Source organism: Zalophus californianus, chromosome 10 (assembly GCF_009762305.2).
Source record: "Zalophus californianus isolate mZalCal1 chromosome 10, mZalCal1.pri.v2, whole genome shotgun sequence".
NCBI classification, from domain to species: Eukaryota; Metazoa; Chordata; class Mammalia; order Carnivora; family Otariidae; genus Zalophus; species Zalophus californianus.
In genome coordinates, this window is record NC_045604.1 from 82,895,118 (window position 1) to 83,471,833 (window position 576,716).

The 576,716-nt window shown below is 47.1% G+C and overlaps 1 protein-coding gene, 1 long non-coding RNA gene and 1 other non-coding gene across 4 annotated transcripts; 2 read left to right on the plus strand and 1 right to left on the minus strand.

Annotated features, from left to right (window-relative positions):
* Nucleotides 1-868: 868 nt before the first annotated feature.
* Nucleotides 869-291,769, plus strand: XYLT1 (xylosyltransferase 1). Its single transcript, XM_027611201.2, has 12 exons — nucleotides 869-1,210; nucleotides 89,619-89,657; nucleotides 166,356-166,866; nucleotides 219,098-219,270; nucleotides 220,279-220,481; nucleotides 251,852-251,932; nucleotides 266,153-266,369; nucleotides 269,346-269,522; nucleotides 273,953-274,215; nucleotides 278,251-278,446; nucleotides 283,627-283,960; nucleotides 289,675-291,769. The coding sequence occupies exons 1-12, from the start codon at nucleotides 869-871 to the stop codon at nucleotides 289,995-289,997; spliced, it is 2,859 nt and encodes a 952-aa protein (XP_027467002.2). The 3' UTR covers nucleotides 289,998-291,769.
* On the minus strand, nucleotides 283,979-395,463 carry LOC113932291. Of its 2 annotated transcripts, XR_003523025.1 has the most exons (5): nucleotides 395,404-395,463; nucleotides 388,873-388,963; nucleotides 318,370-318,528; nucleotides 296,420-296,492; nucleotides 283,979-285,363 (listed from the first exon to the last, which is right to left on the minus strand). It is a non-coding gene; the product is annotated as an uncharacterized LOC113932291 (long non-coding RNA). The 2 variants fall into 2 exon arrangements; XR_004819360.1 differs by lacking the exon at nucleotides 318,370-318,528.
* Nucleotides 374,947-375,019, plus strand: TRNAK-UUU. Its single transcript has one exon. It is a non-coding gene; the product is annotated as a tRNA-Lys (tRNA).
* Nucleotides 395,464-576,716: the final 181,253 nt, after the last annotated feature.

The following is a 576,716-nucleotide window of genomic DNA, read 5'->3' on the forward strand; positions in this document are numbered from 1 at the left end:
AGCCTCCTCCCTGCCCCTTCAAGCCAGGGATCCAGGGACCCGCTGCATGAGACCCTGTCCCGGTTCCGACACTCCTGATACGTTTCTCACGTCTCCACCTGCCCGGCAGTCTTTGTGCGGGTGGAATATACCTGCCTGCAAACTCCAGGGCGGGGAGCCGGCCCCACTCAGCTGCCTCATGCTGGCGTCCCACAGGGAAGACAGGATCTCAGGACCCCCAGATCCTCCTGACCTCCCCTTGATTCGGAGCGTGGCCATCCTCACCCAAAGCTCCCCGGCTTTTCTGCCCTCACCCCTTTTCCCCGCCGTGGAAACTGTCCCCCTCTCCCCCACCCCACTCCTACTCTTGTCGTGGGGGGCGTGCGTCCTCTCCGCTCGCCCCCACCCCCTTCCTTTCCCTCCTCCTTTTTCCTCCCTCGCTCCGCCCCCAGGCCCCGCCCCTCGCCGCCTCGGCCCGCGTCCCCCCCCACCCCCCCGCAAGCCCCCGGCCGGCCACCACCCCCTCCCCCCGCGGAGGGCTGTGGGGAGGGGAGCCCCGCGGGCCAGGCCCCCGCCCGCCCTGCGCGCCCCCTCCCCGAGCGCGCGCGCCCGGCGGCCCCCTCTGCGGCCTCCCGCTCCCCGCCTCCCCGCCTTCCCCTCCTCCTGGTGACGTCCGGGTCCCTGCCCGTCTGAAAACTCCGCGCCGCGGCGGTGGAGGCGGCGGCGGCGGCGGCGAAGGAGGAGGAGCAGCGGCGAGCCGAGGCGGCGGCGGCGGCGGCCCGAGCGCGAGCCCGAGCGGCAGCCGGCGGCCGCGGGAGCCGCGGGGAGCGCGGGGGCGGCCCGGAGCGCCCGGGGTCCCCGCGCCCCGCTCGCCCGCCGCGCTCCGAAGATGGTGGCGGCGCCGTGCGCCCGGAGGCTGGCCCGGCGCTCGCACTCGGCGCTGCTCGCGGCGCTCACCGTGCTGCTGCTGCAGACGCTGGTCGTGTGGAATTTCAGCAGCCTCGACTCCGGGGCCGGGGAGCGCCGCGGGGGCGCAGCGGCCGGCGGCGCGGAGCAACCGCCCCCGGCCCCGGCCCCGCGCCGGGAGCGCCGGGACCTGCCAGCCGGGCCGGCTGCAGCCCGAGGCGGCGGAGGAGGACGGGGGACCCCGGCGCGGGCGCGGGGAGGCGGCCCCGGAGAACCCCGAGCGCAGCAACCGGCCAGCCGGGGGGCACTGCCCGCGCGGGCGCTGGTAAGATGCCCTTTCGGCTCGCGTCCCGGAGGGAGGGAGGGAGGGAGAGAAGGAGGGTGAGGAGGAGGCAGCCCTGACCCCACGCCCCCCCCCCAGCCCTTGAACCCCGGGCATCAGACTGGGACTTCCCAAGCCTGCCGGTTCCCTATCTCTTTCCCTGGAAGCCGGGGCGGGGTCCGTGCCGAGGCTCGGAGGGGGCCAGTTGGCTGCCCCATCCCGAGTCTGTGGACTGCCCCCTTGGGGTGTGGGGAAGTTATCTCCGGAGGAGGCGCTTTGGGGGTTACCGGAGCCTAGCCGGGTTCCTGTTCCCCGTCACTCTTCCCCGACTTGCACTATGCATGTGGGTGTTGGTGCCTTACCCACTGTCTGAGTGCGTGGATCGTCCCCGGGATCCTCAGCCGCTGCTCATGGGTGGTGCTCACAGCATCTCTTTGGTTTTTGCTGAGCTGAGTGCAGACAACTCAGTTCCCTGCTTGCCGTCTCCTTGTCTTTTCCGGGCCTGAGATGGGGTCTGGGATCGGTGTCCCAAATCCCCAGCCGACTCCCTGAATCAAGATTCAGGCTTGGGCGCCTGGTCTTACTTTAGGTCTCCTGTCTGCCATCTCTGGCTGTCTGCGCTGCTCATGTCTCTACCTTCTCCGTCTCTAACCTCGTTCTCTCCCGGTGCCCTCTCTGACTTTCCTCACCCAGCTGTCCAGGGTCAGGGCATGGCCCCTTCTCCTAGATGGCTGTCCCTGGCTCTCCGTCTTGCGTGTACCCAGTCAATGTCACCAGCTGTGTGACCACATCATCACGACTTCGGCTCTTCTGGGTTTTCTTTGCCTTCCTTGGGTGTGAACAGTCTGAGCTCTGACACTGGTTTCTCCGTCCATCTTCTGGGGCCATCTAGGTGTCTTCCTGTCCTGTCCCCAACTTCTCCAGGGATGGCTTTCACACCTTCTCTGGGCTGCCTTGCTGAGCCCACTGAGCTAGGACATGCAGGACAGGGGGTCAGAGTCCCCAACTCTGGGCCAGGCTCTCTGTGCCCCGTGGGCATGAGTGTCTGTCCTAAGGAATAACGGCGTGCAGTGTGTCTGTCTCTATCTTCCTCATGCCATTTGCCTACAGGGGTTCTCCTAGCTCTTGGGGGGGACATCAGATGCCAGGGGTTAGTTTCAGGATCCTTAGGCACTGAATGCATGTCTGTGTCATTGTCGCTCTGGGAGCCCTCACTGAAGAGTGCCTTCAGACACAGCGTGATGCTTTCTGATCTGTTAAACTTCCTTGGAATCAGCGGTGACCCTCTTTGCTGGAGTGCGGCTCTTTGTGCCCCAGGAGGTGACATGATGGCATTTCACGTTGCTGGCTTGTCTGTGTGGGTAGCAGGTGGATGTCTTTCCCTTGTTTGTGGGAAGGGGTGTGGAGGGACATTCCTGATGGAGAGCCAGAACATTCCCAATGTCCTGTGGCCTTTTAGTTCCAGAGAAGGGTACTCCCAAGCACTGCCTTTAAACTCCTGGGGTGAATTGTGATGTGTTTGGGCAGAAATGCGATTCGAGGTTCGTTCTGGTTTTGGAGCCCTACTGGGAGGTGCAGTGCGAGGGGGTTCAGGATGTGCCCTGCTGGCCCAGAGTGGGAACATGTAGGCTGAACACAGTGGCATGAGGCTTCCTGTACCCTTTGTGTCTGGGGTTGACAGGCACCAGGAGGTGTATCTTTGGGTGCAAAGACCACCTGTTGAAATAAGCGGAGAGAAGGAAGGAGGCCTGGATTTCTTCCTGCGCCCTGGACGTTTTCGGTACTTCATCCGCACCCTGCCTGTGTGTGCTCAGTTCAGTATCCCTATTCTCTCTCCTCTCAGCTCAGCCGCAGAATGGTTTGCAGTTGGGAAGGTAGGTGGGAGCTTGCCATTTCCTTTTTTTATTCCTTTTGGCATGTCAGTTCCAGCAGCAGAGTTGCACTGCTTTTTGAAACTCTGCTTTCATCTGCAGGCTTAATTACCATCCCCCTATCCGCATCTCCCCGGGTGTCAATTTCTTCACCTTCTGTTATAGACATAGATTTTTTGTTTGTTTGGTTGGTTGGGTTTTTTTTGTTTTTTGTTTTTTGTTTTTTGGTCCTCCTTTCTCTGAGGGTGTGTACTGCACTGTTGTGAATTGTTATGTCTCCTGGATTTGTATTTGATTTTATCTGCTCTGTCTCCTCTCTTTTCCCTGCCCCACATCTACCCCCATGCCCTGCTACATCCTGAAATCACAGCACAGACATGCTGGAGGGGTCCTGGGGTCGGTCCTCCTCTAGCCGTGCCCACCCAGACCCTGCCCTTCCATGGAGCTCAAGGAGACCAGAAGGGGGCAGGCTGTTCCCAAAGTCCAACGACACGCCTGAGCTTGGGCTGCAGGCTGGGAGAGGACCAGACCTTTTCGCAAGCCACTCAGACCCTTGCAACATGTGGTTTGTCGGCAGACCCTGTTGGGGCTGCTAGCGTGATGCCTTGGAGATAGATTCAGGAGTGGGATGTTTAAAAAAAAAAAAATCCCTGTGATTTTCCAGATGGCTCTCTTAAAGAGCTGGTGAGACACATGCTTGGGACATGATGCTTCATCTCTGTGCTCTCTGGAGGGTGGGGGCGGGGTGGGGTGGGGCAGGTGCAATTCTTGCAGGCAGAGAGAGTCTGTGGCCCCGTTGGTGGCGGTGGTGGTGCTGGTGGCTGTGTCCCAAAGAGTGTCCGGCAGGCACTGTGTCCAGAGCATTTTCTAAGCAAGACCTTGCTGCTTCCTTGTGCCCACCGTCCCAGAGCCTCTGCACTTCCCACCTTTTATGTCTGGGGAGCAGCGCCCGAGTGGAGGGACCTGATTGTATTTTGGTGCATTTTAAGGAGCCAAGAAGAAACACACAGTTTCTCAAGCAGAGTCAGAGACAGCATGAGGACGGTGACAAGATGGGCATATCTATAAAAGATTTGTAAGCTCCTTTTCTCTCTCCGCCTCTTCCAGAGCTCTTAAATATTAGAATTATCGGGTGGATTGGAGCAGAGTTGTGGCTGAGGCACCGAGACCTTCTCTGGGTCTCCTGTAAGCTGTGGATTTGACTGTCATCTCAGAATTTAAGAAACAGATGGGCTCACTTATAAAGGGAGGAAACACACTGGGGAGAGTGTCAAAAAGATCACACTCCAGGTTCTGGATGGATTGGGGACAAATGAAAGAGAGCTGTGTGTGTTCACGTATTTTCTTTCCCTTCGCTTCCAGCGATCCTCTTGAAGTCACGTTTATTCCTTGTGCCCTTAGATAAAGTGCCACCCAGTAAGTTTCATTCAAGGAGCCGAATTTTTAATCGCCCTTCCATACACATGCATCTTTAATGCGGAGTGGGGTTTTTGTATCGTCTGACCCCTTGGAACTGTTGATTTTTTGGCAGAAATTCCTCATACTTCACATTACTCAGATAACTCAGGACCTTTTCAGACGTCAGCAGTGACTCTGAAAAATTGGTTCACTGTATCCAGATCACCTCTGGTTCTAACAGCCTGGGAGGTGTGGCTTCTCTTTCTATCCAAATGTTTTGAGACCAGAGAGAACAGAGGGTATTTTATTGATGGTTGGGTTTTCTTTTTTTCACACTCTCAATAGGGTTTTATTTTGTTTGAGCAACGTATTACACTTTGTATACAGAAATACGCATCATTGAACAATATTTATCTTATTGCAAATGTTGCCATCTGCTTAATCATATACTGGAAAATGTTAAATTAGAACAGGTAAATAAAAGTAGAAATTATTAGACACATAGGTGTATATATATAAATGTATATGTGCATTTGCCTTCCTTCCAGTCTCATCACACTCTAGATATTCTCTCTCATTTATCAATTTTTTTCTTTTTAATCTTCTCAAAGTTTACGTGACAAAATACTTGCTGTTTTGCAAATAAGAAGCCAAGGCATTAGTCCCTGTTTGCTGGGTATTGTCCAACTTTGATCCATGGTCTTAATAGGAAAGGAAATTTGCTGTTTTGAGCTGGAGCAGATATCTGACATTGTGCACGCGTGCGTGCCCGTGTGTGTGTGTGTGTGTGTTTCCCCAGAAAACAAAATATCCTTAAGAATATCTCTGTAGTCAGAAGCTGCCCTCTCACCCGGAGCTATTTATAGTCAGTGGGGCCATAAATCTGCATGCACAAAGACAAAAATGAACGGTGCCCACATCATTGGACTGCACAGTGTGGGTGGTGTAAGGGCTGACCTCCTCTCTGTCTCTTGGTGAACACTGCCCTGTCTTGTCACTTAGGAGAATGCTCCCTGTTTTCTTTGCATTTCCCCCATTTCTGTGGACCCTGGTCCTCATCTATCAGAACCAAGAAGAAGATACCTTGGGGAAAACTAAAAGTAAAACATAAACTTAACCCCAGCAAAACCCAAGTTCAAAGGAAAAGGCGTGGGAGCAGGAGGAAAAAGTCGTAGGAAATGTGTGCCAGGCCCCAGCGCCCAGGAAAGGGACCGTTAAGTGTTCTTGCGTCTGACACAGCTGGGTTCAGGTCAGGCTCTGCTCTTTTCCATCTCCTTGACCTTGGGCAAGTCCTTCTGCTCTGCTCCTCTGAAAATCCAGGCTCCCGCAGAGGGTCATGTGAGGATGAAATGTACTAATACATGTGAACTGCTTTTGGGGCCTGGCACATGAAAATGCTCCACTGTGAGCTGTTGTTCTTGAAAAGAAAGTCTTAGTGTGTTTGGAAATAAGCAATTTTTTGCAATTATTCATTTTCCCATTGAAAGTCGGGTTTGAGTGAAATCCAAGGCAGGAGAGTAGATCCAGCACTTGTGAGTGTGCCAGCCTTGGAGCAGGATGGACTGTGGTCGAGGGAGGAACACTAATATTTATTGAGTGCCAGCTGTATACCAAGCCTCCTTTAGATGTTTTGCATACATTATGTTATTAAGATGCTCCAGCACGCGCGCACGCGTGTACACACACACACACAGGCAAAACAAAACAAAACGAAAAACCCAGGATGGAAGGAGCTGCTCTCCAACTTACACAAAAGTTAAACTGAGGACGCCTGGCTAGAAATTGCGGGTCTTTTGAATGCTGATTGCACGGCAGGAGTAACAAGGACTTTGCGGATATTACCTGACTGTCTCAGTGAATCTCCCTGGCTGTGTGGGTTAGGACTGTTGCTGGCCCCATCTCAGAGATGAGGAAACAGGCTCAGAGAGGCAAAGCAGCTTGCTCACGGAGAGTGCAGAGCTGGGGGAGCAGCAGAGCTGGGATCCAAACCCAGGTCTGCCTTATTCCAGTCGACCTACGGGTTTCTGAGTGCCGTGTCTGCGCAGTTCTTTGAAAAACTCCAAACGCAGCCAAATGATTCCTGAAAGTCTTCATACCGCTTTTCTCCCTTCTTACTGCAGATTTCCAAAAATGTGCCAACCCTAGAAAAAGGAGCAGATAGACAGTTTTCGTGGAATCAGACCCCTAAATGATGACACAAACAGGGAGTAATAATAACAGTAATGAGTCTCTATATGGCAGTTATAATGTGCCAGGCACCATTTGAAGCCCTTCTTATGCATTAACTCCTTTATTCCTTCAGCAAATGTGTATTCTAGCTGCCACAGCCAACAGTCCTGGAGCTTACTATAACCAGGCCCTGTCCTGGGTGTTTTACAAGCATTAACTCATTGAAACCTCACGCTACAGAGGAAACTGAGGCAGAGGGAGAAGCTTAAGCAGCTTTCCCAGGGTTCACGGTTATAAATGGCAGAGCCAGGATTTAAAACCAGGCAATCCGGGCTCTTAACCACCCTGCTCTACACCCTCCCTCTTATAAGCGTCTTTCCAAGGTCCCTAACCTTAGAACCGCAGAACTCATTTAAGGAGGCACGTAGGTAGTTGATTCAGTCAGGAAGCCCAACCCCCAGCACAGGATGTTATGGTCCTGGAATGGAAGGTATCACCTGATACTGAAATATGCAGCGCACATATGAGGGTTGAACTGGAACTGCTGAGTTGGCTGGAGGAAGGAGTTTTGAATTCAGCTCTCTATAGCCAGGAAGGAAGGAGAGTGCTTTTCAGGGCTCCTGGGCCAGTGGAAACAGCCTTTCATTCATCCTCAGTGGGCTTCCTGCTTCTCCACCCGCCCAGTTCAACTGCTCTGTGGTTCTCTCTGGAGGAGCCCATGAGGAGCCGCCCAAGAGCTTGGGGGAAGCAGGGAGGTATCTCTAAGAACTCACAGGCCGATTGTCTTGTGGGCACTTCCTTCCGCCTGCAACAGAAACTACCCGTTTGCCCGCAGATACTCATCAGGTTGTGCCCCTCTGATCCCCGTGGTTAGGGTTGCCTCCTCCCCCACTGAAGCCAGAGGTATTGGAAAGGGGGCGGGGGGGTGGGTGGATGGGTGTCACCTTAACTGGCTCAACACTGTTGTGAGCAGGGAGACTGGCATTGTTAGAATCAGGGCCTGGGAGCCCAGACCCCCAGCCGGGTGGGGCAGAGGGGGCATGGAAGGGCATTTCTTGAGTCTCTTTTGGAGGAGGATCTACCCCTCCAGGGCCCTCTGTGGACAGGGAAATGGGTTTGTTCTGTCTCTGGCCTGGTTTGTCCCAGCCCAGATGACTGCTGGCTTATCTGGAAATCTAATCCAGGCTAATGTGTCCGTGGATGCTAATGACGAGCATTTCTCCTCCCAGCTAATCCTCTCCTGTGCTCCTTGGCCACGAGCAACACTGATTAAGCCCAAAGGAGTCAAGTTCATGGGGAGAGATGGATGCAGCAGTCCCTTACTCATGGGGTACAGACATTGTAACTGTAATGCTAACAATGGGGAGGGTGAGGAGGATTTCTCTCCGTTGAAAGTTTACCTTCTACCAGATGCTGTAGGAAGATACGTGATCTTAGGAATTCTTACAACATGCTTCACGTTAAAGGTGATTCGTCTCATCTCTGTTTTACTGATTACAAATCATAAAAACTAAGGCAAGAAGTTGGATAAAGGTTGAACAGCTGAGAAGTGGTTAGTTATAGGGATTGAAGGCTGGTGGTGACTCCACAGACTGCTTCCTAGTCTCTGTCCAATTCAGTAAGTCCCTTGTCCCGCCCTCCCTCCCTTCTGTTCATTAATAAGTGCAGATGCGCTTACGTCCATCCATCTATCCATGGACCCATCCATCTATACGTGCATGCATCCATCCATATGTACGTCCGTCCATCCATCTACCCATCCTCCATTCCAGCAGTGAGAGCCTGCCAGGCCTGTGCCAGCACCAGCACAGCCTTCATGAACAGGACAGATGTGCCCCCTGCCCTCAGGAGGACCAGCCCAGCAGGTGAAGTGTTGGGCCGTTGCTGCTAATCAGAGAGGTTCCTTTCATATCCTAGCCAGATTCACTGCCAGTCTCGCTTCCCCAGAGTGGCCTCTTGGACACAAGAGGAAGGTGTCCTCTGCACAGATTCGGGGCCAGGAATAGTGTGATTCAGGGGCCTGGAAGCCCTCAAGGCTCCCACTGCCCCCCAAACTGCCAGACATGAGGTCTAGACTGCTCCACTCATGGGGCTCAAGCTCTTCTTACAGCTTAATAAGGAGCCTGGGGATGAGCAGTGAGCTGCCTGAGGTTTGCAAGGGGAGCAGGGACGAGGAGGCCTGTCGTGTGATGGTTAGGGTGGTGCCGGGGCAGGGCTCTGACATCTGGAGTTCACAGCCCATCTCTGCCCTTCATACCTGATGCGTTACTTCACCTCTGAGGGGCTCAATTTCCTCGTCTGCGTTGTAGGAGCGAGAAAGGCACCTAGCTGGCAGGGCCTGGTGACGGGCCCCAGCTCTGGCCCGCAATCAGGGCTCCTGTGCTCCTTCCTGCTGCAGCCTCATCATGACAGATGTTTGCAAGAGAGGCCCTCAGATTCATGGCCTGTGGATAGGTTTGGTTTGGCCCACACTCTAGGTTCAAATAAAAAGGCACTGAAACTTAAGGATTAAGATATGCTGTAAGACCATGGGGATTATGGGCATGTCTTTTAGAAAGTCACAAGATCTGACAGCATTGGGCTCCCCATTCTTGCTTGTTTTTCAAATGGCCCAGCGGGGGAGGGGCTGTCCCCAAGACCCTCCAAATTCCTGAGACCCCCACATCCCCCCCCCCCCCCACACACACACCTGGATCTTTTCTTTCCCCTGTGATGCCTAACTGGCCCCTTTGGACTGCTGAATTTGCAACCTCTGTTTAGAAGATCTCTGTGTTCACTGTGATGAGCTAAAAATAAGTGTTTGTGGTCACCTTTCAATTATCCCCATGTGGTTTATTCACAGCACTTACTTACCTCGACTGCTTTTGCTTCCCCTGGGCACGATGGAGGTTTCCTTCCCTCCCTCACTGCTGCTCTGTACCCAGAAGATGCAAATTCTCACAAGGATCAGGCCATTGTGAAGGCAGTGTCCTCAACAAAAATAGACCCATGCATTCTACAGTTTGGTTAACGGTTTCCCCTTTGTTGGGCACGCGGCGAACATGCTGTTTTGAATTGTCTGCCTTCCACTTCATGCGCTCCCCCCAACCCTGCCCCACAATAACACAATTCGGGATGTGGAGAATGGTCAGAGAGCTGGTCACAGCAGGTGGAAGACTGGAACATTCTGAAACACCGTGGCTTGGCTTCCAGCACTGTCAGGGACACAAACCGTCACTTTCAGTCACTTTCATCTTTTTGTGCCTTGTTGGGTGAATATTTTTAAAAATTGTAATACTATGTAGTTCTTTAAATGTGCATTAGGGAAAATTGAAATGACAACTTGGGGCTCATATCGCTTAGCCTGCGAGTTAAAGTGGCATTTAAGTGAGAGAAGTTGGTTAAACATAATGAGCATGCATGAGTAATAGTACCAAGCCCTAATTCTAATCCTAATCCTGGCCTCGGTTTGGATGGCGAATGACTGAGGAGGGGGTGCCAGAATGACCAAAGTTTGGGAAACGTTGGGTTCCCCAGTTTGAAGATACTCTGCTCCTTTGGTCAGCAGTGGTGCCATTTTGTTCCGATGTTCAAGTAGAGAGGATTTCAGTGAGACGTTAGGAAGAACCGTGCCCTGGGTCCGAGCGGCAGTCACAGTTACGGGGCCCTCTCTGATGGCCTCGGCTGCTCTCTGAGTCACTCCTAGAGTGATGGGGCTCCTCCGGCCCATCTTCTGGACTTGGGTCTGGACCCTTCGTGTGCATCTCTTGGATTCATGAGCGTTCGCTTCATGTTGACTGTGTCCGTGAGTCCCGCATGTGTTGCACCTGGATTTAACCATGATGAATGAGTTCCCAGATGGGCCCGTAATGACTCTGTTAACTTAACCCCGAATCAAGACTCGCCGGCTCAGAACCCGGGGAACAGAACCACATTGCAACCCGAACAGCAATTCAAAAGGGCAGTGGAGACAGCTAATCATTTTATAATGAGCAAGGAGACAAGCAATAAAAATAGAGCCCATGGACAGCATGATAATTTCGCAGAGTCTTAGCACTCAACCGGGCTCACGTTAATAAAATAAACAAATGTTTTTGGTAGTGCAGAGCTAATGTATACATTATTTAAGGATAGTATTAAAACCAGATTAGATGGATCAAGTAATCCAGGGGTTACCTCATTAAGCATCCTCTCCTTGGGGATGTGGGAAAGTTGTTCTCTTTCTGTTTTTCTTCTTTCCTTGTGAAATGGGGCTTTATTAATTAGAGATGTAATGGGAAATCTTTTTTTCTTTTTCCCAGACTAGCGGCTGTTTTCTGTTTATTTTTTAATGTAGGACCATGCTTTGCAGATGTTCTCTTTGAAATAAAAGCCTATTCATTGTCTCTCTTTCTCTCTCTCTTTTATCCCCAGCTCAGACCAGGCAGTTTATAAAAGACACAAACAGAGAACCCCATTTGCTTGTCATCAGGCGGTTACAGAAGATTCCATTTCTGATGTAAAATACTCTTATTACCTGCTTTTTCCCTTTGTCCTATTCAGGAAGAGGTTCTGAATTGTTACATCGGAGTCCCTCTTGTTTAGGAGGTGAGGTGATGACAGTGACCAGGGTAGAGGAGGTGACGCGGAGGGGAGGTGCATTCACAGAAAACGGCCGGGTTCGCAAGTGGGCACGCGGCCTGGATTGACTTCTTAGGTCCAGGGGTTGACTGCTATTTTGGCTTTCTTTTAGAGTGAAAAAAATCCCGTGGAGCCAACCAACTCTCCGTCAGAGAGAGAGCAAGCGGTATGAACCCCCAACAAAAGTGGACATGAGAAAGTACTGAGGAGGCAAACCTCACCCCCCGTGGGCCGGGTCTGGGCTGCAGCTGGAGGAATGGCAGCCCCGGGTTCGCGTCCTCCTCCTCCTTTTGTTAAAACAATTTAAATTACTGGCCAACATACAAACATCAGTGGTTTCAAGTAAATACTGAATTTGGAGTTCCTATTTAAAAATGGGAAATTCTGGGGGCGCCTGGGTGGCTCCGTCCATTTTAGCATCCGACTCTTGATTTCGGTTTAGGTTGTGATCTCAGGGTCATGAGCTCGAGCCCCCGCGTCGGGCTCTGTGCTGGGCGTGGAGCCTGCTTAAGAGTCTCTCTCTCTTTCCTCTCCCTCTGCCCCTTCCTCTCGCTCGTCTAAAAAAAGAAAAAAGAAAAAAATGTGTACTTCTGGCCTTCATTACCAAAGAAGCACACATTTGGGGGAGAGCAGATAGGACTGCCCCTCTACCTAGGGTCCCACTTCCCGGTTTGCCCGGGAGCCCACCCCTCAGCATTGCTTATTTGTGTGACCTGAAAGACTGCTGTTAGAATACCAGTCTTCAACTCTCAAAATAATGAGGAGGAGGAAGATGGTGAGAGTCATTGCTGTTACGTATTAAATGCTCACTGGGCACCAGGCACTGTGCTAAGCAGCACCTCCTGGGTTATCTCGCTGAATTGTTGACGTCCACTTCATGACATTGTCCCCATTCACAGACTGGGGACCCTGAGGCACAGACTGAAGAATTGCCCAAAGTCACTGAGCAGCAGACTTGCAGTTTGAACTCAGGCGGGGTGACCAGGGAGCCCATACTGCACATGTGTGCGTGCGTGCATCCATGTGTGCATCACACACAATGTTTTCCCAGAGCAGTTGTGGTTGGGAATTCTTGCGAATGGCCCTGCAAGAGGGTTGGCACTGGTTGTCCGCCCATTGCATGGATGGGAGCATCAGGACCCGGCAGTGGGTGGTTGGTCACCCCGTGTCACCACTGCCAGGGAAAGTGCGAAACGTGCCTCTTTACAGAGGACGAACCCTGGTGAGCTGGGCGTCTGGTAGAGGTCCCGTCACCAAAGTTCCCGCTGTCCTGGCCCACGGAGCAATGCTTGGTGGTAGCCTCCACCCTGCACCACTAGTTTTGGAGCGTTGAGGGAGCGTCTATAGGGTAATATTTTGATAAGTTGCTCATTTGTATTAAAATAATAATTACAGCGATAATTACAAGCACAGGTTTTAGTGACACTCGGCTGCTGACTCTAAGAAGAAATAATTAACTGCCTATTCCCTCAGAATCACGTGGAAGCCAGGCCTGGCCTTCCTCCTTTGTGTGCATCCAGCACGGGCTTCACTGCAGGTTGGAGGCCCCGTGTGTTGCCAGATGCCGTTTCTGTTAACGGGATTGATGGCAGATTTCCATTCGAGGAGGAGCAGGGAGTTAGGTGAACAGCGTCTTTCCCCACAAACACCCAGGGAAACAACCTGACCGGAGTCTGAGGTTGGCGCCCTCCCTTGAACCGTGGAACGCACCTCCCTCTAGAAGCAAATGTGGTAACACCTAGAGGGATGTTCTGCCCCTGATTAGCTACTCTAGGCTCGGCCGATGCCTAGCCATAGGGAGGGACTCCTGGCTAATTTAACAGGACGGCTGTGATTCTCTTTACACTTCTGTTTCTGAAGTGCATTGAGTGGGCCTGCCTTGACTTTAACAACTCGGGAAGTTTCTCTTGAAATAGAACATACGTACCTAAAAATGCACAGGTCCACCAGTGACCATGCTCCTGCAACCAGGACCCAGATCCAGAGCACAGAGCCTGACAGCTTGCTGCCTGTCCACACCCTGCCAAGGTCCTTCTCCTTCCTACTGCTAGTTCCCACATCTCCAGGGGCAACCCTGACTTCTGACCCCACAGGTTACTTTTGCTTCTTTTTAGAAACAGAATCACCCTGGTTTGTTTTGCTTAGCATTATGTGAGATGAGATTATGTGAGATTATATCAGACATTGGCCAACGCCAGCCCTCAGGCCAGATTCAGGTTGCCAGTTTCCACGTGGCCTGTGGGCTGAGAATGGATTTCACATTTTTAACTGGTTGGGGGAGAAAAAATACCAAGAGAAGAATAACATTTCGTGGCATGTGAAAAGTATATGAAATTGAAATTTCAGGGTGCATAAATAAAACTTTATTGGAACATAGCCATGTCCAATTCATTTGCATACTGGATGTGGCTGCTTTTTTGCCCTGTAAAGGCAGAGTTGAGTAGTGTGGACAAAGGCCATGTGGCCCCCAAAGCCCAAGACCTTTACTGTCTGGTAAAATGTTGGGGGGTGACTCCGTGTCTACATCGTGTCACGTGTTTGTAAGTGTTCATCACGTGGTTGTGTTGTATTGCATTGTGGGATATAGCACAATTTACATAGCCATTTTGTTTATGGGCCTTTGGGAAATTCCCAGTTTGGGGCAGAGCGCTGCCGTGAGCATTTTTATGCAGGTCTTTTGCTAAACAAATAGGTTTGGTAAACATTTCTCTTCAGTACGGACCTAGGAGGAATTGGTTTAAGCACTTTTTCTTTTTTTTTTGGTTTTGTTTTGAACGGGTTGATTTTGACAAATGTACGTTCATTTGGAAGTCTTACTTTTCCTGCTTGGTGATACTTGCGTGTGCTGAAACTCTGGACCCAGGCTTACTTTCCAAAGAAGTAAGTAGTCTTCCAAAATGGAGGGTCAGTAGAACCACAGTTCATTAAGGGTGTGCTGTTCTTCCAGCTCAGAACCTTCAAGGATGTCGGGAACATGCCTGACATTCACTGCTTTCGCTTGCTTTTGGGAATGGTGCCATCATTTCATTTCTTATGCTGAAGCCATATTGTCCAAATGACTCTTCTCTTTATGCGGCAAAACCGGTCTGGCAGAATTAGGCATTTTTTTCGATGTCACTCTCTCTGCTTTGACTGACTTCTGTTTATCTCTTCACTCTTCTGGTTTCCTTGCTGGGAAGCAGATGGATGCAACTCTACATCCTCAGTCAGATCTCAAGCCCCCAGTAGCATGTGTCATTTCTCATTGAAACACCGTGCTGAGATGGCCCTTCGGGGACGGCCGATGTGGCACGTGGGCCACTGCCTTGGAGCTGAGACTCCCCCTGAGGAGCGGCCTCCATGTGCCCCCCTGGTCAGCATTGTTGAGCGGCGCGGGTCCTTCCTGCATCAGCTTCTGCAGGCTCGGCCCTCCACCCGCCGCTGTCCCACCTCTGCAGGCAGAGGTTCTCCCAGGGTTGGGAGGAAAGCGCCAGGATGCCCCGGGATCCACCCATCCCGCAGGTTTGCTTGGCACTGCCTGAAAAATGACTGAATATTCTTTCTGGGCCTTGTCGGAAGGGCCCAGTCAGCTTCCTTCTCTAGCTTCTCTTTACTCCCCAGGAGTAAAGTCCTGCTTGTCTTAGGAGCCCGCTTGCTGCCTGTGCCCTGTCCGATGAGCACACTTCAGGTCACCAGAGGACACCATCCGCTGCTCTTTTAATACTCCTTTGAGAAGAAAGCTGGACTCTGTGGGAAAGGGGGTTGCGGCCTCGAAGCCCGGTCTCAGCTGTAATTTAATGTGATATCTGGCTCCGTCTCTGGCAGGCTCAGATTTAGTCTTTAAAATGAGGCAACAGAGCCTCGGTGCCATCATGGTTATGATTCCTGGCTGTGGAATTCCTAGATTGGAGCAACTTAATCCTTAAATTTTGGCAGTTCTGGGTCTCCCACCAAGTTAATGGTTTACTTACCTTCTTCTTTACGAAGGTAGATGTGTGTGTGTGTGTGTGTGTGTGTGTGTGTGTGTGTGTGTGTGAGTCGATGTTTATTCTAGGGGATGGCCATTTCTTTTCAAACACTGTTGCCTAGATGTGCTAAGATGCCCTAATTGAAATCCACAGTTAATTCGTCTCAAAAGAAACGTAATAGATTTCAAAAGTGGAAATCTTTCAGGCCTCATTCACAATATAATAAGATATGTTTAAAACTAGCCTCTCAAAGGCAATCACTTAGAGATTTAAACAAACAAACCCCTTCTAAATATCTCATAAATCAGGGAAGAAACCAAATCTGGGATTTCTGATCGTAGGGTTATTAATGAAAATGAGAATACTTCATATCAAAACCTATGGGGTGAGGTTAATGCTGGGCCCAGAGGAAAATTTATAGCTTCTTTTCTTTTTTGAGAGAGAGAGAGAGTAAGCCAGGGCGGGAGGGCAGAGGAGAGGCAGAGTGAGAGAGAGAGAGAAATGTTTAACTGGCTCACGCCCAGTGCAGAGCGCCACGTGGGGCTCATCTCATGACCCTGAGATCATGACTTAGAGCCAAAGTCAAGACTTGGGCACTGAACTGATTGAGCCACCCAGGTGCCCCTAGAGCCTATTTTCAAAGCTCTTTAGCTTTTGACATTAAACGTGAAAGGTTAAAATGATTAACACGAGAGTCTACTTTTTATTTTTATTTTTTAACTCATTGAGAACAAAACCGAAAGAAAGTAGGAAAGGGCCGTAAATGAAAATAAAAACAGAAATTCATGAAACATGATGTAAGCGCGGAGGCGTTGCACCATGAGATCCTCTAATGACTCGCCAGCACAAAACGTTAGTCTGGTTCCTCCTGGGGTTGGAGTCGGTGAATGTGCAGCAGGTTCCTCATTCCCACTGGTTGCTCAATGCTTCTCCCGAGGCTGGTTGAGCGGAGGAAGCAATGGGGAAGAGTCCCTGCAGTTTCCTGGTATCCTGGCGGGTGGGTGAGATACTATCCCTGGAGGTAAAGCAAACCTTGCGTCCTTTTTTCTTACTGACCTCCTTCCTCGTGAATAATAAGGCTGCCAGGTCTTGTTCTGTAGAATCTGAGGACCCTCCTGCCGGTTCCCTGTGAGCTCTGCCCCCAGATGTGACGCCTGCCTGGGGTCTCATAAAGCCAGCCTTCTCCTTGTCCCGGAGTTACCTGCTTGGGGGCGGGAGGGCTGGAGAGTGCTCTCTGGGCAGACGGGCAAGAGGCCTTGATCTCACTAAGCACGGAGCTGGCTGCTCTCCAGCAGAAAGGGGATGTCAACCTGCTTAGCTGGGGGTTGACTTTGGTGGCCTCCCAGCAACGTCCATTGGCCATCCCCCAGGCATCGTGTGCTAGAACTCTGACACGAGAACACAGCTGTACAGATTTGCCCAGGGCATTCAGCCATACTTACTTATTCATTCAACACAGGTGCCTGACACCTGTTGTGTGCCAGGCACTGTGCTAGGAGCAGCGAGTAAAACCGGGTCCCTGCCCATCTGTAGCTCATGTCCCGGTGGGGGGACCATGAGTAATGGAGGAGAAGGGTCATCAGGGCAGGCTTTGCCGAGGAGGTGACATTTAAGATGAGACAACTAGGAGATGGTCAGGCATGGATGGGGGGAAGGGAGAGGGAGACAGAGGGTGAGCCTTCGTGAGCCCAGAGCAGGGCCTGCAGTAGCCTCCTGCCACTGTCAAGTGCTCTTTCACCAAGGTTCCCTGCAGCTCTGTCTGTGGATGCATCGTCCCCGTTTCCCTTGGCTTCGACCTGCTGTGATTTGGAGGCGGAACTCCGCAGATGAACAAAGTTGACCGTCGATGGTACGAAACTGTTCTGTTTCCAGTAGTCTTTCCAGAGCTCCTCTGCTGTGGCGGGCCCCCCACCTCCCAGAGAAAACACGCCTACCATTGCAGGGGGGGGCTTTTCCGAGCGCCCCCTGCCCCTCCAGCGTGAGGAGCCCTTTCCCTCCCTTCGCCTCCAGATCAGAACGCACCTGTCCTGAGTCCCGTTGCTCGATAGTGGCGCCCTGCCTGCCCCCCCGGCCTCCCAGCCAGGTTGCGTCGCCCCACAGAGACGGTGGAGGGAAGGGCCTGCTGGCCCCGGGCCCGGTGGCAGTGTCTACACTGGCTGTGCCATGCTGGGATCGCCTACATGCTTTCCAAGGCAGATCTGGACTTCCAGGAGCTGGGACTGCAGGGCACTAGCCCCTGTTTTGCATCTTGCTTTGTGTGGCTTTGGGTAGCCTGTCAGGGCCTCTCTGTTCCCATCTTTAAAATGGACTAAGCAATTTCTAGGGGGTCTCTTATGATCCTCGGTTTTAGGTCCTTTGTGGTCTTGGGTGCCCAAGTTACACACACCTTTCCTCCTCCCACCTGTGACCTGCACCTCACGGAGGGAGCTCCTGGGAGCCTTACAACCTTCTCCGTGTGTGCAGGTGGCTGTTCTGGTATGGTTGTGTGCAGAAAAGGGCCTTATTCCCCCCGGAATCCACCCTCTTCTGCCTCATGATAAATTTCGGTCTCTTAGGACCTTATTGATGTTCCCCGTTACCGTCATGGTGGTTCTCTGATCTGCTAACTCCATCAAAGGACCCCCGGTGCTAGAACAGTCAATGGCACATAGTAGTTGCTCAGTTAATGTTTTCATTTCCTTGGGAAGACACATGAGAGATGAGATGAAGAGATGCTCTAAAAGCCAGAGCTACGGAGCCCTGCTTTAAAATGAGATTTTAAGATCCAGAGGCCAAAGATTTCTCTAGAACTTGTTACAAGGTTTCTTCTCAGGTCCCTCACATTAGGGTTCACTGTGTGTTGTTGATACCTGATACAGAGGTCTGTGCATGAGGACGCTGATGATCATGTGTGGTAACTATAATAATAACAGCAGGGACCATTTAGTAATCACTCACCATGGGCCAAGCATTTTCCTCTTAATGCTTCCCTGTGCTGTGAGCGTTGTTGAAGTCACTGTTTTGTGGAGGGAGGAAGTGGGGCACAGAGAGGGGAAGTAACTCCCCCAGGGTTGCACAGCTGGGAAGGGGCAAATCTGCGGTGTCACCCAAGCAGGCTGTCCCAGAGCGCATGCTCCTAACCGCCCCATGTTACCTAACGTGCAGCCCGATTGGCTGGAACCAGGTGGACTTGGGGGAGGGTCCTCTCTCCCAGCTTCTGGCCCTGCCCCTACCCTCCTGCCTGTAAGGGAGGCCTCCGCGGTCCCAGGCCTGGCAGGCCTCCAGTCCCCTACTGCCCTCTTAGGCTCTCCCATCCTCCAAGCCCACAGACAGGGCAGGCGAGAGGCTGACTGCCACTGTCGCAGGAGACTTTACCAGGCTGGGGCTGCAGACCGTGCCCTCCCCCTCTCCCTCCCCCTGGGCACAAGAGCCAGCCCACACAGATGCAGCTGGGGAGCAGAGCGGGAGGGGAAAGGAAGGGGGAAAAAATCTCAAGCAGACTTGGCGCTGAGCACAGAGCCTGACTCGGGGCTCCATCCCACAACCCTGAGGTCATGAGCTGAGCCGAAATCAAGAGTTAGGTGTTCAGCCAGCTGAGCCACCCAGGCGCTCCAGCAGGTGGATTCTGAGGCTGGGCTGCCTGCGTTCAGATCCCAGCTCTGTCACTTACCAGCTGTGTAAGTGTAGGCAAGTTAGATGAAGTCGCTGTGCCTCAGTTTCTTCATCTGTAAAACGAGGGGGTAAGGGTGTCTACCTCAGAGGGTCGTTGGGAAAAATAAGTGAGTGGATATGGTAGTTCATTTAGCACAGGGCCTGGACACATATTAAGCACCATAAAGTGCTTGCTAGTGGTATTACTTTTAATCTCTGTAGGAAGAGGAGGAGGAGGAAGGGAAGGAGGAGCCAGAAGGTGGGGCTGTCTGGTTCTCCTTCCTCCCTCCCTCCGGGGTGCTAAGGGGCAAGATCCTGTTCCCAGTGAGTAGCCAGCCACATGACCTCTTCATACCCGCTTCCTCACCTAAAATTAAGGTAGAGATTGTAATAATGATCATAATTGACCTCATTTTTAGCTGCATATTTTTCCTATGTAGTAAATAGTATTTCCAAGACCCAGGATGAATTTTACCAACTGGTGGGTACACTTCCTTAATGCTTTCTCACACACCCCATTGCCCCAGACTTAGGAAATCGGTGATGCCTCTGGCAAGCCACGGGGTCTTAGAAGTAAGTAAAGAGGCTGTGGTGTCTGTGATGGAGCCAGCTAGGCACTGAGTGTTTTTACAGGTGCCGTTTTATGTAGTCCTTACCACAGCCCTGGGGGAGGGGCAAGTCCTGTTACTCTCCCATTTTTCAGACATGGAAGCTGAGGCTGAGAGAGAGCAAAGGTGGATTGTAGGAAATCCCACCTGTTTAACCAGCAGAGCTCGTGCTTGACCCCTTGTGGGTCCGACATCAGAACCTGAAAGTCTTTCCCGGGGGTGTCAGGTAGCATCCTTCTTCTCCCCGAGATGTGAGAACATATTCCTAAAGACTGCCTCAAGTGTTTTGAAGGAAAAGAAAATACTAATGGTGGTCTTGATGGCTCATAAACCCCTGCCAAGTAGCAAACGTTCTTGACCATGAACTTGGCAGGGTGACAGCATGTCTGGGAGATCCTCGCAAGTCATGCTTTCTAGAGAACACAACGTTTTTGGAGCCTGAAGCGTCTTATAAAATAACGTGGGATTCATCCCAGAGCCTGACACGGGGTCTGGAATTCTTGAACCCTGTTTTCCAGTTGGATTAAACCATGGTCAGACATTCTGCCCCAAAAGCCCAAAATGAGTCACGCAGCCCCTGGCTGTCGGGACCCTCCCGGGCTCTGGGCACCTAGGGGCCTTCCCCATCCCATCTCTCCACCCAGGGTCGGGGTGGCTGGTGGTTGGCGGGCCCTGGGGGTCTTTGGGGAAGGGAGGAAATGAACAGTGGGCTGCTTGACAGCTTAGAGCAGGGCCGTTGGGCAGAGTCCAGAAATTATCTTGCTAACAGTGACAGTCTATGAGTTTGTGGGAAGCGAGGTCATGAATAATTGATTGCTGCTAACTGAGTTATGGAAACCATTTTCAGAAGATTCCAATCTGTAGGCTCCCCGAGAGAGGGAGTAGGCAAGCATGAGGACTCCCTTGTCCTTTGAGGCCAAGGGACATTCCGAGGCTCCTTGTTTGCCCAGTGACGTTGGCCATGGCTCCTGGGCTTGGAGGAGGCACAGGCTGTCCTGAGCCCTGTGGAGAGGCCGCCTGAGGGGTGGCTGGGGAGGGCTAGCCTCGGTTCTCATTGGGCTCTTCCCCACTGAGGGTTGGTTGAGCTTCCCTTCAGATCGTCTCAAATTCAGAGCAACTCCCTGGGTCTTTAGAAGGGTTACATGGGAATGCAGACTTCAGGGCCCTTTTCCCACCTCCCTCCCGCCTGTAGAACCAGGAGCAAGTGTGGAAGGGGCACTGTGCTTTCTGAACTTGACATTCTGGGGTCTGTGTAGCTCACCTCGCTTCTAGAAGAGGCAGCATTGCCTAGTCATTAGAAACTGTGGCCTAGAATCCTGGAATCCCTTACTGTTTGTATAAGCTCAGACCAGTCATATTATCTCTTTCTGCCTCAATGTTCTATCTGTAAAGTGGGGATGACAGTGGTCCCGACTTCGAATGGTTATTGCAACGATTAAGTAAATTTGTTTTTAGGGGCACCTGGGTGGCTCAGTTGGTTGAGGGTCTGACTCTTGATTTTGGCTTGGGTCTGGCTCTCAGGGTTGTGGGATCGAGCCCTGCATCAGGCTCTATGCTGGGCATGGAGCCTACTTGAGATTCTCTCTCTTCTACTGCCCACACCCCAATTAGTGTGCACTCTCTCTCTCTAAAAAACAGAACAAAACAAAACAACCACACATTTTTAAATATAAAAATAAATACATGCCAGATTTAAAAAAAAAAAAAAAAAGCTGCTGCTCTGATCTCCGGTCCCCTTAGGAGCCCTGAGAGGGGGAGGCAGGATGAGAATGGATGCACAGATGGGGGTGAGGCAGGCAGAAGAGATTCCGTGTGGTCTAGAAGCCACACCGCTGGTTTAAAGAGGGGTCTACCCTCTTTAGTGGAAAGGCCTGGGTCCATCTCCTGATGCCATCACAGAGCAGCCGTGAAACTGCTGAGCACCGCCAGCCCCTTTGGAGCCCCGGTTCCTCATGTGCCAGATGGGATGATAAATCACCACCCACACTGAGCAGTGCAAACAGTAACGATCATTCATTCATCCATTCAGGCCATACTTACCGAGTGCCTCGCACCTGCCAGGTACTAAGAGCTGGAAAACTATCTGGACAAAACAGTGTCCCCTGCCTTGTGGAGTTAACATTCTAGAGGGGGAAGGCGGATAATCAATAAAAAATGTTTTAATAAATACATGAACAAACGTTCTAGAGCAGGGATCAGCAAACATTTTCTGGAAAGGGCCAGACAGTGAATTGGGCTCCACGGGCCATATTGTCCCCATCACAGTGACTCAGCTCTGTCCCTCAAGTGTGAAAGCAGCGGGCACAGTCTATAAACAGATGGCCATACCTGTGTTCCAATAAAACTTTATTTACAAGAGCGGGCAGGGGGCCAGGTGCAGTTCATGGGTCCTAGTGTGCCGACCCCTGAACTCGACAAGAGGAGTAGAAAGTGGTCAGGGCTCTAAGAAAGCAAACCCAGCCTGCCAGCAGGTGACCTGGAGGTGCAGCTCTGAGGGATGCCGCGTGCGGAGAGCCGTGTGTGTGTGTGTGTGTGTGTGTGTGTGTGTGTGTGTGTGTGTGCGCATGCGCGCGTGCGTGCGTGTGTGCATGTGCGTGTGTGTGGACACATGGCTGTGCTCTAACCACCTGAGCCATCTTGGGAGCAGGGCGTTCAGGGGTGGGCATGAGGCGCCCTCGGAGAACAGGGAATGGCGAGGAGCTTGGTGCTGTGTCTCAGGGCCCGTCCTTCCCTGCTCACCATCTAGGAAGCATGGTCGCTATGAATGTGCTGGCCCCAGGAACCGTACTAGCCACTGGGGCCTCTGCCTGGAGCAGGGGGAGGTTTTTCTTGGGCCTTCAGGGACCAGAAGTGAGGGCTACTTTCTGGGATGTGTTTGAACTTGATGGGTGCAGTGCTGACCTTGACCAGAGCTTTTTCTGCCTTTGGTTCTCCTTTCTCCCTGTCCCTTACCCCAGCCTACCCATGGGCCCCCTCTGTCCCTGACCCCATGTTTCTAGACAAAACGTGGACTCCTCCCCCATATTTCATCCCTGAGGCAATCAGGAGCCCCTAGCTCATAGTCATTTGCCCACAGACCCAGCAGAAGGTTTCTGGCATCTTCTCTTTCTGCTCAGTCCTGTTAGAGGGCCTTGCTTACCTCTACCGTATAGGTAAACCTTATGGGAAGACTTGAGTAGATGGAGAATTCGTTCTTTTCAGCCTTTTTGGCAGGAAGGTGATGGATGAATCTGATGAAAGAAGAAGAAAAGATAGTGGGAACCAGAAGTCCAGGGCGGGAAAGGAAGGAAGGCCTTGATCCTTTTTTTTTTTTTTTTTTTAAGATTTTATTTATTTATTTGACAGAGAGAGACACAGTGAGAGAAAGAACACAAGCAGGGGGAGTGGGAGAGGGAGAAGCAGGCTTCCCGCAGAGCAGGGAGCCTTAGGCCTTGATCCTTCTTGTGAGTTTTCAGCCTGGTCTGGTGGACACTCTGCTCTTAGGCTGCTGCATGGTGCCTTTATGTGTTAGAGAAAAGTGCCCACCACTCCAGGCAGAGACATGGCTTGGCCAGAAAACAGTGTTTATGCATAAGAAAGGTGTTCCTTCCTCTGAAGAGAACAGTCCTGGACTGTGGAGCATGACTAGATTTCTCCCTCACTGGGAACTATGTGCAGTACCCAACCTGCACAACTGTACATGGTGGCCTTGTATAGGATGTCACCTGTATTTAATAACAGGTGGTCACTTTCCTCTTTCACTTCCAAGCTTAAGGAGCTATTCCAGGTTTCTCATGTCTGTGGGTGCTCGCCTACCTAAATTTTCAGTTGGGAGTTGAATCAGACTCTCAGGCATCCCTCGAGAGGCTGACATTGTACAAGACCACCATGAGATCTGGCGCCTCCCAGAGAACCATCTTCCCACTAGTGTCCAAACTTCCTAAGAGTCCCCCCTCTTTATCCTGTTAAGAATAAACACCGTTTTCTTCGCTCCCTTTAGCTGCCGAATTGTGCCCTGGAGAACAAGCGTTTGTGTTTCCTCCGAAAAGGCTCCAAAGGGAGATGAATAAACAGACTGTAAACAGCTGTTTCTCCTCTGGTGACAGGGTTCAGACAATAGACCCTCAAGAGGCTATTAATCAGTGGCCTTTTCGGCAGCAACTTTGCATCCCGGGGCCACTGAGGAGCCTCTCCGCAGAGTCCGGGCCTGGCCTGGTGGCAGCCACCACCTCAGCATGGCCCGTGGGCTGGGTGCACTCTCCAAACAGATGTCGGCGCAGCTGTTGGGAAGGCTCCCAGCTTTCCTTGCTGGCAATCTCTTGAGAGAGATCCCTGGGTGGGAACGTGACCTCCCCTGACTCCCCTTTTGTGGTCACCTCTTTCTTTGAAAGTGGACAGCGTGCATTCAAGTACAATTCATCCGACAGCTATTTATCGGGCACCTGCTATGGGCCAGGCGCTATGCTAGGTTCTTGGGCCAAGTCAGGGACCAGCATTTCGTTCAAGAGGTATTTCTTGAGCACCTACTATATGCTGGCACAGTTCTAGATTCTTGGGATACATCTGTGAATGTTTGAAAACAGAGTCACTCCTTCTACTCTTAGTTTTGGAGATATTTACTGAGCATCTACTCTGTGTCAGGTAGTGTCCTAGGGATCTGAAGTGAAATGATGAACAAGACGGGCAAGGAGTCTGCTTTGTGTCACAGAGAGGGCGAGGCTATCAGTCATAAATGTATAAATAGTGGTTCGGGAAACAGTGCGCACGCTCGTGAAAGCGGAAGGGACGTGGGTGCTGGGCTGACTGCCGTGGGGTGGGGCTGGCTCGGCTGGGATGATGAGGTGGCTTCTCAGAGGAGGTGGCACGCACCCACACCTGAACTTGAGGAACCAATTGGGAGACCCCTCGAGGAAACCGCTTTCCAGGCAGAGAGCACAGCAGGTGCAGAGACTGGACCAAGTTTGGGATTTCAAGAAGGGACCAAAGGCCCGTGTGCCGGGGCACACAGAGGGAGGGGAGTGTGGCTGAGATGTGAGGGAAGGGAAGGGACGGAGGGGCTCGATTGGCGTGGAGCTTGGAAACTCGCACCCGGAGTTCAGATTTCATCCAAAACGTATGGGAAATCCTTGGGGAGCTTAAGGTAGGGAAATGATCGGCGTTGAACTTTTAAAACAATCCCCCCGGGTCTAGACATGATGACAAATGCAGCGTGGTTTTCTGGGTTGGATCCTGGGACAGCAGAGGTCATTAGTGGAAAAACTGGTGAAATTCAAAGAGAGTCTGGAGTTCAGCGTCTCAGCAAAGGGCGCGCGGCAACCGTCTGGACTGTCTGCAACTTTCCTGCAAGTCTGAACTTATTTCAGAACAAAAAGTGTTATATTCAAGATCCGTCTGGGGACTAGGTGCTAGGGGGAGCCCTGAAAGAAGGTGAGAATCCAGTCGGGGAGACCGGTTAGGGTCTTTCTTCTGAGGTCATCCTGCTGAGGGATGGTGGCAGGGAAAACACAGTGGTGACACCGGCTGGGGAGAGGGGGCTCCTCCTTAGGTGAGGGATGGGTCTGCAGCCCCAGCTCTTGGAGATCTTTCTGCCACTGATTGAAGCCAGCCCAATCAGCTCCAATTCAGCTGCTATTTTGTGAGCATCTTCTGGGTGCGAAGTACCATGCAGAGGATCAAAGTTAGTCCTAACATCCGTTCCCAGCCAAGATGGCCTCTTATTTACACCTGCTTTTGTGGAAATTACCACCATCACCTTTGGTAATGACTTGGAGGGAGTGAGTGAGTGTGTGTGTGTGTGTGTGTGTGTGTGTGTGTGTGTATGTGTGTGTGTATAATGCCTTCCCCTCCATTTAGGGTAAGACCCATGGGATCAGGGGGTTAATTTTGCTTATTACTCTATTTCAAATGCTTGTCATACAGCAGATACTCAATAAATACAATAAAATATGTATTTATATGATATAAATATAATACCATATATAAATATAAGAAATATATAAATACCATAAAGCCACAACAATAATAGTGCTAGTAAGCACTTAAGGAGCATTTGCCAAGAGCATTTTAAGCCCTTGGCTTGACTTTTAATCCTTGCAACCCTATGAGGTAACTACTATTTTCACCCCCATTTTATGAAGGGGCTTAAGATCTTTGTTCAAGGTCACGGAGCAGAGTCAGGATTTGCACCCAGGCAGTCTGGCTTCCGTGGCCCCAGTCTCTAAATACTGAGCTACACTGTCCGCTGTGGAACGGATGCATAATGAATGGAAAACTTCTATTATCTTTGCTGATTAAAGCAACACATGTTCATTGAGGAAAACTTTAGGGAACAGGGACGAACAGGTAAGGAAGAAAATGCAAATCTCCCATAACGCCACTCTCAGTTTACTGCTGGAAGAGGGTTAACCCATGAAATCGCTGTTTTAGTGGGAATAAGGTGGTCTCGTTTTCTCCTCTCCTTGGAGAGAATAAGGATGCAGACAGTTGGACTTGGGGTACAATGGGGGACTTGGGAAGCTGCAAGGGCTTATGGGGGGATGCTTCCACTTCTTCCCAGCATTCCCTGGGGAAGCGGGAAGAGAGCTGCAAAGGCTTATGGGAGGATGCTTCCACTTCTTCCCAGCATCCCCTGAGGTGGCTTCTACTCCTTCCATCAAGGCAGGAGAACCCACCGAGCTCACTGAAAATCCAGAGCTGTGGGACCTTCAGGATCTAAAAAAGGACACTTCAGGCAGCCTGTCGCAGCCGATGGACCTCCATGTGGTTGAGCCTCCTCAGCTTACACGGGCGTTTGCAGGAAGAGATGGGGCTCTGTGTGGTTCTTTGATGCTGATCTGCCATCGGTTGTAAGTTCTGTGCCATCAATTCGAGGATGGCCTTTTGTGGGGGAGGAGAACGCATATTAGGTTTCTCCAGAGAAACGGAACCAAGAGGATGCATACATAGAGAGAGATTTACTGTAAGGCATTTGCTCATGCTGTTATGGAGGCTGCGAAGTCCCCGGATGTGCAGTCAGCAAGCCGGAGACCCAGGAGAGCTGACAGTGTAGTTCTAGTCCAAGTTGGAAACACTGAGAACCAGGAGGTTGGATGGTTTAAGTTCTAATTCAAAGGCCAGTAGTTTCAACAACCAGGAAGCGCCAGTGTTTCAGCTTGAATGTGAAGGCAGGAAAAGGCCAGTGTCTCAGTGTGAAGATTGTCAAGCAGGAGGAGTTCCCCCTTACTTGCTGGAGGGTCAGCCTGTTTGGTTTAGTCAGACTTCAACTGATTGGACGAGGCCCACCACATTAGGGAGGGCAATTTGCTTTACTTTGTCTACCAATTCAAATGTGAATCTCATACAGAAACACTCTCAAAGACGCACCCAGAAAAATATTTGCCCAAATGTCTGGGCACCCCGTGGCCCAGTCAAATGGATGTACTAAATTAACCATCACAGGAGCAAAGGGAGGGCAACAATTTGGATATTTAAGCTTTGGCAGCTCATTTTTGAGTCCTGTGTGGAGGGTTATTTCAGAGAGCTGGATCTTTATCCTTTTTTTGATCTGACTCTATCTTTATCCGCAGCCATTATCTGCCACTTCCTCTTGCTGTGGATTTCCTTAGGGAAGACTTAATCTCATTCATTATCTATTCTTACTGTTGCTACTTAAGAGTACTTTATATTTAAAAAAAAAAAAGGCCTTAGGATTCAAATGGAGGCAAGTGTTTCAGAAATTAAAGCGAGTGTCAAAAACCCAAATGCCCTTAAGGCCAGGCAGGTGGGTAAGTATGTTCTACAGGACAGGAGTAGGGTGGTAGGGAGCAGTGAGCACTGTGGTGAAGAAAACGAAGACTCTGCCTTAACTGGACGGTGGCTCCTTGGCTTCACCTGCCTCTTGGCTATGAGAGAACCAGGCCGAGGATTATCTGCTCTTTTAGGTTTCACAAGAATCCAGAAACTTGAATTTTTCAGGGTCATCTGGGATATAGCTTGGCAACTAATTCAAATTTATCATTTTTTAAAATAAGACCCTGTGTGAACAAAACCAACCATTTCTGTGAGCTGGGTTTGTTCCAGAGACCTTTATGTAACTAATGGTGAGTTAAATAATGACACACTAACCTAATAAATAATAATTCTAACAAAATATCTAACCTTTATTTAATGCTTAGTGTGTGCCTGGCCCTATTTTGGGTCTCTAACTCCATTAGCTCATTCAGTCATCAGAACAGAGGCACGCATGGTGTTACCCCCGTTTTCCAGATGAGGGCAAAGTGCTCACAGCCACACCATTAGTAAGTGTGGGAACTTGGCTTTTCTCCATCAGTAGCCTCTGCTTTAAATTCCTACATGATGCTGATTCCTTTGACCCTAAAGTGTGGGGCCCACACCCATTGGAGATGTCCAGCCTGGGTCATCACAGATCATAGCAGAGAGCCAAGGAGGAGGTTACACAAGGAAGCATGTATTTTCTTGGCCAACCGTGGGCTCTAGACCGTGCCAAGCACTTTCAAATATAAATGCCTAGAACCCTTACATTGACATGATGAGGCGAGTCTTAACATCCAGAATCTGCAGATGAGGAAATAAGATTCTTTCTCTGTTTCCCCATGGTCGCACAGCTAGCAAGGGGCCAAGGGGGGGGGGGGGCTGGAACGCAGGTTGTGGCCTGTCATGTGGCTACGCATCCACATAACTAAAATCAAAGAATGGACACACATAACTGACAGAACACAGTTGTGCCAACTACAACTAGATAGGGATGTGGATCCTCACTGAGATGCCATTCTGATACTTAAAATTTATTGCTTCTTGTGTGAGTGAGTACATGTCCACAAGGTGACAAAACAGACATTTGGTGGCCGGTTGTGTTTTAATGTTGAAAACTGTTCTCAGGAAAGTTTTCTTCTTTGTCCCTTTGTATTAACTGGGCCAGTAGTGGTGTCTGTTCATTCCTGTCTTCACAGAGTAAACACAGTTTCATCTAATGCCTTCAGATTGTTGACCTAGCTTTGGCTGTAGAACCTCCAAATGTCTTCTCACCTACCTTGGCGGGGTTTTGTTTTTGTGTGTGTGTGTTTTGTTTTAAGATTTTATTTATTTATTGGGGGAGAGGGGGAGGGAGAAGCAGGCTCCCCACTGAGCAGGGAGCCTGACACTGGGCTCGATCCCAGGACCCTGGGATCATGACCTGAGCCGAAGGCAGATGCTTAACCAGCTGAGCCACCCAGGCGCCCCTCACCTACCTTGGTCTTCATGAAGTACAAAGAAATTTACTATCTATACTTTCAGAGCCGTGTTTCCTACAACATGGGATGTGTATTTTTAATGGTATTCAGCTCGATTGTGTGTGGGACTATATTAATTAACCTATTGCTGCGTAACAAAAGGTGCCAAAACTTGGTGGCTTAAAATAGCAGACATTTATCTCAGTTTCCATGGTTTAATTCTCTAGGAAGAGCGTAGCTGAACGGTTCTGGCTCAAGGTCCCTCTTGAACTTGATTTTCTAAATTTTTCTCCATGAACATGTGTTACTTTAATCAGAAAAGATGAAAGTTATCAGTCCATTCTGCATTCGATTGATGGCCGGAGCTGTAGTCTCATCTGAAGGCTCCACGGAGGCAAGATCCTCTTCTAAGCCCGCTCACATGGTTTTTAGCAGGCCTGTTTCTCACAGGGCATCGGACTGAGGGCCTCAGTTCCTTGCTGGCAGTTAGCTGGGGGCCTCTTTTAGTTCCCCATTATAGGGCATCTCACAACAGGGCAGGCAGATTCCCCCAGAGCCAACGGTCAGAGGAAGCGAGCGCTTGGGGGAAGGGAGGACCTAAGACAGGAATGGAATGTGAAATACCACCACTCCTGCCACATTCTGTTCGTTAGACCTGACTCACTAGATCCAGCTCACCCTGAAGGGGGAAGGATTAGCACAGGCGTATGAATGGTCCCGTCCAAGATGGCTGGCCACACCAAGAGCTACCAGTACTCAGCCTCCTTGCTGCAAGCGCTGTGAAGTGGGAAATGATGCTGGAGTCCAGGAACGTGAATTTCACTGTATTTTAGAAACTGGCCAGATTTATGTTCCTGCACTCTCTGAAAGGTCCCCCCACCCCCAAGGACAATTTTCTATAAGTGGTGCTTGGAGAGCGATACTTTGGGGGGAGGTGGGAATCTTGATTCCTCTTTCCCTCTCCTTTCTTTATCTAAATAACTGATCCACGAAAAGCCGATTGTCAGTCTCGTTGGACCTGGCGATTTTGACCCACATGATGCTCTGAGAAAATATGTAATGCCGGGGCACCTGGGTGGCTCAGTCAGTTAAGCCTCTGCCTTCGGCTCAGGTCCTGATCTCCGGGCCCTGGGATCGAGCCCCACGTCGGGCTCTCTACTGGGCAGGGGAGCCTGCTTCTCCCTTTCCCTCTGCTCCTCCCCCCTGCTTGTGCTCTCTCTCTGTCTCTTTCTCAAGTAAATAAATGTCTTTAAAAAAAAGAAGAAAGACATAATTCCTAGCGATTGCATGTGGACACGAGTGCATGCCAAGCAGTTGTGGGTGACATTGTGTCTGTTGGCTCCATGTGGGACCATCTCCTGGAGTGGCCCCAACAAACATTTGGTACAGATAAAGATCGCTTGTCCCCAAATGCCTTTTTGACTCCAGCAGAGGCAAATATGATTGAAGGCAGAGGATGCTGAGTTTGAAGAATGTGTTCATGTGGCCACATGTGGGAGTTTCACCCCGGGGAATGCCATTAAAGTGGGAAGGAGGCAGCCTGTACCCGACATGGGCCCTGATGGTCCCAGACTTCTTGCCTTCCTGTCTGAGATGTCAGGATTTTGGCAAGCTTTTTTTTTTCCCCTGCCCATGATTTTCAGTGTTCTTTACAGCAACATGTTGCAAATATGATCAAAGGACTAAGGGTACTCAGTCTCACACCCGCGTTCAGAGCCTGGCTTCACTTGGTTTTCCTCTCTGTAAAATGGGACCCGGAGATTTGGCCTGCCCCCAGAGGGTCTTGTGAGGATTCAGTGAGAGAAGTCAGGTAGGTCATTTAGCACGGGCCTGCCACCTAGGAAGTACACAGGAGGTCAATCATTATGCCTGCCATATTATCAGCTGTCTCATTTGGACGGTCTTCCCAACTGTTCTCTGTGGGGAGCGCACATGTTAGAAAGTGCATGGAATATATCTTCATTTCCCTGCGTGACCCAAGCAGTTATATAAAAACCTACTCTTCTGCATCATGAACTTAGAAATTTTACAAAGAGCAACGTGCCGGCCGAGGCTGAAACCGGGTGTCTGAGCTGTTACATAATTCTTCAGCACATCTCATTTAAGTCATCAGGTAGCAAGGCCACGTCTTCACGCTGTGGCCATTTGAATAGATTCCTTTCTGGTTCCCTACCCCTAACTCCCGAGAAATTCCTCAGGGTAAATTTCTGCTTTCCATTTTTACAGAATGACCTTGTTCCCAGCCCAGAGCTTAAAAAGCCGGGTGTGATTGTGGTAGCTTTAAATAAGATGATCAGATTCAATTTAGCAGACACTGACTGACTGATCCCCTACTGTGTGGGGTTTAGAAGCTGGTGGTGTCAACGTTTAGAAGCTGGTGGTGTCAACGTCAGAACCACAGCAAACGTCCTGAAAGGCAGCATGGCGTCTGGTGGCTAGTGCGGACTCTGGAACCAAACAGCCTTGGTTCGGTCCCTCTACCTCTTCCTGTCTGTGTGACCCTGGGCAAGTCGCTTCCCCTCTCTGAGCCTCTATTTCTTCATCTCTGCCGTGGGGACATTAATCCCCGCCCGCCTTTAGTTGGAGGTGAATGAAGTCATGCATATTTCGTGCTTCCTGTGGTACTTGAAGATCATGGAGTCATCATGCATGACTTCTGCCCCCAGCCGCTCACAGGCAAGTGGGACAGGAAGAAAATAAAATCGATGAGAGAATCTTTAGAAGATTAAGACCTGGAGAGAGAGGGCACTGGGTTTTTAGTACTCCGGTTTCCCTTTGGACCCCCATGGGTCCTGTCCACGGGGGCCATGCTTTCTCGATTGTGTCACTGGACATTGGACACCCCTGCTCTCCTCCAGCCACACCTTAGCTCTTGGTGCCCATCTCCAGACTATAACCTGCTGTGGGCAAGGCCTGCTCTGTTTAGCTCCCCGTGGGATACCAGCCCGTAGCATGGGGGCTGGCACAAAGCAGAAACTCCGTGAATCCGGGCTGAACGAATCAATGAAGTCGCCCAAGACTTTTTTTCTCCTCACAAAGAAGGGTTTACCTCCACAAGCTCTGAGGCCAAACTTAGATGGAACCAAACCCACAGCCGCCTTCAGACAGAGCGGGAGCCTGAAATAGCCCCTGCAGCCTCTCGTGGTGAGTAGGACTTCTTCATTTACGGCGGCAGCTACTACCTCTCTAAAAACTTGCTCGCAGGTCCCTTGGTGGCCCACAGTGACTTGACCCGGCATTGCCAAGTTCCAGGGGGACCGTGGCCCAGAAGGCCAGCTTCACGTGGGTTTCTGAGGTGGACTCCCTGCCGGCCAGCCTCCTTGCGTTTCTGCTCCTCAGCCAGGTTATGTGACAAGTCGGTGACCGAGGAGCTCCGTATGCGCTTCCAGGACAAGTCCCTAGGGGACAGATAATGTCCCTAACCCCCACCCCCCCACCCCCCCGCCGCTTCAGTCCTCTGCAACCGGCCCCCAGGGCCCCCAGGGCTGCTGACGCAGAAGGCCTCCGAGAGGCGTGCACCTTGCTGCCTCTAATGTCAGTGGCCCAGCCCGCCCCACCAAGACGTGCGCCGTGAATGCAAGGGCCAGGCAGCCCTGAGCCGCTCCGCGCGAGGCGCCGTCACCCCCGTCCCACCTGTCATGCTCCTGACCACACGCGTGGAGGGGTTGCTCTCTCTGCTGTGCTCAGTGATCAAGCTGATGGTAAAGGGAGCATCTGGTTTACCTAGGATTCCCAAAGCAGATCTTTTGCTTCCTCATTTTGTCCACCAGCTGACTATTCTAGATAATTTTACCCCCCTCCAGAAAGTACAAGTAATACACTTTCCTCGTTGGAAGCTTAAGAAATAGAGAAAAGCCGGGCGCCTGGGTGGCGCAGTTGGTTGAGCGACCGGCTCTTGGGTTTGACTCATTCCAGGATTGAGCCCAGGCCCCGCTAAGCTCAGAGTCTGCTCGGGACTCTGTTTCCCTCTCTGTCGCCCCCCCCCCCCCACCAATGTGCGCGCACACACACACACACACACACACACACACACTCTGTCTTTCTCTCTAAATAAATAAATCTTTAAAAAGAAATACAGAAAAGCATTTTATCGTTAACAAAGCTTCCCTGGCTATTGGTAGAAAAAAGAGGAACGTAGGGTAAGGTGGTCCCTGGAAGGGAACCCCCTGATCCACTGGGGAGGGTGATGATACCCTGTCACTGATTTCTCTGAAGCTAGGACATGTCACGTTCTGGGCTGTGCCCTAAGGTCTTTTCCTAAAACATCACTCGACATTGATAATGATGGAGGCAATCTGCAAATGCTGGTTCCACAGGGACAGGAGAGAGTTTCTAAGCCAGAGCAGGTCATTCTGGGGCTGTCCACTTAAATAAAGCCCTGACTTAGAAAACCCCAAACACGCTAAAGTGGATACTATAATGGGATTTATGCAATACTCTGTTAAGGGCAAACCCAGCCCCATAAATACATGTCCGAAATTCAATCTGCCAAATGAAATGTTAAAGGCACCAAATGGATTTCTCGAAAGGATCAAAGCTAAGATGTAGTTGGCCTGCACTTGATAAGCTTATCCAGCCTTACCACTAGGAAAGGAGAAGGGGGAAATGAAAGAAAGAAAAAAAAAAAATGGAGTTGAGGATTTTACTGTATTCTCCAGTATCTTAGATATTTTCTTTTTCAGTGAAAAGGGAGAAAGAGATTATCAGTCCTCTGGCTGTGTGAAGCTGGTGTTCCTGATCCAGATACCTTCTGGGCTACAAGAGGAATGGTACTAAGTCACTAGCTCGAGCCCAAATTCCATCCTTCTAGCACTGAAGCTGCCTCGGCATGGCTTCTTCCGTACCTAGTCAGCTCAGCTACCTGAATCTGGCACCCAGACGACCGGGGTCATGGCCGGCCTCACGGGTGGGCCAGCTCGAGGCCCACTTCCCAGCCCCACATTCTGGCTTTGATTTTGAGCCAGCTGCCACCGTCAGGTGTGTTTGTGGGTGATGCCGTGATTTAGGGAAGCAAGCTGCAGCGGGGACCGGATCATTCTAGACAACTTCTCCTGACCGTGCCTTCTTATTCTTTATGATTTTCCTATCTGTCATCTCCTGCAGGTGACTTGGATGGTCCTGTTTATCTAAAGGAGGAGATGTTGTGATAGTTCAGAATTGCACGAATTTTTTAAAGATTTTTTATTTATTTCAGGTGGGGAGAGGGGCAGAGAGAATTCTAAGCCTGTTCCATGCTGAGCGTGGAGCCTGACTCGAGCCTCAGTCCCATGACCCCAAGATCATGACCGGGCCGAAATCAAGAGTCGGCCGCTCAACCGACTGAGCCACCGAGGCGCCCCTTGTGAGATTTTTTTTTTTTTTTTTTGGTATGATTTGGAGGAAAGCCAAATCTATATTGCCAGTTAGAATTTCCGCTTTCTTCCAAGCACCTGAGAGTTGCTTCTGACATTGGAATGTGACCCCGAAGAGTCACTTCCAGGATGACAACATGTTTCAGAAAACATATCGTCTCAGAGGAAGGTGTGAGTTGGTGGGCCTGGGAGTATTTGGGGGGTGGGGGGTGGTAGTGGATTTGCTCTCAGTATGGCAGATTTTCCTTGTCTTTTCTCCAGGATAGCTAACTGATGGATTAGGCTGTTGTCATAATTGTCCTCAGTCCCGATACCCCCTGGGGCCGAGGCCTTTGCAGGTCTGGTTGGCTGGGTTGGGTTGGAGATCACGGCTGTGGGTCTTGGAGACATCTTCCCAGGCATTGCCCTGCCATGCCCAGATCATGCTCTGACCAGAGATGAAATCAGCTGTGGCTGTAAGAAATCGAGAACCTGGTTCCTGCATGTTTATTTTCATCATCTGAGGAGTCAGCTGATGTGCTGTCTTCAGGGTATTTGTCTGGGCTGGAGGCCTTGCTGTAGCCTCATCTGGAATAAACAACAGGTCTTTGGCTCTGGGATGCCTAAGTGTTTTGAGATCTAGGGAGGTGAAACGTGAAACAGGAGAGGACATAGTGGAAACCTTTAGTTTTTTAAAAACTTTATCGAGGTGGGATTTATATGCCATAAAACACACAGGTTTTAAGGGTACCATCCAATGATTGTTAGTAAATTCACCAAGCTGTGCAACCACCACCATAACCTAGTTTTAAAACATTTTTATCACCCTAGTAAGAGTCTTTATGCACATCTAGAGTCACTAGATGTGCCAACTAACTGCTAATCTTCCTTTTGTCCCTGTAGTTTTACCCATTCTGGAGATTTCTAGAATGTCATATCTGGCTTCTTTCACTTAGCATCTGTCTTGGAGGTCTGTCCATGTTGGGGCACACCGCCGAATAGTATTCCACTATATGGATATACCGCAGTTGATTCGTTCACTAGTTGCTAGACCATGGAGTTCTTTCCCCCTTTCGACTGTTGTGAATTATGCTGCCATAAGCATTCACGTACAACTATGCGTGTAGACATGGATTTCCATTTTTCTTGGGTATATTCCCAGGAGTGTAATTTCTGGGTCATATGGTAGATTTATATTTAACTTTTTAAGGAGTTGCCAAATTGTTATCCAAAACGGCTGCATTGTTCCGCACTCCCACCAGCAGTGAATGAGTGGGTCCATTCATTTTTGGTCTTGCTCGGAACTGGGTGGCCACAATGTTTATCAGAAACCGCTATGTGTGAAATCCAAAAATGACTACCTGCCCATGAGAAACAGACCCTCACTGGGACCTTGACATCGTTCCAGAAGAGCCTCTACCCCCATCTCCACATAAGCTTCCCCTGCACAGGTCAGAGCTCCCAGCCCAGAAGCCCTGGCACTTCCCTCCCCTTGTCCTTCCCCCACCCCAGCCTTGCTGGCCATGCTCCCCTGCAGTCTGTCTCATTCCAAAGAGGATTCGCTTTTATTAAAAAAAAAAAAAAAATGTTCTGTGTCACACTGTTGCTAATTTAGCAACTTTATTGGACAATGTGATTTACCATCCGTGGCCTGCCTTCAAATGGATTCATTTACCTGCATTGATTGGTCTATGTCGCTGTTAAGTGGTGCCAGAAAATGCACAGCAGTGCTTAAAAACTGTGTAGCATTTTGCTTTCTGATAATGATGGTTAACTCCATCCTCGATCGCCAATGACATGGTATTCTCCTTTGGAAGATGAACTTAAATCACATAACTCTGCTCCTTGGTGATGAGAAAATAAATTACTTTTCTGTACCGTGTTCTACTAAGCACTTCTTAAAAGTCTGGCTGCTTTGGCAGGTGTCCCTTCTTTTCTGTTTTGAGTATTCTCTCCTTGCTAGTCCAGTGTGGTCAGCAGCCTCAGTATCACCTGGGAGCATGTTAGAAGTACAGTTTCGGGGCGCCTGGGCGGCTCAGTCAGTTAAGCATCTGCCTTTGGCTCAAGTCATGGTCCCAGCGTCCTGGGATCAAGCCCCGCATCGGGCTCCCTCCACAGCGGGGAGCCTGCTTCTCCCTCTGCCTGCCACTCCCCCTGCTTGTGCTCTCTGTCTCCCAGAAAAGTAAATAAAATCTTAAAAAAAAAAAAAGAAGTGCAGAGTCTCAGGCCTCCGCCCAGACTTCTAGAACCAGGATCTCATTTTAACAAGACTCCCAGGTGATACATATGCACACCCAAGTGTGAGAAGCACTGCCCTAAGTCTGGAGTCAGCCAAAATAAGGCCGTTGGACCAGATCTGGCCAGCTGCCTGTTTGTATTTTTTTTTTAAGTTCTGTTAGAACAGAGACACATCCATCCCTGTACCTATTGTCTGTGGCTTCTTGGCACTCACACTGCGGAGTTCAGGAGACCTACAGTGACCTTCTGGCCTGCAGAGCTGAAAATGTTTACTTCCTGAGGCCTTGGCAGAAAAAGTTCACCAACTCCTGCTCTGGCAAAGGTTTTATTTTTCCTTTATTTTTATTGTATTTGCTTATTATATTTGTTAATGACTAACATTATTATTTCCTTATTATTATTTTTATTTATTAAAAAAACTTGCTAGCTTTTTCTTATTTCCCTTTTTCCATTTTCCACTTTTACTCTTTGGGCCGTCCTACATTTTTTTTCACTAAGACGTAATTGACATGTTAATATGATACTTGTTTCAGGCATAAGTGTAATGATTCAGTATTTGTAGACTGCTAAATGATCACAATAAATCTAATTTACATCTGTTACTTCCCATTGTTACAAAAAAATTTTTTTTCTTGTTCTGAGGACCTTTAAGATCTACTCTTTTAGCAACTTTTAAATATACAATACAGTATTATGTAATTTTTTTTTTTAAAAGTAAGCTACGAGTGCCATTCAGCCCCAGAATTTCTTTGCATCCTGCCCTCTTAGGATGATGTGACAGAAACGAAATGAAGCATGGGCTTTGGGTTTCTCGTCCACAAACTGGAAAGCTCTGAGTCCCCCTGATTTCTCAGCTACCATCCAGCCGGCCCGAAGAGTGTTTTGGGTGAGCTCTGTTTTATGTCAGTTTCTTCTTTGCTACCAAGGGGATTCATTGTTTGTGAAACTGGAAGGCTGTATTTGTGATTCCTTTGTAAAGACTTTGTGTAGACACTCACAGACTTAAAAAAACGAAACAAACAAACAAAATCCCTGTGTCAAATCACAGGGTCTGGTCTGGTGGGGAAAACGTAGGTAAAGTAGTGATGGGAGACAGCCCAGAAAGGGAAACAGGCAGGATTGGCTTCGTGAGCAGGTGCCCTGGGCACTGGGTCCCACGCTCAGGAGGGCGCCAGGCTTTTGTTAATGCTCTGCTGTTACCATCCTGAAATTCTTAATGGTTTTTAAACAAGGCACCACCCCCCCCTTCTTGGTTTTGCACTGGGCCAGCCAACTTGTGTAGCCGCCCCTGGAAGCCAGCGACAGGATCAGAAGACCTGAGCAGTGAGCCTTCCGTGCAAGGTAAGAGCAGTGTGCGCCGGCATCTGAGGTAGCCTGACCCAGTGATTACGTTGCCGACATGCCTGCTTCCTCTTACCTTGCTTTGTGCCCAGGGAAGAAAGACCACTTCTAATGATTTCCTGAATTAAGCATTAGAGACGGAAGTCTGCTCGTGCAGAGGGGGTTCAAAGTGAAGTTCAGATTAGCTCCAGTTAAGGATGGTGTTTGATCCCTCACCACTTGAATGTAATTGCCTTCAGAGGATGTATGTTGCACTTTTCCCTGCAGAGTCGGCGAAAAGATGCCGCTTTTCTAAGAGGGTGTTCCTTAAAGAAATTGGGCTCCTGTCCTGCGTTAGGTTGAGGTCCCTGGGGACTTCTGAGCAGTTGGGGTTTTCAGGCCACAGGTCACCGGTGGAAGCCTCCCAATGGGGCCACTTCCTCCTGATCCCTGTGGGAAGGAGTTTCATCCAGTGACCCTGCAGGCAGCTGATTGAGTCTGAAATAGCAGCCTCCCAACCCAGCAGGGACCAGAGCAAGGAACATGGCTGTAATTTCTTTCGTCCTCCCCTCCGGACGATTGTTAATCAGGAGTCTTTTGGAAACAAAAAAATAAAAGGAAAGCAAGAGAAAAGAGACCTACTTTGGCAAAGCCAATGGAAAACTACTGCTCCGCCTACAGGTCCCCAAAGCCGCAGGTTTGTAAGTGGGCAGGGGGCTGCGGATGGCTCAGACACGTGAGCAACCATGCCCCCCACCCACCAAGAGAGGCTTTGAGTGCTTTTCCAGAAACCGAAGGCCATTTGATGATCCTAGTTCTAACCATAAATAATTCTGCCTTTGTCATCATGGCTGAGGGCATTTATTGAGCATCTACTAGGTATCGGGTTTGAGGCCACGTCCTGCATCTCTCCTAATATTTACCACAACCACGTGGCCCAGCCTCGCTTTACAGATGAGAAGTCTGAGGCCCTCAAGGCTTGACTTGGCCAAGAGCACACAGCTGGTAAGGGATGGGGTCATGTTTCAGCTCCGTGGGGCTCCAGAGTTTGGTCCGCGCCCCCTAAGCTGCCCTGTGACTTTGCTGTCCCCTCTGATGGTACTACAGTTCCCTCCCCAATATCATGAGGTGGGGGAGCCGGGGCATTTGAACCTCAGCAGTTGTTTCCCAAGGTGTAACTGAGATTTAGGTGGTAGACAGGTGAACGTTTTTTAAGAGTGTATTTACTGTATTTAAAGGAAATATATATAACTGGTGTATTAAACCTGTGATTTTTAGAGGGAACTAGCAGTTCCTTTCAAAACATGAACATAGGAAAAGAAACCCGGGAGTCTTTTAAATAAAAATAGTCCTGTGGGTGAGAGGCTCGTATGGCCTGCTGGTACGGCGGTTCTGGAAACATCCTGCCTGAGTGGTGGGAACCAGGCTGAAAATGCAGTGCTGGGGTGGGGAGTGGTGCCAAGCTGGGCACCCTGGACAAGGAGACTTTGTTCTTGGTGGGAAAGAAGTCCTGAGCAAAGTTGTCAGCATTCTTGACTTTGTCATCCACGTTCGTGGTGGACCACCTGTGGCCAAAACCCCAGACAGCTTCACCCACTTTCAGGATGATTCCCGTGTATTATTAGCAAGAAGCCCTAGTTACTACAACCCGTGGGGTTCCACATCTCCTCTGCCTACCATGGTCTGTAGCTGATTATGCCACACCAGCCTTCCCTCTGTCTCTAGACTGGACCAAGCCCAGCCTTGTCTCAGGGGCTTTGCACTTGCTGTTGTTGTTGTTCTTCTTTTTTTCCAAGATTTATTTATTTATTTTAGAGAGTGTGTGTGTGTCTGGTTGGGGAGGGGCAGAGAGAGAATCCCAAGCAGACTCCGTGCTGAGCATGGAGCCCCACGTGGGGCTCAGTCCCATGACCCTAAGATCATGACTGGAGCCAAAATCAAGAGTCAGAAGCTCAACCGACTGAGTCAGCCGGGCGCCCCTGCACTTTCTGTTCTTTCTGCCTGAACCACCTCCCTCCAGATATTTGTGTGGCCGATGTCGTCGTCTTGTTCTGGTCTTCACTCCAATGTCTGCCTTGTTAGAGAGGCCTTTCCTATTTACCTACTAAAGCCCCCTCAACCCCATATCACTTCTTAGGCCAGGGATCTACAAATCTTTTTCTGTCGAAGACCAGATAGTAAATATCTTAGACTTGAGGACCATACGGTCTCCGAGGCAACACTCAACTCTGCCATTGTTGTGCAAATCCTTCATAGACAACACAGAAATAAATGGGTATGGTTTCAATAACACTTTATTTACAAACACAGATGGCTAACTGGATGTGACCCACTGGCAGTCCTGCTCTCTTCAAATTGTCGTCACAACATTTCTCACGATCGGAAATGATCTCATTTATCTGTACATAACTTTGTATCTAGAACGCAAACACAGTGAAGGCAGGAACGTTGCCTTTCCTTCCTGTTTAGTTCGTATCCTTAGCGCCTCGCATACAGCATGCGCTCAGTAAACGTTTGTGAAATGAATGGATCCTGTCACCATGGGATTCCTGTATTCATTTATTCTCACTTCCTTGGCTCCTTGCCTCATATGGTACATTGGAAACGGAGCTCGTGGACGAAGACGTTATTACAGTCATGCAAGCAGGTTGTGGTTGGCCATGAGCAGCCAAACGTGGTAGAGAAGTAGTGTAGCCCGGCAGGGCATGAATTCTTAATGAAGTCAGAGGAGGCTTCTCGGAGGGCGTGGTGTCTGAGTTGAGATGGAAGGATGCATTTAAGCTCTCTGGGTAGAGAGGCAGAGCCGGGAAGAGCATTTACACACAGGGAAGGGCCTGTGGCAGCAGGCACCAGTCTGGCTGTGTGTCTCGGGAAGGAAGAGCCGTCGGGGCTGGAGAATAAAACCAGTCCCAGGTGTCACTGCAGGTCAGACAAACAGCGGCAGGTATAAGTCGGGAGTCCGGTTGGGTGAGTTCCTGGGAACAATTGACAAAGGGCTTTTTCTGGAATACGGACTTGGGCCCTGCGCATTTAAATGTGGGCTCTGGTTTCCGCGAACTCAAAGGTTGCAGCACCCCAGAAGTTTAAAAGTTCGTGGTCCACGGGTCCGACTTCTCAGCTGAGCTAGCCTCCGTCCTCTCCTGTGGGCCAACATTTGGAGGCAAGCTCTCCGACGTCCTATGTAATTGGTAGGTCTTGGCTCTTGAAATCTATAGGTGACACTAATGAGCAGCCTTTCCTGGCTCGCACCCTGCCCTTACACAGACATCTAAACCTCATCAGTTGTCAGCAGGGAGTAAAACACACAGAGAAAGGACAGCAGATGCCATGGAAGAGTGGGGAATTGCAAGCCCTGAATAAAACTTTATTGAGGTGGGCCAGCCCTGCTGTTTACGAGGTGCTTAAAGGGAACTCGTGATCTGCAAAACCGAAGACTGTTCCTTGTCACCCTGGTGAGGGGAGAAATCCCTGACACTTCGAGGACTCTGCCTCCAGTTTCTAAGCCTTGGCTAAGCCCTAATGAGGCCGGAACCAAGTTCAAGGGTAGAGGTGGGTGCTGTTACAAGCCTCAGGGCCACTGCAACAGGAGGGCCACAGGGGAGGGAAACAGACATTCATCCAGTGCCTACCAGGCGCCGGGGTGCTGATGGGGTGCACACCTACTATGTGCACACCTAGTGGAGTCTACAGCATCTGCAAAACATTCTTTCCAGCAGTAGTTAATATTTTTCTTTAAATGCGCTCACTGTTTCCTTGGGCTCGGCCTTAAGCTCTGCTGTCCATAAAATCCTGGTATTAACGAAGCCTATTTTCTTCTTAAATACATCAGGGCAAATCTGTAACTATTAAAGTTTTTTCCAAAGGTTTGTTCACGAACCGCCCAGAATAACTCGCAGTTTCTAGCGCTCTTGGCCTCCTCCTCTTCAGTTCTTGCGGGTTTGCTAGAAGGTGCTACTATTGGCCTTCATTTTGTAGGCAAGGAAACAGAGACCCAGAGACATTTAGCAACTCACTCAAAGTCACACAGCTAAGAACCAGCGGAGGCCACATTTGAACACAGATCTTTCTGGCTCTAAAGTGCATGTGTTATGTGCCAGCTTCTCAGGGGAAAGAATGGGAGAAGGATGTCCAAGCATCCCCTGGTTGGATGGACAGATCAAAAGGCACACATCGTAAAACTGAGGCCAGTTAGACTTCCTGCCCGGTCTCAGGAGGCAAAGACAGCTTCGCCGCCGATAGCTAGGGTTCCGTGGATTTGGGCGTCAGACTTGTGCAGACCGTGAGGATTGTTCCCAAGGCCCCCCTGCCTGGCACGGAGAGCCCTTAGTCATCCCATAAAATAACAGTAATCAATACTGACTCCCACATGAAAGCCCAGGCGAGTGAGGTGGCAGGGAGGCCAGCCCACACACTGTCCCCACCGCCCAGCACCGAGGGCAGCAGGAAGCCCCTCCTTTGTAGGGGAGGTTCATTAGTATTCAGTCCTCATGGAAGGGCCTTGGAGGAGAAAAAAATCATCTTAATGGGTTCTGAATGAGCCCAACTGCTGGCTATGGAGGGACAGACTTCTGTGCCCTTGAGGTATTGCCCTGACGGCCCCGGGCTGAGCTCCGTCGCGAGCTGGGCCGTTTCATGGGGCGTCAGTCAACAGGCCCCTCCCTGGAGTGGGCAGCCCTGCTGGGCAGGAGGACACGGGCCCGCAGTTGGGGGTTGCAGCTTGGGAACAGAAGGAGGAGGGACCAGGTAGACTTGGCAAAGCCAGCGAGATCCCCAGGAGGGAAGAGAACTGTAGTTGGCTGTGGTGATCACATTTTCCCTTAAAGCCTGTAGCTCTCCAGGGACTAAGGTCTCAAATCGGGATAACCAAGCTTGGGGTCACTGCTGGTCTCTCTGGGGCCTAGCAGGGATGCTAAAGCCCCCCTCTTAGAGGAAGACTAGAGAGAGTGTCCTGCTGGGGTCAGCATGCCATCCTACCCTGGGCAGGACTGGGGAGGGCCACTGGCCAGAACTCCCACTTTGCAGTCCACAGATGATATGGCCATTACCAGGGCCTCGAATGAGAGCTACCTTATGTTATAATTAAAAAAATATATACGTGTACCAGTTTTCTATTACTGTAAAGCACACTATCTGAAATCCTGGTGGCTTGAAACAACCATTTGGTTTTGCGCCTGATTTTTGTCGGGGTCCGGCGTTTAGGAAAAGCTCTGCTGGGTGGTTTGCTTCTGTTCTGTGTGGCAGCAGCTGGGGCTGGGCGACCCACTTCTAGAATGATGGCTTCATCCATATGTTTGCCATCTTGCTCCTTCTTGAGCTCCTTCTCTCCCCACGTGGCATCTTGTCTTCCAGAGCCTTCTGCCGTGACACGATTTTCTCCTGGCAGGATGGTCTTAGGGAAGCGGCACTTCTTACGTGGCCACTGGCCTCTGGGAGGCAGGACGTAGAGGCCGCTAGGAAGTTGAGGGTTCCAGCTGGAATGGGCACAGCATCACTCCAGCCATGTTGTGTCACTCAGAACAGTCACAGCGCCCACCTAGATTCTAGGGGCTGGAAAAAGAGATCCTAGCCCTTGTTGGGATGGGGAGACAGGGCATGAGTGGAAAGAATATATGGGGTAGGCAACATAGTTGCATTTCTCTTTGGAAAATACAGCCTGCTGCTCCTTAATTAGCAAAGATTTTTCCGGAGCTTCACGATGAATTTTCTGTCTTGAGCTCCCCTTTGCCTCCCATGTAAAGAACAGTGAGAGCCAAGGCACAGGTGTATTTTTTTTTAAGATCAAAATATATGTCCAATTCTTAATTTTCTTTTTTTAAAAAAGATTTTATTTATTTATCTGACAGAGAGCGCATGCTCGCACAAGCCCGGGGAGTGGGAGAGGGAGAAGCAGGCTCCCCACTGAGCAGGGAGCCCGATGCGGGGCTCGATCCCAGGACCGTGGGATCATGACCTGAGCCGAAGGCAGCCGCTTAACCAACTGAGCCACCCAGGCGCCCCTCCAATTCTAAATTTTCTGCTGGCTCTTCATGGGATCGTAATATTTGATCTGAAAGGTTACTCTAATAAGGTAAACCAGCTTGCAAAGTGAAAGTAGACCCAGGGTGAGCACACTGTTGGGGGAGGGACAGTGTATGTGCGTCCCTGGTGGGATCACGTGCACTGTTGAAGAGCAGCAGCAGAAGCAGCTGGCTTCTGTTTGGTGAGGTCCCAAAGACAAGGCCATCTGGCTTGGACCAGCCCACCTCCCACCCTGGTGTTTAAATCTGAAGTGGGTTTTACTGAGTCAATCAAGAAAGATTCAGTTATTGAAATGGAGGCAAATTCAGGCAGTAAATTGATGTTTGTGATTGAAATTTGCTTCCAAGCCAAGCCTTTGGGTCATTATTGGGCATTCGCCTCTCTTTAAAAATATGGTGTCACCAATAACATGCACACCCATTCAATTGAACATTTGGACCCCTAGCTAAAAAAAATCTGAATAATTAGCCAAGCTAACATTTTTTTTTTTTTGGATGATGCTAAACTTTGCAAAGAATAACAGAAATACATGTGTTGCATATTAATTCTAACTGGAGAGGAGTTACCCCATTCTTCTGAGGTGTCCCCATGCAGGGGCATGGAGCTAGAAGGTCTGGTCTGCAGCCTTGTCTCTGCCCGTTGCTATGACTGTGGGCAAGTCACTGGTACTTATGATGAACCTCACATTTTTCACCTATAAAATGAAGACGGTATACCTGTTTAATCCTGGGACTGGTCTAAGAACAAAATGACACAGTACTATTTTTAAAAATCGCTTTGTGAGTTCAGAAATTCTTTACCTCTTGAGCTATGAATGCTAGTAATAACTAACACGACAAATTTCTGTTCTCTGAGAATTAACATTAGCCATTTAAAAATTAAATGTATAGAGTCTGTAATTATTTTATTTTTTTGATTTTATTTATTTATTTGAGAGAGAGAGAATGAGAGATAGAGAGCATGAGAGGGAAGAGGGTCAGAGGGAGAAGCAGACTCCCTGCTGAGCAGGGAGCCCGATGCGGGACCCGATCCCGGGACTCCAGGATCATGACCTGAGCCGAAGGCAGTCACTTAACCAACTGAGCCACCCAGGCGCCCTAGAGTCTGTAATCATTTTAAAACCCAAAGTTTAAAAAAAAAAATAACTGTATATAACTCTGAAATCCAGAGTTTGGGTATAAGCCATAATTTGTGCATTGTGCCTTATGTATACCTAAGCTCAATTTTGGCTAACCTACGTAGTACTTTCTGAAATCAAAGGCTTGATCCTACAAAGACAAACAAGTAAGGAGACCATTAGACAATGTTTTGCTGCTTTGAACAAACTTCATCCAGTAACTGAGCTCTAATGCTGAATGGGCTAATAATAACAACAAGTGGATTACTCTAATTCTAATAGACATAGATCCAACTATTTATCAACAAATAGTTCATTGAGGGCTTAAGAGGGGAAGTTTTCTTTGCCATGAGCTGCCTCAATGGTCTCCAAACACCATTCTCATGGAATGTTGCTCCCATGAGCTGGTGATAGGCATCCCATACTCAAATCAAAGGGAGCTGACTTCCCCTCCCCCAATTTACAGAAGACACAAGGGAGGTCGATGGATCAGATTTTTTCCTATATTAATTTTTTTTTTTTTTTTACTGTCTCTTCTTCTTACGTCTTTGGCACCTGAACCTATTTGACCTTGCTGAAATACAGTGAAAGATGCTGTCTGCAATGCAACGTTAAGTACTGAAAGTTATTTCCATTGGAAGCATTGCCTGTTTCATTGGGTCTGCAAACAACATGATCACTCCCACATTTAAGGATGACTGTATTATGCTCTATTACCAGGGATGGGCAGATCTGGCCCACTGTTTGTGTTTATAAATAAAGTTTTATTGGAACACAGCCATACCCATGCATCTACGTATTGTCTATGGCAGCTTTCACTCTATGGCAGAATTGAATAGTTCTAACAGAGACCTTATGGCATGCAAAGCTGAAAATATTTATTATGTGACCCTTTATAGAAAAAGTTGTTGGCCCTTGTGCCATGCCGTGGTGAGGGCGTGACGACACAAGAGCAAGCTGGCTTTTTAACTCTGAACTTCCTCTGGGATAGCAAGCTGCTGAGCTACCATCTTGGGACGAGACTCAGTTTGAGCGTTCCACTTCCCCTCCCGAACCTGTTGCAAATATGATAGGCAGGAAGAAAATATTTTCCTTTTTTTCTTTTTTTTTAACTCCTTTCCTTTTTAAGGGAACATTAGGTTATGGTTAAAAAGAAAAGGGAAGGGGGGTTTGAGTTTATATGATCTGGTCCAAATCCCACCCCTACCATTAGTTAATTCACACATTCAAGTCTTCATTTAATCAAGAAGTAGTATATTTACTACGTAGCTACCTATGGTTGCTGCCTCACGTATGTACACCTAACCTGGATCCTGGGGGGTCCTATCTATATCACTTTGGAGCAAATTGATCACAAACCTCGAGGCTTAAACAGTTCTTACCTCACTCTATGGCAGAATTGAATAGTTCTGTGGGTTGACTGGACTCAGCTGGACGGTTGTTCCTTGGATTTTTGCATGTGTTACGGTCAGATACGGGCCGGGGCTGTAGGCATCTAAAAGTTTGGCTGGGATGGCTGCTCAGCATGTCTTATTCCCATGGCTGGAAGCTGGTGCTGGCTGCTGGCTGGGAGCTCATCTGGAGCTGTCGACGAGAGCACATGTGGCTTGGGCTTCTCCCGGAATGATGGCTAGGTTCCAAGAGGAGGCTTCCCAAAAGTGAATGTTCCAGAGTCCCAGCGGGAGCCTCTTATCACCTGGACTCTGAGCTCCCAGAACATCACTTCTGCCGCATTCTCTTGGTCAAAACGAGTCACCGCGGCGAGCCCCGTTTCAAGGGGAATAAGATCCCATCTCTCCATGAGGGGAGAAGACTCTGTGGGCCTCTTGCATCTGAGGTATTCATACAGTGGGGAGCCAACAACAGTGGCTTTTCTGTTAAATTACAACTTTTACAAGTCCTGATACAGAAAAAGAAGGTGTGATGACCAGAGAGCTTTTAATATGGTGGTTTGGTCTGGAGAAGGGCCAGAATAGGCTTCTTGGCAGATGAACAGGGTGAGATACGAAGGTTGAGTGGAGTGAGCCAGGGGAAGAAGGGAGGAGAGAGTCATCTGGGCACAAGAAACAACCTGTGCAAATGTCCTGGGGCAGGAGCACAAGAAGGCCGGTGTAGCTAGCACAGAGAGAGTGAGGGGAACGTGGCAGGAGTTAAGGCTTACTAGCTGGATGCTGAATTCCACAATTTCTAATCTCTCCAAGCTCCAGTTTCCTCACTGGCAAAATAGGATAATATTTACCGTAAGAGGCTGTTGTGAGGATATATTAAGAATAAGTCAGTGATATTTTCTTCTCTCTTGGAAATGGCTGCGCACCATTCAGTTGAACATTTGGACCACCTGGCCCCTTTTTGCTCTCTCCTTTCGCTCATGATCTCCATCCTCCAGGGTCAAAACCAAGCCTGGAGCTTATGCCTTTAGAGTTGCAAGCTCTCCATGACATCTTACATAAACTGTTAAGTGTAAGTCCTGTAGCTTGTGAAGGGTCCCCGTGAACAGAAGTCATTGCCTGGTCATTATTTGATGTTTAAAGTGACCCCACCCGCACCTGAGTAACACACATGGATACGGCACAAAGGGTAAATTTCTCTCCTGGCCATAGTGTTGATTTGCGTGGTTTCTTCCCCAACCCCTAGCCCACCAGCCTTACATCACGCACATTTCCATCCATACATCCTTATCTTAAGAGGTCTTCTGTGATCGTGCGGCTGTGTGTCATTCAGGGCCATGGCATCCTCTCTATTAACTGGGTCAAGGAAAGGCCAGTTCTATATCCCACAGGCACAGGCCTCTGTTTTGCCCTGAAATAGCATGGTGGTTAAGAATCCCCTTCTCAGGGCACCTGGGTAGCTCAGTTGGTTAAGCATCTGAATCTGTATTTCAGCTCAGGTTATGCTCTCAGGGTCGTGAGATCAAGTCCCGTGTCCTGGTCTGCGCTGAATGTGGAGTCTGCTTGGGATTCTCTCTCTACCCCTCCATCTGCTCCTCCCCCTGCTCACGCTTTCTCTCCAAAAAATAAAAAATAAAAAGAAAGAATCCCCTTCTCTATGCTGGTGGCCCCCAGTAGGGGTGGGAGTAGACATTGGGCAATGTCTGGGGACGTTTTTGGCTGTCGTGACTAGAGGGGGGTGCTGCTGGCAGCTAGTGGGTAGAGCCCAGGGATGCTGCTAACCATTCTCCAGTCCACAGGACAGCCCCACAAAAAGAAAGACTAAAGACTCAGCCCATCACCGTGTTGCTATGTGCACGGCTTCCAGCCCAGGCCCTGGCACATAGCTCAATCCATATTTGTTGAAGTCGGGGGATAAAAGGTGGGGGAGATTGACAGCGTGCTCATCCTCTTAGCTGAGCCTCAGGTTTGTCGTCTGTAAAATGGGCATGACGATCAGCCCTACCTGGTTGGCTTGCTGTGTGAGGTTGGTTTCTGGTGCTTATACCAGGGTGCTGTGTGTGCTGCCAGGCACGTATCGTAAGTGCAGGATAAAAGGCACAAGCACTGGGATGATTTTTCATCCGCAGGGGGCTGGTCCGGATTCCCTCGAATGCCTAGCTTGACGGGGGAGTGAAGAACTGTAGCACCGACCATGTGCTGGGCACGCATGCTATTACTGTGCTTACACCCTCGCCCCGACCCTCAGTTTCCGGAGCTCCATTCTGCAGGTGAGGGAAGGGCAGTTGAGGGTGAGAACAGCTGAGCAGGGCCCACGCGAGCAGGTGGCAGGCGTGGCACTCAGGCATGCACAGGTGGTCTGGCCCCAGTCTTCACCAGGACACTGAGCTCCCCTTCTGTGACTTGTTTTCCACCTTGCTCTGCAGAAATGTTCGTTTTCTCCTTTCAGATTGCCTGTGTCAAGGCTTCCTGTGGTTGCTGCTGAGTCCCATGGCGTGGGGGAGTGGGGCCTGCTGTGGGAGCGTGGCGGAGCAAGGCAGGACACTCCTAAGGAGACCCACCCACGCGTCTGCCCTTGTCCCGTGCCCGGGGCTCACCTTGTAAAGGTGACCGAGGGATGACACGGAGAGGCCAGTGCCCTTTAAAGGAAAGTTTCATCTTCCTCATGGTTCCCCTAGAAACGAGAAGCAGGGCTTCCCACGGGAGGAACGGCATGGTCGGGTCAGGAAGCAGGAGGCTGGAGGGCGGGGAGAGCCTCGGCCAGAGCCTTACCGGGGTTTCCATAGGAAAGGCAAGGCAGGGCAGAGAGAACGGCTTGGGACTGGCTGGTCTGAATAACGCCGGGGGGCTTTGGCTCTAGCGGTGGTCCTTGGCCACCTGGTGCCTTGCTTGACATGACTTAGAGCAGGGGAGATGCTGGCTTGTGTGTGAGCTAGATAAGGTGGGAGTTGGGGGGGGGGTATAGTCTAGGCATCCATCGGTTGGTTTGTCTATGAAAGGCGTGCCCATGGCCGACTCTCTGCTGTATGTAAGAATTGGCTAGGCCTGGGAGCCCTCCACCCCCACCCTAGTGCCGGAGCCTCAAGAATACAGAAAATAAGAAAAGATGTATGTTAATATCATTGACCCCGTGATGCCTGGGTGCCATCCGGACAAAGACAGAATCTAAGAAAACACCGCGAGAACAGCCCCCTTCTTTGCTCGTGTGTGGGCATGACCGTCGGGGAGTCCCAGAAGGGTGCCGAACCAGCCCGGGACCCCCAAAGTACGGAGGTATGCAGTGGTGATACATGTATGTATCTTGTCATCAGAAATGCCCCCTTTTTTCTGACTAGAGAGTCAGGAGCACAGATAGGCCAGCTGTGGCCGTGTGTGTCTGTGGGCTGTGCGCAGTGAGTGTCTACTGTATGTCAGACTCTGGGCTAGACACTGGAGCAGAATGGTGAGCATGTGGGTCCATCCTCTGACCTCCTGAAGTTTGTAGTTTAGTGGAGGAGACAGGTTAATTAGAGTGTGCAGGGGGTGGCCTGGACCGGTCTGAGGCACCACGGAAGCCTCCTTGGAGAAGTGGCACTGAAGCTGAGTTTGGAAGGGTATTTTGAGGACGTTTGGGGTGAGCTAGAAGAAGGGGAAAATTTAGCAACCACAAAAGGAGTTTTTCTCCCGGCGTTGAAGGACCTGTGAACATCTCTGTGCCAAGAACCAGGACCAACATCTCCTTTGGGGGTTCACATCTGGCCTCCTGTAAGGTTGGATTGCTCGGTGGGGTGTCCTTTGCCTCATGGTGTATCTAAGCTTGAGCAATAACTGAGTTTCGGGGGGAAAAGTGGGGAGTGTCACCCTCTGGGTACACTCAGCCCATATTAGTTACTGGAGTGAGCTCCTGAACAGATACAAATAGAGTGAACATGGGCTGGATTGCACATCAGGTGTAGGATTTGACAAATTATGTATCCCTTCCTCCTTTTTCCCAATAGTAGGACCATCAGGAAAACAACAGTGCAGCTGGAGATATATACCCCTGTGGAGGTGTCTCTTGGCTGGGAAAGTAAATGTCATTGGATCCCCTTGGAGCTCCGTCAGTTGGGCCACCTTCCAAGATGGTGGATGGTGGTTGACTGGGAGAACCCAAATATGAGAGGAATTCCCATCAGAGTTGGAAAGAATGTTGATCATTTAAATTATCCAGAGCCTCTCTGCCTTCTCCCTTCTCTGCTCTGCTCAAGAAATGCTCATCTTAAAGAGAGTCTCCTTCCCCCACTCCAATCCTTGGTATTTGTAAGATTGGAATTTGGTTGTCATGGCATTTAATCTGTTTACATGGGTTTTATTCTGGTCTCGACACCATGGGCAACGTGGTTGAATCTAGGGAAGGTTAGGCCTGGGGTTCTGGAATCCTTGGCGGGGGGGTGTGTGTATGTGAGCACGTGCATGCATGTGCAGACCGTTTCACATGGATATGAGTATTATGTCATGCACACCTCCACACTTCCATACCTCTAGGGGTGCTATTCATGTATTTTTCATGTGAGTGATTCCCTTAGATTTGGGCTGAACTGTAGCCTGGAGAACATAAACTCCACCTCATCAGGATATAGCCCTTCAGCTGCAGGATCTGTGGATAACTTGGGGGCGCACATTTGGGGGGCCAGAGAAGCCGTCTTGCATGTACTCTTTACACACGCCCTTTAAGCCAAGTTGGTGAGATTAAGAGGCCTTGGGCACCTGCCCATTGAAAACGTGATGTCTTGCAGTGGGGGAAGGTCTGCTTTTCCCTGCTTTGTCTCCCAAGAAGTCTGAACTGAATGGGCTTTCTAAACATAATGGGCCAGTAGAAAGGAAACATCCTTTTCACCTTCGCCCGCGTTGCCCCCTACTGTTGAGAGCAGGGACTGAGTGTTAGCGGTGGATTTCATGATTTAACAGCTGGTCTACCTGTGCCCATCACAGGAAGATGGGCCTCCCGCTTATCAGACAGAGGCCTTCAGCAGTAGGCTTTTCTTCTTTGATGGTTTCTGGAGCCCCTGACTACATTTGGAAGCCAGGTAGGCATTGGGTCTTTCTCACAGGACAGAGCTGAAGCGGGATGTGTCACAGTTGCACTCTTTGACCCAGAGCTATCAGAGATCGAAGGTCTCGAAAAAGTTACCCTCTTGAGCAGTGACCCCCCCAAACTCAGAGCCAGCCCAAGGAGTGTTTATGGCCGCTCTTAGAAGTGATTTTCCTCAATTCAGTGTCACAGGGCCTCATGGCCAAAAGACTTCTTCAAAAACTAATAAACTTCCTTTCACTGAGCGAAATGACAGGGATGCCTTATAAGCAATTTTTGGTGGCAGGACATTTTTAGCACCCAAGGTGAAGCTGCCAGTTCCTTGGAGAGTGAGACAATATAATTCAATTTGGATATAATATAATTAATTAATTGGGGAGCAAATTGCATTAAAGAGATAGCTCTTGGCTGTCACGGCGCTCTGTCAGAAAACTAGCCCCACGAAGGGGGCTCTAATGTTGTTATTCCAGTTTTTATTATCAACATTAACAATAGCAGCTACAACTGATATTTTTACACGCATTTATGTTTCAGGCACTGTATTGAATGCTTGGCTTACGGGAGCTTGTGTAAGCCTCACAACCAGGCTGTGCCTTACACACCGTTGTGATTCATTTCTATGGTGCGGGTTGGCTAAATCGCTCCAAGTCCATAAGGGTTGGGTTGCAGGTTTCAGACCCTCAAAGACCCTGCAGGTCACCTGGTCACATTCAGAGTTCCTTTTGAGTCTGCTGTCTGCAGCTAACACCCTCCCTTACACATGCCCTTCAAATATCAATGCTTCAGAAACCGTTGAGTACGTCCAGTGGGTGTTTTTTCTCGACGTGGGACCATCCCATTTTGGCACCTTGCACGAAGAACCAGGAAGGTTAACTGTGGTCAAAGTCAAGAGCACACACATCGTTGCTAATTTGCCTGTGTAAGAGAGGGCTTGAGGGACTGTCAAGATAGGGGGCGGGGGAGGGGTGTGGGGGAGAACCCAAGCTGCCCGGCCTTTGAATTCTTTGGTCTAACGTGTGTGTTTCAGCGTTGCCTTTGTCTTCAAACTGCGGGCCTCTCTCGGATCCCTTTCTTACTTTCTGCTTTCCAGTAAACTTCAAAATAGAATTAAATTGCAGGCTGGAAATGGACCTGTTACTCTTTCTAGCTCTGCAGGGGGAGGCTGGGGCACACTTGGGTAGCTTTATGCTCTTTCTATTCACTTTTAGAAGGTGGTTTTGGAAGAACGTCTTTGTAATTTTCATCTTTCTTCCCCCCCTTGACTAAGGCTTTCTCTGGTTTTGATATGTGTCATTATGGGCAGATCCTTTGGCCCAGTTTCTAGGACTCAATTTGGGTCCTCGGTGCTGTCTAAATCTGGTCTCTGAACTCAGAACAAGCCTCAATCTCCGAATGTCCCTTCCCCCCAAAATCTAACATTGCTTGTCCTTCTAGAAGCTAAAAACATGACAACCGAGGATATTGTGGTCCCCTCCAGCGGGTTTTGAATAAAATGGAGGAATGTTTCCAGTGTGAGGCTGGAAATCGGCTACATGGTAGGGAAATGCTTGGCTGAGCAATCGTGAGCATCCAGGTATGAAACTCAGGACTGAGTGTGAACCCCAAGGAAGTTGAACTTGCTTCTACAAGAGCAGTGCTGTGCGTCCCACAGGCTCTGGCTCCAAAGGCTTCATAGGGCTGTGTAATAAGTTCCTATGTACCACTGAGCACTCACCAAGGGCACGTCGCTGGGCCCAGTGGGGCCTTTAAAAAAGCACGCTCCCATTCATTCCCTGCCAGGAAATCTGCATGATTTCCATTGTACGGGGCAGGTAACGGAGGCTCTGAGAGGCTGAGTGGCTTGCTCCGGCTGGCACGGCCTATAAGAGCCGAGTCTGGATTCGAACGCAGACCTGCCTGATTCCCAAGGCTGTGCGCCACACCGGACTCCGTATGGGTCCTGTTTCAGCCGGAGCCCTGCAGACGGGTGGTGAGCAGGCAAAGGAATGAATGCGTAAGGCCAAGGGGCTCCAGTCAAAAGAGGGACTTTTGAAAGACTCTAGGATCCTCGCAGGAAGAGACACTCTCTGCTCTATTGTTGATTTTCCTGTTGCATCCCCACACCCAGCCCAGGGCCTAGCATGTCCTAAGCACACCAAATAATGTTTTAATGAACACTGAAAGCCTCCAGAAAGAATAGGCCACTCCTTTTGTTTTCTTTTGAATTAACCATTTAGCTGTTCGGCATCTTCCTCTTTGTCTTAAAGGGCCTTGCGGTCCCTCTTGACCCCCAGCTTCCAAGGGCTGTCAGAGAAGGTTGGAGTGAATGCAGCTTCTCTTCCCCAAGGCCTCCTTCACCCCACGTGTCTCCCCTTCTGCTTTCCAGATGGGCAAATGACTCACCGGCTCCCCACAGCATTCTCAAACCTGCTTTTTGTCTTCTCCGCTCTCTTTCCTAATCTCCTGGGCAGAACTCTTGGCTGCAAGTGATGGAAAGCAACTCCGTCTAGCTCAGGCTCCCAGGGGGAGTCTGGTGGCTCCCAGGGGCCTAGGAGAGACCTCACTGGTGCACCAAGAGGGGACGTGGTGTGCTCCAGGTCACGCAGCTATTATTTGGGGGAGGGCTGGGGAGAGTGTGACAATTTCAAGAACAGGCAGCATGAGGGTGGAGCCTGTGGTATTCACCACTGAGTGTGCGTGAAACAGCCACACCAGCACGTAGTAGGTGCTCAGTAAATATTTGTCGAGTGAATGAATACGTGAATCGGTGAGGCCTTCGTCTTCCCCTCTGCTAGCTCACCCTCACTGTACCCCAGGGGCCATCACAGGTGATGGAGAGCCTGCCTGCCTTGGTCTCAGCCTGGGCAGCTCCGCGCACACCAAGGCCCCACCATGCACAGACGTCCCCCAGCTCTTGCATCGGGCCGTCTTGGCTGACCACAGCAAGCCGTGGCCCCCGAGGAAGATGCCAGAAGCGGGGTTCCCTGCCAAGGCTTCTGCACTGCCATCCCCGTGAATTCCGACTCCCTGGGGCTCCCAGCGGGTGAGAACAAGGGCCAGCTGTCGCGGAGGCCCCCCGCCCCGTCTTTGGGTGGGGCGTGTGGTGAATGGAAAGTCAGCCGTTCGGGCCTCGTGGCTTGGCCTCTGCAAGCAGGGATGTTTCATAAAAGTCACTTTTCAAGGCCCTCTCCCTCCACCGGGCCTTGGCAGCCACACCAGCTCTCTAGAACTGAGCGGTCCTTGTGTCTGTTGGGAAGAAAGACATGAAAATGAATTCTGGAATGGACTTGGGGCTGCGGTCCCAGGAGAAACAGGGCACCGTGTTGTGCCGCTGCCTGGGGCAGAGCCGACAAGCGGTGCATTCATTCCCAGGCCGGAGTCACCTCCCTCGGTGGCATCAGCCCCCCGCTCCGCACGGCCACGGCGAGGCTCAGCGGCAGTGTCCCCTGCGGAGAGAGGTGGCTCGGGGAAGTGGGGCCGTTTGGTTAGCCAAGGGAACTCTAAATATGGATTTTTCTCATCTGTGTTACCCCTCCAGAATGCTCCGTGCTTGTACTTTGTATTCTGTGCGCCTGGTGCCCCCTGGAAGTGTGTGGAGCGCTGGGGCCCTTGTATGGAGATGGGGCTGCGTGTAGTCACTATGGCAGCCCCCCACGTACATATTTGTGCCACATTTGTCCACGTGTGTGTAGGCCCATGTCTTGTATGTGTGGACACAGCTCTGCATATGGTTTGTGTGTACACTGCTGTGTGCGTGCATGCGTGTGTTCCTGAGTGAGACAGGCTGCCTGGATTAAAATCAGGACCATGTGACCTTGACAGAGCAAGCAAGCCTCGGTTTTCTCGCCTGTATAATGGGGCTGATAACTGTCCCCACTTCACAGGCTAATTGGGAAGGGTACATGAGGCAACTCCTGGCCCCAAGTAAGTGGTAGATAGATGTGCACATGTGCGTGCATGTGTGTGTGTGTGCGTGCACGAGCTTCCATGGGCCTTACTTCATGCTCTCAGCTTTGACTAGAATTGTGTCAGCTTTTTTTTTTGCATTCTGAGCAAAAGACCCAGCGCTTTGAAATCTGAGGTGGAAAGTGACAGCACCAGAGAGACTCTTTGGGTCTCACTGGGGCTGCTCAGCCTGTTCTGTCCCACCTCGGCAGGGGAGGGGCATCCGTCCCTCTCCATGTCGTGTATCCCCCTATGCTCACACATGCTTGCCACCCTCCACTTGAGCTCGCCTACACACACACACACACACACACGCCGCCGAGGTGGAAAGTGACAGCACCAGAGAGACTCTTTGGGTCTCACTGGGGCTGCTCAGCCTGTTCTGTCCCACACACACACACACACACGCCGCCGAGGTGGAAAGTGACAGCACCAGAGAGACTCTTTGGGTCTCACTGGGGCTGCTCAGCCTGTTCTGTCCCACCTCGGCAGGGGAGGGGCATCCGTCCCTCTCCATGTCGTGTATCCCCCTATGCTCACACATGCTTGCCACCCTCCACTTGAGCTCGCCTACACACACACACACACACACACACACACACACACACACACACACACACACACACACACACACACACACACGCCGTCTCCCTGACGCCACTGCAGTGTCCCGAGAGGGCCTTCAAAAATTCTAGCCTGAACTGCAGACTCTCTTTGTCCTTAATCTACACAGTGGACGCTCTTTACCCAGCCCCTGGCTCCTAATGGCAAGCCCAACGTCTTGGGCTGGGCTTGAGCTCTAGGAGGCCAGGTCTTAATAGACCCAGAGACAAGGGTGAGAAATTCCTGGGTGGGCATCTGGGAATGTGGTGATGGCAGAGTGGCGAGAGAAGGCGCCCTGGGGACGAGGCTGAGGTCCAGATCCTCGCTCCGCCACTGACCACGTGACCTTGGGCATGTCCTCTGCTCTTGCTGAGTGTCAGGTTTCTAATCTCACAGATGGCTGAAGTCACATCTGAGGTTGGATATGAGGATTAAAGGGGATTATTCCCATAAAACCCTCCTGACAACCCCCGGCACTCAGTGTTAGCTGTTGTTGGCCTGTGGTCAGTTACTGGTCCATCTTTGCTTATCGTGTTTGTAAGCGAGGCTGTGCCAGTGGCCATTCTGCACCAATCTTGCATACAGTAGGCCCTCACTAAATGTGTTGTGATGTTTTCCGTGACTCATTCATTAAAATATAAGATAGAGTGGAAAAGATGCCCAAGTACATAGAATAAGACAAGCCCAATGCCGGAAGAGCTTAGCCATGGAGAATCTCCCCTTCCATGGAGGGCTTTGCCATCCCAGGGAAGACAGTTGCTTTACAAGGAACTGCATTCACAAGTTTGACTGTCACTTTTTTGTGCAAACAGTTTCTTTCATATTTCCTTGTGTTCACCATCTTTTGAAAACTTCACCCATGACCCAGCTTTCCAACCCAAGACTATTTTCGCGCCTTCATTGTCTCTTCCAGCTTACTACTTCCATTGTTTCTCACTGTCTTTTTCATATCCACTTAATACCATTTTGTTCGCTGAACAGGTAAGCCAGGCATTCTCCCGAGTGCTTAGCGTGGATTCTTATATTTTATCCCCTCTGCTCCTTGAGATGGAGATGTTATTATTCCCGTTTTACAGATGCAGAAACTGAGGCAAAAGAGAAGTTAAATGACCCGCCCAGGAATGTAGATAGGGATATTAAAGGAAGTCACCCATTCCCTCAGTCATAGAACGTTACACGTAATTACATCACCAAGCTCAAAGTTGTCCTGGCCAGTTCTTGGGGAAAATCATCACTGTTCCCACCACGTAGGCTTAGAAATGCTAAGTATGGACCCATAAGTATTATCTCCGTATATAAATTTAGGCAGTCATTGAACTTGCAGGAAGTGCCTTCTGACTTTTCATGAAAGCTGCCCCCGCCCTGCGCTGTACCACTCCCGGCAACCACCAGGCCAAGTTGGGGGGTGGTTTGAGCAGCCGGTCCGAAGCCCTCTCCCCTTGCTTCCTTGTGCCTCTTCCTCTGCGACATTCCCCCACTCCCAAGGGCCAGGTGTCCCCATGCACGGTCTCCCTTCCAGTGTTCCCAGCCATTCTCCAAAAGAGCTCATCCACGCTGAGGTTGAGTCGAATCTGGAATTCATTCCAGAGAGAGTTGCACCTGGTCAAGGACTGATGTCCTAGAATTGGCTCTGAAGAATATATTGGTCTCCCCCAAGAGGGAGAGAGAGACTGACTGACTAGGAGGGAGGACTGGATTATGGCACCCCCCTGCTCGAAAACTTGCAGTGGCTTCTTGCTGCATTTAGAAAAAAAATCCCATCTCCTGACCTTGCACCTTCTGACTCTCGCCACTGTTCGACATCACAGCCATCTACTCGTTCCCCGCCATCTCCCCAGTCAAGTCACACCGGCTCGCTCTCTGTTCTGCATTCCCAGCCTCCGTCCCTCTTGGCACCGGATGGCTGGTGGCTATGCACGAGCCCTCTCCCCTCTGCCAGGGTCGGGTTGGCCTCCTCCTTCATGTCACAGATCCAGTACCACTGGCTGTCCCTCGTCTCTTAACTCCACACCTTGTTTCTTTCACATGTACCTCTTACTACAAGCTGGCTGTATAGATAGGGTGCTTGCTTGCTTGCTTGATGGCGTGTCGCCCCTACTAGACTGTAACTCAAGGAGGGCAGAAGACAACGTATCTGTGTCATTCGCTGAGGCACGTTGCACCTAACACGGCGCCGGCACGGCCCATGCTTGATGTCACCCCAGCTCCTGTCCTTCCCACCGACGTGGCCGCAGACTGGGAAGGCCGTGGGAACCAGGGGAGCTGGGGGCATCTGAGGCTGTGGTCTCCTTGTTGCAGAAGGATGCTGGATCCCAGCGAGGACCAGTTAACTCTATGGCAGCCATTGGGAAAACTTACTGGGTGGGTCCTTGGTGCTTGTATTTAAAGCACAGTGGTTCTGTTTTTTCCTTCTCAGAGGAATATTTGCTTTATCCCTGACAGTGTGTATTTTATTGGAGCTGAGCAGGAGGATGTTGTTGACCTGAGATGTGAGCACATAGTTTCCAAAGAGACTCTGTCAATGGCTTAAAATTAAAAAAGGCTCAACTGGGGTGCGGGGTGGGGGGGTGCGCGGTGGGAAGGGAGGGGGGTGGCCACGGAAAGTGCTGCTCTTTTGCTGTGGGGACTACACTGTGTTTCTTTTGGAGGTAGGTTAAGGGGATGAACATCTGAATTGACATATCTATAAGCAAGTTATTACTTCAGCTGGGAGATAATTTGTTGAGAAAATGCCATTATTTTCCCAATCTCTAGGTCCCTCGGAGTGTGTGGCCAGGGCGTGATGCTGGCTGATGCTCTTGCATGTAGGTGCTGAGAAGTCACCAAGCAGGAGAATGAACTTCAGATTAAAGCCTGTTTGTTCTCAAATACATTGAGTTTTCTGTTTTGCATGGTGTCATGAAAAGGGAGATGGGCTTCCCCTCCTGCTTTCAGGGCTGGGTGCCTACAGCTGCTCACGCCCCTCCCTCAAATCCCGGGAGCAGCATCAGAACCTCCCGCGGGACTCTCGTTAGAAAGTCAGGGGTGGGGAACCCAGGTCTTTAGTCCTCATGGGGAGGAGACTCAAAAAGGGTTTGGAGACTCTCTCGGCTCCTGGCTCCACGCTTTCTCGAAGAGATTGTCTGTTATGGGCTGAATTGTGTCCCCAAGAATACGTGTGTCGAAGTCCTAATCCTCGTACCTTGGAATGTGACCTTCTTGAGAAAGAGGGTGATTGCCGATGTCATTAGCACAGGTGAGGTCATGTTGGAGGTCAGGCAGCCTCCTAATCCAGGATGACCGGTGTCCTTATAAAAAGGGGAAATTTGGACACAGGCACCCACCCATATTGGGTGGGTGCCACGTGAAGATGAAGGCAGATATTGGGGTGATGCTTTTTACAAACCAAGGAGTGCCAAAGACGGCCAGGAAACCACCAGACGCTAGGAGAGTGGCGTGGGACAGACTTTCCCCGCCAGCTTCAGAAGGGACCAACCCCTGCCGACACCTGATCTCAGACTTGTAGCTTCCAGAGACAGTAAATGTCCAGGGTGCAAGCCACACTGTCTGTGGAACTTTGTTATATGAGAAATGAATACATCAGCCAAGAGCCTCCCTTGACCTACCATGCACCGCCTACCCTGAATAAAGACCCACTCCTATTCCCTCAAATCTGTGTGTCCACCCCCTTGCCCTGAGTGGGCCCTTAGGTCAACCTGTGGCTGGTCTTTGCTCTTGGCGGAAACGCAATCCGCCTTGTGGTGTCCTAGTACAGGGAGCAATCTCCTCATGAGATTGCCAACCTCAGAAAGGGAGCTGGGTCTCTCTCTGTGACCTGTCTCCAGCAGATGCTCAATCACTTTTTGTTTGGTTCATTAGATTGGTCGATTCTGATCTCTGAGACCTGTCCACTTCTTGTCCTTATTTTTCTAGAGTTTTTACCTCTTGCCTCATGAGTCCTTCGGTGAACGTCTGCTCTTTAATCTTTACGCATCCTGTGCGGATCCAAGATCTCTTATATTCTGTAATAAAGCCTTGTGTATGTGAAAGAGCTCAGCCATCTGGAAAGTGCTCTAGAAAAATCGTAGTGATGGCTGATTCTTTTGTTTGAGTGCCTGAAGACGGCAGGGATCTAGAGACAGAGGCCCTGGTTCCTGTCCAACATTATCATTTCCCAGCTGGTCATCCTTAAGGAAGTCACTTAACCTCTCTGAACTTCAGTTTTCCCATCTGTAAGGTGGCAATGATTGGCTCATCTGGGTACCAGAGGATCTGTGAGAGAGGCCTTCGCCAGCCGTAGAGCAGAGGCCACAGACGCGGGATCCATATAAAACAGGAGAAGGATGTGGGTATGGTGGCATCACGGTGAGCTAGAGAATAGGCACCCCATCCAAAGAGGGTTTGGCGGGAGGGTGGGTCCACGGGGTTCTAGATATTCAGAATTTTTAATGGAAGCCGCAAAGGCAGATTATCATGATAGGTCTTCCAGTGTTGTCTCTGGTGTTTTTAAGCACCACGAGGGCCATACAGAACAGGTTTATGGGCTGTTTCTGGCCCCATGAGCCACCATTTGGTGGCTTCTGCTATAGAATTTAATATAAGGTAGGGGTTGGTGGCCTCCTTTCTGTTACCCAAACCTGCTGGTCTAAGGATGCTCTTCCAGAACACTGTGAAAAGCAAGAATTAATACTGGCCAAGGAAGAGTTAGGTTGTCTCCAGGAAGCCTTCCCTGATCTCATCCCCACCCATTTGGATTAGATCAGAGGTTGGCAAACCTCTTCTTAAAGGATCAGATAGTAAATGTTTTAGACGTTGAGGGCCATTCAGTCTCCTTGGCAACTACTCACCCATGTTTCTGCTAGAGCAGCTAGAGATAATATGTGAGTGATGGGTGTGGCTGAGTTCCAATAAAATTTTATTTACAAAAAACAAGCCACCAGTCTGGATTTGACTATTGTAGTTTACTGACCCCCTGAGTTAGTCACCTCTTTTGTATGCCATCCTAACATCCAGAATTTAGTCTCTTACAAGTAGTCTACTAGTACAACTAAGAATGAAAACATTAATTGAGCACTTACTGTGTGCCAGGATCTATCCTAAGCCCTTCATTTGTAGTTACTCTCACAGCGAGTTTATATGGAAGGCCCTCCTGCTGTCCCCATTTCACAGGTAAAGGGATTGAGTCTCCGGGAGGTTGAGCAACTTGCCTAAGGTCACGCCGCTGATAAAGGTAGTCTGAGCTTTCAGACTGCCAGGAAAGTAAACTCCGCTTCTCCAACTCACCCAGCGGACTTGGTGTGTCTTTGGTGCCCCCAGCACAGGAACCGGCTCAAAGGAGGTGCTCAGGAATCACTGAGTGAGTGACAAGGCACTTTCAGGCTTTGCAGACCTGTCCAGGAGGGGGATAAAAATACCGGTTTGCAGCCATTTCCGAATAGACTGGGACAGTCCATCTGCTTCGGGGGCCTACCACCAGACTGTTCCTGTTTCTCTTGCACCAAGAATCTGGCAGCCGACCCCTGGGGGCATGGACGCTCTAGTTTGGGCTTGCCTGGGGCCACTTTGAACATCTGGTCCTCTTAGTGGCCCTAAAATCTGACAGACCCCTGCCAATATCGGTCTCTCCGCCCCAGCGTCATGTGAACCATCACAGCCTCCCACTGCCGAGGGACTGGAGCTGAGTCTCCCATCCAACCAGCAAACAGAGAGTGACATTGAGGACACACTGGGTCTGGGGCCCTCCCAGGAGGGCCTCTGAAGGATTCCACGTCAATATGGGAAATTGATTCCTATGGGAAAAGCCCTTCCGAGATTTCACTATATTTAAAGGAGTCTCCGATGGGAGTCCTTTGTCCTATGAATGATCTGGTTAGTTCCCTGCTTTAGAAGTTTGGTGTCTGTTTACCTGGGGTGCCTGTGTCCTTCTGTACTTCTTGACATGTCATAATGAGTAATAATGATGACGGGGATTATACGGGGACCTCTGTACACGGTCTCATTTGACCCTTCTGACTCCTCTGTGGGTTAGGTGCTGACCTTTTGCCTATATGTAAACTGAGGCACAGAGAAGTTTAAGGGTGTGCCGAAAGACACACAACCAGTGCATGGCACTGTTAGGACTTGAACTGAGACAGCCCAGCTCTGGGTCTGGGGCTCTTCACTGTCCCACATGCTGCTCCCTCTGTGCCTGGCCTCACATGCTTCCAGAAATGGTGTCTTCCTCCATGCTGACACGGAGGCTCTGGAGCATTGCACACTCTGGCCAGGTCACGCCAGAGGTCGCTGAGGATGGAGTTACTGACTCTTTCCTCCAGAGCAGTTCTCCCAGACACTCTGCCTCCCCACTGGAATGATTTTTACCCCTGGCGTGCTGGGTGACGTGGGCCACACCGGTGGCCCCCAGCATTGTGGCCGCCAGCCACCGTGGCTATTGGAGCCCTTGAGATACGGCCGAGGATGAGAAATAGAATTCTTAATTTTATTTAATTTTAATTTATCTTAGTTTAAAACCGGATACAGTTATTGGAAAGCTTTTAACTTTTGGAACAAGTCAGGCCTGAGAATTTATTTTTTCATTTGGTATTTTTATGAACTCTAAATACAGAACGCATATTTCTGGTGAAGACTCAGAGTCTAAATTGAGATGTGCTGTACTGTAAAGGACACACCACACGCTCCACATTCACCTGTTCCCTTAATGTGCCTCTGCCATGCCTTCTTCCTACGGTCATTCATTCATTCCACACGTATTTCTTGAGCACCAGCTATGGGAAGATACGGTTGTGCATGCTGAGTACAAGATAACAGTGATCACAGAGACAAAAAGAAAAAAGGAAAATATTGTACATGAAATTAAAGCAGGATGATGTGACAGAGAGGAGGGTGGTCGCCAGAGGGGCTTCTGAGGAGGGGACATTTGACCTGAGACGGGAATGACCAGAGAAGCCACGTGAAAACCCGGAGAAAAAGCATTCCAGGCAGAGGGAAAAGGCTTTGAGGTATCAAAGAGAATGGAATGTTCTAGAAACAGAAGGCTTTTAAGTCCTAGAGGAAGAGGCAAAGGGGCGAGTAAGATGAGCTCGAGAAACAGGCAGGAGTAAGACCCAGGAGGGTGTTTCCCAACCAGAGTGAGAAGTTTAGATTTTGTTCCTAGTGACATGGGAGTGTTTACGATTTGCTATTTTGTGTGTTATGTGGGTGATGATTTATTTATTTATTACTTTCTCAAATAGGCTCCACGTTGGGTGCGGAGCCCAGCGTGGGGCTTGAACTCATGACCCGGGGCTTGAGACCTGAGCTGAGATCAAGAGCCAGACGCTTAACCAACTGAGCCACCCAGGAGCCGCTGGGTTATGACTTTTTAAAGGTCCCCCGGGCTGTTGGGTGGGCACGGGAGGGAGCACAAGGCGTGCAGGGGCTTGGACTAGCATGGCGGGGGTCCGGATCAGAAGTGGTCGGCGCTGGACACATTTGTGGTGGCAGGTTCTGTTGGACTTGGCAGTGAATTGGAGGTGGGTCGGCCGCGGGCCACGAAGAGAGGCCACCTCCAATTCGTGAGTACTGACTCTTGAATTTTTGGCTTCAGCTGTAGGGTGGGTGGTTCTCCCATTGACTTAGGTACCTCCACATTGCTCCCAGGCCGGCAGTATTGTTTTAATTTCCTTCCTCCTGTGTCTGCGAGCGCCTTTTGGCAGCTGACAAATGTATATATAGCCACGGCCTCACTGGAGACGTCTGTTTTGAGTGGGGAAAGCGGAACTTGTTCTTTCATTCTGGTTCAGGGCCCTGTTTTCCTTGTAAATCGCTCCTCCCCCACCCCCTCCCCTCGCCCCAGTCTGTTCCTGCTGATGGAAGTGACGTTTGGATTAAGAATAGATCTCTTAAACCTAGCGCCCAACTTCCCTGGCATTTTTCCCTCTGCGGGAAGATGCTAAAGATGCTGGAGAAGTGGGGGGTGAAGTGATTATTTAATTGTGTGCAAATGAGATGTGGGGAAGACAGCAGACAAAGGGCGCGGCCGGAATTCTGTAAGAGCAACACCTGACATGATTCCATTTCCTGACTTTAGGCTCCAAATGAATTTCTACTTGACTAAAAATACCTCAAGAGCTAGGTGGCAGCTTAAAAAGCTGCCGGTAAATTTAAAACAGGCTTGCACGCCACTGATTATAGCGAGGATAAAACGTTAGTAGAGGATTTTCTGCCACACATTTTCTTTAACTCCTGGTTCTCCATCCTGTCCCTGTCCGATTTGATTCTTGGGGGTAATTGGGATGGTGGGGCGTATATTTAGCTTCCTTTTTTTCTTTTAACTTGTCAGTCAATGGCCAGGGGCCAGGTTGAATGTACTTGAGGTTTGAGATCTAAGGCTTGAGAGAAGATGACGTGACAATGTCCTGGGGCTGCATAGAAAGCAAGCTTATTGGGCATCAATAGCATCATGGGTCTAACTGGCCAAATAAAAATGCACTCCCAGGCTACATGTTTACCTGCAGCACAGTTCCAGAATGTTCTTCACCTTCCAGCTCTAACAGACAGTCTTCTAGATTACCCTGGAAGTAAAAGTCATTAATGAAAACTAAAAACAGCTAGTGTTGAGTTTGCTTTAAACACTCTCTGTGCATTATCACACTGAGTCCACACAACAACCTTCTTGAATATGGACAGTCTTGAATTTTACCTGAGCCCTGTGCTCCTAGAAAAGAGCCAAGAAAACCCCCACCCTTTTGTGTTCTGGAAAAACGCTTCCTACAAAGGACCACCCTTCTCCATGTGACTCAGTTATGATGCACGGCTGCCCCCTTGTTTACTTATGATGAGGCCAGACACACACCCTCCCAATTCCCCTTCTTTGCCTCAGAGATGACTCACTTCGATGCTTGTTCGTGCTGATCAATTAGAACAAAAGGCTGGTTAACCAAACTTTGGTGATGCTTCTCTTCTGTGCTTCCGCCCACCCTCCACCTGAGCCAGCCGACAGCCTTTCCCGAGGACAGACTGGCTTCAGGGTGAAACATCCTCTCATCTGTTGGGTCCCCTGACCTTTCCATCCCATGTCCCCACAGTTCTTTCTGTCTTGTTTACTCCTCCCTAGAAAAGAAAACTAACGTTGGAGATGCTTGCAGATCCCGTGGTGAGAGCGTGCGCCCGCGTGCATGAGCCCTGTCCCTTTGATGCAAGAGTCTTGTTCTTCCTTTTGCAGGGATCCTTTCGGATCGTCTCCTTACTGAGTCCAGATTTGTGTTCTTTTTGACCCCGCCTGTTACGATGATGATCTCTGTTTTGCAGAGGAGGAAGTTGGGGCCCAGGGATGTGGCCAGAGGCAGAACAGGGAGCTCTGTTCTCTCTCGACCCAGATTCTTTGCCGATGCAGTTAGCTGCCTACCATGGCTCCATTGATGAATTTGGAACTTTCTCTGACCTCCCTCTGGTCCTCAATGTGCTTATTCTCTAGTTAGAGATATAAGAGACCGAGTCCTGGTTGGCGTAGTATCCACGTTTTAAAGCTCTGGGAAGAAACTCCTGCAAGATCCCAATTTCACGTGCACCCGTGTACCTGTGCTAACAGAACCCTCCAGAGAAGGGAAATCATGGGCTCGCTCCCCAAAAACGAGCAGGTGGGGTGTTGCGCCCCCAGCTTGGATGTCCGGGGAGGTCCTCGGCAGGGCGAACGGGTACCATGGGAGGATGTCCAGGTGGTCGGGCTCTCCCTGGGGGCTATGGGGTGTGCTGCATGGGGATGAGCAAGAGGGATGAGGGCAAGAACAGCAAGGTGCCAGTGGTCTGGCCCACCAGTCTCCTAACTGCACCTTCTTGGGGCAATGGGGAGCCAGTGCAGGTCCCCCGGCAGGAGAATGTCATGATGAAAATGATAATAATAATAATGATGCTGATAATAGCCTGCTCCTCCGTGTTTTTATAGCTCCGCTCCCAAGGTGCCCTTCTCCAGAAAGCTGGGAGTGCTTCACAGATGTTACCTAATTAATCACCAGCACTTCCCTGCCGAGGGAGGTGGGGGGTAGCTAATATCCCCATTTTTCAAGGGAGAAAAATGAGGCAGCCAGAAGCTCTCGGGTAGCCTGGTCAGGCAGCGCCAGCCTCGGGAGAGGGCCTGCGACAGAATTCCTCTCTCTCTTCACCTGCCAGGCCCACGGCCCACCTTTGGGGAGCAGAGTCCCCAGGACAGACTGGTTTGTGCTCGGAGACATTCTGATGAGAGTTGCCCCAGCATTAAGGATGGAGGAGAGGGATCTGGGCACTGGGGTGTGGGCTAACGACCGGAGGTTGGTTGAGGTCACACCTGGCTGTGGGCACACCCCGAACCCTTGGTATCTTCTTTCTCTGCCCTCACAGAAGTCTCAGGGCATTTGGCATCCTTCTCTGCATCCGTTGAACTCTCTAGCTGATCTTTTGTGTCCTCCTTGAGGCAAGGATTCTACCTTTTATAATCTAATCTCCGTGTCTGGTTCCTCTACTTGGGCTTGAATTCTCTGCCATCCACTCGCTCTGGGTGAGCCCTGTCCCCTCTCCCAGCCTCTGACAATTAGATGAGATGATACATGTCCCATGCTCAAGCTGGAACGTGACAAGCAGTTATGGCATCTAATAAGTTGCCAAAGTTGTTATAGTAGGGGCAGGCTGGACAACTGCTCTAAACTGGCTCATGGATGGAGGTGCACCTGCTTTATGCATGCCCAAAATATTGGGCAGGAATAGGTTTCTTTGAAATGGGGTCGTTTCTCTTGTTGATTCCCATTGTAATTTTAAGGAGAACATACTCAACTTTTTAATTTCTGGCTGGGCCTAATCACGTTTTGGCCACAAGTTCCTGGCCCCTCCACCATCAAGCATTTAGTAATCCATAAACAAGGCTTAAGCTGCTATTTAAAGCAACTCTGCTGTTAATCCTTTTGTCAGAGCAAATCCCTTTGGAATGTGAATAACCTCCCCCTGTCCCCCCAGCTCTTCCCTTTTGCTCCCATTGTGTAGAGTCCAGTTTTCCAGTTTGATTTCTTGTAAGGTAGGCTCTTCAGAGGATTGGGGGTCTGGAGCTGGAGAAAGGATGGACTCTTAAGAGTCACTGGTCTGACGTCCTCATTTATAAAGGATGGGAGGATGGGGATCTGGGGAGAGGGGAGCTTTACACATTTAGGTAGTAGCAAAGCAGAGGCGAAGCCTGTGTCTCCAAAAGTGTTTTTTAGCTGTTACATCAATGACCTTTTAAAAAACGGTCATATATGTATTTTAATATGGCAAGTGATACAGTGTTTTCCCATAAATATACTAATATGAGAATAGTAATCATCTTGAGCTTGCTTGGCCCAACCACAATTCTAAGAAGCACTTGCTATGAATTCACTTGCCATGTTTCAGCTCACTTGCCCCTAACACATGGAGGTTGCACTCATGACTGTTTTACAGGTGGGGAAACCGAGGCACCAAGAGGCGAACTCAGTTTTCCAAGATCACACAGCTAATAAGTGATGGTCAGCTTCAAAGCTCATCGATTACAAATGCCCCTCGACTGCCTAAATATCCTGCCATAAAGTCTGATACATTTTTTAAAGATTTTATTTATTTTAGAGAGAGAGAGCACAAGCAGGGTGGGGCGGCAGAGGGAGAGGGAGAAGCAGGCTCCCTGCTGAGCAGGGAGCCCCATGCGGAGCTTGATCCCAGGACCCTGGGATCATGACCCAAGCTAAAGTCAGACGCTAAACCCGCTGAGCCACCCAGGCGCCCCTAAAATCTGATATTTTTAAATAGACATATTTGAGTAAACAGTGAGATTTGGCTGGAGACAATACTAAGTTGTATGGGCGCCGGAGACACAGGGCAAGAATCATGAAACTGTTGTGTACTCATGGGTGGTCTGGAAATGGTACAGGGTACCAAGTATTATGTCAGGGATGCATTTAGCAGATTTTTCAGTAGGGGCCTGGTTGGTGCCCAGCACCGCCTGAGGTGCCATTAACAGACAACTGTTTGGAAACAGACCAGATCAGGGAAGGGCCCTGCCGTTCCGTTCACCGTGCCATCCAGTGGAAGGGAGTTCGTGAGAACAAATAAATAATGCACCACAGCTGTGGAAAGTGCTGGGGGAAAGCAGTGCGGTGTGGGCATATGGGTGTGAGTGTGTGTGTTAAAGAGTGGGGGCCTACCTTTACCAGGGTAATCGCTCTCCCCTCGCACAAGAGGTGACACGTCGGAGGAAATACAAAAGTGACGTGAGCAGCTTCATCTCTGCGTCTGGCTGTCTTTCTTTCCCCATCATTCCCTCTTTGCTCCGGGAGCAGATGCAGAGAACTTTCGGGACCAGTCCTATCCGCAGCGCCTGCATCCCTCAAGGCCCCTGCTTGAACCTGAAACCAGGGACTCCTCCAGGCCTGGTGCGAGGTACAGGATGGCACCACCCGACTCCCCCTCTGTCAGGTGTGGATGGATACGCTGTGCCACGAGTGATTTATTTTTAGTTTTCTACATGAGAGAGGCGGCAAAGACATGGGTAGCTTATTATTAAACAGATCCGTGGCTCCATCTGTGTCCTTACCTACTGGTGATGTCAGAGGGGAATCAGGTGGGTTTGGAGTACAGATTTTAACTCAAACTCAGAGCTGCTCCCTGACCCTAGCTGACTGCTTCTGCTAAGTGAAACAGCCGGTGGATACCTATTTCTGGAAATCCCTTCTCCTAGGCAAAGACGTGGAAAGTTAGATGCCTTCTGAGCGGGGCAGGTAGCAAACACAGGGGTGGTGGCCACATGGGGACAGAGAGCACTTATACACCCTCAGAAGTGGACAGTTGCTTCTCAGCTCCAGCCGATGGAAGTGGGGACCCCATGTGGCCAGATTTGCTTTTTCAAGGAAGGCCGGACATCCCGAATTTGAACAACACACAGTCTTCCTGAACTTTAGATATTTGGCAACTAGTTGAAAATGTTGAAAATGCATTGCAGGCTAAACCCAAAACATACCTGAGAGCCATATTCAGCTCCTGGGTGACTGGTCATTGGCCTTCTGTCTGAGGACCCCTGACAGCCAGGCCTGGCCAGCTGAGAGACCAAATGGGCGTGGAGTCTTCCAGAACTTGGTGGGAAGTAAAGGGGAGGACATGGGCCAATCACCTGTCTACCGGAGGTTGGTCATACTATGCCACCTCCTTCACTCTGATCTGCTTTTGTTCTAAGAGCCGGCCAGTCCTTGAAGTCCTTGAGCTCTGATGCCTAGGTCATTTGTTTCGTGGCTTGCCAGTGATTGCAGGCATTTACTAAGGGCTCTGTCTGAGCCAGGGCCCCATGGCAAGTGCTTTCACGCATTCTTAGCTCAGTTGACCCTCATGATTAAGCCTTCAGGTAGATCCTAATGCTGTCCCACCTTAGAGATGAGAACCGCCGAGCTCTGAGAGGTTAACCGCTTTGCTTAGGGTCACACAGCTAGAATCTAGCTGAGTTGGTAAGTCTTCCTGGCCTGTCTCCAGGGCCTGAGAGTTGAAAAATACTCATGACTCTCTTTTTGACCTAAGGTAGTTCTTAATTCACCTCTTAAAATTTAAATGTTCCTTTTGTTTAAGCTGTTCATCTTATCCTTGCCATTCAAAGTCAACATTGGCCATGTGGGGACCATCTGGGAGGCACCCTCGTTGGCTCTGGGAAAACAGGGGTGGCTGAGACTCGGGTCCTGCCCATCACCAATCTTGAGGAAGATCAGTGCCAAGAAGGAGGTAGTCACGAGGTACTTGTAGTTGGTGATGGTGGTGGTAGCAGGGAGCTAGTCAGCTTGTCTTTGAGAGATCAGGAAAGGTCTCGAAGAAAAAAAATCTGAGTTGAGTCGGGAAGGGTAAATAAGAATTCTCCAGGTGGGCCAGGAAGAGAAGCCATTCCTGCTCAAGGGAATGGCCTGAGCAAAAGCAAGGAGCAGCATCTCCTCTGTGTTTACCTGGAGGGACGTGGTGTAGAAGGATTGTCCCTCCCCCTGGGATCTGCCTGGGTCTTTCTCTGAACCCCCAGCCCTTCTCCTTCCGCCAGAACAAAAGTCTCTGCCTCCCCCCTCCCCCCCACCATGGTTGGAAGGATGCAGACGCATCTCAGCAGGCAGCGAGGCATGCTTTTGTTTTGGGACCCAGGACTGTGTAGTGTTTTGGAACTTGTCCTCTGGGATCAGACCCCCCCCCTGCCGGGTTCAGATCCTGGCTCTGCTCATGGCTGTGACCTTGAGGAGGTTGCTTTACACTCTCTGAGCCTCAGTTTCCTGAACTGGGACATAGGCACGAGAGTAACTCCCTTGGGGGGGTCCCCAGGAGGTAATGCACTAAAGCACCTTGCATAGGCCTTACTGCTCGATCAGTGCGCAGAGTGGGGACTCTTCTCCCCAGGACCCGTGGGTGGGTGTCCACACGGCTCTCAGCACCCTGGCCGGTTCCCAGTGCCTTCAGAGGCCATCGGACTGGTCGGGCACGGAGCATGGGCCTGCTGAGCGCATCTCTCACTGGCCAACTGAGCCACCCAGGCACCCCAAGAACATGATTCTGAAATGACCTGGTCCAGATTCTGGACAGATGGCCCCACTGTGCCTTCGCTTCCTCATCTGTTCAATGGGAAAAATACCCGTGACTACCTTATGGGCTGGCTGTGGGGATTTATGACAGAAGGTTTACAGAGAACCAAGCATAGTGCCTGGTACGTTGCAAGAGCTCAGTCAATGGTAGCTCTCCTCATTATTAGTTGAGAAATAGGTTAATTCCTAGAAGTCGTTGGTCTTCCTTCTGTAGTGGTTGCCTGGACTTAGAACCGTAATTTCATAGACGGTCAGAGCTGAAAGGTTAGAAATTTTCTAATCTAACCCCTTAAAATAAAATTTTATTTTATTTTATTTTATTTTAGTATTGCCTTTTATTCTCTTTCTTACCGCTGAATGGCATTAAATAGTTTTTCTCAACTTGTTTGGTCCAGCTTTACTGGGGAATAGTTGACTTGTGATAAATTGCAGGTACGTAAAGTGTACAATTGGATGACGTCATCAGCACGCCATTGATGGCCCCTGCCCACTGCGCCCTCCCTGGGACGAGCTCGCATTTTCTTGCGGTGAGACATTGCTCAGAAGGCCCGGGGCATTGCTGCCCTGACAGACTGTGCTAACCCCGCAGGGGTTTCCCATCTCTCAGCTGCCTGTCTGATTTTTAAAGCTGCCTGTCAGGTATTGGAGATTGTTAGAAGTGAGCCGTTTGGGCTGAGTTTGGGAGAAGCTGCTGCCAGACGGGGCCTCTTGAGTATTTCCTTCTATATATAGGCTTTATGGGGAGCCATCTGAAGTTAGTGTTTATTTTAGGAGGTAACGCAGTGGAGCGGGCCATGGTGGGTTGGGCCGTTCACCCAGGGGAGCATTCGACAGTTGGCTTAGACGGACGTCTGGCACGAAAACCCGCTCGCCTCTGACCATTCTGGGATCGGAAGGTACGCTTTCTGCTGCCCTCGGCTTTGTTTCTGGCAACAGTCCTGAGAGGGGGTTTGGAGTTGTACCCATTGAACAGATGAAGCGGTTGAGACTCAGTAACTTTGCGGTGCGCCTGTGCTTGCAAACTGGTTGTGATAAAGCTGAGAGAGGACAGAGATTTTAGATTTCTTGTTGTGTAGCCCTTGTAAAAATCAAGCTCCTTGGAGTGTTTGGCGCATGGGAAAAGTACTGACCAGAAAGTAGAGGGTGGAGGTGGGCTTGAATCTGAGATTCGTAGGACATGGGATTAAAGAGCTCGGACTTGGAAGGTCAGTTCGGAGCCCGGCTCTGCCTCCCATGAGCTCTGCGACCCTGGAGCAGTGACTGACCTGTCGCTTGGCCTCTCTTGTCTCTGCTGTGAATGGGGGATCTCTGCCTCGCAGTGTCCTCGTGAAGCTGGAAAGAAGAATTGCAAAGAGAGAGGACCAAAGAAGTACCTGGCGCATAATAGATGCTTGATAAATGGCAGCCATGACTGCTTTACTTGAACGGAAGGGAGCCTTCCTAGAAACGACCTCTGTGAGGAGGCATCTTCCTGGAATACCGACTAGGGTTTCAGGTTTGGTTCTGCAGGTGGGTATTAAAAGGGCCACATTTTGGAAAAAGGCTGCTTTCTGGTGACCCGGCAGAAGAAAACCTCAGGCACCTTTCCTTGTAAGGGCCTGGTCTGTTGGAGAAAATCCAGTAGATATAATCAAAATTATAAAGGTGGTTATATTAAAATGATTATTTTTTTGTTAAGAAAAAAAGTGTCTTGGAACAAGCGAGCTCCCATTTGGTATGGGAACTACGGTGTCTCTGTGTGTGTGTGTGTGTCTCTTACACACACACACACACACACACACACACACACACACACACACACACACTCCCTCCAACCCTGTGCCTAGTAAATGCTTGTTGATGGCATTCACTCACTGAGCATCTGTTGAGTATCAGCTGCATACCATGCCCACAGGGTTAAAAACCCCGAACGTTTGCATATACATGTCGGACCCACTCTAATTCAACTATGGGGAAAGAAGCCCAGGAGAGAAAGGACAATGCAAAAACTCTGGGTATCTCAGTTCTTCTGACCCTTGGTTTTTCTGTCTCTGTAATGAGCGCAGCTGGATGTGATAGTCTCCAGGTTCTTTGTAGCTCTGTGATTCTAGGTCTCACCCGAGGTCAAGAATTTCTTTGGCTTGTGTGACCCCCAGTAGGCTGATTCCGAGCTGCTTGCCCAGCCTCCGCTTCAAGGGGAGATGGTCCCAGGCTGAGCTGCTTGTGCTCAAATGTTCAAATCTCGTATGCATGCCATGGTTAAGCCAGAAATAGAAAATAAGTTCTGTCTGGGTCTTGGGGGCTCCCTGAGCATTCTGGTTATCTTTGCAACAGAGCGTTGAATTGTGGAAAGGATAGACTCATTGCTTGGGATCCCAGCTTCGTTCCCTTCCCCGTGGGGATGTGTGTCAGGGAGAAGTCTTGAGAGGCTTGGAGGAGGGGGACAATGAGCCAAACAAGTGGTTTTCATCTCCAGGGGGTAGAGCAGGCTGGCTGCACACAGGATTAAACCTTGGTTGGGGGGGGGGTACACGCCTCAGTGGTTCAGTCAGTTAAGCGTCTGCCTTCGGCTCAGGTCATGATCTCAGGGTCCTGGGATGGAGCCCGTCCCTCACTGGGCTCCCTGGTTCGTGGGCAGTCTGCTTCTCTCTGTCTCCCTCTGCCCTTCCCCGCAGCTCGCGTGCTCTCTCTCAAATAAATAAAATCTTTAAAAAAAGGATTGAACCTTGGTCCCCACTCCTTACAAGTGTTTTTTACCTTTCTGAGCCTGTGTTTTCCTTAAAATAATACCTGTGGTGGTTGTGGGTAGAGTGACCTACTTGTCCTAGTTTGGGACATCCTCATTTTAGTAATGAACGCCCATGTCTTCAAGTTTCAGGGAAACTGAATGGCAGTCACGATAGTTATGAGGTTGAAATAAACCAGAGCACAGAGCACATGGTAGGGGTCAGTAAATGGGAGCTGACAGGAAGTGGTATATATAGTTCAAGTGTGTGTGTGTGTGTGTGTGTGTGTGTGTGTGTGTGTGTGTGTTTTTATGTGTTGTAGGGTGATGTTTTTGCTATTTCTCTTTCAACCTACAAATGCCGGTGGCATTTACATAAGCCATAGAACTCAGAGCTGTAAATTGATGTTTGTCTAACTGAGATTGATTTTTTTTTTGGTCTTTTTTTAGACAGAAGATATTTTATCAGACTTTAATATGCTGCAACATATCACTTGATTTTTTTTCATTGTCTATAACGATAATGAGGGTTGAATCATTTGTAAAGCTTGGTACGTAGTAGCAACCTATGGTTTAGATGGTGTGGAATATGTTATCATCCCTAAAAATGGAAAGTAGAAACTACTTGAAACTCATCTTGAAAATTTTCAGCGCGTTGGTCCACTGAGTTGGTTTTCAGAGGTTCCTTTGGATCTGTTGGTGTAAAGTCATGTAAATATGATCTAGGTTGTAGGACCGAAAGCTGGCTTCTGGGAAAGATGCATGTCACTCCGCACATGAACCTCATCCGCGATTCTCTGCTGCTCCTTGGATAAAATGCAAACTTCTTAGGACCCCCAGGGACTCCGTGGCTCGGCCCTTGCACCAAATCCTCCCTTTTCTCCTGTGCCCCTCACGCCTCAGCATTCTAGGCTCAGGCTTCTTTTCTTTGTTCCTTAAAAGTGATGTGTCCCTTCCTGCCTCAGAGCCTTCGTAAATGCTGTTTCTTTTCCTAAAATGCTTGTCCACTTTCCTGTCTTGGGTGGGTTGATCCTTGCTCTTTCTTTGAAGCCCACTTTAATTCTCCCTTCCTGAAAGAACCTTCCTGATTCCCCCATCATGGGTGAAGTTCCTCTGTTTTGTGTCCTCCCTACATCCTCCTCTTGGGCAGCATGTATCACAAACGTAACTAAATCACTGATTTTGTCATCAGTTGTTCGATATATGATGATTGAATCAATCCCTCCCTGTTCCGTCCAGGTTGGCATACTTTATGTGTTTATTGAAAAGGCAACAGTTGTGGACTTTTATAGGCTTTATGAGAGGCTCCATTTCAGAGTATTCAAGAGCAGGGGATCTGGAGCCAGATCTCCTGAATTTGGTCAAATTCTGGCTCCAACACTTTGCCGCTGTGTGACTTTCGGCATCTTGGATAACCTCTCTGAGCGCAGTTTCCTCATCCGTAAAACAGAGGGTAATCATAGTCCGTGCCTTATGAGGTAGTCACACAGACTGAGGTAATCCAGGTCCCTGGCTTACAATAGTGCGTGTCAGGTAGCGTAGTTGGTGCGGGTGGTGATTGTTAGCATTCATTGCATTAGTGCAGTAATCCCCTTGACAGACGGACCCAGCTAGCTCAAAGAAACCTGGAAGGAGAGAATATTATTTATTGGTGCCACATTGCAACTTTGTTTTGTTAGCAAGTTGAGTGGCATCAAGGAGTTGTTTAAAGCCTCAGTCTCCTCATCTGTGAAATGGAGGCAGCATTACCTCCTCCACATTCCCTATTCCTCGGTGCCCACTCACGGGGTTAGGGTGAGAGTTCAAACAGATGGGGCTGTAGATGGCCAGGTCCGGGTTGAAACCCGCAGCAGGTGCTCCAGGACCTTTAGTGGCCCAAGCATGGCGAGGAACTGATGAGTGTCTCCTCATGCTGCAACCAGGGATGCCCGGGCCGTGCCTGGGTCTCAGGGCTTCAGCTGTAAATCCAGGGAGCCACAACAGCCCTTCTGGGACAGGTCTGCTTCTCTGTGATTTAAAACAAAACAAAAAATAATCCTGAATGGTCCAAGGTGTTGGTTTTATATGGCAGCTAATGAGATAGCAGGACAAGTAATTGGAGGATACATTGCTAACAGACACAGTAAATACAGTTTTGATGATATATCAGCAGTTCTCAAATGGCTCCTGATACAATGAGATTGTATGAGGTCAAGAACGCGTTGGAAAACAGACATTGTTTGGTAGGTATGTTACTGCCTCCAGTGATTAGTCCTTAGAGCCCACACTTTTTAAAAGAAATACTTACTGGATGATGATTGTGAACCAGACATTATTCTAAGTGCTTTACAAATATGAACTCAGGCAGTCCTGATAGCAGGCTTGAGGGGTAGGTGTTATTATTCCTCCTATTTCTCATGGGGAAACTGAGGCACCACAATGTTAAGTAACTTGCTCAAGGTCGAACAGAGTAATCCACCAAGCCTGCGTTTGAGTGCAGGTAAACTGACACAAGAGTCCGTGTTCTCCACCTGCTCCAGAGCAGAAGTCACATGGAAGCACGCCAGAACTGGAAATTAGTCCCTGGCCCGTTCCAGGGAAATTAGTCCCTGTCCCCTGGAATGGGCCAAACCAGCTGTCCTTGGTCCTGATAGCTGCAGGTCCTTCCGGGAATGCAGCTTGTCTCCTGGCTTCTATAATCCAGTCGGGTGGGTTTTAGCCCTCCAGTTAATGGAAGCCACGCAGCCTCTCCTCTCTACCTTTGACATTGTGCCCACCACCCCTTCAAACCCTTTCCCCATACCAATTTTCTTTCGCTGGGTTAAAATGTGTAAGTAGTTTACCATACCTGCTGGAAAACAGGGTCTTAATTAGCCTTAATTTTTGAAGTCTGCAGCTGTAAACTGTGTTGAAAAGATTGAAAAGATTAGTGCACTAGTAATAAGATAATTGTCCCTGAGAAATGCTGTTAGCATGTAAATACAGTTAGCGTGTGAATTCAGAGCAACTGTAATATTTCCCCCCTTTTGGTGTTTAAAGATGTTCCTGCATGAATAATTATAACTAAATGCAAAGTGCAGAAATAAAAGACTCCCTGCTTTCCCTTTTCTTCTTTCTTGTTTATGTCCCAGCTCAGAAATAAACGTCTGCTCAGTGGGATCTCTCCTGGAGCGGGCTTCCCCTTCCCACCATGGTGGCCATTTGAAATTAGTACCAGGGGTGGGGTGACTCAGAGGGAATTCCCCAAAACGGGGGATGCCAGGCAAACACGACCCACAGATCCCACTGCAGCTCTTTGGAGGACCTTGGGCGGAAGACACCACACCTGTACTCACGGGAATGCTCACAGACGTTTGCATGTGTGTGCTTATGGGCACACACACACACAATCCTGTGTGAGCCAGAGAATGATGGTCCAGGCTCCATACAGCAGAAGCAAATGGAAGAAAGCTCTGTCTACCTTCTTGGGCCTAGAAAAGCTGCAATAAATAATCCTGCACCTGCCACCACAGAGGGGGCCTACCTTATTTCTGTTGAGCTTTTGTAGCTTTGGAGAAATGGGGAACTTGATTTTATTTTATGATGTCAGTATGTGGAACATCGTCCCAGGAGCCCGTGGCTCAGCAGATATGCAGTATGTCCTCTACAGAGGAACCTCTCTGCTGCTCCATCTCCTGTGAGCTGATCCGTCCGTGGAGCTCCTCTCCTTCTGCTCGGCCTTTCATTCCCAAGGCCCATCTTTGCCGTTGGAGCTTGACTTACAGGCAGGAAAACCTACAACTGCTGAGTTGGCCGGGTTCTGAGCATTCATCTTCTAAATCCCAGCCCGACGTGACTTGGGGTTCAGTTGATTTGGGTTAAGAACACACTGAGTGCTGTCTGTGTGTAGCCGCAGGACTTGGTTAAACATGAAAACAAAAGAAGATCGTCCCTGGCCTTGAGAAAGCAGGGCCAGTTGTCAAAATAGTATATAGCGAGGAGTGATGAGGGTAGAGGACCCCCACCCCTACTCGTGGGCGTGGACTCTGCTCCCAACCCAGTGTTCTTGGATGTGCGCTCATCTGTGCTTTTTAAGTCAAACTGTCCTTGGATTTTGTAGCCAAGTGTGCTTTACAACCAGCCTGCGATCCAGATCGTGTATTTCTCTCTAATCCCAGGGCCTGCGCTGAGAGCGTTGGGGCTTCATAAATCCGAGACTGCAGAGTCCAGGGCCCATGGCGGCCACTAGGCCGCCTTAGGAAGGGAAGCCTGCCTGGGGGCTGGGCAGGCAGCAGGACACATGCCCCTTCCACAGGAGACACCTGCTCCCCAGATCCAGACCACTGGATGGGTTCATGTTGCCAGGTCTCCCGATTTTCCAAGAAATGCCAGGACTTTGCAGTTTTACGTGAAACCTCCCGAATATTAGGTGTTGGCATCGTATTGAACATTTTCCTATTGAAAACATTGTGTGGGCTAAACAAACATGTCTAAATGGAATACTTTCCACAGGCCCCCAGTAGGCTTTTCGCTACCTGCGCAATAAATCCTTGAAGGGGAGGCTCTCAACGTGCTTGCAAAACAGGCCACTGTGGGGTCATCCGCTGGGAGTCCCACTACATCTTGAATTTGGTCACCTCGAGACCGCAAACTTTAACTTGCCTCTTGCCTCTCCAGTCCTTTCTCGTCCTGCCATGCCCCCTGTGCACAGATGTCTCAATGAAGTTCGTGGGAAGGGAGCCCTTACTGCCATGAATAGATCCTACAGTTACACCAAACATGTCACGTGTGTGAGCGAGCCCCCACCCCACCCCAGTGCAGAAAAGCATAAAAATAAAAGGGGATCTTTGTAGACTTTGGGTCAGCCAAGCAGTGCTGAGCGCCATGCTCGTCTCCTGGGTGCTGATTAGCAGCTTGCTTGGGGGTCTCAGGCTCTTGCCTGACCTTGGCACAGGGTCTGGCAAGCTTGGCTTTCTGGGTGTAGAATGGGTTGTTTCAGAAACAAAGCCATTGAGAATGAGTTGGGGAGAGTCCTGTATTCACTGATGAAAGGAGCTCATTGTATGAAATCCATGTGCCCTGCCGGACCCCCTTCCTCTGGCCGCCTCCTCCTCCCTGTCCCCCAGCTGGGGCTTTGTCAGCGGCCCGCACGATGCTCTATCCCAGGCTGTGCTTTCTTCCCATTTTCCTGTCTCCGCAGCTCTGGGGTTGCCCTGTGCAGAAGGAGAGCCGGGCTCAGAGCCCCCGTGCACGTTCTCGGCTCCTTGGGCCAACTCTGTTGTCGTAGGTGATGAGAGCGCTTCCTTCCGGGACAGCTAGGAACAAACAGCCAGTTCACAGGCAGCTGTATGAGTTGGCCACGCAGGAAGCCAGAAAACAGCAGTGCTAATAACCTCTTCCTGTTCTGTGCTCTGCACCAAAGCCCACTGCCACCTACCTCCCCTGTCTGGTCCCACCACCCCAGGAAAAGTCCAGACTGTTGAGCTCCAGGTAGAGGCTCCTAAAAGAATAAACCACAGTGTTGAACTTACTTGCAAATTATTAGAGCTCTTCTCTTTCGTCTCTCAAGTTCCAGCATCCAGAACTTTTCTTACCTGGGACTGGAGATGAGGTTGGGGTCATGTTGACTAAGCCATCCATGGGGTAAAATGGTGCCTTCCTTTGGGGGGAATCAGTAAACTGTGGTGGTTAAGAGATGGGGTGGGGGGGTCACAAACTCAGGCCAGCCCAGGTGGGTAGGGTGAGGGTCATGGCCAAGGGGAGGGTGTGTACCCACCTTAAGGAAGGAGCAGCTACTTGGCTTTGGCTGCAGCCATGACAACCAGCATGCCCACCTGGCCGTATCTTCTGACATTTTAAGAAAAGCCAGAAATCTGGGTATTGTGAAATCACCCAATTTTTGAAGGTTGGCCACTAGTGAAAAAAAATATTCAAGTACTGTGTACCGTGTAAGTCAATCCATACCACATCTGAGCATTTTGGTTACTTTTTTTTTTTTTTCTTTTAATTTCTATGAAGATAGGAAGGTTCAGCGGGCCTGTCTCTGTGGCTTCTGGGCAAGTCTTGTTACCTTCCTGAGCCTCCGTTTTCTCCCTTGTAAATTAGCAACAGTACTACTGGAGGGTCCATAGTCTGGAAACTAGAGGCAAATACACATTGTCATCAAGGGCATCTCCCAAACATAAGAGCATAATCTAAAATCATCTGTGTTTCCAGACTCCATGGCCATCCTGTAGTAGCCACCCCATGAGGATGGGATGAGGATTTATTGAAATAATGAATTGCTAAATGTGCTTCGTAAGGATTTTCATCATAGGTATCTTAATGGCCATCGTCATTGATGCCGTCATTGTCATCCCCACCGTCGTGATCACTGAGAAGCCTAGGAGAAGCCCAAGGGGCAGGAAGGAGGCACTGAGTCTCTCTCGCCTGAAACCTCCTGACTTTGACCTTGACTCTCGCTGTAGGAACCCTCTGCCCAACTGTCCCCGGCAGGTTCTCCTGCCAACCATCTCTTCCAGTCTAGGAAGAAGTCTCCCAAGTTCCAAGGCACAGCCTGGAGCTGAGGCCCTCCCCTTCTGCAACCACGACCAAGCTCTCCCCTCCACCACCCCGTGCCCAGCATCCTGGGATTGGTTTCCCCCCATGGCTTGAATCAGCAGGTCTGTGTGTGGCCTCTTGGAAATGCTCCAGCCCCGAAGCACTGCTGAATCAGTTTTCCCAGAGCTGGGATATGCTATCCTTTGAACAAAAGATGTCCTGGTTAGAGGCTCTTGTGTGGAGGCAGGGGAAGAAGAGAAAATGAAGAAAAGGCAGGACAGACATGCATAGAAATTTATTTTGGCAAAAAGGGCTGAGCCTAGGATGTGGTACCAAGAACCTTAGGCCCTTAGGACATTCATTTCACATCTTCTATCTCTTCCTCCTCACCAGAAAATGAAGGGCTTGATTGAGGTCAGGGAACAGAAAATTTCATCTCCTAGGAATGGGGGTCTGTTGGTAATGTCTGCTCAAAGGGCTGTGTTGAGACTTTGAGGCCAAGTACTTTCTTGGTGATCTTGAGCACCATGTAGGAAGGTGCTGCTCACCTAAGTCTCCTAAGTCTCTTTCTGGCACTCACAGTCTTGGATTCTGGGTCTCACATCTAAACAGTTTCCCCGTGGGACAGAAAACCTACCCAGTAGCCCCAGAAACTATAGAACAAAAACCTGGTGTCTTTGGAACCCTGGACAGTGTCTGTAGGACACTTGACAGCATTGGTTCCGGTGGGCCGCCTGCCATCTTGGTGACCACAACAAGTGGGTGCAAAATTGGTAGGTGCCGTGGCCTGTGCCTGGGGTAAAGCTAATTATTGGGCTGAGCTGGGGATGCGGCTTGTGTCCACGCAGAGCCCAGGTGGCCAGCTTCAGAAGGATGTGGAGCCCCAGAGGGATCTACCAGCACCTCTTGCCCGGCTGTGTTGGGTGGAGGCTGCATTTCTCAGATTTCTCTTGGCACGTGGCATGTCTTGTTTCTGGTCTGAAATGCCTTTGAGCTCTGAAAAGCAGAACACTATAGTGTGATAGTCCTTGCCCTCCAAGAGGAAAGTGACTTGTGGTTCGCCCGCTGTACACCAAGACTGAGCAGGCTCTGCTCTACTGTCCGAGTCGGGCTTCACATTGTCCATCTGAGTTGGTTATCCTTATGATTAATGTGACAAGTTAAAGAATTAGCCTGAAGACCCCCAGCAAGGAGATGGGAGGATCTGGTATGAGGAGCATGTGATCCAGTTCTCTGCCCCATAAGGCTTCTTAGGGTGAGCTACTCCTAGAACCGTGAGCTACTCCTAGAACCGTGAGCTACTCCTAGAACCGTGAGGTAGTCCTAGAACCATGAACTCTTGGTTTAGTGATTCCAATTCACGATGTGGTTGTACTACTGGAAAGCAGTATAACTCCATGGTCCAAAAGTGTAGCCCTTGGGAGCTGGGCTGCCCTGGTCTAAATCCTGGCTCTGCTACTTACTAACAAGTGACTTGAGCAAATTACTTTCTCCTCTGAGCCTGTCGTACCATCTGTAAAATGGAGCTATTCATTGTTGTTATGAGGTTTAAATGAGATCGTTCTTACAATCCACTAACGATAATGTCTTACATTCACTATGAGCCGATGTTAGCTACTCCTCTGATTATTGTTGATACTGATCAGCCATGAGACCCTGGGCGAATGGCATTATTCAGTGGAGGTGACAGACGCAGTTGCTTACAGTGCCAGGAACCTTGCTGTCTTGGAGGAATGTATGTCCCGTGTTGCTGAATCTCTCATTTTTAAAAAGAGAAGTGAGAAATCTGGGGTTGCATGTGAAGTATCCTGGTTCTAGGACCTTGGCAACAATTTCAAATCTTTCATCAATGCTACAGGCCCCAAAGTACCCCCCAGCATGAATCATCCAGAGGCCACCGATTGGCCACCCCATCTTAACACTTAGACCTCAACTCTCTCATCTTTCAGGTAGGTGTATTGAAAACCTTGTAGTTCGAAGAATTGTGATTCTGTGTGCTTTGCAAAGAATCACAGAACCTCTTGAGGCACACACAGAACAGAGTGTTTCATACATAATGGTTTAGATTTTTGATAATTGTTTGTTCTCAAAGATGCACACGCCAACCTGGAGAAGCATTAAAATCGTTCCCAGGTTTCCATGCCCCTGTGGCTTCTTCTGTCTTCCAAGGCTGTGGGTGGTGAACCAACGCTGAGGGCCTGAACTTTATCTTGAGGTTCCATTGCTCAGTTCTGGGGTATAGGCTAAAAAATGTGGAGGGAATGCAGAGTAGCAAAGAGACCTGTAAATATTTAAAACTTTGAAAAACAGAGACAGATGACAGACCGAGGAAACTTCCCCCTCCACCCCCCAGCCCAGTTTTAAGGGCCTGACTCGATCTGTCACCATACTGCTAAAGCAGTGTGAGCACCCTTGACCTGTCAGTGAGGTTTCTGTTTTCTTCCCCGTCTTACTTAAAAATGAGTTGGCATTTTCCAACAAGGTGAGTGCTGTGTGATTCTGGCTGGTGTTCGCATTCCAAATGCAGCCTTTCTCAGAGAACAAGGGGACTTCTGTGCCATTGGCATCCCTCCCTTGTCGACCAGTGCCGCCCGCCATGCACATGCTCAGCCTTCATCCCAGGAGCTGCTGACACAGGAGATAAGCTCGTTGTGAAATCCCAGAGGGACATCTCAAGAAAAAGCCCCATTGTTGCGAGCACCTTGATGGCTGTATCTAGACCCTGAGGAGGAGTCGAAAGGAGCCACACATCCCTGGGGAGGGGACGCTGGAAAGAAGAAGGAGGTTGACAGGGTTTCTGGGGCAGGAGGGAGACCATCACCATATACATGGAAAGAAGGGAAGGAGCAGAAAATACCCTGTACCCCACTGTGGACTGAATGGTGTGGCCCCCTTAAGCTCACATGTTGAAATCCTAACCCCCAAGGTGATGGTATTAGGAGATGGGTGATGAGCTCTTGAGGGCAGAGTTCTCAAGAATGTGACAAGCACCGTTTTGGAAAGGACACCAGGGAGCTCCCTCACCCATTCTTCCAGGTGAAGGCATAGCAAGGAGAAAGTGGTCTATGAACCAGAATGTGCCGGTGCCTTGATCTTGGACCTCCCGGCCTTCAGAACTACAAGAGATAAATTTCTGTTGTGTTTAAGCCACCCAGCCTGTGGTATTCTGTTCTAGCAGCCCAGACAGATGATGACACCCCCTGATGGACATTTCTTGGGGGACACAGAGTGAGAGCTCCAGAGCACCATGCATACCTCAGACCCTTGGTGGCTGGCCGGGGACTAGAGGTGAGAGGTCCTCGTCCTGGCTTCTCACAGGCTGTCTGTCACCTTGGATGCTTTCTGTCTTACATTACCCATGCCCCAGTGTAAGGTATACCGAAGACTCCGCCAAGGCTGTTTAATAAAATGCAGATTCTTTGGCTCCTTACCCAGAGATCCCGATTCACTAAGTTCATTTTGGAGACACCAGGATATTGGTTCAGGTGCCCGTTTCTGGCAACTACCAAACCTAAGCACCAGTCCTGGCTCTGCCCTTTATCAGACTTGTGTTTTTGAGCAGATTCTACCCCCTGACCTTCAGTTCATCTGATCTGTAAAATGGGGAGCATGATACCTTCCTTGGCAGAGTTGCAAGGATTTCATGTGCTTGGCCCCAAGTAAGCCCAGACAATGAAATAGCTACATCTACCCATTTCACTGCTGTCACATGGGATTGTTTCAGCTGGCATAGACAATAACTAACCACGTTTAGAAGAACCGTGGTTTAGTCGGTTGGGGGTGGAGGGCTATGTGTTAGCCTTCAAAAGTCGGGAAGAAGAAAACAAAGGGGAGATGATTTTTGAGCTTTTAATCATACATCAGACAAAAATATCTGGCTTTATTTACCATCGAGGGCAACCCATGATGTCAGTGGTATCCCATTTTCTTTTTATTTTTTTTTAAGATTTTATTTATTCATTTGACAGAGAAGGTGACAGGGAGAGAGCACAAGCGGGGGGAGCGGCAGAGGGACAGGGAGAAGCAGGCTCCCTGCTGAGCAGGGAGCCCGATGTCGGGCTCGATCCCAGGACCCTGGGATCATGACCCGAGCCGAAGGCAGATGCCCAACCGACTGAGCCACCCAAGTGCCCCAGTGGTATCCCATTTTTAGGATGAGGAGGTGACTCTGTATTTGCGTCTGCGTGACACAGTCCAGATTTCTACCTCTTAAGCTAGTGTCATTATTTCCTAGTGCCCCTTTTAACTTGGAAAAAAAAAATCCTAGTCAATTCTATACTCTCCTGCAGTAGCGCTGTTGGAGAATATGGTCCCACCTGTTTACATTGTGTAAATGAGAAAGGTAGAGCTCACGGAAGCTAAGAAGTTTGCCCGAGGTCACAGGTCTACCAAGGGGTTGTTATTCTGCTGACTTGCCAAACCCCAGCACCTCTGAAGAGGACTGTGTTTGGGGAAAGGGCCTTTACAGAAGGGATGAAGTTCACATGAGGCCTATAGGGTGGGTCCTGATCCAGTCTGACTGGTGTCCTCATAAGAAAGATTTGGACACCAAGGAGACACCAGAGATGCTCAGGCACAGAGGAAAGACCATGTGAAGACACAGTGAGAAAGAATGTGGTCATTTGCAAGCCACGGGGAAAGGCCTCAGCAGACAGCAGCTCCGCTCACACCTTGATCTTGGACTTGCGGCCTCCAGAACTAGTGAAAAATACATTTCTGTCCTGTCGGCAACCCAGTCTGGGGTGTTTTGTTATGGCAGTCCAAGCCGACTAATAAAGGGGTTACACGTGATTTCAGCCCAGGGTCTGACCCCAAACCTGCACTGTTTTCCTCTGTGTGATCTTTCTTGGCCTCCTGCTGGTCCCTTAATTTAAGTGACAGCATCTCTTTGGGTCTCTGGCTTGGCATCCAAACTCAGCTACTACTTGGTGGTCTTCCTTGGTGGCCCCTCGCAGGCAGGAATGCTGTTGGTGAGATCTTGTTTCTTTCCATCTCAGATCCCATGAAGAGCTCCTTGCATTTCCCGAGGCACCTGGTGTTTGATGGTGACAGAGAGTAAGGCACAATCTCCTGATGGTGGAAGCTTCTACTTCTGTAGACCCCATCAGAGGTTTTTCCAGGACAGGGGGCCACGCCAGCCTTCTGAAGTGTCCTCCTGCACGCGTCCATGCAGGGGTTGGACCGTAGGACCTGTTTTCTGTCTGCTGACTTGATGGGCCGGATGGGGAAGTCTGGCTCTGAAGACTTGAGTCAACAGGACTGTCCCATCCCCATCAAAGCCATTGCTTACCACCCAAGAGCAAACACTATCATATGAGATCTTCAAAGCTCAGGAAGAGAACACCCCTTTCAATGGCTGAGGCTGGGCTCAGGGCTTAGCACCAACCAGGGGAGCCAGAAATGTTTGATTCATGCATGGAACGATAATGAAATTCCTCATCCTCTCTCTCTTTTCTTTACGAAAGCTTCATTGCTTGTTAAAAATCAGGCTTTTGGCCTCGATGGGCTCAAAAGTATTTGAGCCTGGCTTCCTGGTCTTATGAGCAAGACTCATGAGGTGCCAACACGTTTCATTTCTCTGGAATCTATAATCAGAGTCCCGCCTTTTATTTAAACAGTTAGCTTTGGGAATAGGAGTGTGCACAGAGTCACTTTAAAGTCCTTTCTGGCCCCCTCCTGGTGCCCATCAGGCATAGTGCTAGCGACTGAGTGGGAACTCATTAATAGGTGTGGATGGATTTGGTTCCCTGCTGCGGTGAGGTGGCTGTGTTTTGTTTTTAGTCAGGGCCCGTGTGGTAATTTCTATCAACCATGTCCACTACCTTTTTATAAAAGGATTCTCGTGGTTAAGGTGCTCCTGCTGATTTGCTGTGAGTGTTCTTCCTTGTAGTAGACACTGTCCGGGGTGCAGGATTACTTTGTTTGGGGTGGACTTGTGTTCTCCAGTAGGGCTACTCTAAAACAGCCGGCGTCTCAAGTGCGGGGCACTGGGGTCCAACCCAGGCTTCAGCACTATCTGTGCAACCTTGGACAGGTTACTCAATCTCTCTGGTCCTCAGTTTCCCCGTTTCTATAAAGAGAATAATGGCAGTATCTACCTCACAGGGTTGTTACAAGGGGTCAAAGGAATGCTACATGTATAGAGGTGAAGCCTGTGCGTGGAACATGGTAAGAACTTATGTCATTAGCCATCACTTAATTAGTAACATAGTAAGTTACTCGGTATTACTAGTATTCATGACTGTTCCAAACCTTGGTCAAGTAATATGCCCATGGGATAAAGTTGAGAATGAAACAGAGGAATGAGGGCACCTGGGTGGCTCAGTTGGTTAAGCGGCTGCCTTTGGTTCAGGTCATGATCCCGGAGTCCCGAGATCGAGTCCCTCATTGGGCTCCCTGCTCAGCAAGGAGCCTGCTTCTCCCTCTAACCCTCCCCCCTCTCATGTACTCTCTCTCTCTCTCATTCTCACTCTCTCAAAATAAATAAATAAATCTTAAAAAAAAAAAAAAAAGAAACAGAGGAATGAACACTGTCTTTATCTCCGGGCGAGAGGACTCTGAGCAATCATTTCTGTTAACGTTGCTGTGATGGCATATAAATAAATTCAGAAGGACCGGTACATTGGGCGAAGAGGGGTGAAAGCTAACTCATATATAGTATAAGGTCTTAGTGGTTGAGTTTTTTCCTTGCTTGGCAGAATGTACAGCTCACGTGGAGTGTGGCACATAGTAGGTCCTAGATCAGAGTTACGAGCTGTAGTTATTTCAGGTTCAGGGGGTTTATTGGCAGACCAAGGAAGAGTATGAATCCTTATGTTTCCAAGGCTGGAGGGTTTGTACATCATGTTGGGGTTCTATCAAGGTCCGTCTTTAGAAAGTGTATCAGTTAGTTATCACCACAGTGATGGCTGTATAATAAATCACCCTGAAACTCAATGGCTTGAAACAACAAGCATATATCGTGTATGTGTCTGAAGGCTGGCTGATCAAGGCTGGGCTGGGCTTCAAGCTGCAGGTTGGGTACAGTTCTGTTCCATGTGTGTCTCCTCTTCCTTGGACCAACAGGGTACCCAGAGCATGTTCTTCTTGCGGTGATGGCCAAAGCACAAGAGTCGCACTCAATCCCACAAGCATATTTTAAGCTTCTGCGTATGTCCTATTTGCTAAGCTCCCCTTGGACAAAGCAAATCAAATGGGCAAGCCCAAGGTCAAGGGATGGGGAAGAACACTCTGCAAAGAAATGCAAAGTCATGTGACCAGAGGGCGTGACTATAGGGAGTGGTGAAGAATGCAGGCCATTAAATCAGTCTACCTAGTTCCCTGTTTGACTTCCCCAATTGAGTCATTGCAATAGGTGATATGAAAGAGCTTTCCTTGCTTAAGGCAGTTCGTAGCTTCCGGTACCTGCATTAAGATTCCAAAAGCACTCCACTGTAGCATCGGAGCATGTTGCAAATTCCCCTTTGGTCTCCAGGCGCCTTTCCCCTGATAGACAGGAATTTACTCTACTGTAAACCAAAGAGCCCCAGTTTAGACAGACACGATGGATTAGGCAGACAGCATCATTGACCCGGTTCCACTTCGTTAGCCTTTCCAATTAAGGAGGATGTTGCTGAAAGTGAGACCTCACAGATATATAGTCATACCTGGAATCTTCTGGATGGAGCCTCTGTAGGGAGAGTCTTATATTTTGAATGCGCACAGAGGGAGGGGAGCAACATTTTGTTGGCAAGTGAGCCCCGGAGTGGTAACGACATGACCACTTGGAGTGCTCTGTCTTCTTCCTGGCTAGGTCATTAATGTGCTAGATAGATAAGATTGGACCCCTGACTCTGTGCCAGTAGGGTTTCTGATCTTGGAACACCAGATAAAGGGTTGGTGCTTTATCGTATCTAGGGATCAGGCTCTGGGTTTTGTCAACACAGTTGAGAGTTTTCTGTGGTTTCCCAAACATGGTCTTTACCTTGAAGTTGTTCTTCGGGGTTCAGGATGGCAGTCTCCCCTCTCTACCCTTTTAGGATTCTGAGCAGTGAAGCATAAACCCTAAGCCATAGCCAAACGGGCTGTGAAGTACAGCTTAATTAATCTGGGCACGCACCCAACACCCCCGTGCAGTGCTCCACTAGGACCTGGCCTTGAGAATGAGGCTAATGTTTGAGTGTGATGGGAAACTTCTTATCTTCTGGCCGCATCTAGATGAATCTGGCCAGAAAGACACACAGACTGCCTCGGAGCTGAAGACCTCCCAGACCAGGAGGACAGCCTTGCCTCCCAAAGACAAAAGTGGGCCCCGTCCAGTATGCTTGCTTGTCACGGGGAAGCTGGAAGAACAGAATTGATTGACTCTCCCTCCCTGCACGTGAGGAGGAAGAGGCTGACTAGAGTGGACCCCATGAAGAGTGGCTAAAACAACGAGCCAGCTCACTCGAACGGCGCAGTGAAGGTTCTCGCCTATATGGCTCTCACTTCTTCCCCCTTGGGAAGAAGCTAGTGAGGGTTTGAAGAGAGAAGCCTAAAATATTTTCAAGACTTCTCCAAGTTCCTTTAGGGGCCGAGGCTGCAATGTCCAGAGAGGGGGAGGAGGGTTCCCCTCCCTGTCTTCCTGGGTGTGAGGAATATTCCGTGTCTGAGTGTGAAAATTGGAATTAGATATTCTCCTGGGAGTAAGTTTTGAGCTGTACCATTGGAGAACTGCTAGGAACTAGATTCAGAACTGGAATCGGGGGAGAGGAACCCCTCATCTTGAGCTCAGAATGACTTCAGCATCATTATGAAGGTACCACAGAGGAGTCATCAAGAAAGTGAGTTGCCTATTCACCTAGGGTAGGGGTTTAAAATGTTCCAATTTTGCTAACTTCCTTTTTTTTTTTTTTTTTTTTAATGTGGTAAGAACACTTAACATGAGATCTACCCTCTTAACAAAATTGTGTGTGTACCATACAGGGTTGTTAACTATAGCTACGGTGTCAGACACCTGAACGTTAGAGTTGATTCATCCTGGGTGACTGAAACTTTGCACCTGTTGACTAGCAAAGCCCCATTCCCTCTCCCCCAGCCCCTGGCAGTCACCCTTCCACCCGCTGCTTCCATGAATTTGATGATTTTAGATTCTTCATGTAAGTGGACTCATGACATTTGCCCTCCCATGTTCACTGAAGCCATACAAAGCCAAGATACAGAAACAACCTACATGTCCGTTGATGAATGGATCAAGAAGATGTGGTCTGTGCATACAATGGAATGTTATTCAGCCTTAAAAAAGAAGGGAATCCTGCCATCTGTGACAACGTGGATGAACCTTGAGGACATTATGCTGAGTGAAATAAGTCAGATCATAGAAGGACAAATACAGCGTGATTCCTACACTTCCTTCTTATTTTACCCTGTAGGCCACGGGGTGCTCACTTGCATGGCTTCCTAGAAGCCCATGTTGGGAAATCGGCTTGCACAAAGCAAAGCTTCCAAACTGAGCTTGCACCTCAGGGCCCTAAAATCATGCCCATTCTCTGGAAGAGGCAGCTTGAGGTTGCTTTCCCAGAATCATGAATCTAAGGTGGTTAAGTTCAGAGCTGACAGAGTGCCGACAAAAATAGCCTTTATGTGCTGAGTTTCCTGTTTTCCTTGGAAACCACTTGCTGAAAACCACTACCTCCTCCCCACCCGTCCCTCCCTCCTCTCTACCCACCCTGCCCCCCCCCCCACCTAAAGAGTTCATGTTTAATGACCCACGACATTACCACCAAGCATTTCCAGTCAATTGGCTTTTGTAGAGAGTGAACGAATAGGAATTTTCTCTGGCCTTCTCTATCCTAAAAAGGCTCTTCCCCAGCCCATTGGAATGTGCTAGAAAACTAGGAATTAAGCTCTTCTTTTTCTGTCTCTATTTTCCTTCCCTCGTTTTTTCCAAGACCAGACACAAATTGGTGGCCTCGCCCCTAATCGGGACTCTATATTCTTTCAGGTTTATTTCTCATCCTCTTACAGATCCATCCTGTCCTTTGTATAGAGGGTTTTAACACACTTGGAGATAATCGATGAGTGTACTTTCTTTCCTATTTCCTTACACTTGATCATTTTGCATGAAAAACTTGAGCCTCCTTAATCATCGGGGTGTGGAAGGAAGTTGAGAAGAGACTGGGGATGGGCCAAGCTCTTCTCATGAGTCGTGGAATGGGGGAGACTGTAAAACATGGAAGAGATCTCGCTGTGTTAGAAAAGGATGCTGGGTTGGTAGGTTCCATTTTCCCCATTGCTTATGTGTGTTTTCTCCTCTCTTCCCACAGGACCCTCATCCAAGTCCCCCGATCACCCTGGAGACCCAGGTCAGTACCTTCCCATGGCCTTTGTCACTTATCTCTGCACCAGCTCTCCAGGAGGCTTGGTACACCCTCTGGGCTCCTTGACTCAGAGAGACTGGATGGGCACATTCAGCCATCCCCCTGCCCACTGGAATGTATGCCCACGTACACAGGTGGGTACACACACGAGCTGATTGTGTGTGTGCGCGCACGCACGTGTGTACCTGGGCATCTGCACACCCATCTTCTGGCCCTGAAAGGTGACCTAGCGTCTCAGCCTCCTTTTTCCCATCTGGAATATTACCGTGAGGGTAGTGCCCGCCTCGGAGGGTTGTGGTGAGAACAGCAGAAACCGGTATCTGTAAAGTCGTAAGTGCTGGTGGGGTATAGCGTTTGAACCCAACAGACAGTTGCCTGTTCACCTGGGCTTGAAGGGGAGGTATCTTTGGATCAATCATTTCCTGGGGTCCCAACGTTGGTCACACAGTAAAGAGAGGAGACAGGATGGAGCCCATCCAGAACCCCACAGCTAACAGCATTTGAGTGTCTGGGACAGGCAAGCCTGTGTGAACACTTCAAGGCGGAAGGGCAGCTCTGTGGCTGTTTCTGGAGTTCTCTAGCAAGGACCACCTGCTACCTTACTCTCCAGCCTCCTCCATGGGTCCTTGTCTTCTTACCAGTGTCTCTGCCTCAGTCTACCCAAGGGGAATGAGCAACCCCACTGTGCTTCTCTGTCCTTGCTCAGGAAGGCCACACATGGTGGGGAAAGGGGAGTCTTCCACCTTCTCATTTTGCCCTGCACGCACATTTCGTTAGGTCGGCTACAGGGATGACCAGACAGGAGAGCGGGCAGGAAAGAGCAGTGGGCGTGGCTTTGAAGGGGGATGAGGACCCAGGTCCCTCCCCCTGTTTGGCCATCCTCTGGTCTGCTTCTGTCCAAAGTCCTGCCGCTCACCTACCCCCTTAGCCATGTTAGCCTTAAGGGAATCACACTTGTTCCAAGTCACCTAAAAATAGATTTTCTTTAAATCAATTTACTTAACTGTCATAAGTGGGCTCATCCTAAGCTCATGGTTCCCAGTCAAGGCCCTCTTGGATCTCTGGAGGACATTTGGCTGTATCTGAAGACATTTTTGATTCTCTCACCTTGGGGTGGGGAGCTTACTCCTGGCATCTGGTGGGTGGACCCCAGGGATGGGGCTAACTGTTGTACATTGCACAGGCCAGCCCCCCCCCCCCACAGTGGAGAATGGTCTGGCCTAAAATGTCACCAGTGTTGAGGATGAGAAACACTATCACAAGGAATGATACCGGTGAAAGCACAAGCGTGAAATCACATGCTAGTTCGATTTTTTTTTTTGGTACAACATTAAAATAAATATGAAACTAGTAACATGTAAAAGTTCCTTTTGAGTACCCCCCAGAATCATCTGCATGCACTCTCAGGGGTGTGTCTGCCACCCTTTGGAAAACACTGCCCCGCCCCAGGCTCCTCAGTGGATTGCCAGAGAACTTTCCAGGTGTGCTTTTAAAGGATGGCCCTTCTCCTCTTCATCATCCCTCCTTCCCCAGAGGAAAACTTAGTAGATGCAGGAGAGCCCCTGGGCACATGGTCTGTGTCCAGAATTCTGGAAGCCAAACCTTCTCTCCCAGGATGGGGCGGCTGCACCCCAGATAGTTCAGTTTTTGGCCCTCTGGTATCCTTCACTATGAAAAACATTCAGTCAGCCCTTCAAAACCTCCCCAGGAAAGAACAGTCACATGCCGATGGCTTTGGCTAGCATGCTGTGAGGGGGACAGCTCACCCCCACGCAGGGACCTCTCTTGGAGTCACACCCGTTGGCCCGAGGGAGTTGACCCTCCATGCACGGCCAGCCATGGCACGAGGCGGGCCTTCTGCGTTGGTGCCGCGCCAACGGGGAGATGACTCACTTTGTGTCCACACCATTCCGTCAGCCTCATCTGGTCCTTGGTCTTTGGGGAGCTGTAGGCTGTTGTTGTCTTTCCCGAGTTCTCACTTCCTGTGTGAAAGAGACTTTGGAACCCATCCAAAGTACTGATGTTTTTCTGTAACTATTGGCACAAGCCCGTGGCCAGACCTTACTCTGTGCTGGGCCTCCATCCATCCTGGGACTCACGATGGGACCCTATTCAGCTGCCCACAGGCGGGTCAGACAAGAGGGGCATGGATGAGTTTTCTGGCAGAAAGTGGTGCCCCAGATATTACCCATATGGCAGGAGCAAGACAGCAGATGTGGCTGAGCTTGGCAAACCCAACCGTGCAGAGGTAGGCAGCAGATGTGTGAGGCCTGGGTCAGCTCCCACTTCTCTCCCCTGTCACCCCCGCTTCTCTCCCCCGTCACCCCCGCAGCCCCCTTTGCTCCTAAGAAAGGCATTAGCTGCTGCATCCTGGAGCACAGGTGCCACGGGGAGGCCTGTCTTTCAGAGTTCACTGTGAGCTGTGGTTGTACATCACGTGTCTGTGGCTCAGCCCTCGCAGGGCCCCTTCCCTCCGCGCATGCGTGGGGTCCTCACCCAGTCCTTGGCAAATCTGTTCTCGTGCAGCCGTTCGGAGGTCAGGGAGATAGACGGCTGGGCTGCTTAGGACTCCTCTGCTGCTTGTTGGCTGGAGCATCGCAGACCTCTGCGTGTGTTGGCGTCAGCAGAACCCGCTCTACTTAATGGCCAGATTATTAGAAGGAGGAAGCCTAGGAAGGTTTAAATCCCTGGTGTCAGCCTTCCCTCAGCCGGCTGCCCCTGGGGTGTACCAAGGAAGCCCTGATGGTGGTTACCCAGGAACCAGGGGACCGAGAGATGAAAAAGCACATGTGAAAGGAGTTGGAATGTGTTTGGCAGCATTCCCATGATCCCCTCCCTGGCACTGATGTTTCCCGTTTGCCAAGAACTGGCTCCTCCCGTTGAGTCCCAGATGCCGTCATTCCGTAGGTGTTCTCATGATATCCATTTTCCAGATGAGGAACCTAAGGGTCAGAGAGGTTAAGTAACTTGCCCAGGGTCACCCTGGAAGCTCAGAGCATTGGTGAGTGTCAAACTCAGGGTCAGAAGATCCCAGAATCTATCTTTTCAGCCTCTTATTTTTCCAGAAAAAAAGGTTGCCTTGACTAGTAGATTTGAAATAGCTCAGGCAAAGCTGGAAGGGAGGGACTTGATGTATACAACCGGGTCTAGATAGATGGATGCTTTGCACAAATATCCCCAGAAGTACTTAGATAAATAGGTGGAGAGGCAGATGGATGATAGGTGAGCAGATATGTAGATAAATACATATAATGTTTTGCACAGCGAGTAATTCTTTGACAGATAGATTGCCACGAGGCTTGTAGATAAAATGGTTTAGGCAGCAGAGCCTGTAGAAAATTTATTTTAAAACAAAGATGAAACCTCTCCTTGTGCATCAATAGCGTTTTGACAAATTTAAATGCTCATTATTTGATTCACTCTTTCTCATTGATCCCCAAGATGGTTTATCATTTCTGAATCTACTCCAATTTGGCAGGGCCTCTTGTCATTTAATTTTAGCCTCTCTGCCTGCCTTATCCTTCCATTCTGCACCCCCCCTGCCCCCCACACTGAACAGCTTCACTGTCAATTAGTTAATAGCCTCTATTCAAATAGATGCCCTGGGAGTTGTAATGAAGGAACTCTTCGTTAGAGCAAAGATTTGTCAATCTGGGCATTTGTGAAGTTGGCTGTGCTTAGAAGGGAGCAAGCCTTCGTTTACATGGAGATTTCTCTCAGGACCTGAAGATCAAGGGCATCAGGAGGAAAACTCCTGATTACTCGGTGTTCACCAACCCACCAGGTACTTGAATGTCTTCGATCAGCTAACGGGGAGTATAAGAGGAGGGAGTTAACTATATTCACTTTCTTTAAAGATGATGCTGGGACCATGAGGATGGTGAGCGAAGCTCAGGAAGAAAATGAGAAGTGGGTAGAATGAAATTAATACTTTAGAAATTATGCCTTTGCAAATTCATTCATCCGTTTGCTTATTCCAGTAGTTCTGGGGCCAGGCCTTGTGCGAGATGCTAAAGATACAGCCGTGGACCGAACAGAAGGTTCCTTGCCCATGGAGCGCCCGTTCTGGTTGCGGGAGTCCGTGAATTTCTGAACAAATAATTTCAGGTAGTAATAAGTGAACAGCAATAGGACAAACAGTTTTGTAACCAGGGGCAGCTGGGCACCACAGAGGACCTTGTTCAGGGAGGGCTCTCTCTGGAGGTGAGGTTCAAGCTCAGGAGCCGAGAGCTCACAGTTGAGAAAGTGTTAACAAGCTCAGAGACTGCAGTGATAGCGTTCGGAACATTTTGCGTATTATATCTGGATTCCTATAAAAATAATGCCAGTTTTCCTTAGAACCAATTAAACCACTAGCTCCTTCGAGCTCCTTCAGAAGTGCCTTCGTGTCATTAGAATGTCAAGATGAATAAGGAATTACCTTATCAGGCCAGGGTGAAAGGAAAGGACTGGCAGGAAGTGGGTGGGGGGGAGCGGGATTGGGGGGAGAAAGTGCTCTAATTTGGAGCCGGCCCGTCAAACAGATGTCCAGTGCGTCTCGCCAGGGTCAAAGGAACTTTGGATCTTATAATGCGGCGCTGATAATGGGGACTTATGTGAGAAATCTGGCTAACAGTTACCATTAGCTAATTGGCTGGCTCATGTTCTGCTGAGCTAAAGCCTCAGACAAAACCAGCAGCTCGCAACTGGGGGTGAATTCACCAGCCCTGCCCAGGGGACATTTGACAGTGTCCTGAGAGATTTTTGTTACGACTTGGGGGCGGGGCAGTGCCATGGGCATCTGGTGAGTAGAGGTCAGTTCTGCCGCTAACCCCCCTCCAAATACCCAAGAAAGAATTATCTGCCCCCAAAATGTCCGTAGCGCCAAGGGCGAGATACCCTAGTGCACCCCTAGGTGCTCTGCAGACAGCTCATTTTACGAAGATAACTCCAGTCATGGAATTGTGACCATGTAGAAAAGGGTAGTGTCTTGTTTATGTTCCAGCGCCCCCCTCTCTGGTTAGTATCAGACTTCGCCCACATCCAGGCTCCAGCCACGACCCATCCATCCCCCAAAGTCCCTGGGTCTGTGTTGACAGTGACCGAGTAGGCACGCAGAGTAATGACTCACGACGCATGTGAGCGTGTGCACAACGTAGGTAAAAGGGAAAAACACCTCTCGGAGATGGTTTCCTGAGACATTTATGGCTCAACAGTGCAGGGAATATGCAGTGGTGAGAAAAAGATAAAAACGTAGCTACTTGGCTCTGGTTCAGAGAGGGACTGGCCAAGGCCCCTGGACCCATGAAGCGGGCTTTGCAAATAACTCGATTTTGAGACCTGGTTCCTTTCTCCCAGGCAGACCACAGCCTCCTCTGTGCACACTTGTCTCTCCCGAAGCTCCTTCCCCCACTCCCCCGGGATAAAGCAATTGCCGTCGACTTGCTTCTCTTCCAGCTCCGGGCTTCGATTAACCTTTTCCTCCATGGAGAGCGGTTTTTGGAGTAATCAGGGAGCTTTTGAATGGCTCTTACCTGAGTCTCCAGCCCATTAATTCTTATGGTGCCCAGCATCTGTTGAGAGGACAATGAGACCAAATTGCTTCTCAGCCCATCTGCTTTCCTCCCACTAAGCCTCCTTGGTGGGGCAGAACCTCTCCGGAGCAGACAAGGCTGGTTTTGAGACAGGCTAAGTCCCTCTACTGCGATCTTTCCCTCTGGCTCTGGCTTGCTGGGTCTCTCATCAGCCCCGGTGGGGGTTGGAGCAGGGAGGTGACCAGCTAGACCGCTGCCTAGGCAAAGGCAGGGAGGCTGGATCCGGGCAATGGAAACGTTCTCAGGGAGGATTTGCGGTCCTCCGGCCCTGGGCGTCTTTCTAGTCTGTGACTCAGGGTAAACGGTGTGATGCAATATTCCACAAATAGCAAGTTCCCCAAAGCCCAGCCACATGTGCCGTTTCAAAAAATAGATCGTGTTGAGATCACTGTCCCTCTCTTCTTGGTGGGAGTTGACTTTGCCAAAGATGTTGAAGGTGTGAGTTTGGCCCTTGACTTGAGAACACTTACAATCATGACTCTTGCCAACAATGACTAATACACATTGAATATATGTTTATTCTGAGCGGGGAACTGTACATGGTACATGTATTCGTAAATTTAGCATTTTCAGGGCGCCTGGGTGGCTCAGTTGGTTAAGCGACTGCCTTCGGCTCGGGTCATGATCCCGGAGTCCCGGGATCGAGTCCCGCATCGGGCTCCCTGCTCAGCGGGGAGTCTGCTTCTCCCTCTGACCCTCCCCCTTCTCGTGCTCGCTCTCTCCTCCTCTCTCTCAAATAAATAAATAAAATCTTTAAAAAAAATTTAGCATTTTTAGCTAACATTCATTAAGCACGCATAGTATGTGCTGGGCACTCTTCTAAGTAAGCTCTTGGCATAGATTCGCTCACACCGATTTCACAAGTGTCCCCTATGGGGGTGGTGATAATGAGGTGTTATCGTGGAAGGTGGAAGGTGTTGACGTCCTCCCCATTTTCCAGACACACTGAGGCACAAAGAGGTTAAGGTAACTTGTCCGGTAGCTAACGAGTGGGACAGCCAGGATTTGAACCTGGCCATCTAGCCTTTATCAGGTCATGCAACCCCATGAGGCAGGTACTAATCTTAGCCCATTTTTCAGATGAGCCAACTGTAAGGCCCAGAGAGACCCAAGTCTCCTTTTAAAAGTAACACAGTAAGTGGTAGAGCCTGAATTAGAAATACCATCTCCTTTATTGCTTTGTTGTTGAGATCTAGATTAAATATAGAGATTACATCTAAAGATAAGAGCTAGGTGTGCAGATACAAATATGGTTGTAGACCTCTAATTACCTAATATATATGTAATGTACAATTTATACATTATAATGGATATATTCTCTATCAGATGTAATATATATTAGAAAAGTGTAATTCTATAATCTATATAACTCTAATCTCTATCCGATTTATGTCCTGTCTTTTTTTTTAAAGACTTTATTTGTTTGTCAGAGAGAGAAAGTGTACAAACGGGGAGTGTCAGGCAGAGGAAGAAGCAGACTCCCCACTGAGCAGGGAGCCGATGTGGGGCTCGATCCCAGGACCCTGAGCTCATGACCTGAGCCGAAGGCAGACGTTTAACCGACTGAGCCACCCAGGCGCCGTAATTTACGTCATTTTTAATGTATATGTACATTATCTTGTATAATGCATATATGTATAATGTAACACAGTAGGAGGTATACGTGATATAGATTAGATATGGATGTAAATGTAGATTAGGTAGAGATTCGATGCAGTTGACAGTAGGTACACGTGGAGATTGAGAGGGAGCTCACTCACCTGGCAACCCCAGGCTGATGGGTCTGGAAATACGCATCCCTGTGGAGTCAAGTGCAGGTGACAAAGAGGAGCTCCAGGCTGTGGGCAGCTTCTCCCTGCAGAGGGGAAGCAAAGTGGCCACACGTTGGGAAGCAGACACTCCATTTCCCTTCCCGCAGACGCGGCTTCCTACAGAGACTCCCCAAACCCCGACTTCAAGCGCGCACCGAGGCAGAAGCCCGCCCGCCGCTGTTCAGCCCGCTGAGCAACAAGGCAGTGTCACCAGATTTGCATGGCATTACAAGCCGAAGCCTCAGGGAGGAGGCAGCGCGGACATTTGGTATAAATCTGAAATGGACCAGCATCTTTGAGGCTTAGTCTGTCTTCTCCACAGGGTTTTTGGGCAGCGCTGTGCAAACCAGAGAGCTTAAAAAGAGAAGATTCTGGTGCTAGAGTGTTCAGGCTGGGTTTTGAGGTTCTAGTTATCAAGATAATTCAGTCAAGAAAATCGCTTTTCACATGAAAGGGCAGCATGACAGAGTCCAGGTGTAGGAGGGACATTAAAATCAACATGCAGGCCCCAGACTTGCAGAATTTAACGGAAGAGGGCCTCGATGCTGTTTGCCTTTGGCGTGTTTCCTCCGTACGTCGGACGGGGCTAAGCTCTTCGTACACGTGATCTCATCTAATCCTGAACAGCAGTGCTTTGGAGAGGGGACCCTTGTCCGCCTTCCTTGCAGGTGAAGACCCAGAGGCATTGAGAGGGTAAATACTTGACCTAAGACCATCACGCTCTTGAGGGGTCGAAGTGAAGGGTGTTGGGGGTCTTCTGTCCCCTGCCCCCAGCAGATCCACGCTCTACTCTTCTCCTCCTGTCTTTGGGCCCCCAGAGGCTTGACCTCGATGGGGTTCATCCATATGGACTTGTCCTTGCTTCGGCTAAGGGGAGGCACTGGTGGGAGCTGGGAGGAGGGGAGGACGGTGGGGTGGGGGTCCTTTTCCGTGTCTGCCGGTGTGGACCACAGCCCCCGGAAGGGCCGTCCTATACAGCTTCATTCTTCAGGATCTGAGAACACCATTCCGCAGGGTGTTGCCACCTCCCCACCATGGCTAGCCCTGCTTTGTTGCCCTTAGGAAGCATCTCTTTGTAAAGTCTCCCCCGTTATTCCCTAGGGGAGTAGCCTCTTTTTCCTTCGGGAACCCCACCCCGGCCAAGAAGCTTGCCTCCAGCCCCTTGCTAACACAGCACTGCCAAGGGGTGGTGGGGGGGGGGACTGTTCTTTTCACGTCCTGTTTTGCTACGGTAGGTATGGCAGGGGGGTGGGGGGGGGGTCTGTCTTCAAACCAAAGGAAGGCGCCAGAATGGATGCACAGGAATGGTGAAGCTAGTGAAACAGAATGCCCAGTTGTGGGTGTAGGAGTATTTTTCTGGGCAGTGGATCATAGCTGTCTTTCTGTTGGTGACAACTCCCTCCAAACTGAGACACAAACATTCTCAACACCACTGTGCTAAATAAAGCACCAGAGGACCCACATATGTGAAAAGAGAGGCTCCAGACGGGACATTTTGCTCTGAGTCTCAGCGCTCACTCACACCCCTTCTGTCTGTCTTGGCTCCAAGGCCAAGAAGGGCTGCTTCACCTGGGGAGGGGCTCAGGTCTAGGGTGACAACATGGGGGGGAGGGCAAGCCACTCGCTCCTTCCAGCAGCCCCAGAACAGACAGACAGAAGACAGATTCTTCTTGCCAGCAAGCAAGGCCTTGGCATACTTGCCTTGGCATACTCGCCTTTGTTCTCTGTCATACCTCCAGGAAATCGAATCATTTTAGCATTTGAATCTGTTTTCTCAGAAGTGCCACCACCCCTCCTTGGGCCTCTGAGAGCCACCGGGAGGGCCAGCCCCCCTTCCCGTTGCCATTTCTCCAGCCTAGCAGGTCCTGGGGGGGGTGGGCAGGTGTGTCCTCTCACAGCGGACGGAACAGTGAGCTGCCCCCCCCAACTCCCTGCAACCCTCCTGCTGCCCTCAATTGCCTTCCTGAGCAGGAACATCTTCTTAATAATGATAAGCGCTTCTCATTTTCTTCTGGGAACTGTAGCTCTGATTTTTTTCCACTGCAAGGAAGAGGAAAGGAGGAAGCATGGAAAACTGGAGTTTACTCAGAGCAGGTGCCAGATGGGTGGGGCCAAGGACAGTTGGGCAGTTTCACTGTCCCCAGAAAGAACACCCCAGCCAACTCAGTGCTAGCAGAGAGAAACTCCAGCTGTAAAAGGGGCCTAAAGCAGCTCCTTTTCCAGATGCTGACTGCCCCAATTTATAATTTGGCTCCGGTTAATGGGAAGCAGGAGCTGACTTTCTCATTATGTGGCCCTAGACCCAAAGCTGTACATGAGCCTCCTGCTGACTCTCTCCCACTGGCCCATGGTTTTTGTTTTGGGATTTTTTTGGGAGGGGGGGGCGGGGGGAGAAGAGAAAGGGAAAGGGGGTTGGAAGAGTTTTGAAAAATTGGAAGGTCAGTGGGCCTCTAGAAGTCAGCTAGTAGCAAGGAGCAACTTCCCCCTTTGGAGGGTTGAGAGTCCCCAAGCAGCTTCCTGCCAGGACCGTGTTAGTAGCCCCAAAGTTGGAGGGTGGACAGGGTCTCATCACTCCTGCTCTTCTGTCCCCAGCCCGTAGGTCATGTGTGGATCTCCTCCCCCCAGAGCCACCTCCTTCCTTCCTGATCCACCAGTGTCGCTCTGCCGAAGCGTCCCTGACGTTTTGGACTGGAGCATTCTTCCTGGGGGCGGGGGCTGGCCTGTGCCCTGTAGGATATTTAGGAGCATCCCCGGCCTCTAGCCACTACCCCTCTCCAGTCGTAAGAACCAAAAATGTCCCTAGACGTGGCCACAGATGTCTCCTGGGGGCAAAATGCACCCCAGCTGAGAACCACCGGCGTCACCAAGTGTGGTTTGCAGGGATTGTGTGCAAGTCAGCTCACTGTCAGAAAGGGCGCTTGTCAGGGTGAGGTCAGGTCCACTGGTTGGGCACCTTGCTGTCAGTCATTGGATTTTAAGTTTCTGCCCTCACATGACCTCCTTTGGGTTGGGTTATAAGCAAATTAGCACCTGCCTGGCCTCTCAGTGGGGATGAGGTAAGATACAGAGGAAAGCTCAAACGTTTCTTCTTCCACTGAAAAACCAGCAAACCCTGAAGCACAGGAGGGTTGGGGGGGGGGGGCCCTCGATGCGCTCCTGGGGGATGAGACCCCAAGCCCCAGCTCTGATCCGCGGTGGCGGGTGGGCTGAATCCCGGGCACGGCCCCAGAAGCCCGTCCCCTCGAAGACCGCAGGCGTGGGGCTGGCAGATGGGCCGCGGCTTGGCTGTCTCGGGAGGGTGTGGGCTCGCCTGACAGCCGGAAATAGTCTGCGGCTTTGGGGCCATCATGTGCTCTAACCCGGCTGGTAGTCACTCCTGGTTACTGGACCCTCACTGTGCTGCCTTCAGACAAGCAGCTCTTTACTCTCTCCAGTCCGTGAAAGAGTCCTGTGTGCGGAGCGTCAGCCTCAAACAACCGGGCCGCTGTGTGTTGTGCTGGCTGTTAGGTGTTGACGTGTTACTTTGTCCTTGGGTGATCTCCACCCTGTGTTCTGAAGGCAGCTGTGGCTGGGAACGTACTTGGTTTTAATTTCTACTTACTGATCGGTTTTGGGGGGGGTGAGGTCTTTTTGGGGGATTTATTTTTCATACTTGTAATTATCAATAGTACATTGTATTATTTTATTATGTTACTGATTAATTCATTCACTGAATATTTATTGAATGCTTTCTATGTGCTAGACACTGTTTTAGGGGCCTGAGATACAGCAGTGAACAAGCAGAAGTCCCTGACCTCATGAGCTCACATTCTAGATAGACTGTAAATGAGAGATGTGTGTTCATATGTTTGTATCAGATGGTGACGAGTACTAAGAACAGTTAGGCAGGAGAGGGGTGGGCCAGACCAGGTCAGTCAAGGAGGGGTGGCCCTTCGACTTTGGTGGGGCCAAGGAGAGCGTAGAGATAAGGGAATGTTCAAGCAGAGACCTAAAGAGTGTGAGTAGGTGAGCCCTGCAGATAGGTAGAGGAACCGAGAGCAACCAGTGCAAAGGCCCTGAGGTAGGGTGTGCTCGGCATGGTCATTCATTAGGAGCCAGTATGGGTAAAGCAGGAGTGAGCAAGGGGAAAAGGCGTGAGGGTGAAGCCAGATCATTAGGATCTTGTTGAACTTAGAAAGGCAAGCCTTCAGAAGATTTTGAGCAGGGAATGACATGGCCTGACTTTGGACAATGGAATCGGTGCCTGCCGTGCTGAAAGGGCACTGTAGTTGGTTAAGGGGAAGAGCAGGGAGATGGGGGAGGGAGGGGGCTGTCACAATCTCCAGAGCAGGGCCGTGGTGGTTTGGACTGGGGTGTTAACCACGGAGGCTCAGAGAAGTAGTTTGATTCTGGATCCTTCTGAGGGCAGAGCCACGGAACTTACTGTGGTTTAGAAGGATGTAGAACAATACAAGCACGCGATCAGAAACTTTTTTAAAAAAATCACATAACACAGAGAGTATCAAGTGAGAAGTCACATTTCCCATACCCCTGTCCCCAGTCTTCAGAGGTAGCAACCAGTAACCTTTTTCTCCTTCCTCTTTCCATTTTTGCTTTGCATATTAGCACATGTGGGATGTGTGCATAGACAAGGATTTTATTTGTTTGCATGAGCTGGAATCTAATGAAACATATTTTATAACAACTCACAGTTTCTTTCTCTATATCTTATGCTCATTTCATATCCACACGTACTGCTCGTCCTTACTATTTTGAACTGCCTTCTGATTTGTCCGGCTTGTTACCCAGCGCTCAGCGTGGTGTCTTGTGTGTAGAAACTATTCGTTAAACACTAATTGAATGAATTCTTTCATCGTTTATGTCACTGACTTTCTGTTGGTGGACATTTAGATTTTTTCCCCCTTTTTTTTTTTTTTTTCTGTTAATACTGCCACTCTCATACACACAACTTCTCGGCACTGAGTATGTACATGTGTAGGGTGAAGGACTGAATTTGGGATCATGACTCAAAGGGTGTGTGCATTTTACATTTGGACAGGCGTAGCTGAATTGACCTATGCAGAGGTTTCCTCTGATCACCTCTCAACGCGACTTCCTGTTTTCACTCTCAAAAGCAGTGGGTAATTATCAATGTATCAGTCTTCATCTCTGTCAAGGTGATGGGGTAAAAACACTATATTGCCGCTTTGATTTGCATATCAGATAGTAGTGGGTTGGAGTATTTTTTTTTTTTTTAAGCGGGATCTGTTGCTTTTTCCTGGGTGCTGGAGGATGCCTCCTTGGAGACATGATAAATAAGACTGGCTTAGCCAGCCACTGTGCTAAGTACTCTCTGAGTGTTGACTCACTTAACGTCCCTGTGAGCCCTGCAGAAGGAGGTCCAGTTCATATCCTCACTCTCAGACAATGAAACTGGGGCTCGGAGAGGAGCAGATTCAGCGTCGCCCAAGGTCGTGTATCATGTGGACAGGAAGTGGGGAGCTGGTATTTGGACCTAGGCAGAACTCTTAACCACCATGCCTTGCAGATCGGTGGATTTGGTAATAGCCATGACCCTCTTTGAGGACTCAGCCACGCTGATACTTTGGAAACAAAAGCAAAGCACTCCTGGGCTTTGGAAAGCAGATGGATTGGACACTGTTAGGCTGTGGTGCCTGGGCTTGAGGCCCCAGCCTGTGGTGTGAGCGCTAGAGACAGAGCCCTGTGCGAGGTGCCTGCAAGACAGCTGAGCTCCAGGCACATTCAGCGACATACCCAAGGCCACGCAAGAAGATGGCGTCACCTTTGTCAGACTGAATCACACTGCCTCCTGACCAAGTCCCCAGCTGCGCTGCAGAACTGGGTCTGGGGCCTTCGGAGGAACTGTCAGGAGTTAGAACTGTGCATTGGATTAGACAGATGGACAGAGGAATAAAAGATGACAGATGAAGGAAGGAAGGTAGATGAATAGATGGATAAACACCTCGTGTCAGTTCATATAAAAAAAATCCCTACTTTACGCTGACCACTTCTTCAGATACTAGGGATTGGGTGATGAAGGACCCAGGGCCCCGTGCTCAGGGAGCTCACATCTAGAGCACGGCATTTGAATCTTTTCTGTGTCATGGACCCCTTTGGCATCTGGAGAAACCTGTGGTCCCCTTCTCTGAATAATACCTTATTTTTTAAATTTTTTTCCATATCCCATGCACTTTTTTAAAAGAACATTTCAGGGGTGCCTGGGTGTCCCAGTCGTTAAGTGTCTACCTTCGGCTCAGGTCATGGTCCCAGGGTCCTGGGATCGAGCCCCGCATTGGGCTCCCTGCTCAGCGGGAAGCCTGCTTCTCGCTCTCCTGCTCCCCTTGCTTGTGTTCCCTCTCTTGCTCTCTCTCTCTGTCAAATAAATAAATAAAATCTTAAAAAAATAAAATAACACTTTAAATGCAAAAAAAAATGGATGCATGGGATTACAAAGGCAAGCAGTTACATTAAAGTGTAGCTATCAAAATATATATAAACATAACAAATGTGTGGAGTAATAATGCGTTTGCATCTTTATTAACACATTAAGTAACTAGATTTGGCTGCAGGTCTAATAACTACCGTAATTTTGAAGTAGTGACAAGTATAAATAATATTTTGAGCATCTGCTACCAGAGCAGTGTGATAGGAAAATATCTGTAATTTCCATGGGTGTCAGTCTCAGGTCTCGCAAATCCCCCTACAGTCTGGTGCCTACATCGGTAACTGGAGGACATGCCAAATTTCAGTTAGAGTTAGTGCAAATAATGATGAAAATCAATATGTATGTGTTTAGGACCCTCAGAATTCTCTCCACAGACCGCCCCGCCCGCAAGCCCAGGGACACCTCTGTGCCTGATGGAGAGACAGATCATTGCAAGATGGTGTGTACTCACTGAGCGAAATGGTGAACAGGGTCTCCCACGTTATCCCAAGGCTATGTCTCCCTGTCTTTCTCTTGTCCTTCCCCACCGCCCCCTGATCATTTGGAGATGAATTATTGTAAGATCAATGGACTTTTGCTATTTCTCCCTTTTGGGGCATTATCAGGTCTGTGATAATGTAGGAGTAAACAGTAGAACCCGGAATAATCCCGGAGGGCTTCCTGGAGGAGCTGTTGCCCACACCGTATCCTAAAGGGTGAATGAGAGTTGGCCAGGGGAGGTAGGGACAAAGGGACGTGCGGAACATTCCCAGAGAAAACAGAGATAGAATGGGTCCCATCAAGAAATCACAGAAATGTGGTGTTAATGAAGCACAGTTGGAGGAGACAAGAACAGCAAGAGACTGTGGAGCTGGGCGCAGGCCCAGGTAGTAGAAGCCCATCAGAGAGCTCGAGATTCACCTAACAGGCAACGGGGCCCGCCCTGAAGGTTTTTGTGTAGCAGAGTAGCATGGTCCGAGGTCCGTTTGGGAGCGTCACTCTGGCTGCCACGTGTGGAACGGATTGCAGAGGTGAGTCCGGTGGCAGTGGGACAGGGGGGATGTTCTGCCCAGAACTCAGACAAAGGTCTGAACTGGAGCAGTGACAGTGAGAAGGGAGAAGAGAGGACATATTCGAGGGGTTTTTAACACACAGAATGGACAGGGTAGGATCTGAGCAAGTGGGGGCAGGGTACAGAGAAAGTCGGGCTAGGAATGCATGAATGAAGGACGCGTTTGGTGGAAAGACGAAATACTCCCCGGGCACGGGAGGTGGGGCAACATCTTGTGAGGTTGTCACAGGAGCAGGTGGAGTGGATGAGGCCCTCCGGAGCCCCTCACCCCATTTTCCCTGCTGGGGGCGGGGGGCCTTCCTCGGACTGAGCACCGGAATCTTGCACCCAGGAGTTTGGGTGGAATTTCAAGTTCAGTCTCCCAGGAAGGGATGGAAGCAACAGGTAGGAAGAATTAAACCCCTTTTTAAAAGGAAAAACCTGCACTTTGTGGGGATTTATATGCCTTTCTGGGTCTGAATAGTAAATTTTTTTTACAGCTACAGCTGGTGTTATATACGACCTTATAAAATGCCATGATAGCGTCTAATGAATATTGTATTGCGGAATATATGACTCTCTTTTCCAAGGGCTGTTGAAGGCACGATCTCTGGTTATGTAGGCAAGGAAGTCACAATGCAGTCCATAGAGAGAGAGAGAGAGAGCAGGCGAGTGTCCTCTCTGGGACTGCTCTTCACTGTCAAGGTTTTCGGGGCCCCAAGGAGGCAGCCACTCGCTGGGAGAAGGGGCTGATCTCACACACCTGCAAAAGCCTCTGTGTTTGGGGGATGTCAGCTCAGCTAGATCAGAAATCACGCTGGCCCTTCCCCCCTCCCTATGGAATTCAGCCTGGCTAGACTTGCCTGACCAATTTAGAAGTTGACCTTTTACAAGGTATGTGTGTGTCTCTGGTGGCTTGGGTTGCCCTGGGAGAATTCACACACTCTCCAGAGGGTGATGGGCTTCCTGTGGTGTCAACATCCTCTCTCATTGGCCTTTGACTGCCCACCTTTTCTCCGTTCCCCTCCCCCTGACCTTGGACATCTGCATTTAGAATTCTTCATCCAGGAAATAGGATCCCCCCCCCCCCCACCGGAAAAATGCAGTCAGAGGACTGTGTTGGGAAACAAGAGGGAGAGGCACTGGGGGCTTCGGTTAATTGTTTTCGGCTTAACTGGGAGTTAGGAGAACACTATTGTTTGAATCCTTGCTTTTAAAATACTTCCCACGGGGTCATTCTGAATTCCCCACGTGCTCAATCCACTGCACGTACCTGAAAGTGCTTGTGGTGATTTAATTATGCGGGTGTCCGTTTCCTGCCTGCATTGCCGCTTTGCGCCTTTCTCCGCGGGGCGCACTCCACCTGGGGTGTCTTCCCGGCCCCCCTCCTACACAAGTCTTGCCAGCCCTCCAGGCAAAGCTCAGGTGTGTCACAGATGAGACAGTGGCGCACAAGATCATCTCAAGCACTGCATGAACAGACTTTAAAGATATTAATAGCTATCTGTTTCTTTTCCTGGTTACATTCTATGGCAAATTATATTGGGTTTGTTTTTTTTTTTCAATTTACGGGTAATGTTTCCTTTTTAAATTAGTTCATTAAAGAAAAATACAGATGAGCTGATTTTAGGAGCATTGGTAAATAAAGAAAACTACAGATGCTCCCTGGATAGGGCAAAATTGGAAACGTTAGCAGATGAATGATTAATATTTGGGAAGGGTGACTCTGTTCCTGGCTCGTCTGCAGCAGGTGGGTAACTCCTTCATTTTTCTGCCCTCCGTTCTGTCATCCTGGTACCTGCCTCATAGGATGGTCAGTCCTCCTTCCGGGCAGCAACAACCGAGTTCTACCAGATCCATTGGTAGTTGATTTTTTTTTTTTTTTCCATGCAGGATTTATCACTGCTCCTGCTTGACCACAAGTGTCTTTGGGGAAGGCTTTTGTGGGCACCATCAAACTTCACCCATTCCTTGGTGGTTAGCAGGAAAAAGGCTTTTTTGAAGAAGTATTAACTTTATTTTTTCTAAAGTGTGAGTTCTTGCAAGTGAAAGGTGGAGCGAATACTCGGGGTATCTCAAGGGATAGGTATCGCTGAGAAAGAGGCAGGGAGTGGGGTGGGGGCTTCCTTTCCGTGAGGAAGGGCCCTGGGGGTGGAGAAGGGCCCTGGCAGCCCCCCCGCCCCCCTGCAGGTCCTCATAGGCCCAGTTGAGCCTGAGATCAGCCTGTTAATTGCATTGAGCCAGTTGGGAGAAGACACTTCGCAAGCAAGGAGTTGTTGACCGGTGACTGGTTTGTTGGAAATGCCCAGAATCAGCATTCTAAATAGCCACGTCAGACTTTGTTCCAAGTCTTTGCTGTCCAGCGTGGAGGCCACCATCTGTGCGCCCTCCCCCGCAAGCTCTGGAAATGCTCTCTAGGTGTGGGAAAGACCCAAGTACAACCCAGACAACATAAAACAGTGCACTGATACTTCTTCATATTGATTATGTGATGAAATAATATTCTGAATATATTGGGTTAACTAAAATAGATTATTCAAACCCATCTCTCCCATTTCTTTGCTTTTTTTTTTTTTTTTAAACATTGCCTCTAGAAAATTTCCAGTCACACGTGCAGTTCTCATGATAAAGTGGGCTGGATCAAAGCTGAACCTGAGACAAGCTAAGAAAACAGTTTTTCTTTTTAAATTACGAGTTCCTCCATCCCTGAGCTCGGAGTCTCCTGGGAGGAAGCAAAAGGAGATCTCCGTGAATCGATGGTTCTGGTTAGTTGGGTTCAGTTAATCAGGGTTTCACCTCTCCCCAGGTGCGTGAGCGCTGTCTGCCCCTCGGGTGGCTTGCTGGGGATTCCTCTGTGGCTCCTGCCTGGGCTCCACGTGGAAGAAAAGTGGAGGCTGCAGAATTCAGAGCTCCTCCCACCAGGTGGGAGGGTGACAATGGGATGGGGAAGGAGGAAGGACCACTTGGTGGCCCTCAGAGCCAGTCCGGGGACGATCTGAGGTTCTGTTAGTGAATTGCAGGGTCCACAGTTCCCACCTCTTGGGGCGCTGAGCAGCTGTTTCCCCTGCGGGGAAGCACTTGGCAAGGCAAAATCTCAAGGGGGCTTTGCAACAGTCCATTCTCTGGATGTCCTCATCGGCCTGCCTTTCTTGGGGAGCACTGTGGTGTGTGAGGGAGCGATTCCTGGCCTTCATGGGGATGGCCAGACATCCAGCAGGGGACAGATGAGATGGACAGCAGTGTATTAATGTCACATGTAGTCAGTCTGAGGGAGGACGAGGCCACATGCCAGCTGGAGTCCCAGGCTGGCGGGGGGCACGAGGAAGAGTTGCACTTGGAAAGGCCGTGAACATCCAGGGTCTGTGGGAGGCCGACTTGGTAGTATCAAGAGGGTGAGGTGACCACTACCCCCCACGGGAGGATGTGACTGTCTTGTTTGAGTAATCCCGAGGGCTGGCAGAGGATGGAAGGCCGCTCCTCAGGGATAGGCAGGAACTGTGCCTGGTCTCTGTGACACAGAGGGTTGTTGGGCCACGGGACCTTATCCGAGGGATCACAGTGGGCACGGGAACTTATATGTAGGCTGAGGCCCTCCTGGTTTTCCCCAGATGGTGAGGCAGCACGTAGGACTAATTCTAGCCCTAACACCACAGTATGGTGGGAAGAAGAGTGGATGGTGGGATCTTCCTGTCTGCCTTTGAATCTTTGCTGCTCTGCTTATGAGCAGCTCACCTCTTGGATCCTCAGTATGCCCATCAGTAAAATGGGGATGTGAACCTCTTCCGTGTATGCGTGTGTGTCTGTCTCTCTACAGATCTGATACACTGCTATTTCTCTTTTCCAGAAGGACGATTTAATCCCTGCCCTCCCCCTCCCCACCCCGCACACAACAACACATCCACGGTCAAACCCAAGGCAGCATTGAATGAAAAACATGTGTCAGTTGAACCAACTGAGTTCTTCAAGCCAAAGCTACATTTGGCCCTCCATGTACTCTTCCCACTGAATGAGGACTTGGTTTTGCCTCGCCCGAGGCAGACAGAGGCTCATTCTGTTTCAGGGCCAGGGAGCCAGGCTGTTAGTTTATGTAAGGCTAAGGGGACACAGCCTCCACCCTGGTTCACACACGGGCGTCCCTGTTCCAAGGGCTTTACCTTGGCGTAGCGAAGGCAGCTGCCTGGGGTCGAGGCATGCCACCGAACACGGCAGCCCTCGGGCGCCGTATCGTGGGTGCCCCTGCCCCCTCCAGAGGCGACCCGTTGCCTTCTTGGCTCAGAGACGGCCTCCCCTGCACGTGGAGCCAAGGGGCCCCCAGGACTCCAGGGGAAACTCAGGAACGGGGACTGGCCGGGACCTGGTTGAGCATAACCCCTCCTTCCTGCAGCACAGTGGGGCATCTGTTCACTCTTTGCTTCCAGATAGACAGTGTCTTTGTTCAAAGACAGAACCTCATCCCGGCAGCTCAGGGGACAGTTCCCCAGCCTCCTCGGTGCTCACTCGGGCCATCTGATACATGCGTTCCTTGCTCCTCCCACACCTCGGTGGGGATGTTCTCCATGGAAACCCCAGCCTTGGTCTCCTCATGGGATCCTAGAGTCGCTGTGCTGAACGTTTTGGGGGACTGAAGTGCAGTGGTGCTTTGAGCAATGTGGGTGGTGATATTCTGGAACCCAGCAAATTGCCAGCAAAATTTCATAATCCCAAGTTCGGATCACCCCGTTCCTCAGCTCCTTCCAGGGGATGAATGGTTGGGGATGGAGAATCTCAAGAACCTTGGGTAGCCCAGCCTATCTGTTAGCTTGTTTGCAGTGGTCTGTTTATATGTGGGAGTGTTTTTTTGGCATGTTCGTAGATGGACAAATCGTTCTTTAATGCTTTGTGTCAGATGTAGTTCCTGCCTCAAGCAGCTCACAAGCCGTGTGTATGTGTGTGCACATGAGTATCTGCATAGATAGTTTTGTGCAGAGCTGTCTTTAACAGAGCAGTGAGCATTATTGACCACCATGTCAGGCACTGGGGCTAATACTGCTCTCATTTAATCCCCACAACCACGTTGGCTCATTCAACAGATATTGCTGGAACACCGACTGTGTACTAGGCACAATGCTAAGTGTTCAGAAAAAAATTTTTTTAAAGATTTCATTTATTCATTCATGAGAGACAGAAGCAGAGGGAGAATCAGGCTCCCCGCTGAGCAGGGAGCCCGATGTGGGACTCGATCCCAGGACCCTGGGATCATGACTTGAGCTGAAGGCAGACGCTCAACCATCTGAGCCACCGAGGTGCCCTAGTGTTCAAAATTTTAAGGTAGAACCTTCTAGAGCTTATTAACTCCATTTTGCAAATGAAGTAACCTAAGCTGAGTGGTCAGCTGCCTTCCCTGGGGTTATACATCCGGTAAGTGGCCAAGCTGGGGTAGATTTCTCAGTGGGCAGATTCACGTGTGTCTGTGTTTGTACAGGTCACAGACTCAAAGCCGGGGTGGCTGGTTTTGATAGTATACTTCACCCCTCTGGCTCCAGTATCTACTTGTTTCACAAGTTTCTGTTTCCTTATCAGTAAAGCAGTTGATGATGTCTGTCTCCCCACCTTGTGGAATAGGAGCAAGGGGTGGGTGCGGGGCAATGAGAGGATTGTCGAGAAAGGCCATTGTTGACTGAAAAGAACCGTATGGTGCAGAACCGAGAAAAGGACCACATGGATGAGAAGAACCATTACTGGGAGGAGGACATTCTCCTCTGTTTTCTATTTGATGCTCATAATAACCCTGCAAAGTGGGTAGTATTATTCCCCATATTCTAGAAGAGGGAAACTGAGTCTCAGAGTAGCAGGACAGTAGAGTGATGGTTTGAATCCAGGTCTGGGCCCATCAGAGTCCATGTTCGTTGTTCTGGACCAGGGATCGGTAAACTATGTCTCATGGGCCAAATTCAGCCAGCTGTCTGTCTTTGTAGGTGGGGTTTTTATTAGGAACACAGCCACACCCATTCATCACATACTGTCCATGGCCGCTTTGAGCTGTAAGGACAGAGCTGAGCCATTTGAACAGAGACTAAATGGCCTGTAAAATAAAGTCTTTATTATCTGACCTTTCACCGAAAAAGTTTGCACTTCCCTGTTCTAGACTACAAGGTCTATGATAAGAACGATTTTTTTAAATGGGTGCAAAGAAATGTGACTATAAACATGCACACACATATATATGCATGTGTACAGCAAAACTTGAGCCATCTGGATGGAGCCTTTGGGAGATAAGACAGTCCTAATTTTCTCAAGAGTTAAGTCTTACCAGTGAGGATCTTTAGTCTAAATTATATCCCTTGTTTCGCTACCTTCAGAAATAGAGTATGCCGGGCATGTATTAAACTTTCCTTGAAGAAATCTCTCCCACATTGAAGCACTAGGTTTTGGATTCTGCTAAAAGTGCTAATGACCCCTGAGGGCATCAAGAATGCTCTAGCTTTTCACTCAATGGGCCCAGAGTCCTTTTTATCTTTCTGTCTGCCTTTTGATCATTTTTTCGGCTCTTGTATTTCTGGTGCGCTGTTAGTTCTCGCAGCTTTCAACGTGGCTGATGGTGACCATCAGCTGGCTTTGCTTCTCACCTCTAGAAATCATCAAACTTATTATAGTTGTACGCAGGGCAAACAGGTTGTGATCAAGAGCTGGGAACACCTGCGTGTCTCTCCCATCCGCAGCTGTTTTGGGGAGCTGAGTTTTGTGCAAGCAAGGTTTCTCTGTGTGGCTTCCCCCTGCCATCCAAAGGCAGAAAGGTGGACTGAGTTGCCTTCTCCATGATGGTCCTGTTGTCCCAGGGCTCAGATTGATAGTAACTGAGGAAAGGGTGAGTGAGCTCTGGAAGCAGATGGTGATCGTGGCTGGCTCCTCGCACTTTGCAAAATACCAGATCTTATCCTCCCCATTTGAGCTTCAATAGCCAGAGCTGACTGTGAGTTACTTTAATCTTGATCACAGATGTTAGCAGAGGAAAGGTTCACCGAGTTTGGCTTGCCTGTGAAATCCAGGCACAACTTTATATTCAGAGACATGTTTTTAAATAGAAACTGATTGTAATCAAGTATGAAAAGGCAATTGTTGGTTTTTAATCACTCAGGCCGAGTATTTTTGTTGACAGGTGTGTTATCTACCTTGTGAGAATTCTTACTGAAATCTACATGTTCGGTCTGCCAAACACTTTTAAACCGCCTTCTGTTTTGGGTGGCGGTGGTTTGTTGTTTTACCTTCCACTGTCTGCTGGGCCAGCTCCATGAGCATGTGCCCAGGCAGTCACACACAAGGCTCCTTGCTCAATAGGGCCCTGCCCTTGGTTGAATGCTCTGTTGTCATTCTTTTGAAATTCTTAATAATTTCTTCATAAGATGCCCTGTGTTTTCATTTGCACTGGGCCCCACAACTTACATAGAAGATCTTGGCCATCATGGAATGGGATCAGGCAATATCAAAGTGGGAAGGAGCTTACAGGTCAGCCTTTCAAAATTCTTCATTTTAAATATAGAGAGACTGGGGTCACAACAAAGATGGAAGTGAGTTGTCCAAGGTCACAGGAGAGTGAATGGCAGATTCAGATAAGTGGGCGACTCCGATCTTCAGGTCCCTCATGATCACAGGCTCTTTCTCTTACACAGAGACAATGCTTCCTGCTTGGTTCATTCTTGCAAATGATGAGTGAATTTAATAATAATCTAAGCAGTTAATACTTAGAATTTAAATTTGCCACTCATCCCCATTCCTCCCAACGTGCATGCACACAGAGTAAGGAACCAGTTTTGTCTGCAATACTAAAAAAAAAAAAAAAAAAAAATGGCTATTTACTATAATGGAATTCTTGGTAGTGGTATAAAAATTGGGATAAAAAGCTCAAAAACGCTAGTAATTTTCTTGAGTTAAAAATTGGAAAGGCACTTTTTTCCCCTGCTTGCAAAAGTAATACATTCTCATGGTTGGAAATTTGGAAAATGACCAAGAAGAAAAAAAAAAAAATCACCATGTTACAGTTTTTTGTGTATTTTCCCAGTCTTTTCCATACATGAGCATTTTGTATATAATCGATCTCAATCTATTCATGTGAACCTTTTTATTCCATTTACCATTAGGTTAAACCACATGAAATAGCTGTTCTATATGGATAAAAAAGCTTTGAATATTGGTAACTTGATATTGTACAACCAAATTGCAAAAGTATCTCCTTAAATCATAGGTACTCTTTGTAAACGTATTTATTGGCTGTGTAAAATTCCAGCATGTGGTTATATACAGTTACGTAACTTATTGGACCGTTTGATAATTATATTTTATATAATTAATATACTTATATGATAAGTATAAGTTGTGTTATGATAAAGCATTCTATTTCTTTGCCATCATAGATGGAATGTTCTTTTAAAAATTTTACTGTTCTTTATATTAAAAAGATGGATTTTTTTTTTTTAAAGCTTGAAAAGAGAAGAAAAAAGTAAAATCATCACCCTGAAATACCATCTTCGGTGCATTTCTTCCTGATCTTTACTTCCTACGATTCCATGCATTTGAACACCTACTTTTTTTGGCCCCCAAACAACTTGTGGTGGACAGTAAATGGAATATTGTAAATCTGATGAAGTGCATTCCCAGTGACCACCCCCCTCCAGTGGGGGATCTTCTAGAAAGGAGTCCCTCAAAGTGCAGTCCGTGGATCGAGGCCAGTCACAAAGCGGTGGTCACTGTCTGCTCTGAGGCCCATTTGGAAATTGAGGGCATGGTTTGAGAAACTCGGATAATAATTGGACATCAACCCAAGCGTGTCAACCTTTTTTCCCTTTCTTTGATGCTTCCTTTTTTGTTCTATTTGATTAAACTCCCACTCTGGTGGGGAGCAGTAGGGGGATCCCCACGGCTGGATCGAGAAGTGTTGCCATAGAGGCCACCGGCATTCAGGGCTAAGGCACAGGGCGGGACAGATGCTCATGCTCAGATCCTAGGCACGCGTGCAGCACGGGGCTTTTAGAATGCCTATGACCACTCTCGTGCAGCGTCTCAGTTTTTCTGTCCCTGTTTGTTGCTTTCACTGAGCGTGCCTCTCGTTTTCACTTTTCCTCTTCTGTGCTCTTTCTCTCCCTCCCTTGACCTGTCTTCTGTCTCCTTTCTCCCTACTCCCATCTCTTGGCAGTGGCAGCAAATCACATCACCCTGCTTGCTAGAATGACTCAGGAAGCACGTCAGCGGGGTCTGTGTCTCTGTCTGAAGCAAATACGCTTTTGAATCCAGCTGTCATGACAAGTCTTCCCGTAGCTTGAGAACGAGGCTATTTCTTACTTAGTAGATGTTGGTTGCATTTTAAGCCAGAAGATGGCTGGCTCTGAGTGGCTCTCCGATGTTGTAACGCGAAGCATTTCTGGATGTTAGCTCTACTTGGCACCCGTCTGCTCATGCCACCTAGCCTTGATGTAGAGTCAGAAGGTCCTTCCAGGTCAACCTGGGCATTTTGGGGACACGTGCAGCACCCGATCTTTTTCTCGCAGCAGGATTAAATGCCCAGTGGCAACGGCTGCACGTTGGTGGTGTTCTCCTGCCCGTGAGCAGGAGTGAGTGAGCTCTGGGAGCCATTCCTCCGGCTCCATCAGCCCCGCGTCCCCTGGGCTACACGCACGAATCCAGCGTTGGGAATGAAGGGGAAGGCGATGACGAAAGAACTGGCTTTAGTTAAATAATTTGCTGTTTACGGCTTCTCTGTTTATGAATCAGTTAAAAGCCCTTTTAAGTGAAATTGGATAGACTACACAGTGTTGGTTTCATGTGTTTTATTTGCAGTTTAATCAGCGTGATCCAGCTGCTGGAGTGGGGAGAGTGGAGCGGGATTTTAATTATCCCTGCTTTGCCCGAGTTAGGAATTCCCAATGGTGCCATTTATGTGAAGATGCCAAAAACCGCATTGTTCTTTAATTAGCTGTTGTAATTGTTTTAGTCTAATCTCCGTGATTAGCAGCACCATTAAATACAGCAGGAAGAAAAGGCCTGTCCTCTACGCCCTGCCCCAGTAAACAGAGCCTTTCTCCCTTCTGGAGAGGGATAGCCTAGAAAATCAATTAGAACTCAACCAGTGTTGATTGGAAAATGATAAAGACCAGCCACCATGAAGAAGAGATGGCTCAGGGAGCTGGTTTATGACCTCCGCTACCAGCTCGCCTGAAGAGTTCTGCAGCCCTGACCCATCATGGAGGCATTTGGACAGCCCCCCGCCCCCCCCAGGCCGGCTCCATCCATCCCTCTCCGGGGATGGGGACATGGACTGGGCTGGCACCCGCTGTTGTTTTTGCTTCAGAGCCTCTGTTTCGTGCATTCAGCCACAAGCTTTAATGGAGCGCCCCTTTTGTGCTGGACATCATGCCAGGTGCCTGGGGATGCAGTGCTGTCAAATCAGGCACAGTCCCTGTCCTCACCAGGCCTGCAGTCTAGAGGAGGAAACTGTTGTCGAGCAAACACTTACACAAGTGAAGAGTTCACTGTAAGTTGTGAAATGCTATGAAGGTGAGGGGTGGAGCTGAGAGAGAGAGAGAGAGTTTAAAACGATAACCCATCTGGTCAGAGGGGCAAGGAGGGTGTCCCAGGAAAGTGACTTATAACCTGAGATCCAATGGATGAGAAAGAGTGAGCTGGACAAAGAGGCCAAAGGCAGGGTGTTTAAGGGAACAGCTTGTGCAAAGGTCCTGAGGCAGAGAGGAGTTGGATCCTTCCTTCCATCATTCTCTTAGAAGCAGTGGAGTGTCGGGGCACCTGGGTGGCTCAGTTGGTTAAAGTCTGCCTTTGGCTCAGATCATGATCTCAGGGTCCTGCTTTTCCCTCTCCCTCCCCCCCACTTGTGCGTGTTCTCTCTCTCTCTCTCTCTCTAATAACTAAATAAAATCTTAAAAAAAAAAAAAAAGGCAGTAGAGTGTGGTAGGAATGAACCAGAATCTGGATACACCTCCCCAGGTTCAAATCCCACCTCTGCTATTTACCACCTGTGTGGAAGTCTTCACATGGCTTCCACACCACTCTGCCTCAGTGTTCGCACGCTGTAACATGAGGACAATAGTAGTGTCTCGTTCACAGAATTGTTATGGAGATGAATTAAGCTAAATGTGAAGCATTCAGACAGTGATGCATTGTCTGGCATGTGATGAGGCTCAGCAAGTGTGGTCTGGGGCAGCCTTGACTTTGGAGTCAAACAAAATGGGCTCACATCTGAGATCTGTGTGCACGCTTGGTGACCTTGGCCTAATTACCTAACCTTGCTGTCCCTGCTTTCTTACGCGTGAGGTGGGGACAGTGTCCTCTAACTTGGAATTGCCTCGTGGTTAAGTAAGGCGTGTCAGCACTGTTGTAGCCTGTGGTAGGTGCTCAGAATAGTAGTGATTGTTGTAACGCATGAAACATCTGCCTGGCACAGGGCTGGAGGTTGATTTTCACTAATGACAAGTTCCCTTTGCTTTCTCTTCTTTCTTCCCATTGTCAGCTGGTCTCTGTTGTCCTTCACACGCCCACAGAAAGGATAACACTAGAGCAAAATTTCCTAGCCTTGGCACTGTTGACATTTTGGGCTAGTTCATTCCTTGCCATGCGGGCTGCCCTGTGCATGGCAGAATGGTCAGCAGCTTCCCTGGTCTCTACTCACTGGACACCAGTAGCACCTTTCCCCCCAAGTCTTGATATCCAGAATGTCTCTAGATATTGCCAGATATTCCCTGGTGGGGGAGGAGTAGACAAAATTGCCCCCAGTTGATAACCACTGGTCATTGGTCTAAGTGGGTAGTTTGGGAATGATCCAGCATAGGGTATTAGAATAAAAATGATAAAATCTGTTGAAGAGCAGGGTATATAGCAGATAGTTTTGAGGTTTGTTTGAGCATAAGTTTACGGAGGTTCTCCGTTTCTGCTCCACGTTGGAATCACGTACGGAGATTGAAAATGGGTGCTTGAGCCCCCACCAGAGAGGCTGTTGGGATTGGTCTGGGTGTCGCCCAGGTGGCAGGGTAATGGGACGCTGCCCCGGTGATGCTCATGGGCCACTAAGGTAGAGAACCACTGTCTGGATGAGGAGCCGACACACCTGTGAAAGGTAAGGGAGTGAGGTAGACCTCAGGTCGGCGCCAGGAAATGGCTATTACCATGACTGGGTGTCCCTTACTCACGTACAAGGCACAAGTCTGCGTGCTCTCCATATGTTGACTCATTTAATGTGGAAAGCAGTTCTTTGACATAGGTCCTGGTGTCATTAAAACCGTTCTAATGGTCAGGAAACAGGCGCAGAGAGATTAAGAAGCTTTACCCAGATCATACAGCTAATGAGGAACCAGGAATGGCACCCAGGTCGCCCACGCCCCATTGCCTTAAGGGACGGAGTGGGGAGAGGACTGGGCGTGAGCACTGGGAACAGTGTGGTTCAGGTTCTGTAGAGTGGATCGGATGAAGGCCTCGATGTGTGCAGACTGGCGGGAAGGCCACGCCTTCATCCACTCACTTACCAGACCTTTATTGAGCACCTGCTGTGGTCCAGGCATTCTGCTAGGTTCTGGAAATACACGGCTGACCGAGGCAGAAGTGGTCCCTTAGGAGGCTTACAGTCTCATACTCTGTGGAATAAATAGGCAGGGAATAGTAAACATCACTTAATGCAGAACTACACCTGTTGATGGGTGGTGATAAAGAAAATAACTGAAGAGCTGCTTTCAAATATAACAGCATGGGCTGCTTTATACAGGGCAGCTGGGGAAGGTTGAGAGGTGCAGAAGGAGCCCGACAGTGAAGGAAGGAAGTGTTGTCAGTGGCCGGAGGTTCAGGCAGCACCCTCTGTTCCAGGCAGAGGGAGTAGTGCATGCCAACTCCCCGAGGCACAGATGGCTTAGAGCAATTGAGGACCTGAAGAAGTCCAGTGCGGGAGGGATTAGAACATGGAGTTAGGGGGTTGGAAGGGGCCAGATGACACAAGCCACTGTGCCGTCTAACGGTTGAGGAAACAGGCCGAGAAATGGGGTGGAGGTCCTTCATTTTCCCCAAGGTCGCACAGCTGGAATACAGATCCAGGTGGTGTGGGCTTGAGGTGAGCTGTTCCAGAATGGCCCCCGTTGTATTTATAGTTTGCCCTTTGGGGAGCCGGCATCTTTTGATATGGGGTTTGGAAAATGGAAGTAATACGGGACCCATCCTGTCGTGTTTCTCAGATCTCAGAGGAAGAGAAAACTCAGGCAAGTACCCCGTTGCACCTTGAACATAGTAGGCGTTTAAGTAAGTCTTTCACAACCGCTTGTTAGCCGCGCATAAGTGCCAGTTGCTGTATAGATATTTTTCATGTATTTCTTGCGGCATTGAAAGTAGGCCCTTTGCCATAGAAGGACAGTCATTATCCCACTTTTACCGATGTGAAAACCAAGGCCTAGAACATGGGGACAGCTCTTTGAGGCTCAGCCAGCAAGGGAGTAAGCAGAGCCCCAGGAGGGACCTCCGGCTGCTGACAACACAGCTAACGCTTTGTCCCCCACTGTGCTTTATTGCTTCATCTCTACATTGTCCAAAGTGCCTAGAAGCTCATTCTCTGCATTTGTAAAATCAGTTGGTGAATTCACGGAGCTGGGTTCTGAATTGTAATAGTGCTCTGGATCCGTGTAACTGCCGCCCGCATTGCATGACGTTGCATTTTGCTGAGGCAGCGACTCGATCCTAGCTTTTAGGAAACAAGTTCGAGAACCAGGCCAGGACACCTTACCCTGTGCATAATGAAGGAGCCAAGGTGATTCTCAGGAAGTGGTTTATAAAACAAGGTAAAATCTCAGGCTTGTGGTGAAGTGTACCCCTGCCCCCAAAAGCCACATGCTGGCGTTATCTTTGGAAGTCCAGCTGACTCAGAGTGTCCTGTGCTGGGGCCGTGTCACCCAGTGGTTAGGAACCTAGGCTTTGCAGTGACATCACCTGAAGCCAGGCTCCAGTTTCCTGCCCCCACTTGCTTCCTTCCTGAGTCTTGATTCAGCCTCTACTATGTGTGGGCGTGTCTCCAGGCTTTGGGTATATTGAGAATCCAAGGTCTCTGACATCATGGAGCTTAGCGAGAAGAAACAGACTATAAACACCTAGGCAGGCACATAAATAAGAAGACTTGAAGGAATTGGAAAGGTGCTAGGGAGAGGATGAAACAGGGTGATAAGCTGGATAGCAGCTCGGAGGGCATAGGTGATATTTGAGCCCAGCTTTGAGTGATGGGAATAAACCAGACAGATGGTCAAGGATGTGGGGAAGAGCGCTCCAGGCAGAGGAGTAACCAATGCAAGTGTCCTGGGGCAGGAATGAGTTTGATCTGATGGCTGAAACATAGCAGTGAGTGGGGGTAAGAAGGAGCTTACAGAGGTGAGCAGTCTCCAGATCCCATAGGGCCTCGTAAGGCCGTGAGAAGGAATTTGGATTTTATTCTTACTACAAAAGAACACGTGAAGTTAATGCAGTATTGCCTGCGAATATCTGTACCATGCCCAGCATATGTGCTGGGTCCCTAATTATTAGCTGTTGATGTCATCATTGATTTATGGTTACTTTTTATTCAGGCATTCATTCCCCCGGCCCCTGCTGTATCCATCATGAATCTCAAAGGTTGCCTTTCCCCTCCAGTCGTAAATGACCCAAGGAGAAGTTACAGCTCCAAGAACCATGAAGAGATGGCATGAAGCACACACCTAGCAATCGAATCATATCACAATTCATTGCTGCCAACGACGAGAGCCCCATTAAGTCAGCCTGAAGTTTAAAAGTCATTTCTTTCAGATACCAGTTTCTGCAGAAGATTAGCTTTACCTCAAATCCTTTCACTGCCCAAGCCAGCCACATGGGGGTAAAATGGGGGCTTGGTAGAAGGGACCCGGACTCAGAAATCTGCATGCAGTGGAGAGATGGGGTATCTGTCCCCCCACCCCCACCCCACACCCCCATCTCTGCTCCAGCTGTCATTCAAATCTCAGTGAATACCTACTGCCAATAATCAGCAGTCCCCCAGGCCCAGATGACATGTGTAAATATCTTCTCCATGTGGTACCCAACGACTGAGTCAATAAGCTTAATTTCCTGTGGATTCCACTGTTTGGTTGGCAGAGCCTAGAAAATTGATCAGATAAAGGCTGTGTACTTCAGGGAGGATAGTTTGTGTTGCCGGCAGTGGAACATGGTGGTGGTCAGGCCAGCCAGCCAGCCAGCCAGCCAGGTGGGCTCTTGCCTCCTACCCCTTTGCTCTGGCCACTGGGGCCTGACTCCAACGGCCACTTCCTGACCCTCCTCTTATCCTCATCACAGGCTCTGTGGCAAGGCACAAAGATCTTGATTTAATGTAATGGGAGGAGTCTTGCAGAATAAGGTCGGACCAAGATCTTCTGATGTGACTCTGGAGTAATTGGGTCAGGGGCCCTGGCTTTGGAGTCGGACCTGGGATCCACCAAGAGCCTGCGGGACCTCTCTGAGCTTCCATTTGATAACCTAGCCTTTCCGTGTCTACCTCAGAGGGTTCGCTTACTCACCAGAATTTCTTAAGCACCTGGTATGTATCAGGCCCTGGGTTCTAATGGAGGAGGAGAGGAGAGGGAAGACCCATCTTGGTCTCCGTGAAATACTGGACGTCCTGGTGGAGGGATGGGCCCACACAGGTCAACCAAGAAGTAAACCAGACCATGGTAATGGTCGGCTAGGAAAGAAGCAGGAGAGTCTGGAATTGAGGGAGGTCCTACGTGTGACAGGAGTTGGGGAAAGGGCTCTCCAGGGGCTGACATTTAAGGGGACATGCAAAGGACAAGGGCGAGGGAAGAACAGGATACGCAGGTACCTCATGTGACAAGAAATGGACAGAGGTCATGGTGGCTGGAAGGAGCAGAAGAAGAGGCATGAGTTTGAGCTGAGCAGGGAGGAGGGGCCAGAGCATGCCCAGCTTTGTAGATGCTGGGAAGTAGGCTGGGTTTTATTCTCAGGGCTCGTACCCTATTTCTTGGGTGGCATTTTGTGGCAGCCTCCAGATCTGCCTCCCTGCCTCCCTTTGCCCCCTGGCAGACTCTTTCCAGCATAGCTGTCAGAACTATTCTTTTAAATCACGAGTCAGGTGAGGTCATGCCTCTGCTCACAGCCAGCCACTGGCTCTTCATGCCACTTGGAGTATAAACCAAAGGCCCAATCTTGGCCTGGCTGCCACTCACCTCTAGACCTCATTGCCTCCTGCCTGCCCATCACTCACACCTGCCAGGCACATTGTACCAGGACCTAGCTTTTCTTTTCTCTGTGGCTACGCTTCTAGGTGTCAGATTATGAGCTATATAATATAGTGCATCCCTTTTCGCTTTGGCCACCAGGAGGCTCAGAGCCTTATCAGATGTCAATCAGAATCAATCTCTTGGCTGTGGTTTGCAGAGTTCCCCTCCTTCGCCGTGGTTATTGATTTTCTGTCTCTAATTATAGTGGCTTTCTGGCTTCTGTGTCTTTAATTGCAGGCTTTCCTTTTATGGAATGGGACAGTATAAATTGTAATTTGGTTTCACATGTTGCCCTCGGTTATTTGTGGGTCCATTTCCCATCCTGGTATGGGTTCTTCTGGAGAGCAAAGGTATGGATGTCATTCAAGGAGCAGCAACTGGTGGGAATGAGTTGCAGGGGGGACCTTCTGGCAGTCTGAGGGGACCTGGCAACACATATTCTGGCATCTTGGATCTAGTGCTTTCTAGGGGGCTCTAAAATGACCTTGACTTAGCCACATGCAGCTGGGGCAGGCTGACCATGCGTTTTTCCTCCTCCTCTGTGGCACCCAAGGGAGCTAGGTGAGGAATTGGCCTGGGAGGCCTCTAGCCAGAGAGTGGGGAGCTGTGTGGACACCCCAGGGTCACAGTTCATTACCTGCGGGCCTGTCAGTTGATCATTCTCCCCCGAGAATCTCCTGATCCAAAGCTCAAAGAAGTCCCAGGGCTCCTGAATTGATCTTGGACAAGGGTTGACTTCAGAAGTCAAACTAGCAACTAGGGAGTCGACCAATTTGGTTTGACCTGCAGAATGTTTTAAAACAGTTGGGTTTCAGTATTCTCCCAACCATCCCAGAGTGGATTGACTTATAATTAATGACTGTGACCCATTGGTGCGGCTTGCCCAAGGCTACATTTATTAAATCTCTGAGCAAAATACAAGTAAAAGACCTCCCTTAGCTCTGCCCCCTCAATCCCACTCCCTCCCATACAGAGCTCTGTAGGTTAATAGTTTGGGGTGGATCCTTCTCGCCAAACCCACACTTTCACAGTCAAGGGAACTGAGGTTTGGAGAGGGCCAGATGAGACCACTGATCTGGTGACATTGAAGCAAAATCATTCCCAGGGCCATAGTGTGGTTTGTTGTTTTTTGTTTTTTTTTTTTAACTTTTTTCCCCCTATGGCTTGATCTTTTTTTTTCCCCCCCTAATGAAAGGAAGCCTTTTTGCCTAACTACATAAATAGCATTAAAGCAACACAAACACAGTGAACATGTTGAAGAAGGAAAGATTTCACCCATAGCCCCACCAATCTGGCCACAAATCCAGCGTGTTTGCTTGGGTCTGAGCAGTTCCTGTCCACGTGCATAGATCATCTTTACGTGTTGGTAAGCACGGAGAACATTCCCTTCCAAGAAGCCCAACAAGCCATAAAAGTCCACAGCAAGAGGCAGCTTTGTCTGGTAGTCACTGGCCACGGAGGCGGCGTCCGGGGGCCCTGTCCGTGAGGGAGGCCTCGTTTAGTGGTGTAAGGCCTTGCTGTGTGTCCTCTGTCCCCACTCCCCTCCACGCAGCCCAGCCCAGCTGCTAGGGCTGAGAGCTTGGCGGAGGGGAAGGCTGAGCAACCCAGCCTCCTTCCTGCCTTCACAAACAGGCCTCTGTGGGGTTGCCAGGCACCAGGGCAGGGGCCAGGATGTGGCACAGCAGATTTCTGTCTGGTCCTGAGGTTGGCAGACAGCCCAGGCCAGCCCTGTGAACATCACCCGACCAGGTACCTGGGGGGCAGACCCAGTGGACAGGGGTGCCTTTGAGCTGGGAACAAGGCTGCCCGGGGGCTGAAAGCGCGGGGCATCCATGGCCACCCTCCCATCCCCCAGCTTCTCTGCTCAGCCCCTGACAAAGGGGCTTTTTCCCAGGGTCCTTCGGGTGGGCCTCCTTTTGGAGGTGTGGGTCCCCCTGGGAATATCCCTGATCCATGAGTTTGCACAAATACCAGGATTTGCCAGAGAAGCAATAATGAGGAATGGCTTTGAGCTAGACTTCCAGAATTCAGTCTCCTCCCTCTAACTTGTATGAGTTACTCTCCATGTGCTTTAGTTTCTTCGTCTGCAAAATGGGATGACAAGAGGGTAGTTGTGAGACAGACCAGTAACACCACACACGCACGCACGCACGCACGCATGCATGGAAAACGTGAAAACCACATAGTCTGTGGTTCTAGTTAATAGTGTTCTCCCGATGTTAATTGTGTGGCTTTAACATTACACCACAGTTACGTAAGATTCCACCATCGGGGGGAAGCCAGGAACACAGAACTCTCTGTAACTATCTTGGCAACTTCCTGTGAGTCTAGCATTATTTCTTTTAAACGGTTGGAAAAGAAAGAGAAGTACATGGAAATATGTAAGGCCCAGGAGGAGACTTGATGCAGGGTAAGCACCGTGGGAGTGTGAACCCTGATGGGGAGCGTTTCTGTGACCCCCAGGCTCCCTTCCCTCCCTCCCCTTCCCGTCTTCATGCTGCCTGGTTTGCTAACATGGTGCCCCCTGCCTAGAACACCCCTCTAACCTGCTGTCTGGCAAGATCTTACTCATCTTTCCAGCTCACACCTCGCTTTTTACATTTTTTTAAAGATCTATTTATTTATTTGAGAGGAAGAGAGAAGGAGAGAGGAAGGAGAGGGAGAAGCAGACTCCCTGCTAAGCACGGAGCCCGATGCGGGGCTCGATCCTGGGACCCTGAGATCATGCATGACCTGAGCCGAAGGCAGATGCTTAACTGACTGAGCCACCCAGGCGCCCCCCTTACTTCTTTTAGAATGCCTTTCTGGGACTCTCTGAGCCCTGCCTGAACCCCCATAAAGCTGGAAAGCAGTGGTTCTCAACGCTAGATCCGAGACCGATGGTATCACCTTGCACCTGAGAGAAATGCAGGCTCTCCTGCACACCTCGAACCCTGAATCAGAAACTGGGGGCGGGGTAGATGGTGTCTAGAGGTGTGCAGGGGGGCAAACCCTCCAGATGGTTCTGTCGAGTGCTCTCTAGCCCAGCACGCCTCACACTTACATACCTCACCTGGGATCCCGCTCACATGCCGATTCTGACTCAGCCCATCTAGAATGGGGGCCTGGGATTCTGCATTTCCCAGCTAGCCCCCAGATGGTGCTGATGCTGCTGGGCTCCTTGAGACCGGGGTCCATGTCTCCTGTCCACTGCCCCCAGGCAGTGGGAGCTTGGCACTTTGTTATCAAAACAGTGGGTGGATTTGCTGGGGCTGATTATCCTGGAAGGGAGGGCAGGGAGGCCCCGTCTTCCTCTAGCTGGGGCTGGAATAGGGAAGCTTCCAAGGGAGAAGAAAGAGACAATCCACCTCTTCCTCCTGGGCAGAGTGGACACCATGCTCTGCCCGGCCCCCTTTTTTTCTCCCATGGCGTCTGGAAGTATAGCTGTGGGCCATGACCCCTGAAAGGGACACTGTCTAAACTTGGAGCAAGCTTCTCTCTTCCTTCCCCCATCCCCATTCGTGCGTTCATTTATTTCACAAATGTTTACTGAACTGGGTAGGGGCAAAGACACATCAGTGCATGAAACAGACGCTCTGCCCTCAGGCAGCAGCATCATCTGGTGGGGACAGATGCCAGTCACTGAGTCAGACTAAGTGCAATGGAATAAATGTCCCAGGGTTCTGAGACTGTTGAGTGGTGGACTTGGCCAGGGAAGGCCAGCAGAATTTCCCTGGCAAGTGCCATTTAAGCTGAAATGAAGAAATCTGGGTAAGGATGATTTGAGGAAGAGGGAGCAGCATGTGCAAAGGTCCTGGTCTGAATGGGAACCTGGTAATGACTGGAGAGAAGGCTAAGAAGCAAGACAGAGAGTGGTGAGGGGGCAGGTGGAGGGTGGGCAGCTGGGCCTTGCAGGCTACAGTAAGAATTCCATCCTTGTACTAAGAAAAATTAAAAGGCAAGGCTTTTTAAGCAAAGGAGTATCATCTGATTGGCCTTTTCAACGGATCCCTCTGGCCCCTCGGTGTCAAAGGGTTGCATGAGTGGGCAAGGTAAGCCCAGGGGGATCAGTCCGGAGTCTGCTGCTCGAGTCTAGCTGCAGATGATGGTGGGGATGCAGAGAAGTGGATGGGCGCAGGAGGACCAAGGACTTGTTCAAGCCTGGAGCCGGGGTGTGAGGAAAAGGGACGGCCGGCGTTAAAAGTATCCAGTGAGTCCGCTCCATTGTAGCGCATTCTGTGAGGCGGGTCCTAGAAGTTTCAATCTGATTGTGTTCCTGCCCCCAGCCTTTGAGCCCAGCTGCCTTTGAACTCACGTGACCTCTCGCCCCTGCCCGCCCCCCCCCCGTGTCCCAGCAGCCCCTCCAGCTGTGCACCTGTGACTTGCACTTTTTCCTTTCTCCCAACATAGCTCCCTCACCGTCTGCCAAAAGGTTAGGTTCAGATGCTAGAGATGCATGGGTTTTTCCACCCCTGAGCCTCAAACCACAAACACAGAGTCACTCCATGCCTCTTCTTGACTACAAAGGCTCATCCACCCAGTAGGGACATTAAGCCAGTTGGGACTGGAAGTACTTCCAAAGAATCCCTTGGAAGGGAGAGTAATGAGAGGCGGGTTGAGTGGTGTGGAGATTGACAGCACTGTACACATAAAATCCTTAGGACTGGACAAATGGCTTCTCGGACAAGTTGCCCTCTTGAGGTAGAGCAGAAACCATGCACTCGAGTAAGGGTGTCTGTTTCAGAGAAACCCAGCTGGTGTCTGCTCTGTCTCCCCTTGTGCATTGCGAGTGGAAGACGGTGGAGGCAGCCAAGGGCAGGCGTCCGGCAGGTCAGCCTTGGTGCCTCGCTCCTCTTTCCCTGCCTCCTTCCAGCATATTTGCTGAGTGAGAGCCCACTGTGTGTCAGACATTTTTAGATCCGTGATTCTCAACCAGAAACAATTGTGCCCCCCAGGGAATACTTGGCAATGGCCAGAGACGGTTTTGGGTGTCACGACCGGGATAGGGAGGGAGGGATGCTTCAGGCTCAGTGGGTAGGGGTGAGGGGTGCTGCTACCATTCTACAGGGCATGGAACAGCTCCCCTAGTGGAGAATCGTCAGGCCCCCCGTGTCTGTGATGCTCAGATTGAGAAACCCTGTTGTAGATTCTTCTACTTCTCTGAGCAGTCCCCCTTCTCCATCGAGCAGATACCTTTTGAGCATCTGCACGCTAAGCTCCATGCTGGACATGTGCTTTTCCATGAACCTCCATTGGTTCTTGTCACTCACGTTTGTGTTCATGGATTGGTCCTCTGCCTTCACCAACCAAGGCTTGCCCCATATCCTCTATGACGCCAGGCACCATGCTAGCCACTCTTCATGTTTTACTTATCCTCACAACAGTTAGAAGAGATAGACGTTATTTTTGCGGCAGAAGATAATGCATCCCATTTCTTGAGCATCTGCTGTGTGCCAGGTACTAGGAAGGATACTGATTTCTAATCCTCGTGGCAGCTCTGGCTTAAATCAGGTTCTGTAATCCCACTCATCTCCACATTGAAGCTGTCTCGTTCAAGTTCACATGCCCCGGAAGTGGGAAAGAAGGGAAGGATTGGGATGCGATCTTGGGTGGGTGAGCGGGAGTGCGGGCCGCCGTCTCAGGACTGGACCCGACTGTGAGGTCCTTCTCTGCACTTTGTCGACTTTGACAGACTTTACTGACATTTTGATCTGGAACATTTTTTGTTGTGTGTGTGTGTGAGGGGGCTGCATGGTAGCATGTCCAGCAGCGTCCCTGGCTTCTGCGTACTAGATGCCAAGAGCACCCCTTCGCCCTCCCCCAGTGTGACAGCCAAAAATGTCTCTAGAAATTTCCAAATGCCTCCCTGGTTGGGGGGGGCAAGATGTCCCCCCTCCAAAAAAATTGAGAAATGCTGTTCTAAGATAAGAACTCACCCCAGTTTTGTTTTTTTTTTTTTAAGATTTATTTATTTATTTGACAGAGAGAGACACAGCGAGAAAGGGAACACAAGCAGGGGGAGTGGCAGAGGGAGAAGCAGGCTTCCCGTGGAGAAGGGATTCCGATGCGGGGCTCCATCCCAGGACCCTGGGATTATGACCTGAGCCGAAGGCAGACGCTTAAAGACTGAGCCACCCAGGTACCCCCTCACCCCAGTTTTAAGGAAGAGTAAAGCACAGCCTGGAGGGAGAAGTCGGTTGCCCAAGTATCAGCATCTAAAACTGGGCTCAGGGTCCTGGTCTCCCAGCCAGCAAAGCACTCCACCATATGGGGAGATTGGGGTCGTGGGATGTGTGCAGAGCCATGGGCCACCCTTTTCAAGCCTCCATGCCCCTCTGTCCTGTTACAGAGCCTCCAAGCAATCCCGCTCTGCCAGCCCATTGAGGATGCTTAGGAAATGCCAACCCATTGGCTGATGGACAACACACTGAGGCTACATCACACCACCTGTTCATTGGGGGTCACCCGGACGGGAAACTGAGGTGTGGCTTTTGAGCACCCAGTGGCAAACCTTCCCTCTGATTCCTCTTAAGCCCCTTTCTATTAGAGACGTCCAGGCATCACTCCCTCTTGCAGACCCCAGCAGAGCAAGGCTGGGCACAGTTAACCCTTCACTGCTTGCTCTGCAGAGGCTGTGCTGACCCCTACTGGGCTCCCTTTCCAGGAGCAGTTGGCCAATTGAATTCCATTTGTAGACTGCCTCCTGGGGCGCAGGAAGGCTCCTGGGCATGGAAGCCGTCCAAGCCCCGATCAATCCCTTCTTTTATTCAGGGCAGAGTTACAAATAAGGGCCAGAGTCATTGGAAAGATTTTCCACCTCACTGTGCAGAGAGGCCCTTATAAAAGATGTATTGATGGATCCCCTTGTACCAGAATGTTACTGGCCTTGGAGAGGCAGGAAATAAGTATCTGCTGGCTCTCCTTCTGCCACAAAGACCGTCTTTCAGGTCAGATTTCCTCTGTGCCTGAGCACATTTGAGTTAAATCATTTTGCTGCAAAATAAAAATAAAATAAAGATGACTCCACAATGAGAAAGAGGAACACCCCGATGATGTCGTTTTGACTTGGAGAAAATAGGGCATTAGAACTACAGGCTCCCATAACTAACGGATTCTCAGGCCCCAGGCACTGGCCCGCTTATTTCAGGCAGTATAAGTGAATAACCGCCAAGAAGAACAAACTCTCAAGTTCAAGGCTCAGCTCTGACTCACTCCAGCTGTGTGACCGTGGCTCAGTAGTGTTGCTTCTTTGGACCTCAGACCCTTCCTCTGCATAATGAGGGGGGCCGGAATGCATGCCTCTAATACTGTTTTAACTTCATGAATGTAAGAACATTCAGAAGACTTGGAAACTCAAACTTGCCAAGAGGATACATTTTAGAGGTTAGGAACCAATGTTCTCTCTTACCAAAGGACCCTTATCTTCACGAATGGGTTTGGAGATGGTGTAACGGACTAAATGTTTGTATCTCCCCAAGTTCCTGTGTTGAAGCCCATACCTTCAGTGTGATGGTACTAGGAGGTGGGTCTTTGGTGGGAAATTAGGGTTAATGAGGGTGGGGCCCCATGATGGGATTAGGACCCTTATGAGTGAAGAAAGAAAGACCAGAGCCCCGCTTCTCTCTCCACCATGTGAGCACGCAGCAGGAAGGCAGCAAGCTGCAAGCCAGGCAGAGCGTTCTCACCAGAACCAGACCGAGCTGTCACCCTGATCTGGTACTCCCAGCCTCCAGGGCTGTGAGCTAACCGATGTCTGCTCTCTAAGCCCCCTGGTCTCAGGTGTGTTTGCTATAGTGACCCGAACTAAGACAGTTGTGAGCTTTCAACGGTGTATACAAAAAGGATTTTGTAGAATTCCTGTTCGTATCCGGTTTTTCAGAAGTCTGTCTGCCGTATAAAGTGAAACAGACATGTACAGAGAAATTGCCTCTTTCCAGGAGTTTAGGTTTGAAAGTTAGTTGTGTAAGCTGCAGGCATCCTGGGCAGTCTGAATTTTTGTTCTCTCTTGCGTATTCTTTTTCCTCTCTCTGTAGTCCTCTCACGTTTTCCCTCCTTAAAACACCTGCCTTTGAATTCTCTTTATTTGAATACACAAATGACGTATGTCCACCTGTCTCAGTCAGCTCTGGCTCCCTGACAAATTGCTGTAGACCTGGTGGCCTGTAGACGGCAGACACTGATTGCTCAGAGTTCTGAAGTCTGGCGCCAGCATCGTCGTCCTTCCTCCCCGTTGCTGATGGCCGACCTCTTGTGGCTTCCTCACATGGCAGAAAGAGAAGGGACAGGCACTGGCTGATTGCATTCATGACAGATCCACCCTCATGACCCAGTCAGCCTCCCCAAGCCCCACCTCCTAACATCATCACATGGCCGGGGGTGGGGGTTTGGATTTTAACGTGAATTCTGGGGAGGCACAAACATTTGGTCCCTAGCACCCCTGCATCTAATCGTGTAATAGAAGAACGCACTTGGTAAGTTACCCTGAAAATGATCCCACTTGCAAAGGGAGAGTAAAGAGCTTCCAGCTGTCCCTTAGTTACTCCTGGGCTCTCCGGGTTGACTTTATGGTTGTTTCCCCATGTCCCGAGTGTTCGCCTCAGAGTGTGTCAGGAGAGGGACGTAACCGCAGTTCCCAGCTGGAGAGGGCACCCCATCCCCCATGGCTAGCCTCAGCCGGAAGCCAGAGGAGTGATGGGTAAGTCACAGCCCAGTTAGAAATGAGGGAGCACCCCCATCAGGCTCCCTGTGGCTGCCCGCTTGCCCCGGGGGAAGGGGGTCAGCACACAAGTTTGACTGTTTCTCACATATGTGGGCTTGAGACCTGGCTCTTGGCATCTGGAAATAAAAGTTCTCCGGAAGACAGAGTGTGGGGTCTGTGGGGTCTTACAGTTATGAATGCTTGATAGAGTGAAAGTTTCTGTGTTGAACACTGTTAAGAAAGAAGGTATTCTGTACTACAAGTGAAAGTTCTAGATAACTAAAGCTAATCCTAAAAGTGCCTCCCCTTACAATTCAGTTAACTTGTCTTCATGAAGATGTATCTTCTGTGCCTTGTGAAACAGGATCCGAAGAACAAAATTGCTCTCAACAGCATCATCCCCAGTATCCGTGATTGCTATGTTGTGCTGTGATTTTGTGGTATTTGAAGGAGATGGGAAGGTGTACCCTTCCTGTCCTGTCTCTCACTCCTACACACACACATTATAATCTGCTGTTCGCTAGAGTCGAGAAGGGCATGGCTTTGGAAATGAGAGAGGGTAGTTAGATCATACTCAGGTTTCACGCATGAACTTGAACCCAAGTCTGGGAATGACTCACCTCCTCTCCCAGATAATTAAGCCTCGGGGCATCCTGCCACGGGAACTGGAATGAGCTTCTGAATCAGCACCTCCCTGACCTACCCCCTCCTCGTACAAGAGGGAAAACGTGCGGGGTCACAGTAGGTTGCTAGTAGCTGCATTAGGCACTCGGAAGCGATAGTGAGCTTAGCTGGAAACATACATGTGGGCTTATGGTCGGGTCCTCTTTGTCACCCAGGGGCTGGTGTCCTTTCTTTTTTTGGAATATGGCTTTGTTCTTGGAGAGTTTGCGAGAGCCCTGGCAGAGAAATGCACAGGCAAGACGTCATTATCCCATTCTCTTTTCTTGTCTGTGCAAAGTTGCGGGATGTATACACAAATAGATTTATTTATCTTGAATGCTATGCAAACATTCTGCAAAAATAGATACCTTCTCATTCAGCTTTACAAGTGCAAAGCAGGAACCAGGACCGCCTAAACTGGTCCTACAACTTTGATTATTACAACCCATTCGGTTCCCACGATTTTTCCGAGAAAAAAAAATCTTGTGGATTTACTAGGTTGTTGACAGGTGACACTTTTGTACATAGGCTCACAGCAGGTTTATGGCCAAGAAAACATGTCAGCTCTTTCAGAGGAACTGAGCTTGAGGAGTAAGCTGAAATAAAATGTTAGAGTCCCCATTCTCCCCTCCCCAGTCCGGATCCCTGTGCAAATCCAGCGTTTCTGTAATCCGAGGATCGCACCGCATTAGGAACAGCCCTGACGTTGGGAAGGGAAGGGGGGGTGGGGGGAAAGACGCGCTGCCAAAGACAGGCATCTTTGCCCCTGACCTTGCACTTTTCCTCCGCCCTACCTAGAGCCCCGCATTTTCAAATTCTAGCACGTTACGCCCTCACCTCTCTCGGGCCCTCGCTCAAAGCTCATCCTCTGGGGAGCCTTCCTGACCACCACTCTTGAGATTGCAGACTCCTGCTGTTCTCCCCCCTCTGCTGATCCCTGTGTCCCCACAGCTGTTATTTCCCACTGACAGCTTACGTGTAATTACCGTGTGCCTCCCCTGTTCCAGCGTGAGCCCTAAGTGAGCATGACTTTATGTCTTATAACTCTACACGCGCGCACACACGCACACACACACACCGTACTGTTCACCTATTTTCGTAGACCCTGAGTGCCTGTCACATAGTTGGTTCTCAACAAATAGGAATTGACAAATTGAGTGTTCACAGGGACAGGAAGATAAGTGTCAATTTCAGAAAGGTGGAAAGAGCGGACAAATACCTTCATCCAAGCATCAAGAGAATGTAGTAAAATGGCCCGTAAAATGCCTGGATCACTCCAATAAACTAATTATTCCTCCTCCTCCTTGAATCAGAATGGGAAGACTGAATGTGTTTTAAAGATATGCTGGGGTGATTCTTCTCCCTACTCCCTCTCCCTCCTCATTATATCGGTCATCATTAGCACGAGAAAGTATGACAGTGTCTACGTCCAGGCTTTTTTCTAGGAGCTTCTCATGTGTTCCGTTGTTGGATCCTTACATTGGCATGCTTAGCATGTCCGTGTAATAGATGAGAAAACTGGGGTCTCAAGAGGGTGTCAGAAGTCTTCCTGTTGATGTGAACATTTTTGTATACTAACACATCAAATGTGGGGTTGACAGACTTCGTGTAAAAGGTCTGATTGTAATATTGGAGGCACTGTGCACCCTACAGCCACTGTCACAACCACTGAGGTCTGCCCGAGTTGTTCCGCCCCTGTGCTCAGAGCACCGTGCTCTGCACATGGCAGGTCCCTACTGAATGAACGAAGGAACCGGGGAATCTGCTGCTCTGCCTGCTGAGACCACCACGACTAAAGCCTCTGCCCTCCCTTGTTCCTCTCCATATATGTACCTCCTTACCTAACGAGACCTCTCTCTCCTTCCTCTCTGCCTCACCCATTCCAAAGGGCCAGCCCCTGCCTTCCCAGCTTCCCTCAAAAGCCCTTGGGGGAGTGGGTGGTCCAGCTCAGTGAGTTCCACCAGTGGGGGCTTTTTCTGGAACCGCCTAGAGTTCCATGTGTGTTTACTGGTGCATCTCTTGACACCCCTCCCTAGTCTAGGAAGGTTGTATGGCAGTCTATAAAACAAGATGGCTTAAGTTAAAATGAGGCCACAGGAGGGAACCACAATGGTGGGGCCCTCACTTGGAGTCAGGACTGATCATAAAACAGACCACGAAGACCTTGTTAGGGGGGAACCGGACGTTGGGCTCAGTTGCTGACCTTTGGCCTAGTGCTGTCACCTCTGGCCTCAGGCTCCTCGTCTGAGAAATGGGAATTGTTATTTGCATGGCGGTGGGACCCAGATAAAGAGACAACATCGTGGTCTCTGTGGCTCTGACAATTCTTGTTTAAGCCTGACAGCAATGTCACAGGTAAATGTCATCCCCATTTGCCTCCTGCAGCTTGAGTACTTTTGACCAGCGTGTTCGTCAACCTTTTTTTTCATTATCACCCTCCTAAGAAGAAAAATTTAAATTCTCCTTCATGAGAGAAATTAAATATTAAGGGGTATGATGGATCAGGTGGGGTTGAGCTTTGGAGGACCCCAGACCATTGTAGTACCTAAGATTCTTTTCACCCCCTCTTCCTCGGAACTGATTTTTACCCTCTTGGGAGGACGCATCAGCCCCGTTGAGAATGCGTGCTTAAATATATTAACTCTTCCTAAGGGTCCACTGGATGGATGAAGAAACTGAGGTCCATAGAGGCAAAGTGACTTGCCCAAAGTCACATAGCTAGTGAGAGGGAATTGGAATCCCATCTTAAAGAGGGAGGGCTGGCTCTGGACTCAGCTTTGAGCTGCTCCTCAGGCTTGCTTTTTTCACTTAGCCCCATCTCCTGTCGCTTGTTCTGCGTGGTGCGTCCAGAATTGCCTTATTCTTTTTAATTGCTGCATCATTTTCCATTTGCATCAGCAGAGCTCAGGTACTTCACCGGCCAGGCCACGAGGGGCAGAAGGCTGGGGTGGATTCCTGTCTTTTGCATCTAAAAACCCTGCAGTAACCATCCTCCCTGCCCATGCCCGCGGGTCAGGTTGGTTTACTTAAGTGCAAGCAACCTTGAAGGTTAAATTCCTAGAAATGGAATCACTGTGCACTTGCTAAAAGGTAACATTTTGATGGGAGCTGGAAACCTCTCCACAGAGCTGAAACTTCCCCAGATGTCCAAGGTCAATTGCACCACTTTCTTAGCAGCTAAGCTACTAGATTCCAGATTCCACCTGACCTGGTGATTGAGACGTGGGCGCCCCACCCCGTCACCTTTTATGCACTTGATCACCTAGTGCTTCTGTCGTCTGGTATTTCTCTACGTGGCTTTGCACGGTTTCTTTTTGAACCTCAGTTTTCATCACAAGAAAGCCTAGGCAAGCCAGCTTTTGTTTCAGTGTGCTGCCTGAAATGGGGCTGGGATAAAGCAAAGGCGTGGCTTCTCCCGTGGCTTGGCACCCACCAGGTTGGGAGGGTGGGGAGAACAGTCCTTCCCATGGGGCTAGTCTTTTCAAACCTGCCTCTAAGAGCAGGATCTCGTTCTGCAAACTTGCGGTGGCCTTCACGTATGAAGGGTGTGCTGTCCTTGAGCAGTCAAGGAAATCTAGATGAGTGGTCCTGGTTTGGTATCTGCAGGGGGTGGGGGGGGGCGGAGCAAATTAAAACCGCTTGTCCTGGTAAAATCTGGGCAAAATCCGGTAAAACCCCTGCGGTTGAGTCAAAGCTAAATCAGGCCCCACATACTGTCACCTCTGCTAGAAAACCAGGAAGTGCAAAGGGGGCTGGACGCTCATGGGGGGGGGGGGTACCTGTATTCCCACTATAGTAGCATTACCTGTAATTAAAGCCTGCTGCACTAGTGAACTCATCTGAGTAATTAAAACCAGTGGTATTTGGTGGTGGTTTGTTTTGTAAGCTCCTTGCGGAAGAGCGGGTTAACAGGACGGAGAGGGCTCAAAGGTACCCTTTAGCAAATAGATTCCGCCAGCCTACTTAGTCTGGTAATGAAGTTTGGCCGTGGCTTACCCACTGCCCCTACTCCCATCCTGCAAGCTGTTTCTTCCAGCTCAAGTTCGCATGGCAGCCACGTTGATACTTGCTGGATTCCGTCATGGTGGTGGGGTTACCCCTGCTTTCTGCCTGGAGAGTAGAGGGTACCCAGAAATGGGTTTGATGCATCAAGGCATCTGTTTAACAAATATTTACCCAATTTCTGTCACATAGTAGCTGGGGCTTATGGGTACATAAGGGATGTAACAATGTAGCTTACATTCTAGTTGGAGGATACAGACAATAAGTAAATACAGGGTATGCTAGAAGAAGAGGAATAGGGAATGCCTGTTGTGGGGGTGGGGGGTGGTTCTTGAAGTGTCTTCTGAACAGCTGCTTGTGGAGGGAACCATGACGGTATCTGGGGAGTGATTTTTTTCCAGGCATAGAGAACAGTAAGTGCAAAGTCCTGAGGTAGGTTATAGCATTTCCCTTGGGAAGCACTGGTTTAAGATCAACATAGAGCAGCCGCCCATGAGGTCATAACTGAGGGATATCCCCTTGAGCCCATTCCTTGTCAGAAAAAGATGAAGGCCAGAGATGGGGAAACTAACTGTCCCAGGGTCCCATGGCTGCTGGTAGAGCAGTTTTTCGGATTCCTGGCTCCCATCGTCCTATTTAACAGACTTTGAGGGGCCTCGCAGTGACTGGGAACATGTCCACCAACCTGGTTCAAGTGCCAGCACCACCATTCGCCAGTCGTATGCCTTAAATTATCTCCCTGAACCTTCCCCTCATCTGTAAAATGGGAACAGTAAGAGCAGTTGCCCTCAGGCTCTCTGTGAGGATGGAAGTACGAACACATGGGCTCTGTGCGTGGTGTGTCATAACTGTTCAGCGAAGGTTGGTTACGGGCCCCGGGCTTTTCAGTGCTGACCATGAATCCCCTACTGACTTACTCATCCCGCAGATGTGACACCTCTCCTTCCCTGCATGGCTGTCACCTGACCCACATTTTGCATTGGTTTGGACTTTTCTTTGGGGGCTGTGTTTTCCCAGTGGAGACCTTTGGCAAGTAGGACATCAAGGGACATGCTTGGGTTTCTTCTTCCGTAAAATGGACTGGTGTTGGCCTTCAGGGCCGGCTTTCCTGTGTGTTAGGAGAACCCAGTGTAGCAGTCGGTACATATGAGAAGTTCAAGGTGCTCTGTGTTTGGTGATGTACCTAAGAGAACATGGAGAAAGGAGGGTCCCACTCCCTGGCCCAAGCAAGTGGCTTAGTGCCTCTAAATCACAGCATTCTCACATTAAAATGGGGTACCCAGTGCCACCTTGGGTTCTGAGAATCCAGTAAACAAGTCTAAACATTGAGCAGAGTGTTTAGTGCACAAGAATCCATATATATGACCTCTGCTGTCTTCATGCCTTCCCTCCCCCGCCAAAATGATTTCCCAGGGCACTTTCTGATTATTTGCATTTGATTCCATTTTAGGGATGAAGAAATTGGGACTCAAAGGGCTTAGACCATTTAATACAGCCAGAAAGGGAAGGAGCCAGGGTTTGAACCTGCTGGTTTGACTCCAGCCGGGAGAAACTTCCTCTGTCCTTCCCAATCTCGAATCTCACTCTGGATTCTTAATGCTTTGATAGGATCAATCCATGAGCTGGCAGAGCAAGGCCAGATCCTCAGTGACTCGTCCTTGTGTGTCTTTGATGGGAGCCAGAGGGTCAGCCTGGCCCCGGAGAAATCGACCCCGATTTGGCCCCAGCTGACCTCAGCCCCAGTGATCCCTGCTGGCGCTCAAGTCAGATCCACCTCTCAGTTTATTTTTGGAGCCTCATAGATGTCTTGCATGGCTAAGTCCTCGTCCCATGGGGCGCTGGCTAATTAGCCTTTGATTATTCACAAACTCAGAGGCAGGAATGGGGAATGAAGTCCTCCTTGCTTTAATCACCCACATGAAATGCAGGCAAGGCTGTAGGTTTCTAGGAGTAGCTCAACCAAGAGCTGGTGACTAGAAGCGAAAGCACGCAAGCAGCGACCAGCCCAGCCACCACCCTGTCCCCTGTCTTCACTTGGGGAGAAATGAATGTTGAACTCCTCTCTGCTGAGGCCCCAGGGGTTGCTCCCCAGTTCCCAATAAACCTGGTTTTTACTACTGATTTGGGGGGATGCCCTCAGGCAGATTCTGGCCACCTCCTACCATAGCTAGCTTTCCAAGAAGCTCCTTCTGTTGTCACCAAGCCAGAAGATAGTTGGCGTCCTTGTAGATTGCACATAAAGTAGGACATTTCAAAACCAGGAGTTCCACTGTGTGCTTTTGGCAGGAAGAAAGGCCTCTTTTCTCCTGTTTGCTCTATTCTTTCTCTCCCCTAACTCTATTAATAGGAGAAAGGGTTCTGAAGAAGATGAAACACTCCTGACTTACCATTTGTGTTCTTCATTCATTCAGCAAATAATCTCAACTCAGTTGGGGCAAAAGCCAGAAAGTCTGTACAATAGACTGGTCTAGACTGGTACTAGGTGACATCATGAGCCAGGTGATTTTTGTGGGGTTGTCCCGTGCCTCAGAGGATGTTTAGCAGCATCCCTGGCCTATCCCCATAAATGGTGACATGGTGGCATGGTGACACCCCCCCATGGTGACAACCAAAAATGTCTCCAGACATGCAAGATGTCCCATGAGGGATAAAATTGTCCCCATTGAGAACCATGGTTCTAGAAGACTTTATATGATCTAACCGCCATTGCTTCTCTGAGCTAATCTCCTGCTTTTCCTCCTTTTTCCATTCCCGCCTCCTTGCTCATCCCCACTGGTGAGGTGAGCCACTCTGGGCACGCTCTCACCTCAGGGCCTTTGCATTGCAGTTCCTGATCCCGGAAATGTTCTTCCCCCAGATAGCCATACCTCCTGCTCACTCCCCCCTAGCAGGTGTCTGCTCACATCCCACCCTCTCAATTCAAAGCTGACCTTGACTGTCCTTCTAAATATCGTACCATCCCCTCCCAGCATCCTAACCCCCCTTTCTCCTGCTCTCTTCTACCCTGTGCATATTATTTATTGTCTCCCTGTATGACGACAAGAGCATTGTTCACAGATGCGCCCCCCCAAACCCTTGGATAACACTTCTTTGGGGACAAAATTACCCAGTGCCTGCTATATGCATGTGCCAGGCATTGTCTGGTTACTGAGAATATAATGGTGAACATGGCGGATCAGGTTTCTGCCCTGAAGGAGCTCAGAACTGTCATCGTTCAGATCCGACCTGCCCAGACCTGGAAGATAAGTTTTGTCCCTGGTGCCAAGGGGAAGGGAGCTTGGAAGTGAGACAGGGCGCTGCCCTAGGGCAACAGGACGCAGGGCTGGGTTTGGGGAGAAGGGCATTTCTCTCCGTCAAGTCAGCCCTGCTCTGTGTCCCCACATGGCCGCGCCTGTACCCCTCTGGCCCCTGCTGGCCCCTGGAAGCCCCAGCCGCCCAGCCTCCCGCTGGCCCCATTGGTATTCAGGCCACCCCTTGCTCCGAATAAACATTTCCCTGCCGTCCTCCCTCCAGCGGCAGCTTTTGCATGTGGTATGAGAGTGTCAGACGGCGATAAAAATAGTGTTTAGTTACCCACACTCTGCGTATTTTGTACTTCCGAGCAGTAACCCGTCTCTGACGCGCCAGGCGGGCCAGCAAGCCCGCCATTTGTCCCTTGCACGGAGCAGCCTTGAGACGGTCTCCGAGGTGCCCCGTCCTCAGACGGGCGTCTTCAGCTGCCGGTGACACCCGCCAAGTGGAGCCCAGCCCCAGCAGCCGGGTTTTCCAGAAACCTTTCCTTCCTCCCCAGCCCCCTCCCCCATCTTTGTTAGAAGCCCCTAAAGAATGGGACAGAAGCAGATTCTCAGGCTGAGCTGAGCAGAAGAGCGAGCCCCTGTGGGGAGAACCGCCACTGACCTGGGTGGTTGTCCTGCCTTCAACCTCGGGGTTGATTCGGGAATTCCCAATTATTGAGGCTTGAATGCTTGATCGCCTTTCATCTCCTCCACCAGGTGGGAGCTACCTTGGCCCCATTTTGCAGATGAGGATAATGAGGTGCAGAGAGGTCGAGTAACTAGCTCCAAATCCCGCAGTGCATGAATGAGATCGAAACCCGTTCCTCTCCAAGCCCGTGCTGGGAGCATGGCCCCGTGCTGCCCTCTGCCCCTCGCGGCCACCGGGATTGCGCTTCCCCTCGTCCCCAGGGCTGCGTGCGTGCAGCCCTTTGGGATGGCCTTTCGAAACAGCAAACAGTGGTCGCTCACGTTGACTCTTAAGAAGGAAATCCGCCTCCCCCCCCCCCCACCCCGGCTTAAAATCTTTAAGTAAAAGCCCTCAAGCCTCTGGTTTGGGAGTAAATACATAGCTTTACACCTCTAAAATGTCACGTTATTTAATCAGTACAACTATCCTAAGGGAACTACAGTGGCTTTGCTGAGTGGTGGTTGCATTAGGGAGATGGTTGCCGGTCAGTGAAATGAAAGACTCAGTACCACTTGTTGGGCATTAAACAGAGGGTTCTGGTGTTGCCCAATGGTTATTAAACTCAGGGATGGCAGGGCACCCTGTGCTGCTGATCACCCACCCCTCTGCCCTCCTACCTTCCTAGGATTTCTGCGCATCAGCTAGAGTAGCAGGTGGGCAATCAGCTTCCCGATGGCCCAGCACACAGCTCTGGTAAGCCCAGGACTCTTGAGGAAGGCAGGGGCCGAGGGGCTGAAGGCCATTTCTGCTCTCTTTGCTGCAGATCTGAATTTTGGCCCCGCAATGCTCCCGTGTCTTGGGGAGCCTGACTCCGTTTACAGCTCAGTCGCACAGAGCCCACGGTGCGGTGGGTGCAGGGGTCTGGTTCCTGCCCCGCCTCTTAGTCACGTAGCCCACTCGGTCCTTGGGGCTGAGATCAGCTGGATGAGCTTCCCAGCCTTCCCCAGCAGGACTAGGTAGGGCAGAGAGAGAAGCAGGGAAGCATCTCCTTATTCCCATGTGCCTCACTTTGTACAGGAAAGGGTTTCAGAAAAGCTGTGGCCCCGTGGAAATGCCGTCAACCCAAAGGTGCGTATTGTCATTCACTTTGAAGTCCGAGTTTTCTCTGCTTCCTTCCCCATTGCTATTCTGGCTGCACAGTCTCCTACCAAAGTGGTTCTAAACTTCTTCATCGGCGGTCTGTTCAGGTGATGCTCGGTAAATAAACACTTGACAGGAGCAGGGAGGCAGACCAGCCGGCTCCTCTGATCCCAGAAGCTTTTCTGCAGAACTTTGCTGCTGGTCATTTCAGATCTGCTCAACAGATAATGGAGACAGAACGAATACCTGGGACATGGAACACAGCTAATGGTACCGAAATAGGAGGGGTGACAAAGAGTCTTTTTGGCAAAGTGAGGAATCCCATGTGTGATACAGAGTAGAATAATTCATTGTGTTTCCCTCTTTGCATTGCCCGCCAGGAAGCTCAGAGATCGAGTTCTTCTCATAAGTGCCCAGGAGCTATGGTAATTTTCTGGATGTTTACCATGCTCCTGGTAGCAAATTAAATTTTGTACTGGATCTTTTGTCTTGATGCCCTTCCTTCCTGCCCTCTACCTCCTGTGTTTTGTCTCTAATTTTCGGTGAGTGGAACTGTGGGTTTTGCTTAAGCTTTTTTGTAATGTGGAAGACAGAGGTAGACAACTATTGAGATAAAAAAACACAATTTCCACCTACACCTGTGCTTGTATATGTTTTTTACTTAAGCATCTTTCACCCCTGCACCCCTTTCCAACGTACTCCAAAAATGTGAGGCATATTTTCACTTTCAAAGCTTTAGGAAAACACAGCTTGATGGGCTCACAGGATTCCTGGCCTTGGAGTGTGTAAAGACTGCAAAATCAAGTTAGGCACATTCGAACCCAGCCAAACCCACATTCCTTTGTTGGCTATGGCCTGGAAGGCCAGTGCCCATGTTCCATTCTTGGTTGTGCCAAACAGTCTGGTGCACAGACTGTTTCCTTTCTGTGGGCCTCAGTTTCCACATCTGTGTCATGGGAAATAATAATCCCTTGCCTGCCAACCTCAGAGGCCCCGTGTCTTATTTGATGCTGCTCATCAAATGCAAGTCCTATTTTTAAACGAAGTCATTTTTCAGATGACCTGCAGGTGATCGGGGCTTGGTGGCAGAGCTGGGGGTGTTGACCACTACCAGGACCTTGTCAGCACCTGTACCTGGTCACCCCACAAATAGGATCATATGCTGAGTCAGTGATTTTTGTCTTGATTAAGGGAAGCCTCTGAAGTCAGATGAGCTGGCTATGAATTTCAGCTCTGCCATTCACTAGTTGTGGACCTTTGCCCTTGGTCTTAGTTTCTTTGTATAATGGAGATAATTATGTTAGAAGTGAGTGATGCTGCCTCTGGCATGGAGAAGGTGCAGATCATTCAGGGACATTGACAAATGCATGCTCTGTGGCAAGCTTTGGGGGCTCTTCATTTGGTGGATAGGACTGTTTGGGGCGCCCCAAGTACAGTAGGCGATTTTGGACGTGAATGCACTGGTACCTCCATGAAGTCAAGGGACCCTGTTCTGTGAGGCATCTCTTTCCACTTTGCTCTTGGCCTTGGTGGTAATGGCTGTCTCTAGAAGCAGCTCGCTCAATGCCAGATGCTGGGATTGAGGCCCGGACCTTCTTGGAAATGGAATGTAACCATAACGAGAAACGAGATGGGCCTTCCTCTGCCTTCCTAGCGTTGGAACGTTAAAACTTAAAGTCAGTCCAGATAGACATTTTTATTTTCACTCAGGAGGTTGTTAATGATTATGGAAAGTTTGACACTAGCCCTGACTTACCTTGGACGAAATTTTCAAGACGTGGCTCACAGCCCCTAAATTGGATGAGTTCCTTTTGCTAAACTCCCAAGTCTTTTTTTTTTCTCCTTCAGTTGGGGGAAAAATAACAAAGCTCAGAGTCCACTTTAGTTGCCAACAAGGCTCTATATTCTAAGTAGGGCAACGGAGAAGTGGAAAGGGCCAGAAAGAGGTGGAGAAATCGAAATCTACTGTAACACTATTTGCGGGATGAGGTAGATGAGTTTCCTTAACACTGAAAACCTCTGGGATTTCATTTGCCCTAAGCCCAGTTTTTATTCTCTGCAAGAAGTCATCATCACATGCCTTTCCTGCTTCTTAGAGAGAGGTTGCCCCAGAGACGGGGGGTGTATGGGGGGGGGTGATGAAACAGCTCTCCGAGTTACTTCTGCATCGCTCTGGATCTTTTTTTTTGGGGGGGTGGTGGATTTTATACAGCGAGTCAAATATCTGTAGCTACAGAACTGAAACTTTTTAAAAAAATGTTCTGAACAGGAGTCATTTGCATTTCCAACTGTCACAGTGATGATGTTGGGTCTTGGATTTAGAATACAATCATAACTTTTTAAAGTTCCCATACCTAGGAAACCCAGAGAGCGATCAGCCTAACATTGGGAAAACATATCAGTCAAATTGATTTTTGGAAATGACAGAGATTTGCAAAATTAGGGAGTCGAGTCACACACACACTGGGGAAACAAAGCTGCTGGGTTTAGAGTTAGTTGTCACATGTCGTGGAGTAGAGTATGAAAATGGCAGAAAATAATTGAGGGGTTTTACATGGAAATCTAGAGAAAGGGAAGAGTGAGACAATGGGGAAAGGAAGAAGGGCTAGCACAAAGGGTGATGGTGTAGGGGAGTGGTCTTGAGCAGGATGTAGCAGTTTGTAGCACACAGGCGAAATCTAGCTCTCTCCTTATTTTTGTAAATAAAGTTTTATTGGAACACAGCCGCCCCCACTTGTTTACATGCAGTTGATGACTGCTTTTACTCTGCACTGGCAGAATTGACTAGTTACAACAAAGACCACATGAACTACAAAGCCTAAAATATTTATTAGAACTGGCCTTTTCTAGAAGTAGGGTTGTTGTTGGGTGTGTGTGTGTGTGTGTGTGTGTGTGTGTGTGTTTTGGTCCCCTGTTATGGTTTATCATCTACAGTCCCTAATAGTGGTGCCTACTAAGAATCCCTATTCCATCACTTACCTGCTAAGTGACCTTAGATTGTCACTTCATGTCTCTGAGGCTATTTCTTTGTATAATGCTCATTGTATCACCGGGATGATGAAACAGAGTACCCCAAAACTGAGCCATATAAAACAGGAAGTGGTTATGCTATTTATTATTGCTTGCAGGTCTTTGGGTCAGCTAGAGGCTCTGTGGTCTCAGCAGTGACTCCTCTGATCTTGGCTGGCTCTCACGTCTGGGGCTCCATTTGGCTCTAGGCTGCTGTAGGATTGTCTCAGCTGGGACATGTAGACTTCCCTCGAATGTTCTCTTATCCCCCAGTAGATGAGCCTGGGCTTGTCCACATGGCAATAACAGGGTTCTGAGAGAGAACGCACACGCGCAAGTCTTCCTGAAGCCAAACAGACTGAAGCAGGGTGATTTCCATTACGTTCTCTTGACCAAAGCAAGTTCTCCAGGCAGGCCATGTTCCAGATGTGGGGAAATAGACTCCACCTCTTGATGGGAGGAGATGCGAAGTCACACCGCCAAGGTCATGGATACCACAGACCATTCATTGCTTGGTATTTTCAGTGTATTCAGTCTACTGTACTCAGAATAAGCCAGACTCTAACAGGAACAAAGACTCACACATAACACTTGACACGCAGGCACATAAGAAATCCCCACTGATAACACGAGTGAGGCTACATTCCTAGGGTTGCTCTCCCAGGCTTCTGCTGGTGATTGGTTTATCTTGTGGCCTCTCTGCTCGGGCAGGTCACCGTTCTTATATTGGGGAAGGACAGGTAACTGTTACATGTCCCTTGTCGAGTAAGCGTGCTTAATATAGTACGTGGCACATATTAAACTCACTGTTGGCCTTTGTAACTAAGTGACTGATAAAAGTAAGCTCTTTTTTATTATTTCCACTCCCAGGCAGAAGGACCAGTCTCTGCATTCCAGACAGACTTGGGGTTTGTGTCCCAATTTTTTTTTTTTTAATGAGAGAGAGAGAGAGAGAGAGAGTACATGAGAGGGGGGAGGGTCAGAGGGAGAAGCAGGCTCCTCGCCGAGCAGGGAGCCCGATGCGGGACTCGATCCCGGGACTCCAGGATCATGACCTGAGCCAAAGGCAGCCGCCCAACCAACTGAGCCACCCAGGCGCCCCCCTATTTTTTTTCTTCAGATAGTGTCTCTCTCTGTCTCTCTCTCTTTCTCTCCCCTCCCTCTTTCCTTCCCTCCATCCATCTTTCTCCCTCCCCTTTACCCTTCATCTCTTCCTCATTTGACTTCTCTCTTGGGAACATTTAGCAGAGATCCCAGAGTCCAGCACAGTGGGCCCTTAATACAAAGTGACATCTGCCCGGAGTCTAGGGCCCTGGGAGCGTCCCCAGAAGCAAGCTCTTGGCTGCAGAAGCGTCAAGCAGAATCCTCAGAATGGCTAAATTGCAGCCTGACAGTGTAGATCAGGAAGGGTCACTGTGCAAGGTGCCTGCCGGATTGGGGCGGGGAGACAGAGCCCCCGCAGTAGCTGCTGCCAGGACTGGACAATTGTTGCACCGTGGAGAGTTGCCTTCCATGAGCCCAGAATCTTTCTGAGCCTGTGATGAGGTGGTCACAGCCCCTGGGGATGGAAAGGGTCTGTTCTGGAAGCATCTGTTCCCGGCCAGCACACCTTTACTGAGCTTTTGCCCACCCAGGGATACGGACGGAGCATTTTCTGAGCAGCCTTGGATGGGGTTGAATCTAGCATTGGCTTAAAAAAGAGGGAAATGATGCCTGAGGTGGGTGATGGAACATCTGTAGTAATTTAAAACCAGATCCAAGTCAGACCTGGGTTGGGATTTCAGTTCTGCCATTTATTAGCTGGGTACAGTGCTTTTATGTACAGTTGTTCAGGATGTGCACAGCACAAAGGAGTAGGTGGGAGCTAAAATTCACCTGGCACTCTAGTCATCAAGACGTGCACCTAAACTCTGCAATTGCCCAGAGTAAGGGGCAATTCTTTTTTGTAATTCTCACAAAGTGAGCGGAGGCCTGGTCTGGGTGGCACTAGGAAGGTTCAGCCTCTCTGAACGTCAGTTTTCTCACCTATAAAACAGAGATAAGGATAGTACCAGAATCGTAAGTTTGTTTATAACACAAAGTATTTGTAGAATGCTTAGAATAATATAAAGTTCCAATAAACAATGGTTACACAATGATCTGGGTTCAAATCCCACTGTGCCAATTCCTAGCTGTAAAACCTTGGGCAGCTTAAACCCTCTCTGCCTCAGTTTATTCATCTTTAAAAATTGGGACAGCGGTGATGATGACACCTTCCCATGGGGTCATTGTGAGGATCAAATGAGTTAATGTATGTAAGGCGCTGATTGAGGTAGCACATAAATATTAGCCTTTATCTAAGTCAGCTTTTTTAAGGGTGGGAAGAGAGAATGTTAAGCAGGCTCCATGCCCAGCACAGAACTGGACGTGGTGCTCGATCTCACGACCCTGAGATCCTGACCTGAACCGAAACCAAGAGTCCGACGCTTAACCGACTGAGCCACCCAGGCGCCCCTATCTAAGCCAGTTATAGTGTTGGGACGACCAAGGATCCGTGTGGGTGACGAGTCCACCTAGGCAAGAGAATCTGCCATGAGGATGCTCAGGGTGGATGGTTTGGGATGGCAAGGAAGAGCAGCTTATACCAGGCTGATGGGCATCTGCCCTGCTTGACCAAGACCCTGAAGAGATTCTCTGACTTGATTCATTTTATCTAACTCCTTCCTGATGATCTAGCCAGTACCTGCCTACTCTCCCACCCACTACTGCCGACTGGTAATCCACTCTCTGTCCACCCGTTCAAGGAAGTGTGGTGGGGAGGGGGTTTGCTTTATGGGCTGAAACGATTCTGGCTCAAATCCCCAGTGCCCCTGATTGCTGGCTCTTGTCACCTTGGGCAAGTTTTTTAGTCATTTTAAACCTCAGTTTCTTCATCTGTAGAATGGAAATAATAAGAGATCCTAGGTCATAGGTTTATTGTGAGGGTTAAGGGAGATGATGGTAATTAAGTACTTAGCACACCTGGAGGGCACATGCGCTCAGCTCCAGACATTAGCTGCTGCTGATGGTGGTGTTGGAATAACCCGTATGTGTGTGCACACACGTATGTACACTCACACACGCCGGGTTTGGAGCTAGACCCTTGGGGGTTATAAACCTGAATAAGTCGTCCTCCAAAGGACGTGGAGGTGATACACACGCTACCAAGTAAGCCAAGTGCAGTGTGCAAAGTTCTGTCGTGAACATAGGAACAGAGCCCTGTAGGGAGAGAGGAGGAGGAACACAGCATAAAACAGAAGGAAGCAGAAAGCAAGAGCCCTGTGAGTGCTGGCTTGCAGGCAAATGGCAGCACGGCCGAGGCGGCGGTGGCAATGAGAACTTGCAGGCGTTCCCGCGGACTTTGCAGCCAGGCCTCTGTGCTCCTCCCCGGGTCTGGGCAGGACCTCGCAGCTGCCCATTCTAGCAGGTGGGCCCCTCCTACCCTGAGCCTATCAGATGACAGGGTCAGAAAGTATCAGAGCCCCCCTCCCCCCCCCCGATCTGGTGGGAAATGCCAAAGTCATTAATCCTGCCACCGAGTCACCAGAAGGATGCCGCCAGGGACCTCCTGACAGCAGATGAGTGCCCCCCCCCCCCTCCAGCGCAGCTACCTAAGGCTTCTGGGGCGCTTCCAATTAATAAGCTCTAGCCCGGTACTTGAGACTCATTAGAATTGTGATTTAGGCCCATTTACTGGTGTGAGATCACAATGGGGTGCTGGGTGATTATGGTCACCCAAGCTTGCAGCCAAAGACCATTAAATACATGCCTGTCACTTCCTGTCTTGTGCCTGTCCCCAGCCTGTCCCCGGCAACACTTCAGAGAGGGGGGGAGAGGCCGGAGCCGTGCCGGGGTGATGGGTTCTGACCATCGTGGGCTTGGTGAGGGCTGCCTCCACCTCTGTCCCCCACCCCTCCTTTATCTGCCATGGCAGCAGGCGGTGAGCACCAGGTCCCAGCCCCAGGGACCTTTCTGCCACATCAGGCTGCTCATCATGGCTCTTTGCTCAAAAAGCCTGCAGTGGCTTCCCAGAGCACTTAGAATGAGTGTCCTTTCCTCACCAAGGACAACAAGGCCCGTCCCCATCAGACCCCCACCTTCCTGTGCTGTCACACCTCAGACCCTATCGCACCACCCACATAGCCCAAGCTCACTTGGGCCCCGGGAACTTTGCTATATACCATTCCTCCTACCTGGTGCTGCTCACCCCAGATCTTGTGTCGGCGCCTTCTTGTCATCGGGCCACAGCCTGAATGTCCCCTCCTAGAGCCGTCTTCCCTGACCCCCATCTGAAATGCCACTCACCACCTCTCTCCAGCTTTGTTCTTCTTTAAAGGACTCAGCCCCAAATCATGGCATATTTTACAACTTTTGGTGGCTCTGTTTTCTCTTTGCCTGAGGATGTAAGTTCCGTGAACCTCCTTAGTTCTCTGGTTTGCACCTAGAACAATGGATGTTGCCTAGAAGGTGCTTGAGTATTGGTGAGATGAATGAATGAATAAGAAGGTATAGTAAGGGACAGAACCATAGTAATGACAAGCCGTAATAGTCACTGCTCTCCGAGTGCATGCTGTGAGCCTGTCACTATGCCAGGCACTTTACCTACACTTTCTCATTCGATCTTCACAAAAAGCCTGTTGAGGCAGGTGCTGGTTCGTCCCATTTTATAGAGGCAGAAACTGAGGCGTACAGATGCTAGATGTCACTTGCCCAAGGTCACCGAGCTGGTGAGGGGCGATGCTGTGCTTCAGTTCGGGTCCTACGCCTCCTCTGGTGGAATAGTGAAGACAAGGGGTCATTCCCTCTGTGCTCCCTGTCTGACTTTAGGGCTGGGGGTGGCTGATGGAGGAGGGGTACGGGGGGGGGTATCTTTTTGCTGTCAGCAGAATTGCAGCGATGTCCTGAAGGAAAATGGGAAGTTGGTGAGACCCTGTCTGAGACTCATAGTTCGTTGTTGTCAAATGGAAATATTGATGGAAAAAATAGCGTCCACAGATAGCACTGGGAAACCACATATCCATGTGGTGGTGCTGATGCGGCTGTGTGTCCAACTCGAGACACACGAAGGATCCGGGAACAGGCCACATGACAGGACTCCAGAGTGTTCTTGCTGCGTTTTGTCAAGAAGATGGGCTGTGATTGCTTCGCACGTCCCAAGTAGCAAAGCAGTTTTGAGCCATTTGTATATTTTCAAATTGGAGCTTTTTTTTTTCCCCCAAAGGCAAAATTTGAAATTCCACTGAATACTGCTGAGTAGCAAGGACACCGATACGGGCTTTCGGAGGCTCTAGAATGTCAACTGAGACTCTGGCTGTCACGGCAAACCAGAAGAGTGAGCGTGTGTGTGCATGTGTGCGTGCGTGCATATGGCCTGGACCACAAGGTACTTGGCATCTTTCTTGATACTCTGCACACTTCTTCTGTGATGTGATGGGACAGCCCAGCCGGTTTCCTTTTGTGTCTTTCTGAGTCACTGTGACCGCCACCGGCCTTCGGAGTTTAAGCTCCTGACAGATATTAAAGAACAATTCACTTATTACAGCTAAACAGAAAAGCATATGGAAAAAGCAAACTGCATTAGCATCTGCTGCATGGGTTCCATCTGCTCCCGTTGGCTTGGCTTTGCCTCCAGACGTGCCAGCCTGTCCGTTTTCCAGGGCCAGTCCCTCTCCTTCCTTCCAAGCGAGGACAGGATGTGCCCATTCATTCTGATTCACTCAGGCAGGACCGGGCACTTCTGAGGTGTTTGAGAAACGTAGAGAAATGCACGAAACGTGGGAAGTTTGGAGGTGGTGGGCTCTGGAGTTCACACTCGGGCTCTGCTGCCTGCTGGCTGTGTGGCCGTGGGCAGGTGGCTTAGCCTTTCTGTGCCTCGGTTTCCTTGTCTTGTGCAATGTTGGGGAAGCGATGGCAGTTAGCTCCATCTCAGGACCCGTGTGAGAGTAAAATGTGAAAATGCAGGTAAAATGTTAAAATCCCTGGCAACGGTGGCCTACAGTGAGTGTGCAGTAGATACTAATTCTTGCTTTCCTGAAGAATATTCCCGGCCGCCCCCACCTGGCCTGTTACTCATCCTGTATCCTCCAGCCTTGCAGCTTGAATTTAAAATGACTCCTTGGACACCACGTACAGCGAGGTCTCCCAGCCTTCTGGAAGTCCCCATGTTTACACCCTTGAAGACCCAGCACCCCCCCCCGCCCCCCCGTCCCTCTGTACCAAGAAGGAAACTCCCGGTGTATCATTTCATGGTGGGACAGAGGTGCCCGGGCCCCTCCCGGAACTGGGCCAGCTCGGGGCCAGCCGGCCTCGTCCGCCTTCTAACTGCAGCCGCCGCCTCTTCCCACCTGAGCTGATTTTTGCCTCCAGCTAGCAAGACAAACCAAATGTTGTTATTTTAGTATCTGGTAGCCTGTCGGAAATAATTTCTAAAAATGTTTTCCCTCTCTCTCTCCCCGCCTGGCTCCCTGAAGCAGCCACATCTGTGCAGCAATTAGGACACGACAGCTGGTAGCCCCCCCCCCCCCCCCCCCCGCCACCAGGGGAATGGGCTGCGGTGCCCTGGGGTCAAGTGCTGCTTACTGGCTGGAGCGCAGGGGCTTAGGCAAGTCGGTATGCCTCCGGTGCCTCAGTTTCCCCATCTGTGAAACGGGAATGCTCACGGTGTTCGCCTCCAGGGGCTGTCGTGAGGTTTTTGTGAGTGCATCCCTGCAAGGTGCTTAGAACTGTTCCTGGCGTACGGTCCGGGGAAATGGAAGGTGAAGTCACACGAAGAGCTCGGGCCATGAAGGTAGCCCACCTGGGGAGGAGGAGTAGATGTAGCCCGTCCTGGTTTCATTCAGACCCCAGGGGTCAGCCTGTCTCCAGCCCCTGGGTCTCTGTCCTCTTGCTGCCCTTCTGTCCGTCTATCTCCTGCCTCCCTCTCATCCCACTGTCCTGCATCGTTCTGTGATCAAAAGGCTGCCTGTGGCCTGGGACATTTATAAAGTTCTGAAGATCTGAGGCGGTAAAATTTAGTGGGGTTTTTTTTTATTGTTTTCTAAAACGGATCTAAATATCTTCCTAATATCGATGATATTAGGGGTGACGTACCTCCACCCCTCTCCTGGGAGACTGGGAGGAGGGGTAGGGGTTTCACTCCCCTTTCTTGCTCTGTAATCCCAGGCTTGGCCTGAGACTTCTGGGAACCCAGAGCATCCGGTGATAAGGAACCAGAGGGACGGACTAGCCCTGTGTTTTTCCAAGAGGGCTGTGTGGCCCACTGTGGCACCCACGATGATTTAGGGGCACTCTGCGGACATTAAATAACCTTGGACTCTCCAGGGAGAATGTTAGTGCCCTGTCATGCTCCTCAGTCTCTCCGATTACACTAGGGAGAATGTCTCAGCTTGGTGCTACTGCGTCGTTAACACCTTACACACCCCTTCCTTTGTACCACAGGCCATGTGCCCTGGGCTCATAGCCTTAGGCAGGCAGTTTGATCTGGCTGGGCTGGAATAACATCATGTTTTTTTTCTTGGGTCCAGATTTTAGAATGCATGGCAGTCAACTTTTTTTTTTCCCCACATTATAAGTGTAGACATTTAAATGGTAGCCAATTAAAATTACTAAGTAAATGGCAAAATGGCAAAAGCATGAGGAAGTATTGCCCTACTGCAACACGCCCAGTTTGAGGACGGTGAACGGGGTCCAGAGAGTGCCTAGTGGGGTAGGGCTGGAAGCTGCAGCTCCCATACCTGCCTCCTGTTACATTCCTTCGACCAAGGCTCCACGGGGTGCTGCAGGCTGGTGTCTGGGCCTGGCTGACCCTGGTTCGGGTCACATCTCTGGCTACACATTGGAATCACTTGGGGAGCTTCGAAAAAACCCAGTTCCCAGGCCCCAGCCTATAGTATCTCCGTGGTTGCAACCCGGGCATCAGCTTTTTTAAAACTTCCAAGTGATTCGAACAGGCAAGCGAAGTTGAGAGCCCGTAGGTCCAAAGCTGCTCGCCCATTCTCACTGCATCCTGTCATCTGAGGGAAGAAGAATCGAGAAAAGCAGAAATGAAGGGGAGAGTAGGAGGGGCAGAAATGTTAATAAAATATTGCGTGAAACCAGCAAATTGCAATGGGGATATGTACAGTGTGGTGCCATTTTGTCAGCCTTATAAACACACAAAGCAACACTCTATATTATAGTCTGTGGACACATCCATATTTACTAGAGATGTAAACGCATACCTGTGAAGGATAGACGTGACCTCTGGGTTGTTGAGAAATGGGAGTTGAGCGGTGGGAAGTACGTCAACCATATCTATAAAGTTTTATCTCTTTGAAGAATTGAATAAGCATGGCAGCATTGGTACCTGGGGGTGTTCTATTATTGTTCTGTATTTTCGGCATGTTTTGAAATAATGTCGTAAGTCAAGGGGATATTAGTTTTTATATTTGTTTGATAAGCATCGATATTAGGAAGATATTTAGATCCGTTTTAGAAAACAATAAAAAAAAAAACCCCACTAAATTTTACCGCCTCAGATCTTCAGAACTTTATAAATGTCCCAGGCCACAGGCAGCCTTTTGATCACAGAACGATGCAGGACAGTGGGATGAGAGGGAGGCAGGAGATAGACGGACAGAAGGGCAGCAAGAGGACAGAGACCCAGGGGCTGGAGACAGGCTGACCCCTGGGGTCTGAATGAAACCAAGGTCCCCAATAATATGCAAGGCCCTGCCCGGCAAAGGTGGGTTGCCATCTACTTGATTTCTTCCAAGACCTCCAGGACCCAGTTGTTTAGTAACTGTGTCTAGTAGCCACAGACACGTAGAATCTTGGCCTCAAGTGATGATTAACAAAGGAAGGGGGAGGTGGAGGAGGCCCAGCCTGAACCTCATGATCTTCTTCGGCTGTCCTACCAGAACCTTCAGTAGCTTGAAGATGGATGGAACCAGACACTGTCATGAAATTGACCCCCTCAGCCTATTCTCCGCACACAGAGCCAGCCCAGGGTGGGTCTGAAATTTCAGGCTTCGATGCCCGCAGAGAAACTGCTAGCCCCCTTTTCTTAGGTGTTGTACCCCTAACCAGAGGCAGCTCAGTGCCAGTCTATGGCTTGAGGGGGCTGTTTTGGTTCAGGAGTAGGTATGAGCTTGAGCTCCCGAGTCGGGCACTGTGGTTTAAATCCCCAGTCTCTGTGGTCTTGAGCAAGTGTCTTGACCTCTCTGAGCTTCAGTTTACTCATCTGTCAGAAAAGATACCCTAGTGCCAGTAGGAATACCGTCAACAGCTCTGATTTGTGTTCTAGGCGCTGTCCCCAGCATAACTGATCTGCTCCTCATACCAATCCTATGACTGGTTTATAGGTTATAGCCAGGAGGCCTGCCTGAGGTTGCAGAGCATTTAAAAGGCACTGGGACCCAGGTGGTCCACCTCAGTGCTCACGCCCCTGCCCACTGACACACACTGCTTCTTCATAGGGCTGTTAGGAGCGTCAAGTATAGGCAAATGCATAGAAAATGCTGGCCCAGCAACAACGATGGCAGGTGCATTGGGGAGCGGAGGACTGTATCATAAAATCCTGAACACCCAGTGTCAGCTGGGATTTTCCTGGTCTTGACTTTAGGCGTGTGGATGCCACGGATGCATTCCTGTCCTCTTCCTGAGGCCCCGCCCCGAGGGGAACGCTCACGGTCCATCCTCCCTGCTCTTCCGAGTTCGAACACTGCCGACATGAGGCTGGCAAGTTCCAAGCACAAGCTTTGGAATCAGAGAGACCTGGGCTCAGTCCGAGCCCTGTCCCTTCCCACCCATGTGATGCTGGGTGAGTCACATAACCTCATCTGCCAATCTCAGTTTACTCTTGCATCAAGGGAGGGTGAGAATACCCCCCATGTCAAAGATAAAGGTGAAGGTTCACCGAGGGAGTAAACAATAGGTGCTCTCCCATGTAGCAGACGTTCAGAATTACAGGCGGTGGAAGGGATCGTAAAGCTCGAAGAGGAAGCGGTGCTGCTTTGTTGGGGGAGCCTGCAGGGACTTGGACGTCTGCATTGCGTAGTCAGCCTGGGAGTCCCTGTCTTGCTGACTTCTCTCTTAAGTGAGAAATCCTAACGGGAACACCGCCTCAAGGGAAAAGAAGGTGACCTGCCCTGGGGTGGTAAGGCAGCCAGGAGACCCGATGAGCCCCGGGAAGGCCCCCAGGAGCTGAGGACTCTCAGAGACGTGTCCTGTCCAGAGAGAAAGCAGCCTGCCTTGACAGCCTCGTTACGGCGAGCCACATGCATGCTGAAGGTTCCCAGAAAGAGCCATCTAGTGGCCTGAACAACTGTGGTCCTGCGGGTCTCCGCGAACTACTTTGGCTGCGTTTGTTTCTTGAGCTGTTTGAGGATGAAGAGGAGCGAGGTCAAGCCAGGGCTGGTCGTGCCGGGAGATGTGGCCCCGCTCAGCCCCTCGGATGAGGAACTTGTCCAATATCAAATCTTCTGCCCGGCCTGGGTGGCACGTGTCACTTCCCAGAACGGGAGGGGCAAGAAGGAGCAGAAACAACCCTTTCGCCTGTCACCCATGCCCCCTGGCCCCTCTCGCTTTCTCAGCTCTGGGGCCGCACAGGCCTGGCTCCTCAACTGGCTAAGATGACCTCTCCGAGCCTCAGGCCTCTCATCTTTAAAATGGGTGGATAAAAACAGGTAAGCGATGCTCAGCATTGCATCCATGGCGCATCCTCTACTTAGTCTGTTTTTATCTTTTTATTGAGTTGGTAAACTGGTCGTCTGTCTCCTTTTACTAAAATGTGAGCTCTCTGAGAGCAGGCATCTGGCTTAGTCCTAGACCCAGTCCCGCTGCTGCTTAGGACAGTGACCAGCACATGCACAGTACTCAGCGCACTTGAATTCGTGCGTGAAAGGTCACCGCAGGCAGAGGTCTGGATGAACTAACAGCCACCTTACGTTGACTCCTCGCCTCTGTGCCCTGAATTGTGCTGTTGGCCTGGTGAAGTCAACACGTCTTCTCATCAGCCCTGCGAGGTTTGGGTACGATTGTACCCATGTCACCTGCGAATGAACCGAGGCTCAGAGAGGTTAACTAACTTTCCCGAGGTCACACAGGTAGCCGGCAGCAGAGCCAGGTTTCCAGTCCAGAGGAGCATCTCGGAGCGTGCCTTTGAGACGCACTCCGTTGCCGAGTGCCCGGCTTGTCTGAGTGGCCGTGACTGCCCGTTGCCGCCTCGCTCGGCACAGGTTGAGGAATGCACGTCAGACCCGCTGCACATGAAGAAAGTGGCCAGAACTTTCCTTTTGGGTAATGGCAGTACACGCTAAAGTTGGTTGTGATGAGGTTTTGCATCCCCCCTCCGAAGCTTGGTAGAGACCGAGTGGCCGAGAAGGGCGCATCCCATCCCACGGACAACAGCGACCCTGAGTCTGGAAGGCAGCAATCATTTCTCAACAGGATGGACGTTGCTGTCACTTCTTCCTCCTGGCCCTGCAGTAGAGACGCCATTGGCCATGCCATGCCAAGCTCACGTGTAAACAGGACGCGCCGATGGGGCGCCCGCCGTTGGCAGGGAGGAGGACCGCGGAGAGAGCGGCAGCCTTCTTCGGGAACTTGGCCAGTGAAAACTTGCTCGGGAGCCCCTGTCCCTGGCAGCGTGGGCCAAGGCAAACACATGCTCATAAAGGAGATTTAGGGGGTGGTAGCCGCATATTCATTTGTACCTCTGCATAGTAAAAGTAATTTATTGGCAGCTGCCTGGGAAGCTCAGTTCTGAAGTCACATGGTTGGTAATATTAGGCACCTTTCCCTTTCTCTCTCTCTCTCTCCCCACCCCAAGGGGCTCGGGCTTTCGGACAATATAAATTAATTGGGTTTGTCTACGTCTGGATGCATACATATTTATTTATTTACAGGCGTTTCTCTCTCTTTATATCGCTGGCTCCGTGAGCATTTACGCTTCTCCAGAGAGTCTGCAGTAATGAGCTTACAAGTGTGTCATTCATTACGCACTCGTGGTGGGGTGTGGGGTTGGGGAGGGGAGGCCCGGCAGATGGAAAGGATGGGCTTGAAAGCTGGATGTCTTTGATCAACAGGAGGCCCATTTGTCTCCTTAAGGGCCCCTTTCCTAGAGGACCTGGGTTGGAGAACGTTAAGAGGGTGACGGCCGGAACCCGGAGGCAGGAGAAGTAAAGAAGGGGTGTGGGAGAATAAAACCACGGTGAAGAGCGGGGCAGGGCTTTGGGGGTGGGTACAGAGCTGGGGTTAGTCTCAAGTGACTGAGACCGAGACCGTGAGGTGGGAGGACTCTCATCCACAGACCTAAGTTGTTCAAGCAACCCTCTTCCCGCTGACACACCCCTCCTCAAGGAGTTCAGCCCGCTTAGGGATGGAGTGCTTTCTTCCAGGGTCTTTGGTGGAGGTGGTGTCGCCCCCTAGGAGTCGTTTTGGAGATTGTGGGGTGCTCTGAAGGGCTGGTCTTTAATGCCCCTGGCAAGCAGTGGGGTGGGCTTCATAGCCATGCCGTGTGATGAGGGGCCTGTTACTTAATGGCATTTACCAACTAGTTCTCGGGGATATTTTTCCCCAGCTTCACTGAAGTGTAATTGAGAGACAAAATTATACTTAACGTAAAGTATTTATCGTGATGGTTTGCTAGAAGTCTACTTTGTAAAAGGTTCCCCCACCCCTTCCCCGTCGGATTGGTTAGCACGTCACTCTGAGATTTTTCAGGATAATCTGTGTCGAGTGTTTAGCACCGTCTTCAGGATAAATGTTAGCAACGATGGTTTGTTATTACTAAGTTTGTGGTTTGCTGGTCTGTCCTGCCCTTGGTTTCTTCGCCTGCCTCATGGACGTGCTCTTTCTTCTCTAGATTGGTCTGGAAAATTGCTTTCTCTGGGGAAGTCTTCTCTCCTCTCCTTGGAGCCCAGTCCTCGATGAAACCCAAACCATTCCACACATCACTTCTCGTCGCGCACTGAAATAATGGATGTTTGTGCCCACTTCCCTATCCCGTGCCTGAACTCGCACCGACAGCGGGAAGCATGTTTTAATTCGCCACCTTGTCCTTTGCCTCCGCCATGCTTGGCAGGGAGTAGGCACCCAATTAAAGTTTGTGGAATGACTAAACCAGCGATTCTCAACCATACCAGACCCAGACCCCCTTCATGCCATGCATCTTTTAAAATATTCCTTTTATCTATCCTGAAATAAAATCCCTTACCTGTAACCTGCTTACACGCACAGCTCTAAATCAGATCACTATACTGCCCTCGTAAAAACAGAAAGAATATATAAAAGTAATTTATAGTAAAGATCATCTATATTTCGTTCTGTAAATGATCAGGTGTACAACAGCACTGGACTGGGACTTCTCAAACTTTCACGTGCCGGTGAATCACCCCGAGGAACTTGTTAAAATGCATATTCTCATCCCATTGGCGCAGGCAGGAGCCTGAGATCCTGCATTTCTAACAAGCTCTCAGGGTCTGCTGATGTTACCGGCTGATGGGTCCCCCTTTGAGTGACAAGGGGCTAGAAGTCACATGAAGAAGTCAGGGACCCTGTGTCAAATCACTGAGAATTCACTAATTACAGATGTAGGGGGATAGTAGGTATGTGGGTTGGTGACTCATCGCCACAGCTTATGTGGATGCTGATGATGGGAGTCCCTGAAATTGTGATCAGACTCTGAGTGACGTAAAAATTTCCCCTTGAATTAAACGGTATTTACTTTCCTAGAAAATTCGGTTCCATTAAAATCACTCCAGCTGACTCTGTGTCTTATGTCAATGTGACTTAGGTTCCTGGCACCAGCAATTAAAAATGAGTTATTCACCCACCTGACACCTTAGAGACGTGACCTGTGGGATACAGGACATTTTTTATCACTCAGCAAAGCTGCTACTTCTCCTGACCACCTCCCACCCTTCCCCCTCCCGAGCACCTTTGCTTAGTTAATCAGGCCCTTCTCTGGCTGTCCCTTTTCTTCCTGGCTGAGTTCTCCTGTTCTGACTGCTTTGTCTGGTCACGCGGTGCTGTTCCCGGATGGGGACAGGGTTCGAGGAGGCGGGGGGGGAGGCCTGCTAGCGTCGGCCTCTGGAGCCCATGCCCCCAGAGCCGGACTGTTCCACAAGGGGTGCTTTTGCCCCCGAGGGCACATTGGCAATGTTTAGAGACGTGATTTGGTTTTCACGAGGAGTCTTAGTGGCCCCTCGTGGGTAGAAGTCATAGATGCAGCTAAATATCCCGCCGTGCAAAGGACAGCCAGCGCAACAGAGAGTCAGCCCACCCAAGCATTAGCACTTTCATTGCTGGGGGAGCTGTTGTAGAGGAGTCCAGAAGGCTTTGTGACTGAAGCGAGGTTGCATTGCTCATTCCCTCTCTCTCTTTCTCATCTTCTTATTTGTCTCTCCATCTTTGGGTACTGGGGCCTTCAGTGTGAAGGGATGGCATGTTGCAATGGCAGGCAGGCTATATGCAAACAGTATTTCAGAAGGGGCCGACCTCAGAGATAAGGCCTCCCCATAAAGACCCCTTCTGTGTGCTGGGCATTTTGTTCCAAAACAGTGGTGGTAGTTATCCTTTCTCGAAAGCTCTTTCCCCCTCTCCCTCTGCCTTTGCATCTGACCTGCCAACTTCATTGTCTCTGGAATCTAACTCCACCTCCCACACTCCAGATGACCTTGGGCAAGCCTGGCCTGGCCTCAGTTTGCTCATTTGAAGCAGTGCCCACTTTTTTGCAAAGGCCGGATTTCAGCTTCGCGGGCCAATTCCACCTCCGTGTCAGAGACTCCTCTCCTCAACGGTGTGGCCGTGTTCCAATAGAGCTTCATTGGGTGGCCGTTGGCCAACCCCTGCCCTACGTGTTGAGGCTGTTTGGAGGGATGGATAAGCCATCCCCAGGGAAGTGCATGGTGGGGGGCCCGGCGCCTGACCCCACGTCACCAGGGTCAGCTTACCTTTGTTCTGTTCTCGAGCTCCCACTTTCTCTTGCACTTGCTTGCCTCCTTTTGCTCTGGTCCTGCTCTGCCGCCTCCATTACTGCTTCCTCCTTCGGCTCTCTGCACACGTCTGTCTCTCACACTGTCCGACGTGGAAACAGCCAGAAGACGCAGGTGTAGATGTGCCCCTGCCACCACCCACCTGCCCGCAGTCCTGGGGCACTGAGCATTTGTTACCACCTGACTGTCCCCGTCACATCACCTGGTGAGACTAGAAGGAGCTCGTGGGCCAAGCCTGTGTCAGGCTCTGAGCGTGCTTCCACTGGCCTCCCGTGCTTAGGCCCTGAGGACGAGGTACTGCGTGTGGAGTGGAGGGCCAGGCCATGTTGTTTAGGCCAGTTCCAAGCTAGACAAAGCCAAGAGGACCGACTTTAATGGTCGTACACATTTGCAGTAGGGGAAGGAGGCAAGTGCAAACCAGATTCCCCTTCCAGTGACAGATGACCGGGCGTTTTCAGGAGAAAATGAGGGAGTAGGGAGGGGATCACAGGGGCTCCGTGGAGTCAGGGGAGGGGAAAATGGCAGAGAGCAAGAAGCATCTGGGGTTGCTAACTGGCATGTGTCCATAACCTCCCATGGAGGCCAGGACACAGGGGCCTGTCTTCAGGGGTTGGCTGGAACAAACTGAATTCCTCAGGCAACCCTGAGTTTCCTCGGGTAGGCACTATGGCGGGGCGGGGCGGGGCCTAGTATCAGCCTCAGAATGTAGCCTCGAGCTGTCAGAGACTGCCCAAGTGTTTGTTCCAGGCTTTACAGGCCAAGGTTGAGGCCTAGTTGAGAAAGGGCTCCCAGGAGCCCGGCTAGAATTTGGTCAAGGGGAATCAGCAGGTCACTCTCCCTCCCAGAGGCGTCCCCGGGGGCTCAGGGATCTGGGCTCCTGCTGTTCCTTCTCTCCCTATAAAAGTAGTTATCAGCACCCTGTTTCCTCTTGACCTAGATTTCTATCTTGTGTGTATTTACCGTGTGTGTAAATAAAGTATAAATCCAAAGCCTTGGCCTATAGTGAAACACCGCAACTGAAAAAAATCCTGAACCTATTTCAGGAATGAGAAAATATTGAAGATTACAAGTATGTACTATGCCAGCATTCTTAAACTCGTTGGTCTCAGGACCCCCGAATATTTTCAAACATTGTAGACTCCCAAAAAGCTGTTGTTTTTTTCGCTTTCATGTGTGTATATATGTATCTATACATACATCTATGTATCATATCAATTATCATATCAACACATATCGATCATAACATCTATGTATCATATCAACACATATCAATCATATATCAATATATCCTATTATTTACTACATATTGACATTTAAGGTACTCTTAAGATGTTTATTAATTGAAAATAACAATGCTCACCCATTACATTTCTGCACAAGTCCACAGTCGTATGAAAAATACGTATGTTTCCCACAACAAAAACAAACTTTGTGAAAAGAGTCATTGTTCTACAGATTTGCAAATCGTTGTGCTATCCAGCTTAATGGAGACAGCTGGATTCTCACATTCGCTCCTGCTTTCAATCTGCTGTGATTTCACACCTCGTGTGGTCTCTGGAAAATTCCACCCTGTGCTTGTGAGGGAAGGAGAGAAAAAAGGAACAGGACCTCTTTGTCTTTTGATAGCAATCATGACCCGAAGATCCCGCTGCCCCCCGCCACAGCGTCTCAGGGACCTACAGGAATCCCCAGACCATGCTCCGAGAACCGCCACACTAGACCAATTGCAAGACGTAACTCCGTTTTAATAAATTATAGCTAACGTTGACCAAGTTCTCAGCATTTTGCTAAATGCTTGGCATGGATTAATTCTTTTAACTCTCAGAGAAGCCCCCACGAGGGAAGTGCTAGGTATTATGCCCATTTTACAGAGAGGGAAACTGAGGGTCACAGAGTTAGGTGTTGTGCCCAGGGCCGCCCACTGAGCAAGTGTTGGGAGGCCAGAGGCGAACGCATTACGCCTCGCCTCCCCTCCCCTCCCCTCCCTGCTTTTACAAAACACTTAGGGCCTGCTCATCAAATGACATCGAGGAGCCAGCTAAAAATGTCACCATGCTCCAAGTTACTGAGTGCTGAATATCTATCAAGCACCATGCTAAATGTTCTTTCGTTAAATAGAATTAAATATAAGTGTGCCCTCTTATTTAATCTCTACCTCGCCTTTGCAAAGTAGGTCCTCTTACCCCCTTTTTTGTAAATGAGAAAGTTGAGGCTCTGAGAGTTCATCTTTCCCTCTGGGGTCACGGGTTCAGAGGCTGGATTCCAAGCCAGGGCCTTCCTTCCTTACCCCCTGCTGTTTCCTGTTACCATAACTAAGTCTGCTAAATTGCACCAAGCTTATTATTCAGAGTTCTATTTAAGAAGGGCCCGCCCAAGCCCAGCATGGCCCACGGGCTTTAAGTGCTGGCCAGCCCAGCCACGTTTTGTGCATGCCAATGAGCTGGGCCAGGGGCCTGGGTTAGGTCTATTTGCATTGGCAGCCTGGGGAATTGCATATTCTTATAGGGCGCAGTCATGCACACTGCCCCTCCATTGCTCCTCTGTCCTGGCATTGAGGTCCTTTTGGAAACAGGTGCAGGCTTCCACCCCAGTGTCCCTCCCAGGGCTCTTGGTCACCCTGGTGACTGGAATGAAGCCTCAGACACTGAGTTCAACAGCAAACCACCACTCGTCTGGCTGAGCAGCTCCGTGGCACAAAAGGAAGCCGTAAACTGGTTGTGATGAGCAAGCGGGTGGGACAGCTCGCCTGGCCAGGGTTTCCCTTTGGCATCATCCTTCTTCCTCATGGCTGCCGAGAGGCTGTGTGGTGTGGGTGGGCATGGCCACTGGACCCAGACTCCCTGGGTTCAAGTCCTGGCTCCTCCCCTTCTTAGATCTGGATTCAAACACCTCACATCCCTGATCCTTAGTGCTCCCCTCCAAAACATGGGGAGAAAAAAATGGAGCATCTTCTTCATAGGGTCATCACGAGGATTCCACAGATTAGTAGGTCCGGGGTGGGGGGCTTAGGATGGAGTGTGGGACGGTTAAGCACTGTACTTGTGTTTTCTAATAGATGCATGTTTCTTCAGCCACCACCACACACACACCCCCGCCCCTGCCGTGTGTCCAGCACTGTGTTCTGTGCTTCGTCAGTTCGGTTCCTGGGAGGTAGGTGCCAGCCTCAGAGCCCCCAGTTGGTTGAGGAAGCTAAGGCACAGAGAGATGAAATGATGTGTCCTGGGTCCAAGAGCTGCTGGAGATAATGATGAAAGGATGGGTCATGGAGGAGACGTGATGCCCCCAGGAGTGTCGTGTCCATCTATTCCTCCCTCCCCGGTCTCTTAGGGTCCATCAGATTATTTCCCAATGAGCTGGAATGGCAGAACTTTGTTAGTCAATCATGTTGATTAATGCCTAATTCAGAGAATGTTTAGTAACATGCTTACAGGACCTGTCATTTTACAGAAGAGAAAATTGGACAATCTCCAAAGCAAGACAAGTACCCAGGTCTTCTCCCTCCTTGTCTAGTCTTTTTACACACACACACACACACACACACACACACACACACACACACACACACGAAGAGATGTTTATCAATGAGTCCATAATTTAAAAAAACACAGCCACCCACTTCCACCTCTCCAAACCAGGACCAGGGGACCCGGATTCAGTCGATGGGGTGAGGAGAGACTCCCCCTGAAATCTGAATGTTGGAGAACCAGGGAGGGGCAGAGGCAGACCCAGGTTTGTCTCCAAAAAGCAGCCGGGGTCACGTACCCTGCTTCTCAGAGCCATATTGTGTTTCGCATATTTCTACCTGATTGAAATTGGCTCTAAACGTGCCCAAGGTTGAATGGGAATGGAGGACATTAGTGCATTTAATTATTTCTCTAGAATAAAGATGGATCCTAGCAGCAGCTTAGAGGTAAGGCAGCAGCAGAGCAATTAGAGTTTTGGAGCTCTCAAGCAAACATTTGAATGTACAATCATTGTAATAAGTACATTAAAATAAAATAAGTCAAAGGGTTGCATTTACATAAATAACTCAAGGTGAGGGTGTTGGATTGGTTAAGAATCAAGGGGACACAGATAGTCGATCATAATGAGGAAATAATAACCAGCCTGTCCTCCAGGCAGAGGCCATCAGGGGCGGGATGGTTGAGACCCAGGGTTAATTGGTAGCAAACCTAATCTGGATCCAGTGGTTATTCTTCTTCCTGCTTTGGGTGGCAGACACATTCTGGGGAAGTCTGACATGTATTCATCCTCACTAAAATACCCATGAGGTAAGTATTACCATTGTTCCCATTTTCCAGATAAGGTGACTGAGGCACAGGGGTTGGGGGGGGGTTGGAGGCACTTCATTTCTAGCAGCATGACCTTGGTCAGGTCATTTAACTTCCCTGTGCCTTTGTTTCCTCCCCTTAAATAGGACTACTGCTGCCTGCTTCCTTGGGTGTCTGAGAGGATTAAGGACACAAGGCGTATGAAGGGCCAGAGTGGGGGGGAGGGGTACGTGGGTGCTGAGGACATGATGCTTATCTTGCATGTATTTGCCTGGAAACCTCCCAAGGTTGGTTTTCATAGGGAAGGCAACCTGGATTTGGATTTCTGGGTCTTGATTCTCCAGAACAAGAAGAGCAGAGACCTAGTTACCTTTGGTGTGCAGGTGAAGAGTTACCAGGAAGGTGAAGGGATATCTCATGTCCATCAAGGGATGGATGGATAAAGAAAATGTGGTACATGCAAACAGTGGAATATTATTCAGCCTTGAAAAAAAAAGAAGGAAATTGTGCCATATGCAACAGCATGAATAGACCTGGAAGACCGTGTGCAAGATGAAATAAGCGAGTCATAGAAAAGCAAATACCGCATGAGCCCACTTCTGTGAGACAGCTAAATTGGTCCCACTCAGAGACTCTGTAAAACGGTGGTTGTCAGGGGCTGAGGGAGGAGGAAGTAGAGAATTGCTAATCAAGCAGCATAAAGTCTCAATGATACAAGATGAATACATTCTGGAGATGTTCTGTACAACGTCACACCTGCAGGTAGCAATACAGCATCGTGCACCCAAAAATTTGTTAGGAGGGTAGGTCTCATGTTAAGCGTTCTTACCGCAATAAAATAAAATTTACCAAAGAAAGAACAGGGGCGCCTGGGTGGCTCCGTCGTTTGAACGTCTGCCTTCAGCCCAGGTCATGATCTCAGGGTCCTGGGATCGAGCCCTGCATCAGCCTCCCTGCTCAGCGGGGAGTCAGCTTCTTCCTCTCCCTCTGCTCCTCTCCCCTGCTTGTGCGCACTTTCTCAAAGAAATAAAGAAAACAGAGTGGGGACACGCTGAGGGAGAATTCATCAACTACTCTAGGAAACAGAGTTGACTCAGTGAGCCAGGGGGTTCTGGGCCTCTGAAAGATGTGTGGTTCTTGCTGACTGTGCCCCTCACTGACTTTTCTGGAAGCTGTCTAATATCTGTGAACTCTTCATTCCAGAAGACAAATCTTTCCCTTCCCTCTCACACTGGAATCTTTTGATTTCTCTTGGCAGCTGTGGAGCGTCTGGGGCCGGGCGGAAGGCCACGGGGCCACACTGAGCTAATCATCCCCATTGTGGGGGCCTCTCTGAGTAGACGATGCATATTCATCAAGAGTTATATTAGAATTGATGGTGCCGCCTGGTCCTGATATCACAGATTAACCAGAGGAATCGGCCGCTCTCTGATGGTCAGATTAGCGTCATTGATTGCCGTGTTTCCTGTGTCTGGCTTTGCTTGGAGATGTTCTGCCAGAAAGTGGTAGAGAACGTGAGCTTTTGAAATTGGCGGTTTAGGGAGGTTTTCTGCTCAGGTCCAGATTTGCGATCCTCCGTTAATGAGGAGAGAGAGCAACCCAAGAATAATACTTGGGCTGTGTCTGATGAGAGAGGATGCAGATGACTGCAAGGACAGAGACTCCTCCTCTTACTCTGTGCCTTCATGTTAACTCCTAGCTTAGGGATGGAATTTAAATTCATATTTTTGGACATTGGTACTCATCCAGCTGATTCTGTGTCAGAAGCCAAAAAACAAAGCAAAACCAAAAAACACCATCCAAAAATTGGCTCCTGTGTCTGAGGACAGCCAGGAGGAAGAAAGGCGATCAGGTGGGCTCCTGTATCAGTCAGGATGAGCTAGACTGTGCTGCAGTAACAGAGATCCCCGCATGTCAGTGATGGAAAGCATAAGAGGTTTATTTCTGCCCCTCGGGAGTTGGTCTCCGCTCTGCGCTAGCCTCACTCAGGGATGCAGGACCTTGAGCGTCGGGAGTGTGGTTGGATGCTATGGAGGAAAGGGCAATGCGGCAAATTGTGCCTTGGTTCTGATCACTGGTCTTGGCTGCAGCAAGTTGCTTGGCTGTGCCTAATTTGTGGGGTATGGGAAATACAGCCCTGTCATGTGCCTAGATGAAAAAGAACTAGAATATTTGTCAAGAGCCTTATGGAAAACCAGCCCCCCCCCCCATATCCACTTCCATCTCAACCTAGGCTAATATGAGCAAAGAGGGAGATACCCCTCGCACCCCCTCCCCCAGTAGAGAAGGGATCACTAAATGCTCCTCAGTTTACCTCTCAGCCAAATAGAAGAGGCAGTTTTAGAATCGGGTACAAGTTCACCATGTCCCCCCAGATGACTTGGGGCAAGTTCCCAAACATCCTCGAGCTTTCCCCGCCTCTTTTGTGGGTGGGAGAATAGTAGGAGCTGCCTTGCAAGTTATTTTTGAAGCATGAAGGAGATAGCACATGCCAGGGCTTAGTTTGGTCCCTGGCATCTGATGTGTGCTCAGGAATGTTAGAGCGACAAGCCTGGGCTTCTCTTTCTGTTAAAGGGCAAGGAGAATACCTCCTTATGGGGTGATTGTATCCAGCGAGTGATACCTGGGGGTCACTTCGTATACGGTGCCTGGCTGGTGGCCAGTGCCCAGAAAAATGCAGCTGAGAAGCTGCTTAGGATTCTTTAAGTGCCTCTGGACAGAAAGAAGGGGAAAGGTGAACATCGTGGGGGGGGGGTCAGTTAGGTGACAGGAGCAGGAACAGCAGGGGTGATTTTTTGCAAGATGTGTGGGGAGGTAAGAAAGCCTGGAGCCAGGTGTCAGAACTGACAGGTTCCCCCTCACAGACCAGGTTATATAATATCTGCCCTGTGTGTCACCAGCCGCTGTGCTGTGTGTGACCCAGTACCGACTCCCCTCTCCCTTAGTAGCTTTCCTCCTCTCTACGCCACTACCTCCTAGCTCCGACCACCTAGAGCCCTTGGTGCCTTGTGGCCCTACTTACTGTCCCGCTTTCTGTGACTCCTTGCCACCTGATGGGCCACTGGCCAGACTTGAGACATGGAGGTGACGTGGCTCTTCCAGATCCACGTAGCTGGGCTGGAGTGGTTGGGAAGGGAGCCAGATCTTGTGGTACAAAGCCAGGCGGTGGTGCTTACAGGGACAGAGGGATGGGGGTCAGAGGGGCTCTGTAGCTTCTTGGAAGTGGGTAGCGGCCCTGGTCACCCAGGCTGTGGGTGTGCAGCCCCATCCCAGCTTCACCGCCAACCAGCTGAGTTACCTCGGGCAAGTCGTGAAGAGTCCGTTCCCTCGCGTGCAAAATGAGCACGAGAGCAATGTCCAACTTACAGAGTGGCCGTGAGGAATGTTAAGAGTCAGTTTTCCCTTCTTAAGGCCTCTCTGTGTAGGAGAAGAGGGTGCTCAGTGCTCGGGAGATGGAGCAAGGGCGAGAAGGAGGCAGCCCATCGATATGGTTTCTTCTCCAGGCCATCATGGGGCCAAATGGGGACCCTGGGAACACGGGCAACTAAACCAAGCCCAGGGGGTGGGAACCGAGAAACTCCTACTCCTCAAGAGCTGGTGTCGGCACACTTTTTCTTAAAGGGGTAAACAGAACTCTTTAGGCAGGCCAGGTGGAGAATATTGCCATGCTCATTCCTGCTATCATAGTGGGAAGGTAGCCACAGACAGCATGTAAACAAACAGGTGCAGCTGTTTTTCAATAAAACTTTATTTACAAAAGCAGATGATGCACAGGATTTGGGCCACGGGGGCCACCGCTGGCCAAGCTGCTAGAGTCCGAGCCCTGGGGCGTGCCGGCTGCCCTGTCTGCCCCTGTCTCTGCTGTTCCGTCCTCTCCCCTGGGCACTGTTTCAGGCACATTTAAGACAACCAAAGGGGTGATCTTCCCTCAAATTGCTACTCATGGCCCTTGTGTTTCTGTAGCAACGAGGGTAGATTTATGGAGCCAGTTAGCGTTCTCTGTGGCTTTAGAGGTCCCCTCTGGGGCTAGCTTTGGAACAGTGGATAGTCTTTCAGGTCAAGGCGTTGGTAATGGGCTGTAAGCAGCAACAACATGCTTTGGAAACAATGCAGGGTATTAGTTGAACGGTACATTTGCTCTGAGCTCAAAACGGCCAGGGCCTACCTATGCATGGAAAAGCTGAGTTGGGGCCACCTGCCTTCCTGGAAAGATCCATACCAGGCATTGTCTCCAGAATGACTCTTGGCCTTTCCCTTGACCCCACCCCCCACCCCCGGGTGACTTAATCCGTTCTGCTCCAGGTACAAACATCGGGAGTCAAAGGACAAACACAGGAGTGTCACAAGCTTGCATCCCCCCCGGGAGTCATTGTAAAGATCATAATATAAAGGATGCATTCCCCTCCAAAATAGCCCGGATGTCTCTCCCTCCATCCGATTTCTCTTACGGGCATAGATCTGTGAGCATGTCCTAAAGGCAGTGGAATGTATGTCATATCCCACTGAATATTTTCTTCCCTTATAATTTTCTTATGGCGTTTCCAGCCCTCAAATAAACCACCACAGCACTCTCTGCTAGAATTTAAACAGGAAACTGCAACAAAATGTCCATAATCCAGTGGCAGGGACAAGGAAACTTACTGAAAAGGAGGGTGTTGTTAGTAACAAAGCATCGAGAGTCACAGAGCCCTTGAGAGTTTTCAAAGCCTTAATCTCTGGTTGGAACATCTCATATTTCCAGATGAGGAAATTGAGGTCCAGAGAGAAAACGCTACTTTGAAGTTAAACTGGTAGCAAAGGTATGGCGTGAAACCGGGACACACACCTCCAGACCTCTGTGCCCACTCTGCAAGGGCCAACCTACTTAGCATGACCACTCAGTGATGTTTCTCTTCTGTGTTCCTTCCCATTTTCTCCAGGATGGCTACTTTTCTCACCCGCCGAAAGAGAAAGTGCGAACGGACAGCAACAATGAGAACTCAGTCCCCAAAGACTTTGAGAATGTGGACAACAGCAACTTCGCACCCAGGACTCAAAAGCAAAAGCACCAGCCTGAGTTGGCAAAGAAGGCCCCGAGTAGACAGAAAGAGCTTTTGAAAAGGAAGCTGGAGCAGGAGGAGAAGGGGAAGGGACATTCATTCGCAGGCAAAGGCACCACCGAGGCGCTGCCTCCCGGGGAGAAAGCTGCGGTGAACAGTAGCCGTGGGAGGGATGCCCCAAGACAGCCCCATACCAGGAAAAGCGGGGGCGGCTCCCCCGAGCTCAAGTACGACCAGCCCCCCAAGTGCGACATCTCAGGCAAAGAGGCCATCTCCGCCCTGTCCCGCTCCAAGTCCAAACACTGCCGCCAGGAGATCGGGGAGACCTACTGTCGCCACAAGCTCGGACTGCTGATGCCCAAGAAGGTGACTCGATTCTGCCCCCTGGAAGGTGAGTCCCAGCCCAGGTCCAGTTCTTCCTCCTGCCCAGTCCCATTCTGCTTCCATTGTCAACCTTCCGAGAATGACCGCCCTATTTTTCCAACTCCCTCTCCCCCGATCAATGCACAAGATTTTTTTTCCTCTGGTACTGTCTGAATTCTGAAGTTGTGTGTAAGAAACCTTTGCAAAATCAAATGGCCTTTTGTTCCAGCTTTAACCAGTTGCCTCGATGGCAACGGAAAAAATACATGAAATCGGGGCTGGTGTGGAATCCAAGGTGATTGTATCAGGAGGGTTCGTTTTTGCACAGGTGAGGTATTCCTCGTGTATCTCTGCGTCTGACGTCATGCTGTTGACCGGATTGTGTGCCTTTCTTGGTGGTGTGTTTTATCAGACAGTTGTCAGGCGCTCGCTCCTCGTCAGGCACTGCACGTTCAATCAGCTCATCTCATCCACCGCCCTGTGATGTTGGCCCTGTCGTCGTGAGCCTAAACTTTTTTTTTTTCCTTCAGATTTTGAGGATTTGGGTCAGGTAGGGAGTGGCCGTGTGCGTGTAAGTGCTGTGGAAGGATGCACAGCAAGCCCGTCACATGTTCCCCGTTGCGCGGGGTGCAGGCAACTTCAGCTTTTTACTCGCTGTTCATCTGTAGTTTTTGAGTTTGTGGGGGTGAACATGTCTCTCTTTTAAATGGAAAGATGTAAAAAGGAAGGGTTCGTTTCTCCCTTGCATTTCAACCCTAGGCCAAGCTCTCCGTGGGGTTCGCATTTATATTCTTGATGGGACTTGGCTGTTGGAGTAGAGGAGTAAGTGAGTGGAGGAAGAAGTTCCCAGAATCTTTTGTTAACCAGCACCTGGCTTGGCAGAGGAGTGTCGGAGGCCTGAGTTGAATGCCCTTCCATGAAAGTAATATTGGGCACTCATACTATACCAGGAGTCAACACGCTTTTTCTTCAAAGGACCAGAGAACAAATATTTGAGGCTTTGTGGGCCATCAAAAGGAGCCATGCACAATACATACACCGTGCACTTAGTTACGTTCCAATAAAACTCGCTTGACTAAAGCAGGCGGTGGGCAGGATTTGGCCTGTGGGCCCTAGGTTGCTCGCCCCTGCCAGATACCAATCCTGTGTAGCAATAAATACAACACAGTGTGCACCTTATAGCACATCGAATTCTCACACCAGTCCTAGGAGGTAGGTCTTTTATCAACCCATTACATCAACGAGGACGTTGAGGCTGAGAGGTTTAGTACTTGGTTAGAGGTTCATGGCTAGCAGACAGAAGAGCTGATCTACCCAAGGGCCTGCATCCCTCCTCATGGCCTTCCCCTGCTCAGGAGGCAGAAGGTTTCCCTTGAGCGCCACCGGTCAGACCTCAAGGAGATGCTGCAGCCTGTAGGCTGTATTTCTCCATCCTCAGTATCATTGCAAGGAGAGGGGAGGGGGCGTGATGGGGAAACAAAAGGGCTGGTGTCACCCATGGAGGTCAGGGGCTCCCACGTTCCTCCTGGTCATGCTGAGACACCGCTCCCCCCCCCCCAGCGTGGTCGTGCAACATGAGTGTGCCTGGCCTTTCCCCGTAGACTCGCCTGTGTCAGCCAAGATGGCACACCCTCCCGGGACCTCTGAGCTGGTTAATCAGATTGGCATTTAAGAGCCATTACACACCCAGCCCAGCGCTGCCTTAATTTGCTGCACGACAGCCTCCCCTTTTGCAATAAATTTACTGTGAATAGACTAATTGCAAAATAACCCTAATTGGGTAGTTATCAATGAACAACTTCCCGTGGAACAAAACGGCTTACAATTAATAGCATTTAAGCCATAAACTATTCTTCTGCAGAAAGCTAAGATGTAATTACACCCCATACGGAGATTGTATTCCCTTTCTGGAAACCATGACACCCGGATTTCCCTCTGCTTAGGAGGGATTTGAGCTTCAGCCCCGTGGTCCTTTCCTTTCCCGCTAAATGAGGCGATGGAGGTGGGAGGGGAGGGAGATGTAACGTGTGTGTAAATATACACATGTGCACGCACCCAGATGCACGCGCTGGCTTTGTCATCGTGCCGAACTCCACGTCACCCGAACTTCAGCCAGCATGATGCCGGAAGCTGGATCTAATTAGGGGAACCGTTCCCCACGGCGGGCGGGCTGAACCATCCAGAGGGAAGGAAATAGAATTTGAGTGTTGACTTTCGTAAGGGCTCCTGCTCTTCGAGCTCACACCCATCCTTCCCCCCACCCCTCAGCTGAGCACCACTCAAGGAAAAGGAAGAGTCTAGAACCACAGGAACTAGGTTGCTCCCCATAGAGATGTTCCCTGCTTTTGCAACTTGCCTACTTCACTCCACCTCCTGGAGAAAGCAGCTGGAAGGGTGACACATTTTCCCAAGGAAAGGAGTGTACCCCCCACTGACAGCCACCAAGAGTGAGGCACATGGAGGGCATGGGGTGCTCTACCCCATCAGCTCCCAAGCCTGGCCTCCGAGAGGCTTATTCCTAATCCCCCTGTGGCCTGTTACTCCTCATAGGGCCCCTGTGCTCCCTGCAGCCAGACCACCCCCCGAGCTCTCCCCTTCCTCACCCAGGCAGCCCCGCCCCCACCCCACCCCCCACAATTGCCTGGGCCTCCTGTCCCTTCCTTGGGCTCCACGGTCAGACCTTCCATCACTTCAGCTGGACCTCCTAGTGTTTCACGGAGATAAAACCTTGTCAGATGGAAGACCAAGGCTGGAAAATCTGGGCTGGAAAAGAGGTTTTCTCCAAACACTGGGTTTTGAATCCTGGTTGTGACTTTACTAGGTGCGTGACCCTAACTTCCTAGTGCCTCAAGTTCCTCATCTGTGAAATGGACACAGATTCTCCTACCTTTTCTCCTTGGATTGCTGGCCATGGTGTGGGCAGGAGTATCAAGTGCTTGGTGCGGCAGGGAGGTAGAATGCAGCAGATGTTTGGCTATTGGCAGTGGTAGTGGTATAAAGCAAGGGGGCATTGAGAAGAGGAGCGAATGGAAGTCCTCCTCGATGGTGACTTCCCGCTGCCCGGCTGCATCTCTCTCACTCCGTGCTTCAGACGTGACCCCCACCTGGCTCAGGCATTCTCTCACGCTCTTTCTAGCACCTCCGCTGTTGCCTGCACCCCCCCCCCCCCGCCACTGCACTCCACCTTGTCTGGCCACCACCTCTCCCCGCTCCAGATCTCAGCCTAAATGCCACCTCCTTGAGGAAGCCTTCCTGGACCACGTCTCCCCCAAGAAGCCCTGGCCGCAGGGATCACGCTGACCCCAGTGAAGGGCAGAGGTAGCTTTCCTGATGAATGCCTTCCTTGCTTGATAAAGACCGTTCGGCCTGTAACAGGCATTCTGGTGCCAGGTGCTAGTAATGCAACTTTTAATGCCTCGTTGCAATGGGAACAATTAAATGTCAGGAAGCTCCGTCTAGCCTCCCTAAATCTTGAGTGAAAATGCCCCGAGAAAGGCCCCCCTGGTGCCCCCCATCCCTCCTGCAGTTCACCCTCTGCTGTGTTAGGTGGGGCCCGTGGACTCATGCTTCCAGTGGCCCGCGCGTCTGCAGCCTGCCTTTTTAGGTGGAGGACGAGCAGGGGGCAAATGTGCGAAGTTCTGGGGAAAGCGGTCGGCTGGGAGGTGGGACGGGCTGCCACCTGGCCAGGAACTCGGGCCTGAGCAACTGGGGGACATGGCGGGTCTCTGATGGGTGACAGGCACGGGGCTAGTTCCACTGAGTCCTCCAACCAGCTGCAGGGCTGCAAGCCTTTGCACGTGACTGGGGAAGCCGGCTCAAGTATAGGGCTGAAGATGGACAGATTGGGGGTTTCTGATAGAAAGGCAACCGTTCCTGGATGTGACAATGGTCTTTACCCATCAGCCGTTGCAGGAGGCCAGAGGTTCTGGACACGTGGGCTTCTGGACGGAGGTAGCTGGCTGCCCGCTCCAGAGAAAGTGACAGATGGCACTGCCGGCTGCAGAAGGGCTGTCTCCCGTCCATCTCTGCGCCCTGGGGGCGGTGTGGTGACTCCGCAGCACGAGTAGCTGGCTTCTAGAAAGCATGGCTGGCAGCCTGGCATGGAGGGACCGTGCAGGCGTGGATGGTAGCTCGGCCAGTCCGAGTGCCCTGGGGTGCATGCCTCAGTTTCCCCACCTGTCAGCCAGAGACCCTGACTCCTCCCAGGCTTTCTGCTGATGAGGAAACGAGGGAGCAGCCGTGGAAAGCTAAAAAGCATCACAGTAATGGGGGCGGTGTGGCAAAGCCAAATTGATCCAGGCGCAGCTTGGCTAAGTGGCCGGGGCTGACTCACTTTCCAAAAGGCCAGGTTTGCAGAGGACCCAGTCAGACCCTTCCTGCTGATCAAGGCACAGAGGCCAGTAGTGGGGAGGGATTTCAGCACTGGCTCGCTGGGATTGGGCAAACCTGGTCCCAAATGTGTTTCTTGGACTTCTCAGGGAGGGGAAAGGGACTGACCCCACTCACTGGTCACCCCCTAGGCAGTGTCCAAATCCAGGGCTCCGCACATGTTTTCTGTAAACAGCCAGAGAGTAAATAGGAGGCTTTGCAGACCATATGGTCTCTGTCAAAACTCCTTGATGCTGCCTGAAAGCGTCAATATATAAATAAATGACCAGCAAGGCAGTGTTCCAATACAGCCTTGTTTAGGGTCACCAAAATGTGAGTTTCACATAATTCTCACATGTCTTAAAGTGTTACTCTTTTGATTTTCTTCCAGCTGTTTAAAAATGTAAAAACTCTTCTTAGCTTGAAGGCCACACCAAAATAGGCAGCCAGGGGCTGGAGTTGGCTGACCGTTGTTCTAGGACGATATAGCAGTGTGCGAACGCGGAGAACGTCTTGTTCAGGTGCGCAGCTCGGGGCACCAAGTCCCTTGACATAAGATGGTCGGTGATTCTGGGAGGTGTGCAGCGGGATGGCTCTAGCTTCATGGAGCTTCTGCCCCAGTACGAGAGGCCAGAGATGACAAGTGAGCCAGTAGATCTAGAGCCCCCTGTCTTGTGTGATAAGAGCTGTGAAGACAAGGCAGAGCAGGAGGACCGAGGAGGGGACAGTTTAGTTAGGTGACCACAGAGGCTTTCTGAGAAGCGAGGGAGGTCAGCACCACGGGGAAGAGAAGCAGTCCCAGCAAAAGGCCTGGCATGTTCCAGAAGCAGCCAGGTCGGTGTGGCTAGAGCAGGAGGGGCAGTGAGAGCAGAGGGAGACGGGGTCAGACCCAGCATATGTTCACATGCTGTTTTCAGTGACATGGGAGCCACTGGAGGGACTGAACAGTTTTTTTTTTTTTAATTTTTATTTTTTGAAGATTTTATTTATCTGAGAGAGGGGAGAGCACAAGCAGGGGAAGGAGCAGAGGGAGAGGGAGAAGCAGACTCCCCACTGAGCAGGGAGCCTGATGTGGGGGCTCGATCCCAGGACCCCAGGATCCCAGGATCATGACCTGAGCCGAAGGCAGACACTTAACCAACTTAACTCTTTGAGATCCTGATTCAGTCAGCTCTTGGGATAAATGCTCAGTGAGATCTCCCCTCACACACCCACAGAGGGCCATTATCCAAAACCAAACAAAAGACAACAGGTGTCGGCGAGGATGTGGAGAAACTGGGACATTTGTGCCCCATCGGTGGGAATGCAAAATGGTGTAGGTACTCTGGAAAACCATACGGAGGTTTTTTGAAAACTTAAAAATAGAACTCCCGTGTGATTCAGTAATCTCACTTCTGATCTGATTCAGATTTAAGGAAGGAGTTGAAACTGGGCAGTTGTGGAGGGGTTCTTTTTACAGGGGTCCCAGAGGCAAGATTGGACAGCAGGGAGAAGCTTTGGGATTGGCCAGTGGACCAGATGGTGGTGACCATCAGTTGGTGTTCAGGCCCACTAACCACTCAAGCCTGACCTCTCAGCAAACATTGATTGAGCTCCCAGTGTGTGCCAAGCAGCGGTGGCCAACAGCCCCTCAAGCACCGCCACCGCCCCCCCCGCCAGCCACAGAGCGGTGGGTCCCAACAGGCCGGTTCCACATTGCCTTGTCCTCTCAAGCACTGTGGCGTTCCTTTCCCCTCCCAGTCTTGGAATCCTAAAGAAAGCGAGCTGCCACCCACAAGGCTTTGTAGAAAGCTAAATATGTAGTTACGGGAAATATCATAAATGCCCCCTTCACCTCCATCCCACCTCCTTCGCCACCCCCTCTGCTTCCCCCAGGAACATTCGGCCGGCTGTACGTACAGTCCTGCCGTTCACTTTAAAACTTGTCATTAGGGTGTGTTTGTTCCCTAACTGCCATGCCTAGAAGCAAAGCTGAAAGGTTTAGGTGTGGAAAGAGGCTGCCAAGAGCAGCCCCTGAAAAAGCCTGTTTGAGACAAGAGGACCATGGTTAGATGAATATTTTTTTCCCTCTTCTCATGCGCTCACAATGACATGTACAGACTAGGGGGTGGGGAGCGCGTTTATATCCTGCATTTGTGGACCACTGCTTAGAGCAGCTCGGCGGAGAGCCTGGGCTAATTGGCTTCCTTTTCGTTGGAGGCTGCGGGGGGCGGCCTGGGGAAAGCAGTGACGTCCTGAGATTGTGGGCGGCAGGGCAGAGCCTGGACGTTCCGAGATGCCCACCCACGCCTTAGCACAGCCCCTCCCTCCCACGCTCGGTGCGTGGAGATGGGCGGGCCAGCCTTTGCCCCGAGGACTGTTGCGGACAGTGTGGGATTGCTAATCACTCAGGTTCCCCTTTGGATAAGTTGGAGCAGAGTCATAGAGTCTCCTAGCACCAGAGACCACGCTAGACACGCAGGAAGTATCTGTTACTCAGTGTGAGCCAATGAACCCCCGGATACTACATCTTCTTGCTTTCTTGCACCTCGGGGAGAATTTAGGAGAACCCCAGGATGCCCTTGGAAACGCATCCTGAATGGGAACATCATTCTTCCCCTTAGCATCCGTACATATATTTCATTTGCTTCGCTTATTCAACAAATCTGTGTTGAAAGCTGCCCCGCACCGAGCATGAGCCCTGGGATACAGTAAACGAGAGCCATGATCCTACCGTAGCTCATAGTCCTGGGGGGCGAGGGCAGGGACAGGCCACGAACAGAAAGACACAGGGTAGTGGTCATATGCATGGAGAGAGGAGAAAGCAAGGGAGCTGGAGGGGCTGTCTCTGAATGACCTATAGAAAGCAATGGGCAAAAGGTAGTCGGAAATGGATGTGGTCTCATTGTGGAAGAACATGCTAAGAACATGAGCTACCCCGAAATAGGATGGTTTCTAGTTTTTGGATATACTGAGTTCATTCAGTCAGTCAGTCAGTCAGTGGTTATTCATCAAACCTCCAATGTCTGTGCTGGGCATTAGATTTGGGGGATGCATTTGGAAGGAGAAAGAGACAGAATCCCTGTCCTCCTAGAGCCTATAGTCTGTTAAAGTTGGGAGGGTAGATCCATGAATCCAATGATCACAAAAATAAACACAGAATTGCACCAGGGACCACTTCCGCAGAGACACCTGTTGGCATGTTAGTTGCGCGGAGAGGTGAAGGGTGGGAGGAATTAACTAGGGGAAAGGCAGGAGGGAGAACATTCCAGGCCTAGGGTGCATTGTGTGCAAAGGCCCTGAGGCAGGAGAAGGTGTAGGGAGGTTAAGAACTGACATTATGGCCAAGGGAGCTCTGAGGATGAGCAGCCAGATTTTAATTCCCAAAATGTCTGGGTGAGATGATTCGTGCCTTTTTACCTTGAGTGAGAAGAACGGCACCAGAGGCACATTTCTCAGGAGCAAATTGAAGTCGCCCGAGAGCCAGGGGGCGATCAGCCCCAAAGACAGTCAAGGTTCTGGAAAAACTAGGAGTGAGGTCAGGTCCCACATCCTCTCTCCAGAGAATTATGTTCCTTCTGCCTCTGGGGACTGACGCAAGTTCTCGGCCCTGGACTGCGGTGGCACACTCTTGGGGGACCTCACCTCCTGTGGCACCCTTGTTTCTTCTGAATCCTCCGCGTCCCTGGAAGTGCTAGAGATCCCTGCAGGCCCTGTGCGTGAGGCTGTTTCCTGGTCACGAGCTCATGCAGCGTTAGGGAAAGGATCTGAACCAGACTGGCCTTGGGAGGTTTGAAAGGTGACCCCCTCTACCAGTGCCTCAGCTGTAAAACCCTCTGACAAGGCACCAGCCCTCGTCAGCCTCACTCCTTACCTGTACAGTGGGTTGTTAGATGCCCCTCCCCCCGCCCGATTTCTGAGTGAAATACTGACTTTCAGATGAACTATTCCCTGTCTTCAGTCAGCAGATACTTACCAAGCACTTATTACAAATCAGCGGCATATTATTAGGGTTCTGGAAGCCTCCAGGGTGGGTGGGCAGGGGGGACCAGCTTCCACAGCAGGTCAGTTGATGATGCTTTTCTCTGCTTCTGTGAGTATCTTGCCTAGAAACCGCCCTGGGGTGAGGCAGAGAGTAGCATTTCAGAGGATGGCCTTCTGGCCTTGGGGAGCCTGTTCCTTCCTTTGGGTGTAGCTGGCTACGTGTCAGCCACCTGGGGTCCAGGAAGCATAGACCTGGTGCAGAAAGAGAGAGCCCATGGCTTTTTGAGCGGCCCGTGGATGAAAGTTATATCCAGACTAGTCCCTCCTTTTTACGCAGACCAACAAAAACCAGCTGGCTTTTTCTCCTGTTTCAGAGTATGTGGCAGTTAAGGGTAAGGGGGTTCCTTTAAATGCCACTTTCTTCTGGAAATCCTCTGTAATTCCCTCCCCAGACGCCACCTCCCCAAGTCTCCATGAGATGCCCCGACGGTGTACCCCCAAGTCACCTCAGCCGCTCCCCGCGGGAGCGTGGGCATGGTAGGCTGGAATCCTCTGTCGCCCCTACTTAGTCACGAGGCCGAGTCTCGTCTGTGTGTGTCCCCCCAGCTCTCCAGCCCTTGCACAGAGCCTGGGGCGTGTGAGCTCCCGTGTCTTAGGCGCGTCCTGAGCACCAGGCGCACAGCCAAGCCCTTTCCATGCATGATCTCCTCAAACCTTCCCCGCAGCCCTGGAGAAAAGGGGGCTCCCTGTCCCCACTTTACACAAGGGAAGACTGAGGCTTGGAGAGGCCCAGTGGTTTGCCCAGTGTCGTACTTGCAAGCGGCAAACCCTGAACTCAAATTCCATTCTGCCTGACTTCACACCCCGTGTTTTCACCTCTCTGCTGTGCGGCGCGTTTAGTACCTGTACCATCGGAATGTGTGGAACGACTGATCCGGTTTCTCCTGAGATAAAGGGAAAGGCAGCGGAAATGTTAACACCTTTTTCTCCCTGTTCGTTACTCTCCTTCCCTGCAACCAAAAAGAACAGGGCACTGAGGTCTCTGTACAAGAATCTGTTCTTAAATAATAATGCTTAACCTTTACCTAGGGATTGCTAAATGCCAGGGACTATCCTAGGCATTTTAGCCACATTAAATCATTTATTCTCCTTACAGCTCTGTAGTCCAGGACACTGATGCACAGAGAGGGAGAAAACCTGCCTCGAATCACACATTCCCTCAGTGGCAGGGCCAGCCTCTGAGCTCAGAGACTTTTAATCAGTTCCAGAGGCAAAGGCTTACTTCAGCTGCCCTTTGGCTGAAGGAGGCTTGAGCAGTTTAACTTGCTCCCCGAGCTACATCTGTCCATTGCAAAGAGGTCCTCGCAGTCAGGTAATGCACCTGCTTCTGGCAGGGGCTGCCCCCATCCAAGACCCTCGGGACTTGCCTGCGCAGCCTTCCTGGGTGAAAAATAGCCAGCACCGGTCACTTGCTCTTTCTCTGCCGGTTTCTGGTTGCCTGTGGTCTATTTGTGTTAGTGTAAAAATGACAAAGCAATAATTTTTCATTGTATCCTTCAGTCACCCATGAGAGATTGGATTTAGGTCACAATTTATTACCCTGTGGAATTGAATCCAATTTTTAACACCATGTCAGCCATTCTGGTATTAGAGCCTTTTAATGGCTGTGAAATTTATACAATGATAAAGTAATTTAAAACATATGTAGGAAGAGCATCAGGCAAATTGATGTGTATAGAACCCTGTGGTAAAAAGTGAACAGGAGATAAACCCGGAAATATGGTGATTGATTAGGGAGCGGCGCTGGCTTTGATAAACTCTTAACGGCGAAATTAGTAAACTAATTTATTCTTGGAAATTTTGAGGGTTTATGTTGCCCTAAATCAGAATCAAGGATAAGCCACAAAGGGCAAATTAGTAGCTCCCCTCCGAGTGTGGCGCGGTTAGAGCAAGAAACCTGTCTTGAGTAACTGGGAGGCTGCCAGGAGCCTGTCCCTTGTGGTGGTTCCCGCGGCCAGAGGAGTGAAGGATGGTCAGAAGACATGGCAGCGGGAGGGAAAGCAGAATTTGGGGGTTTTTTGTTTAATTTTTAAAGCTTGCTCAAATAATGCAGAAAGCGTGCTCGTTATAATTTCTTTAATTATTCAGGTGGGACGGTATACATTCTCATTATTTCAAAAAGCAGAAAACGTTGCAGATAAGGGGGAAATTGAACTTGACCAGGCCCTCTCTGAGGGGTAACTGCAGACGCATTTTTGTTTTCATTGAGATCTTTAAAGATTTATTTATTAGAGAGAGAGAGAGAGAGAGCACAAACGGGGAGCGGCAGAGGAAGAGGGAGAAGCAGGTTCCCCGCTGAGCAGGGAGCCCGATGTGAGACTCAGTCCCAGGACCCTGAGATCATGACCTGAGCCGAAGGCAGATGCTTAACCAACTCAGCCACCCAGGCGCTGCTCGTTGAGATTTGTAAATTCAACAGATGCTGAAGTAGAGTTGGTTTCGTGCTGGGGTGGGAGGGCATAAATAATAAGCGAATGTGTCAATCTGGAACTTGCAAAAATAAAGCATCTGGTTTGGATTGGGAAGACTCAAAAAAGTATATGAAACTGATGTGTAGTTCTAGAACTTTTTTTTTAAGATTTATTAATTTGGAAGGGAGAGGGCCAGTGAAGGGGGGAGGTGGGGAGAGGGAGAGAGAAACTGAAGCAGGGATCCTGACCTGGGGCTCAATCTCACAACCCTGAGATCAGAGCTGAGCCGACACCAAGAGTCAGATGCTTTAACCGACTGTGCCACCCACGCGCCCGTGGAACTTGTGTTTTAATTCGGACAGGTATCTACGTCTGAGACCTGTATTCCTGTCCAGAGACCTACGTAATTCCCTTTTTTTCCCCCACAATGTGTTTATTTTCCCATTCCCTTTTATTGCCTGTGTGATTCTTTGTAATGGCTGGCTGTTACTCTGGAGGGTAGCCGTGCCATAGTTTAGCTGTTCCCCTATGCACATTTACATTGACATCAGATTTTTACTATATTGAAGGGCTGTTTTCTCCAGTCTCCCCCTGAATGGTGCATAATTAGTACCATTCTAGATGCACTGGAGAAAAGTGAATTTGCTGCTTAAGATGGATGCCTCAAGGACATTAGAGCTTAATTTTATTTTTTTATTATTATTATTTTTTAAAAAGATTTTATTTATTTATTTGACAGAGAGAGAGACAGCGAGAGAGGGAACACAAGCAGGGGGAGTGGGAGAGGGAGAAACAGGCTTCCCGCCCAGCAGGGAGCCCGATGTGGGGCTCAGTCCCAGGACCCTGGGATCACGACCTGAGCCGAAGGCAGATGCTTAACGGCTGAGCCACCCACAAGCCCTAGAGCTGAATTTGAATTCTCTTGGGGCCCCAAGTTGAGACTGGCCCTCGGAGCACCCTGAGAAATGCAGCTGGTATGTTGAAAGGCTGGTCTGCTTTAAATTTTGATAGATACCATCAAACTATCCTGCAAAAATACTGTACCGGTTACAGCGGGGTGTTCTATCCTGTATTTGTCACTAACAGAATGTTAGAAGCTTCCAGAACATCTGCCTTCTCCTATAAGGATCTGCTTCCTTCCCAGGCACCCTTGTCAGGTTTCAGAGTAGTAACAAGTCTAGTTTCTAAGCTTCTAAGACCCAGCAAGTCTTTTCCATCACCAAGGATAGTGGTCCACACACTTGAGGTCCTTAAAATACAGACTCCCAGGCCTGCCCCCAGAAATGCTGATGTAGTCGAGGCTGACCCCCAGAAGTTGCCTTTCTAACAGCTGCTGCCGTTCTAGAACCAGACCTTGAGAAGCACTGACCTGGAGAACACCCCGTGCCCTCCAGTTCTGCCCTTTCTTCCAGGGCGTTGGTTCCAAAGGGGGATGAGCATGCTCCTTCCCAGGGGACATTTGGCCATGTCTGCGGACATGGGTTGTTATAAATGACACAGGGATTCTGCTGGCATCTAGCAGGTAAAGACCAGTGTGCTGCCAAACATTCCACAATGCACAGAACAGGCCGCATCATAATTTTCCGGTCCCAAATGTCGATAGTGTCTTGGTTGAGAAAAGCCAGGGCGGTGTGTCTGAGATGGGGTCATCTGCCTCCCTCTGTGTGCCTTTATCTCCTCCGTCTGGCCTGTTCCTATTTAGCATGGGTGTGCCACGTCCCCAGGCTCATTCTTGGGCATGGAACATGGCCACCCCACCCCTGTGTCTTTCTCAGCCCTGCTGATCCCTCTCCCCCTAAAGGTCCCTCTTCCCAGCCTGAAGAGCCAGTAACCGTTAGACACCACCTACCCATCTCCGACTGCTGCCGGGCCAGGTGTGATGTACGTGGAACTGTGCTCTGTAGCGAGAGCTTTCGTATGTCCACTTGGGTTTGAATTCTGGCTGGCCACTCGCCACCTGGGTGACCTTGAACAAGTCACTTCCCCTGTCTTGTGTAATGTTTTTTATCTGTAAAGTGGGGACGATGATTGACATTCCAGTTTGCCCAGGACTGTCCCCATTTCTGACTGTTGTCCCCCATATAATTACTAATAGCACTCTTTCTCGTCTCAAGAGTTTCCCAGCGTGGGTGACAAACTACATGGTCACCTTCATGATGATAATAGTTCTGACCTCATACAGTTCTTATGAGGACGGAATGAGATTATGTGAGGTGTTAGCACAGAGCCTGGTTCTGGAAAGTTCTCAGTACGAGTTAGCTCTTCCAGTCTGGATAAATACCCCCCTAAAAAAAAAAAAAAAAATTGAAAGCAGACCTCCAGGAGATATTTGTACATCCATGTTCTTAGCAGTATTATTCACAAGAGCCAAAAAGTGGAAGCAACTCAATGGGAGTTGGGAGAATAGATAAGCAAATGTGGTCTGTCCATGCAATGGAATATTCTTCAGCCTTAAAAAAGCAGGGTGTTCTGGCACATGCTGTAACATGGGTGAACCTGGAGGACATTATGCTCAGTGACACAGGCCAATGACAGAAAGACAAATACTGTACGATTCCACTTACAGGAGGTACCTAGAGTAGTCAGATGCATCGAGACTAGAATGTGGTTGCCAGGTGAGGGAGAATGGGAGGTTTTTGTGTGATGGGTAGAGTTTGAGGTTTACAAGATTAAAAGAGTACAAGACATCAGCTGCACAACAGTGTGAATGTGCTTAACACTGCTGAACTGCACACTTAAAAATGGTTAAGATGGTAAATTTTGTTAATGTATTTTACCACAATTTAAAAAAAAAAAAAAGCTTAGCTCTTCGGCAAATAGGGATTGCCTCATGTGAGCGTCGCGCTAACCCCACCGAGGTGGGTTTTATTGCCCCATTTTATAGACGAGGATCCTAAGTCTAAGTGAGGCTGGGTGATTCATTCAAGGTCTACACGCAGCCAAATTGCAGAGAGAGTGCAGGAGATGAGATTGTCTACCTAAGTCAGGGTCCCACTGAAAGGGGTCTTGAGGCCTAGATAAGGTAGTTCACCTTTATCATAGGGTAGTTGGGAGCCATCGATAGTCATTGAGCGGGAACAGTGGCATGATCTGATTTATACTTTGTAATACGGATTAGCAGACTTTCCATAAAAGGCCAGATCGTAAATATCTTGGGCTTTGTAGGGCATATTAGGGTCTCTGTCTTACCTACTCAGCTCAGGATGTAAACAATATGTAGATAAATATGAACAGCTGTGCTCTCATATGTTATTTACCGACGGGCTGGATTTGACCCGAGGGCCAAAGTTTGCTGACCCCTGCTTCAGAGTGAGCTTTCTGGCTGCTCTGGTGGGCTGGCAAAAGAACCGCAGAAGGCAAGATGGGAACCTGCCTCGTTGCCCACCACACCCCCATGTCCTAACCTGGAAGTTGGTTAATAGCCCCTCAAAGAAGCAGCAAGCCCCCTTGGGTGGCCCCTTAGGTCCCAAGGCACATACAGCCTCCGCTCTCCCTACTCAGAGTGAAACTCCCAGGCAGGGGGACCCCCGACAAGGTGACCCGGAGGCCCAGAGAAGCCACAGCAACCAGGCCAGGCTTGAAGGAGCCGTGGTCCGGGCTCTTGATCCCGGCCTGACAGTGATGATGTTTCCAGACTTCAGTAGCTTCGGAGCCGGGGACCCAGAGAAAATGGAGGTGCTGTTGCCACTGCATTCTCAACCTAGACCTCAAAGGGCAATTAACCTGGTTATCCAGGCCTCCCTCCCCCCCCCGCCTTGTTTATTGCTGTGAACACAGGAAATGCACTGTTAAGGTGCACAGAATGCTATCAAGGATTTTGACTATAATTTAAAAGGCTCTATGGAGAGGACCCCAGTGGCTGATTAATAATGCATTTGTAGAGCAGTAAAGACTCCAACAGATCAGTGGAGCTCAGCCTCCAGACTTTATTTACACAGCTGGAATCCTATGAGGTTCCTTCCGACGGGGGGGCGGGGGGGGGCGTCTACATTGGGGGTTTTTGACTCAGACGATCCTTGTGAAATTGAGCATTGCAGAAATCCTACTGCCTAGACAGTGGTCAAGGACACAGGGTTTTAATCCTTGGGGTTCTGGAGTCGAATCCTGGTGCTGCCAAGTGCTAGCTATGGAACCTTGGGTGCGCTGTTTAAACCTCCTTGTGCCTCATTCTTCCCGTCTGTAAAATGGGACTAGTGATAGTCTCTATCTCCTAAGTCTTGAGATGCTGCCTAGAAAGCACATGATGTTAAGTACCTGGTACATTCAGAGTACATGGCTATTCACTGTTCAGTGTCATTCAGATTAGTATTTCCTTCAGAGGAGCTCAGGTGACGGGCTGGCTCATGCTTGTTTTTTTTTTGTTTTGTTTGTTTTTTTCCATTTTCACATCTCCCCCAGCAGTGAGAATATCACTCACAGGTCCCTTTCTCTCTGTCTCCTCCACGACTTCCCTGGCCAGGTTGCTCATATCTCTCGTGGGGATGCAGAGTATGTTCTTGGCTCATTTCTCATGTCATCTCTGCCACACCCTGCCCCGTCTGCCGGGTAACTCTCTGCATCCAGAGCATTCCTCATCAGATATGCTTTGAACCGTGTTCCCCATCTGCTGAAAACCCACCCGAGTCTACCCATTGTACCTAGAGTGATTCGACTCCCTTACAGTGGCCTTTGGGGCCCCGTGGGAACCACCCCACCTCTCTCAATAGCCTTGTCTGTCATTCTCCCCCGTCTTCCCCCCACGGCTCATTGCACCAGGGGCCCCCAACCTCCTGCACGCCTAGAGAAAGCAGGCTTCAGCCTAAGGCTTTCCCACATCTGGTCTCCCTGTCCACACCCTTGTTCTCATGACTCTCCTGGCAAGCTCACATCCTCCTCTGGAGCTTAAATCCAGTTATGATTTCTTAAGGGAAACTTCTCTTTTATAGCCTTTATTCCAGTTTGTAACATTGTGTGGTTGGTTGTTCAGCATCTCTTTTCCTAAATAGACCAAAATATCCAGGAAGTTCTGTTTTTATTTTTTCAGTGCTTACCCCACCTATCACAAAATAGGTGCCCAGGATGGATGGATGCATGCATGCATGAGTAGGTGGATGGAAGAACAGATGGGCAGATGTATGAATGACTGGATGAAAAGATGAATGAATTAGATGGACAGTTGGACGGACAGACATAGGGATGGATTAGAGAAGTTGAAGTCTGCAGGCAGAATTCAATAAACATGCTTTTGTGTTAACCCAGGTAAGAATTTAAGAAAGAGAACAATTCAGAGATTTGAGAATAACTCAAGAGGCAAATCTGACAGAACTTGGCAGTCGACTGACTGTAGAGGTGAAGACTAGTGAGGAACCAGAGGAAATGCCTGGATTGTTCGTTAGGCTGAGTGGTATTGGAAAAAGCAGTGGGAGTGGAGAATTTACTGAATCTGGAAAATGGAGCCAATGACCCCTCCGATCTCAGTATTGTGAAGGCAAGTAAGATAATGCAGACTCCTCGGCTAATTTGCAAAAGCTGATGGAAGTGAGACTGTCTAGTTTTTGAACTGAATTAGAATCCAGTTCTGGTAGAGCTTTGAAAACAGAAAAAAAAATGGGGCGCCTGGGTGGTCTTTGCCTTCGGCTCAGGTCGTGATCTCCGGGTCCTGGAACCGAATCCCGCTTCTCCCTCTCCCTCTGCCTGCCACTCCCCCTGCTTGTGAGCTCGCTGTCTCTCTGTCAAATAAATAAATAAGATCTTTAACAAATAAATACATACATACAAACAGAGAAACTGGTTGTGCTGACGCCCTGAACTGGCGAGGCACTCACAGACTAAGAAGAGAGGGGCGGAAGGGGTGGCCCAAGCTTACTCAGTAATGGGGCACAGTAGGTGGTGAAGGCAAGGGAGGGAAGCAGGAGTCTGCTCATGCAGGGCGTTGTAGGCCCTGAAAAGGAATTGTGAATTTTTTTTCATGGACTCCAATGGCCTCACAGAACACATGCCCAATTTCTGCAGGACAGGTTGCCTGGTTTCTCTGAGACAAGAGTTGTTTCAGAGGGGCTGGCAGCCTACTCATGAACATCCATGGCCATGCCATTCACATATGTATCGTCTGGGCCGCTTTCCAAGTTCAAACGCAGAGCGTGGTAGTTGCACCAGAGTGGGCTACGTGGCCCCCAAAGCCGAAACTATACAGTCTGTCCCTTCACAGAAAAAAATTTACCAAGCCCCGTTCTAGGACAAAAACTCCTGCTCGCTCTGTCCAGTGTATAGTCCAAGAGTTCAGAAATTTTCCATTGCCTTCAGAACTGATTAAATGGGAATAAATTACAGATGTAATAAGGAATGACTAAAACTTGTTTCTTTGGGGTTTTGGTCGACTTTCAGGGATGGGCTGGCTGGCTGGAAAGGTCAGAGGAAAAAGGCTCTGATTTCATCTCATTAGAAAAACCCTCCAGCCTCGTTCCTAGATGCACCTCCACTCGTTGGAAAGATGCTGCACGAAGGTAGGATGCCTGACATATAACAGATGCTCAACAAATGTTTATTGATGAATCAACAGTGACCTTCAGAGGGGTTTAGAGCTGGCCTCCCACCTGGAGTGTGTTAATACTGACCTGGAAATAAGGACAGAGGCTCTCTACCTTATCGGTGCCTTTCACTTGCGCTCTCAGCTATAACTTGTTTGGAACGGGCTAAACACATAGTGTCACCCGAGAGACCCCAGAGGAGTCCCTGAATTTTGCCAACACACGGCACACAGCATCTGACACCGCTGTGGTCTCACAGGAAGTAGAACTGGGCCCAAATGAATATTGGATCATCATTTTTAAATGCTGGTAAGAAATGCTGATGATTACGGTCTCTGGCTTCTAATTACACCCCTGCGTCTCTCAGGAAGGAAGAGACCTTTTGCCATAGGCACACTTCACAACTAATCTGAAACCCAGCGCAGGCTCTGTTTAATTACATGCGCACTTCCTAAAGCCGTTAGAAAGGTCCTGGAAAACTAATTCGCCTCCTGTCAGGACAAAGGGCATTGATCTTGAACCTCAAACTCCACCGGTATCTGCAGCCAAGACGCATCTCTGTGCGCGAGCAGGGGGAGGGGAGGCAGGAACCGCTCGCTACAAGGCATGCCGACCGGTGGTGAGAACATTCTGTTTGAGGGTGAGGGGGGATGAACATTTTCTCTAACGCGTCCTAGCCTCTTTCCGGACTGAGAATAGGGGGAAACGACTAAAAAACACAGATCTGAGTCTGGAGCCCCTCCAAGTAATAATAATAGTAGATGATTGTTGACTGAGTACCATTATTCCTACCACTGGACAATTAAGTGTGAAAAGCAGCAAGGTTTCTCCCCAAACAACAGTATTACACATGCTTGGATCTTTAATGTTTTAAATCCTGGAGTGGCATTCACCAGAAGGTGGTTCTTCGTCTCCCTTTTGTCCGTTGAACGGTAAGTTAAATACGGCTGCGTCCCAAATGGGGTCTCTTCCCAGAGTTTCAGAATCCTAAACTCAATTGCCAGGTAGGTATCATGGGTTGCATTGTTTCCCCAAAAAGATGTTGCAGTCTGAACCCCCAGTATCTGTGAATGTGACCTTATTTGGAAGTAGGGTCTTCGCAGATGATGGAGTTGAGATGAGACGATTAGGGTGGGCTCCCAATCTAATATGACTGGTGTTCTTATTTAAAAAAAAAAAAAAAAGGCAAATTTGGACACAGAGATGGACACACACAGGGAGCGTGCCGTGGGAACATGAAGGTGGAGTTTGAGGTGATGCATCTATAAACCAAGGAACAGCCCAAACAGCCCTCAGAGGGACTCAACCTCAGTGACCCTTTGATCTTAACTTTCAGCCTCCAGAACTGTGAGGCAATACACTTCTATTGTATAAGCCGCTCAGTTGTTAGCGTGGACACCAGGGAGCTAATATAACAGACGTTACCACTCGGATGTCCCACTAACATTAACATCTCAGTCCCACGGGGACTTTTCAACCCTCCACCCTCAGCCAAATCCAGCCTTCTCTTTGTCTCCTCTGTTTCAGCTGGTAACACCAATGTGTCCCTCTAATGAACAACCCTGGTGTCGTCTTGGCCTCTGGGTAACCGTTGAGGCTAGCAAGTGAGAGAGAGCCGTGTAAGCCTTACACACCCTTTCATGCTTACCCTCAGGACTAGCTGGCAAACTGGCAGGCTTGTGCTAAGATGCTTAAATTTTGTGAACAAGTTGCTAAGAATTAAAGATTGGAGATCCTTATTTCACTTTCCACATTTCCAGCTTCCCTTGAAATTCAGGGAAAATCTGCCACCCCCAAGCCTGCAGTGCCTCACGTAGCAACGTTTGTCCGTTGCTGAGAGAAGTGACCTCCTTTTGATGAGATGTGGGTTCTTGCCTTCCTTCGTGGCCCCTATCACTGAGTCAGGTCTCACCCAAGGCCCTCCTCGTTCATCAGGTTACCCCCGCCCCAGCCCCTGTGGGCTTTGTGTTTCCAACCCCTGATTATGGCAGTTGAGAGCTGACAGGGAACCAATTCCAGCTCAGTGGTAAATGGGGACAAGCTTCCAGAATTCCCCAGATGAGGAGAAATGAAATCATCCCATCAACCAATGTGCCCCCCCAAGTCTTCTCTCAGAATGTCACCCACCTCTTAATGACTTTCTTCCCCCATTCCTCCCCATCGGTACAGCCTCTGATAAAATAATTGAGAATGATGTATGCAGTAAAAAATATAGGTCATTCTCAATTATAAGGCTGTCCCTCGTCGGGCTCCCAGCTCAGCGGGAAGGCTGCTTGTCCCTTCTCCCTTTGCCCTTCCCCCCCCCACCCCCACTCATGCTTTCTCTGTGTCTCTCTCAAATCAATAAAATCTTTCTTTTAAAAATATACAGATGGTAGCACTTAACTAGGTTTGGACAGAAATTTACTTGGAGGACAACTCAAGGTACAGGGTGCAAATTTACCAACACACAGGATGTTCTAGAAACACATGGAGGCACTAGGCAAACATTTTTTCAGCCCAAAAGCCCTATGATCAAGAGAGACGCCAGGAACTGTTGAGAAAATAATTGTCATCGTTCCCCGCTCGTTATCCCGAATGCGGAATTTCTACCATGACTCAGCCTATCTTTGGGGGCTGAAAAGCACTCGAGGCACTGGGATGGGGTCCTCAGAGTTTAGAGCCCATTGTTGCCGCTTTTAGTTGTGCGCCCTTAGGTCAGTGACCTCTCTGAGCCCCATTTATAGATGAGACCACTTTATAGGATCAGTGGGAGGACTGGAAAAAAAAATCATCTACAGTGCATTCAGAACTGTGCTTAGCACATAGTAGGTCCTCAAAAAAAAACACAAACAAACAAAAACCCAAGCACCATGATGATAGGGATTTGCCTCTGCAAACTCCAGGCCCCTTTCAACACACTCAGACTTACGTATGATTTGAACAGCTTTGTCTGATTTGTCAGGGATCAGGGAGTTTTTCTTGCTGAAATCCAGAACTACATTTGATTAGGCGTCAGGAATCTCCATTCCCAAATTGAATTTGGAATGAGCTATTTTCCATACTAAAACAAGGCGAGGAAGAAAACCAAGCAAGATGACTCCACGTTTTTTTTTTCAAGGAGTTTCCCCATTTTCCATAATGAAAGATCATTAAAAGAACCAGAAGACAAATGGCACCAAATTAATAAAAATGTAGAGCAAATGATCCTCTGTTACCTATTTTTGCTCAGTTGCAGTTGAGGAATACATTGATTAAACTGCCAGCAAACCATTATGGTCGTCTCCATTTACTATAGCATAATCTATTTTATTATGATAGGATAATAACTAACACAGTCTTGCGGACAGACGTTTTTCTGTGGGCTAAGTAATCATTTACTGTGAATCTACACCAAAAAACACTGGGTTCGTTTTGCTCGCGGTAGAATTGAGCCTTGGAGTGGGGTGGGGGGGGTAGAGTAGTTTATTTTCTTTGCATTTATCTCATAACTTCGCTTGCTCAATTCTCAAGTGGGGGGCCCTTTGAGTAATGCTGTGAAATCCATAATGATCCAAGAGAGATTTTTAGAAATGTCAAAAAAGGTCGTCAGTGAGCTGAATTTATTAATTTTTCTTTGTTTTTATCTACTCCGTACCCAATAGCTGATTTGATTGATTTCGCATGTGCTTATTTATTCATTAAGCTTATTTATTATGCATTAGGCAAGCAGGTGATAGGGCCTGGCCGTGTGCCAAGCTCTGGCCGTGCAGAGATGAGTCAAGACCTCGCAGTTGTTCACAGCCTAGCGGGAGAGGCCAGGGCATAACCAAACAGTTAAAATATGCGTGGACAGAGAGGTGTGTGCACAGATAGATAAAAGCCAACCTGGAGGGATGATTTTGCTGGTGGATGCAGCCAGCCTCAGGAGTGCAGCATCTGGCATGTTCCAGGTAGTGGTGATGAACCTGGGTGCAGGAAAGGGGCTGCTTGCTTTTGAATCCAGACTCTGTCGCTCATGAGCTCAGAGATCTTGGGCAGGTCACTTTGTTCCTTCAATCCCAAGGTCCTCCTCTGCGAGACGGGGGTGATAACAGGACTCACCTCCACGGTGGAGACAGGTTCCGTGATGGAGATCGCTGCGGTGCATTTCCTGCGTGTAAGTCCCACAGTAGAGAGAAGTCACTGTCATCAATGTCCTTGCTTTTCCCCACGGTAAAACTGTGATTTAAGAGAGCAGGTACCTTGCCTGAGGTCACGCAGCCAGCCAGAGGCCAAACCAGGATTGGAAGCCAAGTCTGCCGTACCCCCAAGTACATGCTCTTAACCAGCCCGCAGATGGCATTTTCATACCTCGGTGCTCGATGCAAGGGCCGCAGAAGTACCTTGAGGGGCCAGCAGGACGCAGATGCCTGGAGCAGGCGGTTGGGGACCGTGGCTGACCGAATAAACAATGCAGACCCGTCTAAAGCCCCAGACTAAAGCGCCTCATGGATTACACACACAGGTTTGATCTTGTGTTTGAAACAAAGTAAGAAATCTGAATTTTTGCATGAAATCTCTTGATTGAACTGGCAGCTACCTTTGTTTAAAACAAACAAGCAAAACAGAAGGGCAGCCCCTCGAAACCTGTCCGTAGGCTAGGCTGGCCCAGGAGCTGCCAGCCTGCAGGCTCTTCTTTGAAACCGGCATCTCTGCGGGCCACTTGGTATGTGGAACGCCTCATGCACCACGCCTGCCTGCATAGATGTCTGCTTGAAGGACCCTCGCTGGTGTCTGCCGTGAGAAGTCTCTGGCACAGCCTGGCCGCAGGGAACCGGGCTGCTTTTCCAGGCCCCGTCTTTGCTGCACTCAGTTCCTGCACCCATGGCTCACCGTTTTCAAGCAGGATGGTCAGGGCCTGTCCTGCAAGGAAGCTCGTCTTCCGGCGCCTCCCTGGCTCTCAGAGTGATTTGAAGCTGGGGATGAGCTTGCCTTGAGGTTTCCTTGAAGCGAGTAGGGATGCAGATTTCCCATGCATTGCTTCTGTTCTCATTGTTTATATGCAGGTTGGAAAGTTTTGGTGTCTTGGTAATGCACCCCATTGGATGTCAGCATGTGTATATAAAATGGCCAGTGGAGGGGCAGACCGGGGAGGGGGAGGAAGGGTCTCTGCAGGGGAGACCAGGACGGGTACAGGCCGTGAGACAGGTCCAGGGGTCCTGATTGCGGAAGGCAGAGGGTAGTACGGTGGAGGCATTAACGAAATGCGAACGCAAATGAGGAAGACTTGCGCAAAGGAGGCAATCAGTGAAAGTGTTCTAGTCCTTGAACTGAATTGCTAGGTGTGGATATAATTTCACCAGGTTACAAGGAGGGAGGAAGGGCATTCCAGATAGAGAGCACACCACCACCACCACCACCACCACCACCACCACCACCACCACCACCACCACCACCCCCCCCAGTACCCCCACCATCACTGGATGACTCTCCTCACCTCTGTCACTACCATCGCCATCCCCATCACTGCTCCATCACCTCCGTCTTTACCATCACTCCCTCTACCACCGTCTCTATCACTGTCATGGCCGCCATCGGCTCTCCCATCACCGTCTTCGTCAGCGACGAATCAGTAGCCAACATTGCCCTAAAGTCCTTCGTTTTATCTAACTTGAGCCTCACGACCCTTTGACATGGATACTAAATGGCCACTCATTTAAAGGTCAGGAAATCGAGGCTTAGAGAAATCAAGGGGTTTACCAAGGTCGCACCGATCATTAGCCCGGCCCCAGATGCCTGAGTCCAGAGCCCACACTCAGTCACCACCCCTCGCTGCCTCCGTACACCAGTGCCTGAAGGGGACAGAGGTCCCAGGACCTGTGCCATGCTTAGGGCACTGCTGGCATGTAGGAAAGGTTCAGTAAATGTGAGACAGTATGGATTGTTCCAGAAGAGTGTTAGTGGCTATTGCCTGCTCAAAGGGTTTCTGTGCTGAAATGCTGGCTTTTATTTGGCTACAGAACTTGTCAGTGCCTTACAAGGATAAGCACACATAGGGAATCTCTTAAGAAGCAGTGCAGGAACCTTTTCCTTTTGAGCATATTCAAGACTCCAGTCCCTTGAGAAACACAGGTCATGAGATAAATGATCAAGAGCATCAGATTGGGGTTAAGTTACATCAGGGTTTCTTAGCAGTGGCACTATTGACATTTTGGACCGAATCATTTTTTATTGCCAGGTGCCACCCTGTGTACTTCAAATGTACCTTGGCCCCAGCCCAATGGATGCCACTAACACCCCCGCCCCAGTTGTGACAGTCAAAAATGTCTCCAGACATTGATAAATGTTCCCTAGGAGACAAAACCATTACACTTGAGGACCACTGGGTTTGCTCGTTTAGAGCTAACATAGAAAAGAGAACAGGCTAGAAATGCTTACATTTGAGAGTCTGAGGAATGAAGAAAAGGCCACTGTGGAGCTGAGGGAAGTGGTAACAAGAGCTTGGGTGACCTAGGAAAAGGGGTGCCAGGGCTGCCAAAGGAGCATGGGGTCTCCGGAAGAGGACATGCCCCCAGAGGTGCCAAAGCTTTAGAGAAGAAAGACACATGGAGAAAACTAGCCCCTGGTTGTTCCATTGGCTTCCCTTGGAGTAACAGATCGCAGCCAGACTCCGGGGGCCAAGACGCAGAACTCCCACTGTTCGTGGAAGGACTAGCAGGAACTGGGAAGGTGGAAAAATCTGACCTGGTCCAGAGAAGGAAGTTGCAGGACATGGTGGAGAGGGAATGATTCAAGGGGGAAGTGAGTTGCTCAAGTCCCCGAAGAGAAGGGGCAGAGGAGCGATTGAGAACAGGATCCCAGGACCAGCTGAAGGACAGCGGGCGCTGTCCTCTCGCAGATGTGTTTGGTTTGGCTCGGGGTGTGAGTGTCCTGGGGCTGCCATAACAAATGGCCACAAACTGGGTGACTTTAAACTACACAAGTTTATTCTCTCATTCCGGAGAATGAGCATTCTGGAGTTCAGAATCTGAAATCAGGTTGTTGGCAGGGCTGGTTCCTTCTGGGTGGGTGGCTCTCTCGCAGCTTCTGGTGGTTCCCAGCAATCCTTGGCACTCCTTGGCTGATAGATACACCGCTCCAATCTCAGCTTCCCTGGTCACATGACCTTCTCCCCTGTGTGTTCTTCAGGTGGCGTCCTAGGACACCCGGCATTGGATTTAGAACCCACCCTCATCTGGTAGGAGCTCATCTTAATTTAACTAATTACATCTGCAAAGACCCTATTTCCACATAATAACATTTTGAGATTCCAGGGAGACAGGAATTTTGGGGAGACCCTATTTGACCCAGTATAGTCACATACAGATTTTTGTAATATAAACTAGTAACCGTTTTAAATAACATTTGGAATTTTGAACATAAGAATCAGTATTTCTGGAACCTTCTGGAAAACCAGAAGATTTCGCAACACTGAGCTGCATCCCCACTGGCTGGTCTGCTGGGGTTTCCCTGGCCTGGCTAGAGTTCAGACCCTCTGCCCCATTATTTTTGTGGCAGTTCTGGAATCCCACCTCACATGGGCATGGTGCCGGAGGTGAAGGTCACCACCTTGAGAAACCAACCGGATCTGGCTTTGAATCTTAGCTCCAGCCCTAACTGGTTGCATGGCCTTAGAATGAGGGCACGGCCCACTCAGCCTAAGGATTTTGGGAGAGTGACAAATAACGTATGTGAAGTGCCCCAGAGTGTGCCAGGCATGAATCGGGCACCGGGTAAATGCAACCATGTAAAAACGATTGCCACGCCTATTGTCCAGTGAGTTCCCAGGAGCACACACAGGGCGCCCAGCTTTCACGGCGCAGGGAGGAGCAGAGTGGTTGGAGAGGTGGGAGGACCAAGTCTCTGTCAATCAGAAGCCTCCACGGGGAGGACGGGCCAGGTTCTAAGTCACCCGCTGGCTGCTTGAAACAGGAACTCTTCTAAGCAGCCGTGCCCTGTCTCCTCATTTCCCACTTCCTCCCGCGTTCTGTGCTCATTTTGTATGCACCATCCAATGTTTAGGTGACACCTTATTTAACAAGGTTTGCCTACAACCCTGGCAAGTCACAGTGAAGTCAGGAATGAAGATAGAGCCTCTGCGTCGCGTAATTGGCTTACAAGGATCATATGAATGCCGCGTTGCCTGCGAAATGTGCAGGGGATTATTCAGTAATGACTTTCTTCTGTCATCCTTCACTAATCCTGCCGATTGGGAATAGTTTTAGATTAGGAGAGAACCCCACTGGTGGGAGAGGTCTTTCTCGTTCACAGCTGGGCCTCCCTGGGGGTTGAGGGGACTGGGTAGCTGCAGATGACTGGCCAGTGATGATCGCTGCTATGTGTAAACCAGTGACTCTGGTCCTTATCACTCGTCTGAATTCCTGACCCACATACCCAGCAGTCAAGGGACGTTTCGGCCCTGGGGTCCCACAGGCATCTGAGGGTCCCAGTAAGAACCCACCATCCTTCTGTCCCCAAATTCTCAACTTTCTTCCATAGTGAATATCACCCCCAACCTCCAGGTTGCCCAAGCTAGCAATCCAGGGATCTCTCTGTTATTTCTGCTCCCTTCAAATCCATAAGGTGATGCAGTTTTGACTTCTGAACACCTCTTGTGTCCATCACCTCCTCCCCAACCATCCTGTTCTCCCCTTTGGGCCTTTATCATCTCTCTTATGGTATTAAGTCATTTCTCCACTCCTCTTGGCCTCTACTTCTGCCTCTCTTAGTCTCTTCTAAATATATATATATTATATATATGTGTATATATATATATATATATATATAATATATATGTAGCTTCTGGAGTGAGTTTTTTTAAAGCATCCTTCAGCTCATATCACTCCCCTGATGATAATCCTTCCATCACAAAACCACTAAGTACATTGCACACTTGGGTCTCTTCTTCCTTCCTGGGCTCAAGCAGACATTGCTAATTAATCACTGCACCATTTCCTGCTGAGCAGGATTTGGGCTGAGCTTTGCTGAGTTCATTGGCATTGATACCTCAGAGCCCTTCATCATCTGCCTTCTGCCTACCTGTCTTGTCTCTTGCTGCTCCCGTCTTCCCCCGGCTTTCCCATGGAATTCACACCCCAGCAATCCTGAGCTCTGGGTAGTCATGAGTGACTCATACCACCATCCTGTTGTACATACAGTGCCCTCTGCCTGGGATGCCCTTCCTCACCCCTTCCTGCCTGGAAAACTTAGTTCCTTCAAGTGTCATTCCTCCGATTCTCCAAGATTGAGATACTGTTCTCTAGCTCCCCATTGCCCTGTGCCTCCATTTTAGCAAGCATCCCAATGCGCTGGAGTTGTTGGTTTGCATGTCTGACTGCCCACGGGTTTTTCTAGCTCCCTCCGTGGGGACAGGAATGGTGGCTTATGTATCTTAGCATCCCCACCATATCATCGCTTTCCTGGGATCGGTAGCTGCATATCAAGTAAATGATTGAGTAAATAGCATCTGGCTTTGGACACTTAGTGCCAGACACGGGGCTGAGCACTCTGCATGCATCTTCATGTTCCTTTATACTGTCTCTACAGGGTAGGAATGGGTTTTTCCATTTTCCATTTGAGGAAGCTGAGGCTCAGAGGGATCAAGTCATTTATTTGCTGAAGGCCTCCCCGTGGAGGACCCAGGTCTGTCTGAACTCATGTTCTTCCGGGGCAATATCTGGAGACATTTTGGGTTGTCACAGCTGAGTAGAGCACGTTCCTAACCTAGGAGCGGAGGTGGTGTGGAATCCACATATCCTGCTGGACATCCTGCAATGCACAGGGCAGCCCCCCGCTCCCAGTAGAGATTATCCAGCCCACATGTCAATAGTGGCCAAGTTCAGAAACGCTGTCCCCAAGCTTTTGCTCATAATCATGGCTTTGAATGCCTCGCTATGGATGTGTAACTTAAAATTGGCAATATTTTTGTTGATTTTGATTGCTGAGGCTCACAAGCTGCAAAAAGACAGTCAGAAGGTGCTGTCCTTTCTTGGGTTCCATCAAGGCTGGATGTGAGGGCGGAGACACACAGCCAGGTGTACCTTCTCCTAAATCTCGGGAGTTCATCGGTTAAGACGTCAGACCATGACAGCCCCCAAGGATGAGAGGTCTTGGTACAAGCCATCTCCACTGTCTGTCCATCCCTGAGCGGTCACCTGCAAACCATCGCCTTATGCAGATTTCCAGCAGCAAAAAATAAATACATGCAGGTTTTGTGGGGGGTGGGGTGAAGATGATCACAGGAGCAAGGTAAATATGTAATTTAGATAAATCCAAAGAACCCATGACCCGAATCTGCTTAAGCCACATAAAATCGGCAGAGGGTTAACAGTACCCTATCCGTTTTCATCAAGAAATTTGAACTTTGGTCCTAGTATGCAACTTAGCTGCGTGTCTACATTATTTATTATTCACGGGGCATTGTAACTTACCACAGTCTCTGAGTAATCTTTTTAAGCCTGCCAAAAGAACCGGTGTTAATTGCTTACACTGGAACATATTTGCTGTTGGAAATGTCACACCATAATTATATCCCATTTCACTGTCTGACAAGTAATATACTAAAAGAAAATTGGGTTTCTTTTTTTTTCTCTCTCTCTCTCTCTCTCTCCTTCTCCTTCTTCTTGTGATGTGTAAAACCATTCCCACAACCCTTCAGGCAGCAAGCAGGTGGCAAGTTTCTGGACTTGTCAAAAAGTTAGAAAACTTTCTGGGCTGGCTGATGATCGTACAAATGAGTAGGGCCAGCCTTGTGGACAGACGCGCAGCCTGGGCGGGCACACAGAGCCCGTGCCCAGAAAGGCCTGCACTGGATTTAATGGGCTGCTTTCACTCTCTTGAAACTCGTCATAATTTTTGAACCAGGGGCCCCACATTTTCATTTGTAGTGGGCCATGCAAATTATGGAGACGGTCCTGCAAAAGAGGAAGGAACAGGGAAATGACATAGCCCATGGGGGTATGGTTAAAGGACAGGCAAGCATTGATAGAAGAGGAATTGGTGAGAATTTCAGGGACACAGACCAGGTAGAAATTAGAAAAATACCTATACGTGTGTGTTTGTGTTATAAGAATTGGTGCAAGGGTGCCTGAGAGTGGCTCAGTCGGTTAAGCACCTGCCTCCGGCTCAGGTCATGATCTCAGGGTCCTGGGATTGAGCCCCGCCTCGGGCTCCCTGCTCAGCGGGGAGTCTGCTTCTCCCTCTCCTTCTGCAACCCGTTGCTCGCTCACTCGCTCTCTCTCTTTCTCTCAAATAAATAAATACAATCTTAAAAAAAAAAATCCGTGGCTTGTGAGGTCATGTGGCGCAGGTTGTCTAATCAGATGGCTTTTTCTGGAAGGCTAGTGACTATATTTGGTAGGCTGAGCTTGGCCTAATGCAGGGGTTGGTCACCGATGACACACAGGCTAAGTCCAGCCCACTCTTGTTTTGCAAGCCAGGTCTTACTGGAACACAGCCAGATGCCCTGGGTCAGGTGTTATCTGTGGCTCCTCTCTCCCAGACAAGGGCAGGGACTGGGACGAATGGCACCAGAGAACAGGGTGGCCACAGAGCCCACGCTATGTCCCCCACCCCTTACAGAAGAGGTTTGCAACCCTGTGGGGAGCCTCTGCAAGAGGGGCTAGGAAGTGCTCTCCCAGCCTGGGGGCCACTTCCCCATCTGCACCCATCCGTAAGAGGGGAGAATGGCTGTACCACACCCCCTGTAGAGATGTGAAGCCTGAGGAGACTGAGAGATTCCGCCGTCTGCTCACGGCCACAGAGCAAGGAAGCGACATGGCCAGCCCCACAGAGAGAGGCCTGCCTGGCTTGAAGGTACAGTGTGCTTGTTGGTTTTGGGTTTTGTTTTGTTTCTTTTGAACTGATACAGGCACCTGTCACTTCCCTGTTTCCCCAACATCCCTTTCCTCTCTTCAGAAAATAAATATGTACATGCTCCCTTTTGTCAGTCTTATTCCAGGAACTGACACCGTGGTGTTTTGAGTGAAGCAGAATTTTAAATGAAGTCAGCTTGTGTTCCAAAAAAAAAAGATACTATCCATTTATGCTCTAAATACCGAGTCAGTTTACACGATGTGCCACGCTCTGGGCTACTTGGATGTGATACTGAATAAATTGTCCAGGTATGATAACTAAATAAATTACTTAGTAAGATCAAGTGCTTATTTTCTAAATGGTAGCAGCTTACCTGCATCAGGTAACAAGCAGTCATTTACAGAGTAATCCTGTGCCCAGGGCGCTCTGCTGAGGCTGAGGAGGAACACGGCTGAGTCACAAATGGGTCTCGCCCTCAAGGGGAGAGGAGGCTTGTCCATGCACGGTCCACACAGAAGGCAGAACTGGTAAAGGAGCCTGTTAGGTGACGCATTTGCTCATCCAAGCAGTATATACAAAGTTGAGGCCAGTATAACTAAGCGATTGCACTTCTGCTACCCCGGTGCATTGCTTCCCCTCACGCCGCCTGGCGGCTACCAGGATGTGATCAGTGCTGAGTTACTATAAGCCACACCCTCTAATTAGAACATACAGGCTCATCATGCCAAGTATTTTATTTCCATTTGTCAGTGGAGGAAAGGAGGCTCAGAGAGGTTCTTGGAACTTCTCCAGATCACCCAGCTAGCAGGTCCTGGCTCCAGACAGGAAGGAGGCTTATTTCTCTGCCCTACCCCAAATGGATGGTCCTCACTGGCTCCTCCTCCAAGTAGTGATTCGGGCACCCAGGCCCCTTCCGTCTTGTGACTCTACCCTCTCCAGCACACGGCACCCAAGGTGTCCCTGCTCTTCTGCACCCAGACAGTGGAGGAAGAAAAAGCATGGAGGAGCATGAGCAGGAGATATCCACGGGTCCACCCTAGAGCTTGTGCTCATGATGTATGCTTCTGTTTTATTGGCTAAAGCACGGCCATTTGGCAAGATGTCACTGCAGGGGATGCTGGGAAGCAGGTGCCAGGGGAAGAACCGGGAGTGGGTTTGATGACGAGCCTCTACCTCCTCTTGCTCTACTGCTCTGGTCTTGATTCCCTCACCTTCCAGTTATTTCTAGGCAAGCCCGAGTCCCTTGACCCCTCTGAAGTGCACGTGACTACATGGCTCTTTTCCCATAAAAGGGTCACCTTCCCTGATGCTGGGAATACATCTCCGAGAAGCCTTCCTCTGTTAATGTGGCTGCATATCTGACAGGGATATGGGGCACGGGGGAAGGCAAGGTTAGTAATTTAGTTGTCATTGGCTGACAGGTTAGTCTTAGAATATGTTCCCTGCAATTCGAGGCTTGCAAGAGAGTCAGAGAGAGGCACTTAACACATGTCAGCTTTCCCCCCCCGCCCCGGCACAGCTCCCTCACGCTGACCCTGACACATTTGGGGAGCGTGTCAGCACGATTCCATCAGCTTCCCACTCACTCCTGGTGGTCTTGTCTCTCCGTCCTGGCCCCAAGTAGTGGCCATCAGAATCACCGGAGGAGCCCAGGAATCTGCATTTTTAATTGGACTGGTTTCAAGCAGTTCCTCAACCTTGGCGCTTGACGTCTTGAATCAGATAAACCCCCCTTTTGTGGGGGGGGGGTGGAATCTGTCCTGCACACACACTAGGATGTTCCTCGATGAGCAACCCCCTCTCCCCAGTGGTGATAACCAAGAACGCCTATAGGCATGGCTAAATGTTCCTTGCCCCTGGGTGGGAAGCTCTGGCTTAGAGTCTTACTCACTATGTGTCTGTGTCATAAACTGAATGCTCCCCAGAGACCCCATGTTCCCTTCTCTGTTACCCACTCCCTACGCTTCGGGGCGAGGTCCTGTGGCTGGGTCTCCCTCTTGGTGGAAGTGATGGTTCCCTTCCTGGGGGAGACAGTGAAGAGTTCTTCACACTGACCCCTTTCTCCTCTGTGTGCTGTAAGAGGGGACTCTGGGTGAGATGGTGGCATTGACATGGAAACCGCTTGGGTCCTCAAGTCACCTCTTGGAGGACAGCCATCCAGGAGAGCTGCCAGAGCAGAGAAAGGAGCCCTTGTTGCGTCCGGCCGGCAACCTGAGGCGTGTATGTTACTGCTGCAGAGGCTTGCGCGGCCCTGGCTCACAGAGGTTCCAGTGCTGAGGCTTCCACGTGAGACGCAGTCACCTCGCCTCCCCTTCCTTATCTGCCATCTGATACAGGTTCGTGATACATTTAGGGCAAAATGGGGTAGTAGCTCTGAAATCCGATTAGCCTTGGTTCAGATCCCACCTCTGCCACCAGCTGTGTGATCTTGATCGTATTACTTGGCCTCGGTCCGTCTGTCTTTTCCTCATCTGTGAAATGAGGAGAGCAATGGTACCTGGCTCACAGTGTTTCTTGAGGGTGGAATGAAACACAATACAGCAGAACGAACAACAACAAAAACAGAGACACCCTTGACACAGTGCTTGGCATGTTGTAAGCGCTCAACAAAACGTTAGCCTTTATCAATGTTGTATTTCTGGCGGGCTCAATGGACACATTGTTTCTTGGGTCAGCATCTTGAGCAGAGTCCTATTTCTTTCCAGTCAATCGGTTTCCCGTAGCTTTATTGACCAAAGGACGAGTTTCTGTGAATACTGAAAGGGAATGACAGCAAGCGGACAGGGCCCGGGACCTCCAAACCAATATGTCAGGGGAGTAGTGTGGATTGGAGGTGACTGTTGCTGACATCATCACAGAGTCATGACTGAGTCTCACATGAGACTATATGGGAAGACAGGACAGAGGAATGTCCATATTATTTATGTACTCACTTAATGCCTGACTGTCTGCTATGTGCCAGGACATGGGGATAAAAGGGAAAGCTGTCTTTGCCCATTTTCACATGCCTTAAATCCTGAGTCATCCGTTGCTTTTAAGAAATGGAAGGAAATAAACAAGCACCCGTACATTTCCCGGCCAGGGGGAGATTTCCGTCCTAGTTGGAAAGACAAGCAGATGATGGTGTCTGCCCAGGCAAACAGGAGGGCATCAAAAATCAGCAGGGACCCTGGCCCAAGTCCCCTAAATTCATCCATGCTGCCTCCATCCCCTGCTGCCCCTGCCCCTCCCAAGCGCAGTGCATTGGCAACGCTTCGGTGACCTGGCCCGGGTGACAGCTTGCTCAACGTCGAGTTGTGCTTGTACTTTTTTTTTTTTTAAATGGCAGTTTCAACAAATTCTACCCACTGATGCATTGTTTAACCAAATGTCATTTCTCTGCCTTTCTCATTTAAGTTTCATCTGTTAGGTTTACACATTGGTACACCCATGAAATTAACGTTACACGTGTTTCCTTTTGGAGCTGACTGAATTTAATTTCATTTAAATTGTTGTCACTGTCAGTGGCCTTCCGAATCCGGGGTAGTGCCGGTCCTGTCTCGTCCCAAGGCTCATCTTAACCCCATCCTGTCACAAAAGTGACGACTGCCTTTTCCCCTGGCATCCTCTGGTCCAATGTCTGGTGCATGTTTAAGATGAGCTTTGTCTGCCAGTTCATTTGAAAGGGTTCTTATTGAGGAAAGGGTATTCTCAGACGCCCCCTAACTTGGATGAAGCTTCCAAGCCATGGTCAAGAAATCGGGGTCTCATTGGTCTTCCAGGCTAATCAAGGAGCAGTGGAAGGTTCACGGGCATGAGAACTCTAAACGAGCAGGTTAGGGGACTTGATTCATACAGATTCTGTGGCAGATGGTGGTTATCCCCACCACGAAGCTGGATGGTGAAAGGCAAGACACAGCCTTCATTCATTCCATGTTCATTTAGAGACTCCGTGGGAGAGGTACTGTGTCCATCTGGTCTAGCCCCGGACACCCCGGTGCGTTGCCCAGCAGCAGATATTTGATAATTATTTCTCGAATAAGTGGTGTGTCTATCCAGTTAAGTGCTGTTGGCCCCAGGGGGTAGTGCTATCACAGACATTCACAGTTATTTATTGAATGAATGAATGAATTCATGCTGTCCCATGCCCAGGAGGCTTAATTTTTTTTTCTCCTCCAGTCGTTGTAGGGTGTGTTAGTGCAGAGTCCTAATCAAGAGTACTGTTAGCTGTAGGCTCATGGCTCCTAGTCACTCTCAGGAAGGACCATGACAAACGGAGCAGGCGTCCTCCGTGTACTAGGAGCTAGGGGTGCGCCCTTGGCCTGGGCTTGGACAACGGTGTGGGGTGGAGTAATTGTATGATAACAGTTTTCATATGTTGAAGTTTGGTCCATAGCAGAAGCAGTGGTCCGGCCTTCAAAGGCAGCGTGAGGAGCTATAGATAAAACCCCCTGGTGGGCATATTTTGGAAAAAAGCAGCTCGTGACCGTGCAGCCCACGAGTGTGGCTGGCTGCTTTGTAAAACACTGAGGTTCCCGTCTTTAGAGGTATTCAAGAAAGAACTGAATGGCCCTTAATTATGTATTCCATTTCAAAAATACGGAAAAGGAAAGTTAAAAACAAAAACAGAGCTCCTCCTCCCTCTTTTTCATTCTTCAAAGTCAGGTGTTTACCTCCGGAGACCTTGACCCACGGCCTTCCTTTTGCCTGGAATGACACCCTCTTTACCTGGCTCCCCTTCCTCACGTTTCAGATGTTGGCTTTGCTGTTGCCTCTTCAGAAAAGTATAAACACCTAGTCTGCCTTAGGTCCCCTGGCCCCATCTTCTGCCTCCTAAGCATTAAACCTATTAAACACCTTTTGTAAAAGATATTTGTCTCTCCTTTCCACTCCTCCCCTGGCTAGACAGTAAGCTCCTTGAAGGCAAATGCAATATTTGTTTTGTTCTTCCGTGCATCCCTAGCGCCTGGCAGCGTGACTGATCATAGTAGATGCTCAGAGAATATTTGTGAAGGAAGAGAAGGAAAGAAGGAGTATCTGTTCTTTGACATGGAAGAGATGTCAGGGGTATATTGTTAAAAATAGAATGCAGGGGCGCCTGGGTGGCTCAGTCGTTATGCGTCTGCCTTCGGCTCAGGTCATGAGCCCAGGGTCCTGGGATCGGGTCCCGCATCGGGCTCCCTGCTCAGTGGGGAGTCTGCTTCTCCCTCTGCCCACCCCTCCCCATGCTTGTGTGTGTGTGCACCCTCTCTCTCTCTCTCTCTCTCTCTCTCTCTCTCTCTCTCAAATAAATAAGATCTTTTAAAAAAAAAGTAAAAACTAAAAATACAATGCATATGACAAAACAGAATGTATATGATTATATATAATGTGTGTGCGTAACAATAGTTGAAAAATCTTCACCAGAATGTTAACAGTGGTGATATGTGGATGCTCTAAAGTATGAGGGTTTTCCCCCCCTTTCTTCATATTGCTCTACATGCTGGAATTTTCTACAATGAGTACGTATTATCTACATAGAGAAATCCAAGAAACACCCGGAGCAGGCAAAGGAGTGAAGCCAGGCAGGGTTGAAAACGAACTCCTCCCTTGAACCCCAGGAGCTGGGACTCCCGAGTGCCTGATCCCCGGTGTGGACATGGCAGCCCCACACCCAGGTCTCACTCACCCGTGCAGGGAAATGGGTCTGTCAAGATCCCAAATGCACTTGAGAGGCTCCCTCTTCCCCACTGCCGTGAGCCCTCTGGTATGTGTTTCGATAGCTAGGTCTTCCTTCAGCAGGAATAGACTCGGTGTGTCTCGGATGCTCCTGGCATTGCCACCAGGCATTTGGCTAGCCCTAGACACAATTCCTGCCCTAGGAGCAAAGCCTCATGTTGCACTGGATTGACCGTTGCTGCTGTTACTATTGAAATGAACCGCAGAGCCCATCAGTGGTGGGGTTGGTTGGGCAAGAGAACTGCCGTGCTTCTAGATGCATCCTCTTCCTCAGGAGGCAGGGTGGCGAGAGTATTCTGCAAACAGGTTGCCTGGATTCAACTCCCAGTCTGTTCCCTCCGAGCTCTTTGGCCCCCGGGCCGTCTACCCACTCCCTCTGTGCCTCGGTCTCCCCATCTGTAAAATGGGGGTGGGAGAGGCACTTACAGAGTCAGTTCGCTGGGAGCAGTGCGCGGACAAGCTTGGCCGAGTGGCCGGTGCAGAGGGAACCCTGCACGAACGCGAGCCTGTGTAATTACTCCTGTCTGTGCCCTGTGACATGACAGCATTAACGTGACAAATGGGCAACAGTTTGGGGGAAATGTCCCTTTTTAAAGAGAAGGCACCTGCAGAACATATTTATGGTTTATGATCAGGAGGCAGCATTAATGGTCCATAATGTGATTACTGTGAGGATTTTTATTAGGAAAATTCCAACCAGTTCATCATTAATTAATGTACTGTTACTTCAGAGTGTTACTCTTCTAGTCCTTGGTGAGTTGGAAAAAATAAACCTGTTGTCTCAAAACCCTTACCCAGAGAAGTAAATAAGACTTGTTCCCTCTTCCGGTGGCTCTGTTTGTAATAAAAATAGATGAGTCGCTGCATTTTTCCGCGGCAATGTTTATTGAACCTGCGAGTACCTTCAGGAGAGGAGAAAGGACAGAGATGAAAATGTCAAGCGACAGGCAGGCTCTTAGGAGAACTTGCGGACGGCGACCCCAGGGTCCAAAAGGTGGGGCGCGTGGGTGAAGCAGAGTTCTCGACACCCCGAACTGCAGAGAGCGGCGGTGCGGGGTGCTCCTTGCCCCCCCACCTGCCCCCCACTCTGCACCTTGCAGCCATGCCCCTCGCACCATCCCGCCTGCCATCCACCCCCTAACCATCCCTAACAAGCCTGTTCTGATGGCTCATCACTCTCTCCCATTGTGGTCCTTCCACTGGTGCCCAGGACCCTGTGCGATGCCCCTGCGGTCTCTCCTTCCTGATCTCAGCTTGGCACCTGTGGGGCAGTCAGCCTGGCCCTCCATCCTCTCGTGTCATTGACGACACTGTCTTTCCTCACGGGCCTTTCCATATTGCTGTCCCTTCTGCGCAGGGACACCCGCCCATCCGTGCCTGCCCAGTCAACTCCTTACTCCAACCTGGAGCTCTTCGATCTTAGCCCGAGAAATGGATCCCTTGATCTCTTTGAGTAGTGTGTTAATCAGCTCTGGAGGCCTTCACCACCGGAAAAGTGTTTTCTTGTGGTTCTGGAGACTAGAAGTCCAAGATGAGGTGCCGGTGGCTGGGTGCTGGTGACAGCCCTCTTCCCGGCGACACTTCCTCACGTGGCAGAGGGAAACCAGGCTCTCTGCTGTCTCTTCTTACAAGGGCACCCATCCCATCTGACTGGGGCTCTGCCCCTATCACCCCGCGTAACTTTCCTCACCCCCTTAAGGGCCCCTCTCCAAGATGGTCACATGAGGGTTAGGGCTTCACTCTATGAATTCAGGTGGGGGACACTGTTCGGTCCATAGCAAGCTGGTGTCTTAGGAAAAGGGGAGGACACCCCAGCAGAGTTAGGAACAGAAGCAGGGGTTTGATGGCATTAAACTCGGTTGCAGCTTCGTGGAAAGAGTGGCTGGGTGAGGGCGGTGGGAAAAGGAGAGGAGAACTAAAATTTAGTCACTCACGTGTCATTATTTAAGGTGATAGTAATATGGCCGCCACGGAGTTTTCTTCATATCACGGAAGTGGTCTGGGGAATGTGTATGTTAGTTGTCTGCCTTCAGGGGAGTCTGCCCCTCATAAGTCAAGGCTGTCTGTGGCACACACGTTCCTCTGTTACCCACTCCCAGGACGGTGCCTGCCTGGCGTGTCACAGGTGCTGAGTATCAAACCACCACATGGAGAATGCTGTATTTTTTTTATGCTCATAAAGTCTGTGGATCAGGAATTTAAGAAGAGCACGTAGAAGACAGGGGGCAGGGGCCCCTGGGGGGGCACAGTCGGTTAAGCATCAGACTCTTGGTTTCGGCTCAGGTCATGGTCTCAGGGTTGTGGGATCGAGCCCTGTGTCGGTCTCTGTGCTGGACACAGAGTCTGCTCGGGATTCTCTCTCCCTCTTCCTCTCCCTCTGCCCTCCCCGCCCCCCACTTTCTAAAATAAATAAATAAAATCTTTAAAAAAAAAAGAAGAAGACAGGTGTCAGGAGGGACAAAATCGCCCCAGCTTCAGAATCCCTGCTCTGCGGTGGACATTTTTCTGAGTGATTCCATAGATTCCTCCCTTCAAGGTAGAAGTCGGTATTTGCCCTCATTTTACTGACGAGCAGCTAGCATGTTCGAGAGGTGATAAAACTTGCCCGACCTCACAGAGTCACAGTGAGTGAAGAGCTATGGCTTGAACCCAGATCTCGAATTTCAGAGCCAAACTTCTTTCCAGTTGCCATGCTGCCTTTCCAGAGTGACTGCCCATGTGGCCAAGAAGGAAGGAGGTCATCTTGGCCGAGAATCTCCTGCCTCCCAGTGTGACAAGTGGTTCTCAAGCCACAATCATACTGATCCTCTAGGGTGCGCTGGGAAAGGCCAAGGGGAAGGGGCAGTTGGTGGGACGATGTTAAATGTCCTGTAATCCGTGGGACGGTCCTACCCAACAGAGAATTGTCTCTCCTCAAATACCAGTAGTCCTTGTTGAGAAACACTATGCGTAAGAAGGGGGAAAAAATAGATGAAATATTCATCTGTACTGAAACCATCTGAAAGGTTGCTCAAGTACAATAAGAAGCCATAGTGTCTTTGCAGGGGGGCTGTCTTAGTCCTTTGTGCTCTAACAAAGGCCCACAGACGAGGTGGCTTATAAAGAAAAATTTATTTTTTATACTCCTGGAGGCTGAGAAGTCTAAGATCAAGGTGCCCGCAGATCCGGCATCTTCCTAGTTCATATACAGCCGTTTTCCCCTTCTTGGCAGAAGGGCGAGGGAGCTCCCTGAGGCTTCTGTTATTGGGGCCCTGATCGCATTCGTGAAGACTCTGCCCTAATGACTTCATCATCTCCCGAAGCCCCCCCTCCCAGTACCATCACCTTGGGCATTAATTTTTCAACATACGAATTTGGGGGTGGGGAACACAAACAGTCCTACCGTAGTAGAGGTTAAAAGCCCTCCTCCTAGAGGCTGGTGAAGGGAGATTTGAATCTCGGCTTCCCAGTGTGTTGGCTAGCCAGGTCAAGTCACCTCTCAGAGCCTTCACTTCCTTATCTGTGGAATAGGCATCATCAGGGTATCTCTCCCAAAGATCTGCTGTAAGAAATAAATGAGATACTGTCTGTTTAGAAATACTCCGTAGTAGCTGTTAACCATCATGGCTCTTTCCTCCTGACTCACGGGAAAGGTAACATTGGCCGGATGGACAAGAGCTTGCGGGACAAAGCGTCGCATTTTCACAGCCGATGGGTAACAGGCAAAGTGGCTGGGACCCAGTGAATTGCGGCGAAATGTACCATACGCCATCAGTATCTGTCCTACCAGCTTCCATTTATTGAGCAGTACATCATTAGAATATCCCAGGGCTCTCGACAATAAAATCAATAAGACGGTTCAGCCATGGGCTGTGGTTTAATAACTCCAGACTTGAATAGAGGGAAAAAAATCAGCAGGAACATTTCCTGAGTGCTTGGTCGGGGATGGAGGGAGACATTTTCTCAGAGTGGGAGAAAAATAACAGTGAGCTGGCCTTCGGTCTCTAGCAGGAGGCCCTGGGGATTTAAGGTGGCATCCGGAGATGGGGCTGGGTAGAACTACACCTGGGAAGACATGGTTTTTAAGATGCTCAGGTGATTCTAATGTGTGGCCCAGGGTTAAGAATCGCCAGCCTAGGCTAGTGATCTTCAAACATTAGCTTGCCTCCGGAGGGCTTGTTAGATGATAGGCAGATTGCTGGTCCCCACCCCCAGAGGCGCAGAGGCGGAAGGGGTGGGGGGACTGACATTTTCATTCCCAGCAAGCTCTCAGGTATTGCTGATGCTGCTGATCAAAGACCAGATTTTGAGAACTTCTGTTCCAGAGCAGTATTGCTCAGTGGAGAGTGATTTTGTCCCCTTCTCCCAGGGGACATCTGTCAGTGAAGAGAGATATTTGGGGAGGGTGCTGCTGGTATCTAGTGGGTAGACACCAGGCATGTGAGTAAACATCCTCCAGTGCACAGGATGGCCCTCACCTCCCACAATAAATGATCTGGCCCCAAATATCAATTATGCCGAGGTTGAGAAACCCCTTTGGGTCCATTGGGAGCCCCAGTGGCCTTAGGGAAGCGGGGGTCCTTGCCAGGCAAAATCTGGACATGGAGCACAGTATTTGAAATCAGATCCACTTGAACCCCAATCTCCTGCCCACCTCCTGGCTCTGTGACCTTGAGCAACTTCTTTATCCTCTCTGATCCCAGGACAGTTATCCGTGAATGGGGATAATTTCCATGTGCAGCATTTCTGTGAGAGGTCAAAGCCTCTGAAAGAACCTCATGAATGTTAAGTGCTCCACAAATTGGAGTGAAAATCAGAAGGATAGTGTTTCTTAGCGGACCCGTGGCTCACTGTCCCTAGCAGGAAGATGGTCCCTCAGAGAGCCCTAGAAACCTCCTGACGTAACCTCCTGGTTCCCTGAAGCCGGGAACGCCAACCTTGTAGGAAGGACCTGTGAGTCCTTCCATGACGTATGGGGCTGCTTGGGCATCAGTCTGTACCTGGCCTTCACCTTCCCTCATTTGTTCAACAAACTCGGCACGTCCCAGGTGGGGAGCAAGCTTGTGCAGTCTAATTAACATTCCTCAAGCTTCCTTCACACCTCTCCCGTCTCCATGATTCTGCTATATCCACATTCCACCTGCCCTATTATTCTCGTAACGTTTTCGTTGCAAGAGACTCACTTTCATTTTTACTTAAGTCAATTTTATTTTCAGAGCCGTCTTGCCTCACTGCCATAAGTGGAAATCTCACTGTCATTTGCCATAAAGAGGCAGCAACCACACAGATGAGCCCAGCAGTAGGCAGCGCTAGCTGGTTACTCCCAAGATGCCAGCCCTGTGGGCCTGTCCCTCCTTGTTGGCAAAGGAAGTTTCGGAAGTGAGTGCTGCCCAGGACATGGTTGCGCCGACCTGAGGCTTCCTTGGTGGGCTCATCAGAGGGCTGGGTGAGAACTGGAAAGGGAATCACTGTCCCACCCTGACACTCAGGGCCATTCGATGTCCTGTCCCTTGGGGAGCTCTGACATCCTGTGTAGGGACCCCAACTGCAGAGTCTTCCGGGTTCAGTCCCGGACACCACTGTAATAATTTCAGGTTTCAGTGCAAGGTGGGGAGGGCTCCAGAGTCACCCTCCATGGGCTCGACAGCTGGTTCTTGCTCTGACGGGCTCCATGACCTTACTTTGCCTGGGTTATAGCTTTTAGTCCTTACGGCATCCCTCAGAGGGGATCCCTCTTTGGCAGATGGAGAAACTAAGGCACAGAGTGGCCAATTGCCCTGTGAGGAAATGGTGCATTCAGGCTGAGTCCCTACATGGGATGGCTGAGTTAGGTGAGGGACGGGTTCCTCCTCCCAAAATAGAGGGAAGGAGAGAGTGTTACCATATGATCCAGTAATTCCACCTCTGGGGATATACCCAAAAGAATGGAAGCAGGTCTCAAAGAGATACGTAAACACCCGTGTCCATAGCAGCATTATTCACAGGAACTGAATGGTGGACACACACCCACCTTTCCACCAGCGGACGAGTGGAAAAAGGAAAACGTGGTCTGTCCTTACAGTGGAGTAACATGCTCACCCTCAGAATGAAACAGAACACACACTTCTCCACATACGAACCCTAAAAACATGATGCTAAATGGAAGAAACCAGTCACAAAAGAACAACGCTTTGCCGATTCCACGTATATGAAATCTCTAGAGTGGTCACATTCATAGAGGCTGAAGGAACGGTGGTTGCCCAGGGGTTTGGGGGCCGGGGGAGAGGGAATGGGAGTCGGGGTTTAATGAGAAGGATTCCAGTTGTGCAAGATGGAAAGTTCTGGGGATGGGTCATGGTGACACACAAAAGTGCGGACATGCTTACCACCACTGAACTGTGCCCTTAAGGACAGTGAAGGTGGTGCATGTTACGTGCGTTTGGGCACAGTTGTACACACACAGCAGTGCGGGATGCTTGGAGGGCCTGCGGGAGACTCGAAGAAGGGAGAGGGAAGGGTCAAGGATGGCTTTGCTGAGAAAGGGTCCTGAGCCCCCGAAGGCTGCTGGCCTTGGCCGGCTTTCTCCTTGCAACTGTGTCCTCTCCCGACCCGTGGTCCCCACCGCATGCCCTCTCCCCTCACTCCTCCTTCGGTCAGGCTGGTGGTAACTGGACGGCACTGAATCAGCAGCCCCCGGGCTGGAGGGCGACTGGGCATTCTCCCGGCCCCTCGGCAAGGGTCGCCACGCTGCCCTAAAGCCTTGAGGAAGGGTAGGGACCCAGCCTTCTGCCGGTTCACTGGATGAGTGGAGACAGGCATGCACAGCAGCTCAGACCTGCGTCGTCCACATGGGCCTGCCCGGCAGGAAACCTGGACAAAGCTGTCAAGCTTGATCCATCAGTCAGAAACCATTCGTTCACTGAGGCCCCCCCCCCCCCCCGCCGAGCTCCGCTCTGGGCGGAGGGGTGGTGTTGATGTCCCAGAAAAGCACGAAATCTGCCCTTGGCCCGTGGGGAATTGACAGCTATGATGCCCAGCTGACGTGGTGTCTATATGCAGCGGGGAGGGAGGAGGGGAGAGAATCCCGCATGTGACAGCGTGGATGGACCCCGAGGGCGTTATGCTAAGTGGGATAAGCCGGACCGAGAAAGACAAATACTGCCTGCGGTCTCACTTGGCTGCGGAATCTAAAGAAAGGGAGGGAGCGAGGGAGGGAGGGAAGAAGGAAGGAGCCAAACTCCTAGAAACAAAGTAGAAAAGTGGCTGCCCGGGGTCTGGGGGATGGGAGAGCTAGGGAGCAGAAGGTAAAAGGGTGCAGACTACCAGTTATGAGATGAATAAGTTCTGAGGGGCTAATGTACAACACGCTGACTGTAGCTGATAACACCGTATCGTATAACTGAAATTTGCTGAGAGTAGACCTTAAATATTCACACACACAGAAGATAAGTATGTGCCGTGATGGATGTGTTAATTAACTAGATGGATGGGGGGGCGGGGATCCCTGTGCGGTGTATTTCAAATCTCCACAATGTACACTTAAAAGTATCTCAAAATTTTATATGTCAGTTGTACCTTAAGCTGAAGAGGAACAAGGGGAGGAGAGGAAAGGAAAGAAGGGAAAGGAGAGAGAGGGTGGGAAGTCGGGGAAGCCAACCTGACTCGCAGGACAGCTTTCCGCGCAGCGGTGCTAACTCTCTAAGGTTAGAATCCCAGACTGAGGAAGCATCATCTCCCTCATCTGGTAGAGTAACACACGGGTTTTGGAGCCCGGCAGACCTGAGTGTTTGTCTTTGGGCTGTTCACTCTCCGGAGAAGGTGACTTCTCATCACTCCCTCAGTATCCCCTTGGCCTCAGCTGGGGATTACAATCTTGGCACCTGCTTCCTTAGGCCTTGGGAAAATTAAATAACGAAACCATGAATGGATAGCGCTTAGGACATAGTAAGCGTTCAGTTTACATAGACATCATTATCATGCTCTAAGGGTCAGCGGGATCAAGGAAGGGAAATGACTCGCCCGGGGTGCCCTGGCTGGATCACAGCGCAAGCAGGATTTGAACCCAGACTGGTCGCTTTTTGAGCACTTGCCACGACACTGAGCCACCTTTTTTTTTTTTTTTTTTTAAAGATTTTATTTATTTATTCATTCGACAGATAGAGAGACAGCACAAGCAGGCAGAGTGGCAGGCAGAGGGAGAGGGAGAAGCAGGCTCTCCGCTGAGCAGGGAGCCAGACGTGGGGCTCGATCACAGGACCCTGGGATCATGACCTGAGCCGAAGGCAGCCGCTTAACCAACTGAGCCACCCAGGCGCCCCACTGAGCCACCTTTTTAAGCCCACTGAGAGCAGGATTTCTTTCTGGGCACTGAGCATCTCCCAAGTTCTTTTTTTTTTTTTTTTTTTTTTAAGATTTTATTTGTGTATGTGTGTGTGTGAGAGAGAGAGAGAGAGAGAAAATGAGCAGGAGGGAGAAGCAGGCTCAAGACGCGGGGCTCAAGCCCAGGACCCTGAGATCATGACCTGAGCCAAAGGCAGACACTTACCCACTGAGCCGCCCAGGCATCCCCGCTCCCAAGTTCTCATCACCAAACTTCTGCATAGAAATTTCCCAGGGGGAAAAAGGTACCTCCACCTAAATCTGACAAGGAACCTAGAACATGTCAAGGTTTCTCCTCCCAGTGACATGAATCCCACTTCCATGCAATGTGCCTGCCTCCAGTGTGAAGCCGCGTCCCGTCCACAATCCACAGCCATGAATCACTGCACAACCCAGCAGGGTCAGGGATGGATTGCTCATCCCTCTTTAGGGGTTTTTTTGTGGGTTTTTTTGGTACATTTTTTATCCTATTTTGGTAAGAACACTTAACATGAGATCTACCCTCTCCACACATCTTCAAGCGCACAATACTGTTGACTAAAGGTATGGTGTTATACGGCGGGTCTCTAGAGCTTACTCGTCTTGCTTGCCTGAATCTTCACGGCCGTTGTTAGTAGTCCACCCCCACCCGCATCCTCTGGCGGCCCCCATCTCACTCACTGATACCTCACAGGTGACTACTTTGGATACCTCCTACGAGGGGACTTGTGCCGTAGTTCTCTTCCCATGAGGGGCTTATTTCACCTAGCATCATGTCCTCAGCATTCATCCTGATGGGAACGCAAGATGGTGTGGTCACTCTGGAAAACAGAATGGAAGCGCCTCAAAAAATTAGAATTAGAACAACCGTATGATCATCCCCACTTGATAGAGGAGGAACCAACGGTCAGAGAGGAACCGTGTCCTCCCAAAGTCCCCACCCGGAAGAGGCAGAACTGGATGGCAGAGCCTCCCGACCTACACCCCGCGTGCACACAACCCTATCTCCACTTCTCTCCCTTCCCAGCGCAACCAGCCCTCTTAGTTGGAAGCAAGTCAGAAAGCCGATTCCCTCGCTGCAGGCAGAAGAGGCCCTTTTGGAGTATAAATAGAATTGAGGGCTCCGTTGGCGGAATAATTATTCCGGCCAACTGACTTCTTTGAATTCGGTTTTTGTTGATTGGTTGGTTTGGGTTTGGGGCTATTTTTTGAGCAGTGTCATAGGTTTTTTTCTGTGTTTATGTTTACTATTTTTTAATCGAGAGATAATTGACATAAAACATACTAATTTCAGGTGTACGGTGTAACGATTTGATAGTTGTATACACAGCAGAGGGATCATTGGCATAAATAGTTACCACCCACCACATTTGTTACTAATTGTGGTCGGAGGCCCACGCTATGGAGGAGAACTCCGTTTGTGGATGTTTACTTGCAAACAGTGTGCACAGCCTTGGGAGCCTGAGCGGTCTTGGGGTTGAACCTGGAGCTGGGCCCATTAGCTGAACCAAGCTTGGTGCTGATCACTGGAGGAACAGCCTCATCAAAATAATGACACAAACAGGAATGACAACAAGCACACTATTGTTCATCGAGCGTTTACTGCATGCCAGGCATTGTGCTCAGTACTAGACACGAAAGTGTATGTGACGCAGAGGCTGTGATGATAACATACCCATTTTACAGACGGGAAAACTGAGGCTTGGAGTGCTTGCATAACTTGTCCAAGGTCTGCCCGACCAGAGGCAATGCTCTTAAGGCCCTCCACCTTGTTTTCTCCTCCCAGATGGTCTTCCTGCAAGGCCATTACCAAAGGCACAACATCTGTACAACACAGTGATCCTTGCAAGGGAGCTTCATCTTTACCCTCTTTTTGGAGCCCGAGGGTTACATGGTCCTTATCTGACCTACGACCATAATGAGAAATACAGAGTTTGCGCAGCAAGCTGGACATGGCACAAGTAGTAACTGGTGGAGCTGTCTGGGATTCACTCTGCTTGGCCTTGGCACCTGCATCGCAGAAATATACTTGATATTCTCCCCCACAAACCTGGCTTTTTAACATTGGTCTGAAGTCCGCTTCTCCCGCTATCCCTAATCACTCTGATTCTTCCGCTTATTTTCTGTTTTGTGCCCTTGGCATCTGATTACATGGTGAAATTCACAGTTTTTTTTTTTTTTGTTTTTTTAGGAGCTGGACAGTATTTGGGCTTCCGCCTTTGAAGGCCCACATAGCTCTGACCGCATGTCACTGTTAGCCATGCTACAGCTGAAAGTCGACTGACATGCTTCTTCTAGGAGCAGGTTTTCCTCTTTTTTGTCATGGCGACAATTTATCGAGCATCACGGCAGTGACGGGGCTCTGGCGTCACAGACGTGCTTCGTTCCCAGGACAGCCACATCCTGTGGGACTTCTGAGCTTCAGCTTCTTTAGTCATATAATAGGAGGGCAGTAGCTCTTCTCTTAGGGGTTTGTCTAGAAGTGAAAAAGATGATCATATACAGACATTGTTTAATGCGTAGCAACACTTGAGAAACAGTTGGTATTAGAATTATCAATAAGCATCACCTTTGTTCTGTTTCATTATAACAGTAATCCGTTTTACCAAATGCAGATCATGCAGAAAAGTATAAGAAAGGAAAACTGTCCTGTTGCCATATGAACCTCTGTTAATATTTGGAAGCATGTCTTATAAATTGTTAGGGATTACATATTAAGAGTTCTCTTTTGCTGAATATATTATAGGCAGTGTTCTGTATCAATATGTATTAATAAAACCTTTTAGGGCGATTCCTATTTTGGACCATTATAAACACTGTTGAGGTCAAGGCCTCAGGATCTTTGCACTTGCTATACCAGCTGCCCAGAATCCTCCTCATTCCTGATAATGACATGGCTCATTCCCTCATTTTATTCAGAGCTTGTTCACATATCCCCACATCAGTGTTCCCTGGCCGCCATAGTCAAATAAACCCCTTCCCTTAATATGACTTTGTTCCCTTTTTCATAGCCTTTATCACTATCTGCCACTATATTTTCTATTTGCTTACTTATTTTATTGGCTCTCTACCCACTAGACTAAGCAGTATTCAGGGAAAGATTCTGTTGCGTCCACTAACATGACAAGAACTGTGCCCAGCTCTCAGGACACCAGATGAACGAATAAATGAGCCAGAGAGCATGCTGTATGTAGAGACTTGAGGTGCTTTCTTCTCCTCCCCTTAGGACAGATTCTTGGGGGTGGAGCTCCTGGATCAAGGGTCATGCGTGTTTAAAATTGTAATTCTTGCCGCCACATCTCTGCTGGCAAAGTTGTGGCCCTTCCACCCCCGCCAGCAGCATTGGAGAGAGTGTTCGCCCCGTTCCTGCTCGTGCTGGTGATCTCGCCGCGGTCTGCTGAAGACCCACTCCTGGTAGAGGAGCCTTTTCCAGATCACAGCCTCAGCAGTGGCGGCCGGGGTGTGGAGCCCCCCCCCCCCCCCCCCCCCCGCCCCGCAAGGAGCGTCCTAGCCCTGTCTGTGGTGTGGCTTCTTGTCAATCGCCAGCTCCCCAACCCCCGTGTCGGAGCAGCTTGCCAGAAAGGTCGTTACAGGAGCCAGGGGGTGTGCAACACAAATAGGAAGGTGGTTGTTGGCAGCAGGCAAAGGGCATCGTGTGAACCTCAGCCCTTTTGAATGGCACCCCTCCCCTGCCACCATGCAGGAACAAAACTCTCTCATTCCCTCTCTTGTTGTTCAGTGAAACGCATCGGGGTCCTACTGTGCCAGAATGGGGAGTGGTTACGGCTGTGTTTCTGGAGCCAGCCTCAGTACGTCCTGCCACTTTGGGGGGCAGGGGCTCTGGGCCAGCTCAATCACTGGGTGCACGAGAGGGCAGAGTCGCTAGGTGAGGGGGCAGCAGATGTGTGAAGGACCGAGGATGGCAGGAAAGACCTGGAGGCATTTTTGCCTTCTGAGCTTCCGGGGGTTTTGTTTGCCTTTGCTTTTAAGGATGGCTGCCGTGGTTTGAGGTTGAGTGGATCTGGCTTTTCCATGGTGGCTCCCCTCTTCCCTCTGTCTCTTGCTGCCTCTGTATATGTATCTGATCACGTGCATTTGTCTCTATTTATACCTGTGTGTGTCTCTGTCTTTCTCAGGGTTTCTGTGTAGGTCTCTGTCTGTGGTTCTCTCTCGTTGGTGGGAGTAAGGGGGAGGTCCTGCTGCCTGCAGGTCTCGCTCTGTTTTTCTCTCAGTGTGAGCAAGGCCTGTCTGTCTGCACCCCCATTCCCTCTCTGTGTCTGTCTCTGTCTCTATTTCTCTGTCCCTCTCTTTCCCTCTGTGTGAGTCTCCTTTCTTCAGGTATTTTGGTTCTTTCCCACCCACCCCTCTCCTCAAAATAGCTATACTCCAGGAGAACACTGGGTTTTTGTTCTCTCTTCTCCTTGCTACTCCCCAGACCAGCTGTCTGACCCAGGGACGGCTTGCAGTCTGCAGGCTCAGTTGCCGGAATGACAGTGCCTGATTTCCTGGTGCTCAGCTCCTTTTCTTCAGAAGGAAAGCGTCCACGTCTGTGTCTGTCTGTGAATCTGTTCTTCATTCTAAAACCCTAAAGAAAGTTACAAAAGGGGGCGCCTGGGTGGCTCGGTCAGTTAAGCGTCTGCCTTCAGCTCAGGTCCTGGGATCAAGCCCCACGTGGGGCTCGCTGCTCAGCGGGGAGTCTGCTTCTCCCTCTCCCTCTGCCTCTCCCCACCCCGCTGCTCATGCTCTCTCTCTCAAATAAGTTAAATCTTTTTTTTTTAAGATTTTATTTATTTATTTGACAGAGAGAGAGAGAGCACAAGTAGGCAGAGTGGCAGGCAGAGGGAGAGGGAGAAGCAGGCTCCCCGCCGAGCAGGGAGCCGGATGTGGGCCTTGATCCCAGGACCCCAGGATCATGACCTGAGCCGAAGGCAGCCGCTCAACCGACTGAGCCACCCAGGCGCCCCCAGTTTTTTTTTAAACAAAGTTACAGAAGGCTTTCTTGCACCTCAGGGCACAAGTCCCTCTAAAGTCCAGCCTACAGTCTTCACACCAACCTTCCCCATCTCCCTGCTCTCTGATTCCTTGGAGGGCAGGTGGAAGTAGCTGGAATGGATTTGGGCTTCCACTCCTTGCTTCTGTCCTCACTCACTGTGTGACCCTGGGGAAACATGTGGACCTCTCTGAGCCTCGGAGCCTGACAGCGCATCCCTACCAAAACCAAATAGCATCTCCACACCCGCCATCCGGCACAGTGCTGGTGCAAGCAGGCCTTCAAGTGACATCAGCTTCTCTGATGTCAGCCAGAGCAGCCAGAATGCATTCCTTCCTTCCTTCCTACATTCATTCATTCAACAGCCTGGCAAGAGACGCCCATAGCTAGAAAGCACGGGCTGATCCCAAAGGCGCCATAAGCCTCAGTCACTAAGAACTCCAGATCATTGTTACCCAGAGACCTTGGGCAGGGATGAGCAGTATGATCTGAGGGCCAGCAGGAGCCCCTACAGAGTGAACTTCCTATAAGATACAGTGTTGTGGGCCATGTTTAGGCCTTTGAAAAAAATCACCCAGTGAAGTCCAGGGGCAAAAAAAGTGGCACTAAGTACCTGTTGTTTTTAAACGTTCCTCCCTTTGTTTGATAGTCTCCAAGGGAGGCGAAGAGAGGCCGAAGCCAGCATTGTGAAGATCAGTACGCTGCCTTTGGGCTGCAGACATGGGAAGGAGAATATAAGCTTTTCTTATACCTATTATCTTTTTACTTTAGATTTTCGCATTCTGTAGTCCATTCGTAATCCACTTGTGAAAACAGACTCACATCCTGTGTGTCTTTGTACTCCAGGCTTTGTCCAGGATTGGCATGTGGGAGGTTTTAAGGATGCTAGATGGGTGAGTGGGTCGGTAGGTGGGTGGATGGATGGATGGATGAACGGGTGAGTGGGTGGATGGAAGAATGGATGGATAGATAGAGAGTTGCATGAGTGTTTAAAGGGACATGATTCCCCTAGGCGTGCCCTTCTCATATAATCACCAAGAAAGCCCGGTGTATTTGTGATTGGTTTGAAGAGAAGAGGAGAGGGTGGTTAGGATAACCCTCTCTGGTGGCTGCCCAGTCTGTCTTCAATCAGAGCCAAGATGATAATTATCGCCAGATTGCAGCTACTGATTGAACAGCCAAGGAGCCTAAGATGCTGGGATCCAGCACGAGCACTTGAAGAGATGGGTTCAGGAGCTTTGGGCTGAACTTTCTGAGATCTCCTCTGTCCCTGCAGGCAGATTGCTCACTCCTTCCCCACCCTCCCAGGGCAACTGAACACACTTCTGTCCTAAAACAATTGACCCTTGTCTTCTGTTTTCTCCATTTGGCTGAGAGCTCCTCAAAGGCAAGGATTTTTTTCCCCCAAATTTTATTTTTCTAGTACCTAGCACAGTACTTGGCATGTAGTATAGGCTAAGTTAATATTGCATGGATCGATGAGTTGATAGATGGTTGGAAGAGTGGGGGCATGGATGATTTGCTTTGAGGATGATGGGTAAGCGGATGGGTGGATGGTTTTAAAGGTGATGAGTGGATGGATGGATGGATGCATGGCTGGTTGGTTTTCTGGATGATAAGCTATTGAATGCTGTGCTGGACGGGTAGCTGAATGGTTTGCTGGATGGGTGGTTGGATTTGGATGGATGGGTGGTTGGATTTGGATGGATGGGTGGTTGGATTTGGATGGATGGGTGGTTGGATTTGGATGGATGGGTGGTTGGATTCCAACGGATAGGTGGTTGGATTTGGATGGACGGGTGGATGAGAAGATGTGATTTTATTGGCCACCTAGAGTCAGCCTCCCACATGATACAGGGATCCTCCCTGTGATGCCTATGATAGCCCTCGAATGCATGCCTACCTACCTAGCAGCTAATTTACAGGGTATTTTGTTACACAGAATTATTATCAAGTTTTCCAAAGTCTAGGTATGGTAACGTAGCATATATTAGTGTTTAAGGGCATCGGCTCTGGAAACAGACCTGGGTTTGAATCACAGCTGAACCAATTAAAGCAGTGTGACCTTGAACAAACAAATCCCTTGGCCTCTCTAAGCTATGTTTTCCTAATTAGCAAAATGGGGATAATAGCACTATCCTGCAGGGCTGGCGAGAGGATTGAGTGCAACGATGGATGGCAAGGGCTGGTCAGTGCTCAATAGAATGTATTGTTACTGTTATGGTACCAAACCAATATGTCCCCCTCCTATAATTTTTTTTTTTCACCAAGAACCAGATGTGTGCCAGATACTGGTACAGTCTTGTATGTTCGATGACAAACAAGACTGAAATAGCCCCTCATCTGTTGGAGTTGATGTGTTTGTGGGGTGTTCAAACAATTAACAAGCAAACAGATGCGCAATTTCAGATGGTTTTAAATGCTATGCAGAAAACCAAGCTAAGGTGAGGCAGAAGAGAGCGGTGTGGCTGTGGGGGGCAGGTGGCCTTTTGTTGAGCTGTGAACCGATGACAGGATACAGCCATGCAGAGATCTAGGTAGCAGGAATAGTCAGTGAGAAGGTCCTGAAGCAGAAACGAACTCACTCAAGCCAAAGAAAGAAGGCCAGGTGGCAGGGTAGATAGGAGGGCAGTCGGGGTGCAGAGGTCTTCAGGAGGCAGGTCATGCAGGCCGCAGAGGCTGTGCCATGTGATTTGGACATCAGCCATGTTAGTTTCATCCTGTCCTCTGGAACGGCCTAGAAGGAGCCTTGTTCATTTGGCAGCTGTTTAGCTTTCCGGTGACAGCGATAGGCTTCTGATCGCCTGACTTCCAGACTAAGCACTCCCAGGTCTCTGTTTTCCAAGTTGACATCCTGGGACACCTGCAGCTACAACCCTGACAACTTTCTTGGTCTCGTAAACCTAGAACCCAGAAGAAATCGGGTTTGACCCAAGGGAAATCAGGCTGAAGAGAGGCAGGAGATCTCTAGTCAAAACTGTAATGAACTAAGCCAGTAATAAGCTCTGTACCCCCCACCCCTTGAAACCCTGCCCTGCGAGTGTTTGCAAGTGGAAGGAGGAGAAAAGGAGTCTTTAAGGCTACTTCTAGGATAAAAGACATCTGGAACCAGGGGGATGCAGGTGGGTCTGATATAGGAACTTGGTTTTCAAAGAAAACTGTAAGATGATGGTGGCTGATCTCCAGCTGGGCCGATGGAGTAACTCACACGGTGCCATTAGGACCCCATCCCTTGGCACCATTAGGATCCGGTCCCTTGGCATTGCTGCTTCTCTGTTTGCTTTCCTCTCAGGTGATCTTAACACTCTATGTGGGGATAAAAGGGCTCTTAGAATCTTCCAGTTTCATGTATACCAGAAAGGGAACCTCTCTAATCGAGTTGTTCCAACAAAAGTCTAGAATTCTGTCTTCTGGGCCAATTAACTTGGTTGGGTCACACATCCGCGTCTGAACCATACAGACTGTTGCCAGGGAGATGCAACATTCTGATTGACCAGGCCTTGAGCTCTGTGACCTTCCCTGTCACTGATGATGGAGGGAGACCCTCCCCATCCATAGAGACTGAGAATGGAGGAGGGGGATGATGCCCCCCAAAATACTGGATGATAACGTTTTCATTATGCCAGAGAAGTGAGATCTTCTGTACAACATCGTGCTTCTCATCAACAATACTGTGAACTTAAGATGACACCTACCCTCTTAAATTTTTATCTGTTCTTTCCACAATGTTTACAAAAAAGGATGCTATTTGGAGGAGAAGGGAGAGGGCAGGCAAAACCGGCTTGTATGTATCTTCTGTTTCCCGGCTCAGAGTTAACTGCTCCTTCCCCTACGGTTCAGAGATACCTCGCATTTCCTCCTGCCTTGTTCAGTGGCTTAATACGTGTACTTAGGTCTCCGTCAGCTTTTTAAAGCTCCTCGGGGGTGGGAACTCCTGCCTATAAGCACCTCAGAGTCCCCCCCACGCAGGTACCAGGACAGGGTAAGGGTCCAGGACAAGCTTGCTTAAGCTGGATTAGGTTTCAGGGCCCCATAGGACAACTCTGCCCTTCAAATAGTCCCCAAGATGAAGCATCAGAGAAACTCTCCGTCCTCCCCCGACAGAGAGCCTGGGATCCTCACCGCACCCCTGTGGTCTCTTGGGTTCTCCCCCAGGCAAAGCCAACAAGAACGTGCAGTGGGATGAGGATTCGGTGGAATATATGCTGGCCAACCCAGTCCGAATCGCCTTCGTCCTGGTGGTCCACGGCCGTGCCTCTCGGCAGCTGCAGCGCATGTTCAAGGCCATTTATCACAAAGACCACTTCTACTACATCCACGTGGACAAGGTGAGGACCCCTCCCTGCCCCCCGCCGGTTGCCCCTTGCTGGCTTTCTCTGCCGGTCTGTCTGCTCTTCCCCAAGCTGGCCTCCCTTTCAGGCAGGGCTTGTAGGCTGATCAGTGGCCGCTCCTCAGAGCATTCCGTCTAAGGGTGTGTGCGTGCGCGTGCGTGTGCGCGTGCGTGTGTGTGTGTGCGCGCGCGCAGGCGTGCAAGTGCATATGTGTTAGTTTCAAAGTTCCCAACCGTGACTTTAGACTTTCTCCATAAATGTTGTTTTGCTTACCTCTTTTCTTCACCGGCCCGTGCACTTCCGGCCCCCACTATCCCAGGGGTGGGCCCACGTTTCTCGTAAAGGGCCAAATGGCAAATATTTTAGGCTCTGCAGGTATATGCTCCTGCCACAGCGACTCAGCTCTGCCACTGGAGGGTGGAAGCAGCCCTGAGAAATACAGAAATGAGTCTGTGTGTCTGTGTACCAATAAAACTTTATTTACAAGACCCTGCAGCAGGCTTCCTGACCCCTGAGCTGTCTTGGCCCAGAGGTTTCTGTTGGTCTGCTGACCTGACGTGAATGGTGGCTTTCGTCAAGAAGTCAAAAGGGGATGCCTGATCACAGCAGGCCTGTGAGGGAGAGGGCAGTGGAGAAATCCCACCTCTCAAAATACTCACCAGGTTTAGACACAGTCATACTTCCTAGCTTGTCATCCTCAGACCACATGCCTCAGTCTTGTATAAAAACGCAGAGTCCCAGGCACCAGCCCGCGCCAGGTGAGCCGTGAGCCCAGAGGTGGGGCCTGGGGGTCTGCATTTCAAATAGCTAAAGTAAATTTTCAAAAATAGTAAGATTTTGAAGAGCGATGTAGAAAGACACCCCAGGCCTGAGCCAGTTGCTTGGCGAAGTCCGCTCTGTTCAGAAGCCATGTCACCTAGACGGGAGGGGATAGAGAGGGGGCAAGGGGCACGTCCGCCTGTGTTCTGCTGCTGAAATGTCACTCCTTCTCTCCCCGGGGATAAGCGCTCCAATTACCTGCATCGGCAAGTGCTACAGTTCGCCAGACAGTATGGCAATGTTCGCGTCACCCCCTGGAGGATGGCCACCATCTGGGGGGGAGCCAGCCTCCTGTCCACGTACCTGCAGAGCATGCGGGACCTCCTAGAGATGACTGACTGGCCCTGGGACTTCTTCATCAACCTCAGCGCTGCTGACTACCCCATCAGGTAAGGCAGCCTTCCTCCTGCTTTCCTTAGTCCTCGCTGTGAAGCGGTCTGAAGAGGCATCGTGCCTCCGTGAGGTGCCACGGAGCCTGGGACCCACATGGGACCCGAGCACACGGTTTTCCCAGCCGCGTTCACGGGTACACGAAGAACCGGCAAGACCCCTACCCGCCTGGAGCTGCTGTTCACGTGGGGTGCGGGGGGACAAAAATGAAGCAGAGCAAAGCAGCAGGCAGGATCGTAATTTTAGCAAGAACGGCTGGGGAAGTCCTTCCCAAGAAGAACAGGAGGAGGAGCAAGTCCCTGGAACCGAGAAAGTGGTCTAGGCCAAGGGAACAGCCCCTGCAGGGTCCTGAGGTGGGCATGTACCTGCTGTGCTGGGGGGACGAGGGGGCTCAGGGTGGCTAGAACAGAGGAGGTGAGGGGTAGAGTAGGAGGAGGTCAGGGAGAACCCCGGGGTGAGATCATATTGCTTCTAGAATGTAGGAGGCCCTGGCAAATTTGATTCGAGGCAGGACTAGGTCTGACTCCAGTGTCGGAAAGGGGAGCAGAGGGGAGGCAGGGAGAGCCGTTATGGCCACAGCAGAGTCACAGACACGCATGTTCGGGCTGTTTGAGGCCCGTGGGTGGGTGGGTGGGTGGGTGGGTGTGTGTGTGTGTGTGTTTGGTGGCTATCAACTTGTCACAAATGAACGGCTTGCACACATTTTAAAATTGGGAGGTTTCACGTGAAACTATAATGTTGGGAGCTACTTTCCAACCCCTGCCCGGGGCGGGGCACACCCGCGGGCCCTCGGCCACAACTGTGTGGAGCTGGTCCAGTGGCCGTCAGCCCCGAGGCACCGAGAAACTCAGATGCCACCAGGAAGGTCCGTCCCTTGGCACAAACACTGATCGAGAGCGCTTGCGCTCGCTAATGCTTATGGCCTTGAAAATAGGCCAAAGGCAAGGGAAACCCCTCTAAAGATCTTGTGAGGTTAAAAAAAAAAAAGGCAAGAAAATGAACTTTATTTGCTGCCAGAAGGCCACTCTTTGCTTGACTGTGTCTTCCATCCTGATTTATTGGTGGGGCTAAAAAGAAGAGTATGGGGAGCCAAGGGCGGGGCCTGCCTTCCTCTGGTGGCCCGGGGGCATGGGGTGGGGACAGCACTCCCCCGAGAGCCAGATGAAGGTGTCTTTAAAAATATACGTGTGTTTTTCAATCAGGGCGGTCTTCAACCAGGCACCTGAGTGCTGACCACAGTACAGTGAAGCCCCACGTGCACATCACCTAGTTTTCAGCTCGAATCAGGTCGTGGCCAGTGCTGATGTATCTACACCCTCCCCTTCTTTCCTACTGAAGCGCTTCCCAGATATCATGTAGTTGTGTCTGTAAGAATTGCAGTATGCATCCCTTTTAAGCTAACAGCTGCATGACTGTCACACCTAAAATACTGTCATTCTTCGTGTCATCAAATATTGAGGCCACACGTCCCCAGGAGTTTGGGTGTTGAATCAGGAACCAAATAAGATCCAGGCAGAGAGAGAGACATTCTCTGTTTAAAGATAGAAATGGTCTCTGTCTCCTTCACAGTGCGATTCCTGGCGCCCTCCTTCCGTCCTTGGCTTGGTGGCATCTCATTGAATGCTGGGAAGCCCCTGGGCCCTGGAGGGGACCTGGGGAAGGCACAGTCTTTGGTCAGCTTAGGCAGGGTCCACCTGGTACCCTTGAACCTGAGAAAGGTGATGGTTGTTAGAAAGATACCTGTTTTTCTTTTGTTCATACGAGAGCAAGGGTAAGCAGATTATGAAACATGGCTGGCAGATTTTTACTTATTTACTTACTCACTTGTTCAGGTACCCATTCCACAAACATGTGGTAAGCAACTCTTATGCTAGGCCCTATCTGGGCATTTAGTGAGCACATGTGCCCCAAGCCTTACCTGATGGAGCATTTCCCCTAGTTGGGAAAATGGAATTAATGGCACCATGCAAGGTGGGAAAGAGCTAGAAAGTAAGGGGGTGGGGGGGGGGGGCTGGGGGATGGGGTCAGGCGGTCAGAAAGGCCTCCGAATGTGCCAAGTTTGGACCTGAGAACTGAAGGCTAGGAACAGATTGTTGGGCAAATGAGAAAGAGCTCGTTCGCGACTAGGATTTCTCCACCTGGACACTCCGGACATACTGTGCTGGATGAGTCTTTGCTGTGGGGACCGTCCTGTGCATGGCAGGACGTTTACCTGCAGCCCCTGGCCTCAGTCCACTGGATTGGGTCATGCTGGCCCCCCACTCGGGACAACCACAGGTATCCCCAGACGTTGCCCAGTGTCCGCAAGGGGCAAAATCGCTCCCAGTTGAGAACACTTCCTGAGAGAGAGAGAAAACAGTCAGGACAAGACATGGGTCAGAGATGACCTTGCTGCATTTGAGCAATTTTAAAAATGGAGGGAGGCAAGGAGGAGAGGCGAGTAGAGAGAAGCACAGGCAGGGATGAGTTAAGACGTTCTCCCTCTTTCTTCCAAGAAAGGCCTGAGTTCAAAAACATCCCCAGATGCTGAGCATAACAGCTCATGAGGGAGACACTTCCTTCAACCCTCAAAGCAAACCTGTTCTCCAGAGGGGCAACCCGGGACCCAAGGTCATGTAAGCAGTACCTGGCAGAGTGAACATGAGGATCAGTTCTGTGCTATTCCAAGGCTGGTGTTCTGCTTTCTGCTCCTTCCTTCCTTGGGGAAGTCAGCCAGGCCTAGAGTGGCGAGATGGCTGTAAGTGAGACCACGTGGCGACAGGGAATGTCATGAGGGAAGGTCCTTGGAGGTAGGAAGGTCACCTGTGGCCCCGCGTCTGCTCAGTCCTCCTCTAGACCTCCAGTGGAGACCCCAGAGGTCACCTCAGCCCAGGTCAAGGGGTGGCACTTGGCCAGAGACCTCTTGAGGTCCGGTGGGCATTCCTGTGCCCATGGCCCTCCCCAGGAGACCCCCACCAAGCCTCGAGGCTGCCCCCTAGGGGCCCTGTGTTGATTTGCCGCCACCATGGACCCCACCAGCTCAGCTGGGCCAGGATATAGGGATATTTAGCACTTGGGCATCCGGGAAGGGAGGGTGAGGAGAGGCCCAGCAGATGGCTTAGGGTTCGAGTCTGAGTTCTGCCACTTCACTAGCCATATGACCATCTGCAAGGAAATTCAGTCTTTGTGAAACTGGGCTATGATCATAGAACCTAGCAGAGTGTTGGGCACCTACGAAGTGCTTACTTACCCAAATAAATGTCAACGGTTCGTTCCTGAGCTGCATTCAAGGCTGAAGCTCCTCTCTGTCCGAGGGGGCTCAGGAACCCTTTCCTGGACCACGTGCCAAACCTATTTTGGGTTTCAGAGAAGAGAGTCCTGGAATTTTTGGCTTTTTTAGCTTTAATGCTCCAGGTCTCTGTGTGCCTCATTCTGTCTTTCCCTCCCTCTGCCCCCACTGCTTTCATTTCCATGGCCCTCCCCCACCCCCCGGTTCTTCTGCCCATTTCACTTTGCCAGCCTCATGGCCAGAGGCACTTTATGCATCAAGCACTGCTGGTTCCTCTTGCTTTTGTTTCTGGGAAGTCGCCCCACGCAAAAACATATGAATTTTGCAGATGAATGGTTTTATCCTGGGCAACTCTGATAGGCTTTCACTTCCCATCTGCCACTCCATCTGTAGCTCCAGAACCACTACTTCTCCCGTCCCAGGAAGGATGAGCAAACTCAGGAGCCTCCTCAAAGGGGCAGGAGTGCCCAAGTCAGAAGTTTCTAAGAGAGGTGCATGGCTTTCTGCATCTCGGTTTGTTTGTCCGCCTGAGAAAGTGACACAATGTTTAGTACCCATTTACTAGGAAGCGTCAATGAAATATTGTATATCAAGGGCTTTAGCATAGTGCCTGACACACAGAAAGTGCTGGGTAAATACAGGCTGTTAGTCTTCTATTGGTGGAATCATGTGGGCTTCAATCGAGTTGCTTTCTTTTCTCCCTTCACTCATGAAAAGACTAGCAAAAATATTACCTGAACTCACATCTGTCTTAAAAGTGGGAAAAACAAAGTAAGGCAATGAAGACTGAGTGTCCCCAAGAAAAACAGGGTAGAACCAACTTGTTTGTGAACGAGAAGCATGGTCCTGTATTTGGAATATGCAAGCTCCATGTGTTTAAAGAATCCTTCCTTCTCTGCTGTGGCATGACACCCTGACCCATGTAGGCTCCGGCTGGATGAGAATAGATGTTTTCAAACACTGAGACCCTGCTCGGTCTTGAGTCAGCAAAGGACATGATGGTTCTGTTGAGTGTGTTCTACTTACTAAGTCAGGAAGCTGCGCTAGCCGACTTTAGTTAGACGGGACGCGAAGTGACCAAACCAAAGCATTTCACACTGTTGTTTGGTTTGGGCTCATAGTAACAGACCCCTCACTGGCCATCCTTCACTAGGCCCGGTGTCCTGGGGCAAGTCAGATGCACACGGAAGGAGAGCTGACCATGTCCCCAGCCCCTCGGGGCTCACCTCCTGTCTGGTGTGTAGGTTCGTGTGTGTGTGCGTGCACGCACGTGCGTGTATGTAGCAGGGGAAACGTGTTTCCAGCTAAATCTGGGATCTACTAATCCTGCCTCTTGGGGACCCACTGCTGTAAGGTCTAACCCAGCGGGGCCCACTCTGTGGACATTTCAATAATCCCTGTTTCGTGGACCCGAAACTGCAGTCTTAAGATACTAGGAGAGCCCCAGGCCAGGAGCCTAAGAGCTGCTCTGAGGTGCCTCAGCAGGAAACCCCAGCTCATAGAGACAGGAAGCAGGTGTCCGGGCTTCTCTCCTGTCCTCCAGACCAGTGTTTCCGTAGCACTGATGGAGTGAAACTTAGATCCACATCCAGCAGACATTTCCTGTGCACCTACTATGTGTCCTGTCCTCTGCTGGGGCCTTTCGCACATATTTTGTCTTAATCCTCGTCCCTCAAAACATAACTTCCACCATGTAAGAAAACGTAAGGAGGTTGGTATTAAAACAGAACCTCTGGTCAGTGTTGCAGGAGGTCAGACCCATGGTGATGCTTAGTACACATCCTAGTCAGCCTAGGATTTGAAGTTAAATTAACCAGTACGGATGCCCAGGGATCTGTATACAGTTGCTGCATTTTCAGTCCTTAAGTCTGCCCAGTGATTTTTAATTTTTTTTTGGTTAGATTTTATTTATTTGAGAGAGAGAGAGGGAGAGAGCATGAGCGGGGGTTGGGGGGTGGGCAGAGGCAGGGGGAGAAGCAGACTCCTCACCGAGCAGGAAGCCCGATGCAGGGCTCGATCCCAGGACCCTGGGATCATGACCTGAGCCAAAGGCAGACAGACGCCCAACAGAATGAAGGCAGCTGAAAACAGTCCTCTACTCCCACAGATGAGTTCGGGAGATGGGGCTCCTTATGACTTCATCTGTCCCTCAATGAGTATGTTTTGAGCACCTACTGTGCCCCAGACACTGTGCTAGGCAGCAGGAGAAGCATAGGTAGATCCTGCCCTCATCAGAGTGGTCAAGGGCGCAGACTGGAGCTAGACCGCCTGGGCTCAGATCTCAGCTCTTCTGTTTACTAGCTGTGTGAATTTGGACTTGAGAAAATCACTTAATGTCTCTGTGCCTCAGTCACCTCATATGTAAAGTGGGCATAATAACAGCACCACCCCATACAGTTGCTAAGAGGGTTAAATGAGTTACTCTACGTAAAGTGCTCAGCACAAAGCACTGTCTATGTGACAGCCATTGTTACTAATAGAGGGGAGACGGACGTTAAGCAGAATGATGACACGGTTGAACACATCTTACAAAGAATGGCAGGCGTTCTGAAGGGAAGGAAGGGGGGATCTAGAAGCACCCAGCAAGTGAAGCTCACTGGGCTGGGGGCCTGGGAGCCTGGGACAGTCTCCTGAAGAGGCAGCATGTGAACTGAGATGTGTGTGATGGGTGATAGTTCCCCGGCAGAATCATGAGGGGTCCCAGGAGAGCATTCTGGGAGACGGAGTGGCCTGAGCAAAGGCCCGGTGGTGGGAGGGACCGTGGCATGTTCAAAGCAATGTGGCTGAAACACGAAGAGCAAGGGATGGCCTTTCTACTGTGAGGTAGGTCAAGGCCGGTCCCTGCAGGGACTTTGGATCACTTGATGGGTGGTTGAATCCTTAGCCGTGAGCCATGCGGTTTTAATGAGGAGAAATCATATTTACAATACAGAGAGATCACTTAAGCCAGCGTGGAGGACAGTTGGGATGGGGGCACAGGTGGGGGCGAGGAGGCAGGCAGGGAAGGAGGTGGTTGCTTCTGCTGACCCCAGAACCACGCCTAGAAAGCCCGGGTGGTCTCCAGTCCTCCCCGGAGGCAGGAGTCCCAGAAGTCATCCTGAGCTTCCTGAATGCAAGCAGCCATGTAGCCTTTTGTCATACAGAGCCCGGCGGCCACCTTCTGTTGGGGGACCAGGGCCCCACCCTGCGTGAAACCCCCCCCTACCGGGGGGACTCCCAGAGCAGGGGCTGGTGCAGAGAAGCTGGAATGGCCTTTAGGGGGAGGACCTGTGGCTATGACCCCGCTTTGTTCTTTTAGTTTTACTTACGGTAAAGTACACATCACATAAAATTTACCATCTTAGCCTTTTTTTAAGTGTCCAGTTCGGGGGTGTTGAGTACATTCATTGGCACTGCTGTGCAGCCAATCTGCAGGATGCTTTTCATCTTGCCGAACTGAAACTCTGTACCCATTAAACGACAAGTTCACATTCTCCCCTCCCTGGCCCCCCCCCCGGCAGCTGGCACTCTGTTTTCTGTTTCTGAGAATTGGACTATCTAGAAATGGGATCATACAGTACTTGACTTTCTGTGAGTGGCTTATTTCACATAGCATGGTGTCCTCAAGGTTCACCCATCCTGTAGCAGGTGTCTGAATTCCCTTCCTTTTTACGGCCAAGTAATACTCCACTGTGTGCGTATTTGCACTGCATTTTGCTTGTCCACTCGTCCGTCACCGGTGGACACTTGGGTTTTCACCTCTGTTCTGCCATCAGTAATGCTGCCATGAACGTGGGTGTAAAAAATCTCTCTCCACCTCCCTGCTTTCAGTTTTTGGGGGAAACGCCCAGAAGTAGGATTACTAGGTCCTGTGGTAGTTCTGTTTTTATTTTTATTTTTTTGAAGACTTTCCATACCATTTTCCACAGCAGCTGCACAAAGGTTCCCACCAGCAACGCCCAAGGGTTCCAGTTTCTCTACATCTTCGCCAACATGTCGTTTTTCTGGGTTTTTGATAGTAGCCATACTAGTAGGTGTGAGGTGTTTCTTGTTCTTTTTAAGGAGCATCAACTCCTGAAGCAGAGGGCCCTGTGACCCTTGGAAGCTTTGAAGAGCTGGCATAGCTCTCAGCAGAACCAGGAGGTTGGCCACAGGGAATTGTCCCCCCACAGGATCGCGGCTCTCCAGTGATTCTTCTAGAACTTCCACCTGACCCATATCAGTCCCCCGTCTCATTTCCCACTCTGCTCAGTAGCACCACCTGCTCACCTACCTGTTCACCAGAGGCTGGAAACCCATATGCTCTGCCTCGCCTCTCCATCCGGGTCTGCGTAATTCTACCCCCGCCATCTTTCTCATGGACTTTCCCACCTGTGATACCCCTCCGTCTCAGCCCAAGTCACACCCTCATTGCTCCTGGGTCGTCAGGGTCCCCCCAGGAGGACGGAGGCTGAGCCAGGCCCCGAAAATGGGCTTGGAGCTTCAAGGCCATCTGGCAAAGCAGTGGCCCCCACCCCCTTCTGGAAGCACTCAAGCAAGCATGCAGCTCACATATCCCGACCTTGCTGAGCCCAGGCTGAGCACAAGGGCCTCACTCGTCCCCCGAGTTTACAATCTATGGGAGAAATGGAGATCCTATAAATTCAATAATGACCGGGCGTCGTGATGGAGAGTAAGAAGGGTCCTACTTGAGTGGTCAGGGTAGATCAACTGCCTCTAAAGAGTGTGTTTAAGCCACGTCCTGAAAGGGGGGCCACTATGAAAAAAACAGGAGTGGAGGTTATCAGGCAAAGGGAACAGCATATGCAAGGTCCCTGGGGCAGGGAAGAGCCAAGTGCGGTCCAGGAATGAGAGAGAAGGGCAGTAAGGGAGAGCAGAGCCATGGAGGCCAGGAGGGAAGGAAGCAGAGTTTGGAGAGGCCCACGGGGAGACTTGCCAGGCCTGGGCCCATCTTCCTTCCCCTGCCCACCTGCCTCTTCTGTCCATAGAGTTAGCTCTGTCCTAGTTACCTGCGGGCTTCGAGAGAAATTCCCACCGACGGGGTGGCTTGCAACCACCTCCATGACCTTACAGTTCTGGAGGCGGGAAGTCTGAAAGGGTGTCGGCAGGGCCATGCTCCCTCTGCAGCCTCCAGGGGAGAGTCCTCCCTTGCGGCCTCTCACTTCCGGCGGATGCAGCCGCCCGTAGTGCTCCTTGCCTTGCAGACGCTCACACCATTCTCTGCATCCGTCCTCGTTGAGTCTTCCGTCCTATCTGTCTCTCTCCCTCCACATGCCCCTGTTATGGGCACACCGGTCACTGGGTTTAGGGCCCACCTGAATCCAGTATGACCTCCTCTTAACTAATTGCCTCTACAAACCCCCGTTTCCAAATAAGGTCACTTTCTGATGACCTTATTTTGGATGGGAATTTGGGGGAGGTGGATGCCCTTTCAGCCCAGGACAGCCTCCCATGGCCCCTTGCCGGGCCGAGCGCAGGATGCATCTGCCCTGCGGGAGGGGGTGGGGCCATCCTCGGGCTCCGGCAGCATCTAGAACCCACTCCGAAGGCAGCTCTTGCACAGACTGTCCTCTCGCCCTCCGTGCTGGGATGGAACTGGTATTCTCCAGTCCTTCGTTCAGCAATTATTTCATGGGCACCTACCACACACCGGGCCCGTGGGTATGGCAGGCAGCAAGACGGACAGGGTCCCTGCCACAGCCAGGACAGTTCTCGATGGGTAGTCAGGGGTCCACGTTGGTTCTTGGACGTTTTCTCAAAATACCTTTAAAAAGTCGGGTTCTTTAGGGGGACCTGGGTGGTTCAGTCGGTTAAGCGTCTGGCTCTTGATCTCAGGGTCATGAGTTCAAGCCCGGCGTTGGGCTCCCTGCTGGGCGTGGAGCCTACTTTAAAAAAATATATGTAATATGTATGTATATATCAGGTTCTTTAAAATATCACGACCCCACCCAGACAAGTTGAATGTGAACTCCATGTGGGAAGCAAGAATCTGTGTATTTTTTCAAGCTCACCAGGTGGTTGGCGTACACAGCAAGAGTTGCAAACCCCTGATCTAGGAGAGACACAGACGTAGTCGCTTAATCACCGTAATAAATAGGAAGGTAAATGCTTTGCTGGAAAATACATTAGCCTAAGTACTTGGCAGGAAGTCCTATCGGGGGCGGGGGAGGGGGGGCGGCAAACACCTAGGGCTTTGGGTGTGTCCGTCTTTCTTGGTGGCCACTTTCTCAACATCCAGCCACTTCTCTTCTTTGGATGTTCAGAGATGCACGTCCTCTAAGACCCTCAAACCCTGGTGGGACACCATCCAAGGAAAGCTCTGCCCAGATACCGTGTGAGTCAGAAAGGGTGTACCTTCTCAGGCTGTTGTTCACAAGGAAACTGGAAAACACACCAGTAATTATGCTGGTAACAGTTTTGTTTGCATCTAGTAGCAAAATAATCATTTCCTCAGCCCTGTTACTTTTCAGCCTGACAGAGCACATGCCTGTCTTTGCAGAAACGCTGTCAGCTTCTCTCTTGTGAGCGGTTCTGGGTCTCCTGAGCTATATCTGAGGTCGGACAGCCCTTCGGGCTCTCTGGGGGGCCAGGACTGACCTAGAGCATCCGCCAGACGAACGGAGTGAGGCCCGAGTGCTTGCAGTTCTCCTGGGACTTGGGGGAAAAGCACCGAGGCTCTTTAGGAAGCCAAGAGTGGTCATATCGGTTTAGAACACCGTCTTTGCTGCCGCAGATAAGGAAGGACGTTCTTGGAAGGATAGGAAAGTGGCAGGGAAAAGGCAAGAATGATGTGGCTGTTTCACCCAAGGGAGGCCGCCGTTTGGCTCAAATACATTCCAGCCATATTGCTGTTTTGTTCGTTTTCCCATTCTTTCATTACTGAAAAAAAAAAAAAAAAAAATTCAGAGTCCTGGGGAAGAGAGTCGGTTTTATCTTGAGTCCTACATTCTTTGGCCCACAGACAGTAGAGGACTTTGGTTGTTCACTCATCGATTCAACATGTGCTGAGATCCTTCTAGATGCCAGGCAGTGACAGGCTGCACAGTGCCGTGGAGCTTTGTCCGGTGATGGGAATGTTCTTTGGCTGTGCCCTCCCGTGCAGTAGCCACTAGCCACATGTGGCTAGTAGGGGCTTGAAATGAAACTTAAAAAAAAAAAAAGACAGAGAGCTTGAGATGCGCCCTGTGGGGCGGAGGAACCAAATTTTAAACGTGGTTTGGTTTTAATTTAAATATAAACAAATAGCATATCAAGCAGCCTAGTCCTAGATGCTCAAGGTGCAGTAGTGAGCCAGAGCAACCAAAACCCCTGCCTCCACGGGCCTTACATTTGTGTCACAGGCAGAAATACTTCCACTAGAGAGAGCCGCAGTGTCCTTAACAAAATGGGAGAGAGTGGTGCTACCAGTTCCGAAACAAACACGGCCTCCATCCTCTGCCAGTCCCATGGTTTCGCCAGATCCCAGTCTGTGCATTTTTGAATTTTGTCATGTATTTTCTTGCTAATGCTTGCCTCCCAAGAGCTCAGAGTTCTCCTTCCTTTTGGCAGCAGCTTTTTGTGTGTCTCCGGGGATGGGAAATTTTCCACCCTGGGCATCCTCCTGCCCAGTGCACTGAGCATGTTTGCTTGTCGGGAAAGCAAAGCCTTCATGTATGTGGCTTGCGCACCAGTGGCCAACAGCAGGGCGGTGTGCATTCTCGGGTGCTCCAGGTGCATCCAAGTGCACCTGGGGGATTTGGCTGTGAGCCCGGGGTGGTCCACCGCCCACCCCATCTAACTGCAGGGGAAGATGAGTCTCAAGGGCAACCTGGAGGGACAGCATGTCTTCAGAGGTCAAGTGGAATAAGGGAGGGGTGTTTCCACTCGCTTTTTATTGATGACCGCAGAGGTTTTGGATGAGACAGGCCCAAGGGATGGGGTTAAGATCCAGTCACTGGGGAGGCAGATGGAAACTTGTGGATTTTACTGCTGTATCTCCTCCCTCCCTCTTGCTGCCACTTGGAGTCATTGCCCAGCATTGAAAGCAGTCAGGAGTGGACGCTCCAAGTAGATGTCTGGGAAAACCCTTCAGGATCTGCCAGACTCCGGTAGCTAATCGTGCCAGCTAGCGTTTCGTGGCACGTGCCATCCAGGGGGTCCCTGGCCAATGTGTTATCTGAACGCCAACCCCAGAAGGCAGACGCTGTGGCTGCATCCCATCCTACAGGTGAAGAAACTGAGGCCGAGGGTAGTTGAGGAATTTGTCCCATGTCTCACAGCCGGTGGGGATCAGAGCCAGGGTTTGAGCCCATGCTTCTTTGATCAGCGGAGGGGAAGAAGAGACCTGAGTTCTCCACCGGCAGGTCCTAGTGCACCCACTGGGCAGCGCGGGAATGAAGCTCTCCTCCTCGTCCCTCTGTCTAAATCCATGTTCTCTCCATCTGGAAGAGAGTCCAGGAGGCAGCAGTGTCCAGGACCCAAGAGAGCAGCGTGCACACCAGAGCCCAAATCCAGGGTCATCTGCAAGCGGCAGCTGCTGAGAACCCAATCACTGTCTGCTTTAGTCCCCGCCGTATGGGATGGGGCACGGGGCGTGCAGAGAAGGGCACGACGCTCAGCAGGTTCGAGTGACTGGCCCAAGGTCACACAGCTTGGCAGTGGCCAAGCCAGGATTTGAACGCAGGTTCAGTGACTCCCAAGTGCAGCATGCTTTCTGCTGCACGAGGTTGGCCAGCGTGGTCCACGGGCAGTTGCCCCCAGGGGAAAAGGCCAGTCTGTCAAGAGCATGGACCCCACCACGTGACCACCATGGCTAGAGTAGTCCCAGGTGCAGAGGGGCCCTCTCCCTCTCTGGCCAGTAGAAGCCCGGGGCTCCACCAGTCCTGTTGGCTCCAGACGTGGACCGAGGAACCAGCTGTCCTGCATTAGCTGGGACAGCCCCGGCTTTCCAATTCCTTTATAATCCTCTGCCCTCCCGATCTCAGTCTTTAGACTCTTCCCCAAACTGCTGGACTGCGGTGCCTGATGGCATTCTCACTCATTTAAATGTTAGCCTCAAGCAAGCATAATTCAGAAAGAATGGCTGCTGTCCCTCCAAATGCTCACACTTGTTCCACGGCAAGACCCAACCAACGCGGGCATTTTCTGCACCATTGCCCACTCCGCCAAGGGCACATGCGTGGCCCTGTGGTATCAGCCCGACCTGGACTTGAGTCTTGTCTCTGTCCCCTACTAGCTGTATCATCTTGAGGCAGGTGACTGCAACCTTGCCGAGTCTCGGTTTTCTCTCCTGTAAGAGGGAGACGTTAATGTTACATGTCAGGGAGCCACGTGAGGGACGGTGGCCACGTAGGAATCCAAGCCCTGCCTTGTGTCCAGCTCTGCAAGCTCTCTGACAAGCAGCCGGGTTAGAGCCCAGCCTGGCGCCTCTGCAGAGCCTCGTGTTCATCCCTACCACCATCTGCAGGTCAGGACCAGGATGCTCAGCCCTGCTGAGGGGCACAGAGGAGAGAGAGAGAGAGAGAGAGAGAGAGAGAGAGAGAGAGAGAGATGGCCCAGTCTGCCAGGGAGACCTTAGCGTACTGCATCCTCCCAGTTGCTTGAATGGAAGAGGCAGGAGAGCAAAATGTGACTCATTGTGACCCTAAGGCGTCAGGTGCAGCGGAGGTTTGAGGCAAGAAACAGGAGACACGGTAGTGAAATGCAAGGGTCGGGGGGGCTTCCACTGGATGGTCACCCAGCCCCTGGAAACCATGCCCAGGCAATCTCTCCGGCGCTGATGAATCATACCATCAGTTGGTCCCCCCTTTGGGTGAACCTAGGAAGGAGATGGGCAGACGGGGGCCCGTTCTGGGGAGCCAACCAGAACCCCCTTGCCCACAGTGATTTCCTCAAAGGGTCATCGTAAAGATGAGAGCTACTGAAACACAGGACCTAATCCAGAGCTGGGCATTCATTACAGGTGCTCAGGAAGTTGTTCTCTTAGTGTTAGGAAAGCTAGACATCCTGGGCAGTTCTTAATTCTAGACCAAAAAAACATGGTCTGGCCTTTTTTGTGGTCACTTTCTTCTCTCCTCGATTTTCCATCTCTGTGCCCTGGTCCTGCTATAGAGATGCAGACCCAGAGAGAGCGCGCACACATGCCTTTGAGAAATGCGCTTGTGAACAGGAGTTACGAAGGCCGTCGCCTTGAGCTGAGCCACGTTTGGGTGCATCGCCCCCATCTCCCTTCCCTCCTACAAGGCTGGTTGAAAAGCCCCTTAGTGTTTATCAGGCCCTTGACCTCAGTGGGCTGAAACAGCCCGTCCTTCTCCAGTCTGCTTACTCTCGAGTCAGTACAGCTGCAAAATCTCCCTCAAGTTTCAGGTTGGAATGTTCCTTCATAGTTCTACCCCTAAACCTCTTCACCATCCTCACTCCCCGCCACAGACCCTCTCCGCAGGCTCAATTAGTCTGCCTCTGGCCAACCTCATGGCCGCTGCGAGGCCCCCAGGCGGGGGTCAGAGTGACTCGGACATCCGGCTCGGTCCACAGCCTGGGGGATCGTGTCCCGGAAAGAAGCCGAGGCCGACTTGCCCCCTGCATCCTTTGCCCCCGTCCATCTGAAGTGAAAAAGCCCCATGCATTCCAGAAGGAGCATCGGGAACCCCGATTCTGACCCTGGTCCATTGCCCATAACAGCAGCTCATCAGCAAGTGGAGGATGGGAAAAGAGGGGGTCAGCTGGTGGTGCCAGCCAGTTTTCCCAGGCTGAGGCTCCCAGTGGACTCCGACATCAGTGTTGTGTTCCCTTGTGGATGTAGGAACGGAAATCATGCCCCCAAGAGCCGCCGCACATCTCCCGTGTCCTTTGTTCCTCCAGAGAAGGATTCTCCCCGGTGCAATTTAATTGTGTTCATCAGTCAACATTACTTGGCAAAGCCAGCCAGGGGCACAAACATTGCCACCCCTTTCTCAGTGTTATTGTGCTCTTTGGGATGCTGGAATGTGGTTTAAGGCCAAGCAGTTTTTGATTACAGAGTCAATCTTTGTTTAAAAGTTGGCCACCCTGGGGAAGTTTCTAACAAGTTACTTTAAACAATGCATTCTCTGGACACCTACAGCTAAATAGTCCATTAATCCAAATTGTTTTGCCGGGATGTGGTGGGGCGGTGTCCAAGCCAGGCTCCGTTCACTGGGAGCGGCAGCTGCAGGTGGGAGAGAGACCTACGGGGACACGCCCCTCTGCCAAGTGTCCCTGCCCCTGTGCGTCCCATGCTGAGTGGGGGCAGGGTACTGGGCCGAGCGCTTCCCCGATCTCAGTGAACATCTTGGCCGCCAGATGAGGTGGGACCTTCCACATCCCCATTAGAGAGAGAAGGGACCGGGGCTTGCCCACTATTACGATGGAGCTCAGGCCTAAACCCGCTCATGTCCTCAGCCACAAGCCCGGGCTTCCCAAGTCTGATCCACAGACCACTGGCGGTGTGCAAGATGATTTAAACTGGTATGCAGACATTTCTGATGGTGTTAGTATTTAGGAAGACCTAATACATCCCAGATTTCTGAAGCTGCAATTTTCTTTAAAAATATAGTTGATCTAGGGGCACCTGGATGGTGCAGTCGGTTGAGCAACCGGCTTGATCTTGGCTCAGGTCTTGATTTCACAGTTGTGAGTTCAAGCCCCATGTTGGGCTTTGCGCTGGGCATGGAGCCTGCTTAATTAAAAAAAGAAAAGAAATATATATATATATATATATATATATATATATATATATATATATATATATATATATATATATATAGTTGATCTAAATAAGAAAATGTTAAAGCAAATATACACAGGGTAGGTGGCTCTTCAGTCATTCCACAAATATTTATTGAGTGCCTGCTGTATGCCGGGCAGTTTTCTGGGTGCTGGGATACAGCAGGAAATAAAGCACATTACTGTTGAGGCACCCCAATGCCAGTGAGGGGGAGAGACAGTAGATAAGCAAGTGGATAGTAGGTCAGGTAGCAATGTGTCCCAGCGAAAAGACAGTGTGGAAAGAGGAGGGTGGGCCGGGAAGACACGTTATAAGGAGGGCGTGGCAAACAGTGGTGAGGAAGGTGTATGAATGACCACACAGAGAGAGAAACATAATGGCAAGGGTCAATCAACATTTTTATAAAGAGCCAGATAGTGAACATTACAGTGTTGCGGGCTGAACGCTCTCTGTCACGATGACACAGTTCTGCCCAAGCGACAGGTCAGCCATAGACCACACGTAAACCAATAGGCATGACTCCGTTCCCATGAAACCACATGGACAAAAGCAGGTGGCAGACCACAGTTCACAGACCCGTGTTCTACGCCGTTCTGCCGCATCTCCCACAATTCAGATAATGGCCCTGCCCGGAACACTCGTTTCAACAGTTGCAAACTCCTTCCGCATCTACCCACTCACCCACCACCCGTCTTCCCACGCGTGGCCTTTCTCTATCACCTCCAGTGACCCTGCCAACCCAGGTACCAGCTTGTGACCCACTCTGCGCTTCAGACTTCATGACCCTGGATGGAGGGAGAGTGGTAGAGATTGTGAAGGGCTTCTGGGAACTTCCTCCAGACCCTGGCCTGGACTCGCACCCAGCGCTGGGTAGCTGAACTTGACCTAAAACAGCAACCCCCCTTTTACCTTACTTTTCCACCTGCATGGCTTACCAGTCTTCAACTTGAGGTGGAAGGCAAGGTATGAAAGGGAGCTCAGTCCTCAGCGTCACCTGACCAGGCCAGCTGGGAGGGGATGGGCAGTTTGTTCACACAGGGGTCCTCCATGACTATAGGCCTCTCCAGCAGGGCCCCCCCCGCCCCCCCCCCGTAGTATTTGTCAGCCAGAGAAGACCGTACCTTCTTACCATCCAGCCTCCTCAGTATAAACCCGTCAGAAATACCTTGTGCCCGTTAGCACTGTAATTCATGCTGCGCCACCTTCCTCGATCTGAATCAAAAAGGTTAATGACATTGAATCCCAAGACTCATTGATTTCAGTGTTTACCCTGCTTCTTACTCCCCCAGAAAGCACAAGACTCATTTATCTTTACTTGGGTGACCTGGCAAGTTGCTGAAGAGTGCCCCAGTGCCAGTTAATTCTCCGAGATTGCCCGGAGCAACTAGGCACGTGTACTTGTGATGCCTTCTGGAAATCTGGTTGATCTTGTGGGTCCAGTTCCCCACCTAGAGGTGTCTGGGCTCCCTTTCTGTAATGTGTCTCGTGAGTCTGCCGTGGGTTGCGGTTTCGATTGAGAAAGACATTTTTAACCAAGATGATGACCACGAAATGCCTTCTCATGAAATAACAGCTTTAGGACCTCACGATTGATTGACTCATTCATTCCTACAGTCAGTCAGTCAGTACACACTTGTGGAAACCTACAGTGTACTAGACGTTTGAAAGGATCTGGGGTTACAGCTACCAATAGGGTAGTTAACATCTCTGCCACCAGAGATTTGACCATTAAATCATCAGGTCTTCATGACACTGTTAGGAAGGAAGTTTACATCCATATATACAGGAAATCACCATGCATACAACCATTTCCCTTCTAGGGAGTCAGAGAAAGCTCCCCTGGAGAAGTGTCTCTGAGCCTAGAGTGGAAAGCAGAGAAGGAATTAACTGGATGAAAACTGTGGCCGCGGGGGGTGGGGGGGGGGGTGGGGAGGGGCGAGTGTTCCAGGTGGAGAGGGCTGCTTGTGCGAAGGCCCTGAGGCATGAGGGAACATGGACTGTACATCAAGTGAAGAGAGGCTTATGTGGACAGGGTGTGAGAAGGGACTTACAGCTGTAAACTGGAGTTGGACCTAGAAACCCCCTCTCCATTCTGTTTGGTAGGAGTTTTGGGGCTCAGGCCATCGGGCAGTGTAGCAGACAGATCACAAGTGTGGGCCTGGGGACTCAGCAGAGTCCCAATCCAGCCGCTCCACGTACCGGCCCTGAAACCTTGGGCAAGTGGTTCATCCTTTGCACACCTTGGCCTTCTCACCTGGAACATGGAAAGCATCACGCTCACCTGCCTCAGCCTTCACGGTGAGGATTAAGCTGTAGAATTTGAAGGGCCTCGCCAGACTCAGAGCAGGTGCTCAATAAATCAGGACAATAGTTTGACCTACCCTGGCCAGTTGACCAGGTTGCCAGCTGCACAAGTGCAGAAGTGACAGCTCTTTTGCTGAGGCTGTGTCTCTAGTGCCTGGCGCAGCACCTGGCACAAAGCGGGAGCTCAGCAAGCCTTCCCCACCGGGAGCACTGAAGGAGCAAACGACTGGTCAGCGGCCATCCCCTGCAGCGACCCCGGGCCACCGAGCCCGCGGTCATTTATCTCTGGGTGGCGGAAGGCTCGCCGATCGCGTGTCCCTTGTCCTCCACTTGCACAAGTATTCAAAGCGTCTCTGAGCTTGTTCCTCGACTGAAGACCAGTGGCAAGGTTTTGTCTTGACTTATTTCTCTCAGCCGGAGGCGTTTTCAGATTTCCCCACCATGAAAATGGAAAACATTCCAAAGCACCAGAGAGTCAATCTCAGAAGAACAATGAGCCGTGGTGGGTTCTCATAAATCCTCAAATTGACTCCGCCGCTTCTCCCCTTACCTGGAGGTGCCAGCACGGGCCCCGGGGGGCGGTGGGCCATGGGGAGGCCCAGCAGGCCAAGGGATGGTCCACACTTGTCTGGCTGCCTGCTGGCTTCCCAACAGCCTAGAGAGGGTCCGAATCCCAAGCAAGCTCTTTTTATTTTTTTTTAAGTTTTATTTATATATTTGAGAGAGAGAGTGTGCGCACAAGCAGGGGGAGCAGCAGGCAGAGGGAGAAGCAGGCTCCCCCGCTGAGCAAGGAGCCTGATGTGGGGCTCGATCCCAGGACCCTGGGATCATGACCTGAGCTAAAGGCAGACGCTTAACCGACTGAGCCGCCCAGGCGCCCCCCAAGTGATCTCTTGATGTCGTGTGGCAGGTAAGTAAGCTGTCCCCGTGTTCCATGAACAGGGCCGGAGGTAGACGCTGTGCTGTCCACCTTCCCTCAGTTTCCATGGCTAAGCCTCTAGGTTGCAGCCCTGGGGCTCTGAGGTCAGGCGGCCCGGTGCACAGCCCTGCCTCTGTCTCAGCTGGCGCAGGTCATGTAACTTCTCGGTCCTTCCTCATGTGCAAAGTGGACGATAACAGTAGTACCTACCATATGAGGTTGTCGGGAAGGCAGATGCGAGGGGATACGTCTCAGGTTCCTGGAGCACATGAGGTCTGTCCTCAGTAGCTAGCAGCAACACTGTTCCTGGGTAAGCTAGCCAAGCTTGGGGAAGCTCGGTTTGTCCGTTGTAAAATGGAGCTAATGCTCACCTTCCAGAGAAGTTGGGAGGATAAATGCACGGTGTGTATGGAATGTTTACGAGACACCAAGCACGGTGGTATTCTACCTATGTTATGATGACCCCTTTTTCCTTTTGAGATACTGGGGTTCAACTGATAGAAATCACCATGAGTGACAGACATTTCGTGCATTCACAGTGTTGTGCAACCAGCCAATACTCCAGCACCGGACATTTTAATCATCCCCAAAGGAAACTCCGCGGCCAGTAAGCAGTTGCTCTTTATTTCCACCCTGTCCCTAGGCCCTGGCAATCACCATTGTCCATGCATCTCCCCGTCCTGGATATTTCATATGAATGGAATCATGTAATATGTAGTCTTTTGTGCCTGCCTTGTGTCATTTAGCATAATGTTTGCAAGGTCTGTCCACATGGTGGCAGGTGTCCATATCTCATTCTGTTTTATGGCTGAATAATATTCCATTGTATGGATATACCACATTTGGTTTATCCATTCATCCCTCAGTGGGCATTTGGATTGTTTCCTCCTTTTGACTACTGTGAATAGTGCTGCTCTGAATATTTACATAGAAGTTTTTGTTTGAACACCTGTTTTCAGTTCTTCTGGGTGTTATGGTGACTTTTTAATGTATGCGGTTCAACTGTCTGACAGAGAAAAGGAAGAAAGAATAGAAAGATAAAGTAGGAAAAGAGGGTTTCTGGCTTCTGAGGGTTTCCTTTTTTGGCCGACCTCAGCCCTTTGGGGGCCAGCAAGGGAACCAAACAGAGAGAGAGGTTGGTCTTGGCTTTGTTCTCAAGCTCTTGGGCCGTGTCAGCGTCCCAAGGGCTTGGCTTCCCCCCACCCCCCAGGGAAACACCTGCTGAGTCTATGCTGCAGTGTAGGGGTCCTAGGGAAGCCGGCCCTCCTTGTCCATCCCTTGGAGGGAATCAGTAACAAGTGCTCTGGGATAGTCAAGCACTCTGTATGTGCCAGGTCCGGGGCTCAGCCTTCATACACATGATCTCATCGATTCTCTGCCCAACTCAGACAAGAACACTGAGGCTCGGGATGAAGTGACTTGCAAGATCACATGGCAGGCTTCAAAACCAGGTCACCTGATACGGAACCGTGGCACATCTGGCTGTCACTCACTTGGCTCTGATACTCAAGTACCTGCCCGTGTATCTGCCTTAGTGTGAAAGGGATTCATATATGCATTTGTAAATTCCACTTCGGGAACCTGGCACAGACTTTGGGATTCCATTCAACGTCTGTCCCTGTAGGTATTAAGCAACTGTTAGGTGCCAGATATTGTGCTGGCCAAGCCTTTCTGAATGGGGGTTCCTCATCAGAACCTCAGAACACAGAAAATGATCAGAATGGCTCTTTCCTAATTCCTGCAAGGATGCTTCATAACTAGTATCATTCGTGATGCATAGGCGAGAAGCTAATCCAAGATATACGGTGGATGCCTTGAGACACCAGCAACCAATTCTCATAGGGACTTGGTTCTCAATCATCACTGTTCCTCCAGCATCTAGAACAGTACCTGACATGTAGTAGCTAACATTAATATTTGCTGACTGAATGAATGAGGATATAGTGATGTGAACAAAACAGACCTGCTCCCACCTGGCGTGCATCCTGTTTTATAAATTACAACATAATCCTCTTTTACAATCCAAATAAATATTGTAAATATTGAAGGACCAGCACTGGCACATATTTTATCAGTGATCAATGAACTCGTAGCAGCACCTATGTGAGCGGGTGTTCAGAATAGTCACAGATGACATTAAATTTTTTTCTTTCTTAAGAAACCCTCTATCAGTGACTATAGGAAGACCAGGGGAGAAGGAGCAAGGTATTACCTCTGAGCAAATACTTCAGGAATACCTGTTAACGAATGACCTTAACCCAAGGAGCTGGAAGCCTGTGCTCATGTATAGTCAGATAAAACCAGGGCTTAAGTTACCCCCGTTGAAACAGGTGCATGCAACTCGAAGTGATTCCAGGGGTTTAAAAAGCTGAATTCGTGTCTAACGTCTGAACTCAACACAATTTTGGGCACTTAGGAGATGCTCAAAAATGTACAGAAGGAAAATGGAGGAAGGGAGGGAGGGAGAGAAGGAGAAAGGAAATGTAATTCACAGCCCCAACAGTAACAACGGCTCATACCTACCCTAACCCTGAGCACACGCCTGTGCTAAGTGCCCAGCCGACATGCTGAGCATCATTCTCTTATCTTCAAGACCGCTCTACAGAATGTGTCCCGTCGGGATGCCCATTGCTCAGAAGGCAAGAGGGCTGTTCCACGAGGGTGTTCCTGCCCAAGGTCAGGCCGTCTAGTGAGCGCAGAGCTCAGCCAGTCCTGCTACAGAGTGGTGGTCATATGCTATCCTCTGCCCTCCCCACCCCCGCAAAATTGGAATCTGAATTGGTCATCTTCCTTCATCATGTTCGAACTTTTATTGTTAAGCTACTAAACCTTTTACTCCCAGTTGAAACTTGACCCCATGTGGAAAGTAGGTGACGGTGCCTCCACTCTGGCAAAATCTCAAGTGAGCCATCCTGAGGTCCCACCAGCTCAGTGGCGTCTAGGGCTGCCGCCAGGCACAGTATCAGAACCGCTGATCTGTAGGCTAAATTCTCTTTTAGAACATGTCGCAAGTTTTCTGTCTCTAAGAACTGCCACGTAACTACCTCAGAGCCTGTGTCCTTTGTTTAAACAGCCTGATGTCTTGTATAATTTCTCATCAACCCTGTGAAATAGACACACAGGCTTAGAATCTACAGAGGAAAAAATATACTACATGCAGTATGTCCTCAGTCTCTCGAGCCAAGACTCTGTGTCCCCTTGAGGTTTGCAGAGGTGGCTATGGCTTTGTTTTTCTGTAGCAGAGTGTGTGGCTTCTCTTTTGCGTTGCAGTGCATTTTGACCTTGTTCCAGCCCAGACAGGCTAGTGAACCTGGCAGGCTGCCCAAGGTGATCGGCGACAGTCTGCTGTCCTTTGAGCTCAGGCCCGCCCTGGGGCCAAAATTGGAACCCACCTGACCCTGAAGTTCTAGGGGCGGAGATCTTTGTAACATCCTACTCCCTGCAGAATATAGAACCTAGTTGGGGAGAAGTAAAAATAATTAGGACAGCAGTAGGAACAATAGCTACATTGTAGCATTCTGTGGGCTAGGTTACCCATTCTCTGTGTCTGTTGCTTTCCTCTGCCCACCATTCATCATCCCGCTCCTAGTACCAGCATCCAGCATCCGTATCAGCCTGGACTTTTCAGTTGCAGGCAACACTGAATATCCTCTCACTTCATTTAATCCTTGCAGCAACCCGATGAAGTGTAGGCATTGTCATCCTCAGTTTTAAAGATGAGGAGAAAGAGCTTCAAATGGCAGAAATCACCTGTCCGAGGCCACCCAGCTAGTAAGTGGTAGAACCAGGACTTGAACCTACAATTCTCTGGTCTCAGGTCTCATTATTTTAACCACTCCACATACTGACATGTTCATCGTTGGTGCGTTAGGGACACCCATCTGGTGAAACTGGAATAGGTACATTATTACTGTAGGTCAAAGCCGTCCTTTGCACAAACCCAGGGGAGTGTGGAATAGTGGAAAAAAAATCTCAGCCTTACACACAGAGGGGAAAGATGAGCTTATCAATATGGTTCAGTTCAGTCTAGTGCCCATTTGTACTCCCGCCTGTTCAGTTGAACTGACGCTGGGCCAGTTCTTACGAAGACAAGCCGGAGCTGAATAGGCAAAGGTAAAGGAAGGGTAGTCCCCATCATAGGGAACAAAGGCCCTCCTGGAATGCAGCACACGTGGGCTCAGCAGTTTCTCTGAGCCACTCAGAAATGAGCAAGGGGACTGGGAAAGAGAACGAGGCACCAAGCTGCTAGAACTATGTTTCAGGCCTGTGTCGGACGCTGGGGGAAATAGAGATGAATCAGACAAGTTTCCTGTCCCGGGGTAGCTTCCAGACAAGGGACTTGAACATACATAACTTAGAGGCGTGCTAGGCTCACAGGCTTGGAGGATGAAAGGATGTAGGTGTGACAGGTGGTGGGCATGCCCTTCCTCTGGCATTTCTAAGCAACGGGTATGGGAACTTCCTGCTGAGCGCTTCCATACACTGAGCACCGGCCACAGGCCGGGCACTGTGGGTGCCGTTCCCGCAGCACACAGTCAGCTCAGATACCATTTTTATCCCCATTTTGCAGATTAGAAAACAGAGGCTCAGCCAGCTCCAGGAACTTGCTCAACATCAAACAGAAACAAAGTGGCAAAGATCAGGGAGAAATCTCTGAACTCAGCTCTCATTGTGACAAAGATGTGGATTTCTCGCTTACATCACCTCTGCTTTTAAGATTCAATCTTTGTCATTCACAGCGGGCCTCCTCTTGCCCCACCCCCCCAAAAAAGCAAATCAAATAAGTGGCTGTAATCAGTCATTGTAAGGGGATGCGGAAATTGGTTAGCCAAATGTTCTGCTCATTTGAGATGTCTGGTGGCATCTGAGGACAACCAGATTTCAGAAAATTAAAATACAATCAGATAGACCCCATGCGCGCGCGTGCGCGCGCGCGCGCTCACACACAAGGCTGAATGGCAATGCAGCTCCCCATTCATGACTGCAGCAGTGTCCCAGGATCGGGAATGGCCTCGGGTGCTGATGCTTGTCAGTTACCTTTCCATTACAGCCGTCTGCAGGAAGGGCTGACATGTTAAGAGTTCCTGCTGATGGCTGATGGAGCCTCAGATAACCTGCCTCTTAGAATGGCTTATGTATGTTTCAAATGAAAAATGTGTGTCTTCCAAGTGCTCTGTGAGAGCGTTGAGGGTTTGAAAAATGGTTTGCCAGTTCCTGCAAACGCCATAAGCGTGTTTTAATTCTGCATCATTTTCACCAGTAACAAAAAGATAAATCCAATCAAAAGTGATTGAGTTTTATTAGCCAGGTGGTTCTCTAGTTTAGCCTGCCTGCCTGCCTGTGTGGAGAAGAGCTGCTCCCCGGTGTCTCCAGGAGGCTCTGTGCTCTATCTCACCTGGCATGTCACCCCATATCCCAAGAATCTACCTATTTGTCTGCCTTCCCCACGATCTCGTGTGCTTCTAGGGGACAGGGACCATAACTGCCTTATCCGCTGCTGTTTCAGGTAGCTGGCACCTGACCTATCCGAGAGGTAAGAAACCATGTTTCCAGGAGAGCAAAGTTTTGGAGTTTTCCAGGTCACAGTTATGAGGAGGCACAGAACACCTAGAAACCTTCAAATAACCCCAAAGACTGGGCAGGCAAGCCAGCTCTCAAACCACTTTGTACACCTTGCTAAGGAGTTAGGACATTGTCCTGCATGTGATGAAGAGCCACTGAAGGATATTAAATAGAGAGGAGATACGATCAGACTTATGTTCTAGAAAGATCCTGTGACTGCTTTCCAGAGGATGGCTTAGAGTGGAATCCGAAAGCTGGGGCAGCATTTTATCCAGATCACTCCTCCTTGGGTGCCCAACTGTGGCTGTAATTTTGTCCATGGGGACCAGGAAGATCTACAGTGTCTAGCTTTTTCCATACATTTTCTCCTGTATCTCAAGAAAACTGGTCTCACTGTAAGCTTTGGCTGTATGCAAATCAGGGACTCCCCTTTTTTTGTCTCCAAAGTTTTTTTTGCTCTTGACTCTTCTTTAGAGAACTGTGAACTTGACCTTCCTTTCTTGTTCTGGAATTCTGGCCTTCCAGAGAGATGTGCTAGCAGACAAGAGGACTTCCATAAGGTCCAAGCATAACCTGCTTGGAGGGTGGCCAACGGAGCAATGGCAGGGTCTCCCCCCACTCCCCCACAACACACACACCCAAAAAGAAATAAGCCACATGGAAAAATGGGTGTGAATCCGTTTGTGAGCTGGAATGGGGCAAGAGGAAATCAGTGGCCAGGGCTCAGATTTTAGACGAGCAGAGCAGAAAGGCCCCAGACCCAGGACAGGAGGCTTTGTCTGGGTCACCTCCTGACGTGCAGCCCGTGTTCAAGGACTGTCCCTTCGAAAGGAAGTAGGAGGCCTCAGAAAGTGGCTGTCATTTCTCGCGCTTATTTCGTGGCTCTTGTTCTAAAGAAACAGAGCAGACTCCTAAAGCTGATGGGCCATGAGGAGAGCAGGATTGCAGAGCCCGGGCTGTGGACCTGGAGTGCCCAGGTCTGAGTCGGCACTCCACCTGCCCCAGAAGACGTTGGCCAAGCCCTTAAATCTCTTTGTGTTCCACTTTATTCATGCATCAACTTGATGGGGTAGTTGTTGGATGAAAGGGGGAGGAGCACTTAACCCTTTGTAGGCAACTCGGGCAAGGTTCCTGTGATTGTTACTAAGTGTTTTCTCCTGCCCTGGGTGGGCTTCATGGCCCCACATCCCCCCCAGTTCAAAGATACAGGGAGGAGCATTTTTGGTAGAGAGGAAAAGAGGTGGGCAAAGGCATGGATAGACAAGGGAATGATGGAGCCCCTCCCGCAGGGCAGGCACTGTGCTGGGCCCTGCACCCACATGCCCTGCACACCAGTGGTCCGCTTGGATATTTGTTAAGCATGCCAGTGAGTATTTGCTGAACATCCACCACGTATCAGGTCCTGGAGGAACAGAACAGAATGAGACCCAATGCCTGCTCATCTCACAACTATAACCAGGCCCTGAAGAGTGTTGTCCAAGGTGCCCGTGTTGAAAATCCCTGTGCTATTAACAGACAGATGGCACCAGCTGCAGCAGCTGCCCTGGGCACTGGATAGTTCTGGGCAACCCCCCCCCCCCCAACACACACACACACTCCTTGCTGCTTGACAGAGGCTCATTTGCGTCCCACTGGTTGTTGCTATCGTAGGGAAGCCAGAAAGGCCCTGCCAGGCCTGGCCAGCCTGCCCAAGAAGCCCACCGGCCTCCCCAGGACAGCCCCCCCACCATCACTTTGCAATTTCCTTCTCCCTCCCCACACCCCTGGGAGCCAGCCGGGGCAGGGCTGCGAGCCCCACCCTTGACTCTAGGAGTAGCCTGTCTGTGCAGTATGTCTTTCTATAAAAGCAAAGAGAGACTGACAAGTGCCTTTTGCATAAACACTTCCACATCTGGGAGTTTAATCCTACCGAAATCTATCCTACTCAAGTATGGAAAGATAAATATGCAAGGATGCGAGGCTCATAGGCATAGTATCTGTAAGTGAGGGGTGGGGGTTCAAACACCCTAAAGGTCCATCACTAAGGGATTGTCTGTGTCCATTCCGTAGGATTCCGTGTAGCTGTTAGAAGGATGAAGTCTACTTGTACGTGCTGATTAGACAGATGCGCGGCCTAGATCAGTGCATGAAAAAGCCATGGACATACACGTTCCCATTTATGTAATAAAAATGAATGTGAGTAGTAGAGCATCTGCTTCATAGGGTCGTCACGAGGACTGAGTGGGTTAACATGCAGAGTGCTGAGGAGAGGAGCCCCCATCGTAGGCCCTTGAGTGTTAGATGCTCTGGTTACTCTCGTTCTTGCTCTTCTCTGTCTTGCTGCGGACAAAGCTGGGGAACGCGAATTTTAGAAGCATAGGAAAGGGTTACATTTGGCCTTCCCCACCCCTCCTGGTTTTTTCTACTCTTGGGCTCCTCATAAAAGGACGGAGTATGGGACGTCTGGGTGGCTCAGTCAGTTAAGCGTCTGCCTTCAGCTCAGGTCATGATCCTGGTGCCTGGGATCGAGCCCCACATCAGGCTCCCTCCTCAGCAGCGGGTCTGCTCTGTTTCTCCCTCTCCCACTGCTTGTGCTACGCTCTCGCTACCTTTCTGTCAAATAATTTTTTTAAATCTTTTAAAAAAATTTTTAAAAAAAGGATAGAGTATGACATCCCACAGACCCAGATGCCACCAGCTCAGGTTGGTTTTCCCAGGACCAGCTGATTATAAAACTAAAACATCTGTGTCCTGGACACCCAACCAGGACAGTTGACCGCCCTCCATATGCCCCTGGTGGCCCAGGTGCTTTAGGAGGTACACAGACATGTAGTCATTATTGGTTCTCATGTGAAACCGGAAAAAAACATAAACAGTATATCAGAACGACTCAGCCTCAAAAGGAAATTTCTGACACTTGCTATGACATGGATTGTACCCTGAGAACATCACAAAAAGACAAATACCGGATGGGTCCCACTTACATGGGGTTCTTGGAGTTTGACTCCTCTATGAACTTGTTCACAGAGACGGGATGTAGAATGCTGGTTCCCAGGGGCTGGGAGCAGTGAGGACATGGGGAGCTCTTGTTTCCAGGTTTCAGAGATGGAGTTTCGCGAGATGAAAAGCGTTCCGGAGATAGATGCTGGTGATGCTTTGCAGAACTGTACGAATGTACTTCATACGCCTGAACTGTATACATTTAAAATGGTTAAGATGGCAAATTTTATGTTCTGTGTATTTTACCGCAATTTAAGACTGGGAAAAAAGTACATCAGATACTACAAATACCGTTGCACAGGGTACAGCTAAAGAACTGTTTAAATGGAGCATATCTATAAGACAACTGTGTGGATGAGATGCTAGGGGGAAGAAGCTGGGGAAATTCAGTAATCCTGTGCTCAGATGGCAGGTGCCTCCAAACACACCACCCCTGGCTTGCCCAGTGCCACAGTCCTCCGTTCCCTGCCACGCGTACACGTGTCTGCTCACGTGGCCCACCCACTGCATCCACGAGAGCTCGATCTGGGGCCCTCTGGGGTTTGCACGTACCCGGCGGCATCGGGGGTCAGAAGTCCTGAATCCTCACATTCACGAAAACTCTTAGGCTTCACTTTTGCCTTAGCAGTACTCTCGAGCCTCTGCCAGGCTCTTCCCAGCACCCTATATCAGACAGGGGGTTCTGGCCCACAGCATGGGGGGCGGGAAGGATGTAGAGCAGTTCAGTTGGTTCTGTGTGTGCTTTCTCCAAGTGGAGGCTGGGCCGGCCCCGTCCCCTCCACACCCTGCCCCCTGGAAGGACCTGAGCTGAACCATGCCCCCTCGTCCTATGCATCCTCATGCCCAGAGCCATGAAGCATCTTAGACATACAGAATGTTGAGGTGGCCCTCTGGGAGCCATCCTAACGCTGACACCAGCTGGAAGAATGGGGACAAGTCCCTTCTATGGGGCATTTCCCCAGCCACGCTCTGCAGGGACATCCCCTGGGTCTTACGCACAGAAAGCTTTCCAAGTTCAAATCTGGTTGGGTCATTATCCTCCTGTCTCCAGCTTGAAATGTCTTCAGCTTCTGATATTCAGGATGGTAATAATACCATGAAATAACAGCTAACATTTATCAAGGGCTTACTGTATGCCCAGTGATACCTGCCCAGGTCTTACGTGCATTACTTTATTGAATAATCCCAACACCTGAGGCTTACCGAGATGAAAGTAACTGGCTGCAAGTCCGGGCTTTCAGGAACAGGCCTTGGGGAGAAGATGAAGAAGGAAAGAGGAAGAGAATTAACTACCATATCCATGCCTCACTAAAAGCAGCACCTCTTAAACTTTAAAGGGCACGCATCCCCTGGGAATCTCGTTAGAGAGCCAGTTTTGACTCAGTAGGTCTTGGGCGGAGCCTGAGATGCTGCATTTCTAATAGCGGCAGGCTGGTGCTGTTCATCCAAAGATCAGGCTTTGAGTGGGGAGGCATCGGAGCACTTCCACCGGGGATGGAGCTCCTTCATTCATTCGTTCCCTCCCTCGTTCATTCGTTCCCTCATTCAGTTGTGGAAGTGGTCTTGTAGCGAGGGGCATGATGGGCTTTGACATTTGGAACCAGGTTCTGATCACTAAGCAGTGGCTTCTCTGAGCCTCAGTTGCCCATCTGCAAAATGGGAATGAAACTCACATCTCAGAACTCAGAGAGTCTCACAAACTCACAACTCAGAGAGTCTTTGTGAATATTCAAATGCAATAAAATGTGGCAAAAGTCTGCCCCAGGGTCTCAGGCACGGTGGGCATTTCATAAATGGTCATGGTTTGAGAGCTCTTTTTATCGGTTCTTTTGTTGATTGATTCCAACAGAGATTTTCACACGGTTCCAATAAGTGTATTTATATGACAGCAAATTTATTTATTGAAATAAATCCCTTCCTTATTAAAATAAATCATTTATTTTAACTTTTACTTGTTTGCATATTTCTGCAAAGACATCCCAGTGGCTCTGAAGGCTGCCAGTGATGGGCCCAGAGTCACTATCCTGAATCCGAGGAATGGGCATGGACAAAGAAACATGGCTTCTAATGATTTCCACGAAAGGTGGAAGGAAATTGTAGAGGCAGGCACAGGTGACGAGCTGCGGGAGCCACTTGGCAAATGACTCCACCAGAAGGGAGGAGTGAGAAGTGGATGTGGTGGGGAGAGGGAGAGAGAGAGGCTGGGACTGCGTAAAATGTCAGCAGATCGCAAACTCTTCATTATCCAAGGGGAACTAAAGATTATGTAGGCAATTATAGACAGGCCACCGAAAGCAACAACAGGAAAATGTGGGCCCCAGCCAAATTGCATGTCCCCTTGAAGAAGGGCTGGGGAGATGGGCTCTGGCATGCCGATCAGGCTTTCTACTCTGAAGGAGAGGGAGAGGGAGGGGGCTGGGGGCTCCCATGGAGGGGGACGCGGGGGTCCCCTCGCCCTGCCAGTCCGGCCAAGCCAGGCACACAGCGCTTTGCTTTGAAAGGCAGCCTTACCCCCAGCTCCAGGCCTGGAATCCACAGCCCCCTCCCTGGGCACTACCCCCCCCCCAAGATGTCATCTTTTGAGACGATTTCATGTGGAAGCATCGCTAAGTAAATTCGCTAAATGCCTATTCATCCCCGTCAGATGGGGACTCGGTGAAGCAGTAAATGTGAAAATGGCCCCAGCTCAGGGCCCTGAAAGGCGCTTTCTGGGGTTGCCAAATGGAGCTGCGGCCGCTGACCCTGGGAGCCCCCGGAGCCCCGGCCCAGCCCCTCCAATCCTCCCCCTGAGGCCGCTGAGAGGCCCTATTTATTATTCCCGCTGCCAGGGACCCATTCAGAGGTTAACTTGTCTCCGTATTCATCAGGACGACAATAATGAACTGTCGCAGAGTGGCGAGGGGGTTGGTAAATAGGAACTGCTAAGACGTGGAGAGGGAATGGGCCTCCTTACGGTTTGGAAAGAGACAGCGCTTTCTTTTTTTTGGTATGGTCTCATTTCTCCCGGCAACTTCGAGAGGGCCTGTGCCCACAGCTGCCCCATAACTTGGTAGGAGGCACACGGGCTTTCCCTTGCAGCATGCGGGCACGGTTGTCCACACAGGAAACGCACCATTTTGCAGACACGTGGGGTTCGCCTTTTGTCTGCATCCCTGGGATTCACCCTTGTGCGCCCCCGCGGGGCTTGGCTTGCTGCGTGCGTAGCAGATGGACCTCCGTGCAGACAAGGGGCTTCTCGGCCGCCGCTAGAATGGGCTGGCTATGAGTCGGGGTTTAGTTCAGGGGTAGGATGTTTTCACTGCAGCGCCTCTTAACCGCTTGGTGCCCCCTCCACCGGAATTATGAGTTGGTCACCGTGAGTCATCCAATCACGGAACAGGGGCTGGCGGTGGCTGTAGGGAGTTGCAGGGACATGAAGGAGGGGTGCCGGGTGGGGGCCGCTCAGACCAGACGGTGGGGAGGTGGAAGGAGAGAGCACCTTGCATTTATTGCACACCTACTATATGCTCTTTTAGTGCACCCAGTTATCCGTTCGCTCTGTAGGCACAGAGAGCCTGCTATCTGCTGGGCAGCCAGGGGAGTTCAGAGAAGCCCTCCTCCCGACGCCCCGAGGTTCAGTTACTCACCCTTGGACACACAGCTGGGTCAGGAGTGGAGCTGGGATCTGTCTCCAGACCCTTCTGCTTCGAGAGCCCAGGTATTGCTTTCTGAGGCACCCACCTGCCTCCCAAAGGTCCGGTGGCCTCCATTCTCTGCCCAAGGACGGCCTTCCTTTCTACTGCTTCCGTCCTGTCCCCCGCTTTGAAACAGTGGTTAACCCTTTCCTTCTGAAGTAAAAATCCAGCACCGTTTACCTGTTTGGGTCTATTCAGCAGAAGAGACGACTGCATTTCGGGCAGATGGAGACCCGTGTGACTGCCTTTTAAAATACGGTCACAGCTGTGTGCACAAGCCGATTAGCTGTGACTACACTGCGGGTTCCGAGACTGATGGCGATAAATTTGGGATAACAATGCTGGGAACGACGTCATCTGTTTGGCTCACGCTTCATATTTTTCGAAGCTCACTCAGTCAGTAGCCCAGTGGGTTTTGAGGACTTGGTATTCCTTCATCCAACAACAAGCTAATGTAGCTCCTACTGGGTGCCAGGGAGGAGCAAGTCCCACTAGGCTCTGCCTTCATGGAGCTTACATCATAATATCAGCAAATTTAACACTCAGTAATGGACACAGAGCGATGTGATGAAGGTGAAGGTGGGGGAGGCAGATGCTACTTTAGGTTGGGTGGCCAGAAAGGGCCTCTCTGAAGAGGTGACATTTGGAAGGAGACCCGGATGACATAACAACAAGCCAGACCTGGAAAGAGACAAGGCAGAATTTCCCAGGCACAGCAGGTGCAAAGGCCCTGAGGTTGCTAAGTATCTGGCATCGCACTGCAACCGATGACTTCATGTTTGCCAAGCCCAGTGCTGGGCACTGGAGATTCTAAAACAGCTGGGGCACCATGCTTACCCTCAAAGAGTTCACAGACTATGGAACATGTAGGATACACACACACTAATAGTCCTTTTTAACATAGTATGGTAAGTCCATGGTCTCTGGAGGACTCTGACCTTCCTCTTGGTTTGTTTCCACAGGACAAATGACCAGCTGGTGGCATTTCTCTCCCGATACCGAGATATGAATTTCCTGAAGTCACACGGCCGGGACAATGCAAGGTAGTACATCCTATCACCCCCCACCCTTGTGCAAGATGGAAATGAAAATCCAAGTGCTCATTTGGGGCTTCCTTCCAGACTGGTTTGATGCAGCCAGAGAAAGTAGATGGAGAAAGGCATGGCTCACATGGCCTCTTTCACCTAAGATCTGAATTGGTCTCTCATGTTAGCCAAGGACCCGAATAATAGTAAATGCGTCTCCTCGCGTGTTAGCCCTTTACACCTTTTTTTCCGAGCACTTTTCCTGAGTTTGTTTATCTCATTACGGCAACCCTTTGAGGTAAGTAGGGCAGCTGTGGCTAATCCCCACTTTATTGGTGGGAAGACCGAGGCCCCTAGTTGAAGCCATGGCCTCAGTTCATCGGGTGAGTGACGTGGGGCCATCACTGGTCAGCCAGTCATTCAGCAAATATTTGCCCCATGCCAAACACGTGCCAGGCACCCTTCTAGAGGTGAACAAGACAAAAATCCCCGTTCTCATGGAATTTACTTCAGAGGGAGAAAGAGTCTCTCGCCGGCATGGAGTTGAGCTCAAATATCCTGACTTCTACCCCGTGCCCAAGCCAGTGCCTCACTCTTGCCACCCAAGACACGGGGCAGGGGCTCGAGGCACCAGAAGCACGATCTGAATCCATTGCACCTCACTCACCTAGAATGAGTGAGGCCAAACAGCTCTGAGCCACATCTACATCTCTGGCCAGAGATCAGCTAGAAGGGATTCAGTCTCGAGCGCCCCCTGTAGGGGAGATCACAGGACCGGCCTCACCCCTAACAAAAACCCAGCCCCGGATCACTCTGACGTGCTGGAGGTTTTTTCCTAGCGCTGAACGCAGACCATAACCTGCCCGCACATGGGATAATTTGAGCGCCTTCCTGTGTTTTGTTTGGGCCTCGCGGTGGTTTGGTTTTGTTTTGCTTTAATTCAAGTGCTTCATTTGAAAATGAATAGCCGCGTGTAAAAATAGCAATGTTTCCCAGGCACATTCACATTTCAGCTCCTCTTAAAAGACCCCGCCCGGTGTCCACTCACTCTGGGCCTGAGTTTTTTCATTGGAGGCTCTCCCCCGGGTCCTACATGAAGCCTGCGTCCTCCAGGTCACTGCGGGCCTCACCTGTCCCCCTTCCCTACTTAGCTCCCCCAGTGGCCTTTCGGTTTGCAATCTGTGCTTCAGGTGTTCTCTGCCAGGGCTGACGGAGGCGTCGTTTTGGCTGGCTCTGGAGCTCCGCTCACCCAGTTACCCATGGCACGGGAGGGGCAGAATGTAAGCAGTGAGCTCCATCTCCCAAGCTCTCCATATGTAAACCCAGACTCCTTCGTTGTGTCATTTCTAAAATTCTAACTCTGATTTCATCCAGCTCTTGAAAGATTGCTCCTATCCTACTGGCAGCCTGCATTTTTTTTTTTTTTTTAATGTTTAGAAGGAGCTCCGCCACCCCCCAGCCCTGACTTGAGGATGCTTTGTAAATCAGCCCAGATGAGCATGTTCCAGCCGCAAAGGGTAGAGAGGCCTGGGGTAGACATGGAAGAATTATAGCCCCTGGGCGTTGTGTTCCTAGTAAGTGCCCCGCTCCACTGACCCTTTTCCTGCAGGATCTTCTTAGAGCCATTCAGTGCAAAATAAGAATTACTATCCCCATCTGTCAGGAGAAGCAAGGGGGTCTTTCGGAGTCCAAATGATTTTGCCAAGGTTACACAACTGGTAAGTGCTAGAATTTGAACCCAGTTCTCTGGCCCCAAAGCCCAGGTGGAGCAAGGCTGAGCTGAACAAGATTCCATGCAGGTGTTCGTTATCAAAACTGGCCCAGATGGTGGTGTCTAGGCCCTTAGGTAGAGAATGAAGACCCTTCTTCCCCTCCCCTCCAGGTAACCTTGTAATAACACGTTTGGTGCGTAGTCGCATCCTGAGAAAGGAGCCCATCATACCTTGATAGACCTGGGTCTGAATTACGTCCGCCCTAGTAGTATGCCAGCCTAGTCAGTATTTATTCTCTCTCCACTATTTCTAGGCCCTGGGCTTGGGACCGGGGATAGCACAGAGGTTAAAATCACGGGCTTTGAGGTTGTACCCCCTGGATTGGGGTCCTGCTCTGTCACATCCTAGCTGTGTTGAATTAGATGGGTGACTTAACCTCTCTGAGCCTGTTCGCTTACCTGTATGATGGAGATATGAATAGACCTGCACCCACAGGGTTGAGAGGATTCAATGGATGCTGCATATAAAGCATCCAGCGTATAGTAAAGGCCCTGTGTGATGATGGTGAGGAGGAGGATGGTGATGCCATGGCCGTGATAAGCAGAGGGCAAAAATATTGCTGGTGGAAGAAATAGTTGGTGTTTGGGCCAGAGTTGAGCCTCTGGATGTGTGGGTACATCCTGTCTAGCTGATATGCACTGGTAGTCAACAGGTAGTACCCAAAGGGCACAGGATAAGATGAAGATTCAGGCTAAGATGTGGCTCACACCTCCTCCCAAAACCCTAAAACCCAAGGCTTTCTGAACAGAAAAGCTCACAAGTTCCACCACCCATGAATGAGCCCTTGGCTGGTTTTCTCTCACTAAGATGAATGAAGGGCAGCAATTGAATATTCATTTCGTAGTAAAATGAGCCATCATCTGCGCCCCCCCCCCCCCCCGTCGCCCTCTGTCAGCTGGGGCCTCACCTGCTGCATGAGCCAGCCTAGCCACGGCGCATGCTCTGTCATCCCCTCTGCAGGGCACAGAGCGGCCATGGCTTAGCTCCAGGCCCGGCACGGGTGGCGTGTTACAAAGGACGCTTGGTGGCAGATGACAGAAACCCAGCTGAAACTAGGCTAAGCGAGTAAAGGAAGTTAATGGAAGGAGAACATTGGTGTCCCACTTCGGATAGGGCTGAATCAGGCAGTTCAGATGGTATCATCAAGCCCAGACTCCGTTAGTTCTTGTCTTTTCCTTTTGTGTGTGGGTTTTGGGGTTTGTTTTTTTGTTTTTTGTTTTTTGTGGGTTTTTTTTTTTTGGCTGTTGAATTATTTACTATTATTCCTGGAGCGGGTTAAAGAAAAATAAACACCTCAAATAGCCAAGGAGTTCAATAACAAGAATCTTTTTCTTTGTCTTTTTTAATTGGGATGTAATTGACATAACATTAGATTAGCTCCAGGTGAAAGACATAACCGTTTGTTATTTGCATATATTGCAAAATAATCACCATAAGTCTCGTTACCATCCGCCAGTGCACAGAGTTACATTTTTTCCTTGTGATGAGAACGTCTCAGATCTACTCTCTTAGCCGCTTTCCGATACACGATACAGTATTACTGACTGCACGTCACGTCACGTTCTCACGTCTCCGGGACGGATTTATTTTACAACTGGACATTTGTACTTTCTGACTACCTCCTTACCTTCTGTTAGTTCTCGTTTCCTTTGTGTTGGTTTGATTTTTCTGGCTTCAGATGGCAACGTTTGCAACTTATTAGCCTCGTTTTACAGATGAGGAAACGGAAACGGAGACGTTAAGTAACTCACTTAAGCCCACACAGGGCAGGGCTAGGACTCAAACCTGGGGGGTGGGTGTCCCCAGAGCCCAAGCTCGTGACCCCTGCATGATGCAGCCTGTCTGTGCTCTGGGCCTGCCTTCCTCCCATATGCTGGGCGGCCTCAAGGCAGCCACTCTGCTTCTCTGGGCTTCATGTCCTCCCTTGGAAAAACGAAGGGGATGAACAAGAAGGTCTCCGAGGCCCTTCCCGTTCTGACGCTCTCTGCTCCTGGACTCACCCTTGTAAAAGAGAAAAACGAAGAGTTTGAAAGACCAAATGATGTGGGGAGGCCGGAGCACGCAGTGAGACACAAAATAGGCCACGGGGTGCCTCGGTTTTTAATTCCACATGGTTCCTAATAGCGGTGTTGACCTTCTGTCCCCATCTCCAGCCCTTGGCAGCCCATTTGGATTCCCAGCTCCAGCTGCGAAGAGACAGTATAAAGGCAAACTAATATTTTAAAAGCGGCCAAATTGGTCCTGACTGTTCCTGTAATTAAATGAAGGGGAGTGTTGTGTTCACCGTTTCTCCTTGCTTTCCTCCAAAAATTAAAGTAACCAGATACAGCAAAAGCCAGGCAGCACAGTTAACCATTTTCCCAGCGAGCCTCTGCAGGCCGAGCAGAAGCAGGGGCCCTCAAGTCCACTGTGAGTCTCAGTGGGCAGGTCCTAGCAGACGTCCCCCAGAACTCCTGGCTGCTTCTGCCCAGGGGCCCTGCGAGACATTTCTCAAATGTCTGCAGCCTGGGTGTTGGGGAGCCCCTGACAGGGGACAAAAGGGAATGTCCTTTCCATCAGCCTGAATAGGATTTCCTCTGGGACTTTTCCTGCCTCGATCCATCTGAGCTCGTTGCCACCTGATCCAAGGTCCCCAGGGTCCCCATGCTGAGCCCGGGGACGCAGTGGGGCGCGGGGCTAAGCACCTGCCCACTGGAGGCTCGGCTCCTGTGTTGAAATGCTGCCTCTGTTTCCTTATCTTTATAACATCGGAAGAGGGAGGTCGGGATTGTGGAGGACCAAGTGTCCTCACTGACCCCAGGAAGGCCCCGAGCCAGGCACTGTCCACTGTGTTGTCTCACTCCAACCTCACTTGGCAGGTGCAGCCCCCTCTTAGAGATGAGTACGACTGAATCATGGAGAGTTGTTTTCATGGGCTCACGGTTCCACGGCCGCTGGGCGGCAGGGCTGGGATTGAAACCTGGTTCACTCTGACTTTAAAGACCTGGGCGGGTTTTTTTTGGGGGGGCGGTTATTTTTTTGTTTGTTTGTTTGTTTGTTTTTGGTCACACCATGATTCGTGACTGCGTCTGAGAGGACCTGCAGTTTTAGGTTCTTGGGAGGGATATAGATGAAAAAGCAAAATTCTAACTTTAAGCAGAAGCGTTTTTTCAATGATTTGGGGGGGGGGCGATTAGGTCCTTTCCCTGCTTTGTAGGGTCAGCATATCCCAACGAGTGTTCACGATCCAGCAGTGTGGTATGCGAGATGGTTTCTGGTAGTTCATTCACAATTATACAGGGAAATTTAGGTATTGAGCCTAAGTGTATCAACAAACATTTATATAACTGATTTCATGATTTCATGGCTATTATGCTTAGCGTAAGACTAAGTTTAAAAAAAAATAGTTGAAGCTATTTAAAGCTGACTTAGAGAAAAATCACAGGGGAGCTTTCCTGTAGGTGTTACATAAAGCACCTGGCACAGCAGGTAAGAATTCAGGCTTGGACTCTAGGCATGTGACCTTGACTGAGTTACATCAATCACCTGTATGTCTGTTTCCTCATCTGGAAAATGAGAATGATGCTAATAAGACCAGCCTCGCGAGAGTCGTTAAAAGAATTAAATGGGTTGACTACAGGGATAAACTCTTGGAACAGTTAGTTGTGCATATTAACTTGGTAAGGACAGTGGTCGTGATGATGATGGAGAAGTTATGAAAATGGAATACAAATGATTGACATTTGGAACTTTCTACAATTCTTACAGAAACAATTAGCCATTTGAAATGTAAGAAGGCTAGACCCCTAGGAAACTAGGAGGGGTCCTAGCCCCCAGGTCAGAAGTGATGTCAGTCAGTTTCTTCCTGTTCTCAGGTCCGTACCCCACCTGTTTTAAGCAGCACCCCCCCATTGGGCACCAGAATGGTAGCTAAGCAGCTTCAGCAGCTCCTTCTCTCTGACATTGAACTAATCTTCAGACCCAAATGTCCCTTGATATATAAACAGGCAACTGTTTAGCCAAAAGTTGGCAAATCCATTGAGAGCCTGGCCAGGAACCTCCTCCAAGCAAATCTGCTCTCAGGAGGCCCTTTCGTGCCAGCGTGCTTATCAAGAGATGGGCTCTCTCCCCAGCTGTCTTGTAGCTCTATGATTGATGCGAGGAGATAATTAATACCTCATTTCCAATGAGGAGAGCAGATTGCATTTCCCTTTCACTTTTCTTCAACCCAACCAGTGAGTTTATCACTGTTTGCGTGTTCACTTTATTTAATCCAATTACAGCAGCCATGTCAAAATAAAGTTTAGCATCGCACCAGCACCCACGCAAAGCTGTGGACGCATGTCCTTTTTTGGCCTCCACGTGGGTTTTGAGGTCAGCTTGGGAACTTTTCTTTTTTCCAAAACAATACACATCCAAGATGGACCAAAGTTGATGGTGTCATCTCTGAGAGGTAGAGTTTGATTTTTACTTTTTTCTATTCCAAGTCTTCTATGATGGAAACGTGCATTATGTTTATAAACAGAACCAAAGGCAGTACACATTGTTTTTTAAAAATGTGTGAACAATTGTGGCATACCAGTTAGCCCTCAGTGGACCTTTAGATTCTTGGAAGTACAAGCTGATTTGCGGCCCCAGGCACCACGAAGACCATGGGCCACCAAGTCAAGTCTAGGTCCCAGGATTTGGGCCTCTGACTCTACATCTCTTCTCAGGCTTCTTTCCCCCACCCCCCCCCCCACCCTTGGAGGTCAAACCCAAGTCCGCTTTCTTCACACAAGGCAGTAGTGAGAGTCACGTGGGAAGGGTTTCCTGGGGGCCAGGGACTGTCTTAAATGCTTTACAGAGATGACTTCCTTCAAGTCTCAAAACCACCCCATGATGTAAATGTGGTCCTTTTAGGGCCCATTTTCCAGATGGGGACACTGAGGCAAGGTAGGTTAAACAACACCCAGCTCATCAGTGGGGAAGCAGACCAGAACCCAGGAAGTCTAGCCCTCGCGTCTGCACTCCTAGTCACTGTACTACACTCATTCCTTCAGCATGTTCATTGCGGAGCTTTCCACCATGTCCCAGTAGATGATGCGTTCCCTCCAGCAATGAAGTCAGAGTCAGCCTCGCCTGTGGTTGGCCTACTGGAGTGTGTCGGCAGAGCTGACCATATCTCTGTAGTCTCACTCCAGCCACCTTGGCGTCTTTCCATTCGTTGGGCTCTTGCACACGCTCTACCTGTCCCTTAGAAAACTCTTTCCCACAGCTCCTTGGATGACCGATTTTCTTCCCACCCTTCACAGGAAGCTTAAATGCCACCTCCTCAGTGAAGCCTTCCCCAACAATCTTCACTAATGACGTCCCTGTCTCTTTCTCTTCTGTCCTTGCCCTCTGAGTTCTTCTGTAGAACACTTACCGCACACAATTATATGTTAATGTGTTTTGTGGCTCTTTGTGTCTACTTACTTAGTTATTAGAGCAGGATTATAGCTGGGTGGCTGAGAGTGTGGAATCCAGAGCTTGACGGCTAGGGTTAGAATCACACCCTTGCCCCTAACCAGCTGTACGGCCTTGGGGAAATTACTTAGTGTCTCTGTTCCTTCATTTGTAAAATGAACCCTCATAGGGTTGTGGTGAAGACTAAATGAGAGAGTATGTCTTAAGCGTGAGGAACAGAGTCTAGAAAGTGGCAAGTACTCAGTAAATGGTGGGTGTTATTATTTCTGTATTTTATCTCCCTGGAAGAGAGAAGAAGGGCAGGGATGATGTCCATCTTAGTCACCGCCATATTCTCAGCACGCAGACGGAGAGTATCCAAGATGCTACCTAGAGTTGCCGAGTGAGTGAATGCCCCAAGCCCCCTTGTTCTTCCAGATACTGCAGAGTAGAGGCAAGACAGTTGACTCCAACCGAGGTCAGGAAGGGGCAACAACCCACCCTGGGCCTGAGAGAAAATGGCCAACAGCGCCCCTGTGGAGCTGCCAACTAGGTGCCAGTGAGCTGGATCCTTGCTGACTCGTAGCATGGGAAGATGATATATTAATGCTGCTTGGACGGAATTGGAAAGATGGGCCTGACACTTGTCACTTCTGCCACCACAACCACGGGCATTGTTTACTAAAATAATCTCAGGATGGGGTGCTTGCGTGGCTCAGTCATTTGGGCATCCAATTCTTGGTTCCGGCTCAGATCACGATCTCAGGGTCATGGGATCAAGCCCCGCATCACGCTCCATGCTCAGTGGGGTGTCTGCTTGAGATCCTCTCCCTCTGCCCCGCCCCAAATAAAAATAAATAAATCTTCAAAATCTCGGGAGGTGAAATTCATCAGGAGGCTTTGGGCTTCTGTCCTTGGTGCTGAAGCATCGTGTCTTGTCAGGATCTAGGGGTGTCTTCTTAGCTCTGGAGATGTCCTGCTCATGCCTGTCTACCAAACTGCGGGAGAGAGAACGGGAGAGATGGAAATCTTAAGTTTGTAGCTTGATGAAGGAAAAATATTAAGCATCTTGGTGAACATTTATGGAGCGCTGTGGGTTTTCATGCTTTGTTCCATGACTTTATTTTTTAACTAAAATGCTTAGGTCGGACTTATGCTAAAGGAGTAACCTGGATTCCGTGACAGATCAGTGGACAGGAAGGAGAAGAAGGGGAGATTTTATTCCTAGGCTATGTGACTTTGGATGACTTTGAATCATACATCCTCTCGGTGCGTTGTTTTGGGTTTTTTTCCCCAATCTATAGAGTTAATTGTATTAGCTGATTGCTAAGATTCCTTCTTACTCAAACACGCTGTAAAATCTGAGGGGCAGAGTTCTTCCTTTTTGAACTCATTACAGGACAAGACAGTTCTGGAATAATTCCACACTCAGTGAATATGCCAAGACGGTAGCCAGGGAATTAACTGAATTGAGAGACTTCATTGTCTGCCTTTTCTGAGACCAGTTTCAAAGGCTACAGCAGCTTTCTTAACTGACCTTTCCACACACGGATGAGAATCAGGACCCCTGTCCCCTTCCCTCCAATTTTCTTTGATGCTCAACTGAGTAGAGCTTGGTCCCTGTGACATTTCAGTAGAATCATATTTAGTTATGACTTTGTTCCATGTTGTGCCAATAGAGAAAGTCTCTGGAAGGCAAACCGCCCATCCCTGAAAGCCTAGGAGGTAAACCCGAAGGCAGGTGATTCCATGTTTGCCCTTAAGTAGTCTGTCCTGAAGACAGAGGTTCTTGTGAGGTCAGCCTCTTCCAAGACCAACAATGAGTCCTTTTCTCTCGGATTTCAGATTTCTGCACAGTGTCTTTTTGAGGTAGAAGTTCTCAGATCCTCTGTTTGGATCCTTTTGCAAGGAGCCTGACAAATTGGGACAGAAGAAGAACACAGAGTAGTTAAGAGCTTGCACTGGATTCATCCAGACCTGGTTTCGAGTCCAGGACCACTAGCTGTGTGACTAGAGAATGCACTTGACCTTCTTGTGATTCAGTTCCTTCGTCTGTCAAGTGTATATTAGAAGAATCAGATACCTGGTTAACTAAGGGCTGCTACTTCCTGATTGAACAACCAGCATGGCTGTTAGCTGTTACTCTTCCCTTTATTCGTTGGCTCGGGAAATATTTATTGAGACCAGCTGTATGCGAGGTACTATTATAGGTACTAAGGATACAGCCATGAACAAAAATAAGCCAAAAAAAACAAAAACCCTCTGCCCTCTTGGACTTACATCCGGTAAGGAGACAGTAAACTAAATAAATACCTTGTATATGGTAATGCAAAGTTTTAAATGCTATGAAAAAAAGCAGAGCACAAAAGGGTGGTCAGGAACATGAGGGATTGTGGAGGGTACTGCCGCTTTGTAAGAAGGGACTGACACCTGGGTCGGTCCGTGGCTAGGATGAACGGTGCTTCCTGAACACTTAGCAGGAACCTTCATAAACCTCACCTGTCACGCCTTCACAGCTGATTCAGGGGGTTGTCAGCACAGCTGTGATGGAGCTGAACCTACAGATGAGCAAACTGGCATTCAGAGAGCCCGGGCAACCCCACAGCTCACCGTCTGTGAAAGCAGAGACAGCCTTGGTACCCAGATGCTCTCCGCATCTCTTCTCTCATTCCACCTGTTGCCCCTATTGCCCCCACATAGGCAAGTCATCTGGAGATGAAACTAGAGAGAGGGGAGTGTCATTGGTCACCCTCTGTATATCGGGCCCAGTCTGCACGCCACCCCTCAGGTGACAGCACCACGCATCCTTGGCTGCTGACCAACATTTGTGAACAGCCACACCCAGCTGTTGGCCAATTTACCTTGATTTCCAGCCATTCCCTTTGCAAGCGGTGGCAAATGCCCAGGGCAGGAAACAAAATGCAGATCCCTGCCCAAGCAGCTGACTCCTTTCCCTCGCTAGAAACCCAGACTCTGGGCCTCGGGCCACCTCCTCCCTAGTCCAGACCCCCTCTCAACCCTGGAACTGAGAGCTGGGGGATTGTTTGTCTCTATTGACTCATAATTAACCAAAGCATGAATTTGCAGCTTATCACTTTTCAAATGCAGTAAATATAGCAACCAATCTCCCACCCCATGAATATTTCATTTTGGAGATTACTGCATAAATGTTGTATTCGGATATTATGGTCTGGGACGTCACATTAAAATTGCAAGAGGATGCTATTCTCCCATAATGGAACACGAAATGTGGAAAGAAAACTTTTGCATGTCCTCACACCTGTATTTCTTTTCTTTCTCTGGGTTAGTCTTGGTTACCATGTAAGTTCTGCTGTAAGTTAGCTAAAATTTAAAGTCTTAAGCAGGGTTAAGTGTCTGTGATTGGATATTATTATATAATTAGCACCAGCCAGAGCTGAGGTAGGATTTTCTTTTCCTAAACTCAGGGGCTTCCTTTAGTGGACGGGTTTTAGAGCTCAGTTTTGTGTCCGTGGAATGGTACAGGAAGTATACTGAAAAACCTTCAACAAGTCACTCCCAGAGAGAACATGGCTTCGTGAACAGCTTGGATTTTACCCTTGGAAACCTTGTGTTAGGGAAAGAACAAGACCTAGGGTCTTTGAATATCTGGGCCTTCTGGTTGGCTTGTGTCCTCTGTGTATCCTCGGAAGAGTCATCAGCCTTCTCTGGGATCCCATGTATGCAGCTGGAATTCCTGCCCCACACTCTCTTCCTGGGTAGAACAGAGTGACTTAGAGAGTGTCACAACTGGAAAACGCCAGACAGTTACCTTAACCCATGGTTATCATGGCTGGTGGCCCATGAGCTGGGGTCAGGCAGGGATCTGTTTTATGTAGCCAGAAATACCTTTTTTTTTTTTTTTAAGGAGTTTGAGTGTTTTTCAAAAAATGCTTTCTCTCCTTCTTTGCTAACTCCACCTACCCTATTGTCTTATACCCGGCCTGCTTCCCACACTTCCATTATCGGTCTGACCCCTGTAGGCATCTGAGGTTGCGATCCAGACCTAGCCCAACTTTATCATTTTACCAAGGGGGAAGCCAGTACTCAAGGACATCACTTCCCAAAGTCAACTCAGCTGGTTACTGGTGGAGCCAAACCACAGTGTAGATGAAAAGCACTTTTCAGCAGAACTCAGCCTATTCACCGTCGTCATTGTTTTGATGACACTCATCATTTCTGTTAAGAACTCAGTGTATTACATCATCATGCTCAAAGGGTGACCAGTGTATAGGGGCAGGTCCCCCACTTAAATGCAGAAAAAAGTACTGGGGTTATGGATTTATTAGCGAGGTTTCACACGCGTCCCTCCAGTGGATGTTAGTGGATTGGGGGAGGCCCAGCAAGAGGGAGTCTCTGTACAATTCAGCATGTCCAGCACAGTGAAACTGACTCCAGCTTTTGTACCCTGCAGTGTGGCCATCACAATAGGCCTTTCCTGAGGGGCGCCTGGGTGGCTCAGTTGGTTAAGTGTCCAACTGTTAATTTCTCCTCAGGCCATGATCTCAAGGTCATGAGATCAGGCCCCACGTCGGTCTCCACGCTCAGCATGGAGTCTGCTTGGGATTCTCTCTCTCCCTCTCTCTCCCTTTGCTCCTTCCCCCGCTTGCTCTCTCTCTCAAATAAATAAGGTCTTTAAAAAAGAAAAAAAAAATAGACCTTTCCTGAATCACTGCCTTGCGCTGTCCTAGGAACTGGGAGGAAAGCGGAAAGGAGGAATCCGAGGTTAGTTCTAACGAGAGCCACGTCTACCTGGGGGGAGACTGGTAACTCGAATCTGAAGCCAGTGATGACATCTGTAATGGAGGTACAAAGACCTGTAGACGCAGGACGAGGGAGGTGGGCTGGCTTAGTGGAAGAGGGGTATTTACATGCCACAGCCGTGGTTACCTGCTCTGTCCGGGGCCTGAGAACATTCACCTCCATCCTGGTAGGGATAAAAGTTTAAATTGTTGAGGAATGTATTAGGATTTTCTCAACTGCAAGTGATAGAATCTCATCTCCAAATGCCCTAAGCACATTACTGATGAGCCTGGTGGTGAGTCACACGGGGTGGGCTCCAGGATCTCAAGCTAAGTCACTGAGACCTAACCCCCCCCCTTCCTTCTGCTCCTTTCCCTCCCTGTCTCCCTCACTCTTTTGCTCTCTCTCCATTTCCCCCTCTCCGTCCCTCTCCCTTCTGTGTTACCTCCGCTATCAAACAGCTTCTATACTCAGGGGAACAGGATGGCCGCTAGCAGCTCTAGGCTGACATTCTCCCCGCAGAAACGCCATAGAAGAGCCTCCTTCCTGGTAGATGCAGCAAAAATCCAGGGCCCGATCTCAGACTTACCTTGAGTTACTCACCCATCCCTGAACCAGTTATCCAGCCGGGCAGATGGAACACTCTCATGACCAGCCTGGTCATGTTACCTCCCCTGGTGCTGGGTGTAGGGCACGAATCCAAGTCAACTGAGACTGAAGATAGGTGACTGTCCAAGGAACACTCAAGGTGTGGTCCCAGAAAATTGAGTGGATGCTGGGTAGTCAAGAACACGGGATGAAGCCTTGAAAACATGCTGGGTGGAGGAAGCCAAATACAAACAGCCCACATATTGTCTGATTGAATCTATGAAATGTCCAGAATAAGTAAAAATCCACAGATGCAGAAAGCACATTGGCGGTTGCCAGAGGCCAGGGGCAGAGGGACGGAGCGAGTGACTGCTCCCGGGTACAGGGTCTCCTTTGGGGGAGGGTGCGTAAATATTCTGAAACTACATAGGCGGCAACTGCGCAGCATCATGAACGTACAAATACCATTGAATGGTGCACTTTAAAATGGTTGATCTTGTGTTGTATGAGCTGGAGAAGCAGCAAGATCCCTGGATCAGGAGATGGCTAGACTGCAGGCTCCCAGAGAGAGAACTAGCTCCTGAGGGGCAGGAGCATCCTTCCTTCTGCTCCTTCCTGCCCCACACCAGGCCAGCACACTGCCTGGCACACAGTGTGTGTGAAGTTCATCCTGCAAAGGAACTGACGGTTCGGGCCAGAAGGCTTGGTTCTAGTTCTACCCACCCTCCCAGCACATCTGTTTTAGCAGCCCTTTGATCTTTGATTTCTGCATCTACAAATTAGGAGCTGCCAATTCTGCTCAGCCTGCCTTGCAAATCCCAAACACACACACACACACACACACACACACACACACACACACACACACACACGCACACACACTAACGTAGGAGTTACTAATCTGGGGTTCATGGAGACAATTCAAGGGTTCCATAATTTGGGCTGGGCAGAAAATTATCTTTGTTTCCACTAAACTCTCATTAAAATCCAGCTAAATAGAGGTAACACACCACAACAGTTTTAGCAGTAACTGTTAGGAATCACAGATTTTCATATCACATTCTGGTTGTGCATATACCTCTAAGTATCATTTACGTTCACCTCTTCTGCACAATTACAGTAGTTATTAGACCTGCCACAAGATCATGTTATCTCGTGGTTAAAAAAAAACAAAACACATGATTATCATGAATTCGGTGTTTTTAAAAAATCTTTTGTGATCCTGTATTTAATGCGTGAATCCAAAAGCACACAGATTATCAGATTGTAAATTTGGGGTTATTAAAAAATACTTTGTAATCCTACATATTTTGAGGTGTGCCTTTAAGAGCATGATTCTGAGACGAGCATCCAGAGGCTGTATTCACCCAACTGCCAAGGCATTCACGGCATGAAAAGGTGATTTCCAAAAGTTCTGCAAAGGAAGAAGATGATCATTGCATTGTTCTAGTGCCGGGCAAATCCCCCTAAACACTCTAAGCTTCAGGGTCCTCAGCTGTAAAATGGGCATAATGGCAATGCCTGTTTCATAGGGATATAGTTGACCTGCCTCACTTCTGAAGATCAAGTGACAAACTACACACACAGCCCCTCCCCGGCTCGATCCCTGGCATACAGTAAGTGCCCAGTACATGCTTTTATTGCCATGATTGTGCTATTTCATTTGGATTCCGTCCCCCTTTGGGCTGAAGCGCGACTTTGTCTTTCCCAGGTTCATCCGAAAGCAGGGTCTGGACCGGCTCTTCCTGGAGTGTGACGCCCACATGTGGCGCCTGGGGGACCGGCGAATCCCGGAGGGCATTGCGGTGGATGGAGGCTCGGATTGGTTCCTGCTGAACCGGAAGTTTGTGGAGTATGTGACGTTCTCCACAGATGATCTAGTGACCAAGATGAAGCAGTTTTACTCCTACACCCTGCTTCCTGCTGAGGTGAGTGTGTAGGAAAAAAGTCCCTGAGCAGGTTAGGAGCTGGCTCTAGCCTTTGGAGCAACACAGAAGCTGAATTTTTGCTGAAGGTTTGGCAAAGCGATGCTGGATCCAATACGTAGTCCTGCAAACATCCAGATGAGGGTGGAGAACTGCATCGGCCACCGGGTCCTTGCTGTCATAGCAGGCCCCCGGCCCTGCTCTGGTCTGCATGGAGGGTGTATGGCAGACAGACACACGACTGCCAGCAGCAGTCCACACGGCATCTTTGTGCAAAGTAGAAAAAGCCCTTCCTCAAGACACTTGGCTCCCATTGGTCATAAAAATCATCCTGATATACTGATCTTGTTAGAACAAGACACTTCACTGCCACTTTCCAGAAAATGTTTGTTAAAAACAAAAAAATAGAAATCTCTCATACCTACCATGTTGATGTTGCCCCATTAGGGTTGTGCAGTGTGTAGCCTGTGCAACTGTATATGTTGGCTTTTTCAGGACACACCCACATCAACTTTTGACAGATCCTCCATGGTCACCAATCCTGTAATACCCACTTTTTCAACATGAAGAATACCTTTTCTAATTTTTTAATATTTGTCTATCATTCCCTGACAGAGAGTAGTGTTGGCCTCATCATTCACAAATGGAAATTCCAATGATTCCAAAGACAGAGAGCCAGGGCTTCTGCTGGACCTGTGCTATCCCCCGTACTGACAGCCACTGGGACTCAGCATTTCCTGATGACTTTTAGAAGCATTTGAAAAGCTCCAGGGAGCCTGTCACCAGTTTTCAGACTTCAGTGCAGGAAAGGTATCTTAGTTCACACTGCTGCAATGAGGTACAACAGAGTAGGCGGCTTATACACAACAAAAATTTACTTCCCACCATTCTGAAGGTTGCAAGTCTCAGGTCCGGGTGCCAGGATGGTCGAGTTCCAGAGAGGGCCCAGTTCCGGGCTGCAGACTGCGTACTGACCGTTCATATGCCACAAGGGATGAGGGAGCTCTCTGGGGCCCCTTTTGTCAGGGCATGAACCCCATTCATGAGGTTGCCACCCTCCTAGTCTAATCACCTCCCAAAGGCCCTCACTTCCTAACACCGTCACATTGTGGGGCTGGGATTTCAACCTCTGAATTTGGAAGGAGACAGAAACGTGCACTCCATTGCAGAAGCCTGGTTGCGTAAGGTTGCAGAGCGTTCTGGAACTGTCCCCCGCTCCATCTGGAGGTGGGTGGGGACCCAGTTCTGCGATGTTGCCACTGACAGGCCAGCAGCCTTCTCAGACCTGCACCGACCTCCAGTTGACTTCCATCCCAGTTTCTGACTTCAGAAAACTCCAGAGCTGGTTCCACTTCTCTTGAGCCCATGACACCTCCCGTGAGTGGTCTCCTACCATTTCTTCCTGGCGGTGCCCCAGGCTCAGGCTGTGTTTCTAGGCCAGACGAGACAACATACCTCATTTGATGGTTCCCGCATCCCTCACCAACATCTGGGGCAGCGCCAGGCTGGTAGGGCCGACCCCTCACGTCACTCCAGAGGGATGATGGGCTTGTTATCACTGGGCCCGGTTTTACTATTCTGCACACACATTCAGTAATCTGTTTTTAATCCTATTTCACTGAAAATCACCTTTTCTCTCAGTGCCGATAACCTCCTCATCCATTATCTTGCGGGGAATTTCTGTATCGTTATGAAAGGACACAGGGCAATTGGTAATTGGGAACTTTTCCCCACCGCTTGATGGAGAATATGTGCCTCTGTGGGCTTGTAGACAATTCAAGCTTAAAATCCAGGTTCACGGGTATATGTCATTGAGCAGCACAGGAAGGAAAGCTGGGGGTGGTGGGTGGTACCTTGTTTTGCCCATCCACCCATTGAGAAGAGACTGTGTGCAGCTCTGGTGGTTTTAATCAAGATGCCCATCCTGATGCTGGCTTTGTCTGTCACAACCCTGTCCCAGCACACACAAGCACTTTACACTCCAGCGTCCCTGCCTTGCCCTTTCTTCTCCCATACCACCACCAGAAAACCACTTTAGAATAAATCTAAAGGCTGAGCCATAAATTTATTACAGGCAGACTCCTATCCCCCAACAGCTTCCCCTAGGGAGCAGAGGGCAGGGGAGAAGTTACTGCCTCGTATCTGGGGTTGTTATAAAACAGCGTCCAAATAGAAGTCTGTCTCTCTCTCTCTCTCTCTCCCTCCCTCTTTCTCTCTCTCGGTCTTTCAGAGGCTATAACCATTTCTCTCCTCTCTGGTCTCTCTCTCTCTCCACTCTCAGCATTGCTTCTTTCTCAGATTCTTAGGAGAGAGAGGCCAAGAGTCTTAGGATTAGCAGAGACCAACAGAGCCTGGTTCAGCACCACGGACAGCAAGCAGCCGTGGCCCGCCCTTCCCTGTGCTGCACTCCAGCTCCTGTCGGTGGCTAAAGCAGGAGGGGTACCTGGGACGCCTTCCAGCCCTGGGACTGATACACCCCCGAACCTGGCTTCCCTTACCCAGGGGGGAAATTCCAGAGCATCAGTCTTTGTTCTCGAGATATCTCAGACTAGAATCCCTTTGGTTGCAGACCTGGCCGTTTGCAAAGCATGAGCCTTTTTGGCTCAAGGTTTCCTGGATAACTGTCACCATGTTTCCTTTGGTTCCCATGTGTGGCCATGACTGGAGGGACTTTTCCTCTCTGCCAGGCAGACAGAAGGTGTCCTGAATGATAGGCAACACCTCGAAATCAGATTGTAGATCGTCGGGAAAGACAATTTAGAGGAACACCCAGAGCGTTAGCCTTCCAAGCGGAATTCAGCCCCTCTGGACAAAACATCCCGTGTGCCCTGAGTCACACCAGACTGGCGGCTGACCCCCCCGCCCCCTTGGCAGAGACGACCGAGGAGCCTCCCTAGGGAGTCCCTGCACAGTTACGTGGTGCTGGGGAGGGAAGCTGGAGGAGGATTCAGGCCAGTCCCTTCCCTCTCTCCCCTGCAGTCCTTCTTCCACACGGTCCTGGAGAACAGCCCCCACTGTGACACCATGGTGGACAACAACCTGCGCATCACCAACTGGAACCGGAAGCTGGGCTGCAAGTGCCAGTACAAGCACATCGTGGACTGGTGCGGCTGCTCGCCCAATGACTTCAAGCCACAGGATTTCCACCGCTTCCAGGTGAGCTCGCCAGCCGGGCCCATGTGGCGTCTTGTCCTGCGGCGACCAGCCCCGGCTGGGGGTAGCAACGGTGACAGCATGAGCAGAGGCCACCATTCATCGGCCACTTCCCCCGTGCCAGAGCAGTTCTAACCATTTTGCCTGTATTGACTCATGAACCTTAGATGGGTATCTAGAGAGAGTGTTATTGTTATTCTATTTTAGAGACGGAGAAACTGAGGCACAGAAAGGTCAAAAAACTTGAGGTCACACAGGCCAATGTATGTTTCCACGTCCATTTCTCTTTCAGTCAGTCCCCCGAAATGTGGCTTAAGAATGTATTTCTGGGTACAAAGTTGAGTGTGCCCAGGGCAGAGTTTCTCCACCTCAGTCCTCTTAACATGGCGTCTGGGTCGGTCTCTGCTGCGGGGGGCACTGTCCCACACCTTACTGCATGTTCGGCAGCATCCCTGGGTTTTGGCCACTCCATCTAGGAGCAAGCTCCGGTTGTGATGACCAGAAATGGCTTTAGACATCGCCAGATGTCCTCTGGGGGCAAACTCACCCCCAGTTAAGAACTGCTGGTGTCTGGTGAGGTCCGCGACTTTTTATTTTAACCTGTTAGACTCTGGAAAATTCTGATGGGCAGCCAGGTTTGGAAAACACCGTGCTCTGAGGACCTAAAGGAGGAAGAGGGGGTAGACGCGTTGGTGCTGTCACAGTATCTCTGCACGGCCTGGCCATTTACGGTTCTGGGGAGAGCAGCGGGCAAGGGGTGGTCAGTGCTCCACCTGCTTCTGTGAGCCCCGAGAATGCCTTGGCTCCCAGACCTGTTCAGGATGGCAGCCTCTTTCCATCCCGTGTGAGTGCCCCTCCTGCTCCCTCTAGGCCAGCACCCTGAGGCTCTTTCTCCTCTCCCCCTCCACCGTGCCCTCGCCCCTGCTCCCGAGAGCACAGACAGAATGCCCCAGAATGGCTAAGCACATGGCTCTGAGGTCACGAGAGCCACCACCTGGAGACAGTATGCTTCTTCCCCAAGCACGAGCCCAGAGGGCGGGCGGGAGCCACAGTGCAGGTCGGTAACCCAGGCTAAGGTGCCCCCGCCGACTCACTGGGGCACGTAACAAAACCGCCCAGGGGAGGGCGCAAGTGGAGCTTCCGGTCTCTGAGCCTGGCTCCTCTCCTTGCCATATGGTCCCCAGACCATCCCCATCAGCCTTGCCAGGGAGCTTGTAAGAAGTACAGAATCTCTGCCGCTGCCCCACACGTGCCAGGTCAGAATCCGCATATAAATAAGATTCTCCGGGTGACTGGGAGGCTCCTTATGTTTGAGAAGCTCAGGGGTAGGGATCCGTTCTGTCCCTAGCTCTGTGCCAGGCCCTCTGTGGATGTTGGCTTCCCTGGGGTAGGCATCATCCCCGTTGTGCAGGTGGGGAAACTGAGGCACAGAGGGGCAAACTTTCTTGTCCGTGGACACACACACACAGTGGAGTGGTAGGCCTGGGGGTCCCTCCCAGGTGCTTCCAGTTACAGACCTGGGCTTTTTCCACTAGACCCCGCGGCCACCCTGGTTTTGTGCCTACGTGGGTGCAGAGCACACAGCAGGTGTCATCTCGTTATTCGGGTTCCTTCCAGGTGCCCACCTGACATCCCGCACCCAGGTCAGCTGTTGCTGCAATAAGTATTTCTTTAGCCCTGTTTTTGGTGGCAGATTAAGAGCTACCTAGGGACCTCCTCAAACCCATGTTAATTTAGGTATGAACTTGGGTGACATTTAACGCCTTTGTCCACGCAGAAAGGATCCACTGAGCAGAAAGAGGATGGCGGGGGGGGGGGGGGGGGGGGTTAGTATTTGACCTATTCAAAAGGGAAAAAAAAAAAGATTCCCACTTTTGTAGAGGATCAATTGTTGCCCTCGAGGCAAAGGACCGTCATCGTTGAGAGCAAGCAGCCCTGCTGCTCTTGGGTGGAGCAGGCTTCAGCGTTCCAGCCCCCAGCCTCCCGGGACATCGTGGTCTCTGGTAAAGACAGGCCAACACGGAGACCTCGCACTTGCTCACAGCTGTTTCTTTCACAGTAAACAAAGATCCAGAATATCCCCCAACATCTAGACTCAAGAAACTGCTGCCTGTAAGGAACTCAGAGTTCTTGTTCGAAGAAGAGTGGTAAATCTAGAAACGTGCCCTTTTAGAAGATCCAGCTGGGAATGGAGAATCACAAGCAGAGACCGGAGGCTGCCCGGCCCCTGAGTCCACTTCTCTTGTCCCCAGAACATGAAGATCTAGAAGCTTCTTGTCACAGGCTTTAGGGGGTAGTGACAATAGATCATAATAGCAGATGACCCTATGTGCCAGACTCTATGCCAAGTACCGCTAGGATTATACCCATTTCAAGGATGAAGAAGCTGAGGCCCTGGGTGATTTCCCCCAAAGACCTATATAGCTGGAAAGTAGCAGAGTAAGGATTTGAACCCAAGTGGTCTCTTTTCAGTGCTACTGTAAGGGAACTGAACTGACCCTCCACCACACAGAGGGCCAGAATATTATTAAACATTATCCACAGACCACCACAGAGTTCCTAAAGCAGGGAAGCAAGGGGATGTTCAGAATAATACCAAGGGTGTTTGTTTGCTCAGTTAGCAGCTCAATCCTAGGATGATGCAGTAGAAAGAGATGGGGCTTGAGTCCTCAGATCTGGGTTCGAATCCAGCGGATGTGTGAGTCTGTATACATCACTTCCCCTTTCTGAGCTCAGCTTCCTTATACGTAAAATGGGGGTCATCATGGCTGCTTTGCAGAGTTGATGGAAGAATTCGAGGTGGTGACATGAACGCAGTGCTCTGCAGAGAGTGTGTGCTCAGTGGTTTTTATTGTCATTAGTACTGTTATTAATCCACTGCACTGAAAACAGTACCAGACCCAGTTTAAGGTCCGTAATAGCACTAGACCCTAAGCTTCTCAAGGGAGGGGCTGTGCTTTCATTGTTCCCATAGCCCTAGACCGGGGTCAGCAAACTACAGCCCCTGGGCCAAATCCTGCTTTTGTAAGTAAAGGTTTTTGGAAAACAGCCACACCCATTCATTGGCCACGGCTGCGTTTACTATGTGGCTGCTTCACTGGACACCAGCAGAGCTGAGTAGCTGCAAAGCTGGAAATAATTATTACGTGGCCCTTTGTGAGTCCCCACCCAGGCATGAGGGTAAGAGCAGGTAGATAACAGGGCGGCCTGTGTTTTATTTCTTTATCCTCAACCCGGGATCTTAATCCTGGCTTTGCCATTATCTTGCTGTGTAACTTTAGATAAGTCCCTTTCCCTCAGTGGGCCTCTGTTTCCTTGAAAACTTGGTTTACGTAAGTGGTCTTCATGATCACCTGGGAAACTTTTTTGGTTACAGATTCCTAAACCTCATCCCCAGAGATGTTGACACTGTAGGTCTGGGGAAGGACTCCAGAAACTGAGTTTTTTTTTTTTTTTTTTTTTTTAAGAGAGGCAAGTGGGGGAGGGCCAGAGGGAGAAGGAGAGAGAGAGACTCTTAAGCAGGCTCCATGTGCAGTGCAGAGCCCAACAGAGGGCTCGATCTCACAACCCTGAGATCATGACCTGAGCGGAAATCAAGAGTCGGACACTTAACGGACTGAGCCACCCAGGCGCCCCCAGAATCTGGACTTTTTTAAAGCTATTCAGTTGGCAGTGGTGTGCAGCCCCGGTTCCGGTGTCACATTCTCTTCAAACCTCACCAAACGAATCCCCTCAAAAACTTGTTAAGAATGTAGATTCCTAAGGTCCCCTCACAGAGACTCTGACCAGTACCTCTGGGCTGTTCCTTGTGAGTCTGTAAATCACCGGCAAGGCCCAGGAGGCAACAGGGAGTGGTGGGGACTGAGGTGAGCGGAAGCGTCCGTGCACATCTACAGGGAGAGCTGCCCTTCAGCGTTAGCTGGTCGTTCCCTTCTGGGAACATGGGCCTGGGGTTGCCAGGTCTATTTCTGCTTAAAGGGAAGCCAAAAGTTGTTTCTGTGAACTCTGGTACCTTTTAACTGTTTGCCAGCTAATTCAATTTTAAAACACTCTGCTGGACAACTAAAATATATCTGCAGGCTGTTTTTGCCCCAGACCTCCAGCTTAAATGATTTCTGAGATCCATCTCCGCTGTAAACATCCAGGATGTCATTTATGTAACGGACGTTTAAATGATGCTGACTGTGTGCCCATCATTGCTTTAAATGTTCTGCAAACATTAACTCATTCATTCCTGACACACTTCTCCTTATCTCCATGTTACAGATGAGGAAACTGAGGATAGAGACTAGTAAGTGTCAGAGCTGGGATCGGGATCCAGACAGGCTGGCTGCAGAGCCCTGCTCCTAAAACCCCCACCCCGCTTGCTGACGTTGCTCTTTTTATTCTCTCCAACCCAACCGCCCCCCCCCCCCCCCCGCCCCGGAGCACAGCAGACTGCCAGGCCCACCTTCTTTGCCCGAAAATTCGAAGCCGTGGTGAATCAGGAAATCATCGGGCAGCTGGACTACTACCTGTACGGGAACTACCCTGCGGGCACCCCGGGCCTCCGCTCCTACTGGGAGAACGTGTATGACGAGCCGGACGGCACCCAAAGCCTGAGCGACGTGGCGCTCACCTTGTATCACTCCTTCGCCCGCCAGGGCCTCCGTCGGGCGGAGTCGTCGCTGCACGTGGAGGGGGAGAACAGCTGCCGGTGAGCCCGGGGGCGGGCGGGCGGGCGGGCAGGGGGAGGGCGGGGAGGGATGCACAGCACTGGAAGGAGGGTACCACGTGGTGACCGCGTGCTTCTCCCCGTCTCCCCTGACCTAAAAAGCAGCCGAACCATCCCCATGGCCCGAGCTCGTCTGCTCTAAGCCACGGTCCCACAACTATTTTTACAGAGCACCACGTTTTCTCTTTACCTAATTATGTCCTGGCAGGGCACCCGCTCTTCATGCGAAGTCTGTGTATCTCAGAAGGAAGCTTTATGTCTCCACATTAAATAGGCGTGTTTGCCTTAGACGGAAGGGAACCATGAAAATACGTACTTTTGTTTGTTTAATTCTTCTTACAGAAGATGTCAAGTATATACGAAATAGTAGAGTACAACGCCATACCCCCCATCACCCAGTTCTAGCGATTTCTAGCTCCGGGCCAAGGCAATTTCCTCTTGGCTTTTGCCCACTTACCCCTCCTCCCAGATCAGTTTGAAGCAAAGCCCAGACTCTCATCTGAGCCATGAGTATTTTAATAGGTATCTCTGAAAAATAAAGGCTCTTTTTTAAAACACAACCATACTATGGTTGGCACACCTAAAAATATCACCGAAAACATCGTTAAAATGCAGACCTATTATTTAAGACGTTCAGGGATCCCTTAGAATCATCTCAGCCCCCCAGTAGCAGGTACCAGTTGACACTTCCAAGAAAGAGTGTTCTAGAATATATGGAAAGAAGAGGGGAAAGTAGGAGAGCAATTCACCACAAACCTCCCCCCGCACCCGCCTTCCCTAAGCCAACCGGCGTTGTCATTTTGTGTGCCTTTTCTTCCTTACCAGCAATATGCATTGCAGATATTTACATAACTGCAATAAGAATTTGGAATCCTATTTTTTCATTTGGCATTATAATATTAGCCCCTTTTCCCCATGCTGTTCTGCAGCTTCCCTGATGATAATGATCTTCTTTAATGCCCTCAAGGATTCCACTGAGTAGAAATTCCCGAGTTTGCCTAATCCAGTCCTTTCCTGTTGCATTGTCAGTAATGGACCACTGTAAATAACGTTCTGATGACTGTCTTTGTGCAAAAGCCTTTTTTTTTTTTCCCCGTCCCTTTTCTGATGATTGTCTTGGGATGGATTCCCAGGAAGTGCCTCTAATCACTCTCCTTCTCTTTCTGGTTTTCCGTTCTCCTCTTCATCCCACCTCCCTTTTCTTTGAACCACAAACTGTCTACACTGAGGCCTCCCCTGGTGTCCCTCCTTGCCCCGCTCTTCCCTCCTCTGGAGAGCGGAAGAAGGAGAAGGGAAGAGGAACCATTTTGTTCCCTAAGAGCCTGAAAACGTGGCAAAGTGTCCTCCTGGTGTCTAACACATAGCCAGCTAGGCTACAGGGCTGCAGCAAGCCGGCCTCCATTCATTCGCTTCTCCTGGCCTCAGACTTCTCTCTCCTCTCTCGGCAAGTTCTAGTCTGGTTTGAAAGGAGACCAGCGTGGGTTAGGAACCCAGGACTGTACTTACTACCTGTTGACCTTGGACAAGCCATTAACTTCTCTGTGCCTCAGTTCCCTCATCTGTAAGATGGGTGCACTAATGATAAGCCTCGTAGCATAAGCTGGTGGGAGTTTTAACAGAGACCATCTTCAAACACTGCCTTATGAGTTATGTATTACTGTTATTATTAGCCCTGTTTTAACAGTGTTTTACATGCTAAGTGCTCACGTCACTGTGGATGTCTCAGTTGCTTGCTGTTACCATGAAGCTGCCACAAGCAGTCAACAGTGAGCTGGGTGTGGGAGCTGCACGCTCCCTAACTGGTGGTATGAACTGCTCCTTGACTGTCCGTGGTTCCCTTTGCTCGGCACGTTCCCTTCCCCAGTCTTTGAAGGTCAGCTCCAGTACCACATCCTCTGCGAAGCTTCTCAGGGGCTCCCCCTCGCAAGCTGGAAGTAGCTCAGACTTCCCTCCAGCACTCTCATGGTGGGTAGCTGCGGTGCCAGGGGTCAAGGTCATCCACGAGTGTCTTTCCCTTCCTGCTAGTCTGGGACAGAATCTTTGCCCACAGAGCCACTGTGCACGTTGCTGTAGGTAACGCAGTGCCCGACACTTTGGAGGTGAATGTTGTTCAAGAATAGTTGTAGTACCAGACTTCACGGAATTTATAAGGCAAATGACCATATAGAGGAAATTGCAAAAGACACCCCCAATTCATTTAGGATTGTTAAGATTTTCTCCTGGTATTTGTTTTGGGATTAAACAAGCCATCAACTTGCCTGGGGCCTAGAATCCTTTGGCTTCCACCTCATTTTTTATTATAATAGAACCATTGTGCCTTGCTGTGGGCAAGGTTGGATACATTTATGGATATGCTTCTGCGAATAAATCAGGATAAAGGACCCTTATCCCAAAAGGCAAAAGAGAGTGAATTCCTGCCCCTGGGGTGTCTGGGGAAATAGCAAGTGAAAACTTTATTTCAGGAGCCTCATTTCCTCTGGGCATTTCATGCAAATTGTCTTTCCAGTCTATAGTATAACCTTTCGTAGAAATAATGTCTATTGATTTTTTTCTCATTATAAAATAACACATGTTCAGTGCAGAAATTTTTGAAATGGCAGACTGAGAGAACCAAAAAAAAAAAAACAAACCAAGTTGGCTTTTGAGCCACCACCCAGAGATAAGGCTGTCAGTATTTTAATACAGGTACTCAAACTCAAATGCTGTCCGGGAACAGGCGGGTGGCAGGTGGTGTTGCTCACCCCTGTAGGGTGGGCTGACCTCACCAATCTGGAGCCCCCATGGGCCCTCGTTCTGAGCCCCAGCACATTCTTGCCCTGAGGGAATTAATAGACTTGAGGTTGCCAACACGTCTCCTGATTTTTCAAGAGAAATTAGAAATCCAGATTTTTCTGTGAATCTGATTTTTTCAGTGCCCACATTATTTAAGTAAGAAAGACACCTTTGGGCCAAGTGGATGCATCTGTGGCATTTACTTGACCCCTTAGCATCACCCAATACAGCTGACCGCTCCCTTCCGGAACTGCTTTCTTGTTTTGACTCCCATGACAAGCTCTCCTGCTTTTCGTCCACCTGCACTGACACCACCCACCTTACAGAACAAACAGCGACAAGGGTATCTTACCGCAACGATGCTGTGTAACGAGCCGTGAATCAGAGTTTTCGATAAGCGTCGACACGGCGCCCAAGTTGGTGGGTCAGCTGAGCAGCATGTGGTCTCCACTGCATCTGCAGCCAGCTGCAGGTCGGGGGCGGGGGTCCTCTGCATTCTTGGCTGAGAATCGTCACCGCATCTAGGACGGCTTCAGCTGGGACAACTGGGGTGGCTTGTCCTCCAGCGGGCTAACTCACACATGCTCTCTCGGTGGCCACAAAAGAGCCAGAAAGGCGATTAGAAACGGGCAAGGCTTCTGGAGGCCATGGCTCGGAACCCGCATGACTCGCCTTGCTCTGTGAAATATGGCACTGCACACTGTGGAGTAGTGTGTGTGCCCACACACAAAAATCATGTTTTCAGAGACATTTCAAAGGCATGTGATAATGCTCAGGAAATACTATGAAGCAAAAAGCAGGATATAACTAGGATGTATGTTATCCCAGGCATGTAAGATTTATGCAAATATATGCATAGAAAATCAGGCTGAGAGGAAATCCATCACTATGGCATCGTTGGCCCACCGTTGGCCCTTCCTAGTACCTGGCACAGGAGGATCAATAAATATCTGTGATTTGACATCCTCTATGGGAAGCAGCATCAGAAGTAATAATTTTTATTTTCCTTATTGTGCTTTTGTACAGTCAGCAGGTTTTACATTGATAATCAGCCAGGAAGTCATTGGGGGGGTGACTGGGATCTGAGATGCACAGGGAGCAGCTTTCGGGGATGGTGCAAAGGGCCTGTGGTCAGCGCTGGATAAAACGGGGCCTGTTGTGGGGACGGGGCGGCGCGCTGTGTTGTGCCCTGAGCGCCTCGGGCCCCGCCCCCTGAACTCACATGAGACTGTGTGTGTGTTCCAGGTACTACCCGATGGGCCACCCGGCATCTGTCCACCTCTACTTCCTTGCGGACCGCTTCCAGGGCTTTCTGATCAAGCATCACGCCACCAATCTGGCCGTGAGCAAACTGGAGACCCTGGAGACGTGGGTGATGCCAAAGAAGGTCTTCAAGATCGCAAGCCCACCCAGTGACTTCGGGAGGCTCCAGTTTTCCGAGGTGGGAGGCCATGCTTTCATGGTCTTTTCCAGCTGCTTTGCTGGGTTCTGTTGGCCAGTCTGATGTTTGGCGACGGAGATGGGGGGAAGGGGACTTGGGGAGCCCCAAAGATAGCACACCTGTGCCTAGAGAGGCTCCTCCAGCCCCGAACATGGGAACTGGCTTCTTAAACAGGGCTCGGGGGAGAGAGACGGAGGGTGGCCAGGAGCAGCGGGCCGAACCGACCTGGAGCCGTGGTCTGTTTTTTACAGTAGACTCTGTATTCCTCTTCAATTTTCATCCCAGCCAGTGATTCCTGACCTCTACTGGTCATAGACTGTGACGGACCAGTTTCCTAGTGAAGTAATGGCCTTAGTCCCCTTTTACAGATTGGAGAGCTGAGGCCTGTGGAGGGCCAGGGATTTTTCTGGATCACAGCTAGGAAGTGGAAGAGCTCAAATTAAGCCCGGGTCTCTGTGGCCACAAATCTCATGCTTCGTGGTGTTTCTGTCTCCCCAGTTCCTAGTGACGGGGTTTATTCAGATCAGTCATTGGATGAATGAGTGGATGGATGGATGGATGGTCGGGCAGGTGGGCCAGTGGATAGACAGACGGATGGGTGCATGGATCCGTGGGATGCAATTTTAGTTATTTTTTTGCCCAGCACCACCCTTGTCACATTAGCCCTACCTGCATACCTGGTCTGGCCTTTTGGCAGGTGCCGACCCTGCTGCCTAAAATACTTTCCCTCACATTTCCACAGGGCGACCTTTTTTTTTTTTTTTTTGGCCATTCTGATCTAAATCTAAATGGTGTACCCTCTGAGAAGCCCTCCCTGCCCACCCATGTGCACAAGAGCTCCATTCTCCACTTGACACGTACCTATTTTATTGTTTTTATAGCATTTACCATTCAAAATCATCTTGTTGATTTCTCTAATCACTTGTCGACTGTCCCCAAGAAAGCTGGGACCATGTCCCTCTTGCTCATTGCTGCATTCCCTGCACGTGGCATCTGGAGATGCCGAATATGATTTCTGAATGGAGTGCACACACTTGGGGGCAGGGGGCACACTGCAGGAAGGGAAACACGATCCAGCTTAGTGAGGGCTGGTCCACACCAACCTCCAGCACCCGATTTCTGCCTTCCCCATCTCTGCAAGTAGATAAAGGAGGTGATTAATCCCCGGAGTTCAGCATTCCCCATGAGTGTGGCCGCTGGGTTAGGGATGAAGAGTCAGGTTTTAGAATATGGAGTATTCTTGAAGTATTCTTAAAGGGCTGCGAGTTGGGGGGTGTGGGGGGGGAGTATCCCACCTGCTTATACGGTCCATGCCAGTCCCTTCCCAGCTGCCCATGGCCCCACCTGGCCCAGCTATGCCCTACGACTGGGGTTTCTTGCGAGGCCACCATTTTCAATTAAGGATCCAAATGGATTGGCTGGATCCAAGCTGCCATGGGAGCCGCCTCCATAAATTACTAGCGTCAGGGGGCAGTTAAAACACTGCCCCAGTTGGATTCTGCACTGGGGGCCCAGGTGGCCAATTGAAGACATTAATGTCCCATTAACGAGATGGATGCCTGGCGGCTGGGCTGTCCCTGTGGATGAGCCAGCCGTTGGGTCACGGGGCACTTCTGGCAGTGACAGATGAGGGTGGCCACTCTGTGCCTAGTGATTTGTGAGGGTTCCTACTGTAGGGCTGGTAATTTTGATGTGAGAACCACCCAGATCTCTGGCAGAGTAACAGCGTGTGATGCAGGGAGCCATGAAGTTTGTAGTCTGTATTTTTTTCTGAAGTCCTAATAGTTTTTAAGGCAAACGCCGGACAGGAGGGAAAGGAAGAACCGCAGGGGATGCCCCTCGTGGTGGCACAGCCCCAGGGCTCCCCGCTCAGGGCCTGGCTCTCAGCAGACAGCCAGTGTTGCTGAGCAGTCAGATGGACTTCTCCCTCCCATGGGAGCTCCATGCTAGTGGCCTGCAGAAAAGATGCTCGTTCCTTCAGCAGATAGTCACCAAGTGGCTACGATGCCCTAGTGCAGGAGAGGCCATGGTGAACTAGACAGTCCAGGTTCTTGTTGCCATGGAATTTAGTCAGGTGGGGCAGTCAGCCTATGAGTGAGCAAATGAACGAAAACATTTCAGCTAATGGCAAGTATTATAAAGAACATAAAACTTCATTCATGTCATTGCCAAGGGCTGAAGAGGCCGATGGGGACTACTTTCAATGGGATGATTCATTTGGGAAGCTCTTCTAAGGAGGTAACTGTAGTAGAGCTGAAAGCTGCAAAAGAGCCAGTGACGGGGAGGTCTGGAGCAGTTCAAGCAGAAGAGCATGTGCAAAGGCCCTGAGGCTCCAGGAAGGAGCTGGGCACACTCAAGGAGCAGCAAGGCCAGTGTGGCCAGAGCACAGTGAGTGAGAGGGAGGGCAGCAGAAGGGAGGTCTCAGAGTGGATGGGGCAGATCGTGAGGGGGCTTGAAGGCCCAGGAAAAAAACTCAGATTGTATTTTAAATGCAAGTGAGAGACTTTTAGTGGGTTTGAAGTTGGGGAGTGACATGGTGAACTTGAACAAGGACTTCACTTTGAGTAGTGAGCACTGTGTAGTAAGTGGCCGTGGACTTGCACAGTGAGTCCGTGAGAAGATCTCGAAGCCCCGGAGGGTCCCCATCTCGGGCAGCCCCAGCCCCACTCGCACCAGGGGGTGGCAGTTAGCCTTCCGCTCACTCTCCTAGGACTGGAAATGAGAGCCAGCTTCTCTGTTGATAGCTGCTCCACAGATCTTCCACCTGGGCTGTCCTGGTTTTGGAGCTCAGACTTCAGAGGATTGCTCACCCCCATTTCTTTGGGGAATCCAAGGCTACTGTTTTGGAGTGGCCTCCCCTAACTGGTCACAAAGCCCTTCTTTAAGAACGACCCCATTCCTTCTGTGACCATTCATCCACTTGTTAGTATCTGTGGGAAAGCCAGTGTGTGGAGGGCCTGGCACATAGGGATGTCCGTGTGCTCAGCCCCTAATCGTTCATGACGTGGCTAGAGGTTGGATGCATGGATGGAAGGAAGGAAGGAAAGAGAGAGACTGAGCACCTACCACGTGGTCAGCACTGCTTTAGGCTCTAGAGATACACTGGTGAGCAAGCCAGATATAGTCCCTCTCCTCGTGGAGCTGACCCTCCTGAGCTAAGGAAAGAGACGCATAAATTAGAAGTTGTAATACCGTGCCAAAAAACCCCGAGATGGGTGGTGCCTTTAACGGGGAAGGCTTCCAAGTAGAGGAGACACCTCGGCTGAGGTCCACCTGAGGAGTAGAAGCTGGTCAAGAGGGAGGGGAAACGAAGGCAGACTATTCAAGCCAGAAGGCCAGGAACGAACGGAAGGTCAGAGACGAGAGCGCGCCCTCCCCGTGGACACGCCGAGAGTAATCCAGGTGGCCCAGAGCAGGGGTGAGTGGAGGGGAGGGCGAGGGGTTGAGATGAAGCAGGACAGAAAGGGACCAGACCTCACAGGATGGGGTGAGAGCCCGGGCTTGAGAATCCTGAGGTGCTGAAGAGGGTTGCACGTAGGGAAGGGACAGGATTGGGTTTCTTCAGAGACATCTCAAGACTCGGAGGCTAGCTGGAATCTTGCTCACTCCCTCGTGCATTTCTTCACTAACTGCTACAGGTTTCCTTCCTGCCCTGATGCAGCCACTGTGCTGGCACCAGGGGCCTCGGGAGGAGCTGGGCCAGGGGTGGTAGAAATGCCCAGACACCGCCCATCTGGGAGGGCCAAGCCACCCCTGCAGGAACGTTACCGCAGTCGGTGCCTCGGCTCCGCTGGGACAGCTCCTTGGTCCCAGTCTGGAGGCTGTTGTCTAAAGACGGAGCCTGGGAGCACGCAGCAAGGGGGGGCGGGGGTGCATCCCCGGTGGGCATCAGGCATCCGGCACGTCGGTGTTGGATGAACGTGTGAGGGAGTGAACGCGAGGCTGACACAGAAGACTCGGTAAGAACACAGCCGGCTCTGCCTCTCACCGGCCCCAGCAAGGGACCTAAGTGCTCTGAGCCTCGGCGTTTTCGTCTGTGACGGGAGGATAATGACGGGGTCTCTCCTCTGTGGAGCTGAGAGAGTCACGCAGGCCAGTGCATCGAAGCGCTCAGCGCTGGGTAAATACGAGCCACGGAGCTCTGTGTCTCGGAGCAAGAACGGACACAGGGCCTCGTGGCAAGAACGAGAAAGTCATCCGGCTCCCACTGGCACCGCACAGCCAGCATCCCTCACCCCGACCTGTGCACGCTCATCGGAGAAGCTGGTCGTAAAGACCACGGGAACGGGCGAGCCTTCGCGTGTGCTTGTCATCCACTACCAGCGTGCCCACGTGCTGGGTCTTCAGAAACTCTGGACGAAGCCTCCTGGGCGAGCCGGAGTGTCATTCACCCGCTGATTCCACAGATACTGAGCACCTGCTGTGTGCCAGGCCCAGTGCTAGGCACCTGGAAAGCACAGTGACAGTAGCCACGGGAGCATTTGAGCAGCGAGAGGACGATTCACAAGGTCTTCCTGGCTCCTGGCTGGACCGTACGCTGCAGGCAACAGGAGCAGGAGGGAAGCCGAGAACAGACTCCCAGCCAGAGACACACACCCCCCAGCTGGCTGGCAGGAAGGATGGATCATACAGTCACCCCCCCACCCCCGAGGTACCAGCTCTGAGCGCTATAGGGAGGCCACAGCTGGGGCTTCCTAGAAAAGCCATGTGGACTCCTGCCCTGATAGGAGGGGCTGAGGGACCCTCCTTGTTCAGAACGTCACATGAAATGGAGGTGCTTGATCTAGAAGGCTGAGCACCGAAGTGGAAACCAGCTGTACCTGCTGTGGGGGGTGGGAGGGGGAGATGTAAGTTTCCTGGGGATGGCCTGCCAGCGGACATTCATTCATTCAGTGCACGTGGTGTGTTTTCTTTCCAAAGCATGAACCCTGTGTCAGGCACAGGAGGCCCGAGGATTTAATGAACGGACCACAGGCCTTGTAATCCCCCAGACCGGGTCCAAATCCCAAATCTTCTGCTTACTACTACTTGTGCAGTCTTGTGCAGGTGACCTACTGGGATCCTCAGTTTCCTCAACTGTAAAATGGGTATATGCGTTCCTATGAGCAGGATCTCAGGCCTCTCTGGGACCCTGTGCCCTAGTTCAGGCTCAGTGATTTGAGGACTCGCTCTCGTTTCAGGTCGGCACTGAGTGGGATGCCAAGGAGCGGCTCTTCCGTAACTTTGGGGGTCTCCTGGGGCCCATGGACGAGCCAGTAGGCATGCAGAAATGGGGGAAAGGCCCCAACGTCACCGTGACTGTCATCTGGGTGGATCCCGTCAACATCATCGCAGCCACCTACGACATCCTGATTGAATCCACTGCCGAGTTCACCCACTACAAGCCCCCTTTGAACTTGCCCCTGAGGCCCGGGATCTGGACAGTGAAAATTCTTCACCACTGGGTGCCAGTTGCAGAGACCAAATTCCTTGTTGCACCTCTGACCTTCTCAAACAGGCAGCCCATCAAACCAGGTGAGTACTCTCATCGTCTCTGCGGGGAAATATTCCATCCTGGGGGTCTCTGGGGTCCTCCTCCTCAGTGGGCAGTGCCACTCACATGGGGGGCATGTAGGCTGCCTCGGAGAACAGTGCTGTCTGCTCTGTATTTTCTCCTTGTTTGCATAGAGAACCTTCTAATTTTCTACTTGTACCCTGAGGTGATGTCATCTGTCTGCGTATTACGTATCTAATTCTTACCTGCTTTCCCACTGGACTTCCAGAAAGCCCTGATCGTATTTAAGACAAGATGGGAAATAAACCCAGGCAGATACTGAGTTTCAGCAAATCTTACTCACTTTTTTAAAAACAATAATTAAAATAGGAAATTCTGTTCATCAAAAACATGCTACACTAGGAGAAAAGACACTACATCTGGTAAAAAATATTTGCTACACGTAAAATCCCTTCAAAATATATAAAGAAATCCCACAAATCAGAGCCAACTGCAAGCCACAGGCCAAATCTGGCCCACTCCCTATTTTTGTAAATAAAGCTTTATTGGGACACAGCCACACCCATTCATTGACATATTGTTTATGGTTTCCTCGGGACTTCAGTGGCAGCCCTGAGTAATTGTGACGCAGATTGCATGGCCCATAGATCCAAAAATACTATCTGGCCCTTTATAAAAAAAAAAAAAAAAAGGACTGCCAACTCCTGTTACAAAGGAGAAAGAAAAAAGCGCATAAATGGCCCACACACATACAAAAGGATGCTCGGCCTCATGAATAATGAGAGAAATGCAAATGAAAAGCAAAAAGAGATCCCACTTCACACCACCATGCACACACCGCACACACCCGTGCTGCACAGAATCCCAGGCCTCTGTGGCTGCCCTACAGACCTGTGCAGACCTAGAGCAGAACTGTTCCTAATGGCACCAAACCAGGAGCAGCCCAGACACCCACACTCAGGTGGATAGACACCGTGGGGTCTGCCCAGACAGCGGAGTTCTGCGTGGCCGGGAACAGCAGCACCACTCCGCTCCGTGCACTGGTTTGGATGAGACTCTACACCGTAACATTGAGGGGGACTTATCGCAGAAGTCATAACGAGGGTGCATACATTTAAAGTGCAGAAGCAGGCCCAGCCACCAGGACGTGATTCCAGGACTCTCGTGTCTAGAAAGCTGTGAGGAAATGAGTCGTCGACACAGAATCAGGACGGTGGTTCCCGCTGGGCATGCAGAGGCATGTTGGATTCCTAAGGTGCCCGCCTTCTTTGTCTTTTCTCATCCGAAGAATCGACTTACATTTTTCTGTGTTCTTGTCCTCCCCTGATCACTGGGAAGGTCTTCCTCCCTGCTCAGCCCCACCTCCCGCGGGGACCGCTGCCAGCACTTGGCTGTTCATCCTTCTAGAGGTTTCTGGAGGTTTCTAAAGCATAAACAACATACAAAACAAGTCACACATTGCTGGCTTTTGAAAATGGAGTGATAATTTTGTCATGAAACTTGCTCTTTGGACTTTCTGAGTCTGTGTATCTAAAGCTACCTGCTGCCTCATATTCCACTGGATTAAGGACCCAGAATCCTTCTGTCTCCCCCGTGAGTAGACACACAGCTTCTGGTGGTGGTGGTGGTGGTGGTGGTGGTGGTGGTACAGAGAACACTGCAAAGATTCTTGAATCTAAAATTGTGCCCATACAGATACATCCATGAAATAGATTCCTAGAGACAGGATTTCTGGGTCTCTTGATATTTGAAATTGTTTGTCTACATCCAACAGATCAGAAACCCAGAAGCCAAAAACGCATTACCGCCTCTATTAGGTAAAAAGAGCTCTGGGCTGGGTGCCATTTAGCCAGTGACCTAAGGAGACGGGGACAAAGACATGGGGAAGGGGCGCCTGGAATCCGAACGGGGGCGTGACGTAAACTCTGTTGACTTCTGCTAAGTTTCTGTGCTGAGCAAGCGGAAAGATACAGACCTCATGTTTTCTCGAGATGGAAGTCTGCTCCCCCCTCTCCCCGCGAAACAGGCAAAAGACAGCCCTTCCAAAACTAGCTGGGCACTAGCAAGTGCCCTCCTGATGAGGTTCCCATCCTTAGCATCCCTGAGAGTTCCCAAAGCCAGACGCAGAGGACGACGATAAAAATAGCATTCTCCTCTTTGCTCCAGATACACCTGTCAGAACAAAGGAGCGGTCCTCCACTCCAGGGGGAAAAAAACCCTGGGACCATTCACTGGGTCCTGGTTTTTCCAGCTTTTTTTTTCTTCTTGGAGTTTCTGAAGATGGCAAGGCTCTTCCTTCTCCTGCCCAGGATAAGCCAGGGGTCAGCGCCGCCGCCCCCCTCCCCCCGCCACCCGTCAGTAAGCGTGTCTGTTAACAATGTTCCAGTGACAGGGAACGCAAAGGTGGGGGCAATGCAATTTGTAAAATGATTCATCAAGAGTAATTTGCTATTGATGCGTCCCTGGTAATCTCAAGAAATCTGATGAGGTGGAATTGAGGAAAATTTAATTATAGAGGCGCGCATCACGGGCTGATGCTGTAATAGCATTTCCCACATTAACCTCATTTTTCATAAGGGTTTTCTGCATCAGCCACAATATTTGGTTCCCCGCGTTCAGATGCTTGTTAGCTGCTCTTTTCACTTTGTATGTCTGGCCTTTTGTGGGTTCGGGTAGCTCCCCACTGCCAGCTCTGCAGATGTGGAGGGACTGAGAGGCTCCGGTGGACAAGGCAGGACCTGCTCGAGAAAGAACGGGCTCCGTTCTCGGACAGATGGTCCAGGAGCTGCCCACCCTGCCTGCCAGCACCAGGAAGAGGTGGGCTAGGGCCATTTTTTTTAAGACATGTTGTTAATTCCACTGGTTACTTTAAGAAGGGCAGGTGTATGGTCTTTCTGCCTCCTTGAACCGCACTCAGGACTGAACATATTCGAAAAGAGCATGCAGATTATCCAAGCCTCCCTGGTTGCCACTGAGGGGGACAGCCACCATCATGTGAACGGGAACTGTTTTCTGAATGCCACACTGTCCCATAAGGACGTGTCTCGGAGACCTGGCTATCTCAGCCCGACCCAGAGCTGACTGGCTAAAACACAACTCACCAAAATCAGTGGCCGGTAGGTTTTTTAAATCTATTCCTGTGTTTGGCAATGAAACAGGCAGTAAGAGGGAACTTCTCCAAAATAGAAACGTCTAGCTTCTCTCCGTCAGCCCAAATGTGTGCACTTTCTGCTTCCCCATCTGTAAGCCCCAGGAAGTAGTCACAGCCCCCTCTTGATGTGTCCCTTTACTGTTCATAGAGCACATGAACTTCCTGAGCCCCTTGCCAGCCCTGGGGGTCTCATTGGGGCAAGGGCAGGTATCCAGTTTACAGATGGGGAAACCACGTCTTGGAAAGACTGGCTTCCAGATGAAAATAAAATTAAGGGGGAAAAAAGCTTTTTTAGCTTCCAGTTGGTGGATGAGCCCGCAAGTAGAAAATCGTGAGGACAAGAACGGGCATTGGACTCAGCCAGTCCAGGACCTAAGCGCAGCTCTGTCTTGCACGATGGCCACCCATTTCCCCATCTGCAAAATGGGCATAACACCAGCCCTGTGGCTGTGTGTGTGTACAAGGGTTGTGTACTAATAACACCAACCCTAATAATCCTGGCTAAACTTCTCCAAGCACTTAAAGTCTTCGCCAAATGCCATCCATGTGTGCACACAGTATAATTCACGTGCAGTATGACGTAGTTTCCAGTGTACAATATAGTGATTCGACAGTTCTTTACATCCCCCCGTGCGCATCACGACCAGTGCACTCTGAGCCCCCATCACCTCTTGCACCCGTCCTGCCGCCCACCTCCCCTCTGGCAACCAGCAGTTCACTGCATCTAAGAGTCTGGTTTTTCCTGTGTCTGTTTTCCTTTGTTTTTGTTTCTTAAATTTCACATGAGTGAAATCCTATGGTCTTGTCACTTAGCATTAGACTCTCTAGCTCTGTTCATGTTGATGTAAATGGCAACATCTCCTCCTCGTTGGTACTGAGTACTGTTCCGCTGTATATATTCCACTGTGTACACCGCATCTTTTACCCATTCATCTATGGACGGACACTTGGGCTATTCCCGTAGCTTGACTACGTAGATAATGTCACAATAAACATAGGGGCCCACATATGTTTAGCAGTTAGCGCTTTCATATTCTTTGGGTAAATACCCAGTAGTGCGATTGCTGGATCCTAGAGTAGCTCTATTTTGAACTGTCTGAGGAACCTCCATACTGTTTTCCAGAGTGGCTGCACCAGCTTGCATTCCCACCAACAGAGCACGAGGGTTCCTTTTTTTCCACGTCTTCGCCAACACTTGTCTCCTTTTTGATTTTAGCTGTTCTGACAGGTGCGAGGTGATACCTCCTTGTGGCTTTGGTTTGCACTTCCCTGCTGATGAGTGAGGTCGAGTGTCTTTCCATGTGTCTGTTGGCCATCTGGATGTCTTCTGCCCACTTCTAACTGGATTATTTGGGTTTGAGTTGTGGAAGTTATGTGGAAGTTGGGTACTAATGCCAGGTGCCGTTGTAAGCACTTAATATCAGTCAGCACATTTAATCCTCATGGAGCTCTAAGGTACTAGGTACTCTACTCCTCTGATGGTCAAGGAAAGAGCAGGCGCGTCGGAAGCTGCACGCCAGGGCTGTGAGCCCTGTGGGTTCAGACCCAGGCGCCCTGATTATCGTCTGCAGGCTCACGCATGAGGTGCTGCTCAGCAAAGCCGGGCTGTGGAGAGAGCCGGCTGAGGTCAACAGACCCGGACTCAAACTTTGGCTGCGACTCTCATTAGCTCTGTGATTTGCAGAAAGGCCTTTAATGAGGTTTTGCCTCTGCCCGGAATTCTCTTTGCCACCATCTGCATATGGCTTCCTCGTTCTCATTAACCAGCACTCAGCTCGGGTGGCACCTCAGAGAGGTCTCCCTTGCCCCCCTCATCCAGATAAACATCCTCGTCACTCTCTAACTCCTGGGCCAGCAAGCTTTTACTGTAAAGGGCTGGACGGTAGACCTTTCCCGCTTTGTGGGCCACACACTGTTTGTCCCAGTGACTCCGCGGTGCTCTGGTGGCAGAAGCAGCCACAGACGGCAGGTCCGCAGAGAGACACAGCTGTGTCCTAGTCAGACTTGACTTAGCACACTTGGTGGGCCAGACTTGGCCCAAGGACCACAGCGCGCCAAGCCCTTGCTCTGACTCCGCACGCAGTGTAGTCCGTTCGCGTTACTGATCACCGGCTGAAAGGACTGTATCTATGGATTGTCCTCAGTCTCCCTCCGCAGGGCTGTAATCTTATCTGGCTCCCTCCGCGCCAGGTGGAGTGGGGCCTGGCCCTTAATCTTTATCAAATAAATGAATGAGTGCCTTGCAGATAGAGGTATGTGTTGAACGAATGCCTTGCACAAAGTAGGTGCTGAAAACAACGAATGAATGAGTGAACGAATGGTCTGGACTGCTGAGCTGCTCTGTAAGCCTGTGCTCAGTGGACAGACGTGTGGACCGTGCCCTGCACAAAGTGGGCTCATGGCTGTGGAGGGAGTGTCCCCGGAGGCTGTGTCCTCGTCTGTGCCACGGGGCTGCCGACAAACCCCAGGAGACTGTCCCGTGCCGGACATGGTGCCGGGCGGTGCCCAGTGCCACGCAAGGCACCCGGGTGGTACGCACTCTGTGACTCTCCTGACCATCTCCTTGTTCCCTGTGGCTTTCAGAGGAGGCACTGAAGCTGCACAACGGGCCCCCCCGCAGCGCCTACATGGAGCAGAGCTTCCAGAGCCTGAACCCCGTCCTCAGCCTGCCCATCAGCCCGGCCCAGGTGGAGCAGGCGCGGAGGAACGCGGCCTCCACGGGCGCAGTGCTGGAGCGCTGGCTGGACTCTCTGGTAGGTGGCATGTGGACTGCCATGGACGTCTGCACCACAGGCCTCAGTGCCTGCCCCGTCATGCAGCCCTGCAGCCAGACGGCCTGGAGCTCCTTCAGCCCCGACCCCAAGTCCGAGCTGGGGGCTGTCAAACCCGATGGCCGGCTCAGGTAGCACCGGGCCCGCGTGGGCCTCAGCAGATCTCAGAGGGAAAGCAGCTCGAGGGCTGGTGGCGCCCGGACCCTGGCCCCCCCCAGTCCCGGGGGTGCCTTTTGGACGAGGGGGCTCTCCTGGCTACAGAAAGGTGGAGAAGGAAGGTGCGGAGGTCAAGGCAGTTCCTGCCAACGACCCGCGTGGGGCACGCTGGCCCCTGGGGGTGAGGATTGCTGGGTCCCAGCGCCATCGTGGTCTTACCTCTTCTGGTGGATCCTCGAAGCCTCCAGGTTCCTTGTCCTCCCCCTCGGTGACCCAATCCCCCCAGTCAAGTGATTCTCCAACTTTTATTTTGAGCAGAATTTTGTTTACTAAGTGTAGTTGGAGGTAGAAGTTCAAGGTGTGGTTGAAATCCAGGCTGCTCTGGTTGAAGCTGGCAAGTCTGAGGTTCTTCCTCAACACTCAGCCCACTGGGCAGTCCCTTTGCCTGGGGTCCTCCTGAGGTACCTCCCCAGAACCCAAGGGTTCTGCAAAACCCCGTATGAAAAGCACTGCCCAGACCGGGGGCTTGATCTCCAGCCCCACCCTTGGGCTCATCTTCCTGCTCCTGAGCAGGGAAAGGGGACTGGCTGAGCCTTCCACCCACCCTTGTCCGGTGAGTTACCCTCCTTACTAACGAGATAAGCAGGAGAGCTTTTTGATGGGACATGGCCGGGGTTCCCCAAAGTCTGCAGTCCAGGCCAGCCTCCCTCCAGACTGCCCCCTGAGGTGGCATCAATGGGATGAGGTTCAGGGGTATGAGCATCAAATCTCCCAGCCATTCAGGGGCCGGGAGAACTCTGGGGACAATGGCCAGGAAACGCAGAGATGGTTTGGAGCCAACTCCTGAGCTGAACACAGCAATACCCACCCCCTGCCTGAGCCCTTGCGCTCTGAGGTCGGGCACTCCAGACCTTTGGGAATTGCCCCACCCCGGTGCTGTAGGGAAGTGACCAGGGATTTTCACATCCAGGAACAAGCATTTCAGATTTGGGTTCTAAATTCATGCCCGCCCTTCTCTGAGGTGCCTTGGAGGCCCCTGTGCTGTGCCGGTGGAAGCTGGAAGCTTGAGCATCAATCAGAGTGGTTCAAGCCTAAACAAACAATAGTGTTCTTCCAGCCTAAACAAACAATAGTGTTCTTCCAACTGCTTGAGTTGCCATAAACCTGAAATGTGTCCTTGCTGTGTGCCTCGGAGGGCCGGACCTGCTCTGCTGGAGAGCCCATCCCAAGGCCCCTTCCTTCTCCAATTGCAGCCTCCCCCCCCCCCCCCCGACCCCCCTCCCAGGACAGGCTTTCCTTGGCCAAGGCCCACCCCTCGTTGCTAACTGCCCTGGAGGGCCCATCCTTGTGTTTCTGGGCAGCGTGGGTATGAAGGTACTGCAGTTCCCCCTGACTGCTCCACACTCACCCCGCAGCCCCTGCCCCGCCAGGCCGCATGTCCTGGGGGCCAGGGAGGGTCTGGAGGAGGGACACTTTCGGTATTTATTATTTCTATGTTTTAGTCAATGACTAATGAGTAGGTGCTGCTTTTGCAGCTTGTCAGTTATGTCTCTTACTAACTGAAGCTGCCTTTATTCACGAAAGGCCCCCCCCCTTTCCCCGCCCCCAGTGTCTGTCTCCTGTCTGCCCCGCATTCTCCATGTCCTCAGAGGAAAGCGGGGGTGTTGGACACCACGAGGAGAACGCTTGCACCAGCATCATCCGCTGGCTGAAAACGGGGTACCCCTGGGGACACTGGAGCCTTGCTTTTTCCTCAGGCAGGAGGGAGCCTCAGCGGGTCCTCCGGTCCCGGTGGGGCTGGAATTCCTGAGCCATCCCTGCTGCCCGCGACAGGCACAGGGCCAAGACAGGCTCATGACTCGGGTGGAGGCAGAGGACCCATGGCAGGGCCTGCTTCCGAGCCTGAGATGGAGAGAAAGCCAGTTTGGGAAGACGGGGAGTGGCCGGACTGAGCCCAGAGCTAGCCACGGTCACCAGGGGCTCCAGGGACCTCGGAGGCGCTTGCTGAGAAAACCCGGATCATCCCTCCATGAAGAGCCCAGCGGCCGGTGCCACCACCTCTTTCTGCCCCAGCCCACCCAGGGAGCCTTCCTCTTTACCCTCCCGGCCAGACTGCTGGGAGTCCCACGGTATCCCCCATGTCCTGTGCAGGGCTCAGGCCTGGGTCTGGTGTGTGCGCCTGCACACCCTTTCCTGCAGCCATGACACTGCTGGTATCCCCCACCCCCACCGAAGCAGCAGAAGAGGTCTACTCTGGGCGTCATACCCCTCCCCCCGCCCCCCACAGCAAGGAATTCAGAAGCCAGACGGTCACACCCCGTGTTTCTGTAAAGATCTCTGGTTTGGGACCAGGGAATAACATTGCTATTAAAAACAAAAATTTCCAAACAAAGCCCAGGAGGATTTGAAAAAAGGTGATGTTTTCCCAGAGGACACAGTAACAGCTGAACTTCATCAGCCTGTGAGTGAGTGAGTGAGTGGGGAAAGGCCACTAGGGCAGGCAGCCGTGAGTTCTGGCTATGGGACCCAACCCCAGGAGATGAACCCCAGTTACAGCCTGAAGCCTGGCCCCCGGCTCCCTGACCAGGAGCCTGGGGGCAGTCTGGGGAGAAGGAAGCATTCAAGAGGCTGTGGCACCCTGTGTCATTTCCCAACCAACCCGTCCAGTGATGCTCAGGCGGCCGCCCGTCTTCCCGAGTCCCACGGCCCAGGCCAGGTGCAAAGCAGTCTCCCTCGAGCACGCGAGCAATGCATAGACCCCCCCCCCCATATTTAACAAGGGGGCCTTTACCTCCCTTTGGAAAAAGACCTTTCTGGTCAGATCAGGAGTCATTCGGGCTTCATTCCCCCCTTGCTAGTTTAAGATGCCAGTGCCCTCAGGATGAGCAAGACCACCCTAGCCCCCAAAAGGGGCACACTGCACCTCCTCTGGGCACATACCTGGGGTGGGTGGACATGCTGCCTTCAGGCTCCCTGGTTGACAAGTACAAGGAGGACATGGGCTGGACCCTCCAGCTCTTTCCAGGAAAGTGCAGAGTAGAGAGAAGCAGCTGTGGAAGGTGGGGCTTGAGCCAAGACCCCTTACACAGCAAAGTCCACCGGAGACTCAGGACACAAGCCCCCAACAGCACCCAAGGCGGGGTATACTAGGAACGGCTGTTGGCCAAACCCTGCCAGGTCAAAGCCACACACTGTGGTAGGGGTCGCAAACACTTAACATGGTTGGCATAAGAATTGGGAGTGGTGGGGACTGGGGTCTGTGCGCACGGCCCATCCGAAGACAGCAGCCTGTCTTTGCAGGGGAGCCTGCAGACTCTTCCAATTTGGTAAAGGAAGCCAGAGATCCAGATTTTCATAGGAAATTTGATTTTTAAGTGTCAACCATGTGTTTTTGTTTCATGGGTTTTTTTCGGTTTTGAGTGTGGGCAAAGAGAAATTCCACAGTTCCTCCCGTGCACAGCCAACCACCTCTGCTCTCTGGAGAGATGGTTTGCGAGGAGGTCAGGCAGTGCCCTGGTGGAGGAGGAAATGAGCCACCAGTAGGCAGGGGCAAAGATTATGGCTCGTTTCGCCGATCGCTCTGAAGCGAGAACACGAACCTCTTACTGGTCATTCCACCCTGAAGACATGGCCCCGCGGAGGAGAAGGTCCCAGAAGAACTGGCGTGTGGGGCTGGCCTGGTCCCAAGATGGTGCTTTAAAAAAAAAAAAAAAAAAAAAAAAAAGAATTTGGAGACCTGACCTAAGAGGCCCACACCTTCCAGAATTCCAGCCTGCCCAGGTGGAGGTGACAAGGACAGGGTCCAGGGAGGGAGGGGTGTGTCAAACAGTCCCGGGTTTGAGCAGCCATCTTGGCACATGTCTTGGACACTGTGCTGGAGTTGTGCTGGCTCACGGGACACCCTCTTCAACTCAGTTACCTTACTTTTTGCCCATGGGTCTACCACAGGCGCTACCTCATTTGTCTGCTGAGAAGTTTACCTGGGGAGGGGGGGAGATAATTAGGTGTCCCAAATGTGCTGGAGCTGAATGTACAATCTATGCAAATTTCTCTCCCTCTCTCTGTTTCCCTCTCTGTGTCTCTTTCTCTCGGAAGTTTGGGTTTTTTTTGTTTTACCTTACAAACAAGATACTGTGTAGACCCCTCTTAAGACCGAGGAGGGCTTTCACGCGCCACCTGTGTGTACCCCTCACGTTGTCTTTGGTTCTGTCCTCACCAAGCCCCACGCAGGGAGAAGGCGGCCCGGCCCTCCCCTCCCCTCCCTCTGGCTGGGAACGCTCCAACTGCCTCTGCCCCCGGAGTCCCCAGGAAAGCAGGTTCTGCCCCTGGCACCCACCCCCCTTCCTGGACACCATCTCTGCTCCATCCTCATTTCCTTCCCACTTGCTTCTCCTCCCCTGCTTCCCCCACCAACCCCCAAAAGCCTTAGGTTTCTCCTTTTTGAAATGTGGCCTTAACATTATTTTTGGAAAGCTGACTGCCCTCTCCCTCCAACTTCTACCAACATCCGAGAAGAAAGAGCATCCCGACGCTTTCAGGGCAACCTCCTCAGCCAGGGGCTGCCCATCTCTAGGTTGCAGACACAACAGAAATGGCTTCTATGTGTCGTCTTTAAGAAAAAGTATTCTCCTGTTGTTCCTCTGGGTAAAATGAAGGCTCCGGTGCTCCCGCCAACGGCAGCTCACTGGTGCAGCTGTCCGCGCACACCGCCGAGGCACCAGCTCGGCTTCCGCCCCAGCCGGCTGTGAGCACCTGCTCTGCCGTCCCCCCTCTCCCACCCCCTACCCCCCAGGCTTGATGACTTCCTGTACTTCGTTCAAGGGTAAATCAGGAGAGTGTCTCGATTTCTCTTTCGTCCTTCCTGCCTGGAAAGGGGGAGCGTTCCGTATTCCCAGCAGATGGGTTGTGTTCTCAAAGGGATCACGCTCCTGACTTCTGTCGCCCCAGGTCCCATTGGAGGCCAAAGACAACCCCCGAGGGTTCTCATAGGAAATTCACTGGAATTGAGTGCAACCGTCCTTAGAGTCCTTTCTCCGTCTTCTTTTTTGTTTTTAATATTATGTTGTCAGTAGCATTTGTTTTATTTTGTAGAGGCCTCATGATAAGTTATTACTGTCCCCCTCATTTTTTTTCAAAGACATGTGGTGATATAGTTTTTAAAAATAACTATTTTGTTATCGATCATGATATGCATAAAACTGTACAGAAATATTTTGTAATGTATTGATTTAAAAAAATCTGTAAATAAAGTTTAAAAAAAGAATTCCAATGGCACACACTGAAAGATGTAGATATTTTGCTATTTATTTAAAGGAGTATTTTAAAAGAGATTGAACTATCTGAAATTGACCAGTCATCACAGTTCCGATCCTACGAACACTTTTCTTCGAGGTAGACAGTGTTTCTCGGAAGCGATTGCACTACCCACCCATTTTTGCACCTTTTCTGTATCTTCATTTAGCAGAAAAACAACAAAATTGTGCCTTAGCTGTATTTTTTTGTCTAGGGGAGTTTGTTTCTGTCTGACAAAGCAAATTTTTTTGCAGAAAACAGTGGATGTATTAAATACTGTATCATACCAAAAACACTGCAGGTGTATATAGATGCTTTCTGTCATTACTGTGTTTTCAGATGCAGAATTTTAAAAATTAAAAAAAAAAAATACTGTCTTTATGGAACAGTGGCTCTATGGCTTCTCTTCAGCAATATCCTGCATCTTCACCAAATCCAGTACTCTCTTCCTTCCTCTATTGGGTGATTATATAATCTGTCATCTGAACTGGGACTGGAATGCCCAGACCCCAGGCCTGAGGTCCAAAACCTGGAGGTGTGGACGCACCCCCTAATCCAGCCTGCTGTCCTCTTGCAGTGACATTACTGTAACACCCTCCTGTACGCGATTCCCCTGGTTGAGGTCGAAGTGTATGGTTTTAGACCCTTTGGTAAGTCGAGGACAGCCAGGAAGGCCTGCCATTTCAACTGGCAAACGGTTCTCTCTCCCCAGCTGGCTGGTTGTGTAGCCGACACGTTTTCTCCTCTCCACACAGCCAGACCACGTTTCCCAGATTTCCTCATGCCTAAGTGTGGCCTTGTGGCCAACTTCTGACCCATGAAATGTGAGTGGGAGGGGTGCAGGGCACTTCCAGACCTGGCCAAAAAAATTTCCAGTGCAAGTGTTTTGAATCATCTTGATTTGGACCATTCATGCGTCGCTCTGCTCTGCTCTTCTTGGAAATCTCACAAAGCTCCCAGTTTAAAGGTGCACAGAGCCACAGAAGGACCCAGGCCCTTGGATAGTCACATAGGAAGGCCCCCTGGCCAGCTATTCCCGACTGGTAACCATGATATAAAACATGTTGTGTGATCCCATTGAGAATTTGTGTTCTAGCAGGCAATCTTACCTTAACTCCTCATTCATCCAGAAATGGCAGCTCAGATGTTCCTCCGCAAAACCCGAATCTCAGCCCCTTCATCCTACAAGTAAAAGATACAGTGACTCCAGTGGGTGAAGTGATTGGCTTGAAGCTACCAAGATACAAGATACTAGCATCATGGTCAGAACCAGAGCCAAGGTTCCCCATGCCCCAGTGAGACCTTCTCAAGTCTTTAAGAGGAATGATCCTCCATCCTTGGGTTGGCCTCACTGCCATGTTTATACATGGCTCCTGAAGGCCATGGACAGGGACTGAGAGTGCCCAGGTGGCTGGATTGCAGAGATCCTGTTAATTCACCCTTCAACATCCTTAAAGGCCGAGAGTGCCCCTGAGACCCAGATAGGACTGCACAACTAGAACAAAATAGGCTAGAGATGGTGACTTTAGGATGGGGATGGGGGGGGGGGGGTTTGGGGGTGGTGTGATGGCTTGCCCTGAATTCCACACTGAATAATGCCCCGGTCAGGACTTCCTACGAAGATGGCAGAGTAGGAGAACCGTAGGCTCACCTTGTCCTACAGATAAACCCACATGTAACATCCAGGTCAGTGCAAATAACCCAGAACACGACCCAAACACTGACAGAGCAGACTCTCCACAGCTAAATGTAGAGAAGAGGTCACATCAAAGGGGGCAGGAGGGCAAGAGATGTGGTCAGGAGCCAGACTGATCCAGGGGACTGTCTGCAGGACAGAGGGATGCCACAGGCTCAGAGAGGAACAGACACCACACCAGGCATCTAAGACCTAGGGGACCTCCACTGGGAAGACCAGTCCCCGTCACTTTTGGCTTTGGATACCAGAGAGGCCTAACTTCACCAGTTCTTACAATCAGTGGGACTTAACATCTGCAACTTTCAGAATCACCAGGGTCAGCTCCGGGAGAGCCAGAAGGGCAGCAGAAAACAGTGTCCTGCCCTTAAATAGGCAGCTCAACAAACAGCCCAGGGAGATACAGCATAGAAGCAGCAGTTCAAAAAATGCCTGGGGTATACAAAAGGGAGAGTTCTTTACTAATCTTAGCACGTGTCCCAGAGGAACAGATCTCTGGGAGACTCCTCCAGGAACAAAGGCGCCATTTCCTTCTCCCGCCACCCCCCCTCCCCCAGCATAAGCACATGGTCACCTGTGGGAACCAACGCAGTGCTGATATTCACTACCCAGCTCGCTTGCACCCTGCCCCACCCCCCAGCACTGCACTTCAGCTGATCTGCCCCCTGCACCTAGGCCAGCCTAAGGCCCTCCTGCCGAGGACTGGCTGCTCATAAACACCCCCACCCAGCTGCCCCCTACCCCCCAGCACATTGCAAATCCACCCCCCTGATACACCCCTGGCCAGAGCCCATCCACACTGGGGCCCCAAGCCCAGCAGTGTGCTAGCAGCCCCATCAGGGGCCACCACCACTGCAAAGGGACTCCTCCCCGAGGGCGAGGGAAAGCTAACCACATAGACCCGTCCCACTGACCGGAGTGGTGGGCAGGGGGAAGAAACTTGTCTGATTGCGGGCCCACCCACCAATGAAAGCTTTTCAGGGGACAACACAAGGAAAGGGGCCTACAGTTGGGTGCTACTGCATCTCTAGCAAATGCCTGGTCTGACCCACCTCAGGCCCAAGGTGGCCCCAGACTGGTGCACCACCACCACCACCCCAGGGACCAAACCCTCCTCACAACAGGCAAACAGCCATTGCAGACGACTGGACTGAAGGCAGATGTGGCTCAGCCACCACACCAGGGCACTTGCAACACACAGAGGAGACACCCCTGAAGCACCAGGTTCTGGTCAATAGGGAACACAGCCCTGCAGGGCACTATAGGACCTCTTTTCTTCCTAAGGCCACTACTTACTTTCTAAGATTTTTCTTTCTTTTTTTTTTTTTTTGAGAGAGAGAGAGTGCACGAGTGGGGGGAGGGGCAGAAGCAGAGGGAGAAGCAGACGCCCCGTGGAGCAGGGAACCCGATGCAGGGCTCCATCCCAGGACCCCAGGATCATGACCTGAGCCGAAGGCAGATGCTTACTGACTGAGTCACCACCAGGCGCCCCAAGGCCCCTACTTTCAAGAGCAAGAAACAACTCACTTTGCTAACACAGAGAAACACAGCAAGTTAAGCAAAATGTGAAAGAGGAGTAGGTCCCAAATGAAAGAACAGGACAAAATCATAGCAAGAGAGCTAAACAAAATGTAGAGAATGTGCCTGATAAAGAATTTAAAGTAATGATCATAAAGGTACTCACTGGACTGGGGAAAAGAGTGGAGGACAGCCATGAGATCCTTAACAAAGAGATAAAAAAGAACCCAACAAAGAGGAAAAACACAGCGAAATTAAAAATACACTTGATAGGAGACTTCCTGGGAAGATGACAGAGTAAGAGGACTCTGAACACATCTCGTCCCATGGATACAACTAGGTAACACTTGTATGAGAGCCAACACCCAGGAAAGGATCCCAGAGACTTGCCAAACAAACTCCATTGCTAACTGTAGAGAAAGGATCACATCAAAGAGGGTAGGAAGGGTGAGGGCTCAGTGGGAACCACCAGAGGGAGGGAGCCATGGGCACAGAGAGAGGAGAGAAAACAATCTATCACACAAAGGAGCCTGCAAGGGGCAGAGAAATCCCCAAAGTGTTTGGCTTTGAAAATCAGAGGAGCCAAATTTTCTGAGTGCTTACAACCAGGGGGACATAAAACCTCGAACCTTAAAAATCAGTGGCTCTGCTCTGAGAGGGTCCAGAGGGCAATCAGGAGCCAAGTCCCCACCCATACAGAGCCAGCACAACCAACAGCCTGCCTTCTCTGCCTAGAAGCAGCAGTTTGCAAGGCACCTGGGGCTTACGTGAGGCAGTGGTGGTTAGTCATCTCTGAGTTCCCTGAGGGACTCCTCCAGGAACAAAGGAGCTGGCAGGTGCCATTTCCCTTCCCTGCCCCTTATCATAAACACACAGCCACCTTGCGGAACCCAGAACCCACGTGACACCAGTCTCGGGGGGGGGGGGGCTGCACTTCACCTGCAGAGAAGGACAAGCCCTACCTCATTAAAAGTGCACTTCCGCCCACTGGCTTCAAGAGCATGAGACGAAACTGACATTCCGAACCCACAGAAACAGACAGAGTTAGGCAAAATGAGGAGAAAGAGGAATCTATCACAAATGAAAGAACAGGACCAAACCGCAGCAAGAGACCTAAGTGAAATGGATATAAGTAACATGCCTGATAGGGAATTTAAAGTAATGATCATGAAGATACTCAGTGGCCTTGAGAAAAGAGTGGAGGACATGAGTGAGACCCTTAACAAAGAGGAAGAAAACATAAAAAAGGAATCAGAGATGAAGAACTCAATAAATGAAAATTAAGATATACTTGAGGAATAAATAGCAGGCTGGAAGAAGCAAAGGAATAAATTAATGAACTAGAAGAGAGAATAATAGAAAGTAATCAAGCTGAACAAATGAGAGGGAAAAAAGAATTATGCAAAGTAAGAACAGACTTAGGAAATTCAGTGACCCCATCAAGCATAAAACATTCACATTATAGGGATCCCAGAAGGAGAAGAGAGAGGAAAGGGGGCAGAACATTTATTTGAAGAAATAATAGCTGAAAACTTCCCAGATCTGGGGAAGGAAACAGATCCAGATCCAGGAGGCACAAAGAACCCCCTGCCCCCCCCCAAGAAAATAATCAACCAAAGGAGGTCCACATAGTTATTGAAATGGCAAAAAATAAATAATAGTGATAAAGGAACATTTTAAAAGGTACAAGAGGAAAAAAAGTTATATACAAGGGAAACTCCATAAGGCTATCAGTGGATTTTTCAGCATAAATATTTCAGGCCAGAAGAGGGTGACATGATATATAGAAGTACTAAGAGGGAAAAATCTACAGCCAAGAATACTCTATCCAGCAAGGCTATCATTCAAAATGGAAGGAAAGATAAAAAGTTTCTCAGACAAGCAAAAACTGAAGGAGTTCATGACCACTAAACCAGCCCTGAAAAAAATGTGTGGTTTTTTTAAAGATTTATTTATTTATTTGAGGGGTAGGGGCAGAGGGGAGAGGGAGATAGAGAATCTCAAGCAGACTCCTCTGCTGAGCACAGAGCCTGATGTGGGGCTCGATCTCACGACCCTGAGATCATGACCTGAGCCGAAGTCAAGAGTTGGACACTTCACCAACTGAGCCACCCAGGTACCCCAGCCCTGCAAAAAATACTAAAGGAGACCCTTTGAGTGGAAAGAACAGATCATAAGTCAAAGTATGAAAAGTAGATCACACAAAAGCAGTAAGAATATTTCTATAAAAAAAAATCAATCCAGGGATTCACAAAATAAAAGGATGTAAAATATGACACCATATACTTTAAACATGGCAGGGAGAGGAATAAAGAATGGATTTGCACTTAAGTGACCATCAACTTAATCATAGACTGCTATTTGCAGAAAATGTTATATACAAACCTAACGGTAACCACAAATCAAAAACCAATAATGTATATACAAGTAATAAAAAGAAAGGAATCCAAGTATATCACTAAAGAAAACCAGCAAACCATGAAAGAGCACACAAGAAAGGATCAGAGAAAAACTACAATCACCACCATAAAACAAGTAACAAAATGGCAGTAAATACCTATCAATAATTACTTTGAATGTAAATGGACTGAACCCCCCAATCAAAAGACACAGAGTGACAGATGAAAAAATTAGACCCATCTGTACGCTGCCTACAAGAGATTCATTTCAGACCTAAAGACACCTGCAGATCAACAGGGGCTATAGAAACACTTACCATGCAAATGGACATCAAAAGAAAGCTAGCGTAGGAACATCTATATGGGACAAAATAGACTTTAAACAAAGATGGTAAGAAAGACAAAGGATCGGGCGCCTGGGTGGCTCAGTCAGTTAAACATCTGCCTTTGACTCAGGTCATGATCCCAGGGTCCTGGGATCGAGTCCCACATCGAGCTCCTTGCTCAGCGGGAAGCCTGCTTCTCCCTCTGCCTGCCACTTCCCCTGCTTCTCCTGTTTGTGCTCTCTCTGACAAATACATTTTAAAAAAAGAAGAAGAAGAAGGTAAGGGGAAGAAGAAGAGGAAGAAGGGGTAGGAGGAGGAGTCAAAGGAAACCATAAAATCCTGAAGGGGATAATCCAACAAAAAGATATAACAATTGTAAATATTTATGCCCACAACATAGGAGCACCCAAATACATAAAACAGTTAATAACAAACATAAAGGAACCAGGTGATAATAATACTTTAATAGTAGGGGACTTTAACACTCCACTTACATTGGTGGACAGACCATCCAAACAAACAAAAAAATCAACAATGAAACATTGCTTTGAATGACAAAATCGACCAGATGGATTTAACAGATATATTCAAAACATTCTCTTCTAAAACAGCAGAATACAAATTCTTTTCAAGTGCACACAGAACATTATCCAGGATAGGTCACAAATTAGGTCACAAAACAAAGCTCACCAAATTAAAAAAGATCAAAGTCACACCATGCCTATTTTCTGACCAATAATGCTATCAATCTAGAAATCAAGCCCCCCCCCAAAACACACACACAATCTGGAAAGACCACAAATACATGGAGGTTAAACAACATGCTACTAAACAATGAATGGGTGAAAATAAAAGAAAAACTCCAAAAGTAAGTACATCGAAACCAATGAAAATGGACACACAATGGTTCAGAACCTTTGGGATGCAGCAAAAGCAGTTCTAAGAGGGAAGTTTATAGCAATCCAAGCCGACCTCAAGAAGAAAAATCTCGAATAAACAACCTCACCTTACACCTAAAGGAGCTATAAAGAGAACAACAAACAAAACCCTAACCAGCAGAAGAAAGGAAATAATAAAGATGAGAGCAGAAATAATACAGAAATTTTAAAAAATAGAACAGATCAATGAAACCAGGAGATGCTTCTTTGAAAAGATCAATGTAACTGATAAAGCTCTAGCCAGACTCATCATAAAACAAAAGAGAGAGAAAGTAGTCAAATCACAAATGAAAAAGGAGAAATAACAACACAACAAAAATACAAACAATTTTAAGAGAATATTATGAAAAACTATATGGCAACAAAGTGGACAACCTAGAGGAAAGAAATAAATTCCTAGAAACAAGTAAACTACCAAAACTGAAACAGGAAGAAATAGAAAATTTGAACAGACCAATTACCAGCAAGGAGACTGAAGCAGTGATCAAAAAACTCCCAACAAGCAAAAAGTCCAGGACCAGATGGCTTTACAGGTGAATTCTACCCAACATTTAAAGAAGAATTAATACCTATTGTTTTCAAACTATTCCAAAAAACAGAACATGAAGGAAAATGAAGCCAAATTCATTCTATGAGGGCATCATTAACCTGATACCTAAAGCAGACAAAGACACCACTAAAAATGAGAACTACGGACAATTTCTCTGATGAACACAGATGCAAAAAATCCTCAACAAAATGCCAGCAAACTGGATCCAACAATACATTTAAAAAAATCATTCACCACAATCAAGTGGGATTTATTCCTGGCTGCAAGGGTGGTTCCATATTCGTGAATCAATCACAGTGATACATCACATCAGTAAGAGAAAGGATAAGAACCATAGGAGCATCTCAATAGATGCAGAAAAAGCATGTGAAAAAGTACAACATCCATTCATGATTTAAAAAACAAACAAAAAACCCTGAACAAAGTAGGTTTAGGCCATGTATGAAAAACCCACAGCTAACATCATCCTTAATAGGGAACGACTGAGAACTTTACCCCTAAAGTCAGGAACAAGACAAATATGTCCAATCTCACCACGTTTACTCAACATAGCACTGGAAGTCCTAGCCACAGCAATCAGACAACAAAAAGAAATAAAAGGTACCCAAATTGGAAAGGAAGACGTAAGTTTTTCACTATATACAGATGACAGGATACTACTATATATAGAAAACCCTAAAGACCACCAAAAAACCACTCCAGCTGATAGATGAATTCAGGAAGGTCATGGGATACAAATTAAATGTGCAGAAATCTGCTGCATTTCTATACACTAATAATGAAGCAGCAGAAAGAGAAATTAAGAAAACAATCCCATTTACAATTGCATAAAAATAGTACAATACCTAGGAATAAACCTAACGAAAGAAGTGTAAGACCTCTACTCTGAAAACTATAAAACACTGAATGAAAGAAATTAAAGATGACACAAAGAAATAGAAAGACATTCCATACCTGTGGGTTGGAAGAACAAATGTTAAAATGTCTACACTACCCAAAGCAATCTACTCATTTAATGCAATCCCTACTAAAATACCAACAGCTTTTTTTTTTTTTTTTTTTTTTTTTACAGATCTAGCACAAAAATCCTAAAATGTGTATGGAACCACAAAAGACCCCAAATAGCCAAAGCAATCCTGAAGAACAACACTGGAGGTATCACAATCCCTCATTTCAAGATATATTACAAAGTTGTAGTAATAAAAACAGTATGGCACTGGCACGAAAACAGATACATAGGTCAATGGAACAGAGTAAAAGCCCAGAAATAAACCCATGATGTTATTATGGTCAATTAGTCTTGGCAACAGAGGCAAGAATATGCAGTGGGAAAAAATCTCTTCAACAAATGCTGTTGGGCAAACTGGATAGCCACATGCAAAAAATGAAACTAGACCCCTTTCTTATGCCAGACACAAACTCAAAATAGATTAAGAACCTAAATGTGAGCCCTGAAACCATAAAAATCCTAGAAAAGGGCAGAGGCAAGTAATTTCTCTGACATCAGCAGTAACAACATTTTTCTAGGTATCTCCTGAGGCAAGAGCAACAAAAATAACTATTGGGACTACATCAAAATTAAAAGCTTCTTCACAGCAAAGGGAACAGTCAACAAAACTAAGAGACAACCTATGGGAGAAGATATTTGCAAATGACATATATGATAAAAGGTTAGTATCTAAAATATATGAAGAACTTCTACAACTCAACACCAAAAAAAACCCAAATAATACAAATAAAAATGGCAGAAGACATGAACAGATATTTCTGAGGAAGACATCCAGATGGCCAACAGACACATGAAAAGATGCTCCTCATCACTCATCATCAGGGAAATGCAAATCAAAGCCACAATGAGAGATCACCTCACACCCATCAAAATGGCTAAAATCAAAAACACAAGGAACAACGGGTGTTGGCCCAGGATGTGAAGAAAAGGGAATCCTGGTGCCCTGTTGGTGGGAATGCAAGCTGGTGCAGGCACTGTGGAAAACAGTATGGAGGTTCCTCAAAAAATTATAACTATCCTATGATCCAGTAATCACACTACTGGTTATTTACTCAAAGAATACAAAAACACTAATTCCAAAGGATTTGCAGCCCTCTATTACAGCATTATTTACAAGAGCCAAGATCTGGAAGGAGCCCATGTGTCCATCAATAGATGAATGGATAAAGAAGACATGGTATATATACACAATGGAATATTAGTCATAAAAAGTAATGAAATCTTAGTGGGAGGAGCAAGATGGCAGAGGAGTAGGAGACCTAAATTTCGTCTGGTCTCAGGAATTCAGCTGGATAGGGATCAAACCATTCTGAACACCTACGAACTCAACAGGAGATCAAAGAAAAGAATAGCAACAACTCTCTGAACAGAAAAGCGACCACTTTCTGGAAGGTAGGACGTGCGGAGAAGTGAATCCGAGGCGATATTTGGGAGGATAGACGGCAGGGCAGGGGGCCTCCGTCGGCCACTTCTGGCAAGTGATAGAGCCGCGGAGCACAAAATCGGACCTTTTAGAAGTCGGCTCTGCTGAGGGACGTCGCTCCAGTGGCTAAGCGGGGGGTGGAACCCTCGCGGGACAGTGTGGTCTCAGGTCCCTCGGGGTCACAGAAAGACCGGGGGTGCCTGACAGGCAGAGCAAGATGGCGGAGGAGTAGGAGACCTAGATTTCGTCTGGTCTCAGGAATTCAGCTGAATAGGGATCAAACCATTCTGAACACCTACGAACTCAACAGGAGATCGAACAGGAGAGTAGTAACAACTCTCTGAACAGAGAAGCGACCACTTACTGGAAGGTAGGACGTGCGGAGAAGTGAATCCGAGGCGATATTCGGGAGGATAGACGGCAGGGCAGGGGGCCTCCGTCGGCCACTTCTGGCAAGTGATAGAGCCGCGGAGCACAAAATCGGACCCTTTAGAAGTTGGCTCGGCGGAGGGACGTCACTGCAGTGGCTAAGCGGGGGGTGGAATCCTCCCGGGACAGTGTGGTCTCAGGACCCTTGGGGTCACAGAGAGACCGGGGGTGCCTGAGTGCACCAGAGCTCCCAGGTATCAGAGCGGGGAAGCCAGCTGCAGAGACGGAGCAGAGTCGCGGGCTCTCAGCTCGGGGTTGCCATAACCTGTGATCTGCGGCCCAGTCGGGGCACGGCCCCCCCAGCAGGGACCCAACAAGCAGCAGATCCGGGGAGACTCCCCTTCCTTCCCGGGGAGGAGCGGTGCGGGAACGCACTGCAGGGATCTGCTGGGTTTGGAGACTCCACACGGGGTCGGGTGCCAGAGATAGCAACGCTCAATCACAGGCCGGGTGAGCACGGAGTGCGGCCGGAGAACGGGGACACGGAAGTGACTGCTTTTCTCTGGGGGCACACTGAGGAGCAGGGCCCCGAGTTCTCAGCTCCTCCGGGTGGAGATTGGGAGGCCACCATTTCTGCCCTGGTCCTCCAAAGCTGTACTGAGAGCTTGCAGGGAACAAAAGCTCCTGAGAGCAAACCAGAGCAGCTTCCTTAGCCCGGACCGACAAGGGCGGGGCAATTCCGCCTCCGGCAAAGACATTTGGAAACCACAGCAACAGGCCCCTCCCCCAGAAGATCAGCACAAACAGCCAGCAAGCCAAGACCAAGTTGATCGATCAAGGAGAATGGGAGAACTCCAGCGCTAGGGGAATACTGCACATAGATTCATGGCTTTTTTTTTTTTTTTACCATGATTCATTATTTCATCAAAGTTAATTTTTGTTGACTGTTTTTTTTATTTTTATTTTTTCCTTTTTCAACCAACATCTTATCAATCCCTTTTTTAAAAAAAAATTTTTTTTTATTTTTCATTTTTAGAGTCATATTTTATCCCTTCACAGTAGTTACCCTTATTTTTGGCATATATATATAAGTTGTTCTCTCTTTAAAATTTTAAGGTACAGTTTCTTCTAACAGATCAAAATATACCCTAAATCACTAGTGTATGGCTTTGTTCTAGTCTCCTGCCTGATCACATTCTCTCCCTTTTTCCTTTTTTTTTTTCTTAAATCTTCTTTCTTTTTTCAAACAACTTATCTTACCAAGTCCTTTTATAAAATCTTTTATAATTTTCATCTTTACACTCATCTTCCATCCCTTCATTGTATCAACCCTTATTTTGTACATATATGTCTTTCTTCCTTTAAAATTTTAGGAGGCACTTTTTTCTAACAGACCAAAATACGCCCAAAATCTAGTGTGTGGCACTGATCTATGCACTAGCCTGATCATATTTGATCATATTCTGCTTTTTTTTGTATTGTTTTGTTTTTGTTTTTATCTTTTTTTCTTTTTTTTTTCTTTTTCTCTTTCTTTTTTCTTTCTTTCCCTTTCTTTTCCCCTGGTTCCAGGTCTTTTCTGATTTGTATACAGTATATTTGCTGGGGATATTGTAAACCTGTTCGCATTTTGTTCTCTCATTCATCTATTCTCCTCTGGACAAAATGAGAAGACGAAAGAAATCACCTCAGCAAAAAGAACAAGAGGTAGTACCGTCAGCCAGGGACCTGCTCAATACGGACATTAGTACGATGTCGGACCTAGAGTTCAGAATCATGACTTTAAAGATACTAGCTGGGCTTGAAAAAAGCGTGGAAGTTATTAGAGAAACCCTTTCTCGAGAAATAAAAGAACTAAAATCTAACCAAATCGAAATCAAAAAGGCTATTGATGAGGTGCAATCAAAAATGGGGGCACTAAATGCTAGGATAAATGAGGCAGAAGAGAGAATCAGCGATATAGAAGACCAAATGATGGAAAATAAAGAGGCTGAGAAAAAGAGAGAGAAACAACTACAGGATCACGAGGGCAGAATTCGAGAGATAAGTGATACGATAAGACGAAACAACATTAGAATAATTGGGATCCCAGAAGAAGAAGAGAGAGAGAGAGGGGCAGAAGGTATATTGGAGCAAATTATAGCAGAGAACTTCCCTAAGGTGAGGAAGGAAACAGGCATTAAAATCCAGGAGGCACAGAGAACCCCTCTCAAAATCAATAATAATAGGTCAACACCCCGACATCTAATAGTAAAACTTACGAGTCTCAGAGACAAAGAGAAAATCCTGAAAGCAGCTCGGGAGAAGAGATATGGAACCTACAATGGTAGAACCATTAGATTGGCAACAGACCTATCCACAGAGACCTGGCAGGCCAGAAAGGACTGGCAAGATATCTTCAGAGCGCTAAACGAGAAAAATATGCAGCCAAGAATACTATATCCAGCTAGGCTATCATTGAAAATAGAAGGAGAGATAAAAAGCTTCCAGAACAAACAAAAACTAAAGGAATTTGCAAACACGAAACCAGCCCTCCAAGAAATATTGAGAGGGGTCCTCTAAGCAAAGAGAGAACCTAAAAGCAGCAAAGAGCAGAAACAAACACAGACAACAGACAGTTAACAGTCACCTTACAGGTAATACAATGGCACTAAATTCATACCTTTCAATAGTTACCCTGAATGTAATGGGCTAAATGCCCCAATCAAAAGACCCAGGCTATCAGATTGGATTAAAAAACAAGACCCATCAATATGCTGTCTGCAAGAGACTCATTTTAGACCCAAAGACACCCCCAGATTGAAAGTGAGGGGGTGGAAAACCATTTACCATGCTAATGGACACCAAAAGAAAGCTGGGGTGCCAATCCTTATATCAGACAAACTAGATTTTAAAACAAAGACTGTAATAAGAGATGAGGAAGGACACTATATCCTACTTAAAGGGTCTATCCAACAAGAAGATCTAACAATTGTAAATATCTATGCCCCGAACATGGGAGCAGCCAATTATATAAGGCAATTAATAACAAAAGCAAAGAAACACATTGACAACAATACAATAATAGTCGGGGACTTTAACACCCCCCTGACTGAAATGGACAGATCATCTAAGCAAAAGATCAACAAGGAAATAAAGACTTTAAATGACACACTGGACCAAATGGACTTCACAGACATATTCAGAACATTCCATCCCAAAGCAACGGAATACACATTCTTCTCTAGTGCCCATGGAACATTCTCCAGAATTGATCACATCCTAGGTCACAAATCAGGTCTCAATCGGTACCAAAAGATTGGGATCATTCCCTGCATATTTTCAGACCACAATGCTTTGAAACTAGAACTCAACCACAAGAGGAAAGTCGGAAAGAACTCAAATACATGGAGGCTAAAGAGCATCCTACTAAAGAATGAATGGGTCAACCACGAAATTAAAGAAGAATTTAAAAAATTCATGGAAACCAATGAAAATGAAATCACAACTGTTCAAAATCTTTGGGATACAGCAAAGGCAGTCCTGAGAGGAAAGTATATAGCAATACAAGCCTTTCTCAAGAAACAAGAAAGGTCTCAAATACACAACCTAACCCTACACCTAAAGGAGCTGGAGAAAGAACAGCAAATAAAGCCTAAACCCAGCAGGAGAAGAGAAATCATAAAGATCAGAGCAGAAATCAATGAACTACAAACCAAAAGAACAGTAGAACAGATCAACGAAACTAGGAGCTGGTTCTTTGAAAGAATTAACAAGATTGATAAACCCCTGGCCAGACTGATCAAAAAGAAAAGAGAAATGACCCAAATCAACAAAATCATGAATGAAAGAGGAGAGATCACAACCAACACCAAAGAAATACAAACAATTATAAGAACATATTATGAGCAACTCTATGCCAGCAAATTAGATAACCTGGAAGAAATGGGTGCATTCCTAGAGATGTATCAACTACCAAAATTGAACCAGGAAGAAATAGAAAACCTGAACAGACCTATAACCACTAAGGAAATTGAAACAGTCATCAAAAATCTCCCAAGAAACAAAAGCCCAGGGCCAGATTGGCTTCCCAGGGGAATTCTATCAGACATTTCAAGAAGAATTAATACCTATTCTCCTGAAACTGTTCCAAAAAATAGAAATGGAAGGGAAACTTCCAAACTCATTTTATGAGGCCAGGATTACCTTGATCCCAAAACCAGACAAAGACCCCATCAAAAAAGAGAATTACAGACCAATATCCTTGATGAATATGGATGCAAAAATTCTCACCAAAATACTAGCCAATAGGATCCAAAAGTACATTAAAAGGATTATTCACCATGACCAAGTGGGATTTATTCCTGGGCTGCAAGGCTGGTTCAACATCCGCAAATCAATCAACGTGATACAATACATTAACAAAAGAAAGAGCAAGAATCATATGATCCTCTCAATAGATGCAGAAAAAGCATTTGACAAAGTACAACATCCTTTCTTGATCAAAACTCTTCAGAGTATAGGGATAGAGGGTACCTACCTCAATATCATGAAAGCCATCTATGAAAAACCTACAGCGAATATCATTCTCAATGGGGAAAGGCTGAGAGCTTTTCCCCTAAGGTCAGGAACGCGGCAGGGATGTCCACTCTCACCACTGCTATTCAACATAGTATTAGAAGTCCTAGCCACAGCAATCAGACAACAAAAAGAAATCAAAGGCATCCAAATCGGCAAAGAGGAAGTCAAACTCTCACTCTTTGCAGATGATATGATACTGTATGTGGAAAACCCAAAAGACTCCACCCCAAAACTGCTAGAACTCATACAGGAATTCAGTAAAGTAGCAGGATATAAAATCAATGCACAGAAATCAGTGGCATTCCTATACACCAACAACAAGACAGAAGAAAGAGAAATTAAGGAGTCGATCCCATTTACAACTGCACCCAAAACCATAAGATACCTAGGAATAAATCTAACCAAAGAGGCAAAGAATCTATACTCAGAAAACTATAAAATACTCATGAAAGAAATTGAAGAAGACACAAAAAAAATGGAAAAATGTTCCATGCTCATGGATTGGAATAACAAATATGTGAAGATGTCAATGCTACCTAGAGCAATCTACACATTTAATGTAATCCCTATCAAAATACCATCCACTTTTTTCAAAGAAATGGAGCAAATAATCCTAAAATATGGAATCAGAAAAGACCCTGAATAGCCAAAGGAATGTTGAAAAAGAAAAGCAAAGCTGGCGGCATCACAATTCTGAACTTCAAGCTCTATTACAAAGCTGTCATCATCAAGACAGTATGGTACCGGCACAAAAACAGACACGTCGATCAATGGAACAGAATAGAGAGCCCAGAAATGGACCCTCAACTCTATGGTCAACTCATCTTTGACAAAGCAGGAAAGAATGTCCAATGGAAAAAAGACAGTCTCTTCAACAAATGGTTGGGAAAATTGGAGAGCCACATGCAGAAGAATGAAACTGGACCATTTCCTTACACCACACAGAAAAATAGACTCAAAATGGTTGAAAGACCTCAATGTGAGACAGGAGTCCTTCAAAATCCTAAAGGAGAACACAGGCAGCAACCTCTTCAACCTCAGCCACAGAAACTTCTTCCTAGAAACATCGCCAAAGTCAAGGGAATCAAGGGCAAAAATGAACTATTGGGACTTCATCAAGATAAAAAGCTTTTGCACAGCAAAAGAAACAGTCCGCAAAAGCAACTGACAGAATGGGAGAAGATATTTGCAAATGACACATCAGATAAAGGGCTAGTATCCAAAATCTATAAAGAACTTATTAAACTCAACACCCAAAGAACAAATGATCCAATCAAGAAATGGGCAGAAGACATGAACAGACATTTTTCCAAGGAAGACATCCAAATGGCCAACAGACACATGAAAAAGCACTCAACATCGCTTGGCATCAGGGAAATCCAAGTCAAAACCTCAATGAGATACCACCTCACACCCGTCAGAATGGCTAAAATAAAAAGTCGGGAAACGACAGACGTTGGCGGGGATGTGGAGAAAGGGGAGCCCTCCTACACTGTTGGTGGGAATGCAAGCTGGTGCAACCACTCTGGAAAAACAGTATGGAGGTTCCTCAAAAAGTTGAAAATAGAGCTACCATATGATCCAGCAATTGCCCTACTGGGTATTTACCCCAAAGATACAAATGTAGGGATCCGAAGGGGTACGTGCACTCCAATCTTTATAGCAGCAGTGTCCACATAGCCAAACTGTGGAAAGAGCCAAGATGTCCATCAACAGATGAATGGATAAAGAAGAGGTGGTATATATATACAATGGAATATTATGCAGCCATCAAAAGGAATGAGATCTTGCCATTTGCAACGACGTGGATGGAACTGGAGGGTGTTATGCTGAGTGAAATAAGTCAATCAGAGAAAGACATGTATCACATGACCTCACTGATATGAGGAATTCTTAATCTCAGGAAAGAAACTGAGTGTTACTGGAGTGGTTGGGGGTGGGAGGGATGGGGTGGCTGGGTGATAGACATTGGGGAGGGTATGTGCTACGGTGAGCGCTGTGAATTGTGCAAGACTGTTGAATCACAGTTCTGTACTTCTGAAACAAATAACGCAACATATTTTAAGAAAAAAGAAAAAGAAGAAGATAACAGGAGAGGAAGAAAAGGGGAGTATGTCAGAGGGGGAGACGAACCATGAGAGATGATGGACTCTGAAAAACAAACTGAGGGTTCTAGAGGGGAGGGGGTAGGGGGATGGGTTAGCCTGGTGATGGGTATTGAGGAGGGCACGTTCTGCATGGAGCACTGGGTGTTATGAACAAACAATGAATCATGGAACACTGCACCAAAAACTAATGATGTAATATATGGTGATTAACATAACAATAAAAAAATAAAAAAAAATAAAAAAGAAACTTCTTCCTAGAAACATCGCCAAAGTCAAGGGAATCAAGGGCAAAAATGAACTATTGGGACTTCATCAAGATAAAAAGCTTTTGCACAGCAAAAGAAACAGTCCGCAAAAGCAACTGACAGAATGGGAGAAGATATTTGCAAATGACACATCAGATAAAGGGCTAGTATCCAAAATCTATAAAGAACTTATTAAACTCAACACCCAAAGAACAAATGATCCAATCAAGAAATGGGCAGAAGACATGAACAGACATTTTTCCAAGGAAGACATCCAAATGGCCAACAGACACATGAAAAAGCACTCAACATCGCTTGGCATCAGGGAAATCCAAGTCAAAACCTCAATGAGATACCACCTCACACCCGTCAGAATGGCTAAAATAAAAAGTCGGGAAACGACAGACGCTGGCGGGGATGTGGAGAAAGGGGAGCCCTCCTACACTGTTGGTGGGAATGCAAGCTGGTGCAACCACTCTGGAAAAACAGTATGGAGGTTCCTCAAAAAGTTGAAAATAGAGCTACCATATGATCCAGCAATTGCACTACTGGGTATTTACCCCAAAGATACAAATGTAGGGATCCGAAGGGGTACATGCACTCCAATCTTTATAGCAGCAGTGTCCACATAGCCAAACTGTGGAAAGAGCCAAGATGTCCATCAACAGATGAATGGATAAAGAAGAGGTGGTCTATATATACAATGGAATATTATGTAGCCATCCAAAGGAATGAAATCTTGCCATTTGCAACGACGTGGATGGAACTGGAGGGTGTTATGCTGAGTGAAATAAGTCAATCAGAGAAAGACATGTATCATATGACCTCACTGATATGAGGAATTCTTATTCTCATGAAACAAACTGAGGGTTGCTGGAGTGGTGGGGGGTGGGAGGGATGGGGTGGCTGGGTGATAGACATTGGAGAGGGTATGTGCTATGGTGAGTGCTGTGAATTGTGCAAGACTGTTGAATCACAGACCTGTACCTCTGAAACAAATAATACATTATATGTTAAAAAAAAAGAAGAAGAAGAAGAAGAAGATAGCAGGAGAGGAAGAATGAAGGGGAGTAAGTCGGAGGGGGAGACGAACCATGAGAGACAATGGACTCTGAAAAACAAACTGAGGGTTCTAGAGGGGAGGGGGCTTGGGGGATGGGTTAGCCTGGTGATGGGTATTAAAGAGGGCACATTCTGCATGGAGCACCGGGTGTTATGCACAAACAGTGAATCATGGAACACTACATCAAAAACTAATGATGTAATGTATGGTGATTAACATAACAAAAAAAAGTAATGAAATCTTGACATTTGCAACATGGATGGATCGAGAGTATAATGCTAAGTGAAGTAAGTCAGAGAAAGACAAATACCACATGATTTCACCCATTTGTGGAATTTCAGAAACAAAACAAAGGAAAAAAGACAAATGAAAAAACAGATTCTTAACTATAGAGAACAGACTGATGGCCAGTTACCAGAGGGGAGGGGGGCTGAAATGGGTGATGGGGATGAAGAGCACACTTATCTTGATGAGCACGGAGTCATATATAGAATTGTTGAATCACTGTATTATACACCTGAAAATTATGTAACAGTATATGTCAACTATACTGGAATTAAATAAAAATAGAAATCATCTAGAGAAGTTAAGTGATTTTGGAAACATGGATGGATTCCAGATTCATTGGCTATAAACCTTTTTCCATCTCAGTTTGTCCAAAGAAAAGTTCTCCAAAAAGAGGGTTTGATTGCATGAGAAGGATAAACTTCTCAAATCTCCACAGAAGGAAGGATCCTACCTGTTTTGTTCACTGTGGTGTTCTAAGCACCTAGCATGGTAAGCCCAGAGCATGGATACTCTCAGTATCTAGTGAATGAACAAAAGAATGAGGCCATATTTCTTAATTAACATATGGGCATGATGCAGTCATCTATCCAAAATGCTGTCTTCACATCCAATATTTAATAAAATTTTGCAAAACATGGGTTACTGTAAACAGTGATTTCCCCCCCCCTTCAATAATGACATTTCTGGGCCTTTTTCATGAAAAGATTGGTTGGAATTTTTTTCTTGCTGATTTATTTGTCCTGCCACATGTCACCTTTTGTTCAGAGAATAGCAGTGGTCGGTTCCAGTTCATCCGATTAATGGTTTTCAGGGTTTTTTTTTTTCCTTTCATTTAAAGCGAACCCATTTAAAAAAAACCTGCGTATTAAGCCCCAATATATAAAAGAAAACTAAAACCTGGGGGGTTGGGAAGGCTGCTGTAGCTGCAATGGGAATGAAGTTCTGTTTTAGCAGTGTCCCTGACCCTACCCGCCCCCCCCCCGCCAAGCCAACCCATGAAGTTGCTCCAGGGGAGGTCTCCCCTCCAAGGCCAAGCCTCTGATGGAAGCAGCCAGGACTTTGGTAGGGTTGGCTTGAGGCCTTGCTAACCAGGGTGCCCAATATTGAGTTCTAGACCAGCACTCTGAGAGTGAGATCCCAACCAAGAATGATTCACACTTCACCTGGTCTTGAAAGTCCCAACAGAGACTACAAGGAGGTATGGCTGGCTGGAGGTCAAGGGTTGGAGACTCCTGACCCTGTGCATTCATATTTAGTGGGTGTTCTCCACTGTTCTGCCTGGGAGCTGCATACTGCTCGACCTCTCATGCCCAGTGCTGGCCTGAGAGCCAAGAGACCCAGGTGATCTCTAGTCTCGGATCTGCTACCAATTCGCAGTGTTATTGCTGGAGCTCTTTCCTGCATGGGAGCTCCATCTCCTCACCTGTGGGATGGGGAAGGGGCCTTATTGACCACGGAGAGAGGTCCCTTCAAGTTCAGACACGTAGGGGCAGAGTCCAAAATTCCAACTCTGCACCCAGCACAGAACATGTAAGGTGTCAGCTGCTTCCCAGAAGCTATTCTCAAAATAGATTTTTAATGTTCCTGTCTGCATTAGTCAGGGTTCTATCACTGGCAAGTCATACTAAGCCAACTCAAAGATGTTTACTCAGAAGAACAATCTATTGGTTCATGAAACTGCAGAAGACACAAAATACAAAGTAAGCTCCAAGTACAAGAACGGGGGTGCTCTAGAGGGTTCTGGAACTGGAGTCTAGATATCCATGGTCCCCTTTTTCTCTGATTCTGCGGGCCCCAGCTTGAGTCTATTCTCCCCTACAGACGGTGGGTGCCTCATGAGAGAGAAAGAAGGCCCCCAGGAGTCCCTGCTGCTTGTCCTTCAAACTGCGTAACACAGAAGAAACATCGATGTCCTTGGTCCTCACTGCCCAACGAGATGGTTCTCACAGGCAAGCTGGAGTCCCATACCCAGCCCTGGACCTATCACTGGGGCCGGCGCACATGGCGCTGTCATTGGCTGAGTCTGGATCATAGGCCCACCTCTGTGGCCAGGGGATTGGATAAGAAACTGTGAACTGCGGAAAAGGAGCATTTCCCCAAAGGGAATGGGCCGTGCTGAACACACAAACACAAGAGATGTCCATCCACTTGCCACCGCCAACCCCAGACTCAGGTGGCATCTCCGCCTGCCAGTCCGATTCGCTTCTGCTCCTCAAGTGCCCCAACTGCCTCTGCCCAGCTCCTCGATAATTCCTTAAGGAGAAGGGTTCTGGGCCTGTCTTGAGCAAATCACTTTAAATAAGTATCCTATGGATGGTGCAGAAGATTTCAGCCTCGCTTAGTCGTGGAGTATTTGTGCTTACGGGACCACAGGATAGATTCTTCCTTCTCTCCTTGTCATGGGGCACACAGCTCATGAAAAAGGCCCCTGTGACTGTCCTCCGCTAATTATGGTGGATGAGGCTAACCTGCCAAAGCATTGTCCACCTTTCTAGGATAGCATCCTCCTGGGGTCCTCCCAGTGTCCCCTCTGAGCCCCCTGCCACCATGCTTATCTGTAAGGAGGTGGCCGTGCCTTGCTGAGTTGGTGTGTTTGCTTCTAAGAAGGGAGCTGATGAGGAAAGAACTGGTTAGCCCCCTGGTAGAAAGCATGGAGAACAGACAGGCTGGTGGGCATCACTGTAGATTGGCAGGACTCTGGAGAAATAGGGGGAATGCTTTTTCAAATCACAAATCAAGACTGAACCCTTTACTAGGAATCTTCCAGGGCCTCTGACCAAATGAAGGACCCCTCCTCCAATTTCAGAGTCAGATCATCCTGTGTCCAAACACTGGTTGCATGATAGATCAGCTGAGTCACATATGGGTCAAATTCCCTAACCTCTCAGGGCCTCAGCCTACCCATCTGTCTGTTGGGGATGACGGTTCCTTACAAAGCTGCTGGGAGAATATTAGAAGGACAGTGCACATATGAAATACACAGCCCCCCGTCTGCACACAGGAGGAGCTCGGTAAATGTCAGCTCCCCTGCCTTCACACCTCAGAAGTAAAAGCTCCTCAAAGGCCGGGCAAGGTCTCTATTTTCAGCACACACTAAAGGGCCTGACACAGAACACGGTGTTGCCAGTGTTCAGTGAATGATTCTCTAATCCCATAATTTCTCCAGGGGCGCTGCACTGCCTCTGATCTCCACAATCATTCTATTTGAGACTCGATGACTTCCTTAAGTCTCTATTCATGACAGGGGGCAACTTATCACCATGACTTCTGATATCCAAGGGAGATTTTCTCCAACACCCTGAACTGCGGGACACCCAGCACTGCCCCCGATCTCTCTGGAGATTCTTGGGGAGACTCAATCGGCTACAACCCTGGGCTCCATATACGCTGAACTGGTTCATCTTACAGATCACCCTTCTATTCTACAGGGGTTTACTTCCCCCTTCTTTCTGTGCCATACCACACCCCCACCCCACAATAAGCACCTGAACACACCACTCCCCCAAATTCTACTGCCAAGATATGCAAACAGAAGAGGTTACCAGCGCCGGTCAGGGAAGGGAAGGGATCGCAGGATGGCATTTCAAACCATCTGGAATGTAGTATTAGATACCCCCATTCTCAAAAGCCCCAGAAATCTCCCCTCCACCACTGGACTGGCCATGCGGTCTCCATTCCCAGTCTTCTCTCTCCTTCTGCCTGCTCTCCTCCACCCCAAAGCACAGCGATCCCGCTGCCTCTCTGCCGACCAGTCCCTCAGCGCCCTACATTCCACACCTAATGAAAACTATAAAGAGGGGGGTTCTCTCGTAAGAGGCACCCTAGAGCCAGCTGTGCGAGCAACATCCACGAACTACTTCCCCACCCTGATTAGTCTGACTGAACGTACTCCCTGGCTGCCAAGTGGTGGCTGAGCACCTTGGCTCCATTCCTTAGATAATACTTGTTATTTTATTTTATTTTTTGTAAAACCTTTGGGGTCTCCCCTCACCACCACAGGAATGATTCCAGCATCTCCAACTCCCTCCATGGTCACCTGCTGGTTTCACTGGGGGTGAATGGTGGGCAGGTAGGTTTCAAGCATCCAAAGACAAACTTGGATCAACCTCAGTATTGAAAATCGTTCCAAACAAAGAACACACACACTCTAGGGTTCGGTTCAATGAAGTACAGTTCTTCCTGCCAACTTTTGTTTTCCAACCTGGTCTATCCATGGTCTGCCTCAGCAGATACTGACATTGTCTTTGTCATCACAGAGTCTAGGATTTGTTCATCTGATATGGGAATTGGTTCAAACTTAGCTTCCAAGATGGGAAACAGCAGAAGAAGGAACATCCCGGGACATAAAGGACATAGAACCCTCCCTAACTGTACCCTACCTTCAAGTCTGACCTTTATCTAGAAACCTAATTGTTAACTTCTCTCAGTGCATTAGTCAGGGTTCACCAGAGAAAGAGGACCAGGAGACATATATACACATATATATATGATTATAAATTAACTTATAATATTAATAGAAATAGGATTTGTTACTATTATAAATTAGATTTATTATTATAAAGAACTGGCTTACCTGATTATGGAGCCTAAGTCCCAAAATTCACAGTCACACCAGCTGGAGACCCAGGAGGCTACATGATATAAGTTTTAGTCCAAGTGCAAAGGCCTGAGAACCAGGAGAACCAGTGGTGTGGTCCCAGTCCAAAAAAAGAACTGATGTTTTGGTTGGCATCTGAAGAAAGGAAAAGACCGATATCCCAGCTCAAGACAGGCAGTAAGTATTCCTCCTTGCTAGCCAGAGGGTCAGTCTCTATTCAGACTTCCAGCTGATTGGATGAGGCCCACCCACAACAGGGAAGTTAATCTGCTTTACTCAGTCTATGGATTCAAACACTCATCTTACTCCCAAACACCCTCACAGACCTACCTGGAGTACTGTTTACCCAAATATCAGGGTCCAGTCAAGTTGGCAAGTAAAATTAACCAAAACTCTCCATTTCTCTTCCTTTATAAGGAGAATACCAGCCACATAGAGGCAATCCTGGTGCAAACTGAAAAAGACTACTATGGGCTTACATTCTGACCCTCTGACTTATTGGTATTGTGACTTTTAACCAGCCACTCAACCTTGTAATACCGTGTTTCCATTTGTTAAAACAAAACACAAGAATAAGAAGGGGAGAATCTTACCTGCCTCACCATTAGTGAGGGGTTCACCTAAGATGAAACCATGGCTCTCCACAACGGCCACACAATGGAGTTACCAGGGCAGGTTTTTTAGATGCTCATATCCATGCCACACTCCAGACCCATGAAATCAGAAATCTGGAGACAGAACCCAGGCACTGTTTTTTTAAAGATCCCAGGTCATTCCATTGTGCAGTCAAGGTTGAGAACCACTGGATTCAGCAGATGTAAAACCTTTCCCCCAATGTTAGGGATTTTCATGATTGCCCCATGCTTCCATCAGCCCCTCACAAGGGAAGTAGCAAGCTGGCTTGAGAGCCCAGATGTCACCCATATACATCAGTGCCCCACACTGCTAAAATCAGAGCCACGAGGATAAAAGTGAGACCCAAGATATTAACAGAAAGCATTTCAATGTTCCAAATCAACTCAATTTTCCTTAAAAGGTGATCCTTAGAATTGTGCATCCTCCTAAGACCTGGGAAGAAGAGTATAAACATGTCATCTGGTCCATTAGGCTGCTTCCAGCCAAAGCTGGACTTCATGAGGTCTCTGGGGTGGGGATGGGGACTCCATCACCCACCACCACCCAGCCCCACCTTTCTTCTGGATCCTCCCAGGCAGCTTGGCTGGCTTCCCTCTGGCCCTTGCTCATGATACACAACCCCTCTGCCAAAACCTGAGGAATCCCACAATCTATTCCAGAGCCAAAGCTGACAGAGAACTTACATAAGCTTGGAATGCTTTCTGTATCCCACAGACGCCTTCTTGACTGTCTTTTACTGGCATCTCCTCTATCACACTGGGCCAATGAAGAGAGAGTGAGGGCCAGCACACAGTAGGGAAGCCCACGACCAGGCCAACACTGCCCTGCGACCAGCTTCAGGCTGCAAGGCTGGCCCTCAATGTCTTCCCAGCTCGGCTATTAAGCTTGTCAGGGAATAGGATCACGTGTTCTAGACCTGCTCTCCACGAAGCACAGCATCGGCATCACCCAGGAGCTTGTTAGGAAAACAGCACCTCGGCCTCCACCCCAGACCTACTCAATCAGAATCTTCATTTTAACAAAAACCCCAGGTGATTTGCAGGCCTGCAATGTGAGAGAAGTACCAGTCTATACCTTTTATGTCTAGAACAGATCACCGATTCATTCAAACAAAGAAATGGTTACCAAGCACTATGCAAGGTACAACGGTAACATCTAGGAATATAGCTGTGAATGGAAAGCAGTCCCGATCCTCAAGGAACTCACAGGGAGCGGTGGGGAGGGACAGATGGTGACAAGAGTCTGCCAGGTTCTCTGTCAGGGGTAAGTGCAGGAGGCTGGGAGTGTGGACAAGGGGCACCATGGTGGTTTTAAAATGTGTCCACAAATGCTTGGATATTCCTTCTTTCATGAGGTAGAGCTTAATTGTCTTTCCCTTAAGTGTGAGCTGGTTCTTAACGAATCACTGCTAGCCAACAGAATATGATAGAAGCCAGTCTCTGATGTCAGAGCCTGGGCCATCATCTTAGCCTGGTCAGGCTGGTGTAACAGAATACCCCGGGTGCCTTATAAACAACACACACTTCTTTCTCACCCAGTTCTAGAGACTGACAGTCTGAGTGCCAGTACACTTGGGGGCTGGTGAGGACCATCTTCTGGGTTGCAGACTATCATCATCCTCTTGTATCCCCACCGAAAGAGGGCAGAAAGAGGGAGAGAGAGCTTTGGAGGCCCCTCTTTTAAAGGCACTGCTCCCATTCAAGAGGGCTCCACCCTCATGACCTCATCACCTCCCAAATGCTCCACCTAATACTGTCACCTTGGGGATTAGGATTTCAACGTATAAATTTTGGAGAGGGGGTGGGGGGGACACAAACATTCAGTCCATTGTAGACATAAAAAGCATTGTAGCTTCCTGCTCTCTCTCTCTCTCGGCCCCATCACTCTGGGAGAACTGGCTGCCATGTTGTAAGGACATTGCAAGTCCTATGAAGCAGTCCCCTGATGGACTGAGGCCTCCTGCCAAAGGCCATGGAGCTGAGCTATTTTGAAAGGGAGCACCTCGCCCCGGTCAAGCTCTCAGATGACTGAAGCCCCAGGCGACATCGTGACTACTCAGCAGACACCCTGATCCAGAACCACCCAGCTAAGCCACCCCTGAATTCCTGACCCATAGAAACCATGAGACAATAAATACTCTGCTAGAGAATGCTAAGTTTGGGGGGTAATTTGTTAAGCAGCAATGGAGAAATAATACAGACACCCAATGGCATCCTGAAGAGCCAGGGAAGGCCCCTAAAATAATCTCTAAGTAATCTCGAAGCTAAAGCCTGAACCATGAGTGGGAGTTAGGTGCTATGGGCAGAAGAATGTTCCAGAGAGTGCCGTAGCGCAAGCAAAGGCCTGCTAGGGAGGGTGTGGCAACTCTGCAAGGACTGCAGGTGATCCCGATGGCCAAGGGGGACAGTGACAGATGACGCTGGAGGGGCTGGCAGGAGCCAGGTGATGCAGGGCCTTGTGCACCATGGAGAGGAGCCTCGGCTACTTGAGGACCATGTGGGAGAGTCATCAGCACAAGAGTGACCTGGTCAGTTTCAGGCTTTATAACATTTCTCCTGACATCTTGGGAAGAACGGGTTGGAAGGGAAGCAAGGTGGGAGGTGGGGAAAGCAGAGGGCAGGCCACTTCAGCAGTCCAGGCGAGGAATTACGGCAATGGGGACTAAGGTGAAGCCTCCATGGACAGGCCGTGCTAATCACTGCCTGGAGACACACCTGCACATGTGACCAGAGCCTTTTCTGTGTGCATGCATATGTGCATATACACTCAGCATGGGCTGGCTGGGAGCACGCCACCTCAGGTAGGGTTTAGAGGTGGAAGGTAAGGTCATGTTAAGAGTGATTAATGTATTGGGACACTGGCCAGCACCCCCTCCCACCCCCAGAAACCAAGCTTACAAAGCAATGGAAATTTGGATCCTAGAGGCGGCTCTGAGGGAAACTGAGTCCAAGAGTCCCTCATTTGGGAGGTGAGGATAGTAAAGGCTCCTCCCTTGCCCCTCACTCTCAAAAGAGGACTCTTTCTCTGTCCAGAACAGTCCAATCTGTAGAGACAGAGAGTAGGTCACTGGCGCCTAGGGCTGGAGGTGGGGTGTAGGGTATAGGATGGTGATAGTTAAAGCTTACAGTTTCTTTTTGGGATGATGAAATGTTCTAAAATTGTCTGTGGTGGCGACTGCACATATGTGTGAATATACTAAAAACCAATGGGGGGGACGCCTGAGTGGCTCAAATGGTTAAGCATCTGCCTTCGGCTCAAGTCATGATCCCAGGGTCCTGGGATCGAGCCCCGCATCAGGCTCCCTGCTCAGTGGGGAGCCTACTTCTCCCTCTGCCTCTGCCTCTCTCTCTCTGACTCTCATGAATAAATAAATAAAAAACATTAAAAAAATACTAAAAACCAATGAACTGTACACTTTCAATGGCTGATTTCTGTAGTGTGTGAATTATATCTCAATAAGGCTGTTTTTCAAAAAGATGACCTTTTCCATGGATCGAGCCCTGCATCAGGCTCCACACTCAGCAGAGTCTGCTCGTCCCTTTCCCTCTGCTCTCCCTGCTCACTTGCACGCTCTCTCGCACACTCTCTCTCAAATAAATAAATAGAATCTTTTTTTTTAAAGATTTTTTTTTATTTGACAGAGAGAGACATAGTGAGAGAGGGAACACAAGCAGGGGGAGTGGGAGAGGGAGAAGCAGGTTTCCCGCCGAGCAGGGAGCCCGATGTGGGGCTCGATCCCAGGACCCTATGATCATGACCTGAGCTGAAGGCAGATACTTAACGACTGGAGCCACCAGGCTCCCCAATAAACAGAATCTTTAAAAGATGACCTTTTCTCATACTTCATAGAGAATATGGAAGCACTAAATAGAATTGCTGCTTGACGTTCTATCATGTATTTATTTGGTGATTGTTTCCCTATCTCAGATAGAAGGTAAACTTCATGAGGACAGAAATTTTGTTTCTTCATCACTGGTTCTCCAGAGCCCAAAACAGCCCTGACACATAGCAGGTGCTAATTAAAAAGATTCAGTGAATAAGTGAATGAACATCTTGACCAAATCCTCAAGCTCACCAGCACTGAAGAAAATCCTCTTCTTGTTCTAATGCAAGAAGTGTCCCTCCACTTTTCAAAGGTCTGTTTGTGTGTGTGGGTGGGGGGAGATACTGTCTTCCCTAAGAGCAGCTTGGAAGAAGCTACCACAAGTAGCATATGATATGAGCATCCCTGCAGAATCCTGATTCCCAACAGCCATGGATCCGACCATCACACCAGTGGGCTCCTCATCCATTTGACAGCATCCCTTGTAGACTAGTTGAGTCAGCACCAATGAACACTCACTAATCCAATTTTCATGAAATTGGACAAGCAAACACAGAAGTTCACAGAGCAGAGCAAATTACCAGAAACCAGAGTGAAATGCCTCTTCTGGCTTCTGAGTCTGCTAAGATGGAAGGGGCCCCTCCAGTGGGAATTGGAAAGCAGGTACCGTTCAGGGTCACCTTGCATGCAGACTGCTGCCAGACCATTGTCAGAGGCTTGAGAAATGGGAGGTCATGTAATACGAACAAGCCCTTTCACGCTTACGTGGCGCCGGAGTTCAGTGAATGAATCATGACACCCCTTCAGGCCAGAGAATCCCTGATGACTGCCTGCCTCCACACATCCTCCCATTCAACCTTGGGATCTGGGCAGGAATGGAATCTTCCATCCGTTGGGTGAGAACATGAAGGCAAAGGTATTGGGCACCTCTCTCTTGGGCCCCGAGTTAGTGAAGGAGTCCTTGTAGTAAACTGCTTCTGTGAATTTGGGGAGTCAGACCCAAATCTGAGTACTAACTCGACCAATTACTCTCTGACCTTAGACTGATTAGCCGTCTCCAAGCCTCTGTTTACCCATATAGAAAGTAAGCAGCATCGATAACAGATGGAGAAGGCAGTTTAGAAAGGTCTAGAAGACCATCTGCAATGACACGGGGGGGGGGGGGCAGAGCAAGATGGCGGAGGAGTAGGAGACCTGGATTTCGTCTGGTCTAAGGAATTCAGCTGAACAGGGATCAAACCATTCTGAACACCTACAAACTCAACAGGAGACCGAAGAAGAGAGTAGCAACAACTCTCTGAACAGAGAAGCGACCATTTACTGGAAGGTAGGACATGCGGAGAAGTGAATTCGAGGCGATATTCGGGAGGATAGACGGCGGGGGAGGGGCCTCAATCGGCCACTTCTGGCAAATGAGAGACCCGCAGAGCACAAAATCAGAACTTTTTAGAAGTTGGCTCTGCTGAGGGATGTCGCTCCAGTGGCTAACCTGGGAGTGGAACCCTCGCGGGACAGTGTGGTCTCAGGACCCTCGGGGTCACAGAAAGACCGGGGGTGCCTGAGTGCAGCAGAGCTCCCAGGGATCGGAGCGGGGAAGCCAGCTGCAGAGACGGAGCTGAGGGGCGGGCTCTCAGCTCGGAGTTGCCATAAATTGTGATCCGTGGCCCAGTCGGGCCACTGCTCCTCCAGCAGGGACCCAACAAGCAGCAGATCCGGGGAGACTCCCCTTCCTCCCCCGGGAGGAGTGGCGCGGGAGCGCACCGCAGGGATCTGCTGGGTTTGGAGACTCCACACGGGGTCGGGTGCCCAGAGATAGAAACGCTCGGTCACACGCGGGTGAGCACGGAGCGCGGCCGGAGACTGGGGAGACGGGAGTGACTGCTTTTCTCTGGGGGCGCACTGAGGAGCGGGGCCCGGAGTTCTCAGCTCCTCCAGGCGGAGATTGGGAGGCCGCCATTTTCACCCTGGTCCTCCAAAGCTGTCCCAGAGCTTGCGGGGAACAAAAGCTCCCGAGAGCAAACCTGAGCAGCTTGCTTAGCCCGGACCGACAAGGGCGGGGCAATTCCGCTTCGGCAAAGACATTTGGGAACCACGGCAACAGGCCCCTCCCCCAGAAGATCAGCACGAACAGCCAGCAAGCCCAGACCAAGTTTACCCATCAGGAAGAACGGGAGAACTCCAGCGCTAGGGGAATACTGCAAATAGAATTCATGGCTTTTTTACCATGATTCATTAGATTTTCAAAGTTGATTTTTTTAACTTTTTTTTTGAATTTTTCTTTTTCCCTTTTTCAACCAACATCTTATCAATCCCTTTAAAAAAAAAACAATCATTTTTTATTTTTCATTTTTAGAGTCATATTTTATCCCTTCATAGTAGTTACCCTTATTTTTGGCATATATATATATAAGTTGTTCTCTCTTTAAAATTTTGAGATACAATTTCTTCTAAGAGATCAAAATATACCCTAAATCACTAGTGTATGGCTCTGTTCTAGTCTCCTGCCTGATCACATTCTCTCCCTTTTTTTTTAAATCTTCTTTTTTTTTCAAACAACTCTTATCTTATCAATTCCTTTTATAAAATCTTTTATAATTTTCATCTTTACAGTCATCTTACATCCCTTCGTTGTATCAACCCTTATTTTGTACATATATATGTCTTTCTTCCTTTAAAATTTTAGGAGGCACTTTCTTCTAAAAGACCAAAATACACCCAAAATCTAGTGTGTGGCACTGATCTATGCACTAGCCTGATCATATTTGATCATATTCTTTTTTTTTGTTTTGTTTTGTTTTTGTTTGTTTTTATCTTTTTCTTTTTCTTTTTTTTCTCTTTCTTTTTTCTTCCTTTCCCTTTCTTTTCCCCTGGTTTCAGGTCTTTTCTGATTTGTATAGAGTATATTTGCTGGGGATGTTGTTAACCTGTTAGCATTTTCTTCTCTCATTCATCTATTCTCCTCTGGACAAAATGACAAGATGAAAAAAATCACCTCAGCAAAAAGAACAAGAGGTAGTACCGTCTGCCAAGGACCTACTCAATACGGATATTAGTACGATGTCGGACCTAGAGTTCAGAATCATGACTTTAAAGATACTAGCTGGGCTTGAAAAAAGCGTGGAAGTTATTACAGAAACCCTTTCTGGAGAAATAAAAGAACTAAAATCTAACCAAATCGAAATCAAAAAGGCTATTCATGAGGTGCAATCAAAAATGGGGGCACTAACCGCTAGGATAAATGAGGCAGAAGAGAGACTCAGCGATATAGAAGACCAATGATGGAAAATAAAGAGGCTGAGAAAAAGAGAGAAAAACAACTACAGGATCACGAGGTCAGAATTCGAGAGATAAGCGACACGATAAGACAAAACAACATTAGAATAATTGGGATCCCAGAAGAAGAAGAAAGAGAGAGAGGGGCAGAAGGTATACTGGAGCAAATTATAGCAGAGAACTTCCCTAATGTGGGGAAGGAAACAGGCATCAAAACCCAGGAGGCACAGAGAACCCCTCTCAAAATCAATTAAAATAGGTCAACACACCGACATCTAATAGTAAAACTTACAAGTCTCAGAGACAAAGAGAAAATCCTGAAAGCAGCTCGGGAGAAGAGATATGGAACCTACAATGGTAGAAACATTAGATTGGCAACAGACCTATCCACAGAGACCTGGCAGGCCAGAAAGGACTGGCATGATTATCTTTAGAGCACTAAACGAGAAAAATATGCAGCCAAGAATACTATATCCACCAAGGCTGTCATTGAAAATAGGAGAAGTAAAAAGCTTCCAGGACAAACAAAAACTAAAGGAATTTGCAAACACGAAACCAGCCCTCCAAGAAATATTGAAAGGGGTCCTCTAAGCAAAGAGAGAGCCTAAAAGCAGCACAGATCAGAAAGGAACACAGACAATATACAGTCACAGTCACCTTACAGGCAATACAATGGCACGAAATTCCTATCTTTCAATAGTTACCCTGAATATAAATGGGCTAAATGCCCCAATCAAAAGACCCAGGCTATCAGATTGGATTAAAAAACAAGGACCCATCGATATGCTGTCTGCAAGAGACTCATTTTAGACCCAAAGACACCCCCAGATTGAAAGTGAGGGGTGGAAAACATTTACCATGCTAATGGACACCAAAAGAAAGCTGGAGTGGCAATCCTCATATCAGACAAATTAGATTTTAAAGCAAAGACTGTAATAAGAGATGAAGAAGGACACTATATTCTACTTAAAGGGTCTATCCAACAAGATCTAACAATTGTAAATATCTATGCCCCGAACATGGGAGCAGCCAATTATATAAGGCAATTAATAACAAAAGCAAAGAAACACATTGATAACAATACAATAATAGTGGGAGACTTTAACACCCCCTCACTGAAATGGGCAGATCATCAAAGCAAAAGATCAACAAGGAAATAAAGACTTTAAATGAAACACTGGACCAAATGGACTTCACAGACATATTCAGAACATTCCATCCCAAAGCAACGGAATACACATTCTTCTCTAGTGCCCATGGAACATTCTCCAGAATTGATCACATCCTAGGTCACAAATCAGGTCTCAACCGGTACCAAAAGATTGGGATCATTCCCTGCATATTTTCAGACGACAATGCTTTGAAACAAGAACTCAATCACAAGAGGAAAGTCAGAAAGAACTCAAATACATGGAGGTTAAAGAGCATCCTACTAAAGAATGAATGGGTCAATGAGGAAATTAAAGAAGAATTAAAAACATTCATGGAAACCAATGAAAATGAAAAACACAACTGTTCAAAATATTTGGGATACAGCAAAGGCAGTCCTGAGAGGAAAGTATACAGCAATACAAGCCTTTCTCAAGAAACAAGAAAGGTCTCAAATACACAATCTAACCTACAGCTAAAGGAGCTGAAAAAAAAAACAGCAAATAAAGCCTAAACCCAGCAGGAGAAGAGAAATAATAAAGATCAGAGCAGAAATCAATGAAATAGAAACCAAAAGAACAGTAGAACAGATCACCAAAACTAGGAGCTGGCTGGTTCGTTGAAAGAATTAACAAGATTGATAAACCCCTGGCCAGACTTATCAAAAAGAAAAGAGAAATGACCCAAATCAACAAAATCATGAATGAAAGAGGAGAGATCACAACCAACACCAAAGAAATACAAACAATTATAAGAACATATTATGAGCAACTCTATGCCAGCAAATTAGATAACCTGGAAGAAATGGATGCATTCCTAGAGATGAATCAACTACCAAAACTGAACCAGGAAGAAATAGAAAACCTGAACAGAACTATAACCACTAAGGAAATTGAAGCAGTCATCAAAAATCTCCCAACAAACAAAAGCCCGGGGCCAGATGGCTTCCCAGGGGAATTCTACCAAACATTTAAAGAAGAATTAATACCTATTCTCCTGAAACTGTTCGAAAAAATAGAAATGGAAGGAAAACTTCCAAACTCATTTTATGAGGCCACCATTACCTTGATCCCAAAACCAGACAGAGACCCCATCAAAAAGGAGAATTACAGACCAATATCCTTGATGAACATGGAGGCAAAAATTCTCACCAAAATACTAGCCAATAGGATCCAACAGTACATTAAAAGGATTATTCACCAGGACCAAGTGGGATTTATCCCTGGGCTGCAAGGTTGGTTCAACATCCGCAAATCAATCAACGTGATACAATACATTAACAAAAGAAAGAACAAGAATCATATGATCCTCTCAATAGATGCAGAAAAAGCATTTGACAAAGTACAGCATCCTTTCTTGATCAAAACTCTTCAGAGTATAGGGATAGAGGGTACCTACCTCAATATCATAAAAGCCATCTATGAAAAACCTACAGCGAATATCATTCTCAATGGGGAAAGGCTGAGAGCTTTTCCCCTAAGATCAGGAACACGGCAGGGATGTCCACTCTCACCACTGCTATTCAACATGGTATTAGAAGTCCTAGCCACAGCAATCAGACAACAAAAAGAAATCAAAGGCGTCCAAATCGGCAAAGAAGAAGTCAAACTCTCACTCTTTGCAGATGATATGATACTGTATGTGGAAAACCCAAAAGACTCCACCCCAAAACTGCTAGAACTCATACAGGAATCCAGTCAAGTAGCAGGATATAAAATCAATGCACAGAAATCAGTGGCATTCCTATATACCAACAACAAGACAGAAGAGAGACAAATCAAGGAGTCGATCCCATTCACAATTGCACCCAAAACCATAAGGTACCTAGGAATAAATGTCACCAAAGAGGCAAAGGATCTGTACTCAGAAAACTATAAAATACTCATGAAAGAAATTGAGGAAGACACAAAGAAATGGAAAAACGTTCCATGCCCATGGATTGGAAGAACAAACATTGTGAAGATGTCAATGCTACCTAGAGCAATCTACACATTCAATGCAATCCCCATCAAAATACCATCCACTTTTTTCAAAGAAATGGAACAAATAATCCTAAAATTTGTATGGAACCAGAAGAGACCCCGAATAGCCAGAGGAATACTGAAAAAGAAAAGCAAAGCTGGCGGCATCACAATTCCGGACTTCCAGCTCTATTACAAAGCTGTCATCATCAAGACAGTATGGTACTGGCACAAAAACAGACACGTCGATCAATGGAACAGAATAGAGCGCCCAGAAATGGACCCTCAACTCTATGGTCAACTCATCTTTGACAAAGCAGGAAAGAATGTCCAATGGCAAAAAGACAGTCTCTTCAACAAATGGTGTTGGGAAAATTGGAGAGCCACATGCAGAAGAATGAAACTGGACCATTTCCTTACACCACACACAAAAATAGACTCCAAATGGTTGAAAGACCTAAACGTGAGACAGGAGTCCATCAAAATCCTAAAGGAGAATACAGGTAGCAACCTCTTCGACCTCAGCCGCAGCAACTTCTTCCTAGAAACATCGCCAAAAGCAAGGGAAGCAAGGGCAAAAATGAACTATTGGGATTTCTTAATCTCAGGAAACAAACTGAGGGTTGCTGGAGTGGTGGGGGGTGGAAGGAGGGGGTGGCTGGGTGATAGACATTGGGGAGGGTATGTGCTATGGTGAGCGCTGTGAATTGTGCAAGACTGTTGAATCACAGATCTGTACTTCTGAAACAAATAATGCAATATATGTTAAGAAAAAAAAAGAAGAAGATAGCAGGAGGGGAAGAATGAAGGGGAGTAAGTTGGAGGGGGAGACAAACCATGAGAGACGATGGACTCTGAAAAACAAACTGAGGGTTCTAGAGGGGAGGGGCTGGGGGGATGGGTTAGCCTGGTGATGGGTATTAAAGAGGGCACATTCTGCGTGGAGCACTGGGTGTTATGCACAAACAATGAATCATGGAACACTACATCAAAAGCTAATGATGTAATGTATGGTGATTAACATAACAATAAAAATTTTTAAAAAAAAGAAAGTAAGCAGCATCTGCAAATTAACTTCATGTTAAACGAGATAACGCAGACAAAGTCTTTATCACAGGGCCTGTCAAAAGTATGCTTGCAAAAAATGTTAGATTAAGAAGAAACCATCCAGGCCCTTTCTATCATGTTGTGTAAAAAACTCCACCACACCATGTTCTACTGAAAAATAACCATCCCAAACCTTCCTTTCCTTTCCTTAGTGACTCTTGAGTAAACCTCAGCTCAGATAATAAAATCTGCGTTGAATCCATAATGCATGCATCCATTCAATCGGTGTAGCTTTGTTGAGCACCTACTGTATGCCAGGCCCTGAGTAAGGTGCTCATGGTACCAAAATAAAAGGTCCTATGCCTACCTTCAAGGGCTTTGTAATATAGGATAATATAGGATGAAGGTGCACACAGAGAGACATAAGAGAATATCAAGTAATACAATTTCCTGATGCTCTGACCTGCCCTCATGCCTCACGGACTGCAAATTCCCTAGTCTGCCCCATCCTCAACCTGTCCCCCATGGCTCCAGAAAAGCTCATGTTGGCCCAATCCTCCAAAAATGGGGCTTCTTGAGAACAGAGGGGTGGCTGAGTCTTCCAGCTAATACTTACTTAGCACCTCTGAGCGCTGTGAGTCAGGCGCAGTTCAAAACACTGGGCTGAAAACGGTAATAAAACGGACATGGCCGCATTCCTTGTGGAGCTTCAGTCTGCTGTGGAGACAGCTGCTAATATAATAAGCGTGTAAATAAATGAAAATCGGCCACTAGGAAGCAGTGAGCGAGAGTATATAACGCAATAAGCATGTATAATAAGAGGACGGGAGCTCGGCATGAGATAATAATGCTGAAGCTCAGAAGTGATGTACTGACATGAAGGAAGGGAAGGGTAGAGCCTCTAGGGTGGAGCAAAGCCCATGATGGGGAGAGGCCTGCATGTATGGGAGGCAGCTGGACCACAGAGATGGGCGGTCAGAGGAGATGAGGTCAGAGTGGTGGGTAGAAGCCCAACTGTGACGGACTCAGGGGCCTTGTTGGGATTCTCATCCTCAGAACCGTGGGACACCAGAGAAGATCGAGAAGAACTGGGGGCCTGGAAGGGGAGATGAGACACAATCATATTTGGTGTGCATTTGCTAGAGGGGCTGGTAAGGCAGGCATGCAGTGAGCACAGGGAGAGTGGGCTGGTGTTGCTGTTGGGGTGGATGGTGGATCACGTACAACCTTGCAGGCCAGTTTGAATTCTGGTCTAAGTTCAGGGGGAAGACTTTGGCCTCTGCTCTAGAGACGATAAACTGAAGGGTGCAAGAGTAGGTGGGAGGTGAACAGTTACTATTGTGAAAGTCCAGATAGGATCAGATAAGAGCCTGACCAGGATCAGGGGAAGGGACAAGAGAGGATGCAGGGGAATGGAGAGAAACAGTAAGATTCAAGAGCTACTTAAGCCACCACAGGGTTCCCAGACAAACTTCCTGTGACTCCGATGTCCCTGGGAGTGAACATATCTGGGGCAGGGAGGAAAGAGGCAAGGGGAGTCATCTTGCTGGTATTTAGGAGCTGACCCTGGAAGGTGCTTGGGGACCAAAATGGTGGCTCTCATCTCAACCTGATACCCTATCAGGCATGTTCCTTTTAATCAAGCTGGGGGATCCAGCACCTTGGCTGATCTCAAAAGAATTCCTTAGAGAGAAGACCTCGTTCTGCTCTTATCCCCACTGAGGAACCTTGGGTGGAATTTTGTAGGTGTGGAGCCATCATATAATGAGGACACATTCCAAAGGCACTAAGCCTGAGCCTGCGTTCCAGGTTAGCAAAGGCTTCTCTGTCGGAACTACTTCTTCCATAAGCCTCGGAGATGTTTTCTAAAGAAGCCACATTTCTCAGAGGTGATGGAAAGAGTTCCCGTGGGGTAAGATTCTATTTCTAATTTCAAGAATTCCCTAAGTCCCTCCCTGCTTTCCGGCACAAGAAAACAGATCTCCAGGAAACGAAATGTCTGGAAATGCTGCTATTGCTACAAAAATTTAAAGCCCTGGGTTCATTTCCTTTCTGGTGAAATGTAGTGGGAGAATTTCCCTTCCTGAGGACTGTGTTCCTATAAACTGGGGATTCTCACCGGGGGGCAATTCTGTCCCCTCCCCCCCCAAGGGGACATATGGCAATGTCTAGAGACATGGGGGTGTCACATGGGGGTGCTACAGCAATCTAGGGAGAAGCCAGGGATGTGGTTCCATAGCCTACAATTCAAATGGCAGCCCATTTCACACATATACACAACCAAGAATTATATGGCCCCAAAATGGCAGTAGCACCCAAGTTAAGAAACTTCATTATAAACCTTGTCTATATCTGCTTTTATCATAGCTCTTGTTATACCAAATAGAGGGATCATGTTACTGTTGTCCTCCTCCTTCAGCAAAATGTCAGATAGATGGATGGATGGATGGATGGATGGATGGTTGGATAGGTGATTAAGAATTAGTCACCGAATGATTAAGTGAATGGAAGAATGACTAACTGGAATTAACAAGTTATTGAACAAATAGCTAATGTGTACATTTACAATCTCTGTACACCACATACACACACACACACACACACACACACACACACACGCTATTAGAACATAATCTCCATGAGGGCAGGGATTTTGTCTGTTTTATTTACTTCAGTGTCTTAGCACCAAACAAAGTGCCTGACACATAGGGAACCCTGACCTTGGATAGCTGTCTGTTAAAGTTTGTTGTACTGCAATGCTCTCAGCAAACCAGTGTGGAAGGTTGTTTTTGTTCTTGTATGACAGATGAAGAAAATAAAGCCCAGAATGTAAGTTGTCCAAGGACATAGAGCAAACAAGTGACAGAGCCCAGATTCCATGGGACCCTACAGGACACTCTGGACTATTCAAGCAGTATTACCTCATTTTTAGAATGAATGAATGCAAGTCAACTCTTCAAAGACTTTCCCAGGCTTCAGGTGAAGTTCTACAGACAGAATACAGTGAGCTGGTCTCCCACCTGTTGCCCCAGTCCCCATTCCTTTTCCTTCCCAGGTGAAAAATGATTAAACAAGGATTGCTGAGCTTGGCAAAGAAGAAAAGGGCCCGTAGCCCCGAAGCTAGGGGCTTCGGGGCTGGCTGGCTGGACCCAGAGGAATGTGCTCAAGGAATGATGGTCTTGAGTCTCTTTGTTTCAGCTTAAAACTTCAATTGGTTGCTAAGACTGTACAAAGGGAGGCCCATTAGAAGCCCTCAGAACCCACACACAGTTACATAATACCAGGCCCATTCCTTATAGAAAATGCAAATAGTGCGAGTCCAATTCCTGTCCGCAATCTGTGCTGCATATGATAAGGGGATTTTTGTTGGGGCCCCCAAGAAAGCCTATCTCGTGGGGGATGGGCTGTGGAGGAACCAAAGGGTCAAGAGGGTTCTTCCTTCCGTGCCACTTCCAAAGGACTTAAATATTAATTAACATGCAATCCAATCCCCCCTTCACAATAACCGGATTTAACACAATCGGTATCCACACTAATTAATTCAATGATCCCAGTGTGTTATTTCCAGCATTGCTTTTCTGGCATTTCCAATCAATAAGCAGGGAGAGCATTTATTTTATGGCTCCAAATGTTGCAAAACCATGGTGCTTTCTAATTAGGTTGAGTAAGTACCTCTCAAACAGTACTCCCAGAACCATTTCCTAATCTATGCTTACCAAACCTAATTCAAAAAATGGGGGCCACTAAGAATAACTAAGCAACCTCTGGATAGCCCTGTAAAACCCAAGCCAGCTTGGTTGGAGCTCCTGATTTGGACAAGAAGCAGATTCCTGCTCAGCACAGAAAGGCAGGTTTTCTGACTCACCGTTCAAAAAGAAGAGCAGTATCTAGCCAGGATAACTAACCCATCCATAAGTGCAGCTACCCTAACCCATAACTAATCCCGTAACTAACCCAAACTCTAATTCACGGACATGTAGTGCCTTACATTCAACATATTTTATTCCCTACATATTTACAGAGCACCTACTATGTGCTAAATTGTATTGTTAAAAAACAAGGCGACAAGCTCAAAATGGACTCATTTCTGCTGAAGTCCACTTCACCAAATTGAGACTTAATGATAGTTTTAGCGCTCCCAGAAATGGAATCCTAAACCAGTCAATCAGGAATAGTCTGGTCAGCACCAGTCAGGAAATCTGCCTGACAGACCCGTGTCATCCCCTAAAGGAAAGTGACCTTGCAATAACCAACATGCTTGTGTGCCTAGTAAAACTTCCGGTTCCCACTCCCTTCTGCCTGTGAAAATTAATAAAGGAGGAAACTCACCAAAATGTAGTGGGTAGGTTCAGCAGGAGGAGCTCTCATGCCCTACCACTCCTCCTCAAGTGCACATCCCAAAGGGATACTACTTTACTATCCAAGCTGGAGGAAGAAAGGTTTCCTCCTGCCCCAGCAACAGCCCAGCCAATGAGAGACTGTCACAGCTCAGCCAGAGAGAAGCCACTCTACTTCAAGCTCCCAGTTTACTCCAATGGGTTTCTTGTTTAGAACAGCCCTCACAACTTCCTCCTTTCTTATAAAAAGAGCATTCTTCTCCTTTGTTCTGAGGACTTGCCTATGTTTTTGCCAGAGCTTCCTCGTCCTGGATTGCAACGCTCTGCTATTCCCTAATAAACCCATTTTTGCTGGTAAAATAATTGGTAGTTTTCATTCTCAGGGTTATCGTACCTATAAAAGTCCTTTTGTACAGCTCCTTAGAGCTCCTTTCTATCTGCTAGATTGGATGCCACCCAATTCATGAATCATTTAATAAAGCCAATAAGATCTTTATCATTTACTCAGTTGAATTTTGTTTTTTAACGGTATTCAAGGGGATGAGGGTCTAACAGTGAACCAAAAAGACAGCATCCCAATACTCTTGGAATTTACATTGTAATAGAGCAGAGGGCTAATAAGCATGTTAACAAATAACATCAGTTAATGACAAGGGCTATGAAGATAATACAGCACAGTGATATGATAGATAGGGTATGAGTAATGGGAAGGCTCATCACACATCTTGACTCACCCAGGACTTGCTTGAAACCTGCCATCCTGGCTTACTTGCTAAAGATCTACCTTTCACTCCTGCAAGTGCTCTAGATTGGACAATAAATTATAGGGTCACCTTGTAAGTGACCTTACAGTGATGGGCTACACTAGACAAGGTAGTCAAGGAAGGCCACTCTGAGGAGGTGACAATTCTGCTAAGGCCTGAATAATGAAAATAAATCATGCCAGGAAGGGCATCCCAGGCTGAAAGAACCACAAATGCAAAGTCTGGAGGGAGGAATGAGCTTGTCTTAATGGAAGAGAAAGAAGGTCAGCACAGCAGGATCATGATGAACAGAAGGTAAAGTACAAGATGAGACTGTAGAGATGGACAGGGGTCAGATTACATGGAACCATGAACACCTTAAATTTAATTTAGGATCTTAAAATTTATTCTAAGTGGCATGGAAAGCCACCAGAAGTTTTAAGCAAAGGGGTGATGTGAGTCAAAATTTTAAAAGATGACTCCAGCTTCCATGTAGAGAATAGATTTTAAAAGGCTATGAGTCAAACAGAAGGATTGATTATGACATTATTGCCACAGCCAAGTGGTAGTAGAGATAAATAAATGAGAATGGACTCAGGCATGTTTTTGAGGTAAAGCTCATTGGACTTACCAATGGGTTACATATACAGGGCATGAGAGAAAGAGAAGAATCCTGTTTAACTGGAGTGACTTTTTGACTGGGTTGCATGACGCCCAAGAGTTGAGTGGAGATGAAACTCCCAGCACAGACTGAACACAAGGTTAGCAGTGGCAATTTGTTGAGGGATTGGTATGAGCCAGGGACTGCGCTAAGCACTAAGCACCATACACCTGAACCCCACTGAATCCTCACCACAACCCCATATGGGTAGACTCTGAGGGAGAGCAGAATTTGCCTCCCCAAACTATGCCTCTTTGGCACAAGGATTATTTTAGCCTCGTTATTTTTAAGAAACAGCAGACACAGAAAACCAAGTAGAAGGTACCCTTTCTAAGAGACATTTACATTTATAAGGGAAATTTCCATTTCTTTTTTTTTAATTTAGATTCAATTAGCCAACATATAGGATATCATTAGTTTCATATGTAATGTTCAATAATTCATCAGTTGCATATAACACCCAGTGCTCATCACATCACATGCCTTCCTTAATGCCAATCACCCAACCACCCCATTCCCCACCGACCTCCCCTCCAGCAACCCTCAGTTTGTTTCCTAGAGTTAAGAGTCTCTCATGGTTTTCTGGGGAAATCTCCATTTATAAGGATGTCTCCCTCTCTGTACTAGGAAGAGGATGACTTAAATCTCCAGAAACTCTTATCAGAGGAGAAGGCAACTACTTAAGTCTGCACAACACCCTTACCCTGCTTTTCCTGGTAAACTCCCATAACTGGCCTTCCCCTAACCCCCAACATCTTTTGTCTTTCACTGAAGATGGTGTTTGAGGTGGTACTTTGGGCCATTTAAGGGAGTTGTTCAGTTTTCCTTGGTATCTCTCAATGTATACAGGAGGTATATATATGTCATTAAACTTCTATTTGTCTTTCTCCTGTTAATCTGTCTTTTATTATGGAGCACTGGGGCATGGGGTCTCAGCCAAGAACCTAGAAGGGTAGAGGGAAAACCATTTTTCCTCCCCTACAGCACTATCATTGCCTCTGACAAGTAAAAGGAGAGGTCCTCAGAGATGATACATGATCTGTAAAAGTCATTAAGCTGAGGCTCAAGGATATGTACCAAGACTCATGTAACATCAAATCCTAGAGGAAATAGGGCATAATTTCTCTCTCTCTCACACACACACACAAGGTGTGTGTGAGCACACATGAACACATGCCAACCCCATTTTGCCCAGATCTAGGATCTTTGCTTTGAAATGATGGATAACCTTTACTAAACATTTAAGTGATTGGATGGAATTAATCATAGGGAAATGTTACAATATTTTGGATGGGGTTGAGGAGGAGAGAGGGATGTTCAAGACTGTACCTTTCTTTCAGATTCTAAAGAACATGAAACTTAGTTTACAAGTCTTGAATGAGCAAGAGCAACTGAAAGAACCTGCAAATATAATGTTAAGAAACAAAATTCAAATGAGTAAAATTTAAAGACCTTATTGACTTCATTCAGTGACTAATGAATCGGGAGCATCCCATCTAGCAGACAAAAAGGAGCTCTGAGGAGCTGTACAAAATGAAAGACTTCTGTAGGCATAAGGGAGTAGGAACAAGGAATTTATACTAGACAAAAAATGTGGATTGGTTGTCCAAGGTCACTTTCTTTTAAGGTATGGCAGGGTCTATCAGTCAGATGACGTGACTAGTGCTAATCAGGACATTTCTAATTAACCACTGTAAGACTCCATTTCTGGGAGATCTGAAACATAATTAAGCCTCAGTAAGGGGGCCTGTTGTCTAGTTTTTAATAATAATATAGGAAAAAATGCTTGGAATGAAGGATTCAGCCTCCAGGATCATGCTGGAATCACAAGGCTGAATAGAGAGCTTTTGATCAGGAACTTTAAATTCTCAATGTGAGTTGCCCTTTTTCCTTTTGAAATCCCAAGCCCTACTCAAATTCCCCCACCTGTGAAGCAGAGAGAACAATGACATCAGAAAAGGCTTCCACGGACCAGTTGCATGGACTGAAGCTTGCTTGCTGCTGGGGAGTTCCAATGTCCTGGAACGTCTGCTTTGCCCAGATGGGGCTGCCTGTTGCAAACCCAACTGTCAGCCTCACCTTAGGAATGTCTGGCTTTAATCCAAACTGGTACCAACCAGTCCTGCCTTTGGTGACAGCAGCATCATTTCTCCCAGGGGCCATGTTCTTCCCAGCCATCTGGCAGGGAATTATTTTATTAGCTGAAATACAATGACCGCTGGGCTCAGGAAGGAGAGGAGAGCATACACCATGGGCTCAGGGAAAAAACAGGAAGCTGAACGCTCGGTCTGAGACAAATCCTATTAGCAGTAACATGGATCTGTGGAAAGATTCTGTACAACGACTCTAAGGACAGACAGGAATGTGACAAGAGAGACAGGCCGAACCTGTCAGGGCAGATGATACAAAATTGGTTCACTTTCAGTTTTCTAGATGTTGGACCAGTGCTACCATTCTCACTTGCTTTTTAGCCTTAGTGAGAGAGTGATGCCAGCCCAGAGGTTGTCAAAGACCTCGCGAAGCATGGTGTTTGCTTTTTATTTTTTAATTAAAATACAGCCGTGCTCTCAGTATGGGAGATTCCAACTCCCAGGAGGCATTTTGGAAATGTGTGGGATCACTTTCGGTCAACACAATGGTGGGGATAGAGCACTATGAATATTTAGAGGGTCCATACCATGCCATAGAAGGGACAACCTCAGGCCACACAGAAACACCCCACACACTGGCTGGCACTCCAGAGTCTCTCTGGACACTCAAGTAGATGAAAAACTCATTTATAAACTCTATTTTCCCTCTAAACACAAAGTTATTTTTCACAGTCTTAATTTACATGGAAGCCTCCAGGTCTGGGACTGAATGGTAAATCTCACGTTGTTTTATTGAGAACTTGACCAGCAGTCGTTCACCATTCCAGGAAACCCCCCCAATGGTAGCAATGCTACTTAAAGTATTAGAGCCCTCAACAAAACACAACTGTATCAGTTGCCTTTGGTAGGCGTCCCATTCACGGTGATTCTAGATATCAGTGTGAGCATCTGCCTACTTTCTCATGGCTTCTCTCTTCACAGTCAAGCAGCTACATATTGAATTACATATTATTTTATGTAAATTACTTTCCTTGCATTCTCCCTTATAATACAGTTAAAGCATTATATTAAATTTTTATGAAATTATGTGTGCAAGTGAGCTATATCATCTATGATTTTTCTTTCTAGGTAGTAAAGGGGATGTCACAAAATAATAGTTCTAAAAAGAGGGCATTGGGTTTGACAGGGTTGAGAACCATAGAAGTACAAACATTATGTTTTAAAGATTTGAAGAGAAAAAAAATCACTCTAGTAAGCCATGTTCAGTTTTTCAATATCCCTCCCAGTCCTTTACCCCATGCACACCCACTTTTTTTTTCTAGGTTTATTTATTTTAGAGAGAGAGAGAGAGAGAGAGCACGAGCAGGAGGGGCAGATGAGAGGGAGAGAGAATCTGAAGCAGACTCCGCACTGAGTGTGGGGCCGGACACGGGGCTCGATCCCACGATCCTGAGATCATAACCTGAGCTGAAACCAAGAGTCCAAAGCTTAACCAACTGTGCCACCCAGGCGCCCCATGCCCACTTTTGAATAGCCGCTATCACAATTCACAACGCTATTTACACGGAGCTACAGTTGCCATTAAGAAAACTCCTTTTTGGGGCGCCTGGGTGTCTCATTTGTTAAGTGTCTGCCTTCGGCTCGGGTCATGGTCCCAGGGTCCTGGGATCGAGCCCCGCATCGGGCTCCCCGCTCAGCAGGAAGCCTGCTTCTCCCTCTCCCACTCCCCCTGCTTGTGTTCCCTCTCGCACTATGTCTCTATCTGTCAAATAAATAAAATATTTTTTTAAAAAAGAAAACTACTTTTATGGATACGGAAACTGAGGCTCAGAGAAGTTACGCATCTTTGAAGAATCTCTGAGTAGCCGAGACAAGTTTTTTAGTCTAATTTTGATTCCAAAATGGGCTGCTCCCAAACCAAATTCTGTTTTCATAATAATTGTTAGTTTTTACTGGTATAAATGATCCTTGGCTAAGCATTTGGAAGAGGAGGGGATGAAGGAGGAGATGGAAAAGAAGTAACACAGGGGTAGAGAGTGGAGGAGGAGAAGGTGGAGGGGAAGGTGATGAGTGGGGAATGGGGAGGACAGAGAGAAAGAGAGGAGTAAGGTAGATGTTGTAAATCAAATGTGATTTGATTCTACAGGCCAAGATAAAATAAGGAAACATGGGAAACCAAACAAGACCAACAGCCCAAGACTTGACCCTGATGATCCACTGCAGCCCCCCATGGGCAGCAGCTGTATCTGGGATGCTGCCTGCAGCACCTGCCCCTGGTCCTGGCTAAGCCTCATCAGCCAGTGCTCCCTGGGGTTGCTCTGGGGCCCACTCAGAACCTCAGAGGTTGAGGATGAAGCCAGGACCCATATGGCCAAGGCCCCCTGGTTTGTGGTGGTGAGAGGGGAGCAGGGGTCCTCTGCCCATGGACATCAGTGGGGAACTTGTTCATGAGGTCAAAGCCCAGATCTGAGAATTGAGGTTGTTACAGGGGCTCTTGGTGAAAGTCAAATTCTTAAGTGTGGGGAGGTCATCATAGGCAGGCCAGATTTTCTCACTGGGGGCCCCCTGGTCCTTAAACACTTTGTTGACCTGATATATTTCCAACTTGCCAGGGAACAGTGGCTTCTGAGTCAGCAGCTACCCAAAGATGCAGCCTCCTACCCCATGTCCACAGCCAAGGTGCACTGTTGGCACCAAGCAACACTCTGGGGTGCAGTACCACATGGTCACGGCGACCAGAGTATCAACTTCACTGGGGACTCGTACTCCCAGGCCAGCCCAACCCAAAGCCCCCCCGTCGCCCCACCCTGCCTCGAGGATGCCGGCTGGCTCAGCAGCAAGCTGGACGCCTTGAGGTTGAGGTGCTTGATCCAGCTGTGGGGCAGGTGCATCACGTATACCAGCTGGGCATGAGGGGTTCCCCTCCCTGGATGGGACCGGCTTCATGGTCAACTCCCCCCTCCTCCATCCCACACCAAGGTCGTGCTCCGTGGAGGTCATCACCACGCGGATCTTGTCTATGCTGCCAAGGCACAAGACTGTCTCCCAGGGAGCCCAGGGTGGGTGCTGGGCCCTGAGGATGGCGTCCATCTCCGTCAGTGCCATGATCAGAAAACCCTCGTTCTTTTCCCCGGTCAGAGCCTGTCTGTCTGCGTTCTTGTCCTTTGCTCCATGCACACCCTGCACGTGCCTCCTGACCTCCGGCAGCTCCTGTTTGTCAGCGGTGACAAGGCTAGGGCCTCGGCACTGTCTTCTTGGGTTGGTGCACTGTCTACAGGTTGCCCTCCCCGCCTCCTTCACTTGCCTCCCAGGCTCAGGACAACTAAGATATGCTTCCATTCTCTCGTCTTCCGTCTTTACATTTCTTCTTCACTCACTTCTTCAGCCAAGTCCAGAAGGGTGGTCCTCCTCCTCCTCTTCTTCCTCCTCTTCTTCCTCTTCCTCCTCCTCAGAACACGGCCCTGAGGGGCGCCTGGGTGGCTTAGTCGGTTAAGCATCTGCCTTCGGCTCAGGTTATGATCCCAGGGTCCTGGGATCAAGCCCCACTTCGGGCTCCCTGCTCAGCGGGGAGCCTGCTGCTCCCTCTCCCACTCCCTGCTGTTCTGCCTACTTGTGCTCTCTCTCTCTCTCTCTGTCAAATAAATAAATAAAATCTTTAAAAAAAAAAAAAAAAGAAAAGAACCCGGCCCTGATTCCACTGACTAGGACTCAGCGGAACTGTCTCCCTTCCACTGTTGCCAACATCCTGTGGCTGGAGAGCAGGTGTGTCTTCTCCCAGCTCAGAGGCCATAGTTGCTCTGGCTCTGTGGCCAGAGCCCTTTCTCTGGCAGGTTCAGTGATGTGCAGAAACTTCCCTTGGAGCCTTGCACTCCTTGCGCTCTGCTCCTGCTGCTGCTTCCGCTACCACCTCCTCTTGCTTCCTTATAACTGATTAAGGCAGTCCCTCTCTCTCCTGGAAGGTTCTCCTGCCATCTCTCCCTCCTGTTCTGTCTTTCCCATTGCCAGTGAACTTGACACTGCTCTCAGTGTCAATCCCGTGTGCCTATTCTCTTTCTTCTCTCACTCCAGCACGCCTCCCCTTTCCAAATGGCCACAATCTCTGCGCTTCTCTTTTCCTCTTCCCTGTGATGCCCTTTATCTTTTGGACACATTTGCTGGGGTGGTCTGACAGCCAAAATCTCACCATCCTCCCCTCTGCCTGCCATGGAGCTGTCTCTTCTTGTCCTGAGCTCCTCATGGCCATCTCCATGTGGGGGTAGTGGAGGGACCCCCACCGTCAAGGCAGTTGTGCTGGCAATCATGGTCATCAGAATCTGTTAGCCTCTTATCTTGGTTTTCTCCTCTCGCTCCTTCCGCCGTTCCTTTACTTGAAGAACTGCATCTAGTTTTCACTTCGCAAGAGTGCATCATCCATTTGAGTTAACACGCCCTGTGCGGCCACCACTGATCCCAGAACCTGAGACCAGAACCCAGTCACTTCCTGCATCTAGGCATATCTATTTTTTTTTCACCAACCTAAGCTATTTATTTAAGCCATTCTCTGCCATAAGCAAAGGGATGGAAGATCAGTTTTCTGGCAGGAAGAGGTGGAGAGGAGATGCAGGAAGGGAGGAGATGGGGGAGGGAATGGACGGAGGCGAAGAAGATGCAGGTGAAGAAGAGGGAGTGGGGAGATAGAGGAGGAATGGAATCTAGAAGTAGAATCTAGCCCCTGCTGCTATTTCTGTGTCCAGAGGCAAGTCGCTTCACTCTGTATCTACCTCTCCATTTGCATGGCTCCCTGACCAACAGCACAAGGTAGGAGTGAAGCCAACCAGTACCACAGACAGGATAGAAGTCCGGTAAAGCCCAAAGATGTGTGACAAAAGTGCAAGGAGTCACGTTCTCACTTCTTGACAGAGACCTCCCAGCTGGGTCCTCCAGGGGCTGTGAGCCCATGTGTGCATGCTTCTGTGTATCCTGTGGGTGCCTTCTCCCAAACCCCCACCCACACAGAGGTCATTTTGGAGGAAGCAACTGAAATCCACCTATCACCAAGCAACTCGTATGCTGTGGTTCCAGCTTACTGTCACTCCTGAACACAAGCCAGCCCTGGCCAGACCAGAGGGCTGTCCAAAGCATTTGTCACTGAGGTCCACTGCATTTTACTAGCAATTTCCTCCTTTGTTAGCAATTTCACATCGCATATTAGCATTTGTTTTCATATCATATTAGTATTCATCACAAAAGGCTAATCCCATTAGCACTTTTCACATTGTATTAGAGAAAACAAATAATCGCTCGGTGCCAGGGTGCCTCTGCAGCAGGATGGTCCTTTCATCTGCTGTTTTTCTACTGCTCCAGGTCCGGCCCACCTCTCTCTGCAGAGCTACCTACAGATAGGGGAAAACTCACAGTCTCAGACTCAACGAACCAGTCAGTCTGAGCAATTCCAGAGCTGGCATTTGCTCTCCCAAACACCCCCATCCATTCATTTACTCGTTCATTCATTCAGCTAGTATTTATTGAACATACACCTGTACCAGGAATCATGCTAAATGCTAGGATACAGTGGGGAATAAGACTCTATGGGAAAAAAGGCAAATAAATGTTCTCCCCAGGTTAGGGTATATATACACAAATTGCATGGGACTGCTTAAGCAGACTTTTTGTAGAGCACTTTGTAGTTGTTCGATTGTCAACAGAATTGATATGCCAGGGGTGCCTGGGTGGCTCAGTTGTTAAACGTCTGCCTTCGGCTCAGGTCATGATCCCGGGGTCCTGGGATCGAGCCCCGCATCGGGCTCCCTGCTTGGTGGGAAGCCTGCTTCTCCCTCTCCCACTCCCACTGCTTCTGTTCCCGCTCTCGCTGTGTCTCTGTCAAATAAATAAATAAAAACTTAAAAAAAAAGAATTGATATGCCAATGTCAATGCCTTCACCTTGATCTGTTCATTAAAGCGGGTCCTTTAAAGATCTCTAACAGGCAACATTCTGTTAGATTACTTAGTGTACCTGGCTGAACTTAAAAGAAAGAATCCTGCATTTCAGTATATATCGATATATATAGGTCAAGATTTGCCTTATTTCGGATTTGTTTGTAAACAAGGAAGGTATTTTTAGCATTTTGAGGTTTACAAATGTAGATATTTATAGCATGCACACAAAATCTAAAGAGTTTTTATATCTTTTAAAAAAGAGTCTACTTCCTTCTATTTTCAGACCATTCTCAAGGTAAAATTGACCACTCCTCACTTATTAGGCTCAGATACTGAAATTATCACAATTTCTGGGAAATGCCTCATTTACCAGAATGGCTTTTCAATACTAGGAATGGCTTTTAGAAACCTGACTTTCAGTCCTGGGCACGTTACCTGCAGGTCCCCATGGCTCTGCAGATGAAATATAAAGATCTGGGGTGGGAGGAAGGCTTTGTATACTGTAAATCTTTCTATAAATGTGTAGGGCCATGATTACGAACCACATTGATGTCTCATGTCAAGGGAAAACATGATGAAGACCAAGGAAATCTTCATTGTTTAGTGCAAAGGAAAGGTTTTTAGATTCATAAAGTAAAATACATAGTATTCAAAAGAAACAGTATATTGAATGGCAACCACCACCATACTTCTTAAAACAGTGATAAACCAAGACATAAGGTTCTTTAAAAAAAATTTTTTTTATGGAAAACTTCATCCCATTGAAATGATTAGTTGCTCCAGTAATGACTAGCATTCTTGAAGAGCTTTGTAAAGAAATCACTTATTACTTAAACGTAGTTCAAGGTAGAGACGCCTGGGTGGCTCAGTAGGTTAAGCGTCTGCCTTTGGCTCAGGTCCTGATCCCAGGGTCCTGGGATTGAGTCCCGCGTCGGGCTCCCTGCTCCGCGGGAAGCCTGCTTCTCCCTCTCCCACTCCCCCTGCTTGTGTTCCCTCTCTTGCTGTCTCTCTCTGTCAAATAAATAAAATCTTAAAAAAAAAAAAAGTCGTTCAAGGTAAAGAGAGGTCTGGCCCACAGAAGTAATGAGGTTGGTGAGGATGATGAGCATGATGATGCTAATTGTGTAGAATAATCTTTTGGGCCCCAGGTCTTCACCTCTTCCTGTATCTACACCCTTGCTATAAAACTTTCCAATTCCTCCCACAAAAGAGAGGGTATATTTTTTTCTACTCCTTGCCTTTGGGTTCAATCATGTGACTTGCTTTGGCCAAGGGGATATTAGCAGACATGACACAGGAGGGATTTGAAATGTGCTTGTGTGGTTGGACATACCCTCTATGACTCTGTCATCAGAAGAGCTGCCTCTGGGCAGTAGCTTCCCTTCAGCCTGGGCCCCAGAATAAACACCTGGGGATCAGAGCCACCCTATCCTGAAGTGAAACAGATACTTATTTTTGTATGCCATTGAGACTCTGTCGATGTTTGTTAGGCAGCAACAGCTGACTGATACATAGTGGTGAGGGCAATGGTGATAATAACAAATTTCTTTACTTCTATTTATAGAGAGTTCATTTTAATACAACTGAGGAGATAGAAAGTAAAGGGCCCTGAATTGTGAAGTCTGTATTGGTTCAAATCAAGGCTCTGCAACTTACTGGGTGATTCGGGCATTCACCCTCTCTTAATCTCCACGTCCTTGTGTATAAAATAATATTTAACTTACAGTGTAGTTGTGTAGAATAAATGAGGTGATGCCTATTAGGTGCCTGGAACAGAGTAAGCTCTCAACAAAACAAGAAGGGAAAGAAGGAGGGAAGAAGGAAGGGAGGGAGGGAGGGAGAGAGAAACAGAGGAAAGAAGAAGGAAGGGAGGGTGGGAAGGGGAGGGAGGAGAGACAGAGGGAGGAGGGAGGGAGAGAAGGAAGACAGAGGGATGGAGAGACAGAGGGAGGGAGGAAGGGAAGTTCATGTAAACAGCAAGTTCACCTGGAATTGGGGGAGAAGGTTCCCAGCTCACACTTTGCCTGCCTGAGTTCTTTTCCCTCAGCCCACACTCTGAGCAGAAGCTGTGCCATCCCCGGGCCTCCCAAGGCATGCAGCATCTCCAGGAGTACCATGCCAGGTGTTGGATGCTTTCACAAGACTTCTCTTCCTTTTAAACCTGTTGCCACAGGAGTAGAGCTCCTGTACAGGCAAAAGACTGGCAGAAAGAATGGGGGGGGGGGGTCCACCCTCGTGTATTCTCGCTGGGAAATTATCCCTAGCCTTTGATATATTAAAATTGAAGAGCTGTAAATGCCGGTTGTCATGGCGACATTTTGCATGCTGCCCTGCGATTGGTGGTGTAAGTTCACTTTCCTTTGGGTGTTGCAGCCTAATTAACTGTTATTTTTGTCAGTGTGGAGGAAGAGCCCACACTTGAGGTTTTTGGCAGTGATTGCAGCCCCTGCGGACTGAGTTAATTTTCATAGACTACAAAGAGAGAAATGGCTGGGCCCCAATCATATTTATAGTCTCAGGAAAGTTGCCAATGTTTAAGTAAGAGAGAAAATATTGGAGCACCCCCCCCCAACTTTTCTCTTTGGCAATTTCAATTTTCTCTAGCAGTCACAAAACTTATTTGGGTTGGAGAAGGGATAATAGGCAGTGGTTAACCCACACCAAGAATCAGCCTTTGTTCCCGGTTCCGGCTGACTTTGCCACCCCCACCAGACACGCAGACACGTATGCCCATCCTCACTGGAACGTTCAGAGCTGCACCGTCATCCCAGACGGGTTGCCAGGGCACCAGGACGGAAGCGAGGCCAGCAGGGACATGAGAAAGCCGTTTTATCTGCTGCTCTAGCTCCACACACAACTAGGTCATACTTATGCGGGCCAACGTGGTGGATCCAGCCAATTCCCAAAGGACCTCCAGGAATGAAATTCCGTGTTGCCGCAAGCCTGAAAACCAGAAAACTATCTTGCTGCAATTTAAACCAATTTGTTTTCAATTTCGATTTTTAGATAAGCTTAAGTTAACCTGTGTTACAAAATGAATTGCTCAACTCATATTCTCTCTTTAAATTTTTCTTTCTTTTTTTTCTCCTTCCTTCCTTCCTTCCCTCCTTCCTTTTCTTTTTTGCTTCCTGCCTTGAGTTTTTGGAAACCGAAGGCTCCCTTCTCCTTAGGAAAGAGGAAAGCGGATTTTGCGCTGCTAATAACCCAGGTTCTGTTCTTAGGAGAAACTAAGCTCCTCCTGAGAAGCCAGCTGTGAGAGTGGCACTTGTGCTGTGGGCTGAAGAATGTAGACGAACACTTGAAATTAATCCGGGAAGAGGGGAAAAGTAGAAGAAACGGTGGACGGGGCCCAAGATGCACAAAAAGCATCTTAGAAGGTACGGTCTTAGAAGGTACGGTGGGCATTTTTCAATGCTTTTTAACAACTCTTTTCCTTTGCACGTTCTTCCTCTGTGGGGCAGTCTACTTTACGGCGGAAGCCTCGGACTCTTTCCCAGCAGCCCCTGCAGCGAGGGCACAGGCATTGGCACACTCTGCCAATCAGCAGGGCCTGTCCAAGTCCCCCCGCCAATCAGCAGAGCCCATGCAAGTCCCCCAGCCAATCAGCAGGGCCCATGCAAGACTTGGAAATGGAAGCTGGTTGCCACGGGAATCCACTCTGAAGAGAGGGGCCGCAGGAATGCTCCGCTTCCAGAGGCAAGAAACGCAGGGATTCTTAGAACAGTACCCCATGCCCAGCACCAGCAGTTAGACCAGGGTGTCTGGCCCAGGGTGGCCACCGTGGCAGCTCCACCTGCCTAAGGCTGCAGCATAATTTCAGGGATGCTCTTGAATCCATGGCCTCTAAGCCAGGTTCTCTGGATCCAGATTCCGTGAGTGTGCATGACAAATATCCTAAATGTGTGCATGTATGCATGCGTGCCCATGTGCGTAGGCATGTGCATGTATGTCTGTGTCTGATATCGCTTATTGGGGGTTGGTAGTAGAATAAGGCTGGCCCAAGGAATAATTTGGAGAGAGAATATATATCAGTTTCTTCTCATGAAACAGGCCCCACCTCTTTTCCAAGAGACCACATGTGGGATTATCTTTGACGCCATAACCAACAGAGTGTTACTCAGCCACTGTTATCTCAAACTAACAGTTAAATCAAATTTGGTAAAGCCTCACTTCTTGGAGAAAGGGATTTTCTGCCATCTGAGGAACATGAGTTTGGCCCTGAGTTGGGCTCAGTCATATGCTCCTCATTCTAGACTTGATGACTTGGCTGGCTGGGTCTGAACCTCTCCCAGGCATTTTGCATACTGTCCGGATCTATCAACTCTAGCGCGGGACAGATATTGCTGATGTGAGTGACACGGAAGGATGGTGCTCACTCAGATGTAAATGCCTTGCCAGCATTGTCTCTCATGAGTCACATGTGTATAGACATCTTCCAGCTTCAGAGGACCACCGCTCATGTGCTTCAGACACCACATAGGCAGAGAGGGAACACATCCCTGTTTGCTTCCTTCCAAATGAGAAAAAAGATTGTGATGAGGCATCAGAGATGAGACTTGGCAGAATGGAGACTTTGGGTGTTCTTAAAGCATCAGTAGCACTGGACAAGGCAAGGGCCCATGGTACGAACAGGCTCAGTGAGAACCTGCCAAAGGCAAGGTAAGACGCTCCTTGCCTCATTAAACGAAACAGTGATTTCTGTTGCTGTCAGCTCAGAAGCCTAACTGCTGCACAAGGGCTTGGCTGCCTGTGTTTTGTAAATAAAGTTTTATTGGAACACATACTCATTTATTTACATTTTGTCTATAATTGCTCTTGCACTGCAATGGAGGAGTTGAACAGCTGTGACACTGACTGGCCCACAAAGCCTAGAATATACACTCTCTGACCCTTTACAGAAAAAGTTTGCTGAACCTTGGTCTAGGGCATTGCTATTCAACATGTGGTCTGGGGAATAGCAGCATCTGGGAGCTTACAAGAAGTGCAAATGGTCAGGACTCACCCCAGACCTACTGAATCAGAATCTCTGTAGGTCTAGGGCCCATGAATGTGTGTTCTAACAAGCTCTCAAAGTGATTCTCATGCACACTAATCTTTGAGGAGCACCATTCTAGAAAGCTTGTCCTTCGTATTGCACAGAAATCTGTCTACTTGAAGAAAATGTGGTATTTCTATTTCTCCCACTGAAACTCCCCCAAAACAAAGCTAATCCCTCCTTCCCCCAGTGGCCCTCGAGGGATCTGAAGGGTCTCCTCATCCCCCAAGGTCTTTGATCCTTGATAAAGAGACAATTCATACAAGGGTTCATCCATCACTTTCATGTTGGCCAGCTGAGGTGCTTTCAGCTCATCAATGCTCCTCTCACTGGCTGCCTGAACTCTAAACCATTAGGTATTTCTGCAGGACCAACAGAAATGCATTCTCGGGGCACCTGGGTGGCTCAGTCGTTAAGCATCTGCCTTCGGCTCAGGTCATGATCCCAGGGTCCTGGGATCGAGCCCCGCATCGGGCTCCCTGCTCGGCAGGAAGCCTGCTTCTCCCTCTCCCACTCCCCCTGCTTGTGTCCCTTCTCTCACTGTATCTCTCCCTGTCAAATAAATAAATAAAATCTTAAAAAAAAAAAGAAAGAAAGAAATGCACTCTCATGTGGGGAGCAAATACCAGAGTGCTTAACTGACCTTGGAATCAGACAGTTGGATTTATACCCTGGCCTTGCCCTATTAGAGGCATGACCTTGGCCAACTTACTTAATCTCTCCAGCCTGTGAAGTAAGCAAAATAATTAGAGCATCCCCCTCATGGGGCCATTAGGAGAGTTAAATGAGTTAATGCTCATGCACAAATGCTCAATGCACAAATGCACAATGCTCAATGCACAAATACCTGGCTCTTGATAAATATTGCAAGAGTGATGTTATTACTAACCAGGGCCCCATCACAAACATTTTACCCCTTCAGTTAGAGTTGTGTCACAGCCAAAAAGAGAGCACTAAGTGGTCACCTGTCTTCGTACACAAGTCTTTCTATCATGAAGGGATCACCAGTTCTCCGTATGCCCCTAAAAGCCCTTAGCTTCCTTTCCATGGTTTAAGATTTTACAGTCATAATTTTATTCTATTGCTTTTCCCTGGTTGTCATTCAGCACTTTTGGTTCCATTTAACAGTTTGACAATTGTTGGGTCTGTACTGTGTGCCCGGCACTGCGTTCAACACCAGGGAGACAGTGATAAGCAAAAGGACTTTATTCTTGAGAATATCTTGGTGTAGAGCAATGTTTGGCAGAGGAACCCCTTTTTTCCCCCAAACAAGGTCTTATGTAGAAATGCACTGAAAAGAAAGATGGAAAATGGGAACGAAGCCAGGAGGGGTCTTGGGCTTTACCCACTGAACTTTCTCCAGATTCCACTTTGTAACTGCCCCTGAAAGAGCCTAAGGAATCCTCCCAGAGCTTTGGGTATCTGCAGAACAAAAACTGAAGATCACTGGCCTGTGCAGACACGGCTGGGCTCTTAAAGCATTTCTTCCTGTGCTCTCTCTCTCTTGAGGAGCTGAAGAGAAATCTTTCTGGTTCTTCTCTAATTCTGTGTTTCCATTTCTGAGCAAACCTCTCTGAAAGGATCCTTCTATCTTTCCCTCTGATTTTCTGTTCTCTCCTGCGTCCCTCCTGAAATTACTCTCTCTTTCTCTCTGTCCTATAACCTCTAGAACCCAGAGGATTTGGGAGGCAGAGAGACATGTCAAGTGTCAAGAGACTTGACACCTATTGGTTTTGTCTGGTCAACATCTCTTTCCCCTTCTTCTGGCCACAACACCCCAACTGTGTTGAGAGTGACCACCACCTTTCTCTTGCTCTCAGACCAGATCATTCAGGTGGCGAGGACTTCATCCACACCTCCAACAGTAAGCACGTGACTCAGCCTGGTCAGAGTACCATATCCCCTGGCCTCAGGGATTGGTTTAATTTGGGGCAGGAGACCCAATCAGAGCTGAGACTACTGAGAGAAAAGCAAAAGTTTTTCTGCTAAGCTTGAGTGGTGAGGTTTTAAAGCCTCGTTCTCCCAGAGCATGGTGGACAGGGGAATACGGGCCCAGATGGGCACCTGTCTTTGGTCCTGTCAGCACCTCATCTCACAGAGTGGAAAGCAGGTGGAGGAGGCCAGAGGACCTGACAGATCTAAGGGAGGCCCTGTACCAGGGTTTCACTTGGTCAAACTCGTGCAATCATCCCGAAAAGGACAACCCTCTCTAACATTAGCTCTTAGAGCTTAGTAGAAAAGAGGGTGGTCCCTGAAGTCAAGCAGACCTGGCCTCTATTTGACTTAGCCTCTGAGAGCCTCAGTTTCCTCCTCAGTAAATTGGGAATACTAGCATTTTTGTCATTGATCGTTGTGGGAATTTAATGAGGTCATAAAGGTAACGTGCTTGATCACAGTACCTTGTATCTAGTAAACATCGTAAAATGTCATTCTTAGCTCAAAAAAGCAAAACCAAGAGCAGATATCCAGGTTTCCAGAAGACTGTGAGCTTTCCACAGGCTTTGGAGGAATGCTACAGTAGGTGAAGGGAAGCCGGTTTAGTCTCGCCATTGGAAAGAAGAGGGATGGGGGGGGGGGCAGGCAATGATGACAGGGATACAGAACGTTAAGAAATGGCTTAAGACTTAGTCTTCAAAGAGCTGCCACTCCCTGACAGTAGCCATTTCATGCTTGACTGTCAGCTTTGACAAGCTGGAAGTGGCCAATCTTTGCCGATGGACAAATAGTATAGCTATCACATTATCATGCTATAAATTAACATTTCAACATGAAACTGGTACTGGAAGGCAACTCAAATCAATTCCCCCATTCCCTCCTCAGTCTCATCTCATGGTTACTGCCCTCTGATTCTTACTGAGCAACCAATGAACCCATGTGGCCTTTATTGCATTTCTGCTGTCGGCAGGGATGGGGTGGGGGGTAGAGGACTCTGCTCATCCCCAAGTAATAACTCGAAACAATGATGTTGCTCGTGCCAGTGGCTGGCTCTTTGTTGTTGTCACTGTTGTTCCATTCTTGGCCATTATTATTGGCTTCTATTGTAGACTCAAGCGATGTCTGAAATCACACCCCCTTTCATTTCTCCTCTGCTCTGAAGGGAACAGCTATGCTCAGCCCACCAGTGGGGAGATGTTCTTCCTCCATCATTTTACGCTACATTACAACAGAAGTTGCATGACTCCAAAGGATGCTTTTGACTTTAAAGTTCTTGTGATCTATTTGTGCAATACACATGTTAAATTAGAAATTCATTTGTCACTCCCAGATAATAATGTTCAGAATGGCGCTTCCTGCATGAATCATTATCTTCGGCCTGGAGTTGTTCTACTGATGAATATGCATGAGCCCAGAGAGGGAGAATAGAGATTTGCACAACCTGTTTCCTGGAGGAGCCTCAGATGGTTCAGCTCAGCATTCTGAGTCTGAGCTGCCAGAGCCAAGCCCAGCGTCCACCTTGCCACCCACAGCTGGTCAGTCTTCTCAGAACACCTGCCCCCCTCCACCGATGGTGAGCACCCCACGGTACCAGGGAGCCCATGTCATCAGGGAAAAGCTGCTGCTTGTTCATTCATGAGCCATCAACAGAGCAGAGGGTTGGAAGGCAGTGAAAATGCAAGTGGCCTCCCAGTGGCCTCCAGAAATCCCCGCTGGAGAACTGAAAAGCCATGAGAGGGACTTGCTGACTTTGCCTCCAGGAGGTGAGAATTAGAAACGGGAGTCTCCTAAAGAGCACCTAATTTCAGAGCGAGGCCAATGCTGCGTGCTGGTGTGGTGAGTAAAGGTGGCTCTTCCCAAAGGAGCAGCTGAATGTCTGGAAGGAGGAACATGCATTGCGGCGAAGTGAGCCACCCTGGAGGCCCCACGGCAGCATGGCCACGCCTGCAGGAAGTCGTGGCTTTGGGTCCCTTTCTCAGGGTCTAGGCTTCGGACTCTGACACAGAACTTGTTCCCTGCCACTGAGCACGGTCCTTCAGAAGAGTTCGTTCCATTTGGATGGGTTTCACATCCAATCCAAGTTTCTAAAAACCGAAGCTCTCTTGCATCCTCTGCAGTGATCGAAAGAGGTCGTGTTGAAGGATCCGTGGCTCTGAACTAGGCCCTGTGCCAGATGTGAGCACAAGCAGTCCTGAAATGCAGGAGTGTCCTCTCTCCTCAGCTGGGGCATCCGCTGCCTTGGGAAGCATTGAGACAGTCAGGGCAGAAGCACAAAGAGAAGGAAACAACTTCCAGCTTTTGACTTCCAAAATAGGCTCTCGGCACCCTTGATAAGACAAGAGTCTCCCTTTCTCTATATATAGATAGATCGATCAATCGATATAGATGTATTAGTGTCCTCCAAAGAAACAGAACCTAAATATACATCTTAAATAGAAGACATATCCTTATCCATAGGTATAGCTCCTACTGGTTTTGTTTCTCCAGAGAAATCTATTTTTCTACCTATCTCTCTCTCTATCGAGAGAGGCTGACTGATTACAGGAATTGGCTCAAACGATTATAGAGGCCTAGAAGTCCTACAATCCACCATCTGCAAGCTGGAGGCCCGGGAAAGCTGACCCTGTAATTCAGTCTGAGTCTCAAAGGCCAAGAACCAGGAGCACCGCCATGTAAAAGGAGAAGACGGATGTCCCCGTTTGAGCAGAGACAACAGATTCCACCCCCCCACTCCCGCACTGCCTTTTTCTTCTATTCAGGTCCTCAACAGATTGGATGTTTCCCAGTCGCACTGGTGAGGGCGGTCCTCTCTACTCTGTGTGCTGATTCAAATGCTAATCTCTCGACGTGGATGGAACTGGAGGGTGTTATGCTGAGTGAAATAAGTCAATCAGAGAAAGACATGTATCACATGACCTCACTGATATGAGGAATTCTTAATCTCAGGAAAGAAACTGAGTGTTACTGGAATGGTTGGGGGTGGGAGGGATGGGGTGGCTGGGTGATAGACATTGGGGAGGGTATGTGCTACGGTGAGCGCTGTGAATTGTGCAAGACTGTTGAATCACAGATCTGTACTTCTGAAACAAATAATGCAACATATTTTAAGAAAAAAGAAAAAGAAGATAACAGGAGAGGAAGAAAAGGGGAGTATGTCAGAGGGGGAGACGAACCATGAGAGATGATGGACTCTGAAAAACAAACTGAGGGTTCTAGAGGGGAGGGGGGTGGGGGGATGGGTTAGCCTGGTGATGGGTATTGAGGAGGGCACGTTCTGCATGGAGCACTGGGTGTTATGAACAAATAATGAATCATGGAACACTGCACCAAAAACTAATGATGTAATATATGGTGATTAACATAACAATAAAAAATTTAAAAAAAAAAAAAAAAAAAAAAAAAAAAAAACAAATGCTAATCTCTTCCAGAAACACCATCCCAGACCCACCCAGACGTAACATGTTACTAGCTGTCTGGGCCTCCCTTAGCCCAGTCCTGATGACACATAAGATTAACCATCATAGTGGTCACTCTGCAGTGGACACCGGCATGGAATACCCAAGGTTTGAAACACCTGAACTTCTTTTGAGCCCAGACATCACCTTCAAGAGGTGGAGGAGAGGGTCCCAGAGAGAGGACATAAACCACACCAAGAAGGCTTTGACTGTTGACTGATTCTCTGCCAAGACCGAGTTAACTTGAATCAATGATGCGAACCCATTATCTCCCACACTCCGGTCCTAGATATCTGCCCACGCCCTTCCCAGGGGTGGGGGCTTTGAGCACAACAAGATGGGGTACGGAAAACAGAGGAAGTTACATAGAGCCCTTGCACGCCCAAGGTCTAGTGAGGAAATCCCACATCTCCTGCACAAGGGGGCTGGCCCAGGGCTTCAGAGGATCCCAGAGCAGCACATTCCTGCCAGGCAAGGCCGGGGCAGGTGGTGTGGCCTGTCGATGCAACAGCCACTGCTTTGTCTAGCAATGTGTAGGGCCAGATTGAGGAAGGCAACAGTGATGGTGCGGGGCATGCAACAGTCTTACTATACTTACTGGCCTGGAATGTTCTATTTTGTGTTTTCATCCTTCCATGGGAAGCCCTGAAATGGTGCCCAGTATAATGGAAGGACAAGGGCAGAGGTCATTAGGCTCTAAGATGGGAAGAAGCCCATTAGAACTACGACAGAAGGCTCTGTGGTTCTGTGCGAGCACAGAGGAGGAGCAACTCCATCTGCCAAGTGGAAATGAGAGCACTTCGTGGCAGGAGGGGCATTCTAAATGACGCACGTGCTGCATGCATCCTAGCTACTCAAAGTGTGGCACCTGGACCCCCAGCACTGGCATCACCTGGGAGCTCGTCAGAAATGCAGAGTCTCAGGTCCTACCATAGATCCCCTGAATCAGATTCTGCATTTTAACAAGATGCCCCAGGTGAGTTATATGCAAAAGTGAAAGTTCAGGAAAAATAACAAGCCTTGGGGCACGTGGGTGGCTCAGCTGTTAAGTGTCTGCCTTCGGCTCAGGTCATGATCCCGGGGTCCTGGGATCGAGCCCCGTGTCGGGCTCCCTGCTCCGTGGGAAGCCTGCTTCTCCCTCTCCCACTCGCCCTGCTTGTGTTCCCTCTCTCGCTGTGTCTCTATCTGTCAAATAAATAAAATCTTTAAAAAATAATAATAACAACAAGCCTGGCCCTCCACAATGAGATAAAGAGCCTGGACACTCTCAGGGCCCTGCGATCCATCCGTGGTCCCACAGCAAAGAGCTGAAAGCCCACCCACCCGCCCTTCTCAGGCCTCCCAGAGCCCAAGCTGTGTCATGACCTTTCCAGGACATAATCGAACTAAGAGTCCCCTGAGGCACCAATGCACAAACTGTGAAAATCAGATTTTCCTTTAAATCAAGCCTTACAAAGTGTTTAAAATAGACTTAGAAATGCCACAGAATCCCACCTGCTAAGAGAGACGAAACAACACGGAGCCAAAGAAGAAGCCAAAGTCACAGGGAGAAAGAGGTCCAAAACACACCCGCAAAACCAAGAGACAGAGAGAGAGAGAGAAAATGAGAGAGCAAGGCAACGGGGAGGGAGGGAGAGGCGGAGCCAGGGAAGGAGTGGGGAGGAGGGTCGGAGATGGACACAGAGACAGACAGACAGAGGTCAGAGTCAGAATGGAAACAGAGAAGGAGAGAAAGAAGGGAACCACCAAGAAACCTTGTTCCACGGGCCCTGCTCACTGGCACTGCCTAGAGCCAATCACGGGAAGAGGCCTCCCTGGTCCAGAACCCAAGGTGCTTTGCAGGGGCCTTAGCTCACTTTCTTTTTTTTTTTTTTTTTTTTTTTTTTAAAGATTTTATTTATTTATTTGAGACAGAGACAATGAGAGATAGAGAGCATGAGAGGGAGGAGGGTCAGAGGGAGAAGCAGACTCCCTGCCGAGCAGGGAGCCTGATGCGGGACTCGATCCGGGACTCCAGGATCATGACCTGAGCCGAAGGCAGTCGCTTAACCAACTGAGCCACCCAGGCGCCCCCTTAGCTCACTTTCTAAGACGTCTTCACCTCACGTCTAGCTCTGGCCACCATCCCCACCCAGCGGGGGCCCTTCTCAAACACACCTTGCTCTCTCACACCCTGTGCCTTCCCTGTGCTGGGCCACAGCCTGACCACCCTTCCTGCTTATCCTGGGCGACTCCTCGTTTCCAGTCCCAATCCCAGCACACCCATCCCTACTGGCTTCACAGAGATTAAACTGCTCCGGGCCTGATGATTTCCTCTCTGGGCCCGCTGACCTCCCCAGCATAGATTCTTCCCCACCTGTGTGTCTCCTCTATCAGACTGTGAGCTCCGTCAGGACAAGGGGTGATGCCTCATTCAGTTCTATGCACTTTGTCACAGGGCTGGCCCTCAGTAAGTGTTGGAAGAATCGTTTTATTCTTTCTGAGAGATATTGGAAGCAAATAGCATCACAGCCTCAAAGTCAGTGCAGTTCTCCTTAGGGCAAATGAGTGGAAGGCCACAATCTAGAGCCCACAAAACCAGTACGGGATTAAAGACATCCCCACTCTCCATGGCCATGCCAGTGACAGACATCACTAATCAATCAGTGCACATCCCCATTCTCCACAGCCATGCCAGTGACAGACATCACTAATCAGTCAGTGCTCTCCTTCTTCCCAAGCTTGAGCATGACCTCAGTACCTCTCCTTACACCACTGTAACCCAGACACACATGGCCAATTGACTAGAGGTAGCTTACAGACTCCAGAAGAACCAACAAAATTGATTCTGTTGGGCAAAAACATTTTTACATGCTATAAGCATTCATGAACAGATGCACGGATACATGTTTATATTACTAATAACATTTATTGATGGTTATGTGGAGTGCTCTCTAGACACCATCTCAATTAACCCTCAAACAACCTCTTGAGTTTGATACTACTACTACCCCCAATTTACAGATGAGAAAACTGAGTTCCAGAGAGACTAAGTGGTTGCCCTGTGTCAGTAAAGAGAATGCAAATTTAAAGCCTCATTTGTCTGACCTCAAGATCGGTGTTCTTAAAAATTATGCTACAGTGGATAGAAATCTTCACTGGGAAAAACAAGTCCTGTCATCAACTTTCATGTCATCAGCTTTTTTTTTAAAGATTTATTTATTTATTGTAGAGAGAGAGCCGGGGGGGGGGGGTGGGGGACAAAGGGAGAGAGAGAGAGAGAATCTCAAGCAGACTCCCCGAAGAGCATGGAACCCGATGCGGGGCTTGATCTCAGGACCCTGAGATCATGACTTGAGCTGAAATCAAGAGTCAGAGGCTTAATCTGCTAACTGACCCAGGCACCCCTCACGTCATCAGCTTTTTAAAGACCCATTAGAAAGACGGACGCAGTCATCCCCTCTGCATGTCTCCATCCTTGAAACCAGGTATAAGATTTTGCCCTCTTTATAAATCTGTCATCCTAAAAGTTCTCACTTCCCGTGCCTTGCCATGCGCCCAGTGCTGCACTGAGTAAACGTGGATCACCTCACCTCATCCTCAGCATCAGCCTCCGGGAAAGGCTAACTATCAGATGCCAAAACAGAGGATTCCAAACCTGCTCCAGACAGCCCAGCTGGGAAGAGGCAGGATTTGAACTCAGGCCATTTGACTCCACATCCTGCATCCCTAATCCCCCCCACAGTGCCTCCCATTGGTCCCAGCACGTCTGTTGCCTGGACACAGCCATAAACATGCAGGAAAAAAAGACATAACATAGTCCATAGCGCACACACACTAGAGTTTATTTTTACTTCCTGGTAAAATTGTTCCCCAGCACTGACTTACTTAGCAAAATGCTGGGTTTTTTGAATCCCATCTCTTTGCTTGAGTTAAACTAATTGCCATTCTTTGCCTATAATTTTCGAATTCCCATTTTCCACTTCAAATCCACCACGTAAGTCTACGCGGACAAGGAGAAGAGTGTGCAATCGCTGCTGTAAGTGGGCCTCTTCCACCTGGCATTTCTCTCTCCACCTGCCTCACGGCCGGGGCCGGCACAGCCGGATAATTTAAGCTCTGTGGTTCCTTGCCATCCAACTTCATAAAACTACAGCCTTCTCCTCAACGTGAAGATCCCAGTTTCGTTCTTTCCAGAGGGATTTAGCTGGCGGGGCGGGGTGGTGGGGGGGAGCTGGAGGCCGCAGAGTCTGAGCAAAGGCGGACATCTGGACTGGGGAAGGGCAACCCAGCCTTTGTGAGAATTTGCATAGAGAAGAGAAGACTGAGGCTCCTGGAGCACCATCTTGCAACAAATACATCCTTTATTACCAAATAAGGACACGATGATGCCTCTTCTCCCCTGGTGTGCTAGAAGAGGAACCGATTGCCTCTTAGGCTCTGCTGATCTTGTGCCAAGAGGCACTATAACAGACCAGCTAGATCCAAATCCAGCTTTGTTCTTTCTTAGCTGTGTGACCTTGGAAAGGTTAGCCAACCTCTCTGAGCTTCAGGTTTCTCAGCGGTGAAACGGGGATCAAGAACTTAGAGCAATGTAAAGGACTTGTACCAGTTTCTGCCACATTGAGAACTCTGTGTGAGTGTTAGTTATAAATAGGACACATGAATATACCGGGTCGATGGAATGTATCAGAAGTATACATACTGAAGTTTCGATGAGACATGCAGGCTCCAGGGAAAGAAACAGGGACTCCCCTCTATCATGGCAGCTTAGGAACATGAAGAGCGCAGGGGTCTCTCATCCTCCTGCCCTTTCCTTACACTCATATCTTGCCTTGAATGACAAAAATGGGTAATAAGAATATGTTCAGCCATGTCTTAATATCAGCATCCATTTTAGAGCCTATGACATTCCAGATGCTGGGATGGGCAATTGCACGCAGCCCTTCCTCTCCCTGATAAGCAGGCAGGGTGCATACTATTAGCTCTGCTAGCTGGAAAGGGGCGAGGAAGCTAAGGGCCACGCCAGGGGCACAGGGCAAACAACAGAACTGGGATTCAAACCAGGTTCTGTCTGGTTCCAAGGCCCCCCCCCCCCCCCCCACTTTGCAGGCACTCACTCTCCCAGTTTGGGTTTTCCTGAAAGCAGAGCCTGAGACATGGGCATGGATGCAGGTAATATGTTTGGGAAGTGACTTAGGAGCCGGGAGTAAGAGATGGGGGAGAGAGAGACAGAGACAGAGAGACAGAGAGACAGAAAAAACCCACGTAGCCTGTGCCTCAGATTCATCCCCAGAAGGACGGGACCTGGGGCATTTCTCCACCGAGGCCCACTGGTTGAGGGCAGGTGCCCAGACACCCCCTCCGCACACAGCCAGGTAACTCCTGCACAGGTGCTGAGCCGCCTGACCACAGAAAGCCCGGGTCTGGAGGCACAGAGAGACGCCTGGAGTCTGTACCTGAGATGACACACCTGGGGCGAGCATGGAGCCGTCCACCTCCAAAAGCCGGTGAGCCCATGCGGTGTGGCTCTGTGACCAGCCCCTTCTCGCACTGCCTCATTGGATTCTTGGACATGGTCTCTAGGGGAGCTTGCACTTCCTGAGGGGAAGGTGGTGCCATAGAGTGAATGTCTGCATGCCCTCAAAACCCATATGTTGAAACCTAACTCCCAACGTGATGGGCTTAGGTGAGGCTTTGGGGAGGAAATTAGGTCATGTGAGTGAACTTCTCATGAACAGGATGAGTGCCTTGATAAAAGGGACCCCACAGAGCCCCCTCACCCCTCTGCCATGTGAGCACTCCGTGAAGAGATGGGCGTCTCAGACCCAGCAAGGGAGATCTCACAGACACCCCATCTGCCAGCACCTTGATCTAGAGTACACTTTTCACTTCCAGCCTGCAGAACTGTGAGAAATAAATGTCTGTTGTTTATCAGCCACCCAGTCTGTGGCGTTCGGTTGAAACAGGCTGTATGGACGAAGATGGGTATATACGTGGGTTTTTTTCCTTCTCACAACACCCAGGATGAAAACAGGCAAGACATTATCACCTAAAATTTTCAGTTGAGAAATAAAGGAGTCTAGATAACACAGTCTCCTCTTGTGTTAAACAGCCTGGCTTCTAATTCAGTTCTGTCACCTACTAGAACCGTAACTTGGGGCAAGTTATTTTTAAAATTCTGCATTTCCTATTTCCTCACCTTTTAACAATAAATATCTATGGAGCCCCTATGTGTACCCAACCTCATTCTAGGTACTAGGGATACAACAGTGAACAAAACAGATCCCCCTGCTAAATATCTCCACTATCACTGACCTCACTTTCCACTGGGTAAAGACAAATAATACACAGGAAAAAAATAGGAAAAATGTTTGATATAGACGAGACCGTAAATTAAAGCCTAGAGGGAGATAGGGAATATGTGGGGCAGGTGGGAATGAGGCAGGGGTCAATTTGTGTTCGGGTGATGAAGAAAGACCTCTCTAAAAGGAGGCATCTTTTTTTTTTCTTAATTTAAAAGGAGGCATCTGATTAAAGATCTGCCAGGGATGCAGGGGGAAGCACCTGGCTCTCTGACAGGAGGGCTTTCCAGACAGCAGACACAGCAAGTGCAAAGGGCCCGGGGCAGGAATCTGCCTGACGTGTTCCAGGAATATCAGGGAGGCTGTGTGGCTGAACTGGATTGAGCAGGGGGTGTGAACGGGGGACGAAATCAGACAGGAAATGTGGAGAGTGGCAGATTGGAGCCTCTGGATTTCACCATGAGTGGGATGTGAAGCTGTAAGAGGGTTTTGAGCAGAGAAGTGACGTGACGTGTCTTATATTTTTATAACATCATTCTGGCTGTTAAGAATAGACTGTGTGGGGGCGCCTGGGTGGCTCAGTTGGTTGGGCGACTGCCTTCGGCTCAGGTCATGATCCTGGAGTCCCAGGATCGAGTCCCGCATCAGGCTCCCTGCTCAGCAGGGAGTCTGCTTCTCCCTCTGACCCTCCCCCCTCTCATGCTCTCTATCTCATTCTCTCTCTCAAATAAATAAATAAATAAAAATCTTTAAAAATAAAAAAAAGAATAAAAATTTTAAAAAATTTTAAAAAAAAGAATAGACTGCGGGGGCAAGGGCAGAAACGGGGGGGGGTGGCAGTCAGGAGGCCACACCGCAATGAGAGTGATAGGTGATGGGGGCTGGGGCTAGGGTGGTATCCATGGGGGTGGCAGGAAATGATGGATTCTGTAAAATGTACATAACGCTTTCCAGACCTGAGACACATTATCTTGTCCAATTTTCATGGACACTGGCCTGAGGTAAGGATTACCATCTCCCATTTTTACAAAGAACAGGAAGCTGAGTGCCTGCCCAAGGTCACATAGCTAATCTGAGGTCAGACCAAGCCGAGGACACGAGTATCCTGAATCGCTTCCTTAGGCTATTTCCCCTAACCTGATGACCCTTCTGCTACATTTCAGGTGACCGGTTCTATTGTCTGTGAAGACTCCACTTCTTGAGAACAGTGTTTCCCACATGTTCTCTACCCCAAAGCCCCCGTTTCCAAAGCCAGTCAGGACTTGAGAATGAAAATGTTCCTGGCTGATTGGAGACCACAAGAGAAAGGGGGAGAGGGAGAAGCAGAGGGAGGGAGAAGCCACTGAAAATCCCAGGGCTTTGCAGGCAGGGATCAATTCCTTAGGGTATTTTTTTTTCCTCTTTGAGTGGAAACTTAATTAAAAGTGTGACTCGATTCGAACAGGGGCATGGAGGATGTGACACTTTAAAAATACCACAGTGTTGGGCTTGGCAATGATCCTGAGAAAATGCCTCCCTGAAACTTGAGACATCTGCATGCAGGATGATACATGCAGGGAGATCGGCAAGAAGGAATTATACCAGCCAATAGGTTATGGTCGCAAAACTTCCTTATCCAGCCCCGACCACCCCCTGGAGCAAAAGGTTCTTCCATGGATCTGTGTACACCTGTATCTCGGCTTCATCAGAGAATCGGCATTTCAGACCTCTTAAGTCCAGAGGCAGGGGGCAATTTGTGTTAGGGTGACGAAGAAAGACCTCTCTAAAAGGAGTTCCCACCACCCCAACCTGCTCCTTCTGATGTCCTTCCAGCTCAGTGAACACCACTGCCACCTGCTCAGTGCCGCAAGTGGAAGACCCTGCAGCTGACCTCGATTTTTGTCTCTCCCTCCCCCTGACATTCAGTGTCTCTTAGGTGTTGCCTGCTCTGCTTCCGGAAAGTTTCTCATGCCTTTCGCCCCACCCCCACCCAAAAAAAGCCTAGGGGTCCCCCTCTCCAATCCACCTGACAGCCAATGTGAGCTGTTTTAAAACGTGAAGTGTACGCATGAATGGGTGTTCTCCTTGTCTTGATGTGTTTGATGGCTTCCCGGTATCCTCAGAATCAAAGATCATTTAAAATCTGTGTGACCCAGCTGCTAACTTCTCTCATCTCTGCTTCTGCAAGGATTAGCTCCCCTGCTCATAGCCTTCCTGCCACTTGGTCTCTCTTCTGATCCTTGAATGCATGAAGCCTTTTTCCCTCCTCTGGGCTTTGCAGATGCTGTTCCCTCTGCCTACAATGCTTTCAGGTCAGGCAGCCGTAGGATGGGTTTCTTCTCATCCTCGAGCTTTCAGCTCGAATACATACTCTTCCTTGGACAGGTTCTCTCTCATGACCATATCTCAGAGTTTCTCATCCTCAGGACTACTGACATTTGGGGCCAGATCACTCTGTGTGGTGGGTGGCTGGTCCTGTGTGTTGTAGGATATTTAGAGGCATCCCTGGCCTCTACCCACTAGATGCCCTTAGCCTATCCCTTGAAGTTGTGACCACCAAAGATGTCTCAAGACACTGCCAAATGTCCCCTGGGGAGGGGATGGAGCAAGTCACCTACACTTAAGAACTTCTTCCCATTTAGAATTTCTCCTAACTGGGGCACATGGGTGGCTCAGTCATTAAGTGTCTGCCTTCAGCTCAGGTCATGATCCCAGGGTCCTGGGATCGAGCCCCGCATCGGGCTCCCTGCTCCACAGGAAACCTGCCTCTCCCTCTCCCACTCCCTCTGCTTGTGTTCCCTCTCTCGCTGTGTCTCTGTCAAATAAATAAATAAAATATTTTAAAAAATAATAATAAAATAAAATAAAATTTCTCCTAACAGCAACCTGTGCTTTATCTTTTAGCCCTTTTGGCTTTTTTCATACACTTTGCATTCTCTGCAGTTAATTTCTGTGTTATTGTGCACTGTCATATTGCCCTTAAGAATGTGAGAATTTTGGCTATCGTTAAGAATTTTTACTACCTTACTCATAGTATGAATCCTCTGAACCTAGAAGAGGTTGAATAAATATTCAATAAATATTCACTGAATGAATAAGAGCTGATATTCATTAAAATGCTTCCATGAGCCAACCTCTATGCTAAGCAATGTTCCTGTGTTAGTTCATTAAATGCAGCTGATGTGGTAGATAATACTATTATCCCCATTTTCAGGATGGAAAAGTGAGATTCAGAGAGATCAAGTCATGAAGCAAATAAGGGACAGAAGCAGGATACAATCCCTGAATATATTTAACTGCCAGGCTACATGCATTGCCTGCAAATCTCCATGGATGAAAATACCCAACCACACAGTCTTCCAAATTAGAAGCTCTGAATTGTTCTTGACTCTTCTTCCTCCTTCCTTTCTGGGTCCTACCAGTCCTTCAGTCCTCTGAATTGGACCTCACAAATGCTACTAAATTAGCCTCTCCTCTCCACCTTGTTGCCACTGGATTCATCAAGGGCCTCCTCAATTCACACCTGGTTCTAGGAACAGCTTCCTAAATCTGGTCTCTCCACTGTCAGTCTCTGCCCACTCTACCACTTCTATATGGCACTGCACTCACGTCTCCATCAGCTTGGGTTATGCTCTGGTTTATGAAAATGTCTGTTGGCTCCCTAGTACCTACAAGATAAAGTCCAAACTATTCAGTGTGCCCTTGGGTAGGTGACTTGATCTCTCTGGACTTCAGCTCCCCTTCTATAAGAATGGGAATCTGAAAACAACCTTTTCAGAGATGTTTTTAGGATTCAATGGGATAAGCCATGTGATCGGTTCTAATGGACGCTCAATGGTGTTGATTTCTTAGTGAATCTGCTAATTATCCTTCAAATTGCAGTTCAAATGCCTCTGATATTGTCAAGTACCCCCCCACACACTTTCTCTGGCATTGCTGATGGCTCGTCGTATGGGGTCTCAGATCTCTACTCTAGCATTTAACATGTTGTGTCTTTCAACATTGTGCTATTTTCACTTGTTTGGTATCCTCCTCCATCAGACTAAAGGCAGGATATATGCATTTCTGGATCCCTGTACTAAGAATGGGTGAGCACATAGTATGTGCTCCATAAATGACTATTTTGGAAGTAGGGAGATTGTAACACAATTCTAGCATCACAAAATACTGGGAGTCAATGCTGACTCTGCCCCAAATTTGCTACATAATTGCTATTTCCTTTCTGGGCCTTGGTTTTCTTCATCTCTTAAGAAATAGAGGTACTCACAATGCTATAAAACTAGAAGTCAACCACAAGAAAAAATCTGGAAAGACCACAAATACATGGAGGTTAAATAACATACTACTAAGTAATAAATGGGTCAACCAGGGAATCAAAGGAGAAATTTAAAAAATACATGGAAACAAATGAAAATGAAAACACAATGGTTCAAAATCTTTGGGATGCAACAAAAGCAGTCTGAGGGAAGTTCATCGCAATACACAACAGAAATACAAACAATTTTAAAGGAATATTATGAAAAACTATATGGCAACAAAGTGGACAACCTAGAGGAAAGAGATAAATTCCTAGAAACAAGTAAACTACCAAAACTGAAACAGGAAGAAATAGAAAATTTGAACAGACTGATAACCAGTAAAGAAATTGAATCAGTAATAAAATATCTCCCAACAAACGAAAGTCCAGGACCAGATGGCTTCACAGGAAAGTTCTCCCAAACATTTAAAGAAGAAGTAATACCTATTCTCAAACTATTTCAAAAAACAGAAGAGGAAGGAAAACTTCCAATTCACTATATGACTCCAACATTAACCTGATACCAGAAGCAGATAAAGACACCACTAAAAAAGGGAACTAGAGGCCAATATCCCTGATGAACATAGATGCAAAAATCCTCAACAAAATACTAGCAAGCTGAATCCAACAATACGTTAAAAAAATCACTCACCACAATCAAGTGGGATTTCTTCCTGGTTTGCAAAGGTGGTTCAATATTTGCAAATCAGTCAATGTGATACACCACTTCAATAAGAGAAAGGATAAGAAACATATGATCATTTCAATAGACACCAAAAAAGCATGTGACAAAGTACAACATCCATGCATGATATAAACCCTGAAAAACCAAGAGCTTTTCTCCCAAGGTCAGGAACAAGACAAGGATGTCCAATCTCACCACTTTTTTTTTTTTTTTAAGATTTTACTTATTTATTTTTTTGAGAGAGAGAGAGCATAGGCTGGAGAAGGGGCAGAGGGAGAGAGAATATCCAAGCAGACTCCTGCTGAGCATGGAGCCCGATGCAGGGCTCTACCCCACGACCCATGAGATCAGGACCTGAGCCGAAACCACGAGTTCAATGTTGAACCGACTGAGCCACCCAGGAGCCCCTAATCTCACCACTTTTATTCAGCGTAGCACTGGAAGTCCTAGCCTCAGCAATCAGACAACAAAAAGAAATAAAAGCTATCAATATTGGTAATGAAGAAGTAAAACTTTCACTAGCAGATGACATGATACTATATATAGAAAACCCAAAAGACTCCACCAAATAACTACTAGATCTGATAAACGAATTCAGTAAAGTCACAGGATACAAAATCAATGTACAAAAATCTGTTGCATTTCTGTACACCAATACTGAAGCAGCAGAAAGAGAAATTAGGAAAACAATTCCATTTACAATTGCACCAAAAATATTAAGATATCTAGGAATACACCTAACCAAAGAGGTAAAAGATCTGTACTCGAAAACTATTAAACACTGATCAAAGAAATTGAAGACAACACAGAGAAATGGAGACATTCCATCTCATGGACAGGAAGAACAAATAAAGCGTCTATGCTACCCAAAGCAATCTACAGATTTAATGCAATCCCTATAAAAATACCAACAGCATTTTTCACAGAACTATAACAAACAATCCTAACATTTATATGGAACCACAAAGACCCCAAACAGCCAAAGCAATCTTGAAAAAGAAAAGAAAGGCTGGAGGCATCACTATTCCAGCCTTCAAGCTGTATTACAAAGCTGTAGTCATCAAAACAGTATGGTACTGGCACAAAAATAGACACACAGATCAATGGAATAGAATAGAAAACCAGGAAATGAACCCACAACTATATGGTCGATTAATCTCTGACAAAGCAGGAAAGAATATGCAATGGGGAAAAAGTCTCTTCAACAAATGGTATTGGGGGGCGCCTAGGTGGCTCAGTCAGTTAAGCATCTGCCTTCAGCTCAGGTCATGGTCCCAGGGTACTGGGATTGAGTCCCGCATCAGGCTCCCTGCTCAGCAGGAGCTGAGGGAGGGACCTGCTTCTCCCTCTCCCTCTACCTGCCGCTCTGCCTACTTGTGCTCTCTATCTCTCTGGCAAATAAATAAATAATAAATAAAATCTTAAAAAACAAATGGTATTGGGAAAACTGGACAGCTACATGCAAATCAATAAAACTGGACCACTTTCTTACACCATACACAAAAATAAGCTCGAAATGGATGGAAGACCTAAAGGTGAGACAGGAAACCATAAAAATCCTAGAAGAGAACGCAGGCAGTAAGCTCTTTGACATCGGCTGTAGCAACTTTTTTTCTAGATAGGTCTCCTGAGTCAGGGGAAACAAAAGCAAAAATAAACTACTGGGACTACATCAAATAAAAAGCTCCTCCACGGGGCGCCTGGGTGGCTCAGATGGTTAAGCATCTGCCTTTAGCTCAGGTCATGATCCCAGGGTCCTGGTATTGAGCCCCATATCGGGCTCCTGCCTCAGTGGGGAGCCTGCTTCTCCCTCTCCCTCTGCCTCTCCCCCTGCTCATGCTCTCTCTCTCTCTCTGTATCTCTGTGTCTCAAATGAATCAATAAAAAATTAAAATAAATAAATAAATAAATAAAACCTGGAATTCTCAATGCTTGCTTATTAAAAAAAAAAAAAAAAGAAAAAAAAAGGTCCTGCACAGTGAAGAAAACGATCAACGAAACTAAAAGGCAACCTACAGAATGAGAGAAGATATTTGCAAGTGACATATTTGATAAAAGGTTAGTATCCAAAATATATAAAGAACTTATAAAACTCAACACCCCAAAAAAACAAATAATCCAGTTAAAAAATGGGCAGAAGACATGAATAGACATTTCTCCGAAGAAGACACCCAGATGGCCAACAGACACATGAAAAGATGCTCAACATCACTTATCATCAGGGAAATGCAAATCAAAACCACGATGAGTTATCACCTCACACCTGTCAGAATGGCTAAAATCAACAACACAAGAAACAACAGGTGTTGGCGAGGATGTCGAGAAAGGGGAACTCTTTTACACTGTTGGTGGGAATGCAAACTGGTGCAGCCACTGTGGGAAACAGTATGGAGGGTCCTCAAAAAGTTGAAAATAGATTTACTGTACTATCCAGCAATCGCACTACTGGGTACTTACCCAAACAATACAAGAACACTCATTCAAAGGGATACATGCATCCCTATATTTATAGCAGCATTATTTACAATAGTCAAGATATGAAAGCAGCCCAAGTGTCCATGGCTACCTGAATGGATAAAGAAGATGTGGTATAGATATACAACGGAATATTACTCAGCCATCAAAAGGAATGAAATCTTTCCATTGGCAACCACTTAGACGGAGCTCAAGGGGATTATGTTAAGTGAAATAAGTCAGTCAGAGAAAGGCAGATGTTATATGATTTTACTCATATGTGGAATTTAAGAAACGAAGCAAATGAGTAAAGGGGAAAAAGAGAGGGACAAACCAACAAACAGACTCTTAACTACAGAGAACACACTGATGGTCACCAGTGGGGAAGTGGGTGGGGGATGGGTGAAACAGATGATGGGGATTAAGGAGGACACTTGTCGTGATGAGCACCTGGTATTGTATGGAAGTGCTGAATCACAATATTGTACACCCAAAACTAATATAACACTGAATGTAAACTAACTGGAATTAAAATAAAAACTAAAAACATAAATAAATTACAGAGAAAAAAATGAAACAGAGATAGTTATATCTTCCTCAATGTATGATATAATTAGATAATTAATGTAAAGTATCTAGCATAGGCCTAGTACATGATTAGCACTCAATAAATGGCATGCCCTTATTATTACCCAAATTTATTAATTACTGTCCTCAAGAAATGAGGGTCTACTTTGGAGAAAGCTCAAATATTGATACTTGGAGCAATCTGGAAGTAGAATAAAGCACTGTGCAAGATGAACCTCACTAAAGCCCAGAACAATAGTTGCAATATATTGGCAGGGAAGAGGTCTGGAGACCAGGAAAGACTTCCTGGAAGAAGTGGAATGATAGTCTCCAAAGATGGCCACCACTAATTCTTCCCCCAACCCCCTGTACGTACATGCTGCTCCACCCATCAAGAGATGAAATCCATTTCTTCTGCCAATGAAATCCAGGCTGGCCTGGTGACTTATCAATAGAACAAAAGCACAAGTGATACTGTGTCACTTCTCAACTAGCCCTCAGGAGGCCAGGCAGCTTCCACGGTTGGTCTTAGAAGGAGCAACCATGACATAAAGATGCTCAGACTAGACTGCTGAATGAGAAGAGGCCAGGTAAAGGAGCTGCCGAGGCCTCAGCCATGTGGGGGAAGCTTCCGGAACCTTCCATCCCAGCCCAGGCAGCCAAGAAAGCAGCTGGGCTCCCCCAGCCAATGCCACCTGGAGCCAAAGAACCACCATGCTGAACCCTGCCCCAATTCGGAACCCACAGAGGCATGAAAAATAATAAATCATTGGCTCAAGCCATTAAGTTTGGAGATTATTTGTTAAAAAGTGACAGATAAAATAAACAGGTGGGAATCTGAATACAGGCAAGCATGGTAATAAAGGCTTTCCAAGTAGGGAAATGCAATGTAATAAATGAATCAATCCTAGTGGTGGCCCGAGGCGCATCTCCCAAACTGTGGGCCCACTTCCACTCCCCTGCTACACTCCAGCCATGCTGAACGGCTCTCGGGTTCTCTTTCAACTCCCGGCCGGCCTCGACACCTGCTCCCTGGTCCTCTCCTAGGTCACCTGTTAGGTCTCAAATGTTGCCTCCTTGGGGAAGCCTCCCTTTGCCACGTCCATAATTCCAGCACATGTCACAGTGTGGTTGCCATTAATCTAATGACCTTATTTCTCCATTGTGATGAGTAATTAATTAATGGAAGGAAGAGAAAGCACTTATTGTAGAATGCAAACTAATTAACGAGGAAGGAATAACGGAACGAGGAAATTACCATTTGCAACCATTGGAGTAATAACTGATCCAGGCACGAATCATCAACAGATGCTCACAGGAGTGGGTGAGAGTTGGACAAGGTACAGGAGACTTGCACAGCCTCCGAGTGTATGCCCTAAAACTATTTATTAATTACAAAGACGCGAAAGTATTTTTATAATGGAGAAAGCTGCACACATCGCTTTAATCGAGCAATCAAAGTTAACCCCAATAAAGATGGAGCAAACCAACGTCATACACTTACTGAACGATCACTGGGACGGACACAACATCCCTCGTTAGTGATCTGGCCAAAATATAAAACCTGAATCTAATCGGGAAGCATCCAATGAACCCAGATTTATGGACCTTCTTATACTTTCCCAAACATGTCAATATCCTGAAAGACAAAGACTGAGGAAGCATTCCAGATTCAAGGAGACTAGCGATACATGAAAACCAAAGGCAATGCACGATCCTAGGCTGAATCCTGAGCCTGAAAAAATATGCTCTAAAGGGTGTTACTAGAACATTTGTAAATTTTTTAATACATTATCTATAGATTAGATAATTAAATGGATGAATGTTGAATTTTTTCTGATTTTGATCACGATGCTGTGGTTATTGAAGAGATGGTTCTTGGCAAACACAGTCTGAAGCATAGCGTGGTAAATGGGGCATGATCATGAAACTGATCTCATATTGTTAAAAAAAATAATAAAGCAAATGTGGGAAATTATTAACAGTTGGTGAGACAAATACCGGATGATCTCACTTCTATGCGGAATCTAAAACAGAAACAAACCAAACTCTTAGAAAAAGAGATCAGACTTATGGTTAGCAAAGGCAGAAGCCAGGGGGACAGTTGGGGGAAAGGGGTCAAAAGGCAAAAACTTCCAGTTTATAATACGTACTAGGGCTGTGATGGCCAACAGGATGACTATAGCTAATACCGGTGTAGGACTTAGAGGAAAGCCATTAAGAATAAATTCTAAGAGTTCTTATCCACAAAGCGATCTTTTTTTCCTTTTTCCTCTTTTTTTTTTGTATCTGTGTGTGAAGATGGATGCCAGCTGGACCTAATGTGGTACAATCTACATAAATCAAACCATCATGCCGAATGCCTTAAACTTTTTTGTATCTTACATGACTCTCTTTATATAAATTTCAAAAACAGGCAAAAATGAACCTATGGTTGTTAGAAACCAGGACAGTGGTTACCCATTTGGGGAAAAGTGGTTAGTGGTGAGAAGTAAACATGAAAATGCTTCTGGAATTCTGCTAATGCTTTGTTGATCTGGGGGCTCCTTATGTAGATGCATCACTTTTTGAAAATTCATTGAGCTTTACCTTCATGATTCAGGCATTTTTATGAATGTATGTCACTTTTCAATTAAATGTTTACATTAACAAAGAAAACAGGATGATGATCATACTGCATGAGTTGGTCACACTGTTGTTGTAAGTGCTTTCCATGGATTAAATGACATTGGCAAATCATGAAATACGCACTATCAGGGAGATGTCACTGCCACACACCCTTCGTTTTTGCAAGTGGAGACACTGAGGCCCAGAGAGGTTAAGCAACTTTCTGAGGGTCACACAGCAAGTGGCTGATCAGAACTCAAACCCAGGTAGTCCAGGGGCCTACAGAGTCTGCATTCCTAGATGTTATGTGCCACTGTGTCTTTTTTTTTTTTTAAGATTTTATTTATTTATTTGACAGAGAGAGAGAGAAAAGCAGGGGGAGAGGGAGAAACAGGTTCTCCACAGAGCAGAGAGCCCAATGCGGGACTCAATCCCAGGACCCTGAGATCATGACCTGAGCCGAAGGCAGATGCTTAACCGACTGAGCCACCCAGGCGCCCCTGTGCCACTGTGTCTTAATGAAGAGCCCTTTGATGTAGAGAGGATCTTCCATTTCTTCATCAAAAGGCCTCCCGCATAAACCCAGGATGTTAGAAATTATGCAAATGAGCTTAAAGAATCAGAGACTCTAGTAATGAAGATGGAGAGAGGAATACAGTGCCAAACTGAACCGAGATAATGAGGCTGGTCTTAATGCCACTTCTCAGTCCTTATTTGCAAAATTAAGATCTAAGAGTTTGGGGGGGGAGAGAACCACCCCAACTATAAAAGGCAGGGTGGATACCCATGAGATAAGATAGTTGAAGTGTTAATGATCCAATTAAAAAGTGGAATACAGCTCTGTGATCCTCGTTCCAATTATCATAGATTCTGAGCCCTGTAATATACTCACTGCAGCAAGAGAAAGTGTAGAGAGAAAATTAACGGTTTGGTTTTGTCTTCTTCTACCTGTGGCAATAATTTTTTTGAATTATTAATCTGTGATTTCTTTGCTGTATGTCTGGTGTTCCATCCCAAAGAGATTTCAGGGATTTTTGCCGAGCAGAATGATGCAGGCTTTTCAGGTCCTGAATCTATTCATATTCTGTTCAAGTTTAAAATGGGTTAGATTCACCAGATTCAGGGGAGGGAGAAATTGGCAAACAGAGGGAGGGGTTCCCTCCAGAGACAGGAAGGGGGGTGAAGATGGAGAATGAGCATCCCTTGAAGAGTGGGAACACTGGCTCTCTGTAGGAGCAGTACCCAAGCAAATTTGAATTCAGAAGAACAAACTACAAGAAACACCTCTAGAAGCTGGGCCCCAGGCCCAGAGGCCCTCTGCCCTACCAGAGGTCTTGGGCCACAAAGCTTGAAATAGAAGCAAAGATCCACAGATCATGTGAATCTCAGCAGTGGGTCCCCTATAAGTACTCAACTCAACAAATATTAAATATACTCAAGGGGCAAGGAAGCGCAAAATTGACTGAAAAGGGGTGTGTGTGTGTGTGTGTGTGTGTGTGTTTCCCAACCTAGCAATTTGAGCGCTTGGGGGAAAGTTGAGCTGAAATAAGGAAAATAAGGAGTGATATTTCCTTCACACCTGAGCCTGAGGATTTAGATGCATATCTCCCACATATGAAATGGGACCCCCGTGTGGACTCCAAAGAGTATTTTGCATTGAGAAAAATCACTTGCATAGAAAGAACATTATCTCCTCTGCTTTTCCCAGTGCCTGCTTCATAATTCCCGAAGCCCCACTCTACTGTGACAAGCAAGCCTGGCTTGGACTACACATTCCCTTTTCTTGACCTTGGGGTCCAAGTGCTCATGAATTCCTGATGTTAGTATTTCTGTCAGGCAGGGCTGTTTTAAGATGACTTCAAGTTTTAACAAAACCCGAATTATATATTCAAACCAAGAGTATCTCCCTCCTGTGAGTAAAGATTTGACTGAAACTTGTATGGTGACTGCTATTATCATCACACATTATAAGCCAGATGTATCAACCAGGATATTTAAATTTACCTAGAAGCTGCTGTTACTGCTACCAGGGGCAGCACAGAACCATTCAAGCACAGAACTGGGTAAAATAAGAGAATCATCATGGAAGCTGGAGCCATTAGCCCAGATGTGTGGAAAGCTTGCAGCGATGATAATTACACATTATTAGTGCATCTGCGGAATGAGATTCCTTCTTCCAGTGGGAGAGGAAAATCCACCCAGCATAGGTGAACACATAGCATCATGGCGGCAATCCACCACCGTCTGGACTCTGGCAAAAGGACATCCTTCCCCAGGAACAGTGTCTGTGGGTATGAGGATACCGGAACCTTCAGTGAAGAGTCATTGGCTAACACAGAAAAGGGCTGTTGTCTGGATACCAGACAGGGCTACATAAGCACAGTGTCAAACCCGGGTAGTAGAAGAGGATATCTTGATTAAAAATGAGGGGTGCCAGCAGGTGCATGGGAACATCATTTGCAAATCCCTGCTCATGTGGAGCCAAGGAAGGGAAGGGACTGAGCTGCAGGGCAGAGTTTCTCTGACACTTTTTGGTGGGATGTATTTGTGTGAATGATCTAAGCAGCCCCAGTCTATGGAGAGACAACATTTGGAGTTGAAATTGTGACATCAACCATGTAGGGATTCAATTCATTGAAGAAACAGAGCCAGTCGGTGAGGGGCTTTGAGGGTCTCTGCGGGCTGTGGAACTATGTTGATAATGAGGTGGTTATGTTTGGGTGCTCTGCGCAGGCAAGATTTGAGTCCAGATATCTCATTTATTGGCTGTGCGACCTTGGGTGATGACCTCACCTCCCCGAAACCTCCAGATCTTCATCTATAAAACGATAACCTGTCTCAAAACATGACTTGAGGATTCAGTGAGATATCCATGTCAAAGCACATGGCGTTGTGTCTGACATAACAATATATGCTCACAAATGTTAGCTCTTATTCTTACCGAAAAGTGTGCAGGGCTGTGTGACATAATGAGAAGTATGTATTTGGTCTCTGCCTCCAGCTCGTGACAAAGAGTTCCTAAATCCCTTAGAATGTCCTGGGTCACAGGAGTGTCTTTTGTTCTAATGAGATATTAGAACGGTGGGATCCTGGATGGGGGTTGGTCACCAGAAGGACCAAGCCTGGACCTTTCAACCCCATCCCCCATCCACCCAGGGAGATGGAGTAAATGATCGATCATGCCTATGTGACTAAAACCTCCATAGAAATGCCTAAACGATGGGGTTTGGAGAGGTTCCAGGTTGGTGAAAACATCCATGTGCTTGGGCGGGAGTGTACATCTACTTCGTGGGGACAGAAGCTCCTATGCTCAGGACTTTTTCAGACCTCACCCTTCATCTGACTGTCCATCTGTATCCTTTAGAATATCCTTTTGAATAAACCAGTACACATAAGTAAAGTGCTCGCCTGAGCTCCGTGAGCCACTGTGTATGTAGGAGGGGGTTACAGAAACCTCTGATTTCTAGCCACCTGGTCAGAAGTACAGATGACACCCTGGGACTAGTAACTGGCATCTGAGTTGGGGGGGAGGGTGGGCAGTCTGTGGGACTGAGCCCTTAACCTTGGGATCTGCTCTGACTCTGGGTTGTTAGTGTCAGAAATGAATTGTAGAAGGGCGCCTGGCTGGCTCAGTCGGTAGAGCATGTGACTTTTGATCTCAGGGCTGTGAGTTCAAGCCCCACGTTGGCTATAGAGCTTACTTTGAAAAATAAATAAAGGCATCACTATTTTAAAAAAATAAAGGAAGAGTTGGTGTCTGGAGAGTTAGAGAATTTGGTGTGGGGAAAGTGCCCACACACATGGTATCAGGAGTGTTCTGTGAGAATAGTTTTCCGCGAGGGCACGTTCTAGCCGTCCTGTGGCTGTGTGAATACGAAAAACACAAAAGGGAGAGCGTAGACAAGGAAAAGCAAATATAAATGCACCCTGAGTTTCCCTAAGGCTCATCAGCCTGACGGAAAAATGAGGTCACGACCAATGATAATTCATATTTCCCTGGCTCTGGACTTCAAATGGAAAATCCAGGACCTCTGGACCCACCTTAATGTTTCATGTGGTCCCTTGTGAAAACAGTTATTTTGCCTTCTTCCTACAGCCCTCCATGAGGGAAGGTCAGCAACAAGTTCACAGGGCCAGGTAAGGGGCAGACATTACAACAGCAGATAAGGTTTACTGAACACTTACTCTGTGCGGGCAGTATGCTGATCCCCTTTGCATGTTGGACCATACTGAACCCCCTAAATGACCATAGGAGGTTGGTAGGAACTGTCCTCATTTTTTAGATGTACAAAGCCCCAAAATTTAAGTAACTGGCCCCAAATCATAGAGATAAGAAGTAGGACCAAGAATGTCTGCCCCCAAAGCGGCAGTCTTTATGACTGTGTTGTTCTCCTGGGGGACCTTATTTGTTAACCATCATCCCGATTGCCCCTTACAACTCTATCCCCACCATGGAAATCAACTCATTCAAATAGATGCTTGATGGGATAGCCCATAAGGCATGCTCAAATGCTTTGAATCCAATTGGGAGCCAAAATTAGGCTCAAAATGAGCCACTACATCCCCTTGACATAAATCAGGTCATTCATAAGCAATGGGGACATTGCAAATGAGCTGAAAGCCCAATGGCTTGCCCCAAAGCCAAAAGATGCCATTAAAAAAAAATTTAATAGACCTAGAGCAGTCTACTGGGTAGAGAGGCCATTCATATAAAATAAATAATGGTAGTGAGGTGGGTGAGAACAAGCTCATAAATTCTCACTTGCTTATTAAGGGAGGTATCTTTTGGACTCACATTCATAACATATATGACTGCATATAGATGAATTATAGATGTATGTTTTCCTTAAATACCAAACACTGGCTGCTATTCCTCTCTGATACAGAAAAAAATGAAGTCATAAAGGAATGAATTAAGATTCTGTTTACTTTCCTATTATCAAAGAGAATACTTCATAGCTAGAGGGGAACTTAACGATTATCTATTCCAACGCCCTCTTAACATATATGAGAAAACTTCCAGTTCAGGCCACACCAGGATTTCAGGTGATTTAAAATTCAAACACACTAGTGGCGCACAAACACATTTCAATTTACTTTGTACCACTGACAGCTCTAATCAAGGTATGAGTCTTCTGTTCAAAGCCAACAACTGATTAGCCTTAATGACGAATGGACATAGAATCCTAATTCGTATTGATTCCAGCTTCAGGCCTCTGCTGCTATTTCAGTCCTGAACTTGCACAATTATTATCCATATTACAAAGCACTATCGATTGTTCTCCATCTTCATCTGGAACACCAATTGGCCTATTTTTGAGGACGGTTTTTTTTTTGAAGGTCATTTGAAACCATTAGGATTATACACACTGACTGTAGGTAAACCAACTAAATATGGTCTAAGATGATGAAAGAAACCACAGATGAGTTTATCCCAGACCAGAAGAGCCACTGCTTTGTGTCCCAGGAGGCCATAAGATTGATGGAGCAGCTCCTTATCCAACATTGCGCCCAAGCCATAGGGTAGCAGAGGCTAAGGGGACTGTCTGGGTGGACAGGAATGAGGGCACCCTTGTAGATCCTGATTGTGGCAGTATGGTATACAGAAAGCATTTGGGAGCTCTCAATCTCCTGTGACGGGTACAGAAGGGTCTGTGAAAATCAGGAGACCAAAAGTGTCCTCGTGGTTGGGGGTTCAGGATGTGATGCATGGACCTGATAAACCAGAGGTGACCACAGCATGGCCAACATCAGCAGAAGCAAAGGGGATGCCCAGCTATACTAAGTGGACACAACAGATAATGATACTTCTCCACACAGTCTGGCACGTCCCAATACTAAGGCTTCACGTCACACGGGGAACTTCAGGTATGCCTGGTGAGAAGGACAGAAAGGAGTGCAAGGGCGAGAGAAGCTTGGGTCAACTGACTAGTATCCAAAAGAGAACTGAATCTTAAGCTGCAAGTGACTTCATTTCCTCTGACGCAATTCTCCAGTACGTGATGGAAGTGGATGCTTAAGAGTAAAATTAAATCAGGTTATGAGAAAATATGGTTCCATTTTCACCCATCTAAGTGTTCTGATTGTGAAAATGCCTGTTGCATAAAATAAGCTCCTAATACCGTCTCTGGCTTAATAACAGTTGGCTGCTGTAGCTGTTACTATTACCATTACTATTGTTGTTGTTGTCCTTATTATTATATTATAATCTCCTGGAAGCAGGTACAGTATCTTTTGTTTCTGTTTCTCCAATGCTTATCATAGAATACTCTCCTCAGTTCACATGTGATGAACAAGCGAGCATGCACTGCTATCATTTGGAACCAGATGTCCAGGCAGAAGATCCACTGGCTCGGGTCCCTGAGCGACTGATGAGAGGACTCCAAGAACCAGTGCTAGACATATGGCACAAACAAAAAGTGAATTTATGTTGTGCTAAGCCATGGAGATCTCAGGGCTGCTTGTTATCACAGCACAACCCAGCCCATCCTGACTGATATCACCTAAACTATGAAATGTATTCAAGAAGTACCTAGTCTTGAAATTCCCTCTTAATTATATCTTTTATGAATTTAATCTTCACTGTCTGTATTTTATAGTCAATGAATCCAAAGCTCAATGATATTAAAGGATCTGTCTCAGGCCACATAGTCAGTAAAATATAGGACCATCTGAGTCCAAAATCCTAGACTCCTGGACTGCCCCCAAATTGAGCCTTTCTTGTACTTACTTCTCAACTACACAGTTTACTTTGAATTTCACAAGAGATAGCTACTGAATTTATATTCCTTTCCAAGCCGTCCTAAAGTAAGGTTTGAGATAGTGTACTAGGAAGGAGAGATGACAGTTGGAAGACACACAGAGTAGAAATGAAAAATCCTTACTTTAAAATTTGGGGTAACTCATGGAGCGATGAAGAGTGTTCTGAGTTCCTGTAGGCTGAGATAGAATAAAAAAGAATGATAGAAGTATTGGCAAAAATGTGGAGCAACCAGGAGCGCAGAACACTTCAGTCACTCTGAAAAATAATTTGGCAGTTTCTAATAAAATTAAATATACTCCTACTCCCATGATCCTACACTTCCAATCCGAGGATGATACTCAAGAGAAACAAGTGCATATGTCCACAAAAAGATTTCTACAAGAAGGTTCACAGAAGCTTAATTCATCACAGTCCCAAACCAGAAACAATGCAAGGAAAACAGATGATTGAGGTATATTCATACAATGTAATACTAATCATCAGGAAAATAGAACAAAATATGGGAAAATATCACAAGGGTGATTTTCAAAAACATTATGTTGAGCAAAAGAAGCCAGACACAAAAGATTATCTACTGTATGATTCCATGTGTGTGAATAGCAAACACAGACAAAGCTCATCTGCAGTGACTGAGGTCAGACAGTGGCTACATCCATGGGTGGGGGGTACTAACTGGAAAAGGTCACAAGGGATTTTTCTGAGATGAAGAAAATGTTCATAACTACATCTGGATGGTGGTGACTTGAGGCATATGTTCATGCGTAAGTCCACTGAGCTGTATACTAGATTTGTGCAGGTTACTGTATGTCAGCTATGCCTCGAAACATACAAAAACAATAAAAATTAAGAGAGGATGATAGGGGCACCTGAATGGCTCAGTCGTTAAGCATCTGCCTTTGGCTCAGGTCATGGTCCCAGGGTCCTGGGATCGAGTCCCACATTGGGCTCCCTGCTTGGCGGGAAGCCTGCTTCTCCCTCTCCCGCTCCCCCTGCTTGTGTTCCCTCTCTTGCTGTGTCTCTCTCTGTCAAATAAATAAATAAAATCTTTAAAAAAGAGAGAGAGAGAGGACGATAAAAAAAATGTATCTGCATCTTAAGAGGGTGAGCAGGGCATTTGGGCCCCAGAGCTTTGGTTGCCAAAACTCAGCAACAGAGGGGAATGGCTCTGGAGTTTGAGTAGAGAGGACGTGATCCACACTGGGGTGGCAGGTCGATGAGACTAGCAATGAGGATTCTGCAAGAGAATGAAGCCTTAGGGATGACTACCCGTGAATGCAAGGAAGACTCTAGAGTACGGAGGTGGATATCTGCGGCTGTCTGTGGTTGCTAGAGGTGATGCTCTGAGGGGCATCTCTGAAACATCCAGAACAAATGGCCCAGGGCCAGTGTCCACAGCACTGTGGCCCAGTTGAAAAAGCACTATTAAAAATGAGCCCTCAGGAAACTCAGAACCAAGTCTTGCTTTACTTTCCTAAATACCTCACAGGTCCCGGGACATTTGCATAACCCCAAGATGGGCCAAGGGACCCCAAAGAATGACTGATAGTGAATTTCTCATCAAATCTGGTGGGCTAAGGCAGAGAGCCAATTCAGTTTTAGTAACTTATTCCTAAGTGTTACAGAAACACTGAAGTCACTTTCTTCAGTCAGCCACCCTGAAGTTCCCTGTGAATGTCATCTGTCAGAAAGGGGAGGGCGTATTTAACTTCCTGCCAGAAAGGAGAAAGCAAATTTAACTTCCTCAGAACTGGAACACTTGGCTTCCCATCCAGTCTCAAGCCCTTGCTGTCATAGTACCCTAGGCAAGTCGCTTCTCCTCTCCGAGACTCAGTGTTCTCACCTACAAAATGGGGATAGTAGCTCTTACACCCTTACTGAGTTGTTGTGAGGGTTTAAAATGAGAAAGTGTGTACAAAAATAGACTCCAAATGGTTGAAAGACCTAAACGTGAGACAGGAGTCCATCAAAATCCTAAAGAACACAGGTAGCAACCTCTTCGACCTCAGCCGCAGCAACTTCTTCCTAGAAACATCGCCAAAAGCAAGGGAAGCAAGGGCAAAAATGAACTATTGGGATTTCATCAAGATAAAAAGCTTTTGCACAGCAAAAGAAACAGTCCACAAAACCAAAAGACAACCAACAGAATGGGAGAAAATATTTGCAAATGACATATCAGATAAATGGCTAGCATCCAAAATCTATAAAGAACTTATCAAACTCAACACCCAAAGAACAAATAATCCAATCAAGAAATGGGCAGAAGACATGAACAGACATTTTTCCAAAGAAGACATCCAAATGGCCAACAGACACATGAAAAAGTGCTCAACATCGCTCGGCATCAGGGAAATCCACATCAAAACCTCCATGAGATACCACCTCACACCAGTCAGAATGGCTAAAATTAAGTCAGGAAACGACAGACGCTGGCGGGGATGTGGAGAAAGGGGAACCCTCCTATACTCTTGGTGGGAATGCAAGCTGGTGCAGCCCCTCTGGAAAACAGTATGGAGGTTCCTCAAACAGTTGAAAATAGAGCTACCATACGATCCAGCAATTGCACTACTGGGTATTTACCACAAAGATACAAATGTAGGGATCTGAAGGGGTACGTGCACCCCAATGTTTATAGCAGCGATGTCCACAATAGCCAAACTGTGGAAAGAGCCAAGATGTCCATCGACAGATGAATGGATAAAGAAGAGGTGGTATATATACACAATGGGATATTATGCAGCCATCAAAAGGAATGAGATCTTACCATTTGCAATGACGTGGGTGGAACTGGAGGGTGTTATGCTGAGTGAAATAAGTCAATCAGAGAAAGATATGTATCATATGACCTCACTGATATGAGGACTTCTTAATCTCAGGAAACAAACCGAGTGTTGCTGGAGTGGGGGGTGCTGGGAGGGATGGGGTGGCTGGGTGATAGACATTGGGGAGGGTATGTGCTATGGTGAGCGCTGTGAATTGTGCAAGACTGTTGAATCACAGATCCGTATTTCTGAAACAAATAATGCAACATATGTTAAGAAAAAAGAAAAAGAAGAAGATAGCAGGAGGGGAAGAATGAAGGGGAGTAAGTCGGAGGGGGAGACGAACCATGAGAGACGATGGACTCTGAAAAACAAACTGAGGGTTCTAGAGGGGAGGGGGTGGGGGGATGGGTTAGCCCGGTGATGGGTATTAAAGAGGGCACATTCTGCGTGGGGCACTGGGTGTTATGCACAAACAATGAATCATGGAACACTACATCAAGAACTAATGATATAATGTATGGTGATTAACATAATAATAAAAAATTAAAAATAAATAAATAAAATGAGAAAGTGTGTAATACAGAAAGCCACATACAGGCCAACTGCTTGGTTGACTCAACACACTCTCCAGCTGTTTGTTAAGAGGCTGTGTACACAGAGACTGCAGTAAGTGTGAAGACAGGTCCATTTTCAGAAATAAACTCTCTGGGGCCCCCAGCTGGGAGCCTGAATTCACTCATTGACACTGTGGCTATTCAGAGGAAGCGAGGTGGAAACAGAGGCGCAATGACCCAGCAAATTCTAGAGCTGGGAAGGAAAGCATCCAGGCACACTAGAGAAAAGAAAGCAACAGGCTTGGGGCCACTTTCTGAGGGGGTGGTGGGAGAGGCTGAGTTTGCCATGCTGCCTGTGGTGAAGCTTTCTGGCATCTTCTTCCCCACAGAGTAAACACACACACACACACACACACACGCACGCACGCACGCACGCACTGGATTTCAGGGCTTGGAGACAGGGTGGGACATTCTAAAATCTAGCTGTGAATCTTGTTTCACACTGACACTCAGATTTCTTCCTTTCTCACTGCCCCAGACCAGCCCTCCCCAGAAACATCATCCCCTTTGGAAACTCGCTGTGTGTCGGATTTCTCCAGAAAACAACAGGCTGTGAGCACACGGGTGTGCTGATAATGAATTTCTATCACACGTCGACCCCAAAAGGACAGTAGCAAGTCTGGGTCTGGTCCTGGCCGGTCCCTAACCTGCTAATGTTACAGAGGCGAAGTCACATCACCTCTCTGAACTTCAGGGTCTCTAGCTACATAATCAGGGCTTGAAGAAATCAATCATTCCAGCTCAGATAATTCGTGATTTTCAATTTTTAAAACTTGAAGTCGTGGGAAACTGGCAAATGAAACCGAGACTTAGAAAATGGAACGAGAGGATATTCTTAAGTCACCATTCCATAAACGTTTGTGAAGCTACAAACTGAAATCACAGTGATGAAGGAAGATGTATCACTTTTACTTAAAGAAGCTACTGACTAGTGAGGAATGACAGAAGGCACAGGGGTCTCAGCTCAGCCCGCCAAACCAGCCCCACAAGAACGCACCCTGGAAGCACATGAGGAGAGCATTTCCAAGGACCAGGGGACAGGGAATCTTTTCAAATGATGTAATGTTTCACCTGAGTCCAGCTTTAATTTTTTCCTCATTTTAAACATATAGATAAATGAAAAGAAAATGAAAATCACCTATAAACCCACAACTCTAAAACAATTCCTTCAAACACGCAATCTCTCTCTCTCTCTCTCTCTCTCTCTCTCTCTCTCTCACACACACACACACACACACACACACACACACACACACACACACACACACAGGATGTGTATCCATTCAGTTTTTTGTCTGTCTGTATGTATAGACCCTCTTTGAAAAGCTGGGTCGTGCAACCCATACCAGTTTTTTAATCCGTCTCTTTTTCACTTAATATATTGTGAACATCTTCCTCAAAAATTAAATCATTTTAATCATCTTCAGACTATTCCATTAAATGAATGTACCACAATTTGTTTCATGAAGACTCTAAATGTGGACATTAGTGTTGTTTACAATCTTCCTTGTTACTACCAACAACCGCACGTGGTACATGGTTATAGCTAATTTTTTTGCACACACCCTCCTTTATTTCTCAGAAGAAATTCTGAGCGGTGAAATCATGGAGTCAAAATCACAGATCTTTTTTTTTTTTTTTAAGATTTTATTTATTTATTTGACAGAGAGAGACACAGTGAGAGAGGGAACACAAGTAGGGGGAGCGGGAGAGGGAGTAGCAGGCTTCCTGCAGAGCAGGGAGCCTGATGTGGGGCTCGATCCCAGGACCCTGGGATCATGACCTGAGCCGAAGGCAGATACTTAACGACTGAGCCACCCAGGCACCCCTCACATATCTTTTTAAGGCTTTGACACACAGGGCCAGATTTTCTCCCAAAGGTTTTGCTCAGTTTCAATTCCATCAGGGTTTCACGTATAGCCAATTTCTCCCACTGTCTCCCTCAGTATTGTTACATATTTATTGTTACATATGTAAGCGGCACTTATTCTGGCCTTTGAAAATGACCTGTTTGTTAGTATTGTATCTCCGTGATGCTTCGATGTAACAAGTTTCCTTTGTGCATCTTTTCCTGTTTTTTTTTTTAAGATTTTATTTATTTATTTGAGAGAGAGAGTGAGAGAGAGAGAGAGAGCACATGAGAGCGGGGAGGGTCAGAGGGAGAAGCAGACTCCCCGCTGAGCAGGGAGCCCAATGAGAGACTCCAGGACCATGACCTGAGCCAAAGGCAGTCGCTTAACCAACTGAGCCACCCAGGCGCCCCGTGCGTCTTTTCCTTCTACATTAATTCAAACTACCCCTTTATATACGACGAATATTGTCATTCTGGTCCCTCGTGTGGGTTACAAGTATTTTCCCAGCTTTTCACTCACATGGCAGTTTGGAAACTTTTTCTCACAGTAAAATGAGTCTGGTGACAAAGTTTCTGCCTTTGTTCCGCCTAAGAAAGTCCTTCCTTACCATTAGATTTTTAAAAAGACTCTCCTGTTATTTAACCTAACACTTTATAGTTTGGTTTTAAAAATATTTAATTAGCAATAATCGCGCCTCGGATAAATCTTTATTCAAATGAGTTACCTCTAGGACACAATGGAGATGATAAAGGGTAGGTTTCAATTTTTACTTTTAGATACTTCTGTAATATTGGTCTTTGGATTCTGTACAATGAGCGAGCACTACTTTTGTCATTCGAATAATTATGAAAAATGTATCACCACTTGGGCTTTTATTCTGGAATCTGAGAGGTAGGAATCTAACTTGTTGGTTCTCTAAATGGTTCCTTGGATGCTCCGTTATTTGACTTGGAGCTGAGATCCAGAAGGCATGGAGGAGCAAACCGGGTGAGAAAGGGGAGAAGTACCTGCCACTGAGGAGAAACAGTGTGTTCAGACAGGTAAGAATACAGCCAGTGGGTTCAGGGAATTCCAGGTCAATCCGTGTGACTCGAGTAAAAGGTGTAGATAGAGTCTTCTCAATTTTGGGGGATTTGGGGAGGATATATCTTAAAAATTCAGAATTCAAGAATTTATGTCATCGTGACTTGTGACACTGGTCCGCACCTCCTAGAGCTCATTATCTCTTTAAACACTTGCTATATTTGCTTGATCTTCTGTTCATAGAAGAAATAAAATATTACAGAGGAAGTTAAGGTTCCCATTGATGGTCATTTCCCATTCTATTCTCTCTTCCTGTGTTCCATGTATTTGGTACATTCCCACTTATGTTCCAATAAGTGATACCTATGGCTCTATGTGTGTGTGTGTGTGTGTGTGTGTGTGTGTGTGTGTGTGTGTGTGTATTAAGATTACGTTTGGCCCTATGGAAAGAGCCAAGATGTCCATCGACAGATGAATGGATAAAGAAGATGTGGTATATAGGGCGCCTGGGTGGCTCAGTCGTTAAGCGTCTGCCTTTGGCTCAGGTCGTGATCCCAGGGTCCTGGGATCGAGTCCCACATTGGGCTCCCTATTCAGCAGGAAGCCTGCTTCTCCCTCTCTCACTCCCCCTGCTTGTGTTCCTGCTCTCACTATCTCTCTCTCTGTCAAATAAATAAATAAAATCTTTTAAAAAAAGGAAGATGTGGCATATATACACAATGGAATATTATGCAGCCATCAAAAGGAATGAGATCTTGCCATTTGCAACAACGTGGATGGAACTGGAGGGTATTATGCTGAGCGAAGTAAGCCAATCAGAGAAAGACATGTATCATATGACCTCACTGATATGAAGAATTCTTAATCTCAGGAAACAAACTGAGAGTTGCTGGAGTGGTGGGGGGTGGGAGGGATGGGGTGGCTGGGTGATAGACATTAGGGAGGGTATGTGCTATGGTGAGCGCTGTGAATTGTGCAAGACTGTTGAATCACAGATCTGTACTTCTGAAACAAATAACACATGATATTTAAAAAAAGAAGAAGAAGAAGAAGAAGAAGATAGCAGGAGGGGAAGAATGAAGAGGGGGAAATCGGAGGGGGAGATGAACCATGAGAGATGATGGACTCTGAAAAACAAACCGAGGTTTCTAGAGGGGAGGGGGGTGGGGGGATGGGTTAGCCTGGTGATGGGTATTAAGGAGGGCACGTTCTGCATGGAGCACTGGGTGTTATACGCAAACAATGAATCATGGAACACTACATGTAAAACTAATGATGTAATGTATGGTGATTAACATAACATAAAAAAAAGGATTATGTTTGGCCACAAGTAAAAAGAAACCCTGAAGTAAAGGGAAGAGGGGTCTTTAAAGATAAATATTTATTTCTCTCTCATATATAAGTCCTGATAGACAGTCTAGACCTGATGTGGCTTCTTTATGATTCAAGAACCCAGCTTCCTTCTATCTTATAGCTCCTCCATACATGGATTCCATTCTCAAATTTATTTCTTGGTCCAAGATGGCTGTTCTAGCTCCTGCCATCACATCCATATTCCAGCCAAAAGAAAGGATAGGAGGGGTAGAGGAGAAATATAAGAAGGAAGAGAAGAAGGGGTTGTGGATTGAACTGTGTCTACCAAAAAGATATGTTGAAGTCCTAACCCCCAGAATCTGTCACTGTGACCTTAGTTGGAAATGGGGTTTCTGCAAATGTAATCAAGATGAATTACTGTGGATCCTCGTCCAATATGACCAGTGTCCTCATAAAAAAGAGGAGAGACACAGATTTAGACACACAGGCAAGAACATCATGTGAAGACAGAGGCAGATATTGGAATGATGCGTCTCTAAGCCAAGGGAGGCTGAGGATTGCCAGCAACACCAGAAGCCAGGAGAAAGGCAAGCAACAGATTCTCCCCTGGAGCCACCAAGACAGCATGGCCATGCTGATAGGACTTCTGGCTCCAGAGCAGTAAGAGAATAAATTTCTGTTGTTTAAAGCCGCTCTGTTTATGCTACTTTGTTATGCCAGCCCTAAGAAACCTGATACAGAAAGCCAAGGAGAAGACGGGGAAGACAAAAGGGAGCAGCAGAGCTGCAAGTTTATCAGCTACCCCTACGGAGGGTTCCAGGAAGCTACCACATCCTAGTGCTCACATCCCACTGAAGGTAGTTAGACGTGGTCACAGCTCCCCGCAAGGAACATCTTTATTCCGGAATCCCTGTGCCCAACGCATATGTTCCTCACAAGGGGGGGGGGGTAGGAAGAGTAGTGATCTTTCTAAAAATTTAGATAAATGGCATCAACAATGGTGTTCCCTTTGCAATTAAAAAAAAATCATTGTTTGAAAGATTTATCCAGGTTGAAATGTGTAGCTCTAAATCGCTATGTTTAAAAGCGATATACTAGTCTACCATGAGAATTTACCACCACTTATATTCTGAATAGGATAACATTTTTTCACTTTTTTTCTCTTACAAACATTGCCACTGTAAATGCTGTGAGCATCTATGGGAGAATTTCCCTAAAGCATATACTTACAGGTAGAAGGTCCAAGTGACAGCATCTATACATTTGCAATTTTTAAAGATATTTCTGAATTGTTTTCCCAAGTGGTTGTGCCAGTGTATACCCTCTCCTGCAATATATCCCATTTTACTACCAACATATGATTTTATGGGAGTTTCTAATTTTTTCCAGAAGTATAGGTGAAATAATAAAATATACGCATTTTAAGTGTACAGTTAAATAAGTCTCGACAAATGTATACCCCCATGTAAATACTGCCACAAGCAAAACACAGGATATTTCGATCAGATAAAGGAATCCCTTCATGCCCTGTAAAACAGTCTGAAGCCAATAGATTTGAAAAATTTAAATGAAATGCAAATACTTCTTTAAAAACAAGTTAGCAAAACTGACATAAGAAACAGCAGAAAATCTGAATACTCCTTTAGCTGCAAGAATGCTGAATGCTCCTTTAGATACAATACATTGTATCTGCAGTTATAATCCATCCCTCCTGCACACGCGCATGCACACGCACACACACACACTCCCGGCCCAAATGATTTTACTAGCAAACTCTTTTGAGTTAAGGAGGAAAAAAACAACAATCTAACAAAATTCTTAAATTCAAAACAATCTCATTCAAAATCCCAGCAGGTTTTTTTTGTTGTGGAAAGTCACTACAGCATTCAAAAATGCATATGGAAATGCAAAGGGTCAAGAGAGTAAAGATAATCTTGAACAAAAACAAAGTTGGAGGAAAGCTGGGGGGCGGGCGGTTAGTAATGGTCTATGCCTCGATCAGGTGGTGGTCTCATGGGAGTCATCACTTTATAAAAATTCAATGAGTTGTTGGCTTGAAGTTTGTGCGTGTTGCTCTATGTGTGTTATATGTTAATAAAAATGTTGACAAAATAGCCTCCACAACAAAACCCTCTATTTGCCAGGAGCAATGGTTTCCTGGAAAGCACCCCCGCTATTTGTACCCACCACTTTGGTGGAGTATCTTCCAGTGGTTAAAAACATTAGCTGCGGAATCAGCCAGACTCACCTTCAAATTTGGCTCTGCTTCTTGGATTGATAAAATGACTTCGGAAAATGGATTGGCAGTATCTAACAGTGAATGTGTGCACAGCCTAGGACCCTGCAATGAAGCTGCTAAGCATCCACTCAACCTAAATGAGATATACAGTCAGAAATTTGAAACAACTCAAGTCCCAAGGACTGATCACCTTCGGGCAAGTTGCTTTAGCCTCTTTGAATTTCAACTTCCATATTTGTGAAATGGACATCCTAACACCTACAGCTACCTCATAGGATTGTGTCCAGGCAAGGAAAAGAGTCAAGACTAGCATCTAACATACAGTACAAGCTCAATAAATGATCAATGATATTTTCATCTGACTTTTAAATACAGACACCATCATCTGCCCTAATAAAGTATAAGATGCCTCCCCCACCGCTCCTACAAGCCCTGGACTTCTCCCGACCTCAACGTCCACATGATGTTTACCGAGTGAGACAGCTAGGGTGGGAAAAGTTATTCTATTTGAGAAATCTCAACCTAGGTCTGCACAAAAGTACCCGGTGGACTAAATGGGGAAGGAGGGGTGTTGCGGAGCTCCCTCTCCTCTCCCCTGTCTGAGACCACAGTACCCCCATCTGTTCAGCAAAGGCTTCAGGTCACACCCCGTGCTCCTTCCTCCCCCAGAACCGCCAGCTATCAATGAGCTGCCTCTGCCTTTGAGTTCACTCCATCTGGAATCCTCTGGGGAACAGACACGGATTGTGTATACACCGCAGAATTAGCCTTTATATTTCATTGTGTGTCTGTTGAGGCGGCGGTGAACCAGATGTGGTTTTCGGTAGACATGACTTCAAAAGCCGTAAACACACTTATCAGTAAACTGCAGAGCATGAGGCAGCCGGCAACAGTCAAGGTCACTGACAGGTGACATGGCAAATAAAGGGAGATTAAAAGCCATGCCTTGTCGGACATGGGCCCATTTGATACTTACCAAAGGCAGGATACGGAACATTGCTTACTCTTGATGGGAAGTCATTGAACATAGTGTAATTTCTTGCAAAGTGAGTCCCTGCCATTTTTCTCTAGAGGAAAAAAAGGGTGGGGGGAGAAATAAAACAAAATACAGGTAAGCTCTCTGCTGCTAGTCTATGTATTTTCATTTATGTATTACTAACCTTTACTAAGAGTTTGCCATTGGCCAGATTTTCTGCTGAGGGTTCCCCCTTTTGATCCGCAGTCCAACCATCTTTATCCTCATTTTAATAATTATTCTCTCTTTCCAGGAGGGGAAACTGAGACTCGGGAGATTTACGGTAACCTTCCCAAGATAGTCATTGGCCAGCCAAGACTGGAACACAGAGATTATGTTATAACACTTATGCATGATGACAGAGATTTACTCTGGGTGAAGGTGAGAGTGTATTAGGAGGACATCCAAATGGCTTGGCTTTCTGGCAGTATGAGCAATTGGCATGCACACGGAATCCTACCTAATTTTTGGACACCATCCTCCTCTGCAGTTGAGAAATGTGCACACTAAAAAATTGCTAGGAATGGTCATTTGCATGCCGGGGCAACAGAACCAAGATCCCTCAATTCTGCATCTCTGTGGCATAAGGAGGATTTCCATAAATCAAGCTTTCTTCTATCCCAAATAACACCTACGTATGCCAGGGAAATGCACTATTTGAAAAAGGCTATTCAAAGACAACTTTTGCTTTTCACCCACTAATCTATTATTAAGTGTAGATTTAAAAAACCAGTTTGAAAATCAGGTCTCAACCACAAGGCACATCCACTAAGAATAAACCAAATTAAAACGAATGATTCTCTAAATATTTGGTGTCTTAAATAAGTTTGTCCCAGACATATGTAAGCTAGAGTCACCCCTTCCTTTGAGTTTTAAATATATTTGGCCTAAGCTGCCATCCCAAGTCCTCAGAGTCTAACATCCTCCCAAGATTTTTGTGGAATCATCAGGGTTTATGTTCCTCTTGATTACATCTGCCTGTAAGTTCCTACCCCCTGTTACTCTCCCTGTCACACACATTTTATTTCTCAAGGCCCTTCTCTTCTCTGCACTGTGTGGACCCAGGGAGTCACAGCTTCCTTTTCTGGTGTTCCTTGCTCATGTCTGTCATTGTCAACACTTTGAGCTGACCAAGAGGAATGCAATGCCAATACCTTAAAATTGGCCATTAGAGATCTCAAGTCTACTTGACCCCTAACTCAACCTCTACCTCAGACTTCCAGAACTGGCAGAATAAGCTCTGTTCCAGCCACTGTGGCCCTCACGGTTTCTCAGTCATGCCAAATTCATTCCTACCCCAGGGCCTTTGCACTTGCCAGATGACTGTCCCTCAAATAGCCTCAAGATTGCATTGTCACTTCCATCATGGCTGTGTACAATGTTACTGTATCAGAGACATCTTCCTGATCATTCTTTATAAGCACACCTTGATCTTCCTTTCCTCCTTTGTCTCTGTAGTTCTCATCAACACCTGCCATACTGCATATTTTTTTGCTCACTTTTTTTTATCTGCCAGAACTCATGTCTCGTAAGGGTGGTGACTTCGCCTACTCTCCTGCATCCCCAGGATCTAGGACGGAGGAGTACATAGTGGGAGAACTCATGACCTAGGCTAGAATCCAAATGCTTCTACCAAAAAAAAAAAAAAAAAAAGTAAATTATCTCATTAATAATTTTAGATTGGTTAGAGGTTTAAACGACCATATGTTGGATATTTAGGGATAAATAAAATATGCTATTAAATTAATTTCACCTATTCACTTTACTTTTTTTCAAGATTTGTTTACTTGAGAGAGAGAGAGAGAGCAGGGAGAGGGAGAGAGAGTCCCAAGCAGGTTCCACACTCAGTGCAGAGCCCAACATGAGGCCCAATCTCACGACCCTGAGATCACAACCCAAGTGGGAACCAAGAGTTAGTCCCTTAACTGACTGAGCCACCCAGGTACCCCTCACTTTACTTTTTAATGCAGCTATTAGAAAATTTTAGATTACGTATGTGGGGGCACCTGGGTGGTGCAGTCAGTTGAATCTCTGACTCTTGGTTTCGATTCAGGTGGTGATCTCAGGGTCGTGAGATAGAGCCTCACAATGGGCTTAGCATGGAGTCTGTTTGAGGTTCTCTCTCTCTCTCCCTCTGCCCCTCTTGCTCATGGTCTCTCTCTCTCTCTAAAATAAATAAATCAAATCTTTAAAAATAAATAAATACATTACATATGTGACTTGTATTCTATTTCAATTGGACAGCACTGTTCCAGATTCTTGCTCTCCTCTCACACACATATATGTGTACATATATATTGTGTTTATTAAAATAGGAGCACACTGCACATACTGTCTCATACACCTGCTGTTTTTACCTAACAATTTACCAGAAACATTTCTGCATGTCAGGAAATTAGATTCTCATTGTTATTTTTAAGGACTCCAGAGTATAACACTAAGTGCCTCAGAGTTTATTTAACCTGTAATAGGATTTTTCTAGGCTACTTCTTTCCTTTTCTTCTCTTCCCTCTTTCTCTTCCTCTTTTTCTCTGTTATTGGCATAGAACACCCTGTGACAAGTTGCATTATAAGAAACCATGTGTACGTGTCCTGTTACTTCCCTAGAATAAATTCCTAAAATATATTTAGGATTCCTAAGAACCAAATAAGTGATGAGCGCCTTGGACCAGCCACTTTACGAACTGGGGATGCTATGAGGTGAAACAGCAGAGTGATTTCAAAAGCCTTTGACCAATGGCTTCAAGGTTCAGGTGCACATGGTCCCAGAACGCAAGACACAGTGTAATGGGGGGTTGGACATATAGGGTCCTGGAGACAGACAAGTCAGGTTCTGATCCCAGTTCTCTGTCACGTCTGACCATGTGATTTCCAGCCAGTTTTGTAACCTCTCTGAACCTTGGTCTCCATACCTAAGAAATAGGATTATCAATTGTACCTCCCGTATAAGATTACTCTTAGGATTGAACGAGATGCCAGGTTTAATTACTCAGTACAGTGCCTGGCTCTTGGCAAATCTTTCGGTAATTATTAACATTTTTGAGATCTTGTTTGGATCTGCCAATCAACACACATACATGCACACATACATGCACACAGATTTCTGCATTTATATCATACTCTCCCCTCTCTCAACTACTTTTTTCAAATAGAGATCTATTTGCTAAAATAAAATTGAAATGGGTAAAGAATACGAGGCACAATTTATACTAGATATATCTGCAATTACTAACTCTGAATTAAACATATCCCTTCATGAATAATGAAGCAGAAATAGGCCAAAGGAAAAATGAGATAAGATCTTAAATCCATGTATTTTTAATTGCTTCATTATCTAAAATTTGCTATGAATAGCAGTGGATACAGTTTGCTGTTTAAAGCACAAAAAGAAATAAGAATTTTCAGCCAAATCACAAAAGGCTATCAAAAATTAATTTTGTGTGCTGTGATCATGGAAAATGTAAGTGATTTTGAGGCAGAGTGACATTAAAAAATGCCATTTATATGCTAATAATAAATGTATTTTCTTCATTTTGATGCAAAATAAATTTTATTTTCATTTTAATGAACTGTAATGAATTATAAGCTTTCTCTTTTTATCTTTGGGTAAAAGTTCGGGACAGATAGCAGAAGGTTGGCAGATGACAGGCAAAAGGTCTGAGAGGGAATGAAAAAGGGACAGATCCTGTCAGCTGGTAGTGACCTCCTAAACTGCATGGGAACCTTTGGAGTTGAGGTGGTTTTCTTTAGGTTTCTAGAAATTTCCAACAGTCAGATTTACCTCAGAGGTGGCAAACTATCCATTGGTGCCATATTAGAAAAGGGTATCTATGAACTATACTGAATTAATCATCCTTTATTTCTTACATGGAGCAACACGCAGTTATGACTCTTGGCATGAATACCACTCTCTGAAGGACATTTTTCAATAATAATTTATTCTTTGCCGAAGCCTGACTCTTGTCTGGCACTTGGCTAAGTATTCGATCCGTTCTTCTATCTAATCTTCATGAGGGCCCTAAGAAGGTAGTATTATTATAATCCTCGTCTTACAGATGAGAAACTTAAAACCCAAAGGAGGTAAGCAATGTCACAGATTGTCAGTTGTGGAGTTTAGATTTCAACTCATATCTGTCTATGAGTTAAGCGTCATACATTTACTTATGTATAACACTGACTCCTTTTTAAAAAGAGGAAATGGCATGTTAATGTTTAAGCCAAATAAATGAATTGCGAATGGTAAAATGTCAGGCATCTGTGAGGAAAAAATGCTCGTGGTTGGAGGGGGGCGGGCAGGAAGACACTGGGGTGCCCTGGGATGTCACTGCCCATTCTGCCTCCAGGAGGGAGGAACCTGCTGAGAACCTCACTTATGTCCTGGCTACAGTTTAAAGCCCAATTAGTTACCTGACCATCTGAAAGTATGGAGTGCTCGAGACTTCCACACACATGTGTCAGGGCATCGGTGGAAAATACCCAGAGCCCTGCTTGGCTGAGAGGCCATTCATTCTTCCTTGAGGGTCTGCCATTATTCTCTGATATCTGACTTCTTTGAAGTGAGGAGCCAAGTTTCCACATTCATTTCTGTGTGCCCCTCATCCCTTACTCTTAGATCGCGGACTGCATTTGCTGACTTGGTTGTTGATGTTAATTCCCTTTAACCAGGGTCTCTTTAAATGGGACCTTGTGAGTTATGGAGCAGTAATTCACCCCTTCAGATCTAGTGGACCCAAGGTCACAGGCCAGCTCCTATTAAATGGAAAGGTCTGAATTATTATCCTATAATTCACCTCTTGGAAGTGTCTTAATTCAATTACACTGTGTCCCTGGATGACAATTAAAAGAAATAGAAAAAGGGTTCTGGATCTTTTTTTGTTACAATCCAAAGTAATTTGCAGTGCCAGAGAGTTCTTCCTCTCAAGTTGTTAGGAAATTAAACAGAAAGATGAAAGAAAAGAGCCTCTTATCACTAGCAATGCTACACTGTAGACAATCAGTCGTGCCTTAACTGATGGAAACGTGGCAGGGGTCACAGCAATCAAGTGTCTTCTCTGTAACCAAATAAATCCTTTTGATTTATATCTCCCTGCCACACACACGCACACACGCACACACGCGCGCGCGCGCACGCACGCACGCACACTATTCTCATTTTTGCATTGTTCTCATAGTAAGTTTAAGACTGGTGCTCTGTTCTGTTCTGTTCTAACCCGCCCCTTAGGACAACATAAGACTTTGTCTGATAAATGCAGATGGCTAAGGCTTGGTGACCTGACTTGCTTCAAGAGAAGCAAAGATAATCCAATTTTGGCAATAACCAAAGAATTTGAGATTCCCTTGGGTCATAGTTTGTGTTCTCCCAGAAGCAGACCCTGAGACAAGGATTCATACATGCATAGTTGATGTGAGAGGGAAAAGTAGTGAGATTGGGGAGGGAAAGACGCCAGTTCTCAGGGTATCAAGTAAGATACTCCTATGGGCGACCGAGGCTCAGTCCCGCTGGGGAGCCCTAGGGAATGGTGCAGAACAGAGCGGTAGGGAGTGGAGATATTTATACCAACTTCCCTCAGGCACAGGTTGAGAGCTGCTCAGGAAAATGATAAATTGGCCAACTTTGTCCCTGCTGTCCTCATGCACTTCAGGAGCCTAGGATTCTCATTTGACCATCTGATCGCCTTCATTCCACTTCACCTACATGGACATGGTCAAAACTATAAAACGTGGTTCGCCTGAGTGGCTCAGTCGGTTGAGCATCTAACCTCTGGCTCAGGTCACGATCCTGGGGTCCTGGGATCGAGTCCCACATTGGGCTCCTTATTCAGAAGGGAGCCTGCTTTTCCCTCTGCCTCTGCCTCTCCCCCTGCTCTTGCTCTCTCTTTCTCTGATAAATAAAAACTTAAAAAAAAAACCTACAAATGCCTTCTGAAGCTCATAAACACTCATCCTCAAGTCAGTAAAGGGCACAGATAAAAGCTTGCACGTTCCCGGCTCAAGTCCTGTCTTGTGATCATGAGCAGTTATTATTAGTCATGTGATCGCAAGTAGTTACTACCATGAGACTCCAGTTTCTCATCTGCAAAATGGAGGGAGTATTTCCCAGGGTACTGTGGGAAATAAATGCGCTCAGGTCCTTACCTTAGTAGGACGCCTAGCACACAAAAGCCCACTATGATCCAAGGAGGTTGATGAGGCTTTACTTTGGGGGTAGTCAGGAAAACCATTTCTCCTGAAATGGGCAGGTCTTTAATTCACTACCCCTCCCATCTTAACCTGGTCCCTTTCTAACTTTCTAGACCAATTTACTCTCAAATGCAGAAAACAGATGTCTACCAAGAATCTAAGTAGAGATCATCCTCTGATGACATACAAACCACATGTAGGCAACATATATGGTTTTAGAAACATCTTGCAAAGTATATTAAAATGAATAAATGTATTTAAAATTTCAGATTTCTGGGGTGCCTGGGTGGCTCAGTCGGTTAAGCATCTAACCTCTGGCTCAGGTCACGATCCTGGAGTCCTGGGATCCAGCCCCGAGTTGGGCTCCCTGCTCAGCGAAGAACCTGCTTCTCCCTCTCACTCCCCCTGCTTGTGCTCTGTCAAATAAATAAATAAAATCTTTTTTAAAAAATAAAATAAAATTTCAGATTTCTACTGAAATTTCAAAAGGTCTTGCCACACTGGGTCCAACTGCCATTTCACAGCATTGAGTAGACGTGAGGCACAGCTGCTTCTAGCCTGGGTGAGCCCCCCCAGTGTCTCCCAGTTCCCACAATTGCCTATTTTAATGGCCTGCTTTATTCCTTCCAATTACCTGCCTGGCCTCTGCAGGCATTTTTGAGTTTATAACTTCTATTCTAGTTCTTCCGACCAAAAACAGTTGCTCTAGACATACTCCTGCCTAACAACAAAGGTCTATCCAAAATGATTTATCTTTCACCTCATTTTAATGAAGAAAAGACTACTGAAATGTGAGTCATATAATCAGCTATGAATACGGCATGCAGCAGGGTGGATGTTGCCACTGCTTAGGAAATACTAGTGGAACAAGTCTGGCTTAGAATAGGAAACTGCTCCATCAGCAAGAATTAGAGAACCAGGCTGGGCAGTCATCGGACTAAAGGAGCGAACAGGCACAAAGCCACAAGTGTGCAGCCCACAGAGACGAGGTAAGGCGGGCGCCCGCGCTTTAGTCTAATAGGCTTGTAATTGGCTGATCTCCATCGGCCTCTTGTGAATAGGACATCTTTTGTACCTGGGGTGGTCACAGACATGGAAATGAGGAGCTGTGGGTGGTGATTACTTAATAAGGAGGAGTGCTGGGCACGTGGTGGAAAATTGCTTCTGCTGAAGCATAAAGGAAATGGGTCAGCATTTTGCGAGGTCTGGAGGGAAGAGGGCCATCTCTGAGCTTCTGGCCCATCTGCTCACTTTAAGAAACTTGCTGACCTCATCAACAGATTCCATCCACAAGCATGTTCTATTTAGCACAGGATTTCCCAACCTTGGCATTACTGACATTCGGGGCTGGATCATGCTTTGTCGTTGGGGGTTGTCCTGCACTTTGCAGAATTTTAGCAGTTTCCTTGGCCTCAGTCTCCACCTGTGTGCTATCTACCAGGAGCAGGCCCTCCCCAGATGTGCAACCACAAATACCTCCAGATGTTGGCAGTGTCCCCCGGGAAGCAAAATCACTCCTGGTAGTGAACCACTGGTTTTAGCCTGTGCGGCATTAAACTATTTTTTTTAAATCAGTAGACTCTCTTTTAAAATTAAGGAGTATCACTTTAAATCTTAATTGCTGGCCTCTCTATGAAAAGGTCAAATGAGTTAGCAATACTGGGTCCAGCCCCTTCCCTCTACATCTTAGCCTCTGTTACCCCTCTACCTCCACCTCTTGTACTTCTGCCCCCCAATTCCTCCTCTCGACTCAGTCTCCTCCAGCCACACAAATTCCTGTCCAGATGTGCTCCTGCCTCAGGGCCTTTGCACTTGCTGTTCCTGCCACCTAGAAAGTTTTTCCACAGATATGAACATGGACTGCTCCTCACTTCCTTCAGGTCTTCACCCAAGCATCACCTTCTTGGTAGGGGTCTTCTCTGGCCACTCCATCTACAACTTTAATACTTCTCCCCTCCGAATTTCCTATCCCCATTCTCAATTTTATTTTTTCTCATTAGCATTTATCTAACCGGTTATATAAGCAACTGTCTTTACTTAAAATCTTGATAGGATGTTCATCATAGATATCCTGCATTCATTTTACTTTTTTAATACTGCATTAAAATACCACTTATCTTGATCACTGAGTTTTTTGCCATTCTCCCCTAAATTTTGCAAAGTGCATGCCTCATTTGCCCCACCCTAGTCCTGGCACCATTACATACACTGACTTATTTATCTTGCTTATTGTGTGTCTACCTCCAGCACAACATAATCTCCATGAGGGCAAGGCTTTTTTATCTATTTTGTGCACTGCATTAGATTTGTGCAGAGGATATAGTATGTGTGTAATACAAAATGAACAACTGAATGAATTCCTGCCTGGCAATATACTGAACTATAGCTGAGATTCCATATCTCAGTTTTATTCCTAAATTCATTCATTCATTCATTTTGCAAACACATAGAGGACACCTACTAAATGCCAGGCATTGTGCTAGCTCCCAGAAAGGAAGAGGTGAGTGAGTTCCATCTGTCCTAAAGCTTAGGGAATGGATGGGGGCCAATTACAATATAGAGAAATAAGTTGCTGTGTAGAAACAGAAAGGTTAGAACTTTAACATATGAATTGGGCAGGGGAAACTCACAAATCATCACATAACAGCGGGAGTAGATAACATAGAAGGTTTCCATCAGCAGTGCACATGCTCTAGCTTCATGGAACCAAAACTTTTCCCAAAGATCAAGAGACACAGTCCATATTCACCGTCATTCATTCCACAAATATGTACTGAGTATCCATTAGCTGCAAATCACTCTTGTAAGCCCTAAGAATACCACAACAAGCAAGTCAGAAGCAAGCATAAAACAATGAATTCTAAAATTGCTATCTAATTGCTATTGTAAGTGGTCTGAAGAAGATGTAAGGAGTATCAAAAGAGCTGGGCAGGGGAACCCAACTTAGACTAGAATCAGTGGAGCTTCCCCGAGAAGACAACATTTGAGCCCTATGAAAAGAGCTGATGAAACAAAAAACGCAAAGGAGTGAGGGCATTCCAAGCAGAGCACACAGGATGTGCAAAGGCCCTGAGGTGGAAGGAGCTAACAGAAAGCCAATGGCACTGAACTGCAGACTGCAAGGTCAGAGTGAGATGTGGTAGAGATGGACAGGTAGGCAAAGGGTAAGCCACACAGGATGCTGTGAGCAATCAGCGCATCTTTGTCTTATCCACAGGTTGCATTGGTCGTAGTAGGGGAGAGCTTCAGGACAGAGCCATGGAGGGAATGTGAACAGGGAAATGACTAAAAGGTGTAACAAGTCTGACCAAGAGTGAAGTCCAGAGAATATCTAGAAAGAGAACACTACTTGGAAATGGCATCTGGTTTTTCTTGGCCACCTTCATGCTATCTAAATAATTGGGAAAGAGCAGACAAAGCCAGCAGGGAAGAAAGAAAACAAAAACCAGGCAGGAGGCCTTGGCCAAGGAAAGGAAATCCAAGAACAATGCCACCACACCCACTGTCATGCTCCTCTCCAGCAGAATCCAGGCTCTGAATTGTTTAAGATGTTTTTGAGTCACTTTCTTAACGTACACTGGAAATTGCACAGGTTTCGTTTTGTCTTTAATCAAGTGAAAATGCACCATAATTTTGTTTAGTCATTAAAATGTTCTATAGCAAATCTTGTCAACAAGAGCCATTTAAAGGATTTTAATCAGTCTTAGTCAATCTCAAACAAGGTCGCGGTACAGGATTTGCAACAAGACAAGGGGGACGCGAGATGCCCAAGACAGGCAGCCTGCGCATCCTGCATCCATTGCTGAGAGCTGTTTCTGCTCCCCTTGCTTTTTTTCTGCTGTTCAGACTTGCCAGTTTTCACATCTATCACCATGTCCAACTTAGCTTACACATATGAGAGTCATTCCACAGGGTCTGGAGGCAGAATCCATGAATGGGTGGTATTACCCACGAGGGAGGCAGGTACTCTCTTTGGATTTAAGTTTAAAAAAAAAAAAAAAGAATCATCCCTTATGTGTCTTTGTCTCCTAGAAAATGCTATAACCCATGCAAATCCTATAAGGATTAGAGATCCCCGAGCAGAAGGGAAAGCCCAGAATGTGCTGCTGGAACTGGAACATTAAGGTATCACCCCAGAATGAAATGTCCAGCCAGCAACCTCTCTTGAATTTTACCATTTCAGACATCCATTCACATGTGCATCTGAGAGGACCCTTTTGCCCCGCGCCTTTCCCCAAAGAAAGGTGACCTTGCTGAAACAACCCACTCTTGGCCAGAAACTTCCTTTCTCTTCCCCCTTTTGCCTATGAAAGCCTTTTTTTTTTTTAAGATTTATATTTATTTATTTGACAGAGAGAGTGCACAAGCAGGGGAAACGGCAGAGGGAGAGGGAGAAGCAGACTCCTTGCTGAGCGGGGAGCCCAACGCGGGGCTCGATCCCAGGACCCCAGGATCATGACCTGAGCCGAAGGCAGACGCTTAACCGACTGAGCCACCCAGGCGCCCAAAAACCTTCCATTTTGCACAGCTCCTTGGAGCTCCTTTCTATCTGCTAGATGGGATGCTGCCTGATTCAGGAATTGTTGAATAAAGTCAATTAGACCTTCAGATTGACTCAGTTGAATCTTGTGCTTTTTAACAATGATAAGAGCAGTTTATCAAATTGTCATTTAGAAGTCCCACCAGAATCTTCAGCTGAACGGATCTACATAAAGTCTCATGAGAGAGTCTGCATCACATGGATTCTGGGATCAGAAAGCCTAGGTCTGAAATCCTGGCTCTGCCATTTACCACTTGTGGGACCTCAGGAAAGCCACTTAAGGGGGCGCCAGGGTGGCTCAGTTGGTAAGCATCTGCCTTCAGCTCAGGTCATGATCTCAGGGTCCTGGGATCGAGTCCCACGTCAGGCTCCCTGCTCAGTGGGGAGTCTGCTTCTCCCTCTGCCTCTCCCCCCTGCTCCTGCTGTCTCTCTCTCAAATAAATAAAATCTTTTTAAAAATTTTAAAAAATAAAAATAAATAAAAAAAAGGAAAGCCACCTAACCCTCTGTGCCTCAGGCCTCCATTTGTAAAACAGGAATCACGATGGTCCCTCCGTCACAGGGGTGCTGGGAAGGGCACACGAGTGGATGACTGTAACCTGTTTAAGAACGGTGCATGGTATGTCGTGAGCTCCATAGGCGTCTAAGTCTTACTTACGCCCTGAAAGTCATGCCCAAACGTGATTCTCCTGGGATTCTCATCTCAGAAAATGGCATCACCCTCCATCCAGGCACCAACACCAGGATGGGCTACATCCCACAGTGTTCTCTGTACTTCCTTCTTCTACTTGTGACAAATCCAATTTTAAATGGTTATTTGGTTATTATTAATGTCGGTTTCTCTCTCCCACTCAACTCTAAGATCTAAGGCAGTTGAGAGTTTGTGTCTGTTTTTCAGGGACTGGCCCACAGTATTGAATGAATGAGGGACTAAAACAGTTGCAGGTCTCGTGGACTGTTAACAATTAGAAACTTTTAAGAAGTTAAGAAAATTAAAATGGATGATGATACAGGGAGTGTGATACTGTGATTTATAATAAGAAATATATATTTTGGTTTCTGTCCCCATTTCTGGCATAGAGCTCCTAAAACCCTTTTAATTTCCAAAGTGTTAAGAGTGATCAAGGTGTATTTTGTTACGTTAATGAGGTGGCTTTTGGGGGTGCCTAAGGATGGGGGCTGGTTGCTAGTAGACCAACCATGTGATCAGAGGTCTGAAAGGGTCAGTTTTCCCCCACACCCCCAATGCCAGGGAAGGGAGGGGGCTAGAAATGAGTTCAATCACCAATGGTCAATGAGTTCATTGATCATGCCTATGTAATGAAGCCTCTGTAAAAACCCAAAAGGATAGGGTTTGGAGAGCTGCTGGGCTGATGAACACATGCTCACATGGGTAAAGTGGCGTGCCCAGAGGGGGCATGGAAGCCTCACATCCTTTCCCCACACCTTGCCCTATGCATCTCTTCCATCTGGCTGTTCCTGAGTTCTATGCTTTTATGATAAACTGATGATCTGGTAAGCAACATGTTTCTCTGAGTTCTGTGAGCTGCTCTAGCAAATTAAACAAACCCAAGGCGGGGGTCACTAGAACCTCTGACCTATAGCCAGTTGGTCACAACTCCAGGTAACAACCTGGGTTTGCAACTGGCATCTGAAGTGGGCAGAAGGGGGTGGAGGGAGACAGTCTTGTAGGACTGAGCCCTTAGCCTGTGGGATCTGATGTAGATAGCGTCAGACTTAAGTTGAATTGTAGGACACCCAGCTGATGTCTGAGAATTCTTTGTTGGTGTGGACCTCACACATACACACAAGACACGCACACCCCAGAATTGGTGACCAGAACTCTTTCAGGGTTAAAAAAACAAAAAAACAACATTCATTGCTTTGCTTGATGACACAGGGAAGGCGGAAGAGTTTGTGAGGATATAGCTAAGATTGCCTTTGTCTGGTCTGCTTGGCTACTTTTTCTTTAGGACGGTGGGGAAACAATGCCTAAAAATGTGACTTGGAGCCATCTGACAGGTGGAGCTGGGAAAGGCTGGAGGAGAGGGGAGAGTTTCCAAAAGAAGGCGGCTGCCCAGAAGGTGTTGCTTCAGTATTGTGAGTCTTCACCGTTCTTAAGCTAAGGCCATATTTCCAGCTCCTTCCCGGGTGTCCAACCACATGGCCTTCAGACTCAAACCAAACAAGCCAAAACTTGATTTAGTCTGTCAATTTCTCCCCCAAATGTCCTCTTCCTGGGTCTGTGACATTAGCATTCACCTCATCACCCAGCACTAATCAAACAAGTCCTCCTAGATTTTACCCTTCTTCCTTCATCCTCCTCTCGCCCCATACTCACCCCATCGGTAATAGATTGGAAGTGAGATCAACAGTTCTTCCTACAATATCTAGACAGGAGGCGTGGAGAGTTTGCTACAGAGCTTGGCCCACGACAAGGCCTCATACGTGAGTTCCCTTCTCTGCCAGACAGAACCCCTTGTGCTCGTGGGCAGGGATCCAGTTGGCAAAGACAGTCTGCATTATCCCGAAATTGGGCACCGCAGCAAGGATGTCCTGGCCCAATTAAATTCCTTTCCATTTGTTTATGGAAATTCAAAGATATTCCAGTTCTAGACTGCATTTCCTCTATCTTCCTCAAAGCAGGCCAAGAAAAAAGACATCATCTCTGAGTTTTCTTGGTTTATCATATCTTCCTCGGCATCACAGAGAGATCCCTGGCTTGTGTAAAACGTAATCCATGATCTCTTCCCCAGCGCATGCACTGCAAGGGCAATGGGCGCCAATTTACCTCCGTGGAGGACCAAACTCTCATTCCTCGGGAATCTGTGGATATTGAGAGCCCCTTACTTTGCGCCCAGCACATGATCATGGGATAAAGACCAACTCTTTACCATGAGCACAAATCCAACTCCCTACCTACTCGTCAGCCTCCTCCCTCTCTCTCTGGCCCATACCCCCTCTGCTCTAGACATACTGCCCTTTACTTCTTTTCACTTCCCCCAACATGCTGTACTAACTGCCACTCTACCTGGAACGTTCACTAGGTTAGGGCCACTCTCCCTGAAGACCTCAGCAATAGCATCACTTCATCCTGAGCCTTCACTGATCTTCCCAGTGAGATCAGCTCCCCTAGTGAGTGCTCTCAAAGGCTTGGGTACCTCCAAGGCTGCCTTAGATTCAGCTGTGGGATCCTTTCACTCAGGTCTGCCTCTCCCACTTGACTATATGTTTCTCTGGGCATAAATCTTATCCGTGTATTCCCAGAATCTAACACAGCATCTGAACACAAGAGGCATCCCCCCAATTTTTGTTTTTTTAATTACTTACTTGCTATCCAGCAGTTTGCTAAGCACTGGACACACATTCATGAGTCAGATACACACAGTGTAGGCTCAAGAAACCCACAGACCAGTCAAGGAGATAGGAACATAGAAAGCACCAGAAGAGTGCCATTAAAATGCACAAGTAAACATCAAAAACTAATGATGTATTGTATGGTGACTAACATAATGCAATAAAATAAAATAAAATAAATAAAAATAAAAATAAAATGCACAGGTAAGAAGAAGGAACTTTCTCTTTTTTTTTTTTTTTTTAACTAAAGGGAATCACAAAAAGAAGAAATGGCAAATGAGCTGAACCTTGAAGGCTCGATGGGGTTTGGACCCGCCTGGAAGAGGGAATGACAACCCCAAGGAGGAGGGGACCATCGGAGCAGGGAAAGTACAGGAGTAAGAACACAGCACTCAAAATCAAAGTGAGATTTTAATGTGCTAAGGACAGTATCCTTGGCAGCTGAGCGCAGATCTTCACCACCCAGAATGCTCCCATAGGGACTGGAAATGGAAGGTCGGCAGACGAGCACAAAGCACCATTTTATCAGCGGTCAGGACGGGTGACCTCAGTGCAAGGTTCTGATAAAGCTCAGGTGGAGCTCACTGCATGGGTTTGGAGCCCCCACCTCCCCACCTCCCCAGGCTGCAAGAAAGAGCTTGGTGTGACCTAGTTCAGGGCTGAGCTTTTGATGACAGTGCCCCACCTGTTAGTAAACAAGATCTTCAGCCCTGGCGGATCCAATCAGCATTCCGTTCCCTCAAAGAGGATTGAAGCAGGGGACAGGCAGAGGGGAGAAGGCAGGGGGAGAAGGGTAGGGGCAGGGAGACGTGAAGAAGAAGGTACCTTGCCCTCCGTGGGGGAAAATAATGGGAGACAGGGTTCTTTGTGTTTCTTCCGCCAGATGCAACTTTCCCTCTTGACATAATTAACTCTTATTCAAGCCTCAAAAGCAAGCGCAGACTTAACGGTCACCTCCGAAAGTCTCCTCCTGCCTCTTTTATTTTCATTTATTTATTGAGACTTTTTTTTTCTTTTATGGCAAGACCATTTCGCACAGAAGTTCTACCTTCTTAGCAACTGTGTTCGTGTACAGGATAGGCCCTGTGCTGTACCGGTAGATCTCCAGAGCCATCAGACCTCAATAAAGTGGCTTTAAAAAAAAAAAAAAGGAGGGGCGCCCGGGTGGCTCAGTTGGTTAAGCGACTGCCTTCGGCTCAGGTCATGATCCTGGAGTCCCGGGATCGAGTCCCGCATCGGGCTCCCTGCTCGGCGGGGAGTCCGCTTCTCCCTCTGACCCTCTTCCCCCTCGTGCTCTCTCTCTCTCATTCTCTCTCTCTCTCAAATAAATAAATTCTTAAAAAAAAAAAACAAACAGGAACCACAGAACAGGTGTCATTTGAAAGAGCTCAGTGGGCCTCTGTGAGGGCCTGAGGACTGCCCCTTCCTAGGGCTAAGCCCCGCCGCCCTTGACTCGTTCGCGGAAGGCGCACGGGAAAGCCCTCTTTCAAAGAGAAGAAAGGAGCTCCTACAGTGAGGCACGGAGCCTCTTTAAAATTGTCTGCAGCCGCTGCAGAATTTTTGTGCTCCGCGGACGCTCCTCCCCTTTGCTTGCCCCCGCAAACCAGATTCAGCCGGGCAACCTCTCAACACTGGGACCCACCATCCAAGTTGGGGCCCTAGCCCTGGATTCAGCGCAGATTCAGCCGGTTTTCTTACACATACCCCACACCTCCCCACCCGCCTTTCGCCTCTGGTCAAGTTCTGTTTACTCATAGCCCATCTTTCATCATAACCGGGTTTTAAGCAACTCTGAGGTGAGGATTTGAGCCTTACTTATCTGTAGGTTCTCTCCCATACAGACACCAAATTATGAGTATTATTTGCACAATATAAGGCGGTTCTAATTCTGCTACTTAAAGCTGAGTGACCCCCGGGGCAAGTCACTTAGCCCACGCTTTCACGGTCTGCCCTCTGTAGGCAGGTAGAATGGTACCATCTCCTGGGGCTCTGGCGAGAGGGTGAGCTGACATTAGGCGTGGGAAGGGTTCACGGTGAGAGCACAGCAAGTATCAGAGATTACTAGCAGGCGCTCAATCGGGATGTTTATCAAATGGAATAGTTAACAGCCTTCCCTTCTGTGGGCTCCATTTGGCAGTGAACATATTGTGTGTAAATGTGGAGCCCAGGATGGGGAAGGAGGAAGGGGAAGGCAGATGGAAGCCCCCATCTCAACTTGAGTTTGGGGTTTGCAAGAAGAACAGTGAGCAGAGAGATAAACAGAGGTGTGTCAGTCTTCTTGGAAATCTAGGGCATTAGCTCATTTCCCTTTTAAAAGAAAATAAGTCAGCTAAGCAAAATTGTGTGCTCCGTCAAAGATATCCTCTGTGCATTTTTTTCTTTTTTAGATTTTTTTATTTATTTGAGAGAGAGAGAGAATGAGAGACAGAAAGCACGAGAGGGAGGAGGGTCAGAGGGAGAAGCAGACTCCCCGCTGAGCAGGGAGCCCGATGCGGGACTCGATCCCGGGACTCCAGGATCATGACCTGAGCCGAAGGCAGTCGCTTAACCAACTGAGCCACCCAGGCGCCGCCTCTGTGCATTTCTGAGTGTGAGTGTGAGAGAGGAAGAAAGAGAGAGGGAGAGGGACCCAGCTGGGAAGCTCTGAAGAGAAGGATTTCCCTGGAAGAGCATCCCTATGACAAGAGTCTCCTTGGGGGACCTCCTACTGTTCCTACCTTCTCATGTGGGGAATTACAGTCATCAGGCAGATGAATCTTCTGCTACTGCTTGTGTGTGTGTGTGTGTGTGTGTGTGTGTGTGTGTGTGTGTGTCTCAGCAGGGCCTCCTGGTTAATAAAAGAGTCCAAGAGACCTGGCTTCAAACCCATTTCTGCCACTCACTTGGGGTGATGTTGGACCATCTGCCTTAATCGCTTTGAGCCTCAAGATCTCCATACATAACATGGAGTCAATATGCCTTCACATTAGCCAACTTAGGTGAGTAGTAAGTTACATCCTATCTCTAAAGCGGTGCACACACAGATGCTCAAATCAGAAGGCAGCTGCTAGGAGCAGCAGAAGCAGCAACAGTCCTGGTAACAATGTAGCCAGAGCAGTGAATAGTTCTAATAGTCATTAATAGTAGCAGGAGGGGTAATGGTGGGGGTAGTGGTAGGAGTACTAATGGCAACATTTTCTTCTCTCTTCTTTTAGCTTTATTCTCTCACTGATAAGTTTCTAGCATCTGACACCACCTTAGGAATCCTGGACCACCTTCTCAATAATTTAGCACATAACAGGGACTCCATAGAACAACAATGTGTGTTCCCTACAGTCCCTCATTACAACTGAGCATCACATTAAGGAAACAAAGGAATGCTGCTTTGTTGCACCTTGGCACCTGGGTTTATCTTCAAAAAAAGCTGGGGCTAGGGGCACCTGGGTGGCTCAGTCATTAAGCGTCTGCCTTCGGCTCAGGTCATGATCCCAGGGTCCTGGGATTGAGCCCCACAACGGGCTCCCTGCTCTGCAGGAAGCCTGCTTCTCCCTCTCCTGCTCCCTCTGCTTGTGTTCCCTCTTTCGCTGTGTCTCTGTCAAATATATTAAATTAAATAAATAAATAAATAAATAAATAAATAAATAAATAAATAAAAGCTGGGGCTGGTTACTGAAAAAAATTATTCTCCGTGGGCTGGTAACTTATTTGCAAGTCTGCCTTAAGCACTATATCCTCTCCTCACCTTCTAAAGGGTGGCATTGACCGTGGCAAAAAATGTATGTGTTGGAGCAGATCAAACCCTAGAAAGAAGTGCTGAGTTCTTGAGCTTGAAATTCTGCCAGGCAAACAGCTGCTAACTCTAGTCAAGCGTATCCAGTCTTGCAAGATGATAAAACACTTCGAAAAACTGCCCGCCGTTCACCTGTGATCTCAAATCATTTGCTTTTCCCATTGATTCCTTGTTCAAACTTCCAGGGAAACTAATTCAAACGAAGGTCAGTGTTTTAAAAGGGGGCGGCGGGGGGGGGGGGTTGACATGTTATCTCCTACACGTCTGGTTTAGGCTGTTTGAAGACAATAAAGAACATCAGGAGGTTTTAAGTTGTTTCCTTTCTACCAAAATCCCTTTCAGTATGAAAACCACATGTGACCTCAGACCGACACCTATTTATAAGTCTGTCTCTCCCAAACATCTCCGGGAGAATAAGGCCAGCTGGACAGGTCCCAGGGGCACCACTGTTTAAATGGAGATCACTATGGTGATTTCTGGGTGTGTGTGTGACCCTTGCCACCAGCAGTCCTGACTTGATTCCCTATGGACACTGGTGACAGAGAGTGAGCAGATCTGGAGGCTGCCGGAAACCCTACATCTAAAGCCACTGTTGTTGTTGTTTTCCTACAACTGGAATTCAAGGAGAGGTTGCTGGAAAGAGTGTGGTATGAATAATACTTTTGCAATATTTCAATCGAGTCAACTTTTGAGGCTCTGCTTGGGTCCCAGGAACTCTGCCTGTCTCCATCAGAAGTAGCTTCACGGAAGGCTTCCAACATCCCTCTGGAAGTGGTCCGCACAAGATAAACCCATGTCCAGCAAGGAGCATACATCTGAGTCCAGAACCCCTCCTTGGATCAGAGCTCACAGCAGCTGTGCTGTTTACTGGAACTTTCTGCTTTTCTGACACCTGAACTCTGAACCCAGGCAGGAAGAATGGTGTGGCATGCCTGAGCTGACTCTCTGAGCTACATTTTCTTGACTTCACAGCCACCCTTGCTTGACTGTTTCATCCTTAACAATCAGTTGGAATTTTACTTCTGTGATTCTCTGACTTTTCACGTTTCTTCTGTATCTATTCATTTTCTTCCTTTCAGCTATCCTATTGATCCAGGCTCTTTCTGTTCATCTCTGTCCCATTCAGCCTGCATCCTGATGGTGCAGGACCCAAAAGCTCAGTGCTTCTAAACAGCAACAGTGATTGCTTGGAAAGTTCTTGAAATGTCTAAGGGAAATTTCTATACCCAGCTAAACCATCGATCAAATGGGAGTCTTCAAGAAAGACACTTTTAGACATGGAAGGACCCAAAATATTTATCTCTCATGCATTCTTTCTTGTGAAGCTGCTGAATGGATTTATTCCACCAAAAGGAAGCAATAAACAAAGAAAAGGAAGCAGACTCTAAGCAATCCAACATGGCAGACCAGTGAAAGTAAGTCCCAGAACAATACTGAGCCACAGACTTAAAGAGTAAACCATCCAGCAGGAGTGTTCAGGGAGATATTATCAGAGAAAAAGAACAGAACCCATAGATTATTTGGGCCTGTGTCAGTACATTTGAAAAATTATTGACCAGTATTGACAGAGTAGTTGGGGGATTCAGAAGAGAAGAAACACAAATATGGGAAACCAAACATAATTCAGCCATGAGCAATAATTTACATAGTCATAATAATATAAACTCTACTACTGATTTAACCAAGTATTTTGATATAATTAAAATGAAACATGGTCAACTGAGACAATGATGGGTGGGAAGAGAAGGTGGGGAAGTTGATTAAAGAGAGCCAAACCCTCAACCATCATAACCAGAAGCCAACAGGGAATTTATGAAATTCATGATTCTAGTAATAGAGGTATAAGCATATTACATAGGCATATGGAAGGACATACCCAAAGAAACAGCTGAAAAAGAATGAACAGTTATTTGTGGGGATCTAGACTTGATCCATTTCACTATAGGCTTTGTAAGATTTTTTTTATTTTTAACCATGTACATGTACTTTAATATAATGGAAAAAAATGTAACGTTTCTTGTCAAAACCAGAAAAGATAGAAAAATATAAGGAAGGGAATGCAAAGTACTCACAATCTCACAATCTTGAGATAACCACTATTCACGTTTTTCTGAATTTCCTTATAATCTCACTATGTGCAATTTAAAGAATTGATGGTTATACAATACTATGGTTCTCTTATTTTACATTATTTCCTCTAATATTATACCAGGGGAATGTTCTCCAGTCATTAAAATTATTTAAAACATTATTTTAACATCTGCATTATAGTCCATTAGGTGGATTTATAATAATTTACCCAACCAGTCCTTTATTATTGGACATTTAGGTTCTGTCCAACTTTTCACTTTAATTTTTTTGAAGTGCTACAGTGAACATTTCTGTGCATAAACCTCTTTCCTCATTTCTGATTATTTCCTTAGAAGTGAAATTACAGGATCAACAATGAGAAAAACAAATATTTAATGAGCAAAAAGCAGTGAAATTGTTATATGAACTTTAAAAAACCCTGCATAATTGCTATAGATTTTTTAAACACTACATTTAAAACATCTTCCTTGAGATGTTCATGCCCTGGGGCAAGTCACATCTGCCAACTTTTAGGCAAAATGGCTAGACTGTGGTTGGAAAGGAATGCTTATTTAGACAATGACTTCTGCACTGAGAGTTTACTGAGAATGGTGAGCATCATTAAATGATTTGCCCTGGAGCCTCCCCAGCTTCTTCTCCCATAGATTATACCCGGACATCACTGATTTGTCCAAATTCAGTGGCAGAGCCTGGACATCTTCCTGACTCCTGGTCTGAAGCACACCATAGCATCACTTGATTTGAACAGATGAGTAAACGCTTAACTCTTTCATTATCTTGACTGGTCATGGACATTTAAAGACGGACTGATAAAACAGACTTTTCCCAGTCAGCCAATGAGTTGTTGGAGAACTTGAATAATAAGTATGACTTACTGAAAGAAAAAAACATGAGTCACTGAGGGTACCAGAATATATGCTTCCGTGAAATGCAAGGAAAAGAAAGAACTTTATCCTCATTTGGATTGTAGAAAGTCAATTCAACTCATCTGAGGTTCGACTATGAGAGAGAAAACTAGGGGCATCTGGGTGGCTCAGTCGGTTAAGCATCTGCCTTCGGCTCAGGTCATGATCCCAGGGTCCTGGGATCGAGCCCCGTGTGGGGCTCCCTGCTCAGTAGGGAGCCTGCTTCTCCCTCTGCCAGCCGCTCCCCCTGCTTGTGGGAGCTCTCTAAGTAAATAAATAAAATCTTAAAAAAAAAAAAATTCTTTCCTTCTGCCCTTTCCCCTACTGGAGTGCACACCCACCCTCTCTCTCTCAAATAAGTGAATAAATCCTTAAAGAGAGGAGAGAAAACTGTATGTTTCTTAGATGCCTTTTGTTTATAGAATGACCTCAGATTCTTTATTCTTTTCACTTATACAAACATTCTCTGGTAGCTGATTATTATATTCCCCCAGTCTCCCTTCTTTCCTGCCATGGATCACTGTCAATGGAATATACTTTCCAGACCCACTGATGCTGGGCCCAGTAATGTGACTGGCTTTGGTCAATGGAATGTGGGTGACCGTGACTGTGTATGAGTTTAGAGCCTAAGATGTAAGAGGCACCCTTAACTGTGTTTCTGAGCACCCTTCCTGCACTGCTGTCATCATCCATGAAAGGGGAAGTTCAGAGTGGTATGCATACAGTAAACCCAAGCTCAGTTCGCATCCTAAAGCACTGCTATCCCAGCCAACCCACAGACCAGGAAGCAAAACAATAAGTAAATTTATATAATAAAAGAATATATAATTAATTAATTAATTAATACTGTTGCAAAGCTATGAGATTCTGAGGTTGTCATGCAGCGTGGACACAGTGATGAATACATACAGCTCACATTCTGGGATCTTCCCACATTCTGTGTGTTGCTGCCATTCTCAGAAACAGCTCATTAATGTAACGCTACACAAGGAAGTAATGATTTTCTAGGAGCACCTGGGTGGCTCAGTAGGAAAAGCATGTGACTAGGGATCTCAGGGTCGTGAGTTCAAGTCCCACACGGGGTGTGGAGATTTAAAAAAAAAACAAACAAACTTAAAAAAAAAGAATATGATGCCCACAGAGGTAATATGACCCATACAAGGTCACACACTGACTAAGAGCTAGGACTGGGGCTTGAACACAAATCAGATCAATTAAGAGAACACCCCCTACACCTACAGGACTATGACAAACAATGATACAAATAGTCCAATGAAATCAAGCAGCTAAGATGTTGACAACGAATACCCTTTTGGGGATCGCGGCCAGTGGGAACCGAAAACAAGGAGAATGGCGTGATGTGCAGAGGGAAGTGGATTTTCCTTGGTAGCCACTTTTTACATTCCTCTGTATTCAGGGAGCCATCGGACAAGTCAATGTTATTTGAAAAGCAAACCTTGCATTTCCTAGGGAAATTCTTCCCTCGTGACATCATGACATCCCGCGTACAGCTCTGTGGCCACATAAAATGTCGCAGTAAACAACTCAATATATATTTCAAAAGTTAATTGCCTTCCCAGACCTTGGAATTTCTCACTGAGCTCACTCACAAGTTTTATTGAGGGCATAAAATTTATTGTGTTGACATACCCTTTAAAGTGCTGAATTCATCAAGGCCAAACCAAGCCTGGATGACATTACGGAGAGTGAGTCAAATTTTTTTATTGAAAGTTTTTTTCCACACTTCTCTTTAACATCACAACCCAAACTAAGCCACTGGGGGGAAAAAAATGCCAACATTTTTAAAAAGAAACTTAATCATCCTTTTCCAGGCACATTCACACAGAACTGGAACGAAGCCACATTATCTATTCCAAAGAAGTCTGGGCCCCAGCCAGCAGACACAGCAATGAGAGACCGGGTTTGAAATGTCTCGGTGTGGTAACCCAGAGTCAGAGAGGCCCCTTGAGGTTCTCGGATGAAATGATGAGCTTCGAAACTTTGCTATGGGACTTTCTGATTTGTTAAAGGGGAAGTTTATTGTTACGTGATTCCCTAAACTGATAATTGTTCAAGATTTTGCCTCTGAGAGGCTTTGCTTGCAATTCACATGCGGACATGCCTGCTGGAGAGAGCATCTTAAAATATAAATGACTCTAAAAAGATAGAGAAAAAGCCTAGCCTTCTGTGAAGGGCTCAGCAGAGAAGGAGGATGGAAAGAGGAACAGCATGCTTCTAGAACACATAGAAATGGTCCGACAAAATGAGATTGTAAGATGTGGACAATAAATACCATTCAAGGGGTAATAAAAACACCAGTGAGAGGCGCCTGGGTGGCTCAATTGGTAGTCATCTGCCTTCGGCTCAGGTCATGATCCCACGGTCCTGGGATCAAGTCCTGCATCGGGCTCCCTGCTCAGCAGAGAGCCTGGTTCTCCCTCTCCCTCTGCTGCTCCCCCTGCTTATGTGCTAGGTCTCTCTCTCTCAAATAAATAAAATCTTAAAAAAAAAAAAAAAAAAAAAAACACCAGTGAAAAAACACAGAGTAACAGAGAGGCACCTGGCTCGCAGGGTCAGCAATCAGAAGTCACACATAGTTTCACTGCCTCACTTAAACACAAATGTTTATTAAGAACTCTGAAGCTAGACTGCTTGGGTTCAAATCCTGGCTCCTTCACTTCCATGGCATATCCCTTTAGGCAACGTGTCCCTCTTCTGTCTGTTTTTCGTCTATAAAATGAGGACATAATACTTTTCTCATAGGGTTGTAACGAAGGTAAAGAAAGTTAGTGAATATACAACACGTACTATGTTAAGCACCTAGTAAGTGCTTTACACATGTTAATTGTGATGTGGATGATGATGTGCTAGGTACTGGGAGTAAGACAAGAAATAAAACATTCGAATGTCCCTGTAGAGCTTCCACATTCTAGTAATATAAAGAATCCACTAAAAAGACAATTACAATCCAGTGTGAAAACCTTGGGACGCCTATTTAGTCTAGGAAGAATATTGGCCTAGATACAACGGTATCTGCCCCATTCATCAGGAGAGAAAGGCAAACTCATATTGACCCATAGATGGCCATGCTGGTTTTGACTCTATTAGTCATCTACTGCTGCCTAAGAAATTACCCAAAACAGAGTGGCTTAAAATAATAAGTATTTACTGCCCTCAGGGTTTCTGCTGCTCAGGAACCCGGATGTACCTCAGCTGGGCACCTCTGGCTCCAGGTGGCTCATGCAGTTGTATTTAAGCTGAAGACTCAACTGGGCGGGGGGGGGGGGGGTGCGGGCACTGACCAAGGTGGCTCAGGTAGATTCTGGCAGGCCACGGCCCTAAGTCCTTCCATGCAGGTCTCTATGTAGAGCTGCCTCATGAGATGGAAACTGGCTTCACCTGGAGTGAGTGATCCAAGAGAAAGAGAGAAGCCAAGGTAGAAGCCAAAGGCATTTTATAACCTAAATTAGAAGTGACATTGCACCACTTCTGCCATATTCTATTTTTTGGAAGTAAGTTGATAAGTCCAGCCAACATGCAAAGGGAAGGAAGTCAATCAATCCATTAGCCAAGTGTCCACTCAAATGCCCAATCTCAAAGAAGCCTCCTTCGCCACCTAATTAGCGTCATCTCCCTTTGCTCATTCTTCTGGGTTCTGAACTCAATTCCAACATGCATGTGGGAGGAGATGGGGGTTTCCACCACACCATCAAACAATGCTCTGACACCAGCTTGGTGTTCTAGAATTCAACTGAATTCTAACACTACCTACCCAAAGATAGTGTCACATTCCACAGGTTAAGGGTTTGGTCCCACAAGACTCCCCCAACCCCACACTTCAGAAGCCAATCACACACCCAGATTGTTACCTGTTCTTCTGATCTACAGGCTACAAATCAGAGGTTCCCATGACCCCTTCCTTGGGTTCGATTAATCTGCTAGATTGGCTCATAGAACTCAGGAAACCTGATCACTCCCTAGATTACTGCTTTATTACAAAGAATATTAAAGGATACAAATCAACAGCCAGATGAAGAGATACAAAGGGTGAGGTATGGGGTACAAGAGCATCCATACCTTCTCAGAGTGCACCACACTTTCCAGATCTCTACATGTTGCCCAACTTGGAAGCTCTCTGAACCCCATCCTTTTGGGGTTTTATGGAAGCTTCATTACACAGGCATATTGCTTAAGTCATTGGCCATTGGTGACTGATTCAGCCTCCAGACACTCTTCCATCCCTAGGAGCCAGGGGAGTGGGACTGAAAGTTCCAACCCTCCAAGTCAACAAGGCTGGCTCCACTCACAACCAGCCCCCATCTTCCTGTGCCTTCCAAAAATCCCTCATTAACATAACAAAAGCCCCCCATTGCTGCTCTCTGTCACTTAGGAAATTCCTAGGGTTTTAGGAACTGTGTGCCAGAAACAGGACAAGATCACATGTCCATTTCTCATTATAAATCACAATATCACACTCATTATCCCATTATCTTGTTTGATTTTCATCCTTCCATAAATGGTCCTTGTTTATTATCTTTTCCCAGCCACTATCTTGCAACCTTGGTGAAGAAAGGGACCTTATTTATCTCGGACCTTCAGTAAACAGTAAATATTTATCTAAGGGCTGCCAGGATTTTTGTATACATGAGAGGCACATCTGACCTCAAAGTTCCTGAAATGTGGTTAGAGAGACGAGGGTAGCATATAAGAAACAGAAATAGGTGTTTGTGGGATTTTGTCTTACATTGCAATCTGACCAAGAGGATGAAGGCGCCTTTGGAGGTGGAAGGAGTCAGCAAACTCTTGGTGGAGAAGGAAAAACTGAGCAGGACTTGAACAGTGGGGTCTGGATGTAGTAAAGCAGAGGGATCTCTATGACAGGAGTATAAGGAATGAACGGAGGTGGATAGGTTAGGTAAAGCAGGGTCAGATTCAAGAGCTTGGACGGCTAAGCAGGGGACCTACAAAGAGCTAGAAACCAAACCCAATTCATTGCCAGGGGCTATGCACTGATCAGATAGATGAACAAAGTCATTACATTGCCAGACTTTTCCCGGGTGTCTCCAGAAATGTCCCCAAATGAGAAACGCATCATCCGTGTCCCTTGAGAATAACTCCCAGCCAACCTGTTCTCCCCAGCATGAGTTAACATCCTTGAAGATAACCTAATTCAGAGTGAGTGCAATGTCATCAATATCCCTGTCTTCATCCCCACTTTACAGAACAAGAAGAGGAGGCTTATGGAGATTGAAACTTATCCAGATCACTCGGGAATTTGCTAAGTGGCAGTTTGCTAAGCCTCAGTTGGCTTATCTGAAAAACAAAAAACAAACAGGGGCGCCTGGGTGGCTCAGTCGTTAAGCATCTGCCTTCGGCTCAGGTCATGGTCCCAGGGGCCTGGGATCAAGCCCCACATCGGGCTCCCTGCTCGGTGGGAAGCCTGCTTCTCCCTCTCCCACTCCCCCTGCTTGTGTTCCCTCTCTCACAGGGTCAGAAATGTCCCCAAATGAGAAACGCATCATCCATGTCCCTTGAGAATAACTCCCAGCCAAACTGTTCCCCCAGCATGAGTTAACATCCTTGAAGATAACCTAATTTCCTTTACTTAGATTTTGTGTTCACCTGGAAACCCGGAACAAAGGAGCTCTCTGACTAGACAAGCCCGGGACATGTGTCTGCCCGATAGCCATGGTGTGAGGTCAAGTCACACACAGCCACAGCCAAACCACATGCTCTAGAGAGTGAGGGGAAATGATGCCCCAAATGAAAGTTGGGTTGTCTTTGCCCAAAGAAGTCGAAGGATCCTAGGAAGGCAAAAAACAAGACAAAACACCCAGATGTTTACTACACATACTACTCTGAATTACCCTAAACAGACCACCCTGGGTTTTTGAGTAGAGTTCTTAGTATCACAGTCCTCTATAGGGATTGTCACACAATCAAATGAAGATTGTATGGAAGAACCGAGTCCATTTACGCTAAAAGCCAGTGACGAATCCCCAGGACCTGTGAGCCCCTACCACATACACCATAAGGAAAGATAAACATGTGTTATTTCCTGCCTATCTCTAAAGAGTAGGATGATCAGGAGTGTGGTAGGCACTCGATAGATGTTTGTTATAAATGGCAGAAATGAAGAGGGAGAGGCAACACTTACAGATTTTAAAAGACTTAAGAACATTTGGTGTACACATGTACATATTTTCTTCTCTCTTGGGTAAAAATCTGGAAATAGAATGAATGGACCATCTGTAGGGGTAGGAATTAGTTTGATCTTGCTGCTGTAACAAATGACCACAAACAAAGTGGCTTAAAACAACCAAAAGTTAAAATCTTACAGTTCTAGAGGGCAGAAGTCCAAAATGTGTTTTACTGGGCTCAAAGGACAATGTTGGCAAGCCTGCATTCCTTCTGGAGGCCCCGGGAAGAATCATTCTCTTGTCTTTTCCAGCTGAAGTCAACTACGTTCCTTGACGTGTGGCCCCTTCCTCCTCTTCAAAACCACCACTGTGGCACCTTTAAATCTCTCTGTCTCTGGCCCTCCTGTCTCCCTTTTAGAAGGACCGTTATAATTACACTGGGCACCTAGACAATCCAGGATCATTTCCCCCATCTCAAGATCCTTAATTTAATCATATCTCTAAGGTCCCTTTACCTATATAAGGTAACATATTCACATGTTGAGGGATTAGCACATGGGTGTCTCTGGCGGGGGCCATTATGCTGCCGGGGTGCCTGGGTGGCTCAGTCGTTAAGCGTCTGCCTTCGGCTCAGGTCATGGTCCCAGGGGCCTGGGATCAAGCCCCGCAAGGGGCTCTCTGCTTGGCAAGAAGCCTGCTTCTCCCTCTCCCACTCCCCCTGCTTGTGTTCCCTCTCTTGCTGTGTCTCTATCTGTCAAATAAATAAATAAAATCTTTAACACAAACAAAAAAAAGAAACTGCCAACTATATTCCAAAGGGGTTGTATCATTGTCCAACCCCACCGATAGTTTCTGTTTGTCCGCATCCTCGCCAACACTTGGTATGGTCAGTTTTTTTATTTTAGCATTTCTAATAGGTATGCAGTAGCATTCTAACTTCTGATTTTATCTTGCATTTTGTCTAGGTAAAGAAGAGAGGAGGGGGCGGAGCAAGATGGCGGAGGAGTAGAAGACCTGGATTTCGCCTGGTCTAAGGAATTCAGCTGAATAGGGATCAAACCATTCTGAACACCTACGAACTCAACAGGAGATTGAAGAGGAGAGTAGCAACAACTCTCTGAACAGAGAAGCGACCACTTGCTGGAAGGTAGGACGTGCGGAGAATTGAATCCGAGGCGATATTTGGGAGGATAGACAGCAGGGGAGGGGGCCTCCGTCGGCCGCTTCTCGCAAATGATAGAGCCGCGGGGCACAAAATTGGACCTTTTAGAAGTTGGCTCCGCGGAGGGACGTCGCTCCAGTGGCTAAGCGGGGGTTGGAATCCTCGCGGGACAGTGTGGTCTCAGGACCCTCGGGGTCACAGAAAGACCGGGGGTGCCTGAGTGCGGCAGAGCTCCCAGGTATCAGAGCGAGGAAGCTGGCTGCAGAGACGGAGCCGAGGCGCGGGCTCTCAGCTCAGGGTGGCCATAAACTGTGATCCGCAGCCCAGTCGGGCCACTGCTCCTCCAGCAGGGACCCAACAAGCAGCAGATCCAGGGAGATTCCCCTTCCTCCCCGGGGAGGAGCAGCGCGGAGTGCACCGCAGGGATCTGCTGGGTTTGGAGACTCCACACGGGGTCGGGTGCCAGAGATAGAAACGCTCCGTCACAGGCCGGGTGAGCACGGAGTGCGGCCGGAGACCGGGGAGACGGGAGTGATTGACTGCTTTTCTCTAGGGGTGCACTGAGGAGTGGGGCCCCGAGTTCTCAGCTCCTCCGGGTGGAGATTGGGAGGCCACCATTTTCGCCCTGGTCCTCCAAAGCTGTCCCGACAGCTTGCAGGGAACAAAAGCTCCTGAGAGCAAACCCGAGCAGCTTGCTTAGCCCGGACCAACAAGGGCGGGGCAATTCATCCTCCGGCAAAGACATTTGGAAACCGTGACAACAGGCCCCTCCCCCAGAAGATCAGCATGAACAGCCAGCAAGCCAAGACCAAGTTTACCGATCAAGGAGAACCGGAGAACTCCAGCGCTAGGGGAATACTGCACATAGAATTCATGGCTTTTTTTTTTTTACCATGATTCATTAGTTCATCAAAGTTAATTTTTTTAACTGTTTTTTATTTTTCTTTTTCCCTTTTTCAACCAACATCTTATCAATCCCTTTTTAAAAAAAAAATTTTTTTTATTTTTCATTTTTAGAGTCATATTTTATCCCTTTATAGTACTTACCCTTATTTTTGGCATATATATATATATATAAGTTGTTCTCTCTTTAAAATTTTGAGATACAGTTTCTTCTAATGGATCAAAATATACCCTAAATCACTAGTGTATGGCTTTGTTCTAGTCTCCTGCCTGATCACATTCTCTCCCTTTTCTTTTTCCTTTTCTTCTTTGTTTTTTAATCTTCTTCTTTCTTTTTTCAAACAACTTCTTATCTTATCAATTCCTTTTATAAAATCTTTTATAATTTTCATCTTTACAGTCATCTTCCATCCCTTCATTGTATCAACCCTTATTTTGTACATATATAAGTCTTTCTTCCTTTAAAATTATAGGAGGCACTTTTTTCTAACAGACCAAAATATGCCCAAAATCTAGTGTGTGGCACTGATCTATGCACTAGCCTGATCATATTTGATCATATTCTGTTTTTTTTGTATTGTTCTGTTTTTGTTTTTATTTTTTTCTTTTCTTTTTTTTTCTTTCGTTTTTCTTTCTTTCCCTTTCTTTTCCCCTGGTTTCAGGTCTTTTCTGATTTGTATAGAGTATGTTTGCTGGGGACGTTGTTAACCTGTTAGCATTTTGTTCTCTCATTCATCTATTCTCCTCTGGACAAAATGACAAGATGAAAAAAATCACCTCAGCAAAAAGAACAAGAGGTACTACCGTCTGCCAGGGACCTACTCAAAACGGACATTAGTACGATGTTGGACCTAGAGTTCAGAATCAGGACCTTAAAGATACTAGCTGGGCTTGAAAAAAGCGTGGAAGTTATTAGAGAAACCCTTTCTGGAGAAATAAAAGAACTAAAATCTAACCAAGTCGAAATCAAAAAGGCTATTAATGAGGTGCAATCAAAAATGGGGGCACTAACTGCTAGGATAAATGAGGCAGAAGAGAGAATCAGCAATATAGAAGACCAAATGATGGAAAATAAAGAGGCTGAGAAAAAGAGAGAGAAACAACTACAGGATCACGAGGGCAGAATTCGAGAGATAAGCGATACGATAAAATGAAACAACATTAAATTGGGATCCCAGAAGAAGAAGAAAGAGAGAGAGGGGCAGAAGGTATATTGGAGCAAATTATAGCAGAGAACTTCCCTAATGTGGGGAAGGAAACAGGCATCAAAATCCAGGAGGCACAGAGAACCCCTCTCAAAATCAATAATAATAGGTCAGCACCCCGACATCTAATAGTAAAACTTACGAGTCTCAGTGACAAAGAGAAAATCCTGAAAGCAGCTCGGGAGAAGAGATCTGGAACCTACAATGGTAGAAATATTAGATTGGCAACAAACCTATCCACAGAGACCTGGCAGGCCAGAAAGGACTGGCATGATATCTTCAGAGCACTAAACGAGAAAAACATGCAGCCAAGAATACTATATCCGGCTGTCACTGAAAATAGAAGGAGAGATAAAAAGCTTCCAGGACAAACAAAAACTAAAGGAATTTGCAAACACGAAACCAGCCCTCCAAGAAATATTGAAAGGGGTCCTCTAAGCAAAGAGAGAGCCTAAAAGCAGCATAGATCAGAAAGGAACATACACAATATACAGTCACAGTCACCTTACAGGCAATACAATGGCACTAAATCCATACCTTTCAATAGTTACCCTGAATGTAAATGGGCTAAATGCCCCAATCAAAAGACACAGGCTATCAGACTGGATTAAAAAACAAGACCCATCAATATGCTGTCTGCAAGAGACTCATTTTAGACCCAAAGACACCCCCACATTGAAAGTGAAGGGGTGGAAAACCATTTACCATGCTAATGGACACCAAAAGAAAGCCGGGGTGGCAATCCTTCTATCAGACAAATTAGATTTTAAAACAAAGACTGTAATAAGAGATGAAGAAGGACACTATATCCTACTTAAAGGGTCTATCCAACAAGAAGATCTAACAATTGTAAATATCTATGCCCCTAACATGGGAGCAGCCAATTATATAAGGCAATTAATAACAAAAGCGAAGAAACACATTGACAACAATACAATAATAGTGGGGGACTTTAACACCCCCCTCACTGAAATGGACAGATCATCTAAGCAAAAGATCAACAAGGAAATAAAGACTTTAAATGACACACTGGACCAAATGGACTTCACAGACATATTCAGAACATTCCATCCCAAAGCAACGGAATACACATTCTTCTCTAGTGCCCATGGAACATTCTCCAGAACTGATCACATCCTAGGTCACAAATCAGGTCTCAGTCGGTACCAAAAGACTGGGATCATTCCCTGCATATGTTCAGACCACAATGCTCTGAAACTAGAACTCAATCACAAGAGGAAAGTCGGAAAGAACTCAAATATATGGAGGCTAAAGAGCATCCTACTAAAGAATCAATGGATCAACCAGGAAACTAAAGAATTTTAAAAATTCATGGAAACCAATGAAAATGAAAACACAACTGTTCAAAATCTTTGGGATATAGCAAAGGCAGTCCTGAGAGGAAAGTATATAGCAATACAAGCCTTTCTCAAGAAACAAGAAGGGTCTCAAATACACAACCTAACCCTACACCTAAAGGAGCTGAAGAAAGAACAGCAAATAAAGCCTAAACCCAGCAGGAGAAGAGAAATCATAAAGATCAGAGCAGAAATCAATGAACTAGAAACCAAAAGAACAGAACAGATCAACGAAACCAGGAGCCGTTTCTTTGAAAGAATTAACAAGACTGATAAACTGCTGGCCAGACTTATCAAAAAGAAAAGAGAAATGACCCAAATCAACAAAATCATGAATGAAAGAGGAGAGATCACAACCAACACCAAAGAAATACAATTATAAGAACATATTATGAGCAACTCTATGCCAGCAAATTAGATAACCTGGAAGAAATGGGTGCATTCCTAGAGATGTATCAACTACCAAAATTGAACCAGGAAGAAATAGAAAACCTGAACAGACCTATAACCACTAAGGAAATTGAAGCGGTCATCAAAAATCTCCCCAAAAACAAAAGCCCAGGGCCAGATGGCTGCCCAGGGCAAGATGGCTTCCCAGGGGAATTCTAGCAAACATTTAAAGAAGAATTAATACCTATTCTCCTGAAACTGTTCCAAAAAATAGAAATGGAAGGAAAACTTCCAAACTCATTTTATGAGGCCACCATTACCTTGATCCCAAAACCAGACAAAGACCCCATCAAAAAGAACTACAGACCAATATCCTAGATGAACATGGAGGCAAAAATTCTCACCAAAATACTAGCCAATAGGATCCAACAATACATTAAAAGGATTATTCACCACGACCAAGTGGGATTTATCCCTGGGCTGCAAGGCAGGTTCAACATCCGCAAATCAATCAACGGGATACAACACATTAACAAAAGAAAGAACAAGAATCATATGATCCTCTCAATAGATGCAGAAAAAGCATTTGACAAAGTACAGCATCCTTTTTTTTTTAATTTTTTTATTGTTATGTTAATCACCATATATTACATAATTTGTTTTGGTACACTGTTCCATGATTCATTGTTCATTACACCCAGTGCTCCATGCAGAATGTGCCCTCCTCAATACCCATCACCAGGCTAACCCATCTCCCCAGCCCCTCCCCTCTAGAACCCTCAGTTTGTTTTTCAGAGTCCATCATCTCTCCTGGTTCGTCTCCCCCCCTGACTTACTCCCCTTCATTCTTCCCCTCCTGCTATCTTCTTCTTTTTCTTTTTTCTTAACATATGTTGCATTATTTGTTTCAGAAGTACAGATCTGTGATTCAACAGTCTTGCACAATTCACAGCGCTCACCGTAGCACATATCTTCCCCAATGTCCATCACCCAGCCACCCCATCCCTCCCACCCCCGACCACTCCAGCAACCCTCAGTTTGTTCCTGAGATTAAGAATTCCTCATATCAGTGAGGTCATATGATACATGTCTTTCTCTGATTGACTTATTTCACTCAGCATAACACCCTCCAGTTCCATCCACGTCGTTGCAAATGGCAAGATCTCATTCCTTTTGATGGCTGCATAATATTCCATTGTGTATATATACCACATCTTCTTTATCCATTCATCTGTCGATGGACATCTTGGCTCTTTCCACAGTTTGGCTATTGTGGACATAGTACAGCATCCTTTCTTGATCAAAACTCTTCCGAGTATAGGGATAGAGGGTACATACCTCAATATCATAAAAGCCATCTATGAAACACCCACAGCGAATATCATTCTCACTGGGGAAAAGCTGAGAGCTTTTCCCCTAAGGTCAGGAACGCGGCAGGGATGTCCACTATCACCCTGCTATTCAACATGGTATTAGAAGTCCTAGCCACAGCAATCAGACAACAAAAAGAAATCAAAGGCGTCCAAATCGGCAAAGAGGAAGTCAAACTCTCACTCTTTGCAGATGATATGATACTGTATGTGGAAAACCCAAAAGACTCCACCCCAAAACTGCTAGAACTCATACAGGAATCCAGTCAAGTAGCAGGATATAAAATCAATGCACAGAAATCAGTGGCATTCCTATACACCAACAACAAGACAGAAGAGAGACAAATCAAGGAGTCGATCCCATTCACAATTGCACCCAAAACCATAAGATACCTAGGAATAAATTTAACCAAAGAGGCAAAGGATCTGTACTCAGAAAACTATAAAATACTCATGAAAGAAATTGAGGAAGACACAAAGAAATGGAAAAACGTTCCATGCCCATGGATTGGAAGAACAAACATTGTGAAGATGTCAATGCTACCTAGAGCAATCTACACATTCAATGCAATCCCCATCAAAATACCATCCACTTTTTTCAAAGAAATGGAACAAATAATCCTAAAATTTGTATGGAACCAGAAGAGACCCCGAATAGCCAGAGGAATGTTGAAAAAGAAAAGCAAAGCTGGCGGCATCACAATTCCGGACTTCCAGCTCTATTACAAAGCTGTCATCATCAAGACAGTATGGTACTGGCACAAAAACAGACACGTTGATCAATGGAACAGAATAGAGAGCCCAGAAATGGACCCTCAACTCTATGGTCAACTCATCTTTGACAAGCAGGAAAGAATGTCCAATGGCAAAAAGACAGTCTCTTCAACAAATGGTGTTGGGAAAATTGGACAGCCACATGCAGAAGAATGAAACTGGACCATTTCCTTACACCACACACAAAAATAGACTCCAAATGCTTGAAAGACCTAAACGTGAGACAGGAGTCCATCAAAATCCTAAAGGAGAACACAGGTAGCAACCTCTTCGACCTCAGTCGCAGCAACTTCTTCCTAGAAACATCGCCAAAGGCAAGGGAAGCGAGGGCAAAAATGAACTACTGGGATTTCATCAAGATAAAAAGCTTTTGCACAGCAAAAGAAACAGTCCACAAAACCAAAAGACAACCGACAGAATGGGAGAAAATATTTGCAAATGACATATCAGAAAATGGGCTAGTATCCAAAATGTATAAAGAACTTATCAAACTCAACACCCAAAGAACAAATAATCCAATCAAGAAATGGGCAGAAAACATGAACAGACATTTTTCCAAAGAAGACATCCAAATGGCCAACAGACACATGAAAAGGTGCACAACATGGCTCGGCATCAGGGAAATCCACATCAAAACCTCCATGAGATACCACCTTACACCAGTCAGAATGGCTAAAATTAACAAGTCAGGAAACGACAGATGCTGACAGGGATGTGGAGAAAGGGGAACCCTCCTACACTGTTGGTGGGAATGGAAGCTGGTGCAACCCCTCTGGAAAACAGTATGGAGGTTCCTCAAACAGTTGAAAATAGAGCTACCATACGATCCAGCAATTGCACTACTGGGTATTTACCACAAAGATACAAATGTAGGGATCCGAAGGGGTATGTGCACCCCAATGTTTATAGCAGCGATGTCCACAATAGCCAAACTGTGGAAAGAGCCAAGATGTCCATCTACAGATGAATGGATAAAGAAGAGGTGGTATATATACACAATGGAATATTATGCAGCCATCAAAAGGAATGAGATCTTGCCATTTGCAACGACGTGGATGGAACTGGAGGGTGTTATGCTGAGTGAAATAAGTCAATCAGAGAAAGACATGTATCCTATGACCTCACTGATATGAGGACTTCTTAATCTCAGGAAACAAACTGAGGGTTGCTGGAGTGGTGGGGGGTGGGAGGGATGGGGTGGCTGGGTGATAGACATTGGGTAGGGTATGTGCTACAGTGAGCGCTGTGAATTGTGCAAGACTGTTGAATCACAGATCTGTACTTCTGAAACAATAATGCAACATATGTTAAGAAAAAAGAAAAAGAAGAAGATAGCAGGAGGGGAAGAATGAAGGGGAGTAAGTCGGATGGGGAGACGAACCATGAGAGACGATGTACTCTGAAAAACAAACTGAGGGTTCTAGAGGGGAGGAGGGTAGGGGGATGGGTTAGCCTGGTGATGGGTATTAAAGAGGGCACATTCTGCATGGAGCACTGGGTGTTATGCACAAACAGTGAATCATGGAACACTACATCAAAAACTAATGATGTAATATATGGTGATTAACATAACAATAAAAAATTTAAAAAAAAAGAGAGAGGAGTCCGAAACCAGAATTCCTGGATTTGAAGCCCAGGTCTACAGACTGTGTAGCCTCAGGCAGTCCGTAATCTTCCTATCAATTTCCTCCCCTGTAAATGGGGACGAGAACATTATTTTATAATAATAATTTTATAATACCCAGATTGTGGTTATTAAAAGAGCTCATCAATGATAGCACTCAGAAAAGTGCCTGCATGTGATTAGTGCTTAATCAGTGCTAGCAAATAGTAATACACTACTATTGATAACTGGTTCTACCCATATGTACTCTTTGAACAGGGTTTCTCAACCACTGATATTTGGGGCACATAATTCTCTGCTGTGGGCGCTGTCCTATGCATTGTGGGATGGTTAGCAGCATCCCTGGCCTCTCCGTATGAGATGTTAATAGCATACATCCTTTCCTTCGAAAGTCATGACAATCAAAAGTGTCTCAACACTGGCAAATCTCCCTGGGAGAACAGAACTGCCCCTGGTTTAAAACCATTGTCTTAGCAACTCCAAACTGCAAAGTTGGAAGGGGTCTTAGATATTAACTATTCTGATGACTTCCAAATTCTTTTGACCATGTTCCATGACCCATTACACCTGTAAATGTACGTAGATTTACATTTATCGTAACTATTGCTAAAGGAAATTCTATATACTAGAACCCACAAAGACAGAGGCTTACCAGTGGCCTGGCCCACATCACAAACCTAAACCTAAGCCCACAATCACTGTCTAGGAAACCTAACATACACCACTCACAGTCCTCCGTGTCAGCTTTAGCTAGCTCACCTTATCCTAGAAATGACCTGCTAGGCTTACAAGGAAATCCCTGGCCTCCGAGCCAATCATGCCGTTTCTGCTGCTTCTAACGCTCTAAAACTTGCTCTTGCCTGGGAACAGAGTTCCACTGCTTGTGAGGCAGTGTCCTCCCCCAATCCATGCATTGCTTTCCCTCAAATAAAGGACATCAAACTCATTACCAAATTATTTCTGTTTTGTCACTTGACAATATACAGCTATATCATAAGTTTCACAAAACAATACTTACCTTTCCTGTGTACATGTAATAATACCCTCTGATAGTTTCAATTCTGTTGTTTTGTATTGTATTTCCTTAAAAAGATATATTGGTCAAGACCTTTTAAATTGATTTCATGACCCACTTATAGGTCACAACCTACAGGTTAAAAAAAATACTGATCGAGTCAACTTCATTTTACCAAGGGCCAAAGAAATGTCCAGACATTTTAGTCCCACATCACTCAGCCTAGCAATGGGTGTTTCAGGCTGATCCTTACCAGCTCTCCAGCTTCCAAAATGGGCCAAGATTCCATGCGGTTCAGGGGAAATCAAGATACCAACATTTTCCTAACTTTTGCTATATATGTACATGTACAATAAATATCAGTCTACACACATTTACATGTGCACTGGGGCAGGGGACATGGTCACAAGAATGTGGAAATCACCAGAACAGGTAATATCTATGACACCTCCCAATTTTGCAACTTGGGGATACTATGACAGTAGGGTTTTGTTTTGGTTTTGGTTATCCATTCATTCAGTCAGTCATTTTAGAGAGAAAGAGAGAATATGAATCTCCACACTGAGCGTGGAGTCTGACAGGGGGCTCGATCTTACCATTCTGAGAGCATGAGCAGAGCGGAAATCAAGAGTCAGAGGCTTAACCAACCGCGCCACCAGGTACCCCAAGACAGTAGTTTTTAATCAGACGGACATAAGTTGAATTCTAAAGGATCAAAACACACTCAAACTGACTTTACATAAAAAGCACATTCTCTTTGTCTCTTTCCATATACACGTGGCAAGCCACAAGTTGAGAAGGGCTGGTCTATTTCCTAGAGGCGGGTATTAGCGCCACCTCTGGAGGCCTGCCTTTGCTGGCTCTCAGAAATTTAACACCCAGGCACAGCATAGCAGAGGACCGCCAAATCCTGCCCTGGGCCAGGATAGGAGTCGTGTGAAGGAGCGCTTTGGGTGTAATCAGCCAATCTATTTTTTATAATCTACTACTAATGAAATGGGAGGGAGGTGGCAAAAAAGACCCTCTCTAAGAAGAGAAATATTTCCTAATCTAAGTAATCTCTACACCGAATGTAGGGCTCGAACTCACAACCCGGAGACGAAGAGTGGCAGGGTGTACTGACTGAGCCAGCCCTGGGGTGCCCCCTGAAATATTTCCTAGTCTAAATTTAAAAGGCTGAAACAGAATTCTTTCACAAAGCACTCTCTGCTTAGTGTTTTTCTCCAAAATGTTACTCACCTGAAGTTAATGATGAATAATAACCGCTGACATTTACTGAGTGCTTGCTACAGGCAAGGCTCTGCGGTAGGTCCTTTACAGGATCTTTTCATTGTCTTAAGCACTTTAGGAGACAGGTGGCATTAGTACCATTCCCACTCTGTAGATGGAGACGCTGAAGCTCAAAGAAGTTAAATGACTTGCCTTAAATAACAGGGCTCTGAGACAGGGACCATGGGAATAAGCCCCAAGAGAAAAATCCTGTGCACCTGGCACGCTTTCTGTTGGCTGTTACTGTAAAACCGCATCTCCTACAGAGCAGAAGCAGGATGCAGCCAGGATTCAGCCCCATAGACAAGCTGGACTTAAAAGAGAGGACCCGGGCTCCAAAAAGCACCAATGAACTGCCCAAGTTGACCAATCAGGACGAGGCCCTTCCAACCAATCAGGAAAGGGCTCTTCCAACCAATCAGGAAGGAGGTTTTTCTCTCCCTTTCCCTCATTAGCTTATTGGTGAGGAGTGGGATCCTAAGCAGGAAATGTCTCTATATGAACAGAGATCCCGCCCTGTTCCAGAAAACCAGTCCTGTTAGGGCTGTGTCTTCTTTCAGCTCGGGCTGTAGCCCCAGTAGAGCCTTGCGTGTGTGTTTGATTTTGGGGTCTAGCCTCGTTTCATCGCTGGGCCCAAGAACCCAACTCTGGTTAACAGCTCCAGAGCAGCAATGCAGGGAGTTTAACCCAATAGCCGTGCCGGATGCAGCATATAAAAACACAGGATGCCTCTTGCACGGGGATATAATCGTAGTTTAAAGTTATTTGTTGTGTATATGAAATTCAAATTTAAGTGAGTGCCCTGTTTTTTATCCGGGAACCCTAAACTCAAGCGGCTTGAACCCAGAACTCTTACTAATTCTTATTCTAAGCCACTCTGGCACGGATTCTCAAAGCGTCCCAGCACCAGCATTGTTACCATCACATGGGAAAAGGCTAAAACAGCAAGTTCTCAGGCTCCAACCCAGAACTGAGTCAGAAACTCTGTGGGTGGGGCCCGAAAATCTGGGTTTTTACAAGCTTTCCCCGAGAATCCAATGCCTGGGAAACACTCAAGTTTGAACACCACTGCAAAATGCTTTACCACCCACCATGATATTCTAAGGCATAGATAGAGACACAGTCAAGCTTAAAATCAGGTCCCCTAACTTGAACCTGAGGTTTTCCCACAACTCCCTATCTCCCCATTTTCTCTTTTCTTCTTCTTTATCGGCTCCGTGCTCGGTGCGGAGTCCGCTTGTCCCTCTTCCTCTGCTCCTCCCGCTGTGTTCTCCCTCTCTCTCTCTCTCTAATAAACACAATCTTAAAAAAAAGAGAGAAATAATTGAAGATGAGTTTTACAGCTACAAGACCTACACACACACACACACACACACACACATGCAATGTCTTTCAGACTTGCAAGTTGCCAAGGGCCGATCACAAGCCTTCAGTCAGGAATAAAGATTCATCCTAGGAAATGATGTCAAAATCCTTTTTAGAGAGAAAATGCATCTGTCAGGCTTCAGGGCTGTCAGCAGAGCTAGCACGGGGGGGGCGGGGGGGGGCAGTTGCAGGCAGCACGGTTTGTGAATAGGCTGGAGGCACAGGCATGAGGAGCAACTGTACATGAACGTGACCTCCAGCCTGTTAACGTCTGCCTTTTCGCTCCGATTTCTACTTGCTCTGCAGACCTCAGTTTCAGGTGGACCCCTCGCACCAGGTCTGATCCCGCCCTCACACAGCTCCTTCCCAAAAGGTGTTGCAGTCAGGATGAAATCATTGTGGTACAATGAGTTGTCTGCCCCCATCCAGAATATAAGCGCCATCAGGACAGAACAGAAAGCCTGCCTTGTTTGTTCCTGTTACATTCCCCGCCTCTAAGGACAAGAGTAGGTGCTCAATAAGTATTTGTTGAAAGAACAAGTGAATGAATCCAACTCAGCCACCCAGTGGATGTGTGACCTTGGGCAAGTTACTTGATTTCTCTCCTGAAACCTCAGTTTCCTTATGTACATGATGGATAAAAACAGTATCTGCCTCGGGCGCCTGGGTGGCTCAGTCGGTTAAGCGACTGCCTTCGGCTCAGGTCATGATCCTGGAGTCCCGGGATCGAGTTCTGCATCGGGCTCCCCACTCAGCGGGGAGTCTGCTTCTCCCTCCGACCCTCTTCCCTCTCGTGCTCCTATCTCTCATTCTCCCTCTCTCTCAAATAAATAAATAAAATCTTTAAAAAAAAACAGTATCTGCCTCTGAGGTCTGCTGTCTAATAGAATGATGTATGTGTGCAAAAGAGAAGCAAGCACAGGACCTCGGCACCCAGTAAATACCGGCTAAAGGTCAGTCTCTGCCGCTGTTGGTGATGTTTGTCAGCCCAGGGCCAAAATCAGCATTAGCACCTAGACCATTATCTGGGACACAGAGGTGCTCAGTAAATCTACATTACATATAGTGCATTTTACATGCATTGTCCCATTTAATCCTCAGAGTAAGTGCAATGTCATCAATATCCTTGTCTTCATCCCCACTTTACAGAACAACAAGAGGGGAGGCTTACGGAGATGGAAACTTATCCAGATCACTCAGGAATTTGCTAAGTGGCAGTTTGCTAAGCCTCAGTTGGCTTATCTGAAAAATAAAAAACAAACAGGGGTGCCTGGGTGGCTCAGTCGTTAAGTGTCTGCCTTCGGCTCAGGTCATGATCCCAGGGTCCTTGGCTCGAGCCCCTGCATCGAACCCCTCTGCATCCGGCTCCCTGCTCGGCGGGAAGCCTGCTTGCTTCTCCCTCTTCCTCTCCCCCTGCTTGTGTTCCCTCTCTCGCTGTCTCTCTCTGTCAAATAAATAAATAAATCTTTAAAAAACAAACAAACAGAGCAGAGCCCCTAGCCTCGTTGGTCCCAGACGTACCCCACAGAGTAACCACTGCAGAGAACAGTGGGTGAAATTCTTCCAAACCCATTTGCCTTGAGCCCATGCATTTGGGAGAACTGTTTACATGTTAAGTGCTCATTTTCACCACATGACAATGTTGCCAGGTTTTGTGGGGCCTCCTTCCAATGCTTTAAGACCAAATCAATGCAGGGGCGGGGGTGGGGGGGGAGATGCTGAAAGAAAAGGGAGTAAAGGAAGCCTGGTGGATTCTACCTTTCCTTTGAGGTGCCGCTGTCTCTGGATGGAGACAGACACAATCAGTTTCCTGGCCTACTTTCTTTGAGCAGCTTCACCATCTCTTGGTGCTTTAATTTCCTACCACCTTGTTTCTAAGTGCTCGACTTCCCTTTCACAGATGTTAAGTCTGTTCTCTGCATCTGTCAGCAGGCATGATACTCTCTTGATCCCCAGAGGTCCCTCTGTTCCGTTTCCTCCTTTTTTCTCTTTTACATGCCTCCAAACGGAGCTGACTCCGCATTAGTGTTTCCCATCCAGAAAGCACTTAAATCCCTTTAGCCTCTATTTTGAATCAACACCCCTCTGGGAATGGGATCGTGCAAACTGGCGTGATGGGTCCCGGAATTTGTGTGTCTATTTCCATTTGTGATTGACATTCACATACCAGTATCAGAATTAGCAACCAGCAGTCAAGCAGAAAGTGATCATCAGGCATCACTAAACAAACCCCAACTCCAGGTGGAATCAAGGTTTTTCAATAATGGATGTCAGAGTAATTTAACTAATCGCTAGATTCAGCCTAGCTGAGCACGGTTTGTTTGTTTTGTGTTTTTTTTTCTCATACATAAGTAAAGAGAAATCTGGGAAGATATGAGTGTGGTGCGAGCAAATTAATCTTTGGATAGAAATTTAACCTGTGGAGGTCAACTAAATCCTCTCCAATTCTTTGGAACTGTATGTTTGTTTCTATTTCTTTCAACCTGTTTCTTTCAACCTGTGTCATGTTGAGTTCTATACCAGGAATCTGACTTAAGCTGATGATGAAAGGAAAATGGGTAAGGAAAAGAAGGAAGGAGCCCATTTATCCTATTTGGCAATTTCTAAAATTATCACCCTTATTCTGTCCTAGAAAAGGCTTTTCTCACATTATAATACACCTCTTGGCCTCTGTCCATTTTTTTACCATGTATATTTGCAGCAGACAAAAAGGCAAGGTTTCCCCTTAGGTCAGAGAAAGCTATCATTTAGGGAATGCAGTGATTGAAGTTTGAATATTATAAAATGCTCAACCCAGCATGCACCGGGGCAGGTATTCTCTGTAGACAATGACGGGTTTTGCCCCTAATTTTACAAATACATCAGCCCTTCTCCCAAGAGATTATGAACAGAAAGAAGCTAAAATGGCTTGCCCAAAGAGTCTGGGAAAACCAACAGAGAAGAATTCCCAGGGTTACAGAGAAAAAGGAGGAGCACAATATAACAGCAGAACTGGCCCATGATGAGAATTCAAGACTTATGTTTCTTAAAATACACGAGAAAAAGCACATGGATAGGGATCTAGCACATTGCAACAATTCTGGATGTGAGTTTTGGTACCAGGCAGACCCAGGTTGAGTCCAGGCTCTGCCTTTTACTGATTTTGTTGGAGCAAATTACTTAACATCTCCTGGCCTTTGTTTTCCCATCTTGGAAATAGGGATAATAACTACATGTAACCTCCAGGCTCATGATGAGGGTTCAAAGAAATAATGCCAAAAGTGCTTTACCCAGGACCCAGCCCATAGAGAGCTCTGGTAGATGTTGCTATTGTCACTACCAGTAATATACAGGATCGTTCCAAAAGTCATCACTGTTGTTGTTTGCATCATATTTATTGCTATTAATGATATATGTTGGTCCACGGAATGAGAATTTTTTTCCCAGTTTTTTGAGATGTATTTGATGTATGAACAGTGCAAGTTTAAGGTGTATAGCTTGATCTGATACACATATATATTGTAAAATTTGCCACAGGAAGTTTAATTAATGATCTGGGAAACAGAGGCAAGAGAAAAATTAGATTAAACTACTTACAGCCCACCGACAAGTCCTTGAAACAGGCAGACTGACCTTCCTCTAGGAATCAGCTGCCTCGATGTTAATGCTTTGCTCAGGGCAAAAGGCAATCTTAGCCCAAACCCCGCCACCCCGCACCACCACCCCCGATCCTGTAAGTCCACTTTAACATATAAAAATTCCTTGGAAGACTTATTTTATCTCTACCCCCCAAGATACATATCGGCCATCATCCCCAAGCATATGACCCACTGATATACATCTGAAGGGTCCCATGACTCGGGTTTTACTAGACAGTAATAAATGACCTTTTCCTAACAATAGCTAGGCCCCTCAAGGTCCTGGAAACCTTGCTTCCAAAATACCTTGGAGGCTTGTGCTGTCCCGAACCCCCTCCCAACTTGAAAGTATATGATCAATCACCCCTCACAACCCCAGGGCAGCTTCTGCCCACGGGTCCTGTCCCCCTGCTTGAATAAGACCACCTTTTTGCACTGAAGATGCCTCAAGAATTCTTTCTTGGCCATCAGCCCCGACCCCCAATACTTCAAACCACATCATTCACCTCACATGATCTGCTGTTGGAATGGTAAGAACATGTAAGATTTACTCTCATAGCAACTTTCAAGTATATACTACAGTACTGTTTATTAGAATTGCCGGACTATACATTGGATCCCCAGAACATATTCATCTTATAACTCAAAGTTGGTACCCTTCAAGCCACATCTTACCATCTCCTCCACGTTCCCAGCCCCTGGCAACCACTAATCAATTTCTAATCTATTTCTACATGTTGAGCTTTCTTTTTCAGATTCCACCTGTAAGTGAGATCATACAGCATTTATCTTTTTCTGTCTGACTTATTTCACTTAGCATGATGCCCTCAAGGTCCATCCATGTTGTCCCAAATGGCAGGATTTCCTTCTATTTTCCCATCTGGATGATATTCCAGTGTGTGTATATTGTGTGTGTGTGTGTGTGTGTATATATATATATATATATATATATATATATATACCCAACTACTCCTTTATCCATTATGTGTCAATGGACACTTGGATTCTTTCCATGTCTTGATTACTGTGGATAATGCTTCAGTGAACATGGAAGTAGAAAAATCTCTTCAAGATACTGATTTCATTTCCTTCAGATATATGCCAGAAAGTGGGATTGCTGAAGCCTATGGTCATTCTATTTTTAATTGTTCGAGGCACCTCCATTATGTTGTCCACAGTGTCTGCACCAGTGTGCGTGCCCACCAATGGTGCACAAGCGTTCCCTTTTCTCCATTCCCTCGCCAGCACTGGCCATTGTCATTCTGACAGGTGTGAGGTGATAACTCATTGTGGTTTTGATGTGCATTTCCCCGATGGTGAGTGATGTAGGGCACCTTCTCCGGTCCTCGGTGGCCATTTGTGTGTCTGCTTTGGGAAAATGTCAATTCAGGTCTTTTGCCCATTTTTGAATCAGATTATAGTTTTTCTATGATCAAGCTGCATGAGTTCCACATATATTTTGGATATCAACCCCTTATCAGATATGTGGTTTGCAAATACCTGCTCCCTGGAATGAGGATTTTATTTTTTTTTTTTTTTATTTATTTATTGAGAGAGAGAGAGAGAATGGTAGAGAGAGAGCATGAGAGGGAAGAAGGTCAGAGGGAGAAGCAGACTCCCTGCTGAGCAGGGAGCCCGATGCAGGACTCGATCCGGGGACTCCAGGATCATGACCCGAGCCGAAGGCAGTCGCTTAACCAACTGAGCCACCCAGGCACCTTGGAATGAGGATTTTAAGGCCTCAAAGGTTTATAAAAATATTGCAAGAACAGCCAGCATGGCCTGGCGACGGGAAAGAGCCTTTTGTCACAGAATGCTAAACATGATTCTACAAAATCAATGTGAGACTCCAGAGGACCTTGAAAGATATTTGTTTTCTATGTGTAATTTTTCAAATAATATGTTGTTCTTACAAAAAATAATGCCTTTTCCTTGACTATAAAAGTTTAGACACTGCTGAATGCCGGGGGGGGGGCGGGTTCCACCAGATTCCACAGGATCCCCTTTACCATTCCTGCATGTTGCTTCCTTGATTTTGTAAGCTTTTGTTCCCAGTGGCCTGCACCTGTGACTCTTGCTCAGGGGCCTGCCCTCAGGTTACTGGGGCTGCTTTATCCAGAGTGCCTGGGAGTTTAGGTCCCACCCGGGGTTGGTCTTCAGCCTGGGACTGCTGGCTGGGGGACTTTGAAAGCCCAGCTTCCTTGCCTTAGGTTAGAACACACTTGTCCTTTCACCCCAGAGGTTCTTGGGGAAAACAGGCTGGAATTACCCCCTGTAGGACTTGGCCTGAAATTACATCCTTGCTTTGTTTCTTCCCCCTTTCAGTTCTGCTTCCCCTATCCCTTACCAGGTTCTCCTGGAAGTACTTCCCTCATAAATCTATTGCACACAAATCCTTGTCTCAGGATCGGCTTCTGGAGGACCAAACTTAATAGAACCACTATTAATAAGGGTGTTTATCCTTCCAGTCTCTGTGTGTGTGTATTTTATGATCTCCAAATCTAATGACTATGAAATGGCACAGTATATATAATTTTAAAAAATTTAAATAGTTATCATTACCATCTTTCCATGTCTACAAATATACTTTGACAACATGTTTCTAACAGCCACCTGACATCCTACTGTATGGCTGTACCATAATTTATTCAGTGCCACTCAAATTTTTCTGTTGTTTATCACTGCAGTAACAATGCCAGGTTGAACATCTTTGCAGACAAATTTTTGTATAAGTTCATGTATTATTATTCTACTTGAAACAATGTGACTCAGATGGTAGTGCATTTCCAAAGGTTATGATTCTTATGTCCAATGGTCCCCCCAAAAGATTGGACCAATTCACCCCTTTGCCAGCACTGTCCTTGGTCCCCATCCTGGCCTCCTTCCACCTTCTAAAAAACTAGATTAAGGAGAGGTAGGCACAAGCCTCTGGAGAAGTCTGCAGCTTGGATAATGCTAACAGAAGCTTTGGTCTTCAGACTGGCTGATTGCCATCTCTTCTTCACTAAGTGATGTGAAATGAATCCACATCTTCATTTTCATCTCATGCGAATCAAAATGACTTTTCCTGGAGGACTCACACCTTCTGATTTCAAAACTTATCTACGAAACTACAGTAATCAAAAGAGTGTTACTGGCATAAAGATAGACATGGAGTCCAATGGATAGAGCAGAGAGCCCAGAAAGAAGCCCTCACATATGCAGTCCAATGATTTTTGACAAGGGCACCAAGTCCATTCAATGGGGAAAGACTGTCCTTCAACAAATGGTGCTGGGAAACTGGACATCTACATGCAAAAGAATAAAGTTGAACTCTTACTTTATACCATATACAAAAATTAACTGAAAATGGATCAAAGCTAAATTGTAGGAGCTAAAACTATAAAGCTCTTGGAAGAAAACGTAGGGGAAAGTCTTATGACATTGGATTTGGTAATGATTTATTGGCTATGACACCAAAAGTACAGGCAACAACAAAAACAAAATACATAAATTGGACTTCATCAAATTAAAAAACTTTCATGCATTGGAGAACACTATCAAGAGAGTGAAAAGACAACCCACAGAATGAGGGAAAATATTTGCAAATCATATATCTGATAAAGGATTAATATACAGAATATGCCCCCCCAAAAGAAAAAAATCTCTTACAACTCAACAACAAAAAATAAACAACCCAATTCAAAAATGGACAAAGGACTTGAGTAGACATTGCTCCGAGGAAGATAAACAAAGGACCAATAAGCACATGAGAAGATGCTCAACACCATTAGTCATTGGGGAAATGCAAATCAAAATGCAATGAGCTACCACTTCACACCTATTAGAATGAGCATCATCCAAAACCAGAAAACAACAACTGTTGGAGAGGATGTGAAGAAATTAGAACCCTGGTGCACTGCTGGGGGGAATGTAAAATGGTGCCACCATTTTGGAAAACAGTTTGGTTCCCCAAAAAGTTAAGCATAGAATTACCATTTGATCTAATAAATTCTACATCTAGGTATATATTCAAAATTGAAAGCAGGGACCCAAACAAATACTTGTACACCCCAGTTCATAGCAGCATTATTCATAGTAGCCAAAAGGTGGAAACAGTCCAAATACTCATCGAGATGAATGGATACACAAAATATGATCTAAACATACAATGCAGTATTTTCAGCATAAAAAGGAATGGAATTCTGACACCTGCTGTAACACAGACAAACCGTGAAAACACTAGGCTAAGTGAAATAAGCCAGATACAGAAGGACGTATGTCGTACGATGCCATTTATGTAAAGTACCTAGAACAGGCAAATTGACAGAGACAGGAAGTAAAACAGAGGGACCCGGGACCTGGGCAAAAGAGAGAATGGAGTTTTAGTGTTTAACAGATAAAGAGTTTCTTTTCAAATGATGAAAAGTTTCCAGAAATGGATAATGGCTATGGTTGCCCAACATTATGAAGGCCACTGGATTCCACAGTTAAGAATGGTTAAAATGGTAAATCTGATGCTCTATCTCACCATGCTCTAAAACTTGCAAAATAAATGACTTTCCTAATGACTTGGAAAGAAAAAAATAAACTTGCTCTCCTGGACCCAACATGATATTCAGAGTTGACAACGGTCAAGAAGGCTTTCTTTACGGGGCAATACAACATAACAGTTTAAGGGGGTTGGAATTTGCGTTCCGAGAGCCCAAGTTCAAATTCCAGCTCTGCCCCTTATAGGCGGTGTGACTCGGAGCATCTCGCTGACCTCAAAGCAACTCACCTGAAGTTTTTGGGAAACTAGCAAGACTAATAGGTTTGACTTCATGATGCTTTCTGGGTATGAGAAAAGCTTTGACACGCTTAGCCCAGCATCTGGCACACAGCGTCAAAATACAAAAATAAAATATAACTCTGGTTTATGACTATTAATGAGTGTTATTGTCACTATCACCTTAAAGTACTTAGGACACTTTGATTCTCTTGATTACTTATTTTGATGGCTTTTCATATCATTAAGAAACATGCTGGAGGAAATTAATCATGGGGCATTTTCAACTCTGAAATGGAAAAACCTGATCCTTGTCCCCTTAAAACAATACTTTCTAATTATGCAAATTATGGTGTTCCTGGCACTTTCTGATCTCTCTTCAGTGAACTTGGGTGCTGTCAATTTGGACCTCTTCACTCTCATTATCAATTAGATACATTTAGAGAGGACAGTCCTTTAAAGGAGAGAGACCTCAGCAAAAGCTAATCCCTGGCTTGAAAAAAAAAATCTATCTCAAACAGCAGAGAAAGCTGAAGTGCTCTGGCCCAAATGTTCAGTCTTCCAGGTTCATGTGGTTGTAAAAACCCATGCTGCATAAGTGAGCTCCTTCTTCCTGGGATCCATCCTGGTAGCTGCATAAGGGGCTGACTTTATGCAAATGTTAGCCTCTGGCTTAGTGATGATATATTTCTGGTGTACTGACTCCCAGCCTGGCCCTCCCCTTCAGCTAACTGTGCAGCAGGTGTACTTTGAAGGACTCTGAAGGCAGGCTCAGCATTTTCCTTCCAATGAATTAGCTTCCTAGTCATGGCTGAGAGGGTTGACTTACTCATGGCTTCTGCATCAAAGTTCAGTTTGGGACCCAAAAACCCTCCTTCTAATTTGATCCTGCCATTCACTCTTCGTGTGACCTTGGGCAGGTCATTTAACCACAAATCTATAGTTTCCTCAGGAGTCAAAGTTTTCTGCTGGGTGAGGTGGGAGTTCAGATAGACATGGGCATTTAGAAAAGCATGAAGTATATACTTACAAATTTAAGTAGTGTAATCTTTCTCTCTTGAGGAAAGAATGTTGATGCAGATAGAGATCCGTGAGAATATTTGAGTTGTAAGTTTCCTTAGAGATTCAAATGGTTCATTTTATAGCTAGGGAAATGGAGGCTCAGAGAGACTAAGAGAGTTTTCCAAGTAAGGGATAAAACTAGGCTCAGACACCGTCTTTCATGACTTCAAGTCAGAGCTCCATGAGACCCTACGTGATGTGTCTCCCCTCCCCTCCATTACCTTTCTGACCTTTTTTGCTCCCACACTTACCCTTGTTCACTTTGTTCCAGGCATGTCATCCTCCTTGCTGATTATATTTTACACTAACATGTTTAGGGAACAGCATTGACCTTTCTACCTGCTATTAAAAACGTGAGCAGCTGGAGAAAAAAAAAAGAGCCCTCAGAAGTTAAAAATGTAATAGCACAAAGAAATACCTCGGTGAAAGGATTGGAAGACTAGATGGACAAAAATTTCCAGAACAGAATAAAAATACAAAGGAAAGCCAAAAAAGCAGAGAATTTTTTTTTTAACAGAGAACCTACATCTGGATAACAAGAGTTTTAGAAAGAAAAAACAAACAAACAAACAAAAAATGGAGGGGAAAAAATTATGCAGAAAATAATTCAAGAAAATTCTCCAGAACCTAAGAGCATGTGTTTCCAGTTTCAGAAGACTAGCACATGGTCATGGAATTTTACAAGGTTCCCAAGAGAAAAAGGAGGTCCTATGCAGAGTCAAAACAGAGTAATTACAGACTTCTCAATAGTGATCTAAAAGTTAGAGGATGGAAGAGTACTGTCTTTAAAATTTTGAGGGAAGAGATTTCTAACCTGGGATATCCAACATTTACATACAACATTTCCAAAAATGATATTAACTCCTTTCTCAGAAACCTAGTGAAAGGAGTGCTCAACTAAAGTGAGAGAATAAATCAAGAACATTGAACACATGGGCTATGAGAAATAGAGTATCCATTACAAAGGACCAAGGGGATTGCCCAGAAGGGTGGAGAAGGAGGATCCGGAATGAGAGCTGGCTGGTTTCCCTGTGTAGGGGAGCGAAATCTGCCACCCCAAAATGTGCCTCTTTGGCATGTGGATTATTTTAGGCTAATTATTTTTTTATCTTTATTTTTTTTTAAAGATTTTATTTAGTTATTTGAGAGAGAGAGAGAGAAACAGCATGAGAGGGGAGAAGGTCAGAGGGAGAAGCAGGCTCCCCGCTGAGCCGGGAGCCCGTTGGGGGACTCAATCCCAGGACTCCGGGATCATGACCTGAGCCGAAGGCAGTCGCTCAACCAACTGAGCCACCCAGGCACCCATTAGGCTGATTATTTTTTAAAAATAGAAGGCTCAGGAAGAAACTTTGATCTTCCCCCTAAATGCCTAGAAGAATTTAGACAGAGAACCCACTCCAGGAAGGGGGCTAATACAACAGCTAACTACAGTATAATATGAACTAGGCAGGGAGGAAGGTAGCAAAATGTGATACCTAAAATTCCTTTCTGTGTCCCCTCGCTTCTATATGGCCCAGCAAACATTTGTTTACCAAACCTTTTCTCTTTTTCATCTTCTTGACAATTGTATTCCTTCCCTTTGAAGTCCCAGACCCCTACCCTCTTCTCCTCAGCTCCGGATGACATATAAATCTCAATTGCCCAACTGCCTGGGGCCTCCTATTCTAATGGAAATTCCATATGTATGCAATAAATTTGATTTTCTCCTGTCAATTTGTCTGATGTCAGTTTAATTCTTAGACCAGCCAAAAGAATCTTGAAGGGTAAAGAAAAATTTTTCCTCCCTGACACCAGCCTCAGGAAGAGAGAGGCAGGTTGGAAGTCCCCAGAAGCTTCAAACTCCTAGAAGGCAAAACCGATAGCTCACCTGACAAGAATGGATGTCCTTACTTGTTAAAAATTGGGGGTGCATGGGGCGCCTGGGTGGCTCAGTTGTTAAGCATCTGCCGTTGGCTCAGGTCATGATCCCAGGAGCCTGGGATCGAGCCCCCACATTGGGCTCCCTGCTCGGCGGGAAGCCTGCTTCTCCCTCTCCCACTCCCCCTGCTTGCGTTCCCTGTCTCGCTGTGTCTCTCTCTGTCAAATAAATAAAAATAACTTAAAAAAAATTGGGGGTGGGGGCGGAGCAAGATGGCAGAGGACTAGGAGACCTGGGTTTCGTCTGGTCTCAGGAATTCAGCTGGATAGGGATTAAACCATTCTGAACACCTACGAACTCAACAGGAGATCGAAGAGAATAGCAACAACTCTCTGAACAGAAAAGCGACCACTTGCTGTAAGGTAGGATGTGTGGAGAAGTGAATCTGAGGCGATATTTGGGAGGATAGACGGCGGGGGAGGGGGCCTCTGTTGGCCACTTCTGGCAAGTGATAGACCCACGGAGCACAAAATCAGAACTTTTAGAAGTTGGCTCCGCGGAGGGACGTCGCTCCAGTGGCTAAGCGGGGGGTGGGACCCTCGCGGGACAGTGTGGTCTCAGGACCCTCGGGGTCACAGAAAGACCGGGGGTGCCTGAGTGCAGCAGAGCTCCCAGGTATCAGAGCTGGGAAGCCGGCTGCAGAGACGGAGCCGAGGCGCGGGCTCTCAGCTCGGGGTTGCCATAAACTGTGATCCGCGGCCCAGTGGGGCCACTGCTCCTCCAGCAGGGACCCAACAAGCGGCAGAACCGGGGAGACTCCCCTTCCTTCCCCAGGAGGAGCGGCGCGGGAGCGCACCGCAGGGATCTGCTGGGTTTGGAGACTCCACACGGGGTTGGGTGCGAGAGATAGAAACGCTCGGTCACAGGCCGGGTGAGCACGGAGTGCGGCCGGAGACCAGGGACACGGGAGTGACTGCTTTTCTCTGGGGGTGCAATGAGGAGTGGGGCCCCGAGTTCTCAGCTCCTCCAGCCGGAGATTGGGAGGCCACCATTTTCACTCTGGTCCTCCAAAGCTGTACCGAGAGCTTACAGGGAACAAAAGCACCGAAGAGCAAACCTGAGCAGATTGCTTAGCCTGGACCGACAACGGCGGGGCAATTCCGCCTCCAGCAAAGACATTTGGGAACCATGGCAACAGGCCCCTCCCCCAGAAGATCAGCACAAACAGCCAGCAAGCCAAGACCAAGTTTACCCATCAAGGAGAACCGGAGACCTCCAGCCCTAGGGGAATATTGCACATAGAATTCATGGCTTTTTTTACCATGATTCATTAGATTTTCAAAGTTGATTATTTTAACTGTTTTTTTCTTTTTTTGAATTTTTCTTTTTCCCTTTTTCAACCAACATCTTATCAATCCCTTTTTAAAAAAAAATTATTTTTCATTTTTTAGAATCATATTTTATCCCTTCATAGTAATTACCCTTGATTTTGGCATATATATATATAAGTTGTGTTCTCTTTAAAATTTTGAGATACAGTTTCTTCTAACAGATCAAAATATACCCTAAATCACTAGTGTATGGCTTTGTTCTAGTCTCCTGCCTGATCACATTCTCTCCCTTTTCTTTTTTCCTTATCTTCTTTGTTTTTTAATCTTCTTTCTTTTTTCAAACAACTTATCTTATCAATTCCTTTTATAAAACCTTTTACAATTTTCATCTTTACAGTCATCTTCCATCCCTTCATTGTATCAACCCTTTTTTGTACATATATAAGTCTTTCTTCCTTTAAAATTTTAGGAGGAACTTTCTTCTAACAGACCAAAATACGCCCAAAATCTAGTGTGTGGCATGGATCTATACACTAGTCTGATCATATTTGATCATATTCTGTTTTTTTGTTTGTTTTGTTCTGTTTTTGTTTGTTTTTATCTTTATCTTTTTCTTTTTCTTTTTTCTTTTTTTTTTCCTTTCTTTTTTCTTTCTTTCCCTTTCTTTTCCCCTGGTTTCAGGTCTTTTCTGATTTGTATAGAGCATATTTGCTGGGGACGTTGTTAAACTGTTAGCATTTTGTTCTTTCATTCACCTATTCTCCTCTGGACAAAATAACAAGACGAAAAAAATCACCTCAGCAAAAAGAACAAGAGGTACTACCGTCTGACTACTACTCAATACGGACATTAGTACGATGTCGGACCTAGAGTTCAGAATCAGGACTTTAAAGATACTAGCTGGGCTTGAAAAAAGCATGGACGTTATTAGAGAAACCCTTTCTGGAGAAATAAAAGAACTAAAATCTAACCAAGTCGAAATCAAAAAGGCTATTCATGAGGTGCAATCAAAAATGGAGGCACTAACCGCTAGGATAAATGAGGCAGAAGAGAGAATCAGCGATATAGAAGACCAAATGATGGAAAATAAAGAGGCTGAGAAAAAGAGAAACAACTACAGGATCACGAGGGCAGAATTCGAGAGATAAGCGATATGATAAGACGAAACAACATTAGAATAATTGGGATCCCAGAAGAAGAAGAAAGAGAGAGAGGAGCAGAAGGTATATTGGAGCAAATTATAGCAGAGAACTTCCCTAATGTGGGGAAGGAAACAGGTATCAAAATCCAGGAGGCACAGACAACCCCTCTCAAAATCAATAATAATAGGTCAACACCCCGACATCTAATAGTAAAACTTACGAGTCTCAGAGACAAAGAGAAAATCCTGAAAGCAGCTCGGGAGAAGAGATATGTAACCTATAAGGGTAGAAACATTAGATTGGCAACAGACCTATCCACAGAGACCTGGCAGGCCAGAAAGGACTGGCATGATATCTTCAGAGCGCTAAACGAGAAAAATATGCAGCCAAGAATACTATATCCAGCTAGGCTGTCATTGAAAACAGAAGGAGAGATAAAAAGCTTCCAGGACAAACAAAAACTAAAGGAATTTGCAAACACGAAACCAGCCCTCCAAGAAATATTGAAAGGGGTCCTCTAAGCAAAGAGAGAGCCTAAAAGCAGCATAGATCAGAAAGGAACATAGACAATATACAGTCACAGTCACCTTACAGGCAATACAATGGCACTAAATTCATACCTTTCAATAGTTACCCTGAATGTAAATGGGCTAAATGCCCCAATCAAAAGACACAGGCTATCAGACTGGATTAAAAAACAAGACCCATCGATATACTGTCTGCAAGAGACTCATTTTAGACCCAAAGACACCCCCACATTGAAAGTGAGGGGGTGGAAAACCATTTACCATGCTAATGGACACCAAAAGAAAGCTGGGGTGGCAATCCTTATATCAGACAAATTAGATTTTAAAACAAAGACTGTAATAAGGGATGAAGAAGGACACTATATCCTACTTAAAGGGTCTATCCAACAAGAAGATCTAACAATTGTAAATATCTATGCCCCTAACATGGGAGCAGCCAATTATATAAGGCAATTAATAACAAAAGCGAAGAAACACATTGACAACAATACAATAATAGTGGGGGACTTTAACACCCCCCTCACTGAAATGGACAGATCATCTAAGCAAAAGATCAACAAGGAAATAAAGACTTTAACTGACACACTGGACCAAATGGACTTCACAGACATATTCAGAACATTCCATCCCAAAGCAACGGAATACACATTCTTCTCTAGTGCCCATGGAACATTCTCCAGAATTGATCACATCCTAGGTCACAAATCAGGTCTCAACCGATACCAAAAGATTGGGATCATTCCCTGCGTATGTGCAGACCACAATGCTCTGAAACTAGAACTCAATCACAAGAGGAAAGTCGGAAAGAACTCAAATATATGGAGGCTAAAGAGCATCCTACTAAAGAATGAATGGATCAACCAGGAAACTAAAGAATTTAAAAAATTCATGGAAACCAATGAAAATGAAAACACAACTGTTCAAAATCTTTGGGATATAGCAAAGGCAGTCCTGAGAGGAAAGTATATAGCAATACAAGCCTTTCTCAAGAAACAAGAAAGGTCTCAAATACACAACCTAACCCTACACCTAAAGGAGCTAGAGAAAAAACAGCCAATAAAGCCTAAACCCAGCAGGAGAAGAGAAATCATAAAGATTAGAGCAGAAATCAATGAACTAGAAACCAAAAGACAGATCAGCAAAACCAGGAGCTGTTTCTTTGAAAGAATTAACAAGATTGATAAACCGCTGGCCAGACTTATCAAAAACAAAAAGAAATGACCCAAATCAACAAAATAATGAATGAAAGAGGAGAGATCACAACCAACACCAAAGAAATACAAACAATTATAAGAACATGTTATGAGCAACTCTATGCCAGCAAATTAGATAACCTGGAAGAAATGGGTACATTCCTAGAGATGTATCAACTACCAAAATTGAACCGGGAAGAAATAGAAAACCTGAACAGACCTATAACCACTAAGGAAATTGAAGCGGTCATCAAAAATCTCCCAACAAACAAAAGCCCAGGGCCAGATGGCTGCCCAGGGCAAGATGGCTTCCCAGGGGAATTCTAGCAAACATTTAAAGAAGAATTAATACCTATTCTCCTGAAACTGTTCCAAAAAATAGAAATGGAAGGAAAACTTCCAAACTCATTTTATGAGACCACCATTACCTTGATCCCAAAACCAGACAGAGACCCCATCAAAAAGGAGAACTACAGACCAATATCCTTGATGAACATGGAGGCAAAAATTCTCACCAAAATACTAGCCAATAGGATCCGACAATACATTAAAAGGATTATTTACCACGACCAAGTGGGATTTATCCCTGGGCTGCAAGGCAGGTTCAACATCCGCAAATCAATCAACGGGATACAACACATTAACAAAAGAAAGAACAAGAATCATATGATCCTCTCTATAGATGCAGAAAAAGCATTTGACAAAGTACAGCATCCTTTCTTGATCAAAACTCTTCCGAGTATAGGGATAGAGGGTACATACCTCAATATCATAGAAGCCATCAATGAAAAACCTACAGCGAATATCATTCTCACTGGGGAAAAGCTGAAAGCTTTTCCCCTAAGGTCAGGAATGCGGCAGGGATGTCCACTCTCACCACTGCTGTTCAACATAGTATTAGAAGTCCTAGCCACAGCAATCAGACAACAAAAAGAAATCAAAGGCATCCAAATCGGCAAAGAGGAAGTCAAACTCTCACTCTTTGCAGATGATATGATACTGTATGTGGAAAACCCAAAAGACTCCACCCCAAAACTGCTAGAACTCCTACCGGAATCCAGTCAAGTAGCAGGATATAAAATCAATGCACAGAAATCAGTGGCATTCCTATACACCAACAACAAGACAGAAGAGAGACAAATCAAGGAGTCGATCCCATTCACAATTGCACCCAAAACCATAAGATACCTAGGAATAAATTTAACCAAAGAGGCAAAGGATCTGTACTCAGAAAACTATAATATACTCATGAAAGAAATTGAGGAAGACACAAAGAAATGGAAAAACGTTCCATGCCCATGGATTGGAAGAACAAACATTGTGAAGATGTCACTGCTACCTAGAGCAATCTACACATTCAGTGCAATCCCCATCAAAACACCATCCACTTTTTTCAAAGAAATGGAACAAATAATCCTAAAATTTGTATGGAACCAGAAGAGACCCCAAATAGCCAGAGGAATGTTGAAAAAGAAAAGCAAAGCTGGTGGCATCACAATTCCGGACTTCAAGCTCTATTACAAAGCTGTCATCATCAAGACAGTATGGTACTGACACAAAAACAGACACGTCGATCAATGGAACAGAATAGAGAGCCCAGAAATGGACCCTCAACTCTATGGTCAACTTATCTTTGACAAAGCAGGAAAGAATGTCAAATGGAAAAAAGACAGTCTCTTCAACAAATGGTGTTGGGAAAATTGGAGAGCCACATGCAGAAGAATGAAACTGGACCATTTCCTTACATCACACACAAAAATAGACTCCAAACGGTTGAAAGACCTAAACGTGAGACAGGAGTCCATCAAAATCCTAAAGGAGAACACAGGTAGCAACCTCTTCGACCTCAGCCGCAGCAACTTCTTCCTAGAAACATCGCCAAAGGCAAGGGAAGCGAGGGCAAAAATGAACTACTGGGATTTCATCAAGATAAAAAGCTTTTGCACAGCAAAAGAAACTGTCCACAAAACCAAAAGACAACCGACAGAATGGGAGAAGATATTTGCAAATGACATATCAGATAAAGGGCTAGTATCCAAAATCTATAAAGAACTTATCAAACTCAACACCCAAAGAACAAATAATCCAATCAAGAAATGGGCAGAAGACATGAACAGACATTTTTCCAAAGAAGACATCCAAATGGCCAACAGACACATGAAAAGGTGCTCAACATCGCTCGGCATCAGGGAAATCCAAATCAAAACCTCCATGAGATACCACCTCACACCAGTCAGAATGGCTAAAATGAACAAGTCAGGAAACAACAGATGTTGGCGGGGATGTGGAGAAAGGGGAACCCTCCCACACTGTTGGTGGGAATGCAGGCTGGTGCAACCCCTCTGGAAAACAGTATGGAGGTTCCTCAAACAGTTGAAAATAGAGCTACCATACAATCCAGCAATTGCACTACTGGGTATTTACCACAAAGATACAAATGTAGGGATCCAAAGGGGTACGTGCACCCCAATGTTTATAGCAATGATGTCCACAATAGCCAAACTGTGGAAAGAGCCAAGATGTCCATTGACAGATGAATTGGTAAAGAAGAGGTGGTATATACACACAGTGGAATATTATGTAGCCATCCAAAGGAATGAGATCTTGCCATTTGCAACGACGTGGATGGAACTGGAGGGTGTTATGCTGAGTGAAATAAGTCAATCAGAGAAAGACATGTATCCTATGACCTCACTGATATGAGGACTTCTTAATCTCAGGAAACAAACTGAGGGTTGCTGGAGTGGTGGGGGGTGGGAGGGATGGGGTGGCTGGGTGATAGACATTGGGGAGGGTAAGTGCTATGGTGAGCGCTGTGAATTGTGCAAGACTGTTGAATCACAGATCTGTACTTCTGAAACAAATAATGCTATATATGTTAAAAAAAAAAAAAGAAGAAGATAGCAGGAGGGGAAGAATGAAGGGGTATAAGTTGGAGGGGGAGACGAACCATAAGAGACGATGGACTCTGAAAAACAAACTGAGGGTTCTAGAGGGGAGGGCGGTGAGGGCATGGGTTAGCCTGGTGATGGGTCTTAAGGAGGGCACATTCTGCGTGGAGCACTGGGTGTTATGCACAAACAATGAATCATGGAACACTACATCAAAAAGTAATGATGTAATGTGTGGTGATAAACATAATAATAAAAAATAAAAATAAATTAAAAAAACCCTTAGCCTACAGAAAGAAAAAAATTGGGGGTGTTAAATTGGGGGTGTTCTTGTCAGAACATAGAAAATTGAGAAAGTTTTTACATTTTTAAATTTTTAATTTTTAAAAGGCAAATATTATGGAATCTGGTTGTACAGTAAAAGGGAAAGAAATCATAAAATATATATATCATTCAACCGTGAAAGCTACTTGGCATGAGCATGACATAGAAAAAAGTGAATACCGAACTACCCAAACTCATTTAGAACATTCAGAGACAGGAAGTATGTACGGTGTGTGTGGTGGTGGTAGAAGCAGTGATGGGGTGACCAGAGAGCTAAATTCTCACTTTCCTTGAGTGAAAGACAATAGCTAGTACCTAATTATGACAATTCAGTAAGCATTTTATTGTAAGCATGTTATTTTAAGTGTGTTAATTATTTTCTTAAAGATTTTATTTATTTATTTATTTGACAGAGAGAGAGCACAAGCAGGGGGGGCAGGAGAGGGAGAAGCAGGCTCCCCGCTGAGCACAGAACCCAATGTGGGGCTCGATCCCAGGACCCTGGGATCATGAACTGAGCTGAAGGCAGATGCTTAACAAACTGAGCCACCCAGGTACTCCTATAAGCACGTTATTTAGATATCTGAGGGTACCAAAAGAATCCATGGAAAAAGTCAACAATGGTTGCCTCTGGAGGGTGGGAAATAGGAAGAAATGAAGGCAAGCAAGTTTCTGTTCTGTTTTTATAACAAGCTTTGTAGAACCCTTGACTCTTTAAACTACATGCATGTATAACCTTGATCATATATGTATGTGTGTATATATGTGCATATATATGTATATATAAAATCAATCAAGAGGCATTCATAGTACAGGGAGTTTTTAAATTTCCCTGAACCACACATGACCTACTGGCCATGGGAGAAACTGAGTTTGTTTTATAATGAGAAGTTGTTTTTAGCAAAGCTTGATACTAGAAGGCATAACTCAAGAAGTTACAGACTAAGGGGGGGTCTCTCAGTTCTGGATTTCTTGCCAACAAAGCCTCGATATTCCAACACTACTAGGCATGTGTAAGAGGTCTATGGGGAGGTTTTGGGGTGGATATAATTTGGTCCCCCCTCTTCCAAGTATCCCCAGTTGTTGAGCATGAATTCCAGACTGTGGAATACAAGGCACAGGTAAAATTGAGTGTTGGTAGGTATGTTTTCAGTCTTTTATTTTTGCTTTGCTTACTAAGATGTTAATTACAGAGAGTTGTGAAATTTCTTAACCAAAGCACATAGGAAAAAAAAAAAAGGCTGGAAAAAAAGACCCTTACAAAGTTACAATGGCGGTCTTGTTAGGAAGCAGTAACACACACAATTTATTTTCTTCCTTATTTCCAATACATGTTTTTAAATTTAGGAATACTTTTTTTAAAAATCCTAATACACTTCTTTTGTTTTTGATTTTTTTTCCCTTCCTGAAACTAACATTTACTTACATTATTTCCTATAGCTCTAAATTCTATTTTCTGCATGCATAAACCATCCCCCGGGTAAAGCACCGTTGCCAGGGAGACCTGTCTTTAAATTGAGCAGCAAACAACTTATGGAGGGCTGGCCTTAAAAACACAAACTTACAGAGTGATTCTAAAGTCTCAATTTAAGAGAAAAATTTCCAAGGAGTCTCACTTAGAGAAACACTTGTTCTGCAACACCAGGGTGAAAGCTAGGGGAGAAATCTTTAAAACTGTTGGATTTTGCTAGAGCTTTCCTCTCTGCTGGCCACCATCTTGTAAGAACTGCTGGAGCCCTGTAATAGCATTCAGAAACTTCATTCTCACTTCATATTCAGAACCACAGCAATAAATTAATGGGTTGAGCATTTTCTCCCTAATAAGTGCTGCAGATATAAATGTCTAAGCCATTTGTCTTTTCAGTGGGGGTTAAAAAAGACAAAACAAAACAACCACTCTTCTAGTATTGCACTTCTCACATTTTGGTTAACATTATCATTTAAATTGCATCTCACATGTTACTAGATTAAGGAAGAGGGTCTGTTTGAATAGGTTACACTTTGCTTTTTCATTCACAAGACTGTTTAGTCTCAAATCAATTCCAACTGACTTTCTAAAATGTGTTTGGGGGAAAAAAACATTGTGATCAATAGCAGTTGCAGTGGAAATACCAGGAAGGAAAGAAAAAAAAAAGACATTAAGTTTGCTGCAGCAGGAAACCATTGAATTGGTGGAATATGGCCGTCCCTTGTTTTCCTTTATTTTCCTTCCACTGGAAGGAATTTTAACCATCTGACTGTTCCTTAGCATTTCCAAAGTGGGCAAGGGAAAAAGCTTATCTCAGGTGCTTATTATCTTAGAATAAAATGTCTGTTAGACTAGCCTGTGCATTCAGCAACTTCCCTCAGACCCTGCCCTCCACCACCATTTGAATCTGAGCCCGGTGGCCTGTGTGATTTGGGGCAAGTCACTTTAAGTCTTTCTGTGTCTAAAATGCCTATTATATTGATACTTCAGCAGATGCTAAGAACAGTATTTTTCAAACTTTTATGATCATGATCCATAATAAGAAATGGAGTTTTAGGGGCGCCTGGGTGGCTCAGTCGTTAAGCGTCTGCCTTCGGCTCAGGTCATGATCCCAGGGTCCTGGGATCAAGCCCTGCATCGGGCTCCTGTTCGGCGGGAAGCCTGCTTCTCCCTCTCACACTCCCCCTGCTTCTGTTCCCTCTCTCGCCATGTCTCTCTCTGTCAAATAAATAAATAAAATCTTTAAAAAAAAAAAATGGAGTTTACATCAAAGCCCAGAACACACATGCACACACATATGCATACCTGGGTCCCTGCATATGCATGTGCCTGAAATTAAAGTTTCATACTAAAATAGGAGTTACCCATGTCAGATGTGATGCATTCATGTAGTTTTTATCCTATTTTGCCTTATTCCATGTTTTTAAAAAGTTGTTTTTTGTTTTTTTTTTTTTGCAATGCACTAAACTGATTCTACGGACTAATGAATCACAACCTGAATTTGGAGAAACAGAGAGCAGGTCTTGTCAAACTCTGGCCTGTGGCCAAAATTGGGCCAAATGCCCATTTTCGTAAATAAAGGTTTTACTGGAATACAGCCATACTTACTCACTTATGAGTAAGTGAGATATGGTGGATAATAACGTGAAACCTCATGAAAATGGAGTTGGGAGGTCCAAAGGGGATGCTTTACCATTCCAACATCGATTACAGGAAGAACTGTCAATTACAGACCATGACAGGAAAAACGAACAGGAAAGAATCATCCATTACAGACCCCAACAGGAAAAGATGTACATTGCATCTCCTGCGAGAAATCAACCACCCCGGCAACGCAGCCAGGGAGAACCGCCATCACCCTGTCCTCCTGGTTCTTGTCAATGGACTTTCATTCAGAACAACCCCACCCAACTGCCTCCTCGTTCACCATAAAATAATGTTACTCACCTTTGTTGGACTTGCTGATGGTTTAGCTTTAGCTTGCATGTCCTGAATCTCAGTTCTGTGCTGTTCCTGAATAAACCTATTTTTGCTGGTAAAATAACTAACTGTTCTATGTTTATCAGTATATTTTAGGACTACTTTCTCGGTACAATGGCAAAGTTGAGTAGTTGCGGCAGAGACTGGTCTACAAGGCTAAAATATTGACTATCTGGCCCTTTAAGAGAAAGCTTGCCAACCCCTCGTTCAGAGGATTAAGTGTAATCCATTCAATGTAAAAGGTTGAATACAATGCCTGACATATCCAAGGATCCAATAAATATCTTTTATTATTATTGTAGGTGATGCTTTTGCTCCTACTATTATTACAAGTAAAGCTAACTAGGGTGGGGGGATGGGTTAGCCTGGTGATGGGTATTAAGGAGGGCACGTAGCGCATGGAGCACTGGGTGTTATACGCAAAAAATGAATCGTGGAACACTGCCTCAAAAACTAATGATATATGGTGACTAACATAACATAATAAAATTAAATTAAAAAAAAAACAAGTAAAGCTAACTAGCCATGGAAGGAGTTTTCTCATAAATGTGATAAGTCTAGCTTAAAAAGGGGGGTATGAGATTTAAATAAACAAGGTACAAAGACTTCACAATCTAAGCACCAACTTTCATCCTGAGAGTCATTCAATCTCTTTTTCTTCAAGCTTTAGGCATATATATCAGTGCAGTCACTTCCCCAAAATGGCATTTGCAGCCTCCTTACTAGCAGGCAAACCAGAGGACAGAAAGAGGTCATACCACATTCAAGCTTTTACACCCCTCAGATCCCTCCACTGAAGGTGCCCTGCTCTTCTTCTCATAGTCATTAGAGAATAAATCTCTGATAAGCAAAGTAAATTAGATGCAGTGACGTCCTGCTAATTGAGTCGTCTCCTCTGCTTGGCTGGGTTGGGCTGTTAATTACTAGCTAATCTTATCAATATGGCGGCTGACTGGCTCTTGGAAAGAGAGTAAGGACCCCAATGTGCCCCAGAGTCTCTCATTGGGCAAAGTGGATATCAAACCTGCCAGTTCCACCTGAAACCATCTGAACCCTGAAGCCATATGGTTTAGAAGAGGGACAAGACTATCGTTCCAGAATCAGGTAGGAGAAGCACTGGGAAATAGCAAGCCTCCAACTAAACATTAATGCTTAGAGAGAAAGGGCCAAGATTGCAGATAACACACTATTAAAGCTGCTTTCTCCCCTCGCTCCATCTCCATCAGATTTTATTTCAGTGAAGCACAAGGGCTTAAAGAGAGATAAAAGACTTTAAAAATATAAATTAAGTCCTATTTATTTCACCACCCTGAGCCGCACGTGCCAGGTTCTGTCTGAATGTGTTGCCCAGAAAGGCTGAACGGGTTGGCTTTCAGCTGGATGAATGTCTATGATTTGCTGACATCTGGCAGAAGGGATCTTGGAGCCAGTTGAATCAAAGCCCCCCCAGGAAACCATTAGGTTTTGTTTGATGATCTCCACCCCCTATTTCTTGTCAGAATTACTCTGATAGGGTCATCTGGCTGGCTTGGTTTGTTATGCCTGGACTCTTGATTTTGGCTCAGCTCATGATCTCAGGTTGTAGGATTGAGCTCCCCGTTGGGCTCTGTGCTCAGCAGGGAGTCTGCTTGAGATTCTCTCTCACTCTCTCTCTCTCCCCCTCTGCCCCTCCTCCTGCTCGCACACGTGTGATCTCTCTTTCTCTCTAAAATAAATGAATCAATCTTAAAAAAAAATTTTTTTTTACCCTGATAACCATTTGTTAGTCTTCCAGAGACTCGATGAGCATGTGGCAAATCAGCAGGATGGGGCAGTGGTTGGTTTCACTTGTATTCACCCATGGCCTTCTCAAGGGTCCCTATATCCAGATTTTATGACAGGACCCAGTTGTAAGAGTAACATGTAAAGTAACATGAGCCCGTCAGACTGGCAAAGTTAAAATGATTGGGAGGACCCGTACTGGCAAAGTTGTAGGGAAAACAGCAGTCTCGGTGTGTTGGTGGGAAAGAAAATTGGTACAGTCATTCTTCTGGATGAATTTGGAGGGTGAGACTAGGGGTTTGTGACTTGGCAGTAGATACTAAGATATTAAATGTACATACCTTTTAGTATTTACCCCAAAGACACAAATGTAGTGATCCAAAGGGGCATATGTACCCCAATGTTTATAGCAGCAATGTCCACAATAGCCAAACTATGGAAAGAGCCTAGATGTCCATCAACAGATGAATGAATAAAGAAGATGTGGTATATATATATATACAATGGAATATTACACAGCCATTGAAAAAAATGAAATCTTGCCATTTGCAACAACATGGATGGAACTAGAGGGTATTATGCTAAGCAAAATAAGTCAATCAGAGAAAGACAAGTATCATATGATCTCACTGATAGGAGGAATTTGAGAAACAAAGAAACAGAGGATCATAGGGGAAGGGAGGGAAAAATGAAACAAGACTAAACCAGAAAGGGAGACAAACCATAAGAGACTCAACCTCAGGAAACAAACTGAGGGTTGCTGGAGTAGAGGAGGTGGGAGGGACGGGGTGGCTGGGTGATGGACATTGGGGAGGGTATGTGCTATGGTGAGCGCTGTGAATTGTGTAAGACTGATGAATCACAGATCTGTACTTCTGAAGCAAATAATACATTATATGTTAATAAAAAAAACTTTAGAAAAAAAAAATAAATGTACATACCTTTTGACCCAGAGGTCTACCCCTCAGATACTAGTAATAATAGAAAATTCTTTTTTTTTTATTAGCATAAGAGAGAGAGGGAGGGGCAGTGGGAGAAGGAGGGAGAGACTCTTAAGCAGTCTCCATGTCCAGCACGGAGCACAATCCCCCAACCCTGAGATCATGACCTGAGCAGAAATGAAGAGTCGGACGCTTAACCAATGGACCCAACCCAGGAGCCCCAATAATAGAAAATTCTTAAGTAGTAATTGGGACAAGGCAAAGCCCTATTCTAAGCACTTTATACATATCAGCCCCCTCATGGGAGCCTGCTTCTCAAATTCTACTCTGAAAAAACATACATATTATCTGGCACAGTGTACCTACTATGTGTAGGCACAGTGCTAAGGGGTGGATTTTCTCACCAACGCTTACAACTCAGTAAGGACTATCAGTATCCCCATTTTGCAGAGGAGGAGGTGTAGAGAGGATAACAGAGCAAGTAGCTGCATTAGAACTCAGACCTAGGCGGTGGGATGGCAGGGAGCCAGCTCTCAAACCCCATCCAGTTCTACCTCTCACCGAAGTGCCACAAGGATGTACACACAAAGCTGTCCCTTGCTAAATGGCTTAGGATGCTATCATACTGGGAGCCACCTAAAAAAGTAGGAAATTATGTATGGCTTTGTTGTAAAATGCTTTGCAGCTATGATAAAGAACAGCACAGGTCTTTATGTTCTGACATAAAAATATAGTGTGAGGAGAAAAAAGGTATAAGTTTTATGTATAGTGTGATCCCATTTACTTAAAAAAAAAACTTTTTTAGAGCAGATTTAGAGTCCCAGTAAAACTGAGAAGCTACAGAGATTTCCCATGTGCCCCACCCCCCCACATACCGCCCTCCCCATTATCAACATCCCCCATCACAACAGTACTTTTGTTACAACTGATGAACCTCCACAGACACGTCATTATCTATTTACTCTCTATGTTGTACCTCCGACGAGTTTGGACGAATGTATAATGACATGTATCCACAATTACGGTGTCATAAAGAGTAGCGTTACTGCCCTAGAAACCCGCTGTGCTCTGCCCATACTGTCCTCCCACCCCCTCGGGCCCCTGGCAACCACCAATCTTTTCAGTGTCTCGATTTTTGCCTTTATCAGAATACAGTATGTAACCTTTCCAGATTGGCTGCTTTCACTTAGTACTATGCATTAAGTTTCCTCCATGCCTTTTCATGGCTTGATAGCTTGTTTCTTTTTAGCACCAGATAATATCTCATTGTCTAGATGCACCACAGTTTATGTTTCCATTTACTTACCGAAGGACATCTTGGTTTCTTTCCAATTTTGGCAATCATGAGTAGAGCTGCTCTAAATACCCACGGGCAGGTTTTTGTGGGGTCCATCTGCTTTCTAAAGTGGTGTGTGTTGTGCACACGGGTGTGTGTTTAAGTCTCAAAAGCATCCCACCAGCTATTAACCGTGGTTCCAGAGACAGCACTGGACTATATAGTTCAAAGAGAATGTGAAGAATCCGTTCTACCTTTTACTCTTTATAGCTCTGTGTCATTTTAATGTTTTTGTATTGAACATGTATTCAGAGAAACTACTTGAATAATTAAATTAAAAGTTGAAACTGGAAAAACTAAGATAAAATGAAAATGAAGAGTAATATTTCATGCAAAGCCACAAGAGGTAAACCTATTTTCCTATTCTATGGCAAATGCTCCATAAATATTTGATGGACTGCTCTGAGTTAAGGATGTACAATTGATTATTACTTATGGATTATTCTTTGTGATCTGCATTATTTGCAGACTCTGTATTTGTGCATTTGTCCACTCACTGAAATGCATGTGTAACCCCCAAATCAATACTTGCAGTGTTTTCACCGTCATTTATGAATATGCATAGGAGGGCACAGGCTCACAAAGCTAAGAGTACTCTGCCCACACTCACCCAGGCTGGGAAACAGAGCCAGGTCTGGCTGGTCCCAAAGCCCACGTTCGGGTCACTGCCCAGTACTGCCTCCATGGAAGGAACACAGATGGGCAGGTGTATGCGACAAATAACATCTTTTAAAGGAAAGGCTATATGGCCTATGCCTTCAGTGTTGACAAGAGTCTGAATGAAAGCAGGAAGAGAAGAAAAGACAAGGATTTGATGTATACACAGTGATACATTCTCACACCTGCTGGGCAGGTTAGCAGAAGTAAGAGAGGGAGCTCTGTGCTTAAGTGAAGCAGTGTCCATTTGGGCTGGAGCAAGAGTGGGCATGGTCCGGGCCACCCTGGGCCCTTCACCATTTCCTTTTCCCATGGGGGCAGCCAGCTTGTGACTGCCAGCTCCCAGACTTTATCCAAGGGCTCTCAAGCTGTGCTCAGCCTGAGCACATGCCTCCGGAGCAGCCCTCAGCCAAAGGATGGTGAAGATTGGAACATAAATACCCCGTTGTGCTTTGAAGGCATGCCCGTGAGGCATGTCTTTAAGTGGCTCCTGGGAGTTCCCAGTGGGACCAAGCCCTAAGTTGCCCATAGGAGTAACTGGTTCAGCAACACTTACTGGGTTCTCTAGCTTCCTTGCTCTACCTCCTTCTCCCTTCCTGGTGCTTCATGGGATCTCTTCCCAAATAAATTGCTTGCACCCAAATCCTGGTCTTGGGTTCTGCTTCTGGAGTAGAAAGTTCAAAACTATCCACTATCCCTCGTGTGTGGCAGTATAATATATTGATGTATTAATTAATTTTGTTCTCATTCCAGCGAACTAGTTGGCCTTGTTAAGTTGAACACAGAGAACAGTTTTTATCTTTCCCTCTATTCTTCTTTAAGCATCTTGTCATTTTCAGTTAGCATGACACCATATACAACAAGGTGCGGGTGGTGGCAGGGGAGAAAACAGAAAGAATCTAGGTTCAACCTGCATCTGCCTATCACCAGACTTCTGGTTCTTTAGCTAATGTTCGTTGAGTCTTTTGTTACTTGCAGCGAAATGCATCCCCTACTGATATACACTCCAAGATGCTTTATAGACGCAATAGACAATGCCTCAGTGGTCTGTCTGCAAAAATGCATAACCTGTATCCAGTCAGGAGGAAACATCAGACAAACCCAAAATGAGGATTATTCTATGAAATTACCAGCTGTGATCTGCAAAAATGTCAAGGTTAAGAAACACAAAGAATCAGGAACTGTTCCAGATTAATGGAGATTAAAGAGACAAGATATATAAATAGAATGTATGGTCCTAGATTAGATCCTGGATAGAGAGAGGGGGACAAAAAGCTTGAAATTTAAATATAACTGTGGAATAGGTAATAGTAGTGTATCAGTGTACCTGACCTTGATAACTGAATTTTGGTAAAAAGAATGACCTTGTTCTTAGGAAAAATATACTAAAGTACTGAGGGGTAAAAAGGCACCCTCAAATGCTTCAGAAATGCATGTATGCATACACACACACACACACACACACACACACACACACACACACACACACACACAAATATACATACTTTGAGAGAGAATGATAAATGAAACAAAATGTAAAAATAAAAGATGAATCTGGATAAAGGTTATCATCAAAATTCTTTCTTATTCTTTTTTTTAAAAGATTTATTTATTTTAGAGGGAGAGAGAGAGAGAGAGAGCAAGCCAGCAGGGGGGAGGGGCAGAAGGAGAGGGAAAGAGAGTCCCAGGCAGACGCCTAGCTAAGCCCAGAGCCTAACACGGGGCTCGATCCCATAAGCCTGAGATCACGACCTGAGCTGAAACCAAGAGTTGGTCACTTAACCAACTGTGCCACCCAGAAGCCCGAAAATTCTTTGTTGTTCTTGCCACTGTTCTTTAAATTCAAAATTATAGCAAAATAAAGTTATCCAGGGGTGCCTGGGTGGCTTAGTCTGTTAAGCATCTGCCTTCAGCTCAGGTCATGATCTAGGGGACCTGGGATTGTGCCCCACGTTGGGCTCCCTGCTCAGTGGGGAGTCTGCTTCTCCCTCTCCCTCTGCCCCTCCCCCACCCCACTCATGATCACACGCGCGCTCTCTCTCTCTCTGAAATAAATAAAATCTTTTTTTTAAAGATTTTATTTATTTATTTATTTGACAGAGTGAGACACAGCGAGAGAGGGAACCCACAAGCAGGGGGAGTGGGAGAGGGAGAAGCAGGCTTCCCGCCGAGCAGGGAGCCCGATGCGGGGCTCGATCCCAGGACCTAGAGATCATGACCTGAGCCGAAGGCAGACACTTAACAGACTGAGCCACCCAGGCGCCCCAATAAATAAAATCTTTTAAAAACAAGTTGTCCAAAAAATTAGGCACAATATGCACCCGTGCTGTTGGGGGAAACCTTAGCTTACTCTGCTTGTTTTTTCTCTCTGGGACTACCAGCAACTAAGGAAAAAGATCAGAAACAAAAAAGAAAAAGAAAAAAGAAAAACTGGATTGAGGATACGGAGAGAATATAAACTGAAGTAAAATTGTTAAGGTGAAAAAATGCCAACTTTTTCTTTGCTTGATAACTCCCTCCCCTTAAAGGATGTGATTCTGAAGGATCACCCCAGATAGGTCAAGAATGATCAGGCTTAAGACATTTCTCCAAAGAAGACATCCAGATGGCCAACAGACACGTGAAGAGGTGCATAAGATCACTCATCATCAAGGAAATGGAAATCAAAACTATAATGGGATACCACCTCACACCTATCAGAATGGCTAAAATCAACAACACAAGAAACAACAAGTGTTGCTCCGGATGTGGAGAAAGGAGAACCTTCGTGCACTGTTGGTGGGAATGCAAGCTGGTGCAGCCACTCTGGAGAACAATATGGAGATTGCTCAAAAAATTAAAAATAGAATTACCGGGGTGCCTGGGTGGCTCAGATGGTTAAGCATCTGCCTGCAGCTCAGGTCACGATCCCAGAGTGCTGGGATCGAGTCCCGCATCGGGCTCCCTGTTCAGCGGAAGCCTGCTTCTCCCTCTGCCTCTCTCTCTATCTTATGAATAAATAAATAAAATCTTTTAAAAAAAAACAGCATTACCATAGGATCCAGTAATTCCACTACAGGCTATTTTCCCAAAGAAAACAAAAACACTAATTTGAAAAGATACATGCACCCCTATGTTTATTGCAGCATTATTTACAATAGCCAAAATATGGAAGCAGTCCAAGTGTCCACCCATAGATGAATGGATAAAGATGTGGTGTATGTATGCAATGGAATATTACCCAGCCATAAAAAGAGTGAAGTCTTGCCATTGCAACAACATGGATGGATCTAGAGGGTATAATGCTAAGTGACGTCAGTCAGTCAGAGAAAGACAAATACCATATGATTTCACTCATATGTAGAACTTAGGAAAGAAAACAAATGAACAAAGAAAAAAGACAAACAAAAAAACAGACTCTTGTAGAGAACAGGTGGTTACCAGAGGGGAGGTGGGCCGGCGGGTTGGGGAGGGTGAGTGAAATAGGTGATGGGAATTAAGAGGACACTTAACATGATGAGCGTCAGATAATGCTTAGAACTGCTGAATCATTATATTATACTCCTGAAACTAATATAACACTGTACCATACTGGAGTTAAATACACACACACACACACACACACACAGACTGGAATTGAAAAAATAAATTTAAAAGAATTTTAAAAAGAATGATCATGTTTAAAAAACAATAATTAGTATACAGAGTACCTCCTGTGTATTGAGCATTGACTGCTCTATGTGCATTAACTCATTTTATTTCATTTTAACCCATTTAATTATTTAGTATATAATTCTTAATCATCAGAGCTATATTTCTAATGTAATTAACTTAATCATTTAACATACATTGATAAACATGAATCTATTAATAATATTGAGTCACTTATTATCCATTAATAAAAGCTAATATTTTATTCCTCATAATATGTAATCATTTAATTTACAAAAGTGAAGCCTTGGGGTTGTTTTTTGATTTTTTGTTTTTAATTTTGTTAAAGCCAATAGTTAATGACACTGACATTTACTGAGCCCAGAGCATGTGCTGGGAATGGTTCTAAGCATTTGACATGCGCTATCTCATGATTAAATTAATTCTAACAGCAACCCAGGAAACCAGTACCATAATTATCCCCCATTTCACACTTGTGGAGGTTGAGAAACTTGTTCTAGTTCCTGGAGATGTTATGCAATGGATGGAGCTGGATTCAAACCCAGACTGGGGTGACTTTAGGGGCAGCAAAAAGTAGATTTTGAAAATAAAGGCACATGTTTGGGTGCAGCCAAGAAACAAGCCGACTGAGGTGTAGTCCGATCAGGTGGGGGGTCGACCACAGGACCCAGCCCAGAGGAATGAAAACAGGTGAAAAGAAGTAAAATCAGGTTTGGTTTTTTTTGTTTTGTTTTGTTTTTGTTTTTCTCAGAAACACATTCTGGGAGCTTTCCCAGTTCAGAATCGCAAATTACAGACCCACAAGCTTCAGTGTCAGCTCCTCCAAAGGGTAGTTTATTTAAATTCTGTTGTACTGGGCTCCTTAGTCTCGTGATGTGTGGATTTAAAATCAGCTTCAAAAACACTTTAATCTTTACGATTTGGAGGAACTTCCCAGGGCTTACACTGAGCCACGTCAATCGTCCTTTCCGTTGAAAGGGCACTTTAGTTGGAGTCTCAGCAAACCCCACAGGTTCCTAAGGCCTTTGGGATAAAATGTGGCTACAGATTAAAGCCTAGTTTGTGAACAGAGTCTTTCACAAAAGGACCTCGAGTACACTGCAGTAATGCTGAGAAAGCGCAGTTAACGCATTGAGAATGGATCTTTCATTTCAAGATAGCGTTTTGCCTTATTTCCACTCAGCTGGAATTTGCTTTCATTATTTATCCTTTGGCTCTGCTCTTGTAAAGAAGTTTGTGTTGGTTTTTTTTTGTTTTTTTTTTTTAAATCTAATCCTATGTCATACTTCTCCTCCTCCATCCCCCACCTCCCCTGACTCCACGGCCAATTAAAAACAAACAAACAAAAAAAGAACTATTGAGCCCCAATGAGATTTCCAGCTCCTAGAACTTCCCAACCTTTCTGATGTCAAGGCTAAAACGAACTGGGTAATGATAAGAGCTAACAGTCAAAAAATGAACATAAATACCTAAGAGATCAAAGATTTTCCATCTTGCGTGAGTTTCCAGCTTCCCTATGTCCTTTGGGGGTCCAGCTTACCCTACCTTGGCCTACATTCTCATAGCAGCCGCCCAAAGGGCAGGGCCGGGACTAGGGTGAGACCAGGGTGTACCCGGGGCACAAAATCTGAGGAGCCCCATACTCTTGGGACTGTGCAAGTGCCCTAGGCACCTCATTGGCCTTGCTCTAAGCCCGGCCTTGCCTAAGAGTCCCTACCTGCCTGCCAAGCACCCACAATACTTCTCTGTTCATTAGCCTCCTCAACAGCCAGAATGATCATTTTAGAGGATAAATCTGCCCACACCACTCCCCTGATGAAACCCTCCAATGGCTCCCCAGTGCCTTCTGGCTAAAAGCTAAACTCCCCAAACAACTTATCTGATAAAGGGTTAATATCCAAGATCTACAAAGAGCTTATCAAACTCAACACCCAAAAAACAAATAACTGAGTTAAGAAACGGGCAGAAGACATGAATAGACACTTCCAAAAAAGACATCCAGATGGCTAACAGACACATGAAAAGATGCTCCATATCACTCATCATCAGGGAAATACAAATCAAAACCACAATGAGATACCCCCTCACGTCTGTCAGAATAGCTACAATTAACAACACAAGAAACAACAAGTGTTGGTGAGGATGCAGAGAAAGGGAAACCCTCTTGCACTGTTGGTGGCAATGCAAACTGGTGCGGCCACTCTGGGAAAAAGAATGGAGGTTCCTCAAAAAGTTAAAAATAGAACTACCCTGAGATCCAGCAATTGTACTCCTGGGTATTCACCCAAAGGATATAAAAATATACATTCAAAGGAATACATACACCCCAATGTTTATAGCAGCATTATCAACAATAGCCAAATGATGGAGCGAGCCCAAATGTCCATCAACTGATGAATGGATAAAGAAGATGTGGTATGTATCTACAACGGAATATTACTCCGTCATCAAAAAGAATGAAATCTTTGCCATTTGCAATGACATGGATGGAGCCAGAGTGTATTATGCTAAGAGAAATACGTCAGTCAGAGAAAGACAAATAGCATATGATCTCACTCATATGTGAAATTTAAGAAAGAAAACAGATGAACATATGGGAAGGGGGAGAAGGAAAAAAAGAGAGAGTGAAACAAGCCATAGGAGACTCTTTTTTTTAAAAAGATTTATTTATTTATTTGAGAGAGAGAGTAAGAGAGAGAGCAGGGGAAGGGGCAGAGGGAAAGAATATCCAGGCTGACTCCCACTGAGCATAGAGCCGGATGTGGGGTTTGATCTCACGACCCATGAGATCATGACCTGAGCTGAAACCAAGCGTTGGACGCTTAACCGACTGAGCCACCCAGGCGCCCCCATAAGATACTTTTTTTTTTTAAAGATTTTATTTATTTATCTGACAGAGACACAGCGAGAGAGGGAACACACGCAGGGGGAGTGGAGAGGGAGAAGCAGGCCTCCCGCCAAGCACGGAGCCCGATGTGGGGCTCAATCCCAGGACCCCGGGATCATGACCTGAGCCGAAGGCAGACACTTAATGACTGAGCCACCCAGGCGCCCCCGCCCCCCATAAGATACTCTTAACGATAGAGGCCAAACTGAGGGTCGATGGAGGGAGGTGGGTGGGGGACGGGCCACATAGGTGATGGGGATTAAGGAGGACACCTGTGATGAGCATTGGGTGTTGTATATAAGTGATGAATCACTGAATTCTACTCCAGAAATCAATATTGCACTGTATGTTAACTACATAAAATTTAAATAAAATAATAATAGTAATAAAGAAGTAAAATAGGGGAAGAAAAAAAAGCTGAACTCCCTGGCAGGGTTTTACAGAGCCCTTCCGATGTGAGTCCTGCCCGGCAGGCCCCTCCCTCTGAACAGCTCCCAGGTCCTGGAACCTGATGCACTCTTCCGTCTGGGCTTCACAGCTGCTGCTTCCTATCTCCTGAACCATCTTCTCTGCCTGTTTTTCCAAGCTAACGCCAGCTCATTTTCCAGGTGTCACTGAAAAAAATATCGGAGTGGCAGATTAGGACAGGGGTTGAATTACAGTTGTTGCCTGGCTTTGCCTCCAGCTCTGCCATTTACCGACACGACTTGGGCAAGTTCCCTAATGTTTCTGGGTTTGAGTTCCCAAATCTGTACGTTGGTAGTGAAAGGTTCACTTCCTGAATTGACAATGGATGGGAGGATTTTAAAAGGAGATTCATGTAACACTCTGAGATCAGTGCCTAGCATGTGGCTAGCACTGGATGTGTCAGATATCATGATGTCACCTTCACCAGAGTGACCCCAGGTCTGGGAGGGGGAGTCCCTCCTAAGTTCTTCTGTAGTACCTGCTCTTAATTCTGTCTCCTGTTACCATTATCATGCATTCTGTCTCTCCCTCTGGTCTGTAAGCCTAAAGGCAGACCCTGGGTCTGTCTCGTTCCCTGCTGTCCTGCTACCACACCGCCTAACACGTAGTAAGTGACACATAATATGCATTAAACACATGAGCTAATGGTACAAACGACAGGACCACTGTGACAATTCCCATCCCGGCTCCAGGAGAAGCCACAGATGATTTAGAAGAACCATTAATTGTTCTGCAAACAGAATTCACTGCTGAATTTGAAAGCCTCACTTGTACCAAATACGAATTCAACCAGACATGAATGGGTTATGTTCACCACCGTGTGGTGCCATAGGAAGTACACAGCTCACCTGAGCACAAGGTCTGGCAGATAGAAAATATGCAGAACATTCTGTATTACTACCACCCTCAGCCCCACACTGGGCTCCTTACATGTAGCCTGTCTTTCCCCCTAAGCTCTGCTATGAGCTTGCCCTTTCTTTCTTTCTTTTTCTCTTTCCTTCCTTCCTTCTTTCTTTTTTTCTTTCTTTCTTTCTTTCTTTCTTTCTTTCTTTCTTTCTTTCTTTCTTTCTTTCTTTCTTTCTTTCTTTCTTTCTTTCTTTCTTTCTTTCTTTCTTTCTTTCTCTCTCTCTCTCTCTCTCTCTCTCTTTCTTTCTTTCTTTCTTCCTTCCTTCCTTCCTCTCCTCTCCTCTCCTTTTTTCTTTTCTTTTCTTTTCTTTTACTGTTTCAACTTAAAGATGGAAAAATACACATTTGAGACTGAGAACTACTTGGTAGCATGAAGCAAAGCTAAGTTTCTGTAACCAGAAGAGCATCAAGACTCTTTTATTTCACACTAATTGCCAACACGGAGCGGCAAGCAAGGCCAGACCTGGCCTGGGGTTTTGCAATTTTCCTTTTGCCCTTTTTGGGCAGATTCTAAGAATCCCTTAGAGTGACCTGTGGCTTTGTGATAATCCCATGAGAATGATTTTGTCTTTTGTGGTGGATTTTGAGGAAGTTAAAGTCCGTTGTTTTTTCTCTCTCCGAGAAGGTTCTTTCTTCTTTCTGGGTATGGAGTACTGCTTATGGAAGGCACCAAAAAAGGGGCACAAAAGGAATAATGAATAGGTCTTGCCTCTCATGCTGTCTCTCATTGATTGTTGGTGGGTGCCCGAAGCATCATCTTAAGAAGGATTCTGATGCAGCTTTGGGCTTCAGTGGGAAAGAGTGCACTGATTGATTAGTAATGTCTGCCCTGGGTAGGGAACTGGAGGTGGGGAGTGGTGGGAGGGCCAGAAGGGAACATCTCTAGATGAAAAGCACTTTTTCCAGATCGAAAATTCTATCTCCTCTCCATATTCCTCATGCTACTTATTTCTCTCCACCTTACCTTACTGACTCCACTGCAGGATGGCAGTTCAAACATCAAGTGACTATTAGTTCAGATTGATTTCTTTCCACTTGGAAAGAAGAGTATTTTAAGGACGATTCACAGAAGAAGAACCCTCTCGGTAACATTGAAGTAGAGGCCATTCATTGCCAGTGAGATTGATGGGCCCCTCTCCCACTCAGAGCATCCTATTTCAAAGTCAAGGTACTCAAGCGACCAAATTCATAATTAGAAGGAAATTAAAATTAATCATAATAGCTCAATTTGCAGAACAGGTTCTAAATGCCAGGCATTGTGCTATCTCGATAATTCTTGATGAAAGATATATCCCAATGCTGAAATCTTGATAAATGTTGGATCTGGTGATGGGTGTATGGGAACTATATTATATTACTGTTGTATACATTTGAAATTTTTCATGATAGAAAGTTTTAAAAACACACGGCCAGATATTCTGATCTCATTGGTCTATGAGAATCTGGGCATCAAATAGCCTTAAAAACCTCCCACAGGGGCACCTATGGGGGCTCAGCTGTTTAAGCATCTGACTCTTGATTTCAGCTCAGGTCATGATCTCAGGCTGTGAGATGGAACCCCACGTCAGGCTCTGCTCTGGGCATGGAGCCTGCTTAAGATTTTCTCTGAAAACAAAACAAACAAACAGAAGACCAACCTCCCAAAGGTGATTTTCTTTTAAGTGTGCAATCAGGCAGGAAAAATCACTGGGCAAAGTGCCCTTCATCAGGTTTCATTTTATTTGCTCCTCACAACCAGCCTACGACAGGTGCACACGACCCATCCCTATCTTACTGAACACCCTGCAGTGAAATGACAAGCCTACCGTGGTACAGCTGCTGAGTGGCTGAGTCACAGATTAACCCAGACTGACCTGAACTCTAAGCCTGGGTCCTTAACTTCCTGTGCTAGGTTAGGTCTAACTCTTCCCAGCTTTATTGGAGTATAACTGACAAATAAAAACTATATACATTTAAGGTGTACAACGTGATGTTCTGATATATACACACACTGGTATTAATCTCCACAACCAAACTAACAGAACACATCTACCAACTCACACAGCTACCATTTTTTTTTTAACCAGAAGAGTTAAGATTTACTCTTTCAGCATATTTCAAGCATACAATACAGTATTATTAATGACAGTCTCCATGCTGGACTTTAGATCTCTAGGGCTTACTCACCCCTCATAACTAAAGCTTTATACCCTTTGACCAACATCTCTCCATTTCCCCCATCTCCCAGCCCCTGGCAACCACTGTTCTTTTCTCTGCTTCCAACCGTTTGACTTTTTTAGATCCCAAGTGTAAGTGAGATCAGCCAGTATTTATCTTTCTGTGTCTGGCTTACTTCACTTAGGATAAGGTCTGCCAGGTTCAACCCTGTTGCTGCAAATGGCAGGATATCCTTCTTTTTCCAGGCAGAATAATATTCTGTTGTATGTATGATATACCATATTTACTTTAACCATTCATCCATCCGCCAATCCCTGAGTTGTTTCCAGATCTTGGCTACCACAAATAACGCCGCAGTGGACATGGGAGTGCAGATATCTCTTGAAGACCCTGATTTCATTTCCTTTAGATCTATACCCAGAAGTGGGTTTGTGGGATCATAGGCAGTTCTATTTTTAATCTTTTGAGGAAATCCCATACATGTGTTTCATAATGGCTGTATCTTTCTTGTGGTAAAATATACATACTGGCACAAATGTTACCATTTTAACTATTTTCATGTGTACGGTTTCTGTGGCTTTAAATACATCCACAATGTTGTGCAACCCTCACCACCAACCATCTCCGGGACTTCTCACCATCCCAAATTAAAACAGCATCCATTGAATAATAACTCCCCATTCGTGCCTCCCCCAAGTCCCCGGCAACCACCATTCTATTTTCTGTCTCTCTGAATCCGACTATTCTAGAAATCTCGTATAAGTGGAATCATAGAGTATTTGTCCTTTGGTGCCTTATTTTGCTTGACACAGATCTATTGTCTTCGGGGTCATCCATGTAATAGCACGTGTCAGAAGTTCAATCCTTTTTAAGGCTGAATAATAAGCATAACTTTTGAATAAAAGTTTCCTGACACTGGGATTGTGGTGATTGATAAAATACAATTTCTGCTATCAGCCAACAATCTCACAGTCTAGCAATACAACAGACAGCAATTAAGGATCCCAGAAAATGCACACACATGTGGAAGCTTCTAGTAGAAGAGGTCACAGAGTTGCATCACATTATCCATGGTGACCCAGGTGAGACCTGGAGTAAAATCCCAACACCAGTGCCTTTTAGCTATGAGCTCCTGAGCAAGTTGTTTTTCATCTCTGGGACTCAGTTTTTCCATCTGTAAAATGTGGGTAATAACAATATCCGCCTCCGAGTTCTAATCAAGCTCAAATGAGTCAGTCCATGTAAAGCACTTAGAACAGTGCCTGGTACATTGTAAGTGGTCAAGATGATATAAATCAATCAATCAGTAAAACAAAGTAATAACTTCACTCTAGGGCAATCTGTAGAGAATACAGCACTTTAACTAGATTTTGAAGGGCAAGGAGATTTCCTTAAGGTAGGGTGGCCAGATCAAATATAGAACATCTAGTTCAATTTGAATTTCAAATAAACAACTAATCATTTCTTAGTATAAGTCCCAAATACTGGATACTCCTAAACAAATATTGACAAAAGGCAAGTTTCTAGGATACCGTGTATTTGAACACTTTAGTGCTGAATACTTAGAACACTTCAGTCAAACTGATAAGTATTAGTGAGATTGGCTGGTTTCTCCTAACTGAGCTGGACAAAGTGGGGAAAGAAAAGAAGAGCTCAAGGCTTCAGAGTCAGCTCAAACTCTGCATAAATGACCCTTACTTCTTGCATCTCTCTTAGGGCTGAAATTGCTGAAATCATCTTTTTTTTTTAAGATTTTATTTATTTGACAGAGAGAGAGAGACAGCGAGAGAGGGAACACAAGCAGGGGGAGTGGGAGAGGGAGAAGCAGGCTTCCCACAGAGCAGGGAGCCCGATGCGGGGCTCGATCCCAGGACTCTGGGAACATGACCTGAGCCGAGGGCAGATGCTTAACCGACTGAGCCACCCAGGCGCCCCTGAAATCATCTCGAGAATCAATGAATTACAATGCAAATGGAATTCATAACCTCACAGGGTGTCTGCTGTCAAAGTGAGGGCACTGATCAGGAAGGAGTGGAATCCTAAAAATGTGGAAAGGGCACATGAGCAGATCCCAGTGAATCTGGGGACATGGGGCCCCTATATTTACCAGAGTCTTCTTTGCCAGAGAAGCAGCCCATTCTCCTCTTCCCGTCCACCTCCACTAGTCTGACAAGGTCAACCCTGCTTTGCTTGAGGAACCTGCGACAGTCTCCCCTGCGGTGGCTGCCTTGCGATACACTGCTGATTCTCCTCAAGACCTGGCCCCACCATCGCCACTTGTTTCTAGACCTATAACTAGACTCAGGTCACAGCAGGTCCCCAGTGGGGAGGTACCAACTGTGACCCACAGGGAGGAGCCCTACACTCCAAAAGACTTACATGACTTTTCCAATTTATAGACAGAAATCTGGGGAATATGGGTAGGAATGAGTGTTACAGGTGTGGGGATAATAGTGGAAGGAATATAAAGCTGGATCAGGCCACATGTATGGATATGAGCCCACTGAGAAGTGATTCTGCATTTAATGTTATAGCTTGGGGGTGGGGAGGGGTTAGAAAGAGCTCTAATGGTTTGCTTGGTTGGTTGGCGGAAACATGAAGTACAAGATGGCCGATGCTAGATGAAGTTGAAATGCCAGAACTGCTCTGGTGTACTATAAAGGAAGGTAGAGGAAGGTTTCCAAAGGCTTAGGGGTTCGGGAGATTGGGCTGTTGAAGTGGATTTATCATGTAAGACTTGTTCATTCACCTCGGGAGCATCACCACAACTATGAGAAATAAATTTGTGAGGGGAGACCCAGCATCCTTGAAGAGATTTGTGGTCACTCTTCTCTGTACGTCAGAAATTACAGGGGGAATTGCTGCTACTAAATTGGGATTTCTAAATGCAGTGGGGATAATTGGATCCTGGGGTGTCAGGGGACAAGGGGCAGCTCTTAATCACCAAAGGCAAGGTGGGCATGGTTACAGTAATGGACGGCAGCAGAGTCAAAACAGTAATCAGAACAGTCTGATTCACCGAGACTTACAGGGTTGGCTAGCTGATCACAGTGTAGCTGGAAAATAAATACACGCACAGTCTACTAAATTCTCACTTGATCTGTATAAACAGAAGAATTTTAGGTCAAGTGGACAGAAGTCTAACTTGAACCACCAAGACAGAGCGTCATGGCCCCTCCATCAAGTCCCAGACTTGAGCCAGTTTACAGACCCTGGAACCTCTGAATGCAAGGGAGGCTGGGTCCCCTTGAGGAAGGACCACACTACCCTGCCAAAAATTTGTACTACTACTCTCTCTCTCTCAGTCTTCTCCAAAAGGACCTATAGCCTTTTGCCAGGCTGACTGTGCATTGGGGAAAAGGAAACCATCAGATTTGGGCTCTGTGTGACACTAATTCCAGGGGACGCAAGACCTCATGATGATCCATCAGCCAGAGAAAGGGCTTATGGAGGTCAGGCAATCAGTCAGGAGGTCACGTCCATTGCACAGTGAATCCGGTGGGTCCCTGAACCCACCCCGTGGTTATTTCCCCAGTTCTAGGATACACAATTGGAATCGACATAGGAATGGGCAGAATCCCTAAAACACTTACTTTGATCTGAAACTCAAACTGAACTGGGCATCCTGTATTATTATTTACTGAGTTTGGAAATCCTACCCCGAAGGAGATTCCCAGTGGGGAGAAACACCTTGTGCACAAAGGCTTCGAGGGCAGGAGAGTGAAGCTTTGTTAGGAAGATCGTGACCCAGAGCTGGACCCCAAATGGCAAAAACTGAGGGCCAAAGGACATGAAATGCAATGGTGGGAGGGGCTTGGGAAAGCTCTGGAAATTTCCCTTTTTAAAAAGAGCCAGTTTGTCCCTAGCCACAACAACCTCCCCAAACAAAACCAAACCTTTCAGTCCTTCCTCAGTTGATTAATTTCCAGGAAGTTCCCTTTATTAGGTCCAGTGATTATAAAACGAATCGTCCATGATGATTTCAACTGCACAGGGGCAGAGTAGAATATTCACATCAAAGGAGTTTAATTCTTTGAGCTGACGCAATAGCTAATAGCTGCCTTTGTGAATTTGAGGCTTGGACTAGGTGCCTGAGGGTGGGAAGAGTTTAAAGTGCTTAAAGTAGTTTGAATTGGTTGGTTTAAGGGAGGGCTACCCACATCTTCGTTGGGTGCTGGGTATCCAAACACCTGCGTGTGTACGTACCCTCTATCACAGCAATTCTAATTGGAGCGATTTATCCTAAAGCAAAAACCAGCTAACTGCATGAAGATGCATGCTGTCCCACAGTGTCACTGCAGTGATGATTATAAGTAAAAAACCAGAAATCCCCAATATGCTTATTAAATGGGAACTGAATAGTGTTGAAATACCCATACAATGAAATGTTAGATTGCCATTAAAAAGGATTATATATTTTTTAACATAGGAAAAGTGTTTCCCATCTATCACTAAATGAATAAAATTATAAAACCAGATCAAATATGATCTTCTTTATGTCTAAAAAGAAAAAGTACACCTTCGAGTGGAAGAAAGAGGATGGGGAAGAAAATCATAGACACGGTTTCTGTGGTGGTTTTATGAGGGATCGTTGAATGGAGCTTTGGTCTTGTTCTGCTCCTGCTTCTCTGTATTTCTCAAGTTCTTCTACAATAAATGTGGCTTTTCTAAATAACCAAACCATTTTAAAGGAAATAATAGGAAACTGCCAGGGCTCCGTGAGAAGTGTGAAGATTCGGACCCTGCTCTTTCACAGCTGTCCACCCTGGGAGCCCTCGGGGATGCTTGAGGGGATGTTTTGTAAAGGCTGCAGAAAGATTCCCCAGAAAGCCTTTCTTAGTTCTTATTACAACAGTGTACTTTCCTCCCCTTGTCATATCCCTAACATCTTAATCCTACGTCTAGAATACACTCAGCATTTGTTAAGTGTTGTTTTAAACTCTTCCCCCCAAGTGATTCTAACACAGAGCTGGCGTTGAAAAGTCCTGCTTTCGCCCCTATAATCCGCGTGGCATCTGCAGGACTAAAAGGAGGACAAAACCACTTCGAGCAAAACCACTTCGGCACAGGGGGCCCCACTGGCCTGTGCTCTGTCCCCAGGTGGACCTGACCAGCAAGCCCTCTGCCTCAAATTAACCCTGACAATCGAAAATGGCGCTCTTGCTACTAAGACTACAGTCCAGATTGGGAGGCTGAGTCAGCTGTGAAATTCCCACTTGACTCGTTCCAGAATTGACTGATACGTATTTTCCCTCCTAAATGCACAGAGTAGCACCCTGTATGTCTCTCTTCCGCTGTCACTCAGAAGCATATCAGGGAGGCTGACAAGAATCCACCCTGCTCTCCCAGAATGCTCACCGGGTTCTGTCAGGTTAATTCCAGCTTTCTTCCTCTCTTCCACTTCAGGACCTCATCATCTCCTGCCTGGACACCTACAACAGCCTCTTAACCAGCCTCCCTCTGATCCCTGCCATGTCCTGCAACACCTACTATAGGGATCCTTCTAGATTCTCTTTTCCCTGGCTACGTCATTCCCTTGCATCAAAACCTTCAATAGCTCCTAACTGCCTGACTTATCACACTGTCAATAGAATAATCATTATGGAAATTAATTTTAATTGTTATATGCTTTGTGAGTTCTTACTATATGCCAGGCACTAGGCTGAGCGTGTTATAGGCACAATCTCATTTTTTAAAATATTTCATTACGAAAATTTTCAAACATACTCAAAAGGAGAAAGAATAACACAGGAGCCCACTCTCTTCATCATTCTAAAATTGAAAGAGCTCTGAAGTCCAGAGGTTTATCATACATTTGGTGCTAAAACTCATTTGGTAGCAAAACCTGACCTGAATCAGCATGAAATGATGTCTCTATTTAACCCACTTAGTGTGAATCTTCAAATGTATTATTTGCAGACATACTCATATGTTTTATTATGGAGTGCTGCCCAGGCTCTCGTTCAAGGTGTAATGCAACATACGGAGTATGTACCTGAATGCCCTCCTAAAAGCTGGAAACATCGGAATTCAAAAAACACAGGATTTTTAGAAACATACACCTGTACCATGAGAACCCATGTACCTGCAACGTAGATCAGAAACTCTTCATATTTGAACATCTTTGCTTTTCTGTCAATCTAGAGATATGATACAGAGACAGATGTACAGAGATATAAAGATACAGACATATCGATGATACGGGTACAGATATGGATGTCATCGATCTTGTGGTGGTCTTCCCCCAAAATATATCCACATCAAATCCCCGGAACCTGTGAAGGTGACCTCATTTAGAAGAGAAGTCTTTGCAGATTGAATTTGGGATCTTAAGGTAAGGGTAATTCAGGCCCTGAATCCAGTGAGAAGTGTCCTCCTAAGAGACACACAGACAGAAGAGCAGAAGCAGTGAAAATGGAGGCAGAGATCAGTGTGATGTGACCACAAGCCGAGGAAAGCCGGAAACATCAGATGTGGGAGAGGCCAGGAAGGACTCTCCTCTAGAGGCTCCAGATGGAGAGGGGCCCTGCCAACATCTTGATTTTGGACTTCTGGCCTCCAGGACTGTGAGACCATAGATTTCTGTGGTTTTAAGCCACCACCTAGTTTGTGGTCATTAGTTGTGGTGGCCCCAGGAAATGGATACAGATTTCAATATAGGTAAAGATACTGATGCAGATGTGGGGACAGGCTGAACCATTTCAAAGAACTTGCAGCCCCTTGTGACACTTCACTGTGAAATCCTCCAGTGCATGCATCTTGGGGAGCCCCTCATCCCAGATCCCGGTGAGCTACATACATCTATTTTTTAACGAACTTATGCAGCCATCACCATAAATCAGTTTTAAAACATTTCATCCCCTTGACATGATCCCTCGAGCACACTTCCTGTTACTTCCTGTCCCTGCCCCCAGGCCACCACTAATCCATTTTCTGTCTTCATAGTTTTGCCTTTTCTGGATATTTCATATAAATAGACCATGCAATTTGCAGTCTCTGGTGTCCTGCCTCTTTACCTGAGCATAATATTTTTGAGGTCCATCCACGTCATAGCATGCATCTGTAGAATGTTCCTTTTTGTTTTTAAGATTTTATTTATTTATTTGACAGAGAGAGAGAGAACACAAGTAGGCAGAGAGGCAGGCAGAGGGAGAGGGAGAAGCAGACCCTCCACTGAGCAGGGAGCCTGATGCGGGGCTTGATCCCAGGATCCTGGGATCATGACCTGAGTCAAAGGCAGCCGCTTAACTGACTAAGCCACCCAGGTGCCCCTAGAATGTTCCTTTTTATTGCTGACTAGTATTCTACTCTAAGGATATATCACATTTTGTTTCTCCAGTGACCAAATGACAGACTTTAAGGTTTCCCATTTTTGTCCAGCCCATCAAATGTTAACCTTCACAGCTACTGTCAACTCCTTGACATGATATGCAAAAGATGTGTGTCTCTTTTTCTGCCCAAGGTAAAAAGGTAACAAATGGTCTGAGATCCACTATGGTTCCCATTGCAGAGGCCAGGAAATGGAGGCACATTAAAAAGTATTCCAAGTTGCATTTCTTGCCACTCCTGGAGTCAGAGTCAAAGCAAGGGTACTGTACCTGACCTACCAGGAGAATTTAGGGAAGTCACAAACCGCAGCAGGACGAAGGGGCCGAGGGCAGGTGATGACCCCATACTTTGAAGGACAGAAGTTATCCCAAAGATTCTCTGCAAGGAAGCATTTAGGAAACAGGAAAACTGGGCTTCCCAGCCATGCTCAAGCCAACAACAAGAGCTTCAGTGACTGTGGGAGCTGCACCTGTCCTACTTTCTGATGCTCTGTCCTTCCTGCCCCAGCTCGACAGAGTCTGCCGGGATCAATCAATGAGGTGACTGGGCCAGGACGGCTGCCTCCTCAGCAGGGATGTCTGGGTTTGTCTGAGCAAGATGACACAGGCAAATAGCATTACTGGGTCAGCAGCAGTGAGGTGGGAGCTGGCTGGGGACTAACAAGCTCATAAATTGGAGAGGAATCAGACTGTCAGATGGTAGAGGCAGGACACAACACAGCTATCCATTGGAGTCTCTGCCATAACTCAGGGAAAGCATAATATTTTCCCCAGGAAGGGGTCATCTGAAGAGCAAATCAAATCAGGATGCTCATTTAGAGGGGGAATTTATGGCTCTATTAGCAAAGTACCCCACAAGGCTGATGCAGGGAGCTGGGAGAAGAAGCTGGATCATCTGTCTTCCAACCTGCAAAGACGGGGCCCCCTTGGTGACGAGACCCTTCTGGCACTTGCAAGGAGTTAGGGGGGGTGTTAGGAAAATCTCCCAAGGGGCAGTCTGTGAGGTCCGTCAGGGATCCTGTTGGGGGCAGCAAGGAGAAGGCAGGGCAAGCCAATTTCCCCCCATCAACCCCCATTTTAACCAGAGAAACAAGATGGTTTAGATAAGGAAGTCTGAACAACTTCGTTTGATGAAAGCATTCTGCTGTTAAAAATATACGTATTTTTTGAAACCCCTGAGGCACATCTTTCAGCTAAGCCACTGCAGTCGGCAGCAACATCCCTTCAATGATGATAGATGCGCACTTACTGTGTAGCAGACACTGAGCCAGGTCCTGAGGACGACGTGTGCACCAAACAAGCCTCAGAGTTTACAGTCTCCTGGGGGCACAGAGACATTGGAAAGAATAAATCCACAAATACATAAATAATTGTGGTAAGTTGTGGTAAGCTTGATATGGAAGAGGGGAATATGAAACAGAACACCAGCAGAGAGGGAACAGGGTGACCAGAGAAGGCTTCTCAGAAGAAATGACATTTAAATTGAAACCAGAAGTGAGTGGGAAAAGTTGGAGAAAGAAGATGGATCTGTGAGGAGGCCTGGATGTTTCCTAAAACTTTACAATTTTCTCTAAACAACCCCTCCACGTGTAGAGAGAGGAAGGGGCCCTAAAAAAAAAAACCCACGTTATTTGATTTTTCCCCCCAATTTTTCTACTAATGAGCTCATTTCCCATAATGCCCAGCGCTGGCACTCTGAACGACATCAAACGCAGTGGAGGACTCGGTGACAATGACCCTGGGCATGGCACTTGCACAGAGTGACTTCCAGGAACCTCAGGTCATTCAATTCATCTGTTCATTTGTTCAACAACATTTGCTGTTTATTTATGATGGGCCAGGAGCTGGGGTGGAGTAATGAGAGAGATGTGAATCCAGATCCTATACAGCTTAAAACAAAGTAAGGGTAGACAAGCAGATAGACAGTATGAGAAGGACACAGGGGACCCTGCTGAGGGACTACAAGTCACAGACAACACATAGAGGATGCTTGAAAGCGTGGACAGTGGACTCAGGCTACCTGGGTCTGAAGCCCAGCTCTGCCACTTACTAGCTGGTATTACCTTAGGTGAGTGGCTTGACCTCTCTGCTGCATCCCTTTCCTTCCTTTAAAATAGTTCCTCATGGGGTGCCTGTGTGGCTCAGTTGGTTAAGCGACTGCCTTCAGCTCAGGTCATGTTCCTGGAGTCCCAGGATCAAGTCCCGCATTGGGCTCCCTGCTGAGCAGGGAGTCTGCTTCTCCCTCTGACCCTCCCCCCCTCATGCTCTCTCTCTCTATCTCATTCTCTCTCTCAAATAAATAAATAAAATCTTTTTAAAAAATAGTCCCTCGTAAGATTACTGTGAGGTTTAAAGTATTAGTATTTGCAAAGTCATACACAGTAAGGGCTACAGAACTATTTGATAAGTGGATTTTAGAAGATGGAAATAAATGCATTTTTCTTTTTACATGGAGAAAGCACAAAGAACCATATATATAAATAACCATGTATTCATCAAAGCTGATAAAAGTTAAAATTTTATCAGATTTGTATAAGCATGTGTGTATATGTATAAAATAACCCAACTCCCATGTTCTCTTATCTAGGACACCTCCCTTGCCCGTTATCATGATTTTGGTATGTACGTATCTTCTAGGCAATGTTTCTATGATTTATTACCCATATGTACCTATAAACTATATTTAGTATATACAAAAATAGGATCATGTCACGCACATCATTTTGGAATTTGCTTTCTCCCCCCAACGTTACATTTCAGTACCCATGCATGTGGATACCTATGTAGTTCGTACATTTTAACAACTGTCTAGTGTTCTGTTGTGTATTTATCCATTCCCCTACTAATGAACATTCAGGTTGTTCCCAGTTTTTCATGATCAGAAACACTGCTGCAATAACTGCCTTTAAACTTGTTCAAAGAGTTTCTGAATCCACACCCAGAATGTGTACTTTAAAGTGTCATCACCAGGTCAGGGGGTAAGCTCTCACTTGACTCACACTGCCAAAGTGCTCTCCACTGTGTTGCACCAATTTCCACCCCCACCAGCAGTGGGTATGAAAGCATCAAACCTGGATGTTTTCAGCCTGAAATAACTGTGTCCCAACATTCTTCCAAAGATGCATGGATCTTTGCAACTTTCTTAGTCTCTTGTCCTCATCACATCTTTGTGAAATGGATCTTGGGAGTTCCAGTTAGAGGAGAGAAGTGACGTGCAAGGGAGCCTCCAGGCTTCCACACAGCTGCCAGGGTCTTTGAGTGGGAATCAGAGCATCCTGCATTCCTATGGGTATGCTGACCTGTAGACCAGTGGTATCTTGGCTGTGTTCCTTAGAGCAATGGTGTTCTATAGTGTCATCAAAGTCAAGGGGAGGGGGATCATGGAAAAGAAGGTGGAAAGGCAAGGTGACCTGAAAGAATTTTAGGTGCTCTCCCCCCATCTCAGCCCAAGCAGTTCTGCTCGAACCTGTCTGCATGCCTAGAAAGACTTTATTTGGGGAAGAAAGAAAAGTCCACTGCTTAGAAAGAGAGTGGGAGGGAGGCCTAAATTTACTAAAGAAAGCAAATCAATAAATAATAACCTTCCAAAACAGAAAGCACCAGGCCAAGATGAGTTCATTGATAAGATCTACCAACCACTTGAAAAAGAAATTATACTCTCTACAATCTCTTTCAGAAGATAGAACGAGGGGGAATACATCATAACTCATTCCATGTGGCAGGCATTACCCTAACACCAAATCAGATAAAGACATTATAAGAAAAGAAAATCACAGACCAATGTCTCTCACAAACATATACCAATATCTCTTATGCAGAATTCCTTCACAAAATATTAGCAAATTGAATCCAGAAATGCATTAAAAATTATACATCATGACCAAGTGGGATTTATCCCAGGTATACAAGACTGGCTCAACAGTCAAAAATCAATTATGTAATGTAATAAAATTAATGTAATCTATTACATCAACAGGCTAAAAAAAGAAAAATCATGGGGTGCCTGGATGGCTCAGTCAGCTAAGCATCCAACTCTTGATTTCAGCTCAGGTCATGATCTCAGGGTTGTAAGATCAAGCCCCACATTGGGCTCCGCACTAGGCGTGGGGCCTCCCTCTGCCTCTCCCCGCTACCCTTCCTGATGTTCTCTCTGTCCCTAAAAAAAAAGAAAGAAAGAAAGAAAAATAATGTGACCATATCGATGCAGAAAAAGCACTTGGCAGAATCCAACACCCATTCATGATAAAAACTCTCAATAAACTAGTTTTAGAGAAGGATTTTTGATTTTAAAAAATTTACAAAATAACCTACTACTGACATTAGACCGAATGATGAGAAACACGAAGCTTTCCCAATAAGATCAAGAATGAGGCAAGTATGTCCTCTTCTACCACTGCTTTTCAACAATGTGCTGGAAGTTCTAGATAATGGTGTTTGTTTTTTTTAAGGTTTTACTTATTTATTTGAGAGAGAAAGAAAGAGAGAACATGTGTACGAGTTGGGGGAGGGTCAGAAGGGAAGGGAGAAGCAGACTCACTGCTCAGTGGGGAGCCTGAGGCAGGGCTTGATCCCAAGACCCTGAGATCACAACCTGAGCCAAAGGCAGACACTTAATTGACTGAGCCACCCAGGCACCCCAGGAAGTTCTAGATAATGTAGTAAGACAAGAAAAGGAAATAAAATACACACAGGTGCAGAAGGAAGAAATAAAACTATTTTTGTTCACAGATGACAGGATCATCTATGTAGAAAATCTGAAAGAATCTACAACAAAACAATAAAAACTACTGAAGCTATTAAGTGATTATTGCAATGTTTCAGGATACAAGGTTAATATACAAAACTAATCACTTTCCTATATACCAACAAGGAACAAATGGAATTTGAAATTTAAAGCACAACACCATTTACAAGTAGCACTCCCCAAAATGAAATACTTTGGTATAAATCAAACAAAATATGCACACAGTCTATGAGGAAAACTACAAAACTCTGATGAAAGAAATCAATGAAGAACTACATAAATGGAGAGAGATTCCCTGTTCATGGATAAAGAGACTCAATTTTGCCAACATGTCAGTTCTTCCCAATTTGATCTATTGACTCAGTGCAATGCCAAAGTCCCAGCAAGTTATTTTGTGAATATTGACAAACTATTTTTAAAGTTTATATGAAGAGATGAAAGACCCAGAATGGCCCACACCATACTGAAGGAAAACAAAGTTGAACTGACAATGACCGATTTCAAGACCTACTACAAAGCCACAGCAATCAAGACAAATTGCCACCTAAGGGATGAATATTCCCCTTTCCCCATGGAAGTCTATGGTCAACTGGAGTTGGGTATTTCCCTTTCCTAGAGTTAGTAATGTTCTGATAAAACCCCAAAGGGTTAGGTTCTGACTAACTAGTTTCTCCTGAGGGCAAGGATAGAGTGCTCTGGCATATTTTGAAATGGTTCCTTTTCCCCTTTCCCTGGTTAAAAGCACAGGGGATATTTCTCCAATACTTACTGTGAGAAACTGGTCAAACTCCTGGAGATAAATATCACAGTTTTGTGGGGGGCCTTGCTATGAAGTCGGAAGGGAGGGGACACAAACATTCAGTCTATAGCAAGGTGTGATGTTGTCTCATTGTTATTTGAATTTGAATTCCCCTAATGACAGATGATGCTGAGCATCTTTTCATATGCTTATTTTAACTCTATAATCTGAGGTGTCTGTTCAGGTCTTTTGCCCACTTTTAAGTTGGGTTGTTTTCTTATTGTTGAGTTTTAAGAGTTCTTTGTATATTTTGGATGCTAGACCTTTATGAAATATAGGTTTTGTGATTATTTTCTCCCAGTCTGTGGCCTGTTGGATATTTTTTCTACGTGGAAGCCAAGTTTACAAAAAGTGGATCAGTTTAAAGAAAAAATATTATGAAAATACAGGAAATCCCTATAGCGGAAATCTTGATGGCAATAAACAAATGAACAAAATTCAGGAAATGCTCATTTAGGCTAAAGTGTTTCTGTCTCTCTGTCCTCCCCCCCCTCCCCCCGCCACTCCTCTTACAGACATAGAGTGAGTCAAATTCCACCTCATGGGAATTTCAGTTTTAGTTACCGTTCAGTAACATTTCAGTTACCTGAGACATGAACTGGTTTACATAGCACAGGTAGATTACTATTCCAGCAGCTTGCACATTTGGGAGTTAATTATTTCAAGTCTGTAAGAAACAGTTTTACCAAGGAATACATGCAATGCACACACACACACACACACACACACACACACACACACACACACACCCCATAATGTAAGTTTCAAACCTAGTTGAAGGCAGAAAGAAAGGAAACTGGTAGCTTCATTCAAAAATGTAATGCTTTAGTTTAACTGAATTCTTGCCCACACAAAACGTGTCTTCCATGGGTCTCTATACTCCTGGGTTTTCACACCATCTTCCTTCTCGCAAATTCACAGAAGCAAGAAAGGCACATCCCCCCAACATCTTAACAGAAATCCTTGGCATTTCTGAATCAACAGTGGAACAAATAGCATGAGCTAAAGCTGGGGGCAGAAGAGAAATGGGTGTGTTCAATGACCTGAGAGAAGGTAGGTGGTCCAACGGTCACGGGGGTTAGCGGAGAGTGAGAGGATGCCAGGGAGGTGGGCAGGAGCCAGTTGTATGGGGCCTTGGATGCCACTTTAAGGATTTGGGAACCAAAGAGAAGGTCATCAAAGGAGTAGTGCCAGGGGGTGACATGATGACATTTGACTTTCAGATTAAAAAAAAAAAAAGTAATTCCTCTTCACCATATATTCCTAAGGTTGGTGATTTCAGTGCTAGAAAAATTGGGTCACTTGAACTGCTGACTGTTTGTTGGTGAATTGGGAGTGAGAGTGATCCTCAGTAGGCCAGCAAGGAAAAAGTTAAGACCCTTGTAACAGAGTAGGGGCCAGTTAACAGTTTTATTTCTTGCCTGTACTTTTTTCTTTTTTCTTTTTTAAAGATTTTATTTATTTATTCATGAAAGACAGAGAGACAGAGAGAGAGAGAGCGTCAGAGGGAGAAGCAGGCTCCCAAGGAGCAGGGAGCCCGACACGGGACTCGATCCCAGGACCCTGGGATCATGACCTGAGCCGAACGCAGACGCTTAACCATCTGAGCCACCCAGGCGCCCGCCTGTACTTTTTTCTTTCCACTTCTCTTTCTTGTATCTGAGGTGTCTATGTAGATTATTGTACCATCTCGGCCACTTTCTAGCATCTTTAATGGAAACATGGCCTTGCCAACTCCTTGATCTTAGACTTTCAGCCTCCAGAACCAAGAGAAGGTAAGTTTTTACGGTTCAAGTTGCCCAATTTCTGGCACTTTCTTATGGTGGCCCTAGCAAACCAACACAGTGGGCACCAAACTGCTCTACTCTTGGTAGTGTCTGGAGCTTGGTCATCAACAAATCACAGATATTTTTCTATTACATCCCAAGTGTTACAGTTATTTCAAAATACCATTTATGCTCCTCAGTACTTTAAATCACAGTTGTTATTAAACCCACTGCTAAATTGTGTGATTTAACACATTAACAAAGGAGCACATATGTTATTATATCACAATTTATAAAATTCCTTGAGAACTGCAATTCAAAATAATTGGTTTTCTTCATAACCCTATGTATTTTATGGTATGTATTTTAATACGTTATTCTGAGAAGGGCCTGTAAGATTGCCAAAGGGGTCCCAAGCATGAAACGGGTTAAGAATCCCTTCTTTAAGCAGAAGAGAAATGGTATAAAGATATAGCTCCACACCTCAGACCCCCACCCCATCCTGGAGTTCTGGGAGGTGGGGGAGGGGGCAGGGAGGTATGTGTTGAGAGAATTGCTTTTCCAGTTAGAGTATTATGTGACTATAAGTGCTGTGCAAATTTGTCTTGATACTTGACAAACCAGGTCCAGGAGACCTCCCCCCACACCCCCACACCCTGAAATGTAAGCACCCAAAGGCGGAGGATCTGTTTATTTCAGTTCCGTGTTTCCAGATGTATTAGTCTGGGTTCCCCAGAGAAACAGAACCAGTGCAAGTCCCAAGATCCTCAGTTGGCAAGCTGGACACCCAGGAGAGCCCGTGGAGTGAATTCCAATCTGAGTCTGAGACCAAAGGCAGAAGATTAACGTCCTAGCCTGAAGGAAGTCAGGCAGGAGGGGTACCCCTGGCTTCCAGGAAGGTCAAGACTTTTTGCTGTATTTAGGCTTTCAACTGATTGGATGAGGCCCACCCACATTGGGGAGAGCATTTGCTTTACTCTGTCCATGGATTCAAATGCTTTTTCTCATCCAGAAACACTCTCGCCCATAGACCCTGAATATTTGGCCAAATATCTGGGCAGCCCGTGGCCCAGTCAAGTCGATGCATAAAATTAAGCATCACATCACAGTAAAGTCTAAGCTGTATTTAGCACACCACTGATGCTCACATAAATATTTGTGGAATAAATGAATGAACAGATAAAGAAAAAGCATGCTAGAAATATCCAAATGGGGTCAGCAGGGAAGTGAAGAAACAACCCGGGGATCTAAACTGTCCTCCGTGGGTGCCACACCTGGTAATCCCAAGGACAAGGGGGAGAAGGAGCAGATCTCTGTTGGCTTCTGTGCACATGGTTCACTATCGTTAGACTCCCTGGAAGCCGCAGGACTACTTAGGGGTGTGTGTCAACTAAACTGTGGCAGAGGAACTGAGCTGGCAAGCCAAACTTTGCACAAAGTGAGTGGCCAACATACCAGTGAGCAAACACAAGATCCTCAAAGGAGTTCCTGGCATCTGATGCAGATTCCAGAGGCTTCCAGGATGGCTTCCAGCACACAACAAAGATCTGACTTATGCCAGGAGACTTCAACAAACTCCCCCTGCTCTGCACACCCCCCACTCCATAGACACTGCCTCCCAAAGTCTCCAGGTCTTGGAGGGACACTGAGTCCCGTGCCCCTTGGAAAGTGAATCCTGTCACATTGCTGCCTCCCCCTCTCTCCCCGCCCACTGCTAAACTGCTGCTCCAGACACATCAGACGGGTCGGCTGCAAATGACCCAGACTCCAAACCCCAAGAGGCAGAGGATGAAACCTCCTTCAAAGGACTTGCAGGTAGTAAAAAGGATGTGGGGTCTGCAGATCATTGTTTCCAGCTTCAGGGAAGGCGGGAGGAGCCCTACTGAAAATTCCCAGCAAGTGTCACTGAAGCCAATGGCCGCCAGATAACCAGAGTACAGCTCAGCACGGGACAGCAAATCCAAATGTGACCTCATCAGTGATGAATGAGTGGCTTCCCTCTTTGGGGGGATCCTATTTTCCATGTGACTGCTTTCTTGAAGGTGCCACTTTGCCCAGCCACACACACACACACACACACACACACACACACACACACACACACACACGCACACACACACTCAAAACTATTAGCAATAAACTCCACTCTGGAGATGAATGCAGCAGCTGGAGTAGAGCAGGACCCGTCCAAGAATGGAGCAGAGAAGAGCCCAGGCTGATCCTGCCACTCCCTGAGCTATGTCTTCCCAGCTAATGGTTACCATAGTATAACTTGCTCAGCTAAGGGGTAAAGAAGACAAAACGGGGGTGTGGATCAGCCCCTTTCTACAGCGGTGCATCCGAGCCGAGATGAAAACAGGAAAACGTGACTGGTGCCCCAACCCACATGGCAGCAAATCTGTTTTTGTCAAGGTCTCTCAGGTGGTGATAAAGTTCAGCAGGATTTTATTTTTCAATCTTGGGGTTTCCTAGCAGTGTGTTCAACTCACTTATATAAATAAGCCTTCTGGGCACTGTTATAGACTGAATTGTGCCTCCACCCCCAAATTCATATCTTGGAATCCTAACCCCCAGGACCTCAGAATGTGACATATTGGGAGACTGGGCCTTTAAAGAGGTGATTAAGGTAAAATGAGATCATCCTATACGACTGATGTCCTTATAACAGGAGGAGATTGAGACACAGACACACACACACACACGCAGGGAGGACCATGTGAAGATATGGGGAAGAGATGATCATCTATAAACCAGGGAGAGAGGCCTTGAGAGAGACACTTTGATCTTGGACTTCTATCCTCCAGAATGGTGGGAAAATAAATTTCCACTGTTGAAGCCACTCTCAGTCTGTGGCACTTTGTTAGGGAAGCCCTAGCAAACTCATACAGACACCGCACAACAAAGAGCATGAGCACATCCTCAGTGGAATTACCCATTCAAAGGAATCCCAGGCCAAATGGATGCCTACTCTTCCCCGGGAGTCTCCAGCCAATTCTGTGATTTCTAAAGTTCAGTGTCATGGGATCAAGCTCCCTACCCCTAGTTTCAACTTTGAAACTAAATGGGAATCTAATGAAAACTTGTCTGTTCAGAAGATCCTCATGCCCATCCTGAATGCCTTCCCCATATGCAGCTCCCAGATATGCCTCCCATGCTGGAGATCGAAGGACTGGAGGAGATGAAGAGACAGCTCGTACTTATCCACACTGAGCTGTAAAGGCTTCAACCATTTGACATTCCCATTCTCTTGGAAATCCTGGGAGACACGGAGGGGCAGTCGTGTTGTTTCCACTCTACAGATGAGAGAGCAAAGGCACCAGACAGTGGGATAACTTAAGACACTGTTTCGCAGCCCCTGATGGGGGGCACACTCTGGTGCTTGCACAAACCTCTGGTGTAGAAGGGTTGCGTGCGTGCATGTGTGTGTGTGTGTGTGTGTGTGTGTGTGTGTGCCACGTACATATGTTGCAACAGTCACCTAACTGGTTTCCCCATTTCCAGGCTTGGCCTGCTTCAATCTCCCTTCCACATTGCATCCAGAGAAGGTTTCTATAAACTATGTCTGATCTTATCACTCCCATATTAAAACCTTCCAGTGACTCCCCACTGCTCTCAGGATAAGTCTGAAAGGCCGAGCATAACTGAGAAGGTCCTGAGATATCTGGCCCCTGCCTCCCACCCAGGCTCCAGATCCCACCAACAATGCTGAGCTTCTCTCTCTTCCCTGGTCTTTCTTCTGGAAACATTCTTCTCCTTTCTCCACAATTCACCTGGCCAACTCCTTCCATTCGTCAGTCTCAGCTTAGGTAAAACTTCTTCCATGAAGCCCTCCCCAGTCCCACAAACTGGCTTCCCTGTCCCTCTGTGGACCACCCCTGTAGCCCCTGTTTCCCTGTTCCTTGCATTGTATTTTTTAAAAGATTTTATTTATTTATTTGAGACAGAGAGAGAGAGACAGTGAGCATGAGTGGAGGGGGGCAGACAGAGAGGGAGAAGCAGACTCCCCTCCAGGCAGGGAGCCTGATGCGGGGCTCGATCCCAGGACCCTGGGATCATGACCTGAGTCGAAGGCAGACGCTTAACTGACTGAGCCACCCAGGCACCACCCCCCCTTGCACTGTATTATACTGTTGGCTTATCAATCTCCACACTGGAGTATCAGCTCGGTAAGGATAACGTCTGTGTCTTATTCTCCAGTACATTCCCAGGGCTGAGTACAGTGCATGGCACATATGAGATGCTCCTTGTATATTGGTTTAAACATGAATTTGGAATAGAAGTTAAGTAATGGACATCTTAGGCAGGAGAACAAGGTACCATCCTTGTTCTTATGTTTGGGCACTTTCATGGGTATGATCCGGAAAGAGAAATGTTTTAAAAAATATATACTCCTTGAAAGGGGAACCCTCTTACACTGTTGGTGGGAATGCAAGGTGGTACAGCCACTTTGGAAAACAGTTTGGAGGTTCCTCAAAAATTTAAAAATAGAGCACCCGATGACCTAGCAATTGCATTCCTGGGTATTTACCCCACAGACACAGATGTAGTGAAAAGGAGGGCCATATGCACCCCAATGTTCATAGCAGCAATGTCCGCAATAGCCAAACTGTGGAAAGAGCCGAGATGCCCTTCAACAGATGAATGGATAAAGAAGATGTGGTCCATATATACAATGGAATATCACTCAGCCATCAGAAAGGATGAATACCCAACTTTACATCAACATGGATGGGACTGGAGGAGATGATGCTAAGTGAAGTAAGTCAAGCAGAGAAAGTCAATTATCATATGGTTTCACTTAGTTGTGGAACAGAAGGAGTACCTTGGAGGACATTAGGAGAAGGAAGGGAAAAATGAAGGGGGGGAAATAGGAGGGAGAGATGAACCATGAGAGACGACGGACTCTGAGAAACAAATGGGGTTTTAGAGGGGAGGGGGGAGGGGGGATCGGTTAGCCCGGTGATGGGTATTAAGGAGGGCACGTACTGCATGGAGCACTGGGTGTTATACGAAAACAATGGATCGTGGATCACCACATCAAAAACTAATGATGTATTGTATGGTGACTAACATAACACAACAAAATTTTAAAAATAAATAAATAAATAAATAATATACTCCTTGACTTTAAGTCCAAGAGTTTGACCTTCAATCAACTGTCAGGCAGGGGAATTAGAAAGAATGATTTCCCCTTCCTTGTTTACCACTCATATGCCATTGTCCAAAATTCACGTGGCCACACGTTGGTGCCAGAAACACTGGGAAATGGGGTCTTTATTCTGGGTGACCATATGCTCTACGAAAATTCATTTTACTCTGGAAGAGAGGGAGGCTGGATGTGCAGGGACACCTAGTAGTCCTTTGCTCAGCATCCTCAGGTCTCCATGGCAACCCCTCCACAGCCTGCACTCGGTGTCAGAGTTCACAGAAGCGCTGGACATGAGTGACAACAGCAAGAAGCCACCACGCTTCATTCCAGGACCCACTGGGGCATCACATGAGCCATCAGATGGGAAGCTCGGGAAACTGCACCTCTTTCTTCAAAGCCCACCACCCCTTTGCATCATCTCCTCCCCCCCCCTTTCTCTTACACCACAGTATTTGAAATGTGGGAGAGGCAGCTTGTCGAATGAAAAGATCACTAACTTTGGCCCAGAAGACGTGGGTTTGAATCTTGAAAAAGCCACTTCCAAGCTGTACGACCTCGAGGCCTTTAACCGGTCTGTGCCTCGTTTTCATATCTGTAAAATGGGAATGAGAAGATCTCACGGGATTGTGTTAAGGCCTAACGGGCCCATAATAAGAGCTCCCTAAATGGCAGCTACTGTTATCACAGTGAACCCTTTGGTCCCTGAGGTCACTGCAACTGCCTTCTGCATAATCACCCAATAAGCAGAGTTTATTAAATGAGCCTCTATGCCAGCACTAAGCCACATGGTTTTCCAAGAATCAATATGTTAAACCACCCAGCATAAGCAGACAGGCTATAAATAAAAGTAGATTCAAAATAGATTCTGAGACAGCTCAGAGAGGGTAAGTACTTTGCCCCAAGTAACCCGGAGCTGGCCTGGTATTCAGATCCAACTCTGAACCAGTCTTTTGTATTTATTCATCTGTTCCTTCTTATATTTCTTCTGTGAAAAATTTCCCCCAATCAGAGTACAGATCACTCGTTAGCACGCCACTCTCGCCTCTCGAAGCCTATGATAAAGAAGTGAGACCACCACCAGCCTTCCCCACCCCCCTCCCCCCCCAGGGAGAACCGCTCTCAGCACACTGTTCTCCATGCCTATGAGGTTTAATAGTCTTTAAATGGTCATTCCCACACTCTTTCCAAAAAGTCATTTCAAACAGGAGGGGCTCAAACTGCCAGGTTCAGACCTGCCGGGGAAAACGGCCTCCACACTACACACACTGGCTTCAGTGGGTATGTTTCTTTCAATCATGGGCTCTCTCGCTCATTTATTCATTCAACAAATATCAACCAAGCACCTCCTCCTTGCCAAGAACTACTTAGGCACCTGGAATACAAAAATTAGTAAGATCCAGGGTCTCTTTTGGAGATATCACCAGCCTAGAGAGGAAGCCCATTTCCCGTTACAAGCACAAAAGGGAAAGAGTTGTACCAGGTATCAGGATGAAGGTCAAAAATGAGGAGAAGCCCCAGGGAAAGAGACACTTGGGTTTAGAATAAGAGGATGCGTTGGCTACACAGACCAGGGGGTGCGTCATCCCAAGCAGAGGCCAGTGGGAGGGAAGCTAGAGGCTTCTTGCCTAGTTAGAACACCACGGAAGGGGTGGGACAGTCCCTCCAGCTTTGACTAACATTCCTTTTTGACTACACCTGACATTCCAGGCTGCTATAAGGTCCCTTCTTCTAGAGATGTTCTACTCGTAAGAATGTTAATAACTGAAATGAATCTAACACTGTATAGATTTATTTCTAATAAATAAATAAATAAATAAATAAATAAGAAGCCCACATTTAACAATCCATCACTAGGAATAGTGTTTGGCAGTAAAAAGAAATAAAAGACAGACACGTGCTATAAGGTGAATGAATCTTGAAAACATTCTGCTAGGTGTAAGAAGCCAGGCAGAAAAGACCATATACTGTTTGGTTCCACGTGTGCGAAATGCCCAGAATAGGCACATCTGATGAAACAGAAAGTAGGGGGCACCTGTGTGGCTCAGTCGGTTGAGCGAGCAACTCTTGATTTCAGCTCAGGTCATGATCTCAGGGTCGTGAGATGGAGCCCCACCTCGGGCTCCACACTGGGCATGGAGCCAGCTTATGATTCTCTCCCTCTGCCTCTACTCTTGCTCTCTCTCAATCTAAAAGAAAAAAAAGAAAACAAACAGAAAGTAGATTCATGGTTGCCTAGGGGTAGAGGGTGTTGGGAGGAAGCGGGGAGTGACTACTAGGGGTATGGGGGCTATGGGGGGAGAGGGATAAAGGAAATGTTTTAGTATTGATTGTGCTGATGGTTGCATTCACTCTGTGAATATACCAAAAACACTGAATTGTACACTTCATTTATTTTTATTTTTTTATATTTTATTTATTTGAGAGAGAGTAGGGTGAGGGGCAGAGGGAGAAGCAGGCTCCCTGCCAACACGGGGCTCGATCCCAGGACCCTGAGATCACGACCTGAGCTAAAGGCCGCCACTTAACTGACTAAGCCACCCAGGCGTCCCAAACTGTACACTTTAAATGAATGAATTGCATAGTACGTGAATTACATCTCAATAAAGCTCTTAAAAAAAACCTTAAGAGAGAAGAAGAAAACAAATAACTCCATTATTCAAAAACAATATACTTCTGGGAAACTGCCAGAAATAGTTAAGTGTCCAGGATCAGTTTTTGTTGTGACTGTTACTTTCTCATGACCTCACTTTGGACATGGTGGGGTGGGGGGGAATCTACTTTTGAACTTGGGTTACCTTGAGAGTCCATTGGTCAGTCCACAACCCAGGTCTAGTTTCTCCTTGATCTAATCCAGAGATCACCTGGAGGACCCGGTCCTTAACCTGCCTCCATCAGCAGGGAACAGATGCCGATTCCCGGGCACCATTCATGCCCAGTGACTCCAAATATCGGGACCTGAATCCCAGGATCTGGATATGCACCAAAGTTTGAGGACTGTGCTCTAGATAATGGTTCTTGTTGATGATAATGTCATCAACAAATGATATTTGTTGAATGAAAGCTTGTCAGTTTCTCCATTGCATGATCTTGGCCCCCAAATGATTTCTGAGTCTGAGCTGATCCTAAATAGACCCAGACCGCTGAGACCAGAGAATCACATCAAGACATACCTGATGCGGAAGAACCTTTGTCAAGAGCTATAAAAATAAAGGCAAACTGTGCGCCCGACTGTTGCAAGTGAGGTATGAGAGGCGGACAGTCTGAATGGGCGCATGGGAGGCTTCAGAAAGCACCCTAAAGACAGAAAGAAGTGGATGGGCAGCTTGGGTTTCAGATTTACAACTGGCCAGATTTAGGATGCCAGTCCTAAATCTGATCAGCTGGATGATCTCAAATTAACTCCTCTAATCTCAGTGGTGGGCTGGATCACCTAAGAATGTCTGTCCCCTTCCCACCATCTGGATTTTTCTAACCTACAGTACCTCCTTCGGACCTCTATGTGACTTTGGCCTCATCACTACCCCTCTCTGAGATTCAATCCCTTCATGTATAAAATGATGGCTTTGATCCTGATTGTCTAGAGATTCCCTCCCCACTCTGACATTATGTCATGCATGATCAAATGACCTTCGGGAAAGATTGGGAAGGCTTCTGCTATGGTTCTGACCCCCAGAATCAAAACAAGAAAGGCTATGACCTGCATTTTTCAAGATCCATTTTATGGAGGTATATTTTATCTATGATAACATGCACCCATTTTAAGAGTACATGTTGGTGAGTTTTGACGTATACAATCTTTGTCTCTACCACAATAATCATGATATAGAGCATTTCTATGTTCCCCCAAAAGTTCCCTGTGCTCCTTCCCAGACAATCCCTCCTCAGTGTTTTCTATCACTATAGATTGTATTTGTCTTTTCTAGAATTTCATATGCTGAAATAATCCAACACAAACTCCTTTGTGTGTAATACCTGGAGATCCATCCCTGTTGTGGGGTGCATGGGTAAGATCTTCCCTTTTGTGGCCAGCTCTGTTTTCATGGGCCTGAGAAACAGAGGGCAAGCATCACTTCCTAGGAAGCCCTCTGCCTCCCCTGACCTGGCCAAACTTGTCATTTGGTCCCATATACCATGTACCCCAGCACCATAGCCCCTGCCACAAACCTTTTGGTTTCTCCATAGCTGCCCAGGCGTCTCCCTGAGAAATTTGAAGGTTGTGGGTATTCCCTCTACCCAGGAACCATTTATAATGTCCTGACCCCAGGGTGTCATGTGATGGTCAGTTTATCATTATGTTCTAGTGGTTTCCTACAGAGGGACTCTCGTGGTTGTATCCACATTCCAAGTCCTGGCTTTCAGGATTTGGGTAGTAGCAGCTGAGCTTCATCTGCTAATGGAAGGCCCCTTTCCCACACCGATTCTACAGCCAGAATGTTCCATGCAGATGGTCCCTAGTAAATAAGTGACCTTCTATCTCCACTTTTCCTTGACCTTATCAATAAGGAGACATTGAAGTTTATGGGGAAGAAATATAGCAAGAGTCTATGGTTGGAGACTGAGCTTTATGACCTTAGAATCCCCCAGAAGGTCTGTTCAAGATGTTAGCTTGAATATTCAGGAGGGCCCCTGTTCCAGTCACCCCAGCTGTCATTTTCACGTATTTGTGTGATTGTTTGCTTACTGCCTCTCCGTCCCCCAACCCCCACAGCCCTGTAAGCTTCAGAGGTCAGAGCCTTGTCTGTTCTGGCCACCTCCCCACCCTCAATGTCCAGCATACCACCCAATACACAGAAGATAACCAACAGGTATATGGTGACCAAACCACAGAAGGGGAAGAAAGAAGTGAAAAAGTAGCAGATGGAAGGGAGGAAGAGAGGAAAGGAACAAGGGAAGGAGGGAAGGAAGAGCAGATTAGATAGTGGCCCCCCCCCCAGCCATAGCACTTGCAACGAGGTGAAATCTGATGAAATAGAACATTGAGCACACCTTTACTTACACTGTTGTGGGTCAAACTGTGCTCCCCCAAAAGATATGCTCAAGTCCTAAACCCTGGTACCTGTAAATATGATCTTTTTTGGAAATAGGGTCTTTGCAGATGTCATCAAGGAGAGGTCATCCTGGAGTAGGGTAGACTCTAAATCCAATGACTCCTGATAAGAAGAGGGGAAGAGGGGCACCTGGGTGGCTCAGTCACTTAAGCATCTTGGTTTTAGCTCAGGTTGTAATCTCAGGGTTGTGGGATCGAGCCCCGAGTCAGGCTTTGCACTTGGCAAGGAGTCTGCTTGAGGATTCTCTCTCTCCCTCTGCTCTGCCCCACCCCACCTCAAACAAACAAATAAATTTTTATAAAAAGAAGAAGAGGGGAAGAGACAGAGGCACACATGGGGAGAAGACCACAGGAGGACAGAGGCAGAGAGTGGAGGGATGCATTGACAATCCAAGGAGCCCGGAGGATTGTTGGCAACAGCAGAAGCTAGGAAGAGGCAAGGAAGGACGTTCCTCTAGAGCTTTCAGAGACAGCATGGCCTGGCTGACACCTTGGTTTTGGGCGTCTGGCCTCCAGAATTGTGAAAGAATAATTTTCTGTTGTATTAAGCCATCCAGGTTTGTGGTTATTTGTCAGAGCAGCCCCAGGAAGCGGATACACACACCCATCATCCAGGGTCCTAACGGCCTGTCTACTGGGCTACTTCCCCTGCAAAAGGTGGCAGCTGCATGCTGTGCATCTCAGTAACCCCAGTACTAGGACCGTGTGCTCCATGGCAGGCACTTGTTGCTTGATCTCCATTCACTGAGAGGTCGGGAGGAAAGGGGTGCTGGGGGCTCTGTGGGACCCTCTGAGCCTCTCCGACATCAGCAGCACCATCCCTGCCCGCCACCACGTAGGGTTCTTCCTCCGCAGAAAGTGAACTGGAGAAAGGACCCTGAGTAGTTGTATCCCAGGGGGACTGTGAGTTCGAAAAACAAACTCATTTCCTTTCCGCTGCTCCCCCCTGCCTCCCACCTCCCCAGTACCCCTTGACTACAGAATGCCTCACCACCAGCCGACTCCTCCATCCATTGAAATTCTTCATGTCAGCAACGAGCAGAATAGCTCATCAAGGACCAGGTTTGCAGGTGACTGAGCCGTACTGAGAATCGTGGCTCATTTTTAGAAAATAAACTCCAATTAGCAATCTCAGTTGCTTGTTTCACTTCCTGGCTGTTCATTTTTCACGTGTGTTGCTGCTGCCACCATCTCTCTGGGGACTTCAAACCTGGAGACCCTGGGGACATGTGTGGGTTCTTTGTTCTTAACCTACAGAGATGTGCATTCTGGAGGGGTGAGGTCTGAGTGTGAAGGACACAAGACAAGCACACTGGTGGCCTCGCATGCACCAGGCACGGGGCCACCCCCTGCACACACTTGCAATATGGGGGATATCGGTCCCATTTCACAGGTGAAAAACTGAGGTTTGGAGAGGTTAAGGATTTTCCATTTCAGAGAATGTCACCCTGTTCTCCCCTCCCCCCACCTCCACAGTCCAAGCGAGAAAACCAGGAATCATTCTGAACTCTCGTACTATCAATTATCAATTCTGTTCCTTTGGCCCACAAGTGAGGTCTCAAATCCACATGCTTCTCTCCATCCCTGCTGCCTTTGCCCTGGTCTAGCAACCGATGGCTGACTGCCCGTTGTGTACCAAGCCGCGCTCACAGCACCTGGGATACATGAAGAAGCCAAACGGGTCAAGTCTGGCCCTCCGAGAGCCTTCATTCTAGCAATCTCTTGCCTAGATTATGGCTACATGCTCCAATTCATTCCTACTTTCCTCTCCTTCTGCACAAACCATTCTCCGCAGTGCAGCTGACTTTTCCAAAATAAAAATCTGATCATGTCATCCCCTTCGTACAACTGTCTGCACGGTTCCTATTGCTCTGAGGATTAAGGACTATCCTCCCTAATGTGGTTTACAAATCCCTTTCATGACCTGCCCTCATGATCTCTTCAGACTCACCTCTCACTGTTTCCCTCTCCACCACACACCCCATATCCACCTTCCCCCATATGAACTTTCCTCAGTTTAATTTAGAGTCTAAGGCACCCCTCTCTCTCAAGCCCCTGGCTTCCACATATGGGAGTTTCCCTACCTAAGGGAAGTCCCAGACAAAATAAGAATGATCCCCAAGATCCCTCAGACAACCCCACAACCTGGAAATGCCCAAGATCAAGAGTATTGAAAAAGTACTAATTTTACACCTTCTATAAAGTTCTCATCCATTGAGAACAATGAAAACAACCACTAACCATCTACCATGGGCCAAGCACTGTGCTTTCCATAGTTAACCTCAAATTGTATGTGGTTGACCCTGGGAGATCATGATTATCTCCATCTTCACTTCCTCTAACAAAAGCACCTTCGAAGACGTCAGGTAATGCATCCAAAGTCAGACAGATGAACTGAGTTAGGGTTCAAGCCGAGGTCTGCCTGTCCCCAAAGCCCCTGCCCTTAACCATGATGGGACGCCACAATGACACAGCAACTACCACCTGCCAAATGGTAGCACCTGGGGAAAATAAGGTGTCCTGACTCCTGTGTCTTGACTTTTTCTGTCAGAAAGCACCTGCCTCCCATGGTGATTTGAAGGTAACATCAGGCAACTTCAGAACACATGGAGATTTGCACCATGCAAATGTGGGCTCTTTTGCTCTGCTTTGAATTATTATTCATTGTCCTTGGAGAGACATGAAGGAGGGAGAGGCAATTTGTTGCTAACCCCCCCCCATGGAAAAAGATATAACTTGGAATGAAGTGGGGGTGGGGGAGTTCACTCCCTTTCCTCAGGCTAAGACTTCAACTTTAATTTGCATATATACAGATTCCTGAAAAGCCACGCTGTAGCTACTAAGAGCATTTGTGGACTCTTGCCCTGGAGTGAACTCACCCCCTGCTCAAGGCTTCCTGAGTCCTTCACCCCCCAGCCTTCTCCCTCCCCCTCATCCCCAGAATCCTGGGTAGGATTAAAACTGTAGAGACAGAGGGCACCTGGGTGGCTCAGTAGGTTAAGCGTCTGCATTCAGCTCAGGTCATGATCTCAGCGTCCTGGGATCAATCGAGCCCTGCATTGGGCTCCCTGCTCAGCAGGGAACCCACTTCTCCCTCTCCCTCTGCCTCTGCCTCTCCCCCGTGCTCGTGCTCTCTATGTGTTCTCTCTCAAATAAATAAATAAAATCTTTTAAAAAAGAGAGCTGATGCATTTAAAGCCTTTACACAGAGGCTGGTACAATGTCAACATTCTATAAGTGGTAGTCTGGGGCGTGTACAACCCATGTTCAGATGGCTTGGTGGTTAAGGATCTGGGCTCTGAAGGTGGACGGGCTTGCGTTCAAGTCTTAGCAATTGATTCTTCTAGCTGTGTGACACTAGGCAAATTTTTGGCCTCTCTGAGTTTATTTCCTCTTCTGTAAAATTTGGGGGGACTGGGGAGAGGAGGAGATGGTACCCAGCTCAAAAGTTTGTTGTGGGAACGAAATGAGCAAAGAGGACAGGCCCAGGGTAAGCGTTACTCAGCTCCGGCTCCCTGACAAAATTCCACAGACCAGGAGACCAGTGGTAGACCAGTAGACATTTCCTCACAATTGTAGAGGCTGGAAGCCCATCAAGGTGCTGGTGGATTTGGTTTCTGGTGAGATCTCTCTTCCTGGCCTACAGACTGTCGCCTTCCCGCCATGCACACACAGAGAGAACTTGGTGTCTCTTCCTCTTCTCCTAAGACACCAGTCCTATGGAATTAGGGTCCTATTCTAACGACCTCATTTAACCTTAATTACCTCTCTAAAGGCCCTGTCTCCTCGTATAGTCTCACTGGGAGTTAGGGCTTCTCCACACAAATGTTAGTGGGACACAATTCGGTCTATAATGGCATTCAAACCATGTTAGCTATTTAGAGCAGTCCACCAACTGAGGGAGGAAGCTGGAACTAAAATACAGAAATGGAAAGCTTATGACTTGTTTCTCCCTCTGCCATTTTCCCTCTGCAATCCAAACCGCTGCTTCTGTTTCCTCCCCAACCACGGAGGAGTATCTCTGTCACCGAGGCATGGATGCTTCTAGTAACTCAGATCCTCAGTGATGCTGGCACCACTCATGGAGAATCTGTTTTCTCCTTCTGTTACCCTTTTCTAAACTTCTTGGTACTTCCCTTGGACTAAGGCAAGATGACGCCACTCGTTCACAGAACTACTGAAGATCAATTTCTCCACTCCTAGCAGCTGGTGGCTTTGCTAGGAACCAAAATATGTTTCCAGTGGTGGGTCGGGCAACTGGGGATGCCTATCGAATACTGGAGAATTTGGGGACCTTAGGGATCCAGGAATGCCATAAGAATCCTCAAGAGGAAAAAAAAAAAGACTATGTTAGGTTTCTACTTGCAGTTTTACTAATACAGTAATAACTAAAGTTTGTTGAGCACTTGCTATGTAGTATCTACTAAGCAGTGTCTGGGAGCTTTCCAGGCATCATTTCATTCTATCCTCAGAATGACTCCATAGTGGTGGCTCTCAGGGAGGAGAGGGAGGAGACCCTATACCTCCTAGGAGACATTTAGCAACATCCAGAAACATTTTTGGTTGGCAAAACTGGCGTTGGTGGGTGGGGAGATTGTGTTACCGGCATCTAGTGGGTAGAGGCCAGGGATGGGACAGCCCCCAAGGGGAAAGAATTTTCTGGCCCAAAATGTCAATAGTGCCAACGTTGAGAAAGTCTGCTCTGCAAGATAGTACTATTGTTCCTGTTTTATAGGCAAGGACACAAAATACCAAATGATATAAGCAATCAGCTTCAAATCACAGAGCAGGCAGGGTCTGAACACAGGTCTGATGGACTTCAGGGCCCCTCTGTCCACCCCAGACCTGCAGACCATCATGATCACACATCAGGCATAATGTTCTGTCATCATGAGAGCCACTGGTGTCTCTGAGACCCTGGAACCACGTGTCAATGTCCACACTTTATCACACATGCGCTGGTTGAAGCAACTGTTGCAGTATGCTCACACCCAGGAACCGGCTTGCACAAGATTCCAAGTCATCCTTGAGCTGACAGAACAGACACCTTCCACAAGAGAATAAAAGAAACACTGATTCATGAATTTGCCAACTGGTTTCCCCCATAGCTGCAGCTAACACAGGTATTTCCAGCGACAGATTATGCTGAATCTTGGGGACTGAAAAAAAAAGAAAATCAGCTTCAGGTGCCAGGCTGACAAGAGCGTGAGTCTTGGAAGGAGAATGATTCCCCCTACTTCTCCATATTCATCCCCACACTTCGGATCAAAAAGTAATTGCCAATTGTTGTCATGTTAAGAGAGAGGTAAGTGTGTAGGTCAAGCTTTCTGATTTCTTATTCAGGGAGATTTTCCATTCCCCAAACTCTCATCGAGGAGCCCAAACCCAAAAAAGGCTCTCAAAGGGGGCTCGGAACACACAAATAATTTTCTTTGTCCATCAGAAAACAAGCAACTCGATCAGACTAATTATTTCCCAACAAAGACATAGGTTTCCTTTTAGCGTCCGCTTGCTTCTTGCTATCAACGGAGCATTTTTTAAAAAATGTATCCTGGAGAAGGAAGATCAAAAGAGAGACACGTGTCCGGGGCGAAGAGTGTTTTTTCACACTTCCAGTAGAATTTGCTTAAATCTCTCATATGTTGCTACATGTTGTTATTTGAAAGCTTCACCTGGAGTACTGGCTGGTGAGGGAACGAACAGGAAGGCACTCTAGTGAGTGGGGCTGGGTAACAGAATGAAAAGGCAAAGACAGGCCCGGGGTGACCGACGAACAAAAGGAATAAGAAAGAGGCAACCGTTTTATCTCAATAATGTCATCGATACCCATGTCTGTATTAGAGACATGGAGGGACCACACGTGTGAACTGGAAGGGGATTGTTCCAAAGGAAAATCAATGTTTGGATTAAAATGGGTTTATGAAGTTATGTCAAGTGAGCTTCTTTTATCTCTTGCCTCAGGATTCCCCCAAGAGGCCCCAGCGCACACAGGCTACCCTGCACTTTTGTTCCCAGCATACTTGAGCACTGAGGATTAGCCGTGGGAAAGGGAGATGTGGCCTTTTCGACAGGGTGAGGCAAACAGGAAAATAAGCCTCGGGAAAGCCAACAAGGGCTGAGCCAAATATATGGTGCCAGGCATTCTTCTGAGCCCTTTGTATGTTTTAGTTTGTGCTGTTCTCTTGATAACTTTAGAAGGGGGAGGGGGGTGTTCTTACTCTCTGCATTTTACAGATGGAAAAACTGAGGCACGGTCTGTAGATGCAGGTATCATGGTTAAAAACTGGGGCATGTCTGGGGGTGCCCGGGTGACTCAGTCGGTTGAGCATCTGCCTTCGGCTTGGGTCATGATCCTGGGGTCCTGGGGTTGAGTCTCACATCGGGCTCCCTGCTCAGCAGGGAGTCTGTTTCTCCCTCTCCCTTTGCCTCTCCCCCAGGTGGTGCTCCCTCTCTCTCTCAAATAAATAAAAAAAATAGTTTTTAAAAAAATGAAAACTGGGGCATGTCTGAACATGCAAGATGACTGGGTTCAGATTCTGCTTCTGCATTTGCAAGCATGGTGGTCTTGGCCAACTAAAGGCCAAGTTATGTTTCTGAGTCTGTTTCCTCATTAGTAAAAGAGAGATGACAACGATTGTGGTGACGGTGATGATGCTTAGGGAAACGTCATGGGATTCAGGGTGGTGGGGGAATGAAATGCGATAATCCAAGCTTAGCACCCTGCCTTGCACAGAATAGCCGTACGTAAATGTGTGTGTACTCTTTATGACTCATATTTTGGAGCTGATGATCAACTCACTGCTTTAATTCTCAAGGAGATGGAGACTCGGTCTGGCACCATGGAAAGATCTTTATGTTTCAGCAGATCAAGCTAATGCTAGCTCAGCTCCCGTATGACCCTAGACAGCTCAGACTCTGAATCTCAGATTGGGGTGTGTGAGGAAGAGCCTCGTCCAGCGGTGGCCATGTGTTAGGTAATTTGTAATCAGTATTTGATGAGTAAAAGGCATTAAAAAATAAATCTCAGAACTCTGCAAGACTCCCCTTCCCTTTCTCTGTCAGTCTGTCATCAGACTGCCAGCCCCGAGCCAACCCTGAACAAAGTCTGGTAGGGGGCCAAGAGTTCATTTTGGTGCCCTGTGTCCATGCTTGGCCACAAGCCCCCAGACTCTCATTGACCCACCAGGGCAGTCCTACTGAGCCCTACTGAGTGGGATCCAGTCCCAAGCTCTCGCCTCAGTTTCCCTGTCACCCTCCACTTCCCCACTGGATCAGGGTCTGTCCCTATAGAGTTGAGTCTCTGACCAAGAGCTGAGTTTTAGCATCCCTAGAACCTTGGGAGGCTAGACACTGTCTCCTCTTCCATGTCCCCCCAGCTGTCAGCCGAAGTCCTGTATGAAGTCCAGAATCCAAGGTCACTCACTACCCACCAGTCCGAGAGACAGGAGTTTAAATCCTGGCTCTGATTGACCAAGTCACTTCACCACCTTACGCCTCAATTTCCTTACCTGTAAAATGAAGAGAATAAGCCACATAACTTACGGGATTGTTGAGAGGATTAAATAGGACACTGCATGTGAAGTGTGCAGGAGAGTCCCTGGTTCATGACTTCCTGTGGACACTTTTCAGAACTCTACTCTCACATCAGCACTCAGGTCAAGCTCCCAGAACATCATCTGCAGCATCTCCCTTTCTCACCACGTGAGTTCCCCAGCCCTAGTCCTTCACACTCCCAGCATCCTTGCTTTCTTTCAATCACCCCCAGAGCTCTGTGCCTGGTGAGGTTCCACGTTTTACAACTCTGTGTCCCCCAGCCTCTTGGAATACATCTAGGTTAACTGTATGGTTTAGAGACAGCTTGGAACTTTCCAGATACCAAACCATTGTCCATTATGAGGAGGACAAACAGGTCTGGGGTGAGAGACACTCTCAGACAAGGTTTCCCTCTCATCAGCGGAGTAACCTGGCTTCTCAGTTTTCGAGCGAGACTGCAATCCTCAGAACTCTTCGGGTGGCAAGTGACAGAAACCCAACCCCATCTAGTTTAAGCCAAAAAAGGACGTTGAGTGGCTTACATGAAAGGTCCAGAGGGTAGTCTGGCTTTAAGCAAGACTTGAGGAGATGGCACCAAGACTCCACCTCTATCTCTCAACTCTGCTTTCTTTCATGTTGACTCCATTGTTAGGCAAGCTCTCCCTTTTCCTTAGTAAAGATGGCAACTCCAGGTAATACTCCTCCTAGGTTAGCATCCCAGTGGACAGAGAACCCCGGTTTCCCAATGGTTCCATCTCAAATCCCAAAATGGAGTCTCATTGGCTCTGACTGGGTCACATGGTCATCCCTTACCCAATCACTGTAGTCAGGCAGATTGTATGTATTGATTGGTGATATCTCCATCACCTGTCCACACATGGAGCTAGGGGAGGTGGGGACCGTGGGGGAGGCAGCTTCCTTCAAAACACCTGGGCTGAGTGCAGAAAAGGTGATCAATTCCCCAAGGGATAAGCAGGGCGTCTGATTAGAAGGAAGGAGAATGGATGTTAAGGATGCTGAACAAAACCAAAGACACCTATCACTGGCTGAGAGTTAGGACAATTTCACTAGGACACTGCAAGCCCAGACTGTAGATTGGTTCAGCTCTACTCCAGGAATGCTCCCGTGGATCAATCAGAGACGAAGCCTGTAGCTTCAGACCTCACTTAGTATTATTCTCCTCGCCAGCAGACATCTCTTCTTTCAGCTGCCAGTCTTCCACTTCCCAACGCACACCTTGCTGGTGCTAATCCCCCAACCTGCTGTTGACACCTCGTGCCTTAATTCCCACAGATGGGTGTCTGTGTTTAAGAGTGCACATTATTGTCATTGAAATAACAGGATGCTAAAACCTTTATAAATTGAAATGCCAGACAAGAGGGAGGCAAAAATGAATGCTAAGTTTCCTTGCATAATACTCTGTGGGATGTGTTTTTCCCCCTAAGAATATTTTAGCATTAATTAAGATAAACAATGATATATGCTGAAAGACAATTGAATCTGTTCTCGGTTAAAAATGGCCTCGTTGTGTAAAAATAGTACCCAAATTATAGCATATAAAGATGCAGAGGGGAAAATACTGTAAACCTATAACATGATTAAAATAGAAAAAACCGGTAATGATGAGGCCTTGAACAAATCTGGGGGAAGAAGGGAAAGATGGGGAAGAAGCAAGATGTGTCATCGTGCTTAATTTATTCATCTCCCTCTGGGATCCTCTTTACTATGCTTCTCTTTAATAATAACTACCATTTATCATGGCATGGTTAACATTTGTTTTTAGTGAAAGTGGGGTTGCTATTATCCTTTTATAAGTGAGGTATCTGAGCTTTAGAGAGTTTAAGTCAAGGTCACACAGGTAGGAATTGGTAGAACCGGGCTTAGAACCCAGGTTAGCATAACTTGCCAGTCAAACACTTCCCAGCTCTCCAAACTGCCCGACTGTTCCCAGCGGCTCCTCTCTGACAGTCCCCCCATATTATCCAGCCAGTTCCTCTCTGCAGGCAAGAATGAGAATGATCGCTCACATATATCTCATCTACGATGTGCCAGGCACCGTTCCAAGCTTTGCATATGAATCGGAGTAGTCAAACCTCACCCTATTGGGAGACCGTTACCATTACTGACCACATTTACAGGTGGGGAAAGCTGAACAGTGTGTCCAAGGTCAGACCGTGGTGGGAGCTGGAATCCAAGGTGAGCATCCTGGCTTCAGAGTCTGCACTCTCAACTGTGCTGTCCTGTTGTTGTCTTTCCTTCGAGGAGCCACCTGTGACCTCTGATGTCACTCCTCCAGCACCATTTTCCTCACGGTTCTTGCAGGGATGATCACCTACGGTGTCCATCTGTACTTTAGGAGGGGGTGTTTTTATGTCTTTGTCTAATAAGTTAGACATAAGTCTGAAAATTTTTTGAGAGCCCAGAGTTTCTAGGATTCCTCCTCTCTCCCACGTGACATTTCTTGTTAATGCCTTGCACGTGATTGGGGTTCAGCAGTGTTTCGTGATGAGGCTGATGGAGGCTGGTTACTTTTGCTTCCTTCTGTGGCTGCCATCTGTGTGCTGAGAGCCAAGGGGTCATTATACTCGAGTGGGTTCTTGTACAGGAAAGGACTGGGCAAAGCCACCCTCGCCTGGAGGAATAATTCAAAGCTGTGGCAGGGTTTCTTCTTAGGTCCAGATTTATTTCATTCACTCATTTCCTACCCAAGAGTGACTGAGCAGCTGCCCTGTGCCAGATGCTTTGCTTGGCCTTTGGGTATATAATGGTGCATGCAACACCATCTCTATTCATCCGGATGGACAGAGGAATGACAAGAGCACTGGCTAGTAACTTCTGCAGCCTCCGAGCCCCGCAAACTCAAAGCAGTCACAAAATTGAAGGCTCACCTCAAGTCTCTGCCTTTGCGCATGGTCAGAAGGTAAATTCTCGGCACATCTGATTCATGAGGTCCACAACACTTGCTGCCAAGTTTTGGTTGTAAGGTAGCAAGTTGAAAGTCTCTCTTTCCTTCTCCATCATTTTTGGACCTCCTGAATCAAATCTGCACTTGCTTTTCCTTCTCATGAGAGTTTAGTGTGAGCTCCTCTTTGGCTACCCATGGCTTCTCCTAAGCTAGGTTCTTTTTGCCTCCACAATGACAACAGCGTTATTGGATTTTGAGAATTATATTACTTCCCTTTAACCCATTTATCAGATGCCTACTGTGTGTCACTAAATCTACACTTGTGTTATCTTTCATATGGGTGCCATTATTGCCTGCTTAAAAGTGGGGAAACCCGTGAGCCTTGTAAAAACAATTCAAACCAAAAATGTTACTGTTATTTGTCCTAAATTTCCTTCTATGTGTCTGTTCTGTTTGAGTTGGTGGTAATATTTGCACATCTCCTCACTCTATTCCTCTCTCTCTCTCTCTCCCCCTCCCTCCCTCTCTCTCTCTTTCTGTGTGTGTATGATACATATATATATATACACACATATATATAATTTCACATAAATGGAATTACTGCAAATGCTCTTTTATTGTGCAGTCTTACTTTACATGTATAAATCTATATATGTGCATGCCTCTCTCTATTCATATATAATATGTATTGCTTTTTATAATCAGAGACACAATGTATACCTTCATGTTTGTAGAACAGTAAACAATACAGAAATGTATAAGTAGGACTGGAAAGTTCTCCCACAATCCTATCCACTCCTCCAAGCAACCATCACCAGTTTGATAAGCGTTCCTGGCTTTGGGGTAGATTCACCACCATGATGAGGACAAATTAGCCAAACAGAGAGATGAAGGTTTTCAGGTTACAAAGAATGCTTTTTTTAAAAAAAAACTTTCTTGCCTTTTCATCTTTTTTCTCTCCCTAAGTCAACAATGTTAGGAGGCAAGGTGTATCTTTCTCTTCTTTTGCCCATGTTCATATAAATATATGCAAACATATGATTGTGTATGTTAATAATGGGACATGGCCATTATGTGTTTTATGAAAAGGGGTCTTGTAACATACATTTCCTCCATCTTGCTTGTGGCATGAACCAGAAAGCACATGAACCCCTTTCAAATGAACTGGCATAGATTTAATGCATTTATTTTAATGGCTGCATAATGGTCCATGGCATGGGGCACCACTGGGTACTCTCTTCTCCCCAGCTTTTGCCCCACTAGAAGGCCCCAGGCACCAAACTTCTGGATCTCTCCCTTCCCCCAGCTAGTCTGGAGGTGGGGAGGAGTAGGTATCTCTATTTCTTTTCTGTTCCCCTTCGGCTTTGTCTTTGACATTCAAAAGCTAACCTTTTGTTCTTCCACCACACGATTCCAAAAGTTTTATGGCACTTTACAGTTTGCAAAGAAGCCTTCCCACATTGTATTCAAAATGCACACTCACTGAGAAGCTCTCTAAGGGTAAGTCTGAATCCACTCTAACTTATTTTAAAAAGTAAGAACCCCTTACAAATTCTAGCTAATTTTAGGAATTTGCTGCCATATACCACTTGCTAGAACTAACACCAGAACTCAACTCCCTGCTACTGAAGAACCTGGTCAAAGAAAAATCAGAGCCACACAGTCATTAAAATGGTAAAAACCAATTTCATTCAGAACTATTTCAATGGGGGGAAAAGAGGCCTCCATGTAAATCTGGGCTCATCTTGGGATCCAGCATTAACAAGTGGGGATTTATGGCCAAGGAGTAGGCAGGGAGGTGAGTGGGTAGAAAGTTACAAGGAGGAAACATCAGAGGTAAAGGGGGGTTTCTGGCTAAACCAACTTGACAGGGCTCTTGCTAACACTGGGCAATATAGATGGATACAGAAGCCCAAAGGTCAGGGCCCAGTTAGAAAATGGCTCAGAGGAAACTGACGGAAGTTTGGTCAAGGACAGAGTCTTTGTCAACCTTCAGGCCACATTCTGGGAGGTAAGGCAGTGTGGATACCATTGCATCCATACATTCTCTCTTCTTGCAACACCCCCGATATCATTTGGGATCAATCCTCTCCCTACTTTCAAGTGGGTTTTACATCCTGCAGAGGTTGGGTAGGAGATCAAGAATCAAGAATGTCATCTGACTCTTCCAAAGCCAGTGACACACAAGGAAACTTTTGCTGAGAATGCATAGATTCAGGGATAGAGGCAGGCTCTCTGTTGCACTGAACTTGAAGCTTTGAGGATATAAGCTGAGCATTTCTGGCAGCCATTTTGCCATCAGGAGGAGGGAGCATGCTGAAAGTAGGGTCAACATAGAGGAAAGCAGAACTGACAGACGGCAAGAACCTGAGTCCTGATGAAACCATTGGCGGCATCCAGCAGTGCCTAAGACTAAATCAGTTGCATAAACAAAATCCTTTGCTGCTTGAGCCTGTTTGAGCTGGGTTTTCTATTTCTTGCTACTAATGAGTTCTGATACCCATGAGTTAGGAGTGCAAAGAAGATGTTAAACAGAAATCAGAAGGGGCAGTCTGAACATGCCCTGGCAACATAGGTCCCATGATAACAAGTGGGGCTTTACCAGGACATTGTAGTTTCAGGGAAAGGGGTCCAAGAATCAGATGGATGTAGATGGCAGAGCAGAGACCCCTGACAACTAGTCCATTGGGTTTTTTCCCCCATCCCCCACTATAAAAGCCATCTTTGTAGGTCCAAGACAGGAAAGCATTCCTCACGGGAAAGTTTCCAAAGCAGTAACACTGTGTATCTCTCTCCATCTTCACCATTACTAAGGCTCCTCTTCCAGTCAATAATCTTTCCTCACCTTCATCAATCTCTATTGATCTGGATTTCCTGTGAGTCCTGGGAAAGGGGCTGAGAGAACCCCGCATGACCCACATGCCTGCCAAGCCAGGAAAGAATGAATTCAGGGCTGCACTCAGCTCTGTGGTTCTCCTTGCTGTCATCTTATGCAGCAGTTAGAGTTCCATGGTGGCTGAATCCCAATTGCCCTTCACAATGGCATCTGAGCTGTTCATTATCTGACAGGAGGGATGTATCTGACTAACTAATGTCTGAGTTCAGCTGCAAATTGCCAAGTGGTCATTGTGGCTGGTGTGTTATAACAGGGCAAGGAAGACGAGGGGTGAAACCTTTATCACTCTCAGAAATGACAGCCAAAGCCAAGCTCTCGTTTCCCTTCATGGAACAAGTCAGATGGGTATGTCCATGACTCAGGAATGTATGCCTCTGATGGGATGCAGGTCTAAAGAACAGTAGTCAGTGTGGGGCCTGGCTTGGCACTTCTGATAGTCAGCAAAAGCCATGTTGGCTCTATGTCTTCATCTTCTGATTCTCTAGATAGGGCACAACCTCCCAGGTAAAGGAGTAACTACCATTTCTCTACTGAGAAAGAAGGGCAAGACAGTGCAGTGACTGGACCTAGACCTAGAGCTAGAGCTAGACCAGAGCTAGACCTAGAACTAGACCTGGACCTGGACCTTGACTGAACTAGACCTGGACCTAGACCTAGAACTAGACCTGGACCTAGAACTAGAACTAGACCTGGACCTAGAACTGGAACTAGACCTGGACCTGGACCTGGACCTAGAGCTAGACCTGGAACGAGACCTAGACCTGGACCTAGAATAAGATCTGGAACTAGACCTAGAACTAGACTTGGACTTGGAACCAGTCCTGGACCTGGACCTGGAACTAGACCTGGACCTAGAACTAGATCGGGACCTGGACCTGGACCTAGACGAGAGCTAAACCCAGAACTAGACCTAGACATAAACCTGGACATAGACCTGGACCCAAAGCTAGACCTAGAACTAGAATTATTCTGTCTGTCCATTGGTCAAGACTGGACAAAGGGCCATGGGAAAACTGGAACCGAGATTATCTTAAGAATCAGGTTGATGACCTCATCACACTTGATGCAATTACTCTGGCTTTAGCCTCATGGCATAGGAAACCTTCTAGAATGCTCTTCTTGTAGAGGAGTTACAAAGTGGTATTAGTCAGGGCTTACCATTGCGAAGAATAGTCTGCTCTGAAATGGATTTTCCTATGCAATTGAAGGCATGATTCAAAGAAATATGCTCTATCACCCCGTTAACTTTCTGACTGGTCCTTAAACCTTATCAGTCCCTTTTATTCTAACCCAGCTCATATTAGTTACCTGCCCAAACTAAGTCTTAATATATATTAGTGCATCTTAGAAATGCTAATGCATCACACAGATATCAAATTGAAATACCCACCCGACCCCTCTCTCAGTCCAGCTGAATGTGGGGTTTAACACTTCCAAGAATGGCCTCAAATCTTTGCATCTCTAACCTGCTGGAAGCTGGGCTCCTTGCAATTCCTTCAAATCCTCGCCCCACTAGATACACAACGGTGAGATCATGCTTAAAAGTATAGAACCACAAAATCCATATTTCTCAGAATGTAACTACTAAAAATCAGCATAATGAGGTTCTGAGACACACACCAGTAGTTTCTCCACCCAGCTCTTACCAACGGAGGACCCTGATAGGTAGGATGAGAGATGGAAATGGATTACTCCATATAGGGTCAGAAAGGAGAGAGACCCAGATTATTTACAGGATGGAAAGTTATTATAAGGGCATTGGCAGGTGGGATAGGAAGCTGCACATGAGAGGCATTCTGAATGCAGTGCCTGCCATCCCAAGAAAGTGATGTGAAGAGTTTGCGCTGCGAGTAAGTTTACCCTGTGAGGCTCAGTAAATGTGGCAAGACATTGCCTGTGAAATCCTTGCCAATGCCCTCCCCTCCACGTGGTTCTTGTTACTCCTTATTTTTTCTTCCCCCATGCTAGCAGCAACTAGATTCTATGACATGTATTTAATGTATTTAAGGGGTTGCAGAAAAGCAGAGGTAAGACTTTCAACTTCAAAAAGCTCACGTTGTTAAGTTGTAAAATCTGGGCTCTTAAGCTACAAAAGCCCACCTCTAAAGGGAATTGGGACATAAGAAAATGTTATTGAGCAGAGAAAAGTTCCTGCCTCCCTAACTGAACAGATTTCTTGGGTCTGGGGAGAGACGGGAGAGGGAGAAGAGCAAAGGAAGTAAAATGAGTCAATTGACTCTGGAACAAAGGGACCACAGTCACCAGCAGAGAGCCCCCGGAGAGGTGCAAAGCCCACCCCCAGCATCCCTTGAATGCCTCCTAGAACAGGGACTCTCATTACCAGTCCCAGGAACTACCTAGGAGCCCAGCTGACCCCCTGGACACTAAGCCTCTGCCATCCTTATTAACGAGTTCAGTTAACAAACTAAAATGTGAGACGCTTTTCAATAAAGAAACATCTCTTCAATGTTAGCAGGCATCAGAAGGCTTATAGAAACACAGATTGTGGGGCGTTTTAGACTAAGTAGGTCTAGAGTGTGGCCCAAGGATGTGCATCTCTAACACTTTCCCCAGGGATGCTGCTACTGTTCCTCCACAGTAGGAACTCCACTTTGAGAACCACTCCTTTCAAAAGAACGTCAAAAAAACACACCTGTGAAGCCAGTCCGCTGAATGGGTTTCTGCCCATCCTCACAGCAGCAGACATTTCTATCTCCAACTTCCATGGAAGAAAATTGGAGTTCAGAGAGGCCAAGTGACTTGATCAAGGTCACACAGCACAAAACTAAAATCCAAGTCTCCTGGGCATCCCTCCAGTTGTCCCCCTTGTTCCATAGTGCAGCTGGGACTGGACCTCAGATCTCTGCTGCAGACGGGGGGTGGGGTGTTGCATGTGCCCAGGTTCCAGCAGGAGCCCCGCTCCAGCCAGCTGTAACCCCAGGGGCTGGCAGTGGCGGCCAGCCCCGAGCACAAGAGAATTACCGATGCTGAGCAGAGGCTCTGCTCCACACGAGTACAGACTGCTCTTCCTGGGGACTGTGGACCCCTGCTGCTCCCGTTATTTGAGTTATGTGTTATAGCTCTCAAGGGACAGATTTATCTTGGTTTTACTCACTCTGGAGCACCAGTTTTGCCCACTTAGTGCTTTTAGCTTTATATATCATTATCACATGCTCTGTTCTCCTATCACAGACAGTTTAGCCCTTTTGGCTTTAATTTCTCTCCTGGTGTTCCTGCCAGGGGACAAAAGGCAAAGAAAACGGCCCTCCAGAAGAGAGAGAAAGGGGGGCCCGGATTCCCAGCCTCGGCAGCGAGAGCACTGATGAGGGCAAACTCCCAGTGTGCGCAGGAGGCAAACCCCCTTCTTCATCTCCTTTTTTTGCACAAGGCAGTGTGGTGAGAAAGGAGTAAAGGCGCCACAGTTCTGATCACGGCTATCAACTGCCTAACTGACACCAATATTAATGGCGCTAAGAGTTAATGCTTATTGAACACTCTGCCAAGCACATCCGTATTACATTCATGTTGACTTCCTACGCTGGGAAGGAGATACTTGCAGAGGTGGATCTCGAGATGCAGAGCCACGACATGACTTGCCAGCTGCCATTTTGCAGAACTGAGAGGACCTGATCCCAAGACTGCTCCTCTCTCACATCCCAGACACTGATGCTCTCCCCCAAACACACTCTCATCTTTGGTGAAAATGCTGAATTACTTCCAGTTCCATTGCCTCCATTGCCAGGAACTTGGTCCAGGATCTGCCATCCCCATGGCCTCCTGGTCATGTTTACCTTCTACCCTTCAGCACTCTAGAAGCCCAGGCCCTCACATCTGCTCACAGAGAGTCTACTCAAAGCTTGGAGAGGCCTCAGCGGTCCCCAGCAGTCCCCAGTGGTCCCCAGGCCCAAGAGGGTTTGTAGAAATGTTTCTGGAGCCACCAGGGAGCAAAGGGGAAGCCAAGCATGGGCAGGGCTCCTGTCTGCTCCCCTGCTCTTCCTATCTACCCCAACACGCACACCACTGCTTCCATGAGAAAGGCTCCACATTCATCTGTTGGATGTGCTGAGCTTCCATGCAGGGGTTGAATAAGGTTAAAGGAAAAGTTGGAAACCACTGATTTTGTTCTGCTTTCTTAATTTTCAGATGAGAGGTAGGGAACTCATTCATCTCTAGAGTTGGGACACTTTGGGGATCTCGGGGTGACTTACAGACAGCAGAAACCTAATGTCTGGCCAAGAGAACCTTAGGCGGTCCTCTTGCTAACATGGCATCTGCTATGGTCTGAGCAGCAGAATGTGTCCTGGTCCAAATCTGACTCAAAGACTGAGGTCTTGGGGCGCCTGGGTGGCTCAGTCAGTTAAGCATCTGCCTTCGGCTCAGGTCATGATCCCAGGGTCCTGGAATCGAGTCCCACATGGGGCTCCTTGCTCAGCAGGGAGCCTGCTTCTCCCTCTCCCTCTGCTCCTCCCCTCTGCTCTTGCGCACTCTCTGTCAAATAAATAAATAAAATATTTAAACACACACACACACACACACACACACACACAAACTGAGGTCTTTACTGAGTGCTTCAAAGTGAGACCATCCCCGTCCTCACTCCCTATCCACCTCCCAACACATCGCCCTGAATTCTGACATCCAGATGACAAGGACAGAGTGACCCAGAAGGTTACATAGGAGTCAACAACACTGCTAAGTTTGGTTTTTCACTTCTGACTAAGCTTTTCTGTTTTCCAACTAGGCATAAAATATATCCCCATGAAACAGCCATGATGAGACATCCTGAGTGTCCAGACCATACACCAAACAACCTTAAAACATTGCCTTTGCCTGCCCCAATCTGTAACACTGGAGATGAAGGGGAGGGGGGAGGTCAGAGCCAAGGCAGAGGGCATCTTTTGCTTCCGTCTGATGCCCCTTTCCCACTCCATATGGAGTTGGGAGAGTTGCCAATCAAATGACACCAGCTCTATCAACAGGGCAGGCGACACGAGAAAGTCAATCAGATCCTCCCATCCTGGCATTCAAAGCTTGAGCACTAATTCAGAGGGGTGGAAGGTGGATGGGACACTGTGGTCACCCTTGATAGCATTCTAGAAGGAGAATCGCAAATCCCTGCAGCCAAGATCCCTGGAGGGGCCCTGAATTCTGACGTCCCTGAGGACTGTTTATTTGTCGGCTTCCCCGTGTCCTTCTCTTAAATGCCCTTTGGCTGTTGTTTATGTCAGAGTTGGTTTCTCTGGCTTGCCATGATACAAGTGAATAGAATTGACCTTAAGCAAACCTGTCTCCAGATAGAGCTTGCTCAGCTCCATTAATTGGGTATCAAAGATGCAGTTATGCACATCTTGAGCCACAGAAAACTATGAGTGAAGAAAATGTCAGCTATTAGGAAAGGAAGCACATTTTGAGAAGTTCCATGTGACCCTCAGAGTTCACAATTAATTGAATCTGAATTTCAAGCCCATGTGTATGGCTATCCGTTGCTATACAGCAAACCACCCTGAAACTCAGTGGGTTAAAACAGTAAGAATCTAGGGGTGCCTGGTTGGTGCACTTGGTTAAGCTTCTGACTCTTGGTCTTGGCTCAGGGTGGTGAGACTGAGCCCCGCATTGGGCTCCATGCTCAGCGCGGAATCTGCTTAAGACTGTCTCTCCCTCCGCCCTTCCCCCACTCAGTCTAAAATAAATAAATTAATTAAAAAAAAAAAACAGTAAGAATCTACCGCTGTCTACTGCTGTGAGACTATGGGTCAGCTGGGTGGTTCTTATGTCAGCTGGGGTCCATGGTCTGTGGTCAGTGGTAGGTTAGGCAGATGGTTTTGCTGTCAGCTGGGTTCTCTCTCACATTTTGGGGGGTTGTTGGTCATAAGATAAGGCACCTTGGCTGTTTTCCACATAGTCTCTTGTCCTCCAGCAGACCAGTCTGGGCTCGTTCACATGGCTCCAAAGGAAAGAGCAGAACTGTGCAAAGCCTGTGAGGCCAAGGATGGGAGCTATCAATTCTGCCATATTTTAATCGACAAAGCAAGTCCCAAGGCCAGCCCTGATGCAAGGGGTACAGACATAGACTCCCGCCTTGGTAGCCAGACCTGGAGAGTGACATTGCAGGGGGCAGGGCAGGGAGAATTGGGGCCAATTTTGCCAGCCGTCTACCACACCGTGTAAAATTAGTAATATAGACTAATGAAACAGTGGCCCGGAGAGGTTCAGTTGCTCATCCAAAGTCACAGAGGGTTTTAACAACAGGTATTCTCATCCTTGGCACTATTGACATGTTAGGATCCTCCTCCTGTGTGTTGTGAGGATGTTTAGCAGCACCCCAGGTCGCTACTTACCAGATGCTAGGGACCAGCAAAAATGTCTCCAGACGTGGTCCAGAGTCTCCCGGGCTGAAATCCCCATTATCCCAGTTGAGAAGCACTTGCCCTAAAGCCAAGACTAGACTTGCACACGACCTCTACCCAGTCCTAGACTCCCACAAGAAAGTAATTCTCAAATGCCTTCAAAGCCAGAAGGGGCTTTGATCGTCACCACAGTTTGGGACGACAAAAGTGGTGCCCTTCTCTTTCCTCTTGATCTGTATTTGGTCTCTCCTGGTTCTCCATGGACCTGGACCCCAGCTGCCTTGAGAGGCTTCATATGTGGAACCACCAGGCTACCCTCCCCATCAGCACCACTGCTCACACTGCCAATTGGTCCCGGTTTCCTAATAGGAAACATTTACCCTACAAGATGCAAGCATGCCCGTTTTCAATCTCAGTTAACTTTTACAGCAGTTATTCCCATTTGCCGGCCACTCTGGCTAAATGCGAAAGCGTGTGCTGTTTCCTTCACTGGGTCTTTTTCAACCTGTGTCAATTAGCACGATGAAGGGAATCAGCTCTGCAGGAGGGTGGATGGTAGAGTGGAGTCCTGGCCGTGTCCTGCCCTGGACGCCACTGGACCCGATTCTCCAGGGTGCCTGACCGCACCTGCAGTGACTCACTGCTAGTGCGGTTTGACCCAAGGACAAAAGAAAAAACTGGGGAGACTTTTGTGTCCAAACACATCAGGGCCGAAGGGGACCTAGAGATCATTCCGTCCAACCTCCTCCTCATACACATAAGTCAACTTGACCCCAGAGAAGTCAAGTGGCTTGGCCAAGGTCAGCCAAACAGTTGATACCAAATCTAAGCCTAAAAGTCAGATGTTCTGATACCCAGTCCAATATTCTTTTTATACTTTTTATTTTTGCTTTGAAACACATACTTTAATTTTCCTTTCTAACCTCTACTTGCCAAACTACCTTCTTCTTTTTTTTTTTTAAGATTTTATTTATTTATTTGAGAGAAGAGTGACCGAGAGAGAGCACATGAGAAGGGGCAGAAGGAGAGGGTGAAGCAGGTTCCCCGCTGGGCAGGGAGCCCAATATGGGACTTGATCCCAGGACCCTGGGATCATGACCCAAGCTGAAGGCAGACGTTTAACCGACTGAGCCACCCAGGTGCCCCTACCTTATTTTTGTAAATGAAATTTAAACTCAACAGTTATTGAATGTCTCCTATGCACAAAGATCTGGGTTAGGGGACTCAGTCTCTTCCTGCAGGGATCTCACAATCTCACTAGGGACAAGGGGAAGGGGGAGGAGAAGAAGCCAGGCACAAACATGAACAACCACAAGTCAGAACTTCTGTGGTCCAAGAAAGTGGCCGAGGTGTGGTGGGGGCACAGAGGAGAGACAGTTGCTCTATGTCGGAATGAGGGCATGGATTTTGCCCTCTGCAGATGTCGCTGAAGACAAAATCAATCCATTTTCAAACTTGGGCCGCAGTGACGGGAAGGACCAGGGCCCAGAACCTGGCACATTGACCATTTACCTCCACAGCCTGTACCAGGGATGGGAAATTCTGATAAATTCAGAACCAGCGCCATCTGGTGGTCATATGAGAGAGAAAGAGAGAGAGAGAGAAAAAGAGACTATGACTCTCAAAATTTCCCCACAGCTTCTGCGGATGATTTCTGTTTAAAAAGTGGGTTGCCTGCATAAAATGACCCCACCTATATAAAATTGAAAAGCTAGATCGGGTTTCAGATAAATGTATAAATGATATGTCCAGAAGGAGGTTCACCAAAATGTTAAAAATAGTATCTCTGAGTGATTTGTTTTGACTGATAGGTATTTTGTTCTATGTACTTCTTTTTACCATTGGATTTTTTTTTTAGAAAACAATGAACATAGATCTTTTTTAACCACTGAAAATGATAAAATTATACTCATTTCAGAGGGAAAAAAATAAGTGAAGAGGGTGAGGGTATCTCAACCCAGAATAAAGCACTGAGTTATTCCTGTGTGCTGACTAACCTTTAACAGGAATAAAAGCAGGTCAAAATGAAACTAAAGAGTAGCTTTGAAGAGGAAAAGCAGGGAGGAGATGCCACACAAGGGCAAGAATAATAGCTGGACCAGTAAATAAACACTTTATACTTATGTAACTCCAAGCAATTTACAAAGTACTTTAATGATCCTTTCACTCACAAAGTGCTCACTCAGCTTTGTGGCATGGAGGGTCTCCACAAAGCTCTGTTCTTACCTCTGCTTGAGTCCTGCCAGAGCTATATTATAATTTATCTACTGTGATCACAATAAATAACACTAAAACTGATTGAACATCATGTGGTTGTCAGGCACTGCGCCAAGATCTCTATATGCATTAGCACATTTGATCCTCACGCCAACCCCCTGGGTAGATAGTAGGATGATCCTCATCGGATATGGACATCTCACCCACTAACTCATGAGACCCCGGACACTAAATGCTATATTGTATTTGGCTTCATATCCCCAGTACCTATATGGTGGTGCCTGGACGGGTGAATGGATAAGTAGACGGATGGCGTGTAGGGAAAAATACAAAATTAAGAAGAAAAACGGGCACTGAAATGAACCTTTAATGAGCACCTACCATGTCTCTGATGGGCTTGTAAGTGCTGAGTGTATAACAATGTGTGAGACCAAATCCCATATCACTCCATTCATTGGAAGAGAGACCCTAGAAGAGAACCATGCTTGTGTGGGGAGGATCAGAATTTTATTATTATTATTATTATTATTATTATTATTATTATTAACAGTTGGAATCTCAATAGGAAACACTTAGGGTAGCATAATTTGAAGAGAGTTTGCTACTAATTTCCGAAGTGTGCAAAGTCCAGTGATTCTCAAACCAGCATGCATCAGAATCACCTAGAGGGCTGTTTAAGATGCCCACTGCTGGGCTCTACCCCAAATTTCTAGTTCATAAGGACTGGGGTGTGGCCCCCAATCTGCATTTCTGGCAAGTTCCCAGGTGATGCTGACACAGCTGGTGCAGGGGAAGCACCATGAGGGTGAGAGCAATAATCTGGCACCAGCAATGGTGGGGAAGCTATTGCCACCCAAGCTGTCAGGGACAAGGAGACAGAAAGTTCAGAAAGTTGCCAGGACTTGGAAAGTGGAAGAGAAGCCTACCTTGAAAGGGGCAGGCTTTTGGTGGAGGCTGAGGCTACCTTTCAGGACAGGGACTGGGGAGTAAACACTGCAGCCTCCCCCACTCTTCCTCCCTCCTCCCTCCTCCCTCTCCACCTAATGGGTCCAACCCAGCAGAGGTGATGAGGTTCAAATGGCTCAGGCTCCCAGAGAGAGCCCAAGATGGAGAGACAGGGGACAGTGGGTCTAGGGAGACTACATGTTGAGTTTAAGTATCAGTGGGACATCCAAGAGGAGATGTGGAGCAAGAAACTGAGTGCAGGCTGGAGCTCAGACAGGAAATCCCAGAGACCAGGAAGGAGCCCATCATGTCTGCACTGCTGGTGCCCAGCAGAGATGCCCAGAGGTTCAGTGGTGGATTCAAGGATGGAGAGACCCCAAGTCATGCTAACAGGACTCAGGAGGTCTGGCCAAAGAGGCACTTGGGAAGTCAGGACAAGCAGAGAGAAGAACCGAAATGAGGATGAGGCTGGGAGAGAAAACTCAGAGTGGGTACGGGTGGGTAGGGGAGAAAGCTAACTTGATATGGCCCCTGAAGCACAGATGTCAAGAGGAAGCAAGAAACTGCTACATCAAAATACAGATGTGGCTCAACATGGCACCAACTGCCAGGGAAGTTCCATCCATAAGTGAGGCAGCGCGACCCACCCACTCAAGAGACAACCCCCTCTGGAGCCAAGGCACCCTCTCCTCATGCTTTTGATTTCACAACACCTCCTGCCCCAACTCCAGTTCAGTTCCACAAAGCTTTATCAGGAATTTGCTCTTTGGGGCGCCTGGGTGGCACAGTTGTTTAAGTGTCCTACTCTTGGTTTTGGCTCAGGTTGTGATCTCAGTGTCATGACATTGAGCCCCACGTTGGGCTCCATGCTCAGTGGGGAATCTGCTTCAGATTCTCTCTCCCTCTGCCCCTCCCACCACCTCTAAAATAAATAAATAAATCTTAAAAAAAAAAAAAAAAGAATTTGCCGTTTGCCAACCACTGATTGTGAATTTCTGTGTGGTGTGTTTTCAAACCTGGAAGACTTTGGAGAAGGTGAATGAGAACGCCCGAGAAACTGGGGATCATCACGAAGATCCCTCCCCTTCAATATTAGTTTGTCATAAGCTTCTTGATGCCTCAAATTTCACCATTAAAGATTCATTCCTTTGGCTTAAGGCTTTAATCCTCTATTAAATGTAAATCTCACTGGCGAGCCGGTAGTGTTTGGGGAATGAGGTCATACATTAAGGCTTATCTATCACTGACACCTCAATGAGAGTGAGTTGACAGTCTTTTCAAGAGCCAGGTTTAACAGGGGAGAAGGGAGATAAATGTGCAGGTATGGAGGAACTTAGCAGCAAAGGGAAAGACACTCAAGGAGATAGGATCAGAAACTAACATTTATTGAGGCATTATGCTAATAAGAAAAAGAAAAATAGCTGCCTTTTACTGACTGCTTAAATGTGTCAGGTTCCATGCTGTGCTTTTTACATATGGGGGGGATAATTTACTGTGATATCTGTTTGTGTTTTGTTCTCATTGCTGAAAAACATTCAAAAGATGAAGAGGGATTTTCCTTGCTTCATCTTACAAATCAAGTAACCAAGCCTTGGTGTTCTGGGAGTGTGCTCCTTCACATCCCAGCAGTTAGCGTGCCTTTATGTAATAAAACACCCAAATAGAAGTGGCTCAAACAAGGGACAAACTATCTCATCTCATACAAGTTTGGATATGGGAGGCTCCAGGGTGAGCCACAGATCATCAGGGACCCTGGCCTCCCTTCCTTCAGCTCTGCCATGTTCAGTGGTTGCCTTGATCCTTGAGCATGTCCCCTAAGGGTCACAAGATGGCAGCTGCCATGTCAAGCATCATGACACTGGGCCAAAGAAGAGGGGGTTTCCCCTTCTGTGTCTTTTCTATAGTTGAAGACTCAGTCCCCTCCCAACTCACTGCTATGATCACCGTGCTTTTGGTTCCAGATGGCACCATCTATATTCTGCGCAGCAGAATGGAAAAGGGGAATAAGAAGGGACAAACATCAGGCATGAACTGTCTCTTAAATGTTCCCAGAAGCTTCCATCCACCCTTTCCACTTTGATCTCTTTGGCCAGAACTCAGCTACACGACTACCCCTGCTGAAAGTCAGGCTGATAAATGTCAGCCCTACTCTGGACATCTACTTGTACAGCTAAAAATGCCATTGGCATGGAAAAAAAGAGAAACTTGATAGTGCAGACAACCAAAATCTCAGCCAAAGGGCCTAAAACAAATTATGAGACACCCAGAAGGCAACTCTTGCCCAAGTTTTGTTTAGGAGATGGAACTTCACTGACAAGGAGGGAAAACAGTCTGGTAAGGAGTCAGGATTGGTGATGAGGAGGTGCTAGCATTGGCTTCTCCATAACATGAGGGGTATGGAGGTTTGAGGTTTTCACAAGTGATAGAACTAGTATTCTGTCTGAACCCAGAGCCCTGTGGGATACCAGAGAGGTTGGACAAGATGCTAAGACTTTGACTGCACTGGCAAAAAACTCTGTAGTCAAACCTCTGGCTAGAAGAAAATGCAGTAGTAATAAGAAGCATCCCTGGGTCCTCAGAGAGGACAGACTGGAAGACAAAGTAGGATAAGTTCAGTGGCATCATGGAGCAGAAGGAGCACTGGGAACTCTGGTGGCCCCCAAGGACTGAAGTCCAAGCCCCTTCTAATTTTTAAGTCACAACATAAGTTCCCTAGATTTTGTATATCTTTGGGGATGGGCAGGGAATGCCCCTGAAACATGCCTGTGATTGAAGGTCTCAACACTAACTACTGGAAACCTAGAGCCAGATTTAATTTGATTTAAAACAAAATATTTTGGCATCTGTTGTGTTCGAATGCTGCAGAGCAAACTCATAGCTGCTCATTCACATTGTCGTCATGGTCACAACAATCATTATTAGGTTGGTGTTGCGTTCCCTGTGTTACCGATAAGGAAACTGAGATTCTGAGAAGTTATACCATTTATAAAATAAAAAAGAAAAGAAAAGAAATGGTTTGGCGGGGCCATGATTCACACCCAGATCTCTGACTCCAAAGTCAACACCAATGACCTGGTACATACTGAAGGCAAAGGAAGGATAAACTTGCAAAAGGAAAAAGTTACCAACTCCACCATATTGCCAATAGCCAGCCAGGATCCTGTCTAGAGATAGTTGAGCAGAAAGGTAGAGAGACTGAATTGGACAAGAGCCGCAGTTGCAGCTGACAGAAATAAACTGGCATAAGGAAAATAACAATGACAATGATCAATTTGCTGGTTTACAAATCTAGGAAGTCCACAGTGCACCCGGCTTCTTTATGGCTAGATCCATGATGTCTCTTAAAGCTCCAGTCTCCTTCCCAGGGATGGGTTCTATCCATAGGTGTGCCATCTCCATGTGGTGACAAGATGGTAGCCAGCAAGTGCAGCTTGTCTTGTACTAAATCAGTGGCCCCAGACAAAAGGAGAACGTCTCTTCTCCAATGGGTTCCATCATAAGTGCCAAGATTGTTCTCTTTGGCCTGGATGAAGTCATGTGCCCATCTCTGAACCAATCACAGAAGGCAGGAAGATGGAAGACAAGGATCTGAGTCATTAAACCACCTCTGCAATGAAAGTAGGAGAAGGTGACTCTCCAAGGGAAAATCAGAATGATTTTACTGCAGAAGACGGAATGAATGTGGGTGGGCAGCAGCAACAGATATTCACTGCAGAGAACAAAGCAAGCCCCAATGTATAGACATACATGTGCAGGTGCATATATGCATGCACACACACACACACATACACTCACATACTCCTGAACTGCAAAGATCAGCAAATCAGGCTCCAACCAGTTCCGGACCTAGTGAGGTGAAGTAATATGAATGCCAAGAGCCACTTTATAGAACTCACTCTCAACAATCCCTCTTATTGCCCTTCCTCAGTAGAGAAAGGTACCCCACAGGGAGCAGGAACATAAACCTCTTGAAACACCTTACTCACTTCCCCCTTAACGTTTGGCAAAAGACAGGCTCTCTAGGAAACAGAGCATGGGGACAACCATTCTCTTTCCCACCCAAGAGCTATCAAACTGGTGGGTTTGGCCATATTCCAAAGGTGCAACCGTGAAGGGATAATGGAAATGTGCCTGGATGGGGATGCGTTCACGCTTGATTGTGTGCAGAAAAGGTAGCCTTGTTCTGAACCATCTGCCACCTTGGAAATGACAGTAACAAGACTTAAGCTGCCAGATTGCTTATATAACCCATGCATCCACATAGCAGAAACAGAGATGCTATGTAAATCAGTCAAATGGCATCACAGAAGGCATATGACATATCCATGTCATTTCTCCCAAATAAACGGATTCTACACAGTTGCATCAAAGTGCAGACACTCCATCTCCTCAGACAGTCTCTGAACTGAGCACCCAAACGCCATGCTGCTTTAGGATGAGTCAGGGGATGCCTCACATTTTTTGAACCTCCCCCACCTCTCTCTCTCTGTAGGAACTCTCTAAATATTCAATCTATGCTTCTCCCTGGATCCCTGGTGCCTCTGACACCCAAAACCCAAAAACCAGATTTTCACCAAGCTAGAATTTTTCAGACTCCAGGTTCTCAGAAGAGGTGAACAACATTGACCAAACTGTCAAAAGTGAATAATGTCATTCGTTGGCCTAAAGCAAAATGTACAGTCCATCTGGTAAGTGTTTAGAATCTTCAGATAAGAATTTGCACACCAACTTCGCTCTTGGCTTTATCTTCTCTTTCCTACTTTCAGTTGTTCTTTGCGTCACCTTCCTCATCTCCTTATCTCTATTATGACATGGTCAGTATTTGTGCAAGCCAACTTAAGCTCTTTCTAGAATGAGGTGGCATACAAATAAGCAAATACATTCTCCTGTAATCTTGTAATGGAAAACATTAATGGTGCCACCATATGCCCAAGCTAGAAAGAGAGCAAGCCATCCAACTCTCCTCTCACACTTCACAGCCCCCACCCTGTCCTGTTCACCAATATCACTATTCTTATGTCTAGATGTTTATCAGAACCATCCTGAAGTCTCCCTCCCTGCTGCTACTGCATGAAAAAGCTTTTTAATGGTTCTCCATGCCAGTCTCACCCTCTTTCAGTCTTCAGCATTGATGCTGGTGAGGCTACCCCAAATTCAGACCCACCATGTTCTTCTCTGCTCTCAATTCTCCCATGGCCCCTACAACCCCAAACAATCTTTTCACATGCTTCCAGTAAGCTGTGAGGGGCATTGCAAGTAATTTGTGACCAAAAGCAACTCCAGCACCAATGTTTGTGAGTAGTTTCCCTTTTGGGGTATAAATTTGGACGGGTTGGAGGGGGATGAAACAGGCATTGTTCATGTGATGGGCACATCCTCCCCCACACCCCCTTCTGAAATGTATTGGTTTCTGAGGGCTGCTGTAACAGGTACCACAGACTGGGTGGCTTAAATAACAGAAATTTACTTTCATGCCAGTTTAGAGGCCAGAAATCCAAGATCAAGGTGTTGGTAGGGTTGGTGTCTTCTGAGGCCTCTCGCTTTGGCTTGTAGATGGGCGTCCTCCCCCTGTGCATGTCTGTGTGCAAATTTCCTCTTCTGATAAGGACACCAGTTATATTAGATTAGGGTCTGTCTTAACGACCTCATTTTAACTTCGTGACCTCCTCAAGGACCCTATCTGCAAATATGGTCATATTCTGAAATAATAGAGATTAGGACCTCAACATATGAATTGGGGGTGGGGTGGGCACAATCCTTCCCTTAACACAAAGGGTATGCTGTGATTACAAATTCAATTGCTGTCTGCCCATCTCCTAGTCCCTCAGAAATAGGGATGGTTCTTCTTTGCTGGAGGGCTCAGAGCATCTTGTCTCGTCCAAGAAGACACACAGTGGGGGAGGAGACAGAAAAGGGGCACAGAGCTGTGTTGGCAGAGGGAGACTATGGAGCATACATGAATGGTAAAAGCATGACGTTGCTGTGACTATTTTTTTTTTAATCTCTTTTACATTTTTGGGAAACGTGAACAAAATCGTTTTCTTCCCAATTGAGTACCATGTTAGAAAATCATCAAGGCAAGTAGAGGGGCATACAATGAAAATAACTGAATCCCCTAAGGAGCCCATTAAACACAATAGATGCTGGGTTTTGTGTATGATCAACCCTGCCAGTGATGGACTGGTTTCTTGGTGAGCCCTTTATCTTGTGTTTAGCACCCAAGTTGTATGAAACACACATCTTTAAGTACTAGAATCCCACTTGGCTCAGAGAGGAACTCCCATTATGGAAGTTACATGGGAAACTGAGCCTGATGACAGGACATGAATGTCAGTCCTTCTGTCTCATGCTCTTTTGTGCCACCCAATGGGTGGTGGACTTGGCTGGACCATTTACCTTGTGCACACTCTTCTCCTGTGCATGTCCCCATCCCCCACTTCTGCATGTTCTTTGCTGAGCATGAAGAGTTGGGTTGGATTAAGTCAAAATATATGGATGATTTGACTTCACTGTAAAGGGGTTGAGCTGTTCAGACATCTGTTGCCGGACTTTATTTCTTTGACCTCTACTCCCCTTCAAGCTCCAGACCTGATGGGTTCAGGCTTTATATATAAGGACTTCATCTTTCTCACACACTTGCTGGATAAAGAAAGGGGTACAGATACCACCAGTGAGCTGGTAATTGTGCATAAGCCTAGAGACACCCAAGAGAATATAAGACAGTAAAATGCCATTTGTGTGTTTCCAGCTATGGGGAAAACACATGTTAACCTACAAGATAAGTCACAAGTCTTAAAGAGAACAGACAGACCTCATCATGCTCTGTCTGTCTCTTCAACCACTACCCACAACACACTTTCTGCTCCGGAAACACCAAATCACTTTTTATTACACACATACACTCACCTTTTTGTTCTTTTCTCCATTTATTTAATAACAGTCTTGCTTCCCTGTATAGCCACAAAAATTGACCCAGCATACCCAACTGATACTAATATCACTGCCAAGGTGCACCTTCTCCAGGAATCCTTCTTTGGGTTAGATTGGAAAACTTCCTTCTCTTATGGGACTTAACGATATTGTATTACACACATGTGCTTAGGTTTGACCTGCTCTGTTGTTTGAGTTACTTGAGCCCAAGGGCTCCATCTTATTCACTCACATTTGCATCCGTAACACAAAACCTGGTGCACGACCAATGCTGGTATCTGGCTAATTGCCCAAACTTCCTCCCTCTGGGATTTTACCCAGTTGGTACCAGACACTAAGGCCACATGACAACCTAAATAGAGTATCATCTTTATTCCTCGCTGGGCCAGGACCATTAACCTCACCACACAAGATTTTCTGGCTAACTTGGCAAGCACGGTTCACCTAGGCTTGGAGCCAAACCCAGCCTTCCTCCTGTCCCTGTATCTAACCCTTTAAAAAGGCGAAGATGAAGGAGGTGCTGAGAAAAAGAGGTTTTGTCACCACCATCATCAGTAGAAAGAGCTGATGCTGATAAATGATAAAGCTGGCTAATGTTTGACTTTTTCTAGAAAAACCACGAGTTTGGGGGTTTTTTTTATGACAAACCCCATAATGATAACAAAATGTACTGCAAAGAGACAGGCTTCAGCAAAAAGAAAGTGCACTCATTTCCTGAGACTAGTGGACAAGACTGCATGAGGAGTTAGAAGCTTTGCTGGTTCACATTATCTACCCAGTGTTTTTCTAGCAAATATGGACCAAGTCTGGGGCTGGTGGAGGTCACTCTGGTCAGCTGCTCCACTCCACCCTGCCCAGAGGCAAAGCTAAAAAAACATAAAGGGATGGATTGCTGGGGTGGGATGTCACCATCAGCCTAAGAGCTTATGAGTGGCTTTGGACCCCCGTAAAGAGAAGAGGCCAAAGCAGTGCTATTTAGTGGGTCCATCAGACAAATTTAACAGTATCTATTAAATATGTTTTAAGTGCATCTCCTTCCAAACTCCATAAGGAGACATTTCTGAGAAAGAGAAATAGGAAGGACTCTTACATATAAGAAAAGATGCTAGCTTTCTCACCAAAGAAAAACGCCACTTAAAATTACAATCTGATGCCATTTTCACCTTATCAGAGTGGCAAGAATTATAATGTTTGATCATATGCTGCGTGAGGGGTAAAAGCTCTTCCATATATTATCGACGGAAGAATTAGTTGGTACAATCTCTATGACGAATTGGTCAATAGCAATCAAAATTACAAAACCCCATAACCTTGGACCCAGCAAATTTGCTTCTAGAAATTTTTTTCCATAGATATACCTGCAAATGAGAAGATAATGTATATCCATGGGCATTCATTACAGCGTCATTAATAAAGACAAAATAATGGAAGGAACCTACATTTACATTGAGGGGAGTGTACATAAATAATTTATGGTGTATCCATACCATGGACTATTACGTAGCAGTAGGAAAAAATTTAATTTAATTTTATGTACTCGGATGTGGAAGCTTTTCAGTATATATTATAGTGCTGGGGAAAAGGGAAATTGTAGAAGAAAATCTACAGTAAGACACCACTTATATAAAAATGTATGCGTGTATTTATGTAAATGCAGAGGAAAAGTTCTGGTTACCAGGAATGCAACAGTATTTCTTAAAGGCAATTTATTCATATGAATATGATTATTACATGGGTGCTCCCTCTGAGTGTCGATGTTAGAAAATTGCCCTTGGCAAATATTCCTCTAACTGCAGACATTTTTGGAGCTGGAAGAGTCCTTAGGAATTATCAAGCCCAACCCCCAGACTCTACAGATGAGTCAAATGAGGCCAGGCGGTTCACTGCCAAACCTTACATAAGAACCCAGGCCTTTCCCAACATGAAAAGGGCACACACCGGAAAGTCTCCAGTCTTCGTGTAAAATTTGCTTTTATTATGGGGCGCCTGGGTGGCTCAGTCGGTTAAGCGGCTGCCTTCAGCTCAGGTCATGATCCCAGGGTCCTGGGATCAAACACCGCATCAGGCTCCCTGCTCATCGGAGATCCTGCTTCTCCCTCTCCCTCCGCCTGCCACTCTGCCTACTTGTGCTCTCTCTCTATCTCTCCGTCAAATAAATAAATAAAATCTTTAAAAAAATTGGCTTTTATTATGATTGCTACATATTCTTAAAAGCCCTTCCACCTACTCTGACCCCACCGCAGCCCCAGGGAAATGTTTCCCTGTGCTGAACAGAAGGGAGAGAAGGAAGTTCATTTCACAAAGGTGAAGGCTGCTTGAGAAATTAAGTGTGGTCTTTCTAATAGTGGAGGGTGATGCACCATCAGTTTAATTCCTATTCATTTGTGGTGCTTATTAGAGTGTCTGAAAATATAAGCTGAGTAATTGGAGCATTAGAATTGATTAATTGAAGTAGGCTTTTGGTGTAAATACACCTGGAGAGATTTTTCAAGGTGGGATTCTCTGCTAAAGATTCGGAGGAATTCAGACCTCTGAACATTGGAATAAAGAAGGTATGGTGGTTTTAAAACATGGCTGCAAAATTTTTGACTCTCCCGCCATTAAGAGGTAGGGTCTGTGTGCCCGCTCCTTGAATCTGAGTGGGCTCATAGCTGCCTCAACTTATCAACTATGGCAGAAGGGATGCTACGTGACTTCCAAAGCTAGGTCATCAAGAGCCATGCAGCTTCCACTCACTCTTGGAGCCATGAGACACAGTGACAGAAGTCTGACCACCCTGAGGTTGCCAGGTTGAAAGAAAGTCCAGGCCACTGGGAGAGACCACATATAGGCATTTTAGTCAACAGTCCCAGCTAAGCCCAAATGGCAGATCTATGAGTAAAGAAACCTCCATATGATTCCAGGTCCCACCCATTGGAGTCACTGCCAGGTCTTCAAGTCTTCCCAACTGGGGCCCCAGACAAGGTAGCCCCAGTATTTCCTATCCAGAATCTGTGAGTATAATAAAATAGTTATTGTTTTAAGGCACTAAGTTTGGGGTGGTGTGTGATGATATATCAAGAGGTAAGTAGAGCAGATGGATCCTGTGAAAATGAAATTGCCCAATCCCCACGTCCCTAAGAAAAAAACTGCTCCAGAAATTAATTTTGACCCCAAGCTGACTTGATTTCTCACCTCCTCAACTGAACTACCTCCTACTTTGCTTGTACCTTTACCTTAAAAACAGTAACTGATTGTTCCTATGGACCTGTCTCTTTCTATCTCCAGACTAGGAGATCCTCAGCAATAGAGATCTCTCCCTCTTCATCTTTAGAGCCCCATTACCCAGTACAGGGCCTGGAGCCCATGAACATGTTTAGGGAGCTCAAGGCATGTTTATTGGATGGATGATTGCCTCTACACACTCTTCTTTGGGGCCTGGAAGACAGGGCATACTAATCATCAGAGTTGAAAATAATGGCAGAGGTTAACTAACCAGCCCTTTTACTTTACCAGGCCCTGAGAGGAAAAGTGACAAACCCAAGGAGACATAGCTAGTTCATGACCTAGGCCCACAGCCTCCTTTACCACATCATCACCGAGGTACAGTGAGTCCAAGTAGAAGGCGGGGAAACAGGGTGGTTATAGGCTCCAGAGACAGACAGCCCTGGGCCAAGTTCCCGGATGGCCAACCTCATTGGTGGGTAGTGGTGACTTCTCCAGAAGAAATGACAAGAATCTGACATTTCATATCCTACCAGCCCCACCCTTCATGAAGGAATAAATAGGTTCTTTTGGGTTTCTAAGGTCTGAGCCCTTCCTTTTAGGATCTAAATCCCTGATATAGGGAGAAAGCAGTATAATAGACTTTTTTGCACTGAATAGCCTTAAACAATGGCAGAGTTTGGAGATACAGAGGAGGAACTACAGGGAAAGGAAAAGGAGAAAGGGAATCTGGATCCAGAGGATTGGCCCTAGAGAGGCCCATGGACAGGCAGTGGTTCTCATGTGGGCAACTTTGCCCCCAGGGGACATTTGACCATGTCTCAAGATACTTTTGGTTGTCAGAACTGGGGCTTGCTACTGGCATCTAGTAGGTAGAAGCCCGGGATGCCGCCAGACATCCTACAATGCACAGGATAGCCCCCCAACAAAGAACTATCCAGTCCAAAAGGTCAGTAATGCCAAGGTTAAGAAACCCTGGGCTAGGGGAAGGACTGCTGGGAGGGGCACCCTCCAAGTTCCCAGGAGCAGAGGCCCAGCTAAAGGACCCATCCCAATGCAAAGGCCCAGGGATGGCTCAGAGGGAAGGCTGCCCAACCTTGTGATGGGTCTTCACTCTGCCTGTGCTTCAAGATGTTCCCTGCCAACTGGCTGGTCCCCAGATGAGGATGGTCCCCAGCAATGCCCCCGGGGCACAGGCAAGCTGCAGGAGACAGGAATAGGGACAGGAGTGGGGAGGGACCGGGATACGTAAGTACATTCCAAAGTGGGAACGTGGACCTCTGTATTACAATAGAAAACAAAGGTATTTGAGCAGAGTTCTCTGGGCCAGGTTTGTGGCGAGAGAGGTGGTAGAAAATAGCACTAACAGGACTAAGCCAGTGTCTCAGAAAGCATTAAAGCAAAAGCAACTCCGACCACCCGCTAATGATCGTGATTATTTGGCTGCCTATGAGACGGTTTAAGAAATGATTTGTGAATTTAAATTTTAATTAAGGCAGAAGCCCTTGGGGGTCTCTGGAGTTAAGCATGAAAAAGGAAAATCTACTGCTGGAAGGAGTGGGCTCAGAGGGCCTCACGGCGCAGAAGAAGTGCATGTCCTATGCATCCGGAGGTCTAGCAGCCTGCAAGGGAGCCCCAGTTTGAGGTCCCTAATCAACACTGGGATCAGGAGTCAGGGCTGGACAACTCAGCGGCACGATGCTTTTTGGTGTTCTAGAAAGTTCTTTAAATAATAAAAATAAGAAAACATCCAAGTTTTCCACCTCTTTCTTTGGTTCTAACCTTAAAAATGTATGACACCACCCACTTCACTGACACAGAACCCAGCACCGGATTTCCTGGGATCTAGTCTCCTCTCCATCACTGATACCCCAAGTGGCCTTGAACTCACATTAATCATGTTGAGTCTTGGTTTCTCCATATGGGACTAATATTGCCACCCTTGGCTGCCCCACAGTGCCATTTGGAGCCTCTATCCTAAGGGAGATAAAGCACTTTGGAGTGGGCACTCTCTGGCAGGTTCACCCAGCTCACCTGATTCTCCCTGAGGTCTGACAAAAGCACCCATTTACTTCTCAAGGTTGCTATAGCGAAGAAAACACAGCCAACCTGTACAGAAGTACAGCCCTGGCTGAAAGAACGCAGACAACACTCTCTCTCAGATTTGATCTTATTGGATCCTAGAGACATGGGTTCAAATCCCAAGTCCACCTAAGACAGTTTTTCTTCTTCCATTCTGGTAAAAGATGCATAACATTAAACTTGCCATTTTAACCATTTTTAAGGGTACAGTTCAGGAGTGTTAAGTATATCCACATCTCTGTGCAACAGATCTCTAGAACGTTTTCATCTTGCAAAACTGAAACTCTATACCTACTAAACACTAACTAACTACCTTTCTATTTCCTGTTTCTATGATTTTGACTACTTTAGATGCTCCATATGAATGGAATGCTGCTGTATTTGTCCTTTTGTGGCTGGCTTATTTCACTTAGCATAATGTCCTCCAGCTTCATCCATGTCGTAGCATGTGATTCTTTTTTACAGCAGGATAATATTCCATTCTATGTATATACCACGTTTTCTTTATCCATTCATTTATTGATGGACATTTGAGTTGGTTCCACCCCTTTACTATTGTCACTATTGCTGCAATGAACATGGATGTGCAAACATCTCTTCAAGATCCTCTGCTCTTTTTTTGCATTTTGGTGCTTTATTTATCATAAGTTTGTTTTTAATGCTGTATTATTTTTTCCAGCTTTATGAGGTATGACTGACAAATAAAAATTGTATATATTTAGGGTGTATAGTGTGATGATTTAATATACATATACATTGTGAATTACAATCACAATCACGTTAATCACCTCACATGGTTACCCTTTTGTGTGTGGTGAGAACATTTAAGATCTACTCTCTTAACACGTTAAAAGTATACAATACAGTATTAATAATTATGATCACTATGCTCCAAAACATTCTTCTTATGACTCAAAGTCTATACCCTTTGAGCAATATCTCCCCATTTCCTCCAGCCCCCAGTCCCTGGAAACCACCATTCAACTCTCTGGTTCTATGAGTTCGATGTTTTTAGATTCCAAGAAAATGAGGTAAATATATGTAATGGAATAAAAAAGAAGAAGATCTTGCCATTCGTAACAACAGGGATGAACCTCATGGATATTACGCTAAATGAAAATAAGCCAGACACAGAAAAGCAAAAGTCAAGATCCTGCTTTGAATTCTCTTGGGTATATACCCAGAAGTGGGATCACTTGATCATGTGGTAGTTCTATTTTCAATTTTCTGGGGATACTCCATACTGCTTTCATTAATGGCTGCACTATTTTACATTCCCACCAATAGCGCACAAGGCTTCCAGTTTCTCTGTATCCTCAACACATAATTTTCTGTTCTTTTGATAGTGGCAATCCTAATGTATGTGAGGTCACTACAGGCAGTTTTGAGAAATTCAGTACCCTCTCTGGGTCAGGACAAAGGGAAACCAGCTGAATTGGTTTAGAAGATCTTTAGATTGTTCTAAAAAAAATCTCAGCAAATCGGTCTCGGTGTGGGGTCCAAATGAGATCAGGGACATGAAAAAAATCATCTTTGTCAATTGAGAAGGGCCATGTGGCTGTTAAGTGGCAGATCATGGAAAGGCAAAGGTAGTAGACTCGATGGTCAGAGTATCTTAGATTCATCACTCAGATCTGCTGACCACATGCTGCATTTGACATTTTTACTTTCTTCGCCTATAAGATATAGGAGATAATTCCTGCCCCCCCGCCGAAGGTTGATGAGAAGACCAGAATAAATCACAGGAGATAGCAAACTTGAAGCAACCACAAGGGTGCTGTTCCTTGCTAAGACTGAGAGCTGATACTATTTATTCCATTAATAAGTGAGGTACATTGAATCGTACACTCTAAATGGGTTGATTGTATAGTCTGTGAATTATATCTCACTAAATTGTTAAAAAAAAAAAACAAAACAAACCAACAACCAAGTGAGGCACATAGAGGCTCTTTGATAAGGTTCGGCTACTTACAGTCTAAGGGAGACCCAGAAGCACAGAAAGGACTCAGAAAGGGCTTGGAGATCAGACAAACCTGGGCACATTTGAATCTCAACTCAGTCCCCTGATAACTGTGAGATTTTGACTTGGAATGAGCTTTGTTTTGTTTACTCAAATGGAACATATGATTTTTTTTTAACTTACTTTTCAGGATCGTTTTATAACATATAATGAATCTGCCTGCCACGTAATAAGTGTCCAAAAATAACTGTTATTTCTATGTTGTTGTCCTTTCCTGAGAAACATGGCCTTCCTAAAGGTGACAGTGTGGCCCAAGGGCTGCTGGAAGTAGGAAGAAGAGGAAGAGGTGGGCGATAAGTGGGAGGAAGACTGAGTTTTGTATTCACAAATACTCTTTTTCCAGAAACAAGCCATTTATCAAAGTCCCGGAGTCTCATTTACTGTCAAAACACAAGGGCTAATTACATTTGAAGAACAATGGACTACAGGAGCAAAAAAGACAGGGCCTGTTCAATTAATGGGGAGAGAAGGGGGGGGTCTCTAGCGTACAATATTTTGGACATCAGATTGGAATGGTTTAATTAGCCACTGCTACAGGCTTTGGATCGTCTGTTGTTCTAGATGCCATTAGTCATCTGTAGCTCTTAAGCACATCATTTAGATTCTCCCATTCAACAAATATTTTCTGAGCACCCGTCACATGTCAAGCACTGGGCTCCCCACTGGAGAGACACCAGGGTCTAGTGGGAGACAGACAGCTTGGCCCACTAATGGGTGTCTCAAACTTCTTAGGTCTCCAACAGAGCTCTCGTTTTATCCAACGCCGTGCTCCTCTCCCATCTTCCCCATTTCAGTAAAAGGCCTCTCCATCTGTCCAGTGGTCCGTGAAAAACACTATGGAGTCATCCATGAGTCCTCTCTTATTAGACCTTAGTCCTGTTGGTTCTGTCACCAAAATAGCTCTTGACTCTATCCGTGCCTTTGTAGGCACATGGCCACTACCCCTAGGCAAGACACCAGCTCAGAAAAAGCGTCTCTTAAGAAAGAAAAAAAAAGTGGTTTTTTTGGTTTTGTTTTGTTCTGTTTTTCTGTCTATGCCTGCTTCCCATTGCAACCCACACAACATCCAGGGTGATATTTTTAAATGGTGAATCACATCATGCCATTCCTCTGTTTAAAACCCTTCCAAGTCTTCCCGTTGCTTTTAGACTGGAAACCAGAATTTCTGATATGGCCAATAAGTTCCCACATGCTCTGCCCCACTCACTGTCCCGATTGCTGGCAACACTCAAGGCCCATCAAGACCTCTCTTGCCTGCAAGCCTTTGTCCTTGTGCCTGCCTTCTGCACCTGCTCTTCCTCCATCTATTCCCAAGCCTTGTTCCTTCTCATCTTTCAAGCCTCAGTTGAAATATTACTTCCTCAAAGAGGTTTTTCCTGACTCCACTAAGTGACTTCTCCCAGTCACTCTCTAGCTCATCACCATATTTATTTGCTGCTCAGCACTTACTCCATTGATAACCATCTGGTGCATTTGTTGGTTCGTTGGACATTGTATTCCCACTAGTCAGTGGGTATTCCGATGGTAGGGGTTTTGTCTACTCGTGCACAGTTGTGCTCCCAGTGCTTTGTGCGGTGCCTGTCGCATAGTAAACTCTTACCGACTATTAATTGGCTGGATGAATGAAGGTGGTCATGTGCAGGGCAGTATAAGAGCTTAGGAGAGGGCATAAATAATTCTCCAGGGAGAATGGAGCTTTCAACAAAGATGTGCTATGAACTAAGCTCAAAACATAGACTAGGAGTTTCTAGATTAACAAAGGCAGAAAAGCAGGAGCAGGTTGAGGGGGTGGAGGATTGACAGATGGGGACGGGGAGAGTAAAATGCATCACAGCCACAAAGAACAACTGAACATGAGCAAAGGCACAGAGTCACTTCAAGAGAGTGAAACTTCAAGCTAATTCCAAGCACAACCACCACTTCATTCATAGGGTGATGGAGGACAGACAGCCAGGATAACCCCAAATGACAATCAAAACAAAATGAGAGTCAACTTCCCAATAGCTGGGAGAGAGTGATCCATACTTAAAACACAACAGAGTCTTGGGACTGCTCCATGGGGCTTACATGGCAGGAGGTGATGAGTCATATTTACTGGTCCCATGGTGTTGGGAAGCAAGGAGCCCCTTGTGTTGCTGAGCCTTATAGAAGCATAAGGTCTCATTTCATCCATATCCCTGGGACCTGCCATTCGTCTTTCCTTAGCTCTTGCCTACGTAGCAAGTCCCAGTGGAAGTGTGAGCATGTCCCAAGTCCTGCCTCCCTGTTAATCTGGTTAATTGGCAAACTGGCTGGTCAGTCTTAGATAAATAAATGTCAGACACGGGCCTAGGGAGTAGCAAGAAGGGAATCTATACAGGTGACATGAAGAAGTATAGCATTTTGTTCTTCTACCTGTAGGAGGACTTCAGGCAAGGCAGTGACCTAGATACGATACAAGTAGAGTTGCTCTGGCACAGTGCAGAGCTCGGACTGGAAAACCAAACCAAAAGACAAAACAAAACAAAAAAATCCAGAAGCAGGAGACCTGTGAAATGGGTGTGGAAGAAAGACTGGACTTTTGAGGCATATTTGGGAAGTAGAAATTATAAGGATTTGGGTGATCGTTAGATGTGACGCATAGACATGAGGAAGGAATCTGGGGTAATGCTCAGAAAGCTTATGTCACTGGGTGAATCTAGCACTAATCAAAATAGGTAACATGATCGAAAGAATAAGTAGACTCAGGAAACGTCAGAGACTTTCTCAGTTTTCACATTTCTTCTTGAACTTCTATCACTGTAAGGATTTCTACACCTTCTGGTAGTAGAATGCATTATTTCCCCACAATGACTTGTATCCTACTCTCTCTTGCCATGCTTCCCACTGGGTAGAGTATCATCCCCACTCTGTTGTCATTAGGCTCGGTCGCCTGTGTTTTGACCAATAGAATGTGAGCAGATGGGACACACACCAGATCCAAACGGGAGCTATGAACATGCTCCTCTGGTTTGGTTCTGTCCCTCTTGAGCCTCACACACCATGAGAGGCCCATGCCCCAGAGGGTGGCTGTTCCTTGGGAAGACATATGGAATGAGGCCAGGTCAAGGCCAGCCCAGGAGAGCCATGGGTGACCTGCAGCTCTGATGTAATATAAGCTGGAAACTCACACCTCTGGGAAATGGGGTTGTCTGTTGCTGCAGGAAAAGCCAACCATGACATTTCCAAAAATTTCAGTGACCTCAAGCAAATGATTTACCCTTTCTGGCTCCTAATTCCCTCATTGGTGAAGTTGTGCTAGATGATTCCAAACTCCTTCCTAGCTGAAAAATTTTAACAAAATTTTTGTTTAAAAATTTAAACAAAAAATTATTTTGTTTTGTTTAAGACTGTGTCATTGCTCTAGATGATAGCATTGTTTGGGGGTTCAAGTGTTTTTTTCCCCCTTTCCAATCATATAGGTTAATTAGGCAACATCAACTTACCAAACTTCAGACTGGCAGTTAGTGATGCTAAACTAGCAGACGATCAGAGCACAAAGGCCTGGGATGGTTTAAGCTGTTGCAGCAGAACTTCTATTCTGAAGACCCTGAGATAAAAAAAAAAAAAAAAAAAAAAAAATCTATAGAGCACAAACCTGCCGCATTCAGCTGCTTCGGTTATTTATACGAGCATTTCCCGATTCAAATTGCATACTCAAATCAAATTTCCCTGGTTTATGCCTTCTTCAGCAATTACTTAAAGGCAGTTTACCTCTCTCTGGAGGAACATAGCAGAAAGGCCTATAGACAAAATCTCGTTGACTCAGGGAGAGATGAACGAACTCCAGGCCCGCCATTGCAGAAGTCACTTTGCCCACGGAAGTGAATGCTGATGGGCCTCCTGGCTGTTTTTTCAGCCTCACGGTTGGGAAAGCATTTTCTAAGGAGGAGAGGAGGCCCGTAGAAATTGAAGGAGAGGCCTAAACACTGGGGGTGGGGGCTGGGGTGGAAGAAGGGACCACCTTCTCTTCATGGAGTTCCTTTTGTGAGGGTAAGCAGGCTGACAGCCTAAGGCTGCTCCTATTCCAAAGGGATTGAGAGAAGTCAAAGGTGGACAGGGAGACAAGGATCATTTCTACAACAGAAAGGTACTGGGTCCTTGGAAAATATACCCCAAGCAAGATGAGCCCTATTGCAAAACTATGCAATGTGCAATATTTATCTTTATCGGACTGTCAACTTGTCCTTACTTCACTTTTCATCATTTGGAAGGACTCCCTCATCCTCCACCAAAGAGGCATCTTTTATTCTTTCATATACTCCAGGGAGGGCTGTCATTGGTTGGGACTGGACCACCTGCTCATCCTCAAACCAATAACTATGGCCCAGACAATGCAGTGTTCTGATCGGTCAGGTCTGTGTCAGGTGTTCATCAATTTATTTTCCTAGTCACTAATTCTATCTTACATTTCCTTCTTCATTCAGTTGTTCAAGTAGCTGGATCTTATCTTCATGTGCCTCCCTGATATCTACTGCCTTCTCTTGCAGTAACAGCACTCTGGATTTATTTAGGGGAATAGCTCCCCACTGTTCCCACATCATATCGTAGAGGTGAAGTTGCCCTCTTACTCTATTTCCTCCACACTAGTTAGACACATGACACAGACCTGACCAATCAGAACACTGCATTGTCTGGCGTACAGCAATTGGTTTGAAGATGGGCATGTGACCCAAGCACAACCAATGAAAGTTCTCCCTGGAACTTCTATGGGAATTATCAAGAAAAAAGACGGGAAATTCTAATAACTTACTGAGAATAAGTGAATCTAGAAAGGAAACATAAACATCAATGAAATATTTCTAGTTCCCAAAAATGTAGTGGAATGAAGAGTGCGAGCTATGATGTTAGTCTGGAATCTACCACTTGCTAGCCTGGGACACCTTGGACAATGAACGTGTCTCCTCATCTGAAAAATGAAGATGATCATGGGGCGCCTGGGTGGCTCAGTCCTTAAGCGTCTGCCTTCAGCTCAGGTCATGATCCCAGGGTCCTGGGATCGAGTCCCACATCGGGCTCCCTGCTCTGCAGGAAGCCTGCTTCTCCCTCTCCCACTCCCCCTGCTTGTGTTCCTGCTCTCGCTGTCTCTCTCTCTGTCAAATAAATAAATAAAATCTTTAAAAAAATAAAAAAAATTAAAAAAAATGAAGATGATCATGAACACTCTAGTGCATTGTAGTCTGTGAATATGCCACACCCCCTCATCCATCCAAGAGGCTGGAAGTGAAGAACTTCGGGATGGTGGAGTTGCAAGATGGCGGCTCCCCAGACCTCTGAGTCACCGTTCAAGAAGTCAAATCAAGAAAAGAGGCACCAGGGCGCCTGGGTGGCTCAGTTGGTTAAGCTACTGTCTTCGGCTCAGGTCATGATCCTGGAGTCCCAGGATCCAGTCCCACATTGGGCTCTCTGCTCAGCGGGGAGCCTACTTCTCCTTCTGACCCTACCCCTTCTTGTGCTCTCTCTCTCATTCTCTCTCTCTCAAATAAGTAAATAAAATCTTTAAAAAAAAGGAAGGAAGGAAGGAAGGAAGAAAAAGAAAGAAAGAAAGAAAGAAAGAAAGAAAGAAAGAAAGAAAGAAAGAAAGAAAGAAAGAAAGAAAGAAAAAGAAAGAAAAAAAAAAGAAAGAAAAGAAAAGAGCCACCAGAACCACCTCTGACTGTGAGGTGAAAGAGACATACATCTTTGGTGTATTAAGCCAGAAACGTGGGGTTTATTTTATTACAGCATAGTGGGGCCTAGCCTGACTAACATAATAATCATTGTTTCAGTCACTCACAGATCCCTGGAAAGCTTGTGATATGAAGCCATTTTGCCAAGATGTGACTTCAAATGGTATGTTCTGAGGCACGCAGAAGGTGACAGCCAAAGCAGATGCTATTTCTGCTGCCCAGCATCAATTTCTGGGACATTTCAGTGGTTTGTGGGAATGAGAATGTTTGAAATTGGGACCGTTCTTATAGGCCACAGTAAGTATGTGGGGGGCTATGATATAAACTCAATGTGTCACCAGGAAAAGATAAGGGCCAAGAATCCAACCACAGAAAGGGGCAAATCTGGACAAACCACCCAAGTTAAATGGCATACTGAAAAGGAGGCAGGCAGAGGTAAGTCATATTAAAAATCTCTAGGAACCTAGAAAGAGAAGATAAATGAAGTAACTGGGCTGGTAATAGCCACTGTAATGGAGAAAATATAGGCATAGTGATCGAAATCATGAGCTTTGGAATTAGTTTAATGCAACAAGTATTAAATGCAAAGATTTAATGCAATTGGGTTTGAATTCCATTTCTGCTCCTTGACTACTTGAGCAAGTCGCTTTATCTCTTAGCCCGAATTTTCTCATCTGAAATATGAGGATTAAGAGAGTCCCCACCTAATGGTGTGCTATAAGGATGAAATTTAACGATCCATGTAAAGTGCTTAGTACACAGTCAGAACTCAATAAATTATCATAATGATATTATTGGCATTGTAAAGTAAGGAGTAGACAAAGAATGATCTCTGGAGGAGATGAAGGAATTAAAGGAGAAGGGATGATGGTATGGTAGTTGGGGTGGGAGCCAGGGACCACTAGCAATGAACAAAGAAGCAGGAAGAAAACAGCAGGTAGAAGATGACACACAAGAAGAGAGATGAGGAACTCTCATCACAGAAGTGAGATTGTCTGAAATCCACAGAGGAGGAGAGGAAGGGGGAATGAGAACCTACAGAGAATGTACCAGAAAAAAAAAAAAAAGAAGAAGAAAATGAAAACAGGCTTTATGCCAGTAGTGTGTGAACCTCAGAAAAAGAAGGAGCAATCCAAGATGAGGTAAAGAATAGAGCCAGTGCTGAGAGGGAGAAGTAAAACACAGGCTGTCAAGGGAGGAGGGCTAAGAGTTCAAAGGAAGCCTTGAAAGATGAAACAGAAGCACAGAAAGGTAGGAGAGGCACAGCTTAAACTAGAAACGGGTAATAGAAATAGCTTTCCAGCAGAGAATGGGGAAAAAATGATAATGATTACACCAATCTCTGAATTCCAAAAAGTTCTGGAAGCCAAAATTTGTTCCATTAACTTTGGCACAAACTCATTTGGCAGCAGAACTGGACTTGAGCCAACACGAGGTTACTTATATCCTTTATTTATGCCACATCCCACTTAGCATGAACATTCAAACATTTCACCGCAGTAATAAGCTAATTATGAAGTGCTTACCACAGACCCTGCTGATGTGTGTGTGTGTGGGGGGGGAATGTATGGTATGTGCACTGCATTATCTTTGTAATTTCCATAACATTCTGAGTTCCAAAACACGTATGGCCCGAAGGGTTTCATATCAGGGTTTGTGGGTTTGTATTGGAAGACACAGGAGTGGATGTAAAAAAAAAAACTTGTATCTAATAATAAAGCTGATGAAAATGACCATTTCTTGAGTGTTTACAATATACCAAAGGTTGGATATGCAATATCTTATTTAATCTCCAACAATATATCAGGTCCCATGTTATCTTTCATTTGTAGACATGGTAAGGGAGGCTCAGAGAAGTGACTGGCCACGAGTTTACACACAACTGGCAAAAAGAAGAATTTAGGATTTGAACCTTGCTGTGTGATGTCAGCACTTGCACTCTTAAGCACTAAGCTACGCTGCTCTCCTCGTTAACTATAAGAAAAGAATGGAATTAAGTGTTTCTCAGGCCCTCACTGTAAAAGAGCCATTCCTAGACGTGATCTTGCATAATTTTCATAACTCAATAAAGTCATATCGTTATTCCCAATCAAAGGAGCTAAGCAACTTGTCCAAAGTCACAGTTAACTGATCAGATACCAAATCCATTATTCTCTCCATTCATTGTGACAATATAAAAGCGAGCTTGTGAACGTCTTGTTCAAAGGAACAGACAGAAGAAAGCTGGGGCCTTGCAGCCTTTAGAATAAAGATTTCCCAGGATGACAGTCATGGTACCAGGGGATGGTTATGGAGCAGGGAGAACTTTGTTGCCCCAAAATCTCCATCAGCAACCTCCCACCCCATCCCTTGATGTGGACAATTGGTGTTTCCTCACTCTGTAAAAATATACCTCTAGTCCAAACTTCCTTCCAGCTCAACTCTTAAGTCCATCCTTTATAGAAATTCTGAAATTGGGGCACCAGGGTGGCTCAGTCAGTTAAGTGTCTGACTCTTGATTTTGGCTCAGGTCATGATTTCAGGGTTGTGAGATTGAGCCCCATGTCAGGCTCTGTGCTGAGCGTGGAGCGTGCTTAAGATTCTCTCTCCCTCTCTCTCTGCCCTTTCCCCCACTCACACTTGCTCCCTTTTTTCTCTCTTTCTAAAGGAAGGAAGGAATGAAGGAAGGAAGGGCAAGAAAAAGAAAGAAGAAAAGAAAAAGAAAGAAAGAAAGAAAGAAAGAAAGAAAGAAAGAAAGAAAGAAAGAAAGAAAGAAAGAAAGAGAAAGAAAGGAAGAAGGGAGGAAGGAAAGGAAGGAAGAACGGAAGGAAGGAAGGAAAAAAGAGTGGGTGATGGACACTGGGGAGAGTAATTACTATGGTGAGTGCTGTGAACTGTGTAAGACTGATGAATCACAGACCTGTATCCCTGAAACAAATAATACAGTATATGTTAATAAAATAATTAAAAGAAAGAAAGAAAGAAAGAAAGAAAGAAAGAAAGAAAGAAAGAAAGAAAGAAAGAAAGAAAGAAAGAAAGAATCCTGAAATTAGATTACAGAAATACAAATGCTAAAAAAGTATGTCGTAACACTGGGACAAAAATTTCCCAGGATGGTAAAACATATAATCAAAATGAATAAGGGGATAAAACAGATGATGGTAAAACAATAAAAATTCAACAAGGAATGGGTATGCAAATTCTGTGAAAATTCTATCAACTGTGATAATGGCAGAGAATCTGCGAACACTCTTCATGGTTTTACAAAACTCTGTAAGGCTTAAATAGACAACAGGTGATACAAAATCCAAAGATCTGGGTCTCTCTGTGCCCTTCATCATGTCAGAGTTTGATCTTCAACAGTTACTCTAATCTCTCTGAATCTGACCAAACGCTCTCTATTTCCTGCAACCAAGCAACTCTTAGCTATACTGTATGCTTGTGTGTGTGTGTGTGTGCATGTGTGTGTGTGTGTGTGTGCGCGCGCACAACATACAAAAGGAAACATTGTCAACTTTTATACTTTGTTAATGTTTCCAATCAGGCAATATGTGGAACATTTTGAACATGATTTTGGACATGTTTATCTGTCTGAACACTCCAAAACAGTACATTTGCTTCATGCTCTAAATATAGCAGCATCCACTTCCTTCTGGACATGTCTGCCAAGGCAAAATATTTTGTCTGTAAAGATATGCCAGTTCCAATGTTCTGAATGTTTCTTTTGGTTTCAAAAGTTTGGCGACAGTGTCTTTAGAGAGCCTGACAGGGGGATCAGTCAGGATAAGCTAGTTGAGGCTGTGATAATAAAGATGTCCAACTCTCACTCACTTAAAACAACAAAAGTTTATTTCTTGCTCAAAGTCCATCCCATAGTTTGCTAGGGGAGGCTCTGCTAATCTTCATTAGCTTGGGGCAGGCTGACAAAGCAGCCACCATCTTAAACATTGACGGCTGCTATGCCAAGCAGGGGGAAGACCTCCAGAGGGTCTCAGACTAAACACTTAGGCCGGAAGTGGCACACAGCACTTCCACTCATCGCTCATTGGTCGGAATGACTTAGCAGGTCTCACCCAACCACCAGAGGTCAGGAAAAGTATTCCAACCATGTACCCAACCGTGGGGAGAACCAGAGATCTGTGTTGACCAGCAGTAATGACTGCCACCTTCTGGACAAATGTGACCTGATACCACAGCTACCAAGCCTAGCGTCAGGCAGGTGAGCAATTCAAAGGCACAGTCTGAAAACACGAACAAAGCCAAACCAAACCCAAGCTGCGGTGTTTCCAGAGCAGTTTTTCTAACGTCACTGTATGTTGAGATGTAATTTGTAACTTCCATTATAGCTAGAAGCCGGGTAGTATGCCAGAAAAGATTGTGGAATATTGTTCTTCGCTTTTTCCTAACAAGGAGAAACCCCACGTAACTAGTTTTTGCAAAACAATTTTTAGGTAAGGATGAAAAAAATAGAACTTTTAAAAATTTGCATCTTGATAACACGTTTTTTTAAAGCTTGCCTTTAGAAAAAAAGAAAGCATGGTCTGAGAAAGGAGCTCACACCCAACACCTGAAGAATTACAGGAGTGGGTGAGGCAGGAAAAGAGGGAAGACACAGGGAAAGGGAGAGGTGAAAGGGGTCCGAAAGCCAACTTTACAAGGAACTGGGTTCTCTCAAGCTATGTTAGGCAGGGATGCACTGGGGAATAAATTTATTTTATATAGAATTCATAAGTCCAAACTCAGAAGTGAAAAAATCACTTTCTATATTTTATAGTTATAAACTGACATTAGTCGATGTCCCTCTGGCTATGAGCCCCCATCCCTATGAACTGGCAGGAAGTTTAGCCTCTGTTACTCAAGGCTGATAAAGAGAAACTAATTTTGTGTTGCAGTGGGCATTAAAGAGCATCTCCCCAAACATCAGCGCACTTGCCCTCAGCCATCTGCTTCAGCCTCTATGATGCCTTCAATTCTAGGGGTTCTGTGGTCTTAGGGACTGAGGATCCCTAGCAGGCTAAGGGCACCCAGTCTCCCTGAGGTCTTGCCATCTCCCAGGAGCACTCCGAGAAGGCAGGGCTCCGTGCCCGCTGCTTGGTGAACTTAGAGATCCCTTTCCCTCCCAGTCTCTGGGAGTCTCTCCTTCCCACCCCACTGCTCCTCCATGTATCCCTCTCCCTCGGGGACACCTAGCAGCAAGGGGCTCAGCTTCTACAAAAGTAGGAAGCCCCATTTCCTTTAGACTGCTTCTACTTATGACTGACAAAAATCCTGAATAATGAGATGGCACAGCAAGCCACAAGTATAGACCCTGAGGTGGGTGTGGAAGTCAGTGTGACTCGAATGGAGTGAGTGAAGGAGGGAACAGTAGAAGATTAGACCAAATTAGTGACCGGGTCCAAATCATGCAAAAATAATAATAATAATTCTCAATAATAATGACCACCACTTGTGCAGCACTAACTACTCATGGGGATGGGGACAGTTCCAACTCTTCAGAGCAACTCTACAGGGTGGCACTATTATCTCTATTTCATAGATAAGGAAATTGAGAGTCAGAATGGAATGATTAATTGCCCAAGCAACTGGCAAAACCAAGACTCAAACTCAGGCAGATGACTCCAGAATCTTAAACACTATGCCCTACTGCCTGTCAAAGCAAAAGAGTCACAAAAAGGAAGAAGAGTCGAGAGAATAAAAAGACAAGCCACAGGTTGGGGGATAATATTTGCAAAAGACATACCGGATAAAATACTATTATCCAAAACATACAAAGAACTTCCAAAACTGAACAAGAAGCAAAGTAACTTAAAAATGGGCTAGAGACCTGAATAGACACCTCACCAAGGAAAACAGATGGCAAAATAAGCACATAAAAACATGTTCCACATCATGTAAATGAAAACAATAATGAGATATCACTTCACACCTATTAACATGGACAAAATCCAAAACAATGACAACACCAAATGCTGGCAAGGATGTGGAGCAACAGGAACTCTCATTCATTGCTGGCAAGAATGCAAAATTGTACAGTCACTTTGGAAGGCAGCTTGGCATTTTCTTACAAAACTAAACACACTCTTATCATATAATCCAGCAAACCAACAAGGAGTTGAAAACTTATGTCTACACAAAAACCTGCACACAGATGTTTACAGCAGTGTTATTCATAATTGCCCAAACTTGGAAATAGCCAAGATGACCTTCAGTAGGTTAACGGATAAATAAACTGTGGTACATCCAGACAATAGAATATTACCCAACGTTAAAAAGAAATGAGCTATCAAGCCATAAAAACACACGGAGGACTCTTAAATGCACTTTTACTAAATGAAAAAAGTCAGTCTGAAAAGGCAACCTTCTGTATGATTCCAACTATATGACATTCTGTAAAAGGCAAAACTATGAAGATGGTAAAAGATAGTAAAAGTGGTTGCCAGAAGTTGGGGTGGAGGAAAGGATGAATGGGTAAAGCACAGAGGATTTTTTAGGGCAGTGGAACTGTTCTGTAGGATACTATAATGGCAATACGTGTCATTGCACATTTGTCTAAACACATAAATGTACAGCACCCAAAGTGAACTCTGATGTAAACTATGGACTTCGAATGATAATAAGGTATTGATGTAGGTTCATCAATTACAATAAATGTACCACTCTGGTGGAGAATTTTGATAGTAGAGGAGTCTGTGGGTGGAAGGGGGTGAGGATAGGGGGTATATGGGGAATCACTGTATCTTCTGCTTAGTTTTGCTGTGAACCGAAAACTGCTCTAAAAAATAAAATCTATTTAAAATAATCATGAAAGGCTGGGGGTTAGAGGAGGGAACTAGCTCCCTGGAGTCAGGAGAAAAAAAAGTAAAATATAGGGAAATGGGAGCAGATTCATTTTTTAATAAAAACACTTCTATATAAAGGGTCCGTGCATTTGAAATATTCATTGGGTAGCCACACCAGATACTGTGATAGACAATGGTCATAAATCAATACAGAAGAGACAGGTTCCTACTTACATGAACTCACATCCCTCTCCCTCTGAGCATGTGTCATATTCAAATCTTTCAGAAAGAGAATCTAGTTGGGCTAAATAATCATAATCCTATATAGAGGCAGGATTCTCACACGAGGCCACCTTGTTGGCTGCTCTTAGCTCCAGTGCCAATCTCCACCCAGTCACCTGGTCACGAAACCAAATATAGCGGAGCCTCCAACAGGAGGCTCCAAAGGGGGCTACGAATGTAGAGACACTTAGGGTCTTGGAGACACCAATCCAGGAAAACCACAGTCTTAAAACTCCATCTCTGTGCCTCTACCCAGATTTCGATTTGATAGGAGCTCAGGGAGAAGCATTAAATTTGAGGGGGGAGAAACCCAGACAAAGAAACACATAGTTATACAGAATTGGAAAAACCAACCCCGCAATTAGATTCGAGTTCTTTTACATCCAAGACAAGGCTCTGTTAGTGCCAGTTATGGGAGACGCATTCCGGCTCAATCTCCAGCTTTCAGTACCATCTGCTCCCTTTGTGTGAAAAATTGTGATTTTGTGAAAGTAAAAAATACAAACAGATTTCTAAAAGGTTCCATTAATAAAGGAAAGTAAAACGCAAAAGAAAAATTCATCTGATTCCCCGGTTCTGATTTATTAGGTGTCAGTGAACAAACTCTTTAATGCCTGTGGAGGGTGATGCTTTGAAATTGCTGCCCTGTCCCCCATGCTCCCAGAAAAACCATTTTGCTGGACAGTAGGATTGACTGGCTAGTGTTTCTGGCTAAAATAATAATAATAATAATAATAATAATAATAATAATAATCATTACTCTTTGGCTAGTAGAATGGGGTTTGGTTTTGACCAGCAAAGACCCAAAACAATTTATGTAGCTAACAGTTCCCCGGCATAACTGTAATTCTTCCTTTCCATCTGCTGCTGCTTGATTATTTTATTACTGTCCGTGATGTCATCATTTTTTTGCTGTGGTTCATTTGGCAGGAACTAACCCCATTTCCCTCCACCACGTGTGGCTTATACAACATCGTTGGAAAAACAGCTTGGAGAACTTGATTGATGGATGAGTATGAATCACTAAATCTGATTTTTAGCAGCTGTTTCATGGTGTGTCTTCTCCTTGTGCCCCTTCTCCCCTTTCAGATATAATGCAGGGCCTTCTAAGCCTTGAGCATACGGGAGAAAAGTCTAGAGGCCCAATGACCCTTTTCATAAAGTTCTCATGAGCTTTAAGACATGAGGAGTGATACTGGTTTCTATCTCTATGGCTTGAGCCTTGATGGATAAAGAGAAACTGGTGCTTGTCTTAGAGGCCCTGGGCACAAGCAGGACTGCTCTGGGGGCATGACGGCCAAGTTCAGTGCAAGGCTGGGCAGAGGGATGTTCTCCCTATTGCGGGAGAGGGACCCAACAGCAGCACACTGTAGGGACTGTGGCACATTTGTGAGAGAACCCCAGGGGCCCATGCACCCAGCAGCATGGCGGGGACCCAGATGTGTTGCGGAAGGCCCCAGCAACAGTACAGCACAGAGTTGATGCCCTCAAGTGGTCCACAGGGGTCCCCTTCCAGAAAGGACTCGAACAGTGTCTCATACACAGGAGACATCCCTGGGGGACTCTTTGGGGGCCCAGCAGGAGGAAGCAAAAGCTACATGCCGGTATCACCTGGACATGTATCTTTCAATGACCTTATTTGTGCCAACAAGCTGGTGCGACCTGGGACACTTGGCTTACTTAAGGTAATTGGGGTTACTCACAGTGAACATTCAATGTCAGTGAGAAAGAGCAGAGTTGAGGAAATAATATATAGAAGAGAAAACACGACCCACAATGTCAGTCACTGTTCTGCCACAGCCAGCCCTCCTGAGGCACTCTGGGTTATCCTAACCTTGTATTTAAATTTTAATTCTAACAAAAATTGTCTCCTGTCCAGGAAGGATGTGTGAAAAACCAATCATAAACATTTGCCAACTCGGTGCTGAAAAGTTATCTGCTCCAAGAATAGACTCTGGCTCAATCTTGGAAAAAGAAGGTGGGAAAATTTTACTCCAAGACCTCACACCAGGCTGACTGGCAAAGCTAAGCAAACTCTGAATCACCCAGCCCGCTTTTAGCATCCACCAGCTTTTCCCGGCCAGGGTCCTTGGGCTCCTAGGTTTAACGGAGCCAAACCTGTGGCTGATAATCTGGGGACGAGCCACTACCAGCCCCCTCCAGAGGCCAACACTGTCCTGGGGCAAGCGAAAGTTGTCTCTTCAGGATTGGGCACAGCCTCACTTTTGATAACCCAGATGCAATGCACAAAGGTTTGACATTAATGAAACGAAAGTCTGCAGGATGAGAAAATCAGCCAGATGCCAACTAGTAGGTGGGAAGCATAAGTTCTCACCACCCGAGAAGCATTAAATTAAGGTTGAGAGGCTGAACTTGGAAAGCCAGCCAAAGCACCATCCCAGGAGGCTGAATTGGGAAATCAATTAGGGGGAAGGAGAGGATGGGAGCCCTGCCATATCTTAGCTGCAGCAGGGAGAGAGGGCGGTTTGACTGATGGTGCTATATTGGTATCATGTGGCATATGCATGTCTCCACCTCTGTTTTATCTTCATGGAGAGAAATTGTTAGAGAGGAAAGAGAGACCGAGACCAAGCAGAAGGAACATAACTGTCCACAAGAAAATTTCAGAGGAATTCGGGAATTCTAACTGGCGGTCTGGTTGGCAACAAATGGACAAAGAGCTCTTGTTCAGGAGAGGCTATGGCTTTGTATGGACAGACCTGCACTCTTAGGACACTTTGTCAGTGTCCAGTTGCCAGACTTTGGGGTCGGATGACATCAGTGGGCCATTGCTTGGGGAGCAGACAGGAAATGATCATGCTATTTGGAGATCAGCTTCAGAGTCTCTTCGGATCTCTGCTTGTAACAGCTGAGTCAACAGGTCTTAAATAGGAGGAATGAGTTAGAATACAGGAATTCTCCTGGAACTGAAGAAATTGGAGAGGCGTTATGGCTATGCCGAATAGCCAGGGTATTGAAAGACCCTGCTGTGCCCCTTCTGAGCAAAGTCTCAGTCACACCTGATTGGACCAGGAATTAGCACCTGGGGCAAACACAGTTCTTTAAAAAATGGAACAGGGGAGACAAAGAGCAGCTGAGGTGGCCCCTGGGGCTGTTGTATTGTGGAGAGTGGCTCATCAGTAGAGGCTGCTGTGGGGCACCACCCAGATCTCTGCTTCAGGACCGAGGCTCTCCTGCCCCAGCTGCTGGGAGTGCTGATAGCTAACTCACTCTGGGAATAGCCACTGGAAGGGAGCCACCCAAGGTCATGCCCTGCCACCCCCATGCCAAGGGCACCCCACAGCCAGTGATGGGTCAGTGTTCTGGTATAAAGACTTAACTAGCAGGGCCTCCGGGTGGCTCAGTTGCTTAAGCATCCAGCTCTTGATTTCGGCTCAGGTCATGGACTCAGGGTCATGAGATAGAGTCGGGCTCCACATTCAGCGTAGAGTCTGCTTGTCCCTCTCCTCTGTTCCTCCCTCCCCCTCAAATAAGTAAATAAAATCTTCAAAAAAAAAAAAAAAACTTAACTCACTTGTCCAAAGGGAACAACTCTGGGCAGCTCCAAAGTGTGCCACGGGGTCAGCTGAGGCCTTTGTTGAGACTGCAACATGGCTCAACTTCTTCCCCGCCCAGTCCTTTCCTCCTCACCCCTCCATGGTGCTAGGCCTAAAAGCTCTCCCCATGAAATTCCTGGATGCAAGTCTTCATCTGAGAGCCTGTTCCCAGGGGACCAGTGCTAAGATGCCACCCAATCAGATCTTCTGTCTTAGGAAGGTTGACTTGAAATTATTATTATTTTTTTAAGATTTTATTTATTTGACAGAGAGAGACACAGCGAGAGAAGGAACACAAGCAGGGGGAGTGGGAGAGGGAGAAGCAGGCTTCCCGCCGAGCAGGGAGCCCGATGCGGGGCTCGATCCCAGGACCCTGGGACCATGACCCAAGCCGAAGGCAGTCGCTTAACCGACTGAGCCACCCAGGCGCCCCTGACTTGAAATTAGATAGGTGATAGATAGATATAGAGAGATAATAGATGGATAGCTAGCCAGATGGGTGGATGATTGATTGATAGATAGATAGATAGATAGATAGATAGATAGATAGATAGATAGATAGATAGAACAGATCTAAGACAAGAGATGATGTATAAGCAGAGAGGCACTCGGAGAAGGGAGGAAGCACAAGGCCACAAGGCAGCAGAAGACACAAAGCAATAGAAGCCGAGAACATGCCAAAGCCACAAGATGGAGGATAAGGAAGGTTAGTGGAGGGATTAGGAGAAACTCCATCATAAAAATAGCCCAACTCCATAGGGTGCATTATCCACTCCTAAGAGGGTGACTACTGGAGTTTTCTCTTCCTTTAAAAAAAAATTTTTTTTAGGATTTTATTTATTTATTTGAGAGAGAGAATGAGAGAGAGAGAGAGAGCACATGAGAGGGGGGAGAGTCAGAGGGAGAAGCAGACTCCCCACTGAGCAGGGAGCCCGATGCGGGACTCGATCCCGGGACTCCAGGATCATGACCTGAGCCGAAGGCAGTCGCTTAACCAACTGAGCCACCCAGGCGCCCTAAAAAAAATTTTTTTTAACTGGAGTAAGATACATATAATAGAAAATGTACCATCTTGCCCATTTTTTTAAGTAAGCTCTACACCCAGTGTGGATCTTGAACTCATGACCCTGAGGTCAGAGTTGCGTGCTCTACAAACTAAGCCAGTCAGGCGCGCCCCTCCCCACTCCATCGTGCCCATTTCTTAAGTGTACACACAGTTCTATAGAGCTTTCAGTTCCCTGACTTCATGAAGCAGAACCTCTGGAGGGAGTCTCTGTTCCTGAAAGGCCCCAACCCGATGTGCAAGAGGTAAGAGCAGAGGCCCTAAAAACAAACAGAACTAAGTGCAAATCCTCATTCTGCAACTTTCCATCAGCAGGACTTTGGGCAAGGTATCAGACCTGATGAGCCTCAATGTCTTCACCTGTAGAGCAGGGGTGGGGTGGGCAGGATGGCACAGTGACTGGCAGCCGGACAGACAGACCATGCTCTGGTGCAAACAGGCCTGGGCTCCTGACCAGTTTCTTCCCCTCCCTGAGCCTCAGTCCACCACCCCCACCCCCCGACCTATAAAAGAGGGACATTACAATGGCTTCCTCATAACATTTCACAAGGAGCAGACTGGCCTGGGGGTTTGAGCCACTCCGAAGGCCAGATCTCCAAGCTGCTTTTGCCTGGCTTAGGACTTTTCTGGCCCAGAAACCAGGTGGCTGAGTCGGCCCTGGATGTGGTGTAGGACCCTGAGGTGCGGGGATTTGCCAGACCCCAGCACATACCTGTCGTGGTAGATACAGGACAGACTGGCTGGCCGGCGAGGTGCCATCACACACTGTGACGTGGGGGTGACAGGCATGGTGTGCCAGTGACATGATCTCCCATGTTTATGTATGAAACTGTAAAGGGCCAGGAAGGTAGAAAGAAAATGAGAAAGGCAGGTTGGGCGGCGTGCGTGGGAGGGTGAAGGACTGGAACATGCAGGGTCTCTTCCTGTCATGTGTGGCTCTGTTTGTTATGTCGGGAGCAGAGATACAGACTTGGACAGCCGCTGTGCCCTCTCCTCTCCAACCCCCCGCCCCGCCGCCCCTGCACTCTGCCAGACAGCCACCCCTACCAAGTCATTGCCTCTGAACCTTATTTATTGCTCCAAAATCTGGGGCTGAGAGGAGTCCCTGCCAGGAAGCTCAGGAGGAAGATTCCACGTAAATCGTGGACTTGGCCCCCAGCCACGGACACTAAACAGGAGGATCAGTAGGAGAAACAGACCTTGATTTGTGCCGCGGCAGCTTTTTAACATGTGGAGGGTGGTGTGTTATCTGAGATTCTTTCCTGCTACCTAGAGATTTAAGTCTTGGCTTTATTCCTTCCCACTGGAGAAACACTTTTAAAAACCCACACAGATTTCCTAATTCAACTCCGGCTATTTTAACCAGAGTTAAAGAGCTCAGTCATAAAGCAGCTCCCGATTATTAAGAATTGCAGTGCGGGGAATGTGGCAAGGATCTCCACCTTCTCCATCTCTCCCTCTCCCTACCTGTCATTCCTTGTCTCTGTCCACCTGTCCCCCAGCACCCCGCTCCCCCCCACCCCCCGCCATGTACCTCTCTGTGTCTTTCACCTCTAGCTCTGTGGCTCAGTTCTCTCCATAGCTCAGTGTCCTCTTTATTTCTTGGTCTTTCCCTCTGTTTACCTGTCTCTGTCATTCTCAGATCAGGAAAGAGGACAGGTATGTGCTGGGGTCTGGCAAATCCCCTCACCTCAGGGTCCTACACCACATCCAGGGCCGACTCAGCCACCGGGTTTCTGGGCTGCAAAAGTGCTGAGCCAGGCAAAAGCAACTTGGAGATCTGGCCTTCGGAGTGTCTCAAACCCCCAGGCCAGTCTTGCCCTTCATTGTCAGGATGGGGGTGCAGAATTTAATAGGACACTGAGCCCTCTGATGCTCGAATGCCTTGGATCTGCCCACCCAGCCAGGTTTGCAAAGGTTGACACAGAGCCCCACTACCTTGGGATCCTGCTGGGGCTTCACAGCTGGCTTTTGCCCATGACCTGGGCTGCCATTTCTCCTCTTACTGGAGGTAGAAGAGGAGAGAGCGTGATATACACACAGACGCAGGAGTCAGGGGTCTAGAGTTCTCTCACCAGTCCACTGTGTGACCTCGTGCAAGCCTGCTGATTTCTCTTAAACCCTTGTCTGTAAAATGAGGCTCTGTAGCAAATGTTTCAAACACGGCTCTGGGAAAATCATGCCCAGTTGAGGCCCAGTTCCACCGACAGCCGACAAGTCACCAGGATGCCTCTGTAGAGCCACGTGCGCAGTTAAAATATTGAGATAAGTATCCTACGGGCTGGAGTTAGTCTCCTGAGCTCCCAAGACCACCACTCCCCCATCACTCTGGCTCCTCCTTCTAATCCCTCCAAATTAGAAACTAAAGCATTCATATGTGGTATAGCTGGGGGTCTCCCCAATTTTTCATTCTGATCCCATGCTGCCTATGCTTTCCAGATTATTAAAAAATAATAATAGGGGCGCCTGGGTGGCTCAGCCGGTTGAGCATACCACTCTTGATTTCGGCTCAGGTCATGATCTCAGGGTCATGGGCTAGAGCCTCATGTGGGGCTCTGCGCTCAGGATTTCTCTCCATCTCCCTCCGTCCCTTCCCCCGCTCTCACGTTCTCTCTCTAAAATAAATAAATCTTTAAAATAATAATAATAATAATCTGCTGTTTCAGCAGCCACAGAGTCTAGATATGATAGTTTGTTGAAGCAGCCAGAGCTGCCTAAGACAGAGGGTATCTAACTCCAAACCAAAGGGCTTTGAGTAGAAATGACATATATCACGTCTATGTTTACGCACTTGACTGCTTCAAGGCTCTCTTGCCCTATGGTGGGAGTCGGGAGCCGCCATGAGCTTGACTCTCCTTGACAATATCCCATGAGCAAGAATTAAACCTTTGTTGTTTTGAATAACTGAAATCGATGGTTGTTTGTTCCAGGAGCATGACTCAGCCTGAAAAATCAGCACTTAATGGTGACAAGAACATATAAATATTTCATTTCTTTCATGATAGGCAGTTTGCTTGTTCAAAGGTTTTCTTTTCATTTTTGTTGTGGTGGTAGCTTTTGGTGTTCCTCTTTGGGTGAGGTTATCTTCATTCAGTTCTTATTATGTAACAGACACCGTGGTTTCTATATGTGATCTCAGTGAATCTTCAGTGGGAAATCATTCCTTCCTCCCTTCCTTCATTCAGTAAATATGTATTGAGTGCCATCCGGGAGCCAGGCATGGAGAACACACAGTGGTGAAGGAAAGAAATGTAGTTGGTTCTTACATTATGGAGCTGAATCGAGTGCAGGGTAGAGTCATGGGGCAGATATAATAAAATAATCTAATAAAAAAGTACCCACGAAAACTGTGATTGGGCCCCTGAGAAAAGGAACATTCTCTGACTGTGTATCATAAGGGGCTCTAACCCACACTCAGGGTGGGAGCGTTGTGCTGGAAAAAGGTTCCCCAAGACTTTTTCTGAAGTCTGAAGAATAATGTAAGATAAGCAGAGGCTAATAGTGTTATTGCTTCATTTTCCTGTTGAGAAAAGTCATTTTCCTACAGTGACAGTATGTAAATGGCAGAACTAATATTAAACCAAGTTCTAACTCCAAAGCTGATTCCCTTAACCACTGTACTCTAGATGTATCTCTGTATGCAGGATAAGAGGAGTAGTTCAGTATTTAAGAGAATTATTCAGATTTTCAATGATGGTCCTTGCCAGAGGATACTTTAGTCTCAGTATTTTCAGTAAAACTGGAATTTTGTTGGGTTCTCAGTGTTTCCCAAATTACCCGGCTACACAAGTATGTGGAGATATCTTAAATGTTGGAGTAAATATATTTGGGGTGGAGTCAAATACACCATTTACCAAGTCACATAGAAAAGAAATAAAGGGTAAAGAATTCAAGGTAGCATCAGCTAAACCACCAATAAAAACAGCAATTAGAATCAATTTTTGAGCCACAATCAACCCCTACCCCCCCCACACACACACTGCTTCAAAACAGATGATAAGTTAATTCCCAGCTCTTTGCAATTTATATTGTCTGTTCTCCAAAGGAGTTCTATAGCACAACATATCAGTGGGGATAATTATACCATGCTTATAAAGCACTTTGTAAGTAAAAAACAAATGCTGTTGGAGGAACAGGGCAGTTGTTAGCAAAAAGAAGGAAGCAGAAGTTGTAGGGTAGAAGAAAAGGAAGAAAACTGGACCACTCACCCCCAACACACATTCCTCCCCAGCCCCAGCTTTTCTGGATTCTGCACTCTGACTGAGCTAATGTGCACTCCCATTAAAAAAAAAAAAAAAAAAAAAAAGAAGGAGAAGGAGGAGAAGGGCACCTGGCTGGCTCAGTCAGTGGAGCATGTGACCCTTGATCATGGGGTTGTGAGTTCGAGCCTCACGTTGGGTGTGGAGATTACTTAAAAATTAAATCTTAAAAAAAGGAAAAAAAGGAGAAGAAGAAAACACCCCACAAAATAAAAAACCTTAGGGCACAGCTGTTTATCAGCTTGGGCGGGGGGGGGGGGGGGAGGGGAGGCGGGATCTTTGGTCACCAGCAATAGAAACTGACATAAGCAGAAAAGGAATTTACCAGAAGGAATGTTCCTAAGAGAAGAAATCATTCATTACTCTCTCCTAAGTGTCCTCCCCCACGCAGGGAATCTTGTGACTGTATCCTTCCATTCAGAATTCCATATCCTAGGTCACATGCCTGCTCCTTGTCTGTTCCAGAATGTTGAGAGGGAGCCTCTGCAGCGGGGGTTTCCAAAGGAAAAGGGACCCTTTCAACTTCTAAAGCTGGAGGGCAGGGCTTGTGGGTTATTGTCCCACAATGAGGCATCAAAATGGAAACATAATAGCTCCTCACAAGAGAGATCAGGTTTTGTTAAGAAAGGGGAATAGAATATAGGAAGAAAGGAGGGAAGGAGGGAAGGAAGAAAGGAAGGAAGGAAGGGAGGGAGGGAGGGAGGGGGGATGGAGGGGGGAGGGAGGAAAGAAATGCCTATTTCCAATTGGACAGCCACATGCAGAAGAATGAAACTGGACCACTTCCTTACACCACACACAAAAATAGACTCAAAATGGATGAAAGACCTAAATGTGAGACAGGAATCCATCAAAATCCTTGAGAACACAGGCAGCAACCTCTTCAACCTCAGCCACAGCAACTTCTTCCTAGAAATATCGCCAAAGGCAAGGGAAGCAAGGGCAAAAATGAACTATTGGGACTTCATCAAGATAAAAAGCTTTTGCACAGGAAAGGAAAGAGTCAACAAAACCAAAAGACAACCGACAGAATGGGAGAAGATATTTGCAAATGACATATCAGATAAAGGGCTAGTATCCAAGATCTATAAAGGACTTATCAAACTCAACACCCAAAGAACAAATAATCCAATCAAGAAATGGGCAGAAGACATGAACAGACATTTTTCCAAAGAAGACATCCATATGGCCAACAGACACATGAAAAAGTGCCCCACATCACTCGGCATTGGGGAAATCCAAATCAAAACCTCAATGAGAACCCCCTCACACCAGTCAGAATGGCTAAAATGAACAAGTCAGGAAATGACAGATATTGGTGAGGATGCAGAGAAAGGGGAACCTGCCTACACTGTTGGTGGGAATGCAAGCTGGTGCAGCCACTCTGGAAAACAGGATGGAGGTTCCTCAAACAGTTGAAAATAGAGCTACCCTACGACCCAGCAATTGCACTACTGGCTATTTACCCCAAAGATACAAATGTAGTGATCTGAAGGGGCACATGCACCCCAATGTTTATAGCAGCAATGTCCACAATAGCCAAACTATGGAAAGAGCCTAGATGTCCATCAACAGATGAATGAATAAAGAGGATGTGGTATATATATATATATATATATATATATATATATATATATATATATATACAATGGAATATTATGCAGCCACCAAAAAATGAAATCTTGCCATTTGCAATGACAAGGATGGAAACAGACAGTGTTATGCTAAGAGAAATAAGTCAGTCAGAGAAAGACAAGTATCATATGATCCCCCTGATAGGAGGAATTTGAGAAACAAGACAGAGGATCATAGGGGAAGGGAGGGGGAAAATGAAACAAGACGAAACCAGAGAGGGAGATAAACCATAAGAGACTCTGAATCTCAGGAAACAAACTGAGGGTTGCTGGAGTGATGGGGGGTGGGAGGGATGGGGTGGCTGAATGATGGACATTGGGGAGGGTATATGCTATGGTGAGCGCTGTGAATTGTGTAAGACTGATGAAGCACAGACCTGTACCCCTGAAACAAATAATATATTATATGTTAATTAAAAAATAAAAAAACCCATCTATTTCCAGTCACTACTACTTTTACAGATGAGGGCTTAGGGTGGTTCAGCAATCTACCTGCAGGCCCAGGAATCAACCCAACGTCCATCTGGTTCCAAATACAGGACACTTCCCACTACTCCCACACTGGCATTCATACAATGTGCCCCTCAGTGGCTCTTGACCTCTATATCTCTTTCTCTAAAAATCAAGTATAAATACAGGACAACTATTTTACCAACTAAGAACCTAATGTAAAGATGGCATGAGGAGGATATGGGTAGTAGTCTTCCAGGGCTGAGTCTAGATAATCCTAAAACCTAAAACCTGGTTAGATAGACCTAACCCTATTGGTCAAGGAGGCCCACATCCCCAGTCAACCTGTGCTAAACCAACCATTCTGCCTTCTTCCATTTCCCACCAGCCCACGTCATGAATCCCAGCATGTCCTCTCTCCACTGTGCAGCATGACCTTTTAGACACCCAGAGCACAGAGGTATCTCACAGGGGTAGGAGGAGGCAGGCACTTCATACCCCAAAGTGGGGAGTGTGAATGGACCCTGCCTGTCAAGAGGGCAATTGGCAGACAGTGTGAGATGTTCACCCTCCTTCACCCCACCCCACCCCACCATTCCAATTCCAGGAATCTACTCTAAGGAAACAATGAATTACATTAATGCTCAAAACAGCACTGTTTATGAAACTAAAAATTAAAAATGCCCTAAGTGTTCGAGAGATGTAAGGAAATGGTTAGTACTCTAGCTAACTCTTAGGAATGCTTTACTCCAGATATTGTCCTGGTCACATTTTCGGTGACCAGGGGGAATGCACCTCACAGATCTCCAGGCAAAGGGAGCATACGCGACCAAGAGCCCGAGTGCTGCCACTGGTAAGCTATCACTGTATTTGCGTGGAGGCCACCTGTCCCAAGGGCTGCTTTCGAACCAATGTCTGGGAGCATCAGGGTACCAGGACAGACCCATCCTGGGACACATGAGACTTCTCTGGGAGCCAACCTTGGCTCAAGAACCCCCTGGCGGTCTTGAGAACCTTCCTTAGGCTACGTGACTGTCTAGGACACTTCCACCCAACCTACTGTCCCTCTCCCCTTCTCTTGGGTCAGACTTGCACTGTGGCCTGAAGGCTCCCCCATCTCTGGCTCTGTCACCTTTTTCTTCCACATGCAAGTCCGCTAATAAAATCTTTGATCCTGTCTTGGTGCCTGCTTCTCACTGGACTGGAATGAACACAAGCGAGGCCAGAAGTGGCTTGAGAAAACAGTCAGGAAGCTGGGGATTTGACGGACCAGCAACACTTACAAACTCAGCAGAGCTGGCTGGTTACTACCAAGTTGTACTGACGCCCTGCAGAAGAATACTGAGAGGCTGAAGGCTGTCAACAAAGAGTTAATGGCAAAGTGTGAGACCCAGAGCACTTCTGCTCTGCAGTAGCTAGTAAAGGGGCCTTTGTCTTCTCTAAGGGGAGAGCAGACGCAGCTGAGTGGCATTCTTATGACCTGTTACAGAGCCCCAGAGGTGTTGGAGTGCTCAGCCAAGGTAGGTCAGTTATGTGAAGGTTAGGGACCTGGCAGGGAAAAGCTGGGATCCTGAAACATAGGATAGAGACATCTGGATGGATACCCATGAGGTCATGGAGGAGATGGATTCTACAAGCACCCCTAGGCTCTCTGGGTTAGCAGAGGTGGGCCCACCCTTCCCTAGTAAGCGCCCCACCGTGCTGGAAGATGTTGCAGAAGCTTCTCCCCGACAAGGCAACAGGTACTCCCACTCAGGAGCTGCTCTCACCTCGCATCGTGGATGCCAGGCCAATAATAACCAGGGCTAACTCCCAGGATAAGCTGGCTGGAGATATGCTGGGCTTGATAAAGGAGGAAAGAGACTGTATACCTAAAGAATTGTAAGAATTATCCAGAACGTACAGCCATGTTGCTTCCCCTAGGCTGCCCCAGCCAGTGCCTGAGCTGGTCAGGGTTGCCAAAACAGGCCTATTTCCTGGGCGACCTTGGATTCCTATGATCAGTAAGGACATAGAGATGGGTAGTGATAGATACGGAGATAGAGAAACAGATGTAAGGTGAGTTCAGTTTCTTATAAAATATAATCCACAATCCTATATGCACACAGGAGAATTGGTGCCTATCCACCAAGACATTTTCAAGAATGTTTGTTCCTTCTTTTTTTTTTTTTCAAGTAGGCTCCACACCCAGCGTGGAGCCTGACGCGGAAGTCGAACTCACAACGCTGAGATCAAGTTGGACACTTAACCGGCTCAACCACCCAGAAGCCCCGGGAGTGTTTGTTCTTTGTTCATGATAGCTAAAAGCTAGAAACGGCTCAAAGGTTCATCAGTGGATAACTAAGTTGTGGTATAGGATACAGTGGAAAATAACACAGCAATAACAAAGGATATAGCTAGCTATACACGGTAACAAAACAAATGGATCTCACAAATACAATGCTGAATAAAAGAAACTGGACCCTTAGAGATAGTCCATGGAGTCCATTTATATTAAGTTCAAATTCATGGCATCTACTATGAGACGAACAGAATAATGGTACCCTGGGACTGGGGGAGAGGTAGGGAGAGGTGAGCACTGCCTGGAAAAGGGCACAAAGGGGCAAGGGGGCTTGTGGAAATGTGGTTTATCTTGATCCAGGTGGTAGCTATGCGTGCAGATAAGTAAAAATTCACTATATGCTGGATGCTTACAATTTATGTACTTTATCATATAGTTGTTATGCTTCAATAAAAAGTTTAAAATGCAAGAAAAAGGAGAGAAAGCAAACACACCACAACGTTCACACGGGCTCTTTGGTCAAGGGAATTAGGGAGAATTTAAAATCCCTTCATTACAAGTTTCTGCATTTTCTAAATCTGCCCCCCCAAGTATATTTGTCAGAAAGCAAAAATAATAAAAGTTATTCTTTTTTTAAGAAAAGATTTATTTATTTATCTTAGAGAGAGACCAAGTGGTGGTGGGCGGATGTGGGGGGGAGAGGAAGAGAGAGAATCTTGAACACGGTGATCATGGAGCCCACTGCAGGGCTCGATCTCACGACCCTGAGATCATGACCTGAACCGAAATCAAGGGTCAACGCTTAACCTACCCCCTAACCCCAGGCGCCTCTAAAAGTTATTCTTTAAAAGGCAAATATATCATGTGGTGATGTGCTCCCTTGGCACTCATGTCAGCCACCGGGCACTTTGCATGCAAAACTGGTTTCCTGAGCTGTCTGAGCCACAGAAACATTACTCTTTGTCCCGGTTTTTCCCGATTCATCACAATCCTAAAGAAATAACAGCATTGACAGTGTAGTTGAGTAACTCTCCCGATGGGAACGTTCTCTAGAAATTAAAACTTGAGTCTGTAATTTGGAAGCCCAAAGCCATGGTGCTTTACGTATTTAGGCCCACCGTATATCGTTCCTTAGAAAGAATCAACAATACCTAACATCAAAGCACAATTACAGACCTGTAAATGCAACGCCATTGTTAGGTCTCTGGGCAAATACCTCAATCCCACTTGCATTTTAATAGTTGTTTTCTGATACTGAAGTTGCTAATGCTTTCATGGCCCCTTAATGACTATTCTTAGCAAACAAATTTTGTGCCTTACAATTAGTGATTTTCTTCCTAATTATGGCTTTTTTCAATTTTCACATGAGATGACAAAAAATTCATGTTTTGCCCAAGAACTAGCTTATTAGTTAATGAAAATTTGTCTAATAGCAGCTTTTTAGATACCCTGTCAAAATCAAAAGCGGCATTCAAAGAAGAGAGAGGTTGCTTTCATATTAACATTCAAAATTAATTTCTGGGTAGGGGCTGAGAGTGAGATGTAGGAGGCATAATTTCTTCCAAAAAGATTAAAATAGATATTCTTTCTGGGTCTGTAGAATTTAAAATTATTAAATATTTCTCCCTCTCTTCCTCTCTCTCTGTCTCTCCCTCCCCCCAAATCCTTCCCTCGCTCTCTCCCTGTCCCCCCACAATCCCTCCCACTCTCTTGGTCATTCCCACCCCCTCATTTGTACCTTTTCCTTTGCCTGTGATATATACCCAACCCCTGGAATTGAAACGGGTGGATGGGCAAGGATTAATCTTTGGAGTTAGGGTCTGATAATTTCAATATTGCTACATAATCAACTAATTCTCCACCTAAGGTTAGATTTTTCAATTTCACTTCCCCTCCGCCCCCCCCCCCCCCCCCCGGCCCCGCCACCTACCCTCCCCCACCCCGGGATGCATTTGGTATGCAAATTCAATGCTTTTGTGAGCAAGGACACATCAACCTCGGACAAATCTCCTACCTGTTCTTTGGTTTTTGAATCATAAATATGGCATGCTGGGGATGGAAACAGAATCAAATACTGTCCCCCAAACAAGCATCCCTATTCTCCCCGGCAGATGCAGTCTGGTTCACTTGGCTGGGTTTGTTAATAATATGGAGGGAAAGCAAACTTTATCAAAAAGTAGTGACTCATTTTTCTCATCCAGTAAAATCCATAAAAGATTTAGGCACGACCCAAACAATTTGCATCTTAAATATTCATGCCCTCATCCCAGCCCTGAAATGACATTTAAATTGTGTCTGGGGAATTTGTTGTGTAATAACTGCCACAGCCCTCTTCGGAGGGCTTCAAAGACCGGCGCGGGGGGGGGGGGGGGAGGGGGGATATTGAGACCTGTTTTACATTTCAGAAACTTACAGGGAGCAAATGAAATTCGCTCCTGCTCTCAGACGCCCCTCCTGGGAAAAGAAACATTGTCCAAATCAAGTAAATAAGGCCCTCAGTGTCAGCAAAGGCTGTGGTGGATGAAATTAATGTTCAAACGATCCTGAAGTTTCTCACATAGGTTCTTTTAAAGCAGGTTTTTCAACCTCAGAACTACTGACATTCGGGGCTGGATAATTTTATCGTGGAGGCTGTTTGGGCTCTAGAGGATGTTTAGCGGTGTCCCTGGCCTCCCCCCAACCCCCACCGATGTCAGCAGCATCCCCCAAGATGTGACAAGCCTAAATGTCTGAGGACATTGCCCATTGTTCTGGTTGGGGGTGGGAAGGGAGGAGGGAGGAAGGAAGACAAAATCTCCCTTGGTTGAGAACCACTATTTTATTTTATTTTATTTTTTAAAGATTTTTATTTATCTATGAGAGAGAGAGAGAGAGAGCACATGAGGGGGGAGGGTCAGAGGGAGAAGCAGACTCCCCGCTGAACAGGGAGCCCAATGCGGGACTCGATCCCGGGACTCCAGGATCATGACCTGAGCCAAAGGCAGTAGCTCAACCAACTGAGCCACCCAGGCACCTTAAAGACAAGTCTTTTGTCCCTGCTGTATCCTAAACTCAGTAAGTTAACTTGTCTCTTTCCAATTTGTTTTCCTTCCAGCATTTCAAAAAATTAAGACATAATTGACATATATTTTCTATAGGTTTAAGGCATACAACATGTTAATCTGATACATTTATATATTGTAACACCATCTCACAGAGTTAGTTCTTTTTTATGGTGAGAACAATTAAGCGCTAGTCTCTTAGCAACTTTGAAGTCTGTAATACAGTATTGTTGGCTCTAACCGCTAGGCGATACATTCGATTTCCAGGACCTATTTATCCACTAGTTGCAAGTTTGTACCTTTAAACATCTCCCCAGTTCCCATACCCCCCAGCCCCTGAGAACCACCATTCTACTCTCTGTTCTTATGAGTTGGGCTTTTTTAGATTCCACATACACCTAAGATCATACAGTAGTTGTCTTTCTCTGTCTGACTTACCTCACTTAGCATAATGCCCTCAACGGTCATCCATGTTGTAGCAAATGTCAAGATTTCCTTCTTTCTCATGACTGAATAATATTCCATTGTATCTGTGTACATTCAGGACTTTTTATTGAAGTATAACATCCATGAATCTTAAGAGTCCAGCTCAATGAGGTGACATAAAGGGAACACACCTGTGCTACCAGAACCCTCCCAATACCTAGGTGTCAGTGGATGGAAGGATGGATAAAGAAAATGTAGTATTATATATACCATGGAATATTAGTCAACCTTAAAAAATAAGGAAATCCTGCCACTTGCAACAACATGGAAGTAGCTGGAAGGCATTGTGCTAAGTGAAATAAGCCAAACACAAATACCTCATAGTATCACTTCTATATGGAACTTAAAAAAAAAAAAGTCAGATTCATAGCAACAGACAGTAGAAAAGTGGTTGCCAAGGGCTGGAATACGGGAGAAATAGGAAAAAGGAGATAAAAGGGTAGAAAATTGCAGCTGTAAGATGAATAACGTCTGAAGACCTAACGTAAAATACGGTGGCTATAAACGGTAACAAGGTAGCATATAACTGGTATTTGCTGAGAGGGTAGAACTTAAATGCTCTCCACAACAACAAAAGCTAGCTCTATGAGATGATGGGGGTGTTAACCGAGTGATGGGAGAATCCCTTCACGATGTATGCAAGTATCAAATCATCCCAATGTACACTTTAAATATTTTACAATTTTATTTGTCAATTACACTTCAGCGAAAAAATTTAGAAATCAAAGTGTAACCTCCTCCACTCTCTCTCGTTTTCCTTATCTCCCTCCCTTGCTTAATTATCTCCCTTGAACTTATCACCTTCCAAATTGCTTTCCTTTTTTACTTTGCTTAATGTCTAAATCTCCCCACTAGAATACAAAAGCAGCCAGCACTGGGACCCCAAGTCCGGGGCTCTTTCTACACTACCATGTGAAATGCCTATTCCTGACTCCCCCCAGGGCAGAGACTTTGCCCATTTTGTTTACTGCTCTCTCCCTTGCACCCAGAATATGGCCTGGAATAGAATAGGTGTTCAATAAACATAGGCAAAGTATGTCTGTCCCCTGCTTGGCCTGGTCTCCTCCCACAGCAGAAATTCTGCAAAGAAAAACACAAATTTCTCTTCCACGTTCAGGGTCCTATAAGCAGCCTGAAGAAACAGCCCTTTTGTGCCAGCAGGTCCAAAAGGTACTGAGAAGACCATCTTCCCCATCACGTAGTCAGGCTTTCAACTGTGCAAACGGCCCAGGAATGACGTCTAACAAGGCAGTTGAGACCAAGTGGCCTTCACTGAGTGAGACAAAAATCAGTAGGAAAACCAACGGGGCTCAAACTGAATGACACAATTGGTTACTGCAAAATGTGAGTCTGTTTCTCCAAAATGAAGACAGTCTGAAAAATGAGCAGAGCCATGGACTAAGGAGTATTATCTCAACAGGGGCAAGTCCCATTCAGCAATGAGTTCTCCCCGCTTTTGAACCACCTGTTGAACAGGACAAAAGACCAAAGCCTGTAGACCACACAGGACGTACCTTGCACTTGGGCTCTCTAAGTTGAAAGTCGTGTGCTGCATTTTTTTTTTTCAGCCAACCACAAAAGTGTCTTTCATTAGCAGCATGGTGCCTACCTCACTGAACGGCTGTCTAAGGCTTTAGACATCAATGTCCCCAAGATTCATGGAGGGTGAGTGTAGTCTAACACAAAAGGACATCTTTACCCTGATGAGAAAAGAGACTGTGGTATCCACTGACCTACTCTAATTGGAGTCTCTACAGAACCCCCTTTACTCTCTGCTCTGGTGGAATAAGGACACGGCATTTAAAACGGTGTGCAAGAACTAGAGTGGGGAGGCCCAGCCCCGGCCTTTATACTTCATCATCAGCCCTTTGCAAGTCAACTAACGTCGAGGGGCCCCGGTTTCACCAAGCACTTATTACGTGGTAAGGAGAGAGAAGTGGTTATCCGTAGAAGGCAGAGCCAGAATTCAAACTCAGCTCTTGAGGCCCGGAAGCCTGTGATCTTAACCCCTACATTCCGTCGCTTCCTATGTTCATCTCAACAAGCCAGTTCTTCCTTCCCCTCCGAAATTTGAGTTTCTCTTCTCTCAGATTTTTTTTTTCTCCCAAGTTATATGGACAGTTTTGACAAAACAACACATTCTCTTCTTTGATATCATCTGAAATAATCACAGTCACTACTACGCATCGTGCTTCCGATAAAAAAAAAAGGCAAGTGTAAACATTATGTCTTTCCAAGACTCAATTTACACAAATTGCATATTAGATGAAGCAGGCCCAAGAAGGCATTGTGTCTGGAGGAGACGAAAACGATGTAAGTGTCACAAAACAACCCAAGCACAGCTCAGAAATCTTTAAAAATGGGATGTAGCAGCAAGGGGGTGGGGAGCGTAGACCGTGGAACATTCTCTCCTCTTCTACAATGTCGCTCTTTTCTGGCTTAATTAGAATCAGATAGTGTGCAATATAATCATCACCTGATAACATAATTCCGTCAAACATGGAAGAATAATATTCAAGTGACTGAAGCATGAACATAATTCACCTCAAGCAAGGGAGAGAAATTGGATTAGCAAAATGCCGCCAGATTCACTAATTAATTTGCTATATTATGCATGACAAGAAACAGCATAGAACAGAAAAAAAAAAAGCCTGATTTTTCTGAGTTTGGGAGGTAGCAATGGACGTGTTTCCCCATAATTTATGTCTGCAATGGGTTCATTATTTGATCAAGGATTGGCTGAAAGGGGACTCCACAGGGTGGAATGAGAACAAAGCCGTGAGCTGGTGGAGCTGGTGTACTTATCCACTTAGCAGATGTCAAAATCACTCTGCTTCACCACTAGCCATCTTCATTTAAAGAACTCCCTTCTCTACCAGAGCACTCATCTGTACCCTGTTATTCTGCAAACCCAAGAAATGGGCAAATTAGCAGGTGCGTCCCTTGGCCAATTCCGTATCAGTACAAGTTGATAGTCTTTAACTCTATTGTGTTTGTCTCCTGTAAATGACTGGATTTCTAATGAAGGCATACAAAATAATAATATCAAATTCTTATTGTCTTACCTTGAAAGGACAGACTCTCACCAAATTGAAAATCTCATTACATTCTTCAATCTATATGTGGATAATGATTTGGATTGAGATCCAATAGTGAATACCTTCAAATTATTTATTTATAACCTATTCACATGGTGATTAAGATTTTTGCACTCTGGATTCAGACAAACCTGGGCTCAGAGCTTCCCTCTACCACTGCATAAGCTTGGTCAGGTCACTTATAGGTCTCTCCGAGCTTCAGTTTTCTCCTCTGTACACCAGAGGTGTGATAATTGTATTCACCACATTAATGAGAAAATACTCATCAGGGGTCTTGTGGAATAACCGGTCACCGTCTCATTCTGCCATATTGCTGTTTCTGCTGCTTGAGACCCAGATGAAAGTGGACTGAGCTGGGTACAGCCGGCCTCTGCTGGAAACCCCACTAGCACTATTACTCTCTGGAAACAGAAGAAGTCCTTCCCCTTTGCTCACCACAGCTCAGCAGAGGTCACTTTGAGAATTTATACAGATTTCAGTGTAATGAAAAGAAACCACAGCACCAAGAATAACTTTCAACTAGTCAGAGGCTGTATTGTAATTCAACCATATCAGTAATGACATTAAATGTAAACAGTCTAAATAAACATATGAACAGACAGAGATTCACAGATTGGATTTTAAAAAGGAAGGCTCAAATATATGCTGCCTACAAGGAACATATAAAGGCACAGATAGATTAAAGGTAAAAGAAAGAAAAAATATATACTATGCCAGCACTATTCAAAACTATATATTGATTATGTGTGTACTTAACAGAGGAGCTTCAAAACACCTGAGGCAAAAACTGATGTAACTGAAAGGACAAATAGACAAATCCCCAAGCACATTTGGAAACTACAATTTCTCTCTCAGTAGTTGATAGAACACATAGATAATCAGTAAGAATATACAAAACTATTAACTAAGTTAATCTAGTGACATAGAACATTCCAACAACAACAGAATACACATTCTTTTCATGTTCACATGGACCATTCAACAAGATATTCTAGACTACAGAACAAACTTTATCAAATTAAAATTATACAAAATGTGTTCTGTGAGCATGACAAAATTAAACTAGAAATCAATAACATAGAGACATCTGAAAATTTTCCAAATACTTGGAAATTAAACACCATCCTAAATAACCTAAGAATCAAAAAGGAAGGTATACTTAAAAATTAGGAATTACTTTGAGTTTAATAAAAATAAAAGTTGATGTATCAAAATTTGTGTGACATAGATAAAACAGTGTTTAGAGGAAAACCTACATCATTAAATGCTTATGTGAGAAAATAAGAAAAGTCCCAAACCATGGTCTAAGTTTGCACCTTAAGAAACTAGAAAAAAAGAAGAAAAAATTAGATCCAAGGCAAACAGAAGGAAGGAAATACTAAAGATAAATGCAGATCAATAAAATTGAAAACAGAAATGCAAGAAGGAAAAATCAATAAACCCAAACTTGGTTCTTTAAAAAGATCAATAAATCTAATAAACCTGATCAAGAAAAAAAATGAGAGAGAGAAGACATAACTTATTGATATCAGGAATTGCAGAGGTGACAGCACTACAGATACTGTAGATGTTAAGGTGATAATAAGTGAATATTATGATCAACTTTATGCCAAAATATTCAACCACTTAGATGAATTGGACAAATTCCTTGAACAACACAAGCTCCAAAGCTCACTCAAAAAGAAATCGAAGATCTGAATAGCATGGAGGACATTAGGAGAAGGAAGGGGAAAATGAAGGGGGGAAATCAGAGCAGGAAACAAACCATGAGAGACTATGGACTCCGAGAACCTGAGGGTTTTAGAAGGGAGGGGGGAGGGGGATGGGTTTGGCTGGTGATGGGTATTAAGGAGGGCACGTATTGCATGGAGCACTGGGTGTTATAGGCAAACAATGAATCACGGAACACTACATCAAAAACTAATGATGTACTGTATGGTGAATAATATAACATAATATAATAAAATTAAATTTTAAAAAAAGAAATAGATCAATATACAAAAATCAATCACATTCTATATTCCAGCAATGAACAATCTGAAAATGAAATTAAGACAATTCTATTCACAATAGCCTCAGAAAGAATAAAAGGCCTAAGAATAAATTTAAGAAAAGAAGTATATAGTACTTGTAAGTATCTAAATAAATGAACAGAAATTCCATGTTCATGGATTGGAAGACACAATAATATGATGGCAATTTTCTCCAAATTGGTCTATAGATTCAACACCATTCCTATCAAATCCGAGGAGACTTTTTTTTTCCAGAAAACTGATACTAAAATGTATATGGAAAAGCAAAAAACCCAGCCAAAACAACTTTGGAAAAAGAGAACAAAGATGGAAGACTTGAACCTCCCAATTTCAAAACTTACAAGCATTTACAAAAGCACCAGAAGACATGAAACACTTAGAAAAAAAATATGTGCAAGATCTGTATGCTGAAAACTATAAACGCTGATGAAAGAAATCAAAGATAACCTGAATAAATGGAAACATATAACCTGTTCATGGACTGAAAGACTCAGCATTGTTAAGTTGCTAATTCAATGCAAATGGAATCAAACTCCCAGTAGGATTTTTTTGGTAGAAATCAACAACATGAAAAAAAAAAAGGAAATCAACAACATGGTTCTAAAATGTATATAGAAAGGGGCACCTGGTTGGCTCAATCGGTTAAGTGTCAGACTTGATTTCGGCTCAGGTCATGATCTCAGGGTTGTGAAATCGAGCCCTGCATTGGGCTCTGTGCTGGGCATGGAGCCTGCTTAAGATTCTCCCTCTGCCCCTCCCTACCTCCCCCCTCTATCTCCCTCTCAAATAAGTAAATAAATAAATAAAATGTATATAGAAAGGCATAAGAACGAGAACAGCAAAAGCAATTTTCAAAAAGATGAACAAGAACAGCAAAAGCAATTTTTTGGGTGCCTGGGTGGTTCAGATGGTTAAGCGTCTGCCTTCGGCTCAGGTCATGATCCCAGGGTCCTGGGATCGAGTCCCACGTCGGGCTCCCTGCTCCTTGGGAGCCTGCTTTTCCCTCTGCCTCTCTCTCTCTCTCTCTCTCTCTCTCTGTCTTTCATGAATAAATAAATAAAATCTTTAAAAAAAAAAAAAAGAACAGCAAAAGCAATTTTTAAAGAGATGAACAACGTTGAAGAACTCAAGCTACCTGATTCAAGACTTACTATTAAAGCCACAGTAATTAAGACTATGTGGTATCGGTGAAGAGATAAACATAGAGATCAATAGAATAGAATAGGGAATCCAGAAATAGAACCACACAATATGGTCAACTCCTTTTTCACAAAGGTACAAAAGCAATTCAATGGTACTGGAATAATTATTGGACATCCACATACAAAATAATGAATCTCATTCCATATGCTACATCGTCTACAATAATAAGTTCAAAAGGGATCGTAGACCTAAATATAAAACCTAAAATTATAAAACTCCTAAAAGAAACCATGGCAGAAAAATCTGTAATCTTGGGTTAAGTGAAAATATTTTAGATACGATACCCAAAGCATAATCCAGAATTGAAAAACATTGACAAACCTGACTTGACCAAAATTTAAAAAATTCTTTTCAACAGACAATGCTAAGAAAATGAAAAGACAAGCCACAGAATGGGAGACAAACATATGCAAAATACATATCTGATATCTGGACATATATCCAGAATATATAGGCAACACTTAAGCAATTCAGTAAAAACAGGTATAAGATTTGAACAGGCACTTTACAAAAAAAAAAAAAAAAAAAAAAGTGAAGGGTAAATTAGCACCCCCAAAAGAAGCTCAGCACCATTAGCCTTTAACTAAACCACAATGAGACATCATTACCCACCTATTAGAAAGAATTTTTTTTTAAACTGAGGATACTATGGGGTGCCTGGGTGGCTGAGTCAGTTAAGCATCTGCCTTGGGCTCAGGTCATGATCCCAGGGTCCTGGGATAGAGCCCCACATCGGGCTCCCTGCTCAGCAGGGAGTCTGCTTCTCCCTCTCCCTATGCCCCTCCCCCTGCCCATGCTCTTGCTCACGTTCTTTCTCTCTCTTTCAAATGAATAAATAAAAAAACTTTAAAAAAAAAGCTGACAATACTTGATGTTGGCAAGGATGTGAAGCAACCAGAACACTCAGACATTTCAAGTGGGAATGCAAAACGGTACAGCCACTTTGGAAAGCATTTTAGAAGTTTCTTATAAAGTTCAGTAGACACGTATCATATGATTTAGTGACCCGGCTCCTAGGCGTTTACCAAATGAAGTACAAATGCATGTTTACACAAAACGCTGTCCGCAAATATTCTGGCAACTTTTTCATTGTCAACCAAACTTGGAAACAACCTAAATATGCTTTGGCTGATGAACGGGTGAGCAAACAGTGCTGTGTCTATACATAATGGCCTAAGTCTCAGCAATGAAATAAAAGAACTATTTATACATGCAACGACTTTCCAAATCTCAAATGCTAAGTAAAAGAATGCCATGTGCTGTATAATTCTATTCAAGTGATATTCTGGAAACGACAAAACTATACAGACAGAAAAGAGCCAGAAGCAGGGGCTAGGGGGAGGGACTGACTACGAAGACGGAAGAGACAATTGGGGGGAATGTTTGAAATGTTCTGTATCCTGATGGCCAACACTTCCTGATTTCACAACTTAATATCAGGGGCGCCTGGGTGGCTCAGAAGGTTAAGAGTCGGCCTTCAGCCCAGGTCATGATCTCAGGGTCTTGGGATGGAGCCCCGCATCGGGCTCCCTGCTCAGCGGGGAGTAAGCTTCTCCCTCTTGCACCTTCCCCCCTTCCTCACACACTCTCGCTGTCTCTCAAATAAATAAAATCTTAAAAAAAAAGAAAAAGAAAGAATACCATTTGCAGCAGCACCAAAAGACATAAAATGTGACATATCTTAAAAAGGTTGAATTTTACTGTACATGAATGTTCTCTCAACCAAAAGCCTGAATTTTACCATATGTAAACTATATCTTAGTATTTTTTTAAAAATGATGTCCATTTCCCATTGTACAAAGTGGTATCTAGAACCATGTCTGGCCCATATTAGACACTTGATAAATATTTGTTGACAGCACCTCACACCCCACTCTCCTTCTGGTAATTCTGATCATCTAGCCAGCCCCGAACACACGATGCACATTTGGACAATCTTTCCTCAGGATTTTTCCCAGATGAAGCCAGTGATAAAGGTACTTTTTCCCTTTCTGGTCCTAGAATATGTGCCAGTCGTTCTGGGGCCTGAGGCTGCCCTGAGGAAGAGATGCGGAAAAGAGAGAGAGCAAGAAAGAATGCACAGGGTTGAATTCTTAGAGCCGGTTGTCCTGAGGCCACATCCAGCCCTGGGCTTTCCTAGGTTGGGTGTCATGAGTCAGCAAATATCCCCACCTTTTTATTTTATTTATTTTTTTAAAGATTTTATTTGACAGAGACACAGCGAAGAGAGGGAACACAAGCAGGGGGAGTGGGAGAGGGAGAAGCGGGCTTCCCGCGGGGCTCGACCCCAGGACCCTGGGATCATGACCTGAGCCGAAGGCAGACGCTTAACGACTGAGCCACCCAGGCGCCCATCCCCACCTTTTTAAATAAAACTGGTTTCTATCATCTGCTACCAAAGGTTTTGAAAACCAGTAATAACATTAACAGTGACTCTAAGAGCCACCCTTTATGACTTGCTTTCTGCCAGGCCAAGTCAGGCCTGACCACAGCCCTGGGAGTTAGGTGCTCCTTTCACCCATATTTTATCAATGGCACCCTTGCAGAGGTCAAGCAATTTGTCCAGGTCTCGAAATCGGTGCAGTTGGTGAAGTTAGTATCCAGGTGGTATAGACCCCATTTATCTCCTATACTTTAAGCCGTGGAGGGGAAAGCTTTGAACTTTAAAATTGGTTTGCAGCAGTGGTTCTCAGCTGTGGCTGCACCTTAGAACCACCTGGGACACTTAAAAGGCAATCCCATCAGTCAGGCCGCACCCCGTGACCAAGGAAATCAAAATTTCTGAGTTAGGATCTGGAGCGTTGGTGGTTTTTTGTTTGTTTTTTTTAAAGCTCCCTGTTGATTCCCAGTGTGTGGTCCTGGTCGAGAGCCCCCTACTTAAGATAAACTCAAAATGGATGAAAGACCTCAATGTGAGATAGGAATCCATCAAAATCCTAGAGGAGAACATAGGCAGTAACCTCTTTGACATCGCCCACAGCAACTTCTTTCATGACACGTCTCCAAAGGCAAGGGAAACAAAAGCAAAAATGAACTTTTGGGACTTCATCAAGATAAAAAGCTTCTGCACAGCAAAGGAAAAAGTGTCAATAAAACTAAGAGGCAATCCACAGAATGGGACAAGACATTTGCAAATGACACTACAGATAAAGGGCTGGTATCCAAGATCTATAAGGAACTTCTCAAACTCAACACCCAAAAAACAAATAATGAAGTCAAAAAATGGGTAGAAGACATGAACAGACATTTCTCCAAAGAAGACATACAAATGGCTAGCGGACACATGAAAAAATGCTCAACATCACTAGCTATCAGGGAAATTCAAATCAAAACCACAGTGAGGTACCACCTTACACCAGTTAAGATGGCAAAAATTAACAAGGCAGGAAACAACTAATGTTGGCAAGGATGTGAAGAAAGGAGAACCCTCTTACACCGTTGGTGGGAATGCAAGCTGGTACAGCCACTTTGGAAAATGGTATGGAGTTTCCTCAAAAAGTTAAAAATAGAGCTACCCTATGACCCAACAATTGCACTACTAGGTATTTACTCCAAAGATACAGATGTAGTGAAAAGAAGGGGCACATGCACCCCAATGTTCATAGCAGCAATGTCCACAATAGCCAAACTGAGGAAGGAACCGAGATGCTCTCGAACAGACGAATGGATAAAGAAGATGTGGTCCATATATACAATGGAATATCACTCAGCCATCAGAAAGGATGAATACCCATCATTTGCATCGACATGGTTGGAACTGGAGGGGATTATGCTAAGTGAAATAAGTCAAGCAAAGAAAGACAATTATCACATGGTTTCACTCATATGTGGGACATAAGGAATAGCACGGAGGACTACAGGGGAAGGGAGGGAAAACCGAACGGGAAGAAATTAGAGAAGGAGACAAACCATGAGACTCTGGACTCTGGGAAACAATCTGAGGGTTTCAGGGGGGTGGGGGGTGGAGGGAATGGGTGAGCCCAGTGATGGGTATTCAGGAGGGCACGTATTGCATGGAGCACTGGGTGTTATACACAAACAATGAATCATGGAACACTACATCAAAAACTAATGATGTATGGTGATTAACATAACAATAAAAAATTTAAAAAAAAAACTAATGATGTACCGTATGGTGACTAACGTAACCCAATAAAAAAAAAAAAGCCCCCTACTCAGAGGGTTAGGATTTGTCTTGACCATGGAAAACCCTGCATCCTCTTCTCTGCTCCATAACAGAGAGGACAGAAATGTGCTTGATCCTCCACGGAATTAAATTGGGATCCAGGATTAAATTGGAATTTCCGGAATTAAAATGGGGATCTTGGTTAAAAACATTTTTTTTTTTTGGTTAAAAACATTTTGAAGGCAGAAAATAAGGCTTCCATGCAGGGATTTTTAGGGGGAAAATATATATAGATATATGTATATATATATAAATAGATTTTTATAGTATCGTTTATTTGGGCCACAAAGAAAGGTAGTCAGGAGAGTAACACTACATTGTATTAAGGCCCCAGTGATGCATGGTTTTTGCCAGTACAGCCAGCTACCAAAACAGGAGAGACGCAGGAAGAATATTATCTGAGCCTCGGTGGTACCGTAATCACTTCCCGTTTGGGTTTTAACACCTGAATCCTGGCTCTTATGTGATAACTATAATAATAATAACGTATGTCCCCCAGACAGTGGGGCTTTCTGCCATATTTCCATTCCATTTTCAGGGACTGTCAAAAAGGACAAAGACTTTTTCTTTGGGGGAGACTTGCAGAAGATACACTTTGGGGTCTGTCATTGCGTTGATCCATCAGTCTGTCAGTGGGTTGTAAGGAACTAATTCATTACCCCATTATTCTTCTCTTTTCCTGCGAGGAGAGTTGCTCGTGAGCTGCTCAATGTGGCCTTTTAGACAGAAATAAAGCTGTCCCTTTCCCAGCAAAGAGTTTTATTATATTCTCTTGATGAGATGAAGCTATGTTGGATACTAGCCCGTGGGACAGAAAGGATGACAGGGTCAAAAACATTAGCTTGCACCTGCTGGAGGTGTTTGGACCCAACTGCCAAGTAGACATGACCTCATACGACCCTTTCTGCTTTACATCTCCAGACTAATTCTAGCCCTACTGAGGAGGCAGCCCCCGCCCTCAGGCCACTTTCTGTAAAGGTCCTTTTTCCAGATGTTTGATTTGTGGGCATTGGTGGGTGGGGAGTGTAGCCCTAGAGCCAGTTGGCGTGGGAGGTAAAAAGATGAGATTTGGACCCAGGCAGTCTTGGGGTCTGTATTAGTCAACTCCAGCTGCCCCAACAGAATTCCTCTACCAGCATGGCTTAAACAACAGAAATTCCTTTTCTTCCTCACAGTTCTGGAGGCAAGAAGTCCAAGATCGAGGTACAGTAAAATTTCGGTTCCTAGTAAGAAGTCTGCCCTGCTCTGTAGCCTCCCATGGTAGAGGGAGGAGCTCTGGCTTCTTTTCTTCTAAAGCCACTAATCCCATCATGGGCACACCATTCACATGATCTCATCCTAACCCGATCACCTCCCAAAGGACCCACTTCCAAATACCATCACACAGGAGGTTAGGGCTTCAATATGTGTCTGAACTTGTATATGTGTGCTGGGGGCGGGGTGGACACAAACATTCAGTCCATTCACTCTCTGAGCCTACATTCATCAGGATTCTTTCCATGGCAAGTGACAGAAAACCCAGGTCAAACCTGGATTGAGAGCAAAAATGACTTTGCTGATTCACCTGAAAAGTCTGGGAATATTCAAGCTGGAGGCATGCCTGGAGCCAGAGGCACAAAGGGTAACAAGGAGAAGCCTTCTCTCATCTTCCAGTTTCCTTCCATCTTTCCTCGGTGTTGGCTTTATTCTCAGTTAGGCTAGGATGTCCCTATCTCCTGGAGGCTGGCTTTCTACAGCCGGAGCCACCCGAGCCAAGAAAAGAAGATAGCATGGTCCCTACATCTCCAACAGAAGTTGCCCATCTGGTTCTCATTGGCCTCACAGGCCTATCTCTAAACCAGTAAAAGGGTAGGAGCGTAGGATATTCGGACTGGCCAGTTCTCGGGCATAAAAAGCCATGAGCCAATTCTCCTCCAGCCACATGCTCATGACAAAGGGGGAACAGATGCCCACTCCAGAGCCCCAATTTCTTAGTCCATAAACCGTAAAAACGGCACCAAACTTTCAAGACGTCTATGAGAGCAGAATTAAATAATACATGTTAAGGAAATAATGCAGGCACCACCAGCATCAGCTGGGACTAAATAAATTATTTATTGTGTACACACACGTGCCCATATTCCAATGTTCTAATTCCGTAAGGACGTGCCCTTGACATTCATGCTTTCCCCTACCATAGCAAAAGTACATCTGTAACCCACAGTAGGAAGCGTTGCTCAGGCACAATGACCCTCCTGAGGCCAAATGTTAATTATTGAGACCTCAGCAAGGATGAATAATTCTCCCAAAGGGACATCCCCAGAGTCTCCCCAGAGGGAGAGACCAATACCCCCTAAATGCTTTGGCTGAGGAAGCTACCAGGGTCTTCGGTAGAATTTCCCAGTGAAATGCAAGGAGGCAAAGGAAGGACTTTGTCTTCAGTGCCAGCAGATATGCCAGTTATAAGCAGCACAGCAGCATGGATTATTTGAAAGAGGACCTGATAGCCACTCTGGGGGGAGCAGGGAAAGGAAGTCGTAGAAGGTGACAGCAGAGAGAAGAGAGGGTGCCTAATTTGTGCTTTTAATTTTTCTGGGGGCAGCTTTCACACACTTCCGTCTCAAGTCTGTGCTCACGAGACACTTAGAAGAATACAGCCGCAGTCTAGAGAACATTCTCTGTGTGCTAGGCTCTAGGCGGGGCACTCAGGAGCGTGACTTTATTTAATCCCTGCTCCCACATGCCCTACCTGTGTGGCCTTGGGCAAGTTACAGCAGCTCAAGGAGAAGCCATTTCTCCTTCCTTCCTTCCTTCCTTCCTTCCTTCCTTCCTTCCTTCCTTCCTTCCTTCCTTCCTTTCCTTCCTTCCCTTCCTTCCTTCCTTTTCTCTCTCTCTCTCTCTCTTCCTTCCTTCCTTCTTAGCTAAAATATCCAACAATAAGGGGCAAACATGTATTTACTATATACCAGGCATGTTTTTACATGTATTAACTAATTTAAACTTTATAACATCCCTGTAAGTATTGCTATCCTTTCTATTTTACGAATGAGACTGCTAAGGTTCTGACAGGTTAAGTAATTTGCCCAAGGTCACATGGCTAGGAAGTGACTGAGCCTAGATTTGAACACAGATGAAGTCCAAGTTCTGGGTCTCTATATTGCCTCCTAACACTGAGCTCATCAAACAGTGAACATTCAGTAACATAACTGTTATTGCTGTTTCTCTATGCTAACAGGAAGGTGTTAATAATGGAGGAATAAATCATGGATCACTACAACAAAAACTAATGATGTATTGTCCGGTGACTAACATAATAAAATAAAATTTTAAAAAAATAATGGAGGAATGTTTTTCATCAACATTATCATTGTTAAAAGTTTCAACAAAGGTATTTTCAAAGGTATTTTATTTTGGAAAATAAAAATAAAAAAACAGGGCACCCGGATGGCTCAGTCGGTTAAGCATCTGCCTTCAGCTCAGGTCATGATCCTGCGGTCCTGGGATGGAGCCCTTCATCGGGCTCCCTGCTCAGCGGGGAGCCTGCTTCTCCCTCTCCCTCTGCTCCTCCCCGCTGCTCATGCTTTCTTTCTCTCTCAAATAACTAAAACCTTTTAAAAAATAATAATAAAACAAACTATAATGTGCTATCTACGTCTGTATCACTTAGAGGTATTTAGAGCAAGCAATAGAAATCTACCCTAACATACCCAAGAGAGAACTAATTATTTCTTGAAAGGATACTTGGAAGGTCACAGAAATGAAGGGGAGAGATACATATCTATATAGTAATATATAGATGGATATGTTAATCAAAATGGGATTAAGATGGGATAACTCCTTTCATAATGTATATGTATATCAATGTACTCACGACATTCACCATCATGTGTGCTTTAAAGATCTTATAATTTTATTTGTCAGAGAGATAGAAGCAGAAACTCATCAACAGTCTCAAAAGTAAATGACTTAGGGCACCTGGGTGGCTCAGTTGGTTAAGCGACTGCCTTCGGCTCAGGTCATGATCCTGGAGTCCCAGGATCGAGTCCCACATCAGGCTCCCTGCTCAGCAGGGAGTCTGCTTCTCCCTCTGACCCTCTTCCCTCTCGTGCTCTCTATCTCTCATTCTCTCTCTCCCTCAAATAAATAAATAAAATATTTTTTAAAAAAAGTAAATGACTTAGCTTCGATCACCTCCCACCCCGTGTGTCTTGGCTCAAGACTCAGATTGTCAAGAGGGAGCTCAGATTGCCCAGTGTGGTTACTGACTCAGCCCTGTAGGCAGGGGTGGGGTTCCGAGCCATGCAACACAGGCAAGGGGTAGTTCCCCAAGGGAAGTGACACAGAGCAAAGAGAAAAAAACAATGACAAATACAACCACTCTTGTAATACCAGGACTCCTTCTATGAAGGAGCTCATGGGAGGAGAGGTCCTCAACTAAACTTTAAGATCTATCATTGGAAAAGCTTCTAGACAGTCAGAAACGGCTCAAGTCACAGCCCTGTTACCCTCCGTCAAGAGTCTGAAGTGTCTCCAGCCTGCCTTGAGAATCAAGGCCAGCGCTGGGTAAGGCCAGTGCTTCTGCAGGACCCAGAAGAAAATGCTAACTGAATTTATGGGGCACATTATTGGTAAACCCAAAGACCATGTGCCAAATTCAGCATGCTGATGGACAAGCAAATGGCACTATGGCTCTGTAGTAACTAGATAGACCCTGAGCCTGATTTATGTGTTGAGTGCAAATTGCTCCCAGGGGTACCCAGTACCCAGTACCCAGCTCTAAACTGCCTCTTCCGTCTTTGCCTCTTGACTCCTTCCTCTGTGTCTGAAAGGATTTACCAGGTGGTGTGACCTTTGCAATGTCATCATTGCTTGTTACATCTGTGCCTGGAGCTACACACGGAGATATAGACCACACCCATGACGACTGCCTTTGAAATGGGATGCAGCCACTGCTGGACATTGTTAAAAATACTCTAGAACGAGGTAGCGCTTCCCCTGCTTTTCCATGAGAGCTGCTTTCAAGATGCAACAAGCGTATAACATTTATTTGTGTTTATTCTTCAAAAACATCATGATGACCATTAAAAAACAGACTGTCTGCTACAGAGTTGTGGCTAGAAAAGTATGTAAGAGGTAGCTCCCACCCTCAGGTTTCTCACAGCCTAGTGGAGACTGAGCATATTAGAAAATGTACTAAAAGAGGAGTGAAAAGACCTCGGTTCTTATCCCATGTGGACCACTTATCTAGCTACTCAGACTCAAGCATATCACTTAGACTTGTTAACCCCCACTATTCTCGTCTAAAAGATGCCACTACTAGGAAGTCTGTACTTGTACCAAAAGGCCATTCAGACGCTCAAACAATTGAGAGCACACAGAATTGTGTGATTCACTGCACTCTATAAATTCACAATGATTCTCATGTTCATTAGCACACATTTCTTGAGCACCAATTATGTGCAGACTCATGCCAAAGACTTGAGACTTGAATCCACTGTAGTGCGTTAGACTTCCCGTAAGTCTATTCCTATTTTTGTTAGTTAGCTAGAGCTGTATAACAAAACATCGCAGACTGGCTGGCGTTCTCACAGTTCTGGAGGCTGGAAGTCCAAGATCAAGGTGCTGGCAGGGTGGGTTTCTAGTGGGCCCTCTTTCCTTGGCTTGCAGAAGGCACCTTTTCGCTGTGTCCTCGCATGGTCTCTCTTCTGTGCACACAGACTCTCAGTGTCTCTTCCCCTTATTACAAGGACACCAGCCTATTGGATTAGGACCCCGCCTTTATGATCTCATTCAATTTCACCTCTTCAAAAGCCTCATCTCCAACTACAGTCATTTTGGGGTTAGGGTTTCAACCTATGAATTTTGAGGGGACACAATTCAATTCACAACACCATATTCAAACTGACTAAATTAAGTCTTGTGACATAACAGGAAGTTGAGGGGGAAGGAGGCTTCAGGTTCTGCCAACACAGCAGCTCAACATTGACATCAGGAACTCAGAATTTTCCATTATACATATCTATGTCTACATATCTATATCTACATATATATCTACACCACATCTTCTTTATCCATTCATCTGTTGATGGACATCTGGGCTCTTTCCATAGTTTGCCTATTGTGGACATTGCTGCTATAAACATTGGGGTATAGATGCCTCTTCGGATCACAATGGTGATGGGCAGTGAGGGCATGTGATGTAATGAGCACTGGGTATTAAATGCAACTGATGAATTACTGAACTCTACATCTGAGACTAATGATATACTATATGTTAACCAATTGAATTTAAATAAGTTTTTTTTAAAAAAGGAACTCAGAATTTCTCTGCACCCCACACCCCTGCCCCACTCGACAGTGTGGGCTTATTCCCTGGCCTGGTTCACCGCACTGACATGACTGCCGGGAGAAACCAGGGCAGGGAGCCTCTCTAATTCCAGCATAGTGAGGAGAAAAACTGGATTTCCTTCGCAGAAGCCCTCAGCAAGGCCCTCCTAGCATCGTATTGGCCCAGACTGGCATGGGCCCGCCCATCCCTGAACCAATCACTGAATAGGGAAATGGGGTTAGCATGACTGGCTTGGATAGACCACCTGAAGCCAGACGGATTGTGGAGTCAACTGTGCTTCTTTTCCTCAAGTTTATATTCTAAAGATGAAAAGGCTGAGGTGTCGTCTAAAGATCTTTATATTCCAAAGATGTAAGGCTAAGGGGGTGTGCCCTAAGTGGGCCCTTATGCCCACTCTCTGTATCCATCTGGTCAGAAAAGACAAAGTTTGGAAGTGGATTTCAAGTGAAGAAATTGTTTCATGGGGAAGAGGGGCAGCTGTGTGACAAACTTCTCACCTCTTCACAAGGGAGGGAGAGGAACTCCTTTCTGAGCACCTATGTGCCAGTCACTGTGTGTGTTACTAGTCTGTGATCTCATTGCATGCTCATATCATACCTAGAATATTGGCAGGATGAACATTATTTCCCTAAAGAAGAAACAGAGGCCCAGAAATTCAAAAGTGTGTTCAAGGTCACACAGCTAATTATGGAATCAGAACCAGCACCCAGGTGTGTCTAGCTCTACAGCCACATTATTTGCCGAGCACCATGATGATTCTTAAAGACAGTTGGAGACTCTCCCTCCATGATTTCCTTCTTTTATAATAGCTACAACAATAATGAGTACCATTTACTGAGTGCTCACTAGGTACCAGGGATTGTACAGAATATTTAAAACATTAGAGCAACAAAAAAACATAATATACGTAGGAATTAAACACACCTCCCTGCAAAAATGGATGCACTAGAGCTTCATGGAGAAAAGCTCTTATAAAGGCCATTATAAAAGACCTGAATAGATTAAGACAGACACCAGGTTTGCAAATAGAATAACTTAACATTATAAGGATATTAATTTTCCCCCAACATTAGTCCATGGACTTAATGCAGTTCTAATCAAAGTTCCAGCAAAATTTTTGAGGAATTTGAAAAACTGATTCTAAAGTGTACACAGAAATTTAAAAGGCATGAATACATAAAGTAATTTTGAAAAAAAATGGGACTAGAGGAAGGACTCACTTTACTGAATATTAAAACATATTGCTAAGTGACAGTGATTCTTTTTTAAGTGTGGTGTAGTCTTAGGAACAGATAAATAAATCCATGAAGGAACATAGGGATTCAGAAATACTCCTACATTTATAGGAGACTTGGCATATATGGCAATTGGGAAAGATTGAATTATTTGGTAAACTTTACTGGGAAAACTCGTTCCCTGTATGGGAAAAATAAAATTGGATTCCTTCCTTCACACCTGAAAGCAAAAAACAAATTATAAAAGTAATCAAAGAAAATGGAGGAAATATCTTCATGACTTTAGAATTGTGCAGATTTGAAAGTAAGATCTAAAAAGATCCAGCATCAGGGGGAGACATGAAGTGTTCGACTGCATTAAATCTATGATTTCTGCACAGAAAGGGACATAATCTACACACTAAACACTCTTGTAGACCATGAGAAGATGTGTGCAATGTCTAAAACTGGGCTCGTGTTGAAATCTAGAGAAACACTTACAACACAGCAAGAAAAAAATCAGGAAACCCAGTAGAAAAATGGGCAAAGTCTATGAAAAGGAAATTAATAGAAGAGGAAACACTAATGGCTAACAAGTATATGAAGAGACACTCAACTTCATTAGTAATCAGAGAGAAGCAAATTAAACCAACAATGATATACCACTTTATACCCATCGTATTGGCAAAAATTACAAAGTCAGAGAACTTCAAGTGCTATGGAGAAGTGCAAACTAAGCAGCCATCCCAGACAGAAATCTCTCAGTCCTGGGGACAATTAACTGCTCATCCACCCAACAGTCTCCACGCCTGGATATGTGCCCCAAAGAAACTCTCCCACAAAACCATAAGGACGCATGCATAAGACTGTTCACCATAGTTTTCTCTGTGACAGCAGAGGCTCTGATGTCCCTGTTCGTTTATCACTAGGGGAATGGATAAGCAAATTGTAGTCTATGCATATGTTGTCTCCCAGGCCACAGTCAGAATGTAATGAATTGGATTTACATATACCAACATGAGGAGATGTCAAAAATATAATGTTGACTGGAAAAAAGTGAAGTTTGGGGTCCCAAACCATTTATGTAATCAAAGCCAACTCTGTATTTTATCAATTATGTAGTTATATCTAAATTAACGTATGAAGGGAGAACTGGGGAAATCTCTATTCCTATACTAGAGGAACACCTGTGGTGTGGGAGGAGTTAAAGGAAGAACCAAAGATGGAGGAGATCATGTAAGAGAAGGAAAAAAATCATGGAGAACTTGCTCTGACCAGTGAATCTCAATGAATCTGCTCTGTGTCCCTGGAGGACCAAATTTGCTCACCAAAATGGTGGGGACACAGCTCTTGGGGCATTGTCCCATTTAATCCTCAAAAACAAACAAACAAACAAACAAAACCACGAAGAGGCAAGTATCATTGTTTGTCCTATTTTTGGTTTTGAAAACAGAGAGGGTAGGCAAATTCCCCAAGGCCATGGAGTAAGTAAGTGGTAGGTCAGGGATCTGAAATTGGCTGTGTACCTCCAGATCCTCACACTTAGCATCACACTCTACCTCCTGTGTTTAAAGCAGAACTCTACTGAAGTTCAATGTGGCGGAGCATAATGAAGTACAAGTCTGCTAAATTACTTCACTTGCATCTGAGCTTTCTTAGTTTCTAAGATGTCCACTGATACGGGCTTATTTTTAGTGGACTAGCAACACCTGACCCAGCAAAACAACAACTTCAGCTCCACATATCATGGCTTCTAAGGCAAAACAAACCCTAAACAAAAACTGTTTCTTGCAGCCCATCTTTCTGCATGACACAGCAACTTGTACCATAGACCATCTTTTCCCAAATAAGTTGCATAAGATTTTCAGTGCCAAGTGTACAGTTATATAAGAGTCAAAATCTATATAAACTCAATACAACACTTTGCTTCACCTTACCGGAAACTCCCAACAGCAAATTTGCTTTCTGAAATTATATTAGAGCAAAAAACCCAGTCTTGGGACTTCCTGAGA

What these genes read in the sequence shown, in the direction of transcription:
- XYLT1 (XM_027611201.2), top strand. Translation starts at nt 869, where the DNA reads ATGGTGGCGGCGCCGTGCGCCCGGAGGCTGGCCCGGCGCTCGCACTCG. An exon ending in CACGGCCGGGACAATGCAAG is followed by an intron (nt 251,933 to 266,152) that starts GTAGTACATCCT and finishes TGTCTTTCCCAG; the next exon opens with GTTCATCCGAAAGCAGGGTC. An exon ending in GGAGGCTCCAGTTTTCCGAG is followed by an intron (nt 278,447 to 283,626) that starts GTGGGAGGCCAT and finishes CTCTCGTTTCAG; the next exon opens with GTCGGCACTGAGTGGGATGC.